The following is a 576,716-nucleotide window of genomic DNA, read 5'->3' on the forward strand; positions in this document are numbered from 1 at the left end:
TGGGTGAGGAGGGCAAGTAGAAGAACTGGCTGAGATCTAACAAACCTCAGAGTATTTCTGCACTTGCCCTGGGCTCGTGCCCATCTCCTGGTTTTTATGCACAGTCCCTGACCCTCCTTTGTATTTTTTTTGAATTTAATATCTTTAATAGAGTATAATTGCTTTACAATGTTGTGTTAGTTTCTGCTGTATAACAAAGTGAATCAGCTATAAGTATATATATATATATCCCCATATCCCCTTCCTCTTGAGCCTCCCTCCCACCCTCCCCATCCCACCCCTCTAGGTCACAAAGCACCGAGCTGATCTCCCTGTGCTATGCAGCAGCTTCCCACTAGCCATCCATTTTACATTTGGTAGTGTATATACGTCAGTGCTACTCTCTCACTTCATCCCAGCTTCCCCTTCCCACCCCGTGTCCTCAAGTCTGTTCTCTACCTCTGTGTTTTTATTCCTGCCCTGCCAGTAGGTTCATCAGTACCGTTTTTTTTTAGATTCTATATATGTGCGTTAGCATACGGTATTTGTTTTTCTCTTTCTGACTTACTGCACTCTGTATGACAGACTCTAGGTCCATCCACCTCATTACAAACAACTCAATTTCATTCCTTTTTATGGCTGAGTAATATTCCATTGTATATATGTGCCACATCTTCTTTATCCATTCATCTGTCGATGGACATTTAGGTTGCTTCCATGTCCTGGCTATTGTAAATAGTGCTGCAATGAACATTGTGGTACACGTATCTTTTTGAATTATGATTTTCTCAGGGTATATGCCCAGTAGTGGGATTGCTGTGACCCTCCTTTTTAAACTAGGGATGTCCTGGCAGCAGGAAACCATGGTAAGGATATCTCAGCAGCGTCGGTTGCTTACTCTAGGCATGGATTCATACATTTCAGCCTGGGCAAGCTGCTCCTGGATGGATCCCTGATCCAGCCTGGACCATGTCCACCATGGCAGACTCATCTCATTCCAGTTCAGGGTCTAGGCATTTGTCATGGACTCATATGCCCCAGGATGGATCAGTGCCCCTGCTAGAGCCATGAAGTCTGACAGTTGACAGCCTCTTGGCAGAGTGGGTCTCAGAAAGTCTGCTTACGCTGGGTGATTAAGCTCTGGTCATACCCAGCTTTGGGATAGGCTGGTGGACAGCAGGTGGCCTGCATATCAGATTCATGCATTTGTACATTCTACACGTATTAAGCACCCTCTGTGGACCAGGCACTTTGAGCCACTGAATATCAGAAAGTGCCCAGGACCTCTCAATCACCCCCACTCAGTTGCTGGAGCTCTGCACTCATCTGCAGGTGAGCCTGAAGGCTCTGCAACTCTTCCAGGGCCAACTGGGCACTTGTTTGGCGGGAGTGAGCTGGAAGGGGACCCTCAGAGGCTGAGCCAGAGTGGGATGACCAAGGGGTTGTACTTCCTGCTGTCGGCTGCAGCGCCAGGGTCTGCAGAGCTGTGTTCTTTTGCTTCCTGATGGAAAGAACTGTGGTAAGGTGGGGGAGGGAGTGAATTTCCACTCTCTTCACTGGGGTTAGGACAGTCTGACCTGAGCCCCTGCAGGGGCATTATGAGTCTGGCCTCTGCAGGCCTGAGCAGAGGTTCTTATGGGCAGCAGAGGTCAGGACCTGGGGGTTTGTGGAGAGGAGGAATGAAACTGGCCAGAGAGATGCATTCAGGACTAGAGAACTGATCACAGATGACGACCTAATAGAGGCAAAGTCCTAGGAGGGATGAGGACAAGTAGGATGGGTGGAAAGTGCGGGCACAAGGCCCAAGACAAGGAGAAATAGGTTTGACACTCCTGGCAGGAGGGATTAGAGCTTTCCCCTTTATATTCCCTGCATCTAGGGCAGCGCTTAATACAAATGTTGGTTAATTTGAATTAAGTTCCGTAGACATTCCGTAAATGTCTTTATATCATAAGGTGTATTAAATTCAGCTGAAGCTGACAAATCACCACCACCCAAGACGTGAAGGATAGGGAAGAGGCAGTCTTTGTGCATTGCCTTCTGCCATGCACAGGCTGAGCATTTTACATTATTAACCCACTGAAACCTTTAAAGAACCCCACAAAGTAGATAAGATCATCCTCCTGTAGATGAGGAAACTGAGCCTTAGAGAAGTTACTTGCCCAACTTCACATGGCTATGATGTGGTGAGGATGGGGCTACAATGTATGGGCGTCTAGGATGGTTTGATTTTCAGACCTCAAATCTACTCCTCAAACTACTTCCCAGAGCTCTGTGGGGACAGAAGTCATGCTTTGGCCATCTTTGTGGTTCTGGCACTGGGCCTGAAAACAGAAAGCAATCAATACGTTTTTGCAGAATGAATGAATGAGTGAATGATGAATGATGGATGAAGTTGCTTCTTTGCTCATGAATATGTGTTTGGTGAGTTCTTGGCCATGGAGCTCACACATGTAGGATGGATGGAGACTCAGTTTTTGAGGTCTTATCAATAAAAGGCAGGGATCACATTTTCTCTTTCTTTGATGTTCTATATTCAATAGGTGCTGCATTAATACCCTGTTTATAATAATGCTTCTGCTACCTGAACTCTTTCAGAAACAGCTGAGGTCTCCAAAAGATAATATCACATTGGTTCAAATCAGGGGAAGTTTTGAGCATTTGTTCAACTATTGGAGGAATACTTGGGACTTTTTTCCTTCCTTTATCTGACCCATCTTTATTGGCTCACAGAATTGAAAGATTACGAGATCATTTCTAACTGTTTCTGGGATTTACTGCTGCTCCTTTCAGGAAGGCAATTCAAAATCGGTCTATTCAAACACACATTTTCTTCAAACAAAAGTTTATTTGCTATATGTAGAAAAATGCCACCAGAGGACTAATTTGGCGGCTTTGTTGATTACCCATTGTAATGAGCATTATTACATAATTAAAAGAATTTTTTTCCTAACTGCCTTTCACTACTAATTAACATTTTACACATTCTTCAGTGGACACTTTGGGTTGAATCAGAGACATAATTATGTCATTTCTATGCAAAGGCAGCTTATGAATTATTAATTAATATTAAATCTGTTGATTAAAGGCTAATTCATAAGTAAACGTATTACAGCTCGCCAAGTACTGCTCTCTAGAAGCTTTCTTTTGCAATTTCTGTGGTCCCTCATCCCTTGCTAAAGAAACACATAAGCTGGCTACACAGATTCTAAGGAACAAAAGTAATCCATTTCCAACTCTGTCTGAATGTTTAACTATTATTAACTTTTTGCCTTCCAGTTGCTTTTAAAGTTGTGAAGCACATGCAGGGTGCAAGCAGGCTATGGAAAGCAGTCACTCACTTCCGTAAGTTTTTCTTTAACGCTAAAGTGGAGAGTTGTTCTCTTGTAATACACAAGCACTGTGCTTCCTGAGACCACACCAGCCTGGTGTGCACTAAGGAATGAGGGTCTCCGTAGTGTCTGGGGCAGCCCCTCCCAGGAAATCACTGGGACCCCAGCCAACCTTCATCTGGGGAGGAATAAACTCACAGTACTGCTGAAGGGAAGTTGTCTTCTCAGGCACATTGGGGCATCTCCGCTGCCCCCTCCTTTTAGGTTCATCCTCGAGCCCCAGGTCCTGGCTGTCAGTGCTCCAGCCTGGCACTGTGGTGGCACCAAAGCAGGCGGTGAGTGCTGCTTATCTCACACCATGGACGGCACAGCTGTGGCCGTCCTTCTCTGGAGTTGTCAGCTAGTGAACCTGACAAGGCACCCATTCCTTAATTACACTTTATTTTAGGCCACGAATCATACTCCTGGTGTCCATCACACCTCACCAGGCTGTCTGCCCTGGAATTAGCATCCTTGTTTCAAATCACTTGCTGATATCTGTGGGTTATTCCTACTTCTGCTTTCTAAAGTTTACTTTAAGTATTGGGTTGACCAAAAAAGTTCGTTTGGGTTTTTCTGTAAGATGTTACGGAAAAACCCGAACGAACATTTTTGGCCAACCCAATAGCAAGATTTTGTCAGTTATTTTTGTGGGAGGCTATTTTTAAAAAATTACCAGCATAGATTCAATAAATCCCTGTCTGACTATTTTACTCATTTTTCATGGGTTAACTTTGATCTGTTCCTTGGCCTGGCAGCTCTCTCTCTAACCTGAGTTCGCTGTCCTGCATGCATGTTCCGTGTCTCAGTACATCTGTGTGTGTTTTGTTTCCTTGATGGGAAGAGTCACCTTCTGCTGCTTGGGTGGGGTACAAGCTGAGAATTATTATTGTAAAGTATTGTGTAAAGTAAAAAGTATTGTGTTACTTTCCACATTGCTGTTTAACAAATTCACACACACGCACACTCCCATGCTGGCAACATTAGCACAATAATATGTTTTGTGTTCATATGTATTTAGTAAAATTATCCACACCTATCACTTCATTAGATCCTTATAATACCCATGTAAGTGCAAAAAGTATTGTTATTCTTATTTTATGCAGAATATGTTACAAAAAGGCTAAATGGCTTGGACATTGTCCTACAGCTATTTACTCTTGAAGGTGGGAATAGACCCTCGTCCTTAACTTCTATTTCACTGCTCTTCTCAGTACATAAAATCCCACAAATCCTCACCTCAGCCCTTCCCTGCATATGCCCATCTGGTGAAAGGTGAACATGTGGGAGAGCTTAGTTATTAGACTTATGTTGATCTCCCAGTTCTTCAACCTGGTTGATTGACTCTTTAAGATGAAGACTTCTCATGGCTGGTTAAAGTATAAACATCCCTAGAATGAACACTATATCATATTATCAAAGTCACTTCCCCTTGAGTGGTTGAGTTTAATGATTCCTTTCCCGAGAGCATGTTTTTCTAGAAGTGAAGAAAGCATCATCGGCCTTAGTCACACAAATTTGGGGGATCTAAGATGTCTCTTCACACTGTAGGTATAGAGCATCTAAATTCAGTATGGGCCATGAGTTATAACCTGACAAAAGCTCGTTACAGAACTGAATGACTTGATCTTGTGGGAACATTGCTGGCAAGAAAGGCTTCACTTGAGACCCAATAACAGTTGGAGGGAACCAAGCATCCTTTTGTGCTGGCTCTGGTCACATGTAATGACCCTTCTTTGTCTTCTTTCTTAACTTCCAGACAAATGTCTGCCTAGCTTCTGACTTGGAGAGCCAAGGCTTTGTCATTAAAACTGGAATTCCAGCTTTGGTCTGAGGACATCAGCACCCCTGGCTTTTTGACCAGGGAATGCTGTTGTCTATCAGCCCAGTTTGGATTTCATGTTGCTAATCAAGTTCCTGCAGTAAGAAGACTCTTCATTCAAGAGCAACTCTTAGCTCTCTGATCTGCCGCTCTTCCAGCTGTCACATTAGAGACTCTTATGCTGATCGTTACACCTTGACATCCTGGTTGGGGATGCCTCTTACCCATAGATCATGGCTTTTACCTGTGCTGCTGCTTTTCCCTACCTCATCCCCTGCCTACCCATGGACTGTTCAAGATGGGGACTTCAGAGTAGCCCAGTCGAAACACTTGTATAAAATTTCAACAGTTTCAACAAAGGAAGACCTTGTGGTGGAGAGATATGGCCATACACTCTGCTCTTGGTTTCCATTTGGCTTTATTAAAAAAATGGGTACACTGCTTCTTTAGATGCTTACGTAGCATCAAAATTCTACATCTGTAGTTCCTGGAACTTAAAAGATGTTGTATAATTGTTTTTCCAATGAATGAACCTGAAATCTACAAATTTCTGTTCCTTAGTGACCTAAAGACCCATCCTACCTCCATTGCTTTCTCCTCTGCCTTGGCACAATGCCAGAATGCTTCTCCAGTGCACCCCTTCACCAGCCTCAGATCTTCCTATGTACCCTCAGTCCTCTGGAAGGGGGTCTAATCCAGAGGTCCAGAACAGAGTTTCTTTAGCCTTCTGCCACTTCACCTGGCCTGAGCTGTCCTGGCAATGTGAATGGAGTTTAAGCCCTGCCCCAAGACCCAGCTTTCAGGACTCTAGCCCATCCTGTTGTAGGGACTCAGAAGACTTTATTTCAATCTAACCTTGTGCTATCCCTGGGAGGTGGCACAGATAAGGAAGTAATCATGAACCTGCAGAAATAAGACTCCGAAAGATTTACCAGGTATGATTAGAAGAAAAGCCTAAGCTCTTCTAGAACAGAGCCCAATGTTCTTTACAAACTTAGCAATAGAGCCAAACCCAGTGAGAATGATCCCTGGTGCTATTTTAATCCATTCTCCAAGCTTCTGCCTCAACAGTCTCCAGCACTGATCACACATTAATTCTTCTAGAGTGCCTTCTTCCTTGTCCGTGATTCAGCCTACATCCACACTTACGAGGAATCCCAAAGCTCAGCCTAGTCCGCCTTCCTTTGTACCTTCAGCTGGATTATCTAGTCCTACTCGAGGTGTTTCCGCATCTCTGATTCACATCCAGGTGTAGTCCTGACTGCTCATGCTGCTGCAGCGAATCAGGGCACTGGTGATCCAGGTGAGGAATGAATTATTTAGAGAGGACTGAGCTGTTGTAACAAGATCCAGCAAAATTTCAGTGGCCCCAAAAATACAGAAGTTTTTATGCTCGCATCCAGGGAAATGTTCCAGGTTAGTGTCTAACTCTCCTCTTTGGGGGCCCAGGCTGGTGGCAACTCTGCAACCTTCAACACCTGACTCCCAAAGCCACTTGCTCTTTGCTTTTCCCCACCCCAGAGGAAACAGAAAAAGAAGCATGGAGAGGTACAACCTGGTCTTAAGCTTCCACAGCCTGGAAGTGGCCCCCATTGCTTTCACTCACGTTCCATCATCCAGTAGCTACATGGCTACACCTAGCCAACTGCAAAGGAGGCTGGGAAATGTAGTCCAGTTATATGCCCAGTTACATACAAGAAGGGGAACTGGGTTTGGTAAAGAGCTAGCAATCTCTGCCACAAGGAAGGAGAACACACACACGTGAAACTGCAAATCATGTGTCTGAGACAGGAACTCAGGGAAGAATAACACCAATTCTGAGTAGCAGCAATCTGTGAAGATGATCCATTTCCAAAGACTTTATGAATGTATTTTTCTCTGATTATTGTGGTGAGGGACAGAGATAGTAGAGGAGAGTTCAGGTTTGGGCATATACACCCATTCTGTGTATCCATCCATCCATTCTTTGATTCAATTAATTCTTTTGGAATACCAATAATAGGAACAAGCAAGCAGTATATTGGAGCCAGAACACAAATAAGCTTGTCTGGAGGACAGGGCCCCTGTTAAGGTTGTAACATGCAGAAGAAGCTTGTGGGGGTAATGGAGTAGGGAGAACAGATAAAAGAGCAAGGCCCCATAATGGAAATCAGAGTTGTGTTGTGTTTTTGTTTTTTTTTTTTTAATAAATTTATTTATTTTATTTATTTTTGGCTGTGTTGGGTCTTCGTTGCTGCGTGCGGGCTTTCTCTAGTTGTGGAGAGCAGGGGCTACTCTTTGCTGTGGTGCATGGGCTTCTCATTGCTGTAGCTTCTCTTGTTGCGGAGCACGGGCTCTAGGCACGCGGGCTTCAGTAGTTGTGGCTCACGAGCTCTAGAGCACAGGCTCAGTAGTTGTGGTGCACGGGCTTAGTTACTCCGCGGCATGTGGGATCTTCCTGGACCAGGGCTCGAACCCGTGTCTCCTGCATTGGCAGGCGGATTCTCAACCACTGCACCACCAGGGAAGCCCTGGAAATCAGAGTTTATATGACAGTCAAGAGGAGAGTTCTTTCTTATGGATCTATGTGTAGAATAATATAGAGAAAAATCAGAGGAATCTGGATGAGGTGGAAGGCAACTGCCAAAAAGTTAGAGATAAGGTAAAGAGTCCTGGATTAAGAGTGGAACTAAAGAAGTAAAAAGGGAGCTATCAATAGCAACAAAAATGAGCAGGACATGGTGACTGATCTGATGTGGGAGGTGAGAAAGGATGAGGTTCTGAGCCTGGAGACCCTGGTACCACGGATGGAAGGAGAAACTGGGAGAGGAGGGTGGCAAAGCAGTGCTTGGATTATTAATTTTTTATATCCAAGTAGAGATATTCCATGGTTAACTGGAGATATAAAATTCAGGACAGGATGAGGAATTAGGGCTAGAAATTAGAGGCCTGGGAGAGAACTGCATGTGGCCGGTTTTGAACATTTTATAGGACCTCAAGAACGAGTATAGAGATAGAGAAGAATGACCATCTCAGGACTGAGCCAGGTGTGATATGCACCTGATGCTATTTTTGTGTCTGTTGAAATATTACAAAACTGGCTTTGCCCAAGGAATTCTGACCCTGGGAATCCAGCAAGAAGCATAAGAAGCAGCTACACATTCCATTTTACTGTGTCTTTTACATGTGGACTCAAATGTTTTCTTAATTGAACACCCTCATTTTTCTAAATTCTTCGGGAAAGGTTCAAGGGAGATAAGGCCCAAGGAGGTGAAGTCATTTGCTTTTAGTTGCATGAGTTAATGGCTGTAGTAGTAATATAACTCGAGACCAAATCCATTAGGACAGTGTTCCCGAGTCTTGAGAATCGATAATCTACGGTTTCACTAAAGCAAAAGCATGTTGCTTCAAGACAAAAGCATGTCACTGTATTTCCTGGCACCATAAAAGTTATTTTAATGTCGAAATTTTACCCTTGTTGTTCAGAGTGTCATGCTTTGCAGTATTATTGAGTGTCTGAGTCCTGAAAGCTAGCCCTGAGGAACCTTCCATGCGGCTGGATTTGGCTGTTTTAGTCTCAGGTCAGGCTTCCATTCATTTCATCTCTGAAATCTAATGATCTAATCTAATAAAATTATAAAAGATTCTAAACTGCTCTGCACTTAATCAGTTTAGTGCAAGAGAATTAAATCAAAGCCCTAGGTGTGCACCCTTCATCGCTCAGATGGAATCTCACCCTGGGAGACAATCTTATTATTTGGTTACTTATTATTTGGGAGGCTGGAAGGTTGGGAGGGGATTGCATGAATTTTAAAAGATGTGTTAAGAACCTAACAGGATGGGGGCAGCTTTGTGGCTTTACTGGTGAAGCTTAGTGTAAAGAGTGGGGTTTGGGCTATAGGTAGGTCTGAGATCTGATCCACGTGCCACCGCTTATTATTTATGTGACAGTGGGAGTTAGTGAGCCTCAGATACGCCATCAGTTGAATTGAATTGGTGAACAGAACTAACATGGTATTGTTATTGTAAGGACTTGTTGAGATTTTTTAAATATATAAAGTTTTTTAGCATATACAGTCAGCCCTCTGCATCCACGGATTTGGAGGTCCAACTGTACTTTGCCTTTTGTATAGAAGGCTTGAGCATCCGTGGATTTTGGTATCCGTTGGTGGGGGCACGTCCTGGAACCAATCCTCTGTAGGTACCAAGGGCCTACTGTGTAAACACACACACACACATTTGTATATATATTATAGTAGTGTGTGTGTGTGTATCCTAGCAGTGTCTGTCACGAAAATTATTTGTCATTATTATAATTACTAATTATTATATATTTAAAATATTTTCCTTATATATTTTTTAAAAATAGCAGTGGGCCAAAAGAGTGGGGCGAAGGCTACTGAACACAGTGTGGAAATAGATTTGTTCTGCCTGCATCATAACAGACTTTCAGGAAGCCAAAAACAGATAAATGTACGGTTATTACGGTGTCCTCCTAGAAGGGACTCAATTGAAAGAACATAGCTCTGGTGACAGTTTTGAAGGGTAAATGTCACTGAGTGAGGTCTTGAGAAGACTTACAGAGATAGCCCACTTCATGCCTTACTCCAAGTGAAGAATAGAACATGTCTCCTTGGACTAGATTGGGATGAACCCAATATCATGAGAATCCCAGAGAGTCTTGGGAGTTTTCTCTGGTGCCTGGCCTTCCTTTGCTGGCTGTGATGTGGGAGGAGAAGCTTTTTAGCATCAGCCCTGGGTCAGGCAAGTCCTTCTGATTCATTTTTGACAAAAATTCAGTTTCTCAACAAAATTTTCTACAAATGTGGGATCTGTTAATAATCAGAGAGACCTCCTCAGAAGTTATAAATTCATCCATTCACTGAACGTTTATTGATACCCTGCTCTGTGCCAGGCACTGGTAATGCAGAGATGAGACACACAGTCCTTCTGGCTCGCCGGAGCCTCCCAGCTTGGGAAGCTCCCAGGACACAGGCGGACGTGCTCAGCACTGCAATAAATACTACAATGAGGGTGAGCCTTAGCTCTAACCAAGGCCCACAAGTGGACGGCCCATCCGGTCCTGGCAGCTGGGGAATATTGATGACTGGCCTGTTCTTGCTTCATAGAAGAATTCTCTTAGAATCATTTCATCACTCAGAGCACTTATTTTATACATCAAACTCCTGTTTTAGGTTTTTGGCCCAGAGCTATTTTAAACAGTGGATCCTGTTGTGACTAAGCACTACCAAAGTAACAATTGGTATTATGAGGATATTTATAAAAGTGCTTTGTCCTTTCCGAAGGGAGAACTGTTTAGCATTGCAAAAAGAGGTGGTAGTGGTACTGAGCACTATTCCCTGTGCTTCTGGAAATCATAGACAGTTCTGATTATATCTACATGAGTTCCTTAACAATATGTAGCTTCTGCAATTTAGCTCCTCACTTCCAGTGTCCTCTTAATCCCAGTGCATAACAGTGGTTCTGCAGTTCACGAGTCAGGTACCCTTAAGGCTGCTGTCTGTGTAAAAGGCACACTCTAGAGTTGTGCAGTGTACATCTTGTACAACTGAATATGCCACCCTCAATTCAGGCAGTTTCAAATTACCTTTGAAAGGTAATTAGAGAGATTTTTCTTTCCTCCCCCAACATGGGTCGGGGTTGATTATAAATATTACAGAAATGAGAATACATTTGCGTCTCCTTCTGATAATATGGAACTTATTATCATTTTTTTTCATTGTGATCTGTATATGAGGACCCGGTTCACTTGGATTCACATCTATGTTTTATCTCTGGGACTTTGGGCAAATTACTCCACCTTTCTGAATTTCATCTATAAAATGGGATAATAATAGCTAACATTTAATGAGCTCTCACCATATGTAGACAATGTTCCAAGTGCTTTGTATGCATTATCTAATTTAATGCAAAACACCTCAGTAAGGTTTTGTTGTTACCAAGGCTTAAACCTTGGGATCAATGTCTACCCAAGGTCACCCAGCAATTAAGTGCAGGGGCCAGGACTTGAACCCAGATCTGTCTAGCTCAGATGCCTATGCACTTCACTATGCCATGAGCTAGTCACATGGATTGATATATTACTGTCCCCATACAAAATGGATTTCTCACTGAAGTTAACAGATGGTCATTCTGGTTTATCATTTTTTTAAGCCAAACTCTATTGATGCTCAGATTTGCCTTGAGGGGTCTAGTTCAGGGAATAGGTCGCAGCACATCCTCCTGGTACTACCTTTGGTTTAATACACTCTGCAGGATCAATAGCTCTAGTAGAAATTTTACTTTATTTATATATTACCCTTTGTGTTAATGCTGACATATTTATTTCTCTTCCATTCTTCAAATGAGATTTGAATCTACTTGATATTTTTTCTCTACTGCTTGGTACAGTGGACAGTGAATTCCATGGGCTTAAAATGCTGTACCTCTGTCTGAGTAATTAATATATTCTAGCAACAGCAATTACTGAACCTTTTGGCTACTCACTTTGTGTTCATCCAGTTGGATAGAACATCAGTTGTAGCAACCTGAGCTTTTCTAAATAAGGGATTAAAAATAATCTAATCAGTTGTCTGGGCTGCTTCCCCATGAAGAACAGGCATTGTAAAGTAATTGAGTCCCTAACAGTGTCCCTGGAATAAAAGAGGTGAAGACAAGTTGAGCTTGGGTTCACATACAGATGCCCACAGAGCCTCATGTAGGACACTGAATGCTCCAAGGCTAAACTTTGTGTCCAGGGCTTAAAGTTCAAGGCCCTTCCCCAGGCCAAGTCCAACACACTGTGCCAACTGGGTCATGTTAGATTTTGTTTCTCATCTTCATCTTTTTTTTCTTAACTTTTTGAGTGACTCTTTTTTAATTATAAAAGTAATACACATTTGTTATGCAAACTGTTGAAAAATAAAAAGCACAAAGAGAAACAAAGAGACTCCTAATGCCAATCCCTAAAGACAACTGCTATTAACATTTTGATGTATTTTCTTTTATATATATATGTGTGTGTGTGTGTGTGTGTGCGTGTATATACACATATGTAATATGTAGCTATGAAATAGTATATACAATTATGAAATGTAACAGTGTATACAGTTATATAACAGTTATATATGGTATGTAATATATATCATAGTAATAGTATATACGGTTATATAATAAATATAATAAATACAGTTATGAAATAGTAATGCAGTTGTGAAACAGTATTACTACTTGCAAAAAATATAACAGCTTATATATAAGAATGCAAAAAACCTTTCACATTTATGAGAGTTTCCAGCTTGGGTTTGTAGTGTCTTGTTTTTGTGGTGGAGGCATTTGTTTTTGTTCATTTCCTGGAGTGTTGAGGAGCCCCTGGGCTTCTATCCTTCCAAACCTTAAGAAGAGGCTGACAGCATTATTGATCACCTGCCTGTCACAGTGATTGGCCATGTTCTGCTCCTGCAGCGTTTGACCATTGCATTTCTATTGCTGGAAGCTGCACTGATCGCTGGGGATGGCAGAGCATACATTTTGCCAAGTTCATAACTCACCCAAACCTCCTGGGTTCAGCGTTTTCACCTGAAGTGGAAACTTCTGATGTTCAAGCTAATTTACTCTTAAAATAAAAATGTTCTGTTTCTAAGAAAAAGAACTCAGAAAAGCCCTTGCAAATGGCTTTCAAAGGTATCAAAGAGTTTATGGCATACAACATTTAATGACTTAAGTGGAAAGGAATAGTGGCATAAACATCTTCCTTAAATTACTTGGCTTTAAAACTGGAAAGTATTTGGCAAAAAAAAAAAAAAAGGTTTGCATTTTCCTATACTTGGGGTTTGGAAAATAACTGTAGGCTTCTCAAGGAATATAATCTGACCATCCAAACATGATCTGAACCTCAGAGCCTGATAGACCCCATTACTTGCCTTAAGAAATCATTTACACATCTTTAAAAAAGACCTTGGCATTTCCATCACAAAGATTTGTTGTTTATTATTATTATTCTTTTAATAATAATAGAACATGAAAGAACATGGAAAGAACAATCTGAAATCTAGAAAGAACATGGTTAAGTTGAAATCTTGGAAATTTAAAGTACATGAGGTTTTTATTTTCCTAAGTCAAAATCTTTGTAATGACATACCTTGTATGTGTTCTTCATTTTGCTACAGATTGAGATTTTATTTTCTAAAACAAGAACTGATAGCACTGAATGAAACACAGCCTAGACAATACATTTTATGAAGCAATGAATCTGTTTACAGGTGCAGTGTTTGGCTACTGTGAATTTAGTGACTGGCATGCAATATGGAGGCCAAACGGGGCTCAAGAGTGACTGAAAACAAGCCCAGAGGGAAGGACACCACAGAAGGTGAGCCAGACAATTCCATTTTCTGAGCAGTTGTTGGAAAGAAAGTCCTGGAAGCTAATAGTTTAGTATCTAAAGGAAGCTGGGTTTTTTCTTCTTTCCTTTGTCTGCTGTAATTAAATTATTCCAGAGCCACATTTGCCCAAAGATAAGAAGATTTTAAGTGTATATATTTGCATGTGTGGGTTATAGTGACATAAACAAGAGCGATCCTGCTGTGGAAGAACTTTCTCTGGTAGATGAGCTTCTGACTTCTTTTGAGCATTTTATTTTATTTTAATTGAGATGTAATTGACATATAACATTCTGTAAGTTTAAGATGTGTTGATTTGATACACTTATATATTGTAATATGATTACCACTGTAGCATTAACTAACACCTCTATCATGTCACATAATTATTATTTTTTTTGTGGTGAAAACATTTATGATCTCATCTCTTAGCAACTTTGAAGTATGCAATACAGTATTGTTGACTATAATCGCTGTGCTGTGCATTAGATCTCTAGGACTTATTATTCATCTTCTAATTGCAAGCTTGTACTCTTTTGACCAATGTCTCCCCAATACCCCCACCCCCCAGCCCCTGGTAACCACTATTCTACTCTCTGTTTCTATGAGTTTGGCTTTTTTCAGATTCCACATATAAGTGAGATCCTACAGTATTAGTATTTGTCTTTCTCTGTCTGACTTATCTCACTTAGCATAAGGTCCTCAAGGTCCATCCATGTTGTTGGCAGGATTTCTTTCTTTCTCATGGCTGAATAATATTGTCATATATGTGTGAAAATCCTCTGTATCCATTCATCCATTGATGAACACTTAGATTGTTTCCATATGAGCACTTTAAAATATATTTAAAACAAGTTTTGGAATTTAATAATAAACACTTTAACCTTACTTCTGCCCTCCAGAGACACTAAATGGAAGGGTAGAGGTTCTGGAAATTGGAGGGATGGGGGAGAGAAGAAGACATTCTCAGAAGGTCCAAGTAAACTAGAGTAAGTCATTTACGATGTAGTCACAACTCCGAGTGTTGGAGAATGTATGGAGCTGCAGGAGTTCTTACTGCTGGTGAGAGTGTAAAATGGCACAGACACTTTGGAAGATAGTTTGGCAGTGTCTTCGAAAGTTGAACATGCACTTATCATATGACCCTGGAATATCATTCCTAGATATTCACCTAGGGGAAGTGAAAACATGTCAAAAGACTTGTACATGAATATTCGTAGCAGCTTTATTCATAAGAGTAAGAAAAACTGGAAACAACCTAGAATGTTCATCAGTAGGTGAATCAATTTTTTAAAAGAATGTATTATAGTCATACAGTGGAATACTGCCTACTAATAGAAAGGAATGTACTACTGATACATGCAACAAAATAAATGAATATCAAAAACATTATGTTGATCAAAAGAGGCCAGACAATACAGGCTACATATGGTATGTTTCCATTTAAATCAAACTCTAGTAAAGACAAGTCTAATCTATAATAGATGCAAGAGTGGTTGTCTGGGGATGGAAGTGGAGGTAGGGATTGATTGGGAAAGAGCACAAGGGAGCCTTTTTGGAAATTTTCTACATTATGATTTATCTGGTAATTACACGAGTGTAGAAATTGATCAAAACACACTACACCGTACACTAGAATTCGTCTATTTGTTACATGTAAATTGTGCCTCAAATAAAATTGATTTTAAAACTTTAGTTACAGGAATTAACAAAATGATGATAATGTGGTTCAGAACCACTTCACTATGTTGCAAATAATTATGGCAAGAAGTGAAATTACTTCAGAGTGGTCTTAAAAAGTGCTAATATGAGGCTAATTGCTCTGTCATCAGTGAGTGAGTTGTTAGATGTTTGAAGTCCCTGTAAGGGAATGCCCTCTATTTTTCAGGTGAACCATGCACAGACAGACGCAAACTAAGATGAGATATACAGGGGAGAAAATTAAAGTGAGAAACTCCTTATCCTAATTTCTAGCTTTCAGTTCAGCAGTTTTGTTGGCCCAATGTTTATTGGTTCTGCCAGGTACAGGGTGTTCTAGGATGAAAACACGATGCCAGCCCGTTAAGGGTGAACAAACAGTCTAGAAAAAGACCCAGTGATCTTGTCAAGGACTCAGCACAGTGGGCTTAGTTAACAATGATGATAACAATAATAACTACTGTTTATTGCGTGCTTACCTTGTGGCAGGCATTGAGCTCCGTGATTGACATATTATCTCATTTAATCTTCCCAACAGCTTTACAACATGGGTGCTGTTAGCTCTCTATTTTATAGAAGATGCAGCAGAGGTTCAGAGATGTTAAGTAACTTACCCAAGATTACAGAGTTAATGAGTAGTAAATGGCAGAGTTGAAATCTGCTCATAACCATTATGTTGTATCCCAACCGCAGAATATGTGTAATATTAATGGAGGACGATTATTTGACTTGAAGGGTTCAAAAACCATTACAGTTTGTCCAACCTGATCAGACCCCTCTCAAATTCCAAGTGGCAAGAGAAGCACAGTTTTCCTCCCCAACAGATACTGTTGTTACCTTGTCCAGCTTCTCTTAAAGACTGTCTTTCTGGACAAAGCCTGGGCTCTCTAATTCTTTACACTGACATTCTTCCATCAGGGGAGCCTGCAGAGCTGCATAATGTTCTTGGATTTGTGTCTCTAATCTTGTCACTGATTACTCCTAACTTTTCCTGGCAAGGCTCCTGCCAGGCTATTTCAGGAAACAAAAATTCATTACACACATCCTTATTGATTTTCCCTCTTCTTTGCTTATTACTGAAATGCTTTTCCCTCCACCTCTTGAAGAAACAGCATTGCAATTACTGGAAGCTTGCTCTCCCAGCAGCCTACCTCCGGGACCAGAGGGTCTTGCTGATGTTCCTAGGAGGGGTGGCCGGAGGGGCCAGAGCCACACATCCCTACTCTGCTGTCCTCCAGGAGTGAGCTGGTTGATTGCTTCATTCTAAAGTTGCTCCTAGGTGAGTGACTTAGTAATATCTCATCAGATAAACACCAGAACCGTGTCTAGTGATTGCCCGAGGTTACTGGTTTCCTTTCTCAGTAGTTTTGGGTGTAAATGCTGCAATGAGTATCCCAGGAAAGCCACCCAGCTTTGGTTGCTAGCTCAGGAATATTTGACTTACCCATGGGGTCAAAAGAACAAGAGAATCTAATTTTTATTGAATGAATTAATACATTATTGAAAATATTCTTATTGAGTACTTATTATGCGCTAGGCTCTGGGGACACATGTGAGCAAGACAGCCTTGCTCTGTGTTCTCAGGGATTTTATAGTCTGATGAGGGATATAAACAACAGCAAAAACAATAGAAATAATGAAGTCAAAACACAAAATAATAAAATTACAAGTTACAATAAATGCAGTGTCAGAACAGAAGGTGGCTGAGATAGAATATAAAAACGTAGATATTGTTTTAGACACATTCACATACAATATCACTAAACTGCCAAACATCCATGAAGCACCTGTTCTCCCTGATCCTATACACATTAAGTAGTCTGTTCCACGTGACACAGGGGGAGCTGGATGCAAGACCAGTGCTTTTTCTTTTTTTTTTTGCAGTGTGTAAGTTTTATTTGGGTCCTAATTCAAACAAACTTAAAAATTTGTAAGGCAATTGGGGAAATGTGAACAGTAACAGAATACTTGATGATATTATGAAATCGTTAGATTTTTTTAAAGTGTTACAATTTTTTAAAAATTATTCTTTTAGAGCTATATATTGAAATATTTACAGATTAAATGACATGATGTCTGAAATTTACACCAAAATATCCTAGAGGCAGGGCAGGGAATAGGTAGGGGAACAGATGAAACAAGGTTGGCCAGAAGCAGATAATTGTTGAAACAGGGTGATCGGTGTGGAGATTCTTTATACTGTTCTCTCTTTCTTTTTAAAAATATGGGCAAAGAACCTAGGTTCTGTAGTCAGATTGCCTGGGTTCAAATCCATCTATTAGTTGTATAACTCATCTTATAGAATTGAAGATTTGAATGAGAATAGGTTTTTGTGGTAAAATATACATAATATAAAATTTACTATTGATACTTTAGCCATTTTTAAATGTAAATTGAGTGGCTTTAAGTACATTCACAATATAGTGCAGTCATCACTACCATCCATTTCCAAAATTTTTAAATCGTTCCAAACAGAAACTCTCCTCATTAAACAATAACTCCCCATTCTCCCCTCCTCCTGGCCCCTGGCCACCTCGCTATTCTACTTTCTGTCGCTATGAATTTGCCTATTCTTGGTACCTCATATAAGTGGAATCATTCAATATTTGTATTATTGTATCTGGTTTGTTTCACTTAGCATAATGTTTTCAGGGTTCATCTAGTTGTAGCATATGTCAGAATTTCCTTCCTTATTGAGGCTGAATAATATTCTATTGTATTATTATATACCACATTTTAGTTATTCATTCATCCATTGAAAGAACATTTTTAAAGAATTTAGAAAACAGTTTAGCATAGGAGCTTGCTAAATGGCACCTAGTAATTATTATTGTTGTTACAGGAGAAATGTTAGAAGAAAAATTTAATCAATTTTTACGTAATATTTTAACCATATTTGGTTTTGGGTAGAGGGATTCTGTTTTCTTTTTTTACTATAGGCTTTGCATTTCTCGGTGATGTGGTTTGATAATTGAAAAATCATTTTAAATACACACACACGCATTTTAGCTCCTCCTTTCTGTCTTTATATTTTTACCAAACTATTTTAAAAAGGTGTATACATACTGTCTCAACTACTTTTTTTTTTAAATTTTTGAATTTTATCTTATTTACTTTTTTATACAGCAGGTTCTTATTAGTCATCAATTTTATACACATCAGTGTATACATGTCAATCCCAATCTCCCAATTCATCACACCACCCCCCCCACCCCCCCACTGCTTTCCCCCCTTGGTGTCCATACGTTTGTTCTCTACATCTGTGTCTCAACTTCTGCCCTGCAAACCGGTTCATCTGTACCATTTTTCTAGGTTCCACATATATGTGTTAATATACGATATTTGTTTTTCTCTTTCTGACTTACTTCACTCTGTATGACAGTCTCTAGATCCATCCACGTCTCTACAAATGACCCAGTTTCGTTCCTTTTTATGGCTGAGTAATATTCCATTGTATATATGTACCACTTCTTCTTTAGCCATTCGTCTGTCGATGGGCATTTAGGTTGCTTCCATGACCTGGCTATTGTAAATAGTGCTGCAGTGAACATTGGGGTGCATGTGTCCTTTTGAATTACGGTTTTCTCTGGGTATATGCCCAGTAGTGGGATTGCTGGGTCATATGGTAATTCTATTTTTAGTTTTTTAAGGAACCTCCATACTGTTCTCCATAGTGGTTGTATCAATTTACATTCCCACCAGCAGTGCAAGAGGGTTCCCTTTTCTCCACACCCTCTCCAGCATTTGTTGTTTGTAGATTTTCTGATGATGCCCATTCTAACTGGTGTGAGGTGATACCTCACTGTAGTTCTGATTTGCATTTCTCTAATAATTAGTGATGTTGAGCAGCTTTTCATGTGCTTCTTGGCCATCTGTATGTCTTCTTTGGAGAAATGTCTATTTATATCTTCTGCCCATTTCTTGATTGGGTTGTTTGTTTTTTTTAATATTGAGCTGCAGAGCTGTTTATATATTTTGGAGATTAATCCTTTGTCTCTTGATTCATTTGCAAATATTTTCTCCCCTTCTGAGGGTTGTCTTTTCGTCTTGTTTATGGTTTCCTTTGCTGTGCAAAAGCTTTGAAGTTTCATTAGGTCCCATTTGTTTATTTTTGTTTTTATTTCCATTACTCTAGGAGGTGGATCAAAAAAGATCTTGCTGTGATTTATGTCAAAGAGTGTTCTTCCTATGCTTTCCTCTAAGAGTTTTATAGTGTCTGGTCTTACATTTAGGTCTCTAATCCATTTTGAGTTTATTTTTGTGTATGGTGTGAGGGAGTGTTCTAATTTCATTCTTTTACATGTAGCTGTCCAGTTTTCCCAGCACCACTTATTGAAGAGACTGTCTTTTCTCCATTGTATATCCTTGCTTCCTTTGTCATAGATTACTTGACCATAGGTGCATGGGTTTATCTCTGGGCTTTCTATCTTGTTCCATTGATCTATGTTTCTGTTTTTGTGCCAGTACCATATTGTCTTCATTACTGTAGCTTTGTAGTATAGTCTGAAGTCACGGAGTCTGATTCCTCCAGCTCCGTTTTTTTTCCTCAAGATTCCTTTGGCTATTCTGGGTCTTTTGTGTCTCCATACAAATTTTAAGATTTTTTGTTCTAGTTCCATAAAAAAATGCCATTGGTAATTTGATAGGGATTGCATTGAATTTGTAGATTGCTTTGGGTAGTATAGTCATTTTCACAATATTGATTCTTCCAATCCAAGAACATGGTATGTCTCTCCATCTGTTGGTATCATCTTTAATTTCTTTCATCAGTGTCTTATAGTTTTCTGCATACAGGTCTTTTTTTTCCCTAGGTAGGTTTATTCCTAGGTATTTTATTCTTTTTGTTGCAATGGTAAATGGGAGTGTTTCCATAATTTCTCTTTCAGGTTTTTCATCATTAGTGTATAGGAATGCCAGAGAGTTCAGTGCATTAATTTTGTATCCTGCAACTTTACCAAATTCAATGATTAACTCTAGTAGTTTTCTAGTGGCATCTTTAGGATTCTCTATGTATAGTATCATGTCATCTGCAAACAGTGACAGTTTTACTTCTTGTTTTCCAATTTGTATTCCTTTTATTTCTTTTTCTTCTCTGATTGCCGTGGCTAGGACTTCAAAACTATATTGTATAATAGTGCTGAGAGTGGATAGCCTTGTCTTGTTCCTGATCTTAGAGGAAATGCTTTCAGTTTTTCACCGTTGAGAATGATGTTTGCTGTGGGTTTGTCGTATATGGCCTTTATTATGTTGAGGTAGTTTCCCTCTATGCCCACTTTCTGGAGAGTTTTTATCATAAATCGCTTTTGAATTTTGTCAAAAGCTTTTTCTGCATCTATTTAGATGATCATATGGTTTTTGTTCTTCAATTTGTTAATATGGTGTATCGTATTGATTGATTTGCATATATTGAAGAATCCTTGCATCCCTGGGATAAATCCCACTTGATCATGGTGTATGATCCTTTTAATGTGTTATTGGATTCTGTTTGCTAGTATTTTGTTGAGGATTTTTGCATCTATATTCATCAGTGATATTGGTCTGTAATTTTCTTTTTTTGTAGTATCTTTGTCTGGTTTTGGTGTCAGGGTGATGGAGGCCTCATAGAATGAGTTTGGGAGTGTTCCTTCCTCTGCAATGTTTTGGAAGAGTTTGAGAAGGATGGGTGTTAGCTCTTCTCTAAACGTTTGATGAATTCACCTGTGAAGCTATCTGATTCTGGACTTTTCTTTGTTGGAAGATTTTTAATCACAGTTTCAATTTCATTACTTGTGATTGGTCTGTTCATATTTTCTATTTCTTCCTGGTTCAGTCTTGGAAGGTTATACCTTTCTAAGAATTTGTCCGTTTCTTCCAGGTTGTCCATTTTATTGGCATAGAGTTGCTTGTAGTAGTCTCTTAGGAGGCTTTGTATTTATGTGGTGTCTGTTGTAACTTCTCCATTTTAATTTCTAAGTTTATTGATTGAGTCCTCTCCCTCTTTTTCTTCATGTGTCTGGCTAATGGTTTATCAATTTCGTTTATCTTCTCAAAGACCCAGCTTTTAGTTTTATTGATCGTTGCTATTGTTTTCTTTGTTTCTATTTCATTTATTTCTGCTCAGATCTTTATGATTTCTTTCCTTCTGCTGACTTTGGGTTTTGTTTGTTATTCTTTCTCTAGTTCCTTTAGGTGTAAGGTTAGATTGTTTATTTGCGATTTTTCTTGTTTCTTGAGGTAGGCTTGTATAGCTATAAACTTCCCTCTTAGAACTGCTTTTGCTGCATCCTATAGTTTTGGATCATTGTGTTTTCATTGTCATTTGTCTCTAGGTATTTTTTGATTTCCTCTTTGATTTCTTCAGTGATTTCTTGGTTATTTGGTAACGTATTGTTTAGCCTCCATGTGTTTGTGTTTTTTACGTTTTTTTCCCTGTAATTCATTTCTAATCTCATAGTGTTGTCAGAAAAGATGCTTGATATGATTTCAGTTTTCTTAAATTTACTGAGGCTTGATTTGTGACCCAAGATGTGATCTATCCTGGAGAATGTTCCGTGCGCACTTGAGAAGAAAGTGTAATCTGCTGTTTTTGGATGGAATGTCCTATAAATATCAATTAAATCTATCTGGTCTATTGTGTCATCTAAAGCTTCTGTTTCCTTATTTATTTTCATTTTGGATGATCTGTCCATTGGTGTAAGTGAGGTGTTAAAAGTCCCCCACTATTACTGTGTTACTGTCGATTTCCTCTTTTATAGCTGTTAGCAGTTGTCTTATGTATTGAGGTGCTCCTATGTTGGGTGCATATATATTTATAATCGTTTTATCTTTTTCTTGGATTGATCCCCTGATCATTATGTAGTGTCTTTCCTTGTCTCTTGTAACATTCTTTATTTTAAAGTCTATTTTATTTGATATGAGTATTGCTACCCCAGCTTTCTTTTGATTTCCATTTGCATGGAATATCTTTTTCCATCCCCTGACTTTCAGTCTGCATGTGTCCCTAGGTCTGAAGTGGGTCTCTTGTAGACAGCATATATATGGGTCTTCTTTTTGTATCCATAAAGCAAGCCTGTGTCTTTTGGTTGGAGCATTTAATCCATTCACGTTTAAGGTAACTATTGATATGTATGTTCCTGTGACCATTTTCCTAATTGTTTTGGGTTTGTTTTTGTAGGTCCTTTTCTTCTCTTGTGTTCCCCACTTAGAGAAGTTCCTTTAGTATTTGTTGTAGAGCTGGTTTGGTGGTGCTGAATTCTCTTAGCTTTTGCTTGTCTGTAAAGCTTTTGATTTCTCCATCGAATCTGAATGAGATCCTTGCTGGGTAGAGTAATCTTGGTTGTAGGTTCTTCCCTTTCATCACTTTAAGTATATCATGCCACTCCCTTCTGGCTTGCAGAGTTTCTGCTGAGAAGTCAGCTGTTAACCTTATGGGAGTTCCCTTGTATGTTATTTGTCGTTTTTCCCTTGCTGTTTTCGATAATTTTTCTTTGTATTTAATTTTTGATAGTTTGATTACTATGTGTCTTGGTATGTTTCTCCTTGGGTTTATTCTGTATGGGACTCTCTGAGCTTCCTGGACTTGGGTGGCTATTTCCTTTCCCATGTTAGGGAAGTTTTCGACTATAATCTCTTCAGATATTTTCTCTGGTCCTTTCTGTCTCTCTTCTCCTTTTGGGGCCCCTATAATGTGAATGTTGTTACGTTTAATGTTGTCCCAGAGGTCTCTTAGGCTGTCTTCATTTCTTTTCATTCTTTTCTTTTTATTCAGTTCCGCACTGACACTATTCTGTCATTTATCCGTTCCTCTGCCTCAGTTATTCTGTTATTGATTCCTTCTAGTGTAGTTTTCATTTTCAGTTATTGTATTGTTCATCTCTGTTTGTTTGTTCTTTAATTCTTCTAGGTCTTTGTTAAACATTTCTTGCATCTTCTCGATCTTTGCCTCCATTCTTTTTCTGAGGTCCTGGATCATCTTCACTATCATTATTCTGTATTCTTTTTCTGGAATGTTGCCTATCTCCGCTTCATTCAGTTGTTTATCTGGGGTTTTATCTTGTTCCTTCATCTGGTACATAGCCCTCTGCCTTTTCATCTTGTCTATCTTTCTGTGAATGTGGTTTTTGTTCCACAGGCTGCAGGATTGTAGTTCTTCTTGCTTCTGCTGTCTGCCCTCTGGTGGATGAGGCTATCTAAGAGGCTTATGCAAGTTTCTTGATGGGAGGGACTGGTGGTGAGTAGAGCTGGCTGTTGCTCTGGTGGGCAGAGCTCAGTAAAACTTTAATCCGCTTGACTGCTGATGGGTGGGGCTGGGTTCCCTCCCTGTTGGTTGTTTGGCCTGAGGCAACCCAACACTGAAGCCTACCTGGGCTCTTTGGTGGGGCTAATGGCGGACTCTGGGAATGCTCAAGCCAAGGAGTACTTCCCAGAACTTCTGCTGCCAGTGTCCTTGTCCCCACAGTGAGCCACAGCCACCCCCGCCACTGCAGGAGACCCTCCAACACTAGCAGGTAGGTCTGGTTCAGTCTCCCCTGGGGTCACTGTTCCTTCCCCTGGGTCCTGATGCGCAACTACTTTGTGTGTGCCCTCCAAGAGTGGAGTCTCTGTTTCCCCCATTTCTGTCGAAGTCCTGCAGTCAAATCCCACTAACCTTCAGAGTCTGATTCTCTAGGAATTCCTCCTCCCATTGCCAGACCCCCAGGTTGGGAAGCCTGACGTGGTGCTCAGAACCTTCACTCCAGTGGGTGGACTTCTGTGGTATAAGTGTTCTCCAGTCTGTGAGTCACACACCCAGCAATTATAGGATTTGATGTTACTGTGATTGTGCCCCTCCTACCATCTCACTGTGGCTTCTCCTTTGTCTTTGGATGTGGGGTATCTTTTTTGGTGAGTCCCAGTGTCTTCCTGTCGATGATTGTCCAGCAGCTAGTGGTGATTCTGGTGTTCTCGCAAAAGGGAGTGAGAGCATGTCCTTCTACTCCGCTATCTTGGTTCCAATTCAAGACCAGTGCTTTTTCCCTGGGCTGTGTTTCAAGGCACAGGAGACCCCCTCTGCCACCCCAGGGGATGTGGTCAAGTTTCCAGACTACTGTCAGCTCTAGGTGCCGTTCTGCTGTCCTGTCTGCAAGCTCCCTGTCTTCCAGAAAAAAAAGGGAAAAGCAAGTCCTCCAAACAAATAAATGGTGGACTGGATAGAATTCACTCCTTGGGGAAGGCCTCATACTGTTCGTGAGTGATCCAGGCCAGGCCTTGTCTTGGTTTCCAGTGGTGAGTTCTGCAGGGGGCACCTTGTGGCTAGAGGTGGTCTCTTGGCCAGCTCTGGGGGATTGCCCTCCTGGACCCAGAGCCATGTGCCCTCTAGGTTTTTTTTTTAAATTAATTTTTATTGGACTATAGTTGATTTACAATGTTGTGTTAGTTTCTGCTACACAACAAAATGAATCAGTTATACACACACATATATTCACTCTTTTTTAGGTTCTTTTCCCATATAGGTCATTACAGAGTACTGAGTAGAGGTCCCTGTGCTATACAGTAGGTCCTTATTAGTTATCTATTTTATATATACTAGTGTGTTTATGTCAATCCAATCTCCCAGTTTATCCCCCCCCCCCACTTTCCCTCTTGGTGACCATAAGTTTGTTTTCTACATCTGTAACTCTATTTATGTTTTGTAAATAAGTTCATTTGCACCATTTTTTTTCTAGATTTCACATATAAGCGATGTATATTTGTCTTTCTCTGTCTGACTTCCATGTCACTGCAAATGGCATCATTTCATTCTTTTTTATGGCTGAGTAGTATTCCATTGTATATATGTACCACAACTTTTTTTTTTAACATCTTTATTGGAGTATCATTGCTTTACAATGTTGTGTTAGTTTCTGCCATATAACAAAGTGAATCAGCTATAGGTATACATATATCCCCATATCCCCTCCCTCTTGCATATCCCTCTCACCTTCCCTATCCCACCCATCTAGGTGGACACAAAGCACCGAGCTGATCTCCCCATGTGATGCAGCTGCTTCCCACTAGCTATCCATTTTACATTTGGTAGTGTATATGTGTCAGTGCTACTCTCTCACTTCATCCCAGCTTCCCCTTCCCTCTCCCCATGTCCTCAAGTCCATTCTCTATGTCTGCATCTTTGTTCCTGTCTGCCCCTAGGTTCATCAGAACCATTTTTTCCTCTCTTTTTTTTATTTTAGATTCCGTATATATGTGTTAGCATACAGTATTTGTTTTTCTCTTTCTGACTTACTTCACTCTGTATTACAGACTCTAAGTCCATCCACCTCACTACAAATAACTCAATTTCATTTCATTTAATGGCTGAGTAATATTCCATTGTATATATGTGCCACATCTTCTTTATCCATTCATCTGTCAGTGGACACTTAGGTTGCTTCCATGTCCTGGCTATTGTAAATAGAGCTGCAATGAACATTGTGGTCCATGACTCTTTTTGAATTATGGTTTTCTCAGGGTATATGCCCAGTAGTGGGATTGCTGGGTCATATGGTAGTTCTATTTTTACTTTTTTAAGGAACATCCATACTGTTCTCCATAGTGGCTGTATCAATTTACATTCCCACCAACAGTGCAAGAGGGTTCTCTTTTCTCCATACCCTCTCCAGCATTTATTGTTTGTAGATATTTTGATGATGGCCATTTTGACTGGTGTGAGGTGATACTTCATTTTAGTTTTGATTTGCATTTCTCTAATGATTAGTGATGTTGAGCATTCTTTCATGTGTTTGTTGGCAATCTGTATATCTTCTTTGGAGAAATGTCTGTTTAGGTCTTCTGCTCATTTTTGGATTGGGTTGTTTGTTTTTTTGATATTGAGCTCCATGAGCTGCTTGTATATTTTGGAGATTAATCTTTGTCAGTTGCTTCATTTGCCAATATTTTTTCCCATTCTGAGGGTTGTCTTTTCGTCTTGTTTATGTTTTCCTTTGCTGTGCAAAAGCTTTTAAGTTTCATTAGGTCCCATTTGTTTATTTTTGTTTTTATTTCCATTCCTCTAGGAGGTGGGTCAAAAAGGATCTTGCTGTGATTTATGTCATAGAGTGTTCTGCCTATGTTTGCTACTAAGAGTTTTATAGTGTCTGGCCTTACATTTAGGTCTTTAATCCATTTTGAGTTTATTTTTGTGTATGGTGTTGGGAAATGTTCTAATATCATTCTTTCACATGTAGCTGTCCAGTTTTCCCAGCACCACTTACTGAAGCGGCTGTCTTTTCTCCATTGTATATTCTTGCCTCCTTTATGAAAAATAAGGTGACCATATGTGCGTGCATTTATCTCTGGGCTTTCTATCCTGTTCCATTGTTCTATATTTCTGTTTTTGTGCCAGTACCATACTCTCTTGATTACTGTAGCTTTGTAGTATAGTCTGAAGTCCGGGAGCCTGATTCCTCCAGCTCCGTTTTTCTATCTCAAGATTGCTTTTGCTATTCGTGGTCTTTTGTGTTTTCATACAAATTGTGAAATGTTTTGTTCTAATTCTGTGAAAAATGCCATTGGTAGTTTGATAGGGATTGCACTGAACCTGTAGATTGCTTTGGGTAGTATAGTCATTTTCACAGTGTTGCTTCTTCCAATGCAAGAACATGGTATATCTCTCCATTGGTTTGTATCCTCTTTAATTTCTTTCATCAGTTTCTTATAGTTTTCTACACACAGGTCTTTTGTCTCCTTAGGTAGGTTTATTCCTAGGTATTTTATTCTTTTTATTGCAGTGGTAAATGGGAGTGCTTCCTTAATTTCTCTTTCAGATTTTTCATCATTAGTGTATAGGAATGCAAGAGATTTCTGTGCATTAATTTTGTATCCTGCTACTTTACCAAATTCATTGATAAGCTCTAGTAGTTTTCTGGCATCTTTAGGATTCTCTGTGTATAGTATCATGTCATCTGCAAACAGTGACAGCTTTACTTCTTTTCCGATTTGGATTCCTTTTATTTCTTTTTATTCTCTGATTGCTGTGGCTAAAACTTCCAAAACTATGTTGAATAACAGTGGTGAGAGTGGACAGTCTTGTTTTGTTCCTGATCTTAGAGGAAATGGTTTCAGTTTTTCACCATTGAGGATAAGGTTGGCTGTGGGTTTGTCATATATGGCCTTTATTATGTTGAGGAGAGTTCCCTTTATGCCTACTCTCTGCAGGGTTTTTATCATAAATGGGTGTTGAATTTTGTCGAAAGCTTTCTCTGCATCTATTGAGATGATCATATGGTTTTTCTCCTTCAATTTGTTAATATGGTGTATCACGTTGATTGATTTGCGTATATTGAAGAATCCTTGCATTCCTGGGATAAACCCCACTTGATCATGGTGTATGATCCTTTTATTGTGCTGTTGGATTCTGTTTGCTAGTATTTTGTTGAGGATTTTTGCATCTATGTTCATTAGTGATATTGGCCTGCAGTTTTCTTTCTTTATGACATCTTTGTCTGGTTTTGGTGTCAGGGTGATGGTGCCCTCGTAGAATGAGTTTGGGAGTATTCCTCTGTCTGCTGTATTTTGGAAGAGCTTGCAAAGGATAGGTGTTAGCTCTTCTCTAAATGTTTGATAGAATTAGCCTGTGAAGCCATCTGGTCCTGGGCTTTTTTTTGTTGGAAGATTTTTAATCACAGTTTCAATTTCAGTGCTTGTGATTGGTCTGTTTATATTTTCTGTTTTTTCCTGGTTCAGTCTTGGAAGGTTGTGCTTTTCTAAGAATTTGTACATTTCCTCCAGGTTGTCCATATCATTGGCATATAGTTGCTTGTAGTAATCTCTGATGATCCTTTTTATTTCTGCAGTGTCAGTTGTTACTTCTTTTTCATTTCTAATTCTATTGACTTGAGTCTTCTCCCTTTTTTTCTTCATGAGTCTGGCTAATGGTTTATCAATTTTGTTTATCTTCTCAAAGAATGAGCTTTAAGTTTTATTGATCTTTGCTATTGTTTCCTTCATTGCTTTTTCATTTATTTCTCATGTGATCTTTATGATTTCTTTCTTTCTGCTAACTTTGTTTTTTTTTTGTTCTTCTTTCTCTCATTGCTTGAGATGTAAGGTTAGGTTGTTTATTTGAGATGTTTCTTATTTCTTGAGTAGGATTGTATTGCTATAAACTTCCCTCTTAGAACTGCTTTTGCTGCATCCCGTAGGTTTTGGGTCGTTGTGTTTTCATTGTCATTTGTTTCTAGGTATTTTTTTATTTCCTCAGTGATATCTTGGTTATTAATAGTGTATTGTTTAGCCTCCATGTGTTTGTATTTTTTACAGATTTTTTCCTGTAATTGATATCCAGTCTCATAGCGTTGTGGTCGGAAAAGATACTTGATAGGATTTCAATTTTCTTAAATTTACCAAAGCTCAATTTGTGACCCAAGATGTGATCTATCCTGGAGAATATTCCATGAGTTCCATTATAGGATGGAATGTCCTATAAATATCAATTAAATCTATCTTGTCTAATGTATCATTTAAAGCCTGTGTTTCCTTATTTATTTTCATTTTGAATGATCTGTCCGTTTGTGAAAGTGGGGTGTTGAAGTCCCCTGTATGATTGTGTTACTGTTGATTTCTCCTTTTATGGCTTTTAGCATTTGCTTTATGTATTGAGGCGCTCCTATGTTGGGTGCATAAATATTTACAATTGTTATACCTTCTTCTTGGATTGATCCCTTGATCATTATGTAGTGTCTTTCTTTGTCTCTTATAAAAGTCTTTATTTTAAAGTCTATTTTGTCTGATATGAGAATTGCTAATCCAGCTTTCTTTTGATTTCCATTTGCATGGAATATCTTTTTCCATACTCTCACTTTCAGTCTATATGCCTCACTAGGTCCGAAGTGGGTCTCTTGTAGACAGCATATATACGGGTCTTGTTTTTGTATCCAGTCTATGTCTTTTGGTTGGAGCATTTAATCCATTTACATTCTAGGTGATTATCGATATGTATGTTCCTATTACCATTTTCTTAATTGTTTTGGGTTTGTTTTTGTAGGTCTTTTCCTTCTCTTGTGTTTCCTGCCTAGAGAATTTTCTTTAGCATTTGTTGTACAGCTGGTTTGGTGGTGTTGAATTCTCTTAACTTTTGCTTGTCTGTAAAGGTTTTAATTTCTCCTTCAAATCTGAATGAGATCGTTGCTGGGTAGAGTAATCTTGGTTGTAGGTTTTTCCGTTTCATCACTTTAAATATGTCTTGCCACTCCCTTCTGGCCTGCAGAGTTTCTGCTGAAAGATCAGCTGTTAACCTTATATGGATTCCCTTGTATGGTATTTGTTGTTTTTCCCTTGCTGCTTTTAATATTTTTTCTTTGTATTTAATATTTGATAGTTTGATTAATATGTGTCTTGGCATGTTTCTCCATGGATTTATCCTGTATGGGACTCTCTGTGCTTCCTGGACTTGATTGACTATTTCCTTTCCCATATTAGGGAAGTTTTCAACTATAATCTCTTCAAATATTTTCTCAGACCCTTTCTTTTTCTCTTCTTCTTCTGGGACCCCTATAATTCGAATGTTGGTGGGTTTAATGTTGTCCCAGAGGTCTCTGAGACTGTCCTCAATTCTTTTCATTCTTTTTTCTTTATTCTGCTCTGTGGTAGTTATTTCCACTATTTTATCTTCCAGGTCACTTATCCGTTCTTCGGCCTCCATTATTCTGCTATTGATTCCCTCTAGAGAATTTTTAATTTCATTTATTGTGTTGTTCATCATTGTTTGTTTGCTCTTTAGTTCTTCTAGTTCTTTGTTAAATGTTTCTTGTATTTTCTCCATTCTATTTCCAAGGTTTTGGATCATCTTAACTATCATTACTGTAAATTCTTTTTCAGGGAGACTGCCTATTTCCTCTTCATTTGTTTGGTCTGGTGGATTTTTACACTGCTCCTTCATCTGCTGTGTGTTTCTCTGTCTTCTCCTTTTGCTTAACTTACTGTGTTTGGGGTCTCCTTTTCACAGGCTGCACATTCATAGTTCCTGTTGTTTCTTGTGTCTGCCCCCAGTGGGTAAGCTTGGTTCAGTGGCTTGTGTAGGCTTTTGTGGAGGGGACTGGTACCTCTGTTCTGGTGGTGGGGGGCTGGATCTCGTCTTTCTGGTGGGCAGGGCTGCATCTGATGGTGTGTTTTGGGGTGTCTGTGAACTTAGTATGATTTTAGGCAGCCTCTCTGTTAATGGGTGGGGTTGTGTTCCTGTGTTGCTAGTTGTTTGGTATGGGGTGTACAGCACTGGAGCTGCTGGCTCTTGGGTGGAGCTGGGTCTTAGCATTGAGACAGAGATCTCTGGGAGAGTTCTCTGGAGTCCAATGTCCTGAACTCAGCTCCCCCTCTCAGAGGCTCAGGCCTGACACTAGGCCAGAGCAACAAGACCTTGTCAGCCACATGGCTTAGAAGAAATGGGAGAAATAAAGAAAGAAAAAATAATAATTAAAAAAAAAAGGAGAGAGCAACCAAACCAATAAACAAATCCACTAATGATAACAGGCGCTAAAAATTATACTAAGATAAACATAAAAATCAGAAACAAGTCAGTTGCAGACAGCAAACCCAAAGTCTACAGTTGCTCCCACAGGCCACTGCCTCAATTTTGGGTTGATTCGTTGTCTATTCAGGTATTCCACAGATGCAGCATACCTCAAGTTGATTGTGGGGATTTAATCTGCTGCTCCTGAGGCCGGTGGGAGAGATTTCCCTTTCTCTTCTATGTTCGCACAGCTCCCGGGGTTCAGCTTTGGTTTTGGCTCCACCTCTGTGTGTAGGTCGCCCTCAGGATTCTGTTTCCACCCAGACAGGACGGGGTTAAAGCAGCAGCTGGTTAGGGGACTCTGGCTCACTCACGCCAGGGGGAAGGAGAGGTACGGTAGTTATAATTGGAATGCAGGATGAGCCTGCGGCGGCAGAGGCTGGCATGACGTTGCCACAACCTGAGGTGCACTGTGTGTTCTCCCAGGGAATTTGTCCCTGGATCACGGGATCCTGGCAGTGGCGGGCTGCACATTGGGGGTGCAGCATGTGGGTAGTGATCTGTGCTTGCACACAGGAATCTTGGGGGCTGCAGCCACAGCATTAGCATTTCATGCCTGTCTCTCGTGTCTGAGCTGACAGCCATGGCTCACACCCTTCTCTGGAGCTCATTTAGGTGGTGCTCTGCCTTCTGTGGGCAGACAGGGAAGGAATCCCCTCTGCTTGCACACCTCGAAACAATGGTCTCTTGCCTCTTAGGCAGGTCCAGACTTTTTCCCGGACTCCCTCCCAGCTAGCTGTGGCGCACTAGCCCCCTTCAGGCTGTGTTCACGCAGCCAACCCCAGTCCTCTAGCTGGGATCTGACCTCCGAAGCCCGAGCCTCAGCTCCCAGCCCCCGCCCGCCCCGGTGGGTGAGCAGACAAGCCTCTCAGGCTGGTGAGTGCTGGTCGGCACTGATCCTCTGTGTGGGAATCTCTCCCCTTTGCCCTCTGCACCCCTGTTGCTGCGCTCTCCTCCATGTCTCCGAAGCTTCCCCCACCCAACCCTGTCTCCGTCAGTGAAAGGGCTTCCTAGTATGTGGAAACTTTTCCTCCTTCACATCTCCCTCCCAGAGGTGCAGGTCCCATCCCTATTCTTTTGTCTCGTTTTTTCTTTTTTCTTTTGCCCTACCCAGGTACGTGGGGATTTTCTTGCCTTTTGGGAATTCTGAGGTCTTCTGCCAGAGTTCAGTAGGTGTTCTGTAGGAGTTGTTCCACATGTAGATGTATTTTTGATGTATTTGTGGGGAGGAAGGTGATCTCCATGTCTTATTCCTCTACTGTCTTGAAGGTCCCCGGTCGGTATATCTTATTTTTCTCTCTCCAGTAAACATTTTCTTTAGCTTTAGAAAGTCACTCAGCTGACAGTGTCTCACTACTCTGCAGACTGACCCCAAACTTTTGTTCCTACTGGTCTAAGTCATTCATGTTCCTACCTGTGTTAGTTTGTTGATGTCTTCTAGTAAGCCACATCTTCTTTATCCATTCATCCATTGATGGACATTTACATTGTTTCCACGTCCTGGCTATTGTAAATAGTGCTGCAGTGAACATTGAGGTGCATGTATCTTTTCAAACTATGGTTTTCTCTGGATATATGCCCAGGATTGGGGTTGCTGGATCATATGGTAGCTTTATTTTTAGTGTTTTTTTTTTTTTTTAAGAAAACTCCATACTGTTCTCCATAGTGGCTGTACCAGTTTACATTCCCACCAGCAGTGTAGGAGGGTTCCCTTTTCTCCACACCCTCTCCAGCATTTACTGTTTGTAGATTTTTTGATGATGGCCATTCTGACTGGTTAGACTATACTACAAAGCTACAGTAATCAAAACAGTATGATACTGGCACAAAAACAGAAAATAGATCAATGGAACAGGATAGAAAGTCCCGAGCTAAACCCATACACCTATTTTCACCAATCTATAACAAAGGAGGCAAGAATATACAATGGAGAAAAGACAGTCTCTTCAATAAGTGGTGCTGGGAAAACTGGACAGCTACATGTAAAAGAATGAAATTAGAACATTCTCTAACACCATACACAAAAAACAAACTCAAAATGGATCAAAAACCTAAATGTTAAGGCTAGACACTATAGAACTCTTAGAGAAAAGCTTAGGCGGAACACTCTTTGACATAAATCACAGCAAGATTCTTTTTGACCCACCTCCTAGAGAAATGGAAATAAAAACAAAAATAAACAAATGGGACCTAATGAAACTTAAAAGCTTTTTGCACAGCAAAGGAAACCATAAACAAAACAAAAAGACAACCCACAGAACGGGAGAAAATATTTGCAAATGAAGCAACAGAGAAGGGATTAATCTCCAAAATATACAAACAGCTTATGCAGCTCAATATCAAAAAAAGAAACAACTCAATCAAAAAATGTGTGGAAGGTCTAAGTAGACATTTCTCCAAAGAAGACATACAGATGGCCAAAAAGCACATGAAAAGCTGCTCAACTTCACTAATTATCAGAGAAATGCAAATCAAAACTACAATGAGGTATCACCTCACACCGGTCAGAATGGCCATTGCCCTCTAGGTTTCTGCATAGCCTATTCTTCACTCTGCCAAGCTGCCTCATCTTAACTCAGAGTTATTTACATCCCTGCTCCGGCCTCTCCACCCAGTCAGGGCTGCCAGCCCCTTCTCTCGGGTAGAAGTGGGAGTTGAGGCCATTCGGTCTGGGAGAACACAGTTGGGGTCGCAGGCGCCCACTGGGCTGGAGGGGCTACTGGGAGGCGACCCCCAGGCTCGGGCCTCAGATGGCACACCCTGTAGAGCCGGAAGAAGTCAGGAAGTGCTGGGAAATATGTCCAGGGCCAGAGTAGACCCGTTTGTTAACGTGTGCACGCTCCTGGAGGGTGCTGGGAAATCTTAGGCCTGGGCCAAGCGAGCAGAGGGAGTGTGGGTGGAGAGGTCTGTAAGGGAGCTCGAGCTCGGGCATGGGCTGCGGGAGCCTGCTGCCAGGCTGCCAAGAGGTTGCTGATGTGTTCTGCTGCTCCCAGTCTGCGCTCCGTAACAGCCAACAGCTGACTCACTCTCCCATCACTCTCTCCTTTTGTGGAATGCACATACATACTCACACGGAAGCACCTCACAGGTTACAGTCAGATGTGCAAAAAAAAACCAAAACAAAACCATAATCTCTCATGGCAAAAACAGTTTCCCTCTCAAGCCCGTGGCAGAAAACTCCACTTCATTCTTTCCAAATAGGCTTGGTCACTGCAGTGTTTTTCAGAATTTTCAGATTTAATCCCAGTGAATTCAGGATAACTACTACCACCTGCCTTTTTTACCCTCATGGGGACCCAAGAGCCCTGGTCTTGCACGATGTCAGGGATTCAGGGTGTGGTGGAGGGCTGGGGCGGTGGTTTGGCCCTTGGCTGGTGTCTACAGGGTGCAAACCCTCTTGTCTGGTTTTTGATGACTGGCCTCTCTTCCATCAGTGTCTCCTGAATGTCACATCTCTCATCTGGTCTTGGTCAACAGGCTCTCACAGGTCACTTGACTGTTATAATTATTATTCATGTGTGCACATTATATACATACATATACAGGTCGCTTGACTATTATAGTAATAATAATAATTATTATTATTATTTTGGAGCCGTGAAAGAGAAATATGGACTCATAGATCCATGGCCTGTCTGGTTCCAGTTTTTCAAACCATCTTCTTCCATTCTTTGCCTGGCTAACTCCTGCCCGTTCCTCATGCTTTAGCTAAAATGTTATCCCCCTCAGTCTAAAGTAGATGGTTCCCCCTCTGAGAACCATGTGTTTTCTTTTCATAATATTTGTCGGAGTCTGCAAACATATATGTACATATGTCATTCTCTGTTTCAGGTCTATCTCTCCCCACACCTCCACCCTGCTGCATCAAATCATAAACCCCATAAAGGCAGGAATTTTTTAATCTGTTTTGTTTGCTCCTGAATTCTCAGCACCTTGACAAATACTTGGTATGTAGAAGTCACCAAAAAAAACAGAAAAAAGAAAAAAAGAAAAAAAGAAAAAGGATGAAACTGGGCTTGCCCAAGACCCCATGGCTAATTAGTAAAACAGTAACACTTGAACCCACGCCTCTGGTGGCCCATAACTCAGCTCTTTCCAATGCACCATACTGAGCCAGGTTGCCTTTGACAAGGTGTTAAAAATCCAGCTAATTCCGTTCAGATTTGAAAGCCCTGTTTTTAATTAAGAAATGGTAGAGTATAAGACGGTGGTGTGAAAGGGGTGCCCAGTGAAAAGTGGCTTGGAATCCCACTCCTGCCCAGCAGTGTTCCCCCCAAATCCTGAAGAAACCCTTGATGTGGGACCTGCTGAGGTCATGTCAGGGAGCCAAAAGAAACACGAGGAGAAGGCAAGGCCTCTCTCCACTGACCTGGTGGGGAAAGCCTGTCCTGTCTTCACCCCTGGACAAGGGCTCTCAGTCTCTCTGGAGGAGGGCCAAAGTCAGAGGCAGCCGGGCAGGGCTGATTCCAGGCGAGAAGGCTGCCTGAGTCTTTGAGGAAGTGACTGCCTTGAGCCCTGCTTGACCCAGTGGAATATCAAGGCTGGGGTAGAGGTGGGGGTGGGGGGAAGTGCCACTGGTACAAATGTGACCTCTGGCCTCATCTGCTTATAGGCCTGGTGATAGTGACGATTCTTGTCCTGGGGTTTGGTGGGGATGTGCACGGACATCTTGATGAGCTGGGAGGGGCAGAGAGTAACTTGTTTTTGTCACTAAATGAGGCTTCTTCCCTCTTCCAAGCTTGGTCTTGGTTCTGAGTGGATTTGTCACCAGCTTCCTGATAAGGCAAATGGGAGCAGAGTTGTTACTGTGAGGGTTGTTTGCTTGACGCTAACTTGGGTCATGTGGCTTATATCTGATCAGTCCAGGCTGTGGAGCCTGAGGGTCCTGGTGCTGAATTTAGGCCTGGAGCAAAGCAGTTAAACAATAAGACCAGAAGAACCTCAGCTACTAGGGCATTGGAACTTCATCAGGCTGTGCAGTCAAACTTTAACCCAACATTCATTTCCTTTGTCCTGCTGATGTCACTGCCTTGCATCCGTCAAGGCCACAATAATGTTGAGAATGGGAAGGGCTGATGTTTATTATCACACTAACCAGACACTATAGGTCTCTCCCAAGCTTTAACTGCTGATATTACAGTTAACCCCCGATTATTAGATATTATAGCTAACTCCTAATTATTTACTATATCGGTAAAGATTAGGTTTTGTCATAACAGAGACCTGAATATAGTAGCTTAAGTACATAGTGGCTTAAAGTCTTTTACTTAAAAGAAGTCTGGAAATAAGCAGTCCAGGGCTTGTATGGCAGCTCCATGAGGTCATTAGAGAGCCTGGCTCTTCCCTCATCAGCACATAATTTTTATCACCAAGGTCTTCTTAGCAGAAAAAGGCTGCTGAACCTCTAGTCATCATGTCTATATCCCTGGCAGGAGGAAGGAGAGAAAGGACAAAGGGCTCTTTTCCCAGCAGTGTCAGATAACTTTAAATCCCTTTAAACAGCCTTCTTGGAAATCCCATAAGATATTGCCAATTAAGTCTCACTGACCAGAACTTAGTCAGGTGGCTACAGCTAACTGCAAAGCAGGTTGGGAAATGTCTTTCAGCTGTATGCACTGCTGGACCAAGTAAAATCAAGGTTCTGTTACTAAGGAAAAAGAGAAGAGTGGCTATATTGGAGGCATGTAAGAGTTTCTGCCACATCCCGTTTGGATTTCTTGGGGCTGTCTGTTTTTCTGTCTTCCTGCTTTTGGGACCTTTCAAGGAGAAAAGAAATAGAAAGAACGGAAAGTCAAACTAAACCATTTTACTTGCTATTAGATCTGACTTAAAAAACAAATTCTGGGAAAGAGATCAGAATCCCCATCTCTATCTGCATTAGACTGTAGATTTTTCCATACATTCCTGTTATATATGTTCTTTCCCACAGATCTGGAGGGGGTGGATGCTAAGTTTGGCTCTGGCAGATAGACACATAGCTCTACAGCTGGAGGGAAAGCTAGGGGCTGAATACACAGATGGGGAGGGTGGGTCAGATGGGGGTGGAAGGCCTAGAAGGCAATTGATGAATATGAAAAACAAGGAAAAGGGGGCTCTAAAGAACCCAGGGCAACCCCAACATATATTCCTTCTGATTGTTTACCCCCCACTTTTACAATGTTTTTGGTCATCCATCCCCATTGGAGAGTTTCTATGACAACCATGGGGGAAATGTCAATTACATGTTTAAACTTCCCAGAAATCAGGCATTTGGCCAGCACAAAGGGTTGGTATGAACTTCTGGCCAAACTTCAAGAGATTCTCAGAGAGCTCATGTTATTTTCCTTGAAATACTCATTTCTTCCATGAGCAACTTCATCTCGAATCCCTCAGCTTCACACATCAACAGATTTACTTGACAGTGTCCTGAAGAAAGAGGACAATCTTGACTTTCAAGCGAGAAGAGCTAATAGAACAACAGGTTTTGTTTTGGTGAAAACCAGGGTTCCAGCCTGCACAGAGCGATAAATTATGAAAGCTTTCCTCAGCACTCCTGCCCTCGGTCCTTCCCTCCACGCCATTAAATCTGCTACGATCTTGCATGAACGGAGGTCGCTGATGGTACAGCAGACTTTTAAATTAACGTCAGCATCTCCCAGCTCCTGCAGCATCCTCCTCCCACTCCCGTGCTCCCATCTCTTTTCCTGCCCTGCAGCACCAGCTTGTAATTTGTCTGCTTCAATGTCTGTTTCTCCCACTGGACCGTAAACTCTAATTTTGGCATCCTCAGCATCCAGGACAGTGCGTGGCATTTATTAGGTCCTCATTAACTATCTGCTGAAAGAATAAATAGATGGAAGAAAAACTCCGAACTGTTGTAGAAACTGAAAACACTTCTATTAACATCCAAGGTTGGCTGGCAAGCTTTCACACGTGGACTAGGTTGATGTGACATAATGTTCTTTTTGAGAGATTTTTCTTATTGAAGCACAGTTGAATTACAATGTGTTAATTACCGCTGTACAGCAAAGTGACTCAGTTACACACATATGTACATTCTTTTTCATATTCGTTTCCGTTATGGCTTATCACTGCATATTGAATATAGTTCCCTGTGTTATACAGTAGGACCTTGTTTATCCATTGTGTATATACCAGTTTGCATCCGCTAATCCCAACCTCCCAGTACATCCATCTCCCACCTCTCTCCTCCTTGGCATAATATTTTATCATTTTGACTTCTGACACACTCCTGTTGTGCATAATGCCAGGCATGGGTCATGAAACTTGGCCCAAAAAAAGATGGTTGGGAGGGAAAGAGAAAAAGGAGGAGAAGGAAAAGCTTATGGCTTCCTTAATTCTGTGGATGTGGAAACTTAGGGATGTGCTTCATCTGTTGTATCCTACAGGTTAAAAGTGTTCCCAAAAAAGGAAAAATCTAAAGGAATGAACCTAACAACAGAGTGGTTTGGGGAGGAAAGGCTCAACAAAATGTATGTTTTTCTTAGAGGAAAAATGAGAATCCTTTTGTCAGTGGTTAACTAGTATGATCTTTAAGATGATAAGAAGAGGCCCCACAAACTAAGCCCCGGTTCTTGTGTTCGCCTCCTTTGATACTCCCCACTTCTCCTTCAATCTTCGTTAAAGGATCCTTGCCAAGCAGGCCAGCCTTGTTAGCACTGAGCCTCATTTTCTTTAGCTATAACTTTGGCCACCTGTGTTCTGTCTTAGCCATACTTGTGACCCAACCGGGTTTGTTTCGCCCTACGCACAGGGAGCCAAAATGCTGAGACCCTGAGGTTTAGCAGCAAAGAGGGGGTTTATTCGCAAGGCAGCCAAGTGAGGAGACGCAAGACAAGACTTAGTTCAGCCTCCCCAAAGGCAGTGGGCCCAGGGTACTTCTGGGATAAAGCAGCAGGGCGGTCTGAAGCATGGTGGCATAGGGAGCCTGGGGAAAGGTGATTGGGAAAAGGTACGGTAATCATCGTTCTGCACAGGTGTAACTAACTACAGGCCTCTGCACTCGTTCAAATGCGGAGGCGCTTAGCGGGATCTGAGGGTGGAGTTTTCAGCCCTCTGCTGTCAAAAGGTCACCAAGCGGACACTTGTGCATGCGCAGTTGGAGGGTCGGTGGTCTTACCCAGTCTTAACCAGCTCAACTCCAACTAGACACAGCTGACTCCAAGTTCCTGGAAAACAACTCAGGCAAACATCTTATTGTTTAGGCTGTGTGCTGCTTGGAGGACCTGTTAAGTCTTTTGTAGCAACAATTAAGATGACCTTGATTGGTTAGGGCAGGTTAGAGGTGTGATGGATTTAACTAATGATTACCCATGGTTTTATGCTCAGGCCAATCTCTGGAATTCTTTCATACCCTTCCATTAGGTGGTATCTTTCTTTAGGCCATAATTACAGGTTCTTGCTTCAGACATCAGTGGCATCAACTTTACCTCATGTCTGACTCCTTAATGAGACGAAAAATTGGGTCTTGAAATGACTAGGGATGGAGGGTGTGCAAAAGGCCTTCATGGCTGCCTGTCACTCCCTGAGGATCTTTCCATAGCAGCGAGCTTGTTGACCTGAGAGGATTCACAATTTGGGAAGCAGTGCCCTGGCTTCCCCCCATCTCTGATTTAGCCATTTGATACAGGAGCGTGGTGAGCCCTGTGGACTCTGAGAGAGAGGGTCTTAACGTAGCTCTGCCACAGAAGAAAGATGCAAATCCTTGTGACCAGAGGTGGGTTGTCCCTGGGGTTAGCCAGTGCCCTAAACTTTGGGACGATATCTTCATGGTATGGTCTGGGGACTTGGGTATCAGCATAACCAGCCATAATTATTAAGGATGCAGGTTCCTGGGCTGTAACTCAAACCTCATCAGAATTCCTGGAGAAGGCAACTCTAGAACTTTCATACAGGAGAGACTTAGGGTCAGCAATCTGTTTGGTAAAGGGGCTGAGTCTTGTCTTGAAACTGTTTAAGTAGTAAATGCACTGTTTGACTTAGAATGTGTGCATCTGAATAAAAGTCCAAACTGAAAACAACTAAATGTCCATCAACAGGTGAATAAATAAATTGTGGTACATCTTTACAATGGACAATGATTCAGCAATAAAAAGGAATAAACTAGTGATACGTGCAGACACAAGGATAAATTTCACAGACACTGTGCTGAGCGGGAAAAGCCAGACACAGAAGAATTCACACTGCTTGATTATATTTGTTAAAAAAAAAAAAAAAAACTCTAGAAATACATCCTCGTCTATAGTGACAGAGGGATGATTCATTGTTGCCCACGTCTGGGGATGTGGAGTGGAGTGAGGACTGACTGAAAGGGAGCCTTGGGGGGGAATTTTGGGGTTGATGGACATGTTTGGCAGTGTTTGTGGTTGTGGTTACACAGGTGTATAAAATTGTCAAAATTGATCAAAACTTTCCCTTTAAATGGGTGCATTTTCACTTAAAATACAGCCAGTTTTTACAAAGAGCAATGCTTTCTAAAGATTCACACTTTACAGGATAAGGAAATTTCAGTTGTCCATTTCATATCAATGTATATTACTGTTTTTATGAAATTTGGGGTGGCTTACGGTGCTCGTAAGCCACCCCGTACGGGATTACGGAGTGTGGGCTAAAGCCCCCAAACACTTCTGAGTAGCCCCACTGATCCTTGGGGTGAAGCCAGGGGTTCTGTACTTAAACATGCCCCCAGGTGATTCTTGTGCTCTCTGCAGTTGAGCCCCTCTGCTAATGTTACCCCACATCCTGAGGATTTTTGAACTGATTTGAGTGACTGCTGGGCTGCTGATGTTGGTCAGACTCAGTGAGGTTGGGGACTGAAAAAAAAAAACCTGTGCTTTATTAAGCTCATAAACTTTAGTATGTTCCAAGGCCTCGCTGACAAGCAGCTGCAATATATCTCTGACTAATTTGCATTCAGTAATCTTACCTCGTTAACCAAGGTGTGTTGATTACTATGAGCATCCTGTTGGTTCCAGAATGCTTGAACAACCAAGAATCATCCCAGCCAGCCAGTCTTGTAGGAACTGGTGCTCTGTATGACTCACTACCTCTTTCAGCATCTTTCTAGAGTTTCCCTTTGGGAGGACAAAGTCGGTGGTATCATAATGACATCTGCTGACACCTACTGTGTGTCTACTTACGGGGTGCCAGGCTGAGCACTTAATAGTCATCATCTCATTTAATCCTCATACTATCCAAATGAAGGGGAATCTGAAGTTCAGAGAGATTAGGGGACTTACCAGAATGTTCAAAGCTGCTTTAGTGCCAGAGCTAGACTTCAGTCCATGTCCAAATCTAAAGTGGCGGACCTCAGCCATGGTTTCACATTAGAATCGCCTGGGGAGATTTTAAAACTCCTGATGCCTAGGCTATACCCTAGAACAATTAAATCAGAATCTCTGGGGGTGTGACCCAGATATCGGTATTTTTTTTAAAGCTCCCCAGGGATTCTGATGTGCAGTTCCACCTGAGAACTGTGCTCCCTGGGCCCTTAGCCATGAAGCCGTAAGGAGAGGTGGTGAGTGCAGCATGTCAGGCTCCCTTGGAACCGACTGAGTGATTTGCTTCTTTTCAGGTCCCCGTACTAATTCTGACCCACTCCTTTTCACCCTGTGATTTAGCATTGTTCTGCAGGTATAAACTTTCAGGGAGACCTTGTCCTGTTAGAGCATGTAATGGGTGTATTCAAAGTGCCATCCTTCCTTCCATCCTTCCTTCCTCAAGCATTTACTGAGTATCCACCATGCAGCAGAGACTGGTGATATAAAACTGACCCAGCCCTGGGGAGCTCACCGTCTTGTGGGGAAGACAGACCTGTGAGCGGACAACTGAAAATTGATATGTGCCCTGAGAGGGGGAAGGAAACTCAGCATGACAAAGGACGCACAGAGGGGTCAGCAAAGTCTCCTTGGAGGAGGTGGCAGCCAAATGAACTGATGACCAGGGATGAGCCTACTGAAGGGAGAGGAGTATTCTAGGCCGTGGGACTACATGAGCCGGGCACGAGAGGCAGAAGCATGAGGTGGACTTCTGGGTGGATGGGACCAGAAAGAGTGGAGGGATACGAGCCAGGTGGATGAGGAAGATGGACAGCCTTGAAAGCATGTCAGGGAGCTTGGACTTTGTCCTGTAGGAGATGGTAAATCACTGAAGTGTTTCAAACAGAGGAGCCATATGATTAGGAGCCAACATTGAAGGCGGTGACGGAGGAAGAGAAACCCGGGCGGGGGGGGGGAATGGAGGAGAGAAAAGGCAGCAAATATGCCTTACAGCTTTCTAATCTATTTATCTAATCTAATCTATCTTCCATTGGAACCAAAATATCCCAATGAGTGTGGCTGGAGGAATAGGACTGTCAACCTGACCAGCTTATTGAACAGACCTACACAGACTGACTTGATAGTAGGGGGTAATGCCAAGCTCCATTCTTTCTTGGTCAGGAACTCTTCTTATAATTGGAGAAAGTAAATGCTTGTCAGCCTAGGGAAGGGTTTTCATGCATAGCTCCAGGGATCCATGAATCTTCCAAAATTGTGTGCAAAGTTCTGTGCATTTTTCTCGGAGAGGGTTATAGCTTTCATCGTATTTTCAAAGGCATTCTGGACCTACAAACCAGGTAGCTGAAGATTAAAATCCAAAATTCTAGATAAAGATGGTCTATGCTTTTGGCTGACCTGGAGAAAGGCCTTGGAAGAAAGACCCAAACGGATGTTCACAAGTGTTTTAAAGGAGAAATTTTAGGTACCAGACTCCTTGCACTGCCTACATTTAAAGTATACACGTCAGTTCATGTATAGTCATCTCTAAGGTAAAAGCATTTGTGGGACATTTTTCTAGGCAAGATGCGTAAGCCTGATTCTTGACTCTAGCTTTAGAACTGAAAAAGACACGCTGACTGGAACAAAGGCCTGAACATCGCCCAGAGGGAATTCCTGGTGGGAGCAGCAGCTGCTGAGATGACTGTGCACATGCACTTTTGCACGTGCAGGAGCCAAGGTCTGAGATCTCCGCTGTCTCTGAGGCCCGGACGGCCTGCTGAGAAGAGGCCAAGGCACCCACCTCGTCTAGGCCTTTGTTGTTGCCGCTGAGTATTCTACAAGCAATTGTCTGCGTCCTGCCTGGCTTTGATTCATGTTGACAGGGTTACTTGGTAAAGCAAGTGGTAAGAACGAGTCTCCCAGCAGGAAAAGGCTGCCTCCGCTGCTTCATGACCAGCTCTCCTGTGATAATGAGCTTCACCGCGTGCCATGGCAAAAGCTGCTGTCCCCTTTGGAGCCAGCCATGTTAGGGAGGTTCATTTACGGTGAGCTCTGTAGGGGCAAGGGGCAGGGGCGAGATATTCCGTGTGTGTGTGTGTGTGTGTGTGTGTGTGTTTACATTTAGAGCAGAGTCTGGCAGATAGTTATTAAAAGCTGATGGTACCCAGCAATTAATCTAATTAATTTTGTCCTCTCCAATGACCACAGATTTATTGCCGCTGGTCTGAGCTTCAACTGGGGTCTAGTTTCCTCCTTTGCAAAAGGAGGATGTTGCACAAATGCGATAATGTCACTTCTGCTTTGTACCTTCATTAATGACATTCCCCAGAGCCATAGACTCCCAGGATTACGTCCAGGCACTAGTAATGTTAACAAGAATGGTCTCACGTACCCCTCTCCCCAGTCAGGGCAGCTCTGCTTTTATCTGTTGTATGTTTTGGCTTTCCACGAGCTCTCATTTGATGGAAGGGTCCACTAAAAATGAAAAGGATTTCAAAAAGTAAAATATGAAAACTATTGGTCCAGACACAAAGTCTGATAAAGGGTGGGCTAAGCCAGGAGCTACCTGGGAAGTCCATCTCTAAGTTACTAAAATGGTGCCAGATAGTTCAGGTTTCCACACTCAAGGGCTTGTTAAATCAGTTAAACATTAAATAATAGGTAAGTCATAATTGTTGCAGGCTTTCAAAGATATGAATGTCTAGGAAGAATCTGGAAGTTCTACCACTTATCTCTTCTAAGTTCACTTTTTAGTATGTTAACATATACAGTAGAGAATACATAATATATGTGTGTTTATGTATATATAATTTCAATAGATTTATAAGATTATAAATAGATTTATAAGATTTATAATAAAATTAACCTGTGTAATCACTCAGAATAAAAATTACTAGTACATCTGTAGCTCTCTGTATATCCCTCCTTTATTGCCCCCCTCTCTCCTATGAAGAAGTATCCTCTGCTGAATTTTGGATTTATAATTCTCTTGCTTTTCTTTAGTTTTTACCACATTTGTATGCATCCCTTAAAATATATTATTTAGTTTTTTACTTTTATATAACTGGAATTGTACTATATGTATTCCTCTGTGTCCTGTTTCATTCCATGCTGTGTTGACAAGCGTAGCTGCTGTTCACTCATTTTTACTCTAGAATAGTTTTCTATTTTATGGATTTTCCAAATTTACTTATTCCTTTCTTTGATGATGGATATTTGGTGTGTTACTGGTTTTAGGCTATTACGAATTACGCTGCTATGAACATTCTTGTTTTTATCTCTTTGTGTACATTACCACCCCAGCTGTGTTCCAGACAGGAAGGAGGACAGGGAAGGAAAGAACTTGTGCCCTCCCTTCAGTGCACATATATTGCTTCTGCTTATATCCTATTAGCCAGCATGTAGTCAGGTGGCCACAACTACCTTCAAAGGAAGCTGGGAAATGTAGTTCCTTATTTGGAATGGCCATATTCCCAGGTTAAAACTCAGAGAAGAGAGAGAGAATGGTTACTGGAAGTCTTGTGTCTGTCTCTGCCACAGTGTTCCATGTGTGTTTGGAAAAATGTGTGGAAAGAATGTAACTGTTGGGTACCGTGTTCTGATTATGTTCATTAGATCAAGCTTTTCACTGTTTAAATCTTCAACTTTTTGGTCTATACATTGTTGAGAAAAATATGATAACATTTTTCACTATGATGGTGAACTTGAATTTTTTTTTTGTGGTTCTGTCAATTTGAATTTACTTATTTTGAGGCTATCTAATTAGGAACACACAAGTGTAGAATTGTATTTTCCTGCCCAATTGAACATTTATTCATATATAGTGACCCTCTTTGTCTCTAGTGATTTTTTTTTCCTAAAAATCTATTTTGTCTACTATAAACATGGCTACTCCAGATTTTGTTACTACTTACCTAGAATATCATTAAAATTTTTTAAACCTTATTGTATTTTAGTTTTGTGTGTCTTCACATAGGTAGGATTTACCCCATCTGACCATCTTTTTCATTTAAACTTAGGGAGGTTAGTCTGTATACATTGATTAAATTTAATGGTATATTTGGATTAATTTTGACAATATTATTGTATGCTTTCTAGTTCTAACTTTTTCTGTGTATCTTTTTTTTCTCTTTGTTGCCTCATTTTAGATTGTTTGAGGCCACAGTCCATATTAAAATTTTTCCTAAAGTATATACTCCATTGATTTTTTTGTGTGTTTGCCCTAGAAATTTTAATATTCATACTAACTCAATAAAGTCTCAAGTTATCAATATTTTCTCCCTTCTCCAGAAAAATGAGAACTTTAACTCCTGTCACACTCTTCCACCTTATTTGTAGTTTCCCTGTATATGTGTTCTCTTTTGTAAGTTCCAAATTAGATATTATTATTAGCGTATTAACAGCAGAAATCTAAGTTGACAGTTAATTATTTTCAACCCTTTGAATATATTATTCCATTTTCTTCTGTCTTCTTTGTTGCTTTTGAGAACTCAGATGTCAAATCAGTCTAACTATTGTTCTTTTATAAGTAATCTGCCTTTTTTCCTCAACAGATTAAAATATTTCATGATACAAGAGCTTCTCTTTGACTTGGGTGTTCTGAAGTTTAAGAACAATAAATCTAGGGTTTTGTTTTGTCTCTTAATTTACCTTGTTTGGGTTTCACAGAGCTTCTTGAATATGAAGATTTATATCATTTGTTAGTTCTAGGAAATTCTCATCTATTTTTTTTCTGAATATCACCTCTTCCTATTCTCTCTATCTTCTTCTGGAACTCCCATTAGACTTTCTCACTTTACCCTCCCATTTCTCTTCCCAAATTTTCATTTCTTTGTTTTACTGAGCTGATTCTTGTGCAATTTTTTTCAGGTCTATATTTCAATTCATAAATTCTCACTTCTGCTGTGTCTAATCTGCTTTTAAAATCACCCACCAAGTTTCTAATGTCAGTTATGTATCTTGTGTTTTTAGCAGCATAATTTTTTCAACTTTGCCTAATCAAATATGATAAGTTATTATTCCTAAGCATCCTTTTGAATTCTTTTTCCATCTTTAAACATTTTAAATGTATTTATTTTATACTCTATATCTTATAATTTCTGTATCTGCAGTCTTTGCAAGTCTACCTTTGTAGTTTCTGGGTTTGTTTCTGCAGACTCTAGCTCACACTGGCTTGTTTCCTTGTATGTTTTGTGATTTTGTTGTTGTGGTTATGGTTACTGTGAGTTCATTCAAACTTTATCTGTGGGAATTATGTGAAGCTTGAATTTAAATACATTCCTTCTGAAATGGTTAGGAACATTTCTACCAAAGGCCTGGAGTAGCTATATCTCAAGATAATTTTAATCCAAATTTTCAGCTTGAGATTTTTTGGAAGTACAAGTACAAATTCTTGCCCCAAATCTTCATGAGGGTCGCTCATGGTGGTTAGCAATTCTCAGGGGAGAACTTTTCCCCCATATTTCCTTCTCTCCTAATAGTCAAGTAATCATTTCTATCATCTCTCTGTGAGAGATGGTTCCTCCCCACCAGTTTACCACTGAGGGTCTTGTCTTTTCAATGTCCTGGCTTTAATGGGTGGAGAAGATAGGCTACAATCCAACCTCCCACCATGCTGGACCTAGGATTTTCTCCTCCCTGCCACATCTTTAGCCCATTAAAACCTAAGTTTCAGTTCATTGGTGATTAGCAGATGCCACAGACAAGTGCTTCAGTGCTCTCTTGCCTCTTAGAATTGTGTATTCTGATTGATTCAAATTTCTGAGACTTTGTCTTACTCTTTTTTTTAATAGACTCAGCCATGCCCTTAAAGTTTTCATGTATTTTTATCCTATATTCTTAGATGTTTTGTACTGAAAAACTTTGCCATATTGCTGAACATGTAAGTCTTCCCTAATATTTTTTAGTTTGAATACTTAGAATTTAATTAGAATGCTCCTTTGTAACAAAAATTCTTAGAGTTATAGTCTCCCAGGAATGGCTTAACATGACCTTCAAATACTTTTAAGTGGCCTGGTTCAGCTGGTCAAAAATTCCCATCACAGGCAATCTAACTGCCTAAATCAAGAAAGGTGAAACTGTGTTATCTCTCCAGATAACTCTGATATACTGGTGTAAGGGACAGTCTAAGGTAACCCTTATGATCCCCACTTCCTGGTATTCACACCCTTGTGTAATCCCCTTCTATTGAATGTGGGCAGGACATGTGACTTGCTTCTAACCAGTAGAATACAGCAAAGGTGACAAGCTGTACCTAATTACATAAAATTGTAATGGCTGTCTTGCTAGAAGACTCCCTTCCTTGTTGGCTTTGAAGAAACAAGCTGCCATGTTGTGAGCAGCCTAGGGAAAGAGCCATGTGGCAGGAGCTGAGATAAGCCTCCAGCCAACAACCAGCAAGAAATGGAGGCACTCAGCCTGGCAGCTTGTGAAGAACTAGATGCTGCCAACAACCACAGGAGCATGGAAGCAAATCCTTCCCCAGCCCTCGATGAGACGAGATCCCAGCCCTGGCCAACACTTGGACTGCAGCTTTGTGAAAGATCTTGAAACAGAGAATCCAGCTAAACCATGCCCAGAAGCCTGACCTACAGAAACTGTGAGATAATAAATGTGTGTTTTTTTAAACTGCTAAGTTTGTTGTAATTTGCTAGGCAGCAATAGATAACTAATACAACTGGTGATGGCTATCTTGAAAAATATTCTGGGGCAGAGTTTAGGCTTACTAGGAGAGAGTATAGTGATCAACAGTGATGTGTGCTAGGATGAAAAAAATCAAGAAGGCAACATTATTTGTCAACTTGGCCTAAGCTATCGAAGGTATATATAGGGTGATCTCAGTTTCCCTTCCAAGCAGTTCAGATCACCAGTACCCTGGGGATCCAACATGTGGCCTACAGGCCACAATTCATTAGCCAAAATTTTCTGAAATTTCTTTAGCTAACACAAATCCAGTAGGGACCGCACTTGGCTGTGGCCATTAGTAACTGACTCTCACCAGATATCATGTTAGCAGTAACCATAATTAACGCTGAATGTAATTAATTATATAATTCTGAACTGATTTTAATTAATCTACATTGAGGCAGAATAAAGGATGACAGACAAAAATAAAATAATTTGAAATAAAGACTGTGTATATTTCATTAATATCGGAGCTACATCTAATACTTACACCAAACGAGGAGCCTCTTGACTCATGATTGTTATTAGCTTAAAAAACATTGAAACCCCACATGAAGCACGTGTATTTTATAAAGGTGGATACACCTGACTTAAAGACCTGGGGCAGTTTTTCTTTCTTACCACCTCCCTTTCATGCAATAGAGGCAAAAGGAAAGAAACCACACAGGTTTCCCTTTGTTAAGAAGATAGTTTTTCAAGACCGTATCCTCTCTAATCAGAAGATAGTGTTTTCCCAGTTACTCAGTCAGAGGGAGCTGTTGCTCATTAATAGTTACCAAGCAGAGAGCTAGTATTACAGAGGCTTCTTTTGGTGACTTAACAATGATTACAGCTCACCTGCAACTTTTATAAAATGCCTCTGCCGCTTCTGAAAACTTCTTCAAAGTGAATGTTTCTTTTTTCTTTTTTTTAAAAATAAATTTATTTATTTATTTATTTTTGGCTGCATTGGGTCTTCATTGCTGCATGCGGGCTTTTCTCTGGTTGCGGCAAGCGGGAGCCACTCCCTGCTGTGGTGCATGGGCTTCTCATTGCGGTGGCCTCCCCCATTGCAGAGCACGGGCCCCAGGCACGCGGTCTTCAGTAGTTGTGGCTTGTGGGCTCTAGAGCGCAGGCCCAGTAATTGTGGCGCACGGGCCCAGCCACTCCACGGTATGTGGGATCCTCCTGGACCAGGGCTCGAACCCATGTCCCCCGCATTGGCAAGTGGTCTCCCAGTCACTGCGCCACCAGGGAAGTCCTCAAAGTGCATATTTCTTAATGTGGGATATTTTAAAATAAAACTTAAACAGAATACAAACTGCTTAGCACATAACAGGTGCTTAAAAACAATTATTGAGTGATGATGAAAGGACTGAAGTTAGTCTTATATTAGCAACTGAGTACTTTCAGTGTTTTGGGTACTGTGTTAAGATACACACACACACGCACATTATTTTTCCTTTTCACGTTCACATTATTCCTGCCAGCTATTTACTTTCCTCCTTATTACAAATGAGTAAACAAAGTTAAGTAATTGTCCTAAGTTTTGCAGCTGGTAAATGGTGCAGCAGGGATACGAACCTCATTGATTTAACCACAGAACGTGTGCTATTGCCATTTTGGCACGTTGTCTCCCAGAAATTAACCTAAAATGTATTTTCATAACTCAAATGCTTTCACTTGTCTGCCTGCATCGTTGCTGACACATTAGCCTAGCTAGTAAGGAATAGACTGTCATTGTCCAGCTCTGATGTTGGGTAATGCAGGGCAGAAATACTTCTCTTCTGTCTCATACCTGCCCCTTTGGTCCTGGTCTCTCCTTGGCCCTGCTGGAAATTCCCATTTGGGGCATCAATTCCAGAAGGCCTGATGCTCAACAACCAGGCCTCCTTGCCTTTGCTCAAGAGCACCAAATTACCTAAAATATTACCCTGGAGATCTGCTCCCAGAAGTGAGGACTGGTCAGCTGTGTGATTGCCTTGGTAGGTTGGTGCTTAAACTACAATACTCATGGAAGAAACCATGTGCCACATCTATAGAACTAAGGGGATGAAACATATTTACTTATTCATTTCTTTCTTTATTCAGTGGCTGTCTATCGAGTACCTATTAAATGCAAGTAACTGTGTTAGATGCTCAGGGCAAAAGAGATGGGTAAAATAGAATGAATGAGAATGTCATTGAAGTCAGTTGTCTTCCAGTAAAGAACCAATTGAGCTGTGTGAAGACAGGTAGACAAGAAAGGCCTCAAAGACCCTCCATGCCTGAGCCATACTCATGCAGGGCAGGTGTGGTGGCCCTGTCGCTTGGGCTAAAGGTAAAAGAAGACACGTTAACAACCAAGAGGCAGGGCAGTGAAGGAGTAGGAAATGCAATCCAGTTTGCCACCATCTTGCCATATGATGTTGAACAAATCCCCTCACCCATCTGGTCTTCAGTACTTCTACTTCCTCAGTGATAATCTGCAGTCCTCTTCCCTTCTCTCTGGCAGGGAACCCGAATCTGGGGCCCACTTCTGGCCCTGCTGGTCACTGGCCCAGCTTTTGTGCCCGTTTCTCCAGGCAGGGCTGGGCCAAACACATGGGCATGGCTGATTGTTTGCTCTAATGAAAAGCAGCTGATGGTGAGCAGAGCCCCAGGGCTTGCTCATTCCCTTCCAAGTCATGTCAAGTGAAAAAGCTCATGCTCAGGGAAGTGCAGGCATACCCAGGAGTGCTTGGAAATGTCTGAAGAAAGCTGGGGACCGCTTATCATGTCTGGCTGCCAGGTGCCAGCTGCCAAGTCTAGCGTTTCACATCTGAGCTGGTTGCCTGAGCTTGGCTGTGGGCTCTGATATGGAGGACTGTCTCCGTGCCTAGGAGGAGCTGTATACAAACAATGTATCAGTGTCACGGCAGTTGGCAGGAGGAGGGAGCATGGCCGCCTCCAAGGAGAATACCAACAAGCTGGCACAAATGGGCTTAACCCGTTATCAAGGAAAGCTTTGAAAATCAGAGGGTTCAGATATCAGGGAAGGGAACTTTGAACTGTGTCCCAGTTTCAACTTCAGTTTAATTCAACAGATACTTTTTGACTGCCTACTATATGTCAGATCTTTTACAGGCATATGGGATTTGTCAGTAAACAAAACAAAGATTCCTGCCCTTTTGAAGTTTACATTCCACAGGAAGAGATAAATGATAAACAGTAAACATAATAAATAAAGACATTTTATGGTATATCAGAAAAGAAGTATTTTAGAAACCAAGAAAGAGAAGGGTAGTCGCTTGCAGTATTATCCTTTCTTTTCTTTTGTAACCAGTGGTTACCTCCAAACAGAGTCATTCAGGAAGCTTAAACACGTGAGAGATGGAGTTTGGAATGGGACTGGGTACAATGTGCAAACTTCTGTAGGACACAACCAGAACATTTGAGAAATGTCGAAGATCAGACCGAGGTAGAGGCCTGTCTTCAGAAATCTCCCCAAACACATTTGCTCAGGCTTGGTCCACCACTGTCTGCAAAGCTAGGTCTTATCCACGGTACCAACATACCTCCATCCCAGGACCTGGGGGGATTGAGGGCAGTGGTGGTGGATAAGCACAGTCATCATGTCGATCAGGGCTGTTTTGGAGACAGACTTCCAAATTTTCTTCATTCTCCTAGCTTTCTGAGTTAAGGAACCACCTGCAAAGAGTTTTCTGTCTTGTGAACTAAACGTGGAGCCATCCATGTGATTTCTTTCCTATGAGAAGAGGAGACAGAGGTTTTTAAACCGACAGTTGCGAAGACTGGTATTGCAAACGCTGGTTTGAAGAACATAAAACCCAAATTTGAAAAAGAGTCTTAAATTCTAATATTGAATATGCATTTCAAATCCCAGATGCATTGCCCCTGGGGACTCCTCACAGAATCCTACTGAAAAATCTCGGAGACAAAGATTTAAAATAAATGTTTGTTGGTTTTAAATGGTGGGATGGTGAGGGATGGGGGTTGGGTAGATCCTTACCCAGCAGACCTCCAGGCACAGAAAGGTCAGGGTTCTGAAGGCCCTCTCCAGCCTGCCCGTCATGTTGAGGCTCCTGGCTCGGTTCTGCCTCTTCCATTGCTGAGTGCAGGGAACACTGATGGCGACGTGGTGTCCGCCTTGTGGATTGTGAGGAAGATCCAGCTCTCCCAGAAGAAGAACGATGGAGAGCCTTGGGGGTGAAGTAGGAAGAGATGGAGGTCTTCCTACTTCACCCCCACTATGGTGTGTGGAGATAGGAACCAGAGAAATACATCTTGTTCCTGTTAATCTGATGATACCTCAAAAAAACCATGGATGTCTGAAAAGTTAGAAGCAAGGGGTCAAAAGCAGATCTTTCCCGAACAGACAGACAGAGTGAAAACAGAATTGTAACATCAAGCAAAAGAGTCTCTCCTGTTGGTCAGTAACATGGGTGAGAAGGTGTCTGAGCCTGGAGTGGCCCAGACCTGTGAGTAGCTTGTGACCAGCACTAAGAGGATCTGGCTGCTGAGGGCAAAAGCCTGGGCTTGAGAAAGAGGTGAAAAAGCACAAGGTCAGGAAAGTCAGAGGCCTTTCTGCCATAGCTGGCTCCCTTGGCCACGGAACCTGAGCAGGGAAAGTCTGAGATCAGAGTCTCAGAAAGCCAAGCCCCAGGGGGCCAGGAGACCAGCAGGCCCAGAAGGCTTCTCACTGGAACCACACCAAGTATCAGCCATGGAGGGTTTTCACAGCACTCAAGTAGATGGAAAAGAACCCAGGCCCCTCCTCAACCTACCTACAGCGACAGGACCGGGGGTTTAAGTGATGGGAAGGGCTGGGGTAGTTAACCAGGCCCCAGGCTTGTCTGCGTAAGAGGTTTGTTCTCAGCATCTGCTCTGTTCAGAGGTTTGCTTTAACAGGTAACTTATGTTTAGGTTTTTAAGAGAAGTCTTTATTTTTGATTAATGAAAAGGGAAATTCCTGGTCAAAGGAGTCTGGGGTCTCAAATAGCAAGTCCCATTCTCCATCTCAAGGGTTCTAAATGGCTGGTCATTGTTCTGAGGAGATGAAACAGGAACTAAAATTTTGGCCCCAGCCTCCTGCAACAGGAGTAGTGACAGCTGGGAGGAGCCCCACGGTGTTGGTAGACCAAGTGGTAGCCTGACAGGTGATTTCATATAGAGACAGTGGCCAGCTGTCTATATATAAAATTGGCTTGTGGCTTGTGGCGTAGGGCAGAAGATTCGGACAGTGAGTCAGCCCAACCTGGCTGCAAATGCTGACTCTGTCATTCTCTTGTTTTTCATGCCCACTTTGTTGTTTTCTTGTTGAAAGTATTTCGATTACCACTGAAGAGTAGGAAGTTAAAGTTTTTCCTGTATACCTGCTCCCCAGGGGAAAAAACTGTTAAAATTTCGTGTTTACCTTTTTCTATGGCAATGTCAATTACTATGGCTCCAGCTGTCTATATGCATTATGTAGATGCATAGTTTTGAGGTTTTTACACACAAATGGAAGTATACTATGCAGACTGCCTGAAACTCTCTTTTGCTTACTACATGCATATCCCTCCATGCCCATACATTTAGAAGTATCTCCTTTTGAAAGCTGTGTTGTGTTCCATACTGGGTACAGATTATGTAATATATATATAATATATTAGGTAAAATCTCTATTAAAAGTTATTTCAGTATTCCCATTTTTTTCTTTTTGCTGTTAAAAACCACACTGCAAAAAAAATCCTTATCTCTCTCTCTATATATATGTGTACATCTGCTGAGTATTTCTATAGGATACACTGCTAGAAGTGGAATTGCTGTGTTGATGCTTATGCACACTTAAAATGGTGATTGTACTGCCAAATTTCTCTAAGGGAAAGTTGGAGCAATTTGTATTCCCATTAATAAAGAACAAGTGGCCTTTGCCACACACCTTCCCCTGTATTTCGTTACAACTATTCACATTATGTGGCAGATACGCAGCCCAGCACTTAGTACTGATTAGACATGAGCACTCAGTATGCTCTTCACCCTCGTCACAGAAACTTCCTGTCACTCCAGCTCAGTGTAGCACAGCTTCAGATCCACAACAACCCGGAATATTCTGCCTTGGTGGTAACCATTATGAGCAAAGCCTGAGGCTATAGTTGTTCACAGGACAGTTGCCATTGCATAATTACACCCTAATTTTGCGCCAGAGAAAATATGGGCAATATATTTTTCTTCCTTGTCTACTTTCAAGCCTGATAACTATCATGGAAACTTTTAATTTTCTTGTTTGTCTCCAGCTGTGGCCAACAACGCAAGATCCTCTTTGTAAGACAACATATACATTTGCGTTTTTCTTGGACAAGACTAAGGGCAAATGATCAGAGGCAAGAGTTTGCTAACTCAGATCTCTCTGAGTTGCCCTCAGGGATGGGGTAAGGATTGAAGGAGGGGCTGCGTGTGTCTCCCACCCCTCCATCCATAATGGTTGAAAGAGAAGTTACGGGTGCCTCTCTCCCATCCCCAGTGATTAAAAGGAGGCTAACTGGACCTCTTCCATCTCCAGTAGATAAAAGGGAGCCCAGTGCCCCTCCCCCATCTCCTCTTCAACAATGCAGCATTCCTTATCTGTGATGTATTAGTTTACAATTAAGATTTACTTTTTTGGAAAATGTTCCAATGATTTAAGTTTTTAAAAAATGATTGGTGGGGCTTCCCTGGTGGTGCAGTGGTTGAGAATCTGCCTCCCAATGCAGGGGACACGGGTTCGAGCCCTGGTCTGGGAAGATCCCACATGCCGCGGAGCAACTAGGCCCGTGCGTCACAACTGCTGAGCCTGCGCGTCTGGAGCCTGTGCTCCACGACAAGAGGGGCCGCGACAGTGAGAGGCCCGCGCACCGCGATGAAGAGTGGCCCCCATTTGCCACAACTAGAGAAAGCCCTCGCACAGAAACGAAGACCCAACACAGCCATAAATCAATCAATCAATCAATCAATCAAAAAAAAAGAAAAAAAATGATTGGTGGAACACGGAAAAGAAGCGTGCCTCCAGCCTTGCTCCCTGATTCAGCTCTAGCGCATCTTATGTCTAGTCCTACATGACATTGGGAACGTCCACCCCACCAGCCAGTGGACTCTGGAAATTGTCTTCAGTGCTCACTACAGTAAACTGCCATCGACCTGGCCCTCCAGCTTTTCAGTGTTGCTCTCAGAGACTCTCATGTGGAGGCCAGCAGGCCTGCTCCTAGGTGTCTGGAGGGTTCCCCCTTCCCCGCCCGGCACCTCACTTCTCTGTCCAGCCTGCCCCTTCACCTCCAGCATGTCATGTTGTAGGGTGGCATACTTAAATCCTGTCTTGGCAGTTGATGGTATCACTAATTCTTCCCCTCTTTGGGTCCTAGTCTGTGTCCCCCACAGCTCTGTGAGTCACTCTGGGCCTTGAACCAGTCCAGTCTGTTGGCTCCATATCCAGCTCACCTCTCTAACCTTACTGACAGTCGAAGAGTTCCATTCCCCCTACGTAACGAGGCTGTCATTTTTACTGAGATATGAAAGGAAACCACAGAAGTAGAGAAATGAATGAGCTTCCAGAGAACTAATTTCAGATTCTGTCTTTAATCCAGCCAAAGACTGATTTGGCTAGCATAGCTTAAAAGGTATTCATAGCCAGTCTCTAATTCAGGAAGGGATTACTAGTATGTGTGTGTGTGTGTGTGTGTGTGTGTGTGTGTGTGTGTATATATATATATATATATATATATACACACACATATCAAGAAATCTGGGGTGGCTATAGACCAACAATTGCACGGAGAGTCTCAAGTTCTTAAAGTCAGTGTGAAGGGTATTTGTTTTTGATAAATGTTCAGAACAATTTTTGAGTGTGGAACAGACTACTTACAGTTACTTTGTTTTAAAATAATATTCAATATGTTAAATTTGCAAAGTTAAAACAGATTTTTTCCCTCAGGTCTTTTGAGTTCAGCTTACAAATCTTGTTATCCTGTTTGTAAATTTAGTAAGAACAACCACTTTCATTTTTTCTTTGATTAATGTTTGAAGAGCTCAAATTATACAAATTAAACTGCCTATGCAATTGATCCCATATACAAGTTCAATTAATTAAATTATCTTAAACATTTAAACTCGTATACATTTACTATATTTGACTTTACTTGGGGGAATCTTTGAATGTCTATACTAACAAACAGGAACTTTCCAAGTATTTGAATAGCTCTAGTAAATCTAATTGCCAAATTCCCTTAAATTTTCAATACTATTCACAAGTTTAGTTAGCTTTCTTTTATGTTTAAACTTAAAATCACAAGTCTAAAATGTCAAGAACCTTTCAAACATTACATGTTAAGTTACAGCACAGAGATTATTCCTAAACCAAATGATAGGTTTGATTTACTTTATCATTTTTAATTTAATTTTAAACCCTCTTGGAGCATTTTTTCATTTCAGGCAGGCTGAGGTTACCAAGGCATGTCTTAATTTGTATAAATTTATAGCTGGAGGGATTCCAGAGCTACATGTGTCCAGGATGATTCTATTCAAGCCATAGATGACATGTTGGACCCTTTTTATAGCTGATGTATCAACAAGGGACTCTGAGTCCATATCCCTTACACGGTATTGGTTTCACGACCAGCATTCCATGGGTTCAAGTTATACTCTTACCTAGTTCACTCATAACTTCTCTCAATTTTTGTCACCTAATTTAAATAGATGTTTTCTACACTCTGTCCCAGATTGCAATGAATTCCCTTAACCATCGGATTGGATTCTGCATTCCTTCATATTGAATTTGCCTTGAATTCCTTCCATACTTTTGCCTGACTCTCTGGCCACAGCAGGTGAATGACATTTAGCATGGCCTGCAGGGGCTTGCAGACCATGGCATCTCTCCACCTCTCTGAGCTCCTTCCACACCACTCACTCCTCACTGGCACCCTCCAGACACATCAATATTCTTTTAGATTCTCAAATAGCCTCATTCAGCATCTTCACACATGTTGGCACCTCTACCTAGAGATATTTCTATACCCTCTTCCCTTGCCTAACCCTTTCCATCCTCCCCTTCTCAGCTTCAACATCTCTTCCTTGGGAAAGCCATCCTTGCCAGACTAGGTCCTCCTCACTTCTCATTCCTAGCATCTATTCTTAGGAAAGCCTTGACTGAATCTTGCCTGAAGACTGAATTTCCCCTAGCTTTGAAAATAGTTATTCACATAAGTGTTTCTCTGATGGCTGGCTCTCCCAGTAGACTCTAAGCATCAGGAGGGCTATTTGGGTCATCACAGTGCTTGGTACACAGCAACCTCTTGATGAGTTAACAGTTTAATGAATGGATGGGCCCAAGAATGAATCACTGAATTAATGAATGAGCTTTGGGAGAGAAAAAATGAGCATACTAATACTTGTCAGACTCAGGGTCATAGGATTACATTCTCAAACAAAAAGTGGTCAAGACACACCATAATATCTCAGATGTATCGAGGTGGATGGTATACATACTCTGAGAGAGGGAAAAGGAACACTGGTGAAACTTTGCGTGATTACTATTTATTAGGCTCTGTGTGGGGTCTCTACATGGATTAGCTCCCTCTTTATGACAGATTTGTAAGATAGGTATATAATGAGGAAACAGTTTCTGAAAGGCTAGGTCACTTGTCCCTGGTTTTACCACTAGTGAAGGAAAGAGTAGGGACTCAAATTAAGATCCATATGACTCTGTTTTTTCAATTATATATCTACCTCAATTATTGGAATTAATTTGTTCCTTCAACAAACACTTTATATTTGTTATATATTAGGCCAGTGTTAGACACTGAAGGCTTCTAAGATGAATTAGGTCTCCTTGTCTTTTTAGGAGCTCACTTTTCCTACGGAAGACAAATATAGAAATAATGAATAACTATATCATCACTCATTCACTCATTCATTCATTTATTCAAAAAGATATTTATCTAGCATCTAGTATAGGTCAGACATTGCGGATGGAGCCAAACAGACATGCTTGAAGAGACAGTGGAGGAGACAGCTTCACAGAAGTAACTATAAAACCATAATCATGAAAGGGCTCTGAAGTTGGCATACATGATGCTTCATGGGTATATGGTGGGGGGCTTTGCCCTAGTCAGGTATGTCAAGGAAAAGGAAATAACACCTTCGGTAATCAGGTGAAGAGTCGAGGGAAGAGGTTCTAGGTAGGGCTCATAGAAAGCACAACTGTCTGTAGCAGGAGGGAAAATTACAAATTCAAGAAACAGAAAAGGCTAGTGCAGATAGTGTGGAACTGGCAAGATAAGGCTGGACCAATGGGTGATGGCTGGACTGTGGAGTTATCATTGTCTTTTTCCCTAAGATGGGAAGCCATGGAAACCATTGAAGCAGAAGGGTTACATGATGAGATCTGTGTTTTGAAAAAATTATTCTGGTGAATAGTGTGGTAAACACATGGGTGAGAGGGGGTGAGCTAAGAATGGGGGTACAGAAAGAGACGTGAGGAGACTAGAAGTGAGGTTGGCTTGAACCAAGATGGTGGTTGTTGTAGTGATGAAGATGCAAGGAAGTAGGCAAACTCAAGAGATATTTAAGACAATACTATTAATGGGATTTGGTGATGGGTTGGATACAGAGCATGAGTGAAAGGGAGATGTCAATGATAACTCGAAGTTTCTGACTTGAGTCATTGGTTGAAAGACGACACCATTTCCTGAGTTAAGGAGTGCTGAAAGAGGTTTGAGGAGGAAAGACCATGAATTTACCTTTGGACCTGTAGAGTTTGCAGTGCCTTTGAGATATCTCAGTGCCCAGGTCAAGTAGGCAATTGTATGAACATTCTGGAGCTCAGAGAGGAAGTCTGGATTGGTGGTAAAATGTAGAAAGTACAGTAAAGTAGGATTGTACAGGTATCATGAGAGGAAATCTTGCTATGGGAGAACATCACGCATGCTCAGAGTACAGGCAAGGGGATTTTCATCTTTTGTAGTAATATTTCCTTATAATTATATAATGCTTTCTGATTTATCAGCCCTTTCAGATCAGTGATATAATTTGAATATCATGACACCTCACTGAGAATGACTATCTACATTTTACAGTTGAGGAAACTGATGCTCAGGCTCTCAAGTTTGAGAGCCCATGTCTGGAGTTACTTTACTCTTCATCTCACCAATTCCTTCTTTCCTCTAATTTCTCTGTCCTACCCACATGGCTATAGAAACTAAAACTATGTCTGAATAAATATGTTACAATGCCATTTAACAAAATCCTATCCAAAGAATGCCAGGTTATAAAAGAGTGTGTTAGCCTTTTTGTGTGGAAGTGATGAGCTCCCTTAATGTTTGTATGGTGTTTCTGTGCTATGAAGACATTTCCCCCCTCCTCCCCCCAGGGATAACATAATAGCACAAGAAGACAAGACAGGGCAGACACCACTTAGGTTTATCTCTCCCCCATTTTCTAATAGCTTGCATTATTTTTTTCCTACTGAGTTTCAAAAGCTCTGAAATTGCTTGTTCTCACCCTATGTTGTATTTTCTGGTCCTGCCAAACCCAGGAGATGGCATATGATCATACAAAAGCTTTCCATGAGCATGAGGGTAAGGTCGTGGGGTGGGGGGGTGTGTCTTTATTTGTCAGAAGGTCCTTGCCAGTCTCCAAGAAGCTGAAAACTCTCAAGTGATACTGACTCCAAAAAAAAAAAAAAAAGAAAAGAAATGTCTTTTGAAAGAGTAATTTCTATTTAGAAGGGAAGGAAAAGAGTATAGAAACTAACAAGAAGCCAGTCCCTTCTTATCTAGAAGCAAAGGAGTAATGACCACAGCTGATGAGCTACATTCTCTCATCCATGATCTCCTCCATAACATCCTCATTTTAAAACTCAGGCTGTTGCTGCTGAGACAGGTAAAGGGACTTCCCTGTGGTCCCAGGACTTGGTAATGACAGCATCAGAGCTGGGTTTCACGGCCCCATGAAAACTTACCACGTAGATAGAAGCAGAATTTTCTGTGGCAACCTGGAGGGTTGTTTTGCCATTTTGCTCTAGTCTTCAGAGAAGACCACATTTACATTTGTCCCTATGTATTAACATCTATGTAGTTTTGTTACTGTTTCTGTTAAAATATCTAAAGGAGATTAAATATCCCTCAGGAACCTATGTTTGTATTTAACCTTCCTTATGTCCAGGAAAGTCCTTATATCCAGCAAATTGGAATCCAGTATTCCATTTTACTCTTCCAGGTAAAGGAAGACAGTCTTTTGGAATTAAAGCTAAAAACTGGTAAAGCATAATGTTAACATAAAGTATCTAAATTGCATTTTCCCCATGCAATTATTTTCATGACCATTCATAATCTAGTCAGTTTTTTCATTTGTAATATATCTATATCTGTGTCTATATTTAGGTTTGCATCCATATCCATCTCTATAGCTATGTAATTATATAGAATGATCTCTAGAAGGATAGATACCAACATGCTAAAAGTTGCTGTTGCTTGCAGGTGAAATTATGGGTAATTTTATTATTTTCTCTATTTTATAATTTTTCCACAATGTAACAGTATTAGCTATATAATAAAAAGATTTTTAAATATTTTTTTAATCTACCAATATGGGGTATTAAGTAAATTTCAGGCCCACGTGAGAGATTGTAGGAGCAATTGTAGTCATGTGCTCAGTAATTTGTTTAGCCAGGGAAGTGAGTAAAAATGAGCAGGTAGGATTAAAAACAAGTACAAATTAATGCAGCACCGACTTAGTAATCTATCTTCTGAAACAGAGATCAAGAGGAAGTTGCTGGAGAAGCTTCTTGATGGGGTCAGTTTTCAGATGTGGGCTGAAGTGTGGGATTCATGTGATGGTCAAAGAGGAAGAAAGAGGCTGTAAGGATGACCAAGCAAAGGGTCACTGGTGAGGACCCAGTGCAGCATGGATAAAGGACAGCAAGTTGATTGGCTTTGTGGAATAGAAGCTGAGCTGAGAATATGACACTGGTCATATGTACACAGGTTTACTCTTTAGAAAGGCATCCACATGGACATTCTGTCACAAATACAAGTAGTATATATTAGTATCAATGCTTCTTATGATTGCTGATGGTTGACTGAAGTGGTCCCAGTGGGGTAAATATTGTTTGCATGTAAAAGGTGTATATATTCCTGCCTCTCTGTACGAAAAACTCACCAGTGAACATGGCCCATGAAAATAGACTTAGGTCTGAAGTTAGACAATACTGCTCTCCTGCAACTTGCTGCAAGGCTCATTTTACCAGGTGTACAAAGTGGTGGCCAATATGTGAGGTGGAGGAAACTAGTAATAGTGCCAAAATTCTCATGCTCTTATCAAAGTTCTCATGCTCTTATCAAAGTTTTAATATTCATATCAGAACATAGAATGAATACCAGTGATAATGCCAGTGTTCTTAAGATGTTTGATCAAAAAGGAACTGGATTCTTCCACTCCTGCCAGGCACCACGAGTCCATTGACCTTGCCCTCACCAGCACAGGAAAGCTCCAACTGCCTTTGGAAATGTGTGGAAAAGTCTATTCATGAGCCCTGGTTCCCAGTTTCCCACTGGAACTTACTGTTTCTCATGGAACTTACAAAATATCTATTAGTATAGGAGTTCAAAAACATCTTTTTAAACTCAAAATATAAACAATAAAACCTAGGTACTGTATCAAAATATTGTAAAGTAGTTATGAGGTAGATGGAAAATATTTATGGGAGTCAGCATAAGCCAATTTAGCATAAACCAATTTAGTCAGAGTTTGCTTGTTCTGGAGAAAAGAAACGTAAATTATGAGAAATCTACATGAGAATATTTATCAAACTGATTTGATGGTGATGAACCACAAGGGACAGAGCTTGGTAAACTACAAGAGACTGATTTATGTCAATATTTTCACATTGAGAGAGACCTTCAAGATGGCGGAGGAGTAAGACGTGGAGATCGCCTTCCTCCCCACAAATACATCAGAAATACATCTACATGTGGAACAACTCCTACAGAACACCTACGGAACTCTGGCAGAAGACCTCAGACTTCCCAAAAGGCAAGAAACTCCCCATGTACCTGGATAGGGCAGAAGAAAAAAGGAAAAACAGAGACAAAAGAATAGGGACGGGACCTGCACCTCTGGGAGGGAGCTGTGAAGGAGGGAAAGTTTCCACACACTAGGAAGGGAAGCCCCTTCACTGGCGGAGATGGGGGGGAAGCTTTGGAGCCACAGGGGAGAGCGCAGCCACAGGGGTGCAGATGGCAAAGCGGAGAGATTCCCGCACAGAGGAGTGGTGCTGACCAGCACTCACCAGCCCGAGAGGCTTGTCTGCTCACCCGCCGGGGTGGGCGGGGGCTGGGAGCTGAGTCTCCGGCTTCGGAGGTCAGATCCCAGGGAGAGGACTGGGGTTGGCTGCGTGAACACAGCCCAAAAGGGGCTAGTGCGCCACAGCTAGCTGGGAGGGAGTCCGGGAAAAAGTCTGGAGCTGCCTAAGAGGCAAGAGACCATTGTTTCAGGGTGCATGAGGAGAGGGGATTCAGAGCACCACCTAAATGAGCTCCAGAGACGGGCACGAGCCACGGCTATCAGCGCGGACACCAGAGATGGGCATGAAACTCTAAGGCTGCTGCTGCTGCAGCCACCAAGAAGCCTGTGTGCAAACACAGGTCACTATCCACACCTCCCCTCCCAGGAGCCTGTGCAGCCCGCCACTGCCAGGGTCCTATGATGCAGGGACAACTTCCCCGGGAGAACACATGGCGCACCTCAGGCTGTTGCAATGTCATGCTGGCCTCTGCCGCCACAGGCTCGCCCCGCATTCCGTAACCCTCCCTCCCCCAGGCCTGAGTGAGCCAGAGCCCCCGAATCAGCTGCTTCCTTAACCCCGTTCTGTCTGGGCAAAGAATAGACGCCCTCAGGCGACCTACACGCAGAGGTGGGGCCAAATCCAAAGCTGAACCCCAGGAGCTGTGCCAACAAAGGAGAGAAAGGGAAATCTCTCCCAGCAGCCTCAGGAGCAGCGGATTAAATCCCCACAGTCAACTTGATGTACCCTGCATCTGTGGAATACCTGAATAGACAACGAATCAACCCAAATTGAGGAGGTGGACTTTGGGAGCAACTGTAGACTTGAGGTTTGCTTTCTGCATCTGATTTGTCTTGGGTTTTATGGTTATCTTAGTTTAGTATTTAGAGTTTATTTTCATTGGTAGATTTGTTTATTGATTTGGTTGCTCACTTCCTTTTTTTTTTCTCATATATATAGGTATATATATCTTTTTCCTTTTTCTCTTTTTGTGAGTGTCTATATGTATGCTTCTTTGTATGATTTTGTCTGTATAGCTTTGGTTTTACCATTTGTCCTAGGGTTTCTTTTTTTAGTATAGTTTTTAGTGCTTGTTATCATTGGTGGATTTGCTTATTGGTTTGGTTGCTCTCGTCTTTCTTCTTTTTATGACTTTTAAATTTTTTTATTTTTAATAATTTTTTTTATTTTAATAACTTTATTTTATTTTATTATTTTTTTCTTTCTTTTTTTCTCTCCTTTGTCTTCTGAGCCATGTGGCTGACAGCGTCTTGGTGCTGTGGCCGGGTGTCAGGCCTGTGCCTTTGAGGTGGGAGAGCCGAGTTCAGGACATTGGTCCACCAGAGACCTCCCAGCTCCACGTAATATCAATCAGCGAAAGTTCTCACAGAGATCTCCATCTCAATGCTGAGACCCAGCTCAACTCAATGACCAGCAAGCTACAGTGCTGGACACCCCATGCCAAACAACTAGCAAGACAGGAACACAACACCACCCATTAGCAGAGAGGCTGCCTAAAATCATAATAAGGTCACAGACACCCCAAACACACCACTGGCCATGGTCCTGCCCACCAGAAAGACAAGATCCAGCCTCATCCACCAGAACACAGGCACCAGTCTCCTCCACCCAGAAGCCTACACAACCCACTGAATCAACCTTAGCCACTGGGGGCAACACCAAAAACAATGGGAACTGTGAACCTGCTGCCTGTGAAAAGGAGACCCAAAACACAATAAGTTAAGCAAAATGAGAAGACAGAGAAGCACACAGCAGATGAAGGAGCAAGGTAAAAACCCACCAGGCCAAACAAATGAGAGGAAATAGGCAGTCTACCTGAAAAAGAATTCACAGTGATGATACTAAAGATCCAAAATCTTGGAAAGAGAATGGAGAAAATACAAGAAATGTTAAACAAGGACCTAGAAGAACTAAAGAGCAAACAAACATTGATGAACAACACAATAAATGAAATTAAGAATTCTCTAGAATGAATCAATAACAGAATAACTGAGGCAGAAGAACGGATAAGTGACCTGGAAGGTAAAATAGTGGAAATAACTACCACAGAGCAGAATAAAGAAAAAAGAATGAAAAGAATTGAGGACAGTCTCAGAGACCTCTGGGACAACATTAAACACACCAACATTTGAATTATAGGGGTCCCAGAAGAAGAAGAGAAAAAGAAAGGGACTGAGAAAATATTTGAAGAGATTATAGTTGAAAACTTCCCTAATATGGGAAAGGAAATAGTAAATCAAGTCCAGGAAGCACAGAGAGTCCCATACAAGATAAATCCAAGGAGAAACATGCCAAGACACATATCAAACTATCAAAAATTAGATACAAAGAAAAAATATTAAAAGCAGCAAGGGAAATGCAACAAATAACATTCAAGGGAATCCCCATATGGTTAACGGCTGATCTTTCAGCAGAAACTCTGAAAGCCAGAAGGGAGTGGCAGGACATATTTAAAGTGATGAAAGGGAGAAAACTACAACCAAGATTACTCTACCCAGCAAGGATCTCATTCAGATTTGAAGGAGAAATTAAAACCTTTACAGACAAGCAAAAGCTAAGAGAATTCAGTACCACCAAATCAGCTTTACAACAAATGCTAAAGGAACTTCTCTAGGCAGGAAACACAAGAGAAGGAAAAGACCTACAAAAACAAACCCAAAACAATTAAGAAAATGGTAATAGGAACATATATATCGATAACTACCTTAAATGTAAATGGATTAAATGCTCCAACCAAAAGACAGACTGGCTGAATGGATACAAAAACAAGACCCGTATATATGCTGTCTACAAGAGACCCACTTCAGACCTAGGGACACATACAGACTGAAAGTGAGGGGATGAAAAAAAGATATTCCATGCAAATGGAAATCAAAAGAAAGCTGGAGTAGCAATTCTCATATCAGACAAAATAGACTTTAAAATAAAGACTATTACAAGAGACAAAGAAGGACACTACATAATGATCAAGGGATCAATCAGAGAAGAAGATATAACAATTGTAAATATTTATGCACCCAACATAGGAGCACCTCAATACATAAGGCAAATGCTAACAGCCATAAAAGGGGAAATTGACTGTAACACAATCACAGTAGGGGACTTTAACACCCCACTCGCACCAATGGACAGATCATCCAAAGTGAAAACAAATAAGGAAACACAAGCTTTAAATGATACATTACACAAGATGGACTTAATTGATATTTATAGGGCATTCCATCCAAAAACAACAGAATACACTTTCTTCTCAAGTGCTCATGCAACATTCTCCAGGATAGATCATATCTTGGGTCACAAATCAAGCCTTGATAAATTTAAGAAAATTGAAATTGTATCAAGTATCTTTTCCGACCACAACGCTATGAGACTAGATATCAATTACAGGAAAAAATCTGTAAAAAATACAAACACATGGAGGCTAAACAATACACTACTAAATAACCAAGAGATCACTGAAGAAATCAAAGAGGAAATCAAAAAATACCTAGAAACAAATGACAGTGAAAACATGATGACCCAAAACCTATGGGATGCAGCAAAAGCAGTTCTAAGAGGGAAGTTTATAGCAATACAATCCTACCTCAAGAAACAAGAAACATCTCAAATAAACAACCTTACCTTACGCCTAAAGCAATTAGAGAAAGAAGAAGAAAACCCCAAAGTTAGCAGAAGGAAAGGAATAATAAAGATCTGATCAGAAATAAATGGAAAGAAATGAAGGAAACAATAGCAAACATCAATAAAACTAAAAGCTCATTCTTGGAGAAGATAAACAAAATTGATAAACCATTAGCCAGACTCCTCAAGAAAAAAAGGGACAAGACTCAAATCAATAGAATTAGAAATGAAAAAGGAGAAGTAACAACTGACACTCCAGAAATACAAAGGATCATGAGAGATTACTACAAGCAACTATATGCCAATAAAATGGACAACCAAGAAGAAATGGACAAATTCTTAGAAAAGCACAACCTTCTGAGACTGAACCAGGAAGAAATAGAAAATATAAACAGACCAATCACAAGCACTGAAATTGAGACTGTGATTAAAAATCTTCCAACAAACAAAAGCCCAGGACCAGCTGGCTTCACAGGAGAATTCTATCAAACATTTAGAGAAGAGCTAACACCTATTCTTCTCAAACTCTTCCAAAATATAGCAGAGGGAGGAACACTCCCCAACTCATTCTACGAGGCTACCATCACCCTGATACCAAAACCAGACAAAGATGTCACAAGGAGAGAAAACTACAGGCCAATATCACTGATGAACATAGATGCAAAAATCCTCAACAAAATACTAGCAAGCAGAATCCAACAGCACATTAAAAGGGTCATACACCATGATCAAGTGGAGTTTATCCCAGGAATGCAAGGATTCTTCAATATATGCAAATCAATCAATGTGATACACCATATTAATAAATTGAAGGATAAAAACCATATGATAATCTCAATAGATGCAGAAAAGCTTTTGACAAAATTCAACACCAATTTATGGTAAAAACCCTACAGAAAGTAGGCACAGAGGGAACTTATGTCAACATAATAAAGGCCATATATGACAAACCCACAGCCAACATCGTTCTCAATGGTGAAAAACTGAAACCATTTCCGCTAAGATCAGGAACAAGAGAAGATTGCCCACTCTCACCACTATTATTCAACATAGTTTTGGAAGTTTTAGCCACAGCAGTCAGAGAAGAAAAAGAAATAAAAGGAATCCAAATCAGAAAAGAAGAAATAAGGCTGTTACTGTTTGCAGGTGACATGATACTATACATAGAGAATCCTAAATATGCTACCAGAAAACTACTAGAGCTAATCATTGAATTTGGTAAAGTAGCAGGATACAAAATTAATGCACAGAAATCTCTTGCATTCCTATACACTAATGATGAAAAATCTGAAAGAGAAATTAAGGAAACACTGCCATTTACTATTGCAACAAAAAGAATAAAATACCTAGGAATAAACCTACCTAAGGAGACAAAAGACCTGTATGCAGAAAACTATAAGACATTGATGAAAGAAATTAAAGAGGATACAAACTGATGGAGAGATATACCATGTTCTTGGATTGGAAGAAACAACATTGTGAAAATGACTATACTACCCAAAGCAATCTACAGATTCAATGCAATCCCTATGAAACTACCAATGGCATTTTTCACAGAACTAGAACAAATGTACAGTTTTCCACCCTCATTTTGTCCCTTAGCATTATGTTAAAAATTTTCAACTTATCATGTGATTGAAATTTTGGGGGTTAAAATTGTCTTAAATGCAGTATGGTACTGGCACAAAAACAGAAATATAGATCAATGGAACAGGAGAGAAAGCCTAGAGATAAACCCACACACATATGGTCACCTTATTTTTGATAAAGGAGGCAAGAATATACAATGGAGAAAAGACACCCTCTTCAATAAGTGATGCTGGGAAAACTGGACAGCTACATGTAAAAGAATGAAATTAGAACACTCCCTAACACCACACACAAAAATAAACTCAAAAATGGATTAAAGACCTAAATGTAAGGCACTATAAAACTCTTAGAGGAAAACATAGGCAGAACACTCTATGACATAAAGCACAGCAATATCCTTTTTGACCTACCTCCTAGAGAAATGGAAATAAAAACAAAAATAAACAAATGAGACCTAATGAAACTTAAAATCTTTTGCATAGCAAAGGAAACCATAAACAAGATGAAAAGACAACCCTCAGAATGGGAGAAAGTATTTGCAAATGAAGCAACTGACAAAGGATTAATCTCCCAAATTTACAAGCAGCTCATGCAGCTCAATATCAACAAAACAAACAACCCCATCCAAAAATGGGCAGAAGATCTAAATAGACATTTCTCCAAAGAAGATATACAGATTGCCAACAAACACACAAAAGGATGCTCAACATCACTAATCATTAGAGAAATGCAAATTGAAACTACAGTGAGGCATCACCTCACACCAGTCAGAATGGCCATCATCAAAACATCTACAAACAGTACATGCTGGAGAGGGTGTGGAGAAAAGGGAAGCCTCTTGCACGGTTCGTGGGAATGTAAATTGATACAGCCACTATGGAGAACAGTATGGAGGTTCCTTAAAAAACTAAAAATAGAACTACCATATGACCCAGTAATCCCACTACTGGGCATATACCCTGAGAAAACCATAATTCAAAAAGAGACATGTACCACAATGTTCATTGCAGCTCTATTTACAATAGCCAGGACATGGAAGCAACCTAAGTGTCCATCGGCAGATGAATGGATAAAGAAGATGTGGCACATATATACGGTGGAATACTACTCAGCCATAAAAAGAAATGAAATTGAGTTATTTGTAGTGAGGTGGGTGGACCTAGAGCCTGTCATACAGAGTGAAGTAAGTCAGAAAGAGAAAAACAAATACCGTATGCTAACACATATATATGGAATCAAAAAAAAAAAATGGTCCTGATGAACCTAGTGGCAGGACAGGAATAAAGACGCAGACGTAGAGAATGGGCTTGAGGACACAGGGAGTGGGAAAGGTAAGCTGAGACCAAGTGAGAGAGTGGCATGGACATATATACACTACCAAATTGTAAAATAGCTAGCTAGTGTGAAGCAGCCACATGGCATAGGGCGATCAGCTCTGTGCTTTGTTATCACCTAGAGGGGTGGGATAGGGAGAGTGTGAGGGAGACGCAAGAGGGAGGAGATGTGGAGATAGATGTATATGTATAGCTGATTCACTTTGTTATACAGCAGAAACTAACACTCCATTGTAAAGCAATTATACTCCAATTAAGATGTTAAAAATAAATAAATATAAAAAAATATTTTCACATAAAAATATATTTTAAATACATAAAAATATATTTAATATATATTCAGATATATTAAATATCTATATATTATGTATAGTTAACAGATACATATTACATTTCAATGGATATAATCAGAACAAACAGAACAAAAGAATTACAAAAGTTGTGTATGTTCATTGAGAGTGTGTTTATAGGCGATTGATTTAGAGACATGTTAGTACACTGGTAGCTGCTTGTTAAAATTTTGCAGCCATTAATTAAACAAAAAGTTATGAGCAAAATAGTGATACTCCAAACCAAAATGGCTCTGTGTTCACCTTGAACAAACAGTATGTGTATTTTTATGAAACTTCACCTCATAAGTATATATTCTGAAAGAGTTCTGCTTCCAGTATTGTAGAGTAGGTTTCTAATCTAACAGCTTGACTGTCTGACAGTTAACAACTATAGAGTCTGAGCAACAACAAAAAAGTCACTCTGAGTGCTCTGGAGACTGTAGCAAAGCAAGAAGAGAGTCACAGTTTGGAAGAGGTGACTGCCAATGCCCTGCAGCAGTTTTACCCTGCAGGCAATCATGGTGTTGGCAGAAGGGGATAAAACTGCAGTTGAAATCCTCTGCCTCTCTGCCAAGGGGATTTAGAAAGAGGAGGCTTGGGCAGCTAGGAGCACTGGAGGATGATGGGGGAACTCCAGAAACAAGAGAAGCAGAGGAGGAAATGTCAAAATCTGCATATACACTTTGCCCAAGACCCTGGCAGACACTGAACCATACATGCAGAGTCACCACCAGGGCAGCCAAGCTTTCATTTTACGTTTTGAGTTTAAACAAGTTAATTGCTTTCTAAAGAAAATAAAAAGAATACTTTTTGAAGGAATATAACAGAATTGAGAGTCTCCCACAGCATAGTATTAACACGCCAAAGACACAACCCTAAATTATTTAACATATGAAGAATCAAGAAAATATTTCTAAGGGAAAGAACAATTGACAGATGCCAACTCCAAGATAATGTAGACATTGGTACTGTCAGAAAAGAATTTTAACGGGACTATTATAACTATGCTCATCAGGTAAAAGAAAATATGCTTGTAACAAATGAAAAAATAGGCAATCTCAGCAGAGAATTAGAAAATCTTGATAAGTTTTTTTTAAATGAGGGAAAAAGGTGAAGTGAAAACAAATGTGTGAAAAGTTGTGCATAATCCTGAATGTGCAATGGTAGTGTGACAGGCATGTGACGACTATTTGTCATGGGTGTCCTGAGTCACAAAGAAATGGGAACTGCTGTATTAAACAGTAAGAAACTACTGACTTTTTTCTTGGTTGGTTGTTTGGTTTTGTTTTTAGGAGGACACTGTCACATTCAAGGCTGGGACTTCAAAAAAAGTCGTATTAAAAGGTATGTAGATGATTGAAGAAAAAGTAGACCATAGATGGGGTACCCCCCAAAAAAAGGAAAAAATGTTTATAGCAAATGTAACAAAATTTTAGGATTATTATTATGTAAAGTACCATAAACTTGATAAGGAATATAGCAAGATATCAAAGAATAATAGACAAAAGACATAGGCTTACAATTCCTAAAAGAAAAACTAATAATTGGTAAGGAAATGCGACCAAAAAGCTGGTCTTGCTATTGTTCAAGGAAATGCAAACTGAAATAATGATATCACTTTGCTAATTAAATTAGCAAAGCTTTGATAATATTTAGTTCAAATTGAGGGCATAGGAAAGTTATGTATTCATATATTATGTACAAAACTTTATATAAAACTGTATAACTGAATTGAAAAATAATTGACAATATGTATTAAGAGCTATAAGAGTATTAATATAATTAATTCTAGCAATACCAATTTTGGATATTTAGGAAATAACCTCAAACATCAAAAAGCTACATAAATCAAGTTGTTCTTTCATCACCAAGTAACTTATAATAGTAAAAAAAAAAAATAACAAGGTAATTACACATACTATATATAAAATAGATAATCAACAAGGACCTACTGTATAGCACAGGGAACTCTACTTAATATTCTGTAATAACCTATATGGGAAAAGAATCTGAAAAAGAATGGATATATGTATATGTATAACTGAATCACTTTGCTGTACACCTGAAACTAACACAACATTGTAAATCAACTATACTCCAATATAAAATAAAAATTAAATTAAATTTTAAAAAAAGGTAATGCTGAGAAAAAGGTCCAATAATAGAGAAATTTTTATGGAAATTAGGATACATGCATAGGATGGAAAGTTGTATATTCATCAAAATGTTATCATTATGAACAGTATGTAGCAAAATTGAAAAATATTGTGAGTGAAGAAAGCAGTCAATGATATGTATAATATAATAATAATTATTTAAAAAATACATTAAAAAATAAACCAAATTAAGATTGTAGTTGTGTGAGGGTAGTGGGGTTTTTGGGTTATGATTTTCTCCTCTAGCTTTAAACCACTCATGTGCTTAAAATTATAATTTTAAAAACAGTCTAGGCAAGGCTTGGGAATGGAGTGGGAATAACAAGAAAGGCTTGGATTAAAAAGTGAGGAGGAGGTCAGATAGCGAGCTTTTGGCACCTTGATTATGTGTGGGCTGTGGGAGAGGGCGGTATCAAAGGTATTCAGTGACTTCAATCTTGGGTGATTAGGAGAAGCTGATTCCAGGATCCAAAATAAAGAACACAGGAATCAGCAAGTACAGAAGGGAAGAGCATGGAACCTATCTCAGGTGTGTTCAGTCTGAGGTTGGACGTCTTACTCCACAGACAACTGGAAATGAGAGAAGTCAAACAGAGAAGGCATGACACCCATTCCCATGGAGTGAACTGCTGAGTTCCTGAAATGGAATGAGGTTACCAAAGAAGAGTGGAGAGAAAGAGGCAGAGGACAGAACTTCAGCTAGGGGTAAGAATAACAACAAGGAAGGACAGTAGAACGAAAACAGGGTTCACTAAACTTAAAGAACAGGTCCAAGTCCCAGCGTCATCAGCTAGACAAATGCAGTGGCTGGTTACACTGGTGGTCCCCGGTGAGCCTCACTTCCCTTCCCCTTGAGCATGGCCTGGCTCTGTGACTGGCTCAAACCAGTGGAATATGGTGGAAGTCATCCTATGCCAGTTCTGGACTTAAACCCTAAGAAGGCTTTTGCTCTTTGGGGTGCTCTGAGCCACCATATAAGAAATCCAGTTACCCTTCTGGAGAACCCATAGAGAGAGTAGCCCTGTGACTACATGGGGAGAGAGAGCCCCAGCTATTTCAGCATCCCAGCTGAGGCCAGCCTTTTAGCTGTCCCCAGCCAGGTGCCAGACATGCAAGCGAGCCATCTAAGACGTTCCAGCCCCCATCTGATGCAGCTTCATGAGAAATCCCAAGAGAGACCAAAAAAAAAAAAAAAAGACCTGTCCAGCTGAGCCCCCATCCACCCACATAACTGTTTGAAATAATAAATTGTCTGTTTCATACCACTGAGTTTGAAGTGGTTTGTTATACAGCACTAGATAACTGAAACCACAAGTTAATCAAAACTTACCCTACCCTAAGTTTTCTTGCCTGCAAAACCAGTTAATAACTCTATCATTCTGATAATAGGTTTGCCATAACGGTCAAATGAGATAATGTGTCCAGTGATTCTAAAGTGTTTCCATTAAAGCACCACTGGTGGCAGAGGACAGCAAATGACACACATCTGGGATCTGGAAGTTGTGGCTGTTTCTTGAAAGATTTATGGTTTCATATTAAACATCATAGCCAGTTTTGCATTCTCCGTGTATTTTCTCCAGTTCCATGCACCCTGGTTATCCTGTGTCTTCACATCCTCCTACTGCGTCATGGTGAAGCCTCGGGGTAAGAATACCCAGTTTGAAAGATGTAGGTGCATGTGAGCTGTGAATGTGCAATGAAGGAGAATCACTGGTGAGAGGAGACAGACAAGGAGTGGTCAAGGAAGGCAGAGGAGAACCAAGAAATTCCCAGGTCTTGGAAAGTGAAGGAGGTTTGTTTAACAATCAAATGCTGTTAAAAGCCATCGGATTTGGCGACTGGTAAATTAATGATCTTCAAAATAATGATTTCTTTGGTAAGGAGGCAGGAGCTGGGGGTAGAATAAAAGTAGACAGAGTGGGTTCTTTGAGAACATTGGGAGGGAAAGGAAGAGGATATAAGTTCAGGAAGGAGTGGGGATCTAGAGAGGAATTTTGTTCTGTTACGTCTTGTTTTGAAACACAAGAATGCTGCACATGCTTTTAATGATGGGGAAAAAAGCAATGAAGAGAGGAAGAACTTGAAGGCTACAGGGAGAGGACTGATAAATACGAGATAAGGTTCAAGAAGAGGCAGGAGGCTTAGGATGGCTAAATACAAATAGAGGTAGAGGAGTCAACCTCAGGGAGGAGAAGGAAGAACCACCTCTGTAACGGGAGCGAAGGAGTGGAGGGTGGCAGAAGAAACAGACACTTAGACGTGGAAGAGAGAGGGAAAAAGTTCACGTTTTGCAGCTTCAGTAGGACACCAGGTCACCTGCAGAGAAGGGGAGCCTGGAGGCTCTAAGAGAGTGGGAAAGATTTAATGTATTGGAGGAAAGACAGAGGGAATCAGTTGGAGACAAGTAAAAACCCAGGCAGCAGTGAGAGTCTGGCTTAGGGTAGAGAAAATGAATTTATTGTGGCATCAATCATTGACCTCATTCAATGATGAGAGAGAGAGAGAGAGACAGAAACAGTGAGTATTTGCAGCAGTGGGGATTGAGAAGTCAGCTGTTGGGAGGGAGTGTCAGAGAGAGGACGCCTGTGCTACCAGAGCACCAGCGGCCAGGTGGAGAGTGATCCAGGCTGAATGTGTGTTCGGGGGCCTAGGGCCCAGGGTTGGGACGTGATGGACATGGAGAACACACTCAGCTGAAGTGAGGGGTAGGAAACGCTCCATATAGTCAGAGGCATTTCATATTTGCAGTTGCACATTTTACCACTGTTAAAATTTGAACAGTTGCCAATAATGATGTGTTCCATCATTACTGTCTAGCTGTTAAGTCTGAGGGACTGAAGTAAAGAGTACAGTGAATGGGTTGAGGAAATTAAGACTAGTGGATTTGATGTGTTGTCTTATGGTGGCTAGTGTCACGGTCAGTTTTATGTGTGACCTTGGCTTGGCTACAGTCCCCAGTTACTCAGTCAAGCACTGATCTAGGTGGTGTTGTGAAGGTACTTTGTAGCTGTGATTAAAGTCCACAATCAGTTAACTTTAACAGAGTAAGATTATCCTAGATGATCAGATGGGCTGGATTCAATCCGTTGAAAGGCCTTGAGCTGTTCTGTGCATTCACCCTTCCAGTGTTAAGCAGGATGTGAAGACCTGCTCCAGTGGAAATGTTCGTCTTTTGTTTAGTTGATATGAGAATGGTGGATTTGATTCAGGACTTGAGCTGGGATAAAGGAAACAAGAATCCTTCCTACTTCTCTCCCTATCCCTTTCTCTCTTCCATGGGCCAATAAAATAGAACTCCGTTTGAGAAGCAAATGTTTCCTGAGTCGTTCCTGTGAGCAGTTGGGCCTGAGGGGTAACAGAAGGACTTGAAATACTTCACAGAAAAGGTGGAAATTGTTCCCCAGCATTCCACTGACCAAACCCTGGTTTGATCCTTGCCTTTAGGAGTGTTAAGGAAGCTTTTAAACTTTCGATTCAAAACTGTGCACGACCTTTCTGGAATTAGAAATATATTGCTTCCATCAGCACTTCTCTGATGGCCAAAGGTGTGACAGGTCAGATGAAGCAAATAAATATGAGAGAGATGATCCTGTGTTGTGTGTTGGGTCCCTGCCCGGGAGCCTCATGCAACATCCTCTTTGAGCATATGGTAGAGCTTTCCTATATGAATATAAGAGAGAACCTGATCCAGCCTGATATCTGCCCACTGCCAGTGCTCTGATTTGTCTGGGAATGACTGGCTTCGTGCCGGATGACAAGGCGGAAGCTCTGTGCGTGTGAGCTAGGGAGCCTCTTTGGGGAGAACTTATCCAAAGGGAAGAGGGAGCCGGGCACGCTGACATGACCCAGTGACATGACCCACTGGGGAGTGCAGTGACTCCAAGGACACGGTATGTATTGTGTGTTGCTGGATTCTGATACCCCCCCAGAACCTAAGCGGAGAGGGGATTGTTGGTAAGAACTAGAAGAGCTGTTATGTTAAAACTATAAATATTCAGATGTCAGAAAGTGTGGCTTTAGCAAATGTTACTGAAGTGGGAGGGAGGTTGTCCAGTTCAGTTTGCCATAAACCACCCAACAGCCAGGCGTCGTGGAAGGTCGGGGTGCTGGTGGTGGTGCAGTGAGTGGTGGCAGCGGACTCCGTGGAGTCCAGCTCTAAGCAGAGCAAGTGCAGGGCCAGCAGGAGGGAGCTTGGTCATGAGCACAGAACAGGCATTCCTGGGGACTCCCGGTGGTGCTTGGAAGCTCTCTGCAGGGGAGTAGGGAATAGCCTGTGACACGTGAAGCATCACTATTTCTATGACCCCCGCTCCACCCAGAGGTGGGTTGGGATGGGGGAGGTAAGGTCACATAAGGACTCAGAGAACCCAATGCTTGCATCTGGTGATGGATTCTTCTGCCACATAAAGCTTAGAGTGCCAGCCAAGGACCAGAAGCATCACGTTGTCCATCATAATTCTTGTGCTCAGACTCTTTGTTAATCCTATGTGTTTGTAGGTATGGTTCAGTTAAGTGCCAGCCTGTCCTGGATACACTTCTTACTGTAAGCTTGTCTTTTTGACCAAGGAGATTGAGGCACAGCCACTTCCACTTTATTCTGCTGTTGGGTTGACTACATTCTGGTGACCTTAAATGCCCCTGTCTTTTTTCTTCCAAGTTTCTTGCTTATTATATTTATAATAACAGAGTTCATTGGGTATCACTCTGCTCTATGAAAGCCAATGCATCAATAACGCTCTTATGACCTGCTCTTATTACTATAAACATTGGCATTAAATGGGTGATGCCAACAGGTGAGAGGAGAGGCAGGGAAGGAGGAGGTACTGTCACCATGCACAGGAAGGACTCATCATGCCTTTCAGCTTGACATCTACGAAGAAGCATCAGTTCCTTTCCCTTGTTCCAGTGTATTCTCCACTTGCACGTAAGAAGTTATTCAAAGATGGTGACAGATTTCCCACGTGACCTTTACAGCTGCTAGTTTGATACGACTTTTGGCTGCTTGCTGGAAAAAAAAAAAATTTCAGAGATGAATTGTCAGGACTTTAGCTCCTCTTCCCAGCAGCTTTAGGAACATTCTGTACTTGATGTATGTGAGTGTGTAATACTGAAGAAATACAGTGTGAATATGCAGGAAACAGTAATACACTTTGCTGGCTGCCACAGCTCAAGGCTGCTGTCACTGGTCATAATGATTGAGGAGCAGTTTCCTAACCCCGCAGACTCTGAGAGATATCCCTGCAAAGAAAGCACCTGGGGAAGATTTTCTCTGACGATGTTTTTCCATAATAAGGAGTAAAATGTTTTCCATGAAGGGCAGGGGTTGAAGAAGCAGTGCATTTGAAGACCTCCTGAAAGGAACGTGTGGCTGCTCTCTCTTCTCTGAGCTCTTGGGAATTGGGGGCTCCGCTGGGGAACTTGTCCTCCTCCCATCCATACAGGGACGTTGGCCCTTTGGTTCTAGGAGAGCAGGGCAGTGAGGGTAGGACCAAAACAGTGCTAAATGTTCACAGGAAAGGAGCTCTTTCGAGGTAAGAGCTTTCAGGTTATTGCAGATGGTGGGGGCAGTGCAGGTATGGTGACCAGAAGCTACTGAATTCCAACCTGCTGCCAGAACTTTCTCAGGGACTCTGACAAACTTAAAATCTAAATAACATATTGTGTTCTTTGCAACTGGAACATTTTGATGACTTCTCCTCAGCTCACACAGGAAAAGAGTCTATCACTACTGGGTCTTTTGTAAAAAGAGATTCTTCTAGAGAGAGAATTTGTTAACTGGCCAGATTTTGGTGTTTTAAAAAAAAAAAAGCCTGACACTGACACTGATCCTGGTTTGCCGAGAAACAAGAAATTCTGTCTGCATTCTTTTCAGTGGGAGCTGAAATGTTTAACCACCTACATAATTCTCTTTCACATAAAAATGTTAAAGTTGAGCAAATAAACAGTGATTTCTTTTATTATTATTTACAGAGAAGAATATGGCCACCAGGAAGCATGTCTGCTAATGTGTTTGGCCAAGTTCTCCATAGAGACAGTGATTAATAGGAGAAATGAGTGGAAAATTAGTGTACACAAATAGCTATTGAGAAATGGGGTGAAATGCTAATGCAGTGACCTTTAAATCTTCATTTTTCTTTATTTCTCTGAATGCTAATTAACGGACGTGTTCGGCACTAGGGGATTTCACGTCCAAGTCCATATCCCTGCTAAGTGGTATTCTGAGAATTTCTGGAGCTGAGTCTCAGAGGAGAGCTGACCCGAGGAGGCTCCCATCCCTGCTGGCGCACTGTGGCTTTTCCTCTGAGAGCAAAAAATGCCATCGTCCAGCAGCTCATTAGCATGGCTGTACAGCCTCTGCAGTTAGCAAGGTAATTAGTTTCAGAGGTTAGTGGAGGCTGGGGGGGTTGGAGGCACAGCATGTTTATTGACTGCTGTCCCTGGACAGCAGAACCACTGCCTGCTTGTTAAAGAGGCCTGAATTATTGCCTGCCTAGAGCTCTAGGACCTTAGGAAGAAGGAATGTGGTAACTGGGGCCTTCCATGAAGCAAAGGGCAAAGGTAAATTTGTAATTCAGGCAATAACCTTTAGAGTGATGCCAAGGGATGCTTTCTGGAAAACACTGCTGTCATGTAGAGAGGGCAATAGACTAAAAGTGTGTGCTGAGTTTGGGTTGGGAATTCTTATCATCTGGGAGGAAGAAGAAACAGCTCAGATTGAATGAAAATGAGTTGGAGTTGTTAGCGAGGAAGATCTTCGAGATTAACTTTTTTAAGGGGAACTTTAAATTTCTACAAGTACAGCCCTTCCATAATGGAACTGTCAGGCAGTAAAAGTTCAAGCAGAGGTTGGATGGTCATCTGTGCCTCTCTCTGTCTTTAGTTTTCCTCATATGTAAAATGGGACTATACTACTACTTACCTCACAAGGTTACTATGAAGATTAAATAAATTAATATTAGAAAACACATATTAAACTCCACGTAAGTGTTTGACATTATTATCACTGTTATTACTTAATCTATAAAGGATGTAATAGTAGGTTTGGGTAGGATATTGAACTAAATGATCTCAAGATTTCTCCAAACTCTTGGGTCCTACGACTCAGTGGTTTAGTGGTAGAAGTATTTTGCACCCCACCAATAGCTCCGGTAAGTTTTAATCTGGGGCACAGTAATCCAATAGATGAGTCCCAGTAGATGTCTTTAGAACAGTGACGATCCTTCTGTATGACTTTCTTGACCTATTTAGAGCCATATGTACTTATTTTTTATTTATTTATACCCTACTTTGTTCTTAAAAGATTATAGGCAAGACATTTAAAGTAATTTTGAATGTGCTTTGGAAGATGTACTGAATTAAATTTTCTAGACTTGTCTCTTGTTAAAGCATAGCTTTTAAAAAAGAATTTTAAACCATCAAGTAAATTGGTAGATTGTGGGGACTAAATCTAATATTTTTAAAAGCATACCATATGGATGCACTGGGGACAGACAGTGGAATAGGAGGAGAGAGGGGTAGGAAGAGGAGAAGGACATCAAAAATGTGACTTACAGTAGTTTCAAATTGTAGAAGAAAACAAAGGTCAAAGACAAGTGTCCAGCGGACACAGGTTACCCAAGAGTCCCCAAAGCACCATTGCACTGATTTGTGTCCAAGCGTGGACCTCCTGATCAGAGTCTAATTATTCTCCATTGGAACCATCAGATGCTACCATATGGGTGACATTTAAAAGATGACTGACAGAGCTCCTGATGGAGAGGATGACAAAGAGAAACTCTGCTGTGTGCCAGATGCTTTACAAACATCATCTTTTTAAATTGTCACTAGAATCCTGATGAGAAAAATGAGATTCATAAAGATAAAGCAACTTGCCCCAAAGCTATCGATAGTTCATAAGTGATGGAGGTGGAATCCCTAGGAATGCCTAACTCCAAAATCCATGTTCTTTCTAATACTCTCTTCCTCTCTGATGTAGACCTGTGAACAACCAGGATCCAGTAATACTGAAATTTGGGAGACAGAGGGCTCCTCCATGTCTGTAATTTATGAAGTTGTGTATCATTTAATCTTTCTAAACTCTCTCTCAACTCACATATAATCTGGGACATTTAAGGAAACCTGATCATATAGTTTCCATTTCTGGATCCAGAAACCTGTTGTCAAGGGTGATTTACATTTGAGAAGAAATTACTTTAGAAGGCTATAACTTGATACCAAATTGGAAAAGGGTCTCGTTTTCTTCATAGATGAGCCAAACCCTAAGTCTTTAAGGAATAATTTTATCATAATTGTACTACTAATATAAACCATGTAGAAAAGAATCTTTTTTTCAAAAAGCCTGGGATGGGATCTGGGATCGCTTTTTGAAATCAAGTTGCTACCTAATAGTAGTAAGGCTTTTTCTATCCAATGTATTACTAATTTCTAGTGTGATGTCTAACTCTGAATTGGGTTGTTTAAACCACAACTCAGGGAGTTAAAAAACCTTAGGTGCCAGCATACTATTCCAAATGCCCCATGATATTAGACTGCTCGAATTCCCCTAGTGTCAGGCCATTTTTCCTAAATTCTGCCTGATTCCAGAGGGAGATTTCATAGAACAGTAAGATTCTTTGGCCCTTCTTAGCAAAGGGATAGAGAAGGATATAAAAACTCAGTTACGGACACATTGCATTAGCCAAGCAGTGACTGTGGTGACATCTGAGTGGATGGTGTTATTGTCAAACTCAAGCCTGTATTCCACAGGAATTCCATTTACTAGTCCTGAAGACTTATCCCCCTTGATAAGCCAGCCCTCTTCTCTGTTGATTCCTTCCTTCATGCATCTCATTCATCTACTTCCTGGAGTCATCAGATGATGCCACCAACACTAGCAGCACTGGAGACTGGCCCAGAAGGGGACTTTCAGTGTGGGGGCTTTGTGACAGCTCTTTCCTACTCGGATATAGAAGGGAAAGAAGTGAGCAATACCTTATACCATCTCATTTTACAACATAGGGTCATTGGCCGCTGTCTCTGACAGCTTCTACCAGAGATGATATTCTAGATTCCTTACAGATCCCACTTTGTTTTGTGTTTTGCCCTGGCTCTTTCCTGATGCCTGAACTTAAGGAATTATTAACATTCTCAAGCTGATAAAGGGAATCTACAAAAATATCTATAAACAATACTTAATAATGAAAGACTGAATGCTTTCCCTTCAGAGCAGGAACAAGGCAAGGATGTCCACCTTCACCACTTTCATTCAAGATCATACTGGAGGTTGTAGTCAGTGCAATAAGAAAAAGGAATTAAAGGTAAACAGATTGGAAAAGAAGTGAAACTGTCTTTTTTTTACAGACAAATGATCATGTATACAGAAGCTTCTAAAAAATCTATAAAACAACTACTGGAGCTAATAAGAAAGCTTAGGAAGTTTGCAGGATATGAAATTAACTCAAAAATACCCATGTATTTTCATATACTCTCATTGAAAAATCTGAAAATGAAATTAAAGAAATAATTCCATTCAAAATGACATCAGAAATAGCAAGAATAAGTTTAGCAAAAGAACCCAAAACCTCCATAACATAACATTTACAATGTTCAGAATACCATCTAAAGTTATTTGACATATAAAGTGTGATCCAGTCTCAAATAAAAAGGCAATCAATGGAAGATGGCCTAGATGTTGGAATTCTCAGACAAGGAGCTATTATAGCTATGCACTATAAGGTAATGGAAAATATACTTGTAATAAATGAGATAGGAAAGCTCAGCAAAGAAAAATAAAATATTTAAAAAAATCAAATGAAAATTCTAGAATTGAATATTATGATAGCTAAAACAAAACAAATACTGGATGGATTTAAGAGCAGAATAGACACAATGGAGAAGTGTCAATGAACTTGAAGATAGATGAAGAGAGAAAAAAGATGGAAAGAATGAACAGAGCCTCAGAGATGTGAATTAATAGCAAAGGGTCTAATATATGTATAATTGGAGTCTCAGAAGGAGAGGAGAGAAAAAATAAGGCAGAAAAAAATGTTTGAAGAAATAATAGCCAAAAACTTCTCAGAATTGGTTAAAAAAACAAATTTACAGGTCCAAGAAACTCAATGATCCCCAAGCAGGATATATAAGAAAATCATGATTAGACACATATTAAACAAGGCAGCTAGGGAAAACTGATATATTATATACAAGGGAACACTAATTTAAATAACTGCAGACTACAGAGGTCAGAAGATAGCAGAACAACATCTTTGCCATGCTTAAAAAAATAAAGAAAAAAACCTGTCAACCCTGAATTTTACATCCAGCAAAAATATTCTTCTAGAATGAATATATATTAAAGATATTTGGGGATAAAAGAAAGCTAAGAGAATTCATCAGCAGCAGTCCTGCACTAAAGAAATGATAAAGGAAGTTCTCCCTGAGATGAAATGATACTGGAGAGAAACTTGAAACTGGAGGGAACTTGAATCTTCAGGAAGGAGTGAGGCATGCTTAAGATAGTAAATATATTGGTAAATATAAAAGACTAATTTACCTCTTAATTTCTTTAAAACAAATAGAACTATTTAAAGCAAAACCTATAATGTTTACTGTAGAGTTTATGATTGATATATATATATAGATGAAATTCACATGACAACTATAGAATAAAGGAATAGAGTATAGAATAAAGGAAAAGGGTTGGGGGGATATGTTCCAAGATCTCCAGTGGATGCCTGAAACTGAAGATTGTACCTAACCCTATACATACTGTGTTTTTTTCCTATACATACATACCTATGATAAAGTTTAATTTATAAATTAGACACTAAGAGATTAACAACTAATAATAAAATAGAACAATTATAACAATATACTGTAATAAAAATTATGTGAATGTGGTCTTTCTCTCTCTCAGAATATCTTATTGTACTGTACTCAACCTTCTTGGGAGATGTGAGATGATACAATGCCTACATGATGAGATGAAGTGAGGTGAATGACACAAGCATTATGACATAGCATTAGGCTCTTCACCTTTTCACTTAAAGGAAGCACTTTACGGCTTCTATTTGGCATATGTGAATTGCCAGCATCACTACTCTTGTTCTTGGAGGCCATTATTAAGTAAAATAAGGGTTACTTGAATACAAGCAGAGCAATACCACGACAGCAGATCTGATAGCTGAGAGAGCTACTAAGTGACTAATGGGCAGGTAGGTAGCATATACAGCATGGATATTCTAGACAAAAAGACGATTCATGTCTCAGGTGGGATGGAGGAGGATGGCTCTTGCTACTCAGAATGGTGTGCAATTGAAAACTTACGAATTGTTTACAGGCATACCTCGGAGAATTGTGGGTTTGGTTCCAGACCACCACAATAATCACAATAAAGTGAGTCACATGAACTTTTTAGTTTCCCAGTACATATAAAAGTTATGTTTACACTATACTATAGTCTATTAAGTATGCAATAGCATTATGTCTTGAAAAAGTACACATCTTAATTAAAAAATACTTTTTTTGCTAAGAAATGCTAACCATCATCTGAGACTTAAGCAAGTCATAATCTTTTTGCAATAGTAACATCAAAGATCACTGATCACAGATCACCATAACAAATGTAATAATAATGAAAAAGTTTGAAATATTGCAAGGATTACCAAAATGTGACACAGTGACACGAAATGAGCAAATGCTATTGGAAAAATGGTGCTGACAGACTTGCTCAATGTAGGGTTGCCGCAGACCTTCATTTTGTAAAAAATGCAATATCTGCGAAATGCAATAAAGCAAAGCACGATAAAATGAGGTATGCTTGTGTTTCTGGAATTTTCCATTTAATGTTTTTAGACCGTGATTGACCTTGGATAATGGAAACCATGGAAAGCGAAACTGTGGATAATGGGGGGTGGAAGGGGTGGGCAGGGAGACTACTGTAGTTGAGTAAATAGAACTACGAGAATTGCAAGATTCTTATATTTTATGTAAAGCGGTATAATAATAACTCTAACTAGAATGAAAACTTAGAGATGGATATCTTAATCACCGCAGCAACGTTAACAAGCAATGCAAAAGAGTACAGCTAAAGCGCCAATAAATAAAGCTAAAATGGAATTCTAAAACATGTTAAGATAATTCCAAAGAAGTCAGGAGAGAGAGAGCAGAAGAACAAAAAACAAAACAAACCAAAACCAAAACCAAAACAAAACAAACAGAGGGGGCAAACAAGAAACAAATAATGAAAATGGTAAGCCTAAATCAAAACATATGAATAACTATGTTACATATTAATGAATTAAACAGTTCAGTTCCAAGGCAAAGGTTATCAATACGGATTTTAAAAAGCAAGACCATATTTTAAAATTATGGATTTAAAAATGCTGTCTATAAGAGTTGCACTTTAAAAATAGACATGGAGGGACTTCCCTGGTGGGCCAGTGGTAAAGAATCCTCCTTCCAATACAGGGGACATCGGTTCGATCCCTGGTCGGGGAACTAAGATCCCACATGCCATGGGGCAACTAAGCCTGCGCATGCCACAACTACTGAGCTCTCACGCCTCAGTGAGAAACCCCACGTGCTGCAAACTGCAGAGCCCACTCACCCTGGAGCCCGTGCACCACAACTAGAAAGAGAAAATCTGCATGCCACGACAAGAGAGAAGCCCAGGTGCCACAAAGAAGAGACCAGAAGAGTCTGCGCACCGGATCAAAAGATCAGCATGCCTCAATGAAGATCCTGTGTGCAGCAACTAAGACCCAACGCAGCCAAAAAAAAAAAAAAAAAAAAAAAGAAAAAGAAGAAAATAATAAAATAAAATAAATAAATATAAAAAAAAAACAGACGTGGATAGGTTGAGAGTAAAAGACTGGATAACAGATACACCATGCAAATAGGAAGCATAAGAAGGCCGGAGTGGCTATATTCATATCAGAAAAAATAGATAAAAAGGGACATTTCCAAATGATAAAAGGGTCAGTTCATCAGGAAAACATAGTCATAAATGTGTATACGCCAAATAACAGAGCTTCAAAATACGTGAGGCAGAAAAGGGACAGAATTAAATGGATAAATGTCTCTATGTAGCATTATAGCATTACGTAGATATGTTTTAGACTCCAAGTTTACAATTCAGGTTAGAAAGCATTTATATTAATAACATTTATATTAATGCTTACTATATATTGGCTTTAGGGAATACAGAATAATATGACAAAGTCCGTATCTTCAATGAGTTTACAATCTTACTGGGACATGAAACTTGTGCTTAGAATACAATGGAAGAATAGGAAGTTTTAGAAATAGGAAAATAAGACTTTGTCTTCTGTTCCCTTAGTATTGATACATGGTACAAAATAGCCACATTGATGCATTGATACTAAACAGCCACTTCCGTGAAGGTGACAGCAAGTACCAACAGAACACACAAGGGAAGAACACAGATCTAGGACCTGGATCCTAGACTAAAACTAAAGCAGAGTGTAATGGATATTGAGTTGACTTCCCAGTCATTCCTTTGTACTTCTAATGAAATGCCACATTTTTTGGTCAGATGGCATCGACACCATTCCCAGATTCAGAGTGAGATTTGATTAGTCAGTGAGTGTAATCTCATTGCCGTTGCCGCAGCAATGGTGTTGAGGTGACTACTGCCTGACAGTGGCAGGGAACATGCTTTTATTTCCTGCTGCCTGTGGTCCAGGGACTGTGCAGTTCTAATTGCTTTTAGTGTGCCTCTGGATGAAACTTAGTAAACACATTTAAAGCACTTTAAACAGTTCCTGGTTTAAATGGTGCAAAGTAAATGCTTAACATATTATCTGTCTATTGTTGTTGCTGTACCTGTGTTAATTTTCATGGAAGGTAGAGCAGAGAGACAAAAAAAAAATCACTGAATTTTGGTGGTGGCATGGTTGATTCTCTGGGTCATACCAGTCTTAAAGCCCTTCCAAACTCTCTAACCAGTTAGAGGTAGGTTTATTATTTATTTATTTATTTATTTATTTATTTATTTATTTATTTATTTATTGGAGTATAGTTACTTACAATGTTGTATTAGTTTCAGGTGTACAGCAAAGTGAATCAGTTATACATCTACATATATCCACTCTTTTTAGATTCTTTTCCCACAGAGTTAGGTTTCTTGATTTTTTTTTTTTTTTTCCACCTTGAGAGTTCCTAACTGGTACTCAGTCAGTGTGATTTAACTCTATGTGAAGAAGGACAGTTTTAAAGGGATAATCCTCAGCATCCCTATGGTGATTGAATTTATTCCCCATATAATTGTATAAACAAAGTGAAATTATAGACTAAACAGGACAGGTGACTCTCCCCAACTTCCACCATCCTTTATCTTTTGCTAATTGGTTTTGCAACAGGCGCCTAAGCAAATTCTCTGGCTCCAGGCTTGTCCTGTCCCTTCTAATCCATCCTTCACACAGCTGCCAGAGCTATCTTTAAAATACAAATCTGATCGTTTTACACATTCACAGGCACTCACATCCATGCATTATCTGCTTAAAATCTTTCTGTAGTTCCTGATTGCCTACTGGATTTCGTTCAGACGTCTTAGCATGGCCCACGTGGTCCTTAAGACCTATCTCAGCCTCCCTTTTCAGTTTTGGCTCCTAGCACCCTCTCTCACAAACTTGATGGTCGCTATATCATGAACATATGATGCTCTTGAATGTCTTCAAGCCTTTGCATGTGCTATTTTCCATGCCTTCAAGGTCTTTCTCCTGTTCGCTGTATTGGGGAACTCTTCCTTATCTTTGAAGACCCTCAAGTCAAATATCATCTGATTAAGGCTCATTTCTTGCTAACCCTGGCAGAACCATTAGGATATGATTTATTATAGGAATTTGACTTTAAACAATTGTGGAAGCCAGTTGACTGGTAAAACAGCCTATGGGTGGTTGTCATGTCTGCCTTCAGGGCAGGCAGTTGGAAAGGGAAGATGGGGAAGAAGAACAAATTGGAACCGGAATGGGACCTATGAGGGTGAATTGGAACCTGTGTTGTTGGTCTTTTGCCACCTTGAAGCCTCCAACTTTGTTGCTGTAGGTGTCTGCTGCAGGAGAAGCCACTGCCCTTTGTCATGATACTTGATATGTACTGAACCAGATCAGAGATGCTGAAGGAGGATGTAGCAGGAGGTGGAGCTGCTGTGAGCCCAGCTGCTGCCTGTCCCCCTTCCCCGACCAGGTAAGCCAGCAATAAGCAGCCACATGTGTGAGATATGCCAGCACCCCTTGCCCTGCTCCAAACCTCAGAGTGTAATAAGAATAAGGCTGTTTCATTTTTCTGTCTTCCAAATTTCCCATAAAATAGCTTTCATGGTCCATGCTAACCTGGAGCTTTAGAGTGAAGGGAATTCTGAGAAACATGTATCCAGCAAAACTTATCTGACACAGTATGAATCCATTACACCCCCATATCTTCCTTTTATTAAGTAATGGTTTTTTGCCGATATGTTTCCACCATTAGGGTCTAAATTCTTTTTTTTTTAAATTAATTAATTTATTTTTATGGCTGTGTTGGGTCTTCGTTTCTGTGCAAGGGCTTTCTCTAGTTGTGGCAAGCGGGGGCCACTCTTCATCGTGGTGCACGGGCCTTTCACTATCATGGCCTCTCTTGTTGCGGAGCACAGGCTCCAGACACGCAGGCTCAGTAATTGTGGCTCACGGGCTTAGTTGCTCTGCGGCATGTGGGATCTTCCCATACCAGGGCTTGAACCCGTGTCCCCTGCATTAGCAGGCAGATTCTCAACCACTGCGCCACCAGGGAAGCCCGCGTCTAAATTCTTTTGAGCAAGTAACAGGTCTTATTTATATTCGTATTTGAAGCACCTAGCTTAAGTGGAAGGTACTTAATCAATGTTCAATAAAATAAGTAATAAAAATATATTCTTACACATAATGACTTAACACAGTAAAATGCTTGTTTCATTAATATTGTTTCTTATATGTATTTCTTGGTGGTTGAAAAACCAGTGTTTGGCATGTGTTTGTATGACCACCTGAGTAGTATTCTGGAGAAGAGAGGTTTCTTAACATCCATGCCAGAATTGAATTCCAGAGGGGAATAAACCTACTTCATTGGTAAATTTTGGTGGGGTACTGACTGCCTCAAAGGATGACAGCAAAGTATTCCCTTTGGAATATATTGCAAAGCTTTCCAGAGAGGTGGGAAAGGTTAATTATTTTAAGCATTTGGAACTTGGCAGTAAGTAAGATGGAACAAACATACTGACTAGACATATGCTATAGAATATTCCATAAAGCTCTCTCTGGCTGTAGTGATTTACACAGAGAGCTGAACATATGGCAGGATTTGTTTGGCTTTTTCTCTGGAATTGTCTTTCAGGACATGAGCTGCCACCTAATTACCCACTCACATTATACTCTGCATTTCCATAATTTGATTTCTCAAAGCCTTCAAACACTCAGTTTTTGAATTTATTTTTAAAAAATTAATTTTATCTGACCTACTAAAGAGTTATGGGTGTTTCTGGGAGACATTTTTAGAGTGCAAGGAACGTGGACTCCATCTCCTGGCTCTTTGACTCTACATCCTATCAAAGCCACTGTGTCTTAGAGAGGTAGTGATTTATCATCCTACAAAGAGAAGGGGCTTGGGGGGAATAGTGGGAACAACTAGGATCAAGCTTTTACGTTTTCTTCAGCACCTACTATGTGTAAACATGTCTCAGCAGAGCAATGCTTCTCTAAGTTCTTAAGGGTGAGTTGAAAACCAATTCAAAATTACAAATCTTTACTTTGGATCATACATGTAAATGATGCATAAATTTATATTTTCATTTTTACTTATAACTAATGACCACTGTCTAACATTCTATAAAACAAATTATTAAGGCTTATTGAAATTTGATATTTATAAATTGACACATTAAGAAACCTGACTAGGCATAACAGATATTCTACTAAAATGTCTTGATTTTAAAAAGTTTTTATTGAGCATATACCCTATAGATAATTGGAATTATTGAAAATTTTGAGAAAGAATGCATCTTTATCAGTACAGAGTGAGTGTTGCTTTGGGAGGGTCATGGCTTTCCATTGCTGTTCTAGTAGTAATCAACTTATATCTGTAGCTCTTACTTCTATTAAAAGCTTATTTGTGTGTGTGTGTGTAATACTGCACAATTCGTTTTTTGGTTTCTGTTTAGTTTCTCTCCAGTTCGTGTGATCATCCAGTTCTTTCTCTGCTGAAAAGTAGGGATACGTGATGTTGGTGTCCAGCACAGATTTTTGTCCTGCTTAAGAAGGCCTCACTCCAGTAAGTTAGTTGTCCGCTGGTACAGAGAGACAACGACGTTACAGAATAATCAGAGGATGGAGAGCCGGAGACTTGGCACTGTCAGTTTACTTTCATGGTAATCATCTGTGCTGATGCTTTTCCATCTAGTTACTATTTTTAAAATCAACATTGTTAACAAAATCGTTTTCCCGATGAGGCAGTGTTCAGCATCCACACTCAGCTCTGGGGGAAGCAGGGAATGGACTGGCCTTCAGTGTCTTGTCTCACACCAGCAGAGAGAGCTGAGTGAATGGCCCAGGGTAATAAATGCTCTGTCACGCCTTGCTGCTTAAATATTTTATAACTTTTAAGCTCTATTAAAGGAAATGATGTCAAGAGTATTTAGTGGAGATAGCTTCTAGCAATGGCTTTTTATTAAGGAAGATGACACCAATCATCCAGCTAATGATGGAATGAGAAAAGATATTACCCCGATGAAGACGGGCTTACTATCTCCATCCCTGGAATGGTTGACTGTTGTTAGAAATGGTTGGGCAAAAGAGGGCAGGAGAATGGACTGGCACGACTCAACCGAAATGCTTGTGTCTGGGTTTCTTTAGTGGAGAGACATGGTTGTAGGAAATGATCTGTGACTAACACAGTTTTTATTTTAGTAAATGCTAATCTTTACTGTGTCTAAAGAGGATTCACTACTCAGAGAACAAAGTGCATTCTCTACCCTCTCTCTTCAACTATTTTGTGTGTTGGCTAAGGGTGAGGATATCTTCACAATTTTTCAGTGTCCTTTCCATGATTGCATTCCATGCCTTGAATCTGTCACATGCAGGACTGACTTATGGGCCCACAAGACTTTTAGGGCCCTTGAAAATGTTTTGATTTCTTTGAAATCAGAAGAAAAAAAATGAACTTTTGGGTCAAAGAAAATGTTTTAATATATAATATTAATATATTCATATTTATACCAACACAGTTGTTAAATATAATTTTTAAATAATTTTTTATGAAGGAGTAGGCCCACAAAGACAGAAGTGCTTGGGGCCCCCATGAAAGTCACAATGCATTCCTAAGTGGGCACGCCATAAACGCTTATTGATTAATTGAAAAATAATGTTTGGATGCTTCAGTGTATCTCTCTGAGAACTCAATTATGTTCATGGTACTCTGCAAGAAGGTTGATGTAGCAGGCAAGAGCACTGGACGGTGATCCAGGAAACCTGAGCTTGGACTCACCTCTGTCATGTCTATTTTTTTAACATTGGGAAAGTCACTTAGGATCCTGGACTCTTTTTCCTCATGCCTAAAAAAGGGTTTAGATTCAAATTCTAGGCTCTCTCTAGTTTAGAAATACTATTATGCTAACCTAGAACAGGTAGCTGAGGTTCCTTCATGAAAGATTCTAGGCAGATAGTAAGAGTAACATTTATTGGTTATTTCCTGAGCTCATAGTAGGTGCTCAATAAACAGTTATTGAATAAAGGACTTTGATGCTGCTGGGTTCCTGTGAAAACGTCTGCTCTCTCAGTCTCTGACTGTAGGGTAGGTAGATGCTTAATTGTCTAGGAAGAAATGTGGAAGGCGATGATCAGGCCGTGAATCTCCTGATGCTCCTTTCCAAACCTGTGATTCCTTCTTGTTGAGGAAACTTGAGCTCTTGTTTCCTGGCCGGGCTTAAAGATGTCTGTAAAATGACAGCCTGTGTCTTTGGATTCAAAATTGAATTGGCAACAGGATGGACTGTCCAAGGGCCCCCTGGGTTCAGGTTGGCCTCCCCCAGATGACAATATCCGAGGTAGAGGTGCTCACCTGCTCGTCTCACTCTCCCTTTGCCCGCATATGCTTACAAGCCTGAGCCCCAGTGAACCTTCTGCTACTGGGAGTTGTGGCGTGGGTAGGGCTGAAGGTCAGCTGATCCACTGAAGGGAAGACGGCCACAGTGAGTGACAGAAGCTCCCCTATTCCCAACAGCTTTCTAGCCACCTTTGCCACCCACTGAGGCTATGAAAGATGATTGCCAATAGAACCTCAGATACCCTTCCTTCCACATTCCTGAAAATGAATCTTAAAGAACCTAAGAACGAGCAGGAGTTGTTAAATTATTGTCTTTATTAACTAGCAATGATGAGTGCATGGTGATTGAAATGGACATAGAGCCTGCTAGCTAAGGCCATAAAAATCCCAAAGGAAAACACCAACTAGGAAAGAAAGCTAATGAGCAGTATTTCATTAAAATATTGTTCTAATGTTGCCTTAGAAGAAAGTAACAGCATGGAAACTCTGGACCTTCTTCAGAAAACATAGTGCAGAATCATGACCCATGTGGGCTCAGCCCCAAGGCATGCTGGGACCTCAAAGGGGAGCAGACAGAGTAAGGAGTGAACCTGGAACAGGGTGACCTGGGGGTAAAGACAGATTCTAGGGCTTTTCTCTTCAGGTAGCGTAGCGTTGCCTGATTGTTTCAGCAATTTTAAAGTTATACTCTCTCAATCTGTGAAAGCTGCCATTTGTGTGAGAAGAACTCTGGGCCATGTATTAGTCTGCGTAATCCATACAAGTAGAGAAGAGATTGTATTCTCTCCATTTTACACAGTAAGGGCAGAGTTGAGGATCAAACTTCAGTGCACAGAACTCCACTCTGGGGACTTCCCTGGTGGCACAGTGATTAAGAATCCGCCTGCCAGTGCAGGGGACATGGGTTTGAGCCCTGGTCCAGGAAGATCCCACATGCCGCGGAGTAACTAAGCCCGTGTGCAGCAACTACTGAGCCTGTGCTCTAGAGCCCGCGAGTCACAACTACTGAGCCCGCATACCACAACTACTGAAGCCTGCACACCTAGAGCCCGTGCTCTGCAACAAGAGAAGCCACAGCAATGGGAAGCCCGTGCACCGCAATGAAGAGTAGCCCCTGCTCGCCGGAACTACAGAAAGCCGCGCGCAGCAACAAAGACCCAACGCAGCCAAAAAAAAAAAAGAACTCCACTCTGCTCACAATGAAACTCCACTCTCTGGAAGAGTGCCTATGATCTTGCCTTCTGGTTTAGTATTAGATCTATTTTGACAAGAGCAGATATAGACGAAGGTTGGTCTACTGAGGAGGGAGCTGCCTAGTTCCAAATTTTACATCTTGATTGATTACCCAGAGAAGATTCAGAAAATGCTAGAAGTAACTTTCTTTTCAATCTCAAGGTTGTTTTACATGGAAAATGAATTATCCTGCCTTTTCAGAGCACACAGAGGAAAAACTCATAAATGATGTGTCTGCTTTTCTTTCATGGTCATAATTCTTGTTTTAATTTTGAGCTCTTTTTTAACACATGTTAATATGGTATAATATAAACAAATGCTTTTGTGCTGTCATCTGTTACCAGCTATGCTTTTAATTGTGTGACTGGTCCTGAAAAATATAAGGCCAAATTGGATACTAATGACAGGAAGCTGAACCCTTTTATCCGCAAATGCAAACATTTAAAAAAATTACTCTTCATCTCTGAACCTTTGCATCTTTAAACTTCTGATTTTAAACATTTTGCTGTTTCTTTTAAGTCCTGATTAGGCACAATGGCATTCTGAGTTCTGTGGTTGTATTCAGTGAATATTTTTACTGTTTTCTACTTCACTATCTCCTATTCTCAGAAAGTTCTTTAAATAATGGGCAGTTCAGCTTTTTACCAATGATTTCTGTCCGACTCTGATCAAAGCGAAGCTCTTGTTTACTGTTTGTATTATAACATACAGATTTGCAGAGAGGGCAAAGTAAGAGGAAGCAAGGCATACAATGTAATGGGAAATGAAAACAGACCAGGGAGTAAAACACTACAGCCTTAATAACAACAACAGGCATACTGGAAATTTATATTATAAATGAGAATACCAAATGGATATGATATCTGAAAAACTTGAAATATATAAATATTGTCTTATTGTTGTTTCTGGTTCTCCATTCCTCCTTGATCTTTAGTGAATGCCAACACTGGGAATGGGAAGGAGCCTGAATTTATTGATCAAGTGCCAGGTACTGTACTGGGCATGTTACTTCCTATATTTTGTCTATTTTCATGATTACTTCAAGAGCCAGGTATTTTTATTATCATTTTCCAGATATAAAAACATATTCAGAGATATTAAGTGACTTATTATAATCACACAATTAGGAATTGAAAAAACTATTTTCTCAAGTAAGTTTAATACAGAAACCTATGCTCTTTCGCCTATCTCTCTTTGCTTCTTTCAGGAGAGAAATGGGCCAAGATGAGGCCAAGGATGAAAATATGCATATTCATAGTAATGAATGTATTGGCTCCCTGAATTACTACATTAATACTGTTACTATTGTAATCTTATTATATTATACATTATACAGAGTATGATATATAAATTACATAAATTATAATAATTTTGTTGCTTATTAATAGGTAAATATTTATTATCAGGTGCTTATTTGAGTGTCAGGGGTCAATCAGGCATGGGTCCTATTGTTAATGAAATGTCTCTAGCTCTAAGAGCAATATGGTATTGGTATACATAACTACAATATAAGGTAAAAACATATGCACGGAAAGTCTCTACCTGGGAAAATCAGAGAAGGCTTCTGGGAGAAGGTGACTTTTGGAGATGGGCTTTACAATATGGCTTGGATCTGAACTTATGGAAATGAGGGAGAGGGCATTCCAGGCAAAGGGAATGGCTTAACAAATAGAAAAGAAAACCACACTTCAGTGGGTGTCTAAGCCTATTCAGGCTGCTGTAGCAAAATATCACAGACTGGGTAGTTTAAACAACAGACATTTTTCACAGTTCTGGAGGCTGGGAAGTCCAGGATCCAGGTGCTAGCAGATTCTGATCTTGGTGAGGGTCCTGGCTTGTAGACAGCCACCTTCTCACTGTGTGCTCACAGAGCACAGTGCAAGCGAGCAGAGACAGAAAACTCTGGTATCTCTTCTCCTTCATATAAGGACACTGATCCCATCGCACGAGCAACACCCTCATGACCTAATCTAAACCTAATCACTTCCCAAAGGCCCCGCCTCCAAATACCATCATATTGGGAATTGGGGTTTTAACATACGAATTTGGGGAGGACACAAACACGCAGTCCATAACAGTGGGTATCCACTGGGTACCAGGAACTCTGCATATGTCATTTCATCTAACTCTTAAAGAAGTCTCTTGGGTGGTATTGTCTGTTCCATAAGCACATAAAACACAACATTTTCAAGCTGAACTCAACACTTCTTCTCCCTCCGCCCATCCAGCTCCCTCATTTCCTGCATGTAAATGACATCGCTGTCCATTCTGTTCCCTATGCCTGGCTCCTGCTCGTAACCCTTGACTCGTCCCCCTCTGCCCCTCAGCCTCATCAAGACCTGTTCATTCCACCCTCTGAACATCTCTGGAATCCACCCCCTTTTCTGGACCCTAGCTGCCACTGCCGTGGTCCAGGCTATCACCATCTCCCAGGCACCATCGCACCCGCCTTCCACCAGTTGATCTCGCTGCTTCCAGTCTTCCCTCTACCCACCCCTCGAATCCTCATTCGGTCCATTCTCCACATTGCATCCAGACGGATCACTGTGAAATGCATATTTGGTCACATTCTTCCCCTGATGATAACCCTGTGAATGTTCTTCATTTTCCTTAGACGACAGGATTCCTGAACAAAGCTTAAAGGGCCTTCACGAGCTAGCCTCTGCTTCCTGCCTCAGCTTCATCTTGGAACGCTCTTCCATCCTACGCATCCATCCTCCAGTCGCTCCAAATGTCTTTCAGTTCCCTCTTCTGCGCCTCCTTTTTGACTGCCCCCCCCCACTTAACTGCACCGAGGTTGAGTTCCCACCTCCCATTCCTGCCACAGGGTGGGCTCTGGAATAGAAAGGACCATGTCTGTTTGCTCACCAATAAATGTATTTCAAGTGGATACAGTGATTTTTAAAAACTGAGGCTCATGGGAATTCCCTGGCAGTCTAGTGGTTAGGACTTGGCGCTTCCACTGCTGGGGCCCGGGTTCAATCCCTGGTTGGGGAACTACGATCCCACAAGCAGCGCAGCGTGGCCAAACAAACAACAAGAACAGAAAAAACTGAGGTTCAGTTACTTTCTCAAATTCAAATAGCTGGCTAGTGGTAGAGTTGGGGATCTGAAAAATATCTCTGTATCTAAATCTAATGCTTTTCTTATAGCAACAAGGTATCTCTCATAGATGGGTGAGTGTGAGGCACTCAGTAATTCATTTCGGCTGGATCACAGCATGCACACAAGAGACAAAATGGGAAAAGAAGGCTTTAATCATAGTGCATAGGCTTTCATCGTGGCCTTGTGCCCTAGGTTAAGGAATTAGGATTTTATTCTACAGACAATGGGGAATCATAGATGGGCACAGAATTGGCAAGAGCAGAGTATTTAGGTTTTCTTATGCCTTACAAAAGTGAAAGTGAGGGCAGAGGAACACAAGAAGAATTGGGGGCCTTTTGCCACAGTCTTCATGCATAAAATAATAGTATCTACTTCCTATGAGTTTTGTGAAAATGAAAATAAATAATGCATGTAGAAATGCTGTGTAGCCATAAACCTCTTTATAAATGTCATTATGGTCTTTTTTTTCTCTTAATGTTTGTTCAAGGGCTGTTCAGCTTTGTAGCTACTTCTAGAAGACTCCGAGTGAACCCTTTGAGGAGCCATTCTCTAAAGGTGGTGTTGAGACCATAAATGAAGTTCTCAAGCTACTGGGAAGTTACAGACCTGCACCCAGAGGCAAGAGAGGCCACTGACCAGAGCAGCTGGAAATTTCCCAGGTGATAAACTGGGGTAGGGGACAGGAAAGGTAGAAGGTACTGCTGCTGATGGGAGATCCCCACTAGGAACAGCTGCCAACACACTGCCAGCAACTCCTTTGAGGAAGAGCAGCTGGAAACCAGCATGGGAGCAGCATGGAACATTGTGAAGAGGGGACCTGATTGCTTGAAGGCTTCTGGCCTATGCTGTTTCCCCAGTCTGATTTACCATGAAGAGAGAGGGGGAATGTACTAAGCTCATTACTAAGCGGGCAACTGGAAATAAGTGTTTTGATGTGAATGATAATATAACTATTAAAATAATAATTATTATCACATTGATTGAAGAGAGTAAAAGACCAAATTCAAGGCCCAGAAAGTCTGTTTACAAAACTGCACCTGGAAAGAGGACTGCCTGTAAGAACAGCTTCTCTGGCTCAGGGAGTTGAGAGTTTGGCTGGTGGTTGTGAGAGTGAACTTGGGACTTGGCCTTCTGAGGAAGCCCACTGAAAGGATTGCTTTTATGCATTCCTCTTTGGATCCACTGTTTGGAAAAAGCAATAGTAGAATGGCCCAGGTAGAAGTTGTTCTAGAGGCCCTGGTGGACTGGATCAAGCCCTGGACTTGAGAGAAAGACTTGCAGGATTTCTGTAACCTTGACTTGTTTCCTATTGGCATTAACTGCATGCCAGTTTAGAGAAGCCAGCTTTCAGGAACAGATCAGTCTGCTCCTACTGCATTCCCTAGCACAAGAACACATTCTGCAAATACCTGGTGAACTAGCCGGAATCCCCTACACTGCTTCCCCGATGACTCAACTCTGGACTGTAGGTCTCCCTGGCACAATATTAAGCAGGTGAGGTAGGAAGGCACTGGAGTACAAGTCAAATATTCTGAGTTCTATTCCCAGCTCTTTTAAGAATAAACTGACACGAATGATGTCTACAACCAACTGATTTTCCGGAAGGTACCCAGGGATTTTTTTTTAGCATCTTGGAAATGAATATGACTCATCGTCTAGTCTAACAGGTCCTCAGTAAAAGCTCAATATATAATTGTGACCAAAACTTTTAAACATAATTTTTCAAAGAATTAAGTTTAAACACATTGTCTAGGAGGAAATGTTGTACAGATGTCACAGGCAAGATTTCCCTGTGCTACTTATTGAAAGAAGATATAAATGGAGCTGATTCAAAATTACCCCCATTAGAGGTAATCCCAAACCAACATGGGCTTACATGATTACTTCTTTCAGTCAAATTGAACTTCTTTGCAAATACGACTGAGAAAACTGCCCTTTAATTTGGATCTAGTTTAAATTATTTAATGAATCCCCTTTCTCAGTTAGTTGGACATTAGGTTTAAGAATAAATAAAAGTGCCTCATGTGCCCCATAATAGCTAAACAGTGTCTGTGGCAAAAGCAGCAAAACCAGCCGACATTCATGAAGAGATGGACCAGTGGTCTGGTCTCAACCTCAGGTCTGGGAAAACCATTAAGCAAACAACTTGAGTTTCATTTTTAATTTGATACACTGTGTTTAATGCAAAATGTATGGGCATTTTGAGAGGTGATTTGCTCAATTATGGGGAATGGCTGTAATCCCGGTGGGTTTATTTTGCAGGCTTGGGAGGCTGCTGTTATTCCCTGGTGGGTGTCTAAGGGAGTAGGCAGGAGAATGCAGAGAATCCACGCAAATGAAGCCTTATGAAGCAGCTCTTTGATTAGGTTAGAACAGGCTTCTTTATCCCTGAGGGAGGCGGGGAGTTGGGCTGTGGGTGAAGTGCCAAATCAGTCCTTGCCTGCTTTGTGACTCTGGGGTCACAGCAGGCATCCAGGAGACAGGAGTTTAAAAAAAAAAAACCCTGGCTGGAGGTGGTAAAGTTATGGAAATGCTCCCCTGAGGAAGGGGGAAGGGCACAGGTGTTCTGAGGGAAACCCACCTCTTAACGCTCACCTGGCCGCTTCTCACATTCTCCTCCTTCATTCAGCAAACAGTTCTTGCGTGCCTACTATGTGCCGAGCATGTGGCTAAGACAAAGTCTCTGACTTGGAAAAACTCAGTTTTGGTAGGTATGATTCCCATCCAGATAATTAGGGCACAAAATAAAAATTGTGATGCTTAAGATATGGTGAGAATTCAGTGAGAACGTGAAGGACAGTGTGACGAAATAATCGGGAACATCAACTTAACTCATTGCAGCAAACACATACTGCATGCTTGTGCTGTACCATGCTCTGTGCTAGGTCCCAGTGAAGGGCGAGACAGGAGTGGTCTTGCCTGCATGCAGTTTCCAGTCTAGTGGGCCAGGAAGGGTTTTGAGAGATGAGTTGGGTCTCATTGGGTGAAGAAGAAAGAAGAAGAGGAAAGGAAAGGAAATGAGCACAGACACAGAAACCTGGAAAAGCATGCAGTACTGAGATAATCAGAAGAATGTGTGTGTGTCAGGGGGTGAGGGAAGAACAGATAGATATTAGTGAGAAAGTTTCCAGAAACGAGGCAGGAAAAGTCAGGATGTTTGAAGCCATCTTTGAAGGCTTTTGCATGACATGCCATTGAGTTTTTAGCCGGTAGGAACTGGAAGTCAAAGATTTAAACAGGAAAACTGGAGCATGTCCACATTCTAGAACAAGTCCTCTAGCAGTCAGAGAGAAAGGAGGAAGAATCTAACATAAGGCTGCTGTAGCCAGTGGAGGAGAAAGGCCAGGGAGGTGGGTATTGTCTGCCCCAGAGAGGTCAAGAAGGACAATAATTGAATACAGGCCACTGGATGTAGCTATTAGGAGGTCAGTGAGGACCTTCCAGAACGGTGCTCTGGGTGCAACTGGATGGCCCTGGTTTAAAGAGTAACTTACAGGAGAGCAAAGCAGAGGCTCTAATTGTCCGGAGCACAGTCACTTTTTAGTGGTTGTTCAGTCCAGCGAACGTGGTTTGCTTTGTAAGGAAGACATCCCAAGGATAAAGGAATCCCAATGGGCTCCAGCGACTGTAATGGTTCCTGAGAGTTGTATTTGATGTGCAGTTGTGTTGGTGTTTAACTGTGAGGACCCAGGCTGACTCCAAGGCAGCCTTTATTCAGCTCAGCTTGGGTTGCCAGCTCTCTTGAATTTGCAGGGAGTATCCCGACTTCAGAGTTCTCAGGATGCCATTTGCAAATCATTCCTGTGTCCTCAGTTACATTTCGCATCCTCTGAGGATGAAGTGGGGAACACCTTCCCTGAGTTCTAACGGGTCAGGGAGGAGTTCTGAAGTGTTGCACCAAATCCCTGAAAATCCACTGGAAAGTCTGTAAAGGTGGAGTTACACTCCAGGGACCCTATCCTGTAATTGCCAGTTCTGTTTCCCCACCCAGTGACAGAGCCAGCCTGTTTTTCTGACACTGTGACCCAGCTAGCTCTTTGCCATAATCAATGTTTCCATTCTTTTCCAAAATAAACATGTTGACGGTCATTTGCAAACAGAGGAATGAAAGTTTTCCATCCCTAGGTGCCGTGCATGTATTTTTGAAAACGAAGAATTTAGCAAAGGCTTTTAATCTAATCTCTGGCTACTTTGTAATGTGTCTGGGGCACTAGACCTTAGAAGGCAATTTTTTTTTTCTTTTAGATTCAGTTAAATTCTACACCCCACCCCCTCCCCCTTCTAGCTTTGTTCAGAATTATCAAGCAGAATAGTTTGAAGAGAATAGGACCTTATTGTATCACATTTCAGGAATGAGCCATGAGGAAACAGGAGCCAAGCCTGGAAATGAGAACGTCCTTGTAAATGACCAACAGAAAATAGGAGTTAAAATACACAACTGTTGTCGTGCCAGAAAATTGTCTGCCCTCTCTGAACTAACTGGGAGTGCTGGTTTGCATTTATACCAGGTTTTAAAAATAATAAATGCCATTCTCCCTGCTCAAATTAAATATAATTTCATAACTGCTTTGAAGATAACCCTGCCTTTTTTTTATCCATAGAAATGAAGAGCTTAATACCCCTGAAAATCCCAGATATCGTACCTGTTTAATATAAACAGAGTTTGTTTAGTCTGCATGATTAGTAATTTTATTTCAGAAAGAAATGACTGATTAAGAGTTAGGCAGATGTCATGATCAAAGCTTACTTCTTGTTCACCGGGGGTGTCAGAAACAGCCAAGCTGTTGATGTATCCACTGGGCTAAATTAGTACCATTATCACTTCAGTAAGCCTAGATATTATTGTGTTCTCTGCTAAAGAAACCAATTATAGTATCTGCTGGATGGTATATTAAATGACACCATTTAATTAAAGCCTAATCTCTCTCTGAATGAACAATATTTTAAATTATTCTACATTATTTCATCCAATTACTGCAAACCTCTGTCCATTTTTAAACACAGAAAAAAGTCATTTGGCACCCTGACTGCCAGGAAGAATAATTGCTGTTCTGTGCTGTGTCTGGTGCTCGTGCCCAGTAACAGTCAATCCAGGACACACATCAGTTCAGGAGCTCTTTTAGTTTTAAAATATTTCAGATTTGTTTCTCAAGCCTCTAGGCAGCAGAGAGCCCTATTCTATGATTGCCAGTGGTTCCCTCCGAGGACTGGGGGGATAATGGAGACCTCGAAAAAGAATATGTTCAGAGGAATAAAGCCATTAAAGAAATACAATTCCCATGCCGGGAGCAGAGCTATGTAACTGACAGGATAGCAGTTCTTTTTGAATGACTATCTCATAAGGGAATGCAAGAATTAAAATGGACTCGACAGTGAACTCAAGAGATAACCTCTAATAAAAAGAAACATCCACTTGTTACAAGGAGAGGTGAGTTAAAAAGAGGTAACTGTTTTAGAAAAGATGGGGATGAACCAAATGTGAATGGACTTTCATTCCTTAGAGTCATTAACTATGGGGAAATGTTGGCACACGTTTGGGTAGCAGAGAGCAAGAGCCACTAGCCAAATGTGAACAATATGCTGCTTCTGTAGCTGTATAATGTCAAGAAATATGGTGTGTGGATACTGTGTGTTTATCAGTCTGTTGGGCCATAAGTAAGATCCTAGGGGAGGAGAATAGAAGTAATGCACCCCACATACTGTAGTAATGTACTCCCAAACCTAGACTGTGGATGGGAAAGCTGGAACTCAACCCTAGGACCTAGCACCAGGCCTTGCTCACAGTAAATCCTCTGCAAATTTAATTCCCCGAGGTCATAATCCTAACGTGTGAAATTAAAGCCAAGCCGATCCATGTCTTTTAGCCACTCCTTGGCAAGTGTGGCCTAAGTCCAGATTTTGACCTGAGGAATGGTGGTGGTCAATGGCAGTGATAAAGATGACCAGAGTTCAGTTCAGGTTTTCTCCACATGTGAACCACCTTGGTCTATTTTGTTTCCCTTGCTATTACTTTTTTTAAAGACTGTTTATTTAGAGCAATTATAAGTTCACAGTAAAATAGAGAGGAAGGTACAGAGATTTCCCATATACTCCCTGTCCCCAAACATTCATAGCCTCCCCTATTATCAGCGTCCCTCAGCGTCATAGTACATTTGTTACAACTGATGAACCTATATTAACACATCATTATCACTCAAAGTCCGTAGTTTACTTCAAGGTTCACTCTTGGTGTTGTACATTATGTGTGTTTGGACAAATGTATAATGACATGTATCCATCATTGTAGTATCATAAATGGTGTTTTCACTGCCCTAAAAACCCTCTGTGTTCTGCCTATTGCCTATTCATCTCTCTCCACCCCCAACCCCTGGTAACCACTGATCTTTTTACTTGTCTCCACAGTTTAGCTTTTTCCAGAACGTCATATTTGTAGTTGGAATCGTACAGTATGTAGCCTTTTCAGATTGGCCTATTTCACTTAGTAATATGTATTTAAGATTCCTTCATGTCTTTTCCTTTTCATGGCTTGATAGCTCATTTCATTTTGCTGAATAATATTCCATTGTCTGGGTGTACTACAGTTTACCCATTCTGGTGTTACATTTTTTGAAGATGACTCAATTTTGTGTCATTGTCAACTGTCTACATCTGGGGAACATATGGATATCCGAGGGCTTTGGGTTTATTACTGTTGCTATAAATTGGTCCAATATAACACAGAGATTAAAGGTGTGAGTTTTAGAGTCCCTCATTCATTCACTCATTAACACTGATTCCTAATAATAGTCAAGGTAGAAAAGACATCTGGCCTGGGAAAATTCAAATTCAAATTTGAGTTTGAGTTCCAGCCCACCTTTGCTAACCGTAGAGCATTAAGCATGTTAGTTAACTTTCTTCACCTGTAATGTGAGTTAATGATACACCTCTCATGGGATTTCCGTGAAAATTAAGAGAGTAATTTCAGTACCTACCATATAATAGTTACTCAGTAAATAGTAAATATATCATGATGTTGCTGTACATAAGTAGGGGCCACTTCTAAGGATTATAGTTTGGCTCAGAGGCTGGAGATACCTAAATATAGCAATAACGACTTATCAAAAGCAATGCTTATGAACCAGCAAGAGTTAATGCCAGCTTGTGTGAGACAGTACAGTACACCTTAACCTGTACACACACACACAAACACAAACATACATACAAATATAATTTTTTTAGTGAAAGCATACTTCCTGTTGAGGATGCTTCATCATTGGAAATGGCAGTAAGAGTGCTCTCTGCACTGTCAGAGTCTCCAGGACCAGGCCTGGAATTATTAGATGTAATCATCAGGTTGAGTTGCTTATACAAAGCCAGTTATTTGCCATCTGCCACTTGGAGAGGTGTCCTTACGCCCTGCTTGGATGCCAGCCCATTGCAATGCAGCAGGGGAAACGTTTCTGCCCAAATAACTCATCTTGGTTTCAAATTCTAATGTGAGAAAGGACTGTCAAGTAGATGCTCTGTCTTGGATAAAGGGGACAATGGGTGTTCATGGTCCTTCTTATGGGCAGAAGCATTGGATAAGACATATATTTCAAGGATTTTAAGTTAGATAGCTGGAGAATAAAATATTTAGAAAACTTAAAGTCGGTTCAAAGATAAATTCGGTAGAAGCTTGGCCAGGTGGGAGAAGAAAGTCTTTTTGACATGTTTCCACCCTGAGGCAGGGGTAGTCAGCAATGGGGAGCGTGTGGGTGTTGGAAATTATCAAACGACATTAACCTAATATGTGAAATATGTCGTGCACAAGTCATATTTACTGTGGTCTAGCTGAAATAAACATGGGTGTCAACATGTAGAGCTCTGGGCATGCTCCGTGGAGAGACCGAGGTGCACTTGGGGCCAGGTAGCTGATGGTACAAAATCATTTCCAGGCAGTGGTGTAACTCAGAATGACTGATCAGGAAACTGCATGTCCTTATAGGATGTGCAAGAGAAGAGAGCCAACTGTGGACTCTATGCCCATAGTGCTGCTTTTGCTATTGTTTAACTCCAGTGTATGAGTGAGGAGACTGAGGCCAAGGTCACTCGGGCAGCAGATGGAGAAGCCGAAAGGTCTGGGTTTCTTCTCTGACTCTCTATTGTTTTGACAGGTAAGTGGCATTAATCTCATCTCATCTGCTCCTACTTCCAGGAAGTTGATTCCCTAACTGCTGTCTTCTCTCCCCTGACTCTGAACCAAACTTCCAATGGCCCTTTGAAGACTCCCACCTGCGTGTCTCTCCAGCGTCATGAACGTGGCACGTCTGAAACAGCTTATTTCCTGCTCCACTCTCCATCCTGCCCCTCACTCCCAGTCAGCGTTCCTTCCTCCCACATTCTTACTTCTAATGGCACCTTTCCGCAGTCTTCCAGCCGCAAATCTTCATGGACAATTTTCTTCCTTAACTCATTCTTCTCTGCCTTCCTCAACCAGTGTATTTCCGTACACATTTTCTTTTCATTTCCACAAATACCTCAGATCTAGGGTTTGTAACCTCATTCTATACAAATACTATTACAGTAGAGTCTAAACTGGCCCCCACCTTCCCGTCTTTTCCTACTCTGACTCATCCATACGTATTGCTGAATAATTCTTCCTAAACCACTGCTTTGAATCTATCACTATCCTGGTTAAAAACCTTCAGTGGCTCCCTAGGGCCCCTGGATCTTAGCGTGGGAGTTTATATTTATCCTTATTGACTTTCATCTGGCTAGATTTGACCATCATTTAAGTCTGCCTGGAACTATTCATATTATTGATCTCCCCCTTTATGAACTTGTGCTGCTTATGAACCTACGTAAGCAGAATAGTTCTGGGGTTTTTTTACCCAGCTAGATTATCAACTCCTTGAGGATAAAGGTCTAGTCTTAGAGATGTCTTATTTTCCCCACAGAATTCAGAGTGTTTCATACATACTTACTGACCCATTAGTTATTCAGTTAAGGGATGTGGATGCAACAGCAAGGAAATGTGGCAAAGGGATGAGGCAACTTGGATGGTGAAATTCAGAGGTTTTCATAAAACCCAGAAGACAAGAAGGAGTCAGCAAGGAGACATTTTAGAGGTTGGAGTTGAATAGATTCACAGTGGGCATTGGTTGTTTTTGGCACATGATAGCCATCCTTCCTTCTGTTGGCAATAGCACTGCTCCCACCTACCCCACCCGCCCCCCTAGATATTCTCAATCAGAAGTCGGCCTGTGGTCCAAGCCAATGAATGAGCATATTTCCTGCCCTGTTGCTATGATTGGTTCAGATATGAGCATGTCTCACCCTTATTTGTGCCAATAACAGTCAATCCCAGGACTAAATACCTCTTGGAGGGGATCTTTTTCTCCTGTGTTCCTAAGATAGGAGTGAGATGGAGAGCTGCTGGCAGCCTTCTTGCCACCAGGAGGGCAGGCCTTTCTGAGATGAAGGCAGCAGAGAAAGACATGGAGCTGAGGGGTGCAGAGAAACGTGGTCCTAATGGTATCACTTGGCCCCTAGACCCAGCCACAATTGAAGGTAATCTAGATGGGGATTTTAATTTCCATTTTCCAAGCCAATATATCCCCCGTTTCTGTTTAACCCAGCTCATGTTTGATGTTTCATTACTTGTAACTGAAAGAGATTTAAGGAACTCAGTATCAAGTCCATCGATTTTTAGAAAACAAACAAACAAACCTGATTGAACTGCCAGGGCCCCATCTCTTTGGATTTCCAGTTTCCACATCTTGACATTTTAGGTGTTTGGGTTTGAATTCAAGATTCCTTGACTAAAACCCTCCCCCTCAAATACTCATTTATTTCAACCCCTTTATATAACAGATGAGGGAGCTCAAGTTCAGAAACATTAAGTGACTTTCTCAAGATCACACAACTAGCTAGAAGCAGAGCTAGGGCTGAAACCAGGGTCTCAGAATTCTTAGTCTCATGCTATTCTTAAAAACATAAAAGGTAAGACAAACAAAAGTGATAATGATGGCCAACATTTTATTGCATGCCTTGTTGTTCATTGTGCTAAGAGCTTCACATGTATTTACATATTTAAGTCTCCACAAGGCCATATGAAGTGAGTGCTATCACCATCTCCATGTTAAAGGATTTGAGACCTGGAGAGGTTAAGTCAACCTCTGGTTACATAACTAGTAAGGGACAGAGGTCAATTCTTCCCCAAGGCAACTTGGTCAAGAACTCTTGAAGCATATTTGAGAAGAGAGAGGTAGAAGCATGTGAAAAGCAGTTGCCCTGCCCCATATCCCCCAGCCAACCTGAATCTACCTGCAGCTGCCGGGGAAGGCAGTTTCCTGCACACCAGCTGCTTTCCCCCTCAAGCCCCTGCAGCTCACTTCTCTGCTGGAGGACTTTCTCCTGCTCGTTGCCCACCCTCCATGAGTACACTGGTGTCAACAGGAAGTGAAGAGGAGCTCATGTCCCTGGGCCACCCTCTACCAGTGGGGAATGGGAGTTGGTGGATAATGCCCAGTGGGATGATTGTGAGGTGTGTTCCACATGGTTCCTCAGAGGGTCCCCAGGTTCCTCAGGTGCCCTCAGTAGTAACCTCCTCATTGATGCATGAGTTACTGGCTTTCTCCCTCCCTTATGTTCCCGCTGCTTCAAGTCTGCTCCCAAGGATTATCACCAAGAAAACTGCTTGTACTCAAGTTTTTGTCTCAGGACCTCTTTTGGGAGGAATCCAAACTAAGACGCTAGTTTAGAGGGACATATTTAGAGCCCTTGAACATTCTGTCTAGAAAGGGAGCACTATAGGAATTCTGCCTTGACTCTCCTAGAGGGAAGAGGACAAAAATGTGAAAAGAGATGTTTATAAAGGTGAATGTTTTCAATGTAAGAGCTGCAAGTGAAGTTAAAAAAGAAGCCTTTAAATGTCATTTGCCACACCTTGAGAGCAGCGCCTGTTGGCCCTTAGACCTATCTCTAGAGGGTTAAGGTAGATGGGTGTACCCTAAAGCCTCTGGATGAAAGGAGGAGGGGTCAGAAAACACAAAAGGAGGATTCCTTCTTTGTCTTGCAGTGTGATTCAGTCCTTCCCTCATTTTGTGCGTTCACCTCACTCAGAGATAAGGTGACGCTTCTTGTTTCACAATATTTCAAAAGGCTCTTGCGATGGAAGGTAACACAGCACCTTTTTGTATTCCCAAGGAGCTGACTTTCTGAAGCTTTAATCCTTAAGCGTTGGTTCTACTAAGTTTCCCCAAGGAACTGGTTTAATCAATTTTTATATTCACAGGCCAGATACAAGATTTTGGTGCCTTCCTATATGCTTTAAAGGCATAGTCCCCACTATTTTGGGATTTAGACATTCCATTTTATTTAGTTTGATTTTATTGAATGCCTCTTCTAACTAAAAGTGATGGATAGCATACATTTGTTTCTTAAAAAAATAAATACCTTCAGGTTAATTTGCTTAGACATTTTTGGAGAAAATATTCTATGTCTCTCGAGATATCTTGAGATAATATTAGACATCCCTCTGTGTATCTCAATTAGGTTTGAGGGTGGATACTCTAGGATGGATACATCTCTATTTTATGGAGATGTTGGGAGGACTAAATGAGATGAAGTAATTAGCACAATTCTTCATATGTGGTGAGTGGCCAATAAATGTGATGATGATAACGATGATGATGATAATGAATCAATAGTGTTTTCATGTAAAGCAAAAATTTTCTTCCCTGGATTCCTAAAACAATTCTTATTTAATGTCTATGTAAAATTATCTATGAGGAAATCATTGGTCTCTGGAATTTTCTGTTTTGTTTCCTATTGTGTTCTTGTGGTTGAATTATGTTAAACTTGATTTCAGTTTCTCTTGAAACCTTGGTTGCTGGGAGTTTACCCAGTGGCTGAACATGATAGTAACAACTGCTATAAGAATATCCCTACAGACTATCAGGCAGCAAGATCTCTTAATAAATCTTGAGCCTGGTCTGAAGTTTAATGACTTTGAAGGCAGCCATAGTTGGCCAGTCAACCAAAGACACATCAACTTTATTAATAAGATTTTGTGGAGTCCTTATCTATTTATGCATCAGTGGGCATCCTAGCAACAGAACCCTTCTCTGTACTGCCCATGAACATTTTCAGTTTCTGGTTTCTGCGATACTTTCCGAGTACAGATGGATTTGTGTCCTCAACTGCAGGCGACCTAAGTGATTTTCATCACTTAAGGCTGAAATGCCTTTCCTTATGAAAAAAAATCACTTATTAAATATACTTGACTTTAGACACCTTATGTGTTTTCTTGGGAGAAACTGTGAAGTCATTAAGACAGCTTAATGTGTATCCTAAATTCACCAAATCTGTAGCACAAATCCCAGCAACCTAGATGTCAGTGTGCCCTGCATACCCGTGAAAGCTACCTCTGATTCAGAACAGGAGGTGTGAAGAAGGTGCAGGAGCCTGGGTACTTCCAATAGCGATGTACGCAAAGCCATTCCCTTAGCCTGACACAGCTTTGCCCCGCCCCCCCACCCATCAGCCTGTGAGCCCCCTTCACTCGGCTCAGGTGCTCTAACTAGAGACCCAGCAATAGGTAAATATAGACCTCTGAGTTGTTTCCAAAATCTCAGTTATTTACCTGGGTCAAGAGAGTAATTTGGTGTTTGGGGAAATAATTTTCTCAGCAGGCTTATGCAGGTACAAACCAAGAAGGTGCAGAGATTGGTTAAAACCATGGATTTAGGGTCAGTCAGACACAAGTTAGATTCCTGTTAGGACACTCACTACTTTACGACACTAGACAAGCTACTGAGTCTCTGTGATCCTCAATTTCTCTATTTCTAAAATAAGGTTAATGATGGCAAAGATGATGGTAATTACACCCTGTGTTGAGCGCTCACAATGCCCTGGGGACTGTACTAAGTGCTTCATGTACATCGTTTTGATCATCTTCACAACTCTTTGGGACGTATACCATCACAACAGATAGTGCTCTGTAAGTAGTCGTTACCGTAATGTCCACTACAAGTGCCACCACCCCTGTTACTCCAGAGTAACATTCCCAGTCCCAGACACTGCTGCTAGGATGTGACAAATATTCTTACCTGCTTTCTTGAGGCACCAAAGCCTTTCCCTTTTTGTTCTAATGCTAGATATATCCAAGATGCACTGATATAAGATTTCATTCCATCATTTATTTTTCTGAGAGTTGTGGAGTACATGTAATTTTGTCTTACATTATTTAGGGATGTTGAGCTTCTCTACTCCAGGTTTACTTAATGAAAAGATCTAGATCAAGAATTTTTCTATATAGAATGAGGCTGCTTTAAAACTGAACAAAAATTTTAAAGACATAAACAAAAATAAGAGCATCAATGATAAAAATCATCTTCCCAATAATCCTGTAAAAGTCCCTCTGACTCGGGTATTGAATTTTCTTTAACATTGTCGGGAGACAATGTAATTTAAGTTGTTCTTTAACAGCGGTCCTTTGTGACTCTAGCTCTATTTTACCAGTGATCTGTTCTATTAATGCAGATGCCAGAGGAGCAGCAGTCCTGATCAAGACAAGGCCGTCAGCCTCCAGGAAGGTAAAATTTCTACTGCCGAAGACAATATAATATCCATTTCTACCTCTGGCAGTAATTTATTTGTAGTGTTTGCGTGGCAATTTAACCCATAATGCATTGCTTTCCAAATTACAGTATGCTAAACATCTAGTAAGCTATCTTACACAATTAAACAGGCTGAAGAAACCCCGGAGTGCTCGTTACTGATGTAGAGAAGCATTTTACCACGGGTAGAGTCATGTACTGCATTACACTCTAAACTCCTGAACCCATCCCGAGAAACATCACAGACACAGAATTACTCATCCTTTCCTTAAAGTGGCATTATTTATTTTAGTTGGAAATTGTAATTTTCTACAACCTGAAGTTGCGACTTTTTTTTAATCAGGCACAGTTGCATGTAAGTATATGCAGTGCACAACTGTCTTAATTTCCATAGAGAGGTGAGAAGAAAAGTAAATAACCTAACTTCAGAAACTGCACTGCTTTTGGAATACAGACTCGACTGCAGTATTGCTTGGCTCATATGGGAGCTTTCGGGAAGGGGAGCTCGTTTGCTCACTTTGGGGAGATTTGGCTTTGAGCTGCCATTTGGAAATGTCCCCTGTCGAGGACTGTGAGTCGCAAGCCCACGCGGGAGCCTTTTTCAAGGAGAATCTGGAATTTTCTACTGCATGCACTAAGACTAGGCAGAACCCAGGGAGCAGATTTATACCTGGGATTGGCCAGAGGCAGGGGATTGGCCTGTGTGGCCTTACAAGGTTTCTTCTAGTTTAATGAAGTCTCTACTGAGAGACGGTGACACCACCACTCACTCCAAAAGCCAAGGTTGATACAGAGAGCACTGAAGGGACCCATGGCTGCAGTATTCTCAGCCAGCTCAGTAGAATGGTAATCAGATGATTTGCAAACTTAGTGAAAATCAGAATCACCTGTTGGGCTGTTAAGCACACTGATGCCCTGGGCCCAGCCTACAGAGATTTTGATTCAGGAGTTTTGTCACAGGGCCTGGAACCTTTTTTTTTTTTTTCTGATGAAAGCATACACCCCTGTAACCACCACCACAATCAAGATCTACATTTCTATCACCCAAAAACGTTTCCTCATGCCCTTTGCACTCAATGCCCCTACCCCCCAAACTCCTGGCCCCAGGCATCCATTGATCTGCTGTCACTATAATTAATGTCTTTTCTAGAATTTCATAAAAATAGAAGCATGCACTATGTATTATTTTGTATCTGGCTTATTTCTCTGAGCATAATATTTTAAGATTTATCTATTTTGTTGCATATATCTTTGAATCATTCCTTTTAATTGGTATATAGTATTCCTTTGTGTGGCTATACCACAGTTTGTTTATCCATCCACTTTTTGATAGATATTTGGGTTGTTATAGAGTTTTAATATTGAGAATGAAACTCTATGAACAATCATGTACAAGTCTGTGTGTGGAATTGCTAGCCACATGACAAGTTTATATTTATAAGAAACTGCCAAATTGTTCTCCAAAATGGCTGTGAAACCGTGAGTAATTTTAGTCAAATCCGTTTCTCCTGCCTTCCCTAATCAAGGTGGTTTTACGACTTGCAGGTCCTCCACGCAGCACGTAGCTTAAACAGGTAAGATGTTTGCCTGAGTTGTTTTCAGGAACTTGGAGTCAGCTGTGTCTAGTTGGAGCTGAGCTGGTTAAGACTGGATAGGACCACTGACCCTCCAACTGGACATGCGTGAGTGACCTCTCTGTGGCCTTTTGATGTCAGAGGGCTGAAAACTCCACCCTCTGATCCTGCCAAGTGCCTGCACATTTGAGTGCAGAGGCCCTGTATCTTAGTTACACCTGCGCAGAAAGATGATTACCATTACCACATCTTTTACCAATCACCTTTCTCCACGCTGCCCACTCCCTCCACACCTCAGATGCCCTGCTGCTTTATTCCTTATCCCATAAATACTCCGAGCCCCTTGCCTTAGGGAGGCAGATCTGGATTCTGGGTCTGAGATTCTACCTCTACCTCCCACTCCCAGCTCTCTTGGCTGCCTTGCGCACATACCTTATCTTTGCTGCAAACCTCAAGGTCTCAGAGTTTTGGCTTGCTGTGCTTGGGACCAAATGACCCTGATTTGGTAACAGCTGCACCATTTTTAGATTCTCACCAGCAGTGTTTGAGAGTTGTAGTTATTCCATGTCCTCACCAACACTTGGTATTGTCAGTCTTTTTAATTTCAGCCACTCTAATTGGACACCAGTGTTTTAAAAAATCACCTAGGTGATTCTGATGCACACCAAAGTTTGAGAACTCCAGCTCTTATAAAATCAATAGCTTCTGACAGCCTGAAAGCAGCTCAAGCCCTGAGTCCCAACCTCAGCTCTGAGCCTGCCTGTGCTGTCTTACCCCTATGCTCGCCCCTAATAAACAGGATCCTGGGTCTCGATCTTTTCCATATCCAGGCTTCCCACCTCTCTAGCCAGTGCTATGTGCTATCCTCACATCTGCCAGCTACAAACCTAGTGACCCTGGAACTGAATTGTATTGAATAAGTAGATGCTGCAGGGTGGAAGGGCTCACATGGCAGGCAGAGGGACCAGCAAGAACAAGGGCTTGGAGGCATGAAATAGCCTGGCCCATTTGGGAAACTGAAGGTTGTTAAGTGTCCTTAGAGTGTGGCACTGAAAGGACTTGGGGAGCAATGGCTAAAGAAGAACCAGACCACACAGGGCCTTTATGCATGGCTAAGTGTTTGGACTTTTTTCTAGGGGAGGCTGAAATATGGTGCATGGAGTACTCTCTTCTACTGTGTTGGAGAAAAATTACCCTAGTATCTGCACAGAAAAGAAATTGGAGGGGAGGGAAAGAGACAGAGACACTAGTTAGAAGACCAGTGTTATACCCCAAATGTATCCTGGGGATCTGCCCAGTTCCAACTCATTGTAGGAGCCTCATAATCATTTTTAAATAAGAGAATGAAAAAAATGAGTCTGTGTCACTCATATCTTGCTCTCTGGTGTCTTTTCCCCTCCTCTCCTGCCCCACTAAAGGTGGTGGAATACATTGGGGCCAGGGGGCACTGGGTCCTTCCCAGATCTGAAGATCACCCCGCCAAGATAAACCACTACTTTGTCAACCTCTGGGGCAACCTTGTCATCATTCCAGTTTATTATGACTGTTTCCACCTGGTCCTCACTGGTTCCTCCACAGAACACTCTTGGAGCATTTATTATGAGGCAGGCGTGAGCTGGGCGTACGGAGAGGGGAAAACACCATGTCTGCCCTCAAGAAGCGTATACCCTCTCCTCATCTTCAAGCCTTAGGCCGGGGCTCTGCAAACTTTTTCTATAAAAGGCCAGATGGTAAAATGTTTTGGCTTTGGGAGCCATGTGGTCTGTTGCAACTATTCAACTCTTCCACTGTGATGGTAAAGCAGCCATAGACAATAGCAAATAAACAGGCATGACTGTGCAACAATAAAACTTTATTTACGAACACAAAAATTTGAATTTCATGTAATTTTCATGTGCCATTAAATATTCTTCATTTTTTTTTTTTTTGGCTGCACCGCATGCAGCATCTTAGTTCCCCAACCAGGGATCCTGCAGTTGAAGCACGATGTCTTAACGGCTGGACCACCAGGGAAGTCCCCAGTATTATTCTTCTTTTGACTTTTTTCAATCATTAAAAAAAATGGAAAGATTATTGTTAGCTCAGGGCTGTACAAAACCAGGTAAGAGCCAGGATTTGGCCCATGGGCTGCAGTTTGCTCATCCCTACCTTAGGCTGTCTCCTCATAATGTACGAACAAAAGCTCCTTCTTTTTTTTTTTTTTTTTTTTTTTAATAGTTTTTAATACTTTATTTATTTTATTTATTTATTTATTTATGACTGTGTTGGGTCTCTTAGTTTTCGTGTGTGGGCTTTCTCTAGTTGCGGCAAGCGGGGGCCACTCTTCATCGCGGTGCGGGGGCCGCTCTTCATCGCGGTGCGCGGGCCTTTTCACTATCGCGGCCCCTCCCGTTGCGGGGCACAGGCTCCAGACGCGCAGGCTCAGTAGTTGTGGCTCACGGGCCCAGTTGCTCCGCGGCATGTGGGATCTTCCCAGACCAGGGCTCGAACCCGTGTCCCCTGCATTGGCAGGCAGACTCTCAGCCACTGCGCCACCAGGGAAGCCCAAAAGCTCCTTCTTTTAATAATAATTATGGTCACCACAACTTTCTCCTACCTACATCCCCTATTTCATGTCCTCCTCCACCACGTACACACTCACCTAGTCCTGCATTTCCGCTCTTACAATGTAAACACGATGGACCGTGACCTCCTGCTCAACAGCCGCTTCCAGGTGCCCCAGAGCTGTGCCACGGCAAACATCCCAACCTCTGGGGGCCTGGCCGCCTCTGCTCCTCGGGACCCCTCTCTGCGCTCCTTGTCACTTTCCTCCACTGCCCTTTCTCACCTCCAGTAACTCGTGTTCTAGCCCCTCCAAACCGTTGACAGCTGCTCTTGCCAGGCTGTGCTCCTTGGCCCATTGCATTGCCCCAGCTTTGGATTCTTAATCTCCTTTCTCTCTGGCTAACTCCTGCTTGTTTCTAAGGCTCAGCCTGCATTTCACCTCCGCGTCCTCTTGAACCACACACCTGCAGGCAGAATTCACAGGCCCCCTCTGGGTTCCCAGCGCTCCGTGCGTCCTGGCAAACCCGGAGTACCTTGAGGGTTGTGTCTTGTCCTCTTTCAAGCACCCACTACAGTGTGGAGCACATAGTGGATGCTCTGTGGATATTTTAATGAATTCTCAAATGTCAAGACCCCTTTTTATATACTTTATAAAACTGTAGGTATTGTATGTACACTCTTTTATTGGTTTCCTTTTCCTGGTTTCATGTGTTATTGCTACTATATTAAATTTTAAGTTTGTAAGTGCAGACATAGTCTATTTTGTAGTAGACTTCCTTCCAAATACATAAAATAACATTCTGTGGCTCGTGGGTTCCCCTCTGGGGCCTCTAGGTGACCGTGGTGGGCCTTCATCAGAGTGTCTCTAACCAACTTGCCTAATATGGGCCACAGAATGGTACCGAGGCCTTGATAGGTCTCTTTTTTGACAGATGAGGAAACTACAGCCTTATAAAGATAAAGCAGCTGACCTGAGGACACTGGTCAATGACAAAAACAGAAGAAGGGCTGGAAACAAGGCCTTGGTATTACCAGAATTTGAATTTTTGATCCAGTTTGCAAGGTTAACGTGTTGAGCTCTGAATGTGGATTTGTAATTTATGAGAGAGTAGGTGTGGGGAGGGTGAGGGGATGGGGGCGTGCCTGGGAAGCTGGGCAGTGGTGACCTTTAGCGCCTCACTCCTTCTGAATAGGATTCCTTGTTTGCTAGTCCTCACAGCCCCTTTCTTGCTTCTCCACTATATCAGTCATTCCCTTAAAACAGTGACACTTATTATGGCTGGCAAACAAATGGTCGGGAACTAGGCAACTCCAATTATTGAACTCAGCATGTGAAATCATTTAATCAGAGCTCACAGGACTGAGGGGCAGTATTAAAAAGAAATAGGCACCCTGTCTGGTCCCCAGAATGAACTCTTTTCAGGAGAGAAGAGAGCTTATACTATTTATTGTGGCCGAAAGAAGATATACTGTAGTATTTAAATGAGAAAAGGGCTAGATGATAAGGGCTGGGAGACCAGGATTCCACTTGAACTCCATTCCTGATTTCTTTTTTTCAGTTTAACTTTGGAACAATTATTTAATTATAGTGTAACTCAGTTTCCCCACAATAAAATAGAACCACTGCTGTTTGTATCTTTTAAGATCTCTTAACGATACTGCCCTGGAACCTGGGGCAGAGCTCTCTGCCTCATCTTGCATTCATCCAAGGGGTTGTAGTTACTGAAAGGCCAATAGGACCTCATTTTAAAGTGGCTTCAGCTGCGAGATGTGTGCCATGGTGCTGGTTGCACTGTGTACACAGATATATTTGTAACTGCTTAGAAGCCATAAGCACACATTTAAAAAGTAATTTTGTGTTCACCACCATTTGCCTTTTTTTATGGTATAAGCAGCCTTTTGTTAAATGTGAGGTTATAGGGGATAGAGTGTTGTTCTGGGAAATGTAATAATTGGAAAATACATTGAAGACTGATCCAGACAGGGATGCTGAAGGTGGCAACAGTCCTTCCTTCATATCATTTCCAGCTTCTTTTGGTCACCTCTTGGGAAGGAGCTTCCCAGGGCTAAGCTGCACAGGGGCAGGAGGCTGCAGGGCGACAGCCAGCCTTTTTCACCAACCCCGTCACTTGGAACAAGTGTGCACATGGCGGACGCACATGCCCTCTCCCAAGGCATGGAAAACACTTGCTCTGTTTGTCCTCAAGAATCTTTCATATTCTTTTCTGAGAAAAACAAATTAATACTCTCCTCCTGGCTGACAGAATTTAAAGAATAAATACACAATCATGGGAAGTAGGATACAACTTCCAAATGACCACATAGAATGTGCTTTCCTCACAACATACAGAGGCATACATCATTAAAAAGTCCACAAACAATAAATGCTGACCGTGTGGAGAAAAGGGAACCCTCCTTCACTGTTGGTGGGGATATAAATTGGTGCAGCCACTGTGGAGAACAGTATGGAGGTTCCTTTAAAAATAGAGTTATCATATGATCCAGCAATCCCACTCCTGGGCATGTATTCGGAGAAAACTATAAACAGATACATGCACCCCTGTGTTCATAGCAGCACTGTCTATAATAGCCAAGACATGGAAGCAACCTAAATGTCCATCCACAGAGGAATGGATAAAGAAGATGTGGTACATATATACAATGGAATATTGCTCAGCCATAAAAAAGAATGAAATAATGCCATTTGCAACAACATAGATGGACCTAGAGATTATCATACTAAGTGAGGTAAGTCAGAGAAAGACAAATGCTACCTGATATCACTTACGTGTGGAATCTAAAATATGATACAAACGAACTTATTTACAAAACAGAGATAGACTCACACACAGAGAGAACAAACATGGTTACCAAAGGGGAAAGGGGCAGGGAGAGATAAATTAGAAGTTTAGGATTAGCAGATATAAACTACTATATATAAAATAAACAACAAGGTCCTACTGTATAGCACAGGGAACTATATTAAATATCTTATAACCTATAATGAAAAAGAATATGAAAAAGAATATATATGTGTGTGTGTGTGTGTATATATATATATATATATATATATATATATATATATATATGACTGAATCACCTTGCTGTACACCAGAAACTAACACATTGTTAATCAAATATACTTCAACACCCCCCCCAAACCATACAGAGGCATGGGCTAAAACCTAATAATCCATTAAATAAAATTAATTTTACTTAAACACTGCCTATATATATACACATATATGGCATATATAGATTTTTTTTTTTGCATCTTTTTGTTTCAGTCCTTATTGTCTTTCAGAGTTGTCCTCTTATCTCAGGTAGCTTCAAGAGGCTACATACTAGCCACATGTTGCATAGACAGCCAAGGTGGGTAGTGTGCAGTGTGGATGGTGCAGGAATTACTGGGGATTCAACACACTTTTTTGGTTCATGCAGGCTTCATGAAGCCTAGACTCTGTATCAGGTCTTTGAAGTGGGCTTGATGAGGATTTTAATATGCACTGTTTCTCATTTCATTTGAACTGAACTCTCTGGGGTCCGATGTCAGTGGAGGAAACTGGATTCATTTGCCCTAAGCATAACATCATATTCTTCCTGCTTGGATAGTGAAACCTGGAGGGAAAGAAGGGCTAACAGGAGGCCAAGGGTGAGTACTGAACAGGCCCACGTTAATCACTTTAATTTGATCGATCAAACAGACTCACAGAATCCTGTCACTTTTTTTTTTTTATCTTCATACAAGTTTTTTTTTTCTGATATTTTTCTTTCTGTCTCTTTTGTTTTTTAATCTCTATTTTTTTCTTTATTCCGCCCCCCCCAGAAACAAACAAAAATATTCAAAAGACAGGTTTTGAGAACTATAACCAAGAAAAATCATCCCCAGGAGAAAACATGCTGAACCACAAGTTGGCTTTGGGCCTCACGCAGCCAAGAAATGATCTTTTAGAATATTCTGATCAGGGGCTTGGAAAACAGAAGGTTTAAAACTTCAGCTCAGAAGAGTATGATTATCTTGAAGCGGATGTGGCAGGTCCAGCCACGTAATTTTAGACATTCTAATTGGCAGTTTAAAAATAGCGGAGTTGCAGCCTCCTGGGCTATTCCCTTTGCTTTGTCCTTGACTGTGCTTTGTATTTAGGGAGTCTTCTGATGGCTGGGGCAGGTCTGGGAACCATACATCCCTGGGTTCTCATCTACCATCTCCCAGGCCTGCCTGCCTCTGCCCTGAAATACCACAAAGGTAATAAAACTTATATTTTCTTAGGAATGCTCCCAGCCTCTGACTCACGGACATATTCCCCTTCCTTCCCTAATAACTAGGTGCTTAAATGTTGTAGTTCGATGATGCTATTGAATTAAATCCATCTCTGGGCACCTTAAGCTTCCAGCTGAACTGCATCATTTTCTTGCCAGGTAATAAGTACTTTAGGATGTGATCAAGAAAAGGAAAACACTGATTTCAAATAACCAATTATCTGCCATATTCTTTTCCATATTTGTGTGAGGCAGTGTCCGTATGCTGAAACACGTTTGTTCTTCTTTGCTACTGTTTCAATTGGCAGCAAGATGATATATCAATGTAGATACCTACAACAGAGCTACCTCTTTCCCTTTCGCATTTTCAAGGAGCCCTAGGCGTCCCGTCTGGTCGGGCATGAAGTTGCTCACCTTCACCCAATTTCACTCTCTGAGTTTCCCTTCTTGAGACACTGGCTGCATCACTGAGGGAGAAGAGGGGCTGGGGTAAGAATTGCCTGGAACTGTCTTATCCAGGCAGAGGATTTGGTGGGACCTGTGCAGGGAGATTCTCAAACCCTGTAGGATGTGGTTTATTATCCCTGCTTTAAGTTTTATTACCAAGGAATCTTATACTTTCCCAACCAATGGGTCCACAAAAGCATAAACTATATTCAGTCCATAAATCCCAGAGTGCCAGATCTCTGGAGTAGCAAAGCATCTGCTCTCTAGCTGGCAGAGAGTAATAAATCTCCCTGTCCATTTGCATGGAGAGCTTTCAGTGCAGAGAGAGCACTGATGTTCTCTGGGCATCCTTTCTCCCTGCTTTTTTCCTCAAGGGGCCTTGAATTCACTGCTCTCTTACAACTTAAACACTCTTAAATTAATGCACCATTTTTAAAAAATAAGAAAACGAGAAACAAAAAAGTTGTCTTTTCCTGGCTGGTTAGATGCAGGAGGTGAAGCCTGCTGATTATGAGGCTTGTCTTTCATCCTAAACTCTTGGAAACAAATGAGGAATATTAACCGAGGTGTGTGTCCCTCTCCACACCACTCAGTGTCTTCTCCAAGCCTCCTCCCATGAGCCAGTAAGGAGAGTACTATTCACGTGAGAACGGGGTCCAGTCTTTCTCTCACTTTTCCCAGGAGTCTTGGTAAGAAAGGCAGCCTCGCTGCCCGGCAGGGGTGAAGGACAACCTGCGCTCTCCTTTCACAGGCACCCTGTGAGTTTCAGGCACGGGCTGTCATCCAGGGGACCTTGCAGACTCCTCTGGAGAAGCGAGACAGGTCTGCCCTCTAAGAGGTGGTGATGCCTTCTCTCAACATGAGGGAAGGTTAAGAATACACTCAGATGGTTCTCAGTGGGGCGAGACTGGGTGTGGTGGACAGAAATCATTATTTAAATTACTTGGCCCATTTTCCTTTCATTATATACCCGTCGTAAAGGAATGAGACACCAAAGGTCCTGCATCCCTGAAGAACAAAAGTACAGTCATGCCCATTTTTCTGTTGACTCATGGAATTCAGCCTTCTTTTCCTGGTCCCTTATTTCATTACATAGTACAGTCTTCCTTCTGTGCTTTGAAAAGCACCCTTATTACTCTTCAAATCCTATCTCTCCTTTACATCTTGCTAACAAGTCCTTCCACATATTTGCAGGTATTGTGAGCCATTTTCCCTCTACTTTTTTTTATTTGTAAATTACTCTTTTTATTTGTAAATTACTTTTTAAAAAATTAATTGATTTTATTTTTAGAACAGTTTTCAGTTTATAGAAAAATGAGCAGAAAGTACAGAGTTCCCATATACTCCCTCACTCCCCCAGTTTCCCTATTATTAATAACCTTTCCTTTTAATTAACATTATGAACAGCAGTACCAGACAACGATAATTTTTGTGAAGAGGAAGGACTTTCACCTACAGTGTCTCATTTAACAGAGACTGTTCAGGAAACAGGAGTGTCACACGATTGCTGATTGTGGACATAGGACCTTGAGTGTAGTCTAGTGGTGGAGGTGACGGTGGCAGCAGCTGGGAAATCCCCCAGCTCTTGTTCTCAGTGACCTAACCCACATCCGCAGAATGCATTCAAGGAGTGGGGATCAAGTTGGGGCTACCAGGGCAGAAGAAGGAAATGAGGCTGTTTCCTTTGGCTGCTACAACAATCACCACAAACTTGGTAACTTAAAACAAGACAAATTTATTATCTTACTGCTCTTAATGTCAGAAGTCTGAAATGGGTCTCACTGGACAAAAATTAAAGTGTCAACAGAGCTGTGTTCCTTCTGAAGGCTCTAAGGGAGAGTCTGGGTCCTTACCTTTCCTATTTTCTAGAGGCTGCTCACATTCCTTGGCTCACAACCTCCCTTTCCATCTGCAAAACCAGCAATGGCTGGTGGAGTCTTTCTCATGTGGCATCTCTCTGACGCTGACTGTCCAGCGTCTCTCTCTCACTTGTAAGGACTTTTGTAGTTAAATTAGGCCCACCTGGATAAACCAGCATAAGCTCTCCATTTCAAGATGAGCTGATGAGCAATCTTAATTCCATCTACAACCTTAATTCCCCCTTGTCAGGTAAAGTGACATATTCACAAGTTCTGGAGATCAGGAAGTGGACATCTTTGGGGGTCATTATTCTGCCAACCACACAAGGTATTATCCTAGAGAAGTAGAGCCTGGGATCAAAGTCACCAGTGAATCACAATCTCATCCTTCTCAGGAGTAATTAGAAACAGGGCCCAACCTCCTCCTTTAGCTCAAATGTCACTTCCTCCAGGAAGCCTTCTGTATCTGCTGGACAATATAGGAGATACTAGGCCTACGGGGCACTTGAAATGTGGCTAGTCTGAACTGAGATGTGTTCTAAGTATAAAATACACACCAGATTTCAAAGACTTAGTACAAAAAAAAGAATGTAAAATATTTTTATGGTAATGATTTTTAAAATATGTTATACATTGAAATGATAATATTTTGGTATATTATGAAATGGATTTCTCCATATTTTTCACTTCTTAAATTTGGCTTCAAGAAACTCTAAAATTGCATTTCTGGCTTGCACTATATTTTTTCTGGACAGCGCTGCCCTGTCAGAACTCCAGGCTGAGCCCAGTGCTTCCCCTGTGTGCTCTTACGGTCCCTTATTCAGACCTCAAACATTTACCTATAGCATAATTATCGATTTGCATGACTATTTTTCCCACCACACAGTGAGTTGTTAAAGGACAGAGGTTGTATCTTTTTGATCATTGTATCTCTAGTGCTAGTATAGTGCCTGGAATGTTGGAATAATAATCATTATCATAATCATAATTAACAATTATATTGTACTAACTGTGTACCAGGTTTTGTTCCAAGTGCTTTACACAATACCTCAATCCTTATAACACTCTCTAGCTGTATGCGTTTAGGGAAGTTATTTTTAACATTTTATGCCTCAGTCTCCTCATCCATAATATGGGGCTAGTAATAGTACCTACCTCAAAGCTGCTAATTATATGAGAATTAGCTACTTATTTTATATATACACATATTTACATATATACATACATATTGCTGGGGATAGGTTTGACCTCAGGCAAAACCTAAAAGGTGGAGTTTTCTTTTGCTTAAAGTCAGATGTACTCAGAGAACAGACTGGAATTGGCCACGACTGGGAAGTGTGAAGCCCTGCCCAGCATGCTCTGAGCCACCTGGAAGAGTACAGCCTGCAGAAGTGGGTAAGAGGGAATCACTGCTCCTGCTTCCAGGCCGCGAGCACCCCCCTGCTTAGGGAGAAGCTCCCCATTCACTTTGCTGTCCCTCACCTGATACATTGATTCTGGAAAATTGGGGACAGATGGGGGTATCCGCGAACCCACCCAGGGTCTTCTGCACGTGACCTGCCAAGGGGATGTACAAGGACTTAGTGGCGAGATGGAGTTTGCTAACGATTTCTCACTGAACGTAGCAGCTTTATGCATAAAGTTATTCAGTTCCTGAAGCTTAGTATATATGTTACCAATCAAGGCAAAGTATATATGTTACAAATCATTATTTAAAAAAGAAAAACTAATTTTAGACCATGACTCCAAAGCCAGTTGTCCACATAGTCACCTCAAGGAGTTTATTGGAGCCACCAATAAATTGTTCACTTCTAGCATTTGGTGTGAGGGTCTTCTCTAGATTCAGCTTGGTCTGTCCCGAAGACCTGCAGCCCTGATGAATCCCCACTTGCAGTCTCTCTGGTTCCTTCTAAAGCTATTAAAAAGTCGAGGTCACTCTGCAAGGCTTGTCCTGTAAATTTCAAACTCCCAGCCTAAATGTGCACAAAGTGTATGAGTAGGTCTCCAGCAGATTTCACTGCCACAGGAGGTGAGGGAATCAAAGGCAGGGGGTTGGTCTCTAAAAGGCCTGGAGAAATTTATGACTCAACTTAAAACCACTTGTAGTTTATCAAAGCAAAGGAAATGGAATCGCAAGCTTTGGGGCAGGAGTAGATTTTCTGTAAGAGTGAAAAGGGAGCCTGTCTTTCTACCCAGTCTTCCATAACAGCAGAATCTTTCCCCAAATCCCACAAATTTGGCAACAAAGCAGTCTCTTTTTGACATGACCAATGATGAAACAGAATTTATAAATGTCAACACTGCCTTTCTAATCCTTGACTAATTGGGGAGGCCAAGAGCCTCGTGGGATGGCTCAGTGATGACACACAGCAGTAGAAATACAGAGCACAGGTGGATATAAACCTGTGGGTTTGGTCTCAAACTTGACCATATACCTGCAAGACCTTTGCCAAGACAACTAACTGCTATTCCTGAGAGGAGTGAAATAGAAGATCCCTCAGTCGAGTGTTTATTAGTTCTTTGATGGTGTTTAGGAATCCAATTTGCAAGCCACACATGCAAGTACACTGAAGCACATTGGTGGTTTCTCTATGTATAATATCTAGGCTCTGGGGGATAGATGTTGCACATTTTCTATTAGGTGGTAGTTACTAGGAACAGAGACCTGGCTAAAGAGGCTTAAACACACAGTTGCCATGCAGAAAGTTATTTCTCCCATGTATTAAAAAGTCTGGAGGTAAGTAGAGACTGTCCTTAGTTCAGTGGCACAAAGATGTCAGTGCTAAGGTCTCTGTGATTTGCTTGGCTGCTGGAGCTCCAGTCATCACTTCTGAACCTCAGGCAGTAGAAAGGGCAGAAGGGGAAACAAGGGTTTTATTGAAAGCCTCAGCCAGTCACTCCTGCTAACATCACATCAGCCACATTTAAATATAAAGGAGGCTGGAAAATTTAAGTTTTTTCCCCCACTGGGCACTTTTTTGTCTCCAGTAACCAGCAAAAGAGGGTGAGGGTGGATTTGGCATAGGAAACTAGAAGTTACTTTCTAAATTTACAGCCAGCAATTCAGTAGTGTGGGAAGATATGAATCCAGCCTCAAGCTTCACGTGAACTGAAGTTGTTTGCGGGCTGATCAAACTCTTCTCAGTGTATATGCATCTATTACCTACTACTCTTCTCTCTTTCTCCTTATATTATCTATCTACAAAGCTCTTTGCTCTCCTTAAGGTTAGGGGTCATTTCTTATTTGCTTTCTTATTTGGTCTAAGAGTGATATTTGGTCCAAGAAGAGATATTTATTGAGTTGAATTGTTTGATGAATAGGGATTGAATTGGATGCTGGGTGGTAGAAATATGTACACAAATACTGTATAAAATAATCTTTGATGTATTCAATAGTTTTAGGTTGAGAAAAAATTACTAGGGAAATATGTCTTCTGTTTTTGTTCAAGGAGTTTAGATTTTAAGAGTGATAAGAAACATTTGAAGAATTTTGTTTTTGTTTCCCAGACTTATTTAGAAATACTTTACAAATATAATTGTATATATTTGAAGTGTACAATGTGATGATCTGATAAACATCTACGTTGTAGAGTAATTACCACGATCGAGATTATTAACATATGCAGCATTTCACATAGCTAACTCTTTTTGGTGTGTGGTGAGAATGCTTAAGAGCTACTCTCAGCAACTTTTAAGTATATAATACCATATTATTAGCTATAGTCACCATGTTGTGCATTAAATCCTCAGAGCTCATTCTTCATATAATGAAAATATAATGTACCTACATCTCCCATTTCCCTCTCCCCACCAGCTTCTGGCAAACACCATTCTATTCTCTGTTTCTATGAAATTGGCTTAAAAAAAAAAAAAAAAAGATACTATATGTAAATGCTACCACACAGTATTTGTCTTTCTCTGACTCATTTCACATAGTACAGTGCCCTCAAGATCCATCCATGTTGTTGCAATTGGCAGGATTTTCTTTTTTAAGTCTGAATGGTATTCTAACATATAAATTTTCTTTATCCATTCATCCATTGAAAGACATTTAGATTGTTTCCATATCTTGGCTATTGTGAATAATGCTGCAGTGAACATGGGAGTGTAGATATTCCTTTGAGATACTGATTTTGTTTCCTTCACATATTTACCCAGGAGTGGAATTGCTGGATCATATGGTAGTTCTACTTTTAATTTTTTGAGGAACCACCATACTGTTTTCCAAAATGATTATACCAAGGAGAAACGTCTTCTTTAACACTTCTGCAAGATATATTACCCATAGGACTGAGCTTGAATGAGGGAATAAAACACAGGCTTCATAAGCATTCTTCCCCACCCATCTTAATTCTATATTACTATTCTATAGAACTCCTCCCTCCCTCTTTTATCTGAAAAGAGATTACTCGATCAGTCAACAATAGCATCTACTACGTACCATGCAAGTCAAGGAGTTGGATCTACCGGTGATTCCTCATCCTGGCTGCAAATCAGAATCACCTGGGCAACTATTTTAAAATACAGATTCCCAGGGTTTCATTCAGAGATTCTGATTCAGAAAGTCTGGGGTGGTGTTCCAGAGTCTGTAACTTTACAGAGCACTCCAGGTAATTCTGATGTGCCACCAGATATAGGAATCCTTGGGGCAGAGCCCTTCCTTCTCTGTACCACTGTCATGGCTTCCCTGGAGAGCATTTATAGGATGCTACAGAAGCTTGTTCACGTGTCTAATTCTGCCAGTCTCTTAAGGTGGGGACTGTCTTTTGTCGTAGCATCCCTTCCGAGCCCAGTGTCTGAGTGTCTAGTGCATAGTAGGTGCTCCATAATTATCTGTTACGTTGTTTAAACAAATGGAATGTATAATTATTCACCTCCACAGAGTGCTGCTGAGAACACTAGCACAAAGAAGCTTGTCTTATTACTGAGCAACCTGCTTAACTTAGTGCTCAGAGGCAGAATGAGCTATGGAAGTGACCACGAAGGGATTTCTGATGAACTTGCTGGTAAGTCACCTTGACAGCCCTGAGATTCTTGAACTTTTTTAAAAAAAAACAAAATAGCATATTTACAAATAATTGTGGTGCCGGTTACCTATGGTGATTATAAGATTTGTTTGAAAGAATTCATGTAAAGTGCTTAGCGCAGTGCCAGGAGCAAAATGATAAATGTTAGATGATGATAATGACAATAACAATTATAAGAGAAAAGCCTTCTTATTAAAAGACTTAGAACATATAGAAAAATATAAGAAAGAAACTAAAAATTTACCCTTAATCTTGCCAGCAGAATCAGTAATCTTGTATTTATGATTTTTTCAGTTTTTTCCCCAAGCATCTATATTAGCATGTACTTTTAAAATATATAAAGTATATATTAAAAGTGTACATTATATGTTTTTGAGTGGCCAGTAAGCACATGAAAAGATGCTCAACATCACTAATCATTAGGGAAATGCAAATCAAAATCACAATGAGATACCACCTCACACACATAAGTATGACTAGTATCAAAAAACCAGAAAATCACAAGTGTTGGCAAGGATATGGGGAAATTGGAAAATTTGTGCATTGTTGGTAGGGATGTAAAATGGGACGGTCACTGTGAAAAACAGAATGGCAGTTCCTCAAAAAATTAAAAATAGAATTACCATATGACCAGAAATTCCACTTCTGGGTATATACCCCAAATAATTGAAAGCAGGGTCTTGAAGAGGTATTTGTATAGTGCTATGTACTGAATTATGTCCCCTCAAAATTTATATACTGAAGCCCTAACCCCCAATAAGATGGCATTTAGAGATGAGGCCTTTGGGAAATAATTAAGTTTTAAAAAATTTTTATTTTATATTGGAGTATAGTTGATTAACAATGTTGTGTTAATTTCAAGTGTACAGCAAAGTGATTCAGTTATACATATACATGTATCTATTCTTTTTCAAATTCTTTTCCCATTTAGGTTATTATAGAATATTGAACAGAGTTCCCAGTGCTATACAGTAGGTCCTTGTTGGTGTTCTATTTTAAATATAGCAGTGTGTACATGTCAATCCCAAACTCCCAACTTATCCCTGCCCCCAACCCTTTCCCCCTGGTAACCATTAGTTCATTCTCTAAGTCTATTTCTGTTTTATAAATAAGTCCATTTATATCATTTTTAAAAAACTCTGCATATAAGTGATATCATATGATATTTGTCTTTCTCTGTCTGACTGACTTCACTTAGTATGATGATCTCAAGGGAAATAATTATGGTGAGATGAGGTCATGAGAGTGGGGCCCTCATGATAGGATTAGTGCCCTTACAAGAAGAGACATCATTATGAGAAGATACCACTTATGCGGTACCTAGAGTAGCCAAAATCATTAAGACAGAAAGTAAAATGGTAGTTTCCCTGGGCTGGGGGGAAAGGGGAATAGGGAGTTACTGCTTAATCGGTACAGAGTTTTAGTTTGCAAGATGAAAAGGGTTCTGGAGATGGATGGTGGTGATGGTTATACAACAATATAGATGTAATTCATACCACTGAACTGCACACTTAAAAATGGTTAAGATGATAAATTTTATGTCGTGTATTTTAACACAATAAAAAAATTAAAAAGGTATATATGTTTTAATATATTTAATATTTTATCTTAAACATATTAATTTAAATATATAAGATAATATAGTTTAAATATACCTTATGTTATACATAATATAAATAAAAAATATATATTTAGAAATAATCATATCCAGCTTTGTATCAAGCAAAGTTTGAGATGGCTCTTTATGCCTCACTTATTGCACCAGCTTCATTGGTCTGAGCTCCATTGGCCAACGCTCTCTCTTCCTTTCTGTAGAGAGCCCAGCACACCACTCTGCACAGGCCAGCCTGGGGTGGCAAGCCCAAACTCTTCTCACAGGGTTGGTAGTTGGTGTGAGCAGGAGCCTGAACAGCCTGGTCCTGTCGTGGGGCTCTGCTGAGCTTTGGGTCACCATATTGCCAACAAGGGGAGCTTTGTCCCCCTCAAGCTGTTAGTATGTTCATTACCAGCCCTCCCTTCTGCTGCCAGTCGGAAAGATGACACGCGGCCGTCTCTTGGTTGCCACACGTTAAGCCTCATCTCACAATGGGCACTTGGTCTGGAGCTATCCCGGGTGTTTAAAAGCAACATTGCTATTTCCTACAAGCTGAGACCCATGAGTTATTTCCAGCCAAAGGTAAAAATTTACATTTCAATGATCAGCAAGTTTGAGTGCATTTAAGAAACTGGCCAGAGTTGCTGGGCCCCCATACACAGGTTTTGTTAATGAATTTTGGCAGAGGGGAGTTGCATTCGTAGGCTAAGTATTAGAACAAAAAGGACCTGTTTTCCCATGTAATGAATTGCTGAGAAATTATTCAAAATGCGGCTTAAAAAGCCTCTTGCCAGCAAGCTCAATTCTCTGAGTCATGAATTAGATAATGGGCTTTTATAAACCCACAGAGGGAAACCCTCTGAGGATTTTGTGGGTGAGCAGAGAATGTCTGTCCAGGACTGCCACCTTCTCCCAAGTGCTTCTGCACGATGCAGAGGCCCAGGGACCTTGTCTACAAATGTCAAGGCCAACTGGACCACCATCAAGGGTGTAATCAGTGGTGCTCACCCTGAACATTTGCCCAGCACGCAGCTGTAGGTCTCACCAGAACACAGCAGAGTGCTGACCTGCCCAGCCCCAGGAAACAGAGGCCGCTGGGGGAAGAATGGTCAGGTGGACAAGGAAGGCCTCCTCCCCAGCACCATCACCTTCCTAAAGATGTGGTCCCTGACCCCACCCACAGCCCTAATTCAAATAAGACCCAAGCCTCCCATAAGACTAAGACTTAGAGCTCCTAGGGGTATAAGAGGGACCCTTTGAAGGTGATTTCTTAGAAACTAAGCTCCACATAACAGGAACAGAGTCCCATTCACAAACAGAGGTCCAAGAATGAAGGAGGTAGTCACCAATCAAGAGCGTCTCAGACTGTGACAGTAGAACTTCATGATGTCCTATAACCGAGCTCTCCCTAAGGTCAAGGGCACTCATGGGCACACAGAGCTATTCAATGTATTTTTTTCCTTTTTCCCCCCACCTGAATGTTCTCTGCTATAAAAGATACAAACTATTTCTACCCCCACAGGGAGCCTTGCCCTGTGTAACTTTGATTACCTCTCAGGCTAGCTGCCTGCCTTGACCCAAGTATAGCTCATATTCAACTATGCCTCCTACCCGCTGCCCACTTTGGCTGCGTGTGCCCTTGGACCACCAGCTTGGAGCTCTGGCCTGGCTCCCAATAATCACTTGGGCATGAGGACAACCTGGATGAGACATCTGTCAGCCCAATGATGGCCAAGATAATCTGGCAACACCTACTTTTTCTGATTCCTAAGACATTCCAAAAACTATTTAGCAGTCTCATATAACTAGTGGCCATAGAAGCCATGAAGGATTGCCTCTGTAAACTTTACATGTTGTTAGGGAAATAAGCACAGAGAGGCAAGAGGGGTTTTTCTTATATTGGAGCCAGAAAGATACAATGGGTGAGAATGCCCTCAAGTCACCCCAGTATAAAAGTTTAAGAAGGACAGAATTCCCTTCTTAGATAGTACTGGGCCTGGAGATGTCATTATTCTGGGAGTGACAACTCCCATGTTTCTACTTCCAATGGCTTGCACTACTCTCTCCCAAAACTCCAAGGTTCAATGAAGTGTAGACCTAGGAACTCACATCTACTCCTGGGAACTAAAAGGGCAGGTTGATATTAACAAGAGTTTTGGTGGATTCTGGAGGTGTGGGCTCGAAGCTGTTTGGCTTGTGTGGTTAGAACACTGCAATAAGCAGACTACGTTCATATAGCCAGATGGCCCAGCCACCATTCTTCCCATCTGTGGCTATACTTGTCACCCCTAGTTTTATGTATGGTCACATTGGGATGATGAGTGTGTGCTTATGTCATTCCTCCTTTAATTCAGTAAGTCTGTATTGAGTACAATGCCCAACATTTTAGTAGAAGCTTCAAGATATAAAAATAAGGGTAAGTTATGAACTAGTTGAGAATTTCCTTAAATTTATCTTTTTCCTCTTCATTGGAAGGCTCTCAGCTGATAACTTTAACTGGAAAACTCAGCCCCGAGTTCTCAGCCATTGTGATCCAAGTCAGCAAGGTATTAGCAGCTACAGACCCTCCAGAGGTTGTAATCTGGGATTTGTCTGGCAATGGTGAGCCCCAGATCAAAGCCAGCACCCCGGTCCTCATGAGTGTGCTCTGATTACCTTTGTTTCCTGATTGATACCTGAGGTTCCCTGCGGGATGTGAAGTTTTGCCTAGTTTTGCCAGTACGTATTCTTGAGGGAGGAATACAGATCTCTCAGTAACCAGCATTGCTGAGTGGAGCCCTGTACTCAGGGCTCCACTCAGCCCTCAGGACTTTGACATGGTCACCCCTTGACTTGCATATTGTCTGCTGCCTTATGCCACTTACCACATGAGGAGCACGTGGCTCCTGATGCCATTTGGTCAAAGCCAAGGGCACCATTTGCATTTGGATGACTGGCCAACAATCCTTCTTGATCCACCCTTGGTTCTATTATGTCCTGGCCTTCTCACTCTCCCTGGCTTACACTGGGGTCCCTATATGAATTGGAGCTGAAATCCCTGAGAAGTAAAAACCTGTGATAGACAAACTCTACCATCCTATTTATGCCAGTTGTCAGTACTATTCCTTTCCCATGTAGTTAGCACCCAGTATCGTGATCTCTCAAAGAGCTTCCAAAATGAGGGTTCTTTCACCCTCTAACTCACTATCCCTCCAAATGCTTAAACCCAACCATTCCAACTGTTTAAGGCAAAGAATTTTAAGTCCCCATTTCTACACAGCCTTGGTCTTCTTAATCATGTACCTCTAGGTTGAAAACCCAGAAGTTTAGAAGGGAAGTTAGAGGAGTGAGAAACCTGTATAAACAATAAGTATTAGCTGAACTACAAGTGAGTTAGTGGTAAAATATAATGAGATGTAAAATATAGTAAGATGAAAAGGATGAGACCTAGAAAGCATTTAAAGATATTGCAAGTAACACATGATTTATCCTTATTTTTAAAGTTCTTGGTTTGCCCTGTGGTAGACATCTGCTGTCTTTTCTTGCTAACTATGCTCTTTTATGTGGATAAAATTCCTCTTCTTTTTTTTCATTCTCTTCTCATGCTCTGCTCATGCAGCACCTCTGGCTACAAGGGTCCATGTGGACTGGTCTTGCTGATCAGAAGACTCCACCCCCAGCTATGGGATTAGACTAGGGTGAGCACATGTCTTAAGCCAGACAGATGAGAGGCAGCCCATTTTGGGGTAGTAATGCTAATATTAAAGACCATGGGGGAGAAAAAGACTATGGGAACATTTAATTGCTGGGAATGATTTTGTCCACCATGCAGAGAAATCCTGCACAGAGGAGAGCAAGACCTTAGAATGTAATGAAATAGATTTCTGATGACACTACTTGACCCAGCCATGCCAGAAGCCAGAAGACTTATGTTCCATGGACTATTCAGTGGTGTGAACAAATAAATGATGCTTTAATTAAGCTAGCTCGAATGAACTTTCTCTCATTTTAAATCAAAAAATTTCTGACAAGTATCTGCCTTATCCTTAGGATGATGAGGACTTAGCCTAGGACACAGTGAAAATTAGGAAGGAATCAAGTGGTGGGTGTCAACATAGCCAATAAATGAAGAACACACTCATATTGAGGAACACCTAAGGCAATTTCACAGCAATTAACGGAGTCTAGCTTTTAAAAGCATTTCTTCTCTTTCATAGGGAGTTTGACATTTGAAAATGAAAAGATTTTACTGTAGAGGACCAGATAGTTATGACATGAAAAACACAGTTTTCAAACATGTTGGCTAAAGTCATTGGAAAGCGCTGCATGATCAAGCAAACTTGAGGGAAACCCAACTGTTTTTCAAGCATTTGGAACTAGAGTGGAATGAATCAAATGACAAATCTCTCTGCCCTTTCACTTTGTCATGAAAATACTAAGTGCTGAGCCTTATCATCAAAATGAACGTGTCATGATACAAAATTTACTTTAGCAATGGAATAATTCGCAGGCACTATGAATTGTTTACACAGAACAGAAAAAGAAAAGTATACAAAAAATGCTAAAGATGCCACCGGAAAACTACTACAGCTAATCAATGAATATGGTAAAGTTGCAGGATAAAATTATTGCACAGAAATCTCTTCATTGCTATACACTAATAACAAAAGATCAGAAAGAGAAATTAAGGAAACAATCCCATTTACCATAGCAACAAAAAGAATAAAATACCTAGGAATAAACCTACCTAAGGAGACAAAAGACCTGTACTCCAAAATCTATAAGACACTGATGAAAGAAATCAAAGATGACACAAACAGATGGAGAGATATATCACGTTCTTGGATTAGAAGAATCAACAATGTGAAAATGACTATACTACCCAAAGCAATCTACAGATTCAATGCAATCCCTATCAAATTACCAATGGTATTTTTCACAGAACTAGAATAAAAAGACTTAAATTTTGTATAGAGACACAACAGACCCTGATAGCGAAAGCAATCTTGAGAGAGAAAAACGGAGCTGGAGGAATCAGGCTCCCTGACTTCAGACTATACTACAAAGCTACAGTCATCAAGACAGTATGGTACTGGCACAAAAACAGAAATATAGATCAATGGAACAGGATAGAAAGCCCAGAGATAAACCCACACACCTATGGTCACCTAATTTATGACAAAGGAGGCAAGAACATGCAATGGAGAAAAGACAGCCTCTTCAATAAGTGGTGCTAGGAAAATTGGACAGCTACATGTAAAAGAATGAAATTAGAACACTCCCTAACACCATACACAAAAATAAACTCAAGTGGATTAAAGAACTAAATGTAAGACTGGACACTATAAAACTCCTAGAGGAAAACATAAGCAGAACACTCTATGACATAAATCACAGCAAGATCTTCTTGAGTAACCCACCTCCTAGAGTAACAAAAATGAAAACAAAAATAAACAAATGGAACCTAATTAAAAGCTTTTGCACAGTAAAGAAAACCCTAAATTAGATGAAGAGACAACCCTCAGAATGGGAAAAAATATTTGCAAATGAAGAAACTGACAAGGGATTAATCTCCAAAATATACAAACAGCTCACGCAGCTCAATATCAAAAAGACAACCCAATCCAAAAATGGGCAGAAGACCTAAATAGACATTTCTCCAAAGAAGACACACAGATGGCCAAGAAGCACATGAAAAGATACTGAACATCACTAATCATTAGAGAAATACAGATCAAAACTACAATAAGTTATCACCTCACAGTGGTCAGAAGGGCCATCATCAAAAAATCTACAAACAATAAATGCTGGAGAGGGTGTGGAGAAAAGGGAACCCTCTTGTGCTGTTGGTGGGAATGTAAATTGATACAGCCACTATGGAGAACAGTATGGAGGTTCCTTAAAAAACTAAAAATATAACTACAATATGACCCAGCAATCCCACTACTGGGCGTATACTCAGAGAAAACCATAATACAAAAAGACACATCGGGCTTCTTTGGTGGTGCAGTGGTTAAGAATCTGCCTGCCAGTGCAGGGGACACGGGTTCAAGCCCTGGTCCAGGAAGATCGCACGTGCCATGGAGCAACTAACCCTGTGCACCACAACTACTGAGCCTGCGCTCTAGAGCCTGTGAGCCACAACTACTGAAGCCCGCACACCTAGAGCCTGTGCTCCGCAACAAGAGAAGCCACTGCAATGAGAAGCCTGCACACCGCAAGGAAGAGTAGCCCCCACTTGCCAGAACTAGAGAAAGCCCATGCATCAGTGGAGACCCAGTGTGGCCAAAAATAAAATAAAATAAATAAAATAAATACATTAAAAAAAAAAAAGACACATGCACCCCAATGTTCATTGCAGCACTATTTACAATAGCCAGGACATGGAAGCAATCTAAATGTCCATCTACAGATGAATGGATAAAGAAGAAGTGGTACATATATACAATGGAATATTACTCAGCCATAAAAAGAACGAAATTGGGTCATTTGTAGAGACATGGATGGACCTAGAGTCTGTCATACAGAGTGAAGTAAGTCAGAAAGAGAAAAACAAATATTGTATATGAATGCATATATGTGGAATCTAGAAAAATGGTATAGATGAACTTATCTGCAGGACAGGAATAGAGACTCAGACATAGAGAACGAACATATGGACACGGGGTGGGGGGGAAGGAGGGGTAGGATGAATTGAGAGCTTGGGATTGACATACATACACTACCATGTGTAAAACAGATAGCTAGTGGGAACCTGCTATATAGCACAAGCTCAGCTCGGTGCTCTGTGGTGACCTAGATGTGTGGGATGGACGGGAGGGGGGTGGGAGGGAGACCCAAGAGCGAGGGGATATATGTATACATATAGCTGATTCACTTCGTTGTACAGCAGAAACTAACACAACATTGTAAAGCAACTATACCCCAATTAAAAAGAAAAAAGTAACAGTGGCTTGAATAGGACAGGAGCCTATGTCTGTTTCAAATGAAAGAAGTCTAAAAGCAAAGAGACCGGAGCTGCTCTGGGGGCTCCACTAAGTCAGTAGAGACCCAGGCCCCCCCACCCCACAACCTGGCTCTCTGATCTGCCCGCTCTCATGCTCTAAGATAGCTTTTTGAACTCCAGCCATCAAATCGTTGCTCCAGGCAGCCACATGAATGTAGAGACAACATACCTCTCCCTTAAAGATACTTCGCAGAAGTCAAATGTGATTCTATGGCCAAAATTAGGTCACATGGTGTCTCTACTACTTGTGTAGCCTGGTGAAGGTAGTCTTTCAGCTGGGTGGCAATCTGCCCAGATGCAGAGCGGGGATTATGTTAGAAGAGAGGTGAATGGATATTTGTGGGGAGGAGCCTGTGACAGGGTGGGGCAGGAATTCAGAGATACTGAATCTTTTAAGGCTAAAAGATGTCAATGCTTCTTAAATTCAATATGTTTGAAAGGAAGCTATTGAATGGTTCATAATGATGGATATTTGGGCTCTTCTTTGAGAAACTTCATGTTCCACATTTCTCTGTCTTGTCTTTCACAAAAATCAAGTCTCCAAAATGCACACACACAAACTAAACATGGTTCCATTACCCATGGCTTTTTTTTTTTAGCATCTTTATTGGAGTATAATTGCTTTACAATGTTGTGTTAGTTTCTGCTGTATAACAAAGTGAATCAGCTATATGTATACATATGTCCCCATATCTCCTCCCTCTTGCGTCTCCCTCCCACCCTCCCTATCCCACCCCTCTAGGTGGACACAAAGCACTGAGTTGATCTCCCTGTGCTATGTGGCTGCTTCCCACTAGCTATCTATTTTACATTTGGTAGTGTATATATGTCCATGCCACTCTCTCACTTCGTCCCAGCTTACCCTTACCCCTCCCCGTGTCCTCAAGTCCATTCTCTATGTCCGCGTCTCTATTCCTGTCCTACCCCTAGGTTCTTCAGAACCTTTTTTTTTTTTTTTTTTTAGATTCCATATATATGTGTTAGCATACGGTATTTGTTTTTCTCTTTCTGACTTACCTCACTCTGTATGACAGTCTCTAGGTCCATCCACCTCACTACAAATAACTCAATTTCTTTCTTTATATAGCTGAGTAATATTCCATTGTATATATGTGCCACATCTTCTTTATCCGTTCATCTGTTGATGGAAACTTAGGTTCCTTCCATATCCAGGCAATTGTAAATAGACCTGCAATGAATATTGTGGTACATGACTCTTTTTGAATTATGGTTTTCTCAGGTTATATGCCCAGTAGTGGGATTGCTGAGTCATATGGTAGTTCTATTTTTAAATTTTTAAGGAACCTCCATACTGTTCTCCATAGTGGCTGTATCAATTTACATTCCCACCAACAGCACAAGAGGGTTCTGTTTTCTCCACAACCTCTCCAGCATTTACTGTTTGTAGATTTTTTGATGATGGCCATTCTGACCAGTGTGAGGTGATACCTCATTGTAGTTTTGATTTGCATTTCTCTAATGATTAGTGATGTTGAGCATCCTTTCATGTGTTTGCTGGCAATCTGTACATCTTCTCTGGAGAAATGGCTATTTAGGTCTTCTGCCCATTTTTGGATTGGGTTGTTTGTTTTTTGATATTGAGCTGCATGAGCTGCTTGTAAATTTTGGAGATTAATCCTTTGTCAGTTGCTTCATTTGCAAATATTTTCTCCCATTCTGAGGGTTGTCTCTTCGTCTTGTTTATGGTTTCCTTTGTTGTGCAAAAGATTTTAAGTTTCATTAGGTCCCATTTGTTTATTTTTGTTTTTATTTCCATTTCTCTAGGAGGTGGGTCAAAAAGGATCTTGCTGTGATTTATGTCATAGAGTGTTCTGCCTATGTTTTCCTCTAAGAGTTTTATAGTGTCTGGCCTTACATTTAGGTCTTTAATCCATTTTGAGTTTATTTTTGTGTATGGTGTAAGGGAGTGTTCTAATTTCATTCTTTTACATGTAGCTGTCCAGTTTTCCCAGCATCACTTATTGAAGAGGGTGTCTTTTCTCCATTGTATATTCTTGCCTCCCTTATCAAAATTAAGGTGACCATATGTGTGTGGCTTTATCTCTGTTCCATTGATCTATATTTCTGTTTTTGTACCAGTACCATACTGTCTTGATTACTGTAGCTTTGTAGTATAGTCTGAAGTCAGGGAGCCTGATTACTCCAGCTCCGTTTTTCTTTCTCAGGATTGCTTTGGCTATTCGGGGTCTCTTGTGTTTCCACACAAATTGTGAAGTTTTTTGTTCTAGTTCTGTGAAAAATGCCATTGGTAATTTGATAGGGATTGCATTGAATCTGTAGATTGCTTTGGGTAGTATAGTCGCTTTCACAATGTTGCTTCTTCCAATCCAAGAACATGGTATATCGCTCCATCTGTTTGTATCATCTTTAATTTCTTTCATCAGTGTCTATAGTTTTCTGCATACAAGTCTTTTGTCTCCTTAGGTAGGTTTATTCCTAGGTATTTTATTCTTTTTGTTGCAATGGTATGTGGGAATGTTTCCTTAATTTCTCTTTCAGATTTTTCATCATTAGTGTATAGGAATGCAAGAGATTTCTGTGCATTAATTTTGTATCCTGCTACTTTACCAAATTCAGTGATTAGCTCTCGTAGTTTTCTGGTAGTATCTTTAGGATTCTCTATGTATAATATCATGTCATCCGCAAACAGTGACAGCTACTTCTTCTTTTCTGATTTGGATTCTTTTATTTCTTTTTCTTCTATGATTGCTGTGGCTAAAACTTCCAAAACTATGTTGAATAATAGTGGTGAGAGTGGGCAACCTTGTCTTGTTCCTGATCTTAGTGGAAATGGTTTCAGTTTTTCACCATTGAGAACAATGTTGACTGTGGGTTTGTCATATATGGCCTTTATTATATTGAGGTAAGCTCCCTCTATGCCTACTTTCTGGAGGGTTTTTATCATAAATGGGTTTTGAATTTTGTCAAAAGCTTTTCCCGCATCTATTGAGATGATCATATGATTTTTCTCCTTCAGTTTGTTAATATGGTTTATCACATTGATTGATTTGCATACATTGAAGAATCCTTGCATTCCTGGGATAAACCCACTTGATCATGGTGTATGATCTTTTTGATGTGCTGTTGGATTCTTTGTGCTAGTATTTTGTTGAGGATTTTTGCATCATCAGTGATACTGGCCTGTAGTTTTCTTTTTTTGTGACATCTTTGTCTGATTTTGGTATCAGAGTGATGGTGGCCTCGTAGAATGAGTTTGGGAGTGTTCCTCCCTCTGCTGTATTTTGGAAGAGTTTGAGAAGGATAGGTGTTAGCTCTTCTCTAAATGTTTGATAGAATTCCCCTGTGAAGCTATCTGGTTCTGGGCTTTTTTTTGGTTGGAAGATTTTTAATCACATTTTCAATTTCAGTGCTTGTGATTGGCCTGTTTATATTTTCTATTTCTTCCTAGTTCAGTCTCGGAAGGTTGTGCTTTTCTAAGAATTTGTCCATTTCTTCTTGGTTGTCCATTTTATTGGCATATAGTTGTTTGTAGTAATCTCTCATAAACCTTTGTATTTCTGCAGTGTCAGCTGTTACTTCTCCTTTTTCATTTCTAATTCTATTGATTTGAGTCTTCTCCCTTGTTTTCTTGATGAGTCTGGCTAATGGTTTATCAATTTTGTTTATCTTCTTAAAGAACAAGCTTTTAGTTTTATTGATCTTTGCTATCATTTCTTTCATTTCTTTTTCATTTATTTCTGATCTGATCATTATGGTTTACTTCCTTCTAACTTTGGGGGGTTTTTGTTCTTCTTTCTCTAATTGCTTTAGGTGTAAGGTTAGGTTGTTTATTTGATATGTTTCTTGTTTCTTGAGGTGGGATTGTATTGCTATAAACTTCCCTCTTAGAACTGCTTTTGTTGCATCCCATATGTTTTGGGTCATCGTGTTTTCATTGTCATTTCTCTAGGTATTTTTTAATTTCCTCTTTGATTTCTTCAGTAATCTCTTGGTTATTAATAGTGTATTGTTTAGCCTCTATGTGTTTGTATTTTTTACAGATTTTTTTCCTGTAATTGATATCTAGTCTCATAGTGTTGTGGTCAGAAAAGATACTTGATATCATGTCAGTTTTCTTAAATTGACCAAGGCTTGATTTGTGACCCAAGATATGATCTATCCTGGAGAATGTTCCATGAGCACTTGAGAAGAAAGTGTACTCTGTTGTTTTTGGACAGAATGTCCTATAAATATCAATTAAGTCCATCTTGTTTAATGTATCATTTAAAGTTTGTGTTTCCTTATTTATTTTCATTTTGGATGATCTGTCCATTGGTCCGAGTGGGGTGTTAAAGTCCCCTACTATGATTGTGTTACTGTCGATTTTCCCTTTCATGGCTGTTAACATTTGCCTTATGTATTGAGGTGCTCCTATGTTGGGTGTATAAATATTTACAATTGTTATATCTTCTTCTTGGATTGATCCCTTAATCATTATGTAGTGTCCTTCTTTGTCTCTTATAATAGTCTTTATTTTAAAGTCTATTTTGTCTGATATGAGAATTGCTACTCCAGCTTTCTTTTGGTTTCCATTTGCATGGGCTATCTTTTTCCATCCCCTCTCTTTCACTCTATATGTGTCCCTAGGTCTGAAGTGGGTCTCTTGTAGACAGCATATATATGGGTCTTGTTTTTGTATCCATTCAGCCAGTCTATGTCTTTTGGTTGGAGCATTTAATCCATTTACATTTAAGGTAATTATCGATATGTATGTTCCTATTACCATTTTCTTAACTGTTTTGGGTTTGTTTTTGTAGGTCTTTTCCTTCTCTTGTGTTTCCTGCCTAGAGAAGTTCCTTTAGCATTTGTTATAAAGCTGGTTTGGTGGTGCTGAATTCTCTTAACTTTTGCTTGTCTGTAAAGTTTTAATTTCTCCTTCAAAGCTGAATGAGATCCTTGCTCGGTAGAGTAATCTTGGTTGTAGTTTCTTCCCTTTCATCACTTTCAATATGTCCTGCCAATCCCTTCTGGTCTGCAGAATTTCTGCTGAAAGATCAGCCGTTAACCATATGGGGATTTCCTTGTATGTTATTTGTTGCATTTTGCTTGTTGCTTTTAATATTTTTTCTTTCTATTTAATTTTTGATAGTTTGATTAATATGTGTCTTGGCATGATTCTCCTTGGATTTATCCTGTATGGGACTCTCTGTGCTTCCTGGACTTGATTGATGATTTCCTTTCCTATCTTAGGGAAGTTTTCAACTATAATCTCTTCAAATATTTTCTCAGACTCTTTCTTTTTCTCTTTTTCTGGGACCCTTACAATTCGAATGTTGGTGCGTTTAATGTTGTCCCAGAGGTCTCTGAGACTGTCCTCAATTCTTTTCATTCTTTTTTCTTTATTCTGCTCTGCGGTAGTTATTTCCACCTTTTTTCTTTATTCTTCTCTGTGATAGTTATTTCCACTATTTTATCTTCCAGGTCACTTATCCATTCTTCTGACTCAGTTTTTCCATTATTGATGCCTTCTAGAGAATTCTTAATTTCATTTATTGTGTTGTTCATCATTGTTTGTTTGCTCTTTAGTTCTTTTAGGTCCTTGTTAAACGTTTCTTGTATTTTCTCCATTCTATTTACAAGATTTTGGATCATCTTTACTATGATTACTGTGAGTTCTTTTTCAGGTAGACTGCCTATTTCCTCTTCATTTGTTTGTTCTGGTGGGTTTTTACCTTGCTCCTTCATCTGCTGTGTATTTCTCTGTCTTCTCATTTTGCTTCACTTACTGTTTTGGGGGTCTCCTTTTGGCAGGCTGCATGTTCATAGTTCCCCTTGTTTTTGGTGTCTGCCCCTTTGCTTAAGGTTGGTTCAGTGGGTTGTGTAGGCATCCTGGTGGAGGAGACTGGTTCCTGTGTTCTGGTGGATGAGGCTGGATCTTGTCTTTCTGGTGGGCAGGACTGCATCAGTGGTGGGTTTGGGGGTGTCTGTGAACTTAGTATGATTTTAGGCAGCCTCTGTGCTAGTGGGTGGGCTTGTGCTCCTGTCTTACTAGTTGTTTGGCATGGGGTGTCCAGCACTGGAGCTTGCTGGTCGTTGAGTGGAGTTGCGTGTTAGCGTTGAGATGGCGATCTCTGGGAGAGCTCTCATCAATTGATATTATGTGGGGTTGGGAGGTCTCTGGTGGACCAATGTCCTGAACTCGGCTCTCCCACCTCAGAGGCTCAGGCCTGACACCCAGCCAGAGCACCAAGACCCTGTCAGCCACACGGCTTCCTGTGCTCCTTCCTGCACCAGGAGAAAAGCGTGCCCCTGTGCCGATGCTCTTCCACCTGGGCCTTCTGTTCAAGGTGTTGGAAGGGCCATGCTCCCTCTGAAGGCTCTTAGTATTTTTTGGTGTGTGTTCACTTGTTTCTTCCTCTGTACCTTCAAACAGGTGCAGATTTCTCTTTCACATCACTTTCTGGAGGTGGGCAGGTGATTCAGAGTGGGTGAGCGGCTCTACTCCATGAAATCATCCAGGACCTCTGATGCCTTCTGCCTCGTTCTGACATCCCTCAGGACCCATGGCTTTTTATTCATTGCATAAGCAAGGCTATTCATATGTTTGCTGATAATGGGTATAATTCAAGATTTTAAGGATAAAAATAAAATATAAATATGTTATTTCCTCCCTTACTAGGCATATTTTCTAGTTTTTCCCCCTTTGCCAAATGAAAAATACCAATCATAGCTCTTAGACTCAATGCAGTTTAATTTGGCTTAAAAATTTGGATGATGGCAGAAAGGAATAATGCCATTTGGAGGAGGTAGACAAAGTTTTTTCTCAATCATTCATTGTTTATCAACCTCCCACTACCACTTCCCTCCCTGTCTACTGCCTTCCAAAGTCTGAAAGGCACTTTATGGGAGGAAAAATTCTCTGCGTGGAACTGTGAGTTGATTCTGTTATTTGGCTGTTTGACTGGCTGACTGCTTGGTAAGAGAAAGAAAGATCAAAGACTTATAAAGACCTCCAGTCAAGATGTCAAAAGAGGTTCATGCTTTGATGCATCCGAGTGTAAAACATGTAGCAAAAGTGTATTTATTAATATGAGCCATATAAAATTGCTAATATTTGACCATTTTGCCAATAAACTGGCAATTTCATATGGTTCAGTCAAATAATATAAAAAGAGAGAGGGAAAATCAAAATGACATAAGCCAAGATCAAAAATAAGATAAACATAGTTTAAGACCAGATTTGGAAAAGAATCACAGAGTAATGAAAGGGGCTGAAAGCGCTAGGCTATGTGGGTTCCTGGACTCATACAGTGGCATATAAAATTTGGCTTTTGTGGGGTAATGGGGATTTAAAGTTCTCCAAGCATGATCCCTAAAGCTCACTCCTTGAATTAGCGGAGCTACCTTGATCCTGAGAGGGGTCTGAGAAAAGCTACTTTCAATTGCTGATTAGGACAATGGCTCCTGATAAGCTACAGGTCTAGGAAGATAGGAAGACCTAGAGACATTCTCCCAACCTGGAGCTGAACTAAGCCACTGGCTGGCTAAGTAAATCTGCATATTGTCAATATCATGTCAGGGCAAGAAAACGGAATTGTTATCATATGACCAGATCTGGGAGCTGAGTAATGATATCCACAAAACCACTGCACAAGGAAAACTGAGCACAGAAGGAGAATGAGAAAGACGATTACTAAAAATTGACTTCAAAGTCAAATTCCAAAATACAAAAAGAAATTTAATGCTAACAGAGATAGCCAACTTTAAAATCTTTAATATGAATTTATTCTAGAGGAAATTGATTTTTTAAATAAAAGTTTGATCAAAGACTTCAAACCATGAAACAAAACAAAGGATAAATTAAATAAGAATGGGAAAAGAAATTATCAGAAAATTTCAAAATTAAAAAAATAGTCATTGAAATAAAAACTTAACAGATGCAGTGCAGTTTACTATAGACTGGAAAAACTGAAGAAACAATGCACTGGCAATTCATCCAGAACACAGCACATAGAGACAGAAGTTGTGACAAACAGTTAAAGACTATAGGATAAACTGAAATTCTCCAACATACATTTAATAGAAGTTCTAGAAAAAGAAAAGAGAAAGAGTAGTGGAGAGTAATGGTTTAAAAAGATAGTAACTTTGACTTCAGTTAAAAATGCATTTACTGCTGCTTCTTGTTAAGACTTTACTAAAATGACAGTAAAGCATTAAAAGGATGTAAATCTGCAAAGTTATAGATAGGAGAAAAGAAAAAGACAAAATTTCAGAAGTTGAAAAGTAAATGAATAAATTGTAACAGCTGGCAGATGGGAGTTTATTAAATCTAATCTCAAAAGGGAGAAGTCAACAATAACCAAGCTAATTTGCACCTCAAAATAAAAGAATGGTTCAGAAATTTGAGGAGTGGTTAACTCTAAAAGAAGAATTGGTTGAAAGTCTTCATAAGAAGATCCCTTTCTCACCAGGTACAGCCAGGTTACCACCTCTCCTCACTCCCTAGAAGAAGACTGAAGTTTTTCTTTATGAAGACATTTACTGAGAGATTCTGGAATCAAAGGAAAGAGGCACAGATTAAATAGTTCAAGTACAATTCCAAGTACTAAATAAAAAATGTTTCTAGATTGAAAAATATCCACTAAATTTCACCTCCCTGCCAAAAGAAAAAGGCCCATGTCAATGTGTGCTACTTTCAAATTTCTGGGCCCTGGAGATTCAGAAGAGATTCTAATATAATTCAAACACATTTTTTTAAAATTAATTAATTTATTTAGGCTGTGTCCAGTCTTCGTTGCAGCACGTGGGATCTTTCATTGCGGTGCGCGGGCTTAGTTGCCCCATGGCATGTGGGATCTTAGTTCCCTGACCAGGGATTGAACCGGTGTCCCCTGCATTGCAAGATGGATTTTCAACCACTGGACCACCAGGGAAGTGCACCAAAAACAATTTTTAAAAATTGAAGTATAAAGTATCAGGAATAAGAGGCTTTAAACTGCTCAACAGCAAATTCTAAGAAAATGATTTCCAGTTTAGAATTATATACCCAGTCAAACTATCAACAAAGTGTGAGAGAGGAATAAAGACCTTGCATTTAAAACATGCATGGTCTCAAAAAATTACTTCCTTGCACCATTCCTCAGAAAGCTATTTGAGGATATGCTCCATCAACATCAGAGCATAAACCAAAAAGGAAGAAGGCAGAGGATCCAGGAAACAGGAGATTCAATTAGAAAAGAGGAAAAGGGAATCTGCAGGATGATTAGGGGAGATTCCTGGGTGACAGCTGCCAAGCTGGGAAGCAACCAGTTCAGCCCAGAAGAGGAGGTTGAAGGGCTCTAGGAGAGATATCTGTAAGAAATAAATGAAACTACAGACTACCTGATGTATCTGATCATATTTAACCATGCTTTACAGTAGGATAATTCTAAATACATAAAAATCTAAATGAATTAAAGAACAAAGCAATACTCAAATAGGGAAAATAAAAACTTTTAAAAGAAAAAGTGTAATCACAGCATAACACATAGCTCAATTCTGAATAATATTTTAAAAGTTATAATTGGGTAAACCATTCTCTGAATGGTTTAATAATGAATATAATAAAACTACATTGGAAAGAGAGATATTGCAAAATATGTGTTTGAGGGTGAGGGTATAAGAGGGATAAATTCTTACCTTTCATGTTAGAAAGTTAATAAATCTAAAACAAAAAATCAATAAACCATATTATATGAATGTTATTTTCAATAATAGAAGTAAATTCTAAAAGAAACAGATAAAATATTTTAAAGTGGAAAGTAGCTGCTTCCAAGGAGTAAAAATGTCAGGATTGGAGAGATGTGATGCAGGAAATTGCTGGTTTTCATTATAATTCTTACACAAGTATTTTGCTTTTAAAATTATGTACATGTATTTTTTTTAGTTAGGTAAAAATTGAACTTAAAAAAACAAAGACAGTCAGTAGCTGAGAATATTTCATACTTTCAGATGACATATACTCCAAGTACTCAATAGGATCAATAAAAATAAATCCATTCCTAGACATATTATGACAAAATAGCAGAATGTCTAGGATAAACAGAAAGCTACCAAACCAAAGGAATAAAAATTAAACTAACAGAAGACTTGTCTTCAGAAACATTAAACTCTTCAGAAACAATAACCAGAACACCCTGGAGATATAATTACAAAGTATCAAGGGTGGAACAGTACTGTCAAAATATAAGTCTATACCTATCTAAACTATCATTCAGGAAAAAGACTAAGACATTTTTGAACAAAGACTAATGGGATATGTCACCTACAGATACTCACTAAAAGAACAATTAGAAGATGTACTTCAACAAAAAGAGACATGAACCCAGGGGAACAGAATGAAAAATTGATGATTGAAAATTGAATCAAATATTAATTACTTATTTTTAAAGTAATTAATTTTTATGCTTTTAAAATAAAGTAAAACTAAAACTTCAGGGAAAAATAAGATGATGTGGGGGGAGTATTAATGGATAGATCAAACTTGCTAAGTTCCTTATGTCAGAAGTAGAAGAGAAATACTAACATAGGTTTACATTTTTAAAAATTCAAGTGTATCCACCAAAAGAATAGAAGGAGTAACGCTCATATTCTGCTGGAATGTAAGATTGAGCAACAATTTAAAAAAGCAAGTTAGCAATACTTAATAAAGTTGAACCTGCACAAACTATAACACAGTAATTCCACTTCTTCATGTAGACCCCAGAGAAACTCAAAAACATGTGCAGAAGGCATGTGCAAGAAGGTTCATTGCCACATCATGATATGAGAAGTGAGAAGCAACCTAAATCTCCATCAAAGAAGAATGGTTAATAAATATGTCTTATTCCTATGATGGACTATTATGCAGCAAAGAAAAATGAATGGACTTGACTAAAACTACATGTATAAACTGTATAAATCTCAAAAAAAATAATAGGGCAGAAAACGTCCGACCTCCAAAAAGGCAAGAAACTCCCCCCGTACTTGGGTAGGGCAAAAGAAAAAAGAAATAACAGAGACAAAAGAATAGGGACGGCACCTGCACCAGTGGGAGGGAGCCGTGAAGGAGGAAAGGTTTCCACGCACTAGGAGCCCCTTCGCGGGCGGAGACTGCGGGGGGCGGAGGGGGGAAGCTTCAGAGCCACGGAGGAGAGCGCAGCCACAGAGGTGCGGAGGGCAAAGCGGAGAGGTTCCCGCACAGAGGCTCGGCGCCGAGCAGCACTCACCAGCCCGAGAGGCTTGTCTGCTTAGCCGCCGGGGCGGGCGGGGCTGGGAGCTGAGGCTCGGGCTTCGGTCGGATCGCAGGGAGAGGACTGGGGCTGGCAGCGTGAACACAGCCTGAAGGGGTTAGCGCACCACAGCTAGCCGGGAGGGAGTCCGGGGAAAAAGTCTGCAGCTGCCAAAGAGGCAAGAGACTTTTTCTTGCCTCTTTGTTTCGCGGCGGGCAAGGAGAGGGGATTCAGAGCGCCGCCTAAACGAACTCCAGAGAAGGGCGCGAGCCGCGGCTATCAGCGCGGATCCCACAGCAACAGGGGCGCAGAGGGAAAATCGGAGAGACTCCCGCACAGAGGCTCGGCGCCGAGCGGCGCTCACCAGCCCGAGAGGCTTGTCTGCTCCCCCGCCGGGGCGGGCAGGGCTGGGAGCTGAGGCTCGGGCTGCGGTCGGATCGCAGGGAGAGGACTGGGGCTGGCGGCGTGAACACAGCCTGAAGGGGTTGGCGCACCACAGCTAGCCGGGGGGGAGACCGGGAAAAGGTCTGCAGCTGCCGAAGAGGCAAGAGACTTTTTCTTGCCTCTTTGTTTCGCTGCGCGCAAGGAGAGGGGATTCAGAGCGCCGCCTAAACGAACTCCAGAGAAGGGCGCAAGCCACGGCGATCAGCGCGGACCCCAGAGACGGGCGTGAGACGCTGGGGCTGCTGCTGCCGCCTCCAAAAAGCCTGTGTGTGGGCACAGGTCGCTCTCCACGCCTCCCCTCCCGGGAGCCTGTGCAGCCCGCCACTGCCAGGGTCCCAGGATCCGGGGACAACATCCCCGGGAGAACGCACTGCGCGCCTCGAGCTGGTGCAACGTCACGCCGGCCTCGGCCGCCGCAGGCTCGCCCCGCCTCCTCCGTACCGCTCCCTCCCCGCGGCCTGGGTGAGCCAGAGCCCCCGAAGCAGCTGCTCCTTTAACCCCGTCCTGTCTGGGCGGGGAACAGACTCCCTCAGGCGACCTACACGCAGAGGCGGGTCCAAATCCAAAGCTGAACCCCAGGAGCTGTGCGAACAGGGAAGAGAAGGGGAAATCTCTCCCAGCAGCCTCGGGAGCAGCGGATTAAAGCTCCACAAACAACTTGATGTGCCTGCATCTGCTGAATACCTGAACAGACAACGAATCATCCCAAATTCAGGAGGGGGACTCTGGGAGCAGGAGATATTAATTTTTCCCCTTTTCCTTTTTTTTGTGAGTGTATATGTATATGCTTCTGGGTGAGATTTTGTCTGTATAGCTTTGCTTTACAATAGCTTTATTTTACTTCACTATATTATAGCCTCTTTCTTTCTTTCTTTCTATTTTTTCTCCCTTTTACTCTGAGCCGTGTGGACGAAAGGCTCTTGGTGCTCCAGCCAGGCATCAGGGCCGTACCTCTGAGGTGGGAGAGCCAACTTCAGGACACTGGTCCACAAGAGACCTCCCAGCTCCACGTAATACCAAACGGCAAAAATCTCCCAGAGATCTCCATCTCAACATCAAGACCCAGCTTCACTCAACGACCAGCAAGCTACAGTGCTGGACATCCTATGCCAAACAACTAGCTAGACAGGAACACAACCCCATCCATTGGCAGAGAGGCTGCCTAAAATCATAATAAGGCCACAGACACCACAAAATACACCACCAGACGTGGACGTGCCCACCAGAAAGACAAGATCTAGCCTCATCCACCAGAACTCAGGCACTAGTTCCCTCCACCAGGAAGCCTACACAACCCACTGAACCAACCTTAGCCACTGGGGACAGATACCAAAAACAACGGGAACTACGAACCTGCAGCCTGTGAAAAGGAGACCCCAAACACAGTAAGATAGGCAAAATGAGACGACAGAAAAACACACAGCAGATGAAGGAGCAGGCTCAAAACACACTGGACTTATCAAATGAAGAGGAAATAGGTAGTCTACCTGAAAAAGAATTCAGAATAATGATAGTAAGGATGATCCAAAATCTTGGGAATAGAATAGACAAAATGCAAGAAACATTTAACAAGGATGTAGAAGAACTAAAGAGGAACCAAGCAATGATGAAAAACACAATAAATGAAATTAAAAATACTCTAGATGGGATCAATAGTAGAATAACTGAGGCAGAAGAAAGGATAAGTGACCTGGAAGATAAAATGGTGGAAATAACTACTACAGAGCAGGATAAAGAAAAAAGAATGAAAAGAACTGAGGACAGTCTCAGGGACCTCTGGGACAACATTAAACGTGCCAACATTCGAATTATAGGGGTACCAGAAGAAGAAGAGAAAAAGAAAGGGACTGAGAAAATTTTTGAAGAGATTATAGTTGAAAACTTCCCTAATATGGGAAAGGAAATAGTTAATCAAGTCCTGGAAGCACAGAGAGTCCCATACAGGATAAACCCAAGGAGGAACACGCCAAGACACATATTAATCAAACTATCAAAAATTAAATATAAGGAAAACATATTAAAGGCAGCAAGGGAAAAAAAACAAATAACACACAAGGGAATCCCCATAAGGTTAACATCTGATCTCTCAGCAGAAACTCTGCAAGCCAGAAGGGAGTGGCAGGATATACTTAAAGTCATGAAGGAGAAAAACCTACAACCAAGATTACTCTACCCAGCAAGGATCTCATTCAGATTCGATGGAGAAATTAAAACCTTTACAGACAAGCAAAAGCTGAGAGAGTTCAGCACCACCAAACCAGCTTTACAACAAATGCTAAAGGAACTTCTCTAGGCAAGAAACACAAGAGAAGGAAAACACCTACAATAACAAACCCAATACATTTAAGAAAATGGGAATAGGAACATACATATCGATAATTACCTTGAATGTAAATGGATTAAATGCTCCCACCAAAAGACACAGGCTGGCTGAATGGATACAAAAACAAGACCCATACATATGCTGTCTACAAGAGACCCACTTCAGACCTAGGGACACATACAGACTGAAAGTGAGGGGATGGAAAAAGATATTCCATGCAAATGGAAATCAAAAGAAAGCTGGAGTAGCAATTCTCATATCAGACAAAATAGACTTTAAAATAAAGACTATTACAAGAGACAAAGAAGGACACTATATAATGATCAAGGGATCGATCCAAGAGGAAGGTATAACAATTGTAAATATTTATGCACCCAACATAGGAGCACCTCAATACATAAGGCAAATACTAACAGCCATGAAAGGGGAAATTGACAGCAACACAATCATAGTAGGGGACTTTAACACCCCACTTTCACCAATGGACAGATCATCCAAAATGAAAATAAATAAGGAAACACAAGCTTTAAATGATACATTAAACAATATGGACTTAATTGATATTTATAGGACATTCCACCCAAAAACAACAGAATACACATTTTTCTCAAGTGCTCATGGAACATTCTCCAGGATAGATCATATCTTGGGTCACAAATCAAGCCTTGGTAAATTTAAGAAAATTGAAATCGTATCAAGTATCTTTTCCGACCACAACGCTATGAGACTAGATATCAATTACAGGAAAAGATCTGTAAAAAATACAAACACATGGAGGCTACACAATACATTACTTAATAACGAAGTGATTACTGAAGAAATCAAAGGGGAAATCAAAAAATACCTAGAAACAAATGACAATGGAGACACGACGACCCAAAACCTATGGGACACAGCAAAAGCAGTGCTAAGAGGGAAGTTTATAGCAATACAAGCCTACCTCAAGAAACAGGCAACATCTCGAATAAACAACCTAACCTTGCACCTAAAGCAATTAGAGAAAGAAGAACAAAAAAACCCCAAAGCCAGCAGAAGGAAAGAAATTATAAAGATCAGGTCAGAAATAAATGAAAAAGAAATGAAGGAAACAATAGCAAAAATCAATGAAACTAAAAGCTGGTTCTTTGAGAAGATAAACAAAATTGATAAACCATTAGCCAGACTCATCAAGAGAAAAAGGGAGAAGACTCAGATCAATAGAATTAGAAATGAAAAAGGAGAAGTAACCACTGACACTGCAGAAATACAAAAGATCATGAGAGATTACTACAAGCAACTATATGCCAATAAAATGGACAACCTGGAAGAAATGGACAGATTCTTAGAAATGCACAAACTGCCGAGACTGAACCAGGAAGAAATAGAAAATATGAACAGACCAATCACAAGCACTGAAATTGAAACTGTGATTAAAAACCTTCCAACAAACAAAAGCCCAGGACCAGATGGCTTCACAGGCGAATTCTATCAAACATTTAGAGAAGAGCTAACACCTATCCTTCTCAAACTCTTCCAAAATATTGCAGAGGGAGGAACACTCCCAAACTCATTCTACGAGGCCACCATCACCCTGATACCAAAACCAGACAAAGATGTCACAAAGAAAGAAAACTACAGGCCAATATCACTGATGAACATAGATGCAAAAATCCTCAACAAAATACTAGCAAACAGAATCCAACAGCACATTAAAAGGATCATACACCATGATCAAGTGGGGTTTATCCCAGGAATGCAAGGATTCTTCAACATACACAAATCAATCAATGTGATACACCATATTAACAAATTGAAGGAGAAAAACCATATGATCATCTCAATAGATGCAGAGAAAGCTTTTGACAAAATTCAACACCCATTTATGATAAAAGCCCTGCAGAAAGTAGGCATAGAGGGGACTTTCCTCAACATAATAAAGGCCATATATGACAAACCCACAGCCAACATTGTCCTCAATGGTGAAAAACTGAAACCATTTCCACTAAGATCAGGAACAAGACAAGGTTGCCCACTCTCACCACTATTATTCAACATAGTTTTGGAAGTGTTAGCCACAGCAATCAGAGAAGACAAAGAAATAAAAGGAATCCAAATCGGAAAAGAAGAAGTAAAGCTGTCACTATTTGCAGATGACATGATACTATACATAGAGAATCCTAAAGATGCTACCAGAAAACTCCTAGAGCTAATCAATGAATTTGGTAAAGTAGCAGGATACAAAATTAATGCACAGAAATCTCTTGCATTTCTATACACTAATGACGAAAAATCTGAAAGTGAAATTAAGAAAACACTCCCATTTACCATTGCAACAAAAAGAATAAAATATCTAGGAATAAACCTACCTAAGGAGACAAAAGACCTGTATGCAGAAAATTATAAGACACTGATGAAAGAAATTAAAGATGATACAAATAGATGGAGAGATATACCATGTTCCTGGATTGGAAGAATCAACATTGTGAAAATGTCTCTACTACCCAAAGCAATCTACAGATTCAATGCAATCCCTATCAAACTACCACTGGCATTTTTCACAGAACTAGAACAAAAAATTTCACAATTTGTATGGAAACACAAAAGACCCCGAATAGCCAAAGCAATCTTGAGAACGAAAAATGGAGCTGGGGGAATCAGGCTCCCTGACTTCAGACTATATTACAAAGCTTCAGTAATCAAGACAGTTTGGTATTGGCACAAAAACAGAAATATAGATCAATGGAACAGGATAGAAAGCCCAGAGATAAACCCACACACATATGGTCAACTTATCTTTGATAAAGGAGGCAAGCATATACAGTGGAGAAAAGACAGCCTCTTCAATAAGTGGTGCTGGGAAAATTGGACAGGAACATGTAAAAGTATGAAATTAGAACACTCCCTGACACCATGCACAAAAATAAACTCAAAATGGATTAAAGACCTAAGTGTAAGGGCAGACACTATCAAACTCTTAGAGGAAAACATAGGCAGAACACTCTATGACATACATCACAGCAAGATTCTTTTTGACCCAGCTCCCAGAGAAATGGAAATAAGAACACAAATAAACAAATGGGACCTAATGAAACTGAAAAGCTTTTGCACAGCAAAGGAAACCATAAACAAGACCAAAAGACAACCCTCAGAATGGGAGAAAATATTTGCAAATGAAGCAACTGACAAAGGATTAATCTCCAAGATTTACAAGCAGCTCATGCAGCTCAATAACAAAAAAACGAACAACCCAATCCAAAAATGGGCAGAAGATCTAAATAGACATTTCTCCAAAGAAGATATACAGATGGCCTACAGACACATGAAAGAATGCTCAACATCATTAATCATTAGAGAAATGCAAATCAAAACTACAATGAGATATCATCTCACACCAGTCAGAATGGCCATCATCAAAAAATCTAGAAACAATAAATGCTGGAGAGGGTGTGGAGGAAAAGGAACACTCTTGCACTGTTGGTGGGAATGTAAATTGATACAGCCACTATGGAGAACAGTATGGAGGTTCCTTAAAAAACTACAAATAGAACTACCATACGACCCAGCAATCCCACTACTGGGCATATACCCTGAGAAAACCATAGGTCAAAGAGAGTCATGTACCAAAATGTTCATTGCAGCTCTATTTACAATAGCCAGGACATGGAAGCAACCTAAATGTCCATCGACAGATGAATGGATAAAGAAGATGTGGCACATATATACAATGGAATATTACTCAGCCATAAAAAGAAATGAAATGGAGGTATTTGTAATGAGGTGGATGGAGTTAGAGTCTGTCATACAGAGTGAAGTAAGTCAGAAAGAGAAAAACAAATACAGTATGCTAACACATATATATGGAATCTAAGGGAAAAAAAAAAAAAAAAAAAAGGCCATGAAGAACCTAGTGGCAAGACGGGAATAAAGACACAGACCTACTAGAGAATGGACTTGAGGATATGGGGAGGGGGTGGGGTGAGATGTGACAGGGTAAGAGAGTGTCATGGACATATATACACTACCAAATGTAAAATAGATAGCTAGTGGGAAGCAGCCGCATAGCACAGGGAGATCAGCTCGGTGCTTTGTGACCACCTAGAGGGGTGGGATGGGGAGGGTGGGAGGGAGGGAGATGCAGGAGGGAAGAGAAATGGGAACATATTGTATATGTATAACAGATTCACTTTGTTATAAAGCAGATGCTAACACACTATTGTAAGGCAATTATACTTCAATAAAGATGTTTGAAAAACAAACAAACAAACAAACAAACAAAAAATAATAATAATGTTGAGTACCAAAAATAAGTTGCAACATATGTACAAAATGATACTATTTTTATCCAGTTTGAAAACACACAAATCAATACACCTCTAAGTTGCTTATATGTAGCAAAAGTATAAACATTTCTTAAGAATTAGAAACACAAATCAAGACAGAGTTTATATCTGAAGAGTGAGGAAAGCATATAGATTTAGGGAAGGGTACTTAGGTGGCTTCATTTGCATATGTAATATTTTCTTGTTTTGTTGTTTAATATGAAGCAGTTTGAGCAAAATGGTAAGATTTATTAAACTTGGGTGGTAAGAAGACAAGTGTACAGTTTACTGTTCCTTATACTACTCTATGTTTGAGATATATCATAATTTAAATAATTTTTAATGGTTTTTATACTCAGGGGAACTGGGCCCCAACCAAAAATAATACATGAAAAGAAAGAGACTCGGAAGCCACAGAGAAGGGTAGCAAGAAAAAAATTCCACAGAAGAAATTAGCATCTCACTATTTCATAAAATCATTAATGTTTCTGTCCTGTTCATTGGTATGTTGATACCCTCTCTGGCACATAGTGGCACTTAATAAATATTGATTAAATAGTAAATTAAATTAGGATGTGCTAAGAGTGAGAAAACTAAAATACACGGGGAATGGAGGGCAGAGGCCCACAGACTAGAGCAGTGGTCTTTGAACATTTTTGTTCACATAACACCAAAAATAATTTTGAAAAACGATGTAACTCCTTGCACATTCTTAGATTGACATTCAAAAAAATGTATCGTAAGTATAAACAGTTGCAAAGGGTATAATTGCCAGGATATTGTAAATTTATTGACATTTAAAAATAACCCTTGGGCTTCCCTGGTGGCGCAGTGGTTAAGAATCTGCCTGCCAATGCAGGAGACACGGGTTCAAGCTCTGGTCCGGGAAGATCCCACATGTTGCGGAACAACTAAGCCCGTGCGCCACAACTACTGAACCTGCGTTGTAGAACCTGCGAGCCACAACTACTGAGCCCGCATGCCTAGAGCCCGTGCTCAACAACAAGAGAAGCCACTGCAATGAGAAGGCTGCACACCGCAACGAAGGGCAGCCCCTGCTCGCCGCCACCTAGAGAAAGCCCGCGTGCAGCAGTGAAGAACCAATGCAGCCAAAAATAAATAAATAAATAAATAAATAAATAAATAAATAAATAAAATAAACCTTTGCATTGCTTTCTAAAACAATATCCAAAGGAGGTGATGGATATATGTGTGGCATAGATTGTGGTGATGGTCTTAAGAGTGTATGCTTATCTCCAAACTCATCAAGTTGTGTACATTAAATATACACAGATTTTTCTATGTCAATCATACCTTAATAAAGAGGTTTTAAAAACTCCAAAGGAGTTTTAAAAACTCCAAAGGAATCTAAATATTATGGTAATCTGATACCAAGAGTTATCCACTTTAAAAAAATACAGGATGTGTTATGCATAAGAAAAAAACCTTATTGTATCAAAGATACAGCAAAGATAAATATAAAAATGAGAAAAACACATAAGCCCAGCTTTAAAAATTGGAAATTTTATATCATTTCTTTTTCTCTTTCAACTTTGCCTCCATAGAGATTTATCTTAATGTAGTATTTTTGCTTAAAAATCTTATATTTCTTACTCTATTATACTTTGCAACAAAAATGCATATATATAGAAATTTAATTTTGTAATTCCGTGTGTCCAGATCTTTAAATGATAAAATATCTTCTGGATTGGTTATCATTATAAATATTAGCAATATCAAGTTAATAAAAATTAACCAGAATGTGTTACAAATTTTGATAATTAAAGAGTAAACTTTTATTGGAAATTTATCTCAATATGGATAGTGATTTTAAAATTTTCAACTCATTCATGTATCAGTGGATGGGTATACCTATGGCTAAAATAAGTTAGGGTTCAGCATCAATTCTATTGCCATTATTGCTTTTATTGCTATAAGCTCAGAAGTAATATTAAATACAGTACAGCCATTATCCAGACAGACTCTGGGGCCAGTCTACCAATTCAAGTCCCAATTCTGTTGCTTATTAGCTCTGTGACCTTGGACAAGTAGTCGACTTCTCGAGTTTCCTTTTTCAAATGTAAATTAGGAGAATAGTAAAACTTACCTTACAGGGTTGTTGTGAGGTTTGAACAGCTTAATGCATGTAAAGTTCATAAACTAGTCCCTGGCATACAGTAAATTTCTCTTGAAGTATTTAAGCAAAGTGCTAAATTAGTAGATGGAACAGAAAGAATTTTGCTAGAGCGTGGTCACCAGTTATGTTCATTCCTTGGAGCTAGTTTCCTCCCTGGTCCCCCCACCATCACATGATGATCTATTATCCAAAATTATTTTTAATGATATATTAGGTGACAATTCCTCCTTCGTTTCTGTTGAAAGCAAAGAACTGGAAACCAGCTGACTTAAGGAAGGAATTGTTACCCAGTCATCAGAATCATGTACTTTTTCAGTGCCTGCACTAATGTCTCTAATTTTTCTTTGATTGGTGACTCTGAAGTTTTTATACCCCTGGAGCATCACAGTAAAGCTCTAAATGGAAAAGTGATAAGGCCTCTCCTTGCTCCAGGGGCAAAGGCAGATTGTGAAATGGATTATTTGTCTGAAGGCAAGTTCCCAAGATCAGTTATAAGTACGAGTTCACCTCAAAGTCAAAGTTCTTCAAGCTAGGCCCAGAGAACTCTGTTGGCGTGTGCCTTGGACAGTCTTGTGACTCTCAGTGTCAGGCTGTCCTTTTGGAGGTCCACTGGCAGCAGCAGCCTGGGACCCAGGTCAGTCTACCCCAAGTAAAAGTAGGAGTAAACTAATTTCTCAATGGCCTGGAGAGTTTAGATACCAGCAGTCTGGCCTACAGTTTGGAGCAGGAGGAGCCAAAATGAGAAGCCACTTTCCCCAGACCCAGGAAGATAGATGTACAAAGGGATCTGGAAGCAGGAGTCGCACAGACTTGACTCCTAAGCCAGGTACAAAGGCCCCCGCTGCTGCCTTTTAAGGGGATTGTTCTCCTGACTCTTCTTCTCACAGTAGGAAATGATTTTTTGCGTGTTAGCAAAAACACTTCTGCTTGCTCCAAGGCTAAGGGCTTGGCAAAGTCCTGGGCTCACAGGACAAAGTGCCATGGTAGTCAGCAAACTTCCAAAGCTGGGGAGAGCAAACCTGACATTGGCCAACGCTCTGCTGGTGAGGCCCTCTGGTCTGGTGTCGCCTTCCGGAGCTGCATGAAGCCCAGAAGGAAAATCCCCTCTGTGGCACAGGCGTCATCAGCCTGGACCGATTGGTAGGTTTGTGGCAGAGATGTGGCTTTCCCCCATGCCACACTGATGGAAAATTGTCAGAGACATGAATCTCCTCTTTGTATTGCTTGGAAATAGGACGTTTTAGCTGTACCCCTACACATATTTTTACACCTACAAGTGAATGCAGTTAAACAGCCAGTTATTTTTTAATTATCAGTTATGTTTAAAATTCCAGATCAGAGTTTGCCAGGCAATTTGTCTGTGCTTTCGTGAGGTGTGGGTCGCTGTAGGCTGTGTACACACGGTGCATGAAGTCAGGTCCCCTTTTGGGGTCTTATTACCCCAGTAACATATCTAACCTCCTTCCAACCTCACGCCGATAACACACACCAAATGCAAATTCTGTATCACCTGATCTGGGTTGCGTTCAGGCTATTAGTTATATTTAGTTGCCCTCTTGGAGAGGAGGGGTGTGGGGAGCAGGCAGGGAAGAAGTGCACAGAGAATCAAGAAATTTGTTGAAATTCCATGTAGTTGTGACAGGATTTGCTTAAGCCCAAATGCTTTATAGGATTTTGTAAAGGCATCCTGTAATCAAAAGCCAGGATTTAGAGAATGGATAGAACATTACCATAGAAAGAATGGACGAGAAAAGATAAAAGGAAAGATATAAAGTTAGACTTCAAAAGGACCTGAGAGATTATTTATAGAAACAGCAGCAGACAATGAGAACTGACAAAATTATTTTCTAATGTTAGATGGGCTGGTATCAGGAGGGAACTTTCCATCTGATTAAAAATAATTATTGCTGGCATTAAATCCAGTTGGAATCACCCAGCACGATTTATCTTCTATCTCATGCTGCTACCATATGCCAGACATAGTGGAGCAGAAACGTTCTCTTTCATTCTGATAAATAGTACTTTGTAAATATTTAGAGATGGAAGCTCTGGATCGCTGAACAGTTCTGACAGGGAACATGTGCAAAGGAGCGGGTTATTCATGTTCCTGACAGAGACTCTGTGTAAGGTGTGGGACCCCAAAGTGTTCATGAAGCCATATGCGTTTTTCCCAGAAGTCTTGTTCAGAATTCACAGCAATTGGAGGAGCGTGGCTGGGCTCTCCAGCATGAGCTATGTGTTCCAGAAGTGCACACGTACCTTGGAGTAAGACATTTTGCTGTCTGGCTAGTGCTGTATAAGTTGATAAACTGCCATACTTATTAAGCCAGCTTTTTCTGGAACACTTGATTCAAGCAAGAAATCATGCCCAATGTGACCTTATTTGGAGAAAGGGTCCTTACAGAAGTAATCAAGTTAAAATGAGGTCATTAGCATGGGTCCTCATCCAATATGATTGGCGTCCTTATAAAAGGGAGAAATTTGGGCACAGAGACAGGTGTAGAGGAAGTCAGTGTGAAGAAACAGGGAGAAGACAGCCGTCTACATGCCGAAGAGAGAGGCCTGGAACAGCTCCTTCCCTCACGGCCCCCAGGCAGGACCAACCTTGCCAAAACCTTGATTTGGGACTCTGGCCTCCAGAACCGTGAGATGATACATTTCTGTTGTTTCATTCCCCCAGCTGGTGGTGCTTGGTTTTACAGCAGCTTTAGCAAACTAGCACAGAAAGAAACCATACCCAGTGCTCTTTGGGGGTTTCTATTTGGGGATTTTGAGTCCCCTAAGAGAGACAGGCCCTCTACCTCACTCTCCAGGCCGGAACTGCTTGGAGGAAGCCTGTTCCTCCATGCCCTCCTGTGAGGGCGGCTCACCAGATCACTGACTGTGCATGGCCCAGCCTTCTGTGTCTTGCTCTCTCTGAGACTATCAAGCCCTCAGACCCAGCCTCGTCTTTTCTCCACTCTGCTTCCTTGTGGCAAATAGTCCAAGCCAAGCTGCATACTCCCTGCGGTGGGACGACCACCTTACTCTGGGGCTTTACTTGGGCTCCAGTCAAGGAAAGGAGTTAAGAGGGTCCAGGTCAGTCTCATGCTCAAACTGACTCTCTGTCCAGCATCTACAGAGATAAGTCAGTAGTATGATGTCTGTTGTCTCAATCCCTTGTGAGAATACTCTGTGGGCCAGGACTCTGGGATTCTGCATAAATACCTTAAAGTTTATTTGATTTAAATATTAGTTTGCGGGGGCTCCCTGACTCTTCTGGTGACTAGAATTGGGCTATATGCTCTCCCTGCTTGTTTATGTACAGTGTGCCCACCACCCCCCGCCCCCATCAACCCTGAGTAGAGGAACTTCTAGAGGAACAGAAATAGTTGTAATTGCAACATTCAGTTACCACTGGATTCAAGTTGGAGTTTGCTGTTCATGCCATTTATGGACATTTGACATCTCTCCCAAAATCAGGAAACTTGCTAGATTAGTGTCCCCTCTGTAATTGTTGATGATGTTTCAAGAAGTCTATAGAAAAATCATTCTTTGATTATTTCTAGATCATTTCCGATGGACTTTTAAAATTAAGAAACACCTCACCTGTCCTGTGGATATTCTGCCCCCATTCTGAAATCTGTAGCTTTAAACTTAGCACCTGTCAGGAGCAAGGATGAACATCTTAGAACACTAATTTAGAGCTTACCTGTTCATTGTTAAAAATCATTTCTCCCTCTTCTATATATCTCCCTATATATTTATCATGTGTAATTTATCAGAGTGGAGGAGTTTTTCTACTCAGACAAGTCAGGGACTTGGCTCTGTGATACATTAAATGAATTGTGAAGAAAACAATGTCAATTGTCATTAGAAACAAAGAGCAAGGGGAAGAGATGAGAGAGAAATGTAGGGCAAGGAAGCAAATTCATTGTTATTAAAGTGCCCAGGAAAGATGCTCTAAGGAGTTAGAGAGTCTGTTTTCCTGGTTCTCTTGAAACTATGGACTAGAGCGCAGACATGTAATCAGACAGAGGAAGTGAGGGAGTGAGGGAGGAGGAGAAGGAGATAAAAAATGGATGTTAGCGGGCTTCCCTGGTGGCGCAGTGGTTGGGAATCTGCCTGCCGGTGCAGGGGACACGGGTTCGAGCCCTGGTCTGGGAGGATCCCACATGCCGCGGAGCAACTGGGCCCGTGAGCCACAATTACTGAGCCTGCGCGACTGGAGCCTGTGCTCCGCAACAAGAGAGGCCGCGATGGTGAGAGGCCCGCGCACCGCGATGAAGAGTGGTCCCCACTTGCCGCAACTAGAGAAAGCCCTCGCACAGAAGCGAAGACCCAACACAGTCATAAATAAAATAAATAAATAAAAGAACGTGAATTTCAAAAAAAAAAAAGGATGTTAGCAAAGTTTGGAGACACAGAGAAAAAGAAGTAGAGGACATTAAGTGTCTGCATATATTTTCTCCTGATTGAATATGCACAGATAAAACTAAATACCGGGGCTTTTCCAAATAGTCACCAATTCTTATAGCTAAATACTAGACTTAATGGTATTTTAAAATAGCATTTATGTAGATTATAGGTCCATGGTTCTTTATCCGTTATCAAGCAAAGAATACTTTACATAGAAAAATTGGGGTTTGGCCAGTTATGTACCCAGCTGATACAGGTTAACCGCTTCCTAATGGAAACAGAGGATGGTTTGGAAAAGAGCAGTTTCAGCATTTTCCACTAATTGGTGAGAAGGAAACATTGTTTAACTTTGAATAGCAAAAAGAATCCATGCCTGAAGAAGGGCTGCCGTCCAGAGTTGTTATTAGAGGCTGGGTGCACAGTTCATTTCTGACGTGGGTGCGTGTTTTCTGGTTTTAACCATGGTGGCCCATGAGAGACGCAGAGGAATACTGGAGGAGCCCGTGCTCACCCTGATTCCTTCTGAAGAATATGGCAAAGTAAGGTGTGGAAACGGAGGAGGAGCAGCTGCTTTTTCCATCGCTGACACTCGAGGAGAACATCTCGGGGGGGAGGGTTGATGCATGATGATAAGTTAAACCTGCTGCTCCAGCTTAAATGACGCCAGTACCTGTTGAGAAGCGTTGGAGACTCTTTAGAAGCAGATATGGACAGTTCTTGCTTAGAGCTTCAGCACCATCTCAAAGATACGGCTCTTAACATTGTGCCTTTAGTGCTTTTTGAGAAGTACCTAAAGGATCCCGCCCCCTAGGAATGAAAGGTAAGTCCCAGCTTTATGTTTTTGCACCATGGTTAATTGGAATGTTGCCCACTCCCTCCTTTCACTTTTCTCATTTTTATTCAGTCTTTAAGGATTCTATTAAATTTCACCTTTTGCCATGAAATTTCTTGACATTCCCAGGCAGTGATGAATTCGATGTAAAATTTAGTGCTTATATTGCACTTAGCTGGTATGAATTTTGCTCCACCACCATACTGGATTGAAAAAAAAAATCACTGAGTAATGAATTCATCCTAATGCTAGGATGGCATCACTGTATGTTTTTAAGTGATGTATAGTTGATTTACAGTATTGTGTTAGTTTCAGGTGTATAGCATAGTGATTTTTTTTTTCAGATTACATTCCACTGTAGGTTATTACAAGATATTGGGTATAATTCCTTGTGCTATACAGTAAATCCTTGTTACTTATCTATTTTATGTACAGTAGTTTGTATCTGTTAATCCCATATTCCTCATTTGTCCCCCCCCGCCACTTTTGGTAACCATTAGTTTTTCTATGTGGGTCTGTTTCTGTTTTGTGTATAGATTCTGTTTTTAAATTTTTTTTAGATTCCACATATAAGTAATACCATATAGTACTGGCTTTTGCTGTCTGACTTATTTCACTAAGTATAATATTCTCTAGGTCCATCCACATTGCTGTATTGGCAATATTTCATTCTTATTTATGGCTGAGTAATATTCCATTGTATACATATACCACATCTTTTTTTTTTTAGTATTTTTTTGGACATCTTTATTGGAGTATAATTGCTTTACATTGTTGTGTTAGTTGCTGCTGTATAACAAAGTGAATCAGCTATACGAATACATATATCCCCATATCCCCTCCCTCTTGCGTCTCCCTCCCACCCTCCCTATCCCACCCGTCTAGGTGGTCACAAAGCACCGAGCTGATAGCTGTGCTATGCATAGCTGTGCTATGCGGCTGCTTCCCACTAGCTACCTATTTTACATTTGGTAGTGTATATATGTTCATGCCACTCTCTCACTTCGTCCTGGCTTACCCTTCCCCCTCCCCACGTCCTCAAGTCCATTCTCTACACCTGCGTCTCTATTCCTGTCCTGCCCCTAGGTTCTTCAGAACATTTTTTTTTTGATTCCATATATATACCACAACTTCTTAATCCAATCATCTGTTGATGGACAGAGACATGTCCATGTTGTCACTATTGTAAATAGTGCTACTATGAACATAGGGGTGCATGTATCTTTTCAAATTAATGTTTTCATTTTTTCTGATATATACCCAGGAGTGGGATCGCTGGATCATATGGTAACTCTATTTTTAGTTTTTAAGGAACCTCCATACTGTTTTCCATAGTGGCTGCACCAATTTACATTCCCACCAACAGTGCAAGAGGGTTCCCTTTTCTCCACACCCTCTCCAGCATTTATTATTTGTAGACCTTTTGATGATGGTCATTCTGACCAGCATGAGGTGATACCTCATTGTGGTTTTGATTTGCATTTCCCTAATAATTAGTGATGTTGAGCATCTTTTCATGTGCCTGTTAGCCATCTGTATGTCTCCTTTGGAAAGATGTCTATTTAGGTCTTCTGCCCATTTTTTTGATTGGGCATCACTATATTTTTTATATTAGATTAAATGATTTGGAATTCCACTGGCCAGGATGACACACAAAAAATCAATCCCAGTTCTTATTGGAATTTTTCACCCACCCCATTACTCAAAGGCACCAGAAGTCTTACATATTTAACATAATCTGTCTTTTGTCCTCACTGGGTAATACTGAGACGCTCCTTGTCCAGGCCCACGTGGTCCTTTGATAGCAATCAGCCTGGGAGAGGAAGGGGCATAACTTTGTGTAATGTAGCTCCCTTCAGCTGCTGTCAATTCCTAGAGAGTAACTGAGCTGTGGGCCTTCATCAGCCAACAGTCTAGGAAACTGAGGGAACGAGTATCCAAGATCCTGCAAGTGATCTGCTATGCCACACAAAAGATACAACCATTCATATGACTTGATTTTAAAGTTCAGGTTTGTGAAGAAGGTGACATAAACCCGGCTAGTGGATCCTAATTTCAGTGCTGAACAAGTTACCTGTGAATTTATCACTCAGGATTCTTATGTGGAAATTGGAGATACTATATGAGTGGCCAGGATGGATCTTGGAAGAAAAGAGTCACCTAGATCTGTTTTTAATAGAATATTCACGTACAGCCCCTTATCAGGCTTATGCTGCTTTAAGTAAACAGGCTCCCAAACCTTTGTGATTCTCCCCCGCCCTGCTCCAGTGCCAAAAGAACAGCTTACCCATCCCTTACCTGTTGAATTTGCCTTGATTCTCCATGGGCAAGAAAGGGGGGTGGGCGGTGATGGTGTCAATTATATGGACAATGAAACTCATGGGATATTCTTCCTTGCCATCAGATCTATACTAAAAATGAGAAAATGGAAGGGTTCCACCTCTGTGCTGGGAACTTGTGCACATCTAACTCCCTCATGGTGTCATAATACAGTGCATTTGTTTCAAATCTGATTAAAACCCAGGAGTAAACAATGCATATTAATTGATCCATGCATTTCAGTGGACAATAAATTTGAGTCCCTGAATTGACTTTTCTGAGCAAGCCAATAAAGTGAGTAAACCTTGCATTATTTATCACTGCTCATCCAATGTAATGCTTAAGTCACCAGAACTGGTGTGCTTTCCGTGTCTCCTCTGGGAAAGCAGCAGGCTTATTTGGGAGAGATCAGGATACAGCATCAGATTTTTACTCTGATTCCTTCAAAACTCAATAAAAAGGCCATCCACACTTTTCTGTCTTCTTGTCAGGTGAGTACACACGTGTACAAGGAAAGGCAGTCCATCTGTAACCTTAGAAAGAAGTCAATAGGCCAAAATGAAACCAAGTGTATTTTTACCAATCGGATGAGTCGTTTTTCCCCTGAGGTTAATTATCATTAATGACTTTAATTAAGGAGTCATGAGAAGTATTTATCTTGGAAAGTGTGAATCCATGTCATTTGCACTATTGGATTTTAGCTCTCTGCTGTGATTGCACTCTTTCAAAACGCCCTATTAATGTTAAATCTCTTTGGTGCTATATGCGAAGTTGTGATGCCTCAGGGCATATTTTACGGTGACATCGGCCAGGTTTAGCCTGACATTTAACAAACTCTGGAGCTAGAATTATTCTTGTTCATTTGAGGCTTCCAACTTGGAATTTTTAAGATAAATGAGTCAGTTGCATCTATTCTCTAGCAATTAACTGGTAATTGGGGCATTTAATCAGAATACTGACTTGAAGGACTCTAGGCTGATTAGATGCTGTTGGCAGGGAAAAAAAGATTCAACTCCTTGTTCATCTCATTCGTGTGCTATGTTCACACCCTAAGTCCAGATCAAACACAAATCTAGCTTGTCAATGAATATTTTACAGAAAAAATGGATACTTATGAAAATGCTTTATGGAGATTTAATAGATTTAGACACCAATCTTCTACAAAATACTCGTCAGTAATGTTCATTCTACAGTTATTTATCGTGCATCTGTTTGGTGTAAGAAAGTTGCTCATAGGTGTATAAACATGAATAATACTGCTGTTGAATTCAAGAAGCCTGTTAGCCTAAGTTTTACTTCAACTAGAGTATAAATCAAGGTAAATAACTGTCCTTTAATTTTTTCTCTGAAAACTGGATAACCAACACATATCAGGATCCATACAGTGAAGATGCAACAATGCAACAGACAAGCAAGTTTTTATGATTTGCAAAAAATGATCAAGATTATATACATACCATCAGAAGGCAATATTTTAAGCCTGGCTGTATATTAGAATCACCTGGAATGTTTTCAAAAACCACAATTATTCCTAGATCACACCTGAGAACAGTTAGATCAGAATATCTGAGCTTGGGTATTTTGCATCAATTTCTCAAGCAGTTTAGGTGATTTTAATGTGTTGAGAACTCTTGACAAGCAAAAAAAAAATTATTTGACTTTATGGATATGGGTACAGAGTTGTAGCAAGAACATGGAGGATCCTCAAAGTATGTGAGGCCATGAGAAAAATAGGTGTGGGTATAAAAGGGTGGGATGGAGTTTGGGGGCACAGGAGCCAAGAAGCCATCCTCTGGCCATCTGAGTCTGGTCCTGCAGTTGCCTCTCCACTCCAGAATACATCACCTTACTTGCCAGCAGAAAGAACTGAAAGAGGATGGCTTTCCAAATCTCAAACACATGTCTTCTGAGGTCTTTTTGTCTTTGCAGAATAGGAAGACCGTAAGAGGAGGGTGGATGGGGCTGGAGCTAGACAATCTTAGTATCCCTGACAGACATCCCTGGGAAAGCAATCACATCCATTCTCTTGATTTCAACTACTATCTAAACGATGATGCCACTCAAATCAACATCTGTAGTTAACACCTCTCCCCTGAGCTTCAAGTTTATACATCTAACTGCCTGCCAGACAGCCCTACCTAGATATTCCAGGTAGTAACGCAAAGTCAACATATCCCCCAAATGAACTCATCTCACTTGCTATGCTTGCCTCTCCTCTTATGCGTCTAATTGCTGTAAATGTCACCATCACCCACCCAGTCACCCAATCTGCATTCCTAAACTATATGCTGGGCTCCTTCCTTTGCATCATCTCCCTTATCCAGTTTCCTAGAACTGTCTGTCTGTCTTCTGAATCTTTCTCATTCATCCTGTCCTCTCCAGCCCTCCTACCATTGTTCTCACTTAAGCTTCCCTCATTTCTCACCTGGATTCCGACAACAACTTCCTAATTGATTTTGCCAGCTCCAGCCTTCAACCCCTCAAATCTGTCCTCCATTTAGTTGACAAGGATTGCCTTAAACAGAGACATGAGCACATCAGCTCCCTGCTTAAACTTCTTTGATGGTTTTGCATCACCTAGTGCAATAACCTTAAACTCTGCTTGCACATTAAAATCTCTATAGGCATATCTTGGGGGCTTTTAAAACTATCAATGTCTGAGCCCTACTTCAGACCAATTGATCAGAAACTCTGGAGATAAATAGGGTTGGGGAATCGATATTTTTTATAAAGCTCCCTAATTTATTTAACTATGCAGCTAGTGCCTATTAGACTAATTTCTGTGCTAGTTATCTATTTGCTACACACCAAAACTTAGTTGCCCAAAAACTTGTTGGCTTAAAACCACCACCATTTTATCATATCTCACAATTTCATGGATCATGAATTCAGAGTGAGCTTGCCTAGGCAGTCTTCTTTTCTCTACATCTACTGGGGTCATTTGTTGGTATTTAGGTGACAGATGGGCTGGTCTGGAGGACCTGAGATGTCTACCCTGAAGTCAGAACGGCGAGATCTGCTGGCCTCATCAGCCAGAGTGCCTCCATGCTCCTCTTCAGCACTCTGATCTCAGACTAGCTGCTCTTGTAACACGGTAGACAACTTACATGGCCTTGCTGCCCAAAATGTGGTCTGCAGACCAGCAGTATAGACAGCAGCATCTGAAAGCTTGTTAGAGGATGCAGAATTTCTGGCCAATCTCCAGACCTTCTGAATCAGAGTCAACTTTTGAACAAGATCCCCAGGTGATTCATGTGCTCACTGAAGTTTAAGAAGCACTGACCTATAGGTCAAAATCTGGTGTCCTTAAGGTATTTGAGGTCTTCTTTTATGTGGCACTCACCATATGTCTCCAGCATTAACGGTTTCCATTTTGCCCCTGGACTTTAAGATGCAGGATCATTAGACCACTTTGAGTTTCCTGGGCTTTATTCTCCATGCCTGTGCTCATTGTCCTCTCTGCTGAAATATCTTTCCTCCTCTCATCAGATGGCTAATACTCATTCTTTCAAGGACAGGTCTCACTTCTAGCAGGGTGTTTTCCAGACCCTCCCCACACTGACTTAGGGTTAGGTGCCTCTTTTGTACTGTCACGGCCCCTGTGCGTATCTCCATCACTGCGCTTGTGACACTGCATTTATGTTTATATAAAATTTTCTGGTTTTGCGTCAGCATCCTCTACTAAACTGTGAGTTCCTCATGGACAAGCTTTATGCCTTAATTATATCTATTTTCCACCACCTAACACAGTATTTAGTACATAATAGTTGCTCAATTAATGGCTACTAAATGAAAGGAAATATTTATGAGCATATAATTATGATTGAAATTGCCCTCAGCAAGTTGTAGATCAGAATCACCCATGGAGTTTTTTAAACCTATCTGCCTGAGTGAGCATTATTGCTAGAGATTCTGACCCAGAAGAGCTGGAGGGAGTATAGACATCAGTATGCTAAAGAAATGCCACAGGTGATTATTAAAATATATGTTTCCATTATTTATTTTATACTAACTAATCTCACTATTTAGTAGTTTTGTCCAAATGAGCAAACAAAAAAAAATTAGAGATAGTTATAATACTAAATTTTGTGAGATTGTGATAATACTGTTAATATATTTGTAATTCAAGTATCTCTAGGTTCCAAGCCAATGAGTACAGATGTAATAGCTTGATATTTGGGTATCCAAAATATGACTGTATAAAACAAAACTTCAAAACTATTAGAAGATATAGGAAAAAATATGTATATGATCCCAGCAACGGAGTAGATCTCTCATATAGACACGAAAAAGCACAGCTCATAAAGGAAAAAAAATGGCAAATTGGTCACCAAAATGAAAAACCTTGGCACGATAAAAGAAATCATAAACTAAGGGAAGATAAAAGGCACAACATGGAAGAAGATATTGGCAGTACATCTGTCTTAAAAAGGATGAGTGTCGAGAATATATAAAGTGTTACTGGACATTGGACCTAAGGCAGAGTGATTCCTGAGAGGTGGGCGTGAACCCTATGGTTGACCTAGCTTCCTTCCTGGAGAGCTTCTGGGCTTCCTTGGAGAGAGCCCAGGTGGAAACTGACAGTCTCCCTGAGTTGAGGAAACAGAGCTGCGTGTTTGGGGAAGGCCAAGGCAGCTAAAGTTTGCAGGGAAGACTCCAGAGAAGAGAGAGTTAGAGAGAGAGCTCTGAAGATCTGAAAAGGGTCCTCTCAAATCTTCACCAGAGAAGTGACTAGTGAATGTGTGTGCGGAAACTACCCAAGGCTGGAGGAAGAACCACCAGAAAGGATTAGAGAAAACAATTCTCAGGGCTCATGTAGCACTGGGACTAGTTTGAGGTTTTGCCAGCCAGAGAAGAAAAGCCTTATAAACTCATATAACTCACGGAACATTAGGTAGCATCCTCACAAAGCTACTGCCTCAGTAGGAGGAAAATTATCCCTAGACAAAAGCCTGCTCTGAGCGTGCCCAATAAAGCTTAAAAGCAAGTATTGAAAGGATCAAACTACTTCCAATTAAATTAACTGTGTCCCAGAACAAGTTCAAGAATATTTGTAGGAATACAAAAATATTGGCACTCAATAAGATAAAATTCATAATGTTTAAGACCCAAGAAAAAATTCCCAGGCAGGCAGGGAAACATGAAAATATGACCCATAATGAGGAGAAAAACCAATCAATCAAAACCTACCCAGAAATGAGAGAGATAATAGAAGTAGTAACTAAGGTCATTAAAATAGTTATTATAATTACATACTATGTGATCTAGAATGTAGAAGAAAGATGAAGCATGTTAAGAGACGAGCAGATTTTTTTTTTATAGTGCTGAAATACAACTTCTAGAGATGGAAACTATAATGTCTAGAGATAAAAACCACACTCAAGCAAAGACGAAGATGACAAATTTTTTTTTCTAAATTTGGTGTAACTTATAATCCTACAGTTTCAAGAAGCTCAGTAAACCCCAAACACACACACACACACACACACACACACACACACACATGCAAACACACACACAATGAAGAAAACTACACTGAGGACATCATAATCAAGTTGCTTAAAATTAGTGATAAAAAGAAAATCTTAAAAGCAGCTAGAGCAAAAAGACATATTATTTTCAGAAAACCAAAGACTAAAACTTATAGCAGATTTAATCACCAGAAACAGTGCAAGCCAGGAAACAATGGAGCAACATCTTTGAAGTACTACAAGTAAAACCAGGAAATCTAGAATTCTACAGCCAGCAAAAATATTTATCAGAAAGGTGAAAGAGAGACTTTTTTTTTTTTTAACAATGGTTTCATGAGCAGTGATGGGGGGCCTCTGTGTTTTGTTTTGTTTTGTTTTTTAAATTTATTTATTTTTATTTATTTATGGCTGTGTTGGGTCTTCGTTTCTGTGTGAGGGCTTTCTCTAGCTGTGGCAAGCGGGGGCCACTCTTAATCGCGGTGCGCGGGCCTCTCACTATCGCGGCCTCTCCTGTTGCGGAGCACAGGCTCCAGACGCGCAGGCTCAGTAATTGTGGCTCACGGGCCCAGCCGCTCCGCGGCATGTGGGATCTTCCCAGACCAGGGCCCGAACCCATGTACCCTGCATTGGCAGGTAGATTCTCAACCACTGCGCCACCAGGGAAGCCCAAACAGAGACTTTTGAACATAGAAGAGCTGAGAATTCCACCACAAGCCAGCATTTCTGGAAATGTTAAAGGAAGTCCTTCCAGCAGAAGGAAACCAAAACCAGATGGAAATCTGAATTTACACAAAGGTATGAGGCACACCTGCAAATACAACAAATTTTTTCTTATATTTAATCATTTTAAAAGATAATTGACCATCTAAAACCAGAATCATAACAATGTGTTGTTAGATTTATGACATATGTAGAAGTAAACTGCATGAGAACAAACAACACACAAAGGCCTGGAGGGGGAAAATGGGAGTATACTGGTATAAGGTTCTTATGCTATATGTGAAGAGGTATACTGTCACTTGAAGTTGAACTGTGACTAATTAAAGATATATATTGTAATCCCTAAAGAAACCACTAAAATAACACAACAAAATAATCCAGCAAATCAAACTAACTAAATAAATAGCATAAATAAAGACTGGAAAGGAAGAAGTAAAACTCTATTTGTAGAAAACATGATTGTGTATGGAGAAAATCCTACCAATTCAACAAACCACTAAGGTTGCATGATACAAGGTAAGTAGTTAAAAAATAATTGTATTTCTTCATATTAGCAATGAACAATTAGAAATTGAAAATAATACTATTTATAATATTTATGACAGTAAATATGAAATACTTGGGAATAAATTTGACAAAAGATGCAGGACCTGTACACTGAAACTAAAAATCATTGCTGAAAGACATTAAACAAGACCTAGGGGCTTCCCTGGTGGCGCAGTGGTTGGGAGTCTGCCTGCCAATGCAGGGGACACGGGTTCGAGCCCTGGTCTGGGAGGATCCCACATGCCGCGGGGCAACTGGGCCCGTGAGCCACAATTACTGAGCCTGCGCGTCTGGAGCCTGTGCTCTGCGACAAGAGAGGCCGCGATAGTGAGAGGCCCGCGCATCGCGATGAAGAGTGGTCCCCGCTTGCCACAACTAGAGAAAGCCCTCGCACAGAAACGAAGACCCAACACAGCCATAAATAAATAAATAAATAAATAAATGGATCATCACATTAAAAAAAAAAAAAAAAAGACCTAAATATAAGAGAAAATGTTGATAACCTGGACTTCATCAAAATTTAAAACTTTTGTTTTTTGAAAGACAACATAAGAGAATGAAAAGACAATTCATGGACTAAGAGAAAATGTATGAAAATCACATATTTGATAAAAGACTTGTATCTAGAATATATTAAAAAAAAAAACTCAAGAGCAAAATTAAGAACACCAGCAGCCCAATTTTTAAAATGGCCAAAATATTTGAATAGACACTTCATCAAAGAAGATAAAAAGGGCTTCCCTGGTGGCACAGTGGTTAAGAATCTGCCTGCCGGTGCGGGGGACACGGGTTCGAGCCCTGGTCTGGGAGGATCCCACGTGCCGCGGAGCGGCTGGGCCTGTGAACCACAATTGCTGAGCCTGCGCGTCTGGAGCCTGTGCTCCACAGCAAGAGAGGCCGCGATGGTGAGAGGCCCGCGCACTGCGATGAAGAATGGCCCCTGCTTGCCGCAACTAGAGAAAGCCCTTGCACAGAAATGAAGACCCAACACAGCCATAAATAAATAAATAAATAAATAAATTTAAAAAAAGAAGATAAAAAGAATGGTAAATAAATGCATGAAAGGACTCAACATCATGAGTCAATAGGGAAATGAAAATTAAAAGCACAATGTGATACTACTGCACACCTATTAAAATGGCTAAAATTAAAAAGACTTAATGCCAATTGTTGGCAAGGATATGGAACAACTAAAGCTCTCATCTACTGCTGGTGGAAATGTAAAATGATACAACCACTTTTGGAAAACAGTTTGGCAATTTCTTAAAAAGCTTAACATATACCTACCACACAATCCAGCCATTCTACTCCTAAGTATTGACCCAAGAGAAATGAAAGCATATGGCCACACAAAAACTTGTACCAAATATTCATAGCAGTTTTATTTGTAATACAAATGTAAAAGAACCCAAATGTCCACCAACAGGTGAATGATAAACAAATTGTGGTATATTAATGTAATGAATACTTTTCAGCATTAAAAACAAATGAGCTATTGATATAAGAAACATCATGGATGGATCTTGGAATAAATATGCTGAAGAAAAGAAGCCATACAAAAAAAGAGTATATAGTGTATATGATTCCACTTACATAAAATTCTAGAAAGTGAAAACTATCTATGGTGACAGCAAATCAGTGGTGCCTGGGGCAGGGGGAGGAGCAGGAGGGAGAGATTATGGAAAGACATGAGAAAATTTGGAGGGCAACAGACATATTCATTATCTTGACTATGGTGATAGTTTCACAGGAGTGTAAATATGTCAAGACACCAAATTGCACACTTTTTGTAAAACTTGATGTATGTCAGTTATACTTCAATAAAGCAGTAAAAAGAAGAAAAAAATCACATGAGATATAATTTCACTCTCATCAGACTTGCAAAATTCAAAAAATCTTAACAATATCAAGTGTTGTCAAGGATCTGATTGTACACTGCAGAAGGGAGTATAACATTTGCACAGCCTCTTTGGAAAGCAATTTGGCAGTATCACGTTGAAGATGAACAGATGAACATACTTTCAACTTTGCATTTCAACTTTCAAGTAATTACCCGGCAAAACTCTTACACATGTGCACTTTAAGACGCATATAAGTATATTCATTGCAGCATTGTTTCTGATAGAAAAAGAAATTGAAACAACTTGAATGTCCATCACTAGGGGAACAATAAATATATTTACACATATATTATAATGTATTTGTATATTATATAGTATAAGTAAGTTGTGGCGATGTTCGTATAATGAAATGCAATACAACAGGGTTTTTTCCTGACTTTCATGTGAAAACTACCTGGGGAATCTTTAGTTCTGGGGTGGGGCTTGGGGTTCTGCCTTTTTAAGAAGCCCCCTAGTGGTGCTGCTGCTTCTGGGCTACGGTATTTCGTGTAACGAGACAATACGGCATGAACGGACTAGAGGTAAATGTATCAACATGGGTAGGTCTAAAAAAATAGGAAAAAAAGCAAGTTGCTGAAAGATTTGTACAGTATGATAGCTTCGGTGTAAAAGTTTAAAAACTCAAAGCCGAACTATATGTTATCCATGGATATGAATGATTGTAAGATTTTTTTTTTTAAAGATTTAAAACTGTAGACGTGGAGGATAAGCCACAGGAAAAGTTGATTGTAGGAGGGGAGGAAAGAACGAATAGTGCCGGAGAGGGAAACAAGAGCCTCCGCTTTAACCATAATATTTTATTTTGTTTGTTTTTCAAAAAACCTGGAGGTAAAATCTAAACATTTGTGCCATGTTGGATGTGTACACAAATGTTTTATAGAATTCTGAGAACTTTGACGTATTTTAAGCTTATAAAAACAAATACAAAAGGAAATGAATACCCAAATATAACCTATTTCATAGTTCAACTTCCATAATAATAGTGCTAGAAATCAACACATCCAAAGCTGAAATGACTATGTTGCCACTGGGTCTCGAAGCCAGAGCCTCACTAATGCCTCACAGAATGAGATAGTTTCTACTTTTGGTTAAACATAGTATCTTGGTAGAGACCTTGTACTCTCCCCTCTTAGTGGTCTTAGTCTCCCTAAGCAAATGCCACTTTGCAATAAGATTTTTTTTCTTTGGACACCAGATTGTGCCCTAGTGTAAGAAGTTGATGGGATGTACGTGTATATGGCTGATGAACTTGGTTATAATATGTGATTTGAATACTGGTGGTAATACATACTTGAAATGTAAGTATGGGAATGGCTGTAGCCATGATTTCAGAGGGTGAGTTATCAACCTCCAGTCACTTATGATGTGACACGACAGTCCAGCCTTCATGACTGGCTGCTCTCCTTTAGAGACAGTCCCACATTAAATGGCCCCCTGAAATGAAGGGCCCCAGAGCCTTGTGAGGGTTAGGACAGTCACTTGGTCTATCCTACTGCTGTCGCAGCTTCTGAGGCCTCAACACTCGGACTATTTCTTCTCCCAGGTGAATTAAGAAGGACCCAGCTTCCCAGGAACCCACAGGCCATCAGATCAACTTCCCCTTCACTGGCAGATTGCACCCAGCCCTGCCTGCACTGGTGAGAAAATTTAGCCCTTTTATTTAATATGAATCCTCTTCTTTTTGGTCATGGAAAGACAGCAGGTAGCATTAAAGTTCGCTTGTTTTTGGTCTGTACTCTGAATCTCTTCTTTTGTGTAGAGGAAAAAGATTGCACCTTATGTCCAGGACTAGAAAATAGACCTTAACCATCCTGAGAGATTTAACTGGGTGCAAGCACAGCAATGATGAGTGGGCCTCAAAGTGTGATCCAGCCTTTCACTCCCTCATAGCCCACTGTGATCGGTGTCAAGCTGAGCCGGGAATCTGCAGCCCTGGGCCCTGGCAGGTCTATAGAGGTGCCCCTCTAGGAGTGGAACTTGGCTCCTTTCCCTCTAGCCACCTGTGGAGGTGGGAATCCACTGCACCCATTGTTTGGGAAATTGGAATAATGCCACTATACCCTGAGGCCAGAGATCTTGTCACCATTCTGGCAAAGAGGAAAGAATGCTCGTGTGTATTTAGCCCAGGCAGGAGGCTGAGGAAATAGAAGAAGGGGTTGTCAGTGAGGTTCATTGAGCCCCGAAGTGCCACAGTGCTTAATACACAGCTCGTTCAGTTTCACACAACTGAGCCCTTTTTCTACAATGACAAGTGCTCTCACCTGGCCTAGGCCAGGAAGATTCTGGTATCAGCTGTTGGGCCATTCCTGAAATCACTTTTCCAGTCTGGATCAGTGGGCCAGATTCTGCCTTCCCAGTGATAACTTCTCTCTAAAGACTCTGTTGTCCTTCCGGCTCCTGTTGGGGCCAACCCAGTCCATCAGACGTGGCTGTGTGGTGTGATCCCATCAGTGAGCAGCATTCACGTCTTTTGTTTTCCCCAGGACGCTTTCAGTCCCCCTGTAAATGAGTGCTATTGAAGGAAATGTCAAGGGGAGGAACAGAGTCCAAATCTACTTACCAGGGCCTTGGGGCTCAGTTCCCGTCTAATGGAGCCTCTGTATTATAAGCATATTGACTTTTCAAAAAATGTGTTTCCATTTGATTATCACAAACTCTGTGGGCTAGATGATATTATCCAGATATTTCAAACTAGGCTCAGTAAATTATAAGAGAAGCAGTAGTTTAGGGAAAAGAAAAATTTGTTGGAGAAGGTAAGGTGACCAAGTGTTGAAAGAGAAGGATTTAAAACGTGACCATGAAAGGGGAGCATTTTAAGTTGTGAGTCTTTGGGGAGAGTCAGTAGCCCAAGCAAAGAACTCAAAGGCAGAATGAGCTTGGTACACATGGGAAGAGCCAGGAGACCAGCCTCCTGGAATGGAGCTCATGGTGGGAGATAACTCAGATAGGTGGGGTGAAGCCTGTCTTCAGGAGTCCTCAAAGTCAGGAGGTGTGGTAGGCCAGAGGGATTCAGTGTAGGCCATTGAGCAAATATGGAAAGGTCTGCCTAGTACAGAAATGATGTGGGGTTGATGACAGAGTCAGGAGAGTTGAAGAGAGAAAGAATGTAGGGAGAATAGAAGTTACAGCAGTAACTCAAGCAAGGAAGATCTGGTATAAGGTGGGAATGGAGAAAAAAGGACAAATCTTAGGCATTTCATAGGAACAGACAGAGGCTAAGGAGGATGTAAGAGTCCAGTGCGATCTGAATACTGCTAGAGATGGGACAGTTGAAAAGGAGAGTGAGCCATTTTGGAAGGAAAGACAAATTCTCTTTGGGACATGTTGAACTTAAGGTGACAGGACAGTTTGAAATCCAACTAAAGATAAATTGTTCAAGATTCTATTAATCCTAAAGTTGAAGTTCAGCTCTTGAGAAGAGCAATTTAAGGTCGAGTCCTATGTTATAGAGTAACCCTGCAATGCCTGGGATTTTCCATTGGTAGACGTGGGCAAAATGGTTTCAGGAATTGGAAATAAGAGGAGTAGTCACTGGCCTGTAAGATGATTACGTTGAATGTCATTAAGACCAGAAGACAAGGGTGTTACCATGGAGAGAGGTAGCTTATTCATTTCTTATTCAGCCACATCACATCATATTCAGAAGTATGAATGCAATGGGTAAAAAGAGAACAAGTGTCTGAAGTCTCTAGGTGTTAAAGGTTTGGGATATTATTTCAATAAAAGAGTTTAGTTTTTAAAATCCCAAAATGTTGATGGGAAACTTGGGCCAGAAGTTTGAGTTAGTTCAATAATGTAAAGAAGAGGAAAACTGCTATTACAGTCACAACTGTGTTCTGGAAAATTCTTTTGACATGCTGGGCAGCTTGTAGGTTTTATTTACACAAAGCTAACCCTGGAGATTTAGAAGTTCGAATGGCTGTATGTTAGAGGGAGAAGGATTTGGAGTTTAGGACTTAGAGTCGGGGAGAATCTGGAGTATATGGGGGCGAGGGGCCAGGGGATGGTGTTAGTCTGAAGCATCTCTGTGTGGAGTGGTCAGTGTGAAATCTTGGTGGAGGGGAGGCTGGCAGGGATGTCAAATGTTCAATTTAAAATTGCTTGAAATCTTATATCAAAAAATACCTCCTTTTGAGGGCAAAGATGTGTAAGATAGGACTTAAAATGTATGACCCACAAAAGAAAAACTGATAAATCTGACTTTATCAAAAGAGATTTGGGCTCTATGAGACACAGATCAAGGGCGCAAGCCAAACTTGTCTAGATCTCAAAAGGGTAGGGGGATCCCAGCTACCATGTGGGTTATATTAAGCTTTACTCAAGCCATTCTGATAGGGCTTGCTGGGTTTAGATAAGCATTTGAAAACTTTGTATCAGAGCCTGAAGGATTTTTCTGGATAAACTCTCAGTGTCTGTTTTGCTGTACTCACCAACACCATCCAGTGATGACGTTAAGTCCACTCATTAAATTCTCTTTTTTCCCTGCCCTTTGTAAAGGCTCATACAACCAATGTAATCTTTCTCTCTCTCTCTCTCTGTCTCTCTCTCTCTCCTTCTTCTCCTCCTCCTCCCTCCTTTTTTTCCCATCTCCTCTGTACTGCCTTCCTCTTAGTTTCTACTTCTTTCTTTTTTAAATTAATTAATTAATTAATTAATTAATTTTTGGCTGTGTTGGATCTTCGCCTCTGTGCGAGGGCTTTCTCTAGTTGCGGCGAGCGGGGACCACTCTTCGTCGCGGTGCGCGGGCCTCTCACTATCGCGGCCTCTCTTGTTGCGGAGCACAGGCTCTAGACGCGCAGGCTCAGTAATTGTGGCTCACGGGCCTAGTCGCTCTGCGGCATGTGGGATCTTCCCAGACCAGGGCTCGAACCCGTGTCCCCTGCATTGGCAGGCAGACTCTCAACCACTGCGCCACCAGGGAAGCCCAGTTTCTACTTCTTTATGAATTTTCTGCCTTTATTGCCTTCAGCATTATTTTATGTAAAGCATTTCTCCCCTTCCCAAAAGGACCACTAATTACGCAAGAATAAAAGCTAAGTTAAGATCGGTTTTAAAATATTAAGCTTTTTTTTACCCCGACAAATGTGGAATCCAGACTTGAAATAATTTGTTTAAATGGTAGCACTAATGGGAGCGGCTTGGATCCAGCATTTACTGAGTTACTGCCTGAAAAACAAACAAAGAAACAAAAAACTAACCCAAAGGTTTAGCTAATTTATGAATGAGAGCCTTGAATCAATTCACATAAAGAACACAGCTGTCCCCACGGTATCCTCCTGTTGCTACTTGTAAGTTTGTAGTGTCTCACAGTCAATGCCAACATGCAATGTGCGATGTTACTCCAGGCAGGCACAGTGCTGAACGGACTCCCTGACATGCACAGAAAGGATAAGTGTTACTTTTGTGTTTCTTTTGTTGAGAGTTTTTTTAAAAGTCTGAACTCCGTAAACCTAAAAACACAATCAATTCTGAGACAGACGTAAAAGTCTTCTGCAATTCTCTCTCTAGACAGAACAAATATAGGCAGCTTCCAAAGCAAAAAATAACTGTCGTTACATGGAAACCTTTGACTCTCAGTTTTCTCTCTGCACCCTTGCCAGGGATCCAAGAGCAACTTACAATAATGGGGAGAAAACCTTTGAGAACTGGTTCTAAAGGAGGTTATTTTGAAGAAAGTGTAATTGAAAAAAAAAATCATGGCTGGCTGGTTTAGAATTTGCTCATGTAAAATGCATGCGTGTTTGTCGTCCACAATGCACAAAGGATTCCAGTTATAAACCTCCCTCTACCAGTGAGGAGAATTGGTCTACTGGCAAATATATCGAGGGATTTCTCAGCTTAAGTACTGTTTGTCTGTGAAATCTTTTGCAGATGGGGAAAATATTTTAGTCCGTTCTGATGTCCTCCAGATTAGTCTAAAAAAGACAAAAGAAGAAGAAAAAATTGGACTTATGAGTTGTCAACAATACCATGATCTAATTAAACACACTAGATATTTGGTAGGAAGCCATAATATCCAGCTGATGTCAACAACCCTTACTTAAAAGTAAAGAAAGGTGTCCCAGATAATTCAATGATTTCTGGTAGCAAACAGGCAAAGAGAAGGAAGGAAGGAAGGGAGAGAGGGAAGAAGGAAGGAAGGGAGGGAGGAAGGAAGGAAGGAAGAAAGAAAGAAAGGAAGGCTCCTCTCATTTTGAAAAGAGAAATTTTGCTGCAGAATGAAACCCATTCATTTGCCACCAGAAGCATCAATTTTCAGCACTTGGGTCACTACTTCTGAATAGGATGCTAGCGGTTTGGCATACATGCTCTTGACAAGGAAAGACTCTGCTTTGAAACCTCAGGTTAGTGTCATATCACCAGGAAATCAACCAACCTGGAAGGCCAAGGGTGTCGTTTGTCTTTAAAGACTAGATGAACCATGGAGGGAAAGATGAGCTCTAGCTCCTAAGTCATGTTAAGGAAAGCACTTGACCCACATTCTCACCTTCTTACCAGGCACTTGATGGTCACAGCATCCACGGTTGGTGAAACACAGGGATAACAATGATGTAAACACGTGGCTGAGTACTCTTTCCGTTTCAATGCAAGCTCCTGGAGGGTAGAGCACACACCTTTGTCCCTGCAGGGGATAATAGAATAGAATGCAAAGAAGGAAACCCAGGCTTTGAGAGGTTAAGTAATGTCTGAAGCTCCGATAAGGAGTTAGAGGCAGAGCGGGATTTAAACCTAAGTCATCTGACTACAGGTTCTTAACCCCTATTCTGTATTACCTCCTCTGTATAGGAGGAGGGCAGCGTTAGGAATACTTGTCGTTGATTGTTTCCAATTTCCAGAGTTCTTTTCCATGATCCATTAGACAACTTCCCTTACTTTACCCCTACCCTCAAATGCCAGTGCAGAGAAAGGCAAAGATGTCCGTCCCCGTGGATCAGACAAAGTAAATAAATGCCAGTCTCCCCAGTACCAGCAGCTTTTCACGGTAACAAAAGCCTGCATCTCTGAAGGGTACTGTGAGGATGGGCTGGGAGGTGTAGGTAGAAGGAGCAGAAGTGAGCCCATCAGGATGCAGGAATCAGGATGCATTTTCCTGTTTACCAAGGGATTTCTGATTTGGTTTTATTTTGGCAACTCTTCTGTGCTGCTTTTACTGCAGAGAAAGGAAGCTGTGAAGCAGAGAACTGCAGAAAACTCCAAAGTGACTGGAAATAACCAGGAGACTAAGAGGTTTCGGCTAACAGGAGGAAGGGAGAGAGGTCATTATTTATGCTCCCCCAAGCTCTTGCGGGGGAGAATCTGCTCTGTGTGTCTGACTCCATATGGCTAGCTTTCCAGCCCACAAAGATGGATGAATACAGTGCTGTGTTGGAAGATGAACCACTGCGGAATTAAATGAAAGAAAAAAAAATCTTTCCTTTCTTACTTCAGTATGTAGTTCTAACCTCAAGGGAGCACGTTCTCCTATGTATTAGGTATTCACAAAGGTTAACAGATTGTTCTAATGGGCTGCAAAGCGCAAAGGCTACAGGCCATCAACCATAAGGACTAAATGCACTGACATCAGAAACCTCGTGGAAGGGAGTGGTAAGCTGTGAAAGGGCAGCAGCTGGTGAGAGGATGTCCCTGGGGCAGGAACTCAGATGTACCACTACCAGCCCTGAGCTGTTCAGTCTTTGCCAGTTTTCACCTGTCTCTGTTTCTAGACTCCAACCCCCATCCTCAGTCCAATTTTTATCAAGAGACATTTGCAGTTTTAACAGCTCATTGAAACCCGTCATGCCCACCCTTGTAGACTTGACTTTTTCTATCATTTTATTCTAATCATTTTACTGATCTACGTCTACCTCATTCATCTGAAGAATGTAAGCAATGATTTGTTACACACGTATTTGGTTAGAGTTTCTGCAGAGAAACATCCTGCGTCAAATAAATCAGGGTAGCCAGTGCCCTAACCCTTGAACCAAAGCAGGACTTTTTCCAAGAGACCAACCCTAGGCAAAAAATGCCTTTGCGAGTGTGGAATAAAACTCTTCTTCCGTAGTAATATGCAAAATCATATAAAAGGTTGGAAAGAAAAGTTTTTTATACTTGATTTAATTGCATATTCAAGTACAGTAGTATTCAGTTAGCCCTGAGAATGATATTTTACAGCCCTTCTTTGTCATGATGTCAATTTTGGCTTTTTTTTTTTTTTTCCTGCAAGGTTTGTGTAAATATAAGGAACCCTAACAGGACAAGTGGGATTAAGGGAAGGTTTTAAGTGAATTCCTTTATGTAGCTCCTGCCCATGTCATAAACTGGTAACAGAGTGTGGGTGGCCAGAAAACCACAAGTAAGGCTAAGCCTGTGTTTTCCAAATCAATTTGATGAGTGTCAACCAGCACTTTTTTTAAGTGAAAAAAAAAAAGGAGAGAGAAAGGAATAGAAAATATCAGTTTATTGCATATAGTATTTTTTTCATGAAGAATTTGCTTCAGTTGTGTCGTGTTATTGGTTCTTAAAATTTATTTATCTCTATGGATCTCATAAAATTTTTTTGGAAAACTACTGGATAGACAGACAGCAGAGAAAATGGCAGTTCCTTTAGATTGAGAGGCTGGATTATTCTGAATGTTGACCATCAAGCTGGGGAGCTAGACTTCATGTAGAATTCTTTGTACTTTCTTAACCATGTAGAGTCCATTTTACCTTCTTAAGCATATTTTAAGAAATGACATGATAAAGGTGAAGTTTTTAAAAGAGTTTGGCAGTGTATGGGTGACAGCCTGGGGACAGGGGCAGATACAGAGACTGGACAATCATTGAAGAGTCTCAGAACAGAGACAAATTCTTGCTATCTTAAGCATGCAAGGAATTTTTCAAATGGATTATTGTATAACTCACAAAAATGCTGGGAAATTTAGAGAACCAGGTTGAGGAACTCAGCAGAACTGAAGGGAACTACACAGCAAGAGCCGCAGTCTAAATCACCCCCACCGAGCTGGTCTGGGAGGACACTGCCAGCACAGTGGCTGAACACTGGGCACTGTGGCTTGGCTGACCCAGCATGCTAAGGGCTCCTGTGTGGCACTGAAGACACCCACTGCCACTGCAGCAAGGGAATTCTCAACTGTTTCCACCCCTGTAGATTATAGCGCCAGATTTAGTGTCTGGGATGGGTACTTCTGATTGGCCAAGCTCAGGTGCGGGCACCAGAGCTCTAGCTGCAAGAGAGGCTGAGAGGCAACTCATCTGCCCTTTTTGGTTTCTACGGAAGGAAACGGTCTCTGCCTCTAATGATTCTGAACCCAGTTCCAATGGGTGGGTGTGGGGTTGAGGGAGTGAGGAGTTCCCACACATCACCAAGCAGTTCTCCACGCCAGCTGGGTGTCTACTCAATTCTGACACTATCCACCCAGAGATAGCATCAGATTCCACAGGTTAAGGGCTCAGTCCCACAAGACTGCCCTCCATTTTGGATGCCAGTGGAAAGCCCAAGTTATCACCTGTGCTTCTGACCAGCTGGCTATGGAGTAGAGGTTCCCACAACAGCTTCCTTGGGTTCCATTAGTTTGCTAGAGCTGCTCACAGAACTCAGAGAAACATTTTACTTACTACAATACCAGTTTATTGTAAAAGGATATAACTTAGGAACAGCCAGATGGAAGAGATGCCTAGGGTAAGGTATGGGGAAATGGTGTGGAGCTTCCACACCCTCTCTGAGCATGCCACTCTCCCCACATCACTTCACCAACCTAGAAGCACTCTGAACCAACCCCCGCCCCCGCTGCTTTGGGGTTTTTATGGAGGCTTCAATACATAGGCACAATTGATTAAATTGTTGGCCACTGGCAATTGATTCAACCTCCAGCTCTTCTCCCCTCCCTAGAGGACAGAGGGGTTGGGGGGCGTGGAGAGGTGGGGCGCTAGAGAGGAAATGAAAGTTCCCACCTTCTAATCACATGGTTGGGTTCCTTAGCAGCCAGCCCTCATCCTTTGGTTACCTAGGGTTTTCCAAAAGTCACCTCATTAACATAACAAAAGACACCTTTATTTGCTCTCATCACTTAAGAAATTCCAAGGGTTTTAGAAGCTCTATGCTAGAAATGGGGACAAAGACCAAATATATATTTCTTAGTATAAATCACAATATCACAGCCTCCCATTGAGATTCACACACTGGAGAACTCTCTAAACACAGAAGAGGAGTTGGTTAGTCATGGACGAGCTAGATGATTGCGGTATTCCAGCTGAGGTGATGAGGGCATGGGGTTGGAAAGAAAGAACCTCAAAGAACTAAAGCAAAAGATTAGTGAAGGAAGAAACACATAGATTTGGTGATGGATTGTGTACAGATGATTAATGATGCGGAATGGAAAAAGCTAACTCCAGGCTTCTGTGCTGGAGGAGATGAGAGATTGGCACTGCAGACAGATATAAGAACGGAGAGAAGAGAAAACTTCTCTTCTCTCAGTTCACGAACGTTCTCAAGAACGTTGATGAAGTCATATCAATGGGCCATATGGCTTAATCATTTTTGGAGTAAGTAGCTGAGAATCTTGGAGTTATAGAACTTCTTCGGCTAGGCTCATTCTTTAAGATCATCTCTACAGACTAATTGCATAATTACATCACTGTCTTGTGTGTGTCTCTTCTATAGATTGTTCCTTGTGGTTTAATATTCTTGTGGGTTCAGTATTTACTAAACTAATGTTTCTGTGTAGCCTTGTAGCCTACGTCCTACACCCTTTCAAAATTTATTGTTACATGCATTTTGAACACTCAGATCAGAAAGATCCCTAAAGAATGCTTTATATCTTTTGCAGTTGTAAAACTTAACACCCACATGAATCATAATATCCCATGCAGATTCAGCATGTTAAAAGACTCAAGAGCATATGTATAAGGCAAACACAGAAGCACAGAAAAACACGGGATACTACCATTGACTGCCCATTCTTTCCCCTCCCAAGACAAGAAGTTGTCAACTATCTGTCACAGCTCCAAGGCCCTTTATTCTCCCCATTTGTGATTACAACTAGAACTCCATATCCATGGATCAAGTTGATGTGCAAACTTTCTCATTTGTATCATATGTCTCACTACAACTTCTAACTGCTCTAGACCTTGCAGTTTAGAATGTGTAGTGGGTTGAGTTGTTAGGAGAAGATGAAAAGACCAGAGAAGAGAGGCACTCAAATCAATTTGCAGCAGGTCACATCTAGAAGAATGACTGAAGACCACTCACAGTCCTAACGATGTTACTTCCCTGGTGCCCCCTTTCCTCATTACTCTTTCCCACCTCATTCTGTATGCAGAGCTCATTTACGTGGTTCAGATTTCCTTGCTATTAAGATGAAAGCAATATATTGAAGTCTTCCTGTTAATTCTAAAGCTCATATTTCCCAACTGGCATCATGATCTCTATGCTTCCAAAGTTATGCTCTTTTCCTTTTATTTCAGGAAAAGAAAGTGGGAAAATATAAATAAGGAATTGAATTTAATGGGAATTAGGTGAAAATCAAGAGACTTGGAGTGAGGTGAATCTTTTTCAGTTCTGGAATAATATGGAAGGAGACTGAAAACCAGTGCTTCGATGAGTTTAGAATGAGTTCCAATAATTCTTTATGTACATAATTTAAGAAATCATACTACAGAAAGACAGAGAAGATGAAAAGGCAGAGGGCTATGTACCAGATGAAGGAACAAGAAAAAACCCCAGAAAAACAACTAAATGAAGTGGAGATAGGCAACCTTCCAGAAAAAGAATTCAGAATAATGATAGTGAAGATGATCCAGGACCTCAGAATAAGAATGGAGGCAAAGATTGAGAAGATGCAAGAAATGATTAACAAAGACCTAGAAGAATTAAAGAACAAACAAACAGAGATGACCAATACAATAACTGAAATGAAAACTACACTAGAAGGAATCAATAGCAGAATAACTGAGGCAGAAGAACGGATAAGTGACCTGGAAGACAGAATGGTGGAATTCACTGCTGCGGAACAGACTAAAGAAAAAAGAATGAAAAGAAATGAAGACAGCCTAAGAGACCTCTGGGACAACATTAAACGCAACAACATTCGCATTATAGGGGTCCCAGAAGGAGAAGAGAGAGAGAAAGGACCAGAGAAAATATTTGAAGAGATTATAGTCGAAAACTTCCCTAACATGGGAAAGGAAATAGCCACCCAAGTCCAGGAAGCGCAGAGAGTCCCATACAGGATAAACCCAAGGAGAAACACGCCGAGACACATAGTAATCAAAGTGGCAAAAATTAAAGACAAAGAAAAATTACTGAAAGCAGCAAGGGAAAAATGACAAATAACATACAAGGGAACTCCCATAAGGTTAACAGCTGATTTCTCAGCAGAAACTCTACAAGCCAGAAGGGAGTGGCATGATATACTTAAAGTGATGAAAGGGAAGAACCTACAACCAAGATTACTCTACCCGGCAAGGATCTCATTCAGATTCGATGGAGAAATCAAAAGCTTTCCAGACAAGCAAAAGCTAAGAGAATTCAGCACCACCAAACCAGCTCTACAACAAATGCTAAAGGAACTTCTCTAAGTGGGAAACACAAGAGAAGAAAAGGACCTACAAAAACAAACCCAAAACAATTAAGAAAATGGTCATAGGAACATACATATCGATAATTACCTTAAACGTGAATGGATTAAATGCCCCAACCAAAAGACATAGACTGGCTGAATGGATACAAAAACAAGACCCATATATATGCTGTCTACAAGAGACCCACTTCAGACCTAGGGACACATACAGACTGAAAGTGAGGGGATGGAAAAAGATATTCCATGCAAATGGAAATCAAAAGAAAGCTGGAGTAGCTATACTCATATCAGATAAAATAGACTTTAAAATAAAGAATGTTACAAGAGACAAGGAAGGACACTACATAATGATCCAGGGATCAATCCAAGAAGAAGATATAACAATTATAAATATATATGCACCCAACATAGGAGCACCTCAATACATAAGGCAACTGCTAACAGCTATAAAAGAGGAAATCAACAGTAACACAATAATAGTGGGGGACTTTAACACCTCACTTACACCAATGGACAGATCATCCAAAATGAAAATAAATAAGGAAACAGAAGCTTTAAATGACACAATAGACCAGATAGATTTAATTGATATATATAGGACATTCCACCCAAAAACGGCAGATTACACGTTCTTCTCAAGTGCGCACGGAACATTCTCCAGGATAGATCACATCTTGGGTCACAAATCAAGCCTCAGTAAATTTAAGAAAATTGAAATCATATCAAGCATCTTTTCTGACCACAACGCTATGAGATTAGAAATGAATTACAGGGAAAAAAACGTAAAAAAGACAAACACATGGAGGCTAAACAATACGTTACTAAATAACCAAGAGATCACTGAAGAAATCAAACAGGAAATAAAAAAATACCTAGAGACAAATGACAATGAAAACACGACGACCCAAAACCTATGGGACGCAGCAAAAGCGGTTCTAAGAGGGAAGTTTATAGCTATACAAGCCTACCTAAAGAAACAAGAAAAATCTCAAGTAAACAATCTAACCTTACACCTAAAGAAACTAGAGAAAGAAGAACAAACAAAACCCAAAGTTAGCAGAAGGAAAGAAATCATAAAGATCAGAGCAGAAATAAATGAAATAGAAACAAAGAAAACAATAGCAAAGATCAATAAAACTAAAAGTTGGTTCTTTGAGAAGATAAACAAAATTGATAAGCCATTAGCCAGACTCATCAAGAAAAAGAGGGAGAGGACTCAAATCAATAAAATCAGAAATGAAAAAGGAGAAGTTACAACAGACACCGCAGAAATACAAAACATCCTAAGAGACTACTACAAGCAACTTTATGCCAATAAAATGGACAACCTGGAGGAAATGGACAAATTCTTAGAAAGGTATAACCTTCCAAGACTGAATCAGGAAGAAACAGAAAATATGAACAGACCAATCACAAGTAATGAAATTGAAACTGTGATTAAAAATCTTCCAACAAACAAAAGTCCAGGACCAGATGGCTTCACAGGTGAATTCTATCAAACATTTAGAGAAGAGCTAACACCTATCCTTCTCAAACTTTCCAAAAAATTGCAGAGGAAGGAACACTCCCAAACTCATTCTATGAGGCCACCATCACCCTGATCCCAAAACCAGACAAAGACACTACAAAAAAAGAAAATTACAGACCAATATCACTGATGAATATAGATGCAAAAATCCTCAACAAAATACTAGCAAACAGAATCCAACAACACATTAAAAGGATCATACACCACGATCAAGTGGGATTTATCCCAGGGATGCAAGGATTCTTCAATATACGCAAATCAATCAATGTGATACACCATACTAACAAATAGAAGAAGAAAAACCATATGATCATCTCAATAGATGCAGAAAAAGCTTTTGACAAAATTCAACACCCATTTCTGATAAAAACTCTCCAGAAAGTGGGCATAGAGGGAACCTACCTCAACATAATAAAGGCCATATATGACAAACCCACAGCAAACATCATTCTCAATGGTGAAAAACTGAAAGCATTTCCTCTAAGATCAGGAACGAGACAAGGATGTCCACTCTCACCACTATTATTCAACATAGTTCTGGAAGTCCTAGCCATGGCAATCAGAGAAGAAAAAGAAATAAAAGGAATACAAATTGGAAAAGAAGAAGTAAAACTGTCACTGTTTGCGGATGACATGATACTATACATAGAGAATCCTAAAACTGCCACCAGAAAACTGCTAGAGCTAATTAATGAATATGGTAAAGTTGCAGGTTACAAAATTAATGCACAGAAATCTCTTGCATTCCTATACACTAATGATGAAAAATCTGAAAGAGAAATTATGGAAACACTCCCATTTACCATTGCAACAAAAAGAATAAAATACCTTGGAATAAACCTACCTAGGGAGACAAAAGACCTGTATGCAGAAAACTATAAGACACTGATGAAAGAAATTAAAGATGATACCAACAGATGGAGAGATATACCATGTTCTTGGATTGGAAGAATCAACATTGTGAAAATGAGTATACTACCCAAAGCAATCTACAGATTCAATGCAATCCCTATCAAATTACCAATGGCATTTTTTACGGAACTAGAACAAATCATCTTAAAATTTGTATGGAGACACAAAAGACCCCGAATAGCCAAAGCAGTCTTGAGGCAAAAAAATGGAGCTGGAGGAATCAGACTCCCTGACTTCAGACTATACTACAAAGCTACAGTAATCAAGACAATATGGTACTGGCACAAAAACAGAAACATAGATCAATAGAACAAGATAGAAAGCCCAGAGATTAACCCACGCACCTATGGTCAACTAATCTATGACAAAGGAGGCAAAGATATACAATGGAGAAAAGACAGTCTCTTCAATAAGTGGTGCTGGGAAAACTGGACAGCTACATGTAAATGAATGAAATTAGAACACTCCCTAACACCATACACAAAAATAAACTCAAAATGGATTAGAGACCTAAATATAAGACTGGACACTATAAAACTCTTAGAGGAAAACATAGGAAGAACACTCTTTGACATAAATCACAGCAAGATCTTTTTTGATCCACCTCCTAGAGTAATGGAAATAAAAACAAAAATAAACAAGTGGGACCTAATGAAACTTCAAAGCTTTTGCACAGCAAAGGAAACCATAAACAAGACCAAAAGACAACCCTCAGAATGGGAGAAAATATTTGCAAATGAATCAACGGACAAAGGATTAATCTCCAAAATATATAAACAGCTCATTCAGCTCAATATCAAAGAAACAAACACCCCAATCCAAAAATGGGCAGAAGACCTAAATAGACATTTCTCCAAAGAAGACATACAGACGGCCACGAAGCACATGAAAAGATGCTCAACATCACTAATTATTAGAGAAATGCAAATCAAAACTACAATGAGGTATCACCTCACTCCTGTTAGAATGGGCATCATCAGAAAATCTACAAACAACAAATGCTGGAGAGGGTGTGGAGAAAAGGGAACCCTCTTGCACTGTTGGTGGGAATGTAAATTGATACAGCCACTATGGAGAACAATATGGAGGTTCCTTAAAAAACTAAAAATAGAATTACCATATGACCCAGCAATCCCACTACTGGGCATATACCCAGAGAAAACCGTAATTCAAAAGGACACATGCACCCGAATGTTCATTGCAGGACTATTTACAATAGCCAGGTCATGGAAGCAACCTAAATGCCCATCAACAGACGAATGGATAAAGAAGTTGTGGTACATATATACAATGGAATATTACTCAGCCATAAAAAGGAACGAAATTGAGTCATTTGTTAAGACGTGGATGGATCTAGAGACTGTCATACAGAGTGAAGTAAGTCAGAAAGAGAAAAACAAATATCGTATATTAATGCATGTATGTGGAACCTAGAAAAATGGTACAGATGAGCCAGTTTGCAGGGCAGAAGTTGAGACGCAGATGTAGAGAATGGACATATGGACACCAAGGGGGGAAAACGGCGGTGAGGTGGGGATGGTGGTGTGCTGCATTGGGCGATTGGGATTGACATGTATACACTGATGTGTATAAAACTGATGCCTAATAAGAACCTGCAGTATAAAAAAACAAACAAAAGAACTAATACTAAACTTTCATTGGGTTATTTGTATGGAAATATGTTAATATAAATGTTTCAGACATTACATGAAGTTTCTAAAAATCTTATATTTGTATTTGTATGGAAATATGTATGGAAATATGTTAATATAAATGTTTCAGACATTACATGAAATTTCTAAAAATCTTATATTTGTATTTGTATGGAAATATGTATGGAAATATGTTAATATAAATGTTTCAGACATTACAGGAAACTTAAAAAAAAAAAAAAAGAAATCATACTAAACACGTCACTTCAGAATCCAGTTTTACCTTCCTCTTAAGCTAGCTAGTGCTTGCTGATTCTTGTCACCAACAGGGATTGGTGACTGGACATTATATTCTTAGACCTACCTAAATCAAAGGAAAGATAAAAACAAGATGGCTGAAAAAAACTGCATTTTACATGATTCAGTTGTCAAGAAGTAGTGATATACAGTTGACCTTTGAACAACATAGGTTTGCACTGCACAGGTCCACTTATACAGATTTTTTTCAATAAGTACATACTATAGCACTACATGATCCAAAGTTGGTTAATCCATGGAGGATGTGGATCCTTCATGGAGGATATGACTATATGGAGGGCTGACTATAAAGTTATATTCAGATTTTTGCACAGAGTGGGAGTCCGTGCCCCATTCCCTCCTTCCCCCACATTGTTCAAAAGTCAGCTGTATACTGGAAAACACTTAGGATCTTTGCATTTGTGGTCTCTTCTACCTGGAAACTTCTCCTACTCCCCTGGGCCACACCTCTTCATTGTAGTAACTCCTACTCATCCATCTCTTAGATTTCAGCTCAAATGCCATTTCAGCAGGGAAGTCATCCCTGACTGCCGCCCCGCCCCCAGACCAGGTCAAGTACCCTGTTATCATTTCATACCATTTGAGTTTGTACTTGTAGATCTGTTTTCCTACTGCACATGAGAGTAGGAATATATCTTTTTGGTTTATTTGTTCTAGTATACTGCACAGTGTTTGGCATATAGTAATTGTTTAATAACTATCGTGTGTATGTATGCATATATATATTTTTTTTACAAGCAATCATGAATCAGGGTCCTGGGTTCTAATTCTAACCTTGCTTCTAACCATGGAAGAATTTTCTCGTGACCTTGGAAGGATTCTCTTCATCTTGTGCTTGATTTCTTCATTTCTAAAGTGAAGATTTGGGGCTGGCTCATATCTTAGGAATGTCTGCTCCAAATTTCATGGTCCTGAAATGTTTTGTGCAAATAGATTTTTTTGTGAATTAAATAATATTAAAGTGTGCCTCTAAGAAAAATTCTATAGTAAGTTCTTGATAATAGGTGAAGGTAAGATACCATTTCACCAGTTCAAGCCTATTATCAGGATAGGCAAACATTATTCTGAGCTGAGAGAAGATGCTTATTTTGAAATGTTTGAATATTTCCTGATTTTCTTAGGTTATCAGGTTTTGGGAAATTCAAGCTTGGATAAATTGCTGAGAGCGGGGGTGGGTTGTGGGAGGGCATCTATTAAGGAGAACTGAAAAGGCTGTTATAGGGCCAACTGGTGGGGAAAATAAGAAAAGAAAATATTTACATACGTATGTACACACATGCATTCTGCCCTGCCTGGGTGGATAGTGAATCCTTTGGAAAAGTGAATAGCTGCATACTGAAGTATGTTGTAAATTCAGACTTTCATCTAATGAGATCCTGAAAGCCCTGTCCAACTACATTTTGATCTCTCTGCATGCTTCTTTGCATCAAATTCCTCATCCCACAACCTTAAAGCCAGTTTTAGAAAGATGCTCTAGTTGAAGACTAGACTCCACAAGAGGCCCTAAGTGGGAATGCATTTCTGGCTCTGATAATGACCAGAAGAAAATATCCTGTGTTAATATTTGAAACTCAGACAAAGGCTGTTGACACTTTTGCCAGTCATTCATAAAATGTCTAAAAGAGCAACTGCAGCCCAACCATCTCGGAACTGTATCGCATTTTGCTTTAGGACATTTATCATTCTCTGTTCCTTCCTTGGCTCTGCTTTGATCTCATGGGAGTTTTCATTAAAAACTGATCTGAAGAGCAGAAGCAATGTCAGTGTTATGAATGGGGACAGGTCTCTGATTAGCATCTCCTGTCGGTCTGGGAGAGGCTGAACTGGGATGCTGGGTGAAACGCAAACTCTAGCTGAGAAGCAGCCCTGTGGGGAGCAGGACATGGCGATCAGCTGCTGAGCTGGTATTGTACCAGCACTGCTCAGGTTCACAGCTCCGCCCTGCAGGCCAGTGCCCAGTTAGAGGGCCACAAGAAGGGTTAGTGGGGCTGCTGGCCCCCAGAATCAATGTCTAATGTACAGCACGGTCAGTAATACTGTATTGTTTATTTGAAAGTTGTGAAGAGAGTAGTTCTTTTTTTTTTTTTTTTTAATTTATTTATTATCATTTATTTTTTTTGGCTGCGTTGGGTCTTCGTTGCTGCGTGCAGGCTTTCTCTAGTTGTGGCGAGTGGGGGCTACTCTCCGTCGTGGTGCGTAGGCTTCTCATTGCGGTGGCTTCTCTTGTTGCAGAGCACAGGCTCTAGGCGTGTGGGCTTCAGTAGTTGTGGCACGAGGGCTCAGTAGTTGTGGCTCGCGGGCTCTAGAGCGCAGGCTCAGTAGTTGTGGCGCACGGGCTTAGTTGCTCCGTGGCATGTGGGATCTTTGTGGGCTCGAACCCGTGTCCCCTGCATTGGCAGGCGGATTCTTAACCACTGTGCCACAAGGGAAGTCCGAGAGTAGTTCTTAAAAGTTCTCATCACAAGAAAAAAATGGTACAACTGTGTGGTGATGGATCATTTCACAATATATACAAATATTACATCATTATGTTGTACAGCTGAAACTATTGATAATATAATGTTATATGTCAATTATATCTCAATTTTGAAAAAGTATTGCAGGTAATATTAGTGTTCCTGAAAGGTTTTCTATAGATTGCATTTTTATAAGCTAACAAATTTTCTAATGATTAACTATGTTAGAATCATCTACTGGTTTTTTTAAAGTAATTCAATGCTAATAAAATAACCTGATTAAAAAACAAAAAAGAATCAATGTCATTCACTGAGGAAGGAAGAAGGGGCCAGCCCAGAGTCCACTACTCCAGGCCTCCTCTGGTGTGTTGCCCTTGGGGGTACCCCTGGGGGTGCAGTGTAGCTTCTTCCTCTTAGCTACCAGTAACCCTCCAGGCCACGGCAGAGAGTCCAGGTCAAGATGCTTAAAGGCTGCCACTTCCTGGCCCTTCATCATTCATATCTCTCCTCTCCTCTCCCAGCAGGCTTCAAGAGAAGAGACAGGCTGATACAACAAAACAATTATAACTAGTATTTGTTGAGTGGTTTTGGACCAGCCAATGTGCTAAGCACTCTACACGCTATCTCTTTAATTTGCACAGCAACTTTAAAAATGCTTGAATTCTTTAAAAGTGAGGCACAGAGTGGTTAAATAACTTACTTAACGTCTCGGGCTGGTCAATAGTGGAGCCAGGATTTGAACCCAGGAGATAGGACTTCACTGTCCACACCTTCACCATATCATCAAGTGACCAATCATCTAGACAAAGCATTGAACACATCCAGCATTTATAGGTGGATTAATGGGCATGTGGCCGCTGATGAGGCCCATTGCTCGACACAGCAAAGATTAGACACAGTGGTTCCTGTCTTTACATAATTTACATTACCATATCTTATCACAGGTGTTCTCCCTTTATTTTAGAAAATACTGAATACTGGGAAAAGGTAAGGAAATCATTTGCTCAAGATCAAGGATCAATTAGATTTAAGAATGAAGTCAGGCCTTGTAAGACTCCTGCCCCTTATGAGATTCCTGCCATAGAAAAACCTTTCATTGTTTCTGTGACTCATATTTGGGGGCTTATGAAACAGAAATGGGGAAGTCCTGAGTTCTGGAGCATGATTGTGAAAGCTCTGTGGTCTGGGAGTTGAGGAGACCTGAGTCTTAGAGAGTTCTCCCTTCACTCATTTGCCCTGGAGCTTGGGTTTCTCATCTGAAAACTGAGGGGTGATGAGATCAGTGATTTTCTCTGATGACACCTTAGAATCACCTGGGAAGCTTCTAAAACTAGAAATGCCTGATTCCAACCCAGGAGTTTCTGACTGCATTTGTCTGGGGAGGGGTCAAGAGAGTCATTTCTTTTTCAAGTTCCCCAGTGATGTTAATGTATAGCCAGGTTGAGGACTAGTGCACTGTATCAGATAATCTCTCATTTTTCTGATAGACCTAAAATTCTAAGAGTCTGTGCTACAGAATCCCTAGGCCAGGAAACAGGTAGTTTCCTACGGAATCTTAGGGTAGTTTTGGTCTCAGAAGCCAGAAGTACAGAAGGTTGAATGAAAAAAATGTGTACATACATATACCGATATATCTGTTCACATGTATATGTGAGGTGATATCAATTTTAAGCACAAAATCTGGTCCAGTTTGAGAACTTGGAGCTGCTTCTGCACGAGGCAGTCTTCTCATTCTCTCTAAACTGACATAGAGAAGTTAGCGAAAATCCCTAAAATATTCTAATTTGACTCTAGTCTCTTTTGGCTGGCAAACTATGAAGTGCATTGTTAAGAGTAGAGGTAAGGTTTGAAAGCACTTACCAGTGAAAGCTGTGGAAGAGCCTGAACAGGAGAGTGGGAAGAAGTATTTGCTTTATAAATGTATGGCCTCTTAGTCTTTCTTGGTACGCCATTCTTTGAATTAAGCCTGGTCTAGAATTCTCTTAGAACAGAGGGTGGGTGGGACAGGTAGGGGATAATGTTAATACATAATATTGCCGTTGGTGTACTGGTAAAGGTTTAACAAATGGCTCTTAAGAACAGAAAAAGGCCCTGATTTGTAGCATTTGCCCATTCCTCTGATATAAATATTCCCACTGTGGCTGATTTCAAGCTACCAACCTGCTGTCACTGAGTGAAGAATTAAAAAGAGATACACACAATTGACTTTTATAAACCATTGTAAACTGCTCCAGCACACCACTGCTTAGGTTCATAAAACAGAATAGTGTGGATTAATCAATCACATTGACTTTCCTTGTGACTGGGACATCTGAGCAGCCTAAAAGTTGAGGCCTGATGGGGGTGGGTGGGGTAGCCAAATGGATGGGGGAGGGCAGGATGAAAGCAGGAAAGAAAGATGGGAGATACGACCTGAGCAGTTGTCACTCATTCAATACATGTTTTTTTTTCTTTTTTTTCTTTTTAAACATCTTTATTAGAGTATAATTGCTTTACAATGGTATGTCAGTTTCTGCTTTATAACAAAGTGAATCAGTTATACATATACATATCTCCCCATATCTCTTCCCTCTTGCATCTACCTCCCTCCCACGCTCCCTAATCACCCCTCTAGGTGGTCACAAAGCACCGAGCTGATCTCCCTGTGCTATGCGGCTGCTTCCCACTAGCTATCTATTTAATATTTGGTAGTGTATATATGTCCATGCCACTCTCTCACTTTGTCCCAGCTTACCCTTCCCCCTCCCCGTATCCTCAAGTCCATTCTCTAATAGGTCTGCAACTTTATTCCCGTCTTGCTGGTAGGTTCTTCTGACCATTTTCTTTTTTTTTTTAGATTCCATATATATGTGTTAGCATATGGTATTTGTTTTTCTCTTTCTGACTTACTTCACTCTGTATGACAGTCTCTATGACCATCCACCTCACTACAAATAACTCAATTTCTTTCTTTTTATGGCTGAGTAATATTCCATTGTATATATGTGCCACTTCTTTATCTCTTCATCTGTTGATGGACACTTAGGTTGCTTCCATATCCTGGCAATTGTAAATAGACCTGCAATGAATATTGTGGTACATGACTCTTTTTGAATTATGGTTTTCTCAGGGTATATGCGCAGTAGTGGGATTGCTGGGTCGCATGGTAGTTCTATTTTTAATTTTTTAAGGAACCACCATACTGTTCTCCATAGTGTCTGTATCAATTTACATTCCCACCAACACTGCAAGAGGGTTCTGTTTTCTCCACAACCTCTCCAGCATTTACTGTTCGTAGATTTTTTGATGATGGCCATTCTGACCGGTGTGAGGTAATACCTCATTGTAGTTTTGATTTGTATTTCTCTAATGATTAGTGATGTTGAGCATCCTTTCCTGTGTTTGTTGGCCATCTGTATATCTTCTCTAGAGAAATGAGTATTTACGTCTTCTGCTCATTTTTAGATTGGGTTGTTTCTTTTTTGATATTGAGCTGCATGAGCTGCTTGTAAATTTTGGAGATTAATCCTTTGTCAGTTGCTTCGTTTGCAAATATTTTCTCCCATTCTGAGGGTTGTCTTTTCGTCTTGTTTATGGTTTCCTTTGTTGTGCAAAAGATTTTAAGTTTCATTAGGTCCCATTTGTTTATTTTTGTTTTTATTTCCATTTCTCTAGGAGGTGGGTCAAAAAGGATCTTGCTGTGATGTATGTTACGGAGTGTTCTGCCTATGTTTTCCTCTAAGAGTTTGATGGTGTCTGGCCTTACATTTAGGTCTTTAATCCATTTTGAGTTTATTTTTATGTATGGTGTGAGGGAGGGTTCTAATTTCATTCTTTTACATGTAGCTGTCCAGTTTTCCCAGCACCACTTATTGAAGAGGCTGTCTTTTCTCCATTGTATATTCTTGCCTCCTTTATCAAAGATAAGGTGACCATATGTGTGTGGGTTTATCTCTGGGCTTTCTATCCTGCTCCATTGATCTATATTTCTGTTTTTGTGCCAGTACCATACTGTCTTGATTACTGTAGCTTTGTAGTATAGTCTGAAGTCAGGGAACCTGATTCCTCCAGCTCCGTTTTTCTTTCTCAAGATTGCTTTGGCTATTCAGGGTCTTTTGTGTTTCCATACAAATTGTGAAATTTTTTTGTTCTAGTTCTGTGAAAAATGCCATTGGTAATTTGATAGGGATTGCATTGAATCTGTAGATTGCTTTGGGTAGTAGAGTCATTTTCACAATGTTGATTCTTCCAATCCAAGAACATGGTATATCTCTCCGTCTATTTGTATCATCTTTAATTTCTTTCATCAGTGTCTTATAATTTTCTGCATACAGGTCTTTTGTCTCCTTAGGTAGGTTTATTCCTAGATATTTTATTCTTTTTGTTGCAATGGTAAGTGGGAGTGTTTTCTTAATTTCACTTTCAGATTTTTCATCATTAGTGTATAGGAATGCAAGAGATTTTTGTGCATTAATTTTGTATCCTGCTACTTTACCAAATTCATTGATTAGCTCTAGTAGTTTTCTGGTAGCATCTTTAGGATTCTCTATGTATAGCATCATGTCATCTACAAACAGTGACAGCTTTACTTCTTCTTTTCCAATTTGGATTCCTTTTATTTCTTTTTCTTCTCTGATTGCTGTGGCTAAAACTTCCAAAATTATGTTGAATAATAGTGGTGAGAGTGGGCAATCTTGTCTTGTTCCTGATCTTAGTGGAAATGGTTTCAGTTTTTCACCATTGAGGACGATGTTGGCTGTGGGTTTGTCATATAGGGCCTTTATTATGTTGAGGAAAGTTCCCTCTATGCCTACTTTCTGGAGAGTTTTTATCATAAATGGGTGTTGAATTTTGTCGAAAGCTTTCTCTGTATCTATCGAGAGGATCTTATGGTTTTTCTCCTTCAGTTTGTTAATATGGTGTATCACGTTGGTTGGTTTGCGTATATTGAAGAATCCTTGCATTCCTGGGATAAACCCCACTTGATCATAGTGTATGATCCTTTTAATGTGCTGTTGGATTCTGTTTGCTAGTGTTTTGTTGAGGATTTTTGCATCTATGTTCATCAGAGATATTGGCCTGTAGTTTTCTTTCTTTGTGACATCTTTGTCTGGTTTTGGTATCAGGGTGATGGTGGCTTCATAGAATGAGTTTGGGAGTCTTCCTCCCTCTGCTATATTTTGGAAGAGTTTGAGAAGGATAAGTGTTAGCTCTTCTCTAAATGTTTGATAGAATTCGCCTTTGAAGCCATCTGGTCCTGGGCTTTTTTTTGTTGGACGATTTTTAATCACAGTTTCAATTTCAGTGCTTGTGATTGGTCTCTTCATATTTTCTATTTCTTCCTGGTTCAGTTTTGGAACGTTGTGCATTTCTAAGAATTTGTCCATTTCTTCCAGGTTGTCCATTTTATTGGCATAGAGTTGCTTGTAGTAATCTCTCATGATCGTTTGTATTTCTGCAGTGTCAGTTGTTACTTCTCCTTTTTCATTTCTAATTCTATTGATTTGAGTCTTCTCCCATGTTTTCTTGATGAGTCTGGCTAATGGTTTATCAATTTTGTTTATCTTCTTTTTTTTTTTTTTTCAAACATCTTTATTGAAGTATAATTGCCTTACAATAGTGTGTTAGCATCTGCTTTATAACAAAGTGAATCTGTTATACATATACAATATGTTCCCATTTCTCTTCCCTCTTGCATCTCCCTCCCTCCCACCCTCCCCATCTCACCCCTCTAGGTGGTCACAAAGCACCGAGCTGATCTCCCTGTGCTATGCGGCTGCTTCCCACTAGCTATCTATTTTACATTTGGTAGTGTATATATGTCCATGACACTCTCTTACCCTGTCACATCTCACCCCACCCCCTCCCCATATCCTCAAGTCCATTCTCTAGTAGGTCTGTGTCTTTATTCCCGTCTTGCCACTAGGTTCTTCATGGCCTTTTTTTTTTTTTTCCTTAGATTCCATATATATGTGTTAGCATACTGTATTTGTTTTTCTCTTTCTGACTTACTTCACTCTGTATGACAGACTCTAACTCCATCCACCTCATTACAAATACCTCCATTTCATTTCTTTTTATGGCTGAGTAATATTCCATTGTATATATGTGCCACATCTTCTTTATCCATTCATCTGTCGATGGACATTTAGGTTGCTTCCATGTCCTGGCTATTGTAAATAGAGCTGCAATGAACATTTTGGTACATGACTCTTTTTGACCTATGGTTTTCTCAGGGTATATGCCCAGTAGTGGGATTGCTGGGTCGTATGGTAGTTCTATTTGTAGTTTTTTAAGGAACCTCCATACTGTTCTCCATAGTGGCTGTATCAATTTACATTCCCACCAACAGTGCAAGAGTGTTCCCTTTCCTCCACACCCTCTCCAGCATTTATTGTTTCTAGATTTTTTGATGATGGCCATTCTGACCGGTGTGAGATGATATCTCATTGTAGTTTTGATTTGCATTTCTCTAATGATTAATGATGTTGAGCATTCTTTCATGTGTCTGTAGGCCATCTGTATATCTTCTTTGGAGAAATGTCTATTTAGATCTTCTGCCCATTTTTGGATTGGGTTGTTCGTTTTTTTGTTATTGAGCTGCATGAGCTGCTTGTAAATCTTGGAGATTAATCCTTTGTCAGTTGCTTCATTTGCAAATATTTTCTCCCATTCTGAGGGTTGTCTTTTGGTCTTGTTTATGGTTTCCTTTGCTGTGCAAAAGCTTTTCAGTTTCATTAGGTCCCATTTGTTTATTTGTGTTCTTATTTCCATTTCTCTGGGAGCTGGGTCAAAAAGAATCTTGCTGTGATGTATGTCATAGAGTGTTCTGCCTATGTTTTCCTCTAAGAGTTTGATAGTGTCTGCCCTTACACTTAGGTCTTTAATCCATTTTGAGTTTATTTTTGTGCATGGTGTCAGGGAGTGTTCTAATTTCATACTTTTACATGTTCCTGTCCAATTTTCCCAGCACCACTTATTGAAGAGGCTGTCTTTTCTCCACTGTATATGCTTGCCTCCTTTATCAAAGATAAGTTGACCATATGTGTGTGGGTTTATCTCTGGGCTTTCTATCCTGTTCCATTGATCTATATTTCTGTTTTTGTGCCAATACCAAACTGTCTTGATTACTGAAGCTTTGTAATATAGTCTGAAGTCAGGGAGCCTGATTCCCCCAGCTCCATTTTTCGTTCTCAAGATTGCTTTGGCTATTCGGGGTCTTTTGTGTTTCCATACAAATTGTGAAATTTTTTGTTCTAGTTCTGTGAAAAATGCCAGTGGTAGTTTGATAGGGATTGCATTGAATCTGTAGATTGCTTTGGGTAGTAGAGACATTTTCACAATGTTGATTCTTCCAATCCAGGAACATGGTATATCTCTCCATCTATTTGTATCATCTTTAATTTCTTTCATCAGTGTCTTATAATTTTCTGCATACAGGTCTCTTGTCTCCTTAGGTAGGTTTATTCCTAGATATTTTATTCTTTTTGTTGCAATGGTAAATGGGAGTGTTTTCTTAATTTCACTTTCAGATTTATCTTCTTAAAGAACAAGCTTTTAGTTTTGTTGATCTTTGCTATCGTTTCCTTCATTTCTTTTTCATTTATTTCTATCTGATCTTTATGATTTCTTTCCTTCTGCTAACTTTGGGGTTCTTTTGTTCTTCTTTCTCTAATTGCTTTAGGTGTAAGGTAAGGTTGTTTATTTGAGATGTTTCTTGTTTCTTAAGGTAGGCTTGTATTGCTATAAACTTCCCTCTTAGAACTGCTTTTGCTGCATCCCATAGGTTTTGGGTAGTCGTGTTTTCATTGTCATTTGTCTCTAGGTATTTTTTTTATTTCCTGTTTGAGTTCTTCAGTGATCTCTTGGTTATTAAATAGTGTATTGTTTAACCTCCATGTGTTTGTATTTCTTACAGATTTTTTCCTGTAATTGATATCTAGTCTCATAGCGTTGTGGTTGGAAAAGATACTTGATATGGTTTCAGTTTTCTTAAATTTACCAAGGCTTGATTTGTGACCCAAGATATGATCTATCCTGGAGAATGTTCCATGAGCACTTGAGAAGAATGTGTATTCTGTTGTTTTTGGATGGAATGGCCTATAAATATCAATTAAGCCCATCTTGTTTAATGTATCATTTAAAGCTTGTGTTTCCTTATTTATTTTCATTTTGGATGGTCTGTCCATTGGTAAAAGTGGGGTGTTAAAATCCCCTACTATGATTGTGTTACTGTTGATTTCCCCTTATATGGCTGTTAGTATTTGCCTTATGTATTGAGGTGCTCCTATGTTGGGTGCATAAATATTTACAATTGTTATATCTTCTTCTTACATTGATCCCTTGATCATTATGGAGTGTCCTTCTTTGTCTCTTGTAATAGTCTTTGTTTTAAAGTCTATTTTTTCTGATATGAGAATTGCTACTCCAGCTTTCTTTTGATTTCCATTTGCATGGAATATCTTTTTCCATCCCCTCACTTTCAGTCGGTATGTGTCCCTAGGTCTGAAGTGAGTCTCATGTAGACAGCATATATATGGGTCTTGTTTTTGTATCCATTCAGCCAGTCTATGTCTTTTGGTTGGAGCATTTAATCCATTTACATTTAAGGTAATTATCAATATGTATGTTCCTATTACCATTTCCTTAATTGTTTTGGCTTTATTATTGTAGGCCTTTTCCTTCTCTTGTGTTTCCTGCCTAAAGAAGTTCCTTTAGCATTTGTTGTAAAGCTGGTTTGGTGGTGCTGAATTCTCTTAGCTTTTGCTTGTCTGTAAAGCTTTTAATTTCTCCATCCAGTCTGAATGAGGTCCTTGCTGGGTAGATAAATCTTGTTTGTAGGTTCTTCTCTTTTATCACTTTTAATATGTTCTGCCACTCCCTTCTGACTTGCAGAGTTTCTGCTCAAAGATCAGCTGTTAACCTTATGGGGATTCCCTTATGTGTTACTCGTTGTTTTCCCTTGCTGCTTTTAATATTTGTTCTTTATATTTAATTTTTGATAGTTTAATATGTGTTTTGGCATGTTTCTCCTTGGATTTATCCTGTATGGGACTCTCTGTGCTTCCTGGAACTTGATTAACTATTTCCTTTCCCATATTAGGGAAGTTTTCAACTATAATCTCTTCAAATATTTTCTCAGTCCCTTTCTTTTTCTCTTCTTCTTCTGGGACCCCTATAATTCGAATGTTGGTGCGTTTAATGTTGTCTCAGAGGTCTCTGAGACTGTCCTCAATTCTTTTCATTCTTTTTTTCTTTATTCTGCTCTGCAGTAGTTATTTCCACTATTTTACCTTCCAGGTCACTTATCCGTTCTTCTGCCTCAGTTATTCTGCTTTTGTTCCCTTCTAGAAAATTTTTAATTTCATTTATTGTGTTGTTCATCTCTGTTTGTTTGCTCTTTAGTTCTTCTAGGTCCTTGTTAAACGTTTATTGTATTTTCTCCATTCTATTTCCAAGATTTTGGATCATCTTTACTATCATTATTCTGAATTCTTTTTCAGGTAGACTGCGTATTTCCTCTTCATTTGTTAGGTCTGGTGGGTTTTTGCCTTGGTCCTTCATCTGCTCTGTTTTTCTCTGTCTTCTTATTTTGCTTAACTTACTGTGTTTGGGGTCTCCTTTTCGCAGGCTGCAGGTTCGTAGTTCCCATTGTTTTTGGTGTCTGTCCCCAGTGGCTAAGGTTGGTTCAGTGGGTTGTGTAGGCTTCCTGGTGGAGGGGACTAGTGTCTGTGTTCTGGTGGATGAGGCTGGATCTTATCTTTCTGGTGGGCATTACCACCTCAGTGGTGGGTTTGGGGGTGTCTGTGGCCTTATTATGATTTTAGGCAGCCTCTGTGCTAATGGATGGGATTGTGTTCCTGTCTTGCTAGTTGTTTGGCATAGGGTATCCTGCACTGTAGCTTGCTGGTCATTGAGTGGAGCTGGGTCTTGGTGTTGAGATGGAGATCTCTGGGAGATTTTCACTGTTTGATATTACGTGGAGCTGGGAGGTCTCTTGTTGATCAGTGTCCTGAACTTGGCTCTCCCACCTCAGTGGCACAGCCCTGACACCTGGCTGGAGCACCAAGAGCCTGTCCTCCTCACGGCTGCTAGTGTTGGGGGGTCTCCTGCAGAGGCAGGGGGTGGCTGTGGCTCACCGTGAGGACAAGGACACTGGCAGCAGAAGTTCTGGGAAGTACTCCTTGGCGTGAGCCCTCCCAGAGTCCGCCATTAGCCCCATCAAAGAGCCCAGGTAGTCAACACATGTTTATAAGTAGCTATTATTTGTGAGCTTCTTGGACACGTGTTTGGTTGTGGATAGAATAGCCATCCATACAGTTGGGAATAGAGTAGATCCTTTCCTTCAACTGGTTTACAATCTGGTGTTGCCCAGAGCTGACTACTGTATCTTGGACAGCGTTGATGGTGATGGAGAAGGATCCCTACGCAGCTTTTTACACTAAGGAAGCACTAAATGAATCCTTTATAGCTGTATGAAGACTTGGTGGACAGGGTTACTGTCTTGTCTGATGATCAGATAATCATTAACACGTGATTGTCATGCTGTTGGTGTTTAAGGGAAAAGAGCAGCAATCAATATCGTCATCTTAAGAGGAAAGGTGAAACTTCCCAAATATCATCCCACCACTCATACAGAAGCATTCTGATACCATATTGCAATTGATTGTTCTGTTTAATCTTCTTTGGGCCAACTAACCTTGTTTTGGGGGGGAAACACACCTCAGGCCAGCTGTTCAAGATGATTTGAAGAAGCTTGCTCCAAAACGGCTGTCTTGAATCAGCAGAAAATCTAGCTGCTTAAATGATGATGCATTGTAATACCTGCTGCTTTGAAATAGGCAATAAGTGTTGTTTCCAGGCAGTGCCAGATAACTGAGCAATATATTCACTCATTCATTTGTCAAAGGGTATTCTCAGTGCCAGGCCCTGCAGTGAGAACCAGTGCTACAGCAGAGAACTAGAGAGTTAGTTTAAAATAAACTGGAAAGAATCGGGCAATAAAAAGTCAGTAAACTGTTGGTTACCAACTGTGGAGGTATAAGAAGAAAACGAAGAAGGAGCTATGATAAAGGAAAACATTGGGAATCTAGTCTTACATAAGGTATTCAGGAAAGCCCTGAGCAGATTATATTTTAATCTCAGCATGAAGGAAGAGGAAGCAGCCACCCAAGGTTTGGGGTGAAGGGTGTGGGGAGCCCTGGAGTGCAGACTAAGGAGACCTCCAGGCAGAGAAAATAGTTCATGCACGGACCTAATGCAGGAAAGAGTGTGGTGGATTCAAGAGCTAAAAATAAGACCAGACACATCTATAGTGAGAGAAAGTAGATTAGTGTTTTCTTGGCCTGGGATGCTGGGGGAAAATGGGGAGTGGTTGCTAATGGGCAGAGGATTTTGGGGGGAAGTGATAAAATGTCCTAATATTGATTGTGGTGATGGTTGCACAACTCTGTGAATATATTGAAAGCCATTAAATTGTACACTTTAAATGGGTGAATTGTTTGATAGGTGAATTACAACTCAATTAAGCTGGTTTAAGAAAACAACTACCTGAATATTTGGAGCCTAAGGAGCAAGAGCGGTGGAGAGTGAGTGAGACGAAGTCAGAAAATCTCAGGCAGGCTTAGAGCACTTGGGGTCTGTGGGCCTGGCAACGAAGTTGGTTTTTACTTTGGGTTCAAGAGAAGTCATGACACGGGTGGCTGTGTGGACCTGGGGTGGAATGGGAGGGCAAGAGTGGACAGAGAGAATGCTTGGAAAATATTGCAGTACCATTAAGTGAGAAATGTTGGTGTAGACTAGGTGATGGAAGTGGGTGTGGAGAGAAGTGGGGATTCAAAATACATTTGGGAGAGTGTCCATACTTGATAGGAATCGATGAAGAATTAAATGTGAGGGATGGGGAGAAATGATATATCAAGGAGAATTCCTTCGAACTTGTGTTCTTTCCTAACTGCAGCTTCTAGATCCTGAGAGCAGAAGACACAAATAAGCAAAGCCTGTGGGCATCCAACCCAGGCCTTCCATTAAGAATTTTGGTCTTGTGTGTGTAGATATTTAGAAGTGGGAACTGTTAGTACTGTGTGAGAGTTAATAACCTTGGTGCACACTGCCAAATAGTTTTCCAAACCGGTTGTCACAACTTCTACATCCACCAACAGTGTATGAGACTCTAGATGCCAGAGGGAAGAGGGACGGCATCAAAATGCAATAAGTCTAATTATACAGTATGTTAGAAGGTGGTAAGTGTTATAGAAAAATAAAACTGGGAAGGAAAGATAACTTTAAAGACTGGGTTTATTTATGTTCCTATTTATCTTCTTCTAAACATATTTCTATTTAATCTATCCAGAGATGATTTAATCATCAGTTAAAGAGAAAATTATTTATTGAGCATTTACTAGGTACCCAGCACTATGTTAGAGATACAGAAGTATAAGGCAAGGTCCACAGCCAGAGAGAGTCAACAATGTAGTTGGAAGTCACAGTGAGCACTGACCCGGTCAGAGAGTGCGTGTGCGGTGTTGCCCTGGGACAGGCTGTCCCTGTAATAGGAGCTTAGGACAGGGAGAGAAAAGTGTCAACCCTAGTAATGAAGGGAGGCTCCAGGGGAGAGGTGGAAGCACGTGCCACAATGTGACCTTACTTCTTCACATTTTCCTCCTATTTAAAGCCCCTCCCTTATTTTATATTCAAAAGGGACTCATAATATTTTTGTGCAGCTGTAACCTGCCTTTCAGGGGGAGATTAGCAAGCCATACCTTGTTTCGGATTTCAATAACATTTGGTGCACTCATTCTGTCAATGGACACTGAGCTTCGGCCTCACGCCAGGCACTTTTCCAGATACCAAAGATACACAGGCGCATCAGCAAAATAATCTCTGCCCTCAAGAAGTTTATGGTCTAGTAGGAGAGATGACATATATATGCACAAACAACTGCAACAAAAGAGAAAGTAAAATTCAGCAATTCCACTTTGGGGTATGTAGCTAAAGGAAACGAAATCACTGTGTCGAAGAGATATCTGCACCCCCATGTTCACTGTATCCTTATTTACAATAACCAAGACATGGAAACAGCCTAAGTGTTCATCAACAGATAGATGGACAAAGAAAATGTGGCATATATACAATGGAATATTATCCAGCCATTAAGAAAAGAAGGAAATTCTGCCATTTGTGACGACATGAATGGACCTTGAGGATATTGTGCTAAGTGAAGTAGGTCAGACAGAGAAAGACAAATACTGAGTGCTCTCACTTATACGTGGGATCTAAAAAAACAAACTCATAAGTACAAAGAACAGGTTGACAGTTGCCAGGGGTAGAGGGTGGAAGGTGAAGGATGAGGGAAATGAGTAGTCAAAAGATACAGGCTTCCAGTTCTGGGGATGTAATGTCCAGCATGGTGACTATAGTTAACATTATTGTATATTGGAGCGGTGCTCAGAGAGTACCCCTTAAAAGTTCCCATCACAAGAAAAATATTGTTACTATGTGAGGTGATGGCTGTTAAGTTACTGCAGTGATCATTTTGCAATACAGTTGACCCGTAACAAGGGTTTGAACTGTATGAGTCCACATACACGTGGATTTTTTCCGCTAAATATGTGCTACAGTACTACATGATCCGCAGATGGGTGAATGCGAAACCCAGGATAGGGAGAGCCAACCGTAAAGTTGTACGTGGATTTTCAGCTGTCCAGGGTGTTGGTGTCCCAACTCCTGCATTGTTCAAAGGTCAACTGTATATACATATATCAAACCATTATGTTGTATACCTTAAACTAATGCAATATTTTATCACAATTCTATCTCAATAAAATCGGGGAAAAAAAGAGAAAGTAAAATGTCATAAGAAAGGTGTTGGTAAAACATTTCAGGGGTTTGAATGAGATATGTTGAGAGACCAAGTAGCTAAAATTTCACATAAACAGTGCACACACACACACACACACACACCCCAGATTAGCTGTTTCTGCACGCAGTAGTAGAACCCACACTTGGCTGAACGGCTTGGTCTTTTCTTCTTTGTATCTTTCTCACACTCTGAGAGTTAATTCTACAAACGCTGCTCAGAAAGAGAAGCCTTCAAAAAATAAAAATAGATAAATAAATAAATAAATAAAAGAAAGAGAAGCCTTCACTTGAGACCCCTGCCGTCCTGTTGTGGAGTCTAGCAACCCCCAGCGCCATCAGCAGCAGCAAAGCCTTCAGGGCTGAGTCAGGACTGCTGGGCCACCTGCAGTGTGGTGCGGTGCGTGGGTGTGAGCGTGAGGGCAGGGGATGCAGAAGGAGAAGAGGGAGGTGGAGTGAAGGAAGACAAAGAGGAGACGTCCCTGAGAAGAGGGCTTCAGATGCTCACGCCTTGTCTAGAGTCAGTGGGGAGGGGGGTGTCTCAAGATTTCATGTGTGTATCACACTCTCACACGTAGAGAACACACACATATTGCAGAGTGGATCTGAGTCTGCCTTCTTTGTCCCTTCCTCCACCCCACTTCTAAGGACAGCGGTGAGACAATTATTGCTCTAGGCCCCGTCTTAGACCACAAAATGAAGCCTTGCACTCCAGAGGGAAGAGTTGCAGAGAAACAGCTGCCAAATTAGCCCTGGATTGTCTACCTCCAAAGAAATATAGCCCTCGCTTGTCTGAAACACTGTTATTTCGGGTATCTGTCATTCACAGTTAAACCTAATTCTGAGACAGAATTTTTTCTGATACAGCATGTTTTTCTTAACAAACTAAAATTTGAAACCCAATTACCAGATGATTTCCATTACATATGATGAGAGCTGATGTGATCTTTCAATATATTTTAAATCTCAAAGCAATTCTGTACTTCAGACAATATGGAGACATTTCAGTAAAGCGGGAAAATTTCTCTTTGAAACTCTCATCTTCCTCCTCCTCTGACCACTGAATTCCACTGTCTCCAAAATAAGTACCATTAGGTTCAGGATGGTCTTTTTAGGTCGATCTTAGCTGGACGTTTACAAACATCCATGAGGATTTTACATAAACCTTTGAAAAAAGTGGTCCTACTATGGATATTATTTGGCAGTTTTTTTCACTGTAGTGAATGTAGAATGAATATCTGTCCATACTGGTGTATTCTTTTCAACCACTTTGAAGTGCTCCAGAAATACGGATGAACTGTCATTAATTAACCAGTTGCCTCTTGATAGGCTTTAAGGTTCTTTCCAATTTTCAGAATCATAAACAGTGTACAATCAGCGATCTTGTGCACATGAGTGAGATTTTGGTGGGATAGATTTCTAGAAGTGAATCTGCAGGGTTTTGACCTTCTGAAGTGGACTTCTACGTTCTTTAAGGATTGCAAGTCGCATGGCAGTTTTTGTTGTTTTGCCTCCCAAGAGCCACTACCAGACGCAGAACTAAAGAATGAGAGTGCCTAGGCATGAAGTTCAAGTGTCCATTTCACCGTCTTGTCCTTTTGAGCCTTAGGAGGCTGAGAAAGGGGATGGTCCATGACCAGAGCGAGGCCCGGTGACTCCAGTGGAAGAACAAGGCCTGTGGTTACATCTGGCCTGTGGCCAGCTGAGCTGATCACCCCCGGGTTTCTTCTCCACCCAACTGCACACATTGTTCGTTATGGCTTACGAACATTGGGACTGGGATTCAGGAGAGGTGAAGACCTTCCCAGGGACAATTCTGCAGTTCTGCCATTTGCTTGACATACCTCTCACCAGGACTGATTTTTACAGACAATTCAAACTCTGCTGAGAGATGTTCATTTTAAGAGTGTCTACACCATCGCCTTGACTCATGGTTCTCATCTGCACAATTTCCTCAAGAGCAGTAAATGAAACCAGCTCAGAGCACATTCTGAAGGAGAGGCTGGATCTCTGAAGGCCAACCACATCAGGGAGGAGGCCAGAGCAAGCATGAACTTGTTTCCTTTTGCAGTGAACCATTTCCTTTTGGTCCCAGTCTATTGACGGAGCCCCTGGAATAGGTCACATCCTCCTCGGCGTAGCATTGCTCAGCAGAAGTCCAGGAATTATCAACCAGTCCTAAAGCCTTCAAACTCTGGACTGGAGATTCTTGACCTTTTTTTGGTCTGTATGTATTTGGCAGTTTGCTGAAGCCCATAAACTCCTTCTTCCATGTTCTAAAATACTTTACATAAAATACATGAGATTACAACTGAAACAAGTCATGCTGAAAGACAGTTATTAAAATTATGAAAAATGTTATATAATGTGTATGCTTTTTGTTAATATTAAATAGTAATCTTTTCTAGCATGTCAAATAACTACTATCATTTTGAAGAAATAAGTGTCAACAATATTTTAAGATGTCCGCAATAACTGAAAAACGATATGAATATATTTGTGACTTCTATCGGTGACAAAGGCAGAAGTACTGCTAACACCTACCGATGTAGTTTGTTGCCTAGACGCATAAGGGAAATACAAAACTTGAGTCTGAGGTCAGTGAGAATAAAGATATGATTTTTTTTTTCCCCACCCAAGTCCACAGACCCTAAACTCTGTTGTGTAAGAACCCCTGCTCTAGACCCGTATAACCTCTTGCCTGCTGGCCTCTCACCCTGGTGTCCCACAGGCAATGCTAGTTCAAAAAGTGGAGGGAACTGGTCCTCCTCCTCTCCAGCCACACTCCCTCCCTCTCTCCACAGACACGGCATCGCTGACCCAAGCCCCAAACCTGACAGTAACCTGAGCTGCTTCCTCCACACTCACTCTCCTCTTTGGTGTTCCTTGTGTGTGGCTCCTTTTCTCCCCTCTGCCCCTGTTCCCTTAGTGGGGTCTCACCTGGAGGGCCCCTTGCGATTGTCTGCCTGCCTCAGTCTCCTGCCCTCCAGTGTGTCCTCCACACAGCTGAGGGAGTGACTGTTCCAGAACACCAGTGTGTTCACAGTCTGAAGATGCTTAACCCTTGCGTGGCTGTAGGATAGAGTCCAAGCTCCTTAGCGTAGCACAGAAGGCCTTCTGCAATCTGGCCCCCGCTGCTGTTTCATCCCTGTCTCTAATTCCCTCACCAACACTCCAGGTCCGCACCTCAAGGGACCTTACAGTCCTCTCTCTCACGTCCCAGGATGCTTTGCACCTCCAGGGACCCCTCCTTGAAACGCCCTTCTCCACCCTGGCCTCCTGGTCCGTGCCAACTCATCTCATCAACCTGCATCACCTGTCCCACACCACCCCCGGCCTAGGTGTGCACACACATATACACACAATTGATGCACTGTTTTCTCCTTGGTTTCTTGACCACTTCCAGTAAATACTTCCATTAATAGCAACTGCAAGATCTTATTTGGCTCTTTTTTTTTTTCATCTATCTTTTTCTGATAGGAAGGGTACTTCAAGGGCTGGTATCAGGCTTTTGTTTTTGTTCGTTTCCTCTTTGATTCTTTAACATTGAGCATAGTATGTAGCATGTATAATATGCTTAATAAATGCATGGACTTTTTAAAAGGTAAATAACCAAAGAGCAAATGAATTAGTTAGTGAGAAGAAAAAAAATGCACTTGTAGTTTCTTGCATTTAAATAAGGTGTCAGTTGTACCACTGACTCATGATAAAGAATACAGTGGGGCTAAAAACACAGAATCCCTGGCATCTCATTTATTCTTCAGCCCTTCTGTCGTGCATGCTCCTCAGAGACGTAGGAACTAAGGGACGGAGGGAGCCTCTTATTCTGCTTCGTGTCTGAGGTTTGGTGGAGAGAATCCAGGACGCCATCTTTGGTCAAGCTGCTGACTTGCTAGGAAATATGTTCTGAGAAGTATAGGCATTGCTGGTCCCAGGAACTCGTGTTTTCCCGCCAGGGAGTGGAAATTCTGATTCCTATTTGAAATAAATTCCAGGCTTGGAGGTCATTGAGTAAAAGTCTCATGATGTCTCATAGAACAAAACCATCATTTTGGCTTTCTACTCTATTAGGTCTATGCTTAACTATCTTCAGGGACCAAATGCCTGACATTCTTCCTTAATGACCTGGTCCCTCACTCTCGAAACCTGTATTTCTTCTTTAAATGAGGAAGCAAATATGACCTTTTCGCCTTGTTCAGCTCTGTGCTCGGTATAGTATTATTCTATGGGTTAATAAAGAAAAGAAGATGTTTGTGAGTTTTTATAATCATTATTTAGGAACTGCTATCTTTGAAAACATTATTGCATTAATATCCTGTTACTGTGTACCTCCAGCCAGCAGGATTCTCCTTGGCTGAAAACTGTATGTGAAGTAGGTTGGCAGAAGCAGTGGCCTTCAACTAAGTCACTAGACCATTTGACTTCCTTGTTCGGAAGACCCTCATTATCACTAACAGGAGAATTGCTGCCAGTTAAAAGACAAATGCAGTGTTGCTACAGTCATTCATCACACAAGGGAGACAGTGACCCTTGCCATCCCTTAGGATGAGATGGAAAGCTTTGGTGCTCTCTCAGTTAGAATGGTACACACGCCCATGCTGACCCCTTCAAATCCAGAGTCAGGGCATTGCCTGGAGTCACTTGACTGGGCTTTCTGCTTCTGCACAGAGGAATCTATACATAATCCAGTCTCCAGTTCCAAAAGTCCAAAGCCTTTCGTTGTCACCTGCCCTGTGAGAGACTTCTCATTCAGTGCTTTCCATACTTTTAAGGACAGGAGACAGCTTTTGCTAAATGCTGTTGGAATACATAGACATCTAGTTGCAGCTTCTTCAAAAACAAAAAAAAAAAAAAAAAAGAAGAAACAAAACATCTCCCACAAGAGCTAGCTATCCTTAGCGAGGTCTCCCCTTTTTCTTTTTCTGGAATCACAAAGCACACATTTCTCAGGCTAATTAGTATTTCAAAAGCAAGCTCAGAGACAAGGCAAGGAATCCAGAAAGTTTTTAACTTGTAGAAATGTTTTGTTTTTGATGTAGCCAAGGCAGCTTAAACACACCCTTTATCAGAAGCAGGAAGGCAGTGGGGAACAGCACGTGCCCACAGGACTCTGGCTTTTTCTTTCTCCTTTCCTCTTCTCCTTCTGTGTGTTTCCTCTGTGTGATCTCATCCATCCCCATGGCATCGATGCTGATGAAATAATGATCTCCAAAAGCTATGACTTCAACCCTGACCTGACTTCTGAGCTCCAGTCTTGCATTTGATCTGTCAGTTGGATATCTCCATCTGGATGGCCCAGGAACCACAAACTGGGCAAACCCATAATTGAATTCATTCTCTCTCTGGTTCACTAGTTAGAAACTTCAAAATCATCTCTGACTCATTTCACTGTCCCACACACCCTCACCCACACACACCTGGTCAGCAAGCCCAAGTCCTATTGATTTGTGTCTCTAAAGTATCTATCAGATAGATCCCCCTTTCTCCCTTCCAGTGTCATTGTCCTAAATCAAACCCACACTATCTCTTACCTTGACTTTTACAGTGACCTATATGGTTTCCAAGCCTCCTCCCATCCATCCACATTTCAGACAACATAACCTTTTAAAAATAAACTGTGATTATGCCCTTTCTCTGGGTCAAACTTGTTTAAAGGCCCCCCCCCCCATTGCCCCTAGGATGAAGTCCAGACTCCTTAGCAAGGTACACAGGGCCTTAGACCATCAGCCCAATCTCCATCCCTTGGTCACATCAGGAGTTCTCACACTTCTGGGCCTTCACATTCTGTTCTTTCTGCCTAGAATGCCTTCCTCACCCACCTGTCTGACTGGTGAACTCTTACTCATCTTTCAATGCCCAACATAAGCATGAATGTCCCCTCATTACCTACTCCCAGCTCTAGAACTAACTACTGCATTATCTGTGTTCCCACAGTTTATGGCCCAAACCTTAATAATAATACTTACACTGTGTTCTAGTTAGCTGTTTATTCATAAATGTTTCCGAATGAATAATGCATTCTAGATGTATAGTGAAGAGGAAAGGCATATGATCACACACACCAAGCTCTGCAGTCCTGGTCTTTTTTTTCAGTGATCCGAACCCCTGTTCTGCCTTACAGACAGTAAAAGTTTTATTTCAGTGTTAAAAGTAATAATAATAAATCATCTAGGCAGAGTCTTGACAGTTAAGGCCATAAGCTCATCTAACAATTGGCTGAAAGATGCTGACAGCTCAAGAACACATTTTCCTTTAGAAAAAAAATCTGTATTTATATCTCATGTCCAGATGAATGCATTTCCTTTTATTTCATTTATAATCAAATATATTCTAAGATTAAATAATTATTTTTGAGACTCTTCTGCCACATCTGTGTGTTAGAAGGCATGGTGCTGCGTGATATAACAATGAAATCTTTTTGTAGTAAACCTGGGATCACCAGGAACCCGGAGGAATTGTCAGCTATTTGTGGTTCAGTCTATTAAAGTGCAGAGGCAGTAACTCTCATTATCGCTCATTTTGCCAAAAGACAAATTTAGGCACACAAAAAAAGTCAAGTTTGACTTAAAGGAAAAGAATTTGATCAGTGTGCTGTATTCCTTGCTCTAGTTTCTAGGACACACTTGCCCTCTTAACGAGGATTAAATGACTTCAAGTGGGAAGAGAACTGATTACTAAAGAAATAAGGATCTTGTTGTTATGTAAATGGGAAGACTTAAGGAAAAAAAACACAAAAAGCAAGGATGGACTGAGGAACAAAAATTGAATCAAACTGGAAGGTTTTTTCAAAATATCATCTGCCAGTTGTAAGTTCTATAGGACAACATGATTTTAATGTTCAAAATATCATCGTACTTACAAATAATTCCCTTTCTTGGTATTTTCATTTACATCTGAATATCTGCAACATGAAAATGAAAACCATCAATAAGCCTCAACTAAATTATAAAATCAAAGACTTGACTCTAGAATGAAGTTACTCATGGCCCAGCCTTGACCTACTGTGATAAAGATCTATGGCAGGAATAGGAAACATATGGAATTTTTGCTGGTTTTTCCCTTCCTCCCATGCCCAAGGTCAACAACAACAAAGAATGACAGCACTTGCTATTGTGATCTGTATGCCAGTCTTCGATGGGGGAAGTCACCAATAATCTATCACTATTGACCAACACATGGTCAACATGGATGGTACACTCAAACTGGTGACTTTAGAGGTGGTTAATACAGCGACGCTTGCTAACCTTTGCCACTCCTAGGCCTGAAGGGAACAATTGGTTTGAAGAATCCAGAAGGAGTGGCTGTGTGGAATGGGTGTTTGACAGGAGCTGTGGCCTTTGGTGGTGAAGCAGCCAAGCCTTTGCAATCTGGCAGGGGGTGGGGACTGGGGAAATAAATACTCAGGCTTCCCTCTTCTCACCCCCTCCAGTCTCCTGCCAGTGTTCTCCATTAATCAGGCCCAGTTGGTACAGTCTGTACTGGTCAGCCCTTGTTGCATGGTGTGGAACAGAGCAGAGTAGAAAGTAGATCTAGATGGGAGGATGGAATATATCTGACTGAGGACAGATTGCAAACATGTTGCCATTTATAGCTATCTGATTGTGCTGTCTTCTGCATGGGGGTGCGAAGACAAAGCAAAACAGCAGGGGCAGCTGATGCTAGCATACTGCTGAATTTCAAGTCTTCATTTTCCCGCTAGTTAGGCAGGAGTGAGCCTGCAGACTTCTGAGCAGGATGATGCAACTCTCCAAGCTTAACATTCTAAACCAACTGAGTTGTTGGCAAGAGAGTACCAGCCGATGTTGTTAGGAAGATGTGATAGACTATTTTGTTTCTAACATGTCTCAAGCAAAGCACCCAAGGAAAATTCCTCCATCTTCTCATCTGTCTGCAGATGGGATCCTTGTTTCTCTGGAGTCATCTGCAAGTGTTACTGATCCCCCATCTGAATCCCCAGCCAGAAGAGAAGTGTGAGCTTTCAGGAGGGTTTTTTCGTATCCAGTCTATATATTTTTGATCGAAACCTGATAGCTTGACTCCAGAGCCAAGTGTCTTGTGATCTGCCATCACCCAAATGTGTTTTTAAGACATCATCTCAATGGTGTTTTCTTCTGCTGCAAATAGGATGTTGTTGGTTCTTTTCTGTTGTGGAAAATGTCTTGTATGCCAGTTTTCAAAAATAAAAATTCTAAAACTGTCCATGGAACATTCTAGGAGGACTCTAAAGAGTGGAGAAGGTCTTGTCCAAGTAGTGTTTGTGTTAGCATCTGGCCTGTGTTTAAGCGATCACATTAGGAAAGCAGCCTCTGGGATTTCAGCTTAATTAACTATAATATACACTATTCATGCAGAGAGGAATGGGGAAAAGTGAGGAAAACTGATATTAAAAATGAATGTAATGTAATGTATTGGCCCCCCCCTGCCACTTTGGTAAAAGGATAAGTAAAGCAAAAAGGTCCAAATATGTAACTATATATAATTTATCACTCTTTCTCATCTGGTCATTTAAAAATTTATTCAACAGATGTTTATCGTCAATGTGGTCAGTGTATCCTATTTACACAATGTTTCATCAGGAAAACTAAAGGATAATCTTACATATTTTCTAGTTGCATTTAAAGACATTCGTCTCACTTTAATATTTAAAGACTACATACGAAAGAACAAAATCCCTCTCTTTCTTACACGTCATGTTTGAAGATCTTCCAAATCTTCATAAATAATAACCTTCCAAGTATTTTCATGAAATTTGTTTTATTCTCTCTGGGCCATGAAAATTACATGAGAGAAACAAAGGCTCAAAGCCATGGGACAGGAGCTAGGACTCCCCTCTTTTCTGTTACCTGCACCCCTGCCTTCTTGCTGACTCTCCTCACTCACGTTTCCTGCCATCCCATAAGTTGGAGTCAAATTTGGGAGGTGCTTGAGTCTCTGAATACTCAGCGGACCCCACTTGCCTTTCCTGTCAGTTCAAATGGGTCCAGTCTACCATGAGAAATACCCCACATTCAGCAGGTTGGGGGTAAAAGAGTGATTAAAATATGGTTCCTGCCCTACAGAGCTTACAGTCTAACGAGGCAGTTAGAAATAACACACACCCAACCATAGTTCAAAGTAATAATACATATAATAATAAGGGCAGAAATGGGAATCTTTATAAAAGAGAGGTGTCCCAAGGAAAAGCTGAATTCTGACCAAGGATGGATGAGACTGGAAGGCTTCATGGAGGAAGTGGCATTAAGGATGGGCCTCCACTAGAGGGGGTGGGAGCAGGGAGACCTTCAGCCAATCAGAACAGGGCCAGGGTCTAGAGATGTACCCATCACCCAGGGCAGAGGGAGGGCTGTGGGAGAGTCAGATCTCTGAAGGAAAGAACACAATGGGAGAAGGAAAAAGTGAAAGGCAGAAGCCTGGAGACTGCCAACATTTAAGAAAGAGAGGCCGTTGAGGGGGCTTAGAGAAAACCATCAGAGACCAAAGGAGAATCAAGAGTTCAGTGGCAGGGAAGCTAAGGGATGAAAGAATTTCTAAAAGAAGGGATGGCTAATAATAGTTATGAAGCGAATAACAACTAGCATTTGTGGACTCTTTACCATGTGCCAGGAATTGTACGAAAGCTTGAGTTAGGACTTGTACCCGGGCCTGACTGATACCAACACTCTTAACTCTGCAGGTGCTGAACAGAATGGAGACGTAGAGCACGCCGTTAACCGTGGTGATGGGGAGATTGCAGTAGAAGGGTCAGGGCAGGTTGCAATAGAAGCAAGTAAAGGTGTCAAATTTAGCATTTCTTCCCAAAAGCTTGGCAATGAAACTTTAGAAATGGGGCAGTAACTTAGGAAAATAGGAAGTTTTTTTTTTTAAGTGGGAGCTATTTAGACATTAGCTTGAATATGAGCTTGAAAATGTGAGAAGAGGTTCCCAAGGAAATGAGAGGAAGTGGGATAAAGGACACATCGAAAAAGGTTATCGTGGAAACCATGAGGGACACTGCTTCCTGCCTCCGAGATAAGAGGAAGGAGAACAGGGTGAGTGTTGAGCAGATCTGCCGCCCAGGGTGGGGGAACTGAGGAAGTTGGCCGAGGATGCCTCCATCTCGCCATGGTGCTGATGAAACGGGCCGGGAACGCTGCAAGTAGAGACTAGAGCGGCCGCTGTAGACCGTGTGCTCGGAAAAGCTGACCTGTAAAAAGTCATAAATGTCCCCTTGGAATAACTAAGGAGTCTATTTGGGGACAGAGAAGGCAGAGCAGGCAAACATCACCGCCATGGGGTAAGATGGAAGTTGTTTTTGAAAGTAAGGAATCCCAAAGACCAAAAGAAAAAAAAAGAAAGAAAGAAAGAAAGAAAGAAAGCAGATTCACATTCCAGTTGAGTGCCTAGACTTCTTCTCTTACTGATTTTTTTGGCTAGAAAAACAGTAACCGAATAGTTTGGGCGTCTATATACCAGAGGGACCTCTGATAAATTAAAAGTCACCTTGGCAGAAAGCAAGGTTCTGAATGCTGGTGGTGTAACAAAAGGTCCTTTGTAGCATAAATCACACAGAACGAAGGTCTGAAGTAGGAGTTTCTGAATTGCCTGGAGAGCCAGCACAGGGACAGAGCAGGAAAATCCTTTCTCACGTACTGACACAGCATATTCCTTTCCTAACGGGCTGTAGAGCAAAGTATAGTGAGAAGAGCATGGCCCTGAGCTCATAGAGCCCGGGGTTCAAGTCTGAGTCCTCTACTTACCAGCGCGTGGCCTTGGGCAGGTTACTTACTCTCCCTGAACCCCATCTATACAGCGGAGATAAGAACACCTACCGCCCAGAGCTGTCAGGATGGGATAAGGTCACCCATCCTGTGTCCGCTCCTTTCCCTACCTGCCTGGAAAATCTCAGACTCTAAGTTGTGGAAAAGGGTGTATTTATTACATCCATCATAGTTCTATAGAGTCCTCTCTCTCAGAGATTTAAGCAGCTCTCTTTTTTAAACAGAAGAAAATATTGTATTTTTGCTAAGCAGAGAAAGAAATGATCAGGGCCAAGTCCAGTGAAAACCTAGGAAAACTGCGAAGATGCAGGCACCTGCCTGGAATCCCCCTGGGGTCTCCTTTTGGTCCACTATCCCCACTGCCGTCTCCAGAGCATGCTCTCCTAAACATCTGAAAAGAGATTTGGCAGAGAGGGGGAGCCTCGCGGAGAAGAGGAAAGGCAGGCCCTCAGGAAATCAAGGTTTCGTGTCTCTTCCCCACCCCCCGGCCCCGCCCCCGGGAGGGACAGAATCAGGCGTGTGAGACTTCCTCAGAACCCTCTGATCTGCTTGTCAGGAATGTGTTTCCAGAAAGACAGGCCTAGACTTAGGATAGTGGAGCCCTCTTCTTCAGAGTGTGGTAAGTTAGGCACAAAACTAAGAATAGCAGCACAACCCTTGTCAGGTTTCCCAGCCACAAAATTCTCAACGTTGACACTCCTTAGCTTCACAAAAATGTTGAGAAGTAACCTCGTTGCTAGAAGCGCACATTATTTCAGCAGGAAAATGGAAGCGATCAGAGACCTGTCCCAAGGCGCAACCTTACACCTACCAACCCATCTCCTTCTCTCCTGTGGCTGTCATGACGTGGCCTTGCTCCTGCCCGTGGCCTGTGTCTCCATCTGGGCACGATCCCGTCCCCTCAGCCCTACCTAAGGATATTTTCTCCAGCAATTCCCCACCATCCCCTGCACGTTCAAGTCTCCCCTGTCTACAGAATCATTCCCTCCAACATACAAACATGCTATTAAGCCAGCCATCTTAAAAATAACCCACTTCCTCTTCTAGTTATACCCTATTTTTCTCCATCCCTTTAGAGAAAAGACCCTGGAAACTGGCATCTGTTCTTGCAACCTCCAGTAGCTTCTCTCTCCCTCTCGCCTAAACCCACTCAAGGCAGGTTTGAGCCCCACCCCTCCCCTGACATTGCTCAAGGCCACCAATGAGCTACAGGATTGCTAAATCTAATGTAACCTCTCAGACCTCATCTTGATTGACCTACAAGCAGCCTTTGACCAAGTCAATGCCCCTTTCCTCCTGGAAACACTTTCTTCTCCTGGCTTCGAGATTCGCTGGGTGTTCCTCCTACCTTACTGGTCAGGGTCTTCTTCATCTCTCCAAACTCTAAATATTGGACTTCCCCAGAGCTCAGCACTTTTTAATTACATTTACTCTCTTGGTAAATGTTTCCGGTTTTATAGCTTTAAGTACCATCATCTCTGTGCTGATGACTCCCAAAATTGTATGTCCCACAGGAGCAGAGATTTCTCTGTTTTTTTCACCACGTTATCCCAGCAATTAGAACAGTGCCTGGCACATGGTATCTGTTGAAAGTTTGAATGAATGGATTTTATTAATTGAATGTATTTGAATAGCCAAAGAAATGGTCATCAAATTTTTAAAAAGGTGTTTGGGGAAAAGGTGGCAGAATTCTAGTGATCTGGAGTATTTAAATTCATGCCAGAGATATCACCCAGTAGAAACTGTGCCCATGGTCACTGAGAGTGAGATAATCAGAGATAGCATTTTCTTAGCTGCACGCTGTTGGCAGGTCTCCAGCCAGAGAGCTTCCTGCTGCCAGTGAAGAACCAGCTTTATGGTTCTAACATTAAGAATAAAACTGTGATGGTCACGTTTACCAAGCAAGGACTCCTGGGCAGAGCGGCATCATTCCTTCACGATTTATAATATCAAAGCGATGGAATAACATCTCGGGGCAGTGAGGAAAGGCTCCATGTTATGATCTTGGTTATGGTTATGGATGTGGATGGGAAAATTTGTTCTGTCAAGTTTGTGACCCAGTCACATTGCTGGGGCTCAGAAACGTGAACTGAATTAGACTGAATGTTTCTTTTGTATGAGTGAAACGTGGCCTCCTTTTTTTTTTTTTTTTTTGATGAAGGAAGCTGACTTCAAGCACCAGGTATGAGAGATTTATGGATAATAAATATGATTTAGCAACTGAAGTTACAAAGAAATTCAAAAAGTTTTTTCTTCAAAATATTCATTAAATGACTAGCTTGTGATGTTAGGTAAGTATCTTGGCTTTTTGGAACTATGGTATCTGCATACAGTATGGTCACTAAGGTCAATTTCTACTCCTTGGACATGATATCATCTAACCCTTTTTCCTATTAAATAAGACAAGATTTGTCCTCTATAGTTCATCATTTGCTTATGAAGATCAAATGAGATAGTATTTCTGAAAGCACTTGGTAAACTAAAACACTTTGGCCGTGTAGAGCTTTTATTATTACTATTATTATTACTATTCCCTATTAGTTTGATAACCTGTGTTCAGAATGTTATTGTCCCCAAAATATTTTTAGGAAAAGAGAAAACTAGTGAAGAGCAAATTTGTCTATGTTAATACATAAAGTACTTGGATAATTGTCCTTTGAGTTCTTTTAAAGGAAAGTAATTTTTTAAAGCAATATCAGTTATGATTATTTTGGTTGTATGTGACAGATGACATAACTCAAATCAGCCCATGTAAAAACTTGAATGAAAAGTGGAGAGTCTGAGGAGTATCAGCTTCAGGTGTGGCTTGATCAGGCTTACATGATGTCACTATAGACTGATTACTATCCTTTTTTTCACATCATCTTCCTCCATACCAGGTCTAATCTCAAGCCCTATGTAGTCATAAAGTCATAACTTCCAGCAGTTCCCAAGGCTTCATCCTTCCAAGTTTGAATTCAACAGGAAATAGCAAAGCCTTTGTACATCCAGTATTAGAAAGTATCCAGTGATTCACACATAAACATCCTGAACCAATTTCTGTGATCAGGAGAAAAACAGTATGTTGATTGATTTAGGCCTGGGTATAAGCTCTATCCTAAGGCCAGGAGTGGAGCTCTGTTTAGTCCTTCTGGACTAGAAGAGAGTAGAAGTAGATCCCCCAACCAAAATTGGCCCATTGACCCAGGAACAGAGGGTCATTGCTGAGGAGGCAGGCCATGTGTAGACATTTCCTAAGAAAAATATAGGCATCACGTCTTGCCATTGCTGCTGCACCGTCTCTCCAGTTGCCAAGAGAGCAGCACATCCTTTTACTGAGCCAACAAGCAGGCTGTAGGGAGATCATGTTAACTTTTGCTAATAGAAAGCTCTGAGTTTGCAGAGTAGAACCAAATCTCCTTCAAGAACCTGTGCAGTCAGCTGTGTTTATCTTGTCCTTGCTTTCAGGTAAAGCTGCCTGGAACAGATAGGCCGGGCCACTAACAGCCATAAAAAGTGCTGTATCACTCACAAGTTTCGGTGTGGACGTTTTCCGGGGCTCCGGCATCCCTCTTGCACAGTTCAAGGGGGAGAACTCAGTCTATCTTCCTAGAGCAAATTAAACACAACTTTGTGGGTTTGGTGGTTAGCTGCCAACAAGAAGACTGATCCCTGAATTAATAGATCATGACAGGATGACTCCAGAGTTCTTGGCTGAAAGCAGGGTTTCCAATACTAATGCTCCTTATGGCAAGAAAAGGCATCTCCGCTAAGTGGTCCATAGTCACGGGCAGTATTTGCATAAAGGCTCAGCTCTATTATTTTATTCAACTCTAAGATTCCCAAGATGAAGGAGACGGTTGATACTCAGCATGAATATGGTAATGTAGCTGAGCCGCTACAAACCCTGTAAACAGTTTAACTGCAGAGGATGTACCATCAACGTGACAGGTTTTCACATGAGATTCCACTCTCCTATGAATATGAATTTCCCTCTGTGGCATATGAGAATGGAATCTTATAATGGAAGCCCTGCTACAAGGAGATTTGGTTAAGCTGTCAGACGGTTAAATAAATGGTCTCTTACAATTTGTTTATACCTCTACTGAGCACATTTCAATAAAGAAGAAAAATTTTCACTGCCTAAAGGGAGATAGGAAAGAGATTTCTGAGTCTATGTTGGTGGCTGACCTTTATCTCATTTCAGGAACTTAATTTTTCTGAACATTGAGGAGAGAACAGTAAAATAGTTGTTTTAAAGATTCGGGAGCGGGGAACCCACATCTGTTAAAATAACTAAGTGAGCTCTTGTTAGCCAAATCAGGGTCTTTCTCACAATGATTTTTATTGGAAATAGAAATCAAAGTCTGTACTGTCAAAGAAAACCTTTGTCTTTTTCCTCCCTTCAGTGTGATGCCTCTTGATTTAATATGACACTGAACCATCCCTCGTGTGAAGATTAAAGAACAGAAAAGAATGAAAAATCCTAAGGTAGGAAGTTCACATTATTTTCCTTGCAAACTGTTTGCCTGCCTAAAAATTTTGTTGTTTTTGGTTTGTGAGATTGCTAAATTTTATCCCAGCATACTTATCACCAGAACCACCACAGGAAAATTTGACTAACGATGAAGTCTCAAAAGCAACTGCTCCAGCTAATTCCAATGTTTTCAACAGCTAGAACCAGCTGTTCTCCATAAGAGACTTGTCTCTGGCTGTGTCTCTATTCCTGTATACAAAACTCGTGGGAAGCGATTGGCTGAAGCATGCCAGTGTAGCCCTTTATTTATTTATAATGGGACTGGCAAACACATCCAAAGCAAGCTTTTCCTTGGAAAGTTCTAGGGGTACAGTCATTTGCCATTTGTCAAAGACAGGCGGGTGAGTGTTGTGGCTAAGTGTTCAGAGGCGGGGATCAGATAGATCTACCTAAGCTGTGTGACTTTATGCAAGTTACTAAATCTCTCTGATCTCCAGTTTTATCATCTCTAACATGAGGATAATACGAGTATCTAACACAGCATTGTCTTGAGAATTAAATAAGGTAGTGGGCATAAAGATTTTAGCATAGTTTCAGACTCAAGTGCTCACTAAATGTTAACTATTATTACTCAATTTATCTTAAATATTTCCTTTTGCTCTTATGAGTTGAAAACTGTAAAGACAGCAAAAAACTATAATAACATTGGAAGATGCTTGCCTCCATGTTTTCAGAGATGAAGATAACCAATCTCTTCTTCTTTAAAATATAAAATATTAGAAATCCAAGGTTTTAATCTCAAGAGCCGTTAGATGTAGTGTGGGATTTTAATTTAGGAGGTAGCGTAAGGCTTGTTCTAGGATTACCCTAATGGAACACAACAGTTGTTTACTTTTACTTTGAATATACTGTTACAGAAAAAAACTTCTAAAAAGTATTGGACACTGCTGTGAAGATAAAGTATAAGCGTAAAAATTTCCCAATCATCACACACACACACACACACACACACACACACACACACACACACACAAACACACACAACCTGAAGAACTGAATTTTCTCTCTGACCAGAACAGCTACCTCTTTGTGCTACTTCTGGATTTGCTGAAATGTTTCTCTTTATGGTGGTACATCTGAAAGGGGGTTTTAAAAGCGTACAGCTTTGTCTTCACAGACTTGACAAGAGCCAGTCATATCCTGGGGACACAGGGAAGGGCTGAGGGCCTCTGTGGCTGAGATGAGCCTTCCTGAGATGAAGGACCCAGTTTCTGGGGATCATCAGGCAGGGCCTGCAGCCGATGGAGAAGGAGTGCCGGGCAGCTGGGGCTGGCCACACAAGTCCATTTTGCCTGGCTAACAGGTTGACCAGATATCCTCTCCCCCAAATGATGTAAAAGAAATTACAAATGCATACATGCACTCTTGAAAATTATCCTGTGGACACAGGAAAAATAATAAGATTTCCCTTGCCCTTATTTTAAGAGAAAAATATCCTTCCCCTTTCCTTTTTGTGAGACAGATCCATCAGTAATATTAAGTAGGGAAAATAGGTGGTGAGATAAAACAAACTTTTATTTCCTTGGCCAATGAGCTTTGAGTAATTGGAATTTGGGGGAAAGAGTTAAAACGGAAAATAAGTAAAAACGAAAGGCTCCTCTGCCTTCCTCTTTTACCCTGCACATTCACAGCAGCTGATAGGGTGGCCAAGGCAGGACGAGTGATGGGCAGTGATGGTGGAGTCCTGATCTCAGGTGGTACATGGAGGGTCACGGCGGCTACGGCCTGCAAATGGAAGGAGCAGGTCATTTAACAGTGTGGGGCATTGCTACTTAGTGGCAAATTTGGCTGGTGTCTACCTGTGAGACTCTTGAGCTGACTCCGGCCCCATCTGCTCTGAAAATAATGATGAACAAATTTTACGCAAATGCTTTTCTTTCGCAGGGAACTCCTATTTGGTCTTTCACTGGAAAACGAACTACGAAGATTTTTATTCACATCGTTGCAATTATTTTTTTGTTTGTTTTAATGTACAGGGGATGTTCCTCCATGATGTTTCTGTCTTGGGGCTGGTTAAAAAGCCCACCAATTTGAGGAGAGTTCTCCATTTTCTTTGTTAAGCTGATTCGCCCTCAAAACCTAAATCTGCGGAAAATATTTTAGAAAAGGAGATTTACACTTAGCCCTGCAGGGTCAAATAGCTTCCCTGTATTCCATCTGCCTCTGTTCATCTTTTACTACTGTACAGGAGCCATGCCTCCAAAAGCTGATTTACTGGGAACTCACTTTTCTTAGAGAAAATGTCGGGAGACCCTCCCTATTCCTACAGTGGTTTCTGACATGGGAAACTCATTTCCTCTTGTTCCTATGTGTATGTGTTTATTTATTCTTTAGTCAGGCAGCAATTGCTCATGTTTTCCCATTTAATCACAGTTATCTGGGATTAAAAAACAGAAAAAAGTAAATAAACAGGAAAACAAACACACAAAAAACAACAGCACGCAACTTTTCTCAGATCCCATGTATGGATTCCAAAAAATAACTGAGTAAGCAAAGACACTGATCTTTATAGTTGATTTATAATGTTTTGTTAATTTCTACTATACAGCATGATGTTTTTCATTTTTCCTCCCTTTTCCTAAAGGGCTGAGCAGAGAAGTATCCAATCCCTTTATGTGTGTATGTATGTATTTTTGATTATTCTTGTGTCACCTAATCTCTTTCTGGCTTTTCTTGGAGCGTTCATGCATAATTCTCATTAGCTGAAAGCTCCTAATAATGCCCAGCAACTCATTTTCAGCAACATTAAAAATGAAAAATCCAGTAAGAGTGCAAGAGTCTTGTACCACTTGCAGCAAATAACTATTTCTTTGTTAATTATGTTGTTTTGGTCTTATTGCTATGAGAAGGATTTTGCTTACACATCCATCCACTCTGTAGCCCAGCTTAATGAAAGCTCTGCAAGAACCTTTGCTGATGGATGCACCTTTGAGTTTACAAAGATTAATGATTTTAAAATTGACTCTGCAGACCACTAGCAATGAAATTGACCATATCCAATTTTGAAAGCCCTAAGACCTGAGAGAAACTGCATATTAACAGTGAAAAGGTAGCATGTTTCTGGAGATGTGAAGCCCAAGCTGATATTGGTCCAGTGAAGTGTTGCAGAATGCAGTAGTTTAGGTTAATATTGTCGCACTAGGTCAGAGGTCAACCTGGACATGAAACGTGTGGGCAGCCTTAGGAGACACACATTTGCGACTCCTAAAGAACTAGTGACAGGACAGTGACCATATGATTAGACTAGTTACAATGATTAGTTATTACGTCCTACTGGCGTGAGATACGAATGAAAAGAAGGAAGTAGTTGAGGTTATTATCTTGCTTCTATTGAAGTAATAATAATGGTGACCATAATACTAGCTAATATTTATTGAGTGTTTGCTATGTTCCAGGCACGAGGCTTAGCATTTAGTACACATTATTTTATTTAGTTCTCACCAGAACCTTGGGTGGTACACGCTGTTATTATTGCCCACATTTTGCAATGGAAGAAACTAAAACTTAGGAAGGCTAAGTAACTTGCTTGGTTTAATCAGCTGTCAAGTAATGGATGTAAGAGTTGAACCTCCATCTATTTGATTCCAAAGTAAAAGCACTCAGTCACTGTCTTTTACTGCCTCTTGATAGAACACTGCTGCTCTATTTTGTAGGGTCACATGACTGGGAAGGGGTAGTCAAGATGGCTGCTATGACCAAAGCTTTAGTCACTTGAAGGTCTTTTAAATAACATCTCCAGCTTCTTGTGAGAAACTCTTTGTTTAACAACCAGCTTAAATTCCTTATGCTGTCCTTTCAAACTCTTAGCTGTCATTTCCTTCCCCTGTGCAATTAGAAGCTCAAACAATGGGGTTCTCTACCTTCTTCATAGAAAATAGAAGCAAAGCTAAGTTTTATGGCCTCTGTACTTCCTTAGTTAGCATCCCCAAGCTCCCATCCAACTCTCAATGACACCCTTCCCGTTGAAACATTTGGGCACCTTCCTGGTCGAGGTATGTAACCTGTGGCCCTCAACCAAGTGACTGTAAATCACTAAGGTGCAAATCCCTGCAAAGTAATGTGTGTAGAAGTAAGAAGTAAATCACTTACTGTTCTCATGTAAATCAATTTCCCCTTCAAATATTACAACACAGGATTTGTAATTCAACTTGTAATTCAAGTGTTTTCTCAAGTACAGTTTCTCCTAGTCGTCATGAGTTAAAGGGAAAAATGCTATTTTGAAGACTTACTTTTGTGAGATCTAAAACTTTTTATGCTCTCCTGTTTCTCTTCTCTTCTCTCCCCACTCCCCATCCCATTTAGCATTTCTCAGTGGCTCTGTTCTCAGCAATACCACGTTTAAATTGAACACGTGCTTTACAGTAACAAAAGCTAAAGAGTGGTGTTTGTACTGGATTGATTTTCAATTTCTTTTCAAGAAAAACTAAGAAAGCTTGGCTCAAAATAAGGGCAATCAGAATAGAGCATTCTGCCAATTTCTCTCTCAACACTCAGTGCTTGGTTGGAGTGCTTTATCTTATCGCTCTGTGAATCTTAAGACTTGTTTTGGACTCTAGTCTCACCTGTACTACCCCTTGGACTTAGCAGTCTCAGTCGTGGCCAGTCTCCTGGTGAATTCTATTTATGTGATATAACATCAGAAAAACAAAGGTCATTTGTCATTTCAAGCACTAGAAAAGTGTGCCACGTCACTCGACTGTAACCCTCTCTTTTCTGTACTTCTCCCCCGGTCCATTAAGTTTCAGGGCAGCTAGAATACCCAGGACTAAATGTTCACTATAAATGAAGCTCCCTCAAGTCCAGAGAAAATAAAGTAGAACAGACAAACGAGTTCTTCAGTCTTTACTTGATAGCTTTATCGGTTACAAGAGCCAAATGAAACTGCAGGTTTGCATTTCCATCTCATGGAAGATGGCATAATTTTTTTTGCAGCCACGTCACGGTTCATCTAAATCTGAATATGTGAGACATAAGAATCTTGAGTTGGATTTTCTGGCTTATTTCTATAGCAACTGGAGTACAGTGCTATATACAGGGAGCAACTCTTTAAATGTGTGCCAACTTCAGCACCTCACCTCTCAGCCTTACAAAGATGCTGGAACGTTTAAGAAGATCCAAAGGGAGGTATATGAGAATGATGAGCACGAGAAGGCAAAGGTGATAGGCTGTTGCTGATATCTTAGCTGCCGGGAGCCTCTGTAAGTTATGAGAGTGTGAGCTGGTATCAGCTGCTGATTGCTATGGAAAATTTAAGGGGGATTCCAGTGAATCCACCAGAAATAGAACATTTCTGAGACACATTAAAATATGTAGCTGGAAGCATAACTGCTATTGAAAATTAAAGGATGAAGAACCGTGACCAAAATTTGATAATATCGTTTAATTCAAAAATATTAAAATATGCACAGATGACAATCAATAGCACCGCTAAAATGTTTGTTCACAAATTAAAGAAGGGCTAGGATGGGGTATCGGTTGAGCCTGGGCAAAGGAACATGGAAAGGGAAGTAGCAAAACCACACAAAAAAATGTGTTTTTATATTTTATGGTACTTCAGCCTTGCCGCCTTCCTTTTCCCCTCTGAGTCAGTCACGGTTTGAAAGCTGGGACTTAGAGGTCTTGAGCTCTGGAGACAAAGTAGCAGAGAGAAGAAGTAGAAGGAAGGAGAGAAAAGGTTTTACGAATCAAATATGCATTTGGAACCATAGGCTCCTCTTAAAACCAACAACAATCATTCCTTAGGGAAAGTGGCAGAGTGGAAAGGCACAGAAGTAACAGTTTGAGTCCTGGCTCTGTGACCGGGGCAAGGAACTGAACCGTTCTGAACTGTGGGCTCTTCATCAGTCAGGGCGAGATCAGGCATCTACTCTCCCCTCCTTGGGAAGATTCACTGAAATAAGCGCTGGGAAGGTACTCCATGCTCAGCGGGCCCCTGGGATTGTGGTGGCTGGGTTTACTGGGTAGTCTCATTTCCTGGGGCTGCCATAAGAAATGATCACAAACTGGGTGGCTTCAAAAACAGAAATTTATTTTCTCACAGTTCTGGAGGCCAGAAATCCAAAATGGACGTGTCAGCAGGCCAGGCTCCTCCAAAGGCCCTAGGGGAGAATCCTTCCTCGCCTCTTCCAGAATCCGATGGCTCTAGCCATGTGGCTTGGCTACCTTGCTGCAATCTGTCTTCACATGTTATGCTCTTTTGTGTTTCTGTCTTCTCCTCTTCTTGTAAGGACACTTACCTTTTGCTTCAGGGCTCACTCAGTTAATCCAGGATGATTTCATCTCAAGATCTTTCACTTAATTACATCTGCAAAGACCCTTTTTCCGAATAAGGTCACATGCAGAGGTACTGGGGGTTAGGACTTGGACATATCTTTTGGGGGGGCCACAGTTCAACCCACTGCACTGGATTTCCAAGTCCGAAGACTTGTTGGTCATTCACAGCTTACTGTGAATTAGGCAAACCAAATAACAACTGTACGTAAAGAGTGATGAGAGTTTTGCTCTGTTGAGAATTGAAGGAGAGCGGTTTTGGAGCCAGGGTTATTTTGGAAGAGGGAAGACGAGAGTGGGGTTGCACTGGTGGTGCTGGTGATAAGAGTCAGGGACACTGTCCTGGCATTGAGGGAGGGGCATGGCAGGAGCAAAGGGGATGGGAAGTTAAAGACAAACATCACCCTCCTTACCTTCCTTCCCAGGGCCCTGGTGGTTGCTTCTGTGCTGCTCTGGAACACCTCTGCCACTTGGACCTTAGGTCTGGCCTGTTACATAAACGTGAAGTGAGATACCTTGACCTCCCTAAAGAACAAGCGTGCCTTTGAATCAGGTAGCCAACCCCCATGGCAGCTGGAATGATTGTGCACGTACATTAATAAACTCTCAGGGGAGTTCCTCATTGTGATGAGTGGAAAGCAAGAGTGGATCTGGATTCCAGCCGGTGGGAGGGTGCTCTCTGTTAGCCCCTCACATTCACTGCCTAATCCTGCCGGGAGCTGCAGCGAACGCATAGCATCTCTTAAACCAGTAATTCCTTTCTTAAAAAAATTTTATTGAAGTATAGTTGATTTACAATGGTGTGTTAATTTCTGCTGTACAGCAAAATGATTCAGTTATATATATATTCTTTTTCATATTTTTTCCATGATGGTTTATCACAGGATAACCTGTGTTATACCGTAGGACCTTGTTTATCCATCCTATATACAATAGTTTGCATCTTATAATCCCAAACTCCCAGCCCTTCCCTCCCTCCCTCCCCCCCCACCTTGGCGACCACCAGTCTGTTCTCTATGTCTGGAGTCTGTTTCCGTTTCATAGATAGGTTCATTTGTGTCGTATTTTAGATTCCACATATAAGTGATATCGTAAGGTATTTGTCTTTTTCTCTCTGACTTACCTCACTTAGGATGATGATCTCTAGGTCCATCAATGTTGATGCAAATGGCATTATTTTATTCGTTTTTATGACTGCGGAGTATTCCATTGTATATATGTACCACATCTTCTTTATCCATTCATCTGTTGATGGACATTTAGGTTGTTTCCATGTCCTGGCTATTATAAATAGTGCTGCTATGAATATAGGGGTGCACATATCTTTTCGAATTATAGTTTTGTCTAGTAATTCTTGACCTCGTTAGGGACCTTACCTTGGCAAAATCTGCCAGTAGGGCCTTAGGTGATCTCTGGGGGTACTTTTACTGACTTTGACAGCTCTGCCTATTCCTAGCACTCCTGGAATAACTTTGAATTCCAGAGGGCAGCTTAGGAAGAGGGATCTGGACTCTAAAGCTCTTCCTTGTTCTAATATCTGTGATATACATTCATTTATTCTAAATCATAGCTAATATGCAGTGAACATTCAGTTACATTGTAAGCACTGTTCTAGGTGGTTATGATGCCTTTTTTTTTTTCCATTTCTTACAAGAATCTTGTAAGGTGGATATATTATTGTCTCCACTTTTAAGGTTAAGAAACTGATGACCAGAGAATTTCATTAACTTGCCCAAAGTCATACAGCTGGTAGGTGGAAGCTCCAGAAATCAAATCCAAATGCCTCTAACAGCAAGGCCCTTGCTGTAAGCTGCAGCCCTGGGAGGTGGGGGTGGGGGGGTGGGGGGGGTGGGTCCATGGGGCAGCAGTTTGCAGAGTAGAAGGAACTGGGGAGGCGTGCAGACAAAAGGAAGTTTCTCACAAGGAAGAAGTGCTCAAAGACCTAAGAAGTGAAACCAAATTTTCAGACTATGTGGCGGGTTCAGTTCTGTCACGGCTCAGCACCCTGCCGCCTATGTGCCCCGCTGTCAGTACACAGCCTCCCTGGAACACTGATGGGACAGAGTGGAGCTGCCTTCGAGAAGGGGTGCAAGCTGACAGTACGGAAATGTTTCAGGTGTTTCATCCTTTCTTTGGGTGTCTTGGGTCTCTCCCTGGCTACAAGTATTATAACTTTTAAAATATAAGGCTGGCCGCTCCACAGTGATGCCGGGAAGAGAGCAGCACAGCTGGCTAAGAGGAATTCAAATCCATGTATAAACGCTAGTTGATAGAGACCCTTTCACCACTTTCACAAGTTGCTGTGAATAATTCTGAATCTGAGACCACTGGTTATTTAAAATGTGCAGCGATAATTGAATACAGCTGTTTGAACATTTCTAAATGATTTCTATTTCAGAGTTAGGCACACCAGAGAGACTTTTGTTGCTCCAGTTACAAAAAAAGTATTTCTTCTTGGGAACTCTAGTTCTAGAAAAATAATTGTATATGTGTTGGAGGAGGAAAGCCATGCAAACGTTTTTGACATGTAATATATAAACAGCAGTCCCATGCCCTGCCCATCAACACAGAAAAGAAAAATATAATTTAAAATGTCTATGTTTCAGGTTACTCCCATGGATTATTATAAAGAGGGCAATAGTTTCTGTTAACCAAAAAATAATTTTTTTCACATGTTAACTCCAGAAAAGTTTAAAATCATGGAAATTTTTCTTTGAAAGAAAGTGTTCCAGTCACTATTGCTACATAATGAATTACCTCAAAATATAGTAGCTTAAAATAACGGTCATTTTTAATATGCTTACGGATTCTGTGGGTCAGGAATTTGGATCGGGCACAAAAGGGCTGCATTGATTCTGCTCCACAATGTCGGAGAGCTCAGCTAAGAAGGCTTAAAAATTGAGGATGGGGCTTCCCTGGTGGCGCAGTGGTTGAGAATCTGCCTGCCAATGCAGGGGACACGGGTTCGAGCCCTGGTCTGGGAAGATCCCACATACCGCGGAGCAACTGGGCCCATGAGCCACACCTACTGAGCCTGCGCGTCTGGAGCCTGTGCTCCGCAACAAGAGAGGCCACGACAGTGAGAGGCCCGCGCACCGCAATGAAGAGTGGCCCCCACTCGCCGCAACTAGAGAAAGCCCTCGCACAGAAACGAAGACCCAACACAGCCAAAAATAAATAAATAAATAAATAAATAAATAAATAAATAAATAATATATATATATATATTAAAAAAATTGAGGATGATTCAAAGGCTGAAGGCTGGAATCCTCTGGAGGCTGCTTCACTCCCATAATTGGCACCTGGGCTGAGATGGCTTGAAGAGCAGGACCGCTGACCAGAGCACCTACGTGTGGCCAGTCCACGTGGTTTGGCTTCCTCACGGCATGGCGGCCCCAGGGCTCTAAATGCAAGCATTCCAGCAGACAAGGCAGACGCTGAGTCACCTGTTCTGACCCATAACATCACTCCCACCACACTCCACTGGCTAAAGCAATCCAAAGCCCACACAGATTCGAGGGGAGGGAGATACCACCTGGCGATGGAGAAGGGGCAGGTCACTTTGTAGAGGAACGTGTGAGATGGGAGTTATTGTTGCAGTTGTCTTTGGAAAAATACAATCTGCCACAAGGAGAAAAAATGCCAAAGTGATTCAAAATGTGCATTATCCAAGACATGAGTTGATAAATGGCAGGAAAAACTTAACCGAAATAAGCTCCTTGAAGGGATATGTATTTTGTCCAGGTTACAGACAACAACAATAGTGATAATGATAGTAATGAAATCTTACAGTGTTCACTAGGTGCCAGACACTGTTCCAAGTGTCTATATTAATTCAGTTCATCCTCTGTGAAAAATGGGTTACAAAGAGGTTAAGTAATGAGCCCAAAATTATACAGCTAGCAATCAATAAAACCAAGCTTTGAGCCCTGGCAATTCAGCTCCACTTGCTGCATGCTTTAACCACTCCCCTGTATCGCCTCTCCAGTCCAATGGGAAAAACAGGTGAAGTATAATTAAAAGCAAACTATAAATTGACGTTTACTTCTAGGCTATACTAGGGAATGGGGACTCATCTTTTTTGATTACCCAACACATGCCAGGTATTATGCTCTACATGTTACCTCTCTTAATTCTTACAATGACTCCATGAGGTAGGTGTTATTACTGCCATCTCTCAAAAGAGAGAATTGAGGTTCAGAGATGTTAATTAACTTTCCCAAAGTCACAGAGCTGGCAAATAGTGGCCCTGGGATTGAAAACCAGATTTATCAATTTATTTGTTCAACTTATCTGTTCTTTCCATCTTTCCATAGCTACAGTCTACCTACTCTCAAGGGTTTTTGTGTAAGGGCCTGTTCAAAATAATTCACTATGGAGTCTTTTGCTTCCCAGTAGCATGGCATTTGGGGAATATAAATGAATGATGCAGAGCAGCTAAAATCCCTTGGTTTGATTATGGAGCTTTGGGGACTAATATCGCAACATTTGTGCTGGTCTTTGCAAATTCCTGTTGGACATGACCCATGACTTTTATCTTAGGTAATAAGCCCGAATTCTGGAAGGATTTTTTTTCTCTCTCTCTCTAAGAAAATGCCTTATTGAATACCTGACATTTTCAAGAATTTATCCTTTGCCCTATCAGACCATTAAGTGAGCAGTAACTGCTCTGAAAGGTCTGTGTTTTGCTTGGTCTTCAGCTATAATGTGATAGGCACTCAACCATAACATTATGATTATGAAGCACTTAGGGAGGATGATATCTACAAGATGCTTTCTAAATATTTTCTCCTCTTGTGCTTCTCCCTCTAAGTCTCCAGTTCCAACTGTGCCGGGGCCCTTAGCTGATTCTAAAAGAGTTCCTTGAGCTGTCATGGGAGAAAGAGGCAATTTGATTTTAGCATCCAGAGATATGTGTATACTCTTCTTTATTCCATTAATGTGACTGACGGCTTCAGTCCTTGTGCCAGATTGCTCTTTTGACTTGTTTCCTGTGCTGACAACTGATGTTTTAACTCACTCATGATCTGTGGATTCAGAGGGTTATGCTGTTTGCCCTTTTCTTCAACAACAAAAATGATATCAAATATATCGTCGCTTAAAGACTGACATCATGCTTTCCTTGGCAAGGGCTTAGTGGACTTTCCTAGAGTTAATTCCAAAGCAAGTTGAGGGTTTTCAGTTATTAATGCTCTTATCAAGTTATAATGACATTATTTAGAATCATATCTGTTCTTAACGGGATAGAATTTAAACTGATGACAGGAGATGAAGGAGAAGTCACAGAGGTCTGAAACAGTTACAGAACCCACCAACGCAACATTCAGGCATCAGTACAAAGAGGAATCTAGTATGTGAATGATATTTCTTATCAGGATATAAAAGCCATTTGGATGTGTTTAGCTTAGTTCACTTTCTAGTACAAAAACTCCTTGACAAGGAGCCCTTTTCATCTTAGTGTATGTTTGGTGCCCAGCACATAGCGCATTTTAATTAGAGGTCTATTGAATTTTTCAGAATTATCTCAGAAACTTGCTCACAGGACTTTGTTTAAACTTGGAATCCCTTGTCAAAGAAACTCAAGCGAGGAAGGGCTGAATTTTTTATATGTGGCTCAAACCCCCCAACTCTCCAGCCCAGGGCTCTCCATTTGAAATCATCCTCAGAATTCAGTGGACTAAGGCACATTATATAATAACTGTGATTTACACATAGTCCCACTGGAAACTTTATTTATAGCTCACCTATCACCTTGAGGGCTCCAGGACTGTTCACAGCACTTAGCACATATAGTGGACACTGAATACAATTTGCTGAACGATTGCAATGCCTGAATCATCCATTTTATTAGGAAAAGCTTTTCTATTAAGTTCCATTTTGGTCACAGAAGTTACTCATCAAGGTCCATTCTGTATGAAACAGTTGTTCTTTGCAAATATTTAAGATATGCACGCATTGGTGTTTGCCTCCCATTTTCTTTAGGGAGCGCTGGACGCAGTGGAGACCATACCCTTCGTCTTTTGAGGCATACTAAATACAGTTTATCCAGATTAAAAATATGCACATAAGAAACAGAATTATCTTACTTTCATCATAAGAAAAAGAAATACTCAAGCTACTTGAAATAAAGAGGAACTTATTTTAAGGGTCTGAAGAAATCCTATGAATCTAATAGTATAGCTGGGCGACTTATGGGAACTCTAACATCTTCAGGCAGGTCACTTCTCTTGGTCTTTCTCAGAACATTGTCTTTTCTTCTCTTTGTGTGTCAGCTTCATCTTTCCTGTGGAAACCAGTTTCTTCTACAGGCCTTTTAGGGTCTGCTTCCCCATAACTTCAGCTGTATCTAACTTTGCATTTAGCTACGTTTTAATTTTGGCCATAAAGCCAATTACATTACTAATTCTGTATGACCTTATTGCTCTGGAGACTAAAGTGTCAATTAATTCAGTCTCTATCTTTCAATTTCCAAAGTTTCTAGGAGAATTTGAACGGTCTTGCCTGAGTCACTTGTCCACTCTTGGTCTAATTACCAAGGGGACGAGTCATATGCCTTTAGGGCTGCTTAGCAAAAATGTTCTCCACAAAGGTGGAAAAGGTGGTAAAGGTGATGTGGGCAAGTGGAAATGGTGGATATATTGAGAACATGAAGCTTCAAAAAATCTGGTTTTGAAAGAAGGAGATACTTTTGATTATATTAATTGTCATGAGAACATATAAAATAAAAATGATAAAAATTCATTCTCATTTTTGTACTACTAATACTACTTCATTTTTTATTGCTAAAATACATCTTCATCTCTGAATCTGCTATTTCTCTCCCACAAATTATCTTGAGAGGATAATTTTGTGAACTCTTGTCTTGTAGGCCCTATGTTAGAAGCCAAATAACAAGGATAAATTCTTCAAACATTTCTCGCTGCTTCTGGCAGTTTCATTTGTAATGATCACTTGGCCTAAATTAAAGTGAGGTTGAAGATAGTGGAAATCAAACTCCAGGGAAAAGACTGAAAAAACTGGGGATACTTTTTGAAGCTTAAGAAGATGAAAGAGATTGTAAGTAGTCTTGAACCTTTCTTTGATAATTTACTAATTTAAAAACTCTGCTTTTTTCAAAAATAACACATGATTTTATTGAAGAACTAACTTTGGAAGCTATGGATAATCTTACGTCTTAAAGATTAAAATAAAGACTATCTAGAAACGTCTGTAAATTTGAACATTTAAAAAATCTTTAAATGGTGTTATTTTAATTTAATTGTATAAAATGTATAATGTTAATACCCTGTTACCAAGAGCTTGCTTCAATTCAGCCCCAAATAGCCCATCTACGCTAGACATGTTTACAGCACCTACCAGCATTTCAAGTACAGGTAAGCTGTGACAAAGTGAGAGAGTGGCATGGACATATATACACTACCAAACGTAAAATAGATAGCTAGTGGGAAGCAGCCACATAGCACAGGGAGATCAGCTCGGTGCTTTGTGACCACCTAGAGGGGTGGGATAGGGAGGGTGGGAGGGAGGGAGATGCAAGAGGGAAGAGATATGGGAACATATGTATATGTATAACTGATTCACTTTGTTATAAAGCAGACACTAACACACCATTGTAAAGCAATTATACTCCAATAAAGATGCTAAAAAAAAAAAAAAGAGAGAGAGAAAGAGCCATTGGCAGCCATGTTTCCTACCTTTTGACTTGTCTCACCACCACAGCTGACTGGACCAGGAAAGACGACCCAGCCTAAACCTGACCTGTAACCCCTGACCTGGTATTCAAAAAACGTGTTGAGCCAATCATATTCCCTCTCTCAAGAATGTGAACTAAGAACTGCCAAGTGAAGGAATTCAGGAAGTATTAGGAGCAGAGACTGAATCATTATAACATAGAGAGACTTGATTGTCAATGTGCACTGCAAAGTCAGAGGGAAGGAAATACGACTCAGCAGAGGAAACCCACCTAGAGAGAGAAAGAGGAAAACAGCAACACATCAGGAATCAGGTATCTTCTAAGGGATGGACAGCCCCCTGGTCCCTAGAGCTGCCCCAGTGCCATTTTTAATCCATGTGGAGACTTGCAGAAAAACCTCCCCTTTCTTAAAGTATCATGAGTGGCTCTCTATTTCCCGTAACTCAGAAAGTCTCACTTCAGCACCATCCTATCCTGGGTTCATAGAAAAGGCCAAGGGCTGCCAACTTACCTTAGACAATGACACTTGATAATGATGTTCATGATACTGACATCGATCCTTTTAACAATGAAATTTGAGAAAATTTGGGGTTAGCAGCAAAGCAAAGCACTTGCATGTTGGCCTGCTTTCCCAGAGCAATGAGCTTGGACCTCCCTCTCACCCAGGCTGATGTAGGCAACCTTAGCAGCTGGCTTAGGACTCAGCTACAGATGACACACCCACCAACAGAGAGATGACAAACTTGTGTTGCTCAGAGCTGACTGGACCATTCCAGTCCAGGGTCTATTGAGTGCAGATTCGGGGACAAACGGGATGCCTTTCCAGTCCCTGAACAAGCAGAGCGGTTCCTGGGCAAAGCCATGAACTCCTTTCCTCGGTGTGAGGGGTCAGAAGGGCACTGGAGTTGAAGCAAGCTGTACTGTACGCTGTCACCCTGTGTACAGTAGTCACTCTGGTAGCTTGGGCAGAAGTGATCAGGGTAAAGCTAGATGTGCCAGTCCCTCTTTAAGAATACAGTCCAAGGGCTTCCCTGGTGGCGCAGTGGTTGAGAATCTGCCTGCCAATGCAGGGGACACGGGTTCGAGCCCTGGTCTGGGAAGATCCCACATGCTGCGGAACAACTAGGCCCGTGAGCCACAATTACTGAGCCTGCGCGTCTGGAGCCTGTGCTCCGCAACAAGAGAGGCCGTGATAATGAGAGGCCCGCGCACCGCGATGAAGAGTGGCCCCCGCTTGCCGCAACTAGAGAAAGCCCTCGCACAGAAACGAAGACACAACACAGCCATAAATAAATAAATAAATAAATAAATAAACCCAAAAGTTAAAAAAAAAAAAAAAAAGAATACAGTCCACTCCTGAGTGGAGTGTATGTGTGTGTGGTGTCAAGGCAGTAGAGCAGTAAGGAAGAATGAGCCTCTACTCCTCTAATCACTGGTATTCTCTAGGAAAGAAATGGTTCTGTTGCGCGCTCAGGGAGAGTGGTGGGCGCCTCAGATGGCCTCAAGAGCTTCAAGCTCTTACCAGAGGGTCAACCAGGATAGTTATGGTTCCTCCACACGGTATATTGTGGATAGGCACCTCTGGCCCTGTGCTTTTAGTCACTTTGGGACAAGGAAGTACTTCCAGTTAGTTAAATGGATATGGATACATGCTGGATATGGATACATGACAAAAACTGCTGCAGCTAATTGACATGTTAAAGGACATTCAGCCTAAATTGCCAATAGATATAAATTAAAATTTAAAAAATTTTAAAATTTAAACAGTTAAGAGGCACCATAGCATATGCATGGATTCTGGACCCAGATATTTTGGATCTAAAGCCCAGTTCCACTGCTTTCTACCTGTTTAACCTTGGTCAAAGCACTTAAATTCTCTATACCTCAATTTCTTCATCTATGTAGTGGGGATGATGATCATAGCACCCACCTCATTTGGTTATCGTGAAGACTAAATGCTTACTTGTATAAAGCCTGTACAACAGTGCCTGGCACATAATAAACATTCAGTCAACGTTATTGATTATTATCTACTGCACTTCAAGAATAAGCCATAGAGAGAGACTTATTGAAAGCCATGATGATCAAAACAAAGTTCCTGTTTGACACTGGTTCTTTAACACTAAAAGAAAACCAAACGTTACCCATACTTTATCCTCAATTATAGATGAAGAAGACTGAAGAATGAAAAGTGAAATTTTACACTAAAGGTGATGTCCCTCTCTAATTTGCTTTTTTAAAAAACAAAATTTGTGACTGAGTTGTTATGACTTTGCTGTCATTCTTTCTGCAATAACACACAGGAGTAGCGTCCCTTGGCAGCCTTCCAGCAGTGTTTACCCTTCAGATGCTCTAGAACCACACCATGAAGACAATCCCAGTGGTCAGCACAGGGGTTGGCACATAGCAGACATTCACGGTCTATTCACTTACTTTAAGTGATTGAATGTCAATTTCTCTCCTGCCATTTTGACCTCATCACCTTCTGTCTCAAAATATTCAGTAAGACTTCTTTTTTTCAAGTTTAAATTATTCATTCTGTATTTCAAATCTTTCAGGGATCTCACCTCTTCCTTATCTCCTTTTATCTAGTTGGCCCCTTTTACTGCTCCCTGCTCACTTCAGTTAATATATCTTCTTTTGCTCTGTTCTTCTTACTCATTTTTATCACCCACATGGTACTAAATATAACTCCTTCTACACTTTAACATTTTGTTTACACTCAAATTTTGCTGCTTTCTCCCCATCGGAATTATAGTTGTAGTAGACAATTTAGAGGCACTTTCACAGCCCGCCTCCTGTCTTCTCTAAAACTTGCTCCCATAGCAGCTATGTTTGAACTTCATGACCCTAACCGTTAACCCTTAACTGCCCAAGGGTGGTTTTGGTTTTTGTTTTAAGATGCTAAGTTTTGGGGTGTTTTGTTTTGCAGTAAAAGATAAGGAATTCAGGGCTTCCCTGGTGGTGCAGTGGTTAAGAATCCGCCTGCCAGTGCAGGGGACACAGGTTCGAGCCCTGGTCTGGGAAGATCCCACATGCCACGGAGCAACTAAGCCCGTGCGCCACAACTAATGAGCCCATGTGCCACAACTACTGAAGTCCGCGCGCCTAGAGCCGGTGCTCCGCAACAAGAGAAGCCACCGCAATGAGAAGCCCGCGCCCAGCTACGAAGAGGAGCCCCCGCCCACCACAACTAGAGGAAGCCCGCACACAGCAACAAAGACCCAATGCAGCCAAAAATAAATAAATAAATTTAAAAAAAAGATAAGTGATACATCATTGTTCTCAAAAGTTGCTTCATAAAATCTCTAATTGTGAATTAAAAAATATGCTTTAGAGCTATAGTCATTTCGACTTAATAGTTGTATGATTTTATTATAAAAAATTATAGCGTACAAGAAACTTCTCTACTGAATATGATGTATACTACAAAACATATGGTAAGTCTGTGATAAATGCCAGAAAGATTATGATTTTTTAAATGCCTAGAGGAGGAGGGAGAGGGCAAGGGATTTGATTTTTTAAGAAGTTTTTTTCTAGCTTTCAGCATCTGCTGGCCTGGTCATAGAAGAGGATATAGTTAATAAAACGCTTAACATTTAATAAAATGTTTATAATTTCATAGAAGAAATAAATTTGGTTTGTTCGGTTAAGATTCTTTACATTCCTGTTGTGCATTTATGGCTTGTTTTTAGTCAACTGCCCATCTTTCTGTCATATTGTCTTTAGCCAATGACAACACAGGGATTGAGCTCAAGAGGGGAAAGACCCCTTGTATATACGTGACCAGTATGCAAGCAAAGAGCAAGGTTAATAGGAACTTAAATTGACCAGGCAGGTGGATGTTTTATGAATTAACAGTTTTGATTTTGTGGGTCTTAAAGTGTTTAATTCCCCCATTACTGTGATGAAGTTGCCACCACGGTTTAAAGTTTTTCGAAAGGTATGAAAAATATCTTGTCTTATTATTTAGCTTAGGGGAGCAGTGATAACTTCTACGTGTTATCAGGTGCTTCGTTCCTACTGCAGCTGTTGACCATGGGAGTCCGTTCCATCTGTGCTGAGCTTGTGTGTCAGCGTGCCCTTGGCTTTTTGTGTGTGAACTGGCACGTGGTAATGGAGATTAGGTCGCTCTGCTTCATGTGTTGATTTTGCAGCTAAACACACCCAGTTACTTCACACATGTGATTGTAATGGCTGAATTTAAAAGATTAGGAAAAGGTAAAAAGAAAACAAATGCATTCAGAATAACTTAAGGTCAAATGGACATTCATAAGCATGTTGGAGATGGATGAAACATTAGCTTAAGATGTTAGACTGAGCTTCCTGATATCAGCTGATCTTTTAGCACTCCCTCATAGTCCTGCTATTATATAGCACCTTACAGTTTGGAAAGCATTCTCATTTGGGTTCATTTCTTATTTAGATTCCAATTTTCTAGCTGCTACAACCGGAACATTTCACAACCAGCAAGGAAGCTACAGATTGTGGGGATTCTGCTGACTGGAGTCCCACACGCTCCCTCACTGTCCCTCATCGGAGATCAGGATCGTACCTCCAAAGTGGGAGCCTGTGGGACTCCAGATTTCCTGCTGTCTCACTTGCAGCTATGGCACTTGCTGTATCTATCATGGTGCCTTAACATAATAGGTCCTAAGTAAACATTTATCAAATTATCTTATTACAGGGCTGTACAAAGCCAGCACAGGAACCTTTCAGCGCATATTTATTGATTCATTATTATTTAATATTTCCACATCCCCATCCCACAATATTCTCCTGCAGTTGTATTTAACAATGACAATACTGTGTATGTTTTAATACTTTGCAGTACATAAGTTACTGTCACATGCATTATCTCATTTGATTTTCTCAAAAACCTTATGAGCTATTTAGGCAGGAAATTATTATTCCTATTTCACAGATGGGCTAACTAAGGAAGGCATAAAGACATTAAGTTATGTAGAACTGAGGTCTCTGTCTCGTTAACTAGCCTGTTTTCTACTCTTTGAGGATGCTTCTCTCCTGCTTCAGTTCAGCCTCTTTCCCGGCAGAGTCCCTGTCTCAGTGGTGAATGAGAGTAGGGAGGCCCTCTTCCAGAACAATCTCATTGTTACAAATACCCTTCATTGTTTGCAGTAACTCTGGTCTGGGGCAAAGAACATAAAAATGAATACTTTATTCCAAAGTCACTTATCATGTAGCTTCCAAAATGTGTATATTGATTTTGCATTTTATAGTCTTATGATGTCTATGTAGGTAAAATTATTACAAGATTTTATTATTTATTGTTTCAACAACCCTACCCAACTCTCCAGTGATTTCCAATATCAAAGAGAAGCAATCATTACCCTGATGCCCTGTATGACCTGGCTCCTACCTACTTCTCCAGCTTTATCTTATACCACTCTCCTGCTCATGCAGTAAGCTCTGGCAACATGAAGTTCTTTCTGTTCCTAACATATACCAAGCTCAGTCCTACCTTAGGGCATTTGCACTTGCTGCACCTTCTGGATGGAATATTATTCCCTCAGATCTTGCACAGGTAATTCTGTTTTATCATTAAGTCAACTGCTCAAAAGCCTCCTTCAAGAAGCCTTTCCTGGTCTCCTTGTTAAGTGAAAAAAGCTAAGTACAGTATAGTGTGCTGCCATTTCTGTGTGTTTTTAAAAGATTATTTACACAAACATATGCAGAGAAAAGTGCTAGAAAGATACACAAAAAATTGATAACTAGTTTCCACTAGGGAGGAGAACTGCTGGGCAAAAGTAGGATTAAAACATTTTTCACTCTTTTTATTATTTGAATTGTTTACTATCTGTATCTATTACTTTTTGAAATTATAAAACCTCTTTAAAAGAATGAGAAAAAAGAGCCCATTGGATTGTCTAAACCTAACGAATTAGAAATAAAACAGGAATAAATATTTAATATTTCACTTAGATTCAATCATTCAAGTATACAGGTCCTGGTGAGATGGATTCTTCTTCAAAGCAGTTCATCTGACAGAAACCTAAAATTTTATTGACCACAAGCTCAATAGGACCCAGCCACAGGGCTGTTAGAAGACTGAATGCCACCACCCAACAGCAGCAGAATACATATTCTTCTTAAGTGCACATGGAACATTCTCCAGTATAGATGACATGTTAGAGAACCAAACAAGTCTTAACAAATTTAAGGTGATTGAATTTATATCTAGTATCTTTTTTGACCACAATGGACTGAAACTAGAAATCCATAGCAAAGAGAATTTGAAAATTCCCAAATATTTGGAAATTAAACAACACACTCTTGAACATAAATGGATCAAAGAAGAAATCAAAAAGGAAATTAGAAAATATCTTGAGACAAATGAAAGCAAAAATACAAATACCAAAACTTATGAGATGCAGCAAAAGCAGTACTAAGAGGCAACTTTATAGTGATAAATGCCTACCTTAAAAAAGAAGTAGAATCTCAAATATAAATCCTATTTCTATACATCAAGGAATTAGAAAAAGAAGAACATAAGCCCAAAACCAGCAGAAGGAAGGCAATAAAGATTAGAACAGAAATAAACAAAATAGAAAATAGAAAAACAATAGATAAAATCAATGAAACTGAGTTGGTTTTCTGAAAAGATCAACAGGGACTTGCCTGGTGGTGCAGTGGTTATGTCTCCATGCTCCCAATGCAGGGGGCCCAGGTTCAATCCCTGGTCAGGGAACTAGATCCCACACGCATGCCGCAACTAAGAGTTCACATGACACAACTAAGGAGCCCGCCTGCTGCAACTAAGACCAGGCTCAACCAAATAAAAATAAACTAATTAATTAATTTAAAAAAAAAGAAAAAAAAGATTGACAAAATTGACGTCTTTAACTAGACTAAGATAAAAAAGAGAAAGACTCAAATAAAATCAGAAATGAAAGGGGACATTATTACCACCTCTGCAGGAATTAAAAAGATTACAAGAGTACTATGAATAATTGCACACCAACAAATTGGATTACTTAAAAGAAATGGATAAATTCCTAGAAACATATAACTTACAAGATTGAATCATGGAGAAACAGAAAATTTGAACAGACCAATTACTAGTAAGGAGATTGACTCAGTAAAACAAACAAACAAACACCTCTCAACAAAGAAAATTCCAGGACTAGATGTCTTCACTGGTGAATTCTACTAAACAGTTAAAGAAGAATTAATACCAATCCTTTTCAAACTCTTCCAAAAAACTGAAGAGGAGAAAACTTTTCCAAACTCATTTTATGAGGTCAGTATCACCCTGATTCCAAAGCCAGAAGAAGGTGTTACAAGAAAAGAAAACTACAGGCCAATATTCCTGATGAATATAGGTGAAAAAATCCTCCACAAAATACTAGAAAACTGAATCCAGCTGCACATTAAAAGTCTCATAGTCCATGAACAAGTGGAACTTATCCCTGGGATGCAAGGATGGTTCAACATATGAAAATCAACCAATGTGAGACAGCATATTAACAGAACAAAGGACAAAACTCTTATGATGATCTCAATAGATGCAGAAAAAGCATTAGACAAAACCCAACACCTTTCTTGATGGAAAAAAAAAGACTCAACAAACTAGGAATAAAAGGAAATTATCTCAAAGTAATAAAGGCCATAAATCCCACAGCTAACATTATACTCAATGAAAAACTGAAACATTTTCCTCTAAGATCAGAAACAAAAGACAGGGATGTTCACTCTTGCCACTTCTATTCAACATTTCTATTCAACTGGAAGTTCAAGCCAGAGCTATTAGGCAAGGAAAAGAAGTAAAAGGCATCCAAATCTGAAAAGAAGTAAAAATCTCTGTTCACAGATGACATGATCTTATATGTAGAAAATTCTAAAACTTCCACAAAAACATTGTTAGAACTAATAAATAAATTCAGTGAGGTTCAAAGACACAAAAATCAATATGTAAAAATTTGTTGTGTTTCTATACACTAACAATGAACTATCTGAAAAAGATAATAAGAAAGGAGCACCATTTACAATAACTTCATAAAGAATAAAATACAAAGGAATAAACTTAACCAAGGAGGCAAAAGACTTGGACACTGAAAACTACAAAATATTAATGAAAGACATGAGAGAGGACACAAATGAATAGAAAGACATGGTGTGTTCATATATTGGAAGACTTAATATTGTTAAAACGTCCATACTACCCAAAGCAACCTATAGATTTAAAGCAATCTTTAGCAAAATCCCAATGACATCTTTTACAGAAATAGAAAAATAATCTTAAAATTCATATGGAACCACAAAGGACCCTGAATAGCCAAAACAATCTTAAGAAGAACAAAGCTGAAGGTCTCACACTTCCTGATTTCAAACATATTACAAAACTATAGTAATCTAAACAGTATGCTACTGGCATAAAAATAGACATATAGACAAATGGAACAGAATATAGGGCCCAGAAACAAACCCATGCATATACAGACAACCGACCTTCAACAAGGATGCTAAGAATACACAATGGGAAAGAAGAGTCTCTTCAATACATGGTGTGGGGAAAATTGGATATCCACATGCAAAAGAATGAAATTGGACCCTTATCTTACACCATATACAAAAATCAACTCAAAATGGATTAAAGACTTCAACAGAAGACCTGAAACTGTAAATTCTTAGAAGAAAGCCAAGGGGGAAATCTTTGTGATACTGATCTTGGCAATGGTTTCTTGGGTATGATACCAAAAAGCACCAGCAACAAAAGCAAAAATAGACAAGTGGGACTACATTAAATTAAAAAGCTTCTGCACAACAAAGGAAACAGGCAACCTATAGAATGGGGGAAAATATTTGCAAACCATATATCTGATAAGGGGTTAATATCCAAAATATATAAGAAACTCATATAACTCAATAGCAAAAAACCAAATAACCCAGCTTAAAAATGGGCAGAGGTAATGTATAGACAATTCTCCAAAGAAGATAAGCAAATACAACAGATATATGAAAAGATGTTGAACATCACTGTCATCAGGCAAATGTAAATCAAAATCACGAGATACCACCTCACACCTGTTAAGATGTTCATTATCAAAAAACCCAGAAAATAGCAAATGTTGACAAGGATGTAGAAACATTGGAACCCATGTGCCATGTTGATGGAGATGTAAAATGGTGCCGGTAAAACAGAATGGAGCTTCCTCAAAAAATTAAAAATAGAACTACCATATGATCCAGCAACCTACTTCTGGGTATTTATTCAAAAGAACTGGAATCAGGATCTTGAAGAGGTTTGCACTCCCATGTTCATTGCAGCATTGTTCACAATAGCCAAGAGGTGAAAACACCTAAATATCCATAGATGGATAACTCGATGATGTAGTACATACCTACAGTGAAATATTATTCAGCCATAAAAAGAAGGGAATCCTGTTATATGATATGTCATGGATGGACCTTGAGGACAATTTGCTAAAAAATAAGCCAGTCACAGAAGGACAATACTGCATGATTCTACTTATATGAGATATCAAAAGTTGCCAAACTTACGCAAGTAAAAAGTGCAATTTCTCAGAGCTGCAGGGAGGGAGAAACGGGAGTTGCTGTTCAATGGGTATAAAGTTTCAGTCATGCAAGATGAAAAAGCTCTAGAGATCTGTTGTACAACATTGTGCTTACAGTTAACAAAAGTCTACTGGACTCTGAAAGTTTTGTTGAGGGTAGATCTCATGTTATGTATTTTCTACCACAATTTTTAAAAAAAGTGAGTGCACCTCACAATAGCAATCAAAGAAATGCAAATAAAAATTATCACCTGTCACATTAGTGAGGGTTTAAAAATGCTACTGAGAGTTCCCTGAGGCAGGCTCTCTCTCATTTACTGATGGTTGCAGTATAACTTGGCAGGTATAATCATTTTGAAAAAGTTTGGAAATATGCATGGAAGGGTCTTAAAAATGTTTATACCGTTTGATATAATAATTTTACTTGTAGGAAATTGTCCTCATGCAGTAATAATGAATATAAATATGTTCATTATTTAGAAGACCAAAAATTAGAAATCTTCCCAATGTTTTATAAGAGGGGGGATGGTTCATAGATATTGACACACATGATGGAACAACAAAAATGAAGTTTTAGCGACAAGAGAAAACTGCTCACAATTGTAACGTTAAGTGAAAAAATGGGGGATAACAAACTGTGTGAAAGGTGATTATACACAGTATTATCACACTATGTAAAAAAATTAAAAATAAAAAAGATGAAGGAAATAGATAAAAAATGTTATACAGGGTTGTTTCTGGGTAATGAGACTATGGATGATTTAAATAAAATAAGATTTTTAAAAATCCCTTTTTTCATGTCTTCCAAACTTCTGACAAGGAGCTCATATTACTTTCCCAATCAGGAATATATATATATATATATCTATATATGTGTATATATATGTGTATATATAGATATATATATGTATGTATATAGAAAATTTAAAAATAAAATGTGATCTAAGTTTTCATGAAAAAAATGACTGGTTTATCCAAACGTATTTTTTCTTAATAAATAAATAAAATTATTTATTTATTTATTTATTTATTTATTTTTGTCTGCGTTGGGTCTTCGTTGCTGCACGTGGGATTTCTCTAGTCGTGGTGAGCGGGGGCTACTCTTCGTTGCGGTGCGTGGGCTTCTCATTGTGGTGGCTTCTCTTGTTGCGGAGCATGGGCTCTAGTTGCACGGGCTTCAGTAGTTGTGGCACACAGGCTCACTACTTGTGGCTCACGGGCTCTAGAGAGCAGGCTCGGTAGTTGTGGCGCACGGGCTTAGTTGCTCCGCGGCATGTGGAATCTTCCCGGACCAGGGGTCGAACCCGTGTCCCCTGCATTGGCAGGCGGACTCTTCACCACTGCACCACCAGGGAAGCCCCAAACATATTTTTTGAGAGGATCTTCTTACTCTTTAGTCTTTGCAAAGATAAACATGTAAGGTAGAATGGAGAGTGACTAAAAATTAGACTCTTTATTCTAGAAATACTGGAAGGCATTTGATTGATTTTATTTAAGACAAACATAAGCTTCTTCACTAAATCTTTTCATTTTAACTTAAAGGAGATAGACCTAACTGGGGGGGAAAAATCAAGAGAAAGCCTTACATTATTTATTTGTGAAGTTAACATATGGCCTTAGGTAGCCCAAGAAGTAGCATCAACTCCCTCTGGGATGCTGTGGGTGGTTCATCCTCTTCAGGAGAGTGGTTTCGGAGAGACAAAAATGGAATGGCAAGCAGGGAGGGAAGGGCGGCGGTCTGCCCTGGCAGCCAGGTCAGTCAAACCCACCCTGGCTTTCAGTGGGTTGGCAGATGGCACAGCCAGATTGTCCCACCAGCCTGGAGCTACTAACTAAAACAATTACATTCAAGAAGAGATACATTCATGCTACAATCAGATTCCTCTTATTAGCAGGGGATGGTGGGGGTAATGTTCTAACTGGCTTAAGTTGTGAACAGAAAACTCTAATGAGGGATGGACAGAGAAAGGTGCAAGCTGGCTTTTATAGGGACACAAGCCATGGACTCTCTGAGAAAATCAAGTTTATGCCCCACTATTCTGTTCCCCTCCCAGACCTGCCATTTGATTCCACTTGAGAAGTGTTTTTTGATTCTTTTTTTTAACCTTCACTTACATATTTCCTTGAAACCAGACAAAGCAAATTTGGGGAACTTGGGCCCAATCTAGAAAACAGACATGGTTTTGGTGGGTCCATTCTGTGTTTAAAACAAAACAAAACAGAACTGGAATGAGTTGCCTATAGTTACAAGTTGGATTCGGCATAAAACACAGGATTTGCACTTTAAGAAAAAAATTAAATGTAGCAGCAGTAAGCTGTTATTGTCACATGGCGGCAATTAGCTGGAGAGGAGTGACTGATGTGTCTCTGAGATGGCACAGCCTCACCAATTTGCCACAGTCCTCACTTGGCCCTTTTGCTCATTTGGATTTCCATTCCTGGTGCCTGTATGCATTCCTGAGGTTTTCAGGTGTCAGAATGATTCCCCAAACTGGTCTGTCAGCCCTGAATTGCCTAAGATAAAAAGCCTCCACTGCTACAAAATCTTGATTCAAAGCAACACTTCCTGTAAGTAACTCTGATAAAGACAGACCTGATGAAGAACTTTAAACAAGCTCAAAGACATGCAGGGAGAGCAGAAAGAGAGAGATGGCCCTCTGGAAGTCAGAGGCGTCCTGGGCAAACAGCTAGAATGGAGGTCCTGCAAAGACTGAGACATCTTACAGGAAACTCTCAGCCTAGTGTTTGGAACTTAGTAGGAGGTTAATACATGTTTGTTTCCATCTTCCTAAGAGCAGATGCAGAGCACAGCAAGGAGGAAATGGAGCCAGAATAGTGTCGTGCAATGCACAAAAGCACAGCATGCCAAGAGAGAAGGAGGGAGGGGGTAATCTCAGCCTAGAGAGCGGTAGCAGTGACAGAACAAGCCTGGAGAAGTTAGAATGACAGAGCCAGGTACTTTAATAACTGGGGACTTCATAACCAAGGCATGATTCTGATAGATCTTTGCTAGCCACACATCTATAAGGTAAGTAGGAGCATGGAGTAGATAAATGAAGACATTAATCAGGCAGAAATTCAGACAGAAACTCACACCAAGACCCAAGTGATGAGAAAGCATTCAACCCTTTAGTGAAGGATTGTTGGTTAAAACTAACTATACACACACACATATTACAGAGAATATGTAAAATATGCAGAATAGCTGTGTTCAGATGAAGTATAGAATTTTTATACTTAGGTGAAGTAAGTTGTTTAAAAATTTTTTGTGTGTTTGACTAACCAATGGTGTGGCTTTAGTTACTTTGAAATAATTTATTTCTAAAGCCCCAATTAAAAACAAATTCGTTACTAACTGAAGTAAAATTTCCTGCAGCATCTTGTCACTATAGTAATAACCTGTCAGAGAATGTTAGACAAAGGGTGCTGAACGGTGCAATGGAAGGTTACTGATGCAATTATTTCTTTTTCCTAGCCCTTTACTTAGGGTCATAGCCAACCAGTCAGTGTTTATACATAGGGTAGCTTTGCAGTATTTATTTCTTTAAAAATTATTTAACAGTCTTGAGAGGCAGTGACTGACAATAATATGCAGAGTTTCCAGTATGAGTGCTTAATAAATGGGAAAACAATAAAATCCTGTATGATGAGAACAGCAGTCAGTAAAGCTGTTATACTCTAAAATATTTTAAAGCCATAGTAGTAACTATTTAGAAAAGCATAAAAAGCAAACAATGCATTGGCTAAATTATGATAATAAAGGAACTTTTATATCCACTAAAAAGTTGACCCAAATAATTTCCTCTTAAATTCCTTAGGGGACTGAGAGAAGGTATGGGAAAGCGGACAGGTTATGGATTTAAAAAAAACCAAAAAAAACCCAACAACAACAAAACATTTTTTTGGAACCATGTGGAACTCTGCTGACGACAAACCGGGTTGTTACATCCTGCACCATGGCAGTGTGCTCCAAGTGCCTTCAAGACTCCCTCTAATCCAGTGCCAATTGGCGAACCCCTCCAAATTTCTAGACGTCTTCAAGCACTTAAGGACTTGGTTTTGGAAGAGGAGGCACCCAGGTGCGCGTGTGCGACTCCTCCGGATGTGTGCCGCGACACAGTGACACCGGGAAAGCAAATGCTCTCATACCCCGAGAGCAAGTTCTTTATTTACAGCTAACTAACCTGGGAAACTAGTCTAGGCTTGGGAACCTTGACCGCTGTGCTTCCGGGATCCTGCGCAGCCTTCAGCCGCTGGAGAACTCGGCGACCAGGGCTGAGGACCTCGCGCTGTTAAGTTTGGGAAAGGAAGCGAGAAAAAAAAAATAGAGCTGCTCCTTTAAGAACTTCCTTTCCCTTTTACTCTATGTTTACATAACACCAGGGCGATCCACCGCGGGGCCCAAGGGGGGGCTGGGAGGGGACGTGGGCGGCCCCACGCGCCGGGGGAGGGGGCGCCGGGTGGGCGGGGGGGCTCCGGGCGTCTCGCGGAGGGCGGGGCGGCTCCCACCTGCCTGCGCGCCCGCAGGGCGGCTCGGCGGTCCGGCCCCCGCCCCTCCCCCGCCCTCTGCCCCCGCCCCTCCCTAGCTTTCTTGCTCTTTCCCTTCCTCCCTCCCGCGGGGCTTCGGCGGCGGTTGCTGCTGCGGCGCTCGGCGCGGGTAGGTCCCCCTGCTGCCTGGTTCCATTTGTTGCCGAGTCCGGCTCGGGGCAGCCGCGCTGCGCGGAGCTCCGGAGAGCCCGGCAGGGCAGCCGCGCAGCCACGACGGAGCAGCCGCGGGATTGGCCGCCCCGCGCCCCCTTCGCCGCCGTGCCCTTCCCCGGCGCGCTCACTCCCTTCTCGGGATGGGATTGTAGCGGCGGCGCGGACTCGGCGGGGGTCGCGGCGGAGGCGACGGCGGCGGCGGCGGCGGCGGCCGAGCAGGGCTCCATGTTTTCCCCCGGCCAGGAGGAGCACTGCGCCCTCAACAAGGAGCCGGTGAAATACGGGGAGCTGGTGGTTCTGGGGTGAGTCCGGGGGTCCCCGACCCGGGGAGCTTGGGGGCGGGCGGCAAGCACTCCGGGCTGGTGGCAGCAGCGCGCCCGCATCCCCGAGCAGGGCCAGCGGGGTGGCTCGGGGGCTCTGTGGGGATCGCCAGGGCGCTTGGGCCGGCGCGAGCGGCTCGGAGGGCTGGGACGGCGGGGGCGGGGAGGCGCGCGCGGGGCGCTGCGGCGGGCACCGGGATGCGCTATCCGCGCGGAGGACGGTGGCGAAGGAAGTGGCGGATCGCGGCCAGCCCGGGGCGGGGGCAGCGGCGGGGACTGGGGCGACCCCGCGCCCCGCGGGGCTCAGCGTTCGGGGACCAAGTCGTCGGCGGTACCGCAGGGATAGGGGCTCGACTTCCCTGCGCGCCCCGGGCTGGGTAGCGGGGGTAGTGGCCAGGGCTGGGGCACCGCCGTCGCAGGCACCACGCGGTGTCCGAGGACCCCGCCCCCCCCCACCACCTTGGCGAAGCTGAGAGGCCCCCGGGGGCCCTCTGCCCCCGCTTACTGTGAGCCCGGGGCCCGGAACTCCAGGCGCGGCACCGCCGGCTCGGCCTCGGCGGGCAGTGGGATCCGCGCGGGGGGCGTCCGCGGGCAGCGCTTTGCATATTGTTATGGTGACCGCCACGGGCAGCCGCGGCCCGAGGGCACTGAACTGTCTGTGACTCGGCCGGGAGTGTCCCGGAGTGGGCAGGAACGCCGCTGCCCCCCACCCCGGGCTCCCGGGCACGGGGCCGCATCCCCTTCGTCCCTCGGTCCTGGGATTCGGCCTCGCAGATGTTCTCCCAGCGGCGGGGAGCTCGCCAGCTTCACCCGCCTCGACTCCCTCTCCGCTTGTGAAAACCACATTTTGAAGATAGTAATTATCTACAGTCGTTAAACGGCAGCAATTAGAGACTTCATCTACTTCCTGAGTTTCCTTGTGACATTTCTATTGTTTACCTTTAATAAGCCAGGAGAAAGGCTTCGCCGGGATTAAAGCAGGGTAAAGTGGGCAGTGAAAGGGGAGCGGAGTGGGGAGGGGAGAGTGCGGGGAAACTCGGGAGAAGGAGCAACTTGGGTTTAGTACTGGAAGAGAAAGGATTATTTTTTCCTTTGGATCTGTCACTCCTGAGAACCCGCGCTTTTGTCCTTCTCTCTTGAAAGACCTGTATTCTTAACATTATGGGTGCTGAAAGGTAGGCTTAGCACACATGCGAAGAGTCATGGGTATGGAAAAACTCAGGGCACTCTGAAAAATGTGTTTTGATAACTGAATACCTTGAAGTAAGTGCCGACTTAAACATAATTTTAAAAAGAAGAATTTTTAAGAGGAGCTTCCAGACACAGCTCAGCTCTAAGTTGTCCAGTCCTCCTTACCTTGTTGCTGCGGTATTAGGTGGAATATCATTGGAAATCTCATTACCTATTTGGAAGCTGTTTGCAGATAAGCATTTTTCTCACCTGCATCTAATTGCACTTAAAAGACATATATCAGGGTTCACTGGAAGGAGAGAGGAATGGGAGGAAAAAAGCCAGAGTTTAGCTTGTTTTATGTAATCTCAGCCCAGCCTAATTTTGTGCAGTTTGGTTTTGTTTGTGTGGCTGGCTTCAAAGTATGTTTAACATTGTGAACCTGACACGAAAGATTAACTTAGGCTAGGACTTTATTTCATTATTTCCTTTTGAGGAAATCGTTGTTGAGATGTTTCATGAAAGCAGTGTGTGAATGGGCCTGGAGAGGGTTTTGTGTTCACAGCTGGAAGTGCAGGGCATTCCAAAGCCCTGAAAGGGATTTATATCCTGGATTGTCCTAGTATCACAGGCTTACTCTAAAGTAGACTATCTAAATGCGTTGCCAATTGCATGTGCTCTGTCCTTTGAGAATGCTTTTCCAGGAGACACGTCGTATGACAGAGTTGGCACTTACATCAATACTTTGGGCCACTCAGCAGTTATTTGTGCACCTACTATGTGCCAGCACTGTTTAGGCATGCCCGCTCCAGCAGTGAACAAGGAGGTTTCATTTTAGTGTGGAGTGGCAGGTATAAACAGGAGGAAACATGTAAACAAAGGAATAATAAATGGCAATTTTGGGTGCTGCCGAGTTCTCAGCAGAAGTAGGTTAGCTTGGGAAATGTCTGTTGTAGGCAGGTCTTGCTTCTTTAGCTGGGAGGTCAGGGAAGGTGTCTATGAGGAAGTGAAAGGTGAGTTGAGACCAGGTTCTGAGAAGATGCTCGTCTGGTTTTTTAATACTTCAGAAGAATTGTGGCCTTTTTCTGTTTTTGAGAGTAGTTTTCTGACTCTCTAGCGATATTGAACACATTTGAAGGATGTGGGGGAAATGGTGAAAAGGTAGGTAGACTTTAAAGAGACCCTTATTAATCATTATCCTACCCTTAGGACTTGAGACAGGGCCCTCCCTCTTAAAACAGCAGTAACGATCAAATAAAAATTATTATCAGATTTGCATGTCTGATCATCTAGAACATAAATAATGGCAGAGAATTCTAGTAGATTTTCTTATTGATAAAATTAACCTTGAGATCTAAAAATGCCCAGTATTGATATTGATAGAAGCTTTTTGCTTATAAAATACAGTGCGTTTTTCATTTAAAAAATAAAAAACTGTTGTGTGGTAGCCCTTTTTGTTCGCTTCTAAATTTCATAGTAAAATGTTGCGAAGAGGTCCTGGAGAGCAGACTGAGGAGCTATATATGTATATGTCTATATCCATATATAAATGCTTCTGTGTCTTTTCGTGCTTTACACAATATTAAGAGAATTGCCAGCTAGTTAGGATTTAAGTAGAGTCATCATTTTCTTGGCTGATTGGTAGAATTTAATTATTTCATGATTTCAACCAGTGAATGCAGCGTAGCCACAACTCTTTGTTGCGTCCAGTATGTAATGGAAGGCAGAGAAAAGGACTGGTCTACCTGTCAAGTCTTTTTCGCTGTTAATTTTAAACAAAATGTTAAAGTTGGGGAAGTGTGTCAGGATTTGAGAGGCAGTTCGGTATAGTTCGTGAGGAGAGGAGACCTGGATTGAATTCCTTTCTTGCCCACTGGCTTTGTGATAGTGGCTTAGTCCCTTAACCTCTCTCTGTTTCTTTAGAAATAATGAAATATGATTGGATTAGGTAGTTGTCAAGGACCTTTCTGGTTCATACCCTGTCATATTGTTCATTGGCTGAAATGTTGAAAACATATAGTTAACATAGTCTAGGTAGCCCAGCATGTGTTGATTTTGTATATTCTTAAGGTGATGGTGTTAGAATTCGAGTGGGAACTGTGTTTTAATAGCAGAAAAGATTGATGCTGTGATTACTTTTTTGGAAGTAGAGATGTGCAAAACAGGCATCTTTTAGAGTGGTAATGGTATACGTATATTTGGTACATTGGTGTTAGGTTGTACATGAGGGTGTTCAAAATTTGGTAAAACTTTCTGTTGCAAGTTTAAGGAAGGCAGTGATGTTTTGAAATTAAGCTCAGTGGGCTGAAATAATCAACATAAGGAAGAGATAATCTGATGCTGAAATTTGAGAACTGAAAGGGCCCTAAGAGGTCATGGTACATGTTCAGCTCTTTAATTTTACTGATGAAGCAACTGAGGCTCCCGGAAGGAAGGGGATTTGTTCAAGTGCATAGTTGAGCTGGATCACTACACTGCCGGATAACCGTTTCCCCACTTCAGGGCAGAGTCCAGCAGTGCTGTTAGCAGAGTCCAGTCAGTTCCTCAAAGCTTCAATTTTTTTTTGTAACTTGCATGAGGGGAGCCGAATCTCTTTCTGGATTCAGTTTAAAGCATGCAGCTCTCTTGCTGACTAATGGCCCATCATGGTTTCTGGAAAAATATTGCTTACTCTTAGTTCCCCTCACCTCACAGTTGAATGCATAATGCATTTTGCAAGACTTTCTTTTTCATTTGAGGCTTCACGAAATATATTTTTATTGGCTCTCTCATCCAAAGGTTTTTAACCTAGGGTCCACAGATGGAATCCAGGGAGCCCTTGAACTTAGATGGGGGGAAAATCATCTTTATTTTTACTGTATTCAAACTGAGATTTAGCATTTCACTCCATTATGTGTATAGGCAACAGATAGACCTGCTGCTAGATTCGTTAATACATTAATCCAGAAGTACATATATTATTGTATCACAACTTAAAACTATCTTGATAACCAAGTATGATTGATTCCATTTTTAATCCTTTGTATTGTATTTTATGCATTTAAAAATATTTTTCTGGACTTCCCTGGTGGCACAGTGGTTAAGAATTCTCCTGCCAATGCAGGGGACACTGGTTTGACCCCTGGTCCGGGAGGATCCTACATGCCGCGGAGCAATTAAGCCCGTGTGCCACAACTATTGAGCCTGCGCTCTAGAGCCCGTGAGCCACAACAACTGAGTCCACGAGCCACAACTACTGAAGCCCACGTGCCTAGAGCCTGTGCTCCACAGCAAGAGAAGCCACCACAATGAGAAGCCCGTGCACCGAAACGAAGAGTAGCCCCCGCTCGCTGCAACTAGAGAAAGCCCACGCGCAGCAACAGACCCAATGCAGCCAAAAATAAATAAATAAATAAATTTATTAAAATTTTTTTTTTCTGAAAAGGGCTCAGTATACTTTACCAGACTGCCAAAAGGATCCTTCGCACAAAAAAGGGTTAAGAATTTCTACAGATATGACTCAGAAATATTGTAATTGAAACTGACCAAGATCTACAAACAGCTAAAGGTCAGGGGTACGTGCCTATTTCCCTTTGGATTGTGTAGCATTTTATCAGGTTAGACAGAGGACTGTTGCTGGAAGAGTTTATGGTGTTTAGTTTTTGAAACAAGCAGCTCCGATTTCTAGTTGCCCATTTTTGTCTTAACCTTGGCATTTTGCCTTGACCCCTCCCCTTGGTAGTAATAAGAAACCTTAATATACATCATAACACTTTTCCTTTTCTCATCATCCTCTCTAATTTGGGCCCAGACATCAAACACTAGTGTCCTTTATAGACTAAAAGCTCTTTGAACTTAAAAAAAAGAAAATAAATCAAAATCTTTGCTGTCACTCAGCGTGTAGGGTGATCTGTAGAGCTCAGCTCTGTGTGGATGGAGTGTCTACTTCTGTAGGCTATTAAGGGTCATGATGTGACTGGCTTTGAGTTGCTATATTTTCCTTTACTAACTTTAGCCTTGTTTGGAGTATGTGGCTGTCTGTGTGGTTTCTTGTCTAGCTCTCTCAGATTTATTTGTTTCTCTCTTTAACACACCAAGCCTGAAACCTTCATTAGGACTTTCCGTTTTCAGTTGTATTTCATCATATGATCAATATTTGGGGATGCTTTAGGTAAACAAAAGTAAAACCAGGTTGATACAGGTTCCAGCCCCTTTACCAAAACATATTTTATCAAAAGGATAAAACATGTACACAGAAAAGACCAAAAAACCAAAAACATGCCAGTTGCTGTATTTGAGGGAGACCAGTATTGTCACATTGAGGCAGTGGTTTTGTGTCTGTTGTGTGGGGATCAGCAAGGTGGGGCCATAGATTGTCTTTGGAATGGAGACAGTAGCTCTTGATGGAGCTCCTTGGTATGGGAGAAAAATAACTGAAAAGGAATTTCTGACATCTTTTGATTTAGCTAAGGGTTTCCCCTGGGGTGAGCAGAATCTATAAGAAGAGAGTCAGTCGAGGGTAAGAATGATTCTGTTAATAGTTCTTATTGAGCTTACTGTCACTTTTATCTTCTGGAAAATAAAAATAACGAGAGCAGGAAGTGCTTCATATTTGTTAGCTTTGTCTAAATCAGCTGTTCTCAGCCACCTTAATATGTGATGATCAGTTTTGAGGTACATGGCCGGTAATTTATGACACGTAATAAAGTGTGGATCTTTCAAATGATTCCAAAATGTCCTGTTAATAACGTGATTTTACCCACTCGCATCTGCTATGTTTTCCCAAGTGGGAGAGAAAGGGGTGGAGTTACATCAGGCAAGCCAGGAATTTATTCATTCAACAAATATTTATTGGGATTGTGCTCTTCCAGGCATGGGGGATACAGCAAGACAAGGCAGACACGTGAATTGCTGTCTTATTCTTGTCACAGCCCTTTAGGGAACAGCTAGTACAAATACACAGTTCATTTATTTATTCCACAAATATTTGAGCATCTGCTACGTGTCGGATGCTGTCCTTGGCGCTAAGGGATGTAGTGGTGAACAAGACAGGTATCATCTCTGCCGCTGTGGATCCTGCATAGGAAGCAGTTTAGAGTATAAGCTGTGACGGGGGGGCACATTAACAGGGTCACCTAACCATGTGCCAGGATGAGAAGGGGATAGCCAGGTGGAGGTAGAGGGAAAGATTGCTCTAGGAGGAGGAGTATTCTAAGACCCAGAGGTGAGCACACACGCTCCTCTGAGGAATGGAGAAAAGCCCCGAATGACTAGAAGAGAGTGGTTGGAATACATAATGTGAGAGATGAGGGTGGGAGGGCAGGTCCAGCAGGATTCGGGACTTTATCCTAAAGGCGTGGGAGACTGTAGCTGGATTTGCAGCTCTGAAACTTGGAGTGGAGAAAGCACTTCTGCAAAGAGGGCTGCAGCAGTGCGGGTGGAAGGAGAAGCCCAGGCAGGGAGGGACCGGGGCGTATGGGAGCCCGCTGCTGTCTGGGTACCAGTTTCTGGTTCCTGTCTCTCATGAGATCCAGTTGCACCCACTGTCCAGGGTTGCAAGTGACCAGCCACTCATTCAGTGACTCAGAAATACTGACTGAGGACCAGCACTGCCCCAGACGCTGGGCTGCGTACAGTAGGAGTGAGACAGCCCGCCTGCAGGGAGCTCACCTGTCAGTGGGAGGGATGGGTGGTGCAAATGAGTCAGCATGCAGGTAGATGCAGCATTTAGTTTCGGAGAGTGTCAGGAGGAAGATGAAGCAGGATAAGGGGAAGAGAGTGCTTATTGTGGGGGGCGGTGGGAGGGGGACTAGCCAGGTCAAGTGCTGGGGATAAGGTAGTGGGAGCCCTTGTAGACAAGGAAGTCAGGGGAAACTTTACTGAGAAAGTAACCCTGTATCCTCTGAGAGCCCCCCATCTATTTCAGTTTTTATTTACTTTTTTCCGGTTTAAGCCACCCTGAGTGGGTTTCAATCTTACAGCCAAAGGATTCCAGGATTCCGAGTATTCTATTAGTTAAGGGGGCAGAGTATGTAAACCATTTACCAAAGGGAAAATAGAAGTGCAAACAAGTAGAAGGACATACATTTAACGTCCCTAGACACACACACAGGATTCAGTCTAGGGATTCTGCTGCTCGCCACGTGCCCAGAGTGGTAATTGCATTCCACTAGCGCTCATTGAGAAGATCTGCTCCTCCCTCCAAGAAGAGTTTACCCTTTGAGGACAAGGGGTGACTTCTACCCCCCTTGGAGAGCGAGGTACGCCTTTTCAGGTGCCTAGGAAGTTGGGTTTCTCTGGCACACTGCAGCAGCCTGCTCAGCTCAGAGGTGTCTCTGGGGCTCGGTGACTGTTTCTCGATTCGGAAGGCACGCAGATTCTGATTCTGTAGCACAGCTGCAGTTTTGTAAACAGTCCTCCCAACCTTAAGGGCCCAAGTTAAAGGCTCCCTGCGATACTAAACATGTACTTTACTGACATCAGATATTCCTGTTTCAACTTTTGTTTTTCTTTTTGTCAGTCACCTAACAGTCATTTTGTCACCTGCAGAAAGTTCTGCCTTGAAGGGAAGCAGGCCGTCTGTTCCCATTCCACCAGCTGCTCGGAGCTGCATTGCAGGGCGCTAGGGTGGTGCGGGAAGGCCGTGGTCATTAGTGCCTACTAATGACTAACGACGGCTGGGGGGTACAAGCCTCTTGGATGACAGACCTAATAAATATGCATTAGGGGTATTTTCAGCAGCAGGTTTAAGACTACTGCAAGTCATTCTCGATTGAGGTTTTATTTCCAGCCGTCCACATAATGCTTCTCACTTACAAACACTTAACTCCGTTCGTACCCTGCTTTTCTTGCTCTATGTTTAGGATAAGAATCATTATTTCAAGCTTCGTGCTCCCATTCTAATTAGTACTGGTTTAGCAGAATCTAACCAAAGCAGGCAGTTGTGTGTTTGGCTTCCAGGCTGTTGGTATGAAACGGCTATTTACCAAGTCCCTTCGAGGAGCCTCCGAGGCCCCTCCTCCTTTCCGGTCCATACCTGGCCTTCTCGTGCTTCCTGCTACACAGTTGTGGAGCGCTCTAATTACAATCAGAACTTGTGATGGGTGAGCAGTGCGGGTTTTCTGGAGCGCTCGATTGATGAATCGATGACCTTGAGGAAAGGCCCTTTTTGCACAAGGACCACAAACACAAAGAAGTGTGCTTCTTGCTAGATCCCAGAAACTTACAGACTGGGTCCTTGCTGTGGTACTTGAGACTGCATTAGGGTTTGGGTGCTTTTGTTTTTACATGCTCTTGGGAAGAATTCAGAATGGAGTCTGTAGTTTTGCTCTATGGCTATTTGTATAGGGTATGCAGGAGAGCTATTGGAGCGAACAGATAACTGTATTATGTGTGTCAGCAGTTTATGCTTCTCAACATAAACTGCTTGAGAACTATTTTCACATTCTTGAACTATTTTCACATAATAAGCATTCAATTGTTTGACTCTGTAAACCATTCAATGGAAGAGTTACATCTAAAGGCCATGTATTGAGGTGGACATTACCCAACTTTCCCAACAGGATTTGCAGCCAGTTGGAGATCAGATAAGAGAACTCAGGGTTTTAACTTAGTCCCACATTCTTCCTCTGTCATCTTCAAATACAGCCAGCATGCTGGACCTCTCTCAGGAGGTGAATCCCCTCCCCTTGCATCTGAGTTTTGTGATTTGCTTTGACCAGTCTTTGTGACAGAGGTCTGTGACTTTTGGAGGTTGCCTTAAGGGGTGTTGTAGCTTCTGCTTTTGTTCTCTATATTAGTCTGCTGGGGCTGCCATGACAGAATACCACAGGCTGGGTGGCTTAAGCAACAGAAACTTATTTTCTCATAGTTTTGGAGGCTGGAAGTCCAAGGTCAAGGTGTTGGCATGTTGGGTTTCTCCTGAGGCCTCTCTCCTTGGCTTGCAGATGGCTGTCTCTCGCTGTGTCCTCACGTGGCTTTTTCTGTGTGGGTGCCCATCCCTGGTGGTCCTTCCTTTTCTTATAAGGACACCAATCATATTGGATTAGGACCCACCCATGTGACCTAATTAAACCTTAACTACCTCTTTCAAGACCCTGTCTCCAAATACATTCACATTCTGAAGTGTGCTGAGGGTTAGGACTTCAACATGTAAATTCAGTCCGCAACATCTTCTTAGAAGGCAGCTGCCATATAAAGACGTCTGACTACCCTGCTGGAGAGGGTAGCCCTGGTGGGTGAGAGATTACAAAAGGAGAGGAGGCCTGGTCAGCCCCCAGCCATTCCAGCCACCCAGCTGAGGCAGCTGACCTGTGAGTGAAGCCACGGTGGCTTCTTGGTCCATCAGGCTGCCCCAGGCCACACTGCATGGAGCAGAGATGAGCCCTTTCCTCCTAGTTCTGCCGAATTAACGAATTCTGAGTGCCAGTTGTCCTTTGAAGCCATTATGTTTGGGGGTGGTTTGTTACACGGCAGTAGACAACTGAAACACCACAGTATTATATTTGCATGTGGTTCAGTTGTCAGATCTGACAGACTAACAGGAAATAATTCACTGAGTTTTTGTTTCTTTCAGGTTATTGATTATTTTAATAAGCACAATTTCAGCCTTTTAGATGAGTTATTCCAAACATTAAGTACCGTATGGCCTGAAAACCTTCGCTAACAAAAGCAGTTGTGGAATAACTTTATGATGTATAAGTCGTCTATGATCTCTCTGCATTCATTAATCTTCATAATCAGTATTATCTCCTGAAATTCATTGAGAGCAGACAGTTGAAGAATGGCCCGGCTGAGCTGAGAACCGTGCTTCTGGAAGACTGGCGCATAAGCAGCTTTAACCCAGGACAGCTAGTGCATGATGCTGATTTTCAGCCTTTTAAAGGCCACCCAACGTGAAATAATAGTACTAACAGAGGTTTGAGGAGGGGAGGTCATCTATACTGGCATCCTGCAAGTACAGGGCGATGAAGAGCTCACTTGTGTGGGTTGTACCTGTCTGTGACTGTCAGCGGTAGGAAGGAGGTACAGTTCCTGAAATAATTCCCAGGTCTCATTTACCCCATGGAGCCAAGTTATGTGCTAGGTAGGAAGCAAGCAAAGGCAGAAGGTGGCTCTGGCGTGGTGAAGTCTGGGCTGGGCCAGTGTTTTCCTTCCAGAAGGAGACAGTTTTGACGGCAGTCGAGCTGCCAGCCACGTGCATGGTCCTCGGGGTGCAGAGAAAGAGCTACAGGTGTAGATTCTGCCAGCGACTGCCTTCAAACTGAGCACCTTGCCGAAAAAAGGATTCCTGTGGTAGCTGAAATGAATAGAATGTCTTAAAATTCCCCAAATTCTGTTTGGGAAGTTTTTACATTTGACATTTTTAATCAGAAGGACTGAAACATGAAAAATGAAAACTTTTGCATTCAAAATTTGTAAACTAAGTGTAAAAGAAACTTAAACTCCCAAATGGTGTATTTTGTAAGTTTGTAGCTTTTATAGTTTTGGAGATTTTAAAGCTTAAAACTACCCTAAAATCTTTGGGATACCAAATATATAGGTAGATATATGTTACTGCACATGTATTCTGTATGGACATATTTAATTAAATGTGGGATTCACTGTACATACTAGAAATTAGGCAGTATCTAAACATATGCAGTAAACTTTAAACCACTCAGTACGTGTGAGGTGATTGCTGTTATAGTTGCTGCTTTGGCGATGCCAATGATCTCACATTTAGGAACCCACATAAGGAAATGCCCTCCAGGGGCCTACATCTAAGGGCAAGACAAATAACTAAGCAACAAATTATACATGGTGTTGAGGAGGGGTGGATGGAGGGAGTCGTTATTTCAGGTGCGCTGCGTGCCAGGTTCTTTTGTTTTTTTCTTAATCAGTCCCAGGAGTTAGATTTCATTATTTGGGACATGAGGCCTCAGTTCAGGTAACTCATCTTGTCAGTGGCAGGGCCTGATTGGAAGGTAGGTTTGTATTGCTGTGAAGCCTGAGTCTTTCCACCAGGGTGAAGGTCAAAGGCATGTGTATTGCTAGGAGATTGGGAAAATATCCTGGAGAAGGCAGCCTTTGAGCAGAGTTTTAAAAGGTGGCCTGAATTTTTATAGAGCAGTAGTAGGAAAGGTGTGGGATTTAGGAACTTTGAAGGATTTGGCTGGAGGCTGAAGTGCTTGGGGAAGGAGATGAAGTTGGAGTATCATCAGCTGGTTGGCATCTACTTGCACTGGGGATACAGAGGGTTAATAACAGTGGTCCCTGCCTTCCTGGAGCTTATCGTCCATCAGGAAGAAGGGACTTTAAGCAGATTAAGCTGGCCAGGTGCTGCCACGAGGTACAGGGCTTTATGAGGGTATACTGTGGGGGTCGGAGCTTGTTTTTGTGCAGAGGGAAGGATCCCGTTTAAGCTGAGATGGAAAGGCTGAGGAGGAATTAGCTGAGGGTCACGAGGGAAAGAGCAGTGTGCGTAGAAGCTGAGGTGCTGAGAGACATCAGTGAGTTTGGAAATTGCGGGGTTGGAGGGCCAGTGTAATGCGAGAGACTTGGAAGGGAGGGCAGCATGGACCCTGCAATGATATAGGCCGCCAGGATTGGGAAGCCTTGACAGCATTTCGAGGAGTTTTTCCATATGGAGATAGCAGGCACATTTCAGCTTTCTGATCCACAGGTTGGATCTTCTTTGAAATCTCCAAATGGGTCTGCGTTTCCTCTTTCATAGTTTATTTCCCCCTATCTTTGTCTCCCTTCCGCACCGAGGGACAGTGGCTTGTGCTGGGAAGAGCCCTCTCCTGAGAGATGGCCGTGGTGGGATAAAGCCATCACTCGTCCACTCAGTAGCATATTTTGGAAACTTGTGCTGGAACCGATGGGTATTTTGGGGTCAGACCCCACCCAGGAGGGCAGTCAGGGATCAAAGAACCTTTACACGCTCAGTCAGCTGTCCTCTAGAGCCTCGCTTTCCCCAGATGCCCAATAGATGGCATCCCACATGCACTGTCCCCTGGGCAGAGAGGACCTGCAGCCCCACAGCCCTCCTTCCCCTGCTCCAAGGAAGCCGAGTGTGCAAACCATCCAGTGACTCGCCCTTAGGGAGGAATACTGGGTGCTCCTCCTCCTGGCTGTTGGTGCAGCCCAGGGTCTTGACTGCCTCTGGCTGAGCTGGGCCAGCAGCAGAAGTGTGGGCACGGGACCACATTGCCCACAGACCAGTGTCTCTGGTTGCTCCGAGAGCAGAGCAGAGTAGACTTACATTCTTGCGATGTTGGCAGTTTCTTCGTGGTCTCTGGTCACTGCCCTGCTCGCTCCTCGCTCCCATCTCAACTTTTACCTGGTCCTCAGTGCCTTCCCTCCTTTTGAATTGAAGTGGAGGTCTCTGGTCAGACGCCTGCAGTTTAAAATCATCCTTAAAGAGGGAGCATTGGGATCTGAGCTTTTTATCTTTTTTTTCCTGCAAGGATGAGGAAATTCCAGCTAGGCTGCTGCTGCTTAGCAGCTGGGTTCTTTCTCTCTTTGGGGGAGGCGCACCCAGGGCTGGCGCATGGGTGGCGGTGACGGTGTCTTGCTCGTAGCCAGGTCCTGTGCAGAGCCGCTCGCATCTGGCCTCTTTAAGTTCTGACAAGGGGAGGTGGGTACCATCCCTCATCCTGTTACATATGAGGAACTTGAGCCACGCGTGTGGTTGAGAAGCTCGCGCAGGATCGCTGGACTATATAACGTGGCAGAGCTCTGATTCGAACCCATGCCTTTCTGACTCCCGCACCCTCGTCCTTAGATCCTGCCTCTACTGTATGTCTGAGCAGTTTTGTACCTTTACGTTTATTTTTTAGCCAGACCCTTTCCATACTGGGTATTCTCTTTAAACACAGTGACACAAAACTTGACTCGTTTATGTAGTTACCAGTGAGGTTGAATTTTGTTTTAAATGTTTCCAACTTACATGAACTTTTGAGGCGGGGTGGAAATTGCCTACATATGTGCTTTGCCCACTTAGGCATTGTGCCTACTTACGTATTTTCAAAAAAATCAAATATATGATCTCCAGAGAATAAAAACACGAATCCTCCTCATATCTGCCTTCTTATACCTGAATATATTACAGTTAAATTAATGCTTCAAGGAAGAGCTGCTTTTATAAATCCAAAATAATTCAAAGTTCATTTTCTCTAGCCAATTCATTCAATTTTCAAAGCCAATTCATTGAGTTATTTTTCTAATCTTTAATTTCGTTAGTTGTGGCATGCACCCCTGAAATCTTTTTTCTTTTGCCGTTGTCTGTGATGACTTAGGCTCGAGTTTGTATTTTGTTTACAGCGTGGAAAAGGAGCTGCAAGCCCTTCTCTTCTCGAGTGAAGGTCTGCCTTTGCCTGGGTTCTCACGTCCCTGTGTGTTGATTTTTTCCTTTCTTGTCTTTTGATCTTCCTGTTAGTGTCGACTAAGGGGAAAGACCTTCCCCACTCCCTCCATCTCCTCCCTGACAGTCCTTAGTACAACCTGTCGCAGCAGTGGCACTGGTTTAGTTAATCCGAAAACCAGAGGCCAACAGCAGGCCAGGAAAAGTGCCTTTTATTTGCTTATTCTGAGTGTTAACTTAGACCAGATGCCAATTAAGGCTTTGATGAAACTGTTGACTTAGACCCTTCTGGAAGCTGGTGTAGCTTTATGTTGTACAGTTTCGACCTTCCTGTGAGGGCAGTTAAGCCTTTTCGGTTGCAGATGTGGTGAGATGCACACGACCCAGGGTTTCTAAAAAAATGTCCTTAACAAAGAGTTGTCCTTAGATATCAGATGGTAAAATAGCAAAGGACAAATATAGCCTCTTTATAAGCAATATTAGATGTTATATGGGTGGAAAGCAGAGACTTGGACCCTCTGCAGGGAAGTAATTCAATCAGGAGGTTCTGATAATGTAATAAACTACACAAGGGTGAAACTTGAGTGGTTTATGCACTAGAATGCCCTTCAGTTGAATTATTGTCTTATAATAGTTGTCTGCCCATGTACTACTGTTTTAAATATTAAAAAATAGCACAATTCATCTTTTCCTCAGATGGGAGAGAAAAGACACAAATCTTCATCACCTTAATAATTTGTGTGCCCTCCTCCCACCCTGCAGCCCCACTTCCCGTGACTGTCAAAGCTCATGTTTTGGGTTTATTAGCTGGAAATCCTGTCCCTGATATTTAAGCATACAGACTCCGTGTTGGATAAGAAATACCACTGCTCCTCGCGTGTGCCGAGGAGTACAGTTTAGCCGGGGTGGTGAGCCTGCAGGCTTCCTTAGCTCCCAGGGGACCCCCTGGAAGAGAAGACGTTCTCCCCTTCACCCGTTCTTCAGGGGCGGCCTCTTCTGTTGGTAGTGCGGAGGTCCCAGCAGGGCTCTCCCCTTCGTGCCTTCTCCCGGCTGCTGTACCATCTACTGACTGCAGGAGGCAGTAAGAACTCCGGGTCCCTTGCAGGGTGTGAGAGGCCTGCCAGGGCGCCCCGCCCCTGCCAGGTGTTCAGTTTCCTCAGGCCTCAGAGGAGGTGATGTCACCGTCCTTGGAGAAATGGGGAAGCGGAGATGCCTGGAGATTGAGCTTCTCCTAGGAGCCTGCACAGTTAGTAAAGGATTTGCAAGCTCAGGAAATTTGAATCCAGGTCTCTCAGATTCTAAAGCTTATGCATATTGGACTTCTCAGAGCCGATACATCTTATGTCGTTATCAGTAATGCCTTTCGATAGCGTTCTGAAGGGTGGAATGCTTAATGTTTGGCATTGGATTCCGAAGTTGGGATTATAACAATTGAAAGGCTGGCGATTCCCCTGTGGACCAGCCGGGCTGGGGTACACAATGGTGTAGGCGACAGCCCCGCGGGGATCCGACCCTTTCTCACTGCTTGATGGCTTGTCCTCTTACACTTCCCTTTATGTTCCTCTCCTTCAGGGCCACGGGAAGGGTCAGAGGATGCCTGCCCCTGTTTTTCCTGTTGCCTCCATTCAGATTAGATTCAGACAATAGAGCTGCACTCCCTCAGGAGAAGGGCTCTCCATAGCCCTTAACTCTCAGCTGAAATGAATCTTTCTCTGATCTAATTGGGGTTTTTTTTTATCCACTTGAATCCTCACCCGTGTTAGTTACCATAAATCACGTACTCTTCCATTTTTCTTGTGTAATTATTTCACCCCAATTTCTTTTAGGGTTAAACCAGTTTTATTTTTTTTAACATCTTTATTGTAGTATAATTGCTTTACAATGTTGTGTTAGTTTCTGCTGTACAACAAAGTGAATCAGCTATACGTATACATATGTCCCCATATCTCCTCCCTCTTGCATCTCCCTCCCTCCCACCCTCCCTATCCCACCCCTCTAGGTGGACACAAAGCACCGAGCTGATCTCCCTGTGCTATGCGGCTGCTTCCCACTAGCTATCTATTTTACATTTGGTAGTGTATATATGTCCATGCCACTCTCTCACTTCGTCCCAGCTTACCCTTCCCCCTCCCCGTGTCCTCAAGTCCTAAACCAGTTTTAAGTTGTGTGTCAGATTCTTGTAACTTTTAGAGGTTAGCACTAATCATTGACACTAATCATTTAGCTTTCCTCCACTGATAAATTTGTAAATGGAATTTTTTTTAAGGCAGACCATTTGTATTCAGGTAATATGGAATTAATTTAAAAAGCTGTATGCTGAGAAAATGATATATAGAGAATATTAATGAAAATTTTGGAAGAAGGAAGAAAAATGCTAATCATGCTAATGTTATTTTCAGTTTTTGAACATTCACTTCTAATATCATCTCTGCTGAAAAATATTTTATATACTTCATTTATATGTAGTATATGTGCTGCTTTTTAAAGTATTAACTAACTGACCTTCATTTTAAGAGAATTTAATTAACATTAGAGAGACATTTAAAGTAAGCCAAACATATTTTTTTATCAGAGTAGATATATGTGAATAGATAATCTAACAAATTCTGCTTTTTTTTTTCTTTTTTTTGAGGTGGGTTTGCAGTATTAGAATTGCCATGTGATTTCTAAGGTCTCTGTTCTAACAGGATACATCGGAGGAGGAGAAATACAGGGTTATTCTAGCCATTGTTTGAGGACTCTAAAAGATCTCTAAAAGGCTAGTATGTATGCTAAGGGCGTGACTTCTGAAAACAAGTTTCTTAGGTACTTAGAGAAAAGGACGCCTTGAAGGATACCAAATTCGGCATGTGAAATGCACAGTCAGGCCCAGGATAACATACTTCCTTGCCCTTGGGGCCTACTTTCTGGCCCCCTCCATTATGCCCCCCGTTATGAGTTCGTAGAGCTTTCTCCTCTTTTCTCAATTGCTTTCATGCACGTGGTTCTCTCTGCTTGCTGCATTCCGCTCACCTGCTAAGGTTGAGCTCAGGTGTCATCTCCATCAAGACGCCCTTCCTGACTCCTCCTCCCTTTCCCTCCAGCCAGAAGCAGTTATTTCTAGTGAGCTCTCTGTGCCTTGTAAATGTTTATTCCTTTAGGATCCCCCGTCAGGGCAGGGCATGGGTCTCCCTCACCTGCTGTCTGTCCCAGCGCCTCGCTGGAACCTGACACTTGGTGGAAGGTCAAGGATGTGGATGAGGAAATGCCACTCTGGAAATATGAGCATTCTAACGTGGACGGCCTGTTCCCCCTTTTCTTTGCTCCCTGCTCTGACTTATAAGAAAGGATTATTCACTTTTCAGTAAGTATTTTGTGTATTTATATTTCTTTAATGAGCTTCCTAAAAGTATTCTCCTGTGTGCATCTTCCAAGGTAAATTGCAGAGTTCTTCGGTACATGAATGTGATGAGCACTTGTTGACAGTTGACTCTTTGGCCCTGAAATGCGATGGTGGTGAATTTAAAATTTTCCTTTTAAACTTAAAGAGAAGGGGTTAAAGTGGCTGAGTACAGGGATGTGGTCTGAAGCTGACAGGCATTTCAGCTTTCAGCTTTAAATGTAGTATTAAAAATCTCCCTAGAAAAGTCAACAAATGGAAACACACTTTGACAGTGATAAATCTTTATTTTTACTCAAAATTAGTTGCTCTGGTTTCTTATCTTTCCACTCTGAAGTCACAGATAAATATTCTTTCCATTATTTTTTCCTGATATTTATCACAGCTGGCTTTTGTGTTTGCATGCTGGCTGAGTTTGTGTACTTTCTCACACTGCATCGTCTACTTTCCAACTCCTTTCCTTTCATTTTTAGAGAGCTTTCTGCTTATGATGTATATATGATGTTTGCTGTTCAGCCAGTTTCGTGATGTGTTCTTTTTTCATGTCCCTGCAAACATCCTTGCTGTTTGTTGACTTTTCCTCCATTCTACCATGTTGAGTACAGCTCGTTATATATTTGAAGCAAGACAGCTGGGGTGCTCTGGAAGCCAGCTTGAGTTTATTTTTTCATTCCTTTTCTTTGTTTATTTTTTAAAAAGTCATTATCACGAGGAACCAGAAATCTTGTCATTAAACTCTTTATTTCTTTTGCCGGAGAGAGTTGTGTATAGCAGGGGACTATAAGCCATCTTTCTTCCCTGGTTTTATTTTTTTCTGCCTCCCTCCCCCTCCCAATCCAATTTCCCACCCTGCCTTCAGTTTAGAAGTTAGAATTCTCCAATGAATATTTGTCTCCTTTCTCCGTTCCAACTCCAGTTCTTAGAGGGACCATAATAATGAAATGTCTAAAATTCAGGTTATTCATGGGATTTATAACAAATAAAAAGGCAAATGCGCTGATGTTTTTTAAAATTTACCTACACATTGGAGAGCAGCGTGGTGGTTATACATTATTCTGAATTAAGGTCCTTCTTCGTGGTGTCTCTGCAACTCCAAACCTGTATTCTAAGCATCAACCGTACACAAACCTGGTTCTGTGAACAGAGTGCTGACTCATGATTTACCAACAAGGAGAAAGGAAATGGTCTGCTTCTCAGTGTGTGCACGATCTTTGGGAGTAAGCTGCAGTCCATATGATTTGTGGATTGTGGTTTTATAAAATGGCTTAATGAATTTGTTCATTTGATTGGGTTATAATAAGAGAATGTTTTATGGTATTTGGCTGATTGTTTTTGCCTTGTAGGTTTTCTTTCTGGTGTATTATTGGGCACCTGCTCTCAATAAAAGTAGGATCTAGAAATTGCAGATATTTTCTCAAAATGGGAAATAATGTGTAGGGATGGTAGCTCAGTGATTTTGGTGGAATGTTGGTGGTTGATGAGTCAATGTATTACTGAAGATCTGTCTAAAGTGAGGTTTCTCCAAGAGCTGACATTTTTGGCTTTCTGTTATAAATGTATTAGCTATACATGGTGACTATTACTAAATTGAAAACAGCCTTTATTTTTCTGGTAGGATGTATTTCAAAAGCTAGAACTCTTGTCACTTCTGTACCAGAAGTAACTGGGTAAAAAAAGACTAACAATGTGCTGCATTTTCTGCTTATCAAGAAAACTTAGCTACGTAGTTAATAACCTCAGTACAGATCTTTTACAGTACAGATCTCAGAATGCTTCGGGAATGGCATACTTATGGAACATTGAAGTTTTATGTTAACTGATGATTAAGCAGAAGTCTCTGTAGAGGATTTTTTTTTTAAGTGAGATATAATTTGACATATATAACATAGTAGTTTCAGCTGTACAACACAATGATTTGATATTTGTGTGTATGGTGAAATGATCACTGTAGGAAATCTAGTTCACATTCATCACTATCCATAGTTACAATTTTTTTTCTTGTGATGAGAACGTTTAAGATTTGTAGATTAAAAACAAATTACAGTTCATCATGATGTTTTTCCAGATACAATATATGGAATCTGCTTGAGTCTGTCTCTGATGGGTTAGGCTTGCCTTATTGATTCTTCTTAACATTAGCAATCATTGAATAACACTGTACGTTTAAAAGGCAGAAAACTGGGACTCAAGGGAATCCTCTGTAAACCCTTCTCAAACATTTTATTCCTATAAGTAAGATTTTAAAAATAAAATCACGTTAGAGGTAACTGAGCTCTCTATAAGAGCCGACTGTAGGGAAGGCATTTCTGTTGGCGGAGGGCTCCATTGGTGCCCTTACGTTCACCATATTTGGGTTTTCCAGTGTCTCCCAGAGGGTGGGGTGGAGTGTTGAGGTCCACAGCTTCTTTGATCATGCCCCGAGGCTCTGGATTTAGATAGTGTGGCAACAAAATATTTGCTTCCGTGGAGCGTATAATTTAGAAGCATCACTGCTAGCTGCCAGATTATATTTTTAACCTTTTAAACTGGTGGTTTTGCTTAATGCATTGGGCTGTTGAAAACAAGATTAAATCAGGGTTTCAGCTGAGGAGGACTGGGACCAGAAAGGAAAGCTAGAGATGTCATATGTGATATATCATTCTCCAGGGCCGTTCAGTTAGAGCGATGCCTTTGTTTAAACAAGAATAAAAATAATAATTGAGTACTCCAGCTCACTGACCTTGGTAATTGTGACATCCTCTGATGTAATTTATTGAGTGCCAAGTGTTTTTAATTGATGAATAAAGCATGGGCTTTATATGGGACGCCTGCCAGTGGTCTCACTCAGAAGTTGAATGCGTGTCTTTCTTCTACTCCTCTTTCCTTTCGTCCCCTCCTTCTTCCCCCCCCCTCTTCCCCTCCTCCCCCTCTTTTTGTAGGTGTGCGCTCTGAGATCATTTCTTTCCAGGGAGACCTTGGCAGTTTGCCTTTGGCAGCTTCCTCTAGGAATCTCCTGTGAAGAGCCAGCCAGTGTAGTTAGTTTGTGTTCCATCTCCCCCTTGAAAAGCCGCGTCGCTCTTCCCTGCCCTCTGGATGGAGGTGATGGTTTTGTGGGGCTGGTCCTACATCAGCTGGGAAGGTTTGGTTGGGTAGTAGCATAACAAAGTGAATTTCCCCCACCCAGTGGAAACTAGTCTTCATCTGCTGCTTACTGCAGTATTGGTGAGGGCATCAGGTTTACAGCCAGGAGCCTAAGATGGGGTCTATAACGTCTTCCAGAAAGTGGTTTATGGCTTTCATTAGCCTAAGAATCCCGCAGGAACTTTTCTTTCCTTAGGAGAGGCTGTTGACTGTGCATAGTAAGATGGTTTTCTCAGGTGAAATTTGAGAAATTTCAGTCATTGGACTGGGTAAGAAGAGAAAAAAGAGCTGTTTGAGCCATGTAACAAGTAATTGCTTTGTATCTGGACTAAAGTGGAGGGAAAGCATGAAAACCTAAGCTGTAGGGAGCCATTGGATCCTGTTCTGTGGCCAACACAGCAAACTGTTTCCCAGGTCCCCTCTCAGGTACCCTGGCTCCTTGTCACCTCCAGACTACTGTGATCTGAATGTGTTAGGGTTGATTCTTCTGCTGAAGATGAAGTACCTGTGTAGAAAAGGTGGTTTTGTGCTTGCTTCCCTTCCTAAGGTATTCAGCAGGATAGTTAGTGTAAGAAAAACGACTACTCACGTTCGCATGTGATCTCTAACTTTATCATCAGTTGTTTAAAAGTCAAGATTGTCTGTGTGATCACATTTGAGACTGGTGGTTTGAATTTAAGATCTTAAACTGTTCTGAGTTCATTTAAGTTGCCGGCGTGCTTTATTTAGGGAAGTAAACACGGATTCATTTTTGCAGAAAAGTTCAGAAACCTGTAAGAGGGATGCTTAGATCATTCTCACGGAATGTTACACGATTGCAGACATTTCAGTATGAAGTGAGGACCAGCTCATCTGTTCTGGGATGCAGTTGCTCTCTGACCATCACTTCCTTACCTCTTTGGTTTCTGGGAGGCCCTAGAATGCGTGCCTCGCGCTGGGGGGAGGCTGCTCTGTGAACTCTGCTCTCAAGGGTTCGGATGTGCCCCGGCCCGCCCCTCGCCCGCCCCTCTCGCCCAGCAGCCTGTGTCTGTTCTGTGCTCACCAGAGCATCACAATGCTCAGAAAATTGCTTTCACCATGAACCGGCTATTTTTGTTTAGAGTAGTCATTTTTCATGAGGAGGTAAAAGTAAGTTCAGGAGCGTTCTTTGAAAACTGTACGTGTAGTTAGCAGAACGTGCTGAATCCCCAAACAGATCGTGTATTTTTACGTAGGTTTTGACACAAAGCACCTTAGGTTTAGAGTTTTAGTCCTGCCGTGGAATTAGCAAAGCATTTTTCAGGATTTGAGCATTTCCTCTCTTTGGAATCCCCTATAACTTTTAAATCAAATCAAAGTGCAGGTGGTTCTGAGGGGTTTTTTTTTTTGTCTTTCAGTAACTGAAAAATATTCATGAATTATTATTTCTCTACAGAAAAAGACTGAAATGGCAACTGCTTAACAGGAATATTGTATAATAGGGTATTTACAAATTTGAATTTGTAAAGCTCTGACCTTGGAAGCTTTGTAAAGTAATTCGGCACATTTAAGAAAAAGTGGGGTCTTATTGTTAGAGATGTGTGCACAATGATGGAATATTAAAATTGTAAAGGTTTGATCCACCAGGTTAAAATAGCATTCATTTTATTTCCAGCTGTACTTCATTTGTGGCATAACTGAAAGCTACGCCGAGCAAATTGTTTTCAATATCTTGTCAGTCTAGTAATGTCTATTGTTCATTCATTCAACTTGTTTGAAGTCTCAATAGCGTGATTATGGAATACTTAGTTCATGTTGAAACAATTACTTCTCCTGTGTTGTCGGTGTGTTTGTTTTCTCAGGTGCCTTTTCCCAGCCTGGCTTTCACTTCTTTCCTGCTGACAAAATTGATGAACATGTGGGGAGGCTGTGGGAAAGAATGGGGGTTACAAGTGATTCAAGCTGGTCCGGAGGTGCTGGAGGGATCTTCTGGACATAGGCGACCGAGTTGCAGGGACAGCTGGGTAGAGATGGGCTCATTGGATAAGCCACAGAATCCTTAATTGTCTAACCGCAGGCCTGGCTTCTCAGATGCCCTGCATGATAGGGCAGTACATACCCAAATTTGCCTTGGTGTGGTGCTGGCAGGGGCAGCGACAGAGGGAGGAAGGAGAGGGAGACAGACGGGCAGGGCAGGTGGACCGGTTGCGGAGAGGCGAGAGGAGAGAGGCTTGTGGGGTTGCTGAACAGAGTGGGATTGAAAAATGTTGAGTTTTCTTTGTATTTGGTAGTTTGAAGATTTATTTGTCTTATGCTGATTATGAAACTATAATGAAAATTAGTATATCTGTATTTTGTGTGCAATTGCTTATTTACTAAGCAGAGTTAAGCAGAGTACCCTGTAGTTTTTTGGTTATCGCTGCATTAAAGTTAGTTTCTTCTTGAACCAACTCCTTTTTCCCCTCTCTGTTCCTCCTCTTCCCATTGTTTACCTTTCCTTCTTTCCTCTTCTTTGGGTACCTTTGTATTTTGGTTTATTTTTGTAAATCTTAGGTTTACTTTTGAGTCAAGTGCCCGAGGGCCTTTTTTTTAATGCTTGCTTTTGTGTTTCTGCTTGCCTTTTTGTCGTTGTTGTTCTTCCATGTTGCAAATTTGTTTTTTAAAGTTAAGTTTCTGGGACTTCCCTGGTGGCACAGTGGTTGGGAATCCGGCTGCCAATGCAAGGAACATGGGTTCGATCCCTGGTCTGGGAGGATCCTACATGCCGCGGAGCGGCTAGGCCCGCGTGCCACAACTACTGAAGCCTGTGCGCTTAGAGCCCACGAGCCACAACTGCTGAAGCCCCTGCTCCTAGAGCCCGTGCTCCACAACAGGAGAGGCCACCGCAATGAGAGGCCCACGCACCGCAACGAACCCGCTCGCCACAAGTAGAGAAAGCCCGCACGCAGCAACAAAGACCCAGCACAGCCAAAAATAAATAAATGAAATTAAAAATAAAGTTAAGTTTCTAAAAATGTAATTCTGGTAACCAGGGAGACTCCCCTAGCACAGATGGAAAACAGAAAAGCTCAGGCCAGAAGTCCTGACAGTCATCACGTCACACACTCTTCCCATTTAGATAGCAAGCTTTCTAGTTGGTAAGATCAGGCTTTTTTTTTTTTTTCCGGAAAGGGTGGTACCAACCAGCTTCCTTATTGAAAAGGGGAGGTGGGATTTTAGTATTTGAGGTTTGTTGTTGGTCAAGCATGTCACTGCTGCTTAAATTGGCTTTCATCAGAAATGAGTACTTGTCTGAAAAAGGGCCTTTCCTCCTTCCGCCTTCTCTCGCTCCTCCCTTGTTGACATCTTCGTGCACATCTGAGTGAAACGAAGATGCAGCCCTGTTGGTTATGGCTAAATCATGCGTCATGCCTCAAGTGTGTAATTCAGAGCAGGGTGTCTCAGATATAAGTATGAGTATATGTATATCTGAAAAGTTTGTAATTTTACAGAACTGATGCATCTTTCCCATTAAGGTCTTTAGGACTTGTAAAGAATAGTTAATAACAACCCCTTCTCCTCCAAGTACAAACAAACAAACTCCTTCCAATCCCGGGTATCTATTTTAAATGATTTAAAAAAGGTACTACTAGTGGTTGCTTTAAGTGAATGATTTGAATACATTCTTGTTAGGTACAAATTAATCTAACTTATTGAAAGCAGCAAAAGCAAGAGTACATACAACAGTAATGGATCCTTAATTTGTATTTTACCTTTACAGTGAGGGCGACAAAGAAAAAGACATTAATTTTAAACAAATGTTTGAAAATGACTGCTTTGGAAAGAAGTTGCTTTTGAAAGTTTCTGGGTAAAGGACTGTCACTTAAAGGGTTATGTGCTGAGACAGCACAGCCCTCAGCAAGATTCCAGCCCTCTCTAGGAGGGTCTTTGTCAAGCCCTCCTCATGGAATGACAGCAGGAAAAGAGAATGTTCAAGGCTTAAAATTATTTTTAGTTTTGAACTTGATGCCAAGGACTCAGTAGTGTTTTCAGTTTGAAATTTTGGTTCAACCACAAGACAGGGAAAAACTGATGATGCAAGCGCTAGAGCCGATGGGGTCTGTGGACAGGTCGGGGGTTGACGTGTTATCGGGAGATGCCAGTTCCTCCGTAGGTGAGGGAGGGAAGGCCAAGAGAATGGGCAGATGCACGGAGCTTGGAAGGTTGCTGGCCAGAGCGTGTGGAAGTTGACACAGCGGCCGAGTGTTTATTTCTATCCTCAGTCCCCTTGTACTTTGTCTAGTTGTTTTATCAGCCGAAGAGAGTGTTAGCTCAGTAATAAAAGAACAGTAGTCTTGTCTGGTTTGGTTGGAACACGAGCTTTGGTGGCAAAGCTTGGACCATCAGGCTGAGATGGCCAGTGCATAGTCCTGAACTGTTCCCTTGTAATCTGGGGTTCCCATGGATGAGATAAAAGTATAATTTGTTTTTTGTTGTTGTTTGTTTTATTTTCTTTCAGTTTTATTGAGGTAGAGTTGGCGTACAGCACTGTGTATCTTCAAGGTGTACAGCAGTCACTTGACTTAAGTACCTTGCAAAATGACGACCACACTGAGTTTAGTTACCACCCATCATTTATAGAAAAGTGTAACTTGTTTTTAATCAGTTTAAGACAAAGTGATAATATGATTCAAAAACTAAAATGTTTAACACTTTTCAGGTATTATGAGGTCTCCTGTGTGTAGCATAGAATCTAAACGTACATAGGTGTTGTTTGACCAGAATCTTGCATGAGCCTTCAGCACTCTTGCTTCAGGAGTGTATGTGTAGGACCGGCTGGCAAATAAACACCTGTTCTTCTTTTGTCTGCTAAGATTTTTCTGAGGTGGAATTTGCCTCACAGTTCTTAGGAGGTAATTTGTTTCATGGGCCGTATTCATGAATTTGAGGTATTTTATTAAAAGGAAAGTGCCTCGTAGCATTGTACAAAGGCGTTGGCTTGAACAAATGTGAGGTGTATTGTATGCAGCCATTCGGTGCAGCATCAGCGTGTTCTGATCTTTTCCAGTTCTAGAGAGTTCTTTCTTCAACATTGATCTCTAATTTACTGTGACTTGAATTCGCCCACCCCTCTTTAGTGGCCTTTGAAGTAAAAGGTAGCTGTGTGCTCAAGAGCAGAACTTCACATATTGGCAGTGGTCTCTGTTCTGCCTTTTAAATTTCTGCTCACCCTTTAAACGCAAGTTTTCTTGAAGTAAATAAGCAATAAATATATTATCCACTTATAAACCTGTGGTGCAGAATTGGGACGTGCTGCATCTTGAATGCGATAACCTCTAACGGTGGCTTTGTTCCCTCCACTGAGCTGAGACCATGTGGCGCTTTGGCCAGGAGTTTGCTCCCGTTTACCAGTGGCTGTCCTCCAGTGTCTCACAGCCAGAGCTTCAGAGAGTTAGGAACGTAATGCTTAGATGTGATAGCTTTTCCACTAACTCTGAGTTTCTTAGCCAAGAGATATTAGACTTTAGAAACTTTTGGAGTATGTTTCATTTAGAGCCATTTCTTCCCAAATATGAAAATGAAATCATTTTCTGCCCTGTCATTTCCCCAAACTCCATTCCTAGAAGAAAGGGTTGCAGTGGGAAATCTCAAGGTTACTAGAACTCTGCAGTCGCAGCAGTGGCAAATTGAGGTACCTCCTCATCTCTTTTTACAAATAATTGCCTTTTCTTAAGGAAGCTGTAACGTGTGCATTGTTGAAGATGTGGAAAATACAGAAATGTATGAAGGGGGAAATAAAGTACTCATAGGTCCCACCACGTGAAGGAGACAGAGTTCCCCTGACCGTCCCCGGGTCCCTTTCTGCTGCTCTGCCGGGCACACTCAGCGGGTGGAGAACCAGCGTGAATCAGATCATGTCATGTGTCTGCTTACACCGTTCAGTGACTCCCAAGGCTCTGGTGATCCACCATATGCTTGTGTGTTCTCCTCTCCTTCCCCCTCAGTTTCTGTCACAGCATCTCATGCCCTTTATAGACCGTATTTATGGGCCATATCCTAGTTTGCTTTGCATTTTTTGTTTGTTTCCTTGGGTTTTGTCTGTCTCTCACAGTGGAATGTGAGCTCTGCAAAGCATGAGGGCCGAGTCACCATAACATCCCTAGGGCTGGCAAGTGCCTGGAATTATCCTGGGGGCTTAGAGATGTATTTTGCAATGAGTGAATCTCTCAGGTCCTGTTCTTTGCACACTCATGTATACATAATTACATATACATTTGTCCATTACAAAATTCTGTTTGGTTTTTTCCCAGATTAGTACAATTTCTTTTCATTCTAAGTGAAGAGGATGGGATTACAATGGCATACTTTTTTTAAAAAAAAAGGCACTAAAGATTGATATGATGTTTTTAGTAAAAATAGGAGCATACAATCTTTCTATTTTAAATTAAAAAGAGGAATAAAGACGCAGACGTAGAGAATGGACTTGAGGACACGGGGAGGGGGAAGGGTAAGCTGGGACGAAGTGAGAGAGTGGCATGGACATATATACACTACCAAATGTAAAATAGATAGCTAGTGGGAAGCAGCAGCATAGCACAGGGAGATCAGCTCAGTGCTTTGTGTCCACCTAGAGGGGTGGGAGAGGGAGGGTGGGAGGGAGACGCAAGAGGGAGGAGATATGGGGATGTATGTATATGTATAGCTGATTCACTTTGTTATAAAGCAGAAACTAACACACCATTGTAAAGCAGTTATACTCCAATAAAGATGTTAAAAAATAAAAAAAAATAAAAGTCCAAGAAAAAAAGAATTAGGCTGGACTTAGATCTCTTTTTTGACCTATAGCTCTTTATTTTTCTTTTCCTTTTGAATAATTTTAATTTTACATAAAAATCGTAAAAGTAATATGGAGAGTTCGTGAACACCCTTCACCCTGCTTCCTCTAATATTGTCACCTTTTATAACCATAGAACAATTATGGAAACCAGGAAATTAACACTGGTACAATTCTAGAAGCTAAACTACAAACCTTATATTATGCATTTCACTCGATTGCCCCCTAATGTCTATTTTCCGTTGTGGGAACCAGTCCAGGGTCACATTGCGTTAGCTGTCATATCTCCTTAGTCCCTCCAATCTGTTGACAGTTCCTCGATGTTTCACGACCATGACTCTTTTGATGAGTACCGGTCAGTTGTTTTGCAGATTGTCTCCCAATTTGGGTTGGTCTGATGTGTTCTTATGTGTGGATTGAGGCTATGCAGTTTCATCAGAAGTAACATGCTCTACTCAGTGTCGCCTGTCAAGAGTATGAGAAGATGAAATGTCTTACCTTTACCACTTGGCTAAGGTGATAGCTGCATAATTTATCCTCTGTACAGTTATTATTTTTCCTTTGTAATTGATCAATATCTTGGGGGAGACACTTTGAGACTCATTTTAATGTTTTCCATTAACATCCATTTTGCCTGCAGCGGTTGGTACTGTGATGTCTGCCTGATGGTGATTTTGTGTTCTCTTCATTCTGTTTACATTTATTAGTCGGAATTCTTCTGTAAAGAAGAGTTGTCCCTTCTTCTCCATTTATGTATTTATTATTCATATCAAAATGAAGTTATGGATATATATTGTATTTTATGGTTTATAATCCAAAAGTGTTACTATTTTATTGCTCCTGTTGTTCCAGCTTTGGCCACTGGGAGCTCCTTCAGGTTGGCTCCTGTGTCCTTTTGTCATACCTTAACCTTTGTCGAGCACTTCCTTGTTTTCTGACACCACAAGATGTTTCAGGTTTATCTTGTATTTTTCCTGCCCCAGCCCTGGAATGAACCACTTTTCTGAAGAGCCTTGGTTCCTTTTATTGGAGAATGATATTTAGAAACCAAGATCTTAGTGTTCAGTGAGCTCATTGCTACTGGGGTATCATTGCTCCTGTGCCCTCTCAGTGGACAGAATTAGGAGAAAATACGTCTATATACTAACCTATGCTTGATATTGAGCAGGGCCCTGTGGGGCTCCTGGGCACAAAGCTTTTCTGTGTCCCCCAGTTCTTTGATTATAGGAAATAGCCTTCATTCAGTCTCCATGACCTTCCCTGAGTTCCAACGGGCATGTTCAAGCAGTTGTTAATTAGGGAAGGGAGGGGATGCAAGACCAGGGAGAAACAAGCAGTCAAGAGAAACAGTAGTGCGACCTCGGGGCAAGGTCCTGGTTCCCCATCAACGGATACACACAACAATATCTTTGAGCTGTTTTGCAGATACTGAAGCCCCCTCCAGGTGGGAGAAGTTAACGATTAACGATGGTATGCTGCCTACAAGCCTGTAGACCGCAGACCAGTTGGAACCTGAAGGTTGATGATGCTGACTCCTACTTACGTCACCATCAACCCATCAAAACAATGTCCATGAGCTGACCACACCCTCTTTGAACCATTACTATAAAACTTCTCACTATTCTCTCCAAGTTGGGAGACACAGTTTTTCGAGGCAGGAGCCTGCCGTGTCCTCCTTTGCCTGGCAAAGTAATAAAGCTATCCTTTTCTACTTCACCCAAAACTCTATCTCCGAGAATTCGATTCAGCTCCGGTGTACAGAGAAGCTGAGCTTTCGGCATCAATTTTGCATGGAGATCTATATTTATTTTCTGTATCTATCTGTATAAGTATATATATTGAGAGCCATTAGTCTATTTTGATCCCTCTGATTCCAATCCAGCACCACATGATCATTCTAGTCTTCCCTCTTCCTTCTTTCTAACTTTTTTCTTAGGCAACGAGAAACCTGGTTCTCATGATCTACAGTATATTTAGCTTTTTGTTCAGTCCTGTTGTATCATTGAGGTTTCAGCTAGAGAATCAGAACTAGTAGAAGATCTGGTAAAAGTTTTATTGCAAGGAATTGTCTTATGTGATTGTGGAGCCTGGCTAGGTGAGTCTTAAATCCATAGAGCAGTCCATCAGGAAGGGCAGGCTGGCACTCTTGGGTGTGAGCTGAATCTGCTGTCCACAGGCAGAATTTCTTCTGTAGGGAAGCCTTAGCTTTGCTCTTAAGGCCTTTCAACTAATTGAATCAGTCCCATGCAGATTATCTGGGATAACCTTCCTTTTTTTTTTTTTTAATTATGAAGGTCATGGTTTAGATAGTAGGACCTTGTTTTTTTTTTTTTTTTGAGTAATCTTTTATTTATTTATTTATTTTTATATTTTATTCTTGGCTGTGTTGGGTCTTCGTTTCTGTGCAAGGGCCTTCTCCAGTTGCGGCAAGCGGGGGCCACTCTTCATCGCGGTGCGCGGGCCTCTCACTGTCGCGGCCTCCCTTGTTGCTGAGCACAGGCTCCAGACGCGCAGGCTCAGTAGTTGTGGCTCACGGGCCTAGTTGCTCCGCGGCCTGTGGGATCTTCCCAGACCAGGGCTCGAACCCGTGTCCCCTGCATTAGCAGGCAGACTCCCAACCACTGCGCCACCAGGGAAGCCCAACCTTCCTTTTTAAGATCACCTGATTATGGACTTTAGTCACATCTACTAGATACCTTCACAGCAACTCGTAGAGTAGTGTTTGATTGAGTAGGTGGGAACTGTAGTCTAGCCAAATTGACTTACAAAACTGACCGTTACACCTTGTATGTGAATGAAGTAGTGACAGAATTGCTAACCCATACTTCTATGAGAAACAGATACGGTATCGCTTGGTTTTTAAGCACTCTGTTTTCTGTGTAAAATTTATAGACACGATGGTGAATATAGAATAGCATTTGTCATAATCTCCAGTTATCCCTGTTATTTATAATATTGTTTATTGTTTGTCTTCCTCACTGGACCCCTATTCATTTTTGCCCCGTATCCCCAAGACTGGGTATGGTGCCTGGCACAGTGGCCGGGTGTGAATGAAGAAAATGAGTAAGACTGTCCATCCTAATATTTCTTTATTACCAACTCTCCCCTGTCCCAGTGTTGAGGAGAGAAGAGTGAAGCAGCGGACCCAGTTTGGGAGGGGGTTAAGAGACTAAAAGATGGGTGTTAGGTTAATAAATCCTGGATTCCAAGTAATGTTTTACAGATGTCCCCTGTACTTTGGGTTAATAGTGAAATAGTTCACTGAAAGGCAGAAGTCCATTCTGTCCCTTCCTTCTCCTCCCACTCCTTCCCCCACTCCTACAACTACTCAGTTTTTCTACCTTTGAGAAGAGAATAACTTCCATGGTTTAAAGCTTCAAAAGAGATGAGTTGAGGGCGTTACCAGACAGTAGCAATTCACATTTTTGCTGTTTAGGAGTAGTAGCATAATGCAGACCGTCATTTATTCAACCATATTTTATGAGTGTTTCCCCTATGCTGTGCATTTGGGCTACAGAGAGGAAAAGATATGGACTTTGCTATTAATGTGTATACATTCTAGTGCATTGTTTTTCTTTTTCTTTTCTTTTCTTTTTTTGGCTGCACCGTGTGGCATGCGGGATCTTAGTTCCCCGACCAGGGATCGAACTCGTGTCCCCTGCATTGGGAGTGCGGAGTCTTAACCACTTTACTGCCAGGGAAGTCCCTGCACTGTTTTTCTAACTTTGGTAATATATAGTTCTATTTCAAAGGGAAAAAAATTATCTGGCATCCCCAGTGTTGACTTACATTACTTTTGTAATGATGTGACTTAGGTACGTACAACCATGTAACTAGGAATAAACACATTATGCTTATATCTCTTTTACCACTAGAAACCAAAGCCAATCTGCAGTGAAATATAAAACTACAGGGTCACTTAAATCCAAATTAACTGTATGAAATTAATGTGACAGATGATGTTGTTTTGCTAAAACAAAAAGCACCCTTTTTGATACAAAATATTGCATTGACTCATAAGGGCTGAGGTTTTGGAGTTCTGTGTGCTTCTGCTTCCCACCAGCAATTTCCTTTTGGAACTACTGAAGCCTTTGTTCTTGTTCAGTGCAGTGTGATTTCATTGGGCCTCCGCTTGACCCAGAGGCACCTTCATCTGCATAGTAGGTCTGCCTCCGTTGGTTTCTTATTAGAGCTAAACCATGAAAATGGGAATAGTTTGCACCAGCTTGATTCTAAATGCAGAACAAACTGGGACACTGAAAAAGAAGATAGCAGATATGCTTCTTGATATTTTATGGACCCCCCCCAAGGATATGTCCATGAATCCCCACTGGGGAAACACTGGTTCTGTAAAGAGACAGATGTACAAACATAGTTCCCGTATGAATACAGTGCTGTACTGGAGTCATGTGTAAGGTGCACTGGGATGGTAGGTGAAGATGTTAGTGATTCAGGGGAAAACTTGAAGGATGAGAAGGAGTTAGAGAACTAACAGCATGTAGAAGGTCATGGGGCCTGGTAGCATGGGTAGTTCAGTACTGTTGGAGTATACATACTACAAGGGAGAACTGAAGTTGATGGTAGCATTCTAACACAGTGGAATTCTGGTGCTTACATGCTGACATAAATTCTGCTTGTGTTATAACAGTCAGTCTTCATTTTTTTCTGTTGATGAGTAGTTTGTTTTCCTTTTTTACAGCTTTATTGAGGTATAATTTATATACCATTCCATTTACTTATTTCAGTGTGCAGTTCAATGGTTCAGTAGATTTATATATTCATTTATAAATTCATCACTACAATCTAGTTTTAGAAAACTTTCATCACCCCACAGTGTTCCCTCATGCCAGTTTGTAGTGAATTCCTCCTCCCATCCCTAGCTCTAAGCAACCACTGATCTGCTTTCTGTCCCTATAATTTTGCCTTTTTCTAGAAATTTCCTTGGATCATACCGTATGTAGTCTTTTGTGTCTGGCTTATTTCATTCACCATAATGTCTTTGAGCTTCATCCATGTTGTAGCATGTATCGGTACCTCATTCCTTTTTATGACCAAATGCTATTCCGTTATAAGGATGTACCACATCTTGTTTGTCCAGTTGATGGACAGACACTTGGATTGTTTCCAATTTCTGGATAATACTGTTGTAGACATTCACTGGCCAACTCTTTGTGTGGACATATGTTTTAGTTTTTCTTTGGTAGATATGTAGGTGTAGAATTACTGGGTTTCATGATAAGTGTATGTTTAACTTTTTAAGAAACTGCCAAATTGTTTTCCAAAGATGCTATACCATCTTACTGACAGTGTAGTCTTACTGGCAACACGTCATTATGTATTTGGGGCAGAGAGAAGGAGAGGATGTGAAAGTCACTGCGGTGGGCTGGGTTGCTTTGTCTCCCACTTGATGTCCCGAATTCCTATACCGACACCAAATTGTGCAGGATGGCATTCTGAGGATATTGCTTTCTTTCTGTTTGATCTTAATTATTTTTTTCCCTTTACGAGCTCTGTTTTTTTGTGAACTATTTGTCAGACACTGGAATCTGGAAAAATACCCCAATAGTAATCTCCAACTGGGTTAAAACAGCACCCTCATAACTGTCTGTCTTTCAATAGACCACTCTGGCCCAGCTTTTAGGAAGTTAGGAAAAAGCCAGAAACATGTAGGAGGGTGAGTGGATATTTTTAAGTGTGTGGTTTGGGTGTGTGTTGAGAAGGAAAGCTAGAGTATCCTTACATCATTACCTGTGCTGTATGTTGACCACAGCATTATTAGTATGGCAAGTTGTGAATCAGATTTGGTACGAGACTGAATATTCTGTTTGTCAATAGTCCAGGGACAGACAGGTTGACGTTTAAAGTTTTAAAAACATTAGATGGGAAGTACAGATTACTTTTTACCTTTTGGTCACAATACGAAGTTCAGCACTCAGATCACTGTCTCTCTTCCCCCTTAAATCTGCCTCCTTCCCCTGGATTCCCTCTCTGTGTCATTGGCACCATAAGCTATGCAAACCAGAACCTGGAAGTCAGCCTAGCTCCTTCCCTCACCTCCCACATTGTATGAGTCACTAAGTTTTAAAAAATTTTCTTCCTTATATCCAACCTGCTTCCTCTTTCCCATCCCCACCGTGTCTGTTGCCTCCTAATTGCTTTTCATCTTCTCCCTATTCCAGTTCATCCTTCACTGATCTACTGGAGAGGTCTGTTAGCAATGGAAAGCAATTTATGTGACCCTGTTAGGATGTACGTAACAGTGTGTGCGTGTGTGGTTGACTATAGGATAAAGTGTAACCTGTGCATGCTCTGCCTGCCCCAGCTGCCTCTGGTCCCCGTGCACAGCCTGCAGCCTCGTGGACCTGCTCCTGGCTGCTCGGGTGTCCCTGCCTGTCTGGGGCTTCCAGCCAGTGCAGGTCCTGCTCTGGTGTCTGGGAGGCCGTCCTTCCCCGCCCGTGTCCATTCTAAACACAGAAGTTCAACCTTCCCAGACTTAGCGTTGGCGCCCAGGCTGCCCGAAACCTTCCCAGACGCGTTCCCGCCCCTGCCCTCTCGTCCTCTTGCCTCACAGCGCTTTCACAGACCTCGCTGTGTATTTGACTTTGTTTCAGAGTACTGTCACCTTGGCCTGCTCTGTCGCCCGCTGGGCCATGTACCCCTTGGTAGCAGGGCTTTTATTATACGTTTGTGACCTCGGCATCTAGTGCAGCGCGTGGTACCCGGTGTGCACTCAGTAAGGCTCCGCAGATGCGAGAGCCGAGGAGCCTGGGCTAAAGCTGGGGGGAGCGGCAGCTACTTGTGGGAAGTGAGCGTGGGAGAGGGCGTGCCGGGTCATTGCATCTTCTCGCAGCTTTAGACCCAGACCCACCCACTGGTTGAAAGAGCTTCATGAGAGGTGCCCCCTCCTTATATTGTTTCAGTAATCAAAGCCCTCATTCTCAGAAAATGGAGACTTAATATTTTACCCAAATCGTTTATACTAGGGCTTAAGCCTTTATTTTCAGCCTTAGTATACAGTACGTCCCCTACATACGAACAAATTCTGTTCTGAGAGTGCATTCGTAAGTCCAATTTGTTCGGAAGTCCAGCAAAGTCAGCCTAGATACCCAACTAACGCAATCGGAGGGCAAGCTGCAATTTCACTCACGCCTGATGTTGATGGAACGCACGTTCGCATCTTTGAAAGTTCGCAACTTGAAGGTTCGTGTGTAGGGGACTTACTTTATATGGATCCTTCTGTGAAAGTAAACAAAACATTTAAACCAGTGTTGTAATAATTCATAAAATTGAAACGAGAGTTGTGAAGTTAGATGGCAAAATGTGTGAGCTTATTAGATAGGCTTTAAACCATGTATATCCGTAAGTATTGAAGAGTGAGGGCTTTGCATACAATGTACTTTTTCCTGTTTAACTTTCTCTTTACGCACAGTTCTGCTCTATTCTGGTTAGATATTCTGGATGCAGCAGTTCATTCTTGATCCTTTTTTATTTCTACAACGTGCCCAGTGTAATCACACGTGGCATTATGCTTTATAAAATAGCGCCTGCCTGCAGGAGCATGGGAATCTGCGGGGACAATGCTATGAGGGAGGAAATGGAAGGAGAATCTATCTCATCACCAAGTATTTCTCCATTTGGTTTCAGTAGTTACAGTTTCCTCGGAGATTGGAGCCCACTTTTTACTTTTTTGTTGTTTTAAACTATATCACAGTTGTGAAGAATCTTTTTGTCATTCTACTGAATAAATTTTTACCTGACCTTCAGGAGTTGTATTGCCTCACTTCATTTCCAGGTTATAACACTTCTCATACCTTTGCAGCATCTGTGAGTGAGGTGTGCAGATGTCTATTTAAATTATCACATGCTTTATATTTTTGCTCTTGGTTTAAGAGCTCAAGTATCTTTCAGGGGATAATGCAAATATTTTGTGTTTTACTTTTATTATTTTTAAGTGAAATTTAATGTCTTTCATGTACAGAACATACATTTTTCCTGCCTTCTTACTTTTTTTGGTGATGGGGGGAGAATTAACAGCTCCTGCTTCCCTATAACTTTCTGTGCTGGCCCCAGCTACATTGTGGACATGATTGATGGCTTTTCTAGAAATCCATGGCATAGACATGACCAATATTGTTAAGAAGAAACCTGAATAACTTAGACCTCTAAAATTATGCTTGTTACCTTCCTTCTCAAGGCAGGTGTAAGAATAAATAAGGTATTTTGCTTTGATCTCCTCAAAAGCAAAACAGTTTGAGGAGGAATTATTATGGGGATTATGTCCCTGGCAAAAAGCACTGTGTAACTGTCAAGTGTGTTTGGTGGTTAACATTAAGATCCAGTGTTAACTGCCAAAATGCCAACTTGAAGGAAACCATTTCCCCACATGTAGCTAAAGTAAAGAAATTCATTTAAACAGAGTTGAAGAATGAAGATGTATTTTAATAAATGCCATGCATGTTGATTGATCCAGTATAATCTTATAATTGATTCCATTATCTGTTGCTTATGTTTAGTTCTTTTTTTTTTTCTTTTACTATTTTATGTTTAGTTCTTTTTTTTTTTCTTTTACCATTTTGAGTAAATACATTGAGTAGTCACAAAGTAGTTTTTTCAGGTTAGTCTGTAGATCTGACGCAATACTAAGTGGTAGAATATTTATTTATTTATTAATGAATTTTGGGAGTGGATGCTTTACATAAATAAGAATGTTTAAATATTTGTTTACATATTTTTTGAAGTATTTGTGATAACTTGGAAAATACCTTACAACCTTTTATTTCTACGGTTCTAAATATTTGAAAGGCTAGCTGGTAGAAAAGGGGGCAGACTCAGTTGTGTTGCTTGAAGAGACTTGATATGGAAAACTCGATAAAGGAGCCAAATTTAATGTAACGTACGTAGGGAAGACTTCTATGGGCTCCACCACAGACTGGCCTCCCTTGTGGCCGTGTCCTAGTAGTGGACGACTGGGTGGTTCTCTGTCTCAGGCACAGCAGAACGGGCTGTTGGTGGCAGTGGGAAGGCTGGACCAGGTGATGCCCAAGGTTCCTTCAACCCTAGATTCTGAGAAATCTGGTAGAACTTTATATATAAGAAGACTGAAGTCTTAGGAGATTAAATGATTTTACCTTTTGGATGTTAAGAACTTAAGGAAATGAGAGCTTCAAGGACCTTTGTCATGTTTATAGCTGGAGTTTAGGAAGAAAAGATGAAAATGAGATTGAGGGTAAATTGGGTGCTGACCAGTTTCTGGCAGTGACGTCTGCCCACACCCACCCACGGTACCGTGTCGCCTCTTTGAAGCATCTTGGTAGCTCTGGGAGCAATTTTAGGGGTTTAATGCCACATGGCTTTTGCATATAGAGTCCCTTCTGCTTTTTCCTGCCCCTTGCCCCCATCCACCTGGTGAATTTTTACTTCCCATCCAGTGCACTGCTCTACAGCTTTCTTCGCTGTGACCTCTCTCTTGACCCCTGTGTCTCTTTAGCCCATACTTGACTGGCACAGGTGCTCCATCCTTGGTGCTCCCTTTGCACTTTACCCAGACCCATTTTAGAACAACACTGTATTGTAAGTGATGTATGTTCTTCGGGGGACTGAACTTGCTAACCATGAACTTGATAATACCTCAACCACTGGAACATACCTGTTCTGCTAGGACTTATTCAGAGTGTTTGGGTTTTCACCCCAGCTCTGTGATGGTAGACAGGTTGCTTACTAGGCCCCCCCACCCCCGCCGCAATACAGGTTTGTTAAGATTAGAGGAGTTAATACGTGTGCTTAGAACAGTGTCAAGTAAGCATTTAATAAGCTATAGTTATTATCTGGACCAAAGCTGAGTACCAAGTTATTAAGAAACAAATTATTAATAGAGTTTATGTAAGAAAACAAAGCATGTTTTGAGCTAAAACAAAATGAGGTTAAGTATCTCTTAATAAAGAGATTATCTCTAAATAATATAGGTGTACAAAATACACCTAAATACAAAATAGACCTGAATAATATAGCTGAAATGTAATAGATGTTTCCTGTCTCGTGAAAAAGCCCCACATGGAGCAGTCCATGGCTGCTGTAGTCCACAGGGTCATTCAGAAGCCCAGATGCATTCATGTTACTCTTGGGAAGCTGGTCTCTCAGAGTACAAGCGGTCCTGTCTCCCATCTGTGCTCCAGCCTCAGCTAGGGAAAGTGGTTTCAGCCTTAAGGAGAGGAATCAGAAGTTGTAGACATCATTCATGGTCCCGCTGCATTGTCTCAGTCACATGACCACACCTAGCTGCAAGGGAGACTTGGGATGGACTGCTTGGAGTCCCAGCTCTGCCACTTTATGGCTGTGAGACTTTGGGGAAGTTGCTTCACCTCTCTGGGCCTGTTTTCTTGTGTTTGAAGTGGGGGTAGTAGAAACACCTGCCTCTTAGAGAGAACGGTGAGGATTCATTCCATTAAGTTAATATGTGGAAAGCATTCAGGGCAGTGCCTGGCACAGATGAAGCACTATATACATGTCAGCGATGGTGATTACTTTTCTAAAAGGTAGAAGGGAGTATGAGTATTGGGGGACAGTGGGCAGTCTCTTGCATGGAAGGAAAACCGGAGACTGGGGCTCCCAGCCTGCCTCATTAGCCGAGCTTTCTGGGTAGCCGCAGCTTTACTGTAAATCACTGTGGGTCCCGGGAACTTTTAGGCTCCTGCCTTGCACAGGTCTTGTTTAGGCCTCCCTTGGGTCCGTATGAGAAAGGTTTATGAGCTGTGTTTATGGCTTTGACCTCTCAATTTCTCATTTCTAGCTCTTCCTTCACTGTGGCTTGTCATTAATATACCAAGGGAGTAAATTAAACATTCTATTTATAACTATATTAATTTATAACATTCTTTCTTCCTTATAGTAGTTGTAGTACTAAAAAGATGACTGTAAAGTGAAGTCCATTTCCAGTTGATGTTCATTAGAAAATGTGTATAAATGGGAAAGGCAATATGCAGTCCAGTTGTTTCTAACTCCTTCTGCTTTTTCTCCAATACATTATCCCATGTGTTTGTGGTAACAGTGGGCCGCATGGTGTATATGCACACCTACCTTGGCAGTTCCCAAACTTGACCGCTTAGAGCACTATTCCAGGAAATGGTCGGCTCTGCGTGTGCCCTGAGAGTGGGATGTTAGACCAAGTCAGTGGGACATACTGCCTGCCCTGTCTTCCGCTTGGCGATTCATAGGGCGCATTAGCATATTAGAAGCTGTGAAGGATGTGAGCAGAAAAACCTGCTTAATTTTCTTTAATTCACTTGACAGACTGACTAGAAAATGAATTTTTTTGATTTATTGATTTGACTAGTGATGCTATAACTACTTCTGGAAAATGGAGCTCTATATGTACTAGTTTGGGCAGTATGAAAAATCCTGATCTGCCTCAAAGTTTAATGCAGATCGTGCTGCTAATTGTATGAGTTGCCTGCAATTCCTGCTCTTAATTGCATCAGAGTCAAGGTGTGAATATAAGGCCTAATACCCTATTCATCTGGAGCGAAACCATCAGAAAGACATGAAAGTTTGACATTGCCTGATTAGTGGTGCTGAGAATTCTCTCTTTTAGGAATTAATCTGGTAACAGAAGTTTCAGATTTAAATTTTTCAAAAGTTTCTGTCTTTAAGCCCTAGAAACCATTTTCGTAATCTGATGATAAATTACATGAGTTAGAAGTTTGACTAAGATTATACATAAAATAAATAAGTATATATATATATGTCAAGAATATCTCTAGTAGAAGTAGAAAACTTGGGAATTTTTAAAAGTTTTAAAAGTTCAAGAATGATAGGTGCAAAGAGTTTTTTGTAAAGTAACAGCTTCCCCAGCTGTGAAAAACCAAGTTCTACTTGTGTGCCAGAGATAATCTGTGCAAGAATGGTGTTTTCAATGTGGCCATTTAACAATTTAGACACATTGTGGCCTTCTTTTGAATATAAATTTAATCCTCTTCCCATCCTCAGGGTTGATTTTATTTCTGGGTCTTGTTTCAGATCTAAATTGATTAATACTGTATTATTAGAAATTAAAACAATGAGTCCACCTTTATTTAATGAAATATATGCTTTTTAAAATGTTTAATTCTGATTTAAAAAAATACTCAACATAGATGTTTAGAAGATATCGAAAAATATAAATAAGAATTAAATAACATAATACTTTCTAACAGTAATCACTATTAATATTTTGGTTTTTTATTTCAGTTTTCCCTATGAATATTAAATATTTTGAACATATTAGACATGATACCATTTGCACATTTTGTATTCTCTGGTTTTCAAAATCCTTTTTCATTGCTATTAAGTATTTGTAGTAAATGTAATTTCATCATGTAGAATTACATTATCTACTTAATCCATTATTACTGAACATTTAGGTTATTCCCAGTCTTTTGCCATTATAAATAATGACATAGTTAACATTTTGTGCATAAAACTCTACTGTATTTCAAAATTATGTCGTGGGGATAGATTCCCTCAAATTAGAATTACTAGGTCAAAGAACATGAGTACTTTTATTAAGGGTGTTGATACATATTGGTAAATTATTTTACGGAGAGATTGTACCAATTCTCATTCTCACCAGTGGTATATTAGAGTAACTGCGTCATTTCAACAGTTTCGTAATTTTATTGGCAAATAATGAAATCTTGCTTTAATTTGTATTTTTTGATTACTGATGAGATTGAGCATTAAAAAAAATATGTTCATTAGCCATTGTTTTTTCTCTGTGAATTTTCTATTCATGTTCTTTGCTTATTTTTCTATTGCATATCTTTGGGGATGTCTGTTTTTTCTTTTACTTGTAAAAACATTTGCCTGTTAACGATATTAAGCTTTTGTCATATTATTGCCAATGTTTTTTCTAGTTTTGTTGGACATGTAATTTTACAATTCTTGACGTGCAGAAGTTTCAGATTTTTACATATTTAAGTGTACCAATCTTTTTCTTTACAGTTTCTTTTTTTTTTTAAACTGAGTTTAGAACATTATTACTGACTCAAGGATATGATAAATAATCAACTTTGTTTTCTTTGGTTTTATGACTATTTTTCATATTTACCTTTTTAGTATTTGAGAATTTGTTTTGTGGTAGAATGTAATATGCAGATCTAAGCAATTTTTTTCTTTCAAAGTAGATAGCTGGTTTCTGTACACGATTGAATAATCCAATTTCTTTCCCATTGACTGGTGGCCCTTTCTTCATCTTATATTACTTTCTTACGTAGTCAAGGGTCTATTTCTGGGACATTTCTTCTCCATTGGTTTGTGGTTTTTGTTCTCAAGTAATACATTGTTTTAATTATTACAGCAATAATACTACCTTAATATCTTCTTTTCCTACAGTTAATACCCCTTATTTCTAATTCAGTGTTTTTAGTTAGACTAGGATTTTTTTAGAAGAGTGTTTAATAAAAATGGTAATAGTAAGCATCTTGTTTTGCTCCTGATTTTTAATATAAATGCTTTTATTTTATTCTTTTACCTTTAAATAATTATGGGAAGGAAATATTCTTTTATTTTCAGCTCTTAGAAACATTAATCTGAAATGGTTGAAGACTTCTATCAAATGCCTTTTCAATATATGAATTAAATCTGAATTTAGAAGTTGTTTATAAAGTGAATTTTTATATGTGAATCACGCTTTGCCAGAACTTACGTTGCGCATTGCAAAATGTGTCCCTAGAGAAAATGTTTCAGCTTCAAGCAAAATAAATTTTTTGATGCCAGAATGTTTTTTTTTTTTCCGCTCAAAAGGCAGTAGGACATTTTCTTAATTACCTGATAGACAAACATCTTCAAGTGGAGAGATGGAGTTTGACAATGTCTTCTAGACCCTGGCATTATTCCAAGGAACTCTTTTAGAAACACAGTGTCCCCAAACTGTCAAATTCTAGAAATCCTGAAGACAGAATTGAACTAGGTATTGGCTGAGTATCTTGAAGATGCTCTTGATTTGACTTGCTTGAAATCTATACCAGCACTGTGCAGTCGAACTTTCTGTGATGATGGAAATGTTCTATAGCTCTGCTGTTCCATATGGTAGCCACTGGCCACATGTGGCTGTCAGACACTTGACATGTGGCTAGTGTGAACAGTTTTTAATTTTATTTAATTGTAGTTAAAATTTAAATAGCCTCATATAGCTAGTGGTTACCATATTGGACAATGCAGATCTATGCAATGCACCAGTATATATCTAAGGTCATTTGTAACTCTCAAACTGTGCTTTTCTGAATATGGCTAGAAATTTCCTAAGAATCTTCTTATAATTCAAGAATTGGTAAATTGGGAAAGTTGCGCGGGTTGGGGGAAACCTCTGGTGTGTTCCAGTTCTTGAATTCTTGATGAGATACTCCCTGAAGCCAGGTGATACACATGGCTGTTCGCTGCCTGCTAGTATCCATTAAAAATCAGGTATTATTTGTGATAATTGACAAGTTAATATATTTTCAGGATGAATATGAATTTTTTTTTCTTTTGCAGCTGTTGCGTTAATGCTCCAGACCAAAATTAACTTCTAGATAATAAGCTTCTGTAGCACTGAGGGGTTGGTTGTACGAAAGTCATTTCCTACAGAGAGGCTCAGAAGCCCTTTTGTATAATTGACCTGATTCACCTACTACTTGGCTGTTATAAAATGAGGTTTTAGGGAAGGCTTCCATTTCTTGAAATAAACTTGATTTTTGTACACATTTTTATTTCTAATATTTTCTAATCTTGTTTCAGCTATTAGTTATATGTAAATGTTCTAGAAATAAAACAGTCTTCTTTAGAAAAGTTATATGAAAGGCAGTGAATCTGTGTAGCATCAATGTACATGATGTAAAGCCACAAATGGCTTTATGCTTTGTAGCTCATTAAAAAGTATTTATATGTTTGATATAAAATCACCCCCTCCCATTCTGCCATGGGTAATTGAGTAAAGCTAATATATTTTATAACAAATTGTCTTGAGAACTTAATTTGCATACAATATCAATTACATATCTCTTTAGTAAGGAATTGTCAGGGCATTGCCCAGTAATGTTCAAAAGTTGGATTTGCTTGCTCCGGCATGTCTGTATTTCTAGGAATTTCTAAAAATTCACTGTGCATACTCTTAAAGTTTAAAGTAAACAAACATTAGTAAAAATAAGACATACATTAGTGTGATTCTTTTTAGGAGTAGTAAGAGAGGCATGCCATGAAATTTAAAAAAAGGAAAAGAGATTGGAAGGAATTATTTTAGTAGTTAAGAATAGTTATAATAAGTTATAAGTATATAAGTTATAAATTATGAAGAGATTCCACTGCTAGTTTCTACTTCTAGCTTTAATACTTACATAAGTACTAAGGCGAGAAATCAAATTTCTTTGTACCATCAAGTTCTTTATTTGAAATTCCTGTAGCTTAGTACATATTAGACGATGGGCCCAATGCTAGTTTAAGAAGCTTCCTCTTCGAGCATCCTTTGAGATGCTCACTTTTTAGAGGCCTCTTATTATAGTAGAAGTTGTGTGTAAACAGTTTGAAAAAAATCAGTGCTTTGCCAGATAATTAGTAGTTTTATCCTAATTCTTTTATGTCTAAATTTGACTTTTAGAGAGTAAGTCCTGTTTACATACACATCATGTAGCTTATTTGAGGGACCACTGATTTTAGTTGACATAATGATTTATTGAAGAAAAAGAAAGGACATCCAATTTGGTATTTTGTCTCCCTCTTGAAGAAGTATGCATTTTAAAAAAATCTCATTTTTTATAGCCAATTTAAAAAGCGACACATTTGGAATTATCTCTAATTTTAGACTTTTTCCTTCATATTGAAAGAGTATTCTTTATATAAAACTTTCAATGGGTATATATTTTGTATTTTTCTGTCTTTAGCCCACCAAAGTTTTTGACTACTGAAGAAGCTACTTAAGTTAATTTGCTTTTGAAATTCATTTACTTTTTGCCGTATAATGCTGTGTGACAAATCATCCCCAAGCTCAGCGACTTGAAACAACAATCGTTTGTCCTCATGAATGCGGGGTGGTTGAGGAGGCTCTGCACTAGGCTGTGATGGAGTGGCTTTGCTTGCGTTGCATGTACGTGGTTTGGATCTCCTCCAAGTGTCACTCGTCCTCCTTGGCAGGTTGGCTGCGACATATTCTTCCTATGGCCGTGACAGAGGATAATCCCAACCGCCAACCACAGTGCATGCCCCTGCTTGTGTCCCATTTGTTTTTTTTTTTTCCCTGGTGGCACAGTGGTTAAGAATCCGCCTGCCAATGCAGGGGACACGGGTTCGATCCCTGGTCCGGCAAGATCCCACATGCCGCAGAGCAACTAAACCCGTGTGCCACAACTACTGAGCCTGTGCTCTAGAGCCCGCGAGCTACAACTACTGAAGCCCGTGCGCCTAGAGCCTGTGCTCCGAAACAAGAGAAGCCACTGCAATGAGAAGCCCGCGTGCCGCAACGAAGAGTAGCCCCCGCTTGCCGCAACTAGAGAAAGCCCGTGTGCAGCAAAGAAGACACAACACAGCCAAAAAAATAAATTAAAAAAAAAAAAGTATACTCATCCTGTAGGACTTTAAAAAAAAATCCCATTGGCTAAAGCAAGTCACATGGTCCAACCCAAAGTCCAGGGCAAGGAAGTTAACTGGAGGTATAAAGTCATGTCAAAGGGCATGTCTTCAGGGAGGAGTGAAGAACTGTGACCAGTATTTCAGTCTGCCACGTACAATTTATATACCTGTCTTAATTTAGGTGATGAGAGGCTAAAATAAGCAAATGTTGGAGTGATTAAAAAAGGAATGTGTGGGATTTAATTTGGTTTTCAAAATTATTAATTGGTGAACTATGTAAAGCAGTGTGGAGTGTAAAGTGGTACTAATTCTAGAGATTATCATATTAAGTAAGTCAGACAGAAAGATAAGTATCATATGATATTACTTATATGTGGAATCTAAAAAAATGATACAAACGAACTTATTTACAAAACAGAAATAGACTCACAGACATAGAAAACAAACTTATGGTTATGGTTTGGAATTGGGGGGGAGATAACTTAGGAGTTTGGGATTAACAGATACACACTACTATATATAAAATAAACAACAAGGACCTACTGGGAACTATATTGAATATTTTATAATAACCTGTAATGGAAAAGAATCTGAAAAACAACAGGTGTGTGTGTGTATGTGTGTGTAACTGAATCACTTTGCTGTACATCTGAAACTAACACAACATTGTAAAGTAACTATACTTCAATTTAAAGAACAGGTAAAACACATAGCTACTAATGGCAGAGCTATGACTCAGACCACCCCCTGCCCAAGAAAAAGATGGTACTAATTCAAGAATAAGATAAAATGATGTCTTTACCTGATTCTTGAATTGTACAGATCTTGTACTATATCAAATTCATTTCTTGCTATACTTTGGCTTTTTCCCTTTGTGTAATATTTTCTCTTTTAGGAATCAAAAATTACTGCAGGGTAATACTTGAAAAATATTTTTCACCCGTAGGGTAAAAAAGATTCTTTGACATAAATGACTAATATTATATTAATATGTATTTAATCAGAGCTATTTTGGACTGTTGGCGCCAACGGCAGAATAAAAGACGTTAGTCGTCAATGTTTTGAGAGTAACATAAATAGCCTTTTCTATTCCTGACGTTTTGCGTACCTTCCAGTGTTCAGTAAAAATGCTCTACTGTTGGCTTCCCAGCAATGCTCAAAAATCAGAGATTCAATACAGTAAAAAAACTTTATCTTGTGTTTTTTAGTGACAGTACCAATTTGAGGTGAAAAAGGGAGGAGAATGACCTCAAAGAACCAGACGGCTAAGTATTAGATAAGAAATATTTTTCTTTTCATAAACAGTTCCTCTGTGTCTTAGGTGGGCTGGATTTGCTTTCCATGCTCTTTTCTTTCGTATGTGCTGGTTGGAGGAAGAAGCAAGTAGGGAAGTGTGGCCTTCAGAGTCACAGGAGTTGAATGAATGCAGGAGAGAACAGAGTCCCTGCCGTGGTCATTGGGGATGTGGTGCTGATGAGGCTGGGGTCAGGGCCATTCTGGATAGCTTTGCCCTCATCTCCCACCACCACGCTGCTCCAGAATCCAAGTGGTAGAATGTTAGGCCTTCTTCCTACTTTATGGGGAGGGAGAGTGAGGTTCTGAGATGTTCAGAGACTTGTGCGAATATGGGATGGGACGCAGAGCCAGGATGGGGGCTCCCTCTGGCCTTCATGCTGTACCTTTTGCTGTAGCGGGGCTGGATGAGAGTGTGTGGGTGTATAAATCCTGGAAGAACGGCTGAAAATCTGTGTGTGGGAGCAGTACTGCGTTCTTGGTAGAAAGAACGTTTTAATGTTTTGCCTTGGGAAATAGTTTGGTCTGGGGAAGCTAAAACACCTCAAGATAAGGAAAAGGCAACCTGTAGCTGTAACTGCCACACCTCAACTGCCATAAAGATTTGAGGGGTCTTTGGAAGTGTAGCAGCAGATCAAAACCAGCTGTTAAAATAGCAGCCACAGCCTTCACCCTTCTTAGGCAGGATCCTGGTATTTGAGTTGGATGAAATGCCTTCTCTGTCCATATCGAATTGAAATGTTTGAAAGAGGTTTGGGAATCTCTTTTTAAAATTGAAATTGTTATTCTCTGTTGCTGTCTTTGTAGCTGAGGAAACAGTCCCATCTTAGGTAAGTTCACAGCACCAGCTAGGAAAAGAGTTGGAGCTAGAATTCCTCTCTTGATCCCTTACACCACTATTATTATTTCCATATTAATGTGGTGACTGTTTCATCGATCCCCTCCTTGGTTTTAAGGTACCACGTAGAGGTGAAGGGAGGGTACACAAAGAAATAGGAAACTCCTCAAAGAGCATCCAGTCCAAATGGTGTGAGATAAATGGAAGATTGACTGGTGGTGTCACACAGGGTTGGTGAAGAAGACTATTAATAAGGTTCCATGACTTGAATCACACGTGTAGGGCCTGCCAAGACTTATCACTGTGTCCTAAAGTAATCCAAAAGTTACTGTTCTGATTTTTTTTTTCCTTTGTGTTTTCTAACTCACTTTCATTAGCACTTATCAGTATTGTTTTATAACTATCTGTCACCTGATCTGTCTTCTCCACCTGAGTCTGTTAAGAGACAGGATGTCTCGTATCCTTAGCCCCTCAGCCCGCAGCCGTGGGCCTGGCTCACCCCATGTACTTCGCCTGATGCTATCTTGAATGAATATATACATCTACATATTTTATATATAAATATATTTTCATATTCAGTAGCTCTGAAGTAGCTACTTGGAGCAGAGACCATTTCCAACCAGAAATGGGGCATTGAGAATTTTCATTTGGAGGCCAAGCCCAGGAAGATTTTCGGAATGAATTGATGTTTAAAAAGCTGCAGCAGGTTATCCCCAGAGGGAGTAGACTCTAATGGTGCTGCCATAGTTAGTTCTCTGGCTGGAAATGAAAGTCTACTATTTATTTTATGAAACCATACAATACGCAGCATTTGTTAGGCACAGGAAAATAGATATTGTTCTGTCCCTGGGCTTTATGTATGGAGTTCAGTCGGACAGTGCAAGTCCAGATGCCTCTGATAGCTTAAATAATGAGGAGTTCGGGCTGTAATGATGTAAAGCCAGTGTCAGGCACTTACTGGTTTACGTGCATCTTCTCATGCACGGTTGCAGCAGTGCGTTAGTGCGTTCACTATCGTGGTGAATTGATGTGCACTCCTCGAGACCGGGGGGCCACGGTGCAGGGGTTTATCAGACTCCAATGCCCTTCACAGCTCTTGTCTCTAGTGTCCCCGGCCTGTTCATCTGCAGTGTACAGTCTGTCTTAGCTACAGTAGTTGCTTGTGATTTATATGTGCAGGTGACAGAGATATTGCTTTCGATGGAGGGCAGAGCCTTCAGTCTGTGATGGGAAGCTGGGCTGTCTCTGGAATGTGGCCGTTTGATGCTGACGACGCCTCCACTTCTGTAGCCCACACAGGTGCTGCTCCGTGAGTTCTGACTGGTTAAGATCAAATGTGATGCCTCCGAAGTGTGGCTGGGAGCCCCTGGCACGCCCTCTCTTGCTGTTATTTCCTATAGAAAATTCTTTTTGACAAATGCATTTTTTAGGTGGCAGGCATCTTCTCAAGAATGTATCTTTGTGATGTTTGCCAGGAAATGCCTTGAATTTAAAACTTGTCAGTGTTGGCTACTGGAGAGAGTGTGAAATATGGAGTCAGACAAAACCAGATGTAGATTTGAGTCCCATCTGCCCCTTCCCAGCTGTGCAATTTATGCATGTTCCAGTCATTCAAGCCTCTTATCTGCCCACGAGGAGCCTCCCTCACAAGGTTTCTTGGCACATAGTAAATGCACAGCAAATGCTATTAAAAAGAATTAATGTGTGAACTCTGAATTTTAAACCAAGAAAAACCATTTCTTACCTTGTGAGGTTTCTTACAAGGGTTTTTCATTGTCTTCTGAAGCTTCCAAATACCTTTACCAGCTATTTGCCCTGCATATATGAAGAGCTACACTTTCATCACACATTTACTAAATAAGTGGATTTTTTTAGTCTCCAGAATTTTTTTTTTAAATTTGAAGCTTGAAAGGCAACTTGTGGGTTTGAATCAAAATACCCTTGTTTAGCAGCTGAGACAGGTATGCCCGCAGCACTTGGAAATCTTATTTCTACAAACTTGCTGGCTGAAAAGCTTGCCGGGCCAGACAGCATTCTGACCCTGTTTCGTGGAATAATACTTTTTTGCCTTTATGAGCAAATGTACCTTTAGATTTGGAGGCAAACAATAGTGGGCTGAGGAGTCGACAGGTAGGGAAGTGGGACGGTGGGTGTGGAGCCCTCTTTTGAGGTTCTCGGCTGTGAGAAGATGGGAAGGAGAGAGTAGGCTCACAGTGAGGCTTGACGCTGGAGGGCTTTGCTTGTTTTTGCGTTGCTGGTTTGCTCTGAAGATGGGTGACGTCACTAATGATGTGTTCTTTTCCAAATCATACTTGCGCATTTCTGACTGGCCTCTTAACTGATTAAACACCGTTAAAATTCTCTCTTCTCCTATCTTTGGTAGTACAACTTTCTACTGGTCCTGGTCCTTCTGCCTATGACTAAGAAGGGTTTATTTCTTTATTTTTTTGAAGATATAAAAGGTATTTATTTTGTTTGAAATTTACATATGTTGAAAGTCACTTTTTTTGATGAATAGTTCTGTGAATTACGGTTTATTGCTTTAAATGGTCATCTTTCCCAGGGCCTGTCCTTGCCTTCTTTACTTTATTCTGTACATTTTCTTGAGTAATCTCATTTGCTCTCATGGTTTTAACTTCCACACCTGTATGGTGCAGGCACCCAAGTTTATAACTTCTCCTGCCTCATACATGTCTTCCCCTGGATGTCCCCGTAATTCCTATTTCTAATAATGCCGTCGCCTTGGCCTTGGCCGGGAGCCTGTGTGATGGTCCCTTTCTCTGTCCCTCACTTGGTGCGGCCACATCATAGGTCACCAAATACTATTGATTTTTTGCCTTTAAAACCAGGGTCCTCAACTGTAGCTGCAAGTAAGCATCCCCTGTGGAACTTTTAAAAGTTCTGTCCCAGAGCTACTGAATCAGCATCTCTTGAGACTTGGGCACGCATATTTTTATGAAGCTTCCCTGGTAATTCTCATGCTCATCTAGCACTGAAAATAACTCTCAGCAGAATTTGTTCTCCCACGGTTCTGGAGGCCTCACGTCTTGGAATCAAGGTGTCCGCAAGGCCGTGCTGCTTCTGAAGGCCTTGGGGGAGGGCTCTCCTTTGCCTCTTCCCACTTGTGGTGGATCCAGGCGTTCCTTGGCCTGCGATCGTCTAACTCCAGTCTCTGCCTCCATCTTCACCCGGTCGTCTCCTCTCTTTCCCCGTGTGTGTCTCCTAAAGACATTGGTCACTGGATTTAGGGCCCCCAGCAATCCAGGATGATCTCATCTCCAGATCCCTAACTACGTCTGCAGAGACTCTTTTTCCAAGTAAGGTCACCGTCACAGGTTCTGGGACATGGACCTGTCTTTCTGAGGGCCACCCACTACGTTCCTCCTCAGGCTAGGATACTTCTCCCATCCAATCATCCTGACTGTAATGCGGATGTGCATCTTGCATGGTGCTGCCCTCGTGATTACTTTATATGCAATCATGTTAGTCCTTTGCTTACATCTTACCAACTCCCATTCTTCTTAGGGTAAAAGGCCATGCCCCTTGTCATGGAGTACCAGGGGGTTGTAATCTGGACCCTGCCCACCTTTTACCCTCCTAGCCCTCTGCGTCTCTCCTCTTGAACTCTACGCTCCCACAGTACTGAACCACTCCTTGCCTTTGTACATACGATTGCCCTGCATTCCCCATTTAGTCATCTTGTTCAGATTTCAAGAAAGTTCACACTGTCTCCTCCGTGAGGGCTTCCGGTATGGCTCTTCCCACGTGCTTTGAATGACTAGTGCATCTTGTTGCACAAGTGTTTTATCGTGCTTGTTTTTATGTCTTTCTCTGCTTTTAAGTGGAGAGCTCTGAACACGGGGTGGTTGATATTCATCGTTGCAGCTCTAGTACTTGGCATTATAAATATTGAACGGATGACCATGTAGCTTAACCTGATTCGAAACTGTTCTCATCGTGACACTGTTTTCTCCACTCTTACCTTAATTATTTCCAGCACGAATTTTCACTGGGTGTCATGTAGATGTATTAAGTAAGCAGGCATATTAAGTGGACTGGCATATTTGCTTAACCTGCAATATCTGTGCATCTCTGCTCAGGCAGTTGAAATGAAAATGTTTTTGCATATGTTAAGGTTGACATTTCTGGTTTTTGTGTTTTCACCTTTATATTAGGTATGGCTTTGGGGTTGCAAGTAGCAGAAACCAGCCTGAGTTAGCTGAAACTAAAAAGAATTTCACCGACAAGGGTCAGAGTACATCTGGGCCGATAGAAGCCCTTAAGGACCCTCTTTCCATCTCTTTTTGTTGCTTGTCTCTGTTCATCTGCTTCACTCCTCACTTCTCTGCTGCTTCATCACGGAACAGACTGTGACATCCCCACAGCTCCCGTGCTTCCAGTTTGCAGCTCTGGCCACCCACGCAGACTGGCAGGCCGGTTGTCTCTCGTCCGGCTTTGCGTTTTCCGGGATGAGAATGTCATTGGCCAGCTTGGGCCGGATGTCTGCCTCCAGCTATTCAGCTCCAGGGTAGTGGGGAGGATGCTGGCCTGGCCTTTTCATTCAGACGTGATGCCGGGGCTCCGAGCCTTAGGGAGTTCAGGGCTGGATTCCTGAGAAGGGATGGCATGGTGAGCAGATCTCTTCAAAAGCATCTGCCGTGCTCTTACTAGGTTCAATATCCTTGACCAGCAGTATGTAGTTGAGAGAAAGATGCAGCGGAGAGCTGGGCAAGTGTGAGGGGCACAAGGAACCTTGCCAGATCTTGTACCAATTGCCTCTAGGCCACAGTGGTGAAAATGTCCCTCTGAATTGTTTAGAGCCCTGCCTTTAATTGATTCACATATGTTTCTCTTAATACAGGATGCTCATCTTGGTTTAAGTGATGTGGAAATATATTAAGACAAAGTGAGTTTATCATGGTTGCTTACTCATGGATATGTTCTTTGTAGTAGTGATCACAGATATGTTTAAGAAAACAATGCACATTATTCTGATCTTGCCTCAGAAAAAGGAGAGGAATAAGACTTGAAACAAATTATTTTTGTATTCTAGAGACATTTTCTTGTTGCTGATGTTGCTTTGTGATGGAAATGGAGACATTAAAAACACAGCAGGAAAGTAAAGGAGCTGTTACAGTGGAGGATTACTGGACTGAATGTCAACATTATGACATAGTATGAGTGTGTTTCATGTTTGGTAATTGCAATCATTGTTGCTTTTGTTGTGGTCATCCATGTACAGTGCTTGGTGTCAGTCTGTTTATCTCTTGTAAAAAATAAAATACAGTGTGTGTGTGTGAAAAAAAAAGATATGTTAGATGCAAATAACTGAAATATAACAAGGAAATTAAAAAAAAACAGCAGGAATAATTTCTGGTGATAATTTAAATCCATTGTCATACTGTAGCTACTGAATTGTACTAAAACAAACACCGCAAACCCCTTGTTCCGACTTTGGCTGTTCTCAGTGGGCCTTGTGTCCCCTTTGCCATACTGGCCACCGTGATCTCTGGGATTGACGGACAAGTGGCAAAGGCAAGACTTCCAGGAGAGAGTGGAGCCAGCATACCACGTGCCCTGTCCCTGACTTTGGTGCTCGGCGGGAGCCTTGGAGCTGTCACGTTTATCCACACAAATTTGAAACAACTCCCTTCCTTCTTTCGGTTCTCTTCTTGAAAAGAACTTCTGCCAAGAGGGAGTTGGAGAAATAGACATGGCAGTGTGGCAACGTGAGAAGCGGTCAGAACGTACAGGGACCCTTAATCCAGAGTTAGAAAATACAGGTGAAAACGGAAACCGTCCTGCAATCCTGCATTTCTTTTAAACACTGGTACTGGCTTAAGGTATTAATTCAGGAAATCTGCTTAAGGACAGTAATGTTTTCCAGGTGACTTTTAAAGATATGTGTTAGTTTGTGGACTAAAACTCATCTTTTTTACCTTTGGGCTTTTTAATGGTCAACCTTCTTGTAGAGTCATACTTCATGTTTAATTTTGCAGGCTAGTTTTTGCTAACCTGACAGTATAGGGTTCAAATGGCAATGGGAATGAAGGTAGAGAATTCCGAACTTTTAAGAATGCAAGTAACTAAATTTGGTCTTACAAATAAAGATCCTACAGACATTAACATGATTTGCGAGTGAGAGATGAGGTTTAATTAGAATGCTAGTTTCTAACTAGTTCATTTAAAAATATTTCTTGAGTGTTTCTCCGGGGCCCATTAGGATGGCGCTTGCCGAGTTGAGCCAGCACTAATACAGCCTCTGCAGAATTCTCATTTGCTTATTTATACTCGGTCCCTTCTGAAAAGATTTGAAGAGTCTGACTTTATAGAATAGGAAACCTGTAATTACTTGGTACATCACTCTTAAATTAAGTTTCTGGAAGTGATTTGAATTTCATTATAGCCGAAGTCTGTGAACAGTCTGTTTTGTGTCCCTTTTGTGGGGCGGTTAGTGGGCAAGTCTTTGTGAGCATTCCTGTCTTTTCCCTTAGGCCATCGAACTTTTATTCTTAAGGCCTTTAAAATCTACAAATAAATGAACCCTCTCATCTCTCTTTATAGGTACAATGGTGCTTTACCTAATGGAGACAGAGGCCGGAGGAAAAGCAGATTTGCCCTCTACAAGCGGCCGAAGGCTAACGGAGTCAAACCCAGCACGGTCCATGTGATATCCACGCCGCAAGCATCCAAGGTAGGGGCTCCTTGGAACAGAGCGGGCCGGCCGTGACTCACGGTTACTCCTGATGAGCCGCTCTTCCCTTTCGGTCTCATTTCTCTGTGGGACAGTTTCTCAACCATTTGAGCTGGATAATTTTTTTTTTTTTAACATCTTTATTGAAGTATAATTGCTTTACAATGGTGTGTTAGTTTCTGCTTTAAAACAAAGTGAATCAGTTATACATATACATATGTTCCCATATCTCTTCCCTCTTGCATCTCCCTCCCTCCCACCCTCCCTATCCCACCCCTCTAGGTGGTCACAAAGCACCGAGCTGATCTCCCTGTGCTATGCGGCTGCTTCCCACTAGCAATCTATTTTACATTTGGTAGTGTATATATGTCCATAACACTCTCTCACCCTGTCAAATCTCACCCCTCCCCCTCCCCATATCCTCAAGTCCATAATTGAGGACTTGAGCTGGATAATCTTTGTTGTGAAGGGCTGTCCTGTGCATTGTATGTTTCGCAGCATCCCTGGCCTCTGCCCACTATATGCCAGTAGCACCTCAACGCCCCCACCCCCAACTGCCACCACCATCGACACAACCAAAAGTAGCTCCAGAGCTTGCCACATGTTCCCTCCCCTCCCCCTCCCCCACCCTCCCTCCCCCTCCGTCCCCCTCCCCTCCCACCCCACCCCTCCCTTCTGTCCCCCAGTCCTCACCCCATAATGAACCACTGATTTAGGATATAGTGGAATCAGCATATTATCAATTTAGAATAGTTATGGTTGAAAGATAAATGATGTTCTTTATCCTGAAGAGAGTTTTTATGTTAAATTTTGATATAAACCTCACTAAGATTTGCTGTTTTCCTTCTGTCACTTAAGGAGTGGGTGTTTTCACATAATCTACATGTACATGGAATTGAATTTGTGTAATTATTAGAAAGATTGGAAGTAAACAGAGCTAAGTGTTATAAGAAGTCTATGATACATATTTCCTCTTGTAAGTTTGAAGTATACAAAATGTTCATTTTTTAATGATTATTTCATTTGTTTTTTTTTTTTTTTTTAAAGCTAAAGTGTGGATCTTTTTAAATTTATTTATGTATTTATTTATTTTTGGCTGTGTTGGGTCTTCGTTTCTGTGCGAGGGCTTTCTCTAGTTGCGGCAAGCGGGGGCCACTCTTCATCGCGGTGCGCGGGCCTCTCACTATCGCGGCCCCTCTCGTTGCTGAGCACAGGCTCCAGACGCGCAGGCTCAGCAGTTGCGGCTCACGGGCCTAGTTGCCCCGCGGCATGTGGGATCCTCCCAGACCAGGGCCCGAACCTGTGTCCCCTGCATCAGCAGGCAGACCCTCAACCACTGCGCCACCAGGGAAGCCCCCATTTGTTTTTTGATACATAAGTGGAGGGGAACCCTGAATTTCCACTCTGGCTGATATAGTCTATTAGATTATCTTTTAATTAAATACATTACTTAATGTGTAATATAGTTTCCTTTTTATAAAATAATTATATTTACCTGAGGTATTTCATATGGAGCACTGGCTCTATATGTTTATTTATCATAATAGGTTTGGACCATGTGGAATAAATAAGAGACTTGCTTCCCATTTTTTACTGAAAACCCATGGTTCAAAGACAAATGAACAGCTTCATGGAAGCATATGTGGTATTTATACTCAGTCTTAGCAACAGATCACCTCTGTTAACGTTTTTATAAAAAGTTCCTGTTGTTCTTTCTGAAGCAGTGCCACGGAAAAAGTTTGTGAGAATGTGCCAATTCAGATTGTCTTGTATTAGGGAGGGAATGGTTAGATGAGAAAATATCAAACACCAAGGAAACAGGAAAGAATAATACATAGTGGCCAAGTTTTAGGCTAGAAAAAGGGAAATAAAGTGAAAGTTTTAGGAAGGAAAGGACACTTGATAGGGTACACAAAAAATCAGCCATACAAAGATTCTGAGAAAAGGAGGAAGTGAAATGGCAACAGAATCTTGGAAGGTCAAGGAAGTATGAGAAATGTTTTATAGTCCAAAAATATTTGGAGGGGAAGGATACCAAGACAAATGTTTTTAAGCACGTGATGATGCCAAAAATATTCTGATATTATAGACGCGGTCTTTATAATTTTGTCTGTATGTTGGTATTTATCTTTCCTTTCTCTGGCTCTGTACCTTTTTACATTTACTTTTTTTTTTAATCCAAATTTTATATTAATACAATGGCTTCAGATATTTTTAAAAAATTTATAGAACTCTTCCGTTACACAGTCTTCATGTTACAATAGAATATGAAATATATCTTCCAATAGCTACTATTAGAAGATCATGGCTCTTCCATACTCATTAGCCACCTCCATCTGCTCCAGTTTTAGCTTTTTCTATTTTACCTTTATACCTAGATTTTAGCTGACGTTATTTGGATTATAAGTCTTTTGGAAGCTGTCTGTCTAAATCTGTTTTAAAAAAAATTGCTGAGAGTAGTATAGTAGGGACAATTGGGTTTTGGTCTTTTTTCTTTTTTTAAAAAAAATTAATTAATTAATTTTATTTTTGGCTGCGTTGGTTCTTCGTTTCTGTGCGAGGGCTTTCTCTAATTGCGGCGAGCGGGGGCCACTCTTCATTGCGGTGCGCGGGCCTCTCATTATCGCGGCCTCTCTTGTTGCGGAGCACAGGCTCTAGACGCGCAGGCTCAGTAGTTGTGGCTCACGGGCCCAGTTGCTCCGCGGCATGTGGGATCTTCCCAGACCAGGGCTCGAACCCGTGTCCCCTGCATTGGCAGGCAGATTCTCAACCACTGAGCCACCAGGGAAGCCCTTGGTCTTTTTTAAAAAATAAATTTGTTTATTTTTGGCTGTGTTGGGTCTTCATTGCTGCGCACGGGCTTTCTGTAGTTGTGGCGAGCAAGGGCTACTCTTCATTGCGATGCGTGGGCTTCTCATAGCGGTGGCTTCTCTTGTTGCAGAGCACAGGCTCTAGAGCGCAGGCTCAGTAGTTGTGGCGCACAGGCTTAGTTGCTCCGTGGCACGTGGGATCTTCCTGGACCAGGGCTCGAACCCGTGTCCCCTGCACTGGCAGGTGGATTCTTAACCACTGCGCCACCAGGGAAGTCCCAGGTTTTGGTCTTATAGCCTGTAAAAAAAAAAAAAAAAAAAAACTTTCTCAGGGCCTCAGTTTCCTCATTTATAAAATGAGTTAGCTATGGCAGAAGCCATGTTAAATCAGGAAAGATACTTTGGTTATAAGCAACAGAAATGGTTCTGGCTAAAACAAACAAAGCAAACATGGAGATATTATTAAAGGTTAGGGTAGGCACAGCTCTCAGGATCGGGGGAAAATTTGAGTAACCAGGTTTTGTGAGAGAAGAGAACCAGAGTATCCACAGGAGTTAACATAGATATTCTTTCCAGGGCGTTATAAAGTGGCTCCAACTACCTTCAGTCACTTTGAAAGGTTTTTAATTTTCAGGAAAGAGAATCTGATAGGCCCATACAGGGTCAGTCAACCATGTCCAAGGGAGATGAATGGACCAGACATATTTATTGTGAGCTGATCACCTACCCCATATCACCTTTCTCTTATTTATCTTGGTACCTGTATGTTGGGGGCCTTGTGCATAGTATGTCATCCTACCTAAACCTAGCACCTTAGTCACAAATCCCTCCCTCCTCCTGTTCCGCCTCAAACTCCCATCCCCGGACCGTGTTGCCCTGCCGCTCCTGCTGCCACCTGCTCTGCTGGCCCCCTAGACAAAGTCTCTTAGGTATTTAACCTTTTCTTCAAATGCTCCTTCTACTACCTCACCTTAACTGAATCCTGGTTTTTCACTAATACGTTCTTTTTCCATCTTTTCCAGTTGATGGCATTAGAAATGATTTCATTTTGTTTGCATTTCAGTCTCTTCTTTTGTAACCCTACATTATTCATCTAAGCTGTCTCTTCCCCTACTCCTCCTGCCCTCACTGACCTGTAGATCACCCTTCTGCGTGTTTCGGTGACTCCGTCCCCAGCTTAGTCTCTGTGACTCCCCAGGCTGTATTCAACGGAACATGAGCATCCATGGTGCATAGTGCTGTAACTCTTTCAGTTTCAAGGACTGTCACTTCTGTTCCACGTTTCCCACAGATATAGTGGACCTTATAGCCCATTGCCACTTGTAAGTCACCGTAACCTCTAGTTCACTCCACTCGTGTACACATACACTCTCCTTATCAGATTTCATCAGAGCATCCAGCCCTTTAGCCTGTCCTTATTTGCCACGGTTGTTAGCCCACTTGGCTCTTCCAGTTACGTGTTAACTTTGCCCCAGATTCCCTTTCTCACCCTTCTTTGTGCGTCCCTAGCTCTGGGCCCTTCCCAGGCCCTGCCAGATTGTTTTTCTCATCTTCCTTCTCTCTCACCCTATTTCCCATCAGAAGGCCAGGGTGTGTGGTAGTACTTGGCAAAGGCTGTTTGACCGGAACCAGCAGTGCTTTCCTGTGAAGTTTGTGATTCTGCAGTATTGGTAATGAAAGGGTCATCTTTGACTGGAGTTGTGCAAGTGAGCTCTGGAAGGGTGGGGTGGTTACCACTGTTAGAATTGGAGTGCTTGGCCTTTGACTATGCTTTTTTTTCCCTCTGCCCCAGTCATTCCTTCTGCGCCACAGTCTGGGGGCAGACCCAGGGAGACCCCTTTGCTGATGGCAGTGGCAGCTGGGAAATGGGCCCTGTTAGTCTTCCATGCGTCCCCGTGTCCAAGCTAAGTCAGATGAGGGTGGCAAGTATGTGCCACTGTTGTGTAATTGCTATTTGTGTAATCACGATTTGTGTAATCTTCATTTGTGTACATATTTGCTCTTGAAATAGTAATACTCAAAGATATTTCTCCTGTTAGATAAGGTGTTAAAAGAAAAACCTGAAGCCCTGTTTTACTTTTAGCAGGTCTATTACACAGATACAGGGCATTTAGCAATTTATTCATCCACGTATATTTATCTAGTCCTTTTCTGTGGCCAGCCATCATGCTAGGTATTGGATGTACTACAGGGACCAAAACATGTCCGCGTGGAGCTAATCGTCTCGTGAGTAGGCAAACAATAAGTAATCACGTGGATACACATTTATCTGAATATTTTGAAAAGCATGGTGCGGAAAAAGAATAAGGCGCTATGAGAAGAGGAGGCACAGAGTTTAGTCTGGGTGGATGGGGGAGGATCTCTGAGGAAGTGGCCTGTGAGCTGCGAGCTGAAGGGTAAAGAGGAGTTAGCCAGGCGAGCAGGGAGGTCTAGAGCTCTCGGGGTCCTGGTTGGAGAATTTGGATTTTTTTCCAAGGGGAAACATTGAAGGGTGTTTAGCAGAGGGAGTGGCAGAATATGACTGAGAATTTAAGTCCATTTATGCTTGTTCATTTACTTTTTAATGATGTGGGGCAACGATTTTGCTCTTATTTAACCTGTAAACAGTAGATGGTTGTGGTGGGGATGGTGATGGTGCCTGATGAGTAAATATTTTGCTGGTAACGTGGTTTAAATTTAGCAACATTACTGTGGAAAACTCTTCATCATGGTTTTCCCTTCTTAGATTGTGCTTTATGGAAATCTACTTTTTTGGGTATTTTTACTTTAAAAAAGTAATTGAATATCGCTTTGTTCCAGTTGGCATTATTTCAGAATGGAAAATATCAGTGGTCTAGGAGTGACAGTTCAGAGAAAAACTGGGGCTATTTAATGTGGTTGTTACAACCAGGACTGCTCTTAAGCTGTTCGCACTGCGATGGTTCTACTGGTTGACAAGATATTAAAACTCTTCCTTATCAGTTAGTGAATAATGTAATAGTAACTGTGAGAAGTGGTAAAAACTAATAATACAAATTTCAGTGTGAACTCATTAGTTCAAGCTAATTTTCTAGGCTTTAGTGGGGTCTATTTTTGCAGCACTCACTGTCTGTCTGTCCAGCCTGTCTCTTAGAGACAGCGGTGGTATATCTCCACTGCACGTTCATTGTGAAGCTGGAGCCTTCTGTTCTTGCAAAGAATCATCTGTTTATCATTATCCTCAGATTTTTAAATTGCTATAGCTTTTTTTTTTTCTTTTTAACATCTTTATTGGAGTATAATTGCTTTACAATGGTGTGCTAGTTTCTGCTTTATAACAAAGTGAATCAGTTATACAAATACATATGTTCCCATATCTCTTCCCTCTTGCATCTCTCTCCCTCCCACCCTCCCTATCCCACCCCTCTAGGTGGTCACAAAGCACCGAGCTGATCTCCCTGTGCTATGCGGCTGCTTCCCACTAGCTATCTATTTTACGTTTGGTAGTGTGTATATGTCCATGCCAATCTCTCACTTTGTCGCAGCTTACCCTTCCCCCTCCCCGTATCCTCAAGTCCATTCTCTAGTAGGTCTGCAACTTTATTCCCGACTTGCCCCTAGGTTCTTCGTGACCACTTTTTTTTTTTTTTTAGATTCCATATATATGTGTTAGCATATGGTATTTGTTTTTCTCTTTCTGACTTACCTTCACTCTGTATGAGAGTCTCTAGGTCCATCCACCTCACTACAAATAACTGTTTCGTTCCTTTTTATGGCTGACTAATATTCCATTGTATATATGTGCCACATCTTCTTTATCCATTCATCTGTTGATGGATACTTAGGTTGCTTCCATGTCCTGGCTATTGTAAACAGAGCTGCAATGAACATTGTGGTACATGACTCTTTTTGAATTATGGGTTTCTCAGGGTATATGCCCAGTAGTGGGATTGCTGGGTCGTATGGTAGGTCTATTTTTAGTTTCTTAAGGAACCTCCATACTGTTCTCCATAGTGGCTGTATCAATTTACATTCCCACCAACAGTGCAAGCGGGTTCCCTTTTCTCCACACCCTCTCCAGCATTTATTGTTTGTAGATTTTTTGATGATGGCCATTCTGACTGGTGTGAGATGATATCTCATTGTAGTTTTGATTTGCGTTTCTCTAATGATTAATGATGTTGAGCATTCTTTCATGTGTTTCTTGGCAATCTGTATATCCTCTTTGGAGAAATGTCTATATAGGTCTTCTGCCCATTTTTGGATTGGGTTGTTTGTTTTTTTAATATTGAGCTGCATGAGCTGCTTGAAAATTTTGGAGATTAATCCTTTGTCAGTTGCTTCGTTTGCAAATATTTTCTCCCATTCAGAGGGTTGTCTTTTCATCTTGTTTATGGTTTCCTTTGCTGGGCAAAAGCTTTTAAGTTTCATTAGGTCCCATTTGTTTGTTTTTATTTTTATTTCCATTTCTCTAGGAGGTGGGTCAAAAAGGATCTTGCTGTGATTTATGTCATAGAGTGTTCTGCCTATGTTTTCCTCTAAGAGTTTGATGGTGTCTGGCCTTACATTTAGGTCTTTAATCCAGTTTGAGTTTATTTTTGTGTATGGTGTTAGGAAGTGTTCGAATTTCATTCTTTTACATGTACCTGTCCAGTTTTCCCAGCACCACTTATTGAAGAGGCTGTCTTTTCTCCACTGTATATGCTTGCCTCCTTTATCAAAAATAAGGTGACCATATGTGCGTGGGTTTATCTCTGGGCTTTCTGTCCTCTTCCATTGATCTATATTTCTGTTTCTGTGTCAGTACCCTACTATCTTGATTACTGTAGCTTTGTAGTATAGTCTGAAGTCCAGGAGCCTGATTCCTCCAGCTCCATTTTTCTTTCTCAAGATTGCTTTGGCTATTCGGGGTCTTTTGTGTTTCCATACAAATTGTGAAATTTTTTGTTCTAGTTCTGTGAAAAATGCCAGTGGTAGTTTGATAGGGATTGCATTGAATCTGTAGATTGCTTTGGGTAGTATAGTCAGTTTCAGAATGTTGATTCTTCCAATCCAGGAACACGGTATATGTCTCCATCTATTTGTATCATCTTTAATTTCTTTCATCAGTGTCTTATAATTTTCTGCATACAGGTCTCTTGTCTCCTTAGCTAGGCTTCTTCCTAGATATTTTATTCTTTTTGTTGCAGTGGTAAATGGGAGTGTTTTCTTAATTTCACTTTCAGATTTTTCATCATTAGTGTATAGGAATGCAAGAGATTTCTGTGCATTAATTTTGTATCCTGCTACTTTAGCAAATTCATTGATTAGTTCTAGTAGTTTTCTGGTAGCATCTTTAGGATTCTCTATGTATAGTATCATGTCATCTGCAAACAGTGACAGCTTTACTTCTTCTTTTCCGATTTGGATTCCTTTTATTTCTTTTTCTTCTCTGATTGCTGTGGCTAACACTTCCAAAACTATGTTGAGTAATAGTGGTGAGAGTAGGCAACCTTGTCTCGTTCCTGATCTTAGAGGAAATCCTTTCAGTTTTTCACCATTGAGGACGATGTTGGCTGTGGGTTTGTCATATATGGCCTTTATTATGTTGAGGAAAGTTCCCTCTATGCCTACTTTCTGGAGGGTTTTTATCATAAATGGGTGTTGAATTTTGTCGAAATCTTTCTCTGCATTATTGAGAGGATCATATGGTTTTTCTCCTTCAGTTTGTTAATGTGGTGAATCACATTGATTGATTTGCGTATATTGAAGAATCCTTTCATTCCTGGGATAAACCCCACTTGATCATAGTGTATGATCCTTTTAATATGCTGTTGGATTCTGTTTGCTAGTATTTTGTTGAGGATTTTTGCATCTATGTTCATCAGCGATATTGGCCTGTAGTTTTCTTTCTTTGTGACATCTTTGTCTGGTTTTGGTATCAGAGTGATGGTGGCCTCATAGAATGAGTTTGGGAGTGTTCCTCCCTCTGCCATATTTTGGAAGAGTTTGAGAAGGATAGGTGTTAGCTCTTCTCTAAATGTTTGATAGAATTCGCCTGTGAAGCCATCTGGTCCTGGGCTTTTGTTTGTTGGAAGACTTTTAATCACAGTTTCAATTTCAGTGCTTGTGATTGGTCTGTTCATATTTTCTATTTCTTCCTGGTTCAGTCTCAGAAGTTTGTGCATTTCTAAGAATTTGTCCATTTCTTCCAGGTTGTCCATTTTATTGGCATAGAGTTGCTTGTAGTAATCTCTCATGATCCTTTGTATTTCTGCAGTGCCAGTTGTTACTTCTCCTTTTTCATTTCTAATTCTATTGATTTGAGTCTTCTCCCTTTTTTTCTTGATAAGTCTGGCTAATGGTTTATCAATTTTGTTTATCTTCTCAAAGAACCAGCTTTTAGTTTTATTGATCTTTGCTATCATTTCCTTCATTTATTTCTGATCTGATCTTTAAGATTTCTTTCCTTCTGCTAACTTTGGGGTTCTTTTGTTCTTCTTTCTCTCATTGCTTTAGGTGTAAGGTTAGGTTGTTTATTTGAGATGTTTCTTGTTTCTTAAGGTAGGATTGTATTGCTATAAACTTCCCTCTTAGAACTGCTTTTGCTGCTTCCCATAGGTTTTCGGTCGTCGTGTTTTCATTGTCATTTGTTTCTAGGTATTTTTTGATTTCCTCTTTGATTTCTTCAGTGATCTCTTGGTTATTAAGTAGTGTGTTGTTTAGCCTCCATGTGTTTTTATTTCTTACAGATTTTTTTCCTGTAATTGATATCTAGTCTCATAGCGTTGTGGTTGGAAAAGATACTTGGTACGATTTCAATTTGCTTAAATTTACCAAGGCTTGATTTGTGACCCAAGATATGATCTATCCTGGAGAATGTTCCATGAGCACTTGAGAAGAATGTGTATTCTGTTGCTTTTGGATGGAATGTCTTATAAATATCAATTAAGTCCATCTTGTTTAATGTATCATTTAAAGCTTGTGTTTCCTTATTTATTTTCATTTTGCATGATCTGTCCATTGGTAAAAGTGGGGTGTTAAAATCCCCTACTATGATTGTGTTACTGTCGATTTCCCCTTTTATGGCTGTTAATATTTGTCTTATGTATTGAGGTGCTCCTATGTTGGATGTATAAATATTTACAATTGTTATATCTTCTTCTTGGATTGATCCCTTGATCATTATGTAGTGTCTTTCTTTGTCTCTTATAAAAGTCTTTATTTTAAAGTCTATTTTGTCTGATATGAGAATTGCTACTCCAGCTTTCTTTTGATTTCCATTTGCATGGGCTATCTTTTTCCATCCCCTCACTTTCAGTCTGTATGTGTCCCTAGGTCTGAAGTGGGTCTCTTGTAGACAGCATATATACGGGTCTTGTTTTTGTATCCATTCAGCCAATCTATTTCTTTTGGTTGGAGCATTTAATCCATTTACATTTAAGGTAATTATTGATATATATGTTACTATTACCATTTTCTTAATTGTTTTGGGTTTATTATTATAGGCCTTTTCCTTCTCTTGTGTTTCCTGCCTAGAGAAGTTCCTTTAGCGTTTGTTGTAAAGCTGGTTTGGTGGTGCTGAATTCTCTTAGCTTTTGCTTGTCTGTAAAAGTCTTAATTTCTCCGTCAAATCTGAATGAGGTCCTTGCTGGGTAGAGTAATCTTGGTTGTAGGTTTTTCTCCTTCCTCACTTTAAGTATGTCCTGCCACTCCCTTCTGGCTTGCAGAGTTTCTGCTGAACAATCAGCTGTTAACCTTATGGGGATTCCCTTATGTGTTATTTGTTGTTTTTCCCTTGCTGCTTTTAATATTTGTTCTTTGTATTTAATTTTTGATAGTTTGATTAATATGTGTCTTGGCGTGCTTCTCCTTGGATTTATCCTGTAGGGGACTCTCTGTGCTTCCTGGACTTGATTAACTATTTCCTTTCCCATATTAGGGAAGTGTTCAACTATAATCTCTTCAAATATTTTCTCAGTCCCTTTCTTTTTCTCTTCTTCTTCTGGGACCCCTATAATTCAAATGTTGGTGCGTTTAATGTTGTCCCAGAGGTCTCTGAGACTGTCCTCAATTCTTTTATTCTTTTTTCTTCATTCTGCTCTGCAGTAGTTATTTCTACTATTTTTTCTTCCAGGTCACTTATCCTTTCTTCTGCCTCAGTTATTCTGCTATTGATCCGTTCTAGAGAATTTCTGATTTCATTTATTGTGTTGTTCATCACTGTTTGCTCTTTAGTTCTTCTAGTTCCTTCTTAAATGTTTATTGTATTTTCTCCATTCTATTTTCAAGATTTTGGATCATCTTTACTATCATTATTCTGAATTCTTTTTCAGGTAGACTGCGTATTTCCTCTTCATTTGTTAGGTCTGGTGGGTTTTTGCCTTGGTTCTTCATCTGCTGTGTGTTTCTCTGTCTTCTCATTTTGCTTAACTTACCGTGTTTGGGGTCTCCTTTTCGCAGGCTGCAGATTTGTAGTTCCAGTTGTTTTTGGTGCCTGTCCCCAGTGGTGAAGGTTGGTTCAGTGGGTTGTGTAGGCTTCCTGGTGGAGGGGACTAGTGCCTGTGTTCTGGTGGAGGAGGCTGGATCTTGTCTTTCTGGTGGGCAGGTCCACGTCTGGTGGTGTGTTTTGGGGTGTTTGTGGCCTTATTATGATTTTAGGCAGCCTCTGTGCTAATGCATGTGGTTTTCTTCCTGTCTTGCTAGTTGTTTGGCATAGGGTGTCCTGCACTGTAGCTTGCTGGTCATTGAGTGGAGCTGGGTCTTGGCGTTGAAATGGAGATCTCTGGGAGATTTTCACCATTTGATATTACATGGAGCTGGGAGGTCTCTTGTGGACCAGTGTCCTGAACTTGGCTCTCCCACGTCAGTGGCATAGCTGTGATGCCTGACTGGAGCACCAAGAGCCTGTCCTCCGCACGGCTCAGAATAAAAGGGAGGAAAAAAAGAAAGAAAGAAAGAAGAAGATAAAATTAAATAAAGTTATTAAAATAAAAAATAATTATTAAGAATAAAATTTCTTTAAGTAATAAAAAAAAAAAAGGACAGAACCCTAGGACAAATGGTAAAAGCAAAGCTATACAGACAAAATTACACACAGAAGCATACACCTACACACTCACAAAAAGAGACAAAGGGAAAAAATATATGTATATCATTGCTCCCAAAGTCCACTTCCTCAATTTGGGATGATTCGTTGTCTATTCAGGTATTCCACAGATGCAGGTACATCAGTTTGATTGTGGGGGTTTAGTCTGCTGCTCCTGAGGCTGCTGGGAGATATTTCTCTTTCTCTTCTTTGTTCGCACAGCTTTGCACAGCTCCTGGGTTTGGCTTTGGATTTGGCCCCACCTCTGCGTGTAGGTCGCCTGAGGGCGTCTTTTCTTCCTCAGACAGGATGGGGTTAAAGGAGCAGCTGCTTCGGGGGCTCTGGCTCACTCAGGCCGGGGGGAGGGAAGGGTACGGATGCTGGGCGAGCCTTCGGCGGCAGAGGCCTGTGTGACGTTGCACCAGCCCAAGGCACGCCGTGTGTTCTCCCGGGGAAGTCGTCCCTGGACCACGGGAGCCTGGCAGTGGTGGGCGGCACAGTCTCCTGGGAGGGGAGGTGTGGAGAGTGACCTGTGCTTGCACACGGGCTTCTTGGTGGCTGCAGTGGCAGCCTTAGCGTCTCATACCCGTCTCTGGGGTCCGCGCTGATAGCTGCGGCTCACGCCCGACTCTGGAGCTCCTTTAAGTGGCGCTCTTAATCCTCTCTCCTCGTGCACCAGGAAACAAAGAGGGAAGAAAAAGTCTCTTGCCTCTTCGGCAGCTCCAGACCTTTTCCTGGACTCCCTCCCAGCCAGCTGTGGCGCACTAGCCCCTTCAGGCTGTGTTCACGCCGCCAACCCCAGTCCTATCCCTGCGATCCGACCTCCGAAGCCCAAGCCTCAGCTCCCAGCCCCCTCCCGCCCCGGCGGGTGAGCAGACAAGCCTCTCGGGCTGGTGAGTGCTGGTCAGCACCGCTCCTCTGTGCGGGAATCTCTCCGCTTTGCCCTCCGCACCCCTGTGGCTGCGCTCTCCTCCGTGGCTCCGAAGCTCCCCCCCCCCACCCCTGTCTCCACCAGTGAAGGGGCTTCTAGTGTGTGGAAACCTTTCCTCCTTCACAGCTCCCTCCCAGAGGTGCAGGTCCTGTCCCTATTCTTTTTTCTCTTTTTTTCTTTTTTCTTTTGCCCTACCCAGGTACATGGGGAGTTACTTGCCTTTTGGGAAGTCTGAGGTCTTCTGCCGGCATTCAGTAGGTGATCTGTAGGAGTTGTTCCACACGTAGATTTATTTCTGATGTATTTGTGGGGAGGAAGGTGATCTCCGTGTCTTACTCTTCCGCCATCTTGAAGCTCCTCTCCTGGTACAGCTTTTAAATAGTTTTTATTTTGGCTTCTTTCATTGTTACCACACTACAATTCTTGAGTTAGTAGTGCCTGGTGTTTTGATATTTGTAAGTACAAGAATTAATTTTATTATTTTATTATAAATGAAGAGGCAGCAAAGTTTTATTCTTTTAGATATCATAAACATGAATATTCTGAATCTGTCAGAGAAGATAAAAAATGAATATTAGTAGAAAGTTGAAGTCCAGAATATCTCTTGATAATATACAGGAATACAAACCTAAAACAGATAATTTGTATTTCTAGGATGAAACACAGTTTGATTATTTTGACAAAAAATATAAACATGAACAACCTTTTTTTTAAATTTTTTACTGAAGTATAGTTGAATTATAATGTTGTGTTCATTACTACTGTACAGCAAATGAACAGCCTATCTTTATACCTCAAGGGACTAGCAAAAGAACAAACTAAGCCCAAAGTTAGTAGAAAAAGGGAATAATAAAGATCAGAGCAGAAATAAATGAACGAGACAAAAAAGACAATAGAAAAGGTTAATGAAACTAAGAGTTGTTTTTTTTGAAATGTAAACAAAATAGACAGATCTTTAGCTAGACTCAACAAGAAAAAAAGAGAGGGGACTCAAAATTAGAAATGAAAGAGATGTTACAACTGATACCACAGAAGTAAAAGGATCACAAGAGACTGGTATGAACAACCATACACCAGCAAATTGGTCAACCTAGGAGAAATAAATTCCTAAAAACATAAAACCTTCCAAGCCTGAATCATGGAGAAATAGAAAATCTGAACAGACCAATTACTAGTAAGGAGATTGGATCAGTAATCAAAAACCTCCCAACAAACAAAAGTCCAGGACCAGATGACTTCTGGTGAATTCCACCAAATGTTTAAAGATGAATGAGTACCAATCCTTCTCAAATTCTTCCAAAAATTGAAGAGGAGGGGACACTTTCAAACTCATTTTATAAGGCCAGCATTACCCAAAAACCAAAACCAGACAAGGACACTACAAGCAAAGGAAAATACATGCCAATATTCCTGATTAACATAGAAGCAAAAATCCTCAACAAAATTTTTTTTTAATAAAGGGAATTTCTTATAGAGAACTGACTGTACATTTGCCAGAGGTGCAGAAGGAGAAGTAGGGGTCCTGGAGGAGTAAAGAGGAAGAAGGGGTGATACCTAAGGATTAGAAGCTGCTAACATCCCTGAGTTGAAACCCATTACAGCATCTGTTGCAGTTCTATTGGAAAAGCTATCTCAGTCGGTTCTGGATACATCAAAAGGTGCTTTTTTTGAGTGTGATCTTTATCATATATCAAGTCTTTTTTTTTTAAACTTTTTATCTTATATTGGAGTGGAAGGGTAGCGGGAGGGATAGTTAGGGAGTTTGGGATTGACATGTACACACTGCTATATTTAAAAGGGATAACCAACAAGGACCTACTGTATAGCACAGGGAACTCTATTCAGTATCATGTAACAACCTAAATGGGAAAAGAATTTGAAAAAGAATAGATGCATGTATATGTATAACTGAATCACTTTGCTGTACACCTGAAACTAATACAACATTGTTGATCAACTATACTCCAATATAAAATAAAATGTCAACAAAATTTTAACAAACCAAATTTAACAGTACATTAATAGAATCATACACCATGATCAAGAGAGATTTATTCCAAGGATGCAGGGATGGTTCAACACCTGCAGATCAATCAGTGTGATATACCACATTAACAATATGAGGGATAAAAACCATGTGTTCATCTCAATAAGTGCAAAAAAAGCATTTGACAAAAAATGCAACATCCATTTATGATTTTTTAAAAAAACCAACAAACTGAGTACAGAGGGAATGTACCTCAACATAATAAAGGCCATATATGATAAGCCCATAGCTTGTTCTGTAAGATCAGGAGCAAGACAAGGATGCCCACTCTGGCCAATTTTATTCAACATAGTACTGGAAGTGAAGTCCTAGCCAGAGCAATTAGGGGGAAAAGAAGAAAAAGAAAGAAAGAAAGGAAGGAAGGGAGGGAAGAAGGAAGGAAGGAAGGAAGAGGGAGGGAGGAAAGAAAGAAAAGAAAAGAAAGAAAGGGCATCCAAACTGGAAAGGAAGAAGTAAAATTGTCTCTATTTGCAGATGACTTGAAATTGCATATAGAAAACCCTAGAGATTCCACCAAAAAACTTTTAGAACTAATAAATGAATTCAGTAAAGTTGTAGGGTACAAAAGTCAATGTACAAAATTCAGTAATGAATTATCAGAGTAATGAAGAAAAAAATCTCATTTACAGTTGCATCTAAAAGAATAAAATACCTCAGAATAAATTTAACCAAGGAGGTGAAAGATCTATACGCTAAAAACAAAAGTCTTTGATGAAAGAAATTGAAAAAGACACAAATAAATAGAAAGATATTCTGTGCTCATGGATTAGAAGAATCAATACTGTTAAAATGTTCATACTACCCAAAGCAATCTACAGATTCAATGCAATCTCTATGAAAATTTCAGTAGCATTTTTCACAAATATAGAACAAACTATCCTAAAATTTATATGGAATTACACAAGACCCCAAATAGCCAAAGCAACCATAAGAAAGAACAACAAAACTGGAGGTATCACATTCCCTGATTTCAGACTATATTACAAAGTATTTACATAGTAATCAAAACAGTTTGGTATTGGCATAAAAACAGATACATAGATCAATGTAATAGAATAGAGAACCCAGAAATAAACCCACACATATATGGTCAATTTATGACGAAGGAGCCAAGAATACTCCATGGGGAAAAGATGGTCTCTTCAGTAAATGGTGTTGGAAAAATTGGACATTCACATGCAAAAGAATGAAACCAGGCCACATACACAAAAATCAACTCAATGGATTAAAGATTTGAATATAAGACCTGAAACCATAAAACTCCTAGAAGAAACTCCTAGAAGAAGACAGCTTTTTGAGATTAGTCTTGGTGATGATTTCTTGGATTTGACACCAAAAGCAAAGGCAATAAAAGCAAAAATAAACAAGTGGGTTTATACCAAACTTTAAGACTTTTGCACAGCAAAGGAAACTATCAACGAAATGAAGAGGCAACCTACTGAGTGGGAGAAAATATTTGTAAATCATGTGTCTGATAAGGGGTTAATGTCCAAAATATATAAAGAACTCATAAACTCAATAGCAAAACAAACAAACCCAAACACTATGATTAAAAAATGCGCAAAAGATCTTAAAAGACATTTTTCCAAAGAAGATATCCAAATGGCCAATAGGTGCATGAAAAGGTGCTCGGCATCACTAATCATCAGTGAAATGCATATCAAAACCAGAGTGACGGGCTTCCCTGGTGGTGCAGTGGTTGAGAGTCTGCCTGCCAATGCAGGGGACACGGGTTCGAGCCCTGGTCTGGGAAGATCCCACATGCTGCAGAGCGGCTGGGCCCGTGAGCCACAATTACTGAGCCTGCGCGTCTGGAGCCTGTGCTCCACAACAAGAGAGGCCGTGGTAGTGAGAGGCCCACGCACCGCGATGAAGAGTGGCCCCCGCTTGCCGCAACTAGAGAAAGCCCTCGCACAGAAACGAAGACCCAACACAGCCATAAATAAATAAATAAACAAATACTTAAAACAACAACAACAACAAAAAAAAAACCCAGAGTGATATCACCTCGTGCCTTTCACAATGGATATTATCATAAAGACAAGAAATAACAAGTATTTGAGGGTGTGGAGAGAAGGGAGCCCTTGTACACTGTTGGTGGGATTACAAAATGGTGTAGCCACTGTGGAAAACAGTATGGAGATTTTTCAAATAACTAAAATTACAATTACTATATGATCCAGCAATCTAACTCCTGTCCTGCGTATGGAAAGGAAATGAAAACAAAATCTTGAAGAAATGTCTGCACTCCCATGTTCATTGCAGCATTATTCACATTAGCCAAGATATGGGAACAACCTAAGTGTTCATCAACAGTTGAATGGATAAAGACGTGGCATATATGTATATACAGTGGAATATTGTTCAGCCATGAGAAAGAAGGACATCTTGCCATTTGCGACAACATGGTGGGATCTTAAGGGTATTATGCTAAGTGAAATAAGTCAGATAGAGAAAGACAGATACTGTATATCACATACATATGGAATCTAAAGAGCTGAACTCATAGAAACAGAGGCTAGAATGGTGGTTACCAAGGGATGGGGGAAATGGGGAGATGTTAGTCAGTATACAAACCCCCAGTTACAATTTGAATAAGTTTTGGGGATCTAATGTACAGCATGGTGATTATAGTTAATTATGCTGTTCTATATACTTGAAAATTGCTAAGAGAGTAGATCTCAAATGTTCTCACCACAAAAAAGAAGTGGTAATTTTGTGACATGATGGAAGTGTCAGGTCTAAGGGTATGGTGGTTATCATTTTACAATATATAAAACATCAGATCAACATGTTGTATACTTTAAACTTACACAATGTTATACGTCAAACATATCTCATTAAAGTTGGAAAAAATAAACATAAATCAGTTTTCAAAAAAAAAATTAAGAAAATATCTTCCCAAAATATTTTATCAAAGAGTATTGCTAAAGCAAAGGAAAAAGTATTTATGAAATACCAGCACAATATACTGTATGGTTTAAAGTAACTTTCTGACTTGAAGTATTTATTAAGACTTCAAAAAATAGTTTTTATACAAATGTATCATGGCAGTTAGAGTTATGGTTCTGATTGTTGTAAAACATATCTATCGAGATGAGAGAACAACTTTTTGGAAAACTTATAAATCAGGGCAGTAAAATTTTAGTCATTGACAAAGCTCCAACCGTTTCACATAGAAGTGGTTTAATAATTTACTTAAAATGCAGTATTCAAGACTTTGAAGATAGGTGATGGTTTTTGTTGATTTCATGGAGCTAAAAGGAACAACACCTGAAATATATTAAACTTTATTGTCATACTCAAGAAAAATGGTCTCAGTGATAAATATTTACATGAAAACGTTATGAATTTTGTACAGGTGGTGCAAGTATAGTGCTAAGGAGAAAAAAAAGTCTGAAATTCTAGAAAAACTTCTGGATATTTTTATTTGAGGTTTTATTTGTTACTTTACTTATCTCTGGATCATGGCATAAAAAGATAGAAACCAAATAAACCACTTAACAGTTTTTCTTGATATTTTTATATTTGTGAGCTTATGTTATTTAATACCTGGTATTTATTTGATATACCTAAGAACTTGGAATTGAAATAATGAAATACGGTTGATCCTTGGACAACACAAGTTTGAACTGCGTGGGTCCACTTATACGTGGATTTCTTTTTTCAATAGTCAATACTGCAGTACTGCACAATCCATAGTTGGTTGAATCCCTGGATGCAGAGAAGTCATGTATATGGAGGGCTGACAGTAAGATACTCAGATTTTTGACTGCATGGAAGGTCTGTTCCCCTAATGCCCATGATGTTCAAGGGTCAACTGTATTAGCCTTTGGATGGACAGCCTGGGTAGTATCGATGCAAACTCAGTTTGGAAATCCTATAAAGACTTGCATATTGACTTTAATAGAAATTGTGAGATAGCATTTGAATAATTACATTTTTTAGAGATTTAGCTTCATTACATACTATTCTAACCATTCTTATTTCTTTGGTTTTATAAGAAAGAAAATTTCTGATTATTAAAATGGATAGGTTTCTTTGACAAGTAATAGATAATAGAACATATAAAACAAAATACAGGAAGCTGTGGTAGAAAAGCAGAGAATATTAGAGAAACAAACAAATTTGAAATAAAGTAAAATATTCCAAGAGAAAAATTATTAAATTATCCAACAAGTTACATGAAAATACCCTTATTTGATGACAAATCTGAAGAGTATAGTTAACTTTTAATAAATTCTTTTTAATTTATTGGTTCTTAGAATTTGACCAGTTGATTGTTTTCAAAGCACCATATATTGAAGGTGAACAAAATTTTGTAAAAGTAAGCTAGATAATTGAATATGACAGTTCAATAAGTGATTTTCATGATGGTGATAGAAATAGTGAATATTATTAAGGCTAGAAAAAAATATAATTTAATTGACATTAGTTCAGCATGAGGTGTAATATAAGATTTACCAAGAACAATTTCATGGGGAAAATCTATATATCAAGACTCATCTGCTGTCTTTCAGTTAAATAGGGGATGTTACTAGAAGAGTTTGGTTTGTTATATTGAATCATAGCTCAGACATTACTTAGCTGTGACTGATATACATCAAATAAAGGATCACACCAGTATTTTCTAACAATTAACAGATGAGTTAGAAATTATTAGCATGATTTGATGAATGGTTGGTGCTCTAACTTACAGTTTTATACTATGTGTAGTTCATATTTAGAGAATAAATGGGAATGTTAAAAATTTTTTGATTTATATGCTTAATAGTTTTTATTATAATTCTGATTGCTAAATATTGTCACTCCAGACATGAATAATTTTTTTAATATATCTGTGATTAGGTGATTTTCTCATTTTATGTTTTACATGGTGTGAGTTTTAACATCAGTAATTGGTTATTATTAACTACGTAGTACATTTCTGTAAATTTTGACTCAGTACTTTTAATGATGTTTTTCTAAAGTTTTTGATAGTTGTTATTGCAAATACTGTTAAGTGTAGCAACTTGTGAGTCGTTCTTCCTTTCTTGTTTTTTTGGTTTAGCTTTGTTGTTCACAGAGTAAACAACAGTAGGCTTTCTTGTTTAAGTACCTTTTCTTTCAAATCACCTAAATAAAGTGTTGAGATTTTTTTACTGCCGTGTTTAAGCGAGGCAGCTTGACTTGTACTGGTACTTGTATTTGACTTTTACTGAGACAGCATAATTAGCACCATTTTCCCATTCACATTTGTGTCAGTGCCTTTAAGGTAGGTTCTAAGATATTTTGTAGTACTTTTAAAATTAAAGTTTGAAGTGTGATTCACTGCCTACTGAGAATAATTCCATGAAGTTGAAGACTATTACATTTTTCTTAGTTTCTGCAATTAATATAGTTTGGCACTAACATTTTTGTTTTCTCTAACCCTTCTTCCAGCATATATAGTTTCCTCGTCTCAAACGCTAACGACTGATGGGTTTTTTTTGTGTGTGCAGAATAATTACAAGGTCATTGCTGCCTTCCCTTCTGTTCATTGATATTTGATCAAAACTTCTGCTTTGCTGTGTGCTGTGGGCAGAATTATTCATTGGTTTCTAGCAAAAGAGACATTTTTGTCTTCTTTTCTGTATTTAGGATGTGGTCGACAGACTAGTGCCCCCCTCCACCCCCCAAGATGTCCATGCCTTGGTCTGTGGGACCTGTGAATATCTTACATGGCAGAAGGGACTTTGCAGATAGAATTAAGGTCGTGGAACTTAAAATAGGGAGATTATCTTGGATTATTGGGATGGGCCCAGTGTACTCGCAAGGGTCCTTAAACGTGGAAGAGGGAGGTAGAAGACTCAGATGTGAGGGAAGAAGGAATTGGAGAGTTTGAAGCATGAACAGGACTCAACTTGCTGTTCCTGGATTTGAAGATGGCGGAAGGGGGCTGTGAGCCTAGGAATGCAGGCAGCCTCTAGAAGCTGAGAGCAGCTGTGGCAGACAGCAGCACGGAAACGCGGACCTCAGCCCATTTGTCACAGGGAACTCAGTTCTGCCAACAACCTGAATGTCCCTGGAAGCAGATTCCTCCCTAGAGCCTCATAAAGGAATGCAGCCCTCCTGACCCCTTGATTTCTGCCTTGTGAGACTTGGGCAGAGAAACCAGCCAAACCTATAGACCAACAGCCCTGTGAGATGATACATGTGTGGTGTTTGTAGCTGCTACGTTATTTTTTACAGCAGCAAGAGAAAACTTATATATGCTATTTTATGGGGCATGAAATACAGAGTATCTTGAAATACTGAGCAGCTCTTAAGCTTGTGTTGTGGGAAACAAAAGGATGGGGAGGCCATCAAAGAATTAGGAGGCAGGGAGGGAGGTTTTTGGTTCTTTTCTTTCAGATCCAGAGTGTTGGAGCAGGAGAGCTTGACTCTAGCACACAGTAACTTAATTATCAGTGTAGTTGTCTGCATTACTGATATATAATAATTATACTATTGACTCGATTCATGTATTAGTTGGAAAAATCGTATTTAATTTGTGTTGTCCTGAAAGCACAGTTTTATTAAGGAGTTGCTTTTAACATGTCAGTGTGGGAGAATGCTTGTATTTATATTTATAATTAAGCCTTTGCTCAAACTTATTTGAATTATGACTCTGATTCAGGCACTTACACCTGTCCTGTCTTTTCACGGAGGAAAAGAATCTCTTGCTATAACTTTCTTTAATAAAAACATGGAACATGAGAGTTGGAAGGAACTGTATTCAGACTGACTGATTTTACACATGAGAGAGAAGTTCAGAGAAGCCCATTAAGTAGTCTCAGGTCACTAGGCTAGGTGTGTTGCCCAGGGCCCAGAAGTATTGGTCCATAGCTGCAGGTAACAGGTGGAAAGTGCCGTGAAAGAAAGAACCAAGCTGGATTCTGCTCTGAGTCTCCCACCTTCCAGGAGTGTGACTTGGAAAATCCTAAGACTGCTCTAATGATCAAATAAATGAATGTGCTGTTTGTTAGTAGAAATGGAAGTTACTCTGTCGATTTAAGGATCATTAGCATTGTTAGGATAAGCTGTCCAGTCAGAAATCAGGTGCTTTGCAGAGAAAGCCTTTCCTACAGAAGGAACAATGATGGAGACTTGAAGTTAAGTAGCTGGTTTGTTTGCAGTGGTAGTTACGGCAGCAAGTGGTAAAAGGTACATCAAAATGAATTCTGTGCAGCTGAACAGAAGTCACAGCCTCCGAGGGAGGGGCACGGAGGTATCGTTGACTGACTTGAACTTGCTGTGGCCTGTTTTGTTACAACTCTGCCTTTCACACTGAAGTGCCTGGTTGACCTTATCTTTTGTGAGAAAGTGCTTCAGCCTGTTTGAGATCCTGTGCTGCTGACAGGTTCACAGGATACCTACTTACAAGCTAATTATCGATCACACCCCTGTCATGGGTGAATGAGTGGCTTCGGGAACCTTTGGTTTTGCCCTACCAGAGTTAGAGTTAACGGGAGCTCGGAGGAGCCTGGGTGCAGGAGCTCTCAGGTGGATAACTCCTGCTCATCCCTGCTTTGCCATATATCCATATTCTGCCGTCAGGTGAGCCATGCAGGACCATCCCTCTCTTCTCTGCGTTTCAGCCTGATGTTCAAGTTAAATTCCCAGGTGGCCATGTTTCCCCTCCCCTCCACATCTTCCACGTTCTCATTTCTGAGAACGTGCTCCAGCCTCGTATACTAACCTGTACCCCACCCCTCTCCTTTAAAACACAGCTCAGATGTCATTTCCCCCTAGAAACTCTCCCTGACCCCCTTCACTCCCAGCCTTAGTGAGAAGTCCCTCTGTGAACTCCTGAAGTTCAAAAAACGTGTGTTAAGTCTCCACAAGTGCTCTGGCGCTGTGTTAAAGTTGTTGGCTTGCTGTCGCAAGCTCCTTGAAGGCAAGGGCTGTCTTTCCTGTCTGTGTTCCTGCTGCCCAAGCACAGTTTGTGGGGTAAGTAACCAGATGGCATGACCTGCCCTGGGCATGTGCTGGACAGCTGGTTGTTCTAATAATGGGTCAGTGACTAATGTGTTGGGATTCCGCAGACCCACAGGCACCTGCACAGGTCAGTGGTATTTCAGGCACGTTTGGTAAATTAAAATTAAAATAATCCTTTTCCTATTGTTTCCAAGTTTTCTCTATTATAAATAACATCATGATAAGCAACTTTGTACAAAAACTTGTGTCCATCTCTGATCTTTTTTCCTTCTGATCTCAGGAATCATGTATTGGTTATTGAGAGTTTTAAGAAGAAATAGTTAAGTTTTGTAAAATTTGAAAATGAGAATTGAATAACAAGTGTGGGCTTTGGTGTTTTGACTTCCTGAATTCTTTGTTTCCTCCATTTACTAGCTGTCGACTCTTGGGCAAATACGTTTCTGTGGCTCACTTTCCACTTTCGTGAAACAGAGATTTGTCTCAGTCAGTACAGGCCAGGTTATCCTGCAGTAACAAACAACTCCCAAACCTCAGTGGGTTTATAACAGCACAGCATATTGATTACTCACACTACATGTCCCTCATGGATTAGTATGGGCGCTGTGTTCATTATGGACATTCGGGGACCCCGTTGGAAGGTGCATCTTGACTAACATTCCAGAGATCATGGAGGGAGGTAAGAGAGAGAACATAGCTCTTAGAGCTTCTGTCTGGAAGTGACATACTTGCATTTCACTGGCTAAAGCAAGTATCCTGGCTGAGATCAAAGGTTGGGGATACATAATCATTTTGTAGGGAGAGGCATTAAATATTTGCAAATATTAGTGCAGTCTGCCTCCAGGTAGTGACTCATGAAGGGAAACACTTGGAATATATCGTGTGCCTAGTATATGGTAGCGATTGATTAATGGAAGCTAATGTTATTGGTGATTGGTTTCTCTGGAAAGTATTAATTATCTGTTATAAGAAGTTATAAATGGGCTCAGGATACAATGAAACCTAGCGTCCATACTTAATTATTGGCAGTTTGGTTATATTAAAAACTTTTATTTAAAATACACTGACAGGTTAAAAATTAAAACTGCAGCTTCATGGTTTGAAGATAGGTTTCCTCTGTAAACGTTAGGACTTAAATTTATCATTTTCTTTAGGTCACAGCAACGAAGGTTTAGTAATGAATAGTTTCTGAATTATTGAATCCACTAACTTAGAAAATCAGGGTATTGCCTCATTGGAAAATGTACTTACCAATTAGAACATTTTGGTAAGGCATTCTTACGTGAAAATGCTTCTGGCCTAAGTCGTTTTGGTGCCTCATGGGTTCTGCAAACTGCCAACGTTAGTTTCATTCCTTGCTTTTCGAGCAAAGGAGTAGTTCTGTATTTTTTTCAGTGTAGAGTTAAACCTCTGTTTCACATGAGAAGGTAAGTCATAACACTTTGTCTTTCCATAGTGCCTGGTTGAAATTGTTAACATGAATATCAATGACTTCCCCCCACCACCCCATCCAGCATTTTAAAAAGTCATTTTTATTATTTTACTCTGCAACTGAGTATCATAACTCCAAGAATATAATTTTTTAAACTTCTAAATACCGTTGATACACATGTTTTATGAGGTGTAGGTATAACTAATGTTATGAAACTTGGTTCCCTTAAAATGCAGAAAAATGGGAATTCTGGTCAACACATGTCACCTAGCATTTTTGTATTTTTAAGATGTTCATTAAAGTATACAAACCATAAGTGTAGAGTTTGATGGATTTTCATAAGGCGAACACACCCGTTTAAGTAGTACCGAGATCAAGGAACTGCACTGCCAGCACCCCAGAAGACCTCCAACCTCCCCGTCCCAGTCACTCCCCCATCCCCGACCTCAAGCAGGAGCCAGGTAACCACCATCGTGACCTAACGCCATAGACTAGCTGTCCTGTTTTTGTACGTTATATAAATTGGATCTATATATAATAGTAAGCACATTTTTATTTCTGATCAAAATAAATGGAAGTCAGTCATAGCCACCAGCCTTCCACATACATAGCCTGCAGCAGTTTAAAACCTAGCTACTTGCTGCACAAGTGAGAAATGTATCCTCCCTTAGAAAACTGGTTAGCTTACTAAAACAGTAATGATTTTACAGAATTGAATATCTGGGGGAAGAACTCTAATTTTTTACAAACCTTTGAATTTTATGGTGTGTTGTTTTCTTCTCCTGAAAAACTGACTACCTGTGTTACAGCTAGGGGCCTGCATACCAAGTTTTCCTCACTTTTCACATATGTGCAATAGACAGGTGGCCTGATGTAGACGGCAGGAAGAACACAGACTTCAATGTAAAATGAACCTAAGGGAGTCTTGGCTCTTCTCTTTGCTAGCCATGTGGCCAGGGCAAGCCACAGAGCCCCCCCTGGGTGTAACAGTTGCTTTCAGAGTTGCTGTGAGGGTTCCACAGAATGGCCAGTGCACACACCTCCTGGCCAGGTAGGCTCTCGGGAGTTAGTAGCTGTTCTTTTAGTTACTAAGCATGGAAGTTGTAAAGATGTGATGGAATCATTTGGTCCTTTGAAAGCCACTGTGTACCCCTCCAGTACCCCACCAGTATGGCAGTTTTTGCTCAGCATGAGCTGAACCACCAACTTAACATAATCAGCGACTTGAAAAGACTTTTAGAATGATTCCCTCCTCAAGTGCCATAGACGCTCATTCTCACTGTGTAGGTGGATTTCAGTATTTAAAAATGTAAACCCATCTTTAATATTTAATTCCTCACTTAATTGCACACTAAAAAAAAAAAAGCATCTTTAAAACTTAATTATGACAGTTGAGTGTCTGACCCCAGATGCTCCTCCCTGTGAAATCTGTGTTCTGGAGTCACTCGCTCCACCTTGCTTTAGACCTGCCCCAGCGAGTCTCTGTTCCCTGCAGACGGTAAGCTCCCTGAGATCAGGCCCTACCTTTATAGGCAGGGCGCCCACGGAGAATGTGCAGTTGATGAAATGAACAGGAGTCCTACCGGATTTTTAGAATCCATCGCTTCTCGGTTAATTTATGTGGTTTCATGAAAGTGCCAAGGAGGTTGGTAACTTTTGCCTAGAGACAGATGAAAGCTTTTCTCAGAAAACGCTTATTTTTAGCATTCTAGATAGTTGAACTGGCTGAAGTGTTTTCTTATTTGTAAAAAGTAATCTGTAGCTGACACCCAAATAGGAATCCTTAAGTGGGGAAATGAAGTATGGCTGGTTGGCAGCAGTGAGTCCCACGGTGTGGGGTGAGGGGAGCGGGGTCCAGCAACAAGGCCAGCCTCTGCAGTAGAAGTGCCGACTGGGTGGGCATGCAGTGGGGAAGGCAGCAGAAGTCCTCCCCTGCCAGCGTCTAGATAGGTTGTCTGCGGCCGGCCGGTAGAGGACCCCTACCTGAGGGGTGTTGCTGGTACCCGTGAAGGGCCCCTCTCTGCCTTGTCCCCCTTCTGTGCCTGTGAGATTAGACAGGGACAACGTGAATTCCTCTAGTGGAGTCATTACTCTATTATAGTCATCAGAATTTGGCGACCCAGACTGTAATTTGAGAACTTTTCTACTTGGGCTGTGATACAAAATCAGTTTTTCAAAGAAGTTTTGACTCCGGTTGCTATCTTTTGTTTTGTTTTTTAGACTATAACACTTATTTTTCTTAATGGGGAGCTGTTTTTGTTTTGGTTTTAATTGAATAAAGCTCTTAGCGCCAATTTACTGACTTTTCTTCCGCTTAGTCTTTTCGTACACTGATGTAGTATTTCTAGTGTTGTATGTTTCTCGTTCTTCACTATTCCCTACACTGAGTCGTATGGAACGGCGGTAAAGGAGGGAAAGATTATGAAGAAGTCTAGGAGTATTTAGATCAGGGCTTCTCAGCCTCGGCACTGTGGACAGTCTGGCTGGATCAGTTTGAGGCAGTGCTGTACGTTGTAGGATGTTTAGCAGCGTCCCTGGCCGCTTGCTACTCGATGCCAGTAGTCGCCCCCAGTTGTGACGACCCAAACTATCTCCAGACATTGCTGAATGTCCCCTGTGGGTGCAGAATGACCCTATTTGAGGACCACTGATTAGACTCTGGTCAGTATGGAATTTAGTTCAGAGCGTACGCTCTGGGTCACGTTCCCCGGGTTGAAACCCCAGCTCTTCTTTGGCCAAGTGATAACCACTCTGAGCCTCAGTTTACTCACCTCTCAAGCGACAGAAAATACTAATATTACTCAGCTCATAGGTTGGAATAAGTGAGCCAATACATGTACATTTCTTAGCTTTCAGAGTGGCATCTGGCACATTTTAAATGCTCGATAAATGTTAGCCATGATTATTATTTCTGCTTATAAGAATACTGGGTATCATTATCACCTCTTTCCTTCCTTCCATTGCTGCTTATTTTCACCGTGTCCCAGAATGGAGACCTAAGGAGAAATCATAATCGAGAAAGTTTTTCAGCAAATTAATCTTCATGTTTAAAAGCTGCGTTGCCGCGTGCTCCGGCAGGCAGTGTGGCACAGTGAACTGAAATCAGATTCTTCTTCAGTGACTGTGGGCCCCTTGGCAGAAACCCTTGCTCGAAATTAGGCTTTGTGGAGACAGAGGGGGATGCTTTACAAGTTGACTTTCAATATGAGGGTAAAAATCTGTCTCTGGCCTGGATTAAGAAGGGATTCCGGATGGGAGTATGGGGTGGAAGGAACACTGTTTTCTTTGTTACCCCGGTCTGTTGAAGCCCCCTCTTTCTTGAATTTCATCTGTTATCAAATCTGACAAGGACAGATTCATTTTGCCAGAGCCTTGATTATGGCTGTGGTTGTTAATTTCATAGAATAAAATAAGCAGCATTGGGGAGGTTGTGTGGTGAGGCAGGAGCTTGGATTGGGGGGAGATGGAGAAGGAGCAGCAGAGATTTTTGTGAAGGGAAAACAAGTCTCTAAAATCTGAGAATGGAAAAGGAAGAGAAGGAAGAGGAATTGGAGACAAATATGTAGTCATACATACCAAGAGAGCCTTGAAATCATTTAAATCAGCAGTGCCTCCTCTGATGATTCATGCAGTTGAATTGCATGCACTTTATAGGTTAAAAAAAATCCATATGAGTTAACTCCAAATATGTTCATTTGCAGGTATTCTTTTATCATTTTATTGGGTTTCTGACTCTTAAAACACACTTTTGATAAAGAATAGGAATTTTCAGTTTCCAAAAATATTTTAAGTAAATATGAGATTTTAAAAGGTAAATCAGCTTCCTTTTTTGTCAGAATAAAGGAGTGTATAATTTGTCCCTGGTTACGATACCATTTTTCTGTAGTATTACATTAGGAAGATTTTGGTTCCTTCTGGTCACTTTTCCCAGCATGAAAACTGAGGCCTGGAGTGACAGGACCTTTCGGGGATTGCTTGACTAGCTTGAGCCTAAGGCTCTTAATCCTATTAGGTGTTTTGTTGTTACATTCTTAATTTGGTTTTTGAGAAGTCGATAAAAGTCTTTTACCATTTTGTTCTTTTTTATTGAGGTAGTCATTGTTTCTGAACTCCGTGGACTCTTACGTGGTAAGAAGCACTTAGGAAAACACAGCTGAGTGTAAGCTGTTTCTTACTGCACGACGTGGAGCACAGGCCGTGAGCTCCCAGTGTGTCCCTGCCTCCCTTCCTGTGGCTGTCCCTCTCTTCCTGTCCTAGCATCTGCTCCTAAACACGCTTCTCTCCCTCCGACTCTTCGGAACGCCCTGTCTTTGGTTATACTCCCATCACCACCTACCTCATAGTCTAAGTGAGAACCTTGGTATCGTGCTTAACCTTTTCTTTCCCCTAATAATCCCGGCACCACCCCCCACCAGTGAGCCCCAAGATCCTGCAGAACCGATGTCTGCACCGACCCCGAGCTCCCGTCCTCCCCATCTCCATTGCTGATCCCTGGTGCTGACATTTGCAGTGGTTCTTGAATGGACGGATGGGTGAAGCCCTAATAGTTTTCCCTTCTCCCCAGGCCATAGTCCATGCTTATTAGGCGCCACTGAGGTGCTAAAATGCTTTTAAGGTCACGTGAAGCTCTCTCTCCTTCATACCTCTGGGTCTGCTCAGTGACGTCACTTCGCCCAGTTGAAACCATGAATCCTTCTCCGTCACACACAAGATAAGGCCCCACGTCCAGAGAACGGCATGGAAAATCTTTCACAGAATGGCCCCCGCCGTACCTATCCGACCTCCTTTTCTCTCTTTCATAATTCAGTCAGTGGGGAGTCGTAAGGGGTCATTACGTTTAAGATCTTGTGCTTTACGTATGTAAAAATAAGAACCGAGTGTTGGTCCTGTTTATTAGAGTTCAAGGGCCAGACTTGTAAAATTCAGACGTCCCCACACTCACTGTGTATGGAGATGACTTTAATGAATGAAGGAGCATTCACGTCCCGCTGATGAGAATTAAATCTGAAGCTGTAAACTGGGTGCTCATTAATTTATCGTTTTTCCTTGATACATGTTTCTACAGCTTTCCATAAAAGCATTCTCAGGCTTTTATGCACACAGAAGAATAAATGCAAGCCAAAGGTAAATAGTCTAGAAATGAACATAATTCCTGTTTGGTGTTCCCTGTAAGCAGCCCTGTAAAAGCCCTACCCCACCCCCAATAAAAAGCTCCATATTTCTAAAAATCTATTGTGGCTCAGCATTCACACTGTTTACTTGTAATGTTGTGTCTTTATGTTTGCTTCTTACCATTTGACCATCACCTGGTTTTCTAGTAGGTTGTGGAGAGATAAACACTGCCCATCCAGGGACAGAGCTGTGCTTCACCCTCCCACACGCAGCACCCTCCTGTGGTGCCCTTGCTCTTTTTTAGGTGGTGCTCCCGTGGCATCATCCATTCTCACCTCGCAGCTGGTTTGAGGCTGAAGCTGTTTTCAACAGCATCTGTTCACTAAGGCAGTTCTGAAGCTAGTTGGGCATTTTAATGGCCATAAAACAGAATTACTCTGTGAAAGACCTTTCAGCATTTAGCTAAAGGCTTTAGAGGCAGTGGAGATATTTTCACTTAAGAAAATTGGCACTAATGAAACATGTGGGGATACCTTTCCTCTAAATGCCACCACTTTCTGTATTAAAATCCTGCAGACCACCCAGCGGAAGAAACTTCCCCTCCTTTGCTGTTTTAGTTTTTATTATTAAACCATTTCTTAGGTTTTGGAGTGGTACCACAGAAATCTTTTGGTTGTTTAAATGTGAATCAGGCCCAAAGCAAACTGCAGATTCAGTTTAATCCCTATCAAAATTCCAATGGCATTTTTCACAGATAGAAAAAAAAATCATAAAATTCGTATGGAATGGTAGAGATCCCAATAAACAAGGCAGTCTTGAAAAAGAAAAAGCTGGAGGCATCATGTTTCCTGATTTCAAACTATATTACAAAGCTATATAATTAAAACAGTATGGTATTGGCATGAAAACAGATACATAGACTGATAGAACAGACTAGAGAGCCCAGAAATAAACCCACATATATATGGTTACTTTACAACAAAGGAGCCAAAAATATACAATGGGGAAAGAATGGTCTCTTCAGTAAATGGTGTTAGGAAAACTGAACAGCTACATGCAAAAGAATGAAACTGGTCCCCTATCTTACACCATAACAAAAATCAACTCAAAGTGGATTAAAGATTTTAATGTAAGACCAGAAACCATACAACTCCTATGTATGGTTTGTATACAACTCCATACAACCCCCAAGAATACATAGGGGTTGAGCTTCTTGACATCGGTCTTGATGATTTCTTGGATTTGACACCAAAAGCAAAGGCAACAAAAGCAGAAGCAAGTGGGACTATATCAAACTAAAAAGCTTCTGCGCAGCCAAGGAAACCCATCAACAAAATGAAGAGGCAACCTATGGAATGGGATAAAATATTTACAAATCATATATATTCTAGGGGATTAATACCCAGAATGCATAAGGAATACAACTCAATAGCAAAAAACAATTTGATTTAAAAATGGGCAGAAGAACTGCATGGACATCTTTCCAAAGGAGACATCCAGATGGCCAACAGGTACATGGGAAAATGCTCAACATCACTAATCATTTGGGAAATGCAAATCAAAACCACGTAAGGTTGCACCTCACACCTGTTAGAATGGGTGCCTTCAAAAACACAAGAGATCAGTGCTGGCAAGGGTGTGGAGAAAAGGGAATTCTTATGCACTGTTGGTGGAAATGTAAACTGCTACAACCACTGTAGAAAACAGTATAGAGGTTTCTCAGCAAACTAAAACTAGAACTACCACATGACCCAGCAATCCCACTTCTGGGTATACATCCAAAGGAAATGAAAACAGGATCTCCAAGAGATATCTGCACTCTCATGTTCATTGCTATTGCATTATTCACAGTAGCCAAGATGTGGAAACAACGGAAGTGTTTGTCAGTGGATGAGTCAATAAAGAAGATGGGGGTGTGTGTGTGTATGTATATGTGTGTATGAATATTATTCAGCTATGAAGAAGAAGGCTATCCTGCCATTGGCATCAACATGGATGGACCTTGAGGGCATTATACTAATTGAAATAAGTCATACAGAGAGACAAATAATGTATATCACTTATATGTGGAATCTAAAAAAGCTGAACTCATAGAAAAAGATATAGGCATACCTTGTTTTATTGCGCTTTTCTTTATTGTGCTTTGCAGATTCTGTGTTTTATTTTTTTTACAAATTGGAAGTTTGTGGCAGCCTAGCATCCAGCAAGTGTATTGGCATCATTATCCCAACAGCACTTGCTCACTTCATGTCTCTGTGTCACATTTTCATAATTCTTGGAACATTTAAAAATTTTTTGTTATTATTATATTTGTTATGGTGATCTGTGATCAGTGTTCTTTGATGTTACTACCATGATGCCCTGAAGACTCAGATGATGGTTAGCATTTTTTAGCAATAAAGTATTTTTTAACTAAGGAATGTACGTTGTTGGTTTTTTTTTTTTTTTAGATACAATGCTATTACACACTGAATAGACTACAGTATAGTGTAAGCATAACTTTTAATGCACTAGGAAGCCAAAAATTTTGTGTGACTCTGTTGTGAAACTCGCTTTATTGTGGAGATCTGGATCTGAACATGCAATATCTCTGAGGTATGTCCATGGTAGAATGGTGGTCACCAAGGGCTGGAACGTAGAGGAAGTGGGGAGATGTTGGCCAAAGGTACACATTTTCAGTTTTAAGCTCTGGGGATCTAGTGTACACCATGGTGATTATAGGAAATAATACTGTATTATATACTTGAAAGTTTTGCTAAGAGAGTAAATCTTAAATATTCCCACCACAAACAAGAAATGATAATGATTTGACATGATGGAGGTGTTAGCTATAGCTGTCATCATAATCATTTTGTAATATATGTGTATCAAATCAACAGGTTGCACACCTTAAACTTACACAATGTCATATGTCAGTCATATCTCAATAAAGCTGGGGAAAAATGTGAATCAGTTGTCAAAAAGCTTAATCTGTCCAGCTGGCAGTTTTGGACACCATTCTTAGAGGCTGAGGACCGTCGCAAGCTGCAGTTTGCACGTGTAGTTGTCCGGCAGAATGTGAATGGTGCTTTGACAGCAGAGCACCATTTCTGAGAGTGTATTCCCAGTTGGCAGGATGTATTTTTCATTTGATTCCAAAATGTCAATTTATGAATACCAGGGTGGGGGTATGGGGAGATTCTGATAGAATTGGGCATTTACTCATCTTAAGAGATGCATAAAATAGAATACAGAAATGCTTAAAATAGTAGCTGTTGATTTTTAAACATAATTTCCAAGATTGTTGGAGGTTGTATTATATGAACAGAATTGATACCAAGTGAATCTAAAAGCTAGAGCGAAGCAAGAGATTCCTTAGGAGTAATTTCCCTCCTTAAAATAACTGTATCTGTTCCTTCGAAAGCATTTTTTTGGGAGCGGGGGGATGAACGTTGTGAATTCTGAAACTACTCTGTTTGGCATTCATTTCTGAAGAAGGTCCTTCTGAGTCTGTGTTTACTGAGGAATTCAAGCCACAGAAAAATTTTAGTCCTTGTTTTTTTGCTATCTGGTGATGAGACTGTAATTATGTCACTGTCTCTGGGTTGGTGATCTTTGCTTTGGGAAATGTGCAATCCCCTACTTCAAACAAACTCTGTGGATTCATTGCAGATGTGGCTCTAGGGAAACGATCTTCAGCCCCCTGCTTTCCCACATTCCTTTCTCTTGCCGAAGCTGTCTAGCCCACAGCATTGAGATTGTACACAACTGCCCACTTGAAAAGTGGCCAAGAGAACCAGTTTTAAATCATTATCTTAAATCTTGAAAAAGTATTTTGTATTTCTTCAATGTCAGTTAATTTTTGCCAATCTGATGGGTTAAGACTGGAATTTCTGCTAATTTCCTGGCGTTTATTAAGTATCTAATGTTTAAATTCCTTGACTATTTTTGAATTGTATTGTTTGACTTTTTTTTAATTTGTAAGACCTCTTTGTTATATATATATTGCATATATTTTAGTTGTCTTTTAACTTTGTTCATGGCATCTAATCACATATTTGAGGTTTTTAACCTTAGCGTAATCATATGTGGATTTTTTTTTTTCCAGTTACGATTTACAAGTTTCCTGTTTTGTTTAAGAAGTTCTCTGTCTCAAGGTTTACATATCTTCTTTTTTCCCAAATACTGATTTTTATATTTAGATTTTTTTATATTTTGTTTTGTATATTTAGAGTTTTCTTCTGTTTGAATTTTTTGCTATTTTAAAATTAATATTGATTGAGCATCTCCTCTGTGCCAGGCCCTGGGCTCTGCAGTGATGAGTTAAACAAACATGGTCCCTGCACTCGTGGAGGTTAGAACAGCAGAGGCAGGCAGTAAATAAGTAACCGAACAAATAAATATGCAACTTTCATCCTGCTCGGTGCCGCCAAGGAAACGTGATAGAGAATACTGTGCGGTCCAGGGGCACAACCTTAAGTTATGTATGTTATGGAGGAATACATGGACATTAGCTTTGCAAAGAGAGGGGGGAAAAGTGTAATCGGCAGCAGATTCCAAGATCCTGAGGCAGATTTGAGGGTTGGTTAGCAGAGAGTTGGAGATGGAGATGAGAGGAAGGTCCAGAAGTAATGGACCCTTCAGGTCTTGGTAAGGGGCCTTGGTGTTAATCTAGGTGCAGTAGGAAGCTGTTCGGGGGTTTAGGGAGAGATCTACGAAGGAGGTTTTCGGCTTTGGTATGGAGGGTAAGGATGGAAGCAGAGAAGTTATGAGGCTGCTATAATAGATTAAACCAGAGATGAGGTGGATTAGACTAGAGTGGTGGTTGATTTTACATGTTAACTTGGCTGCGGGGCCCAGATATATGGTCAAACATTATTCTGGATGTTTCTTTGAGGGTGTTTTTGGATGAGATTAACATTTAATCAGTGGACTCTGAAGAACAGATTGCCCTTTATAATTGCTGGTGGGCCTCATCTAAATAGATTGAAGGCCTTAACAGAGCAAAAGACTGACCTCCCCAAGCAAGAAGGAGTTCTGCAGCAGACAGCCTTCAGACTTGAACTGTAGCATCAGCCCACCCCACAGATTTTGGACTTGGCAGCCTCTGTAATCACATGAGCCAGTTCCTTTAAACAAACAGACAAACAAAAATCCTCTGTATACACACACACACACACACACACACACACATTGGTTCTGTTTCTCTGGATAATTCCTACTAATACAACAGAGGTAGTAGCAGTGGAAATACAGAGAAGTGAACATTTTTGAGGAAGAAACAATAGGACTCACTAAGAAGAATAAATCGTAATTGAACAGATGGCGATGCCATTCACTGAAGTGAAGGCAGTAGAGAGAAGCCAGTGGAGGAAGAAATTCAAGAGTTTGGTTTGGGACCTGTTTAGTTTGAGGTGCCAATGAGGTATGAGTGGAAGGGTTGAGGGTACAAATTGGGGATGTGATTCTGGAACTCAGCAGTGTAGAGGGGGGCAGAAGATTTAGGACTGAGCACTGGAGAACCCAGCCGTTAGGGAAAGACTGACAAGGAGTGACCAGAAAACTAGGAAGAGAACGAAGAGAGCTTGGTGTCCTGGAAGACAAGAGAGGAGTGTCTCTTGAGCAAAAGGGAGGCTCTGACAACGTCAGATGCTGCTGAGCGGGACAAAATGAAGATTAAGGAGGGGCAACTGTTAGATTCGACAACTTGCAGATCAGTGGTTACACGGGCTAAAGCACAGTGGAGGGAGCAGTGAGAGCCAAGTGGAGGGAGGAGTGGCCTGTGGAGTGAACGGGAGGGAGTTGCGGTATGAAGAGCGTACCTGTGGCCGCTCTTTGGCGAAGATGTGCGGTGACGGGGAACAGCCACACCGAGAGACCAGTAATTGAGGGTTCAGGGGGTCAAGGGAGGTATTTCTTTTTTCCTTTTTATTGATGGATGATAGGAGGGCATGTTCATATGCTGATGGAGTTGATTCAGTAAAGTGGAGGATTGATGAGGAGGAGAGAGAGGGTGTGTAACTGAAGGAATAGGTCCCTGGGAAAAGGAAAGATGCGTCTCTGAGCACATATGGATAGGAGTCATGAGATAGGAAGGGAGGGAAGGAAAGGGCCCAGCTGCAGGCAGGTGTGCATACGTGGCGGGGGTTGGGGGGGGAAGGGGGTATGGGGGTGAGGATAAAGGAGCTCCCTTGTGATCAGTTTTCCCTTATAAAAGGGAATGGGGTAGTAGGAAGGAAGCTTGAAGAAAGAGGTAAGGTAGAGTGGGAAGAAAGTTAATTCAATAAACAGAATTGTTGGGTAGCATTGAGAGCCCGCTTGAGAGTTGAGACTGATTTAAAGTGACACTATCTATGTTTTTCCAGTGTAAATATTTTGCTGCTGGGCTGTGGCTATGGAAAAAGAAGAAAATTGGGTTAGAGTCTGACAAGCAGGACAGAGAGAGAGGTTTTTACAGGAGAGATTAAAGTGATGAATGGAATTTCAGTTTGATGAAAAGGGCACTAAATGGACAATTAGAGACGTCTAAGAACTGTGGTGAAGGGATTTGATGAGAAGTTTTATATGTATGGTGTGAGGCAAATAATAATAACTGCATTATTTTCTGGAGAAGCAGTTGTGTCCCAATCCTTTATTGAACAGTCCATCCTTTTTTCACTGACTTGACTTGCCACTATTGCCATATATGAACTTCCCATGTAATACTGGAGCCCTCTTTGCCTCTCCGTTCTGTTCTGTTCTGTTCCCTGGATCTCTCTGCCTCTTGCTCTGTGGGCACACACTCCTTTACTGTGGGGCAGAGTAGCTTCCTTCAGGCCCATGTGTAATATTTCTTCAGACCCACCACCTGGAATGGAGTTTCTTGGTAAGAGGTAAGTTCATCCTCCGCCATTAGCTATTGCTAAATTGTCTGCAAGATGTTTGTAGCTGTTTTACATTCCTACCAGCAAGATACAAGTTTGTATTTCTCCACATACTTACAAATACTTGATGTTATCAGACTTGAATTTTGCAGAGGGGATTTTGTTGACCGTCTCACTCCATCATCCTGGAAGTTGGAAGTCATAAGGCTTTAGGTTTTAATGTAGTCAGATAAATCTGTTTCTCCTCCCCGACTTTTTGTGACTTTTGCTTTTGTGTCTCTTATTTAAATAAATCTTTCCCAGTGCTGATGCCATAGACATTTTCTGATACTGTCTTTTAATATGTTTTAAAGTTTTGCTTTTTATAATTAGGACTTTAAACCATCTGGAATTGATTTTATGTAAGTTGTAAGCTAAGTAAAGATCCAATTTTGTTTTTCCATGTCGACAACCAATTTTCTCTGCCCTTTCCCCCATTAACTTTCTCAGTCGTGTACTAAATTCCTACATAAACATGTGGACCCACGTATATAGCTCTCTATTCTCTTCCATTGGTCTGTTTATCCCTGTACTAGCACACCTCGGAGATATTGTGGATTCGGTTCCAGACCTCCACAATAAAGCGAGTATCGAAATAAAGCAAGTCATACAAATTTATTGGTTTCCTAGTGCATGTAAAATTTATGCTTACGTTATACCGTAGTCTGTTAAGCATGCAGTAGCATTATGTCTAAAATAAATACCTTAATTTAAAAATGCTTTATTGCTAAAAAGAAATGCTAACCATCACTAAGCCTTCATCGAGTTGTAGTCTTCGCAATAGTAACATCAAAGATCACTGATCGTTAGACCATCATAACAGATATAATAACTTGAAAAAGTTTGAAATATTGCAGGAATTACCAAAATCTAACACAGAGACACAAAGTGAGCAAACGCTGTTGGAAAAACGGCACCAGTTGACTTGCTCAATGCAGGGCTGCCACGAACTTTCAATTTTTAAAAAAAAAATGCAGTATCTGCAAAGCGAAATAAAACAAGGTATGTACTAACACCACCCTATTTTAATTACTGGACCTTATGATAAATCTTAATGTTTGGTAAGATAAGTCCCACCCACCTTGTTCTTCAGGAGTGCCTCGACTGTTCTTGGCTTTTTTCTCTTCCAAATGAATTCTAGGATCAAATTGCCAGGTCCTGTCAAAAGGCATGTTAGAGTTTTGATGGGAATTGCATGTAATTTATAGATCAATTTGGGATAAAAGTTGTACAATATTGAATATTCCTGTCCATTAACATGATTTCTCTTTATTTAGGTTACTTTCTATGATTTTCAATAAAGTTTATTTCCATAGAGGTTTTCTCTTTTTAAAAATTTGGTCCTGTGTAACTTTCAGTTGTAATTGCTATCATAAATATATCTATTTTTAAAATTATGTTTGTTTGAAAAATGGAGTGCTATTAATTTTTATATATCCATGCGTATAGTTTTAGACTCCAGTTTTCTACTTATTCTTTGATCAATTTTAACAATTTTATATTTTCTTTTGAATATCATCCCTTTGCTCTGGAATTATTGACAAAGTTATCCATAATATACACTTATATTTCTTTTAATCATTCATATCTGTGATTATATCCTTTTCTGTTCCTAATGTCATATATTTTTGTTTCTTTTTTCCTCTTTTTTTTTTGCTTAAGTATCTTTTACTCAGATTTTCAGTCAGATTCTTACTTCACTTATATTGTCTACTGATACTTATTTTCTTAAATTTCATTAGTTTTAGCTCATATCTTTTCTTACAGAGTAATTCTGTAAACAAAAACAATTTTATTACTGTCATGTGTGAGCCAGAAATTTCTATCTTGCTGCTCAAGGCCTGTCACGTGAGAATGATCACATGATGTTTCTGAATCATCTTTAGTGACTGTCCTAAATGTTCCCACGTATTCATGTTTGGGAACTGAATGTTTCAGTCCTGCACGGGCTCTAATAGAAGCCATTTAATTCTGTTCCATTTGTGTGTTTATACTGTGTTTAGTCTGGGTCATTTCTTCGCATGTTGCTGCTGAGGCGGAATCCAGTTAAAGAACTAAGAACTTGGAGAATGACAGTGTCCAGCTGATCATCCAAGAAGGCAGATTCCCAAACTTAATTTAAAACCATTCTTTATTATCAGGGATATTATATAAACAGCTCATGCAGCTCAATATTAAAAAAACAAACAACCCAATCCAAAAATGGGCAGAAGACCTAAGTAGACATTTCTCCAAAGAAGACATACAGATGGCCAAGAAGCACATGAAAAGCTGCTCAACATCACTAATTATTAGAGAAATGCAAATCAAAACTACAATGAGGTATCACCTCACACCAGTTAGAATGGGCATCATCAGAAAATCTACAAACAACAAATGCTGGAGAGGGTGTGGAGAAAAGGGAATCCTCTTGCACTGTTGGTGAGAATGTAGATTGATACAGCCACTATGGAGAACAGTATGGAGGTTCCTTAAAAAACTAAAAATAGAATTACCATATGACCCAGCAATCGCACTACTGGACATATACCCAGGGAAAACCATAATTCAAAAAGACACATGCACCGCAATGTTCATTGCAGCACTATTTACAATAGCCAGGACATGGAAGCAACCTAAATGCCCATTGACAGATGAATGGATAAAGAAGATGTGGTACATATATACAATGGAATATTACTCAGCCATAAAAAGGAGTGAAATTGGGTCATTTGTAGAGACGTGGATGGATCTAGAGACTGTCATACAGAGTGAAGTAAGTCAGAAAGAGAAAAATATCGTATATTAACGCATATATGTGGAACCTAGAAAAATGGTACAGATGAACCAGTTTGCAGGGCAGAAAGTGAGACACAGATGCAGAGAACAAACGTATGGACACCAAGGGGGGAAAGTGGCAGGGGTGGTGGTGGTGGTGTGATGAATTGGGAGATTGGGATTGACATATATACACCAATATGTATAAAATGGATAACTAATAAGAACCTGCTGTATAAAAAAATAAATAAAAATTCAATTTAAAAAATGGAAGATTATATTTAAAATAATACTCTAATTAAATCTTAATCCAGTGCTTCTTGGTTCTTCCTGTTGATTTCTCAGGGTGTGGTTAGCAATGAACCAAGGTTTATAACTTGCAGGTTTGAGTGAAAACCCTGTTATAAACAATTAGATTTAATGGTTTACAACATTTTTGACATATTTATTCTGATTAACCCTAAACCCTATTGGTTACATAGACAGAAAAAAGTTGTTTTGGTAAACTAAAATGTGTGAACATACATGATAAACCAGACTCTCAGCTGTTTCTTCAAACTGTATTGATGTATAATTTGCACTCAGTTGCCTGGGATCCAGGATTGCATTCTGCTCCACTGCAGGTTCTGTGTATGGTCATGCCATGTACACAGGTGGTGCTCCATAAATCTTGCCTGACCTGATTTGATGGTGTGTACCTGCAGTTTACCTTCCCTGTAGAATCCACCCTACACGTGTGGCAACACTTGGTGTATTCACCTTGTAGACAGCAGGTCTGTATCAAGTCTAGGTGTCTTGGCAGTCAGCAGTTTAAGTGATGAATTCGAAGAATTTGTACAAAACAGGGAACAATGATTTAAAGCCAGAATTCAAGGCCTTAAAATAAATGTTTATACTCTTTGCAATCTAGTTTGTAATTCATTTTCCAAATATTTGTTGTTGTTGTTTTTGTTACTTGAGGAAACAGAATGTACTTCTATCTACTTTTCTTTGCTTTTCCCATACCACACTGCCATAATCATAGTGAGAGCTCAAGTATAGGCTGCTCACTGTCTGCCAGATATTGTGCTGAGGGCTTTTCACATATTTCCTTATTTGCCCTCAACGGTCTTATGAGGTAGGACTTGATCATCTCCATTTTTAGGATGAGGAATCCGAGGCACAGAGTAATTAAATAACCTCCCCATGACCACACAGCCGGTGAGAAGTGGGGTGCAGACTCACACCTGTTCTGTCTGATGCCCAAGCCTACTTTCATAACAACCGTACTCTGTGTTGTTTCTGTATTGGGGTACAATCCAGAACTGGAAGTGATGCCTAAGAAGGAAAGAAATCTTATTAAAAGATGGCGAAATGATCAGTATAACTACCATTCAACCAAAAATACAATCCTGTGTGTTAAAATCTTGGATATTAGAGTTTTGGAATGTTGATGATTGTAAGTGAGCCGCCTCCAGTCCAAGCAAAGATGTTTCTTAAAAAGAAGAAGAGGGCTTCCCAGGTGGCGCAGTGGTTGAGAGTCTGCCTGCTGATGCAGGGGACACGGGTTCGAGCCCTGGCCTGGGAAGATCCCACATGCCGCAGAGCGGCTGGGCCCGTGAGCCACAACTGCTGAGCCTGCGCGTCTGGAGCCTGTGCTCCGCAACGAGAGAGGCCGCGACGGTGAGAGGCCCGCGCATCGCGATGAAGAGTGGCCCCCGCTTGCCACAACTGGAGAAAGCCCTCGCACAGAAACGAAGACCCAACACAGCTAAAAATCAATCAATCAATCAATCAATCAAACATACGCATCTGATTCAAGATCCTCATTAAAAAAAAAAAAAAAAAAAAAAAAAAAAAAAAAAAAAAAAAAAAAAAAGAAGAAGAGTAACTGAGTTCCTGACTCAGGTTTCCTTATTAAAGTTCCTGTTAGACTAGTTTTTAATATCAAAGCAGGATTTAGCAGTAGAACTATTGGCATTTTTATTAATTCTCTTGCATTTGCATTTCAAACATTCTGATCCTTTGGCTCACAGATTTTGCCTGGTCTAGAGGCCTTTAGTGATCGTCAGTAAATGAAGTTGTCAAAGGATCCAACAAGTATGTTTGGATTTCACAGGACTTCTTTTTTACATCAAAAAGGCACATGTGGTCATCTTTAGTATTAAAGTACATCTAATCTAGGCATAAACACCAAATAAAAGAACGTTAAGCTTCTGTCTTTAAATGTACACCCAAGGCAGAGCAGTGGCCTGTGAATTTAGAGCTCTGGAACTTGCTGCCTGCTTGGGACTCCAAATAAGTGATTCACTCTCTGAGCCTCAGTGAGGAAGCTGTAAAGTGAAACTGTAAATAAGTCCTGTTTCCTGCAGTTCCTCATGTTTCATTATTCCATCAAAGGATGGTTCTGGATTTGCTGGCTGTTTTTCCATGAAGATGTTACTTAGGAGAAATGTAGAAAATATAGAGAAAGAGAAGCTGGAACCCATGACAGATTTTTTTCATTTCTCTTTAAGTAGGCTTGCAAGGTGCCTTCTACTTAATGTAAGATAGACTTTCATCCTGGGGTTTTGGACAATAATGTATCCAGTGGTGACAGTTATCCAGGAATGGGTTAGGGATTTTAAAAAGTATAACAGGGCCACTGTGTACAGTAAATTTTACATGCATTTAACCAACAATTACTAAGGGCCTACCGTATAGATGTTATTTTTTTTTTTTTAAGAAAAATATACTTCCCCCTGTATAATTTGGTTGAATTGTATTGTCAGGCTCCACCTGAAACCATTCCGTTCTCATAGGCTCTCATCCGTGTAAATTGCAGAGTACTGTGAAGTGAAGTGATGCTTTTGAGCTGCTGAACGTCTCTGCTCTTTCAGTGGGTGGCTCAGTTGCCCTGTGGTTTACTAAGATGCAGTTAGGAATGTTTACCAAGAATTCGGCTAGCTAATTACTGACAATAATCTCATGAACCCACGGTCAGTCGGTACATATTCTTTTTCTATAAAAGCTGAATTTTGACTGCTGAGTCGTTTTAAAGTTCAAACAGGCTTCTTAGCCTTACAATACGAATAATATTCACTATGACTGCAAAAACATATTGAACGTTCATTATGTACTAGGTATGGTTCTGCGCGTCTGATGTGTTAACTCATCTCATTCTTACAATCCAGTGAGATTGTAAGAATCTATTACCCCTGTTTCATAGATGAAGAAACTGAGGTACAGAGACACACACGGGGTAGCTTGCCAGGGTCACACAGCTGGTAGGTAACAGTGCCAGGTCTCCAAACCCACACTCTTAACCAACTTAAAATTACCCAACTGGGACCATGTGAGGTATTTTCATAAAGAAATACTCTTTTATTGTCACCAGATAACAAGGAGGATGACTGTAAAAATGGAAGGGAAAAGTAAATAGAAGATCATCCCTTTAGCAAAAAAAATTATTTTAGGGAAGTTTGCCTGAAATGTAAAAATAACCCTGTAGTTAATAATTACTTTTTCTTTTTTGCTTAGCTTTTGGTTTTTCTAGAATGGCTTCCTACCGCCTCTCTCCTGTAGAAGTGCAAATCTCCTAGATCGTCTGACTCATCAGTTACCTGTCAGCTCTGTTTTTCTTAGTGGGGACAGGCCTCCTGGAACCTCCACTCATTCACTTCACTCAGAATTTGTTACTCTCCAGGTCTGCTCACTCCCTGCCAGCAGCCTGCTTGCTGCCTCTGGAGGCTTCCCTAAATGTCTGATGGTACCTGTCTGTTCTCACGTGAGGCTGGGATCTGGGCTTGGGGAAGGCGCGGGCTCCTGTGGTTTGGAGCTGCACTGCAGTCGATGGAGTCAGGACAGGGCCCTGTCTTCCGGGGGATGTGTCTCCAGATGTGACGCAATGAGGAATACACAACGCACCATCTGGGACGTGCTCTTCACAACACCTTTAACCTGAATCTGGCCATTGAGACACAGCCAGACAAGTCCAGATCAGGGGGCATTTTACAAAATACTTGGACTCTTCAAAAATGTCTATTGTGGAAGACCAAAAACTTTAAAAAAATGAATGGCAGGGGAGTGGTTCTTTATTAAAGATTAAAGAGGCAGGAAACCGAATGCAGTGCGTGATCATTCCTTGGATCCTGGATTTGTTTTAAAAAAAAAATGCTATTAAAGTGCAGTTTTTAAATACTTGGGGAAGTTTGAATATGGGATGGAGTAGATAATCACTGTATGAAGGTTAATTGCTTGTGTGTGGTAATGGTATGATGAATATGTAGGAAACTGCTAAAATACCTAGGAGTGAAGTATCATAATGTCTGCAACTTACTCTGAAATAGTTCAGCCAAAGAAAAAGTATATTTGTGTATATGTACCTCTTTTTCTCTCCATACAAAACATACACACTATTATCTATAGCTCTCTGTCTATATATATAGATACTACACTACCTACCTACCTATCTATCTATCTATCTATCGAGAGAATGGGTGCACGTGAGCAAATGTGGCAAACATGTTAGCAATTTTGAATCCAAATGAAGACTATCCAAAGTTTTCTGTAGGTTAGAATATGTAAGAATGAAGTTGGGGTGGAGAATCAGCCTAGCATTTTTGTTATGTTGAGTCATATGGCTCTTCCCCTCAAGGACAATTCTGAGATGAAAACTTTCTCTAACTTTGTGGCAAAACACATTTACAAAGGAAATCAAAACACAACTTGCTGTTTAAAATGTAGAAGAGTTAAGAGTTTGAGATTAGAAGATGAGATTTTATTGATTCTAAGAAATATTTTTTCACATTATAGTAACTGAAATTAGAATATGATTTTACAAAACTTCACATCTTAGTATTGTGTTGTAGCAGCATTTTGAAAATTTGTGTCTTAGTGGCACATTGAGTTGTGATATGCCTTTCAGTAAACAGTGTTCTGAGATTTGGAATATAGTATTTAGTGGAAGACCTGATTTCTGGACATAACAGAACCTGAGGATGGGAGTGGTGTGTGTTTTGCTCCTCCTGTAATGCGGACGGACTCCTGATAGCAGGGCCTGGTGCACAGAAGACGCTCAGCAGAATGCTGATGAAGGAGTAAATGAATGACATGTGTTGATTTCAGATTTTTGCAACTTTCAACTGTAAAATAATGAGTGACATTTGTTGATTAACGATGACTTGATGATTATCGGACTTAGTCCAATTTTTGTTGTGAAAATTATCATTAAGCTAAAATTGTTGATTGAACTTCATTTCGTACATCCATTTGTAACTGAGGGAGTCCTGTCGTTAAACTGAAACCTTTGGTATCAATTTTTGATGTGCATTTCAGTAGTTCTGATTTGGCTTTCTTTTGAGTTGTGGGTCATTCCAGTGAATAGATAATCTGATTTTTCTGGACGATGAGATGGAGGCTAAAGAGGGTCCTGGCATTAGGCTGAGGATCAAGGGAACGATGAGGGCTTTTTTTTTTTCTAATTGAGGGAAAATGGGCATGCTGAGAGGGTTTCAGATAGCTGATCTTTAATGTTTTGATGTGTGTATGTATAATACATATCTATATACTTATATGATGTATGTCTGTATGTTTGATGTATAGTGTGTGTGTGTGCAATGTATATATGTCGATATCCTCCATATCTGTAAACTTCTGGGAATTATTTGATTTGTTGTAAAACACTAATGTTTATTTGTCAGAGTTGGACAATGAAGGACAAAGAAATGATTCAGAATTCAGTGAAACCAGTTAAAACATGATGTTTATGAGGACACTTTCTTTATAATTTATTTAACAAAAACTTACTGGGCACCTGTTCAGGGAGCCTGTACTGTGCCAGCTGCTGTGAAAGGTCTACTCCTCATCCTCGTTGAACTTGCAGCCTGGCGCAAGATCCTATGAGTAATTACGGGTGTTGTTTCTGAAAGGGATCATGCCCCCTTTAACCCCCATCTCATATATATACAACAGGAACTCCCACCCTACCCTGAAAGGTAGAGAGAATCAGCTTCTACAGAAAGTGACTTTTCAGCTGAGTCTTCTGAAGAAAGATGAGGAGTTAACTATGTTAAACGGAGAGCTGGATAGAAGGATGGAGAGAAAGTGTAGAATGAAGAAGAAAAAGCCAGCGCAAAGGCCTTGGGGCTGGAGAGGATGATAGGGCTTCCTGCCTTTGGGAGGGGATGGGTACAGAGACCTGAGCTGTAAGCAAGGCCGAGCTCCCCAAAAGACTTGTCAGCCCCAGTATCGGGCAGGCATTAGAGGGCTTTCAAAAGGGAACCAATGGGATCAAAGTCCCATTTTAGAACAGTGATCTTGTTGGCATTGCAGAAATGATCAAAGATTTCGAAGATTGGTGAATACCAGGAGGTCACTTGGGAGCTGTCATAGCAGCCCAGGTAAGAGGATGTGATGTTTTAGACTGAGTCAGTGACGATGGGAATAGAGAGAAGTGGACAGATTAGAGTGATATGCATGTAGTAGATTAATTGGATGCTTGAATCAATCCTTCGATTGGTTGGATGTGGCAGGTGAAGACAGAGCAAAAAGGCTAGGATGACTTCTGAGCAGAAGAAGACTTGCGGACATGGAGGGATGGTGCGAATCCTGGGGAAGGGCCAGGAGGGTAGGAAGAGATGATTTCTGTTTTGGATATGCTAAATTTGAGGGGTTTGTGAGACTGACAAGTGCTGGTTTTCCGAAAGCTCTAAAATGAATGGGTCTGGGGCTCAGAAGTGAGGTTGGGGCATGATGAGGGAGTTGACAGAAAGATGGTTTTAGAGAGAACACATGCCCCTGGGGAGAACTTTTAGACTGATAAGAAGACTGGGTGTATCCGGAGGGCCTATTGGAAAGGGAGGAGTCTATGAAGAAGGATCCAGAGGGTGGGAAGAGAACTTGGAGGGGGCTCCAGGACCAGGGAGGGAGTGGGCAGCAGGCCCTGAGGCTGCGAAGAGGTCAAGCAGAGTGGACTGAAAAAGCTCCACGAGGTGTACGTATGTGAGGGTCACGGGGGACCTGACCGATGTTGGAGAGCTGGGGGTGGTGTGGTGTACACTAGATCAAATGGACCCTCAGGTGGTGAGGAGCGAGCATAGCAAACTCATGCAATTTGACTGAACAGGAGATGAGAGTGTGATATTGGTGGGGGAATGGAGTTAAGGAAGGGTTTATTCATATTTTTTAATATGGAAGAGTCTTGAACATGCTTAAATGTTAAGAGTCATGAGCCTGTGGGGAAGAGGAGATTGAAAATATGGGGAAAGGTGGGTAATTTTTTTTTAAAATTAATTTTATTTGTTTATTTTTGGCTGTGTTGGGCCTTTGTTGCTGCGCGTGGCCTTTCTGTAGTTGTGGCGAGCAGGGGCTACTCTTCGTTGCGATGCATGGGCTTCTTCTCATTGCGGTGGCTTCTCTTGTGATGGAGCACGGGCTCTAGGCTCGTGGGCTTCAGTAGATGCAAGTACGTGGCCTCAGTAGTTGTGGCTCACGGGGTCTAGAGCACAGGCTCAGTAGTTGTGGCGCACGGGCTTAGTTGCTCCGCAGTGCGTGGGATCTTCCTGGACCAGGGCTCAAACCCGTCTCCCCCGCATTGGCAGGCGGATTCCTCACCACTGCGCCACCAGGGAAGCCCCGGAAAGGTGGGTAATTGATTGGACAAGCTCCTAGAGGAGGCAGGAGGGGCCTGAGCAAGCGTAACATCCTCGTCCATTAAAGCAGGAGGAAGGAGGAAAGCTTGGAAGCAGAGATAAAGGTAATGACTCAGTGGAAGAGTAAAATGAATATTTAAAAAGTAAAGCCATTCAGTGGTTTGGAAAGTAAATAAAATTTTGTACCTTCAAATACTGTTCATGCGGAGCCAAAGATAAGGCAGATGCCGCTGTCGAGTACAGCAGGGATCTCTGATGGCTGTTGGGGGACATTGGTGTCCCGGGAAACCCCTGGTGCTGAATCTCAGGGTTAGGAAGGAGTTGGGAGAGGAAAGGGAGCAGTTAATTAAATGCAGTTGAAATACAAGGCTATTCCAGGTTGCTTCCATGTCTTGGCTATTGTAAATAGTGCTGCTATGGATGTTGCAGTGCATGTATCTTTTCAAATTACAGTTTTCTCCGGATATATGCCCAGGACTGGGATAGCTGGATCATATGGTAGCTCTATTTTTCGTTTTTAAGGAACCTCCATACTGTTCTCCATAGTGGCTGCACCAATTTACATTCCCACCAGCAGTGCAAGAGGGTTCCCTTTTCTCCACACCCTCTCCAGCATTTGTTATTTGTAGACTTTCTTGTTTTTTTTTTTTAATAAATTTATTTATTTATTTATTTTTGGCTGTGTTGGGTCTTCGTTTCTGTGCGAGGGCTCCCCCCAGCTGCGGCGAGTGGGGACCACTCTTCATCGCGGTGCGCGGGCCTCTCACTGTCGCGGCCTCTCTTGTTGCGGAGCACAGGCTCCAGACGCGCAGGCTCAGTAGTTGGTGGCTCAGTAGTTGGAGCCCAGTCGCTCCGTGGCATGTGGGATCCTCCCAGACCAGGGCTCGAACCCGTGTCCCCTGCATTGGCAGGCAGACTCTTAACCACTGCGCCACCAGGGAAGCCCTGTAGACTTTCTGATGATGGCCATTCTGACTGGAGTGAGGTGTTATCTCATTGTAGTTTTGATTTGCATTTCTCTCATAATTAACGATGTTGGACATTAGGAAGTAACCTAAATGTCCATCATTTAGGAATGAGTAAAGAGGATGTGGTATACATATACAGTGGAACATTACTCAGCCATAAAAAAAGAATGAAATAATGCCATTTGCAGGAACATGGATAGACCTAGAGATTATCATACTAAGTGAAGTAAGTCAGACAAAGACAGATATCATATGATATTGCTTATATGTGGAATCTTAAAAAAAAAAGATGCAAATGAACTTATTTACAAAACAGACTCTCGTATGGCTCTCAGACACTGGCTGTTAACCTTTGATTTGGAACTCTGTCAAGTGTTTTCTGAAATTCCAAGATCACTGCTGCTCCTTTTATTGAAGTTGTCGGCACTATCCTCAGAGGTGTTTGCTGCGTGCTCTGTGAGAATGGCGGGCCATGCTCAAAAGCAGGTTGCCTGTGCCTAATCAAGATGTGCTCGACCAGTTATCAAATAAGGGCCCTTGGTTTTCAGTGATTACATGGCTATTGGATTGTGAGTCTGCAGCGAAATCCTGGGAAGACGGCGGAAATTAATAATGAGAATTACCACCCAAGAGCAGAGCGAACATGGGCTTTTAAGATTCCAGAAGTGCCTCGTTCCTCATGGCACTTAGACACATGCTAAGATGACAAGATCCTAATAAATAATATTCTGTGCACATTGCCAGCGAGCCCAGTAGAGCAAAAAATTACTGAATAATATGTGTAAGCCCTAATATTGTTGTCATTGTCACCATATCACAATCAGAACAACGTCCACGGTTGGCTCCTAACTGTGTCACAGTCACGGTGCTAAGAACTTTACACACACTATCTCATGAAATTGCCTCCGCAGATATTTTTTGAGCATCTGCTATATTCCAGGTAAGCACTGGGGATATTAGGCTTGATAACCTCCAGGAATTTATAGTTTAGTAGGAGGTCCTTGCAAGAAAATCAGAAGTCCCACTAAAACATGATATGGCTGAGTTGCGTTAGGAACAGGGACTGATTTTCTAGCAGGTTCATTTTCCTTCACCAGACTGTATTTCCATAGAAACATTGTCTCACACAGTGAGGATAAAGCACGATGAAGCTTAATTGTCATCTAGACCCAGTGGGAGGAAAGGGATGGGGAGGACCGGTAGCAAAAGAGGGTTGGTAAGGGCTGGCGTGGCATCGCTCCCGGGGGCCCTCAGCACCAGCTGACGGCTGAAAGTGGGGCAGCTGTCAGGAGAGCTGAGGCCTTTCTTGTCTGGCCAGAGTGGAGGGTGCCTATGTTGGCAGGGTCTGCTAGTACAGGGCAGTGGCCCACCCGGGAGTGGACCCTGTTGCCTTTGCTGTCCTGGGGAGATGGCCGTCATGCTTTCCCTCTGGAAGGAGTCTGGACCCTTATCTAGATGACAGGCACATTGGGGTTGTCAGGAATACAGGACTGGGACTCACACAGCAGACCTAAAACTCTCATCTCTTTCAGACTTAGAGGCGATAAAAGCCAGACTCCTCTTGCATGTCAAGCCTGGCCTTAGTGCCTGCGTTCAGAGTGCTGTCTGTGTTATCATGTTGTATCAGCCAGCTTTATAGAGAGAGCTTTAATTTAGGTTTAAGAGTCAGTCTGGGGACATCCCTGGTGTTGCAGTGGTTAAGAATCCACCTGCCATTGCAGGGGACACAGGTTCGAGCCCTGGTCCGGAAAGATCCCACATGCCGCGGAGCAACTAAGCCCGTGCACCACAACTACTGAGCCTGCGCTCTAGAGCCCGCGAGCCACAACTACTGAAGCCTGTGCGCCTAGAGCCTGTGCTCTGCAACAAAGAGAAGCCACTGCAATGAGAAGCCCGCGCACTGCAACGAAGAGTAGCCCCTGCTCACTGCAACTTGAAAGCCCGCGCGCAGCAGCCAAGACCCAACGCAGCCAAAAATAAATAAATAAATAAATTAATTAATTAATTAGTTTAAAAAAAGAGTCAGTCTGATGAGCAAAGAGAGAATCACTGTTGAGTGCCTGCCGGGATGGAGGCAGGCACCAGTGGGGAGGGGGTTCTCAGCAGCTCCTTCCTAAGCTCCCTGACCATAGCGGACAGGCGCTGTGGGAGTGCCGAGCAGGGCAACCTGACCTGTTCTAGAGGGCACGGCTCCAGACCTGAAAAATAAACTGGGGGGGAGATGGGGAAATGACAGTTGAGGTCAGCACAGCAAAACCTGCTCCAAGAATCAGAAGTATTTCCGTTTGACTGGAAGGGGTAGAGGGAGAGGAGATGGTTAGCAAACTGTTGCATTTGCTTTTGTCTCCATGTTGACATTTGCACTCACAGGGCAGAAGCAGTGGTGGGTAGAACTGCTGGCACCTTAGCATGAAGTAAGGCACTGGCTCCAAACTAGTCATTTTATTCATGGCCACAAAGCACCTACAGTTTTTAAAAAAATGCAATTTCACTTGTTGAAGCAGTGAACATTATTTTTATTAAAATAATGAATATACACGTATTATGCACAGGTATCATCTTCTTATTATGCATGAGGAAATGGGAAGTACAGATAAAAAACTTCTGTCACCTACTGAAGGATGATAGTCGTCTCTAGGAAAAGCACTGGTGCAGTGTGGATTTGCATGCTGGCCTAGCTACTCTAAGGGAACGGCACTTTCACTTTAAAGAATGACATATATATACATGGTTATTCAGATCTGGGTATTTGGCACCTATATTCTAAAGGAAAGCCATGGAGAGCTTTTGTTGCCTATGTTAAAATTCAAGCCTCCAAGCAAAAATTAGGATTTGAGAAAACTTGTGTCTGCTACCAAGTCTTGAAAGTTCCTAATACTTAATTAAGACTTGTCTGATGCTTAGGGGCGATATTAATAAATGTGAATTTTGATATATGTAATGAAATGTGTCAACATTTGGAAGAGCTACATAACTCAGTGAACTAATATTTCCCAAATGACCAAAGCATGATGTTACATACATAATTCATGTTATATATATTGTATATATGTTTATGTATGTACATAGCTAAAAGATCTATTCAAAGTATTATTTAGATCAGTGGATTTTTTTTCATATAATTCTATTTTTAATTTTTTGAGGACTGAATACATATACATACATACTGCCAACCACAATGGCTGCACCATTTTACATTCCCGCCAACAGTGTACAAAGGTGCCAGTTTCTCTACATCCTTGTCGAAACATATTTTCTGTTTTTTTGATAATAAAAATCCTAATGGGTGTGAAGTGGTAGCTCTTTGTCATTTTGGCTCTCATTTCCCTAATGATTAATGACGTTGGGCATCTTTTCATGTGTTTGTTGGCCATTTGTATGTCTTCTTTGGAGAAATGTCTATTCAAGTCTTTTGCCCATTTTTTCATCAGGTTGTTTGGTTTTTGTTGTAGAGTTATAGGAGTTTTTAGCATATTCTGGATTTTAACCCCTTATCAGATATATGATTTGCTAATATTTTCTCCCATTACAGAGGTTGCCTTTTCACTCTGTTGATTGTGTCCTTTGATGCACAGAAGTTTTAAATTTTGATATAATCCAATTTATCTATTTTCACTTTTGTTTCCTGTGCTTTTGGTGTCATGTCCAAAAAATTATTGCCAAATCCAGTGTCATGAAGCTTTTCCCCTATGTTTTCTTCTAAGAATTTTGTAGTTTTCACTCTTATATTTAGGTCCTTAATGCATTTTGATCTAATTTTTGTATATGGTATAATGTAAGGGTCCAACTTCATTCTTTTTAGGTAGATAGCCAGTTGTCCGAACACCATTGGTTGAAAAGACTATATTTTCCCCATTGAATAGACCAATGGATTTTAATGTAACATAGTAAGAAAGGCTCGTTCATGTGATTTCGGATGCCACATTGCAACAAATCTTTAAAAAGTGACCAGTTGTCCAGTTTTGGTGCTGTATCACAAGAGTGTGATAATAGTATTGTGGTTATGTAGGATGAATGCCCCTGTTTGTATATAAAAGCATTCTAAAGTAGATGGGGGTGAAATGTCACACTTCAAGTGGTTTAGCAAAAGAAAAAAAAGTATACATAAAATGAGAGGGCACATGTGGTATAACGTTAATCATTGGTAAATTTAGGTAAAGGGTATACAGGGAGATATTCGTCGTACTTTTTTTTTTTTTAACTTTCAAGATGAGAGTCAGAAATTTTTATTTATTTATTTATTTATTTATTTATTTATTTATTTATTTATTTATTTATTTATTTATTTATGGCTGTGCTGGGTCTTCATTTCTGTGCGAGGGCTTTCTCCAGTTGTGGCAAGTGGGGGCCACTCTTCATCGTGGTGCGTGGGCCTCTCACTATCGCGGCCTCTCTTGTTGCGGAGCACAGGCTCCAGACGCGCAGGCTCAGTAGTTGTGGTACACAGGCTTAGCTGCTCCACGGCATGTGGGATCTTCCCGGACCAGGGCTCGAACCCGTGTCCCCTGCATTGGCAGGCAGATTCTCAACCACTGTGCCACCACGGAAGCCCCCATCGTACTATTTTTTAAAACCTTGTTTTAAACATGGTACTATTTTTTAAAACTTCTTATGTAGTTTTGAAGTTTTTTCAAAAATAAAATGTTGAGGAAAAATACAACAGCCAGGACAAAAATAAATCTATCAAAGGTTTGGAAAATAAAAATATCTCCTAGAATGTAAAACAGAAAAATAAAAGTGATGGAAACTAAGGAGGGAAAAAAAAAGGTTCAGTCTAGGAAGTCTAACATTGAATAAGCATGAATCTTAGAAAGCAAACTGGAGGGAGTTATCTAAGGAATAATGGAATAAAATGGGATTAAAATATCCCAGAACTGATTAAATGAATCTCCAGATTGAAAATGCATACTAAGTGCCCAACACAGTGATGGAAGAAAAGAGCCACATCAAGGCATATCATTGTGAAATTCACAACAGTTGACAGTAGTTTTCACTGGGACGGGAAGTTGCTGTTGAAGAGGTAACAGAGCTGAGGTTTCTGTGTTTCATTTTAAGCCTTGCAGAATGACTTGACTTTTTGTTTTTTAGACAATGTATGTGTGTTTCTTAAACAAAACAGGAGTTTGTGATAGGATTAGTTCAAATTTAAGATTTCCAGGCATAAAGAAGTGATGAGACCTAGAGAATGGCCTTGGGAGTGGTGAATGGAGTGAAAATCTTTACAATTAATGAGGTCAGAGAATTGAAAGGCTAAGGTTCCATCTGGCTGCCAGGTGTGTTGAAGTTGCCCACAATAATGACAGGATTTGGGGTGCCAGGCAGACAGCGCCTGGGGTCACAGTCTTCAGTCTGGAGCCCCATGGTCAGTAGGTAGAGGTGGTAGGACTCAGCTATTTCTGACCTATGGCTAGACATGTTCAGGGTTTTCCCTTTACATGAATGAAAAATGAATGTTTATTTCTAAATAATTAAAAATAATTTGAATAAACTGTTGTTGCTTTTGGTGGTACGTATTGCTCATTTCCTTGGTCTTAAGTAACTACCAAGAGTGTTTGGTGCAGCTCACACTTTCCGAGCATATTGTGGGTGCAAGATTTCTAAGGTGTTTAGAAAGATGCTGTTTAAGCCTGTCTATGATTCTTTAGCCTGCAACACAACCAACTGAGAAGCCACCATAAGGGAGGATAAAAATCTCAGGTCTTTGGGCATTTGCTCCATCACCTCTGCTGAGTTCCCTTCTCCTTCCCGTTGATGGAGAAGGCAGCTCCCAGCCCTGAAGGAAATCCCACTGGTCACTGTAAGTGCTGCCAAGTCTCTAGTTACTGGCTGGCTGGCCGGCTGGCTCTGGCCACTGGGAAGGTCAGCACAGAGTCATAAGGTGATGGAGTTTTTTTTGTTGGTAGGTGGGCCTCTGAGTTCAGATGTCACATCATTGTTGTGGCCTGTCACCTCCTGTGAAACCTGTCCTCAAGTTGCCACCTCTCCTCCCCTGAAATCCACAGGGTTAAATGCTGGAATAGTACTTCATGTGCACGTCTTATATAGCAGCTCCTGTTTTGTATTGTTTTTCAGCCTTGTTAGGGTAGAGAACGCAGTTTATTGATCTCTATATCATCTGCTTTAACTATAGTACTCAGCATCTCGTGAAAAATACACATTTTTGGGTGGATGGATGGGTGAATATAAATAAGGTAGGCATTCGACTTATATCAAAGTTTTAGAGAAATTTCATTATAAAAGTATTAAATGTGTTATTTTTGTATTTGCTATTTCCAGCTGGTAAGGTTGCCAGATTCCAAGAATCCCAAGTTGGAGGTGGTATGGGGATACTATTAAAAAGGAACTTTAGGTTTTTGATGTTTTTTTTTCTTTTTCATACATCTAGCTAAGTCGCTTCTTTTCCTTTTTTTAAGAGGAAAAAAAATCCATGTTTCCAAAACTCAGGATCCATGCAAATGCATACATGTTGGCTTTCCCATGGGAGAACAAGTATAATTCTGTGGAGCGTTGAAATCAAAAACCCAGAGTCGAATAGCTGACTAACACGTTAATTTAGTCAGCAGCAGTGTATTCAGTAGAGCCTGTTATGCGCTAGGAGCAGCTCTGGTGGTCACTGTTCGGGGCAAAAAAAGAACAGAAACAAAAAAACCTAACAGAGAACCAGCTGTAGATGTCACCAAAAAAGAGCAAGGCAGTAAAATCAGCTGGAGGACAGACAGTTTTTTTGAACATTACGTATATGTCCAAAACAAACAGGGGGGGCCTGTCTCTGAAGTCCACGAAACAATCCATTCTCTCACATCTCAGCAGGTCCTGAGCAGAACGGATTTTTCAAATTCGACATTGCTTTGCCTTTCATAGGTATTACTGTGCTGTACTTCATTTTTTCACTGAAAAAATTCTCACTATTTCCCCCTGAACTCTTGCCAGGACCAACTTTCAGTAGGTCACAGACACTGAGTCTCTGCTCCTTAAGAAACCCTGCCCTGGACACTGCTTGCCCCTGGCAAACCGGCCCCAGCTCCCCGGGGTGAGGCGCTGTCCTGGGACCCTGGCCCACTTGGGTTTAGCTGAGCTCCTGCAGGGGAGTTGGAAGACACGATATATGAGGTGAGGAAGAGGGGGTACAGGTGACGGGCTTTCTGAGGACATCTGGAGCTCCTCCCTGCTGCCTTATGGATCTGCTTTTGGAGGAAGAGGATTCTGAGTTGGAGGGGTTCTGTCACAGTCACGCCGGTGGGAGCTCCACGGCCAGGCTGGTGCAGTAAATATCTGAGGCTGTTACGGAAAGCAGTAAGTCTCACCATCACTCTGTCTTCCATCAGCACCTCTTTTCTTGCAAGTGTCGTGGAGGCTGGAACAGGACGGGGACACACACATTCCAGTGGTCAGTCTGGGCACGTACCGTGCAGGAGAGGGGAGGTATGAGCCGTGGCTCAGAAATCAAGCTGAGGCCGGTGGCCAGAGGCACCAGAGGTGCTGGGGGTAGAAGACAGGGGTCAGGGTCTTGTCTGCACATGCTGCGTGTGCCCCTTTGGGAGCCCCGGCTCGGAAGGGAGTGGCGAGAGCCTCTGCCTAGACCTGCAGCCCTTCACAAATCTTATGGACTCTAAAACTAGAAAGTGACTGTCCAGGCAGGCGCTTGGACTATCAAATGATAGAGAACGCGAACTTCCGCCTCGGGAGACATCCTTATCACTTCCTCGGGAAGTAGAGAACCCGCCTGGATAATAATATCTTTTCTCCTCCAACATGTGAGGTTGAAGTTACAGTTTGTATCACTATGAGTTCATTTTATATCTGCTTTGCATCCCACCTTTTGGGCCCAGGCCATAGTTTTATACCGTAGAGGCAGAAGGAGATCTGGAAAGGAATTAGCCCGTTGGAAGTCCAGGGAGCCGCATACTTCAAGGGCATAGAAGGCAAGGTCAGGCTTAGCAGGGGAAGGCAGGGGCAGACCCACCAGTCAGTTTAGCGCAGTTCCCAGAGCGCGAGAGGCAAAGGCCAGATTGCAGAGAATAAGTTTAAAAAGAGCCGGGATTGAAGCAGTGGGTAAACTGTCGTCCCTGAGAGTTTGGCGGTTTGATGATGCAGGGAAGAATGACGGTGACGCTGGTGGTGGTTTTAGGAAGGAGGCGGCAATAAATGAGTTCGTGGGTGAGGTTAATAAGCCAGTAGCGTTGGCGGGGACAGGGTCCGCGTAGCAAGAGTGGGGCTCGGGGTGAGCATTATTGATAACAGGTAGGAAGATGCCAGCAAAAAGCTTAGCTTTATTTATTTTGGTGGTTTATCTCCTGAGGGAGATATCAATTTTCTGAACAACAAATAGGGGCCCTGTGCAGTGGTAGTTTTTAAGGATTCATTTACAAGGCTTGTCCTAATGTCACTCTGAGTAAAACTTGTAGATCCCAAATTGGGATCCACAGGGATGTATAGTCTTAAATTAATTGGGATGCAGAGCCAGAAAGTCTTGTCTCGCTCTCTGACCCGGGCTTCGGGGCCAGGGAAGCCAGCAGAGATGGGAGTCTGCCACTGTGAAACACGGAACTTGGGGGTCGGGGGCGTGGGGTGAGAGGGGCTAGGAGGCAGTGAGCTGAATCCTGCGACTTTGCCAGGTGCTGGGGTGAGTTGGTGTTTGAAAAGGATGCTGGTTTTCCCCTGAATTCATTTTTGGATGTTAATGGCACTTACCACTTGGACTGATTGGGTTTGAGGAGTATTTGGAATCTCCACAGATGATAACATGCCTGTGGTCATTGCTTTTGTAGAATATCCTCATTTTTAGTCTCTCTTCCTCTTCCCAGTCCTCCTCCTGAGTGTGTCCAGTGAGATGAATTTTGTCAAACAATTTCTTCTTGGTTTGTTCTCTTGGTAGGAAGAGGATTTAGACCCACATGTCCTAGAAGGAACTGAACTTGGAGTCAGCTGTATAAGGGGTAGCCTTGGAGGGGGCTGGTCGGCATGGCAACCTCTGGAGTTTGGGAGATGGATATTCATCGTTTTTTGTTTTTGTTTTTAAAGTGGAACATTTGAAGTACTGTGCTTGATTAGCAGGAGAGGAGGTTGGTTGGAAGGGTAGACTATCAGGGGAGACATTGAGAATGTGTTGAATGCCACACAGAGGGTGTCCTTTCAGATATCTGCTCCCATGTGTGGAGTATCAGGGCTCTGGGCCCAATACTGGGGATGGATAGGCTAAGACGGGTCTTACCCTCAGGGATATCACAGCCTGGGGAGAAATGGCCAAGGAGATAAACAGGGCAGCACTGTGTTCTCTCCCCGCTTTGATAGAGGAGCTCATGGATGGAGTTGACTGCATGGGGTTGGTAGTTTACCTGAACATCTTCTTTTTTCTGATTTTTTAAAAATTAAGAGATGCTGGGGGTCTTATTAACTTGTTTCACTTAAAGCAGTATTTTGGGGTTTCCTTGGTGGCAGAGTGGTTAAGAATCCATCTGCCAATGCAGGGGACACGGGTTCGAGCCCTGGTCCGGGAAGATCCCACATGCCACAGAGCAACGAAGCCCGTGTGCCACAACTACTGAGCCCGCGCTCTAGAGCCCGTGAGCCACAACTACTGAAGCCCGCGTGCCTAGAGCCTGTGCTCCGCAACAAGAGAAGCCACTGCAATGAGAAGCCCGTGCACCATGACGGAGAGTAGCCCCCGCTCTCCGCAACTAGAGAAAGCCCGCACCCAGCAACGAAGACCCAACACAGCCAAAAATAAATAAATTAAATAAATAAATTTATAAAATAAGGCAGTATTTTGGAAATTTTGGAGTAATTGTCACACACACAGTTGATCAGTAACCTGAGAAGAGGATCTATCAGTAACTAATATCTGCCTTTTGCTTAACTTTAAGATGCTGGCGCACCTCATTCATGAATCTCACGCTTGTGACCATCTATGGGACAGTCTCACTTGGTAATAATAGATGATGTCAAGATGGATCTTTATCCGTTTGATTTATTTTAAGACTCAGCAATCGAAATTGTTCTCTTTCTCATCCTCAGAAGTGTATTTGCTCAATAGGAAATAATTCTGTAGTGATAGACTTTAATGTGGCTTGCAGGCTAAACCCTTTTCATGGAGCACCGAGGGTTTCGGGAGAGGGCATTTGGGGCTAGATACCCTCCCACACTGTTGCTGAAGCAAAGCAGCACACAGAAAAACCAACTGAAGGGAGATGTTGCTGATTGCACTGTGAGTGAGTTTACTTTGGTGCTGTTTTCACACAATTTTGGGTTTCCTCAAATAGGCGGGCAGAAGGACACAATACTTGTTTTCTAGATTTAAGACTTATTTAGAGCTTTTTAAAAGCATTATTAGTTCATGAACCAAGACTAAATGATTTGATCATAAAGAAAATAAGTCAGTGGTTGAAAGTTCACGTTAGGTGTTAACCTATACTACTATTTGATATGAAGTCTACATTTTGGTAGCAGAACACAGGAGTTAAGGAGTGCTTTATTTTCAAAATTAATTGGGTCTTAATAATCAGTCTTAAAATGTAGCCCAGTTTTGCAAATACAATTTCTAATTGAATTCACAGTTGTTTAATTACACCCGTCAGGTCTGGTCACTGTCACCAGTGTGGAATTTAGGTACCCAACGTTACCGAGCTTCAGTCAGTAGCTTAAAGCATGCATAGTGTGACCGCAAAGTAACAGCACTGCAGTGGTTTATAGAAATCATGCAGTTTTATTTTGTACTCACATTGCATGTTGTTATGATGCTGTGGACTATACGTCACATTTGTCCTAATGTTATAATTTCATTTTTATATGGGAAATACATGTCAGCACTACTCAGGAACTTGCTTAATCTGGCTTATGTTTTGCAAAGATGTCACCTCTAAGCTTCCAAGGTAGCACTGAATTTTGCTTTGCTGTTTAACGGCATTATAGAAAAATTAAAACCAAGCAAACAAGCAAAACCCTTGGATACAGCGGCTGATGCATTTGTGTTTTATGTCCCCGTGAAATAATTGATCTTTTATTTGGTTTGGATTACATGTGCGGGTGCAATGGGGTGGCTGGGGGCTGTTGAAGGTTTTGGAGTCACTGAACTGCTTTTGTTTGGTTGTGGTGTTATTTGTTAAGGTTCTTTTCTGTTCTGCTTTGTTTTCTGCTTTCTGAGCCAGTTGTGGAGTTACCCTGTGCTCAATTTTCTCTCCATTCGTTTCCAAGTTTATTTTTTAATTTTATTTTATTTTTTAATTAATTTATTTATTTTTGGCTGCATTGGGTCTTCGTTGCTGGGCGTGGGCTTTCTCTAGTTGTGGCGAGCGGGGGCTGCTCTTCATTGCGGTGTGCGGGCTTCTCACTGCGGTGGCTTCTCTTGCTGTGGAGCACGGGCTCTAGGCACGCGGACTTCAGTAGTTGTGGCACACGGGCTTAGTTGCTCCGCGGCATGTGGGATCTTCCTGGACCAGGGCTCGAACCCGTGTCCCCTGCATTGGCAGGCGGATTCTTAACCACTGCGCCACCAGGGAAGTCCCCCAAGTTCATTATAACAGTATATTAAACTACTTGTTCAGCAGAGGGTGAGCTAGCATAGTTGGCTATTCAGGCAGGACTGTTATTTTGTAAAGTACACATGTTCATACCCAACAAGGCATAGGCTGTTTCATGCCACAAAAACATAGTAGCTCCCAAATGCAGATATTTCACATAATTTGTATCATTTTTGTCAAATGTGTAATTCTCTGTCTTAGTTGCAGTGTCTGAGTTTTCATACATTTGATGATAGTTTTTCAACAAATACTGTTAGGCAGTTGTAAACCAGTTGTAACTGCATTCATTTTCATCTAATTCAGAGGGAAGGAAGGAACAGCACTCTACAGGGAGGGGCCATGTTCAGAGCTCCACTGCTATCAGGATTCACGACATCAGGGCTCAGTTTTCTGGCTCCTCTGAAAAGCTAATTCAGTTTCTTTAGGCATCGACTTACCCAGCAGACAGTTGGCTCTTTGCCATGAGCTGCTGGCAGCTATTGCTTCTCCTGAGGTTGATTAGCATGCAGTGTTACAATGTCCGGAAGAATCATTTTGCTTACCTATATAATAATTGAAGGTTTAATCATTTCCAAACATGTCCTAAGTTATTCAGTCCTTTATCAGCATTTCATTTCGGTTCTGGAAGTTTATTTTTTAAGCATCTGCTGTAGGCGTAATATCGTGTTAATACATTGTTTCCAAATAGGTGGTTGTTTCTAATAATAGAATTCCTTCCATGCTTTTGCTGCTTTATAGTTTCACACACACCTTACTTGATGGTAACAACAGTCTGTGAGGCAGAAATATTAGCAGGCATATCTCCCCTTTTCACAGATGAGGAGACTGAGGTCTGGAGAAGGTAATGGGTTTGCCCAGATCCACACAACTTGTAAGTGTTGCAGATCGGCCTGAGACCCAGCTAGTCCTTTTGCGCCAGTGAACTGATCAGATAAGACGAGGGCTGTGTTGTCATGGGAGGGGGAGGACTCCTGGCTTTGGAGGGAGGGCGTCCAGCCTGGCCAGGGCTCCACCGGCTGCTGCCACTTTTTGAGCGACAGCCGAGGCCCAGATCGTTCGTTCCTCTCCCCTCCCACCCCCACTGCCTCAGGAAGCCTTTCACACGTGCCATTTTTGACGTTTGTATTAAAGAAAACACTTGATACCCTTTTATTCAGCTCCACGCTGAAAGCTAGACATATATTTCGTTACAGGAAAAACAAAAACAAAACAAAAGGCATGTAATAGAAAAAAGGCAATTTATGTATTTTATCATCGCCTAACCTTCGAGACTTGAACATTCTGCCAGCCGTCTCTCTGTTCTCTTCTGTTGTCGCTGGTTTGGTCTGATGTGGTGGCATTTCTCCTTGGTAGGCTTGCCTCTCTCCCTTCGGCGTGCCCTTTTACATCCCCGTCTTGCAGGTCTTTCAGGGAACAGTGTTGTCTTCTCAAGCCCTTGCTCAGCCAGCTAATAGAGAGCTCCTGCTTATTAAGGGTCATTTTCCCGGCAAGCACTTTGCTGAGCAGGTCTCACACGCATCTCGTATCATTCCTGCCAGCCACCCCATCACTTGGTGTTCTTGGTGTTCAAAGTAGCCCGTCCCTATTTTGTAGGGGCTTCCCTGGTGGCGCAGTGGTTGAGAATCTGCCTGCCAATGCAGGGGATACGGGTTCGAGCCCTGGTCTGGGTGGATCCCACATGCCGCGGAGCAACTAGGCCCGTGAGCCACAATTGCTGAGCCTGTGCGTCTGGAGCCTGTGCTCCGCAACAAGAGAGGCCGCGACAGTGAGAGGCCCGTGCACCGCGATGAAGAGTGGTCCCCGCTTGCTGCAACTAGAGAAAGCCCTCGCACAGAAACTAAGACCCAACACAGCCAAAAATAAATTAAATTAATTAATTAATTTAAAAAAAAATGAGACGCTCCGAAGCTTAAGCTTAATTCATTCACGGTAAATCCACCTCGGACTGAGGGGCTTCTTGACTGGCAGATTTATTCTACAAAAAAAAAAAAAAAAAAAAAAAATAGCCCATTCCCTATTTTGTAGCTGAAAAAAGTGAGTGTCGTGAAGACACCTGCTCAGCATCACGGAGCTGCTGATAAGTGGCAAAGGTGGGATCCGCCTGTTTTGTCTGCCGCCATAGCCAGTGGTCCGATACATGAACAGCCTGACACTGTCCCTGCCTGTTCAGCAGCTGTGCGCTCTCATTATTTTCTGGGACATCTCCTTTCACAGAATATAATCTGGGGTGTTTGTTTGTTTGTTTTAATAGCTAGCTGATTTTGCACTTGGGTTTTTTTGTTGCTGTTTTAATAGACAGCTGATTTTGCACTGATTTTTTTTTTTTCTATTCTGATGGTCAATCATGCAAAATTAGTCTAGTGTTTAAAATATAAGCCAAGAATTTCATTTTCTTCTTATTTATACCTTTATGGTTGTAGAGCAGAGAAGTTTTCCAGGTGGATCTTGTGATAACAAAAACGATTGGTATTGAAACCCACATTGCTACTTCTTTAATTGTTGCACATTTGGACATACTTGAGGACTAGGTAGAAACCTTCTGTTGTATAGAAGTTAATGTTTTGTGCCAAAGTTTAAGGCTAATTTATTGCTACCTACTCTTGTACCTCCCAGAAGTTTTCCTTTATTTTTCCCCAGAGATGGAAATGTTATTCTGCTTTGTCTTTGTGGGTAATACGTTTAAAAAATCAGAGCCAAGACTGTGCGTGTGTGTTGGGAGGTGGGTGGAGAAAGAGAGAGAGGAGGGGGCAGGAAGAGAAAAGAAGAAGGAGAGGGGGAAGGGAGGAAGAAGGGGAGGAAGAAGAAGAAGAGGATGGGAGAGCAGGGAGAGAGGGAGACAGAGAGGACTTGATTTGCCAAGATTACAGACTAAGCTGCAAAAAGCTGTTGGTCTGAAGCCGTGTCTGTAGTGTGCAGTATGATTCACACAAAGAAAAATAAATAAATAAAGTTGTTGTTATGGGGAAAAAAAAATTAAATGTGAAGAGAGTTTAGTTCTCAAAGATGATAAATATGAGGAGGGTGGTCCTGTGTGCATATTACAGCAGTGGGCAACATTCTTGTGCTGCTTTTGCCTGGACCTTATAAGACGCCTGGTCCTTACACTTTCCTGGGCATGACCAGGTGGATTACTCCTTCCTCCCCTTTACCTTCTTTACTAATGGTAAGCAGATTCCTAAGAAGTGAAGGTATCTTTAGACACGAGCCATTTGGGGTATCCTTGTCTCTTAATTCTTCATAGACTTTTTTCATTAATGTTGACTTCGCCTAAAGTTAAAAACTGTTTTCAACTCCAGTTCAACATTCTAGTTGTTTTTAATGTTCGGGCCCCCTACTCTTTTACCATTCTTTTCCTCTCTCAGTAACTACAAGATGATTTGTTTTGCCCCATAGCGCTCAGCTCTTACGGCCGTATGTCACCTTCTGCAGCCACCTCTTCATCAATCTGGAGCAGGTTGGAACAATCAGGATCAGCAAGGAAGTCACTCAGGGGTCCCTGAGCTGCCAGATGCTCACAAGGGGCTCCTTAGCCCTACTCCCAGGGCTCATTTGTGGTTTCTAGATTATTCTTAACTGACTGATTATTCCGTTTCCATTTCTGTTGCCAGTTTAAAAGCAGAAAGTTAGATGGGGAAAATTATACTTCGGTTGGTAAACCAAAAAGTGACACCATATACCTTCATTTTATTCAGCTAGATTCATTTGTTTATTTCTACGTGCTCGTACCCTGCCCCCTTCCACAACAGATGGGAGGCTGCTGATGTCCTTACACAAAGTGTCCCTTGCTGTGTCTTTAAGGGATACAAGCTCCTTAAAGAAGCTCAGGTTGAAAAGACTCCTGCTGCACAACAGATAACTTAAGTGTTCTGCTAATGCTTTCTTTCTTTCTTTTTTTTTTTGAATTTTTGAATTTTATTTTATTTTCTTTTTATATAGCAGGTTCTTATTATTTATCCATTTTATACATATTAGTGTATACATGTCAATCCCAATCTCCCAATTCATCACACCACCACCACCACCCCGCCACTTTCCCCCCTTGGTGTCCACACATTTGTTCTATACATCTGTGTCTCTGTTTCTGCCCTGCACACCGGTTCATCTGTGCCATTTTTCTAGGTTCCACATATATGCGTTAATATACGATATTTGTTTTTCTCTTTCTGACTTACTTCACTCTGTATGACAGTCTCTAGATCCATCCATGTCTCTACAAATGACCCAATTTCGTTCCTTTCTATGGCTGAGTAATATTCCCCTGTATATATGTACCACATCTTCTTTATCCATTCACCTGTCGATGGGCTTTTAGGTTGCTTCCATGTCCTGGCTATTGTAAATAGTGCTGCAATGAGCATTGGGGTTCTGCTGACACTTTCTGTTGCTCCATTAATGCCTGCCGTGGGAATCCTATCGCAAGCAGTCCAGGTAAACAGTGAGCCAACACAGACACTGAGAACTTTCCTATTTCACCAAACACGTTTCTTGTCTGCAGGCTGCAGACATCCAGTGGTCGCGTGTTCCTTGTATCCGCTCTCTTCTTAAGGCACCGGACAAGGGGCGCCCCAGAGACGTGTCCCCGACGCTGGCTGCCTGTCTTGGAGCACAGTCACCATCACCAGGGCAACGGCAGTGGGCCGCATCACGGCAATGATGGTTTCACTCTCTGCAGCTTGAAAATCAGATTAATTGCATTTGTGCACCAGCACACGGGCAGGGAAGTGCTTTACTCTTTGACACACAGATGACAGTCTGGCTGGAAGCTAGCAGTTGGGGGAAAAACAGCTGAAAACAAAATGATAGTTTTGAAGCAACGTAGTTATAAGACACAGCATGTATCTATAGTTTTCTTCTGAAAAACAGTCAAAATTTTCACCATGGAAGAAACACCCAGAAACCAAGCAGTGCCCTCCCTGTGTTTTGGCATTTGTATAACAGTTTGTATCGAAGGACAATACCGTATAAAGTGATTCCAATATGGCTTGTTAATTGTGCCAAAACCATGAGATGAAACAATTGGTATGTTTGCCCTTTTGGTTTGAAAATTTTAAGAGTATCATCTCAGTGTAAAGTAGGGAGGGAGGGCGAAACCTGCCCTGTGATTGAAGGGGACAGTCACAGCTTGGTGAGGGCGTAACTTGAAAATCCAGCTCTCTGCATGAATCCTTGTTAGAGAGCCACCTCCAAGGTGAGGAGGAGCTAATAGAGGGGCATGACATGGGGAATAGGAGGGTGGAAACATCCCCAAATTGTGCCAACCTCGGTGACTGAGACCCAGAATCCTATAAGGATTTCTGGAAAATACAACTGCATCGTTGAACTTATGCAGATATTACACTTATTCACACTTTTTTAGAAACACACGCTCCTGTCCCTGTAAGAGTGCTGTGAAGGTAATGAGGCACACGTCACCTAGTTGATGAGATAGACAGGCAGTCAGGCCCCTGCGGTTCTGTGACATGGACAACAGAGCAGACCCAGGCAGAGACCGCCCTCGCCGCTGGCTGTGCTTTCCGGGGGCTGAGCAGCGTTTCGTAGACTACACCTGAGACTGGTAATCTCCACCCCTAAAGTGAACACACACCATGAGGGAGACTTCATTTAGGCAGCTGAGGAGGAGAGGAAAGCCTCCCCAGGAGGAATCTGGGCCCGGGAAGCATTGCTCAGTCCCTGAGCTTCTGAAAGGAGCAGCTCAAGTGACCGGGTTAAGGAGTGCCGGAGCAGGTTGGGACGAGCAAACATCAGAACAAGCACACTTTCCTTCAATATCCCAGTCTCCCCCTACCCACGGTGCTCAGGAAGAATCATTTCATTTTATAAAACAAACTGCAGAAACCTCCTGTTTGCCGGATCCTAAACTGGGTTTGGTGCCTTCTCTAAAATGTCTCTCGCTGCCAGGATAGCAAGTTCTTACAGCCTTTGGTGACACTGAAATACAAATCCAGGGGTGCCAGAGATACTGGCATCGAGAGTTCTCCCTCCTTTTTCTTTTGTGTAGATGAGCAAAGGAAAATGTTCCTCGGGGACACCTTCGGTTATTGAAACATGAGTGATGAGTGATTCTGTATAGATGAGTTTTATAAGTAGTTGGTGGTGTAAGCGTTCACATTTTATTTTAATCTTTTTTTGGGTGGGGATGTTCTCCCTCAAGACGTGGTTCTTATTTCCCTTTTTGTGAAAGAAGGGTACCAGCGCTCAGCAAGTAGAATTGTGACGACACCCTGATAGTGCGTGTCTGCCAACTCCGAGAAGTTCAGCTCCGTGCCTCATCCCTCCCACAAACAGAACACGGATGGAGAAGTCATTGACTGCGGTAACAGTGATTTGTGTTAGGGTATATTCCCTCTAGGCATAATGGCCCTCGGCTGCTATCCTTTTTTAGATGCGCACTGCTTTTGAATTTTTCTGCCTCCTTTCCTTAACTTTGTAAAAAGGTTAACTGAGCTCCTGCTGTATTATGCTAGGAGCTTTTATCTATATCACCTCATTTAATTTTCACATCAAGATGTCCTTTTCATCGGTTTACCTATGTGTGGCTTAAAATTAAATGCATTTTGCAGCTGTGATACGTGTTTTCCAATTCCAGCAGTCATTTTGCCTGATATGGCTCTGAGGCAGCAAAGACTTCGTTCTCTCAATTCACCTAAGGTAGACCTCTCTCACATCACTATTAAAAGTATTGGAAATGCTAGATAAAGCCAGCATTGAATGGCACTTTAAAAGGTAAGAGTAACAACATCTCATATATTTATTTGGAGCTTACCATGTGCCAAGCACTGTTCAAAACCCTTTATTTATTCATTTATTCCCATTAAAACAGCTCTATTTGACTTAAAGAGGGACTGTCCACGGGAAAAGATATACTAACGTAATATCATGCCTTAAAATGAAAAATACTTTTAAAGAGAATTCGAAAAGAATTTGTTTTGAGGAAAGAATGGTCTTTTTAGTTCAGAATGCTGACATAAAGGGGTAGGGAACGGAGCTAGCCTTAGCCCTACAAAGGAGAAAATGATGCCCTCTCTGGGCAGATACGGCCCCTGGGCCACAAGGCTTGGTGAATGGATGGTGCTTCTGTGCAAAATAGAAAAAGGCCTCCCTTTCTCTGGTGGACACAGTCCATCACCAGGGTGTGCGGGCAGGGAACCGAGTGCAGGCTGGCTTTCGGCCCCTTGTGTGTTATACAGCTTGGCCTAACTCTACAGGGCAGCCCGGAAGGTGGGGAGGCAGCAAAGATGTTGACAGAGAAAAGGGCAGAGAGTGAATGTAGGAGAGGAGAACAGGTACAGGGCAAAATGATACATTGTTTACTGGTTCCCAGTCAGAGGACTTATTTCAGAATAGGGGCAGGAAGAATGGCTGAGCCCACCTCTGCTCGAGGCATGTGAGGCAGTTTGGTCCTTGAAGTGACCCTTGACGCTGTGGCCTCATTCGTCTCTGGAGCCTGTGGCCAAAACCCACAGGAGGGCTCTGCAAATCCCAAGTCAGGCCGCTCTTCCCAACCTCTGCCACCAGGACAATTTTTCTTTCTGTAGCCTTAACCTCCTTCCCTGGTCTTAATTTCTGTAACTGCAGAGCTTAAACACAGAGCTTAGTCTTAGGGAGCTGAGCATTCTTAAGGGGAGGGGCTTATGCGTAAGGGGTGGGACCTATTCCTAGGCGTACAAGGCTTTTGGGGCGGCACGGAATTAGAGACACTGGAGGGGTGGTATGAAATGTGGTGGCCCTTTGACGTTCTCCCCCTTGGTCGTAGGTGGGGTTCTCTAGAACCAACTGATTCCCTGCTACTGAGTTTTCCTCAGCCCAGAGGTAGTGAGAGCTGGCTCTTGGCCTTTGAAGAACAGCCTGGTCTCTCCCCCCATATTATTCTGTTCCCCTGTGGATTGCAGATGTTCAGAGAAAGGCCAAAATTGTGGGTTGGATGCTGTGCTGATAGTAGGAAAGCAAAATATGGAAGCAGATATGGATTGGATGTGGAGAAGGGAAAATGTCATTGTAAAAGAGCCTATTTATAAGAGGATACACATCTTGATTATTTCTTTTCATACTAGAAAATATTTGATCACTCATTATCAGCTTCACTGAGGGCTGGATGCAGATTTCAGTACCACATGTAGTAACTTTCTAAAGTTGCAGGAGGGTGCAAGAAATCACAGTAGGGTTTTTATTCTTTTTTCATGTTCAAAAATCGTTCACTCAAATTTCACAAGAATTAATGCTGTTTGCTACAATTCTAGAAGAAGATTAATTTGTGTTTGTATCATGTAATACCTGTTTTCCTCCTCCCATCCCCCATTTTGGCAAATGGAAATGAATGAAGATGGTGAGATCGACGTACTTTACGGTGTATTTCTGAGAAAAAAAATGACTTCATAGTCTGCAAAATAATGGGGCAGTATAAATTGGTCTTATGTGGGAATATGGATGAACATGACCTTTAAAAGGAGAAAAGAAAGAGGACTGAGGAATGTGTGTCTGCACTTTAAAAGTTCTGGTTTAGAACTCATGACAGGTTCAGAAGTATCCAGAACAATACCTGGATGGTTTTGGTATTCATTTGAATGGACTGGTCTCAAGCACAGGGCTCCGTGTCCATGTTCAGTTGTAGGAATAGTACCCGCTTTGGTAAAGTAAGTGATTTAATATTGCTCTCAAATGTGGAGACTTGTGATTTAGACTCAGGGAAAAGCACATTCTCTGCTCTGGCATCCATTTACTTAGTCTGTCCCAAATCTCATATCCCACCAAGGGGTGGCTATGACTTGGTGTGCTCTGCAGTATTTGTTAAGTTGGGATTTCCTAACTTGGAAAGTCCACTGCTATCTTGCCCTCTAGTGGCTTTTTAAAACCTCCTTAATAGTTCACTCTGAAACTGAGCTGGTAAAATGGGTGCTCTTGAGAAAAGGGTCATCTGTTCAAAAGTTCAGTAAGGATAGAATTCCTACAGCATAATATAATGTGTTTTGTGTCTTTCCTCTTAGAAACTGAGCTCACAGACAAGTTCCACCCACTCTCGTTTGTCAGAATTCTGTTTTCATTATTAACCCTCAAAGGCAACTCACAATTTCCGTAATATTTTTTATGTGTAATAGAGGTTTTGCTGCATTTGTGCAGGGCTTGTTGTATTGTATTTTAAGAAGGTAATCTTTTCTTCATTGGACTTGGGAGACTCATGAAAATGTCAATACGTAAAGAAGGTATAGCTGAATCAAAACGTAAAGATCTGGTCCCGCATGCACTCCACTGTCTGCCTCCGCTGCCTTCTCTGGGTCCCCTCGCGCTCTGTACACAATCCTGTCCCAGCAGTAGCCGCCCTGCCGATCTGCTAGTTCGTTTCTCCCTTGGGGCTCTGCCTAATTTGGAGGTCTCGGGAGGTGCAGATATCTGTATGTCTTCAGTGTATGTGCCCCCAGAGCCTACCATAATGCAGGATGCTTAGTACATGACAAGTGAATAAATACATGTATCTGTTTGGTAAAGATGACCAAGAGAACAGAGTCTGACCCTGGGAAACAGGGAAAGGATAAAGCCCGTCCAAGGATTCCAAGCAGCTGGATGAACTTGGGCTCTGGAGATCCAGGCTGAGTTGGGCATCGGGCCGCTGTTAGGAGAACAGTTTTTTTTTTGTTTTTTTGTTTTTAAATTCACGTTCTTTTATTTATTTATTTATGACTGTGTTGAGTCTTCGTTTCTGTGTGAGGGCTTTCTCTAGTTGCGGCAAGTGGGGACCACTCTTCATCGCGGTGCGTGGGCCTCTCACCATCGCGGCCTCTCTTGTTGCGGAGCACAGGCTCCAGACGCGCAGGCTCAGTAATTGTGGCTCACGGGCCCAGTTGCTCCGTGGCATGTGGGATCTTCCCAGACCAGGGCTCGAACCCGTGTCCCCTGCATTGGCAGGCAGATTCTCAACCACTGCGCCACCAGGGAAGCCCAGGAGAACAGTTTTGAAGCAAGGCAGAGGGGCTGGCTTCTCCAGAAATCCGGGTGTCTGAGAGCTTCAAACTAAGCACAGTGTGGAAGGAGGTAAAACGACCAGAAGTGACAGTGACCCCAAGGCTCCAAGGGCTAGAGGAGCAGCTGGAGATTAGAAGGAGCCCCTGCATGTGCTGAGCCCTTCCTGGAACTCCCTAAGTGGTGGGGGAAGGACCCATCATTGGCCTGAACTGGGCGTGCTTTCCGGTGGAGGCCTGTGCTGGTGTGTGACACGCGCGCGTGCGCGGAGGCCTGGGCTGTGCCCCTGCGAACGCGCAGGGGAGCTGCCGTGAAGGAGGAGGGGAGGGGCCGTGGGCCCGGCCAGCAGTATGCCCTTCGCAGGCTGCTTTGGGGCTTCTGCATTCTATCTGTCTTGTCCTAGAGCAGCAGAAGCTAGCAAGGAGGGGCACTGGGGGAAAGCCGGCTAGAGAAGCCTTCTGACTTGAGGCAGCCCTGAAAAGCACTTCGCCACAGCTGCCCTTCCACGGTCCCCCACTTCCCCAGGGTGAGGCGGGGACTCCTTGCTCTGCCTGTCTCCCCCCCACCCCCCCCATTCCGGTGTCTAGCATCCATGTGTCACGTGGAGGTGATGAACCTTGCCCAAGGTCATTCAGCTAATATGGCGTGAAGCCTGGATTTGAACTCAGTCTGGCTTCGGGGTCTGTGCTCTTCACGCTAACCTTCACTCCCTTTGCCAGTGCAGGAGCCGACTGCCCCAGTCAGGGCTGCAGAAGCACTCAGCACACAGGTTAAAAAAGCTGCCCCTGCTGAAAACGTAAGGCCAGGGGAGCAGAACTAACTCCTAAGGTACTCCAGTCGCCCGCAGTTCCTCTGCTGGTCTGGTGTCGATTTGACCGCCTGTCTCTTCTTCCCCTGCCTCTCTCCCATCACCTTCCTGCCCCACGAGGACTGACGGCTTGTTTTCCGCTCCGTCTTTCCTTCCCATCCTCGCTGGCCTGCAGCCCAGGATTACTGCCCTCCACCTGCCCGATGGGTCCCTGCCATCCACCAGCCTCCCAGATTCCAGGATCATCAGGGGCAAAGAGGTGCTCCGTTCTTTCCTGATTGTGCCTTTTTTCTAACCCACTTGGATGGATTTCAGACCAAATTTCTAAATAAGTAGACAGATAATTAAATATCCCTACAATTCCATTGATTGCGTATGCTTGCACCAAAGTTACTTGAATTCCTAGTTTAATTTCCCCCTTCCAGACTTAGATGCATTGACACTCGGATTAAGATGACAGCTATTTGTGAGCTATTAAAAACTTCCTGAATGGGCCCTTTAATTCATTTTACTGGGGAAAAAATTACGCTCTGGGGCTTCTGTGATACAGTGGAATGGTGTTCTGCTTTGCTTGCTTAGGCATAAGTTGTGAAATTCTAGGGTACATTGACTAGTATTTAGTGAACTTTATATCTTTTAAACATGGTCTTGAAACGACCATGTTTGGTGCAAATCAACTTTTGCAGAACAGACACATGAGGAGGGATTATTCACACTACAAAATGACTTTTTGCTATTAGTTGTTGTGAAATAACGCGCCACAGTGTTAAGTAAAAGGCCCCCAGGGCTCTAAAATGTGTTCCCTGTATAAAAACTTAAATGTCTGTGGAAGTTTCAGGACAATTATATAAAATGAAAATGTACCACCTGTCATTAGCTATATTTTATTTGTTAATTTTACCTGCAGAGATTTCAGAGATGTACCAATCTGGCATTTTTCGTATACCATTCATCTTTTATGTTGAGATTATTACCAACTTCTTCCTCTTCCACTTCCGCAGCAGTTCAGCTCAGAAGCCACTAGGTGGGACCAGACAAGGTAGCTGTCCGTGCGGGGATGGAGGTGGGCATGGACCATGGTGGTCCAGCTGGGGTGAGGAGGGTGTCAGGAGGACAGCCCTGCACAGCTGTCGGAGCCCAAGGAGGGCAGCCACGTGGGCGGAGGGGGAGCACGGCTGTGGCCCAGTTTGGGATGAGGAGGGCAGCCTGGTGTTGGGTGTCAGATCCTGAGGGGTGAGATGGGACCTGGGCAGTGTGGGGTGTGGCAGCATTAGCCTGACTCACAGTATTCAAGCCTGAGTAGAATGAGAAGGGGACTCCACTGGGATCAGTGTCAGCAGTGAGAGATTACATACATGTAAGGAGATTGACCAAGTACATGAGTATATCAAGGAAAATGGGAACCAGATTTCTCACTTCCAAGAAGGGAATTACAGTTATGCAAAGGGAGAAAACTAGAATGAATGCTGCGGTGTCAGGTTGAAATTGGAGATATCAGCATGAATTCATGGATTTCTATAAACTTAAGACATACAGAAACACATATGGCTATATCTCTCTACTTAGGTGTGGTCCCCTGCTATGTTCACTGACAGCCTGAGGGCAGCAACACTCCAATGGCAGTGAGCACACCTAGGATGAAGATCTTAGTTGCTAAATACCATTCTTCTCTGAAAGGAGCCAGGGCCCTTTGGAGAAATAATCCAAGTCCGGGGCCTGGGGAGGGGAGGTACAAGCCTGAACATTGTGTTGTGTGAAAAAAATAAGGAAGTGCCCAAAAATGATGAAGACATGTCAGAGGAACTCAGAAGCCAGGCTGGCAAATCTGGACAGTATGAGCATCAAGTTAAATAAGTTCCCCCGAAGAACTGCAGGTCCAGACTGTGACGTGAATCTGTGCCATGGCTAGGAACGTAACTAAAGACTGGGGTGTTGCGTCACACTGCTTCTAGGGGTCCAGAATAATTGATCACTCCTAATAGCCATAGTGCAGCGCTTTAATCATTTGACCTGAATTTGAAGCACTCCCTCATCCTGTAAAACTCTTTCACTTCAAGAAATGATAGAGAAAACAATAGTTGTGTGTAAAATACATTTTTATTTAAAATCGGTATCTAAATATTACCGGTTCGTGACAGGGACATTGTTTTATGCTTGTCAGTCACAGTGACTGATCTCACCGTGGTCCGTGCTCTCCCTGCTTCGCATCACATAGCCATTTGTTAATGCCGCTCTCAGAATTGATGAGGAGATTCACACACGTGGGAAGGGAGAAGACTAATTTAAAGAAACTGAAAAGGTAGACTTCTATTCTGTATGTCTAAAAAAAATCCACATTTTTTTCCAAGCCTGCCTAACTATAATATCCCTTTACTCATTTTTACTTCGTTCACAGTTAATCCTGCTTTTTAAATGGACTAGAACACTCAATAACTTTATAAAATGTAGGAAAATACAGAATTATAAACTTAAGTTTTGAAAAACTGGATTTAAAAAAAATTAGTTTGCTAAGTGTACATTGAGTTTAGATTTAGAAGGTAAAACCTGGTCAGGCCTGGGAGTGTGCTTTCCTCCACCAGGGAAGCTGGAAGGGGCAGTGAGGAAGGCACTGGGCAGTGGGGCTGCTTTGGGGTGTGCAGAGCGTGTGAACTGCGTGGGGGTCCATCTGGGGGGCCTGGTTGTGGAGTGTTTGCGGGGGTCTTTCATTGCCTGGATTGGACAGCAGGGACTAGGAAGGGTGATTTTCCCAACAGAGATTAGAAGTATGTGTTTTCCTTCCCATCACTTTACTTCCTTTCCTGAGGGTGACTTGTTTCCCATCTAAGAAAGTTAGGCAAGGCTTAGAAAAATACAGCAGAATAAAGGGATAGGCTCTACCTCAATGTTGGGTAGTTAATATTCCTTTCGTATCACCTCTTGACAGAAAGCTGATGTTGTAGTGAATGAGTTGTTACCTGCTCCAGAAGCAGTTAGTAAGACCAAGACCTTAAGAAAAAATGCTAATATGATAAATATAGTATCAGAATATATCTCTCAAATATTTGGGTACTTTCACAGAAATCCTTAAAAACGCATATTATTCTTAGAGGGAGAGAGAAACCTTATTGTGATCTATCAGTGTACATGGTCAGCTCTCCTCAGTGGTGCTGTGGTAACTTTGACAAGGCTTTACTGCTTTAGGATTTATTACACAGTCGTCTCCTGTGTTCTAAGGGGCCTTTTCCCAAAATAAACCATCCTGTCTTAGCTGAAAGATAACATGAATATTTGCTTTTGTTCCCCAGCAGTTGATCATTTCCTGTATTCCCTGAATGAAATATTAGAGGGTTCTTGCAAGTGTTGATTCTGACCCTTCTCTCTCCTTCCTTGAACAGAATCCTCTGTACAGCAGCAGTATATCAGTTGATGATCTTGGCCTTTGTCATGGCCAATGTGACAGGTCAAGATTCCAGGGATAGTTGCTGTGTTGTGGTTGGGATTCTTTTGATGCCAGAAGAAACGCCCTAGAGCTAGGTCAGGTGGGGTTGACTGGGGACAAGGAGCTGTAAAGTCACCACTGAGAGTTCTGGGGAGAGTTCAGGGGCAGTTGGGCCTCTCTCTCGTTCTTGCTGATTGTCTTTGTGGATCTGCTGTGGTCTCGTTTCTGCCTCTGTCTCTCTGCTTTGTAGGTTCTCCACTCTTGGGCCTTCAGCCTACGGGTGGCCCATCTAATCTTCTGAAACCCTGGTTTACCTTGCCAGCTTTCATCTTCTCTCTACGTTGAGGGGTGGTATGTCTGTGTGTCACTTAGGTGCCTTTTTAGAGCCAGGCCTAGAGTCACTGGCTAGCCTGTGGACTTAATGCCCTAGACTCCGACTGCCAGCCCTGCCGTGATCACCCGTGCACAGGGCCTGGCCCTGCCAGAGTCGTGCAGCCTGAGCCTCACTGCCTGGGGAGCAGGCAGCAGGACCTGTTCGTGGAACATCCTGTTCATGGCAGATCTAAATCTTGCAGTTTTACGAAAGGGTGGAAGATGAATGTTTTCATTGCATTACGGCATTTCTATTGCATGAGCATCTCCCCTGCGGACGAGAGCTGTCTGCCCAGTTTTTCTGTTGGCTCATCCCAAGTCTGCTTTTAAACCAAGGAGGAGACACTGAAGGGAGAGGCATTTCTGCATACTTTAGGTGCAAAGGCACATCCTGTTTCTGGATGCTGGCTTAGGTCTCGTGTGTGTGTGTGTGTGTGTGTGTGTGTGTGTGTGTGTGTGTGTGGTGGTTTTAATTCAGTTGCATTAGCTTTTTTTTTTAACATCTTTATTGGAGTATAATTGCTTTACAATGGTGTGTTAGTTTCTGATTTATAACAAAGTGAATCAGTTATACAAATACATATGTTCCCATATCTCTTCCCTCTTGCATCTCCCTCCCTCCCACCCTCCCTATCCCACCCCTCTAGGTGGTCACAAAGCACGGAGCTAATCTCCTTGTGCTATGCAGTTGCTTCCCACTAGCTATCTATTTTACGTTTGGTAGTGTATATATGTCCATGCCACTCTCTCACTTTGTCACTGCTTACCCTTCCCCCTCCCCATATCCTCAAGTCCATTCTCTTGTAGGTCTGTGTCTTTATTGCCATCTTGCCACTAGGTTCTTCATGAACTTTTTTTTTTTTCCTTATATTCCATATATATGTGTTAGCATACTGTATTTGATTTTCTCTTTCTGACTTACTTCACTCTGTATGACAGACTCTAACTCCATCCACCTCACTACAAATAACTCCATTTCGTTTCTTTTTATGGCTGAGTAATATTCCATGGTATATATGTGCCACATCTTCTTTATCCATTCAGCTGTTGATGGACACTTAGGTTGCTTCCATGTCCTGGCTATTGTAAATAGAGCTGCAATGAACATTTTGGTACATGACTCTTTTTGAATTATGGCTTTCTCAGGGTATATGCCCAGCAGTCGGATTGCTGGGTCGTATGGTAGTTCTATTTTTAGTTTTTTAAGGAACCTCCATACTGTTCTCCATAGTGGCTGTATCAATTTACATTCCCACCAACAGTGCAAGAGGGTTCCCTTTTCTCCACACCCTCTCCAGCATATATTGTTTCTAGATTTTTTGATGATGGCCATTCTGACCGGTGTGAGAAGATATCTCATTGTAGTTTTGATTTGCATTTCTCTAATGATTAATGATGTTGGGCATTCTTTCATGTGTTTGTTGGCAATCTGTATATCTTCTTTGGAGAAATGTCTATTTAGGTCTTCTGCCCATTTTTGGATTGGGTTGTTTGTTTTTTTGATATTGAGCTGCATGAGCTGCTTGTAAATTTTGGAGATTAATCCTTTGTCAGTTACTTCGTTTGCAAATATTTTCTCCCATTCTGAGGGTTGTCTTTTGGTCTTGTTTATGGTTTCCTTTGCTGTGCAAAAGCTTTTAAGTTTCATTAGGTCCCATTTGTTTATTTTTGTTTTTATTTCCATTTCCATAGGAGGTTGGTCAAAAAGGATCTTGCTGTGATCTATGTCATAGCGTGTTCTGCCTATGTTTTCCTCTAAGAGTTTGATAGTGTCTGGCCTTGCATTTAGGTCTTTAATCCATTTTGAGTTTATTTTTGTGTATGGTGTTAGGGAGTGTTCTAATTTCATTCTTTTACATGTAGCTGTCCAATTTTCCCAGCACCACTTATTGAAGAGGCTGTCTTTTCTCCACTGTATATGCTTGCCTCCTTTATCAAAGATAAGGTGACCATATGTGTGTGGGTTTATCTCTGGGCTTTCTATCCTGGTCCATTGATCTATGTTTCTGTTTTTGTGCCAGTACCATACTGTCTTGATTACTATAGCTTTGTAGTATAGTCTGAAGTCAGGGAGCCTGATTCCTCCAGCTCCATTTTTTGTTCTCAAGATTGGCTATTCAGGGTCTTTTGTGTTTCCATACAAATTGTGAAATTTTTTGTTCTAGTTCTGTGAAAAATGCCAGTGGTAGTTTGATAGGGATTGCATTGAATCTGTAGATTGCTTTGGGTAGTATAGTCAGTTTCACAATGTTGATTCTTCCAATCCAAGAACATGGTGTATCTCTCCATCTCTTTGTATCATCTTTAATTTCTTTCATCAGTGTCTTATAATTTTCTGCATACAGGTCTTTTGTCTCCTTAGGTAGGTTTATTCCTAGATATTTTATTCTTTATGTTGCAGTGGTAAATGGGAGTGTTTTCTTACTTTCACTTTCAGATTTTTCATCATTAATATATAGGAATGCAAGAGATTTCTGTGCATTAATTTTGTATCCTGCTACTTTAGCAAATTCATTGATTAGTTCTAGTAGTTTTCTGGTAGCATCTTTAGGATTCTCTATGTATAGTATCATGTCATCTGCAAACAGTGACAGCTTTACTTCTTCTTTTCCGATTTGGATTCCTTTTATTTCTTTTTCTTCTCTGATTGCTGTGGCTAAAACTTCCAAAACTATGTTGAATAACAGTGGTGAGAGTGGGCAACCTTGTCTTGTTCCTGATCTTAGAGGAAATGCTTTCAGTTTTTCACCATTGAGGATGATATTGGCTGTGGGTTTGTCATATATGGCCTTTATTATGTTGAGGAAAGTTCCCTCTTTGCCTACTTTCTGCAGGGCTTTTATCATAAATGGGTGTTGAATTTTGTCCAAAGCTTTCTCTGTATCTATTGAGAGGATCATATGGTTTTTCTCCTTCAGTCTGTTAATATGGTGTATCATGTTGATTGATTTGCATAGATTGAAGAATCCTTGCATTCCTGGAATAAACCCCACTTGATCATGGTGTATGATCCTTTTAATGTGCTGTTGGATTCTGTTTGCTAGTATTTTGTTGAGGATTTTTGCATCTATGTTCATCAGTGATATTGGCCTGTAGTTTTCTTTCTTTGTGACATCTTTGTCTGGTTTTGGTATCAGGGTGATTGTGGCCTCGTAGAATGAGTTTGGGAGTCTTTCTCCCTCTGCTATATTTTGGAAGAGTTTGAGAAGGATAGGTGTTAGCTCTTCTCTAAATGTTTGATAGAATTCGCCTGTGAAGCCATCTGGTTCTGGGCTTTTTTTTGTTGGAAGATTTTTAATCACAGTCTCAATTTCAGTGCTTGTGATTAGTCTGTTTATATTTTCTATTTCTTCCTGGTTCAGTCTGGGAAGGTTGTGCTTTTCTAAGAATTTGTCCATTTCTTCCAGGTTGTCCATTTTATTGGCATAGAGTTGCTTGTAGTAATCTCTCATGATTGTTTGTATTTCTGCGGTGTCAGTTGTTACTTCTCCTTTTTCATTTCTAATTCTATTGATTTGAGTCTTCTCCCTTTTTTTCTTGATGAGTCTGGCTAATGGTTTATCAATTTTGTTTATCTTCTGAAAGAACCAGCTTTTAGTTTTATTGATCTTTGCTATTGTTTCCTTTATTTCTTCATTTATTTCTGATCTGATCTTTATGATTTCTTTCCTTCTGCTAACTTTGGGGTTTTTTTGTTCTTCTTTCTCTAATTGCTTTAGGTGCAAGGTTAGGTTGTTTATTCGAGATGTTTCCTGTTTCTTGAGGTAGGCTTGTATTGCTATAAACTTCCCTCTTAGAACTGCTTTTGCTGCATTCCATAGGTTTTGGGTCGTCGTGTTGCATTAGCTTTATGATTACAGGAATCCTTGGAATTTGCTTTTGCTTCTGTTTTGGTGCTAGTGGGATTCCACCCCCTCACACCTCTTTTTCTGCATTTATCTAGATATTTGGTGGGATATTGTAAGAGGTTGCATTAGGAGCTGTAGCTGCATAACCTTCTTCTAAACTTGATTGAACATTTTGACAAATTTAAAACTCTAGTTTAACATTTGTTCTCAGGTGTACTGCATCAAACAGTCTAATAAACCTACTTCTATTCATCCCTCTGATTCATCACCATCAGCTTTTGAGGGTTAGTGTTGTTTGGACCATGGCAAACCTTTCCAGAGAAGGAAACATATGAGGCAACCCCAGGGTCCTGAACTTCTAGCAGCATCACGTATCTTTTTTGAGGTCATTGAAACCAGTGGAATGAGAATTCTGCTGTCCTTGGATGAGTTTGCCTGACACATGTTATGTAAATGCACATTAGCGCTAAAGTGTGGAGCTAAGGAAAGAGCATTGGATGATGTACAGTCCACTCTAAATTTTGGTTAGCCTCTCCGTTTTGTAGTGAAATTTCTCAATGTTTAATTTTGTTTTGGTCCCACGTTCAGTTAGCTGAAGACTCTGACTTGGAACCTGTACCAGTAGGACCATTTCCCACTTTTTCCTCAATTGCTTTTAGCAATGGAAGTGGCAGGTGGGTTTAGAGTGAGGATTATAGTTTCCAAGTGGCAATATCTGCTGCAGAATTCAGGTATCACTCTAACACGTTTTGTGTTTGTTGTAATTTTTTTTAAGTCAACTCTTTTTGTGAGTTTGATAGAATTAAATTTTTAGAGTTTATAAATATGACCACTTTTACCTATGCTAGTATGTTTCAAAATAAGCATACTTGGTGTTGATTTAAAACACATGTACATAGGCACGTATAGATAAGAATTTACATAGCTTTGTTCTAACTATAGCTCTTTGTACAGAAATAAGCTGTAGTCTAATGAATACCAGGAAGAGACTTATCTCAGGTTTTAATTATGCTTTATGTATTAACTTTTACGGCAGCTCTGATAGTAAGATGCTTTTGAAGAATGAATGAGATTTCAGCATATGCAGAATCCTAGCCAGCTTTGAGTATCCTGTGTGTGATGCATGCTTATACATGTTTTCTGTCTCAGTTCTGTTTTTTGATAAATGCAGTAGCTAAAGCTTTTATAATTCTGATTCTCGCTGTATTGTTTTTGCTGGCTCTTACTCATGGTGCCTTGCTTTTGTGTGTGTAGGGGGGTTGTTTGTCTTGTTTTGTTTTTAGTTTTTACTATGAGTTCATATTTCTTAGATTTTATCTGTGGGAATTTTCTGCCACCAGAGTTGAGGGTGGATTTCCCTAGAGAGAAATTGCCTTTGCTTCTCTCAGATGAATGGAGTCACTCCCAACCCCCAGAACCACTGGAAACTCAGCTCTCAACTTGAGGTTTTTTTGGATCTCAAGTTATTTCTGGCCACAAACTTGTATAAGGCCTGGCTTGTGGTTCTGAATTCTTGGAGGTTCAGGAATCTCCCCCTTTCACTTAGCACCAAGATTTGAGGCAGGCAATTGTCTTTGTAGTCCTGAAGTGTCAGTCTCCCAAACACTGAGGGTGTGGTCTCCTGGTATGTCCTAATAGATGCTCCTCTTTGGGAGTTTTTTTTTCTTTTTTTCCCTGCCTATAGCACCACTATGAAGCTGTGAAAACAACAGCTAAAGTCCACCCAGATCAGCAAATGTGCCCCCAAGACTGAAACCACTTTTAGTCTGTTGCTTACCTCTTTCAATTTCCTGCTTTCAGTTAATCTTTGGCTTCCAATATTCCTTACTAACCAGCCAGGTCATATCCAACTATCTATTTTTAATGCTTTACCCAACATTTTTAGGTTTCAGTGTGAGGATCAGTCAGAGTACCAACTTGGACAAAACTCCAGAAACTGATAGAAGTCCTCAGTTAATTCTTAATACTGCTTTGAACCTTTCTCGATTTTGCCTGTGCACCTGCCACTGCAGGACCTGGCATCTGTTTTATAGAATTCATGTCAGACAGGCATCCAGACCCCACTGTAATATTCAGTGCTCACTACTTGTTCAGAATCCCATTCCATTCAGACAACTCTGATTTTTAGATTCTTTTTTCTTCCACGGAACTAAATTCTGGCTCTCTTTAATTTCTCCCGTTGTTTAATATTCTGCTCCTTGAAGCAACACAAGATAAATCTCCCTTTTCGATGTGGCATGATTTGAGATCTCCATCCCCAAACATCAGGATTATAGATGATTCCCCTCTACTTGGAATCTAGTTTGTCAGCCCCTCAGGCACTGCATATTCAGAACTGCATCAAATATTCCCAATATGGTCTGACCATGTCATAGTGTATGGACTCCCTAGACACTTCTGTCAGTGCTCTCTGTGGCTTTCTATAGTAGCTCTGTCACCAGGTTCATTCCAATTCACTGAGCTAATAATCAGTTCTTCTCTCCCCACTCTCTACTCCTCCTCCCCCCCCCACCCTGATCTTTTTCATGTAAACTGTTGTAAACCAGATCTTATTCATCCTGAAATTATGATTAATATACATTTTAAAAGGTAAATGATGGGCTGATGTCTGATTCCTTTTGGAATGGGCACATTAAACCCTGATATGGTTTTATTTATCTTAAGAGTAATTTCCTTGAATGTAAAATAATCTAGGATCTCAAAAACTCCTCAATTGTTGGTTTAAAAACCTAACACTTTGACTTGATATGTTGCCAGTCAATTCTGTCTGCAGAAGTTATTCATTTATAATTAATAACTAAATCTGTTGAATTAATAATATGCCTCTTGCAATTATAGTGACTCTTAAAAGATATTTTACAGAGGTGTTTCATTTACTATCTTTAATTTAAGGGAAGAGATTAAAGTTCTTAAAATTTCATTTTATCCAACATTTGATGTCAATTGCTATTTTACAGTGACTGCATTAATTAGATTTCCTGCTGATTTCAGTCTTCTGGTACATAATATATCAAAAAAATCTATTAGTTATAATTTAGATTCTTGTCATAAATATTTTTAGAAGGCTGTTCCAGCAGTGGCAGTAGCCGTTAAAGGTATTCAAGGGTTCTTAATCCATCTCCACAATTATTTCGCTCTTCTCAAAATAAAACCTTGGTCCCTCTTTTTCTTGTTGTGATTACTCGACTTCTGACTATGGGGCTCACCAGTTTTGTGTAGATTTACTGTGGTTAAATTTCTGACAAGATATATTCTAAATTTCAGACAATGAATTTGGTGTCTAATTAATCAATTATTAAGATGATTCATGAAACTAATTGTACAGGGATGTAAAGCATGTGTCTAGAAACCAGTGAGTGGCAGTTTCAGTGCCTGTGAATATGTTTGACAAAGATGTTAACCAGGAGAATTTGTGGGTTAAAGTTATTTTAAGGTTCACATGAAAGGATTTGCTTAGTGAACTAGGAAGAAAAAATTCTTGCCTAGAGATGAGAGTAGAAAAGTAACTAGTTAGGAAGGTAGCTGAAAACTTCCTTGAGGTGATTAAAGCAACTCAAGCAGTAAATTAAGCAAGATTTATTGTTAATGGTGGAAAATGTTTTTTCATTGATTTTTGATTGGAAGCATGAATTAACTCTAAATCTTATCACCTATTTTTCGAAGGGGACTTTTTATGCTAATATTTATTAGTGACCTGAAGATATTATCTTAAAGTATAATTCATCTTAAGAACAGGGCTAAAATAATGGAAACATCAGTTATTAAACCACAAATGATAGTTATGGCTCACCTTGGTCTAATATGGGTTCAAAGTTGCAACAGTTGCCTTAATCAGTTTTAGATAATCTAGAAAGATAAAGAATATTTATGTGTTCTTTCCTTGGAATTGAGAATAGGGAAATAATCTTCAAAAAGAGAATATCGGGCTTCCCTGGTGGCGCAGTGGTTGAGAATCTGCCTGCCAATGCAGGGGACACGGGTTCGCGCCCTGGTCTGGGAAGATCCCACATGCCGCGGAGCGACTGGGCCCGTGAGCCACAATTACTGAGCCTGCGCGTCTGGAGCCTGTGCTCTGCAACAAGAGAGGCCGCGATAGTGAGAGGCCCGCGCACCGCGATGAAGAATGGCCCCCACTTCCCGCAACTGGAGAAAGCCCTCACACAGAAACGAAGACCCAACACAGCCATAAATAAATAAATAAATAAATAAATAAATAAAATATTAAAAAAAAAAAAAGAGAGAATATCTTAGAATATCTGCTTTTTTAGATTTCTTGATCGACTTTACAGGAAGGAGGCCTGACTTAACCTCTAACTCCTTTGAGTTTGGTAGTCTTACCTGACAGATAAGAACTGACTTCATAAAGAGTAAACGGGAATGCTGTAATGCCCTCTTTGGTTAAGTGTGCTCTAGACTTCTACTTTTAAACCTTCCTTTGTCAGTACTAATAACATATCTGTAGAGTCCTTTCCTGTTTCTCTTCTCACTTGATTTCCACAAGAGCTCTGAGAGGCAGAATAAGCATCATGTTTATCCTGTGTACGTATGTACACACACACAACACACGCGCACGCGGCAGTATTGCAGCTCCATTTAACAAATGAAGAAACCAAGACTTAGCCAAGTGAAAGACTTGAATAATTCTACACAGTTAATAGACTAGAGCCCAGGTCGTCTAATTCTGAGTTCAGTGCTCTGTAGATGCCACCCTCCGCCCAACTCTGTGTACCTGTGGAGAGAAACTACCCTGCTCAGCACCTGTGATTTGGGAAGCGCTCTAGGAAAACAATTGAAGCACAGAGCTCAGGGTGAGTCATGCTGGGCCCCTGAGCAACTGGGTGTGACCTTCAGCAAGTTCCCCAACTCCATCTATCATCAACTCTTGGTCCCATTTCTTAATAGAAATGACAAGGAGGATGGATCATGTAGAATAGACAATAAAAGAAATAATCTACCAGTAGTAGAAAGAGGTGGGGTTTAGAGATGAGGACCTGGATTCAGGCTCTGCTTCCAGGGCTGGTGAATCGGCAATGGCAGCAAGTCTCCCGACCCTCTGAACGACCAGTTTCTTATTCTGTAAGAACTTTGGGCCAGATTGTGAAGGCCTTATAAGTTATATTCAGGATTTGGAAAGTAATTTCAAGGGCAGTGAGATGCCACAGAAGTAGTTTAAGCAGCGATGTGACATGATCAGATCTGTGTTTTAGGAACATCATTCTGGGTACCGTGCGGATGGCAGGACTTGAGTTTGGGAGATCTGTTCGAGTAACCCAGTGGTGAAATGATGGAGAAAAGTGGATGGATTCCAGAGGTGTGAAGGAGGGGAAATTGACCAGCTCAGTAAATGACCGGGTGTGGGGGGTAGGGGAGAGGTTAGAGACAAGGATGATGCTGAAAGTGTGGACAAGCCTGTTAGTGATGTTGGCAAGAACAGTTTCATTGGAATTATGGGAGTGGCTGCCACATTTTAGAGAACTGACGAGCGAGGGGTTAATGAAGTGGAGAGAGTGCAAGACTACTCTTTATGGTTGGCTTTCAAGATGTTAGACAGTGTAGAGTGACAGGTGGAGGGAGATGAGAGTCAAGAGGAAGTTTATAAGAGAGGCAAGTCCTAAGCGTGTTTGAATGCCAACCTAAGAAGGCAGTAAAGGAAAAAGGGAAAAGCTACGGAAGAGGGAATTAGTAGGTAAAGAGATTGTGATACTTAGGAAAGGAAGGGTCCAAAGCTCAAGTGGAATGGCTGGCCTTGGATGGACTTGCATCTCTGAGGCAGTGTACTTATGGGTAGATGCCAAGTTCTAAAGTCTGGCAACAGTAAGACACTTATTATTATTACTGTTATTAATAATAATGATTATTTCTTATTCTTCTCTGTATTCTGCTATTACCCACAGGTTTTTTTTTTATACAGCAGGTTCTTATTAGTTATACATTTTAAACATATTAGTGTATATATGTCAATCCCAATCTCCCAATTCATCACATCACCACCACCACCACCTGCCACTTTCCCCCCTTGGTGTCCATACGTTTGTTCTCTGCCCTGCACACTGGTTCATCTGTACCATTTTTCTAGGTTCCACATATATGCGTTAATATACGATATTTGTTTTTCTCTTTCTGACTTACTTCACTCTTTATGACAGTCTCTAGATCCATCCACGTCTCTACAAATGACCCAATTTCATTCCTTTTTATGGCTGAGTAATATTCCATTGTATATATGTACCAATCTTCTTTATCCATTCATCTGTCGATGGGCATTTAGGTTGCTTCCATGTCCTGGCTATTGTAAATAGTGCTGCAATGAAAATGGGGTGAATGTGTCTTTTTGAATTATGGTTTTCTCTGGGTATATGCACGGTAGTGGGATTGCTAGGTCATATGGTAATTCTGTTTTTAAAGGAATCTCCATACTGTTCTCCATGTGCCTGTATCAATTTACATTCCTACCAACAGTGCAAGAGGGTTCCCTTTTCTCCACACCCTCTCCAGCATGTGTTGTTTGTAGATTTTCTGATGATGCCCATTCTAACTGGTGTGAGGTGATACCTCATTGTAGTTTTGATTTGCATTTCTCTAATAATTAGTGATGTTGAGCAGCTTTTCATGTGCTTCTTGGCTATCTGTATGTCTTCTTTGGAGAAATGTCTATTTAGGTCTTCTGCCCATTTTTGGATTGGGTTGTTTATTTTTTTAATATTGAGCTGCATGAGCTGTTTATCTATTTTGAAGATTAACCCTTTGTCCTTTGATTCATTTGCAAATATTTTCTCCCATTCTGAGGGTTGTTTTTTTGTCTTGTTTATAGTTTCCTTTGCTGTGCAAAAACTTTTAAGTTTCATTAGGTCCCATTTGTTTATTTTTGTTTTTATTTCCATTACTCTAGGAGGTGGATCAAAAAAGACCTTGCTGTGATTTATGTCAAAGAGTGTTCTTCCTATGTTTTCCTCTAAGAGTTTTATAGTGTCCTGTCTTACATTTAGGTCTCGAATCCATTTTGAGTTTATTTTTGTGTATGGTGTTAGGGAGTGTTCTAATTTCATTCTTTTACATGTAGCTGTCCAGTTTTCCCAGCACCACTTATTGAAGAGACTGTCTTTTCTCCATTGTATATCTTTGCCTCCTTTGTCATAGATTAGTTGACCATAGGTGCATGGGTTTATCTGTGGGCTTTCTGTCCTGTTCCATTGATCTATAACTATCTTTAACTCAATACATATTTCTTAAAAATAACAAGAAAGCAGAAATCAGTGAGGATTTTTTCAAAGCCACTGCTAATTTAAATAAATATTTTTCTAATAACCAATCTGTATTGTGGCGTGCCATCCACATTTTCGTTATTGACCTTTGTGGTTGGGAACTGTGCCCTCTTAGGGCTTCCTGTGGATGACCTGTCTCAACATGTATAGTAACATCATTTGTACTGTGCAGCTGCCCTATGAAATACTCCTCAAGATTGTAACATATTCTACTTATTAGATGGCTTTGTAGTTCTTTTTTTTTTTTTTTTTAAGTCCTCTTTATTTATTTTTTGGCCATGCCATATGGCTTGCGGGATCTTAGTTCCCGGACCAGGGATCGAACCTGGGACCCTTGCAGTGGAAGCGTGGAGTCCTAACCACTGGACCACCAGGGAATTCCCTGTAGTTCTCTTTCTTAAAGCCATATATTTATACTTTAAAAAAATTTTTAAAGTAATGCAGAACATATGCATATTCTGTACCAGGAGGAAAAATCTCTATAGCAGGACAGAGCGGGGAGGCAAGAAATCTTCCAGCCCACGGCAGAGTGAGCCATTTCCAGGCATGTGATTTGGGCTATGGTATATGTACATCCAGGTGTCTCAGAGTGTCAGGTGAGGCTGAGTGGGAGGAAATACTGATTATTTGGAGTTGAAAGGTTGCTGGAGAAGGGTTGCTTGTAGAGAGTCCAGAGGCCTCTTGGGAAAGGAGGGACTAAGTCCATCCCTTGCCCCTTGACACTCAAAGTCACAGAAGTATGTCAGGGTGTGATAGTGACCACGGCCCGTTCATTGTCAGGGTACGCTTGGGTAGTGACCAAAGCCCCTAGTCATTATGGGGGGGAATAAATTGGGCTCGAGGGCAGGCCCATGTTCTCTATCAGGAGTGTTTGCTGAGAGCAGAAAAATGGTACCTTATTGAAAATCGGGGATCAAGTGAACGCCCACGTGCTGAATAGTGAGCTCTTTCACTATCTTCCTTCTCTTGTTCCCCTGAAACACTGGAAGTGAGACCAATAACATCAGCCAGGAGATCTGAGGATTCTTCTCTGAGGTAACCAACCAGACCTGGAGAAGAAATCCTTACAGATGCCAAGTTTTGGAATTCTGTCCCCTTCAGTGAAACAGATGGGACTCTTGACTACTCAGAGCTAGGCATGCAAGAAAGAAAGAACTAAAAGCTAAATATTTTGGTAACCAGAGGTTAAAGCAGCTTTCAGTGATAGGAAGATGAAGGTGAAAGAAATTTCCCAGAAGGGAGAACAATGAGCAGGGGAAAAGAATATTTGGGAATCGATCAACTCATGAGTCCAACCCCTAACTAATGTGAGTTCCAGAAAAAGTAGTGGGGAGAAAAATTATAAAGCAGTAGTTCAGGAAAATGCATGTGCCTCCAGATTAAACGGGCCCAGCAAGTACAGACAAACCTTGTTCTTTCATTCTAGCTAGATTTATTGAGCACCTGCTCTATGACGGGCACTGTTAAATGCCTTGGAGGTACAGGAGTGTGGGAGAGGCAAACGAAAACCTGTGCCATCGTAGAGTTTACCTTCTGTTGGAATTACACTAAAAATTATAAATTTATTCACACCAAGGCACTTCATTGTGAAATTTCAGAACACCGGGGATAAAGGGAAGATGGTAAACATTTCCAGAGAGGAGGAAACCAGGTTATATTGAAAAGATCAGGACTCAAGTAGCAATGAACTTCTCAACAACAAGGCAACGTGCTACTTAGGAGGGGAAATGAGTTCCAGCCTGTGGTTCTGCACCCAGCCAAACCATCCAGTGGGAGAGCAGAGCCAAGACATTTTTAGATATGCGAGGACTAAAAACTTGACCTGCGCGGGATGTACTCCACAGAAATGAGGAAGGAAAATGAAGAGGAAGACACGTGATCCAGGAAACAAGAGCTCCAACACAAGAAGAAAGGTAAGGAAATTGGCAGGATGGTGAGAAGGGAACACAGCTGTGTCCTCCAGGTCAGCCAACCCTGATGCGTGGAGGCCTCTGGAAGGAACCCCTCTGTGTGGGGGGAGTGGGGTCAGGAGGAACGGCCCAGAGATTCCCTGATGGGATTCTGTAGGGAGGAGTTTAATAGTCGTGTCAGAAGGTTTGGGGACAAGTTAGTGATGGGAAAATAGAAAACGAAGCGAACATAAACAAAGTAATTAATTCCAGGAGAGACAAAGTTATTAAGAAAAGAAAGATACTCATGGTTTGCTATAGACTCAGCTGTGAACATTATGTAGATAGTCATAACCATGACAACAGTGAATATCTATTTAATAAAAAATTAGGTTAGCAAGATGAGGGAGGGGAGTCTGCCTGAGAAAGTTAAAGGCTCACCTTGCAAAATAGGAAGTCAACACTAACTTGTAACTGAAAACCAAGAGAGAGTAACATGGTAGGTAGGTCATGTCACACTAAACCAACTTGCCAAGGAATTCTGTGTAACTTCCACCCTGCTGTGACTTAAGACAGGACAGAAAGCGATCTTTGAACCCTTTGGCTGATGACTCCTATAAACAGATTCCATCTCTGAGGGAGGTGGATGGCTTTATCGCAGTGAGGTTCCTGAAGGAGCTATGCAGGCTTCTTGGGGCAAGCTTGTTTAACATACCCTTTCTAAGGAATATCGTTGGGTTACAAGGACTGCATCAGTGCATTTATTTTACCTAATAAGCCCTGATTTCTCCTAGTATGTTTTTCTCCTATTTGAGAAGGAACATAGTATGGGAAGAATACAGGCTCTCGAGCCAGACTGCCTGGTCCCAAATCCTGGTTCTTTGTGACCTTGGGCAAGTGAAGTCACACCTCTGTTTCCCCACCTGTAAAATACGGATAATAATACTACCTCCTTCCTAAGGTGGTTGTAAAGAGTAAATCAGTTAATATAGGTAAAATCTTTCAACTAGTGCATGGCGCATAGTAAGCATACAGTTGTACACTATACTTTTTTATTTCGCTAACTTTTTCATTTTTTTGCTATTACACTTGTGTTGTTTTCTTTATTCAGTTCACAAAAATGGATCAGTAATTCAGAAATGGTTCACTGACGTGTAAAAGGACTGACAAAAATAGGAATATAATACCACAGTTCAGAATAACAGCATAAACATCAATAGCGAACACAAACCCAGAGTAATTATAGAATGTGAATCTTTTTTTTTTTAAATATCTTTATTGGAGTATAATTGCTTTACAATGTTGTGTTAGTTTCTGCTGTATAACAAAGTGAATCAGCTATACGTATACATATATGCCCATATCCCCCTCCCTCTTGCTTCTCCCTCCCACCCTCCCTATCCCACCCCTCTAGCTGGTAACAAAGCACCAAGCTGATCTCCCTGAGCTATGCGGCTGCTTCCCACTAGCTATCTGTTTTACCTTTGGTAGTATATATATGTCAATGCTACTCTCTCACTTCGTCCCAGCTTACCCTTCCCCCTGCCCCCCGTGCCCTCAGGTCCATTCTCTACTTCTGTGTCTTTATTCCTGTCCTGTGCCTAGGTTCATCAGAACCATTTTTTTTTTTTTTTTTTTTTTTTAGATTCCATATATATGTGTTAGCATACAGTATTTGTTTTTCTCTTTCTGACTTACTTCACTCTGTATGACAGACTCTGGGTCAACCCACCTCACTACAAATAACTCAATTTCGTTTCTTTTTATGGCTGAGTAGTATTCCGTTGTATATATGTGCCACATCTTCTTTATCCGTTCATCTGTCGATGAACACTTAAGTTGCGTCCATGTCCTGGCTATTGTAAATAGTGCTGCAATGAACATTGCAGTACATGACTCTTTCTGAATTATGGTTTTCTCAGGGTATATGCCCAGTAGTGGGATTGCTGGGTCATATGGCAGTTCTATTTTTAGTTTTTTAAGGAACCTCCATACTGTTCTCCATAGTGGCTGTATCAATTTACATTCCCACCAACAGTGTAAGAGGGTTCCCTTTTCTCCACACCCTCTCCAGCATTTACTGTTTGTAGATTTTTTGATGATGGCCATTCTGACAGGTGTGAGGTGATACCTCATTGTAGTTTTGATTTGTATTTCTCTAATGATTAGTGATGTTGAGCATCCTTTCATGTGTTTGTTGGCAATCTGTATATCTTCTTTGGAGAAATGTCTATTTAGGTCTTCTGCTCATTTTTGGATTGGGTTGTTTGTTTTTTTGATATTGAGCTGCATGAGCTGCTTGCATATTTTGGAGATTACTCCTTTGTGAGTTGCTTCGTTTGCAAATATTTCCTCCCATTCTGAGGGTTGTGTTTTCATCTGGTTTATGGTTTCCTTTGCTGTGCAAAAGCTTTTAAGTTTCATTAGGTCCCATTTGTTTGTTTTTATTTCCATTTCCATAGGAGGTTGGTCAAAAAGGATCTTGCTGTGATTTATGTCATAGAGTGTTCTGCCTATGTTTTCCTCTAAGAGTTTTATAGTGTCTGGCCTTACATTTAGGACTTTAATCCATTTTGAATTTATTTTTGTGTATGGTGTTAAGGAGTGTTCTAATATCATTCTTTTACAGGTAGCTGTCCAGATTTCCCAGCACCACTTATTGAAGAGGCTGTCTTTTCTCCACTGTATATGCTTGCCTCCTTTATCAAAGATAAGGTGACCATATGTGCATGGGTTTATCTCTGGGCTTTCTATCCTGTTCCATTGATCTATATGTCTGTTTTTGTGCCAGTACCATACTGTCTTGATTACTTTGTAGTATAGTCTGAAGTCTGGAAGCCTGATTCCTCCAGCTCCATTTTTCTTTCTCAGGATGGCTTTGCCTATTCGGGGTCTTTTGTGTTTCCATAAATTTTGAAATTTTTTGTTCTATTTCTGTGAAAAATGCCCATGATAGTTTGATAGGGATTGCATTGAATCTGTAGATTGCTTTGGATAGTATAGTCATTTGCACAATGTTGATTCTTCCAATCCAAGAACATGGTATATCACTCCATCTGTTTGTATCATCTTTAATTTCTTTCATCAGCGTCTTACAGTTTTCTGCATACAGGTCTTTTGTCTCCTTAGGTAGGTTTATTCCTAGGTATTTTATTCTTTTTGTTGCAGTGGTAAATGGGAGTGTTTCCTTAATTTCTCTTTCAGATTTTTCATCATTAGTGTATAGGAATGCAAGAGATTTCTGTGCATTAATTTTATATCCTGCTACTCTACCAAATTCATTGATTAGCTCAAGTAGTTTTCTGGTAGCATCTTTAGGATTCTCTATAGTATCATGTCATCTGCAAACAGTGACAACTTTACTTTTTTTTCCAATTTGGATTCCTTTTATTTCTTTTTCTTCTCTGATTGCTGTGGCTAAAAGGTCCAAAACTATGTTGAATAATAGTGGTGAGAGTGGACAACCTTTTCTTGTTCCTGATCTTAGAGGAAATGGTTTCAGTTTTTCACCATTGAGAACGATGTTGGCTGTGGGTTTGTCATATATGGCCTTTATTATGTTGAGGTAGGTTCCCTCTATGCCTACTTTCTGAAGAGTTTTGATCATAAATGGGTGTTGAATTTTGTTGAAAGCTTTTTCTGCATCTATTGAGATTATCATATGGTTTTTATCCTTCAGTTTGTTAATATGGTGTATCACATTGATTGATTTGCGTATATTGAAGAATCCTTGCATTCCTGGGATAAACCCCACTTGATCATGGAGTATGATCCTTTTAATGTGCTGTTGGATTCTGTTTGCTAGTATTTTGTTGAGGAGTTTTGCATCTATGTTCATCAGAGATATTGGCCTGTAGTTTTCTTTCTTTGTGACATCTTTGTCTGGTTTTGGTATCAGGGTGATGGTGGCCTCGTAGAATGAGTTTGGGAGTGTTCCTCCCTCTGCTATATTTTGGAGGAGTTTGAGAAGGATAGGTGTTAGCTCTTCTCTAAATGTTTGATGGAATTCGCCTGTGAAGCCATCTGGTCCTAGGCTTTTGTTTGTTGGAAGACTTTTAATCACAGTTTCAATTTCAGTGCTAGTGATTGCTCTGTTTATATTTCCTATTTCTTCCTGGTTCAGTTTCAGAAGGCTGTGCTTTTCTAAGAATTTGTCCATTTCTTCCAGGTTGTCCACTTTATTGGCATATAGTTGCTTGTAGCAATCTCTCATGATCCTTTGTATTTCTGGAGTGTCATTTGTTACTTCTCCTTTTTCATTTCTAATTCTATTGATTTGAGTCTTCTCCCTTTTTTTCTTGATGAGTCTGGCTAATGGTTTATCAATTTTGTTTATCTTCTCAAGGAACGAGCTTTTAGTTTTATTGATCTTTGCTATTGTTTCCTTCATTTCTTTTTCATTTATTTCTGATCTGATCTTTATGATTTCTTTCCTTCTGCTAACTTTGGTTTTTTTTGTTCTTCTTTCTCTCATTGCTTTAGGTGTAAGGTTAGGTTGCTTATTTGAGCTGTTTCTTGTTTCTTGAGGTAGGACTGTATTGCTATAAACTTCCCTCTTAGAACTGCTTTTGCTGCATCCAGTAGATTTTGGGTCATCGTGTTTTCATTGTCATTTGTTTCTATTTATTTTTTGATTTCCTCTTTGATTTCTTCAGTGATCTCTTGGTTATTTAGTAGTGTATTGTTTAGCCTCCATGTGTTTGTATTTTTTACAGGTTTTTTCCCCGTAATTGATATCTTCTCTCATAGCATTGTGGTCAGAAAAGATACTTGATATGGTTTCAGTTTTCTTAAATTTACTAAGGCTTGATTTGTGGCCCAAGTTATGGTCTATCCTGGAGAATGTTCCATGAGCACTTGAGAAGAAAGTGTATTCTGTTGTTTTTGGGTGGAATGTCCTATAAATATCAGTTAAGTCTATCTTGTTTAATGTGTCATTTAAAGCTTGTGTTTCCTTATTTATTTTCATTTTGGATGATCTGTCCATTGGTGAAAGTGGGGTGTTAAAGTCCCCTACTATTATTGTGTTACTGTCGATTTCCGTTTTTATGGCTGTTAGCATTTGCTTTATGTATTGAGGTACTTCTACGTTGGGTGCATAAGTATTTACAATTGTTATATCTTCTTCTTGGATTGTTCCCTTGATCATTATGTAGTGTACTTCTTTGTCTCTTGTATTAGTCTTTATTTTAAAGTCTATTTTATCTGATACGAGTATTGCTACTCTGGCTTTCTTTTGATTTCCATTTGCATGGAATACCTTTTTCTATCCCCTCACTTTCAGTCTGTATGTGTCCTTAGGTCTGAAGTGGGTCTCTTGTAGACAGCATATATAGTTCCTGCAGTATGGATACTGTTTTTGTATCCATTCAGTCAGTCTGTGTCTTTCGGTTGGAGCATTTACTCCATTTACATTTAAGGTAATTATCAATATATATGTTCCTATTATCATTTTCTTAATTGTTTCGGGTTCGTTATTGTAGGTCTTGTCCTTCTCTTGTGCTTCCTGCCTAGAGAAGTTCCTTAAGCATTTGTTGTAAAGCTGGTTTGGTGGTGCTGAATTCTCTTAACTTTTGCTTGTCTGTAAAGGTTTTAATTTCTCCATTGAGTCTGAATGAGATCCTTGCTGATTAGAGTAATCTTGGTTGTAGGTTTTTCCCTTTCATCACTTTAAATATGTCCTGCCACTCCCTTCTGGCTTGCAGCGTTTCTGCTAAAAGATCAGCTCTTAACCTTATGGGGATTCCCTTGTATGTTATTTGTTGTTTTTCCCTTGCTGCTTTTAATATTTTTTCTTTGTATTTAATTTTTGTCAATTTGATTACCATCTGTCTTGGCGTGTTTCTCTTTAGGTTTATCCTGTATGGTACTCTCTGTGCTTCCTGGACTTGATTGACTATTTCCTTTCCCATGTTAGGGAAGTTTTCAACTATAATCTCTTCAGATATTTTCTCAGACCCTTTCTTTTTCTCTTCTTCTGGGACCCCTATAATTCGAAGATTGGTGCATTTAATGTTGTCCCAGTGGTCTCTGAGACTGTCCTCAATTCTTTTCATTCTTTTTTCTTTATTCTGCTCTGCCTTAGTTATTTACACCATTTTATCTTCCAGCTCACTTATCTGTTCTTCTGCCTCAGTTATTCTGCTATTGATTCCTTCTAGAGTATTTTTAATTTCAGTAATTGTGTTGTTCATCACTGTTTGCTCTTTAGTTCTTCTAGATCCCTGTTAAGTGTTTCTTGTATTTTCTCCATTCTGTTCCCCGAGATTTTGGATCATCTTTACTATCATTAGTCTGAATTCTTTTTCAGGTATGTTGCCTATTTCTTCTTCATTTATTTGGTCTTGTAGGTTTTTACCTTGCTCCTTTGTCTGTAACATATTTTTTTGTCATTTCATCTTTTTCCTTTTTGATGGGTGGTGCTGTATTCCTGTCTTACTGGTTGTTTGGCCTCAGACGTCCATCACCGGAATTTGCAGGCAGTTGGATAGAGACGGGTCTTGGTGCTGAGATGAGGACCTCTGGGAGGCCTCACTCCAATTAATATTCCCTGGGGTCTGAGGTTCTCTGTTAGTCCAGCAGTTTGGACTTGGAGCTCCCACCACAGGAACTCGGGCCTGGGCTCTGGCCTGGGAACCACAATCCCACAAGCTTGGTAATGTGGTAAAAAAAAACAAAGAAAAAAGAAAAAAAGGGCAGTACAATATCAAAGAACAAAAAACAAAATAAAATTAGAAAGATAAAAAATATATTAGGAAAAATAAAACTATAATTGAAACAACTGCAACAAGGTAAAATAAAACCACAACAGAAAAAGAAAGAAAAAAAAAAGCGGGTAGGGAACAAGCCAAAAGGAGAGAACAATAACAACTTCTAAAGAATAAAATAAAATTAGAAATATAAACAATTTATTAGGAAAAATAAAAATATAAAAGAATCAACAACAATGAATCAACAAGGTAAAACTGAACCCCAATCTAAAAGGGGAAAAAAAAAAAGCCTTGGCTATGGGGGCAGAGTTTAGGTGGGGGTGGAACTCAGGCAGGGGTGGGGTTTGTGGGGGCACCTAGGCGGCTGGGGGGGTGATGTTTGAGCATGGGGCGGGGCCTAGGCATGGTGACGTTTGCGTGTGGGGCGGGGCCTCTGCTTGGACCTGTGGGGAAGGGGAGAGGCAGCACGTGGAAAGGAGGGCCTCTGGCACTTGGAGTTCCGAAGTTTGGAGATAGGGCCCTGAGTGAGGGTGTGTGGGTGGGGTTTAGGCCCCGCTCGTTGGAGGGAGTCTCAGAGGGGGTCTCCAAGTGTAGAGGTGGGGCCCTAGGTGGGGGTGTAGGGGCGGGGCTTGGGCTCTGCATGGCAGCAGGGAGGCTCCGAGGGCAGAGGATTAGGCCTGGGAGCCCAACAGCATCCCCGGTGCCTAAGTGGACAGGGAAAGCGCTGGCCCCGTTCCCTTCCATTCCTCCGCGCCCCTCCCCCGCCATCTCCCCCAGAGCCTCCCCCGTCCTACTGGACCCCTAACCATGGGTGAGTCCTGCTAGGTGTAGGAACTCCTCCCCTCCCCCAGCCGCCCCTCAAGGGTGCTGGTCCCATTGGTCTGGCCTTTACTTTTGCTCCCCCTTCCCTCCCTCCCACTCCCTCAGGACCCGCGTGGCTGGAAGGGTCCTCGGTGGGCAGAGGATCAGGCCCAGGATCTCAGCAGGCTCCCAGGGTCCCAAGTGGGCAGGGAAACCTGGCCACGCTCCCTTTTGATCCTCTGCCCCCCCGATGGTCCCCCAGTTTCCCACTTCTGGTATGGGATCCCTTCCCCTCCCTCAGCCGCCCCTCAGGGGCGCCAGTCCCACCCTGCCTCCACTTCTCCTCCCCCCTCATTCCCCCCCACATCATACCCAGTTGCTGGGGGTTCTTCCCGTCCCCTTCGGTGTCCATGGTTCCCCAGCAGTGCCTGGTAGGTGCCCTAGTTGTGGGGAGACGCGAACTCTGCGTCCTCCTCGTCCGCCATCTTGACTCCGCCTCTAGAATGTGAATCTTGAGGTCCAGAAACCAGAGAATCTGCCGGGTTGATAGTTTCACTCAAGTGACAGAAAAAGAAAAATTGTAAACAGAAAGTACCATCATGACTGTCTGAGAATTGGATTTTCCTTGGCAGGTGATTTATTTGTCCCGAGTCTCCAGTGCTTTCTCTGTTATGAAACTTTGTCATGAGTGGCATGAAACCCTCAACACTTCTGAGTCATTTTCAGGCAAAGTACAAGTGGCCTTTCTAGTGAACCAGTTGTGTCTTCCCAGATCAAGTACAAAATAATGTTTTCCAGGGTGAAATTGATGAATGTTGTTGCTGAGGGCCCAGAATAGAACAGAACCTCAGAGGCATGGTTCAGAATTCCATCCGTCATAGCAAAGGCAGATTTGCTGAGAAGTTTGTAACATCAGCCTCAAAGCTGATGGCAAACATACTCAAAGGGAAAGAGGAACAAGCTTTTGGCGAAATCCCTTTATCAAATGCTGCTGTTGCCTGTCACATAGTATCAGTGGTATGCAGTGTGGGAGAGCAGTCACTTGCGTGGGAATGAATATTTTACTTTATAGTTTGTTGAAATCACTAATGTGCAGGGTATGAGTCATAATAACACATATCAGGGAGAAGGGTCCAGTGACTTTTCATTGAAAACCTTTGCTTCAGACGGAGAGATTTTTTTTTTGCTTTTTATTTATTTATTTATTTATTTAACATCTTTATTGGAGTATAATTGCTTTACAATGGTGTGTTAGTTTCTGCTGCATAAGAAAGTGAATCAGGGCTTCCCTGGTGGCGCAGTGATTGAGAGTCTGCCTGCTAATGCAGGGGACACGGGTTCGAGCCCTGGTCTGGGAAGATCCCACATGCCGCGGAGCAGCTGGGCCCGTGAGCCACAATTGCTGAGCCTGCGCGTCTGGAGCCTGTGCCCCGCGACGGGAGGGGCCGCGATAGAGAAAGGCCCGTGCACCGCAATGAAGAGCGGTCCCCGCACCGCGATGAAGAGTGGCCCCCGCTTGCCGCAACTGGAGAAAGCCCTCGCACGAACCGAAGACCCAACACAGCCAAAAATAAATAAATAAATAAATAAATAAGAAAATCCTTTAAAAAAAAAAAAAAAAAAAAAAGAAAGTGAATCAGCTATACATCTACATATATCCCCTCCCTCTTGCGTCTCCCTCCCACCCTCCCTATCCCACCCCTCTAGGTGGTCACAAAGCACCGAGCTGATCTCCCTGTGCTATGTGGCTGCTTCCCACTAGCTATCTGTTTTACATTTGGTAGTGTATATATGTCCATGCCACTCTCTCACTTCGCCCCAGCTTACCCTTCCCCCTCCCCGTGTCCTCAAGTCCATTTTTTGGATGCTTATTTCGTGAGCTCTGATGTCAGTCGGAAGGTTCCCTGACATTCCTAATGGCAGAGCGCAAACTGAGTAAGCAGCCGGGAAAATGTCACTCTTTGGATGCTTGTCCTCACTCCACTTTTCCACCAAGGGGTAAGGAAAGCTCTCTCATTGAATGTATATTCCCCACTGAGCTCTATGAAGAAATATTCAGCAATATCTCAGCTTTTCTATGTTGAATTTTGCTAGCTGTCGAGGAGATCTTTTATGAATAAGATATGAAATAAAGTATTTGTTCATGATTCTGTTGTGAGTAAAAACCATTTTTATAACGTCATTTGGATGAGGTGGCATATCATATAAGTAGGTTTTCTTTTCTAATTTAATCTTTCTCTTTCTGATCAATGACAGAAATAAGATACAGAAATTTTTAAAATTTGGATTATGGGGCTGACAACTTGATCGCTAGGAATTTGACTCTTTGCCAGCATATGTTGATTTTCATCAAAAAAGCAAGGAAATCTTGGGCATATGTAAAAATCTGTGGCAAGTGCACTCAAAAAATGAGTGAAGAATCCAGTCGCCACTTCTCCCAGGTTGAAACATTCCATCTTCCAGCTTTTAAGGATGACTTAGGTTCTAGCAGATGCCGAGAGAAACTTTGAATGAGAAGTTTCTCCATAATACCTGGATTCATCCTTAATGCAAACGTCTGTCCTGCCTGTTAGAACAAGACATTGCAGCCATTCCCAGCTGTCCATGTAGCACGAGTTATGACTTTTCTAATTTATTTAAACAAAAATATATTCATCAGCTTAGAATTGGATCCAGACTATTGCTCAAGCTAAATACATCATTGAACCCAGATATAAGAATGTGCTTATATGGAATACTTATTATTAAAAATATTATGCTTTACTAATAATCGAAAGTTATAATGAACAAATAAAATTTTTTGATTATAATTCATCATCTGCATGTGTACCATATGCCCAACTGAGTGAACTCATAGTTGGCGAAGTTTGAAATGTATTGCCGTGGAGGCTGGAGAGTTATTATCCTGGTCTGGTGTTCGATCTGTATTAGTTGACCTGTACAGGTAAATTTTCTTTCTTTGGGAACTGTTTCTTCATCTATAAAAATGAGAATAGCCAGACAATTTCGCTTGTTATATTAGTACTTACTGAACTTTTTAAACTGAATAGCGCCTTTGAATGTCATAGATCCTATCAATCTTAAAGTAACAGGAGATTTTAAGACTATATCTAGTCCATCCTTCCTCAATAGGCACAAATCTCCTTTGCAGCACACCTGACACATTCTGTGAACTTTCCCCTGTGGGGCGAGCAGAGGACGTGAAGCTTGTTATGACCTGGGAAGGGTGTCAGGCCCAGTGCTATACAACTCGGTTCCATTTTCAATAGCTGTAACTCTTGCAAGGTTTATCTTTTTGTACCTGAATCTGATTCCTCTCTCCTATAACTTTATATATTGGTTTTGGTTCTGTTCATCAGACCCAAACAGAAAAAGTCAAATTTTTCTTTTAAATGTATAGCCCATTAATTATTTAAAGTCAGCTATTACTCCTCCACTTAAGACATCACTTCTAGGGCAAGTTGCTCCAGTTCTTTGAACCCGTCTTGCTGTCCATTTCCCATTTCATTCTCTGCTTTAGCCCTTCTGTGTCTTTGCATTTGAGTGCTCTTTAGGACAGTTGTGGTCTACCTGCATTGGTTAGAATAGTTTCTGTGTTATGCAGTGTTTACTGAGGCAGGCCAACTGTGTGCCGGAAGTGTGGGCTTGGCATGGTCCTGTGTTATTTAACCCATATAACTTTGCAAGTAGGCTTGATTATCAACAGTACACTGATAAGAAACTTAAGACTCAGATGTTAAGTAAATTGCTCAAGGGTAACTTACCCAGGAAGTAGCAGAGCTGTGTCTCCTGTTCCCTTTTATTATTTCATTGCACCATTGACTCATATTACACAGCCTTTCTCATACTTAGTGCCTCAGCCACATGCCTTTTTTTTAAATTAAAGAAGTATTACATGCTTTCTGAAAACCTTTAAACTATACACAAATGTATGAAGGAAATCTTCTCCCACCCCAGGAATTCTGCTGGTAGTGTGACATGTGATTGCCTTTTTACATTCTTGCTCTACCACTTAACTTCTGTACCTAAATAAAATAGAGATATGACTCTGTACATGTTTCATTATAAGGATTGAACAACAGAATATATATGTAAAGGACATATAGAATAGTGTCTGGAGCATAGTTACAGCTCAAGTATTAGTTGATCTTAAATATACAAAGACACAAACTCATGCAAACTCTTGTATGTGAAAATAAACATATATACAGTCAACTCATGTTTGACAGGGGAGCCAAGAATACTTAATGGGAAAAAGATAGTCTTTTAAATAAAAGGTGTTGGGAAAACTGGATAGCCACATGCCAAAAAAAAAGAAAAGAAACTGGACTCAATCATAACCACTCACAAAAATTAACTCAAAATGGATTAAAGACTTAAATATAAGACCTGAAACCATTAAACTCCTAGAAGAAAACATAAGGGAAAAGCTCATTAACATTGTCATGGCAACAATTTTTTTTTAATATGACACCAAAAGCACAAGCAACAAGAGCAAACAGGTGGGACTACATCAAACTAAAAACCTTGTGCACAACAAGAGAAACAATCAGCAGAATGAAGAGGCAACCTACAGAATAGGGGGGAGGGGAATATTTGCCAACCATACATCAGAGAAGGGGTTAATCTCCAAAATATATAAGGAATTCATACAACCCAAAAGCAAAAAGACTAATAATCCATTTAAAAAATAGGCAGAGAACCTGAATAGACATTTTTCCGAAGAAGACATACAAATGGCTAACAAGTACATGAAAAGATGCTCAACATCACTAATCATCAGCAGGTCAAAACCACAAAGAGATATCACCTCAAACCTGTTTAAATGGCTGTCATCAAGAAGACAAGAGATAACAAGTGTGGGTGAGGATGTGGAGAAAAGAACCCTTGTGCACTGTTGGTGGGAATGTAAATTGGTGCAGCCACTATGGAGAACAGTATGGAAGATCCTCAAAAAATTAAAAATAGAACTACCATATGACTTAGCAATCCCAGCTTCTGGGTATTTATCCAAAGGTAATGAAATCACTTTCCTGAAGAGAAATCTGCACCCCCATGTTCACTGCAGCATAGTTTACAATAACTAAGACATGGAAACAGCCTAGGTGTCCATCAATGGAAGAATGGGTAAAGAAAATATGGTATATATATGTAAGGGAATATTTATTCAGCCATAAAAAAGAAGTATGAAACAACATGGATGGATCTTGAGGGTGTTATGCAGTGAAATAAATAAGAGAAAGACAAATGCTACATGATACCACTTATATATGCAATCTTAATAAAAAAAAAAAAAAAAATTTCCTGGTGGTCCAGAGGTTAGGACTCAGTGCTTTCACTGCCGGGGCCAGATTCAGTCCCTGGTCGGTGGTTGGGGAACTAAGATCCCACAAGCCGAGTGGTGCAGCCAAAAAAAAAAAAAAAAAAAGCCAAACTCATAGAAGCAGTACAATGGTGGTTTCTTGGAGGTGCGGGAAATCAGAAGTTGTTGGTCAAAGGGTACAGATTTCCAGTTATAAGATGAATCAGTTCCGAGGATCTAATATAGAGCATGTGACTGTAGTTAAAAATACTGTATTATACTTGATAGTTGCTTAAGAGAGTAGATCTCACTAAAAAAAAAAAATAGTAGTTAGGTGATGGATATGTTAACTAACCTTATTGTGGTAAGCATTTCACAATATATTGTATACGTGTATCAGATCAACACATTGTATACCGTAAACTCACACAATGTTATATGTCAGTTATATCTCAGTTAAACTGAGGGGAAAGAGAAAGGTCTTCCCCACATTAGACTAATAAAATTTTTCCTTCTTTTTTTTTTTTAAAGCCCACAAAACTCAATGGATGAGCTTAACAATAGTTTAGAGACAGGTGAGAGAGAATCAGTATGAAGAAATATAGGCAAAATAAAATATCCAGAATAAAAGGAAATCATAGGTTAATTTTAAAAACTGCTTAATCCAAAATAAAGCTTCAAAAGCTACTTAAAACAGGAATATACCACAGGTTAGGACAAATGGAAAGCAAGGAGTAAGAAGATAAATAAAACACAGCTATATATAAGTAACTATAATGAGTTAAATGCTATGGTCTAGATGTTCCAAATTAAGAAAAGAAAAGAAAAGAAAAAACATATGTGGAATTCTTTAAAAACAAAACAAACAAGAATGGGGAGAGTCTGTGTATAATACCCTCAACCTGCTTTTATCACCCCAAATTTGTCAGACATTCTTCCATATAATTATATTTCAGCCTCCTGTAGTTTTTTTTCTTTTTATAGCTGCAAAGTATACTATATTCAGTTAATATATTTAGCTATTCCCTCGTTGATGGATATTTATGTTGTCTTCTTGCTATTACAAATAATGGTGTCGGGAGCAGTTGGTACACATATCCTTATTCATGAGACTTGATTGTCTTAATGTACACATAAGAAATTTACATTTGTCTCTTTCAGAATATTTTATCTTGCTAGATTTGGCCTGTTTTTATAATGTCTTGTCATTGGATAGATTTTGATCCTGTCTTCCAGTGGATTCACTGACTGGTTTTATTTCATTTCTGTTCATTGTGATCAAGTGCCTCTCCTTGACATCTTGAAAATCTTGGATTAAAAAAGATTGAATTCAGCAGAGTTTAGGGCAGAATTCTGTAGTTGCCACCAGAGGTCTCCTGTTAGGTTGAAACTGATCTTTTAGGTATAATCATTCACCCACGTATATTTTCTAACTTATTTCTTCATTGTATGTACAAAAATATCATTACAGACCTTGTCAGATGCCTTTATGGAATCCTGTTAAGAAAGTAGTCATTTAGGGAGTAGTCTTTGCTACCCAGTCTGGAAGGATGATACTTTACTCTCTATTTGGGGAAACTTGAAATATAAACAACAGATGTCTGTAGTTTGGGAAATGTCTGAAAAATGGCTAAAAATGCCCACAGTTTTATTGCACACACACAGAAAGTATGAATGCTGTTTTGATTCGGTTAGGCTAGCTGCCACATAACTGACATCAGTGTTGATGCCCCATTTGGAAATTTTTTAGCAAGATCAAATTTAATATAATCAGTTAAGATGTATTTTCAGAATATTGGGTTGATTTAGACCATTAAAATTGGTTGCAGGAATGTGAAATAGAGTACAAAAATAACTTTCAGTCTCTTCTATGCTAACTATTAGTATGCAGCAAACGTCATACAAGCCAACTAAAAATGAAGCTGCATTGAACATAGTAAACAATGAAAACATGAAGTTCTGTGCACATTTTTTATTCATTCTTCAGCTCTTTAAGATCTTAGAGATTAGAACCACATACAGCACCTCATTTGAATCTTTCAAAGACTCTGAAGTGACAGAATACAGATCATTGTTCCTATTTTTTTAGTGGAAGGAATTGAAGCACAAAGAAATAAAATCACTGCCTTGGAGAAGGAGCGGTTCATTCTGATCATCAGGAGAGACGTGGAAACCTTCACACAAGAGATGGCCTTTAACCAGGGCTTAACACTTTATTCAGGAGTGACTGTGAAAAGGGGCGTCCAGGCTGAGCAGCGGGCCAAGGCGGGGAGGCATGGAAGAGTCAGGAGGGTCTGGAAGGTAGAGGGAAGGCAGGTGGCTGGCACCTACCGGGAGGTTGGCCCAAAAGGGTGATGTGAGGCCAAATCCTAGACAGTCCTGAATGCCAGGCTCAGGAATTTAGAAGTGCATCCCTCACAGTGGGAAGCCGATGAAAGGATGAAAGGCCGGAAACAGAGTGGAGACCTGAGAGGGCTGTTGCTGCCACTTACTGTTCTGAGGCTTAGTTGTTTGAAACTCACAACTGTTCGTTAGGTGCCCGCGGGAGGGCCAGTCACTGCTGGTTGTCTGTGGTCACCGAACCACTTTGTAAGAGGGTTTTCCTCTGAGCAAATACCTCCTAAGCGTGGCTAATTGCCAATTCAAAAACGAAATGCTCAGTTTTCTCTCCCAGTTGTTGCCTTGACTTCGGTGTTATGCTTTATTGGACCGTTCACAGGAAGGTTTGAGTACTTTTTCATCAGTTCATCCCTGTGGTAGTTCTGTGACTTGGCCATGGGAGATGGATTATTTGGTGCTCAAAAGTGTTTATTAGTTTCAGAAGATTGATATGGGTGTCTTACTTCCCAAAAATTCACATATGAGAGTTCTACGCTTAAGGCATTAACATCTAGTAAAATTCAAGCAATACTGAGCTTTACTGTGTTCCAGGCACCCAAGGGGTGTGGGAAGAAAGAGAAGTAAGGCCAGGACCCCTGGGCAGTTAATTGTTTCCATTTGTTTGGTGTCATTTACTTGGGCTATTATACATTTGTCTATCGCAGTGGTTGGTTTTTCTTATTTTCAAGTCTTTTCTCAATCACTGTACGTGCCATCCCCTCTCCAACATACCTTTTCCCTCGTTCTGCCTAAATCCTGCTACCTCAGCATACCGGTCAGTGACCACTTCCTCCTAGAATCCTTATCCAACTCTTCCCAGCCACGGTCAGTTTAATTCAACAAGTCCTTCTGGAGCAATCTATGATGCGCAAGGTCCGATGTGATTAACTTGGGGGCAAGAACTGTGCCTAACTCTGTCTTTATAACCTCAGTACTGAGCATGGTGCTAGACACATAGCCGGGGCTCCAAGGATGTCTCACAAGGAAGTAAGGGACTCACGTTCCCTTGAGGAGGCAACACGTAGACACACACCAAAAACACACAGCAGCACTTGGGGCAGCACACGTGGCCTGCGGCCTCAGTTCTGTGGGAATTCAGAGGGTGGAGACTGGAAACAGCGGCAGAGAGCGTGTCTCCACTGCTCTACCCGTTAGAATGTGTGCAGTGACTCATTCAGGCACAGGTCGCTGAGTGCCTGCTGTGGTCAACAGCTGTTCTGGGCCCTGTGGATATGCGAACCTTGATGTCATTCAGATGCTTCTGAGGTAGGAAAGCATTTCTGGGAGATGTATTTGACTTCTTTGAACAGTCAGGATTAGAGGGATGTCTCACACAGGGGCTGGGGTAGGTCTCTGTCATGTTCTCCAAGAGACAGAAGTCCCCTTCACCTGTAGGTTTTGGAACATCCTGTCTTCCTTTCTGAGGGTGCTCTAAGCAGGGGTGTATCCCATCCCAGCTGTAATACCACGTGCTCTGCCCAGACTTTGGCTTCTGGCTTGTTTCCAGTAGCCACCAGCTTTGGCTGGACTTGGGGAGTGCTGTCCTGATGTGCTGTAGGCCCTAAGGCAAGCCTGGGCCTTCCTGGAAGCTCTGCTGAAACACTGCCAGGCAACTCAATACTGGAAGATATTAGTGGTTTCTTAGATTTGGTTCTTTAAATGCAAAGCCTGGGTAAGTGGTTTATTGAGGAACTGCTGTCAGAAGAAAACAGTAAGGAATTGAGGGGAGCAGGAGAGAGCCAGAGAAGAAGCTGAGAAAATGTTAGCCGAAGTCTAGCCTCAGGTTGGTCCCCTGGGGAGCACTGAAGCGTGGGACCACGTAGTTGCCTCACTTTTTTTTTCTTTTTATTTATTTTATTTTATTTTATTTTTTAATTTTTATCAGGGTATAGTTGATTTACAATGTCGTGTTAGTTTCAGGTGTACAGCAAAGTGAATCAGTTATACATATCCATATATCCACTCTATTTTAGATTCTTTTCCCATATAGGTCATTACAGAGTATTGAGTAGAGTTCCCTGTGCTATACAGTAGGTCCTTATTAGTTATCTATTTTATATATAGTAGTATGTATGCGTCAGTCCCAATATCTTCCAATTTATCCCTCCCCCACCCCCTTATCCCCGGTAACCATAAGTTTGTTTTATACATCTGTAACTCTATTTCTGTTTTGTAGATAAGTTCACTTGTACCCTTTTTTTAGATTCCACATATAAGCAATATCATATGATATTTGTCTTTCTCTGTCTGACTCACTCAGTATGACAATCTCTAGATCCCACTTTTCTTGATAGTTACGGGCCGCAGGCTGCTCCTGGGGGAAGAGCATCCTCTCCCAGGCATTTCTGAACTGGGTAGTCAAAGGGACCTTCCCCAGAAAAGGGTTCAGTCGTGAACCATTAGTGACCCGCGCTCAGCTGCCCTCAGTCCCCACGGTGAGGGGAGGGGGAGGTAGGCACACTGGCCCTGTGAAGTCACCAACAAGCCCTCTTCATAAACAGAGGTTGACATTTGTACTTCTTAACCTTAGTGTACCTCTTTCCGTCACACATGGAATTACCCCCTCTAGGAAGATAGTGGCATAACGTTTGTGTAGAGCTTTAAACTTAAAAAATCAAGTTTATTTTCTTGCTTCGCTTTATCCCTGTAAGGTAAGTAGGGTAGTTATTGATGCTTTACAGTTGAGAGTATTGTAATCTGTTAGTAACTTAAGGGCAAGTAGCGGTGTTTCCTCGGGGCACTCTGTTTCACCCTTGCAACAGTTCTCTGAGGTGGCTCTTGTTGCCCCCCCAGTTTCCAGGCAGGGAGGTTGTGTGACATGCCTGTGTTCTCAGAGCTGGCGTGCAGTGGACTCTCATATTTAAACCACCTGTTGGACTTCACGCCCCACTTCAGTCCCACCATACCCTGCAGCCTCTGCAATTTAGGCAAAACCAAATCCAAGACTCAAGTTTTTGACACCTACAGTTCTTGGAAAGAGGCCTCTAAGTGTAAATGATGGGGACTATTAGATGTGAAATTTTAAATGTTAGTTGTTTAAAGCTAGCGTAGAGTATCAGGACGAGCTGTCGGAGCCCTGGGGTTGCCACATCAAGGGTAGCCACGTACGTTGATACTTCATCTGGTCGGTTTATATTCATCTTGTGTTCCTGTCTAGGTTGACACGATGGCCTGAGGCGCCACGCACTGTGTACCGTAATTCTCTTGGTTTTGTTCGTAGTGAGGCATAAATGGATGATGAGGTAGAACTTTCAGAATTTTTCATTAACTTAATTTGAGACTAACACAGGGTAATAATGTCTCGAGCATCTAGAATGCTTGAGAGGATAGGGTACTCTGGCTCAAGAATTTACTCATTTGGCAAACACTGAGTACTCTCTGTGCCAGACATCATGCAGCTAGACAGTAAGGAGCTGACAATTTATAGACAAGTAACTCGTCACCATAGCACAGGCGAAGTCAAGTAGCCTGACTTGAAAAAAACAATGTTTAGGCCTTTAGAATTAGTTTCATAGTTAATAGTCACATAGCCCTGTCTTAAAGTAAGATTTCCCAAAGGGAAAATGTTCCTACACTGTGTTCGTTAACACGGCCAAGTCTTTATTGGAACATCTGTTGGACCTAAAGTACTGTAACCCAGTCCCATCACTTGCCAAGTCAACAAGCTTTGAAAGAAGTCTTAGAAAACATGATGGTAACATTATTCCTGTGAAAACACATCGAACATGTCACATGTTATGTGTATGGGTTGTCATGGCGGAGTCAGTTTGGGTTAGGCAAGACAAAAAACATCATTCACTACAGAATGAAAATTAATCAGAAATGTCAGAAGCCAGGTGTGATTCTGGAGAAAGGGGGTATCCAGAAAACATTTACTGAGATCTGATTGAAAAAATATATAAACTTCAATTTGCCCCTGTATCTTTTAAGCAAAGATTTTATGTTGAGGCTGACTCCTTTCTTTGTTTGTTTAACGCAAATTGTAGTTAGAAAGCACAACACTTCAGAACTTCTTGTGAAGTAACTAATATATAGAATAATGAAATCACTAGTTAACCTAGCCTATAAGTTCTTAAATAACAAAAGATTTTATCTCAGGCAGATTTCAGATAGGTCTCCCCTCCTTCATCTCATATGCTCTGATTAATCTAGGTCATACCTTTTAAAGTGCACATTTTGAGTATATGTAACCTTCATCTTCAGATTCATACTAGTGTATGCTGCTAGAAGGTGCCAGATGCTTGAATATTTCCATAGGATGCTCTGCATTCTTACGTATTATTTACTTTGACAAACATTAAGGTATATAGTGTTGCTTTTCCTTTCAAAATATGAATTTGAGTATTTCTTTTTAAATATTTGCCTGGATATACATAGAGCCCTATTTTAATAATATATGGTGAACATCAAGGGCAAATAGGATGTGATTTAACCAAAATTAGCTTTATAACAAATATGTGTTTTCTTCTCTAACAGAGATACCTACCAAGTTAAAGAATAGATGCACACATTGTCTTGTAAAGTGGTTGTGTACTGTGTGTGCCAGGAATACACACAATACACAACTACTTTATAAGACAATGTGTACTTATAAAGTATTTGTGTACTCTAGGTACTAGAGATAAATCAATGAACAGCATAGCAAAAGTTCTTACCCTTTTAGAAATTACTTTGTAATGTGAGCTAGGAGGAAGACAGTATACAAATAAAATAAACAAATATCAGCTATTAAGTTTTCAGGAAAAAAAAATAAGATTAGCAAGAAGTGGACTGGAATACTACTAATATTTAATGTTACTAGGAGTGTTATAATTCAAGAAATTGAATTAAGTTTAAAATTGTCATCACTTCAAGTGTACTAGACTCTACCCCCACCCCCTAGATTTTCTGAATGTATGCAAAACAGAGTTCTGTTCCTACCCATCAAGAATTATCTCCTACAGAAACGTTCTCTCTCCCCTTGCTGTACACAATGAAACACTGGACAAAATGTATTAAATAACTGTTTGGCCTGAAGGCAGTTTCCAGGCCCAAGCAGATGGGGAACAACACAGCCCTGTGTTGAAGGGCCAGAGATTACAGTTAAGGCAGCTAGAATTTGTGAAGGACAGTAGCAGAGATGGGAGCTTCATAGGGAGAAAGAGCTCCTGATAGCTGCAGAGGACGATGCCCCTGAGCCCTTGGGTAAGCACTGCTTTGCTCATGTGTGGGGTAAAACTCCACATTGTGGGCAAAGAACCACTGGAAAGCAGTGGGTTGAACCATTTCTGCAGCTCACAAAGGGCTGGGGCTTAGTCCATGTTCCCACTTGCAGAGTAGAAAGACTTCCTAATACAAGAGAAATAGGATAGAGTCTATAGAAGAGAAATAGATAACGAGGCTAAATTATCCCTAGGCCAAAGTCTGCCCTGGACTTGCCCTAACAAAGCTTACAAGCAAGCCTTGAGAGACAAAACTGATCCAAAGTAGCATAACTGCCTGCCAGAACAAGTTCAACACCTTTAACAAAATCCAGCACCCCAAAATATAAAAGTCACAGTGTCCAGCATCCAATCCGAAATTACCAGAAAGGCAGAAAAGCAGTAAAATTATGACCTATACTGAGGCAAGGGTGGTGAGAATCAACCAATAGAAACAAACCCAGAAATTACAGATGGAATTAATAGACAAGAAAGGTAAAACAACTGCAATAGTTATATTCCCTGTGATCAAGAGTGTAGAGGAAAACATGAACATGTTGAGGAGAGGAATGGAAGTACAAGAAGGACCCAACTGAAACTTCCAAAGTGAAAAATGAAGTGTCTAAAGTGAAAAACACACTGGTTGAGGTAACAGCATTTTAGAAACTGAAGAAGAAAAGATCAGTGAACTGGAAAACATAGCAATATAAAGTATTCAGTATAAGGCAGAGAGAGGAAAATGGCTGAAAAAAAGCGAAGAGAGCCACAGTAAAATGTAGAAAAATATCAAGTGGACTCAAACATGTATAATTGGTGTTTTAGAAAAATGGGAGTAGGAAAAGAAAGAAAAGAATGGCCATATACACTACTCTATATAAAAGATAACTAATAAGGACCTACTGTATAGCACAGGGAACTCTACTCAGTACTCTGTAATGGCCTATATGGGAAAAGAATCTAAAATAGAGTGGATATATGTATATGTATAACTGATTCACTTTGCTGTACACCTGAAACTAACACAACATTGTAAATCAACTATACGCCAATAAAAACTTTTTTTAAAAGGCCAGATATTTTCCAAATTCGATGAAAATGATAAATCCAAGATCTAAAATGCTCAGTGAACCCCAAAGAGAAGAAACATAAGGAATACTACAGGTAAGACCTATCACAATCAAATTGCTGAAAACTGTTAATAAAATCTTGAAGGCACCCAGAGAAAGAAGAGGCAGTTCCCCTGAACAAAAATAAGAATGAAAAAACAAACCAAAAACAACTTACCAGAAATGCTGCAAAACCAAAAGACAATGGATTGACATCTTTAAAGTACTGGAAGGGAGGAAGAAGGAGAAAGAAAAAAAGGGAGACTCTGAATCTAGAATTCTATATCTAGCAAAAATATCTTTCAGAAATGAAAGGAAGGACCTATTTCAAACAAACAAAACTGTAAATAGTTATCAATGGCAAACGGCACAACAAGAAATGTTAGGTTTTTTGGCAGAAGAAAAAAGATACCAGAGGGAAATTTGGATTTACACAGAGTACTCTGGACATGGTAAAAATAAGGGTAAATATAAAAGACATTTAAAAAATCTCTTTAAAAGATAATTAACTGGTTAAAGCAAAATTAATAATAATTACAGGGTTTGTAATATATATAGAAGTCAAATATATGACAGTAACATCAAGGGCAGGAGGGAGGAATGGTAAGATTTTTGCATTGTTTATCCCAGGAATTTAGGGTTGGTTCATTATTCAAAACTCAGTTGATATATTTCTCCATGTCTCCTGCCATATCCATGGATTGGAAGGTGTGATATTATTGAGATGTCAATTTTCCCAAAAATGATCTTAGATTCAGCAGTTTCAATCAAAATCCCAGATTGCTTTTTCTTTGTAGAAAAAATTATATATGATTATGAAAGTTTGTATAAATGCCCTCTCCCAGAGTTGGAAATTGTTTTGTAAAAAAGCAATGAAGTATAATGAAGAGAGTTTTCAGTGCAGTGTAGACTTACCCATTCACTAAGGAAATGACTTACCCTCTCCAAGTCAGTTTCCTTATTTTACAAAACGGGGATAATTATATCCACATTGTAGTGGTTGTGTGTGCCAGATGATCAAGTAAAATAATATACATGAGAATGCTCTACCTTGAAAAAGCACTATATATGCAGAAATCATTACTGCATTAAAGTGCAGATGTTTATCTTATTTTATAAATCTGTTTTGAGTTTCTTATTTTTAGAATGGTATCCAAGTGGAGGATTTTATGGGTTTAGATTGCTAACGTAATTAAATTTAATATATAAATATATGGCTGAAGGGTGCTGACTTTCCTAGTGCCATAAATGAGACGCACTTGCTCTGGTCACACAGGTTTATTCTTGAAAAGTTGCTTTGATAGGTGGCATCTATAGGGTTTCCCATTCAGCATAGGCTTCATCCACTAGATAGCAACACATTTGTTTGTTGAATGTATTTATATTGTCTCTTCCCCAAAACCATTAGTGGCAGAGCTGGTTTATTTTAAAGCAGCAGTCTTCAGGCAGAGTCCTAAGGCAGATCTGTCCCTTCATTTGTCTTCCTTTAGCTAGACAGCAAGTATAATAACAGAGCATTGACCCTGGTCATTTTTAGCTGCAGTTCTCAGAGTTTTGTTCCTCAGCATCACCTAAGGAATACACATTGTGTTATCTACTTCATGGATAGATCTTTTCATCAATAGTAATAATCTTACTGACTTAATAACCATGTCAGATCTGAATTCCCCGTGTACTCAATATCAAGCCATTTTACTCTCTCATTGATTTTTTGATTATGTGTAAATGGATTATCTACAGATTTTTCATGTCAGACTTCTTTCTGAGATATCCCTTACCCCCTATTCTTGTCCTTCAGCCCTTAATTTCTCAAGGAATGTAAACAATTTTAATAATAGCTGAGGTTGGGTAGGGGGTGATAATGATAATTCTTCTCCCTACGTAGAATGTATTCTTACAGTGAAAAGTGGCATTTGAAATCTGTGCCACTGCTTTCCTCTTTTACCAGATTTGTAAGGTTTTAGTAACACACAGAAGGACTTGGTCAGTTGGTCTTGGGGCTGAGCCTCAAGCTAATAAGTGTCTTGCTCCTGACCTGACATTCTTTCCATTGTCACATTATGTCCCAGTGCTGTGATTGTCCCCACTTGATTCTTGTGTTGTATAATATCCCTGATTTCTTTGGATGATGTTCTCACCAAATATAGACTTTTATAGATTGTAAAAGTCTTAAGATAGAATATGCACAGAGGAAAATATTTTTGTGTGCAAGACCTTTCATCCATTTTTGTTAGTGACTCATTTCATCTGGCGGTTGTTCAAAAGATTATTGCACTATGCTAGATGCTTAGATTTTTTTGCCCAAGGACTTCATAATCTAGTGACCCAAGATTTCTTTACTTACTCCAAATTTCTTTTACACATACAGCTAACAGACAAATATTGATAAACATGCAAGCACTCAGGATGTAGAATTTTTATGATCCTTTACTGAAGAAATTACCAGAAGACAAATTTCAGCCAAATACGAGGTGAATGGAGAATTGTTGGCAAAGAGACTGGCATCTAGATGTTGAATTAAGCACTCTCTGTAGGACTAAAATCAAAGTAAAAGTGATTGTCACAAAATAGAATATAAATGTTTTAAATTCTGCAATGTAGAAATAACAAATAATGAAATAAAAGGTCAGAGAGGAAGAGGAGAAAAGGTGAAAAGTGCTGTATGCATGCTAATATCCTCAGATTTTATAGCTGGGAGATAAAAACTATCATTTAAAACAGAAAGATATAAGTATCTTTAATGGTTTTTTAAAAAGCAAACAGCAGTAGAGGAGTATGGGCCGTGCTACCACGCGCTGCTCCACTACCGCCTGGGCCGCCGGCTGCTGGAGCAGGTGCACGCGCCCTGGCTCTGGGACGACTGGGGCCCGGCCTGCGCCTCGGACGACTCGGCGTCGTCGGCGTCCTCGGGCGCCGGGGCCCCCGCGCCCCAGTGCGCCCCGGCCTCGCTGCCGCTGCCCGTGGAGTCGGCGGCGCTCGAGGAGCCGGAGCAGCGGGCACGCGCGGCCCCGGAGGAGGAGCGGGGCGCGGAGGCAGCGGGGGACGCGGAGGACTCGGCGCTGCCAGCACTGCCAGTGAAAGACATAAAAGAAAAACCTGAACGACAGATCAGGACCAGAGAGCCTGACAAATTACCCAGCAGTACCGAACCTCAACAACCACCAAGTGCCTTACCTGCCAGAGGAAGTAGGAGAGCGGTCAAGAGTCCTCAAAGGTCATCAACTAAAATTAAAGAACATAAGCATCCGTTTGCCCTTTATGGGTGGGGAGAAAAACAGACGGATACAGGAAGCCAAAAAACTCACAACGTCTGTGCTTCTGCCTCAGTGCATGAGATCCATGAATCGGCGCTGCGAGCCAAGAGCAGGAGGCAGGTGGAGAAGAGGCGGCTGGCGGCGCAGAGGCAGCGGGCTCACTCCGCCGACGTGGACAGAACCAGGCGCGTCAAGCCTGCCTCGTCGGAGAACCCGTGGATGACGGAGTATATGAGATGCTACTCCGCCAGGGCTTGAGCGCAGGGACAGCTGCTCAGACGACCTCTTTTAAAAAGTGTAAATGAAAGAGAGGAAAAAACAAAACAAAAACCATCAAAAGAAGCTGGACACAGGTTTAAGAAACCAACTGATTATGCAAGATTTTTCTTAGGGAGTTTCCAAAAGATTGTCTCTTTTGATGAATCCTGGTCACCTACCTCAGCAGTAGGGTGACAGCTGAAAGCCATAGACATTTGGTTATTTATGAGAATTCCCTAAATCTTTGATATTCTTATAAGAGTTTTGTTTTCAAGCATCTTAATCTTTTAAGATACTGACACCAAATGCCTTTAAATGGCTTACAGATTCTTAACTTCAGTATCTTCCCTCAGTTTAGGTGGAGCCTGTGTTGCTCTGTTCTGAACGACTTCTGAGATTCCATAGCTGGTAAGATCACACCAGCTGCGGCAGAAGACTCATTTTCCTTATGTGTAGATTTCTTTGTGAAAGAATATCACGTTAAAAGTGAATTTCAACGCTAGTACTGATTCCATGTATAGTGAAAGTAGAGCTTTGGTAGTTCCTAACAATTAAACCTTCTTTTGCATTTCAGTTCAGCACCACTTCGTGTGGGCTGTGATATTTAAGAATTATTGGGCTGGGTGAAGGTCATCTTTTCTCTTTAAATTGTCATCTAGGCACTTATTAATAGTTTAATAGTTCAAGTGCATTCCAGTAAACGAAGTGCCAGTGCAGTGTGTTTAGAAGTAGTATTGGTTTCTTGAGTCAAAGACTGTCACTTTTGATTGTGAGATTTTTTAAGAACACATAATGGGGTACCGTTCACTTGCTGCAGTCTGGCCTTCTGACACACACCCACTGTGGACTTTTGCCTCCTTTCTGATAGTTTGGCAATGACATTTAGAATTTAATTGTCCTGCCCATTGGGGATGGGGACAGATTTTAAGATACCCATTAGAGATGTGGACCACCCCTACTTTCTCCTCCATAGAACTCACCAGTAACAAAGCCTTGATGATGTACATTGTTCAGACTTTTGGTTGAAATACATTCCTCCTAGGTTGCTAGCCCGTAGGTCTTGTGTAGAACCTAACGTCAGAGGATGCTGGTGTGTGCATGGGCAGAGGTGTATGTAAATGAAGTGCTCCTTTTCTCTAGTACATTTGCTTTTGTGGTAGAAAGTGATTTTGAGAAACACTGCTTTCCATCCAGGAGAGACAGGAATCTGCAGGAAGGACGAATGGTAAACTCCTCATAGGAGAGAAGGAAGTACTTTGCCAACTTAGCACGTGCAGGCGTGTAAATGAAAATCTGGTGTTTGATGTGAGTTTGAGCATTTCCTTGACATTTTTACTCTGGGTCTTTGAAGTATTATGGTCAATTTTTAGAAGACAAATGTTTTATTCCATGTAAAATCTTCACACAGTATCATCTTACACAACTGTATTAAGTTTTTGCAAACTCATACTGAAGAATCATGAGCTTTTTAAAAAAAAAAAAACTTAAAAAAAAAAGCAAACAGCAGTAAACATTGTAAAATCAATTAAAAGTGTGTGTAGGAGGATGGTAGAGAGGAAATGAAAATATTCTCCTTTATCATTGCCCTTATTAGAGAGTTAATGAGTGTAACCATATTTATATAGTTGTATACATAAAAGTAACCACAAAAATAGAAATATAAGCCTTCTAAGTAATCATATAAAATACAGAACATAAGGCAAAGAAAGCGCAGACCATAATGTGAAAGATTTTTTAAAAGGATACTACAGAAGCTCAGAAATTAATTAAAAAAAAAAATACCACTTACAGTAGCATCAAAAATGTGAAATACGATCTTCATTATTTTCAGATGCCATATTTGCACATTCACCTACTCACTAAAATTTATTGGTATCCCCAAAACCAATACTTATGGCATGTTCACAGCCATTTGTGGGGATGAGCAGCATATGGTGAAGAATTTGAGTTGCCACCTGAGGTTGAACAAAACGACACTCTGCCTGTTTGACAATTAATTATTTGTAAGAAGTGTGTATTAAACAAGGTGTCTTTAAACAGAAACACATATAAAACAAGGTTATGTATTGATCAGCTGACAAAAATGTTGTGACCCACGACTCACAGGAACCTTACTCTGTATTTCTCCAAGGTATTCATGAATTCACTATTTGCAGCAACTTTATAGAACATAACTATGGTGAATAACAAGAATCAGCTGTACTTAAGGATGAAGCTAACAAAAGATGTGCAAGACTTGCACGCTAAACACTACAAAACATTGCTGAGAGTTCTACCACATCTCCAGATACTTGAAGAGATAGTCCGTGTTCGTGGATCAGGAAACTCAGTATTGGTGTCAATTCTTCCCAAATTGATTTGTAAGTTCAACACACTCCCTATCAAAATTCCAGCAGGCTTTTTAAAAAAGAAATTAATGTTTACTTGAAAATGCAAAAACCTAAAAAAGCCAAAACAGTTTTGAAAAAGAAGAACAGAATTGGAATACTCACACTAACTGACTTCGAGACTTTTTTTAAGCTACAATAATTAAGACAATGTGGTACTGATGTAAAGATATACAAATAGGTCAATAGAATAGGGTCCAAAAATAGGCCTGCACATACACGGACAACTGATTTTCAACAAAGGTGCAAAGGCAACTTAGTTGAAAAGTTTAAGCCTTTTAAACTGGTGGTGCTGGACCATTTGGGTAGCCATATGCAGAAATATGAACTTTGATCCATTCCTTTTACTGTGTACAAAAATTAGCTTAGGATGGATCATAGACCTAAATATAAAACTTCTAAAAGGAAACATAGGGAAAAAAATCTTTGTAATTTTGGATTAGACAAAAGATTTCTTAGATACAAAAGCAAACTTGATTTGTAAAAGAACAAATTGACAAACATAAAAAATCAGAACTTCTGCTCTTTGAAAGAAATTGTTCAGAGAATGAAAAGCTACTCCAGACTGTGAGAAAAATTTGCAAGTCATATATATGATAAAGGATTTGTATTCAGAATATGTAAAGAGATCTCAGAACTCAATAATAAGAAAATAACCTAATCTTTTTTAATAGGCAAAGATTTGAACAGACATTTCACCAAAGAAGATATATAGATGGCAAATTAGCACATGAAGAGATTCTCAATGTCATTACTCATTAGAGAAATACAAATTAAAACCACAGTGAGATACCACTACATACTCATAAGGGTGGCTGAAATGAAAAGATGACAATACCAAGGGCTGACAGGATGTGGAGCAATTGGAACTCACGTTCATTGCTGATGGGAATACCAAATGGTACAACCAATTTGGAACACAATCTGGCAGTTTCTTAAAAAGTTTAACGTACACCTACCATATGTCCAGCTATTCCATTTCTAGGTATTTGATCAAGAGAAATGAAAGCATATGTTTATACGAACACTTGGACATAAATGTTCATAACAGCTTTATTTGCAGTAGCCAAAAACGAGTAACCTGATATCCATCAACAGATGAATTGATAAACAAATTTTAGTTTATTCCTACAAAGGTATACTGCCCAGCATAAAAGTAATGAACTATTGATACGTGCAACTAAATGGATCAATCTAAAAATAATGATGCTAAATAAAAGAAGCCAGAATTATAAAATAGTACATAGTGTAAGATTTCACTCCTATAAAATGACAGAAAGTGCAATCTAATATCTATAGTGATAGAAAACAAATCATTGGCTGCCTGGACATGAAGAAGCAGCTGGAAGGGAAGGATGAATTACAAAGGGGCATGGTGAGGAAACTTCTGTGGGTTATAGATATGTGCGTAATTTTATTATGATGATGGTTTTATAGGTACATAAACATGTTGAAACTTATCAAATTGTACATTTTAAAGAGATGCAGTTTATTGTGTCTCACTTAGACCTTAGTAAAGTTGTTTCTATAATAAAAGGCAGTAATAGCAATACAGGCAGAGAGTATAGATATATCTTGTACCTATCAATAAATGTGAATGTTCTAAACTTACATATTAAAAGAATTGGGTCACGTAGAGAAATACAATTATAGGCTGTATATAAAACACATCTAAAACAAACTGATCTAGATTGAGGGTAAAATTATGGAGCATACCAAAGAAATGCAAACAAACAAAAAGAGTCAAAGTTACAGTCTTACCATTAAGGAAGATTGAATTCATGATTTAAAAAAAAGGTATTAAGTCAAAGAAAGTTTCTTTATAATGAAAAGGGATACAACCCAATGAAGACCTAAGAGTTGTGATCATTATGTATCAAATAACAGCATCACTTTCTCTAAGCAAAATGTATAGGAAATACAAGGAAAAAGAGAAGCTAGTGTGTACAAACATACAAGCGTTGTATGCTTGTAATACGACTTTTATATGCTGAAAATAGAAACTTATCTTTATACGCACTCACGACTGTTCAGATAAGTGTGCAAGTAATATTTTTAAACATAAAAAGTAAAATCATAAATGTACTAAAGAATGGAAAATTGTTCACTTTATTGGGGATTGAGGAAAGCCTTTCTAATTATGAGGTAAAATCTGGAAATGAGAAAAAAACACTGATGTTTCACTATATAAACTTCTAAAAATAATCTGTATGGAAAAAACACATTAAATAAAGTCAAAAGCCAAATGAGTGGTGGGAATTTGCAACTCATATCAGAGACAATGGGGGTAATATATAAAGAGTACCTACAAATCAGTATGAAAACGACCAAAAGAGTAATGGACAGAGATATAAACAGTTCACAGTAAAGAAAAGAGATGACTTTTAAGCATTTTAAAACACATTCAGCTTCACTAATGATAATAGAAATGCTTAAAGTACAGTGATGTCATTTTCACATATCCTACGATACAGACCATAACACTTAATAACGCTCTATGTTGGTGAGGGTAGGGGAAACACCCTCTCATATACATCTGGTGAGAATCTAAATTGGTATCACTTCTGTGAAAAGTAGTTCGACAATAACTATCAATATTAAAAGTGCACATATCATTTGATCCAGCAATTGTATCTCTAGGAATTTATCCTATAGATATATTCCCCTGTATGTAAATTGAATACATGGATATTCGTTGCAACGTTGCTCGTAAAATAGAAAATTTATTTCTTAATTTTTTTGTTAAATAAGTTTAAAAGATTGAAAAATCAAGCTATATCTACACATCAAAAAGAATAAGGAGGCACAAATAGCCAGGTGATGCAGACCATTGTACAAGTTGTACTGTTAAGTGAGAGAAGCAGGGGACAGAACTCTGTGGACAGTGTGCTCTCATTTCTGCCACCTGTGCTATGTTAGCACAGACACCGATATTCCCTGAAAGGATATACATGGAACTAGTACTAGAGGCACTCTCTGTGGCCGAGGGCTGCATTGGAAGGAGCATACTATTCACTGGTAATATTTGGTACTCTGTGCACATATTACCCAATCAACAATATTCTCTGCCTTCCAAATCAATCAAGAATCTGGAGCCCTCTGTAAAATTAAGTATTAAATTATCTGATAGAGATTATGAATGTTTTAGTCATAAACATAGCTGGCTGTAATAGTAATTATTATGTGTTGGGCACTGGACTCTGGGTCCTTTACAAACATCATCTGAGTTTTTTCAACAGCTCTTCAAGGCAAGTGTTTTACTTTACAGGTTAAGAAACAGTTTCAGAATACGACCCAAGGACACAGATAACGAGGGCCCTTTTAAGAAATTCAGTTGAATGAGGCTTGAGGAGGAACATTCAAATGTATATCCAAACTTCTTCCAAAAGCGTGTATGAATGCTTGGGGGAGCGGGGGCAGGCACACATGTTAGGTACATATATGTTTCCTTGTACTTCAGCCATTGTCTTACTCAAAGTTTTGTATATTAGGATTGGAACCTGCATGATTCTAGCTGGCCTAACATCTTGAAAATGCCAACTGCCAAGATAAATGTTGTCTTTTGAGAGTAAATATCTCCATGTCTCTACATAACTACGACGTGGCGTTATCCAACTGGTTTTACTCCGTAACGAAAATGAGATCCTGCAGCAGACGGGCAAGTTTTAAATGAAGGCCAAGCCTTAAAAATAAAAATCCAAGTAAAATGAGGGGAAAAATTGAGCCTCCCCCCTTCCCGTTTTTTTTTTTTTCTTTCTAACATCTTTTAAATGAGAGCTTTTGCTTTTTTTGCTATAGGTAATCAATAGGGTTTTGTATTTTGTTTATTTTGAACCAGGGTAAATTTTAGTCTTTTTATTCTTCAGTACTCAAGGGATTGTTTTGACAGCTGATAAACTGGCCCACATATTAAAATAATTATATGGCGGGTCTTTGGATATCTTGGTATAAAATCGATTTATGTCATTCAGTTTATAGTATCTGGAAGTTTGCCTGCTCATGGCAACAAATTAAGGCTTGCATTTACTGTTGGCTCACTGTAACACATAGTTTATGGTAGATACCTATGTATTTTCTCTCCAGTGCTCTTTAGAAACAAAATATACTTTTTTTTTACCCAGTAAATGCATGATTTATATAAAGTATATTATTTATAAAAGTATATAAATGGAATTACTGAACTGATTTTACTTTTTCAACTTAGTCATTTTGCAAGATACTTCATTTTCATTTATAATTTATATTTATTAGGGTTCATTCTTTCAGTTGGCTTTGTCTCTTGTGGCAAGTAGATCATATGTATGCAGATACTTAAATATTCAGATAAGTAAATGTTAGATGTTGCAGCACAGATTCACACCCATCCCTTAAAGCATTGTCCATTGACTGACTAAATATCTCCTCTTAAAGTTTACCAACTCCTGTTACAGGAGACCACGGTTATGTTTCTCTCTCTCTCTCTCTCTCTTCCCTAGTCTTGTTTGTGTACAGCAAAGAGGTAATCTCATCATTGTTTTAATTTTCACTGAAATACTTAGCATTTCACAAATACATTGCATTTTCTTCCTTTCTTCCTATGCCCCTTCTTGCTCACATCTAGAACCATAAAATGTTCCGAAGCAAATGCACTGCTGTTTTGACGAATGAATTTGTTGGAGGTCAGTTTCTTTATCTCCTACCAGACGAGCGTGGCCCCGCATCCTTCCCCAGGTGACCACGGTGGTCCTTGCCACAGGGTTAGACCCCAAGGTAGTCGGCACTTCGGACATTGGACGTCTGTGTGGGCACTGAGATGGATGGAGTGCCAGAGCGCTAGCTTGCACTAACAGGGCTGTACCCCTTCCTCGTCCTCTCCTGCTTTGGGGGAGCTGCCATGCAGTCACTGTGGGGAGATGTCTTTGAAAAGGGCGCACTTTGAGAGTCACCATTTGAAATAGACCGTCATTGATAGTGACCAGTGCACGCATGTGATTGGTAACGTAACCTGTTCGTGTGTCTAGATGTGTGTCCTAGTCACAGCATTGCTCTGTGGGAAAACTGCACATCATCCCTATTTTCCAAAAGACAGGAGACAAAATAACGGAAAGAGGAGATTGCAGGTTAGGTTAGCTTAATAGGTTTAAAAAGTACAGTGACATAATCTATACAGACTTGGATCTGAACCTGGCACTTGTTCAGCACTTGGTGATAAACTGGGTGGATATAGAAGTAGCTAAAGCATCTTTGTCCTCAGACAGCACTGACCTTCCTGGACCCAGGACCAGCACTCGTACGATGACAAAACTGAGGCACAGAGCATTGAAGTAACTTGCCCAGAGTCCCGCAGCTGGTCATCCGTGGAGCGGGAATCCGGCCTGATCTGTACTCTTAGCCATGCAATATACTGCCTGAATCGAAGGCAGGTTTAAAAAGACAGGAGTTGCTGCCCTCAAGGAGCTTTTCATTCCATCAGTGTAAAGTGGTAAGAATTCCTGGGGGACAGATCTCTGCAAGGTCCATGGACGTGTTCCTGCCCAACTCTCCAGCCACAAGCCTTCAGTGTGTCTTATTCTCCGAACTATATAGGTCATCTCTTGTGACTGGTACCACCGACCAAATCCAGCTTCAGTGTAATTAAGAGGGACTCCAAGTTAGGAACACGTTCTCCTCAAACATTCTCACCCTCTCTGGCATCTGCGTTTGCTGGATTGATTGACCGCGGCTGCCCCAGCACTACGCATGCACTAGGTTCTCTGCCAACGTTTGTCGAATAGCTCAGTGAGCCGATCCCAGACGGGCATGGGAGTGGCCCACTGCCAAGTTCAAAGCCATTGCTTCTAACAAATAGGCTTATCACTTTGATTTATTTATTGTACGAAACACCATTGATTTTGATGAAATCCAAGTTAGCATTTTTCTAACCATTTTTCTAACGGTTCAGGCACCCATTTGAAATATGGCTCCTTGAAAGGAGAGAGTATTTTAAAGAGTAGGTTTATGCAAAATAAATTATGAATTCCTTTAGCCACCTCCTGTCTTTAGAAATAGCACTCATATGTATTTTATACATAAATTGACAAGGACGGCAGAGATCTCATCTTCCTTGTAGCAATTTGAACCAGACTGGTTGAGGATTTATTGCTTAATTTTTTTTTTAATTAATTTATTTTTGGCTGTGTTGGGTCTTCGTTTCTGTGCGAGGGCTTTCTCTAGTTGCGGCAAGTGGGGGCCACTCTTCATCGCGGTGCGCGGGCCTCTCACTATCGCGGCCTCTCTTGTTGCGAAGCACAGGCTCCAGACGCACAGGCTCAGTAGCTGTGGCTCACGGGCCCAGCTGCTCCGCGGCATGTGGGATCTTCCCAGACCAGGGCTCGAACCCGTGTCCCCTGCATTGGCAGGCAGACTCCCAACCACTGCGCCACCAGGGAAGCCCCTATTGCTTAATTATACTTGTCAGCCTGACATAAAAGTCATTAGTTCTGGAAAAACATGTTTTTCATACCAGGATTATCTTTAATTAATACACTCAATATCTAACATATATTTAAAGCTAAACAGAATAGTAATCTCTAAAGCCTGTGGTACGGACCACAAGGAAGTGATGGTAACCCCTTGGGTCAGGAAGCAGTGCTTTAAGTGTAGGTTTGTATTTGAGGAGAGACAATGCCATGTTATACGTTGTTCCCTCTGCTTTGCATACAATGAAATCAGTGCTACCGACATTGAGTCCTTCTGTTGATAAATTATAAAGGTGATAACCAAAGACTCCGGTGAAATGGTTACAGTGGGTGAGTGACTGAACTAGGATCCAAACCCAGGGTCCAGTGTGTGGTTTTTCTCAACATCAGAATCCACTGGCTGTTGATCTCTGCGATGTCCACACATGGTCTTATTCTCCTTTGCTAAAGTACCTGTAAACTTGAAGCTCAGCAGGATAAACTGGGTAGTCGTATTGATAAACCATCTGTCGTGAATATTCCCTTTTGCCCCATGTCCAGGCATGTGCTGGATTGTCAGTGGATATTGCAGCAAGGCGAAGCAACACCAGAGACCTCACAGGGCAGCTGCCAAGCGCCCATATGTGCTGATACCCTCTAGTTCCCAGCCCCGCCCACACTGCCTCAGCATCACAGTGGACACGGGGCTCTGGGTAGTAAAATTATTCATCAGGTATTTCCAATAGGCTACAGAATTCACAGCAAACCTGTTTATCTGCTCATAAGTGCGCACATTTCTGCTCTAAACATAAATACCAGAAGGTGTTTTTGAACGAAGAAGGTTCCATTCCTTGGCCCTTTTCAGTCCTATCCCAAAACAGTTTCCGTTATTAAGTTTTTCCATACCAGTTAACAATGTTGTCCCTATAGCAATCCACCCTGTCATAGAAGGCTTGTATTTATAACCAGAAAGGCTGCCAGAGATCAATGTAGTTGTTTTCCATTTTATCAGGTCCTTTCTGCGGTAATAGTTTTGCATAGTTATTTATTTAAGTTGTACGATGGGCTGAAATATTAACTTACAAATTAGAATTAACAGTTAAAGTGGCTGAAAATAAACTTGCCTAAAACATGCAGAATAATTGGCTGGGGAGCCTGTACTTAATCTACTGTGCCTTATTAAAGAGTGCCGAGTTATGGACATCGTTTAGAAGGCTATTGAGAACACAAGCTCATATTATGTTTCTTGGTGGAACCCAAAAGACAAAGGGGTCTCTGCCTCCATGAGTAGAGTGTACAGGACTTTTCCTAGGATTGTCCCTATCTGATGGGCTGTTAGAGCATCTCTGACTTCTTCCTGAGATGTTTCCCTGGAAACTGAAAGATGGGGTGCGTTGAGCAGCATCAGAGAATGCCACCATATTCAGACACATGATGCAAAACTCTTCAGAGCAGCTCTGTGAAAACTTGAGATTTATCTGGAAAAGTTTCCTTGAACATGTAAGCCACACCAGGTGTCTGGCGCTCTCCTTTGAGAGGCAAAAAGAACATTAATTCTATCTACTCCCAAGGAGAGAAACTACAGAGGGTGCTGCTGTTTTCAAAAACACATTCATTAGATTTAGTCCAATGCTGTGTGGCACAGGAACAGTAACTGTGGTTCTGTAACAGTCAGCATCCTGGACATCTAGACAAGGGCGACTGTCAAACTCTTGAGTAATTTGGTTCTAAGATATAGTAAGAGAAATATGGTGTGGATTTGGAGAAAAGGAATTTCACTTCATTGGAAACTCAGATTCACACACGCACACACATATTACATCCCCTTAAATGAGGCTGGCTCTCATTTAGTAAGGCATGCCCCATTAATGTACATGCTGTGTGTGGTTTGTCAAAGTTGTACATCATAGCTTCCAACACATCTGGTTGTTTTCTTCTCCTGTCTTCCTAGTATCTCTTCTATTCCTGCTCCAAATGTGTAAGGACTAAAAATTGTCCATGTGACATGCTTTGTCACATTTTTGCCTTCTCTGAAAAGGCTTTGAATGCTTTACAGATGCCTTTTATATGTTGATCTATAAATATTAATTTCAAATACTAATACAAAATTTTCTTCTTAGTCATCCGACAACTGAAGATTATCATAGTAAAAATATATATTTGTTCTAACCACAGACAGCCTCTTAATATGCATTCAGGACCTCATGAAAGTGCCGTCAGAAACACAGCCCCTGCTCTCTGTAAAGGCACCATGCTACCTATACCTGTACCATGCCCTGGGGCATAGGTAAGGTGAACACACAAATCACCGTGATGACTTACGTGATAAGTCACACAAGACAGAAAAGATGCTCTGGCACCAATAGACCTTGAAAACGGATTGGTCCAGTTGTCTTTAGTTGTGTAGCTAACTACTGCAACACTTAGTGGCTTAGCAAAACCCATCTGATTTTGTTGATAATTTTGTGGGTCAGGAATTTGGGAAGAGCTCCCACGGCAGTGTCTCTGATCCACGTGGCAAATGTGGGGGCAACTGGCACTGGAGGGTCCATTTCCAAAGTGGCTCCTTCACTCAACGTGTCTGGGTCTTGCTTCTCCGTGGCCTCCCTCTCCCCACATGGCATTTCAGTCTCCAAAGCCCTCCTCGTAGCTTGGGCTTCTTGTAGTGGTGGCCTCCACGTAGTTAGGTGTCTTATATGGCAGCTCAGAACTCCAAGAGCAAGTGTTTGAGGGCAGCAAGGGGAAGCTGCAAGCCTCCAAGTCCCGTCTGTCACTTCTGCTGCATTCTGTTGGTCAAGCAAGTTACTAAGGGCAGCCCAGGGTCAAGGGAAGATGAATTAGATTACACCTAGTAATCTCCAAAGTAGAAAGTTATGTGCTATAAAGGAGCTGGTTGTAAAACTCCTTTGGGGAATAAATCAGTTTTGTAATTACTGGTTGCCCAACAACTACTTTGTATTTGAGGAGAAAAAGTGAAATGTTGCGCATTGTTTATTCTCCTTTGTATTTGATTTGTGCCTTAATGCAGTAAAATCAGTGAGCTTGGCTTTGACTCACGATTAGATTTTAAGTATGACGGTAATAATTAACTGTATCTGGACAACGGTGGCAAGAGAGGGCTGAGAGATGACACGGAGGTTTTGAGTATGAGTGATTGGAATACGGTTACACTATTGACTGAAATAGGAAACCCAGGAGGAGAAAAAGTTTGGACTGAACAATGTAATGATGCTTTACACTGCAGGTAGCAACATACCCAACCAAAAGCACCCTAAAACCCCTCATTTTTCTCACAGAAGTCGTCAGGGGCAGATAGTTTCCGATTTGGTTCAACTCAAAGATGTTGGGGCCCAGTTTGCTTCTCTGAGAGTCTTTTGACCTTCCTTTCCTGTTGCCTGATGGCCACCTCAGCTCCAGATATCCCTTAATCATCATTCGTTTCTTCTATTAACAGAGAAAGGAAAGGATCTTTCTTGATGTCTTCCATTCCAGGAGCTCCACACCAGATTTCTCCTAAGTCCCACCGGTCAGGATTGGGTCACCTTTCCACATGCTAGCTTCAGAGGAGGCTGGGAGAGCTGGTCTTTTCATTTTCAGGCTTTGTCATGGGCAGCCAGCTCAGCTAGCAGGGTGAAGGGCATTAGGTAGGTAACCAACGATGTCTGCCTTGGTGATGAATTCCATTTTCTCTCCCTACACAGTTGATAAAGGCTCACTTAGCAGCCTTATGGAGCTTGAATTAAATGAGCTAACTCATAACTGTAATAAGTTAGTATTTTCTAGAAGCCAGTTAGTTTCTCATCGGGCCTTCTCCCTTTTTTACTTTGTGATTGAACACTAACCCCACAGCTTCTTAATAAAAGATTGTTTTACTTATACTTTTAAAAATTGATTAAAAGCTCTTTGACTTCCTTGAATACATGTACCTACCTCATTATGCATCTTGCAGGATTGCCTTTCTGTATCATTACATATTGTATATCTTTTTAAGTGCCTTATGTATGTACATAGGGGTTTATAAGAGGAAGAAAATTCTGTAGACCTTGTGAACCATGTTTGTTTTAAAGTCTGGAGGCTTGGAGGACTCTGTCAGTTAGCTGAAGTTGAACCAGTTCTAGCTGTTCCCCCGAATGACAGAGAATGGCTCAGCTGAGCCGCGCCAGTGGCACAAGGAGAGTAACCCTAAGAAAGCATCTTCAACTGGGAAGAAAGTGTCCTGGCTCAGAAAGGGCCTTGGTTTGGGCACCTGGGTGGGGCAGTGCTTAACTTCCTAAACCGGATAAAGTTGGAATCTCTCCTTCTCTGGATCTGTAATTTTAAGTGTCTAATTTGTAATTGTCCAATCGTGATATTTTTAACCCCATAAAATTCACGTGTAATAAATTTGAGCTGAGGGTGTCAGTGTTGGTACCGTTGCTGGTGAAAGGTAAGGGAGAGGTTGAGAAGACCCGAGGAAAGAAGCCCCAAGTCTCATCTTGAATCCGGCGCAGTCCATTCACTCATCTGACTTTTCCTTGAATGCCTGCCATGCCCTCACTGCTGGGGGTGGAGACCACCGAAGACCAGACTTGCCTTTGAACACTGGTAGCGATATAAGAGGGAGTCAGCAACCCTGGCTTCTCATCATGGTAGAAAAGCAAATATGGCCAATCAGTATTGTCTGCTGGGCAAGTTGGTTGGGCTGGCTCTCCTTACCATTTTAAGGCGCTCAGTCCCCGTATTTGAACTAGTGTAGTGAAACCACACTATGTTACAGTAGTTGTGTTTTTACTGAATTCTAGTGAGTGCCAAGAGAAGGCCTTACCTACTCTCCTTTCTGATATTTCAGAAATAGATTTCAAAGCAACGTGGTGCCTTGGGGAGATGTTTATTTCCAAAATAACCTGAAATGATCGACTCAAGTCAGTGAATCTGTAATTTACTAGAAGCTGTATTTCCAAGAGCCATATTTTAAATATTAAAATTATTGCTGAAAAGTTGATACTTCTAACCCAAAAGAAGCTTAATGCCTCATATACTTGCCAGATGGAAAGCAAAAATTGAGGTCAAGCTTAAACTCTCCTCTTACCTTCCTCCAAATCCTGCAAATCTGGCCCCACTGTAGACTTTAATGCACAAACAAGATCACGTGAGCCCTAATTCATGGCATCAAAGGGAAGTGGGCGCCTCTCCATTTATTTCTGAGGAGCCCAGTGGCGGCCGGAGGTGGCCTGGGTTTCGACTGCCCCCTTTTGCTCCAAACCCCAGTCCTGGCTTAAATCCCAGTTTTCTGGGGCCAGCTCATCTCCATGCTTCTCCCCCTGCGGGTGCAGACTGTTGGCCTCTTTGCAGGAGGGCCTCCCCTCCCAGCTTAGCACTCACAGAGGGAGACCACCACCGGACGGAAGTGACTTAGGTGGGTCACACCGATTCTGAAGTTCCCCAGCCGTCCTGCCACAGGGGAGTTCATCACCTGCTGCTCAGAGCCCCCTCCACCTTCTGGGACTTGTTTCTCCCTATAGGATCTCTGTTCTCACTTCTCTGTCTTCCCCAAATCCAGAGGTTTCTAAAATGTAGCGCATGGTTAAGATGTTCCTATTCAAGAAGTCTCAGAAAATATGTTTTCTTATCCTTCAAAGTGTTCACCTTTCCTAACTCTGGTGATTCACATTTAAACCACGTTTCAAAAACTGGTGGAAGTTTGAAATTGTAATTTGTCTTTAAATGGGCTCAACATTCAAGGTCACCTGGTTCCGGCATTCAAGGCCTCGGGGTCCCCACGCTTTCTTCCCTGTTGAGGGTGGCTGGGCAGGGGCTGGCCAAGATCTTTGTGCTCCCTTGGCTCTGGGCGGTGCCCAGGTATGGCACTGGGCTCGCTCTCCCTATAAATAGTCTTATTCATGCTTATGATAGTCTGGGCCACAAGAGTAGTTTTAGAATAAAACACTCTAGAAGAATTGGGCAACTTAGGGCCCGTAAAATGCATATTTCCGGGGCTTCCCAGAGTGGCATGGAAGCTACACTAGGTCGTGGGGTGAGCACAGCAGGTCTTCCTGGGGCGTTGATTTCCCAGCAAACTTGTTTAAACATTTAAAATGTTTAAATGTTAAAACTACAGGCATGTTAAGGAGTAGAATACAAAATCTAGACTAATTTCAAGGTAAGATGTTTCAAGCGTGAGAAGCTTCACTTCTAGATTGCTCTCCCAGACATCTCCGGGGGCTCACATAACTCTCTTCCAGTTAAGGCAACCTTGGTGGAAGTTTGAGAAGCACTGTACTTAAGAGGGTACCATCAGACAAAAATGTCTAACTTTTTTAAAGGTGTTCTGTTCTGACACTTGTTAACTCCTTCTTTTGCAGATAATTGGCAAACTACAGACATTCTTATTTTGTGTATTGTGTGTGCCAACAAAGTTGTGTTTGAGTTGGTACACTTGTAAATGGAAAACTTTTAAGTGCAACAGATACTTTTTAAGGAACTGTAAAATAAGTTATTGTACAAATAATCACCCCCCTGGTTATCAGTTTTGTAAGTTTGAGTTTAATAAAATTATTTTTAAGTGGGTTTTTTCACTTAACTATAAAGATAAACAAGCATCCACTTAACTTAAACTGGAAATAATTCATTAATTTGACTTTCAAAAAATGTCACTTCTATCAGTACCACTGAATTTATGTGACTCAGACCAATGAAAATTTAAGATTGTATTTGTTACTGGAGTTGAGTAGTCTAAGAAGTATTTTTTTTTAGCTTCCTTATCATATTAAATGTATAATTATTATTTCTAATACTTGCATTATCTTAATGAAGCATGTACAATAAAACATCATTTCAACCATGAAGTTCCTGTGGGCAGATGATTGAAGAACCATGAGATTAACCAGGCTAACTTCAAAGTTGATTTGGAATGTTGTACTATTTATTACTCTAAGCAATTATATTAGTCAAATATAAATGTTCAGAGTACATTTTCATTTAGGTGCTATATGTATGTCCAGCTACTTCCAAATGCTGTCTTAGTCTTTCTTGGTCTTCATACAGTGTGATCATTCAATAAATGTTTAATAGATAGGCTTATTAAAGTTTTATTTATTATACTTAATGTAAAAGAATGGAAATGAAGATAGGTTAAAGTTGAATGGACAGGGTAATTGAAATAATTTGGAGTATAATTTAAATAAACTTCTTTGTTAGTTTGGAAATTTTAAAGTATGTGACCACAACTTAAAATGGGTTGAAATATATCATTATGGAGGAAATAAGAACAACATCATATTATTGGTTTCTGGGTTCTTTGAAAAAGACTATTAGTTTTAGTCTAGTCTAAAAGTAGAGGCGATAAAACTAACTTAGTTACCTTATTTATTAACTCAATAAATATCTGGGTTAAGCAAGTGCTTATACAAGTTTTAAATAAGATGTAGAACAGAGCATAAGTATGATTATCATTGGCTAAAATAGTACATTATTGTATGGAAGTTTTTATAGAATTTTACTTTTTTTCAATGATTCTTTTACTCTCATAATCTCCATCATGTAGGAAAAATACTATTACAACATGTTCCTGACTTATCTGTTTCAGTGTGAAGTAAATTAAGAAATTTTAAATCATATTAGTCTGAAAATTCTGTCACTGAGTTAAGGTAACATGGAGAAAGTATACGTTTTTCTAGGACTGTGATTAAATCAGGTCTTGGAAACTAGTGAATTAACTTTGATTTGGCTTAAGTAAAATATTGTTCATATTAAGGATGAATATTTGGTAAACCCAGTATTATGACTGCTGGCTCCTCTGTAATTCAGGGCACAGCAGGGACAGGCTCTGACCATTAGGAAAATGCTGGCTTGTGTTGGGTTTTGCTGGTAGAGTGATGTCTCTTAACTACAAACAGAATTGTGGTAAGTTGTTGAAATGAAATTCTAACAAATTTTTATATTTTTTATTTCATCATTAGGCTATCAGCTGCAAAGGTCAACACAGCATATCGTACACTCTGTCAAGGAATCAGACTGTGGTGGTCGAGTACACACATGATAAAGATACGGATATGTTTCAGGTAACATCTTTCTTTTTTCCATGGAAATTTTTAGCACATTTTTCCTTCGATTCTCTATTTTGATATGTAGTCAGAACTTCTAGCACAGTAGTGTTTGGTGATGCCCAAGGGGAAAAAGGTGAGGATAATATTTAAATTGTTCCTATTTGGTTTTCAAAAGACTAAGAAAACACTTAATTCTAAAAATACAGAAAGAAATTATAAAGACTACATTCTCAGATCTCAGTGCAATAAAAAAGAGACTCTAAAAACAAGAACAAACATTTTTAGAGCCAGCTACTTTTAAAAGTTAACATGTTCAAAATAACTTCCTAAATAACACTTGAACCAAAGAGGACATCAAAACTACAATTATAGGCCTTTTAAAAAATAAATGTGGAAACATTTAATAGCATAACTCATGAGATGTGACTGATGTTGTACTCGGAAGAAAATGTTTAAGTGCTTAAACACGTAAAATGTAAAAGCACTTAAAACTTAAAAGCACTTAAAACTTTTAAGTGTTTTTATTATTTGGAAGGAAGGAAGAAACTCAAGGAATTAAACATTGATCAGAAAAAGTTCCTTTTAAAAAATGACAGTAAGAAAGTAGAGGACAGTTTGAGAAGGATGGGTGTTAACTCTTCTCTAAACGTTTGATAGATTTCGCCTGTGAAGCCATCTGGTCCTGGACTTTTGTTTGTTGGGAGTTTTTTAATCAGTTTCAATTTCAGTACTTGTGATTAGTCTGTTCATATTTTCTGTTTTGGAAGGTTGTACTTTTCTAAGAATTTGTCCATTTCTTCCAGGTTGTCCATTTTATTGGCATAGAGTTGCTTGTAGTAGTCTTTTACGATCCTCTGTATTTCTGTGGTGTCCGTTTTAACTTCTTTTTTATTTCTAATTTTACTGATTTGAGCCCTCTCCCTTTTTTTCTTGATGAGTCTGACTAAAGGCTTATCAATTTTGTTTATCTTCTCAAAGAACCACCTTTTAGTTTCATTGGTCTTTGCTATTGTTTTCTTTGTTTCTATTTCATTTATTTCTGCTCTGATCTTTCTTTCTTTCCTTCTACTAACTTTAGGTTTTGTTTGTTCTTCTTTCTCTAGTTGCTTTAGGTGTAAGGTCAGGTTGTTTATTTGAGATTTTTCTTGTTTCCTGAGGTAAGATAGTATTGCTGTAAACTTCCCTCTTAGAACTGCTTTTGCTGCATCCCATAGGTTTTAGATTGTTGTGTTTTCATTGTCATTTGTGTTTAGGTATTTTTTGATTTCCTCTTTGATTTCTTCATTTACCCATTGGCTGTTTAGTAACATGTTGTTTAGCCTCCATGTGTTAGTGTTTTTTACAGTTTTTTTCCTGTAACTGATTTCTAATCTCATAGTGTTGTGATTAGAAAAGATGCCTGATATGATTTCAATTTTCTTAAATTTACTGAGGCTTGATTTGTGACCCAAGATGTGATCTATCCTGGAGAATGTTCCATGTGCACTTGAAAAGAAAGTGTATTCTGCTGCTTTCAGATGGAATGTCCTATAGAAATAAACTGTACTCCAATAAAAATTTTAAAAAAAGAAAGGACAGGCTCAAGAATAGTTTTAGTGGTATATAATTGAAAGTCCAGAAACACATCAAAAGAAAGCAGAAGGAAGGAAATAATAAAGGAAAAAATTATCAATTAATTTAAAAAGAAGGGAATTAATAATATATCCAAGATTTGGTACTTTTTTTTTTAATTGAAGTATAGTTGATTTACAATGTTGTGTTAGGTTCAGGTATACAGCAAAATGATTCAGTTATACATGTATATACACACAGAAGTATATTCTTTTTTCAGATTCTTTTCCATTATAAGTTATTACAAGTTATATACAGTAGGTCTTTGTTGGTTATCTGTTTTATATATAGTAGTGTGTATATGTTAATCCCAAACTCCTATTTTATCCCTCCCCCTGCTTTCCCCTTTGGTAACCACAAGTTTGTTTTCTATGTCTGTGAGTCCGTTCAAGATTTGGTACTTTAAAACAACAGGAAATTAAAATTAAGGCTAATGGAAAAAGCAAACACAGATTCAACCAGGAGGCTTTGCATTTCTATATGGAGAGTTAAATTATTAAATAAATGATGTTGAAACAAATCTCAAAAAAGTATCATAGATACATCAAAAAGGGGAAATAGGGAACTCCCTGGCAATCCGGTGGTTAGGACTTGGCACTTTCACTGCTGGGGCCCAGGTTCAATCCCTGGTCGGGGAAATAAGATCACGCCAGCCACGTGGTGGGGGCAGAAAAAGGAGGGGGGGATAAATAGTTCTGAAAAATAAGAAAACCTGCTCAGCCTCGCTTATAAAACAGAAATGTGAATTCAGATCACACAGAGGTACCATTTTTCACTTTCCAGATTGGCAGAAATCCAAAAGGTTTTGTCAGAGGTGTGGGGAAGCAGATGCTCTCCTACATCCTATAAATTAGTCTGACCTCTATGGGGCAGTGACTTGGAAACACCTATGAAAAATACACAGTGCTTACACTCTGTGACTCAGCTTTTCTCTTTCTAAAGCTCTCCTCTTTCTAGAGATTTACCCCAGAGATACCCCTGCATACATGCAAAATGACATTTTTACAAACTTATTGCTTGCGGTGTGGTTTAATAGTATAAGATTGCAAACAACCTAAATGTCCTTTAGTAGAGGAGCAGTTAAGTAAGCTCAGGTACAGCCATATAGTGGAGGCCTCCAAGGCTGTACAGCAGAACTAGGAAAAACTCACACAGCCTCATACAGTCACAAAAAGAGCTCCAAACATATTTAATGAATTAAAATTAATATGATTAAATATATTGAGGCTTTGATAGTATTATATTCAATTAAGGTTACTTAATGTTGATAAATTAATGTTATTAAACATATTAAATAGCATATTAATTATTAGATAGCAAATTAGTACAGTTAAATGATTTAAATATGCTTATATGCTTGAAAAGTCTCCAAAAGGATAAACAGGACATTACTAATAGAGCAGTGGTTTTTGTGGGGAAGAGAACTGGGCAGGGTGGTATCCAGGGAGGTATTCCATGCTTTTTTATCTTTGAACCTTGTGAATGTGTTAGCTATTTAAAAAACCTGAACAATCCTATATAGATACATAGATGGATACCTAGATGGGTAAGGTGAGTCACAGTCAGAGATACAGGCATAGTTACTTAAGCGCCAGTACATCAAAAGTAACACGTATGATATTTAGACACATTATTAACAGTGGTTTTACTCTTCATGCCATTCCATTTTATAATATTCTAAATGTTTTTTCCTTCTCATTCTCCCAAAGGAAAAGCTCTCCCTAAATAAACATCTGCATATGCTTCCTTGTTGATATTTTTATGGAACTCTGTAACAATTTCTTTCTTTAATACCTTCCAAAGTTATACATCTTGAATATATAAGATTTTTTACTAATGTGTTACATAGGTAGAAGATTCTCAGTACTAAAAACATAAATCCAGAAAATTTTACAGTTGTTGGTAGGACATTTTTTTACCACTTAAAATCAACAGGTTACTGTGGTTGCACATGTTTGTTTCATTACTATTCTTCAGTGACAGAAATGGTGTGTTCTTCACTATTGTACAGTCACATTCTACTCAGATTGTTCACTCTCTTCCTTCTCACCCAATGCAGAATGAATTAAAGATTTAGCTGGATTTTTTCAGCTTCCTGTTAGTTCTTTTTTTTCCCCACTTATTGTGGTAAGAACACTTAACATGAGATCTATCCTCTTGACACATTTTTAAGTGCATGATACAGTATTTAACTATTTTAACTGTTGTACAGCACATCTCTAGAACTTACCCGAATATCTTGTGTAACTGAAACTTTATACCTATTGAACAACATCGCCCATTTCCCTCTCCCCGCAGCCCCTGGCAACCACCATTCTACACTCTGTTTCTGTGAATTTGACTATTTTAGATACCTCATGTACTTGGATTTGTGCTTCTGTGACTGGCTTATTTCACCTAGCATAATGTCCTCTAAATTCATCCATATTATCGCATGTGACAGGATTTCCTTCTTTTTAAGGCTGAACAGTATTCCATTGTATATATATGCTGCTTCCTCTTTCTCCACTCACCCGTTAATAGACACCTCGGTTGTTTCCATATCTTGGCTATTGTGAATAATGCTGCAATGAACATGGGCAGCAGATAGTGCTTCGAGATCTTGATTTCAGTTCTTGTGGATAAATACCCTGAAGTAGGTTTGCTGGGTCACATGGTAGTTTTATTTTTAATTTTTTTTTTTTTGAGGAACCTCCATACTGATTTGAACTTCTAAATGCTTTATGCATACCTCCCATTTCATCACACAGAATATTAAAAGACTCAAGATTTAATAAAATTAATAATTTTTTACTGCTTCATCAAAGCATACATATCCCTCCCCCACCCTTACCCCCTGTGAAATCAGCATTTTTTTAACTGCAAGTGCACAGCAGTGAGGTACACGGTGACCATCAGTATAGTTTGGTGCCACTGCTTTGATTCCCGCTAAAGCACATCATTGTTTTATCACCATCAGAGCAAATGTCAGCATCTTCGTATTTATTATGAAATCATAATATTATGGTTCATATTATGAAACCATGGCTTCATGGACATGGCCCCTTAAAAAGGCCTCAAGGACCCTCAGAGTTTCATGGACCACAATGAGAAATACCAGTTTTTACTATACTAACCTCTTAATTTTATAACTGAGAAATCTGTGTCTTTGAAAGGAAAGGTAACTTAACCTAAGGGCAAAGATGTCATTAGTGGCAGAACTAAAGGTTTAGGTCTCCTGAGTTCTCCATTCTCTACATAGTACCTACTCAGTCTCTTTAAATAAGGCACGATAATTCAACAGGAATTTATAGACGTATGAAGAAAACATAACCCATTTGTTATTTTTACTAAAATAATCTGATTCCTTTTGCAGACTAACTGGACATATTGGAGGATTAATGTCAGATCACTCTTAAGCAGAGTAGAATTAAGCAACTTAGAAGGCCCTGAAAAATCAAGCTTGTTTTAATTTTTTCCTCCTTTTAACAAGTTTACATGTCTAAAACCTACCACTGACAAAAATCACTGAGCAAAAGCACTGCAGCATTCATATTTCTCAGGTATGGACCTTGGTGTTGAGGGCTGCTCATTTTAGCCATTACCCGTTAAAACTATTTGTAGGTTAATTGAGCATTTAAAAGCAGAACATCAGAATGAACCAAAAAAAGGGCCTTGTGCTGCATTTCCCACAATGGAATCAGATAATAGGCTCAGAACTCGGAAGTACCATTGCCTGAGAAAGTCAAACCTAGATCTAAATTTAGGAGATGGGTTAAGACTAACAAAATCTGAGTTAATATAGCCAGAATAAGATCTTAGTAATTATTTTCTAGAATAGGGGTAAATAAAGGAAAGGGAAAAGACCATAGGTATTGAGAAAGTAAAATATAAAGAAGAATATAGTTTAGAAAAGGAATCAAAGGCAAAGACGATTCTGATCTTGGGGGTTTAAGGAAACTGACGAGGTCCTGAAACCAGAGTTAGTGGTCATTTCCCCCTCTGGTTTCTCAGTTTCATATGCTTCAGACCTAAATGCTGCAATGCCTTATGTTTTGGTTTTTTTGGTTTGGGTTTTATTTTGGTTTTTTGTTTTTTTTTTAGTTTATAGTAGTTCTAGATGGTAACATTTCATTAGCATCTATTTAGTTGAGAAAAATGTTAAACAATATTTTAATAATTATTTCCTAAAACATTGTACTTGTGTGTGTTTGTGTGTCTCACAGGCTCACAGGGTTCAAGCTCACTGTCATAATCCTCCATTCATCAGTTTCATTTCTTGAGCACCTACTGTGTCAGATGCTCATCTAGTCACTGGAGATAGACAGCTAAGTCTCCCCTCTCATGGAGCATATATTCTAGAGGAGGCAAAGAGACCACAGATAAGCCAGCACTGCAGCAGTGCCAAGGCCCCAAGGCGGGAGCAGAGCGAAGGAAGAGGGAAGTGATGTGAGATGAACTCGGAGAGGTAGGCAGAGGCCGGGAGAGTAAGGGGCCTTTAGGCCAAGTAAAGACTTTGGGTTTTATTCTAGGAGTTTGGGGGAAACAGTTGGAGGAATTTAAGCAAGGGAGAGAGAAAATCCAATTTATATTTTGTTACGATATCTCCAACTACTGTCTAGAGAAAAATGTAGGAGGCAAGTGTGAAAACAGGGAGACCAGTTTGGAGTCTAAGGCAGTGAAATCCAAGTAAGAGCTGAGGGCAGCTAGAACTAAGGTGGGGAAACGCGCAAGGACTGAAGATGCATTTTGGAGGAAGAGTTGATAGAATTTACACGAGGTTAAATGTGGGTGTGGAGAAAAAATCCAGGGTGATTCCTGGATATTGATTTTTTAGCTTGAGCAAATTGGATGCCACTCACTGACATAGGGAACCTAGGGGTTGAAGAGGATCCAGTGTAACATTTGAAACATGTTACATGTGAGATGCTTATTAGACATCCATGTGGAGATTGGGTGTGCTAGTCTGAAGCTGAGGGAGAGATCAGGGCTTTGGGTCTAAAATGGGATTTGGTGAGGTTACCTGGGGGAGAGAACAGAAGGAGAAGGGAAAGGGGCTGTTGGCCAGCTAGCCTGGAAGGGTTTCATTAACTTAATACCAGGTACGGATATACCAGGACATGTAAGCCCTGGAAACCTCAGCAGGCGGGGTTTCAGTAGAGCCGTGCTGAGAGTTGGAGTGGCTTCAGAGTGGGTCACAGGGATGAGTAAGGAAACAGAGGGTAGTACCTGGTGGCAGGTTTTTCCAGAAGTATTGCCATTAAATGAATCAGAGAAATGGGGCTATAGTTCGAGAGGTGCTCTCAAGCAAAGGCAAACATTTTCAAAGATGAGAGACGAGTCTAGAACGGTGCTATTCAAACTGCTCAGCCAAGCAGTGAAACGTCTGTTAACGGTGCAGGATGAGACAAGTAAGGAAATCGAGAAGGAATGCGTTTGGAAACTTGTAATAGCAGTTTGGCATTCCTGAAACATCCACGCGGATGATCATTTTTCTAATACTCATTTTTGTTATATTTTTAAAAGCTATTAAGTGACAAGTTGAAATTTTAAAAACTAAAAAAAAATGTGTGATAGCTGACAGTGTGATTCAGTAAGAGAGAGAAATTGATCATTCAGGAGAGAGAGAGGGGCCAACTTCAGGAGTAAAATCCTTGGAAAGGGGAGAAGAGTGGGATGCCAAGCACCCAGGGAGAGGTTGGTCATGGAGAGGAGCAGCAGGTGAGAAAATAAGGTTACAGATGCAGGGACGAGGGTAGGATTGGTCCAGGAAAGGTGACGGAGGACCTTTCGGGTGCTTTCACACCATTTTACCTTTGCTGACTTTGACTGACAACCAGGTAAACCCAAACTTTTCTCATATATATACACAACTGAAAGTGCCAAATGATGCTGTATATGTGCATATCAGTCAGCAGCAGGGAGTAAAATTCTCCCCATGGCCACTATGTGAATATCAGATGAAATTCAGATAAATCATGATACAGATAAATAAATAAATAAATAAATAAATTCAGATAAATTCAGATACATCATGGCTGGTCCACATGACTACCCTTAAAATAACGTAGAGTTGATCCAATAGTCAAAAGAAAGGACAGGCTCCAAGTCTTACACATTGGGTGAGTTTTCATTAGGAAAGTGGCTTAGATTTTTTTTTTTCCTGGCAAACGCAGCATGAGGTTTGTGTCCTGAAGTATAGAAATACGCTAACACTCTACAGGTTAGATTTAAGTGAAAGTGAGTTGATAAATATTAAATGACCAGTCAGGTAAGTATCATGTCTTGAAATAATTGATCTTAGCAGTATGTTTCAGTTGGAATAAAATGTCATGTTTTACAGGCAATTTCAGTTGATTCATCAAGACATTAATTTAATACATTGGGATGAAATCAGAATGGCCTTTTTTTTTTTTTTTTTAAAGGATTTTCTTATTTATTTATTTATTTATTTATTTATTTTTGGCTGTGTTGGGTCTTCGGTTCGTGCGAGGGCTTTCTCCAGTTGCGGCAAGCGGGGGCCACTCTTCATCGCGGTGCGGGGACCGCTCTTCATCGCGGTGCGCGGGCCTTTCTCTATCGCGGCCCCTCCCGTCGCGGGGCACAGGCTCCAGACGCGCAGGCTCAGCAATTGTGGCTCACGGGCCCAGCTGCTCCGCGGCACGTGGGATCTTCCCAGACCAGGGCTCGAACCCGCGTCCCCTGCATTAGCAGGCAGATTCTCAACCACTGCGCCACCAGGGAAGCCCCAGAATGGCCTTTCTTGAAGAGAGTAATCCCTATAGACAAGGACTGGTTGTGTGACATCCTGCTGGAGCATGGTTTCAGCTCTGAGCTTTTAACAGAGTTTGAAAAGTCTTTGCCCTCTTCCATGGAGGTGACAGAAATTAAATCATAGCCTGTGTCTTTGTGAGAGCTCTGGGTTTTGCGTGGTGACCAGGCAATTTTAGAGCTTCTCACATTTTACTTCTAAGCTTCATTGGAATCGAGGTCCAGGACAGATTTGTTCCTGAGTTTGGAGTAGTCTCCTGTATACTTTCCTATATTTGTGAAATATTTTGCAGAGTATCTTACTTTTCTAATTAAAAAAAAAAAAAAAAACCTAAAGTGAAATAAATCAAACAGAAAAAGACAGATGTGTAATATCACTCACATGTAGAATCTAAAAAAAAAAATCAAAATCATAAAAACAGAGAGTAGAATGGTAGTTACCAGGGGCTGGAGGGGGTAGGGGGGGGTGGCGCATGGAATTGGGGAGATATTGGTCGAACAGTACAAACTTCTGGCTGTAAGATGAGTAAGTTCTGGGATGTAATATACAGCATGGTGATTGCAGTTAATAATACTGTATTATATACTTGAAAAAGAGAGTAGCTTTAAAAAAAGGCTTAAAAACATTCAGCAGTCTGAATCAGTAGAGCTTCTGGGTTACACATCCAGCTTTTAAATGAATCTAGCCGAGGGAAGATTCTGCAACTTTAAATATTTATTTATTTATTTTTGCTGTGTTGGATCTTCGTTTCTGTGTGAGGGCTTTCTCCAGTTGTGGCAAGCGGGGGCCACTCCTCATCGCGGGGCGTGGGCCTCTCACTATCGCGGCCTCTCTTGTTGCGGAGCACAGGCTCCAGACGCACAGGCTCAGTAGCTGTGGCTCACGGGCTTAGTTGCTCCGCGGCATGTGGGATCTTCCTAGACCAGGGCTCGAACCCGTGTCCCCTGCACTGGCAGGCAGATTCCCAACCACTGTGCCACCAGGCAACTTTAGAAAGATGAATCGTATGATATGATTTTATAATCTAATTCAGGTTTTATGTTGCATTTTTTAACAAGTTACATGTTTTCTAAACCTGTATGTTCAGGCAATATGCATCTATTCAAGGTGATAAGTTTCAGTGAACCCTGTGGTTTAGTTTATTCCAGGCACATTTCAATAGGACAAGAAATTAAGGGTTGTAAAAAACAAGAGAAATAGATATCTGTTGTCTGTTGGTTTAACAGAGATAGTCTATGCATGAAAATGTATATGTGAGATTTACAAAAGAAATTTAATATTGTTCCAAAGCAAGCAGACCTAAGTGATGCAAGATATATACATTTTGTTATATTTATTTCACCTTTATTCATTTGGACAAAAAGAGTATTACATTGCTTATGTTTTAGATAGAATTTTGAGATCAGGATAAAGATACCTGGGAAATTGACTTTGGAGGCCTTATATGTACACACTGGGGGTTCTGCGTGTTCCTTCCATTGACAACTTCAGAATCAAAGTCACTGTTGTTAGGAGAGAAGATTAATACCATATTTAACAAGAAATGATTTGTTTACATATAAATTTTTAGTTTAAGATGTATCTTTGGCATATATAACATTTATCACTGTTTCCTGGTTAGAGATTCATAGAACATCATTACATAGACGGTTTAATGTTTTGTCGTGAGGATTTCCTTACCTGTAAACAAATACTTCCCAGTTCACAGGACACAGCAGTGCCTGTCTTATTTGGATTTAGTGGATATGAAAAGCTTTGTTAGAACTCTAAGATCATGCTAATGAAATATATTCTTTCTGGCAGCATTTAAACTTACCAAGGGAAGTAAGCCAATAAAATATTATTGGCCACTTTTTAGACTTTCCCAGGAGAGTTTTTTAAAAATCCAAAATTGAAATGTTAGGATCAGCTTTTTAAATCTTTCATATGACTGCATCTCAAACTTTGAGCTGACCTGTATAGCCCTTTACATCACTCTCATTTACGCTGAGCGACAGAAATAGGCATTGGGGTCTCATGTCTGAGGTAGGGCTTGTTCTCCCTCTGTGCCATGAGTCACTGGTGGATTCACTTAGTGTGAAAAACCAGTCCCTGGAGCTGGGCAAGAGTGGGGGAAATAGGGCTTTTGTTTGCTGGCTTCCTTTAAAATCTTGGGGTTTTTCCCACCTGGAAATACAAGGAAAAAAAAAACACGAATAATTTTCTATGAAAGTAATAAGTAATGTTTCTACCTGATCAGAAACCTGTTTGGAGTGAGATCTGTTTTCCTCTAGAATAGAAAATTGAGTTTTTCTTAACATTTACAATCTTATGGTTGGTTACCATAACATCTCCCTTAAACAAGAAAAGGAGCAGACTAAAGATTATTTCATTAAATTTTGACCTTCATAGTAGATAGAGATAATGAATGTTAAAGGATCCTGAACGCTCATTTCATGTGATGAATATGGTGACATCATATTTTTCAAGTAGATCATGAGTATAATTTGATTTATTTAGGTGGGCAGATCAACAGAAAGCCCTATTGACTTCGTCGTTACAGACACAATTTCTGGCAGTCAGAACAATGACGAAGCACAAATTACACAAAGCACCATATCCAGGTTTGCCTGCAGGATAGTCTGTGACAGGAATGAACCTTACACGGCACGAATATTCGCAGCCGGATTCGACTCTTCCAAAAACATATTTCTTGGCGTAAGTACTATTAATCAGTACATTGTTTCTAGAAAAACACCCATTATTACCATATATAACATTTAATTGTGGCCAAAAAATTTGCCTTGCACAATGCTTCTGGTGAGATTTTGAGATTTTAGTTTTCATACAGCCAGTTTGAAAAGCTATTATTAAAAATCTGAAAATAATTGTCATTACTTGTTTTTTTGTTATATTTGCTATATTAACTATAAATATGTACAGTAATTACTTTTTAAAAGTATGTATATTAACATACATAATGTATTTATTTCAGAAGGAAAATGGTCAGATCTAGATAATTGGGGTGCAAAAGAAAATGTTATTCCTTTATTCATTCAAAAAATTGTTATGTAGTATTTGCTTTGTTCCATATTGGGTGTTACAGATGTGATATCACAAAGAACAAAACAGACTAAAAATATCTCCCTTCATAGAATGTCCATGTAAATAAAACCCCACAGTTTTAGTGAATATCCAGTTTTAATATAGTCCCCTTTTTGAATCAGGATATTTTTGCAGGGGGAAAAAAAAAAAACTCACTTTAAAATGGCCTAAATGGTAATAAAAATGTATCATGTTACAAGAAGTGCCCAGGAAGGCCAGCCGCAGGCTTGGTTGATGCAGTGGTTCTGTGACATCCGGGGAGCCAGGTTCATTCCGTCTTGCCCTCTGGGCACATCAGCTTCCTTAGGCGAGGTCCTGGGGGGGTGGGGGTGAGATGCCTCCTGCACTTCCACCAACCCCCCGCAGCATGACAGCTTCCCGCTGAAGAAGGGCAGCAAAGGCACTGTTTCTTCCTCGTCTCTTTTAAAGAGCAAAGAAACCTTTCCAGGAAGCTTCCCAGAAGGACTCACTCAGGCCTCACTGGCCAGAACTTAGTCACATGTCCACCCCTAAACCAGTCGTAACTGGCTTATCCTAATCAGATTTACCCAAGTCATGTGAGCAATATCTGGCTCTGTCCCCAGGAAACAAAAAGAAATCACTGTGGCCAGGCGTCCAAGAGCATCTGTCCTGCCGTTACATCCAGCCGCTTGTGCCTTCCACCCTTGATGATATCACACTGATTCGTATGAAAACAGAACGTAGTGGCCACAACTTGTTGGCTTAATATATTTTGAAATTTTGTTTAATAAAAAATGTTTTCTCTTCCTTTTAGTACTTCCCTGATAATGAGTTCATATAAAGCATTTTTAGATAACAGGATGAAAGCACTGCACAAATAGAGTTGAAGAATATATACTGGATTCCTGGAATCACCTGGGGGCGGGGGGTGGTTTGAAAAAGAATCTGTAAGGGAGAGGTCCAGGTATCAGGTTTTGTTTAAGTGCCCAAGGTAAATTTGTCTCCAGCGATAAATCATTCATCTGTTTTTGCACTTCTTTCATTTTGTCGGACTAACTGCATTTTTTATCCTTCTGATTATTAGCTTTAAGTAGAAAATGAAAATTCCTCACTTTCCTCCCCTCTGCCTTTACCCAATATTTTAAAGAGATGCTAGAATCTTTTTGTGTTGAACATAATCTTTTCTGTGGTATGCTCTCCAGGAAAAGGCAGCAAAGTGGAAAAACCCCGATGGCCACATGGATGGGCTCACGACCAATGGTGTCCTGGTGATGCATCCGAGAGGGGGCTTCACTGAGGAGTCCCAGCCTGGGGTCTGGCGCGAGATCTCTGTCTGTGGAGACGTGTACACCTTGCGAGAGACCAGGTCTGCACAGCAAAGGGGAAAGCTGGTGAGTGGACTTCATGCAAATAATGCATGAAACTACAAACACCTAACTCGAAAGCTATCATTTTCCTCCCCTGAAATTCAAAATCTTTGTACAGGTCTTAGGGCTGTGTACCATTGACCCAGGAAAACAAGAATTTTCTGAGCCTCCAAAAGTAAGAGGGAAATAGCTTTCTTCCCTTTCATGATTAAGCTTTTCCAATAGTGGAAGAAAATTATCTTCTGCTCCTAACTACCTTAAGAGCATAATCTTATTAATATATTTCACCACAGGTTTCTGCTTAAATTCACTTTAAGAAGAATAAACTTATTTTTAGTGTAAAACTTTGCTAATTTGGAAAACTCCTGAGCAGTCTAAGACTAATTAGTAAAAATTGTGAATTACAGAATTATTTACTAGACTTTCTGGGACTAAAAGATAATTAAGTTTGCTTTTTTTTCCTTGAGTTAATAGTAAGAAATTAATATATAATTCCCTATATGATTCACTGAAGTCATAGTTACAGCTTTTTACTTGAAATAGTTCGTATAGTACATTGACTTGGCATGTTTATATTTTTTCTATAAATATTACTACTTATCCCAAATGCCCTAAAGCTGTTGGGTTTTTAACCCTTTCTTCAATGGAGAATAATTTTAATAAGTTAAATAGGAGGCTTTGCACCCTAAGTGTCCATCGACGGATGAATGGATAAAGAAGATGTGGCACATATATACAGTGGAATATTACTCAGCCATAAAAAGAAATGAAATTGAGTTATTTGTAGTGAGGTGGATGGACCTAGAGTCTGTCATACAGAGTGAAGTAAGTCAGAAAGAGAAAAACAAATACTGTATGCTAACACAGATATATGGAATCTAAAAAAAAAAAAAAAATGATTTTGACGAACCTAGGAACAGGACAGGAATAAAGACAGAGAAGGAGAGAATGGACTTGAGGGCATGGGGAGGGGGAAGGGGTAAGCTGGGATGAAGTGAGAGAGTAGCACTGACATATATACACTACCAAATGTAAAATAGCTAGCTAGTGGGAAGCAGGTGCATTGAACAGGGAGATCAGCTCAGTGCTTTGTGACCACCTAGAGGGGTGGGATAGGGAGGGTGGGAGGGAGATGCAAGAGGGAGGAGATATGGGGATATAAGTATAGGTATAGCTGATTCACTTTGTTATACAGCAGAAACTAACACAACATTGTAAAGCAATTATACTCTGATAAAGATTTTTTAAAAAGAAAAGATGCTTTGAGTTTCTGATCTTGCCATAGGCATGGGGCACAGCACTAAAAGGTTCTTAATTAAAAGTACTGGAGTGGAAATTTTATTAATTGTTAGGTAGAAGCTAGAACAAGAGAGAACAAATATTTTCTTCCAAACCACCAGAGAAAAAATATAGGGAATAGAAGATATGATCTAGCATTTGTTCAGAGAGCAGGATGATAACCGAATATTCCTAAGATGGAAAAAGAAGGTGGGGGACTATTTTACTAACCTGGTTTGCTGTTCTCTACTGGATGTTTGTTTTTCAGGAATTGTTATTTTTATTCCTAGTTTACACCATTATTCAGCTTCAGGTATAGCTTCTGCCTTTTATGATAAAGCCCAATCTTGAGCATCATGGCTGAGTAAATATGAAAAGCATTTTCTAAGAAAGCCAAACAAATTCAATAAACTTTGTTTAAACACTTTCCAAGAGACTGTAAATAGGGAAGAGAATGTGAAGGCTGTTTTTCCAAATAACTTTGTGTTTCTGATCATAGGATAATTTTATACAAAACTGGGCTAGGTTGCCCTAAGTAGGGCATCATTATAACAGCACTAGTAAGAAGTCGGTGTATGTTTGCTGAGCACAGACACTGCGTTAACATTTCAGAGACATTAGCTCATTTCATCTGCACATCAGCCTTGTCAGAGAAGTGGAATTATCCCCATCTTATGGATGAGGAAGGCGTAGCATAAAGAGGTTAAATAATGCCCAGTCACAGAGTTAGAAGGTAGCAGCAGATGGGATTGAAACACAGGTCCTCCTGCTTTAAAGCCTGAACTCCTGGCTTCTACTCGGTACCATCGTGTGGGGAGGCACACCTGGCTCTCACCATCACCAGAGCGTTGCCTCCCTGGGCAGATAGAAAGCATACACTGGGTCCAGGATAGCACATCACAGGATGAGTTTCTTGTCAACTCTGGTTCATGTATTTTGTTCACAGATAGAAAGAGCACATAAAAATAACAGCTAAGAGGGAAAACAAGCTACTGTTTGAGCAGCCACCGTGTATTAGTGGTTCTAAAGTCAGGCCATAGGTCCAAGTCCTGGTCTACCACTTAGTAGATCTGCAGTCTTGAGTCAGTGACTTGACCTCTCTGTACCTGGCCTCACATCCAGGTAACTGGAATAATGCTGGTATATATCCTTTAGGATTACTGTGAGAACGAGTAAGATTGGAGCAGTGCTGTACCCAGGAACAGTCCATAATTGGTTGCCATGATTAAGCAGGAGCTAGGAACTGGAAATCTGGCAGTGACCAGGATGTCCAGGGCTCTGCCCTCGAATTGTGGAGTCTGGAAAAGGTTACAGGCAAGACCTCAAATCATTAGGATATTGTGTGATAAGCACAGTCATAGAGAAAGTACCAAAATGCACAGGAGTCCCTCAGAGGGACACCTATCCTAGATATGGGAGTCAAGAGTATGTGGAATATAGAAGACCATAGACTCAGTATTTATAAGATGTTTACCAAGAACTGCCCTACAGGAAGGAAAAGGAAGGTTGTTTAACAACGTGGCCCAGGGGGCAGGGATAAGATGGCAGAGTAGAAGAATGTGAGCTCACCTCTTCTTATGAAAACACAAAAATCACAACTAACTAACTGTTGAACAATCATCAACAAAAAAGACACTGGCACCTACCAAAAAAGATATCCTACATCCAAAGACAAAGAAGAAGCCACAATGGGATGGTAGGAGGGGAACAATAACGATAAAATCAAATCCCGTATCCACCATATGGATGACCCACAAACTAGAAAAAACTTACATTGCAGAGGTTCTCCCATGGGAGTGAAAGTTCTGAGCCCCAGCCTGGGGGTCTGGAAACGGGAGGAGGAGCCCACAGAGCATCTGGTTTTGAAGGGGTTTGATTTCAGGACTTCCAAAGGACTGGGGGAAACAGAAACTTCACTCTTGGAGGGCACATACAAGGTCTCGTGCACACCAGGAGCCAGGGGAAAAAGCAGTGACCTCACAAGAGCCTGACCAGACCTACCTGCTGGTATTGGAGGATTTCCTGTGTAGGCAGGGGCGGCTGTGGCTCACTGCAGTGACAGACACTGGCAGTGGTGGTTCTGAGGAGTACTCATTAGCGTGAGCCCTCCTGGAGGCCACCATTTTCTCATCAAGACCTGGACCCACCCAACAGCCTTGTAAGCTCCAGTGCTGGGATGCCTCAGGCCAAACAACCAATAGAGCAGAAACACAGCCCCAGCCATCAGCAAACAGGCTGCTGGAAGTCTTCCTGAGCACACAGCTGCGTGCTAAACACACCCCCTGACACAGCCCTGCCCACCAGATGTACAAGACCCAGCTCCATCCATCAGTGGGCAGGAACCAGTCCCTACCACCAGGAAGCCTGCACAAGCCTCTTAGGCCACCCTCATCCACCAGGAGGCAGACAGCAGAAGAAGAATTACAACCCTGCAGCCTGCAGGATGGAAACCACAATCACAAAGAAATTACACAGAATGAGATGCCAGAGGAATATATCCCAGACAAAGGAACAAGAAGAAACCCAAGAAGAACAACTAAATGAAGTGGAGATAGGAAATCTACCCAAAATAGAATTCAGAGTAATGATCGTAAAGATGGTCCAAGATCTCGGAAAAAGAATGGAGGCACACACCGAGAAGATACAAGAAATGTTCAACAAAGAAAGACCTAGAAGAACTAAAGAACAAACAAAAAGAGGTGAGCAATACAATAACAGAACTGAAAAATATACTAGACGGAATCAATAGCAGAATAAATGAGGCAGAAGAACGGATAAGTGACCTGGAAGATAAAATAGTGGAAATAGCTACTGCAGAGCAGAATAAAGAAAAAAGAATGAAAAGAACTGAGGACAGTCTCAGAGACCTCTGGGACAACATTAAATACACCAACATTCGAATTATAGGGGTCCCAGAAGAAGAAGAGAAAAAGAAAGGAACTGAGAAAATATTTGAAGAGATTATAGTTGAAAACTTCCCTAATATGGGAAAGGAAATAGTTAATCAAGTCCTGGAAGCACAGAGAGTCCCATACAGGATAAATCCAAGGAGAAACACGCCGAGACACATATTAATCAAACTATCAAAAATTAAATATAAAGAAAACATATTAAAAGCAGCAAGGGAAAAACAACAAATAACACACAAGGGAATCCCCATAAGGTTATTAACAGCTGATCTTTCAGCAGAAACTCTGCAAGCCAGAAGGGAGTGGCAGAACATATTTAAAGTGATGAAGGAGAAAAACCGACAACCAAGACTACTGTACTCAGCAAGGATCTCATTCAGAATTGATGGAGAAATTAAAACCTTTACAGACAAGCAAAAGCTGAGAGAGTTCAGCACCACCAAACCAGCTTTACAACAAATGCTAAAGGAACTTCTCTAGGCAAGAAACACAAGAGAAGGAAAACACCTACAATAACAAACCCAAAACATTTAAGAAAATGGGAATAGGAACATACATATCGATAATTACCTTGAATGTAAATGGATTAAATGCTCCCACCAAAAGACACAGGCTGGCTGAATGGATACAAAAGCAAGACCCATATATATGCTGCCTACAAGAGACCCACTTCAGACCTAGGGACACATACAGACTGAAAGTGAGGGGATGGAAAAATATTCCATACAAATGGAAATCAAAAGAAAGCTGGAGTAGCAATTCTCATATCAGACAAAATAGACATTAGAATAAACTCTATTACAAGAGACAAAGAAGGACACTATATAATGATCAAGGGATCGATCCAAGAAGAAGGTATAACAATTGTAAATATTTATGCACCCAACATAGGAGCACCTCAATACATAAGGCAAATGCTAACAGCCATAAAAGGGGAAATCGACAGTAACACAATCATAGTAGGGGACGTTAACACCCCACTTTCACCAATGGACAGATCATCCAAATTGAAAATAAATAAAGAATCACAAGCTTTAAATGATACATTAAACAAGATGGACTTAATTGATATTTATAGGATATTCCACCCAAAAACAACAGAATACACATTTTTCTCAAGTGCTCATGGAACATTCTCCAGGATAGATCATATCTTGGGTCACAAATCAAGCCTTGGTAAATTTAAGAAAATTGAAATCGTATCAAGTATCTTTTCCGACCACAACGCTATGAGACTAGATATCAATTACAGGAAAAGGTCTATAAAAAATACAAACACATAGAGGCTACACAATACACTACTTAATAACAAAGTGATCACTGAAGAAATCAAAGGGGAAATCAAAAAATACCTAGGAACAAATGACAGTGGAGACACGACGACCCAAAACCTACGGGATGCAGCAAAAGCAGTTCTAAGAGGGAAGTTTATAGCAATACAAGCCTACATAAAGAAACAGGAAACATCTTGAATAAACAACCTAACCTTACACCTAAAGCAATTAGAGAAAGAACAAAAAAACCCCCAAAGTTAGCAGAAGGAAAGAAATCATAAAGATCAGATCAGAAATGAATGAAAAAGAAATGAAGGAAACAATAGCAAAGATCAACAAAACTAAAAGCTGGTTCTTTGAGAAGATAAACAAAATTGATAAACCATTAGACAGACGTATCAAGAAAAAAAGGGAGAAGACTCAAATCAATAGAATTAGAAATGAAAAAGGAGAAGTTACAACTGGCACTGCAGAAATACACAGGAACATGAGAGATTACTACAAGCAACTCTATGCCAATAAAATGGACAACCTGGAAGAAATGGACAAATTCTTAGAAATGCACAACTGCCGAGACTGAACCAGGAAGAAATAGAAAATATGAACAGACCAATCACAAGCACTGAAATTGTGATTAAAAATCTTCCAACAAACAAAAGCCCAGGACCAGATGGCTTCACAGGCGAATTCTATCAAACATTTAGAGAAGAGCTAACACCTATCCTTCTCAAACTCTTCTGAAATATTGCAGAGGGAGGAACACTCCCCAACTCATTCTACGAGGCCACCATCACCCTGATACCAAAACCAGACAAAGATGTCACAAAGAAAGAAAACTACAGGCCAATATCACTGATGAACACAGATGCAAAAATCCTCAACAAAATACTAGCAAACAGAATCTAACAGCACATTAAACGGATCATACACCATGATCAAGTGGGGTTTATTCCAGGAATGCAAGGATTCTTCAATATACGCAAATCAATCAACGTGATACACCATATTAACAAATTGATGGAGAAAAACCATATGATGATCTCAATAGATGCAGAGAAAGCTTTGGACAGAATTCAACACCCATTTATGATAAAAGCCCTGCAGAAAGTAGGCATAGAGGGAACTTTCCTCAACATAATAAAGGCCCTATATGACAAACCCACAGCCAACATCATCCTCAATGGTGAAAAACTGAAACCATTTCCACTAAGATCAGGAACAAGACAAGGTTGCCCACTCTCACCACTATTATTCAACATAGTTTTGGAAGTGTTAGCCACAGCAGTCAGAGAAGAAAAAGAAATAAAAGGAATCCAAATCGGAAAAGAAGAAGTAAAGCTGTCACTGTTTGCAGATGACATGATACTATACATAGAGAATCCTAAAGATGCCACCAGAAAACTACTAGAGCTTATCAATGAATTTGGTAGAGTAGCAGGATACAAAATTAACGCACAGAAATCTCTTGCATTTCTATACACTAATGATGAAAAATCTGAAAGTGAAATTAAGAAAACACTCCCGTTTACCACTGCAACAGAAAGAATAAAATATCTAGGAATAAACCTACCTAAGGAGACAAAAGACCTGTATGCAGAAAATTATAAGACACTGATGAAAGAAATTAAAGATGATACAAATAGATGGAGACATATACCATGTTCTTGGATTGGAAGAATCAACATTGTGAAAATGACTCTACTACCCAAAGCAATCTACAGATTCAATGCAATCCCTATCAAACTACCACTGGCATTTTTCACAGAACTAGAACAAAAAATTTCACAATTTGTATGGAAACACAAAAGACCCCGAATAGCCAAAGCAATCTTGAGAATGAAAAATGGAGCTGGAGGAATCAGGCTCCCTGACTTCAGACTATACTACAAAGCTACAGTAATCAAGACAGTATGGTACTGGCACAAAAACAGAAACATAGATCAATGGACCAGGATAGAAAGCCCAGAGATAAACCCACGCACATATGGTCACCTTATCTTTGATAAAGGAGGCAAGCATATACAGTGGAGAAAAGACAGCCTCTTCAATAAGTGGTGCTGGGAAAACTGGACATGTACATGTAAAAGTATGAAATTAGAACACTCCCTACCACCATGTACAAAAATAAACTCAAAATGGATTAAAGACCTAAATGTAAGGCCAGACACTATCAAACTCTTAGAGGAAAACATAGGCAGAACACTCTATGACATAAAGCACAGCAAGATCCTTTTTGACCCAGCTCCTAGAGAAATGGAAAAACAAAAATGAACAAATGGGACCTAATGAAACTTAAAAGCTTTTGCACAGCAAAGGAATCCATAAACAAGACCAAAAGACAACCCTCAGAATGGGAGAAAATATTTGCAAATGAAGCAACTGACAAAGGATTAATCTCCAAGATTTACAAGCAGCTCATGCAGCTCAATAACAAAAAAACAACCCAATCCAAAAATGGGCAGAAGACCTAAATAGACATTTCTCCAAAGAAGATATACAGATTGCCAACAAGCACATGAAAGAATGCTCAACATCATTAATCATTAGAGAAATGCAAATCAAAACTACAATGAGATATCATCTCACACCAGTCAGAATAGCCATCATCAAAAAATCTACAAACAATAAATGCTGGAGAGGGTGTGGAGAAAAGGGAACCCTCTTGCACTGTTGGTGGGAATGTAAATTGATACAGCCACTATGGAGAACAGTATGGAGGTTCCTTAAAAAACTAAAAATAGAACTACCATACGACCCAGCAATCCCACTACTGGGCATATACCCTGAGCAAACCATAATTCAAAAAGAGTCATGTACCAAAATGTTCATTGCAGCTCTATTTACAATAGCCAGGACATGGAAGCAACCTAAGTGTCCATCAACAGATGAATGGATAAAGAAGGTGTGGCACATACATACAACGGAATATTACTCAGCCATAAAAAGAAACGAAATGGAGTTAGTTATTTGTAGTGAGGTGGATGGACCTAGAGACTCTCATACAGATTGAAGTAAGTCAGAAAGAGAAAAACAAATACTGTATGCTAACACATATATATGGAATCTAAGGGGGAAAAAAAAAGTCATGAAGAACCTAGTGGCAAGACGGGAATAAAGACACAGACCTACTAGAGAATGGACTTGAGGATATGGGGAGGGGGAAGGGTAAGATGTGACAAAGTGAGAGAGTGGCATGAACATATATACGCTACCAAACATAAAATAGATAGCTAGTGGGAAGCAACCGCATAGCACAGGGAGATCAGCTCTGTGCTTTGTGACCACCTAGAGGGGTGGGATAGGGAGGGTGGGAGGGAGGGAGATGCAAGAGGGAAGAGATATGGGAACATATGTATAACTGATTCACTTTGTTATAAAGCAGAAACTAACACACCATTGTAAAGCAATTATACTCCAATAAAGATGTTAAAAAAGAAAAAAGAATAAATGAGGCAGAAGAACAGATAAGTGAACTGGAAGACAGCATGGCGGAAATCACTGCCATGGAATAGAATGAAAAGAAATGAGCACAGTCTAAGAGGCCTCTGGGACGAAATTAAACACACCAACATTCACATTGTAACGGTGCCAGATGGAGAAGAGAGAGAAAGGACCTGAGAAAATATTTGAAGAGATAATAGCTGAAAACTTCCCTAACATGGGAAAGGAAACAGACACCCAAGTCCAGGAAGTGCAGAGAGTCCCAGGCAGGATAAAGCCAAGGAGAAACATGCCAAGACACATAGTAATCAAACTGACAAAAGTTAAAGACAAAGAAAAAGTATTGAAAGCAACAAGGGAAAAGCAACAAATAACATACAAGGGATTTGCCATAAGGTTATCATCTGATTTTTCAGCAGAAACTCTACAGGCCAGACGGGAGTGGCATGATATATTTAAACTGATGAAAGGGAAGAACCTACAACCAAGAATACTCTACCCAGCAAAGCTCTCATTAAGATTAAATGGAGAAATCAGAAGCTTTACAGACAAGCAGAAGCTAAGAGAATTCAGCATCACCAGACCAGCTTTGCAACAAATGCTAAAGGAACTTCTCTAGGCAGAAAAAAATAAAAGGCCACAACTAGAAACAAGAAAATTATGAATGGAAAAGCTCACCGGTAAAGGTAGGAGATCATCTGCACAAAAATATGATATCAAAACCAGCAATCATGAGAAGAGGAGTGTACAAATGCAGGACACTGGAAATGCATTTGAAATTAAAAGAATCTTCCTTATATATAAGCTGTATTTGAAATTAAAAACACTCTTGTTTATAGACTGCCATCATGGTAACCACAAACTAAAAATCTACAATAAATACACGAAAAAGAAAAAGGAATCCAAACACAGCACTAAAGTTACTCATCAAATCACAAGAGGAATACAAAAGAGGAAGAGGAGAAAAAAGACCTACAAAAACAAATCCAAAGCAATTAACAAAATGGCAGTAGGAACATACATATCAATAATTACCTTAAACATAAACAGATTAAATGCTTCAACCAAAAGACATAGACTGGCTGCATGGATACAAAAAACAAGACCCATATGTATGCTGTCTACAAGAGACCCACTTCCGATCTAGGGACACATACAGACTGAACGGGTACGGAAAAAGGTATTCCATGCAAATGGAAATCAAAAGAAAGCTGGAGTGGCAACACTCAGATCAGACAAAATAGACTTTAAAATAAAGACTGTTACAAGAGGCAAAGAAGGACACTACATAATGATCAAGGGATCAATCCAAGATGAAGATATAACAACTGTAAATATATATGCACCCAACATAGGAGCACATCAGTATATAAGGCAAACACTAATAGCCATAAAAGGAGAAATCAACAGTAACACAATAATAGTGGGGGACTTTAACACCCCACTTTCACCACTGGACAGATCATCCAGACAGAAAATCAATAAGGAAACACAGGCCTTAAATGACACATTAGACCAGATGGACTAAATTGATATTTATAGAGCATTCCATCCAAAAGCAGCAGAATACACATTCTTTTCAAGTGCACATGGAACGTTCTCCAGGATTGACACATACTGGACCACAAAGTGAGCCTCAGTAAATTTAAGAAAATTGAAATCTTATCAAGCATCTTTTCTCACCATGACACTATGAGATTAGAAATCATCTAAAAGAAAAAAAAACCTGTAAAAAAAAAAAAAACACACACAAACACGTGGAGGTTAAACAATATGCTACTAAACAGACAATGGATCACTGAAGAAATCAAAGAGGAAATCAAAAAATACCTGGAGACAAATGAAAATGAAAGCACCATGACCCAAAACCTATGGGATGCAGCAAAAGCAGTTCTAAGAGGGAAGTTTATAGCGATACACTCTTGCCTCAGGAAACAAGAAAAGTCTCAAATAACCGAACCTCACACCTAGAGCTAGTAGAGAAAGAAAAACAAACAAAACCCAAAGTTAGTAGAATGAAAGAAATAAAGATCAGAGCAAAAATAAATGAAATAGAGATGACGTAAACAGTAGAAAAGAGCAATGAAACTAAAAGCTGGTTCTTGGAGAAGATAAACAAAATTGATAAACTTTTTTAGCCAAACTCATCAAGAAAAGGAGAGGGCCCAAATCAATAAAATTAGAAATGAAAACGGAGAAGTTACAGCCAACACCACAGAAACACAAGGATCATAAGAGACTACTACAAGCAACTCTATGCCAACCAAATGGACAACCTAGAAGAAATGGACAAATTCTTAGAAAGGTATACTCTCCCAAGACTGAACCAAGAAGAAACAGAAAATATGAACAGACCAATTATCAGTGCTGAAATTGAATCAGTCATTTAGAAACTTACAACAAGCAAACTTCCAGGACCAGATGGCTTCACAGGTGAATTCTACCAAACAATTTAGGGAAGAGTTAACACCTATCCTTCTGAAACTATTCCAAAAAATTTCAGAGGAAGGAACACTCCCAAAGTCATTCTCTGAGGCCACCATCACCCTGATACAGAACCAGACAAAGATATCACACACAAAGAAAGAAAATTATAGGCCAATATCACTCATCAACTTAGATGCAAAATTCCTCAACAAAATACTAGCAGACCCACTCCAACAATATATTAAAAGGATCGTACAACAATGATCAAGTGGGATTTATCCCAGGGGTGCAAGGATTTTTCAATATCTGCAAATCAATCAGTGTGATACACCACATCAACAAATTGGAGAAAAACCACATGATGATACCAATATATGCGGAAAAAACTTTTGATAAAATTCTACATCCATTTCGGATAAAAACTCTTTAGAGAGTGGGCACAAAAGGAACATACCTCAACAAAGTAAAGGTGATATGTGACAAACCTACAGCTAACATACTCAATGGTGAAAGCTGAAAGCATTTCCTCTAAGATCATGAACAAGACAGGGATGTCCACGATGTCGTCCACTCTTGCCACTTTTATTCAACATAGTTTTGGCATTCATAGCCATGGCAATCAGAGAAGAAGAAAAAAAAATAGAAGGAATCCAAATTGGAAAAGAAGAAGTAAAACTGTCACTGTTTGTAAATGACATGATGCTGTACATGGAAAATCCTAAAGATGCTACCAGAAAACTACTAGAAGTCATCAATGAATTTGGTAAAGTTGCAGGATACAAAATTAGAACACAGAAATCTGTTGCATGTCTATACACTAACGATGAAAGATCAGAAACAGAAATTACAGAAACAATCCCATGTACCATCACAACAAAAAATAAAATACCTAGGAATAAACTTACCTAGGAAGCAGAAGACCTTTACTCAGAAAACTATAAGACTCTGATGAAAGAAAACAAAGATGACACGAACAGATGGAAAAATGTACCGTGTTCTTGGATTGGAAGAATCAATATTTGTGAAAATGACTATACTACCCAAGGCAATCTACAGATTCAGTGCAATCCCTAGCAAATTACCAATGGCATTTTTCACAGAACTAGAACGAAAAATTTTTAATTGTGTGGAGACACAAAAGACCCTGAAAACCAAAGCAATCTTGAGAAAGAAAAATGGAGCTCAAGGATTCAGGCTCCCTGACTTCAGACTATACTACAAAGCTATAGTCCTCAGAACTGTGTGGTACTGGCACAAAAACAAATATAGATCAATGGAAGAGGATAGAAAGCACAGAAATAATCCCACACACCTATGGTCAATTTATGACAAAGAAGACAAAACTATACAATGGAGGAAAGACAGTCTCTTCAATAAATGGTGTTGGGAAAACTGGAGAGCTGCATGTAAGATAATGAAATTAGAACATTCTTTAACACCATACACAAAAATAAACTCAAAATGGATTAAAGACCTAAATGTAAGGCCTGATAGTATAAAACTCTTAGAGGAAAACATAGGTAGAACACTCTTTGACATAAATCGCAGCAATATCTTTTTTGACCCATCTCCTAGAGAAATGGAAATAAAAACAAAAATAACAAACAGGACCTAATTAAACTCAAAAGCTTTTGCACAGCAAAGGAAACCATAAACAAAATGAAAAGACAACCACAGAATGGGAAAAAATATTTGTAAACGATGTGACCCCCACAAGGGATTAATCTCCAAAAGTTAAAAACAGCTCATGTCCAACGATGTGACCCCCACAAGGGATTAATCTCCAAAAGTTAAAAACAGCTCATGTCCTTCGACAGATTAATGGATGTGGTACATATATACAATGGAATAGTACTCAGCCATTAAAAAGAATGAAATAATGCCATTTGCAGCAACATGGATGGACCTGGAGATTATCACACTGAGTGAAGTAAGTCAGACAGAGAAAGACAAATATCATATGATATCACTTATATGAAGAATCTAAAAAAATAATACAAATGAACGTATTTCCAAAACAGAAACAGACTCACAGACTTAGAAAACAAACTTATGGTCACCAAAGGGGAAAGGTGAGAGAGAGGGAAAAATTGGGAGTTTGGGATTGACATATACACACTATTATATTTAAAACAGATAACCAACAAGGACCTACTGTATAGCATAGGGAACTCTGCTCAATATTCTGTAATAACCTAAATGGGAAAAGAATTTGAAAAAGAATATATACATATATATGTATAACTGAATCACTCTGCCATACACCTGAAACTAACACAACATTGTTAATCAACTATACTCCAATAGAAAATAAAAATTCAAAAATAAATTTCAGAAGATTGAAATCATATGAACTATATTCTCAGACCGTAATATAATCAACCTAGAAATCATGAATAAGATAAAAAGAACATCTGTGTATATTTTAATAAAATATATTTATAAAGAAAAAGCAATGAATAAAAATAATCATAAGGAAAACAAAGAAAAACGTAGCCTGAACTCCAGCTTATTACCACAGCAGCATTCTTCTTCTTACAAAGTTTATGCAGAGATGAAACCTCCCCTGAGAATTACCTGTGGTCGGGAAGAGAAGGGAGGCTCCTGACACCCAGCGAGAAGGGAGGAGACTAGGTGTTCAGGGTGGGAGTGGGGCGAGGAGAGAGCTTCAACGACTTAAAAGCTACTCAAAAAGCAGTCACCGTATTTTTCCTGTAAGGTATTGAGGTTTATCATTTTGTTGGGATTTTAGCTTTTTCTAACTACCACTATTGGCTACTTTTTTGGGGAAGGACCGCTGTTGTCATTAAAGGACAACTTCCAGGCAAAGTGCCATCCAAGTGAGCCCTGAATGATGAGTGGGAGTTTGCCAGGCCCAGGGGTAGACTAGGGGTGGGGTGAGCCGGGATAGAGAATTCTGGGCAGAGGTCACTCATGGCACGTGCCAGAGGGCAGTGCACCTGAGTGCATCCATAGAGCACAGGTGGCCCACGGAGACAGGGGTCAGGCTCCTGCGGACCACGTCTTACTGTGCTGCTTGTCAGCTGTTAATCAGTCTCGTGAGCACTTGGTGCGTAGCACAGCCAGTCTCTAGGGGCAGGACAGAAATAAAGACGCAGACGTAGAGAAGAGACTTGAGGACATGGGGAGGGGGAAGGGTAAGCTGGGATTAAATGATGTTCCAAAGTTCACAGTGAGCGCTTCTGCTGCAGATCTTAGGAATGCAGGATAAATGATAGATTGTGTGAAGCCGAGGGTCACCGGAGTCATTGGCACCACTATAGTATTTACTGCAGGGCCCCCCAGGGGTCTTCTGGATTGGCTCTGGTCGACATGAGCATGAGTCTTCACCAGATGGGCTGGCTGGACATCTCCCGTCCCTTAAGAGACCAAGGAGGAGTTGTGTTGTTGACTTGAGGAGGAAAACTAAAAATCTAAGGAGATCTGTGAAGTTTGTTAAAATAACCACTACATTAATTGAACGTGTAAAGTAAATGCATCTGCGCTTAGGGCTTTGTGTGTTTCACATACATGATTTACACCCAGTGTTCAGATGAGGAAAGGGAAGCTCAGGGAGGGTGAGTTACCCCCCTAGTCCTGTTTTGCAGGGAGGCCGTGGGATAAACTGCCCCCCCCATGTTGACTACGGAGATGATCTTTAAGAGGACAAAAACGTTAGCGTGGTTTGTCAAATTTTGCTTTTAAAAGGCATGTCTGTCAAACTTGTAGGTGGAAAGCGAGACCAACGTCCTGCAGGACGGCTCCCTCATCGACCTTTGCGGGGCCACCCTGCTCTGGAGGACGGCAGATGGCCTCTTTCACACCCCAACCCAGAAGCACATTGAAGCCCTGCGGCAGGAGATCAACGCTGCCCGGCCACAGTGTCCCGTGGGGCTCAACACCTTGGCCTTCCCCAGCATCAACAGGAAAGAGGTGGTGGAGGAGAAGCAGCCCTGGGCGTACCTCAGCTGTGGCCACGTGCACGGCTACCACAACTGGGGCCATCGGAGCGACACGGAGGCCAACGAGAGGGAGTGTCCCATGTGCAGGACTGTGGGCCCCTACGTGCCGCTCTGGCTCGGCTGCGAGGCGGGCTTTTATGTAGACGCGGGACCACCCACTCATGCTTTCACCCCTTGTGGACACGTGTGCTCAGAGAAGTCTGCGAAATATTGGTCTCAGATCCCGCTGCCTCACGGGACTCACGCATTTCATGCCGCCTGCCCGTTCTGTGCCACGCAGCTGCTTGGGGAACAGAACTGCATCAAATTGATCTTCCAAGGTCCAGTTGACTGATGCCCTTTACAGCCATCGACGACGACTTTATTAACAAGTTACTGTGAAGATTTTGCCACTAACTCCAGATTTTACCTTTTTATAATACCGTTCATTAAGGGGAGGGGGCGGTCCCTGAGGCTGGGAAGAAAGAAGGGCGTGGTGATGAAACATGCCAGGCATTGACGATAAACGGTGGTGTGTTGCATGCTCAAAATAGCAGCATCATCCTTGAAGTCTGCTTAATTAAACCATAATATCTTTGTAACAATTGGATTTAAAATGCCATGCTTTTATTTTAAGCTTGGGGTTTTTAAAACAAGTTTTTCTTTGTTAAATTTGGACAGGGCTTTAAATTCCATTTTAAAACAACTGTAGAAGAAATTTATTCAAAAGTTGTTGGCTCTTAACTGCAAACTTCGGTGCTGTGTGGTATAGGTGTTAGACATGCCGTATCTGGAAATACTTGATACAGGTTAGAATCTGACCAGATACCAAAGGGGCAGCTCTATAAGATGTTGGGGGACAGGAGACCTTAGGCACAGGTGATTGTTTTGATCTGGGGCTTTTCTCTGATTTTTCTTTTGAGGGGATGGAATATTCATACGTTGTCATGTTTTCTTTTTTTTTTTTTTTTTTAAACTTCGGTGGAATTTAATTACTTTATACACACATTCATCAAATACCTTGGCATTTCAAACAAAGAGTTTTCCATAACTTTTTAGCCTGCCTTTTGTTATTTTTGGTCTGACATGGTCTATCCCTGATTCTCATCTTGCATGGCCAGAACTGTTTGGTTGATTAAAATGTAGCTACTCTTAAAAATTCATTAACTAACTGAGAGTGATTATTGCAGCAGAAAACATGGCCCAGGTAATATAATATCAAGTTTACTTGCTTACTGAATAATTTAAGAGTGATTAAAAATAAGATTTTACTTTTTAAAACTACTCGTTGGAATTTCCTAAGTTTTTCTTAAGAAAGCCAAAATTCCGTGAACTTAAAAAGCAACATATTACAATAGTCAGTTTTGTTCACCCCCTTTCTGCCATCTGTCACCTTCCCTTGCAGCTTACAGAGCCCTATAAGTTTTGAAAATGTTTGCAAATCAAACTAAATTTAAATGTGATCATTAGATGATATACACAACACCAAGTGGTACATCTGCAGAGAGCATTTGAAATTACTGATTTCAGGAGAGCAAATGAGTGTTTACTGAGGAATAATTAAATCAGAATTTCATATGAGCTCCACCAGCCCTCTCTGTTAGTTTCATTTCATTTTGAATAATATTCTTGGATGTTCATTCTCTGTGCTCAGTACCAGTGTATCACTGTTCCTGTGATGTAAAGATCCTTTAGGACATGCGACTACCAGAGTTGGCTGGGATGAAATAGATTCCTGCCACACGGAGCAAGTATGTTTAAATTAACATCCTCTTAAATTGACCATTGCAGATTCATGCTGCATTTTTTTAAACCTTTGTAAAGATATATGATTTATATGATTCTAATATACTGCATTCCTATTTGAATTGGTTTTTCCATGGTTTGCCTACTAGCAAATATTTTGCCTATTTTCAATTGTCCTAACCCATTTTGAAAGCCCTTTTCCTTAATGTGATAAGGTCTATTAGTCTTGATTGCTGCTGCTTAAGTTGACTTAATATATAAAAATTTCAGCCTCTCAGTTTTCAGATAGCTTTACTTTTCAGTGGAGATTATTGTTTATGAGGTGTTTTTGTTTTGGTGATTTTTAAGTGCTGTGAAAATCCAACCACAGTGCTCTCATTGATAGCTTACTCAATTCTGTATAGCTTGCTTGACTTGCAGACAGAGAATGAAAGAAAACAATGAAATTGCCCAGAATATATCCAATGCCTTTTATTGTAGCCAGAGTCTCCCATGATTAGCTTTTACTGATGATGGAATATGTCTTTTCAGTCTGTGCTGCTTTAGGCTCCACAAAATGATACAGGAAGCACACGGTCCCTTTTCTTGCAATGTGGTTTGAAGGTGGTTTGAGGAGTCTTGATAACCCTAAAAAGCATCTTGTAAGGTAAATAAATAGTCTTGCATCTAGAAAGGCTGGATTTTACCTATCAGAAACTTTTTTTTTTCCCCAGGAAGTTACCATCTGATACAACTGTCCATTTCAAGGACTATAGTAGTTCAAGGTCTGGTAGTTCCACATGCAACATATACCCCAAAATAGTTATCTTCCAACCTGAGAAGTTTGACTTTTTAGTAAATTTGGGTAGAAATTCCAAGCTCTTGGAAGGGGCAACAGTGACCCCCGCACCTCTGCTAGCACCACATCTTTTCCTTTGACTTCCAAGTGAGGTCCCCTCTCCCCTGCCTAGAGAACCACAGCGAGGTGGCCCATTTGCAGAAGGAAGCCAGGCTTATCTTGGCCACTGCTAGTAAGATCTGCTAACTTTGGTTAATGAGACATTTCTTTTCTCTGGAAAAAATAAAGTGAGAATAAAGAACTCTAGCTCAGAGTACAGTAATACAGTTCAGAAAAGGTAAATTCTCAGAGGTTATGTCTGTTTTTATGTCTTGCTTGACATCACATTCAAGGGCAAATTCCACCCCCCAGATGTACACATAGGAAATTGCAGACCAGTTATCCTGATCTCAGCCTGACCGAAATGCCTTTTGTGACTAGGTTTCCAGAAGAGCTCCAATGATGTATTCCCATAGGTTTTTTTTCCAGTTGTTTACGCCAGTTTATTACAAAAAAAAAAAAAGATTCAGAGTGAATGGGATACAACTCTGAATATTTTTCTAGTCTGGAATTTTTTTTTATTATTACTAATCGGTGCTGCCAGGTCATGCATGCTGCAACTCAACATTTCCCTTATTTGGTTTTGCTTTTTGCAAGAAGGGCTACAGTTCACACTGCAGAGTAAGTATTAAGCTTTCTGGGGTTTTTTCCCTAACTATAGCCCAAAAGAATTAAAATCTTTTAATATAAATAGCATATTTATCATTCCTCAGTAGTTAATTATAGAGTTTGGTACCTTTGTGCCTCAGGGAAGCCACGTGACATAACTGGTTATAGAATTTCAGGGTTAGGGTTTAAAGAAAGGAGAAAGCCATTGGGAAAATGATGGGCTCCTTTAAGGAGACGAATGAATCTGGATGCAGAAATATGCCAGGAACTGGCATATACATGATTGTAGTAGAATTTATTTCCAGTAGCAGTAGGGAAATTATTTTAAGTTATTACATCTACTATATTAGCAAAGTTGAGGAGAACTCTTTTCTTCATAAAGCTTCAATGCTTTATTTTTGCTTACATAAAATAAAAAAATTAAAAAAAAAATTTCAAACCCCTGTCATTTGGGAGCTCAGTATTGTTATTTGGGCACTTTTTGAGAGTTTAAAAAGGAGCGTGTTTTCTCTTTCTTAATTTAAGCGTCACGTAGATTATATTATAGAATTGTTACCTGCAGTTCTATGATTTTGATCAACTTTTCTTTTTAAAGCCATTCTGTTCTTTGGATTTGCATGAAAGGATATATGATCACAACATTGTCAATGCTGGCTAAAAAACTTATCTTCATGCAATCCTGCCTTGTAACAGTGGAATTTCTAATAGACAAAGCACAGAACCTTGATTTTAAGCCGGATCTAGCGCTGTTCTTTTGGCTGTAGCTCTTACATCCCCAGAGTTTAACCTTCATAGGCTGAGGGTATGAAGTTCCTCCTTTAATGCTAGAAGGAGAGCACAGCTCTGTTATCATTTCTTTATGACCCAGTCAAAGACCAATGAGACAACTCCAGGATCTTTTTAAAAGAATGTAAGCATTACTGAATCAGTAAAACAGAAGAAGGTTCAGTATTTCTTCTTAGTAAAACTAATATCCTCTCAAGTTTTCACCCTCATGCAGAATCCCTAGAGGAAGATAGGGAAAAGCAAGTATTTTTCCAGTTCTACTTAACTGTTTCTAAACAAAAATAAACTCGATGAAAGGGAAGTTGTTTCTTTTTAGCTGAGATGACATATTGTTTCTCTGTTTTAAATAGTCTAGAAGCTAAGAGGTTGGTCATATTTACCATGTATAGTGTTATGAGCAGTTAAATTTTATGGATATATTTGTAAAACTGTTCTTTTATATTTCATGTCAAATTGAAAAGTTTATTTCTTCACTGTTATATCTGTGGAAATACAAGCCATTTTACAGGAAAAATCTTCAGAAACTATTAAACGGATCTCAGTATGTTTGTGAGTCGTTGTCTTCCATCAGGACATTAGATAGGAAGTGGATATAAAAGTAGACTTGGCTTTTGCATTTTTCAAACTTACAATTTGATCGCAGACAGTTGAGCTGATCATTGTTTTATATTCTGCACAATACCTATTTAAACCTAGATTCTGAAAAATCTCAATTTTTTTATCTGAAAGATTCCATTGGTGTTTATATTTGTGACATTACATCACTGTCAAATAAATCTCACTTCCAGGAGAATTTAACCTGGCTTGTAGAATTAATGGATTTTCTGCGTGGCCATTATACTCATATTGCTACCTTTGTGACAATCTTCATTCACTTTTAACAACATAAGCATTATGTGTAAGCCTCCAAGCCTTAAACTAGTATGTCTTTCATAAGAAAAGGTATTTATGACAGTTTTTTTCTCATCACATTGATACTTAAGGAGTCGTAGTATTGTTGAGGGAAATAGATTTTTCATCCCCCCCCTCCCAAAATATACATTTATATAGGTTTTTATTTCAGGATTAAGCATTCTGACACTTTAACAAATCTAAGATGCCATGATTTGTAAGATGCGTTATTATAGAAAAACATAGCCAGTTACAATTGTGGGATGCATTCTGTTTTACAAGGGTGCCCGAACTATGCAATGGGGAAAGAAGAGTATTTAACAAAGGGAGCTGGGATAACTAGATATCTACATGCAAAAGAATGAAGTTAGACCCCTACCTGACACAATATACAAAAATTAACTCAAAATGGACAGCAAAAACTATAGAACAGAGTAAACCTTTGTGACCTTGGATTAGTCAATGATTTCTTAAACACCAAAAAACACAAACATAAGAAAAGATAAACTGGACTTCAAAATTAAAATATTTTGTGCATCAAAAGATACTCTCAAAAGTAAAAAGACAACCCATACAATGGGAGAAGATATTTGGAGATCATATAACTAATAAGGCAATTGTATCCAGAATACATGGAGAACTCATAACTCATCAAGAAAAGGACAGATAACCCAGTTAAAAAATGGTCAAAAGATCTGAATACTTTTCCAAAGAAGATACTCAAATGACCAATAAGCACATAAAGATTCCCAACATCATTAGGCATCAGAGAAATGCAAGTTAAAAACCACAGAATACCACTTTATACCCACTGTGACAGCTAAAATCAAAAAGACAGTAACAAGTGTTAAGAATGTGTTGAAAACCTGGAACCCTCATACACGGTTGGTAGAATTGTAAAATGGTACAACCACTTTGGAGCAACAGTTTACAACTCCTCAAAATGTAAAATATACAGTTACCACATGAGCCAGCATTTTCACTCCCAGCTATATACCAAAGAGAATTGTGAAACCGAGCTTCTAGTTTGTAGCAAATAGGCTTCATTCAGCCTGCCCTGAGTTCCAAAGGGCAGATTCAAACAGTTGCAAATCAGGAAAGGGAGAGAATGCAGAAACAAAGGAGAAGCAGTCAAGAAACAAAAGTGTAGCAACAGGGCAAGAGGATCCTGGTTCCTCCTCAAGGAATATAAATAACAATATATCTTTGAGTTCTGCAGGAACTAAGGCCCCACCCAGATGGAGGATGGTAATTTCAGGCTGAGCGCAAGATTCCTGGAGCACCGCCCCATTACCTCACCACCAACCAATCAGAAGAAAGTCACACATCCTGCAGCCCTCATCCCAAATTTTGCCTATAAAAACATGTCCCTGAAAACCATCAGGGAATTCAGGTTTTTCTGAGCATGAGCCACCGTTCTCCTTGCATGGCCCTGCAATAAACCTTTCTCTGCTCCAAACTCCAACACTTCGGTTTGTTTGGGCTCACTGTGCATCGGGCACACGAAACTGCGGTAACAGTAGTAATGGTTGCACAACTCTGAATGTACTAAAAGCAACTGAGTTTTATACTTTGAAGGGGTGACTTTTATGGTATGTGAATTATATGTCAAAACAAAATTTTAAAAGATACATACTAAATTCAGAGATGTTAGATTATGAAAAATGTGATTCCTAGAATTGAACTACAGTACCATACAGCAAAGGAAACCGTAAACAAAACGCAAAGACAACCTACAGACTAGGAGAAAATATTTACAAATGATGCGACTGAAAAGGGATTAATTTCCAAAATATACAAACAGCTCATACAACTCAACAACGAAAAACAAACAACCTAACTGAAAAATGGGCAGAAGACCTAAATAGACATTTCTCCAAAGAAGACATACAGATGGCCAACAGGCACATGAAAAGATGTTCAACATCACTAATTATCAGAGAACTACAAATCAAAACTATGATGAAATACCACCTCACACGGGTCAAAATGGCCATAATTTTAAAATCTACGAATAAATGCTGGAGAGAGTGTAGAGAAAAGGGAACCCTCCTACACTGTTGGTGGGAATGTAGATTGGTGCAGCCACTATGGAGAACAGTATAGAGGTTCCTCAAGAAAACTAAAAATAGAGTTGCCATATGACCCAGCAATCCCACTCTTGGGCATATACCCAGACCAAACTCTAATTCAAAAAGATACATGCACCCCTATGTTCCTAGCAGCACTATTCACAACAGCCAAGACATGGAAACAACCTAAATAAATGTCCATTGACAGATGAATGGATAAAGAAGATATGGTACATATATACAATGGAATACGACTCAGCCATATTTAAAAAAAAAGAATTAACGCCATTTGCAGCAACATGGATGGACCTAGAGATTATCATACTAAGTGAAGTAAGTCAAAAAGAGAAAGACAAATATATGATATCACTCATATGTAGAATCTAAAATATGACACAAGTGAACTTATCTACAAAACAAAACAGACTCACAGACATAGACAACAGACTTGTGGTTGTCAAGGGGGAGGGGATGGGGGAGGGATGGATTGGGAGTTTGAGATTAGCAGATGCAAACTATTATATATAGAATGGATAAACAAGAAGGTCCTACTGTATAGCACAGGGAACTATATTCAATATCCTGTGATAAACCATAATGGAAAAGAATATGAAAAAGAATGTGTGTGTGTGTGTGTGTGTGTGTGTGTATATATATCTGAATCACTTTGTTGTACAGCAGTAATTAACACAACATTGTAAGTCAACTATACCTCACTAAAATAAAATAAAAAATACAGTACTATACATTTTCTTAGTCACTGAGATAAAAATCAGGATCCTCAAATTTTTGCCTACCTTGAGATGTTTTCCAGAGTCTTACAACATAGGTCATTTCTTTCAATCACACTTCCCCTTGTCATTAGATAAAGAGAACATACACATAAGCGTACTAACAAGATTACAAGACAGCATCATATTCTTAAGGGTTGTCTACTTTTGCTATGAGGATGAAAAAATAGAATACACTTTCTGAAAGAATAGAATGCTATTTTAAAGAATAGAATGCTATTATAAGACCTCAAAATCTACTTTCTTTAAAAAGTATTTTTGAAAACAAAAACTTTTATAGCCAAAATAAAAGCCAGTAGAAGTCCACTGTAAAAAAAAATTAAAACCTGGTTAAGTATGAAATTCATAATCCCACCACCCAGAGAGAAACACTTAACATTTGGAGGTTTATCTTTTCTAAACTTATATGAATTTTTAACCGTGACTTCAATTTCATTCTGGTCTTACTTTTAGTTATTTAATTACAAGGACTTCTTAATGTAAATTAGGAAATGTGGCTTTGGGAACAGAGGGAAAAATGACGACTTGTATATCTGTAGTGGGTTTCTCAGTAAACAGCTGCAGAAGAAAGTTCTCTCTCCCAGAGACACAAAATGTGCCCAAGGCTGGCAAAATGAGACCACAGTGGTTATGGCTGCCAAAGCTGTAAGCCTAAGAAAATTATGTTCAACCTGTTGTGGCCCCTTGAATGCCCATTGCCAATTGTGGGACATGTGTTGGAGTGCCCAAAGGGACTGTTCTTAAGCATTGCTTCCTTCTTTCATCTTCTAAACAGGCTCTAGTTGAATATCAAGGCTATTCTTATTAAAGAGGTATAATGGACATTTTGCCTAATTCCAGGTTCAAACTTGAGCTAACATCAGAGTGCCCTGAGGTGTTTGTTTATAATGCAGATTCCTTAGTCACATCAACAGAGGCTGATGTTCTAGTTCTAGGTCTCTCCAGGAATTTACACTTGATGGACAACCTAGATGACTCTGCAGGTGATCCATGTTCCATGCTTTGAGAAATCCTTCAACTAAATGATTGTACTGATTGTATGCCTCTGTGGTACAAGTAACTAATTCCACATTGTGCTCATTGGTTTTGGTTCTCCCAACATGGTTCCCTTGGAACTTGAGGTATATGGCCCCACATGGAGATTGGAATGGATGGCCTAACCAGTCAAGTGTTCTTCCTGCCCTGTGATTCTAGCTTCCATCTTCTCTTACGTGACTAGACCTGACTCGACTCCACTGTGTCTTTTCTAAACTTCCATTCCCTATCCTTTAGGATTGATTTCTTTAGTACGTACCTTTAACCATTTCCACCTTACAGGGAAAAAAATCTCCAAAAATTCTCAAATTAGTTTGAGGGAGTTCAGGGTTAAAGATGAGATTTATACATAATTCTGGGAACTTGCTGAGTTCTCAAAATTGTTATTTAACATGATGGAAACTTGCTATGGATCAGTAAACTGGGTATCATCACAGCACAGTTCACAGACTTTGGGTTCCTATTATCTAGTTATATATTTTTGAGAAAACTTGGATGGGAACATTTTTTAATCACAGGGTTTGATTTCTGCATACATTCTGGAAATGTTCTGCTATTTAGATCCATTGGGTTAAATGGATGGGCAAGTATTTCCTTATCTTTAAAACAGAGTGGTAATAACGCTTCAATTCCTTAGAGATGTGAAGATAACATAATATAGGAACTATGGTACATAAATTGCTCAATAAACAATAGTGGTTTATAGTGTTCCCTTGCAAGTGAAACTGAGCAGGATCCTGTGGGGCCCTCCCTAGTACAAATACTTTCCATGTCCTCTCTTTCTTTTTTGTAGGAAATAGGCTTCATTCAGCCTCCTTGACCTTCCCTGAGTTCCAAAAGGCAGATTCAAACAGTTGCTAATCAGGGAAGTGAGAGAATGCAGAATCAAAGGAGTGACAATCAAGAAACAATAATACATGGATGCAACTAGAGATTATCATAGCTTAAGTCAAGTAAGTCAGAAAGAGAAAGACAAATACCATATGATATCACTTATATGTGGAATCTAAAATGACACAAATGAACTTATCTATGAAACAGAAACAGATTCACAGAGAACAGACTTGTGGTTGCCAAATGGCAGGGTGGTGGGAAAGGGATGGATTGGGAGTTTGCGATTAGCAGATGCAAACTATTGCAAACAGAATGGATAAACAACAAGGTCCTACTGTTAGGATATAGCACAGGGAACTATATTCAATATCCTGTGATAAACCATAATGGAAAAGAATATGAAACAGAATTTATATAATATATATGTATAACTGAATCACTTTGCTGTACAGCAGAAATTAACACAACATTGTAAATCAACTATACTTCAATAAAATAAAATAAATTTTTTGGCTGTGCCCCATGGCAGGCATGTGGGATCTTAGTTCCCCAACCAGGGATCAAACCCACACCTCCGGCATTGGAAGCACAGAGTCTTAACAACTGGACTGCCAGGGAAGTCCTAAATAAAAAAAAATTTTAAAGCAAGTAACAATAGGGCTTCCCTGGTGGCGCAGTGGTTGAGAATCTGCCTGACAATGCAGGGGACACGGGTTCGAGCCCTGGTCTGGGAAGATCCCACATGCCGCGGAGCAACTAGGCCCGTGAGCCACAACTACTGAGCCTGCACGTCTGGAGCTTGTGCTCCGCAACAAGAGAGGCCGCGACAGTGAGAGGCCCGCGCACCGCGATGAAGAGTGGCCCCCGCTCGCCGCAACTAGAGAAAGCCCTCTCACAGAAACGAAGACCCAACACAGCCAAAAATAAATTAATTAATTAAAAAAAAGGAACAATAGTGCAGCGATGGGGCACCATCCTGGTTCCTCCTCAAAAGCTATACATAACAATATCTTTGAGTTCTTCTGTAGGAGCTAAGGCCCCCCACCCAGGTGGAGGATGATAACTTCAGGCTGAGCACAAGATTCCTTGGACACCGCCCTGTTACCTCACCACCAACCAATCAGAAGAAAGTCTGCACACAGTGGAAGATAACAAAGACTCTGATCCCCCCCCCCCCAAATGGTTATTGGCAATTAACTTCCCTTTTCTCCTTGTAAGACTTTCATGGTCAAACAGAATCTTTGGAGCTGGTTTTTGGACACAAGTCCACCTTCTCCCCAGGTTGCCAACCTACTGAATAAAGCAACCTTTCCTTTCCAACCGACACTTGTTTCTCAAGTATTGGCTTCCCAGCAGTGAGCAGCCAAACCTGAGTTTGGTAATATAAGATACTTCCCAATGTGTCATCTTTAGAACTGAAGTCTCAGAAAATGTTCGGCAAAAGAAGGCCTTATAACCTTATAACCTTGAGAAATAATCTAGTACATCCCATGTTTATTTGACAACAGAGCCCCTTTTTTTCTCATATAGTGTATTTTAAATTCTTGAAGAGAGCTTTAATTGTTAGGCTTTAGCCATTACGGACCTATTGCCCCACATTCTCAAGATTACTTATTTTAAATGAAACAAATGAGCATAAGCCCAATATTGGCCATTGTTATTCATGTAGTTCTAAACCCTAATCTTTAAATAAATACACTGTTTTTGCTTATGCACAGCTCTGACTTAAAACATTTTAATAGGTTTTATGCTGGTGACCATTTAATGGTATTATTTTATGAAAAGAATAGCAAATATACTTGACTACATATTTGAGAATATGACTATTGACAATTATGCACCACTCTTTCAGTTGGTAGATGTTTCTTAATATTAAATGCATTTATTTTTGATAGTCTCAAAGTCCCATTCTGTTTATTAGAATTAGTTTATTCACTTGGAACATTGAACCTCATGGATTTGATGGACAGCAAGCTGGATTAGCACCCTGTGTTGCATTAGGATCTTTGACTGTTTCTCCCGTTAGTTTCTTGTAGAGTCAGAGTAAAAATTCATTTAAAACACTACAACCTATACTATTAAATCCAATAATCTACCCAAATTTCAAGTCCCTGCAGCCCATCAACATTTCCATTGAATGAGAACTCCTTATTTATCTGAACCAATTGATTGTAGTTAGATTTTTTTTATGATAGTCTGCTTATATTTCTAAATCTTTAGGATGAAATCTGCTTTAGAAAATAAAGGTTTCAATGATGAATTGAGTCTGAATCAACATGACTGAAATTAAAAAACAAAGCCAGTGTGGTCAGTGGGAAGAGCACTGAGTTAGGTGTTACTTTCTGGTAATTGTGTGACCTCTAATTAATTGTGTGAACTCAGGCAGGTGGTTTCATCTCTCTGCCTGTTTTTCCCATGGGAGATGATGAAATTAGATTAAAAATTGATCATATGTCATGTCACAAAACAAGTCTCAAGAAATTTAAGAGATTGATATTATGCTAAGTATCTTTTCCTACCATAATGAAATAAAATGAAATAACAACATAAGGGAAACTGGAAATTTCACCAAAAAAATGTGGAGCTTCAATAGCACACTCTTGAGCAACCACTGGGTCAAAGGGGAAATTAAAAAGGAAATTAGACAATACCTCAGGGCAAATAAAAATGAAATTACAACATTATCAAAATTCATACACTAAGAAATTCATAACGTTAAGTGCATACATTAAGAAAAAGAAAGATCTCAAACAACCTAATTTTACACCTCAAAGAGTTAGAAAGAGAACAAATTGAGCTCAAAATTAGAAGGAAGGAAGTAAAGAGCAGAAATAAAAAATTTTTTAAAATAGGAAACAAACGAGTTAGTTTTTTGAAAAGATGAAAACATTTACAAACTCTTAAGCTGAACTAAGAAAAAAATAAAATTCAAATAAAATCAGAAATGAAAGAAGAGACATTATAACTGATGACACAGAAATAAAAAGGATCACAAGAGACTACTATGAACAATTATCCACCAGCAAACTGGATAACCTAGAAGAAATGAATAAATTCCTAGTAATATAGGACCTAGCAAAACTAAATCATGAAGAAATAGAAAGCCTAAACAGACCCATAACTACTACGGAGACTGACTCAGTAATAGAAAATCTCCCAAAGAAAGCCCAGGATCAGACGGCTTCCCTGGTAAATTCTACCAAACATGTGAAGAAGAATTAGTGCCAATCATCTCAAACTCCTCCCAAAAATTGGAAAGGGGGGAACCCTTCCAAATTCATCTTATGAGGTCAGCATTACTCTAATAACAAAGCTAAATGAAGACTTTATAAGAAATGAAAACTATATATATATAGAGAGAGAGAGAGAGAGAGAGAGAGAGAGATATCTCTGGTGAATAGAGATGCAAAAATCCTCAACAAAATACTAGCAAACTTAATCCAACAGCACATTAAAAGGATCTTACACCATAACCAAGTGGGATTTATCCCTGAGTTGCAAGGATGATTCACTATATGAAGATCAATTAATGTGATATATCACGTCACAAGAATAAAGGATAAAAATTGCATGATTGGGAGTGGCCAAGATGGCAGAGTAGAAGGACCCTAAGCTCACCTCCTCTCATGAGCACACCAAAATAACAATCTGCACAACAACCATCATTGAAAAAGACTGAAACCTACCAGAAAAGATCCTCTACAACTAAACACATAAAGACAGAACCATAACGAGACTGGTAGGAGAGGCAGACTTGTGATATAATCAAATCCCATACCCCCCAGGGTGGGCAAACCACAAACTGGAAAATAGTTTTATTATAGAGGTTTTCCCACAGGAGTGAGAGTTCTGAGCCCCACATCAGGTGCCCTAGCCCAGGGGCCCGGCAGAGCATTTGGCTTTGAAGGCCAGTGGGGCTTAATTGCAGGAGGTCACATGATTAGGGGAAATAGGGGCTTGATTGCAGGAGGTCACATGATTAGGGGAAATAGAGGCTTCACTCTTAAAGGGAGCACAAAAATTTTTTTACCACAAAATCTCATGCACACTGACCAAGGACAAAAGCAGTAATTTGATAGGCAGCTGGGCCAGACCTACCTGCTGGTCTTGGAGTGTCTCCTGGGGAGGCGAAGAGCAGGTGTGCCCACTCTGGGGACATAGACACTGGTGGCAGATATATCATTGAGCATTCATCTACATGGTCTGTCCTGGAGGCTGACATTTTGGCACCAAGACCTGGTCCCACCCAACAGCCTGTAGACTTCGGTGCTGGGATGCCTCAGGCCAAACAACAAACTGAGCAGGGACAGAGACCCACCCATCAGCAGACAGTCTGCCTAAAGATTTCCTGAGCTCACAGCCACCACTAGACATGCCCCTAGACATGGCCCTGCACACCAGAGAACCGAGATTCAGCTCTACCCACCAGGAGGGCAGGCACCGGCCCCTCCCATCAGGAAGCCTGCACAAACCTCTAGACAAGCCTCACCCACCAGGGGGCAGGCACCAGAAGCAAGAAAACTACAGTGCCTCAGCCTGCAGATCAAATCTGCAAATGCAGGCCAGATACCACCCAGGGACCAGCTGGCCCCTGGTCCTTGGGTGACAAGAGGGGAGTGCACTGCTGGGACACATAGGACATCTCCTACAGAGGGCCACTTCTCCAAGGTCAAGAAACATAACCAATCTACCACATACATAAAAATACAAATAGCAATTTAGACAAAATTAGGCGACAGAGGGCTATGTATCATACGAAGGAACAAGATGAAACCCCAGAAGAACTAAGTGACATAGAGACAGGCAATCTACCTGAGAAAGACTTCAGAGTAATGACTGCAAAGACGATCAAAGAACACAGGAGGAAAATGGATGCACAGAGGTAGAAATGAGAACTTTTTTAACAAAGAATTAAAAAATATAAAGAACAACGAAACAATTAAAGAATACAATAACTGAAATGAAAATTACACTAGAAGGAATCAAGAGTAGACTAAGTGAGGCAGAAGAAAGGATCATTAACTGGAAGACAGAGTAGTGGACATCACTGCTGCCAGAAAAAGAAAGGAATGAAAATAAATGAGGAGAGTTTAAGAGACTACTGGTACAACATCAAGTATGCCAATATTTGCATTATAGGGGTCCCAGAAGAAGAGAGAGAGAAAGGGCCTGAGAAAATATTTGAAGAGATAATAGCTGAAAAATAGCTGAAAAATTCCCTAACCTGGGGAAGGAAATAGTCACCCAAGTCCAGGAAGCACAGAGAGTTCAATGCAGAATTAAGCCACAGAAGAATACACCACAACACATTGTAATCAAAATGTCAAAAGTTAAAGATAAAGGGTGTGGAGCAAAGGGAACCCTCCTACATTGTTGGTGGGAATAATAAATTAGTGCAACTACTATGGAGAACAGTATGGAGGTTCCTTAAGAAACTAAAAATGGAGTTACCACGTGATCCAACAATCCCACTCCTAGTCATATATCCAGAAAAGATGAAAACAAATTAGAAAAAGATACATGAGTCCCAATGTTTATTATAGCACTATTTACAATAGCCAAAACATGGAAGCAACCTAAATGTCCATCGACAGAGGAATGGATAAAGAAGATGTGGTATATATATACAATGGAGTACTACTCAGCCATAAAAGAACAAAATAATGCCATTTGCTGCAACATGGGTGGACATGGAGATTATCATACTAAGTGAAATAAGTCAGAGAAAGACAAATATCATAAGATATCACTTATATGTGGAATCTAATAAAAATGATACAGATGAACTTATTTACAAAAGAGAAACAGACTCAGATCTCAAAATTAAACTTATGGTTACCGTAGGAGAAGCGTGGGGAAGTGATAAATTAGGAGTTTGGGATTAACATATACACAGTACTATATATAAAATAGATAACTAATAAGGCCCTACTGTACAGAACAGGGAACTCTACTCAATATTCTGTAATAACCTATATGGGAAAAGAATCTGAAAAAGAATGGAGATTATATATATGTATATATATATATGTACACACACACACAAACACACACACCTGATTCAGTTTGCTGTACACCTGAAACTAACACATTGAAAGTCAACTATTCTCCAATAAAAATTTTTTTAAAAGATAAAGAGAATATTAAAAGCAACAAGGGAAAAGCAACAAATAATATTCCTTAGGCAATTTCCCTAAGGCTATCAGCTGATTTTTCAGCAGAAACTCTGCAGGCCAGAAGGGAATGGCATGATGTACTTAAAATGATGAAAGAGAAAAACCTACAACCAAGAATACTCTACCCAGCAAGGCTCTCATTCAGATTTGATGGAGAAATCAAAAGCTTTACAAACAAGCAAAAGCTAAAAGATTTCAGCACCACCAAACCAGCTTTACAACAAATGCTAAAAGAACTTCTCTAGGTGGAAAAGGAAAGGCCACAACTGGAAACAAAATTACAAAATGGAAAAGCTCACTTTTGATATGGTAAAGGCAAACATACAGTAAAGGTGGGAAATCAGCCATGCACAGCTAATAGGGAGGTTAAAAGACAAAAGTAGTAAAATCATTTGTATCCACAATCAGCAGTTTAAGGGATACATAAAACAATTAGATGTAAAATGTAATATGAAAAACAGTAATCGTGAGGGGAGGAGAGTACAAATGCAGAGTATATAAAATATACTTGAAATTAAGAGAAAAGCAACTGAAAACAAGCATGTATAAATATAGACTCCTAAACAAAAACCTCATGGTAACTGCAAAATGAAAATCTATAATAGATATACACACTAAAAAGAAAAAGAATCCAAACATAACACTAAAGATAGTCATCAAATCACAAGAGAGACGGAACAAAAGAAGAAAGGCGAAAAAGAGACCCACAAAAACAAATTCAAAGCAAAGAGGGTGGAGACAAGATGATGGAGTAGACAGACGTGAGCTCACCTCTTCTCACAAAAACAACAAAATCACTGGAACCTACCCAAAAAGATAGCCTACATCCAAAGACAAAGAAGAAGCCACAGTGAGACAAGAGGGGTACAATGGTTATAAAAATAAATCCCATACCTGCCAGGTGGGCAACCCACAAACTGGAAATAATTATATCATAGAGGTTCTACCACAGGAGTGAAAGTTTTGAGCCCCACATCAGGCTCCCCAGCCTGGAGGTCTGGCAATGGGAGGAGGAGCCCCCAGAGCATCTGCTTTTGAAGAGCTGCAGGCTTTGTTCTCAGGAATTCCACAGGACTGAGGGAAACAGAAATTCCACTCTTGGAGGGTGCATACAAGGTCTTGTGCACACCAGCACCCAGGGTAAAGAGCAGTGACCTCACAGGAGACAGGGGCAGACTTAGTTGTTGGTATTGGAGAGTCTCCTGTGGAGGTGCAGGGTGGCTGTGGCTCACTGCGGGGACAAAGACACTGGCGGTGGTAGTTCTGAGGAGTAGCATTGGCGTGAGCCCTCCTGGAGGCTGCCATTTTCTCACCAGGACCTGGCCCCACTCAACAGCCTGTAGGCTCCAGTGCTGGGATGCCTCAGGCCAAATAACCAACAGGGCAGGAACACAGCCCAACCCATCAGCAGACAGGATGCCTAAAGTCTTCCTGAGCCCACAGCTTCCCACTAAACCCACCTCTTGACACAGTCCTGCCGACCAGAGGAACAAGACCCAGCTCCACACACTAGTGGGCAGGAACCAGTCCCTACCCCTAGGAAGCCTGCACAAGCCTCTTAGGCCAGCCTCATCCACCAGGAGGCAGACAGCAGAAGCAAGAAGAATTACAACCCTGCAGCCTGCAGGATGGAAACCGCAATCACAAAAAATTTACACAGAATGAGATGCTAGAGGAATACGTCCCAGACAAAGGAACAAGAAGAAATGCAAGAAGAACAACTAAATGAAGTGGAGACAGGAAATCTACCCAAAATAGAATTCAGAGTAATGATAGTAAAGATGGTCCAAGATCTCAGAAAAAGAACGGAGGCACACACCGAGAAGATACAAGAAATGTTCAACGAAGACCTAGACAAACTAAAGAACAAACAGAAAGAGGTGAGCAATACAATAACAGAACTGAAAAACATACTAGACGGAATCAATAGCAGAATAAATTTGGCAGAAGACCAGGTAAGTGAACTGGAAGACAGCATGGTGGAAATCACTGCCATGGAATAGAATGAAAAGAAATGAGGACAGTCTAAGAGGCCTCTGGGACGAAATTAAACACACCAACATTCACATTGTAAGGGTCCCAGATGGAGAAGAGAGAGAAACGACCTGAGAAAATATTTGAAGAGATAATAGCTGAAAACTTCCCTAACATGGGAAAGGAAACAAACACCCAAGTCCAGGAAGTGCAGAGAATCCCAGGCAGGATAAAGCCAAGGAGGAACATGCCAAGACACATAGTAATCAAACTGACAAAAGTTAAAGACAAAGAAAAAGTATTGAAAGCAACAAGGGAAAAGCAACAAATAACATACAAGGGATTTGCCGTAAGGTTATCATCTGATTTTTCAGCAGAAACTCTACAGGCCAGAAGGGAGTAGCATGATATATTTAAACTGATGAAAGGGAAGAACCTACAACCAAGAATACTCTACCCACCAAAGCTCTCATTAAGATGAAATGGAGAAACCAAAAGCTTTACAGACAAGCAGAAGCTAAGAGAATTCAGCATCACCAGACCAGTTTTGCAACAAATGCTAAAGGAACTTCTCTAGGCAGAAAAAAATAAAAGGCCACAACTAGAAACAAGAAAATTATGAATGGCAAAGCTCACCAGTAAAGGCAGGATATCATCCGCACACAAATATGATATCAAAACCAGCAATCATGAGAAGAGGAGAGTACAAATGCAGGATATTGGAAATGCATTTCAAATTAAAAGACCAGCAACTTAAAATAGTCTTGTTTATATATAGACTGCCATATCAAAACCTCATAGTAACCACAAATCAAAAACCTACAATAGATACACACACACAAAATAAAAAGGAATCCAAACACAACACTAAAAGTAGTTATCAAATGACAAGAGAAGAGAACAAAAGAAGAAGGGGAGAAAAAAGACCTACAAAGAATATACAAATCAATTTTCACTGCAAAGTAAAGGAGCTGTTACAGTGGAGGATTACTGGACTGAATGTCAATATTATGACATAGTATGAGTGTGTTTCATGTTTGGTAATTGCAATCATTGTTGCTTTTGTTGTGGTCATCCATGTACAATTCTTGGTGTCAGTCTACTTATCTCTTGTAAAAATAAAATACAGTGTGTGTGTGTGGGAAAAAAAAACAATGTTAGAAGGATTATTACATGAGCTAATGTATCTGAATTCATCAGCAGAGTGCTGGATACAAAGCAGTTCTCAGTACATGTAATTTCAGCCTGTCACAGGAGAACAATGCATGACTTCTTGATAATGTATTTATAGAAGTTTGCTGGACTGTTTACTACATTTTAGGTAAATTCTCCTTGATTGAAGTACACTGCTACAAAGTAAATTATGGTTCCTTCCTTATAAATTATAAAATAGCTCCTCTTAAAATGATTGCTTGAAAGGAATTTTGCAGGCCAAAGATAATAGTAATTTCCCTTTTTAAAATAATGACAGAAACAATTCAAAAGACAGCGTTCAGGAACAATGTATTAAAGAAATAAAACAATAAATACAGTTTGGCACTTTAAACAATTATCAAAGCTATTTTAACCTGACCTGATTTTATTCTCCCAAATATGAAACTTTATGTACATACTTGTGTGTATCCATATATAGATATCAGCACAAAGGCTAGTGTGAGGCTTAACATACAACAAGCATTTCCATTAAAGTAAAAAACAAAATAAGTATATCTATTGTAATCATTTTTATTTAACATCGTTCTGGAGACACTAGCTTATACAACTATATGAAAGAGACAAGTATGAATTTTGAGGGAAAGGAAGTACAACTATTATTGTGTGTGTCTGATATATAATTGTATTCTTAGAAAATAAAGTTACAAGTACTACAAAATTTTAAATGCATAAAGATGTCTGGTAGATAATTAACATACCAAGCTAAATATTTTTGTATAATTAAAAATTAGTTGGAAGATATAATGAAAATATAGTAAGAGTAAAGTTAAAATACTTGGGAATTTACATTAAAAATGTGTAACCTGTATGTGATTAAAATTTTTAAATGCAAAAAAAAAAAAAATACAAAACAATTAACAAAATGGAAATAAGAACATACATATCGATAATTACCTTAAACATAAACGGATTAAATGCTTCAACCAAAATACATACACTGCCTAAATGGAATAAAAAAATAAGACCCATGTATATACTGGCTGTAAGAGACCCACTTCAGATCTAGAGACACATACAGACTGAAAGTGAGGGGGTGGAAAAAGGTATTCCATGTAAACAGAAATCAAAAGAAAGCTGGAGTAGCAATATTCATATCAGACAAAATAGACTTTAAAATAAAGATGGTTACAGAGACACAGAAGGACACTACATAATGATTAAGGGGTCAATCCAAGATGAACATATAACAATTGTAAATATATATACACCCACCATAGAAGCACCTCAATATATATGTCAAAAACTAACATCCATAAAATGAGAAATCCACAGTAAACACAATAATAGTGGGGGACTTTAACACCCCACTTTTACCAATGGATAGATCATTCAGACAGAAAATCAATAAGGAAACACTGGCCTTAAATGACATATTAGACCAGATGGACTAAATAGACATTTATAGAGCATTCCATCCAAAAGCAGCAGAATACACATTTAAGTACACACAGAACACTTTCCAGGATTGATCACATGCTGGGCCATAAAGTGAGGCTTGGTAAATTTAAGAAAATTGAAATCATATCAAGCATCTTTTCAGACTATCTTTTCTATGAGATTAGAAATTAACCACAAGAAAAAAACTAAAAAAAACCACATGGAGGCTAAACAAGATGCTTTTAAACAGCCAATGGATCACTGAAGAAAGCAAAGAGAATATTAAAAAATACCTAGAGACAAGTGAAAATGAAAGCGTGATGATCCAAAACCTATGAGATGCAACAAAAGCAGTTCTAAGAGGGAAGTTTATAGCAATACAATCTTACCTCAGGAAACAAGAAAAATCTCAAATAAACAACCTGACCTTATACCTAAAGCAACTAGAGAAAGAAGAACAAACAAAACCCAAAGTTAGTAGAATGAAAGAAATCATAAAGATCAGAGCAAAAATAAATGAAATAGAGACAAAGAAAACAACAGCAAAGATCAATGAAACAAAAAGCTGGTTCTTTGAGAAGATAAACAGAATTGATAAACCTTTAGCCAAACTCATCAAGAAAAAAAGGGAGAGGGCCCAAATCAATAAAATTATAAATGAAAATGGAGAAGTTACAGCCAACACCACAGAAACACAAAGGATCATAAGAGACTACTACAAGTAACTATACGCCAACAAAATGGACAACCTAGAAGAAATGGACAAATTCTTAGAATGGTACAATCTCCAAAGACTAAACCAGGAAGAAATAGAAAATATGAACACAAAAATTACCAGGGCTTAAATTGAATCAGTAATTTAAAAACTTACAACAAGGAGAAGTCCAGGACTAGACGGCTTCATAGGTGAATTCTATCAAACAATTAGGGAAGAGTTAACACATATCCTTCTGAAACTACTCCAAAAACTTGCAGAGGAAGGAACACCTCTGAACTCATTCTCTGATGCCACCATCACCCTGATACAGAACCAGACAAAGATATCACACACAAAAAAGAACATTACAGGCCAATATCACTCATGAACATAGATGCAAAAATCCTCAACAAAACACTAGCAAACCTACTCCAACAATACATTAAAAGGATCATACACTATGATCAAGTGGGATTTATCCCAGGGATGCAAGGATTTTTCAATATCTTCAAATCAATCAGTGTGATATACCACATCAACAAATTGAAGGATAAAAGCCTTATGATCATCTCAAAAGATGCAGAGAAAGCTTTTGATAAAATTCAGCATCCATTTTGGATAAACACTCTTCAGAAAGTGGGCATAGAAGAAACCTACCTCAATATAATAAAGGTGATATATGACAAACCCATAGCTAACATCACACTCAACAGCAAAAAGCTGAAAGCATTTCCTCTAAGATCATGAACAAGACAGGGATGTCCACTCTTGCCACTTTCATTCAGCATAGTTTTGGCAGTCCTAGCCATGGCAATCAGAGAAGAAAAAGGAAAGAAATCCAAGTTGGAAAAGAAGAAAAACTGTCACTACCAGAGATGCTACCAGAAAACTACTAGAACTCATCAATGAATTTAATTATAGGATACAAAATTAAAACACAGAAATCTGTTGCATTTCTATACACTAACAATGAAAGAAGAGAAAGAGAAATTAAAGAAACAATCCCATTTACCATCACATCAAAAAGAATAAAATACCTAGGAATAAACTTACCTAAGGAGGCAAAAACCTGTACTCCAAAAACTACAAGATACTGATGAAAGAAATTGAAGATGACACAAATATATGGAATGATATACCATGTTGTTGGATTGGAAGAATCAATATTGTTAAAATGACCATACTACCCAAGGCAATCTACAGATTCAATGCAATCCCTATCAAATTGCCAATGGCATTTTTCACAGAACTAGAACAAAAAATTTTATATTTGTATGAAAACACAGAAGACCCTGAACAGCTAAAACAATCTTGAGAAAGAAGAACGGAGCTGGAGGAATAATGCTCCTTGACTTCAGACTACATTACAAAGATACAGTAAGTAAAACAGTGTGGTACTGGCACAAAAACAGACACATAGATCAGTGGCACAGAAGAGAGAGCCCAGAAATAAACCCACCCACTTATGGTCAATTAATCTATGACAAGGAGGCAAGAATATACAATGGAGAAAAGACAGTCTCTTCAGTAAGTGGTGCTGGGAAAACTGGACAGCTACATGTAAAAGAATGAAATTAGACCGTTCTCTAACACCATACACACACACACACACACACACACACACAAACTCAAAATGGATTAAAGACCTAAATATAAGGCCAGACACTATAAAACTCCTAGAGGAAAACATAGGCAGAACACTCTTTGACATAAATTGCCCTAATATTTTTTTGGGTCTGTCTCCTAGAGTAACGGAAATAAAAACAAAAGGGACCTAATTAAGCTCAAAAGCTTTTGCACAGCAAAGAACACCATAAACAAAATGCAAAGACAACCCACAGAGTGGGAAAAAATATTTGCAAACAATGCTACCAACAGAGGATCAATTTCCAAAATATACGAACAGCTCATACAGCTTAATATCAAAAAACAAACAAGCAACCCAATCAAAAAATGGTTTTTTTAGGGCAGAAGAACTAAATAGACATTTCTCTAAAGAAGACATACATATAGCCAGCAGGCACATGTTAGGATGCTCAACATTGCTAATTATTAGATAAAAGCAAATCAAAACTACAATGAGGTATTACCTCACACTGGTCAGAATGGCCATCATTTAAAAGTCTATAAACAATAAATGTTGAAGAGGGTGTGGAGAAAAAGGAACCCTCCTATGCTGTTGGGAGGAACATAAACTGATGCAGCCACTATGGAGAACAGTATGGAGGTTCCTTAAAAGCTAAAAATAGAGTTGCCTTATGATCCGGCAATCCCACTCCTGGGCATATATCCATACAAAACTATAGTTCAAAAAGGTACATGCACCCCAATGTTCACAGCAGCACTATTTACTATAGCTAAGACACAGAAGCAACACAAACGTCCATCGACAGATGAATGGATAAAGATGTGGTACATATATACAATGGAATATTACTCAGGCATTAAAAAGTATGAAATAATGCCATTTGCAGCAACATGGATAGACCTAGAGATTATCATATTAAGTGAAGTAAGTCAGAGAGAGAAAGACAGATATATGATATCACTTATATGTGGAATCTAAAAAAACGATACAAATGAATTATTTACAAAACAGAAAGGGACTCACAAACATAGAAAACAAACTTATTGTCACCAAAGGGGATGGGGGGTAGATAAATTGAGTTTAAGATTAACATACACATTCTACTGTAATAAAATAGGTAAACCACAAGGACCTACTATATAGCACAGAGAACTATGTTCTATATCTTGTAAAAACTTATAATGGAAAAGAATCAGAAAAAGAATATATATATGTCATATATATAACTGAATCACTTTGCTGTACACTTGAAACTGACACTGAATTGCTTTGCTGTACTCTTGAAACAACACTGTAAATTAAGTATGCTTCAATTTAAGAATTTTTTCAAAATTGCATGATTGTCTAAATAGATGCAAAAAGAACCCATTTGATCAAATTCATTCATTCATGATAAAAACGTTCAATAAACTAAGAATAGAAGGTAAATACCTCAATATTATAAAGACCATAAATGAAAAGCACACAGCTAACATGCTCAATTGTGAATAACTACAAGTTTTTTTCTCTAAAAATCAGAACAAGGCAAGGACGTCCACTCTCATCACTTCTACTTAACATGGTACTGGAAGTACTAGCCAGAGTAATTAGACAAGATATAAAAAGCGTCCAAATGGGAAAGGAAGAAGTAAAATTATCCCTGTTTACACACAATATGGTCTTGTATGTAGAAAACTCCAAGATTCCATTAAAAATAATTATAATGAATGAATTCAGTAAAGTTGCAGGATACAAAAGTCAACATACAAAAATCAGTTGCATTTCTATTTACTAACACTGAACTATCTGAAAAGGAAATTAGGAAAACAACCCCATTTACAATAGTACCAAAAAAAAAGAAAATACTTAGGGATAAACTAAGGAGGTAAAATATTTATATACTGAAAACTAAAATATTGATGACAGAAATTTAGAAATAAACAAATGGAAAAACATCCCATTTTCATGAATTGGAAGACTTAATATTGTTAAAATGTTTATACTACCCAAAGCAATCTACAGATTCTAGGCAATCCCTATCAAAATTCCAAAGACTTTTTTTTTTTTTTTACAGAAATAGAAAAAGCAATTCTACAATTCATATGAAATCACAAAAGAAGACCACAAATATCCAAATCAATTCTAAGAAAGAACAAAACTAGGAGGTATCACACTTTAATTTCAAGACATCTTACAAAGATACAGTAATCAACACAGTATGGTACAATCAACAATACTGCAATTTTAAAAAGTGTGGTACTGGCATAAAAAGACATATAAACCAAATGGAACAGAATAGGGAGCCTACAAATAAATCCATGCATACATGGTCAACCAATTTTCAGCAAGGGTACAAAGAATACACAATAGGGAAAGGATAGTCTCTTCAACTACTTGGTGTTGGGAAAACTGGATAGCCACATATAACAGAATGAAGTTGGACCTGTATCTTACACCATACATAAAAATCAACTCTAAGTGGGTTAAAGACTTAAACAAAAAACCTGAAAATGTAAAAGTCCTAGAAGAAAACATAGAGGAAAATCTTTATGACCTTGGTATTGGTAATGATTTCATGGATATGACACCAAAAGCACATGGAACAAAAACAAAAATAAATAAGTGGGACTGCATCACACTAAAAAGCTTCTGCACAGCAAAAGAAACAATCTACAGAGGGAAAAGGCAACCTACAGAATGAGAGAAAATACTTCTAAACCGTATATCTGATGAGGTGTTAATCTCCAAAGTATGTAACTAACTCATACAACTCAATAAACAAAAACCTAATAACCCAATTTTAAAAATGCAGAGGGATTGGTTCAAGATGGCAGAGTAGAAGGACATGCTCTCATTCCCTCTTGCAAGAGCACCGGAATCACAACTAACTGCTGAACAGTCATCTACAGGAAGACACTAGAACTCACAAGAAAATAATCCCCACACCCAAAGACAAAGGAGAAGCCATAATGAGATGGTGGAGCGGGGTGGTGCGCAATCACAATAAAATCAAATCCCATAGCTGCTGGGTGGGTGACTCACAAACAGGAGAACACTTATACCACAGAAGTCCATCCACTGGAGTGAAGGTTCTGAGCCCACATCAGGCATCCCAACCTGGGGGTCTGGCAAGGGGAGGAGGAATTCCTAGAGAATCAGACTTTGAAGGCTAGCAGGATTTGATTGCAGGGCTTCAACAGGACTGGGGGAAACAGAGACTCCACTCTTGGAGGGCACACACAAAGTAGTGTGTGCATCAGGACCCACAGGAAGGAGCAGTGACCCCATAGGACACTGAACCAGACCCACCTGCTAGTGTGGAGGGTCTCCTGTAGAGGTGGGGGGTGGCTGTGGCTCACCGTGAGGACAAGGACAATGGCAGCAGAAGTTCTAGGAAGTACTCCTTGGCATGAGCCCTCCCAGAGTCCGCCATTAGCCCCAACAAAGAGCCCAGATAGGCTCCAGTGTTGGGTCGCCTAAGGCCAAACAACCAACAGGGAGGGAACCCAGCCCCACCCATCAGCAGACAAGCAGATTAAAGTTTTACTGAGCTCTGCCCACCACAGCAACACCCAGCTCTACTCACCACCAGTCCCTCCCATCAAGAAACTTGCATAAGGCTCTTAGATAGCCTCATCCACCAGAGGGCAGACAGCAGAAGCAAGAAGAACTACAATCCTGCAGCCTGTGGAACGAAAACCACATTCACAGAAAGACAGACAAAATGAAAAGGCAGAGGGCTATGTACCAGATGAAGGAACAAGATAAAACCCCAGAAAAAAACCCAACTAAATGAAGTGGAGATAGGCAACATTCCAGAAAAAGAATTCAGAAAAATGATAGTGAAGGTGATCCAGGACCTCAGAAAAAGAATGGAGGTAAAGATCGAGAAGATGCAAGAAATGTTTAACAAAGACCTAGAAGAACTAAAGAACAAACACCTAGAAGAATAAAAGAACAAACAGAGGTGAACAATACAATAACTGAAATGAAAGATACACTGGAAGGAATCAATAGCAGAATAACTGAGGGAGAAGAACGGATAAGAGACCCGGAAGACAGAATGGTGAAATTCACTGCTGCGGAACAGACTAAAGAAAAAAGAATGAAAAGAAATGAAGACAGCCTAAGAGACCTCTGGGACAACATTAAACCCAACAACATTCGCATTATAGGGGTCCCAGAAGGAGAAGAGAGAGAAAGAACCTGAGAAAATATTTGAAGAGATTATAGTCGAAAACTTCCCTAACATGGGAAAGGAAATAACCACCCAAGTCCAGGAAGTTCAGAGAGTCCCAAGTAGGATAAACCCAAGGAGAAACATACCGAGACACACAGTAATCAAATGGACAAAAATTAAAGACAAAGAAAAATTACTGAAAGCAACAAGGGAAAAATGACAAATAACATACAAGGGAACTCCCATAAGGTTAACAGCTGATTTCTCAGCAGAAACTCTACAAGCCAGAAGGGAGTGGCATGATATACTTAAAGTGATGAAAGGGAAGAACCTACAACCAAGATTACTCTACCACCCGGCAAGGATCTCATTTAGATTTGATGGAGAAATCAAAAGCTTTACAGACAAACAAAAGCTAAGAGAATTCAGCACCACCAAACCAGCTCTACAGCAAATACTAATGGAACTTCTCTAAGTGGGAAACACAAGAGAAGAAAAGGACTTACAAAAACAAATCCATAACAATTAAGAACATGGTAATAGGAACATATATATCAATAATTACCTTAAACGTGAATGGATTAAATGCTCCAACCAAAAGACACAGGCTCGCTGAATGGACACAAAAACAAGACCCATATATATGCTGTCTACAAGAGACCCACTTTAGACCTAGGGACACATACAGATTGAAAGTGAGGGGATGGAAAAAGATATTCCATGCAAATGGAAATCAAAAGAAAGCTGGAGTAGCTATACTCATATCAGATAAAATAGACTTTAAAATAAAGAATGTTACAAGAGACAAGGAAGGACACTACATAATGATCAAGGGATCACTCCAAGAAGAAGATATAACACTTATAAATATATATGCACCCAACATAGGAGCACATCAATACATAAGGCAACTGCTAACAGCTATAAAAGAGGAAATCGACAGTAACACAATAATAGGGGGGACTTTAACACCTCACTTACACCAATGGACAGATCATCCAAAGAGAAAATTAATAAGGAAACACAAGCTTTAAATGACACAATAGACTAGATAGATTTAACTGATATTTATAGGGCATTCCACCCAAAAACAGCAGATTACACTTTCTTCTCAAGTGCACAAGGAACATTCTCCAGGATAGATCACATCTTGGGTCACAAATCAAGCCTCAGTAAATTTAAGAAAATTGAAATCATATCAGGCATCTTTTCTAATCAATTACAGGGAAAAAGACAAAAAACACAAACACATGGAAGCTAAACAATACGTTACTAAATAACCAAGAGATCACTGAAGAAATCAAAGAGGAAATCAAAAAATACCTAGAGACAAATGACAACGAAAACACGACGATCCAACACCTACGGGATGCAGCAAAAGCAGTTCTAAGAGGGAAGTTTATAGCTATACAAGCCTACCTCAAGAAACAAGAAAAATCTCAAATAAACAATCTAACCTTACACCTAAAGGAGCTAGAGAAAGAAGAACTAACAAAACCCAAAGTTAGTAGGAAGAAAGAAATCATAAAGATCAGAGCAGAAATAAATGCAATAGAAACAAAGAAAACAGTAGCAAAGATCAATAAAACTAAAAGCTGGTTCTTTGAGAGTATAAACAAAATTGATAAACCATTAGCCAGACTCATCAAGAAAAAGAGGGAGGGAGATTAACCAAGATGGTGGAGTAGAAGGACGTGCTCTCACTCCCTCTTGCGAGAGCACCAGAATCACAACTGGCTGCTGGACAATCATCGACAGGAAGACACTGGACTTCACCAAGGAGGATACCCCACGTCCAAGGACAGAGGAGAAGCCACAGTGGGACGGTAGGAGGGGCGCAATCAGAGTAAAATTAAATCCCGTAACTGCTGGGTGGGTAACTCACAGACTGGCGAACACTTATACCACAGAAGTCCACCCACTGGAGTGAAGGTTCTGAGCCCCACGTCAGGCTTCCCAACCTGGGAGTCCGGCAACGGGAGGAGGAATTCATAGAGAATCAGACTTTGAAGCCTAGTGGGAATTGATTGCAAGACTTTGACAGGACTGGGGGAAACAGAGGCCCCACTCTTGGAGGGCGCACACGGAATAGTGTGCGCATCGGGAGCCAGGGGAAGGAGCAGTGACCCTGGGGGAGACTGAACCAGACCTACCTGCTACTGTTGGAGGGTCTCCTGCAGAAGAGAGGGCTGGCTCTGTTTCACCATGGGGACAAGGACACTGGCAGCGGAGGTTCTGGGAAGTACTCCTTGGCATGAACCCTCCCAGAGACTGCCATCAGCCGCACCAAGGAGCCCAGGTAGGCTCCAGTGTTGGGTTGCCTCAGGCAAAACAACCAACAGGGAGGGAACCCAGCCCCACCCATCAACAGTCAAGTGGATTAAAGTTTTACAGAGCTCTGACCGCCACAGCAACAGTCAGCTCTACCCAACACCAGAGCCTCCCATCAAGCCTCTTAGATAGCCTCAACCACCCGAGGGCAGACAGCAGAAGCAAGAAGAACTACAGTCCTGCAGCCTGTGGAACAAAAACCACATTTACAGAAAGATAGACAAGATGAAAAGGCAGAGGGCTATATACCAGATGAAGGAACAAGAAAAAACCCCAGAAAAACAACTAAATGAAGTGGAGATAGGCAACATTCCAGAAAAAGAATTCAGAATAATGATAGTGAAGATGATCCAGGAGCTCGGAATAAGAATGGAGGCAAAGATTGAGAAGATGCAAGAAATGATTAACAAAGACCTAGAAGAATTAAAGAACAAACAGAGATGACCAATACAATAACTGAAATGAAAACTACTCTAGAAGGAATCAATAGCAGAATAACTGAGGCAGAAGAACGGATAAGTGACCTGGAAGACAGAATGGTGGAATTCACTGCTGCGGAACAGACTAAAGAAAAAAGAATGAAAAGAAATGAAGACAGCCCAAGAGACCTCTGGGACAACATTGAACGCAACAACATTCGCATTATAGCGGTCCCAGAAGGAGAAGAGAGAGAGAAAGGACCCAAGAAAATATTTGAAGAGATTATAGTCGAAAACTTCCCTAACATGGGAAAGGAAATAGCCACCCAAGTCCAGGAAGCGCAGAGAGTCCCATACAGGATAAACCCAAGGAGAAACACGCCGAGACACATAGTAATCAAAGTGGCAAAAATTAAAGACAAAGAAAAATTATTGAAAGCAGCAAGGGAAAAACGACAAATAACATACAAGGGAACTCCCATAAGGTTAACAGCTCTACTCCAATAAGGAGTACAGCTGATTTCTCAGCAGAAACTCTACAGAAACTCTTCTGGCAAAATTCAAGCCAGTAGGGAGTGGCATGATATGCTTAAAGTGATGAAAGGGAAGAACCTACAACCAAGATTACTCTACCCGGCAAGGATCTCATTCAGATTCGATGGAGAAATCAAAAGCTTTATAGACAAGCAAAAGCTAAGAGAATTCAGCACCACCAAACCACCTCTACAACAAATGCTAAAGGAACTTCTCTAAGTGGGAAACACAAGAGAAGAAAAGGACCTACCAAAACCAACCCAAAACAATTAAGAAAATGGTAATAGGAACATACATATCGATAATTACCTTAAACGTGAATGGATTAAATGCTCCAACCAAAAGACACAGGCTTGCTGAATGGATACAAAAAAAAGACCGATATATATGCTGTCTACAAGGGACCCACTTTAGACCTAGGGACACATACAGACTGAAAGTGAGGGGATGGAAAAAGATATTCCATGCAAATGGAAATCAAAAGAAAGCTGGAGTAGCTATACTCATATCAGATAAAATAGACTTTAAAATAAAGAATGTTACAAGAGACAAGGAAGGACACTACATAATGATCAAGGGATCAATCCAAGAAGATATAACAATTATAAATATATATGCAACCAACATAGGAGCACCACAATACACAAGGCAACCGCTAACAGCTATAAAAGGGGAAATCAACAGTAACACAATAATAGTGGGGACTTTAACACCTCACTTACACCAATGGACAGATCATCCAAAATGAAAATAAATAAGGAAACAGAAGCTTTAAATGACACAATAGACCAGATAGATTTAATTGATATTTATAGGACATTCCATCCGAAAACAGCAGATTATACGTTCTTCTCAAGTGCGCATGGAACATTCTCCAGGATAGATTACATCTTGGGTCACAAATCAAGCCTCAGTAAATTTAAGAAAACTGAAATCATATCAAGCATCTTTTCTGACCACAACGCTATGAGATTAGAAATGAATTACAGGGAAAAAAACGTAAAACACACAAACACATGGAGGCTAAACAATACGTTAGTAAATAACCAAGAGATCACTGAAGAAATCAAAGAGGAAATCAAAAAATACCTAGAGACAAATGACAATGAAAACACGACGACCCAAAACCTATGGGATGCAGCAAAAGCAGTTCTAAGAGGGAAGTTTATAGCTATACAAGCCTACCTAAAGAAACAAGAAAAATCTCAAGTAAACAATCTAATCCAACCTTACACCTAAAGAAACTAGAGAAAGAAGAACAAACAAAACCCAAAGGTAGCAGAAGGAAAGAAATCATAAAGATCAGAGCGGAAATAAATGAAATAGAAACAAAGAAAGCAATAGCAAAGATCAATAAAACTGAAAGCTGGTTCTTTGAGAAGATAAACAAAATTGATAAGCCATTAGCCAGACTCATCAAGAAAAAGAGGGAGAGGACTCGAATCAATAAAATCAGAAATGAAAAAGGAGAAGTTACAACAGACACTGCAGAAATACAAAGCATCCTACGAGACTACTACAAGCAACTCTATGCCAATAAAATGGACAACCTGAAAGAAATGGACAAATTCTTAGAAAGGTATAACCTTCCAAGACTGAACCAGGAAGAAACAGAAAATATGAACAGACCAATCACAAGTAATGAAATTGAAACTCTGATTAAAAATCTTCCAACAAACAAAAGTCCAGGACCAGATGGCTTCACAGGTGAACTCTATCAAACATTTAGAGAAGAGCTAACACCCATCCTTCTCAAACTCTTCCAAAAAACTGCAGAGGAATGAACACTCCCAAACTCATTCTATGAGGCCACCATCACCTTGATACCAAAACCAGACAAAGACACTACAAAAAAAGAAAATTACAGACCAATATCACTGATGAATAGAGATGCAAAAATCCTCAACAAAATACTAGCAAACAGAATCCAACAACACATTAAAAGGATCATACACCACGATCAAGTGGGATTTATCCCAGGGATGCAAAGATTCTTCAATATACGCAAATCAATCAATGTGATACACCATATTAACAAATTGAAGAATAAAAACCATATGATCATCTCAATAGATGCAGAAAAAGCTTTTGACAAAATTCAACACCCATTTCTGATAAAAACTCTCCAGAAAGTGGGCATAGAGGGAACCTACCTCAACATAATAAAGGCCATATATGACAAACCCACAGCAAACATCATTCTCAATGGTGAAAAACTGACAGCATTTCCTCTAAGATCAGGAACAAGACAAGGATGTCCACTCTCACCACTACTATTCAACAGTTTTGGAAATCCTAGCCACAGCAATCAGAGAAGAAAAATAAAGGGAATCCAAACTGGAAAAGAAGAAGTAAAATTGTCACTGTTTGCAGATGACATGATACTATACATAGAGGATCCTAAAGATGCCACCAGAAAACTACTAGAGCTAATCAACGAATTTGGTAAAGTTGCAGGATAGAAAATTAATGCACAGAAATCTCTTGCATTCCTATACACTAATGATGAAAAATTTGAAAGAGAAATTAAGGAAACACTCCCATTTACCACTGCAACAAAAAGAATAAAATACCTAGGAATAAACCCATCTAGGGGAACAGAAGACCTGTATGCAGAAAACTATAAGACACTGATGAAAGAAATTAAAGATGATACAAACAGATGGAGAGATACACCATGTTCTTGGATTGGAAGAATCAATATTGTGACAATGACTATACTACCCAAAGCAATCTACAGATTCAGTGCAATCCCTATCAAATTACCAATGGCATTTTTTACAGAACTAGAAAAAAAAAATCTTAAAATTTGTATGGATACACAAAAGACCCCGAATAGCCAAAGCGGTCTTGAGGGAAAAAAACAGAGCTGAAGGAATCAGACTCCCTGACTTCAGACTATACTACAAAGCTACAGTAGTCAAGACAGTATGGTACTGGCACAAAAACAGAAATACAGATCAATGGAACAGGATAGAAAGCCCAGAGATAAACCCACACACCTATGGTCAACTAATCTATGCCAAAGGAAGCAAGAATATACAATGGAGAAAAACAGTCTCTTCAATAAGTGGTGCTGGGAAAACTGGACAGCTACATGTAAAAGAATGAAATTAGAACACTCCCTAATACCATACACAAAAATAAACTCAAAATGGATTAAAGACCTAAATGTAAGGCCAGACACTATAAAACTCTTAGAGGAAAACACAGGAAGAACACTCTTTGACATAAATCACAGCAAGATCTTTTTTGATCCACCTCCTAGAGTAATGGAAATAAAAACAAAAATAAACAAATGGGACCTAATGAAACTTAAAATCTTTTCCAAAGCAAAGGAAACTACAAACAAGATGAAAAGTCAACCCTCAGAATGGGAGAATATATTTGCAAATGAATCAACAAAGGATTAATCTCCAAAATATATAAACAGCTCATGCAGCTCAATATTCAAAGAAAAAAAACAACCCAATCCAAAAATGGGCAGAAGACTTAAAAGATATTTCTCCAAAGAAGACATACAGATGGCCAAGAAGCACATGAAAAGCTGCTCAACATCACTAAGTATTAGAAAGATGCAAATCAAAACTACAATGAGGTATCACCTCACACCAGTTAGAATGGGCATGATCAGAAAATCTACAAACAACAAATGCTGGAGAGGGTGTAGAGACAAGGGAACCCTCTTGCACTGTTGGTGGGAATGTAAATTGATATAGGCACATGGAGAACAGTATGGAGGTTCCTTAAAAAACGAAATATAGAATTACCATATGACCTAGCAATCCCACTACTGTGCATATACCCAGAGAAAACCATAATTCAAAAAGACACATGCGGGCTTCCCTGGTGGCGCAGTGGTTGAGAATCTGCCTGATAATGCAGGGGACACGGGTTCGAGCCCTAGTCTGGGAAGATCCCACATGCCGCGGAGCAACTAGGCCCGTGAGCCACAATTGCTGAGCCTGCGCGTCTGGAGCCTGTGCTTCGCAACAAGAGAGGCCACAATAGTGAGAGGTCCGCGCACCGCGATGAAGAGTGGCCCCTGCTCGCCGCAACTAGAGAAAGCCCTCGCACAGAAACGAAGACCCAACGCAGCCAAAAAAATAAATAAATAAAATAATAATTAAAAAAAAAAAAAAAAGACACATGCACCCCAATGTTCACTGCAGCACTATTTACAATAGCCAGGTCATGGAAGCAACCTAAATGCCCATCGACAAACAAATGGATAATGAAGAAGTGGTACATATATACAATGGAATATTACTCAGCCATAAAAAGGAACGAAATTGGGTCATTTGTAGAGACGTGGATGGATCTAGAGACTATCATAAAGAGTGAAGTAAGTCAGAAAGCGAAAAACAAATATCGTATATTAACGAATATATGTGGAACCTAGAAAAATGGTATAGATGAACCAGTTTGCAGGGCAGAAATTGAGGCACAGATGTAGAGGACAAATGTATGGACACCAAGGGGGGAAAGTGGGGGGGGGGTGGTGTGATGAATTGGGAGATTGGGATTGACATGTATACACTAATATGTATAAAACGGATAACTAATAAGAACCTGCTGTATAAAAAAATAAAATAAAATCCAAAATCCAAAAAAAAAAAAAAAAAAATGGAATGAGGATATGTCTCCAAAGAAGATGACCAACAGGTATATGAAAAAATGCTCTTCATCACTTATTAGGGAAATTCAAATCAAAACCAAATGAGATATCACCTCTTACTTGTTAGGATGGCTATTATAAAAAAACAAAGACAAGTGTTCGCATGGATGTGTACAAATAGGGGCACTTGCACACTGTTGGTGGGAATGTAAAATGGTTCAGCCTCTATAGAAAGCAGTATGAAAGTTGCTCAAAAACGTTAAAAATAGAACTATTATATTATCCAGCAATCCCACTTCTGGATATATATCCAAAAGAACTGAAATCAGGATCTTGAAGAGATATTAGCAGTCCCATATTCATTGCAGCACTATTCCCAATAGCTAAGTGCAGAAACAACCCAAATTTCTGTTGACAGATGACTGGATAAAGAAAACGTGGTATATACATACAATGAAATATTATTCAGCCTTAAAACCGAAGGAAATTCTGCAATATGTGACAACATGGATGGACTTTGAGGATATTAGCCTAAGTGAAATAAGCCCAACACAGAAAGACAAGCACTGCATGATTCCACTTATATGAAGTATCGAAAATAGTTCAAATTCATAAAATCAAAGACTAGAATGGTGGTTTCTAGAGGATGGGGGTGGGGGGGAATGAGGTGTTATTAGTTAACAGGCATGACATTTCAGTTAAATAAGATGATTAAGCTCAAGAGATCTGTAGAACATTGTACCTATAGTCCACAATATTGCACTTACATTTAAGAAGATAGATCAAGTGTCCTTATCATATTGTTTTAACTTAGACAATTTGAAAACTATTTATTTAGTCTATGTGTACAACACTTTTCAAAACAAATCAAAATCTCATGCAGATTCCCAATATGTATGTAGAAAAAAGCAGGATTCTTTTTTCTTTTCCATTATGGTTTATTAGAGGATATTGAATATAGTCCCCTGTGCTATATACAGTTTGTTTTATATATAGTAGTTAGTATCTGCTAATCCCAAACTTCTCATTTATCCCTCCCCCACCTCCTTTCCCCTTTGGTAACCATAAGTTTGTTTTCTACGTTTGTTTTCTACGTCTGTGAGTCTGTTTCTGTTTTATAAATATGTTCAATTGTGTCATATTTTAGATTCCACATATAAGTGATATCATATGCTGTCTTTCTCTTTCTAACTTACTTCACTTAGTATAATAACCTTTAAGTCCATCCATGTTGCTGCAAATGGCATTATTTCATCCTTTTTTAAGGCTGAATGGTATTCCATTGTGTATATATACCATATCTTTTTTATCCATTCCTCTGTTGATGGGCATTTAGGTTGCTTCCATGTCTTGGCTATAGTAAATAGTGCTGCTAGGAACACTGGGGTGCATGTATCTTTTCAAATTAGAGTTTTTTTCTGGATATATGCCCAGGAGTGGGATTGCTGGATCATATGGTATCTCTAACTTTTAGTTTTTTAAGGAACGTCCATACTGTTCTCCATAGTGGCTGCACCAATGTATATTCCTACCGACCGTGTAGGAGGGTTCCCTTTTCTCCACACCCTCTCCAGCATTTATCTGTAGACTTTTTAATGATGGCCATTCTGACCACTGTGAGGTGGTACCTCATTGATTTACATTTCTCTAACAATTAGAGGTGTTGAGCATTTTTCATGTGCCTGTTGGCCATGTGTATGTCTTCTTTGGAGAAATGTCTATCTTGATTTTTTGTTGTTGTTGTTGTTACTGAGTTGTATAAGCTGTTTGTATACTTTGGAAATTAATCCCTTGTCAGTCGCATCATTTGCAAATATTTTCTCCCAATCTGTAGGTTGTCTTTTCATTTTGCTTATGGTTTCCTTTGCTGTGCAAAAGCTTATAAGTTTGATTAGGTCCCATTTGTTTATTTTTGCTTTTATTTCTATTGCCTTGGGAGACTGACCTAGGAAAACATTGGTATGATTTATGTCAGAGATTTATGCTTTGCCTATGTTCTCTTCTAGGAGTTTTATGGTGTCCTGTCTTATATTTAATTATTTAAGCCATTTTGAGGGGTTTTTGTGTGTGTAATATGTGAGGGTGTGTTCTAACTTCATTGATTTACATGAGGCTGTCCAGCTTTCCCAATACCACTTGCTGAAGAGAGTCTCCACAAAAAAGCAATATTTTAGTGGTATACATGTTGTTAGCCTAAATTGATAAAATTATTCCAATAAGAAAAAATTTGAAATCTAGGATTATTGAATATAGTTATAATCTTATATCGGCCTTATCAGTTATTTTGTGTTTGGCTGGGGAAAAAAAGAGTCACAGCTCACCTTCAATCTTAATACTCGTCAATAAAAACCAGAAGCATGAAAGAGAAATAGAAAGTCTTTTCAAAGTTAAATCACTAACAACATCTAACAATGGTATCCATTCTTATAAATATTCATGTCAGACAAAAATCACTTAATAGAATACAAAAACATTTATAGTATGGTACCTTGCAAAACATAAGTGTAGGCAGACGCCAACTGGATAGTCCTGAGCTGCATTCTTGTTCCAGGCCTGAATTTAAAAGAAAAAAAAAAGCATATTCATGAGAACTAATATTGGTGGCATCCTGTGTACATCAGATGCACAGTATTAGCTCCATTCTTCAGGAGCCTAGAGTCCAAAAGTGGCCTAACCTGCCACACAGTACAGGACAATTTGCAATGCATTAATCTGGAGCTGCTGATAATCCAAACAGGATCAGATTCTGCCTATCAAACCCTTTCTTTTCCTCCTAAACTAGTGAACGAGGATAGCAAAGGGAAACTTTAAACTTCAAAAAGACTGTTTGGGCTTCCCTGGTGGCGCAGTGGTTAAGAATCTGCCTGCCAATGCAGGGGACACGGGTTCGAGCCCTGGTCTGGGAAGATCCCACATGCCGCGGAGCAACTAAGCCCGTGAGCCACAGCTACTGAGCCTGCGCGTCTAGAGCCTATGCTCCACAACAAGAGAAGCCAAGACAATGAGAAGCCCGTGCACCGCGATGAAAAGTGGCCCCCACTCGCCGCAACTAGAGAAAGCCTGCACACAGAAACTAAGACCCAACACAGCCAAAAATAAATAAATAAATAAATAATTTAAAAAAAAAAAAAAGCCTGTTTTGAGCATGGTAGAAATATCATTATGTTAAATACATTAATTAAAAAGGAATTATGACTATAGATATATTACTATATATGCACATGTATTGGTGATATATATATATTACATTTTCATTCTTTACAATAAAATTTTAATCAATACCTTAAGGTAGTGTTCCTGGACCAGGTTCGTTTTGCCCCATGCCCGAAGTCAAAATGCCAAAAGGGTTTTAATTTGCGAGGCAGCCAAGCAATAACACAGAGGAACAAGCTTCTAACCCGCCTTCCTGAAGGCGAGGGGCCAGGGGTATTTATGCGATCAAGCAGTAGGGCGGTCTGAGGCGTGTAAGCGGAAGGGGCGTGGGGAAAGGTGATTGGAAAAAGGTGCGGTAATCGTGGTTCTGCGCAGCCGTGACTAACTACAGGCCTCTGTCCGTTCAAACGTGGAAGTGCTTACCATCATCTGGGGGTGGAGTTTTCGGCCCTCTGGAGTCAAAAGGGTCACAGAAAGGACACTTGCACATGCCCAGTGGAGGGTTTGGTAATCCCATCCAGTCCTAACCGGCTGAGCTCTAACTAGACACAGCTGACGGCCAAGTTCCTGGAAGACAACTCAGGCGAATATCTTATTGTTTAGGCTATAAGCAGCTTGGAGGACATGCAAGTCTTAAAAGCTTGATTAGTGAAGTCAGGTGAAATGGATTTGACTAATGATAACGCACAGCTTCACTAGTTTAACTTGTCTAGTTGTTAAAGTATCACTTATTTAAATTCTCTGGAATACTCCCGCTTTGCTAATGAAAGCTGTTCCTCATCCTGAACAACCCTTTCTGGAGAAGCTTTTATCTGACCTTCTTACAGGATTGACCACAATTCTCCATTCCTTCTATGAAACATAGTAATGGATGCCCATGGCATGTTCATGCTCACAGCTGGTAACCTCTTACCGGCTACTAACATTGTCTTTCCAACCCTACAAGACTGTCAAGAGCTCGGCTGGTTTCTCACCTCCAGTAGCACTTCTCTGTCCAAAGACCAAATTCTCAGGCTCTTACTCTACATCCAGAATCTGCAAATGTCCCAGGTTAACAGAAGCTGCCGATCAACAGCTCTCCTATCAGTGATTCTACCCTCTTCAAAATATAGACCCGTCTAGTTGTGACGCATGGGCATCAGCAGCCCTCTTAGGCATTTTAACAGAATTTTAAAATTGATTATATTTTCTGTGGCATTTCTAGTCATTCTCAGTGAGAGTATTAGTCTGCTGCACAACATCTTACACAGGGGCCGAAGTCCCACACCTGGATCTGAAACCCCAGGGCAGGAGCTGTGTTCAACCACGTAGCTTTTGTGTATCCAGTTTCCATTTCAGGACTCTAAAAAGTTCTTTTCTGCTCAGAAAGTTAGTGCTCCTCAAGATTTGACCAACACAGACCCAAATTAATCTTTCTTTCCCTCCTTTTACCTTCAGATAATTTCTTACAAAAATGTTAAAACATAACATTTAATGATTCTGCTTTAAATGTGCCATTCAGCAATGATTTGTTAAATCAACTTTATTTTAATGGGGTGTGTAGATTCACTTGAAGTTGACCAGAATTCATTTTGGTGGGGAGATGCATCCTCTCCCTCTGTCTTCTGAAGGAGCCAATCTAAGTAGAAACAGAGAGGTCCAGTCTTTGCAGCTCAGGCCAGGAGAGATGCAGTTTCATTCTGAGGTGCTTCAGCTGGTAACTCTGGCCACTTGTGCATTAAGAGCCAGTGAGCCCAGCTGTGGGGCATGTCAAGATCCCAAACATCTGACTCTGAGGAAGATATCTTATTGTCCTTAGTGAACCTTCTCGGCAATTGGCCTTCCTCTGAGGTCGTGGCAACACGAGGTTAGGCAAAGCCAGGCAGATGTGAAAAATAGCTTTCCCCCAATCAAAGCCCAAATAGAATTGAGGACTTGTAAAGACGTCTGATGGGTTTGCTCCTTGGCTAAAGATCAATTTGATCTAGACCTTGAGGAAACCAGGGTGTATGTTGATTTCCATTAAGAAAAGTGAGGAGAAATGCTTACAGAAACGGTACCACCTCCCTCCAGATCCACATCCTGCTCCCTCCCTGCCCTCCATCTCCTCTGTTCACCTAGCAATCATCTGAAAGGAAGATCCTCCTGAGCTGACAGGGTCCTTTAGAGAAAAGAAAATTGTCCTCTCTCCATATATTACCCCTCTATTTGAAAAGCAAAACCCACTGTCACCTCACTGCAGAGTCACGCCACTATTTTTAGTGTGTGTCCTTGTGCTTCTGCATGATGAGTCAGGATTCTCTTTTTAAAAATACTTGGCATTCCTCAGAAAAATATATACACATTTAATGTTGCTACTATTCCAATCCCCAAGTAAAGATTTGCTCCTTTTCTTAGCTGCCCTCAGCCCCACAGAGCTGTTTGGGCTGCACCCTCCAAAACCTCCCATGCTACTGCTCATTTCAAAAGCAACAGCCAAAGCAGATGCAAGGGAGATGCACTGGTGCTCATAAATTCAAGGAGCTAAAATAGCAACAGCTGTGGCAATTGCAGGACTTCAGCAGGTAATCAAGTAACTAAGAGCCGAAAGAGGGATTTGACAATTCTACCAGGGACTGGAACAGAGGGCATCAAGAACTTGAGCTTCAGGGAGAATTCTCCCTAGTTATCAACGAAAATGTAATCCTGTGACTTCACCCACTTAAGCACAGCAGACTTTCCTGCTCTTGATTGCAATCCCTGAGCAGTAGGTATATCTTTTCTCATCTCATAATATTTGACTTTCTTAGATATATTTATCCTATATTATATACTGAGGTTCACCTGTGTATTTTGAGTTAAATTCATCATTGGTTTAATACCATCTTTCAATAGACTTATATACTTATAAGATGGGCATTTTCAGAGAGGAGTATTGGGCTGATTTAGACTGAAGCTCAAGAGTAGCATTTCTTCTGAAATATTCTTAAGTCTAAAGGGCAGTGATTCTCAGATTCTCATACAAAGGGTAACTAGGCTTTCTTGCTCACCTTTGAAGGTTAGAATAACACCCAGGGGCCAGGGAGGCGTATGAGGCATTGAAAGGAGAAGGGATACTGTGCCTTGTTCTCTTTTGTTATCAGAAATAACTATGAAAAACTTTCCCAGAGGACAGAACCAGGCTTTAAGTTCAGTGTAGTGGCTAAAAGCACAGACTCGAGCCAGTCTGCCTGGTTCAAATCCCAACTCTACCACTTCTAGGCTCTGTGACCTTCGACAAGTTTCTTAACTATTCAGTGTCCCAGTTTCTGCATTTGTGTAATAATGCTAGCAATACCCACCTCAAATGATTTTATGAGAATTAAATGATTCACTACACAGAAAGTGTACACCTAGCACATAGTAAGCTCAGTAAAAGTTATCTTATTATATAAATCATGTACCTCTTCAATATTAAGCACTTGTTCAACAGTTGGAACACTAGAAAATGACACTATCAAGTAAAATATCTCGATATTTTAAAAATATTTTTGTATCTGTGAGCTCTGTTGGTTGCAAGTTCAACTTAAACCAGCCTAAGGGGACAGAGAATTAATTTATTGTCTCTTGTACCTAGGAAGTTTAAGCAGTATATATGGCGTCAGAAATGGTTGGATCCAAGGTCTCTGTCTCTCTCCACCTCTAGGCTGAGCTCACATGATGTCTTCCACGTGATAGGAAGTTGGCCACCACTAGCCCCTTACTTACACCCTCCTGGCCTATCATCTCCAGCAGAAACAGTCTCCCCTGATGCTCGAGCATTAGTCCCAGGAAGGACTGTTATTGGTTCAGCCTACAACCAGTCACTATGGAGACAGGGATGGTGTTATCCGGCCAGAATCAAGTGCCTTCCTCTGTAAAGCTAGGGGTGAGGCGTAGGGAGGTTGAGGTTGGGGGACAAGGAAGGCAGGACTGGCAGCAACAGCTCCAACCAAACCTTACCACACCCAAGGAATCGATCCCCTGTGCGAAAGAGTTGTCCTGCTATCAGAGAGAAGTGGCCCCAGGGACTGATATGCAGTCGAGAGTAATAGATGCCCATCTGAAGCTACCTGGGAAATGGGCTGTGTTAACAGGAGCCTACCTTGCACATTTCATAAGACAAAGATCCATTATAAACATATAAAGATCAAATTACATCTTTAATTTTTAATCAATAAATAATAATTTATTGATTATCTTTTAATCAACAACTCTCTAAAAATCAGTTGTAACCATAGATAGAGATAAGATCTTCATTCTTTTTATATAGTGATGGCAAACACATTAAACAGGCTTTATATCTCATGCAACCTAGGAAAATAGGTTATGAATTCCTAGAATGCTGTGTTGAGAGATTCTGAGGTTGCATCCTTGCTCAGACAAAACAATACCAGTCATGGGTATGGTTTGAGGAGTGGTGGTCCATATGACAGGTGATAACTGCCTGTATGATGCCAGTCTAAGAACCCTTATCCACAAACTGAGGACATTATAGATGGAGAGATTTTCAGTTAGAGCCATGTGTCAGAGCCGAGCTTCCAAACAATGCTAGAATTAATTCAAATGGCCAGTTAACACCCAGCATGGCAGGTTAGGCACTTAAGTGAGTAGCTTTACAACACCACAAATGAGTGTTGAAAGGCTGACTCATCTCCGTTAAGAAGGAAGAAAATGCTGATTTACCTCTTTCAAAGCCCCCTAGAGCAGCGTCTCACAACGCTTGTCTTGAGATGCTTTACTATAACACAACAAATAAATAAGGACAAGAAGGTAACTTAACCTTTTCTTCCTCGTTTTAACATTCTTATAGTTGAATACTGCAAATGAGACAGCATATGTAGTATTTCACTAATCACTAGTCATGGTAAGTGTTCATCAATGATAGCTATTTTCATGATTATTTTCACAACTTTTCTTCCTTTTAAAGCATATATTTTATCACTAAATAAAGAGTGAGAGATCTGTGTGGCCAAACTCTTATTTTAAAGATTTTCTCAGAAGATTTCAGAGAAGATCTTCCTGTATTACCATGTTTTTTATTTTCTGTATTTTATGGTGTTTTGACATATTGGGGGCCTTGTGAACCTGGGGAGAGACTGCCCTCCCAGAGTTAGCTAATTCTTAGAGATAACAAACACCTTGTTTGTGAGCACAACTTTCATGTACAAGCCAACAAATCCAAAGTCCATGTCCCCAGCCACCACCTTTATCAAATGCTCACACACCAAGCCAATATTTTCCCTGCCCTAAATCACCCCTGGGCCAGGGACTGGACAACTAGAGACCACCCTCATAGCCCAGAGCCTGCCCAAATTATTCAAACTGTCCAATCCTAAGCTTGCTCAAATTTGCCTACCCTGCCTCGCCCATTCCTTCCTGCAGAAACCACAGTAGAGGCCCTGGGCCATGCTTTTCCATCACTCCTGCTTCCTGAATGACTTGGGTGCTTCCCCATGTGGCCCTGCATGCCACAGCACGCCCCTTCCTCGTGGGAACTGTAAGTAATAAACCCTTCTTTCAAAGTCAGTTGTCTCTGTGTCTGTCATCTTTTTATACCTGATTAAACAAATCCAAGGTACATTTTAGGACACTCCCATAACCACAAACAATAGGGTTGAAGAATAATATGTGAAAGAAAAAACTACTCTCAAAATTGAAGTGGTAGTAAAAATGTGGGAAGAGGAAAACCTTTGAATACCGTATGTTAATATCATTTATTATTCATTTTCTTTCTGTAGTTGCATTTGAAAAGAAGCTACTACATCTAAGTATATACATATTGGAACTATGGAATTGCTATAGAAATAAATATCCATTTGCTGTGGGGGACTTGCCAGAGTTTTAACAAAATTATGGACAGAATTAACTTTAGCAGAAATCATCTCCAATATAATCTTTAGCAATCCAGCAGTTAATTTAATCTCATCAAAACATGTTCAACTTGGACCAAATTTTTTTTTTTTTTGCATTTTCTTTTATTTTCAAGAAACTTTTAAGTAATTTTCCTTGATTTTACAGACAAATTTTAAAACACCAAGCCCCTGGGTTAGAGGTAACATGCCCATGTGTAAAATTAAACATCAAAGGAAAAGCCAAATTATAATGGCTTTTTGGAATAAAGGATGAAGAGGGCAGATGTGGAAGGAAAAGGTGGACCTGGAAGAAGTTGCAGTGCACACACACAAGGGAGCAGCATCTGCAGTGACCATTGCAAGGACAAGATGGAAAGCACAGCCACCGGAGTGTACTCTGCACAGAGATGTTGTGTAGTGAAAGGAGGGAGAAATGATTTATAGACCAAGAAAGACCTGGACAGAATTATCCGTTTTTGGAGGAATCATTTGTGCTGAAGCAATGAAGACTTTCTAGAGAACTATTTGAGGCGGCAAATGTTTAGATAATATGTTGCTGCTTTGCATTTCTATAACACCTTCCATCTAAGAGCTGCAGAGTGTAACACAAACATTAACTAATAAATTGAGCCTCGTGTCTGCGTGATCGATAAACATAACAGCTGTTTTTACAGTGTGGGAAAGGCAGCACCCTGCTCAAAAGTGCTGAAGTCATTCACCCAAGGGCACGAAGGGGAGAAAATGGCAACCTCTTTCACAGTGAGTGTCAATTCTCCCCACACTCTCCACAAGGCACTTTTTCTCACGTGGCAGGTCAGCAACTTCAAGAGCATGTTTTCTTCTGTGGGACACTTGGTGGTCATGAAGGGGGCACAATATCTACCCCAGTTTCCAGTGATTCACTTCAGGAGCTATTTCTTTAACTGGGAGATGATTTGAAAATCATACGTCTTGGATCAAAGCCTTAACTTCTTTGTCTCTGGTTTACCCAGGAATTAATTTGTGTGCTAATGCTGGTCTCTTTCCTGGAATGACAGTGGCCTTTAGCTCTGGAGTTACGTGTTCATGTGGCTTAATCCGATTATGCAAAGGACCTAAAATATTACCAGAATATCAAACAACCCCAACACGTCTGTGAAGGCATTCATGTAATTATTTTTACTGTCATTTAATTTCTGCAAAGCCCATAAAATTGTCATTGACCAGAGCACATGAAATCAGTCCTTCTGATCTTCCAGGGAATTTGTGTCTTGTGAGAGCAAAGAAAACGATTTCTTAATCATTTGGGCCCCTGCTTGACTGAAAATGGGCAGGGTGGAATGGTTTTGTGACAACAGAAGAAGACTTGTGGCTATAGATTTAGTTAAGATTCTCACTTGAAACCATCAACAAAATGAAAAGGCAACCTACAGAATGGGAGAATTTATTTGCAAATCATATATCTGATAAGGGGTTAATATTCAAAATACATAGAGAATGCATACAACTCAAAAGCCAAAAACCAATCTGATTTGAAAATGGGCAGAGGACCTGAATAGACATTTTTCCAAAGAAGACATACAGATGGCCAATAGACACATAAAAAGATGCTTAACATCATTAATCATTAGAGAAGTGCAAATCAAAACCACAATGAGATATCGCCTCACGTCTGTTAGAATGGCTATTATCAAAAAGACACTTGGCTCACCAAGTGTTGATGAGAATGTGAAGAAAACATACCCTTGTTCGCTATTGGTGGGAATGTAAACTGATGCAGCCACTATGGAAAACAGTATGAAAATTCCTAAAAAAAAATTAAAGTAGAACTACTATATGATCCAGCAATTTCATTTCTGGGTATATATCCAAAATAATCAAAGTCAGGATCTAGAAGCAATACCTGCACTTGCATGTTCATTGCAGCATTATTTACAATAGCCAAGACATGGAAACAACATAAGTGTCCATCAATAGATGAATGGATAAAGAAGATGTGATATGTCTATATCTTTGTTTATATATATGTATATATATCATATTTATGTATAGGTATATCTATACACACATATACATATATACACATATATACATATATATATATATATACATGTGTGTGTATATATATATATATATATATGTATATAATGGAATATTATTCAGCCATGAGAAAGAAAGAAATCCTGCCATTTGTGACATCGATGGACTTTAACAGCATTGTGCTAAGTCAAATAAGACATACAGAGAAAGGTAAATACTACATGGTATTGCTTATATGTGGAATCTAAAAAATAAAAAGTCAAACTCATAAAAGCAGAGTAGAAGAGTGTTTGTCAGGGGCTGGGGGCAGGGGGACTAGGGAGAGGTAAAAGGGTACAAACTTTCAGCCGCAAGATGAATAAGGTCTGAGGATCTAATGTGAAACATGGTGACTACAGTTGATAACACTATTGTATCACTGAAATTTGTTAAGAGATTAGAACCTTCTCACCAAAAAATAGAAAAATACAAAGATAAATATTTGAGGTATGGATGTGTTAATTAACTTGATGGGGGGAAATCCTTTCAAAATGAACATGTATATCATATTCATGAGGGATGTACACTTTAACTATCTTACAATTTTATATGTCAATTATACCTCAATAAAGCTGAAATAAAATTAAATTTAAAAAAGATTCTCACTCACTTGGTTAAAAAAATTGAATTCCTATTTGACTTCAACTTCAAGTACTACTTTACAATATGAGAGAAACGGAATCTTTTCTTTTTGTCTATCACTAAAATTGCAAACTACAGAGATTAGCACAGGGTAACTTAAGCAGAAAAAGAATTTACTAGAAGGATTTTATTGCAGAATTAACAGGAGGACTGGAGAAACCAGGAAAAGGGGCAGGAACTAAAGGAGGCAAGACACTACCGAGCTGTCCTCATTTGGTTTAGGATGCAACCCTGGCAGTGCCACCCTGTTGCTCACCGCCCCTCCACTCAACTCCATGGTAGATCTGGCGGAACCTGCATCTTTGGGTCCCTCCCTCAAGATTTAAAGTCCTGGGTGTGAACATTCTACTGGATACTTTCCAGTTGGTCTATTCCCCGACTACCAGAGAGCAGGTGAGGAGAACACCTGCTAGCCTTCAGCTTCCGTCTTGAGATCTCTCCAGAGTAGAGGGGGTTTCAGCTGCTAAGGCCTAACACCGCAAGTGCTACCCAACTTATCACAGTCTTGTCTGCTTAGGAAATTCCACCACCACACTGTGTAACTCATTCTCTCTCTCTATCACACATACCTATATACATATACATCTTATACAGCATATATATATATCACTTTTTAAAAAAAGAAAACTTGATAATCTCATTTTTATTGTTGTAAAATATACATAACATGAAGTCTACCATTTTTAATCTCATTTTTATTGTTGTAAAATATCTGTAACATGAAGTTTATCATTTTAGCCATCTTTAAGTGTAAAATTTAGTGGCATTAAGCACATTCACAAAGTTGTATAACCATCACACATTATCAAGCTAATTTCAGTCAAGTGTTTTCCTCTGGTGAATGTGGTCAAGAAGGGACTAGAGGCAGTTCTGTGGGAACCAGGATAGAAAGGGATCCACAAGCAAAGTTGCCCGGGTGTCCTTTTCATGCCACATTGTAGCAGCTGACAAAGGCCATTTCTGCAACAGCACAGCTTTCATTACCACTGTGGTTTCTTAGCACGTGGCTGCTGGTCTGTGTTGAAAAGTAGACTGTCCCAAACCCCTGGGTTCAATTGTGGCCAGCTCACTTAGCAGTGAGTCCCTCCCTAGCCCCCATGAATTGTCTCATAAATAATGTCCCATTACAAAGTTAGGAAGTTGAATAAATTCGTTTTGTGAATCAGCTCCTAATAAATGAAATTGTCTTCAGTGTAAACCCCCCCCTCAAAAAATTAGAATTGTCTTGGTAACTAAGAAATCATTTACTTTATTTGCTAATATGTTACCTGTGACTGCCTTCTAGACACATTCATCACACTTAGCATCATCTAAGAAGAGAACCCTTCTCTGACCCCCACGCTTGTCCCAATTCTAACATCACTGACTTTGGATGAGCCCCTCCCCCTGTGTCCCCAGGCAGGGGAGAAGTTGCCTTCACTGCAAATAACATAAAACGGGGACCAGCACTATTGATGACAGCCATGCAACTGATTCCATTGTTGCTAACCTTTTGGAATTTTAAAAGCGAAGTAATTTACATCCCTGCCATTAGTAATGTCCTCGAGGTTATTATGGTTATTGTTTACATTTCCTGTCCGCATTTGGCAAGTTATCTGCCCAGTAACTAGATCTTATAATCCATCAGTTTTAAGTATTTTAAACGGAGAAATTGGGACTGATGTGGTAGGGGGGAGGGAGACTGTCTCAGAGAACCCCCATTCAGTGAAGGTTGAATAAGGCGAACGAGGAAGTGAAGAATTACACAAAAAGGCTGAAAAGTTTTCATCGATTGTGCCCTGATTCACAAAATGGGTGGGGGGATGAGAGTCGATGGTCACCCATACGATCTCCAGTATATAATCAGCTACCCTGGAAGGTGGTAAGAGCTCAGTGCCTGATAAATTCCAGTCTTGCATGTACTGGAAAGGGAGAGTGTGCCTGCAGGTTGTGAGTTTGGTGCCGTGGCTTCCGCGTTGTTCCAGGTTGGTAATTGGCCCGTAACACTGATTTGAGGGTGGGCTCTAATCCAAGGATTACACAGAATCCTTCCCCTGGGGGAAGCACCTGCCATTCGGAAGCAAAGATTCCACTTTCTCCTTCAAGCTCATTGTTTTATGACACCACCATCTCCCTGCATTCTCTTCCCATTTCCTGCTCTGCTGAGGAAATGGCAATTTGAGAGAGTGGAATAGAGTGGAATTGACAGTTTTAGGGAGCTTTGAAATGAGCTCTTTTATGCCTTCTTACTATCTGTTTTTCCTCCACATGGTGAATGGCTAGCAAACAAAATTACAGAGGGCTTGAGTCAAAGATTAACTTGATTTCTAGTGCTGGTATCTCCCCAATATTGTCTTCTTTCTACGTCTTTGCCCATGAAGATACAGAATTACAACTTGCTGAGTTGCCATGCCGACACTTATACCTTATCTGTTAAAGTTTCCAGACCCACAGAGCCTAATTTGATTGTAGGGATTTTAATTAATGACTTGTATGTTTTGTATAGTAACACATTTTAAAAATTAATGAATTATAAACAGAAAAAGACAGTTAATTAGTTTTGATTAAAAGATAATTTACTTATTTAGATAATGCTCCTTCAATTTATGCTGCTCAAACAACTGGGTCTTATTTCAACCTAAATCTTTACCACGAAAACACTGGTACCCACTTCCATAACAGGCTGCAACGCTGGGGACCTCTGATGGGAAACTCATCATTAGGAAAATCTAGGGGCTTCCCTGGTGGCCCAGTGGTTGAGAATCTGCCTGCCAATGCAGGGGACACGGGTTTGAGCCCTGGTCTGGGAAGATCCCACATGCCGCGGAGTGACTAGGCCCGTGAGCCACAATTACTGAGCCTGCGCGTCTGGAGCCTGTGCTCCGCAACGGGAGAGGCCGTGACAGTGAGTGGCCCGCGCACCGCGATGAAGAGTGGCCCCCACTTGCCGCAACTGGAGAAAGCCCTCGCACAGAAACGAAGACCCAACACAGCCATAAATAAATAAATAAATAAATAATTAATTAAAAAAAAAAAAAAAAGGAAAATCTAGTAGAGTTGGCCTTGCCACATTGGTGTCTGCTTGCTTGTTGTCTAAGGATGCTATCAATGATTAGTGAATAATGAACTGTATCAAGGAAGAAGAGCATTTGAATTTTAATACGGCTTTTGAGGGAAACATTAGGGATTTTTCTCTTTTCTGTTTGCGCTTGATTGCCAAACATTTGCTTGTTAAACAAGTTATTACACAAAAAGCACTTAAGAGAGTGCCTGGCACTTTGTAAGCACTCAGTGAATTCTCATCATCATTGTTTGCATGCTTATGATGATTCTAGCATAAAAGGCTTGAGCATCTTGGCCTCCTTACCATGTTGGGCTTGTGTGCTCTCACCATACTGTTACGTCTTACCCTTGAATTTCTCTGCTGTGAGCTCTTGATTCAAACGTTCCATATGCCCTCTCACCTTTAAGTTTGGACAGTTTTTAAAAGATTTTTTTTCAAAGAAATTTAGGAAGCAGAATAATTTCATAACATTTTGGGTTGTCACCTTTTTTGATGGTTAAGGTGAATATAACTTCAGTCATACAAGTCACTGTTAGAGGAATCTTCACTAACCTGCAGAAACACTAAAGATGTTGCATCATCATGTGTTTAGCTTCTGGAGTTTTTTTTCCTAGTGACCTCCAGGATGCTGGCATCTGTCCCAAAAATGGTTTGGGATGGTAATTACTGGAGGGTAGCGATGCCTTGGTGGAAGCAGACACAGCCAACGACGGCAACACATTTAGTGTCCTCTTGTGCCACAAATAGGAAGAACCACCTAAACAAAGACCCCCATGACTTGTGTTTTTCTGGGGTAGAGTCCCTCACCCCTCTCCGCTCTCTGGCTAGCATCTCCTCCACCCTGACACCCGCTATGCAGCCTATCTTCTTGCCCCAGAAATCTCCACCCCCTCCTCTGAAAGAGGAGTGGATTCTCAGCCCCTTCCTCTGCCTTGCAACTTGAGTAATGCCTTGGCATCTCAGTGGTCTTTGTCAGTGTTTCCTCTTTTTGGGTGTTGCAAGGTCTGGAGGAAGATAGTGATGGGCCCCAGACATTGATGAATTGGGGCGCTCCAATCCCAGACCAGGCTCTCCACCTAAGGGAGCTGCAGCTAAGGTAAACAGGTACACAACTCTCTTCTTAAACGGAGCAGCCTAATTTCATCTCAAAGAATGTTTCTGCCATGGCTATGACCGTGGTCTTTCCCTTCTGATAGAACAGGCCCCACCACGTGACCCTCTTTTGCCCCTTAGCTCTGCTGCCTCTTTAGATAAACTACTTAGCTGTCCATGGTTGTCTTCCTTTCCGTTCTTGGGTGGACGGAGCTTGCTCTAATGTACCACTTGAGAGTAAACTGTTGTACCCCCTTGGAGTAGTCATGGTGGAGGGGGCAGTGGAAGGATGCAAGAAGGTGATTGTTAATTCATCCCATCACCAGGGCCAGAAGGAAAAATAACTCTACTGGCCTCCAGTGCTGGGAAGGAGGAAAGGTTTGTGAACAGTGGGACACTCTGGTTAGAGAACTATGCCCACAACCAACAGGTACTTGATGAATCTTCCCTCTTGAAGTTTAACTACCTTCCTGGCATCTGATTGCTTTTTAGCACATCCAGAAAGCGGAATAGGAAAAAACGAAAAGAAGGATAACGTGATTTTCACTGACTTTTGAAAACAGTGGGATGTTTATTTTATCAAAGACTTTTGATGCACATTAATGGTTAAATTGTGGAAATGAACATCATGCGTTTTAAATGTTTTCTATTCTTGTGTTCGTCTTCATCTTTGACTTGCGTCAGTTGATAGAATGACTGTCACCACCGTTAGGGAACACGAGCCCATAGAAAAGTGACAGAAGTGTCACTTCCTCATAGATAAAGACTGGATGCATGAGAAACATCATTTTTTATAACATATGTTCAATCTGTGTTGTGATCTATGTCTCAGCAGTTACCAGAAAGTGTTTATTCATCATGTCTGATTTTGGCCCTCGGAAACTTACAAAGAGACACTTACCCCAAACTGCACTATTCTAGGATCTTGCAAGCCAAGCTGACAGTACTGGTGGCTATGTTGTGCCCTGTATGGAGCTAATGCTACCTGCAATTATGCAGAAGAACATAGCAAAACAACTGCAAAGGGAGGCTCAAAATGCTACCCCAGCTCGGCCTCTCTGTTCAGCCTCCCACTCTTGTTAATGGATTGCTTCTATAGGCCCCAGCCAAGCCTGGTCCTTGCCCCAAATCTTAGCCACATCCACATGGGGGAAGGCAATCCCGTGTCACCCCCATCCCAAGCCTACGTGTGATGGAGAATTAGCCAGATGAGAAGCTGCAACTCAGCCTGCCGGAATGTCCCCTTCAAGATCTGCTCCTCGGGGCTTCCCTGGTGGCGCAGTGGTTGAGAGTCTGCCTGCCAATGCGGGGGACACGGGTTCGAGCCCTGGTCTGGGGGGATCCCACGTGCCACGGAGCAACTAGGCCCATGAGCCACAACTGCTGAGCCTGCGCGTCTGGAGCCTGTGCTCTGCAACAGGAGAGGCCGCGATAGTGAGAGGCCCACGCACCGCGATGAAGAGTGGCCCCCGCTTGCCACAACTGGAGAAAGCCCTCCCACAGAAACGAAGACCCAACACAGCCAAAAATAATTAAATAAATTAATTTAAAATAATAATAATAATAAATTTAAAAAAAAAAAAAAAGAGAGAAACAAAAACGAATTTTCACAATGAGAAAAATCAATCAAGGTGTTCAGAGACTAAATCCTGTCTTTCTTTACGAAATAACTTTCTAATTTCAAAAAAAAAAAAAAAAAAGATCTGCTCCTCGTGGGAACCAACTGGAGCCAGAGACTAGGCATCAGCTTCCTAACTCCGTATCATCTCAGAGCCAAGCAGAAAAAGGCCTGGTAGCCTGACTGAGAGATGGTGTGGCAGATGAGTCATTTTGTCCCTTAATTAGCATAACAGCTGCAGGCAATCTCTCCCCATCCCCATAATCTTACCAACAACACTGGCCGGTTATATGTGTTTGTTGGCCACGTGTACTGTGTGTTTCAAATAATTGATAACATACAGGAATTTTGTGCCCAGACATAGAGCATGCTTTATTCTGCATCTTCATTAAAAAAGAATTTTTAAAACGTTGTATATGTCAGATGTTCTGCAGATGCAGAATCATCTTCTGGTATTGAACTATATCCAAGAATTTTTATTTGTTTTTATCACATCATGATAATAAAGATTCATGGAAAGTTTGGGGCATGGTGGCTTAAAATTTTTCTGGTTTCTCCTAATTTGTTTACTTTTTAAAAGCAAGCTGTAAATATTAGTGGTAATAATGTGCTGAGTGGAACTACATTCCGACGTCAACCTCAGAAGGATTATACTAATCCAGAGGCCAGAAACCAGTTGAATTTCTAACTATACTATTCTTGGTTGAAGTTTTGAAGGAAAGGTTTTAAGGGTAGTCTGTGGTTTAAATTGCATATTTTCTCTGAAGTTTTATTCTAAGTATTTGGAAATGTAAAAGTATATATGTGATATGTGTAACATCATCAGTTATACATAATATATAGAATGCAGATAACTATACAAGACAGTTCACTGAATTGTACCTGGCATGTAATAGGTATTGAATAAATATCTGAAAATGGATAAACTAAGAAAATATGCAGTACCTAACAGGGTCATATCTGATTCCTGTAGCCAAGTGATGCAGGGGTCTGTGAAAAAAAACCACGAAATGTGGCCAGATATGGCCTTGGGAAGCAGACAGCACTGTACAATATGGTGAAAATATGTTTTTTTCACTTGAGAAATTCTTATAAATTAAGTGAAATCAGCCACATAAGTATTTCTTGTATGAGTTTTAGCTTTTCTTCTATAAATTCTAAGTGGGCCAGGACTCAAGTCACTCAGGGCATTGCCATGATGATTGGGTATAGCCCGAGAGGTTGCCTAGCTGTTGTTGAATTCAATGCAAAGACCCTCTTCGGCATCCTCCTCCAGCCTCAGTGTCAGGGAGGCAGAAACAGGCACACTCAGTTCGGTGCCCAGAAGGCATTCATCCTGCAGCTTCGGGGCCACTGCAGAAGGTACCAGGAAGGTGAAAGAGGGGTTTGTGATCTCTGATGGCGGGCTCCAAACATTTAAAGATGAGGGGAGGGGATAGGAGACTGTGGGGCGGTGGGACCCCAAAGTAATCTCCCCTGCAAGGAACCATGTAGGGCAATTAAAAGACTATTAATAACAATAATGATCATCCAAAGGACGCTTGCCAAGTGCCAAACACTGGATGACCTCATAATCCTCATAAGAAAGGGAGAAGTAGATACTACTAGTACCTTCATTCTGCCTTCATTTCACACAGAATGAATGATAGAATAACTTGCCTAGGATATACTATTTGTGAGGTTTCAAACCCATGTGGTCGGACACCAAAACTGAGCTATTAATATTTTGGTAAAGTTCCTTTGCTTGAACGAGGTGATAAGAAACTAGCTCCAAAGATCTTACCGTGACTGCGTGACCACAGATCTCTTCATCACGCAGGCACTTCTGAGCTATGCCCTAGCACAGGGTCGGCATAACCTCAAGAAAACCCTGGACCCTCAAAAATCCAGGGCAGTTTCTCCATGGTACCCACTCTCCCTGCATGAACCATTGCATCTTCAGACTGTGTCCCTCTCAGCCCCCTTATGGTCGTCTGCCTCATGCCCTTGCACACGCCATGGCGCCCCTTCCTTCCAGGACTGCCTCTTCCTTGCTCTTCACCCATCAGCTCTCCTCCTCCTTTAAGACCCATGAGGTATTCATTGGCTGGTCCAGTGCCAGGGGTGACTTCTGGTTTTTCATTGCTGTACACATCTGTCCACTCAAGCAACAGATAATTATTGGTATGCTTTCAGCATCAAGTTACAGGAAATCCATCTGAAACTGGATTTAGCAACAATAAAATGGTTGGTTCACATTCCTGAAAGTCCACAGGGAGGGCCAACACTTAAGTTGCTTAGCCCAGAAGCTCTAGCTCTGGTTTTCTGTGAGTCTCTTGATTCTGCCCTGCTCCGTACATTGGCTTCATCCTTATTCCTGCAGAAGGATGGAATAGAGAGGGTCAGTTCTGGAAGCAGGAGGCAGAACTTTTCCGGAAGCTCCTAGAAATCTTCTCATTGATCTGATTTGAGTGAACCACTCACCAGTGGGGAGGATAGAATTATCCTTGATCACAGAAGTTGTGAACAAGGTGGCATATAATGTTGTATCTCCTCTGCTCACGTGCACACTCCACTTTCCACTGTCCCATCAGACTTTACTTACAAATCACAAGTTCAAAGATACAAATATTAAGAATTTCAAGATGGTCATTGCACAGTATGTAACCAAGAATGGAGCCCTCTGAGCGTGAGGCCCCACGTGACTGCACAGGTCACACATGCATGAAGTGAGCCCTGAGTAGGCAGTTACCCAAACAAAATCAGGGGCAGGGCATGGAGATTGAATTCCCAGTCAACATTGTCCACCACTGGCATTATCTTCATTTTATGACGAGGAATCGGGCACTCCAAGGTGTCATCCTGTAGTCGTTGCAAAGCTGATATTCAAACCCAGATGCACTTCCTCTCTGGCCCTACCATTCTCATACTGATAACCTGTATCTGGGGATTGCTTTCTGCCTTCTGATACTTGTGTACCAGTGGCTTGTCACTGACTAGAAACCAATGCTCCTGGATCCTCTGCAGAGAGTAATTGGAATTCTGCATAAACACAGACATTTCCTAATGGTTTCCAGGGAGAATCATTTAGTGTGGGTTTATTTATTCAATTTGTTATCACTGCTCCTATCGCTAGGAGGCATGCATTAAAAGAAGATAGATTCAAATATAACATTAAAGGAAGCCAGTAAAAGCCCCACTAAAGGGGAGCCAGATACCTACTGTTCCAATTGCTTAGTCTCATTTTGGAGAAACACTCACTTTTAAAACGCCTGGGCCTTCACTCTGGAGATTCTGTTTCCCCTTCTCTGTGCTCGCGTGTTTCATGGGGCACTGCTGCAGGGATCTAGCTCCCAGAATGACACTCAGGTATTAGGAAGTAAATGATGAATGGGCAGACATTATTTGGGCAATGTGGTTTTCAGACAGGGGCTGCAAGAGAATATATTTTCGGGTGCTTCTGTTGATATTTAACTTGGAGACTGTATATACAGTAAATCAGGAAGGCCGATAAAACAGTGCAGAGAAGCATGTTTTATGCATGGTTCTGACAGCCTACAAAGGCTGCCTCGGTGGGGAGGTGGTGTCGATTTATGGTCCCACACTTGCAGTTGGTGGCAGCTAATATGTAGCATGGCTCTCTGTCTATACCTGGCAGTATTTATTTTTTGGTTCATCCTGAGGAAAAGGAAAAGTGTAAGGCAAACTATGGACTTTTTGACACAAGAAATGCAACCTGGGCAGCAACTGCAGAACTTTCAAAGGCTAGAGAAATTGCTTAGACCCAACACACTTGTCCACAGATCTCTCCAAGGCTCATTTCTTGGTGGCAAGATCACCCAGTGGAGGGAGGTTTCTTGATTCCCCAAGAGCTCACTCATTTTATCTGTAGGCAGGGCTGACTTAACCAAAGAGGGGCAAAGTGTCAGGGACCCCTAATGCTTTTAGGGGCCCCCAGAAATGTTTTAATTTTAATTTCTTTTAAAATATGAATAAAAATTAATATAATTGTAAGGAATAAAGAATGATGGATCCTGCATAGATTATACTTGTCTTTACCCCATTGAAGTTGTCAAATATTTTTAACATTTTTTTTTCTTTTTTAATGGAGGAAGGATCCCACAAAAACCAAAGTTCCAGAGGCCCATGAAAATCATAAAGTGTCCCTATGGTTGAGGTAACACAGGACTTAATTAAAAACTAACTTATATTCCATCTCCACAGGCCGGTACCAAAGATGGCCTGTGGCATTTGGCAAGGGTGAGTTGGCCGTAGCCTAGAACTGTCTGCAAAGAACCTCAGGGAAGGATTGGGGCTGTCTGTGAACCGCGCCGGTAGCCCATCCAGGAAGCAGGCCCACAGCCTTGACTCCACATGCAACCGCCTGATCTATGAACAGGTTTGGCAGTAGCTTTCAGATGACTCCTTTGTGTATCTCTCCAGCTTAGTAGTTTCCTAGGGCTGCCATAACAAGTACCACAAACTGGGGGACTTACACACAGTCCTGGAGGCTAGAAGTCCAAATCAAGCTGTTGGCAGGGTTGGTTCCTTCTCAGCGCTGTGAGAGGACTCGGTGCCAGGCCTCTCTCCTAGCTTCTGGTGGTTTGCTGGCAATCTTTGGTCCCCGACTTGTAGAAGCCTCACCCTGATCTCTGCCGTCATCTTCGCATGACGTTTTCTCTGTGAGCATATGTCTGTGTCCAAATTTCCCCTTTTCATAAGGACACCAGTCATCGAATTAGGCCACTCCTGTCCAACCTCCTCTTAACTAATTACATCTGTGACGACCCTGTTTCCAAATAAGGTCACATTCTTAGGGACTGGGAGTTAGGACTTCAACACATGAATTTTGAGGGGACACAATTCAGCCCCTAATGGCAGTTCACGCTGACCCTGTGATCTTATTATGGGCCTTGAGTGAGTGAGAATCTCTTACGCCTGAGGTTCCAGAAAGCAGCTCAGTATGAATCATCTGCAAATCTCTCATTTCACCTTCTCCCAGCTTCCATCCCAAGGCTGGTGTGTGTACTCTCACTTCCAGGAGTGTAATCAGGAATTCGTGTGCCCAGTGCCAGCAGGGGATTAAGGGGAAATGAGAGGAGGGGTCTCCATGGTGTTCTTTTGCCACCACAAAGCCTGCTCTTCAGCAAGAAGAAGAAGGTGAAGAGTGGGCTGTGGAGATAAAGGTGAGACAGAAGGTCACCAGACGTGAGAAGAGAGGGAGAGGTGATAGGTAGGACCAGAGCCGGCAGGCTTGACCTGATTGTCTCTATGTCAACTACGCATAACTCTTTTCATTAGCAGCGTGGAGGATCTATTGCAGGCCAGGGTCAGGAGCATAGATGCTGAGTCTGAAATGCAGGTGTGGGTGTGGGGAGGTGGAGGGGAATTTGTAGGGCTGGCATTGAGCCTGGGATGTGTAGGAAGCACTGAACAGTTCAGTTAAGCAGCTGTGCGCATTAACCAGTTTACTTAATCAGCAACACCAGGCCCCAGGACTCGTCATCTTTGTGCATACATCACAATGCACAGGAGTGGGTGCAGTGGGAAAAGAATAGACTTGGGAATTATACAGAACTGAATTTAAATTCCAAATTCTGAGTCCACTGGCTTTAAGCAAATCACTTTATCTTTCTGGCCACAAGTTCCAACATCTGTAAAATGGAACATATAATAATAATAACAACAACAATAACAACAACACCTATCTCGTAAGATTGTTGGGAACACTAGGTATAGTTATATGAAGTGCCTGATAGAGTCCTGGCCTGTAGTAGGCAATGAATAAATGGCAGCTAGTAGTGGTGATGGGAGAGTCTTGGACTAACTAAATGCTGTCTTCATTCAGACAGGCTATGTGTGTGAAGTTGAAACTAAGGCTTAAACTTCCAGGAATTTTTCTTTAGTTCTTGGCTTAAAATACACACACAAGGTCTCAGGTATTACCGCTGGGTTAAAATTCGTGTAAAACAAGTGGATACAAGAAAAAGGGGCCAGGATTGCACTGGATAGTTTGCCTTTTACTATTATTGATGGGGCGGCTGCCCAGTTAGTGGCCTGGCACTTTGATCTCTGCTGTGCTCTCCTTCAAAAGTGAGTGGAAAGGTAATGATAATAATGAACACTTATATGATGTTTACCATATACCCAGTCCTGTTCTTTATATAATCTCCACAACAACCCTAGGGAGTGAGTGCTATCATTATGTCCTCATTTTTACCAATGAAAATGGTTAAGATCCATGAATGCAAGGGCGAAGTCTGGCTCCAGAGGACTTGCTTGTCTGCCACTACACTCTACTGCCTTGTACACTGTATTCCCCCTGCACCGTGACTCCACTGAAGTGGGGTGCATGTGTGTGTGTTAGGGTGTCAGAGGGCACCCAACGCTCACCTCCCAGCCACTGTGCAGAAGGCAGGGTGAGTTGTTTCCTTTCCACTGTTCTCTCTGCTTTTTGCAGAACTTGCTGTCCCTCGAAGGCTATTAATACAGGAAATGAATAAAGAGGGGTTTCAAAACAAAATTGAGACCAAGACAGCTCTCATCTTCTGCATGTCTGATAAATAAGCCCTCCCAGTAATAAGCTCTTTGGTACGAGACTTCTCTCCCTGGAAGATTAATGCTCCAGCGTGCTATACATAACAGTGGTGTAGCTCATTTCCCAGACTGTGTCGTGGCTATCTGCTCAAATATCTCCCTTCCTTTTCCTGTGTTATAATGACACATCAACTCTCTGGACTATTACATAGCCATTAAAAATGGTAACTTTTTTAAAGGTTAAAGTGTGTAACAATGTGGGAAAATGTTTATAATAATGAGTGAAACAGTTACATACTAGAAGCGCATGCATGCGTTTAAAATATGTATGCAGGAGGAAGAGGCCCTCAAGGACTCGGGAAAGAAAAGTCGGTTCCAAAAATTGCAGACCTCTTTTTTAAAAATTTGCAGTTCCTTTTTAAAAATGGAAATAAAGCAAGATGTTTACCTGTGCCATCAGTTACAAACATAATACCTACCTATAGACTCACAGTTTTTGGGAGCTGGGAAGGCCTCTAAGATTGATAAAAAAAAAAAAAGCTATTAAAATGACAGAGATTATAGTGGATGTTGGAAAACTTATTATAAGATAAGTAATGTGCTTTCCTTACCCTGTCTGAAATTCCTAAGTGGTTGTAGAACTTGAGGGGAGGGAGAAGATGAAGATGAAAGGAAGATCTTTTCCTTTACAGTGTTATCTCGCACCAGGTAAAGGGAAAAATAGGGCAGCCCAAATCCTTTGAGGAAGAAAGCAGGACATAACTAACAAATAAAATATGGACTAAATGAAATATTCCTTAAGAAATCTCTAGATGCATTTTTCAATGAACCTGAAATCTATTAGTTATCTTTTAGTTCTTCATTTTCTTCACTAACTTAAAGTCTTATTTGCCCTTGTTGCTTTGTTCTACCTTTAGTTTACTCACTGAATCATTTGTTGTCAGCTTTGGGCACTTGAGGTTTGCTAGAGTGAAATGAATTTTTTATACTTCAGCTCTGCTTCTTAATACGTATTTTTAAAGGTAGATTTGCACATAAAAAGAGTATTTTTTTTTAAGTGCAATGTCATTGTGCATCTGTGTTTCATTTGCTCTGTTGGTCTGGGTCAGCTGAGATGCCAATATATCTTTAGCATTGATGCATCAAAGGACTTAGAGAAATTAATCAACTGCATTCCAGACCAGAGCCTTCATTCCAGAGGAAGTACGGGTCATTAATAAAAGCTAATTTTCCCCATTCAAAATGCTATAACATAGAAAGGAAAATGAAAATGAAATGACTTGGAGTAAGTCCAATCCAAGACTAATTTCCATTCAAGGTAAACTCTTAGGTTAGGTTGGAACTAGACAAATCAATTGTCTTCCAACACTTGGCCGTCAAATCCAGACATATTTGTGATCATTCCTGTTGCCAAAGTCCCCGGAACAGTCATATGTTTCTTGATTCTCTTTAAAGACTTTGATACTAGGGAGATCCTTTGAGAAATCAGTGCAAATGATGTGTGATACTGGAATGAAAAAGCAACAAACTTAGAGCAAATAATCTTGCTTAGAAGGTCTGAAAGGACCCATTGTTCTTGAATAAAAAGATTCTAGAAGATTATGACCAAGGAGTAGGTCCCATTGGAGAAGAAGAATAATCAGAGTTTGGAAATGTGTTAAGTTTCCATCAGTATGGCCATCAGTATGGCAGAGACGACATTTGCTGCTAGTTGACATGTGCTGCTGCTCTGGTCCTCCATGTGTGGCCTTTGGGAGAGTGGCTGTCAGTCTCAGCACCACCTGGAGGCCCACTACAAATGCAGATAAACCATGAGTGGATTTTTGTCTGTTTGCTCATTTGCATTCCCCTTGTGTCTGTAACTGTGTCCAGCACACATAATTGCTGGATGAATTCATTTCTTCAGTCCAATCTAAAATCATCGAATTAAAATCTCTGGAGGCAGGCCCCAAGAATCTGCATTTTAACAGGATCTCCAAGTGGTTCTTAGGCACAGTTAAGTGTGAGAACCACTGTCCTACTGGGCATGGACGCTGACCAATACACTATTAGGCTTGAATGGTTCCCCTGAACATGCACAAGATCTAGATGCCTAAAGAGGAAGAAACAGCCATACCTTGATTTCTACTGGGGCAACAACGACTGTCCCTTGACACTTTGTAAAACGTTTACATACATTATCTCTGGGTGTTAGGTCAGGCAATTATCCTTATCCCCATTTTACAGGTAGGGAAACTTGGACATATGCAAGGTCAACTAATCAACAAAAAAGAAATCAAAACCTACTGCACTAGACAGAGGTTAGGATATTCTTTTAGTCCCTTAGACAAAAGGTGCTGCATAAATCCCCCATATTATTATTCCCACACTTTGCACAGTATTAGATCACTTTCTTATAATCACTCCATTCTCTTTTATGAGACCTGAGGTTTAATTGGAGGTTCCAATAGGAGATTTTATGTGTTTAATGGATTTTGGTGTAATAATCAGAGTCTGAAATGCTGGTCAGAAGGCCAGCTGACTTCTAATGAAGTTGCACTTGGGGGAGTAGGTTTTTTTTGTTGTTGTTGTTGTTTTTAAAGTTTGTATCTTTTTTATTTATTTATTTATTTATTTATGGCTGTGTTGGGTCGTCGTTTCTGTGCGAGGGCTTTCTCCAGTTGTGGCAAGCGGGGGCCACTCTTCATCGCGGTGCGCGGGCCTCTCACTATTGCGGCCTCTCTTGTTGCGGAGCACAGGCTCCAGATGTGCAGGCTCAGTAGTTGTGGCTCACGGGCTTAGTTGCTCCGGGGCATGTGGGATCCTCCCAGACCAGGGCTCAAACCCGTGTCCCCTACATTGGCAGGCAGATTCTCAACCACTGCATCACCAGGGAAACCTGGGGAGTAGGTATTTTAAAGACATTACAAGTCTCTACTGTAGAAGAAGGCATGGGAATATTTAGGGGAAGAAATATGTAAGGTGTATGGTCACTTCTAAAACCTTGGATACAGACAAGCATGTAGATTCCAACAGCCACTGTTAGAATAATGTAACTCGTGACAGAAATTTAAATTGTGGATCGGCCAGCACAATTTTTAGGAAGGACCCTGTGGGAATAGCAGGAGGATACTTCGTCAGTTTCTCCCATTAGCCACTCCTGGGGGCCCCTGGGATGGGCTCGCCTTCCTGACTCCTTACCCACTGCAGAACGGAAGGCAGACTTTCCAGCTTCCCCAACTGTACCCCTTCCTTGCCGTCTCCAAAACATGCACTCATTCACTTCTTTTTAATTACTTAAGGAATTTTTCAACTGGACACCACAAGGAAAAATGGGATTAACGAAAAGAACAAGAAATGAGGAAATTAATATTATGGGAAATCTTATATTTATAGCTGTATCAGAGTAATTTCCCTTCGAAATTTTATGGTATATTGCTGGCTAGGCATTTTCTTCCATTCCCAGAACTCTTGGGAATATTTTAAATACCAGACAAGCACTCTAGCCACAGAGCTATATTAAGTTGAGTATACTTAGAATACTGTATAGACATATCTCAGACTTTAAGTGCATGGTCTACACATGGAAACCAACAATTCATAAGTGACCTCACCCAGAGCAATGACCCTTTGTGCTTCCCAAGGTGGGAATGTGAAACAAGAATCCACTTTGCTACTCCAGCCAGGCCACACAACTTTGGATCCTAGAACTTTTACTAAAATGTAAATGATGCTGACCAGCCTTTTTACACCCATTTTTCTAGATCAGTGGTTCTCAAACTTGAATGTGCATGAGAGACACCCAAAGTACTCATTAAGAATTTAGATTCTTGGTCCCCAATTCCACAAATCAATTCGGCAGGTCTGGGTGGGGTCCACAAATCTGAATCTGCACTGGTAAAAGCTCCAAGGTGATTCTGAGGACTGCTCTTTGAGCAACCGAACTCTGGATCCTGCCTGGAGAAACACAGTGTTTTGTCCGATGGGACACTTGGACTACAGCTCTTGCCCTGAGAAACATGAATGAGTCTCTGGGTCACTCCTGGGGGCCCCCACTCATTCCATAGCTACTTGAGTTCTCTTGGGTGGAGCTTTGGGCTTGTGGATGAAGAACTCTTCCCCACGTATGATCTCCAAATGTTCCTCTCCACAGGCTGCAGGACATCCTGTATTGATAAGGAACATTAATTAAGCTCCTTCACCTAACCTGGGGGCCTCAATTGTTTCAATAAGCTGTTGATTTTGCCAGCAACATTGGCTCATAATTTCAGACTCTAGGACTCAATTTCTTCTTAGCCCGTTGTACTAGTGGTTCCCAAACTTGGAGAACCACTAAGCAAATATCTAAGCTGAGTCACACTTAGAGCCATGTGGCACCATCAAACCAAACGTCCAGTGGCCTTAAAACATCTTATTAAGACAAACATTTCCCGTGAAATGTTGCTTCAAGCCTGAGAGGGCCTTCTGTTCTCAGATCACTGGCAGAGTAGCAGAGGTGGTTGAGAGACGACATTTCTCCAGGATCTTTGTGGTGTCTCTCTCTCATCTGGAGAGTGTTCCTGTCACCTGAAGATTACCTTGGCCATTGGCCATCGCGACAAGGGACCCAAGTGGAGTGCTATCCCTCACCCTTTGCTAATTGTATTATTCTGTCCGTTTCAGGCTGAGACTAGGTGGTCCTGGATCACTCCCAGGCACTTTCTCAAAGACTGAGCACATCTGCATATTCCATTCCTCCCCCTTCAGTAGAACGCACAGGCATTATTCGGCAATGTTGATTTTACAGGTATTTCATGGGAAGATGGAGAAGAGATTACACCACACACTGCACAGCAAAGCTTAATCCAAATCTCCACCTTAGTCATCTCCTTCTCTCCTGTGTCCGCCCCGCCCCTCCACCAGCTTTTTCTTAGTCTCTTCCTTCCTATTATTGTATAGAATAATTTAAACCCACCCCCATTAGCATCCTCCCACTTGAATCAATCCAATGCCCCCATCTTCCCTCAGCACCTAAGGTGTTCTCTCTGGGATCCTTCCTCTTTAGCAGGAGGGAATTATAAAAATATATCCCTTCTTCAACCCCCACCTCACCCTGACATAAACTCCAGTAGAGGTTCTCTTTAGAAGAGGATGTTTGCCTTTGGGGAGAGTATGGTTCATCCTTTTGGGAGCTTCTTCCTTCTCTATGCAAGGCTAGCCCAGACACAGGTGTGAGATGGAGAGTTACCTTCTCTTTCTGAGCTCTAGCAGGTTGATCACAGATGGGTTCTTGTGTCACCATTGCCACTTTGATGCAACAAGGACACCTGGAGCTTTGGGGAGGTAGGGGAGGAGATGCCCTTGGAGATACAATGTGAACACATGGAGCCTTTCCTGGGAGAGTCGGGGGCGGTGCACTTGGAGATATAGTATGGACCCTTGGAGTCTTTTCTGGGGAGGAGGATGCACTTGGAGATGCAATATGGACACCTAGAGCCTTTCTTGACCAAGAGAGGGCAGGGGATGTACTTCAGAGTCCTCAAATGCTTTGAGAAGCTGAGTCCACCCTTAGCTACATCACCCTCAGCTTTGGACTAGCTCCATGAACAGACAACAGATCTTCCCCCCACCACTCCCACCGTGGTTCTTGGGCATGACAGCCTGCCCCCAGATGAGTTAACCTGGCAGCCAGCCACAAAGGGTTTAGAGCTTCTTTTGAGTCTCCCACTGCAGCACAGAGTTCCATGACACAGCATGAAGTGACTCAGCAAAGTCAAGGGAGGGCAGAGAAGACAAAGGGAATTACAATATTTGGGTTAGAACAATCAACAAAGGTCGTCAATAGAGAACACCCACAAAGCTCAGACTGCCAACGATTGCAGTGCCACCTGCTGGCTGGGGACCCTTTAGTATTATTCTCACGTTGGCTCCATTCTAGAAGTTATTCTCTGGGTCAGGATCTCTAAGACCATCTGGAGACCAAACAAAGGAGGCTGTTCAGGGAGGCTGTCTCCTTGAACTAGACTTCAAAGAGGTTGTTTTGTGAGTCTCTCTCATGCCTTTATGGAACTTCTCTTTATCCTTGAGGAACTTCCATGATCCAAAAGTCAGAAAGGTCTAAAACTATGCAAAGGTGTTGAAGGTGTTGAAAGACAGAAAACCTAGCAGCTAAAATATGTCCCTCTGATGTTTCGCATGTGCTTAAAATTCTTCAAGCCACCGTAAAATGATCACCAATCAAACTATTAATGTGATTGTGTCAATGGCCACTGTCTTTCCCTTGTACCCCTAATTGTTAAAAGTATCCAGCTGCAGTCCAGCTCCTCAGTGGACCAGTATAACTGTGGACTTAGAATTACATCTCCTCTATCTGCTCTGCCCTGAATTTATAGACACAAATGGTCCTTAAATTTGCTAATGAAGATGGATCCATATTTCAGTGAGATTGCCATTGCTGGTTGATTATTTATCAAAGTGTTTCAAGCAGGGATTGATTCCAGGATCATAAAGGAAGAAGAAATACAGACATATGTTTGAAATTTGTCTTTAAATTCTAATACCTGTGGCTAAAGACTCTACTGCTATGTCCATTTCTCTGCTGGATGAGTGAAATACTTTTCTATGGGCACTAAGATTAACTTTCTTCTTTCTCATATCCTGGAAGGGTTAGCCAGCTGGACCTCTGTTTAACAACCTCTATGAAGCATTGTGCTCTGACAGCTTGCTTGATGGATGCAGCTGTCAGCACATCCTCAATCCAGAGATGAGGAAGACATGGCTTGTCTATCAACTCTATAAATCAGACAATAAAAAATTAGCAACAAACCAAACCCAGGGATCCTTTCTTATTTTGGTATTCTTTGTAGATCATAATCTTTGGAATGTGCTCCAGGAAAAAAAAATGACTTTAATGTTGCTTCGCTTTAAAGAATTAGCCTTGATTTGCTCTATGAAAGGACTGCTTATAAGCAAGACATCTGGAAAAATCTGTATCATATGCACAAACCTGTCTTCTGTGGCCTGGAATAATATCTTTAACGGATGTTGGAGGTCTCATCTGAAGTGCAGTGGGGAGATCTAAAAGGAAATATCAGAACCAAAGGGGACCTGTGCAGAGTGGGCAGGGCAGAGAGGAGAGGGCAAAGTGGGACAACCAAGGGTGCCCAAGAGAATGGAAAGCCTTTCCTGGTCCACAGCTCCCAGGGTATTTCTTTACAAATCTACCTTCTTGTTTCCATGTCAGTTTCCCCCTTATAGACTCTGAACCCCTTGATGGCAGGAACTAAGACTCGTTCATCAGTGTCCCCAGGTTCCCAGCCCTGTGCCCTGTAGCAGGAACTCAGTATAAGATCAATGAATTAATGAATGGGCTCAGGTACCTTAGCAAAATAATTATGGTAATTCCGGATGGGGAAAAAACCTCCCTATCCTGGCAGAAATATGTAGAAAATATTACCAAGATTATGAATATGTAAAAAGGAATTATGGGGAGTAAATTGCACCAGTAAACACGGGCTCTCATACTTTATTTTTAGCTGAGAAAACAAAATCCATACATGGCAAACAGATGATGCTGTGAGAGTTATATATCAAGGTCTTCATTGGGGAAGAAAGCATCAATTAGGCTCTATATTTTTCTAGGTCACCACATTTACTACTTTGTCCTGCCCCAAGTTGGCATCCATTGAATTAGTATGCTGTCGCATTTACCTGATGGCCACTGTCTCTCTCGTGGGACTTGGAGTGGTTGTAAGCCACCCGTGATGCAGCTCTGCCTGGCCCTACTCTGTTCACATTACTTAAGGTTCAGGGTCTCAGCTTCTCCCTCTGTAAGGTGTAAATGACAAGACTTGTGCCTTGGCTGTAAAGCAAGACTTGGATAAAAAGTAGGATGTTGTCAGGGAGGTCTGGAAGGCGTGTGCATGGCACAGGGGTAAAAATAGCCAAAAAGGCAGATAAATACAGTCAAATATTTTGTCATTTGCTTTGCCTTAAAATTTTCATTACTCTTCATGAAAATGGAAAGATGTCCTTTTGCAGGGTGACAGCTGTTGTTGGTTGCAGGAAGCTGCTGCTTGCTACTGATAAACAAATGACAACTTCCTCTGAATGGGTCCATATATTGTCTGAAGCAGATTTGTGATTAATTTTTTGCTGGCTTTTTTTTTGACCACTGAAAAAGATTTGGCCGGGCTGGGTATATTTCCCTCTTGACCTAATCCTTTTGGTGTTTTGAAAACTTTCCAAGTGAGAAAATGAACCCTTTTACTCAGCTTGAGTCAGATGCTCAAAACACAAAACAAAAAATAGCTTCTTGGGGAGCCACTGCACTGTTTGCTCTGCCCCCAGGGCGGTTAAGCCCTGAGAGCGCATTCAGCACAATGAGATGAGTTATCTCCCCTGGCTTTTGCTGGAGTTGGTTTTTCTCAGTTTTGATTTGGGCTGTCCTTGCTATGACCCATGCAAAGTCACTGTGATTATGGAAAGGAAAGTTGGGTGTGATCCAAATGACAAAGTGCTCTTTCCAAACCATCTGCATTGAGGTGCTTTCCTCCTTGAAGGGGTCAAATTTTGGACTTAACTCTCCCTGTTTCTAATAGTAGCGTATGCATTCACTTCTCTCTCCTGGGTGGTTTAGTCAATCTGATTAATCAGTATGTCACTTGTAATAACAACAAAAATAACATTTTGATATTAAGAGCTGACATTCAATGAATATATGCAAACTACTTTATATGCATATAGAAACATCATTCCATTTAATCCTCATTTTAAAAATTTATGAAATAGATGCTATTACTAGTTTCCATTTTACAGATGGGGAAAATGAGGCTCACAGAAGCTATGTGACTCATCCCAAATCTCACAACTTGAAAATGGCAGGCAAGAATTTAAACTCAGGGCTGTCTGCCCAGAGTCTAAGCCTTTAGCCAGTGTGCCGTGCTGAGCAAGTGGTGTTGGCCGTGGCATCCTCCTGGCCATCGGTATTACAATTCAGGGTCTCAGTCTCTCCCAATGTAATCCTTTACGTTTTGATTTCAAACAGATTATTCAAGGCTGAGGCTTGAATGAATGTGACGCCTTAACTGCAGGTAGCAGGAAGTATGAAGTTCAGGTGGCCAAAAACCCAGCACCCAGTCTTCCCGAAGTGCCAAGACTCCTAACAGCCATTCAGAAGAATGTGGGCTGGGAGTCAGCATTGCTGGGCTGGCTTTATTTTTATTTGTTTGGAAATTTGCTCTGCATTTTGGATACTCATCCAACATCTCTGGGGCTTAATTTATTTTTCTTGAAGTTGGGGGTTGGGAGTAAGTGAGGGTTAATCAAGCAACCCAGTTGGCAGGAAATTTATAATTTAGTAGAGGGATTAAAGTACCTGAATCCTGTGATAGAACAGAAGTTCAGAAGCAACTCAGATGCAGGGGGCTTTTCCTCAGCTATCTCTCAGTCTAATCCCTGCACTACGTCTCTGAAGGGACACAGTAATGCCGAAAAGGACAAGTCTACCTTTGGAAGATCTAGAAAGACTGGGAATTGGTTACAAGTTAGGCCACCCAAGGTTGAAGGCAAGAGCTGGTTTTACTTAGAGGTAGATGGGTGTACATGCAAAGAGGGCCCTTCCTCCAACTAGGGAAACGAGTAAACCATGGAGCAGGCACAGGTGATTGGTGTGTAAACTGTGGAGGTGACAAGGTGATGTCAGCCTTTGGGGAGTCATCCTTTGAGTCAATGGGACCCCTGAGAAAGGTAGGTGCCTTTCAGGGTCCCAGGAATAAAATTCACACCATTGGGTTTATCTACACTGTCTTATTTAAATTTAAGTTTAAAAGCAAAAATATAAAACCTGTATTTAACTGGTTATCACAGAAATAATAGCATTATAAAATAAATTCACAAGGTACTGAAGGGTACAATATGGGAGTCAGACAACCTTCATTTCATACTCTCTCTGTCTCCGTCAGTCCAAGCTGGCAGTGTTTCTGATGGAATAAAATTCTCCAAAACCTTCAACTCTGGGAAATTTTCTTGTATTATTTTCAAAAATAATTATCCACCTAATTTTCTGTTATATCTTCCTTAAACTCTTATTAGTAGAATGTTGGAGCTCCTAGATTAATCTGCCATGTTTATGGTTTTCTCTCATATTTTAGAATTCTTTGTGTATTTGGAAGGTGATATCCTTCCAAACTTTCTAATAAATTATTTTATTTTAGTAGTAATATGGTTCATTTCTAAAAATATTTCTGCATTGCTCCTTTTTCATAGCAGCATATTCTTGTTTAGTGTCTATTTTCTCCAGAATGGGTCTTCATCTCTTTCCCCTTCCCCTTCCCCTCCTTCTCCATTTCCTTCTCCTTCTCCTCCTTCTTTAATTTTTAATCTTAATATTTTCTCTTAATCCATGCTATTGGTTTTCCTCAAATGCCCGATGACCTTTGAAGGGCCATGTTAGTATGTAGGGATCCTTTGTCCATTCTCTGGCTTGTCACCCACTGGTTGGGCTGACTATGGGTTCCATGAAAGTGGAGAGGTCATGTCAACAAATCACCTCCATTTAGGGAGCATGGGTAGAGAATGTCTCCACAATTACCAAAATAGTGCAGACTTTACACTTGTGTTGGAGGTGTGAGAAGTTCTGTGTATTCCCCTCTAGATAGAGCTGCCATCTATTTCTTCCTCTGTTGGGAGATCTGGAGCTCCCTCAGGGTCCTTCTGCCTCTTGCCATGACTCTTTCCAAGAAGACCTCCCATTCTGTTTACCGTTTCTTCCTACAGGTCTCTGTTTTGGCCAGATGGGCAGGAGGAGGGGGGCAAATGCCAAGAAGTAGAAGGAACATCTGCTGCCTCAGTTGCCCCAACTTGGAGCCTGGTTCTGCCAAAAACAAACAAAAAACAAAAACAAAACAAAACAAAAAAACAAAACAGCTCCCTTCTCTGCCAGAAGAATGACTCTCCTCCCTGGCAAGCCTTCTTCTATACGTATTCCAGATTTCTTTTCTACTACTCCAGTTTATCCATCCATACAATCCTGTTTACTTTCTCTTCAGGAAATTTATTTTAAAAATCTCTGATCTGCTAATGATACTCTTACTGCTTTCAGTACTACCATAGTTTTTGTTTGGTTGGTTGGTTTTCTGTTCACTTTTGCCATTTCAATCAAATCTTGAGAGAGCAAGAAGGAAATCATATATGATCAATTTACCATCTTGAATTGGGAGATATCACCTGAACTCTTGGTGATCTCAGGACTTTTTAATCTTGGGAGAGAAAACATGGCTAAAATTCTGATTTTGGAAACTTAGAAACACTTAACCATTTGAGATTTGACAGGATGTGATCTTTCTGCCTTCTTCAATACAGATAAGTAACTATTTTATTTTTCTCCCTCTTCTTTCCTTCATTAGACAGATGGAAGGAAAATATTTCCTCTTATCCTGGAAATGTTTGAAGATTAAACTCTCTCTGCCTGGAAGAAAGGAGGATCACTTTTCATTTGTTTTTTTGGTTGGTTGTTTGCTAATAATTTGGACCTTATTGGTAAAGAATAAGAAAATACATTTTCAGGTGAGGGTATGTTGAGAGATAAAGATAGGGTAAAACTGGGAATTGAGAAAAGCCTGGGGAAGGATGGGGCCAGGAGAGAATGAGACAGCTTTGAGACAGAGCCTTGGACATCTAGGAATTGAGTTGGAAAAGTTGTCTAAGAAAGGAGAGATCCTGCTAGTAGGGAAGAACTGTGAAGTAAGGGGCATTAAATGCTCAGCTGATATCTCAATTTTGATAATGTAATAACGACATAAATATAAACAGCCATATAAATAGTGTGTACTTACTATGTTGCAGACACTGTGCTAAGTGCTTTACCCATACGGTCTCATATAATCCTTATAACAACCCAAGGAGGTCGGTGTCCTGTGTTGGATGTGGTCTATTGCCATTTAGCATATTCAATTTCTTTCTAGGTACCTTCCTCTACTGCTGGTTTGGGAAATCTAAAAACTACATTTCCCAGATTCCCTTGAAGCTAGGATTCTGGATGCAAGAACCCGTGAGAGGCAATGGCCCCAGATTTGGAAGGTGAAAGTGAGGTGGTGACTATTTACTTGCTATTGTTAGTGTTAGCAAGTAAAGTTGGATGGCTGTGAGTGTTTGCCACAGAGAATTCCACATTTCAGTGTCTGGTCACCAGCTTTGTGGGGGTGAGAAGCAGTGGTGGCCAGCAACAGCAGCTTCATGGACTCCGGAACTCAGCAATGGTGGCACGCTCTGGAAGTCTATGGTCCATTGGTGGCTCCTGTGATTTCCACTGCTCCAGTCCATCCTACAATTTTGTGAGCATGATTTCCCTGTATTAGATCCATTTCTTCTTGAAATACCTGGAGTGTTTTTTCTGCATTAAACTCATGTACACTGTTTATCATCTTCATTTTATAGGTGAAGCAAATGACACTCAAAGGGGTTAAGTATCGCACCAAAGGTCACTCAACATTAAATGGTGGAGCTGGATTCGAAACTTGGTGTATCAGACTCTAAGACCTCTGCACTTAACCACTACACTTTATTGTTTCTTGTTTTCTTTCTGAAATTGGCTCATACTAATATAGACTGTTCAGTCCTTAATATTCAAGGGTAGTCCTAAGACTGGTCCACCAGCAAAAGAATATATGCTTTGAGGATGAGTGGGTCAGGACTATGCCTATAGGTTCCACCGAGGTCATCTTTTGCCTTGATTTCATTAACCAAGGTGCTCTGAATGAGGTAACCCAAACCTCCCAAATCACTCTACCAGATCTGAGTTTTCTATGGATCTTAAAAAGTAAATTCAATTAACTTTGTATAATATATATAGACAGGTAGGTGGGAGCCTACAAATTCTTTTTGAAATCAAAATAATGAGAATACTCTTGAACCTGAAAACAGGATACTTTTGTGATTTTCATATTCCCATAACCTACCCCCACTGATACGTTATTAAAATGTAGGTAAAAGCAGAATATCCTAGAGGCAAGCAAATGATGCAGAAGATATGTTTTGAGAATCCCTGTTTTCCCAGGTCAGAAACAGTTTGTTGCTATAAAGATATTTGTTCTTTTAAGAAAAAGAACTTGTGAATGGTGGCTATTATACATCTGTTTGACTCAAATACTAATAGCAGCTAGATTATTCACCATAACTAAAAGGGATTTTGTGGGGAAGGGGATACATTGGGAATTTGGAATTAACAGATACACACTTCTATACAAAAAATATATAAACAAGGACCTACTATATAGCATAGGGAACTATATTCAATATCTTGTAATAACCTATAATGGAAAAGAATCTGAAAAAGAATACATATATATCTATATAGAGAGATATATCTGAATCACCTTGCTGCACACCCAAAACATTGTAAATCAACTATGCTTCAATTAAAAAAAATTTTTTTTTTAAAAAAGGGATATTGGTCTCATGAAAATCAGCTGAGCTTCCTCCTGTGATATCTCCAGTCATGTGGAGAGGAAAGAGTACTGTAAGTATGTGCTAATGGGCATCTTATTTTAGATGGAAATGCTTTGTTTCTGCAGTAATGCACTCATGATTCTGTGTGCATTTGAGCTGCTGAGCTCAGAAAAGCCTAGGGATTACCTAGCTTGTGCTCTTAAGCCATACATCCATTGCTCTATGCACACGCTAAAATCACAGACACTCCACTTCAGATTGCAAGGAGCAAGGTAAGCCCGTTGTAACTGGGATGAGCACTGAAGTCTGATGTAGCAGAAATCACTTGTGCATATTATGGAGAGGACCTGAAGAGTTCTGGTTGTTATTTCCAAGCACTTAAACTATTTATCTAGTCTGGATGAACGGAGGGCACCCAAGATCTAATTGAAAGTGTTTGGGATTGGGGACATTATGTGGTAGCATATTGGGGACCTGGGTTGATTCATATATTGGAGGAGGGAGAGAGTGAGAGAGTGAGATTCATACAGGGTGAGAGGGCTAGAATAATACACTTCAACCTGGTACTTCATAAAAATAAATTTCACAGGCCTACCCTAACTACATCTGAGCATCAGTCCAACTGGGCCCAGAAAATTCTCTTTACTCAGAAAATCATTCAAGAGTATTAAATGTTCATATGACTGCCAGGTATTTGTATATGAAAGAGTTCTAAATAGAGTCACTGTAAACTTCCATTTGTCAGGGGTCTTGGTGTGTACAATTTACTAAGATCTCAGGAAGATAAATCTGTCCTTGCTTTAAAAGGGTAATTTGCAATCTGAGTTTGGGGTCTCAGCATAATGCTGTTATAGAGGTTCATTGTGAATTTATGAAAAGCAATACTCACTTTTCCATGGGAATAAGCCATATTTTTCCTAAAAGGAGTTAATGGAAACCTCCAACTCGAGTACACTCCAAGGATACATTTTTATCTTGCGTTTCTGAGCAATCACTTTTTTGGCAGGCTCTTTCACTCATGTGAAACAGAGCTAAGAAATTGATAGGCAACAAAAAAAAGGCCTCTTAGCAGTAAAATAATGTTCACAAAGTCTAGGTACTCAAGGGCATGCACTTTACCTACAGAAGAATCTCTTAGGTGATCAGCAGAGCCTCTTCACTCATATTTTGCCCACAAATCAATGTACTTGATTATCTGGTTATAAAACAGATTGGAAGCAGCAATTAGAAGGGATTAGAAGGTAGCTACTACAATTACATGTTGAAATATAGGAATAGAAATAAATGCTATAAATGTAGAAATAAGAATTCAAAGAGCCCAGTGGGATGAGGTCATATCACATATTGGAAAACAGCCAGCACTTCAAATTCCTCGAATAAACTCCAAGTGCATATATTATTTCCTAGTATAATCGTGTTCCTAATGACAGCCCTAAGGTACCAAGGAGGTATTTGGAATTCTCTTTTCAAGATGCAGGGAAGAGTGAAGCATATTTTAGAAAGATTACTGTTTAGAAAGACCAAAACTAAAATTGTTTTTTTAGTTTTTAGACCAAAACTAAATTGGTTTTTTAGAAAGATCAAAACTGAAGAGATAAATTCTTGATTTGTCTGGGCCTCCTCATGTATCCAGATGAATTTATTTCCCATGAGTGTCCCATAGCCAGTGTTTTACTATGTGACATTTTAGTTGGGAAAGAGAAAAACGAAAAGGTTTGTTATCTATTTACTGCTGCAAGGTATGTGTATATATGAACATATGTTAGTAAATTTTGTCGACATATGTGTGTACATATATAAGGATATAACATTGTTATACTGTTTAAAGTGAGTACATATGGGTATGTATATGTGCTCAAGCCAAATCTTTCTGCGGCCAGAAGGTTTTTAAAAATATGGGAAGGTTTAGATCTTACAATCTGATTAGACATTCAGTTTTGCCATTGCTTAATGAGTCAGGCTAGGTATTACATCACCTGCATATCATGGCTTCCCTTTGCCCGTTAAGAAATTGTGTTTTCTTCGTCTGTCGGAGATTCGTCAAATACTCCAGACACAAGCTTTGGAAAATAAAGTATATAGTTTTTGAAGTTCATTTTAATGATGGATTTCCCAGACTTAAGGATCTGGAACTGAGAGGTAGGGCAAAAGTCATAATAATAATACCTAATGTTTAACAACTTGGCCATTTACAAAGCACTTTCACCCATATGTTCCATTTGGTTGACACGGTCTTAAGTCATTTTAAATCTATAACAACACTTGGTTTTATTCTGTTTGTTTACTTTATTTTTTTGTTTTTTTTAAGAAACTGGGTCATTCACCCTGTGGTGGAATCCCACAATCTAGATTTGGCTGATGAGTCCACATGATATCATTTAACATATTCCTCTATTCCCCATAATTTTGTAAACTGGTATTTACATAAAAAGGCTTGATTAGATTCAGGTTCAATTTTCTTAAAGGATACCTCATAGGTGGGGCTATGAGCTTCCCATTGAATAGCCCTGGAAGGCTTATAGTGTCTGGCTGTCTTTCCATTAATGCCTTTAAGATTGATCAGTCAAATCAGGTACCGTCAACTTGATCCATCCATTATAAAACTCCCCATCAAAATTTACCTAATGCTTTGAGCAGTCATTGATCATTGCCTAGAATAGACCCATTTTTTCACTGGGTGTTCCAAAGGGTAATTTTCTAATTCCACTATTCTTTATGCATTTATTAGCTGGAACTCTATAAAGAAAAACTTGCCCTTGTCAACCAGTTAGAAGCCCTAAAATACATTTAATACAGGAAAGGCAGGATAGCTGTAAAGCCCATGACTTTTACTGCCATGCTATCCTGGAAAGATATTGCTTTCCTACGGGTGTAATCTGATAGGCATCAGAAGGTTCTAGCAGTGGAGGTCCTCATCCTTAGATCCCAAGACAGTCTATCCAGATTGATCAGGATTCCTGTTGGGATTCCAGGATTCCTGGAAGATGGAATGAGAATATTGGGCCAAGCTTTAGGGAGAAAAGACTGGCAAAATTTAAGCAGATTTTCTGGCCCCAACCTGGGAGGCTAATGTAGGCACAGAACTGGAGTACGATGGGGATATAGAACAGAGACCCAGGGATAATGGACCTGACACCTGAAAGAGGGAGGAAGAAGAACATCAATGGGCCTGAGACTGTCTAGGGTCTTGACCCAAGCAAGAAGGAGACTGAGCCCACGTGTGGCTGGGCTTCTTGAAGGGGATGGGGAATGAAGAATGAATGTGGGACTGACCTGGAGCGAGTGTTCTGAAAGGTGTTTGAAGGGCCTGGGTTTGGGTGGTTGAAGGATTGTGCTGTTCCACCTGGGTCTGGAGATGACTCTGCCTTCGTTGGTTTGGCACCAACCACTCCACATAAACCCTAATTGGAAACTCCATAACCTTCTGTGACAGAACCAAAAGGACCTGATTTCCAAACGGACATATCCAAAGGAATTGGAGCCAATATCGGCTTCATATAGCCAATACATTCACCACTAGTTCGAATCGTGGTACACGGTCAGTGAATCCTCCATCACCTTTTTGCCCACATCTGATCCTACTCCCATCACAATCACATAATTCTCAAAATCAGTGGAATTGGGGTACTTGAGATTACAGAACCATGCTCTCTGGGCCAGAGCGACTAAGATGTGTAAATGCAAAGAACCGCTGAGGCCTCTGTGTATCCCCTGGGCATCTGACCCTCTCTCCACTTGGGGGCTTTCAGAGAACCATACCCATTATATTTAGGAATTGACTGCTAAAAACTGAACCGCTCAACCCAATTAAATTAAAATTTCTTTTCTTCCTGCTGCATTACTTACACACAAGAGCACCAAGAATTATTTTTAGACTTAAAAAATAGCAGTTTGCTGGTGCTTGCCATTCAATTTGTAACAGATTTCCAGAGATTAACACTTGCAAGGTTTTTGGCCACGTTTAATCACAAAAGTAATTCTGTATTCTGACAATACGCTCAGCTCGGGGGATAAAAATAGCAGTGCAATCTGGTTGGGTGAGTCTTGGCCACAGGGCTTTGCTCCCAGTTGCTGTTTTAATGTTGTTGTGGAATTGCTGTCCTCCTTTAAGGGCATGTGTTTGAAAGCCAACATAGGAGGGTGGTAGAGTATCTGATGCACTGTTATGCTCTGTGAGGCCCTCAGCATGCTGGAAATGAGAACTTTCCACACAGCAAATGAAGGGAGTAATTCTGTCTGATTATCTGGCCAGATTTTCCAACTGAGAAACTATGTAATACATGCTTTAAAAAAAATTACTTTTGATAAAGAGTTATCTCAGTAAGTGAAAACCACTCTGTGACAGCCGTCTAGGACCTGGCTTATCTTTTCTTATGAGTGGCCTCTAATCAACCCCTAAAAAGGGAAAGAAATACCAGTAGGAAGTGCATCAAGCAACACATGTCAACGTCCACCCTGATTTGGTGGTGTTTTCTTGTATAATTCCAGGTCTTTAGATCTGCCAATATGAAGCTGTGATGTCCCACAGGAAATAAATGTCACTGCAATCCATTTACGTCAGTCTTCCTGTGAAGGTTTGATTCTGGACCTAGAAATCCCAATGTTCCCAAGTCTCCCTTATTCCTGCAGTAAATTTTCAAAGAATGAAGAAAGGGTCCACAGCTGCCCACAGAGCAAAGGTATGAGAATTCAAGTCTCTCTCTCTCTCTTTTTTTTTTTTTAAGAACTTTCAACCTTCTGTGCTGCTTTTGTAGCATCTGAAATGATGCTTATTCATTGCTCACCTGTGGATGAAGGTCTTGGTGGCAAAACTCCAGAGACTATAAGATACAGTCCTCCTTGACCTGACAGCCACTGTCCTAAGAAGACATATAGATCCCTGGTGCTTACAACTAGGATTTTTAAAAAAATTGCATATGAGCATTCTGGCCACGCCAAAGGCAAGTGAATTCAACATCTCTGGGAGAATGACTGACTCCTGCCAGGGTCCCCTGTAGCCCCCCTGCCTACCTTTCCTTCCAAGCCCTCCTCTCTGCCATCTTCATGAAGCCCAACTACCAACTCAGTCAACACCAATCCCTAACTTTTCTGACCACTCAGGAAATATATTTTCTTAACAGATCAATTATATGATGTCTTACATCGATTGACATGATTTTTCATTAAATCATGGCATTTTAGAGCTAGGGGAAAAAAAACAAAATCTTAAAGGACATGTAGTTCAGGATTTACCCAAAGCATAACCTAGGAAACCCTGTTTAGAAGAGAGGTATTATGGAGAAAGGATTATTAGTTTTCTAGGGCTGCTATAACAAAGTACCACCAACTGGGTGCCTTAAACAATAAACATTTATTTTCTTAAAGAGCTAGAGACTAGAAGTTCAAGACTAAGGTGTCAGCAGGGTTGGTTTCTTGTGTCAAGGGGGCCTCTCTCCTTGACTTGCAGATGCCCATCTTCACCCCACATCTTCTCATTGTCTTCCCTCTATGTATATGTCTGTGTCCTAATTGCCTCTTCTTTTTCTTCTTCTTTTCTTTTCTTTTCTTCTTCTCTTTTATTTTCTTCCAGTTTTATTGAGATATAATCGACATACAGCACTGTACAAGTTTAATATGTACATAATTATCTGACTTACATACATCATGAAATGATAATCACAATAAATTTAATGAACTTATATCATCTCTTATAGATACAAAATTAAAGAAAAAGAAAATAATGTTTTCCTTGTGACAAGAACTCTTAGGGTTTACTCTCTTAACAACTTTCATGTATAACACACAGCAGTGCTAATTATATTCATCACATTGTACATTACATCCCTAGTTCTTACTTATCTTGTAACTGGAAGTTTGTACCTTTTGCCCACCTTCATCCAATTCCCCCTCCCTCCACCCCCATTTCTGGTAACCACAAATCTGATCTCTTTTTCTGAGTTTGTTTGTTTGTTTCTAAAGTATAATTGACCTACAACACTATGTTAGTTCCTGTTACACAACATAGTGATTCGATTTTTCTATGTATTTCCAAATGATCACCACAATACGTCTAGTTACAATCTGTCACCATATAAAGATATTACATACATATGGACTATATTCCCCACACTGTACATTTCATACCCATGACTCATTTATTTTGCAACTGCAAGTTTGTACTTCTTGATCTCCCTCACCTATTTCTTTCCTTCCCCCCAGGCCCCCCACCGTCTGACGACCTGTTTGTTCTCTGTATCTACAACTCTGTTTCTGTTTTATGCTTGCTCATTTGTTTTGTTTTTCAGATTTCACACGTAAATGAAATCATACAGAGGAAGACAAATACTAATTGCCTCTTCTTTGAAAGGTACTAGACAAATTGGATTAGGACCCACCCTAATGACCTCATTTTAATTTAAACTCTTTAAAGAACTTATCTCAAATACAGTCACATTCCGGGGCTTCCCTGGTGGCTCAGTGGTTAAGAATCCGCCTGCCAGTGCAGGGGAAATGGGTTTGATCCCTGGTCCAGGAAAATCTCACATACCACGGAGCAACTAAGCCCGTGCGCTACAACTACTGAAGCCCGTGTGCCTAGAGCCCGTGCTCCGCAACAAGAGAAGCCACCACAATGAGAAGCCCGCGCACCGCAACGAAGAGCAGCCCCCGCTTGCTGCAACTAGAGAAAGCCAGCACGCAGCAACAAAGACCCAACGCAGCCAAAAATAAATTAATTAATTAATTAATTAAAAAAAAATACAGTCACATTCTGTGGTACTAGGGGTTAGGGTTTCAACACATGAATTTGAAGAAAGACAAAATTCAGCTTATAACAACAATCAAACAACTTTGGGGAACATTAATGTGAAATTCCCAAGGCATATTGACTAAATTTCAAAGGCTCTCAGAAGCTGTTGAGATAATAAGCTGGTCTTAATATGTTTACCCCATTGTTTCCAAAATATGTTTGACTTATGATACTTTTTTTCCTAGATAATTTTTATTAAGTTCCTACAGAACATAATTTAGAAACGCTGATCCTATCTATCCTCCCCATTTTACAGATGAGGAAACCAAGGCCCAGAGATGCAAGTGACATGGCTAACATCAGTTCTACCTCTCTGGGCTTTCCCTATTATTTCTGACCCAACATCAAAATGCCAGAAGAACTTGTCTGGCAAAGATAAATGCTAGTCAGGGGCAAGAGTGGAGAGATGGAAATTGGAATAGCAATGTCAGGCTTCTTTTGGGCAGACTGAGGAAGATGGGAAGGACTGCTTTCAAGGTCATAAAGCCTTTCCTCCCTGGCTCCCAGCCTTTCTTCCTTTCTCTGTATGTGTCTCTTAACCCTGTGTGTTGTCAAGACAGCCCTCGGTGCTCATTTTTAACAGATCCCACAGGGATAGAAATATTGGGGGGATTTCCTCTGGCCTCTACCCTTTGAGGAGTGGCCCTGGCTCTCAAATTGCACACCTGGTAATTCCATTCACCTCACAGAACATAATTTAGTAACGCTGACCCTATCTATCCTCCCCATTTTACAGATGAGGAAACCGAGGCCCAGAGATGCAAGTGACGTAGCTAACATCAGTTCTTCCTCTCTGGGCTTTCCCTATTATTTCTGATCCAACATCAAAAATGCCAGAAGAACTTGTCTGGCAAAGAATTTTCCTTTGGACTTGTAAGAGGGAGCCCCAGAGCTGTTGTGCTGCTTCTCATGATGTCTGGGTTGATGATTGTGAAGGGCTTTGGAGATAAAGTGCTCTCAGGGAAAGGACTCAGGTTATCAGGATGGTGTACTGCCTGCTCAGGGCTGACTGGGGAAATCTGCACATGACTGTATCATGTAAAGATGTCCAAGTGAAACTGTGCACCTCAGATTGGGACTTGAACCCAGATGCCAGGACTTGAACCCAGCCAAAACCCAGACTGGGACTTGAACCCACGTGGCTGGGGCTCGAACCTGGCCAAAACCCACAGTCTTCCAGCTGAGATCACACACCTGGTTTCAAGACTTAAAGAAGCTCAGGTTCTTAATGTCTCATTGCAGAAAGAATTCAGTGAGAGGCAAAGTGATAGGTAAGAAGTGGATTTATTTAGAGAGAAACACACTCCACAGACAGAGTGTGGGCCACCTCAGAAGGCGAGAAAGACACCAGGGTATGGGGTTGTCAGTTTTTACAGGGGTGGGTAATTTCATAGGCTAATGAGAGGGAGGAGTATTCAACTATTTCAGGAAGGGGCGGGGATTTCCAGGAATTGGGCCACTGCCTACTTTTTGATCCTTATGGTCGGCCTTGGAACTGTCATGGTGCCTGTGGGTGTGTCATTTAGCTTGCTGATGTGTTACAGTGAGCATATACTGAGGCTCAAGGTCTAGTGGAAGTCGACTTGTCTGCCATCTCGGACCCATTCGGTTCTAATCAGTTTATGTCATGTCCTTGGGCTATGCCATTCTTTCAAAGGTTGTGCCCTGCCCCCTTCCCTCCTGTTTCACAAGGGGATGATTTTGCCACACAAGAATTTCTTCTCTTTTGATTTTTATATGCATTGCTAGATATGAAACATCAGACATACTAAATAAACCTGAGAATATTAAATGAAAGAGAAAAATCTGCCTTTAAAAACCTCAGCATAAAAAAATACCTACAATAGCATGCATTCTTCCCTCCAAAAGAGCCAGTCTTTGCATGATTCTTATCTCCAGCAATTTTTATTGAAGACATTTCTGATTTTTTATTTTAATGGGCTTTCTGAAATCAGATGTGATGCCTATTATTCTTGCATGGTTTTTTTTTTAATAAATTTATTTATTTTATTTATTTATTTTTGGCTGCATTGGGTCTTCATTGCTGTGTGCGGGCTTTCTCTAGTTGCGGTGAGCAGGGGCTACTCTTCGTTGCGGTGCACGGGCTTCTTGTTGCGGTGGCTTCTCTTGTTGCAGAGCACTGCCTCCAGGTGCAAGGGCTTCAGTAGTTGTGGCACGTGGGCTCAGTAGTGTGGCTCGCGGGCTCTAGAGCGCAGGCTCAGTAGTTGTGACGCACGGGCTTAGTTGCTCTGCGGCACGTGGGATCTTCCCGGACCAGGGATCAAACCTGTGTCCCCTGTGTTGGCAGGCAGGTTCTTAACCACTGCACCACCAGGGAAGCCCCTGCATGGTTGTTTTATTCCTGCATTTTTTTCAAACAAACAAGGGAGCCAAGGGACCTGGGGATGCTAATCATTCTATAACCCTCAAACCATGACAGCAGGGCTTTCAACACCAATATGGAAGTGGCAGCAAAAAGACAGTGCTGAGGCCTGATTGAGTGTCCTCTTGGTCATCAGATAAATGCTGAAACAAAGCTTGTCTATATGTATTCTGCAGCAACAGATTGTGCCTTTGGCCAATGGGCCTAAAAGGGTTCCAACGTAGATATGGGTTAGCAGAGACAGCACGGATGTGAAAAACAGCAGAACCAGATGTCCAGAGGATTGTCTTTCCTTTTTTTCCCCTCCTTAATTCAATAATTTCCATTTATTAGCTGCAAGTATACCCCCCAGCTTGGGGCTGGGATATGGTTCTAAGGGAAAAAGGTGTGATCTCCAAAGTATTGACTCCCCAACGCCATCTTTCACAGATTTATCAATCGCTACCTTTATCCCTAGGATCACATGTACACCATCCCCTCCTGATCTGGCCAGCCACGGCAGGAAGATTTTCTGATTGGCATATGAATTAGACAAGGATCCAACACCTAGAGACACGTCTGGGGCCTGAAAGGGGCTCTTGGTGAACTGGTGTGGACCATCCATGACAGAAGGCCCGTGTACTGAATGAGGCACTTGGAGAACAATTTCAGCTAAAAAAGAAATCAAAGAATGCTGATTGGTTTGGTAAACAGTCACTTCCTGGTTCTCCGTACAGTCATTCCAGTTACCTCTCTTTCCTCTTGCTCCTACTTTCCTGTCTGTCTGTCTACCCCCAAGTCCCCCAGTTTCCCATTGTCCTTATTCTATTCCACTTCACTGAATATAGGTGTGTTTATACCTCTGAAGCTTGGCTCATTCATGCAGCTAAACTCATGAATATCTTATCCATCCACTGTGGAGAAAAGAGAACAGAAAAAAAGGGGGAAGAAAGAGAATTGCTCGTAAACTGTGAAGCCATGATTCAAACAACCAGAAAGACCTAGACTCAAATCCCTGTCCTGCCTTTTACTAGCTGAGTGATTCTGGAAAACCTGCTGAACATCTCTGAGCCTTGGTTGCCTCGGTTGCTAAATGGGCATAAGAACCCTTACATTTCAAGGTTGTTGTTAGGATTAGAGATCGTGTGTAGGTTACTAGCTCATAGTAGATGTTGAGGAGATAGTTGCTGTTAATATCTGACATAGAGTTATATATACAATCTGATATCTGTTTTTCCCATTTAACACTATAATATGAGCATCTTCCCATGTTTTTCAAAACTTTTTGTAAACATCATTTTTAAGTGCTACAGAGCAGCACATCATATGGATGTACTATAATTACATAATTTTTTCTTTATTTTTGGACCCTGAAGTTTGGTTTTGTTGTTGTTGTTCTTTCTTTTTTCTGTTATAAATGGTGCTACAGTGAACATCTTTGAGCATAAAGCTTTATCTTTATTTAGGCACACTTTCCATGGGCTTTGTTCCTAGAAGTGGAATTACTATGCCAAAGCTTAAGGACACTTTTAAGAGTCTTGGTATATAATGCCAAATTTCTTTCCACAACTCCTACGAGCCACGTGTGTGGCCTGTCTCACTGGACCCTTGGCAGCCAGAGCAGACACCACGGGTTGTCTGCCCAAGGAACATTATTTTCCCTTTTTCCCTGTTGATAGAGATTTGGTTGGTCCAGGTGACCACACTTCCTCTGAGGATAAACCTGGATTAGCCTAAACCAACCTTGGTCATCTCATTTCTCTTGCCAGTGATTGGGCTAGAGGTGGGCATATGACACAGTCCTGGCTAAGGAGATGAGATGTGAGGTTTACTGGGTATATATTTTTGATTTTTATTTGCAGCAACATGGATGGACCTAGATATTATCATGCTAAGTGAAGTAAGTCAGACAGAGAAAGACAAACATCATATGATATCACTTATATGTGGAATCTAAAAAAATGATACAAATAAACTTATTTATAAAACAGAAATAGACTCACAGACATAGAAGACAAACTTATGGTTACCAAAGGGAAAAGGAGGGGGAGGGATAAATTAGAAGTTTGGGATTAATAGATACACACTACTATATATAAAATAGATATAAGGACCTACTGTATAGCATAGGGAACTATATTCAGTATCTTGTTATAACCTATAATGGAAAAGAATATGAAAAAGAATATATATATGTATATATACCTATATGTATATATATAACTGAATCACTTTGCTGTACACCTGAAACTAATACAACATTGTAAATCAACTATACTTCAATAATAAAAAGAAAGCATAGTGTCCTTAGATACACAGAGAGTTGCCTCAAAATGATTCATCTTCTTCAGTTCTTCTTAAATATAATCCATTATCAAAAAAAAAAAAGAGAGAGAGAGAGAGAGAGAGAAGGGAAAAACAGTCTCCTTTCCTTCACTGGACAGTGTCATGTCTGCATGCCAGCTTAGGGACAAAACCAGTGAAGGATGGGGGCTTGATGATGTTATGGAAGTCCTGAATTAATCAACCCAGGAACCCCCTTCCTTGGGACTTATTTTCACTTGAAATCATATATTATACATGTTATTTAAGAAGTTTGATTTGGTTGTTTTGTTATTGTCACCTAAAAGCATTTTAATGGGAAAGCCAGCATTATAATTACTAAAAAACCTTTCTCAAATTAATTCACACACAAAAATAGCAACTTAATTTTGTTGGAATTTGCTGTTCTTTAATTACTGATGAGATTACATGTTTATTATTCATAAGTTTATTAAAAATTTGTGTGTTTTTTCCTAATTTATCTGGAAAGATTTTTCAGAGATCCATGGTCTGCAGAAGAGGGTCATTTGCAGGCTGGACTGAGCAAGGTGAGGCGTCAAGGGAACAGTTAAAGTCATTCTGGGAAGGAGCTCTGCCACTCGTTTTCATACAAGTATGCCTCCAACTTACAAAGTGTCTTGAGCTCACTGAGATGGGCTCCTATCCAAAATATGGTAATGATAGAAGTCGATCTTTCAGGATTGTTTGTTTGTAGAAAACTAGACCTTGGGGAGGACTGTCTCTCAACATGGAGACAGGAAGCCTGGTGGGTAAAAGGAAAATAAGACGTGTGAAAGTGAAGGAAAGGTTGAGCGAGGACAGACACGCACTAAAGACCCACCATACAGGAACTCAGATAGCATTTCTCCCTGCTTGCTCCTGACTTTCCCAGTTTCAAGCCGCTCTGGTCCCCCATCACTTGCCCCATTAGGCTTACGCATGTGTCTGCTCTAGCTTAAGAAGATTTTCATTAGATTTTCCATATAGAGAAATGTTTTCAATTACTCCAGTTTTGAAATAAACTTTGAACATAAACATTGGAGCAAGAGTGTCTGATTCATCTCCCAGAAAAGGGAACATATGAAAATGATTCACACTCTCTTTTTATTAGCATGTTAGAGATTTACAGAGTACTGAGTCATCAGTATTAAGGTAATGTCTAATGGTCAGATAATTAGAAATTTAAATGGCCTGGGTTTTATAGGAGGTTTTCAATATTATGAATAGTCAGTGAATCCAAGCTCGACTGATAAATACTCCTGATGAAGTCTTGCCAACGAGGACACGTATAATACATGGGTAAGGTTGTTTTATAAAAGACTTATTGACTTTCTGGTCAAGGGTCTAGTAGCTTCCATCAAAGTCTTGTTCTAAACCATCATAAATTAACAGATCAATAGTTAATGGTACTGCTAGGCAAGTTTAAAGCCAAATAACTCAGATCCCAAGGCAACTCCATTTTACTCATTTGTAATTCAGAGGCACTTTGGTAGACAAATTGATGTTTGTTTGGCCAATTTGTACATCCCAAGGTCCTCAGCCTGAACCTCCTTCCCTTAAGCTCACAAAAACCGTCAGTAGAGTGTGGCTCACTGATCCACAGCTGACTCTCTTTTGTTTGTGTTGAGACCTTTTATTACCCGAGTTCCTGCATTAGCAGCATCTCGTAGGATTAGATCTGATCATCTGTGGTAGGTCAGATCCTTAAGATCCTTACCAAATCAAAAAGTGGACTCCATACCAAAGTTGGGAGCAAGAGAACATGAGAATGTATGTGAGAAAAGAAAAAAAAGAGGGTATTTTTAAAAGCAACATAGGGCAGTTTGAGAGTGTGTGGTGTGATGTGTACGTGCCATGTGGCCTGTGCCTGTACTGGTGGGGGTATTTATGACACTTTAAGTTGCCTGTGCGCTGTGCCCGGTACTTGGTGATTTTCAAGACAATATTGCTCTAGCTTTAATGTGAATTCTGCTGGAGGGAAGAGAATAGAGAAAAAAATAGATCATTTGTGCTTCTGGCTGCCTACTCTTTATATGCAAAATTATAAAATAAACAAGATCCAAAAATAGTACTTTCTTTGCTCCCCCAAAGAGATCTTGCACTCAGCAATGAATTGTAAAAGGCTCTGGTTTTGTTTTTTTTTTTTAATTTATTTATTTTTGGCTGTACTGGGTCTCTGTTGCTGCACCCGGGCTTTTCTCTAGTTGAGACGAGTGGGGGCCACTCTTTGCTGTGGTGCACTGGCTTCTCATTGCGGTGGCCTCCCTTGTTGCAGAGCACCGGCTCTAGAGCACAGGTTCAGTAGTTGTGGCGCACAGACTTAGTTGTTCTGTGGCATGTGGGATCTTCCCGGACCAGCACTCAAACCCGTGTCCCCTGCATTGGCAGGCAGATTCTTAACCACTGCGCCACCAGGGAAGCCCAAGGCTCTGGTTTAAAGGAACTAGGTAATGAATCAGGCTCACGTGGGAAGGATATAGGAGGAGGCAAGACTAACTTTTTTTTTTTTTTTTAAAGATTTATTTTTTTTTATTGATTAATTGATTGATTGATTGCTATGTTGGGTCTTCGTTTCTGTGCTAGGGCTTTCTCCAGTTGTGGCAAGCGGGGGCCACTCTTCATCACGGTGCGCGGGCCTCTCACTGTCACGGCCTCTCTTGTTGCGGAGCACAGGCTCCAGACGCGCAGGCTCAGTAATTGTGGCTCACGGGCCCAGCCGCTCTGCGGCATGTGGGATCTTCCCAGACCAGGGCTCGAACCCATGTCCCCTGCATTAGCAGGCAGATTCTCAACCACTGCGCCACCAGGGAAGCCCCAAGACTAACTTTAATGAAGGGCTCAGATTCAGCTGAGCGTGCTGATGTTTGCGGGGAGGGTGACTTCTCAGTTCTGGGATGATGTCTGGAAATGCAGCCCGCACACTCGCGGTCATGAGCTTTTCTTTTCCTTCCCTGATAAAGCTCTGGGTGGACAATATCACTGCCGCTGCCCATTTAGCTACAAAAACAGTTAATTCTTTTTCTTTTTTATATACAGTTAGCTATTTCTTTTTTTTTTTTTTTCAAACTGAAGCAGGGTTGAGTTACCATATTATATAAGTTTCAGGTATACAACATAGTGATTCCCAATTTTTAAAGGTTATACTCCATTCATAGTTATTATAAAATATTGACTATCTTCCCTGTGCTGCACAATATATCTTTGTAGCTTATTTTATACATAGTAGTTTGTACCTCTTAATCCCCTATGCCTGTCTCCTCCCTCCCCTCTTCCCTCTCCCCACTGGTAACGACTCTTTTGTTCTCTATATCTGTGGGTCTTTTTGTTTTTTTAGACTGACAATGTTGCCTCAGCCCTGACCGAAGTCTGGCTGCCTGACTTTGGCAGTATCGGCTCATAAGGCCTGAGGTTTCAACAGCCGCTTCTCTCCCCTCCAGCCCCAAACCATAGGAGTTTGCATTTGGCATCCAATCCACAGTCAGTGTAGCACCTACATCAGACCCAGATTCCCAGGGCCTATGGAAGACCATCTGAATGTGAATCTCTGCAAGTAGGACCCAGGACTGTTCATGTTTACAAGGGCTCTGATTTTTACGCTCAATGTTTAAAAACTGCAATCTCATAATTTCTTTTTCTTTCTTTCTTTTTTTTTTATTTTTACATTTCTAGCTAGCATCATCTCTGTGTTTAAAAAACAAAACAAACAAACAAATGAAAAAAAAAGACTACTTTATAAAAAGAAGAGTGTTTTGACCAGATTCTAGAAGCATTGATTATTCAGTGACATACAGTCTCTAACTGGCCATCTGACTATGACTCGGTTTGGGTCTTGGCTAATCCAAATTGGATCCCCCAACAGAGGTTCCCTGATCAGTTCCACAGTGAGTGTTGGTTGTGGGCTGTGTGTACCAAGTACTCCTTATGCTGTTCTTCAAAAGATGTGTCACTGGGCCAAGAGAAGAAATGATGTCACAAGACAAAACAAGCTTCCCATATACTGATCAAGTCTCTGCTTTTCATAAAACTGTGAAAATTTCTTTAGTGGCTTTAGTGCTATTAATTTCTTTTGTATATTCTATGTAGAGCCCTTAAACCGAAGGATAATGAACTTAGCGAATTCTTGATTATTCACTTTGTGGATTTTCTAAAGTTTTTATTCCAAGCTCAAAGTCTCCAGCACTCAGAGCCCTGCCAGATTGCCATCTCCCAATTAGTTTAAGCTAAACATGACTGGAAAGATACATCTGCTATATAAGTAAGGATTCCAGATTTTGCTATAATTTTGGTTCAAATCTATGGTTTTCAAGGGCTACTGATTGTAATCATTGTTCACAAGTGTTGAATGAAAGATCCAGCTTTTTATACATCTCTATTTTTTAATTTTAAATTATTTTAAAATTTTCTAACTTTAGTATGTGTGCTGCCAAAATGAGCACATGTTTTTTTTTGTTATTCTCCCTCTTTCATGAAGATAATAACATACGATGATTAGAAAGTGATTCTTAATCCAGGAATTATTTAAGCTACATAACGGATTCTTGTTTTCGTGGAAGACAACTTCTCAAAGTTTACCCAATGCAGAAGAGGGGGCCCTTTAAGAGCAGGGCAAAGTGTGATTTAAATCTCCCCTCACTCTCTACTGGGAAGACACAGCTCCTTGGCCAGCATCTCTCTTGAGCTTTTTGTTTCTGCTCCAGCTTCATCCCCGCATGACCTGCCATTTGTCAAGTATCCAGACTGGAAGACACTCCAACATTCTGTTCTTCTCCTACCCCACCCCCAACTCACCCCCCAAAACTCCCAGCTAGATCCATGTGCCCCCGAGCAGGATTCCAAGGTCAAGCCTGCTCACGGCTGACCCTCCCACCTCAGCATCATAACCAAGGGTTCGCAGCTCTGACTTAACGCTATGGACTCTGGTGGGACTTAACCCAGGCTTCTCCTGGACCATCTCATTCTGTGTATTATTAGCTTTATGGTGACTCTTTCGCCACGCCCTGACACTCCCTAAATCGTATATTTGTATTCGTTAAAATCTTCCTTGCATTTAAACGGTTCTCCGCTGAGGTCAAATGTTTTTGAGAATGAGCCGGTCTCTAGTGACTAGAGCAGCCATACATCATTCACATCTGAACACCATTGAAGGTGAAGGGAGACGCTATCTGGATAGGATGCTGGGGCCACAGATTCAAGGAAAGAAGACACACAGTCATTTTAGTAATGAGGCAAACAATCGTCTCCTGCAAGGATTCTGGAGTCGTGTCCTTTGGACTTGCCACTGGGGAGGGAGGATAGTCAGAGCAGAGTGGACTGAGAAAAGTGGAGAGGTGGGAAGAAAAAGAGGGAAAGGAGAAGAAGCAAAGTGGGAGGAGACAAGAGAAAGACTGAACTCATTTTTGTATGACCTCTGATTGATGAAGTCACAGTCTTTAAAATACACTAACTAGAGCCTCTGCAAGAAGAAGACCAGAGAATGAACCAAAGTATCTAAGGTAAGATCACCTAAACTGAGCCCACAGTTAATCCAGCTGCTAAGTCCTTACATCATATTCTGATTTCTTCCCAGCGTGCCTTATGGATTGTGACTAATCTTAGGTCTGGGCAAAGTAGTTACATGTGTGGCTGGAATAGAGAACTACAGACAGCCCTCCCTATCCATTAGTTCCATATATGCGAATTCAACCAACTGAGCACCAGAAATATTTGAAAAAAATTCCAGAAAGTTCCAAAAAGCAACATTTGAATTTTCTACATGCTGGCAACTATTTACTTAGCATTTACATTGTGTTAGGTATTATAAGTGTCCTGGAGATGACAAAGTATACAGGAGGATGTGCATAGGTTATTTGCAAATACTATATAAGGGCCATTTTATATAAGGGACTTGAGCATCCGTGGGGGTCCTGGAACCAGTCCCCACTGGATACCAAGTGATGCTACATACAGATTTTCACCTCTGCTTTCACCTTGTAATCCTTCTTCCAATGAATTAGTCAGCATCACTGCCTCAGGCAAGGAATGACTGCAGAAAGCAAATGCCACAAAAGGAGTCAATTGTTAGCTTTTCAGTTTTTGATGTCTTGGCTTCAAGAGAACAGAAAGAACTGAAGCATGTACAATAGATGTGGGAGAAGAAGTGCTGAGTAATAACAAAGAAGCTTTCCCAACCCACACTGCTCCCCATCCTCTAGGCTAAATTGCCCCCCTACCCCCTTCCACCAACCAGGAAAACACAGGAAGTTATGAGAAGAGAGTAGACTAACTAGATGGTGATGAGTCCTTGATGAAAAAGGTCTGCACCCTGATCCTTTCCTGGGATGAAGCAGAGAGAATGTCCCACAGCAGAAACATTCAGATACATTTGGGAACAGTAGTACAGGGAGACTCTTGGAAGGAGGTAAGAACTGAAGGAAATATGGCTGTCTACTGTGTCCTGGCAGATGAGTTTGAAAAAGCCCCAGGGTAGAGCAGTGAATGGAAGGGGCTGGGGGCAGTGCTGGGGAGGTGGAATGATTCTTTTGTACTCAAGAGTGCCATGGAAATGACAGGTGGCTGTGGATGGCCCTACTGGGTGTGGTCCCAGAATGGCATGGAAGCATCAGGATTATCCTGTGTGCCCGAGAGGGTCCTGAGAGTTAGCTGACCCAGAGGCAGACCCAAAGTTGCTGTGTTGTGACCCATACAAGGGATGACTCAGCAGTGACCAGCAAGTGTCCATATCCCATCTAAGCAGCTGGATTAGTGCAGAGTGATGCCAGCTCAGGTGAGATGCTCTCCCGCCACTAACCTTCATTCATGGGCATGATATAAGCCTCAAATTTAGAGGCCATCACAAAGAAAGGTCAGGAACTCTGAAAGGACTGAAGTTAAGTTTCTACTGCCTGGAAGAAAGGGGGGTTATTATAAGTATTAACTTCCTGTACAGAAAAATGAACTTACTTTGTCCACAACTGGGTTTGTGATCTGAGATTTGCATGTACTACTTATAGAAAGATGTGTTCCTGCACCCCGTCCCATGTCCTTCCTCCTCCAAGTCCAGGCAGGATGCCCCATGAGGGCGCCGGTATCCCTTGTTTTCCCTAATGCTTTTCAACTGTGCACCAATTCTGTGAACTAGTCGCTTTGTGTTGATTTTATAGCCCCGATTGCCATGGAGAATTTCTCTCTCAAGTCTTTCATTGTTTGTCTGTTTTATGCACCATTTCCCTCCAGAAAACAGCCATCTGCTCTGAAATCAGCATAATTGCATCACTTCTATGTACCTTTCATTTGAGGTTTGACCTTAGATCATGTGGACTTCTAAATACATGAGGCTAAAGAAAATGTTCTTATCTAATTAGTCATGACCCAACACATCGGAACAAACTACATGAAATAAGATAACCTGGAGTGAGGGGTGGGGAGCCTTTCCTGGTTAGAATACACACACACACACACGCACACACACACGCACACACACACACATCCTCACACACACAAGGAGTAAAAAGAGAAGGTTCCCCTACCCTTCAAGAGAACTCTACTGCCATTTATGCTCCAGAAGTGTGAATTTAGACATAAAATTAACCTCATAAATGTATGTTTAATATGTTAGCATTAATTTAGCTTCATAAATATGTAGCAGGTAAGATTTTTGAAATCCAAGTTATCAAGTGTGCTAAAACATAACTCATTTTATGTTTCTATAACTTTACAGACTTAGTGTGTCAAGGTCCCTGTTCTCCACAGACATTCTAAGTTGGGGGAAGGCTGGGGCCACTAAGCAGTGGGAAGGAGTGGCTTGGTGTTCACTGATCGCTGAGATGTAGCATGTACCATCTGGTCTTTGGACATCACACCGGATGGCCTCTGGTTATAGCTCAGTGTCCTCGGTTGCTCTCTGGCATCAGATTATCATGCTCACGTACTCTGTAGCCCTCATCCCAGCTGAAAGCCCCTTTGGATCCATTGCCCCCACCCCCGTGTCCATCACCCCTTTGACACTCCTAGGAGCAAGGCGAACTTCCTCCTGTATGTGTGCAGAAGGGTCAGAGGGCTGTGAAAAATCCTCTTTTGTTTCTATTTTCCTTCTGTATTTTTCCTGCACCATGCCACCTGGACTATCTTTGAGTACCATATTCTTAAAAATTACCTAGGACCTTGGCTCTGGGTAACTGAGGCCAGTACCTCAAAGCTACGGTCTCTGATATAAGTTTAGAATATGTTTTTAGGAATTCAAAAGCAGAGAGTCAACTTCCTTATTTTTCCCCCATTCTTTCCCTTCTCCAGGGCCAATGAATGGCGCTCCTTATCCAAAATAATGGCGCTCCTGATCCAAATGAATGCAGCTGACATAGGAGGCAGGGGAGAGGGGAAGTCATTGCAATCAGGAGCAGGATGAGGGGACCGTGGTTAGTTTGACAAAAATCCTATCCCACTCCAGTCTCTAGGGTGGGATGCTTCATTTGCACACACGAATCATTTCCTCTGCTCTCCCAGTCCCCACATGGCTATGGTCTACTTTCTTCACAGGCGTCATGTCTGTCGTCTTATTCTCTGGCATTTTCCTTGCTCTGCATTCCATTGACCTGCTCATCTTTATAATCCTGCCTCTCCTGATGCTGTGCTGGCCAGTGGGTGCTGCCTGGTAGAAAAGGAAACAGTCAATAGCTCCTGTCTTTGGGGCCTTCCTTCTCCCTCACTTCTCCCTCCTTTTTTCTTTGCCTTTCTTCCTTCTTGACTCAAGCTGTCAACTGTCACACAGGTAGCTGCTGCCAGAAGTGAGGTTGGCAAATCCAGCAGGAGGCTGGCAGAGGCCATAAACCTTCATGCTCTCTCCTTGACAAATATCACAGAACCCTGTTTTCTGCAGAGTAATTGCCTTATTGACTATTGTCAATTCTCTTCCTTAAATTTTTTAGGGTGAAATTTGATTTTTAAATATTTTCTGCACTTGAAGCATAGCTTTTAATCATGCTTTGAGGGGAAAGCTATCTCTGTAACAACACAACTCTAAAGAGGAAACATGATTATCACAGAGTTCACTCCTATCAAGGCCTTTAGAAATGTTCTCCTTCAAAAATGGAAGGTTATCCCGACCATGCTTTCATAAAGCTTAGTGTGGTCCTAAGAGGTACCTTCCAAATGGACCTTTCAAGACAGCCCTTGTGTCGTCCATAAGGAAAATCCTTTTACTATTAAACTCCCTCAATATTAAGTGCAGATCTGACTAGTATTCCTCTTAAGAACAGACTAAGTCTGTGGGCTCAGAAATTCTGTGTGTGTGTGTGGTGTGTGGTGTGTGTGTGTGTGTGTGTGTGTGTGTGTGTGTGCGTGTGGTGTGTGTGTGTGTCTTTAATGCTCTTACTGTTGTGCTCTCAATCACTTGTACTGCCTCACACATTATGCTGGAGTAATTTGGCAGGCAGTTCAATTTCAACTGAAAAATTGTATGACTTCAGAAAAATTTACATATCCTTGCATTTTGCTTTTATTTTTCCAGAATCCTGAAATGAATTATAAATGGTCCCTATAACCAGTTCAGTTCTGAGTTGAGCATCTCTCCTGGATGAGAGGAACTATGCTAGGCCCTGGGAAGGGATAAAGATGACTAAGGCCTACCCCGTCTACAAGAAGTTAGTAACCAAGTGAGCGAGACAAGCATTCAAAGCCCCAGCAGACAGGGCAGAATTGAATACGTGTACAAAGGAGGTACCAGCCAACCTGGGCCATGGATACACGGGGAAGAAAGGTAAATTCTGGGAGGGAGTCAGGAAAGACTTTCTGGAGAAGGAGTCCTTGATAGGTAAGGAGGATTTGGGTTGGAGGAAAACAGGAGAAAGTTTCCCCAGCATGAGGGAACATCAGACATCAGCCCCTAGTTTAGACTTTTATCACTTTACTTCTAAATATTCCATTGAATCAACTTCTTGCTTCTAGAAACTTCTCTTTGTAAATCTTCCTGCTTATCTCCCCAAAATACATCTTTAAGCATATCACATTTCTACTCAAAACCGGTCCAGAGCACTTCATGTCCTGGATGAATGAATTCCAAACTCTTCATTGGATATTCAAGGCCTTCATTACCCTGACCCCAACCTTTCTCTCCTGCTTTGAGATCTTCTGACACACATAGTCTTTCACAGAAAGACGATGGACAAAATATGCATCCACAATGTTTTTTAGTTGTTTGAATTAATCTTCTACATTTAAAAGCCAAGATATTTATTCTCCAATGAAAAAAAACCAGGGCTCTTTGAAGAAGTGGTTGATTCCAGGGTTGGGGGAAGGAAAATACAGATGAGCCTGGAAGATTGTATAGTGTCAGAAAATAAGGAAGTGCTCAAAAAAGGATAGGGGCAAGTCAAAAAGATATAGGAGTCAATGGGAAGGAGATCCCAGTGTCCAAATCTGGGCAATTTGAGCAACAAAATAATAATGATAGTATTGGATTATACTATTATACCATGAAATAAAATCATATCCATTAGTCCATACTAATATAAATGTAATAATTAAATAAATAAGTAAATGGGGGAAGAGGGACAGCTTTTACTGACAGAAAAATTGAAACTAGTAAAAGTAGAATGAATGAGGGAAACACAAAATTGTCATTAGGCAAACATCACAGTAATCATTGTTGTAGGCAAGATCCACCGATGGATGTTAAAATCAGTGCAAAGGTTTGAGAAGAAATGGGGCATTTATGTAACCCCCAGAGTATCTCTCCCAAATATTTATCACTGAAAGAGGAAAAGATGGTAACTTTCCAGTGGAAAAACACAGCAGACACCACCTTTACCAAATGATCAAAGTGGACCTCACCAGTAATGAGACATATCGACATCATGTACCCTTGACATGATGCACTGAAAAAAGGCACAGCATTGCTTCTGTAGTATTTTGGCCAAAAATGCATCATCTCACCTTAACCATGAAAAAAACATCAAACACAAATTGACAGAAACTCTACAAAATAACTGACCAGTAATCATCCAAACTGTCAAGATAATGAAAGACAAGGAAAAGCTGAGGAACTGTCCCAGATCAGAGGAGACCAAAGAAGTGCAACCACTAGAAGCAACATTGGGTCCTGGGACAGGAAATAAAAAGGGGCATTAGGAGAAAAACTGGTAAAATTTGAATAAGCACTATAGTTTAATTAGTACTCTGATAGAAATCTTAGTTTTTTAGTTTTTAATCATTATACTATGAGTCTGTAAGTCATTAATATTAGGGAAAGCTGGGTGAAGGGTATACATGAACTCTCTGTACTATTTTTTCAGCTTTTCTGTAAGTCTAAAATTATTTTTAAATAAAAAGTAAAAAAAATCCTCAGGATATTTCACACATACACACAATCTGAATTTCCATGTTATCTGGGAAAATTGAAAGGTCTACATATGACCATTTGGTGTGGAACAGCAGCCGCCTGCCTTTAAGTAGGGCATGTTCTCCAGTTTGCCACAGTCCCTTCCCCTCCCTATTGTCTGCATGAGGCCATGATTTATTTATTTAGTTCTTGTGCTACAAGCCTGGTTCCAAGAAACATTTGAATTTGGGATTCATCGCTCAGTGAAAATCCCTAGTTCCAGGCCAAATGGTCTACCTGCTGTTCTCTAAACAAGCTTTGTCTTCAACCTTTCTGTATTCCCACTTTTGCTCAAGCTGTTCTTTCTGTCTAGACTGATTTCCTGCCTCTATCCCTAATTCTACTTATTTCAGTCTCCCCCGTCCTTCAAGACCTAACATGCAGACCACCTCCTCCACGAAGCTTCCATCCATCAGTTGAGTTCACCTCTCTCTCCTTTGAACAAACAGAGCACTTGGTGTTCCTTGGAAAATAGCACCATTTTTGCATCGCTCACTTATTGAATAGCAGTTATGTGTCAGGCTCACTTTCCTAAGTGTTGGGTACACCCAGATGAGCAATATATCATCTTTGCCCATCGAAGATTTCTCAGGCCTAAAGGAAGGCAGACCAGAAAGCCAGCAATTAGAATTTACGTGAGAAATGCTGTGATAGAGCTATGCACAAGATACTCAGAGTGCTCAGAGGAGGGGCTTCTAGAGGAATGAGGCACCTCAGTTGAGTCTTGAAGGAAAATAAGGAATTAGGTAGAGAGTGATGAAGACTGGGAACTAGGGAACAGCCTTCAGATGAGGGAAGACTTGAAGTCCTGGACACCTGAAAGGGCAACTATAAGCATCTTAGGTGCATGTGTTTGGCAGGTAAAGTTGGGAACATGACCTTGTACAGTAGCCAGGTAGCCAGGTTTATATGTGATTTATCACCCTCACTCAATTATTAATGCCTTGGTGATGGAGGAACTTGGGGGCCAGAAGGAAAAAACATTAAACTTCAAGTTAAAAGATCTCACTTTTAGAGTCTCTGCCCTTTACTAGTGGTTATGACATTAATAGTTAGTGTCTACTTACAAGCTGTGTGGACTTGGGCAGTGTCCTCAGTATGTCTGTGCCTCAGTTTCCTCATTTGCAAAACACTCCTGACCACACAGAACATTCAGAGCAGTGGTGACGCTAACCACTATGATCACAGACACCAACCAACCAGAATGGATGCTGGGCCAATGGGAATAGACACTGGCTATAAAAACTTGTAAGTGCAAACTGGGGTTTGCTGGCTGATTATCTGTCATGGTTATGAGGAATAGTGACCTAATTTTTGTAAACTGCTTGGCATAGTACCTGGCACAGAGTAAGCAATCAATAAAGGTTACTAGAACCATGTCCCAAGGGACTGGCATGTTTTCTATCTCATTTAATTCTTATAACAACTCTGTGAGGCAGATATTATTCTTTCCATATTTAACAACTGAGGAAAATGAAATTGAGAGAGGTTAAGAGACTCTTCCAAGATCACAAAGCTAATAAGGATCAAAGCTGAGGTCTGAAATCCCAAGTGTAGTGTTCAGTACTAGCTACGTAATTTGCAGGGCCAAGTACAAAATGAAATTGTGACCCCTTGATCAAAAATTATTAGGAATTTCAAGACAATGTCAGAAGAACATTAAACAAAGTGTGGAGCCCTCCCAAGTGTGGGGTCCTTCTAAGCACAGAGCCCTGTGTGACAGCACAAGTTGTATTCCTGTGAAGTTGGCCCTGACTGTTGTTTCCAAAACACCAGAGTGTTCTGGAAAGAGAACCGGCATGAACAAAACCCCTGAGCATTAGCTTTAGGAATGAAAGAGTGAATACGGGACAAATCTTTACCCCTTTGATGCTTCATAAATGCTGTTGTAATGTGCCAACAGCTTCTAATGAGTACAGAGTTCATTGGTAAAACAAAGAATTCAAGAAGAAAAGAGAAGAAAAGCCCACCCAGGCCTGGATCTGCTGGAATATGGAATGCCAATGGACTTTACACCACAATATGAGTTCATTGAAATGTTCTGGTTTTTCTATATTCCAGGGAGTCTCGTTATGGTCTGGGTTAAAGATCACTAAAGAACTTTACATATCACACTTATTTTAGTTTGAACTCAGCCACTTCTTGAATTCATGAGTTTTAACATATACAAATATATCCCAATTACTGACTGTGTTTCCTAATACTTTGGAAAAACCTGCTCAGGAAGGAAACTTAATTTTAACTTTGCTCAAGTAAGAAGAGAGAGAAAGTATGGAGGGAAAATGATGTCTGTTGAGTCATGAGCTGGTCCCTCTCTTTAGTTTCCCTTTTCTGTGCTCTTCCCCTGAGCTTGCTGGAGAACACCCTCCCTTGTATTGTGGAGAGGACTACCTCAGGAGGAAAGGCTTTTCTCTCAACTCCTGCTAATTTCAGATACTCAGATGCTGAACCCATTTTCCTGTGTATTAGCATTTATCTAAAGATGCTCCAACACTTCAAAAATAACATCATCATTTAACAAATGGGAAAGCCGAGGTACCCTGGTGATACCCCCCTAAACTACCCTGTACTGTAGGCTTTAAGCACAATTTTACTTCTTTTTGGACTAAATTTTCATCAGTTCCATGATGAGGATGACTCAATAGATCAACAAGCATTTATTTGACACCTACTAAATTTCCTTTTATTACAAGTATGCCGGGGCTTCCCTGGTGGTGCAGTGGTTAAGAATCTGCCTGCCAGTGCAGGGGACATGGGTTCGAGCCCTGGTCCGGGATGATCCCACATGCGGCAGAGCAACTAAGCCCGTGTGCCGCAACTACTGAGCCTGCACTCTAGAGCCTGCGAGTCACAACTACTGAGCCCGCGTGCCACAATGACTGAAGCCTGCACACCTAGAGCCCATGTTCTGCAACAAGAGAAGCCACCCAATGAGAAGCACGCGCACCACAATGAAGCATAGCCCCTGCTCGCTGCAACTAGAGAAAAGTCCGCACACAGCAACAAAGACCCAATGCAGCCAAAAAATAAATAAATGTATAAAAAAAGAAAAAGTATGCCAAGGATTACAAAAGGACCCACCATTGGAAATAAGGGATTTCTGATCTTCTTGAAATGAGAACTCTCAGACCCTAGAGGATCCCTTGTATGTGATGAGTCATTTTTCTCTTGTTGCTTTCAAATTCTCTGTCTTTAACTTTTGACAGTTTGATATATCTGTTTGTGAATCTCTCTGTGCTTATTTTTCTTGAAGTTCATTGAGTTTCTTGGATGTATAACGTTTTTCACCAAATTTGAGATGTTTTAAGCCATTATTTCTTTAAATATTTATTTGTCTCTTTCTCTCTTTCCTCTCCTCTGGGACTCTCATTATGCATGTGTTGGTAGGCTTGGTGCCTACCCACAGGTCTCTTAGATTCTGTTCATTTTTCCTAATTTTTTTCTTTTGTTCCTCAAACTGGATAATCTCAATTGACCTATCTTCAAGTTCACAGATTCTTTCTTCTGACAGTTTAAGTCTTTTGAGCTCTTTTAGTGAATTTTTCACTTCACTTTTCATACTTTGCAACTCCAGAATTTCTGTTTGATTCTGTTTTTAATTTCTACCTCTTTATTGATAGTCTCTCTTTGCTGAGATGTTACTTTCCTCTAATTCTTTAGAAGTAGTTTTTCTTAGTTCTTTGAATGTATTGATAACTGCTGTTTTAAACTTTTTATACAGCAAGTCTAACATCCTATTAGGGACAGGGATAGTTACAATTGACCGTTATTTTTCTTTGTATGGCCAATCTTTTCCTGCTCCTTTGCACACCTTGCAATTTTTTGTTAAAAACTGAACATCTTAATTAATATAATGTGACAACTCTGGAAATCAGATTCCTGTCCCCAGCCACCACCACCCTTGCCACCCACTCCAGAGTTTGTTGTTGTTTGTTGTTTTTTTGTTGCTGCTGCTACTTCTGTTTGTTTGTTTAGTGCTTTTCCTGGACTATTTCTGTAACGTCTGTATTTTTTGTTGTGTGCAGCCAATGATGTCTCTCCCCAGTTAGCTTAATAATCAGCTGATTAGACAGAGATTTTCTTAAATGTCTTGAACCAATATATCTCCCAGCTTTGCTGGTGTGCGTGTTGGGGCACACGATCAGTGCTCTGGCAGTTTAAAACTCTGCCTTAGCCTTCACTTCCTGCTTATGCAGAACCTCAAGGTCAGCCAGAGCTGATATTAGAAACTTCTCATGTCTTTCTTGGGTGTGTGCACACCCCTGCACATACATGTAGGCTTCTAGGTCTCTAGGATGTGTTGAAGCTTTTCCAAGCCCATTATGGACATCTCATCCCTCAGTTTCCCTGTTTACATTTTGATTTTTTGGGGGGGGAGTTTGGTCAGCTTCTTGTTTTCCCCAACTGGCATTGCTAACTAAGTAAGCTGAATTTTAAACAATTGCTGCTGATTATTTCCAACAAATACCTTGGCGATAGGGCTACTTGCACTAAGCAAGGTGATTCAGGTCAAATAAACACAAGCCCTGGAAATGAGGCTTTTCCAGAGAGCTGCCAGATAGGTTGGATAGTAACAATTCTCTGGGGATGGAGCTTTTGGGGGAGCTCCAAATCCATTCTTCCCCCTCCAGTATCAGTTAGGCTGCCGGTTTTTCACAGCTACTGTGGTTATAATGCTGTTCATTTTCAAGGCTGCTGTGGAACTGGGAGAATGGGAAAAAGGCAATCTAAACTGTGACAACTCACTGTTCTTACCAAGATCCAGCTGTTTTTCTTGAATAAATGCTCCTCAATTTTTCATATACCTTTTGTTAATTTCCAAATTTCTGAAAAAGTTGATTTTGATCATTCTTACCAGTATTTTCATTGCTTTTATGGAAGAGTCTATTTTTGGAGGTTCTTCCTCCACCCTTCCAGAAATGTCCCCCTAGAATCTGCATTTTTGCAAGATCCCCAGGTATTTGTAGGCACACAAAAGTTTGAGAAACTGGTTTACAGGACATCATTGGTCCCTAAACTTTCCAGATACTCTCATTTGAAGTTATCAGGTGGCTGTGGAATTTTTCAGCTGGTTTCTATTCTAATCATATGTTGATAATACCTAATACAAAAAGTTTATATTGCCAGATCCTATGATGATCAAAAACTCAAACAGTCTCTTTCTAACTTAGTGCTTTCATCTGGAAATATTTGTATAAACTTTGATGCTCATGTTTGCTTGCCACTCAATCGGTATAAAAGTTTACTCTTGCTACAATATTTTGGAGTCTTCTTAGGAAACGTGAGTACTGGTGGCTGTCCTAACTGAACTCAAAATACCGTATCTGCTGACCTGAGGGCAGTCAAGATGAACAAAACAGTATCTCTCCTTGCTTTTCTTTGTTTTCTGAAAGAACTGTTGTGTTTCCAGGGGAAGAGCAAGAAGGGAAGATAGTTTACTTCCTTGGGGTCCTATTGTCCTCTGGCTGATTTGGGGGTGTAATGTGAGTGAAGGTCATGCTCTGAAAAGAAACATGGCCTGGTTTTCCTCTCCCTCATCTGGGGTTCTCCCCCACTATTTCTAATCATCTTATTTCTTACCTTCTCTTTCTTTGTCCTTCTTTCTTCCTGTGCCCGCCCCATTTGTCTTCTTCAATAAAAACTCATTTATTAGCCAGCTTTCTGCTTTTCAGGGAAGTTTTGGACATAAATTTAGTTTCCTTTCTTGATTGTGTTGCCCTAAGTCCTTCCTGGACCTTCCCCCTTTCCCAACCTAAGCCATCTCCCTTCAACCTCACCTTATCCCAACATCTCTAAATCAAAGATTATTATGTGGAGAGTACTTCTCCCCCCTTTGGACATGGATGTACAATTCATCAAAGTAATTGCTCATGTGTATCCTTAATGTCCTAAAACCTGACCATTTTACCATTATGGAGAAGCAACACTTTTCATTGGATATGAAGGAAAAATTATGCTTCAAAGGAGAAAAATGCTTCACCACCTCAACTGTTAATTTTGCTGAAGTCTTCAATAAAAACAAAATAAAATGTAAATCAATATCTACATGGAGAGGGAAAGGAGCGAGAACCAAGCTGTCCTGGACAAGGAGGTTGGAGGATCTTGCTGGAGCTGAAATGCATTGGCTTGGATTTAACGTATTGATTAAGCACAGCTCAGTGCTTCAGCTGGTAAGAATCAAAAAGTGTGAGGCTAAACACTAAATTAGCTGTGTGCTGTACATCACAGCAGAGCCAAAATGAGGCAGTGCTTTTTATCCCTGCACCTCCCCGATGCCTGCCAAAAAGAATTCAAAGCAAGGAAAAAATATGCCTCCTGTTGTTTGGGTGAGGTACAAGATACATTTAAAAATTGATTTATGCCTTAATCGCTCTTGAAGCTTCATTATTCCAAGTATTAGTCCGAAAGGCTGTCTCATCCAGCAGACGTATTTGTTAATTCACCGACGGTAGCAACAGATGTGCTGTTTTTCATCTCTGACCTGATCCACTAGCTGATTCATCTGCTTCCATTTTCATTTTCCTATCATTGATTTATTAATGATGTCTTACTTATCTGTGGTTCTTTGATGGGGTGGGCTTCCTCTGGCATGGTCTCAAGAGAGATGTTCTATACCTTCCCCAAATATCAAAAACCCAGCCCTCTTCTCTGGTGTTCTTTATCACTGCTCCAGAGATTAAGGACTTTAATCATTTACTAACTGAAATAACCTCTGTGGCTTGCAGAGTTTATGGCCAACGTGTCTTCAGCGCACAGAATTTAACTGCTTTTCCTTGCTAAGGAATGGGCCATGCGTGTTACACTGCTTCTTTGGACAGGGGTGCGTCCGTGTGCTCTCTGCAGGCACAATGCAACTAGTGTATGCTCTGGGCAGCTCAGGACCACAAGGCATGGCTCAGCATGGCCCCGGGAACAGATGTATATATTCCATTAGGCTGTTAACCTTTTGAGTTGCTTAGAGAGTGGGTGTGGCTTTTAGCTCCAAACAGCAAAGAAGAGAGGGTAGAAAAGAGGATTGAAATTCTAGAACCAGTGGCAGAACCGTCAATATGGTTGTCTACTCCAAATGTCAAATGCACTCCTTTTTGTTGTCTAGGTTAAAAAGAAAAAACAATCTTGGTTTGTTTTGAAACTTGGGACCCCTGGAAAACCTAAGTGCTGTGTAATTGACAGAGGCATATTTCACCACTAAGATTTATCTGAGGATCTGAAAGTCATTGCTTGTTGTATAGTTAAGATTTCTAAAACTTTATGTTAGTAGGCAGGTTGGTATGGTGGAGTCATGATTCTCACCCATATCTCCCTAGAGGACTCAAACATTCGTTCCCCCATCTACCCTCCGTGCCAGAGGGTAAGTCCTGCTCTCAGCTAAGTCCTTTTCTGGGACTTGCTCTGGGCTGAAGACCTTGCTCAAGGTCACCTTGCTTCCTTCCCAGGGACAGCCCCTATTGGGTGACTGATGCAGGGCATAAAGGCCTGGGCCCTCATCCCAATTTGGGATCACCCTGCAGAGCCATCCCAGGTCCAGAGCTCCGATCAGCTGAGGTATTTTTTGCAACGTCGTCCCTGTGCATCTTCTCCCTCTGCCCAATTCTGCTTCCTTTCTTCCCCCAACAAAGGTTGATCCTGAGAGCTCTTCCACTTCCTAGTTTCTGTGGGCAAATCTCTGTCTTGGACTTGGCTTCCCTGGGAACCAGACTTGCAACAATTGGTACTGAGAGTGAAAAATTATGAACTCAAGTATGAAAGCCAGAGGGCCTCTGTGAGAGCATATAGAGATGCCTCTGCAGTTGGAGGGCAGAAAAGCTGAGGAACAGGCCCAGGGCTTAAGTATGAAAGTAGCAGAGTTTCAGGGAAGGTTGGGTTCTTGGACCCAACAGGTCTGCTGTGCTAATGCCTTGAGACATGGGATAGGTGTATCTAGAAACTGTGAATTCCCAGATTCTTCTGAACCCTCTGGGTTCACAGATGTGGCCCATTCCTGCATGTTAAAGGCTAGTTGCACCTCCCCTGCCGGAAGATGGTGCAGAGCTCTCTGCTTTGCAAGACAACACACTCCTTCTCCCCAAACTCCATTCACAGCTCTCCTCTTGACCAATAGACAAATGACGAGGGTTGAGTCACACCATAATTTGGCTGGGGAAGTGCCGTGTCTGCTAAAAAAGAAAAGGGCTATACTCTGGAGGAGCTGCAGTACCTAGCTAACATGGGCTGGGAAAGAGTCGGGACACTGCTGATAGGACTGGATCCTGAGATACTGGATCCGTGGGGGCAGAAGATAAAGTTGGACAAGGGAGAGGTTATGGATACGGGAACACTGCCAGTGGGCAGAGAATGTAATACCTTGACAAAGACCCCAGGGAAACAGTCTAACATGCTTCTAGGATGGCTCTTGGAGCTTGGAGAAATCGATGGCTTACATTATATGAAGGAAATGCCAGAAGTGCCATGGAAGATGGCAGAAGGCAGGACCAAAGACTCAGAGAAGCAGGTATACTGGAGTGGATATTCTATGTAAGGCCAGAAAGTTCTTGGAATATGCTGCCTCCAGAGCTTGGGTACTCACACACTGGGCAAAAGGGAAGACCCCCAACATGGCAGACACTGTTGGACACAGGGTCCGAGCTGATCTGGATGCCCTAGGGAATGGAGGTGTCGTCTAGGCCCCCTGTTCGAGGGTAGACACGGAGTCTGGGTGATAAATGAGGTCCTGGTCAAGTCCAATTCTCCGTGAGTCCACTGGGTACACAGACACACTAGGTGGTCTCTTCCCCAGACCTGGAATGTGTAATTGGAACAGGAATCATCGGTAGTGGGCAGACACCCACGTTAGATTCTTAGCTGTGGGGTAAGAGCAATCACTGAGAGGAAGGCCAAACAGAAACGGTCCCCTTTCCCCACTGGCCAAGATAGTACATAAAAAACAACTTCACAGCCAAGGGGGAATGACAAAGATTAGTGCCATCCTTAAAGCCTTAAAGGATACAGGGGATGGGGAGGGGTCCCCATCATATCCCCATTAATTAATCAGTCTGTCCCCTACAAAAGCCAGACAGATCTTGACGAATGAGAGTGAACTGCTGCAAACTTAACCAAATAGTAGCCCCAATTGCAGATGTTGTGCCACATGTAGCATTTTAGCTACAACGAATTAACATGGCCTTGGTACGTGGTCTGTGGCTACTAATATGAATGAGTGTTTTGTTTTTTTTTAAATTCTGATCAGAAAGGAAGATTAGAAATAGTGGACAGTCACTTTGGACAGACAAGAAAATGCATTTACGGTCTTTTCCCAGGACTAGGTGAACTCTTCCACTCTCTGCCATAAATAAGGTAGAAGCGGGGGAATTCCCTGGTAGTCCAGCGGTTAGGACCTCATGCTTTCACTGCTAAGGGCCCGGGTTCAATCCCTGGTCAGAGAACTAGGATCCCACAAGCCACGTGGTGTGGCCAAAAAAAAAAAGAGGTAGAAGTGGTGCATTTGGAAAGGGGTACAAACAGGGCCAGAGGTCAGAGGTAAGCTGCATAAGGAAGTAGCCCAGGTCCCCATGTCATCCACTCATACACTGGGACCTCTCCCTCAGCTCCATGAGCACCTGACAGTGGAGAGTAAAAGTCAAGTTTGCTTCATGGACTGATCAGCTCAGCATGAAGTCTTAAGCTGGAAATCCTCACAAGAGGCAGAGCTTTGTGTGATTCACCTGCTTATCTGCTCTGTGTAGAAAGAGAAGTGATTTGAGGTTAGCATATATATAGACTCAGACAGTGGTGAATGCTTGGCTGGTTGGTCAGGGGCCTGGAAGGAGAAAGATAAAGAAGACTGAGAACAAGGAGATCTGAGGAAGAGGGACCAGCTGGGGGAGAGGATACCCAGTGAGGATGGGTGGTACCATCCTCCAGGAAGCAGGGTGGACCCTGAATCCACAACCATTAAGTGGCAATGCAGAAGTATCAAAGTCTGGCCTGCTCACCCCATTTCAGGACAACTCTGTAACGCCATCCAGCCCCAAAACTCACAGTGGGATTAGCTGAGGCTTTTTAGATGACTACGTCACCAAACTTCTTCCACTGCCCAATCCTGCCCTCTGTACTCCTCCACGGATAGCACTTCCCAATAAATCGCCTGCATTCACTCTCCACCTCAAATTCTGTTTCCTGGAGACCCCACCTGAGACAATTGCCAGACGCGTTTTCGTAACTGGCATTTTCATTTTACAAAGCTCCATACCACTCTTAGTCTGACAGGCAGGCTAGCGTAAGCTAAGCCAGTAGGGAACCTGAAAAAAAAAGAAAGGAGCTATTATTTAGCCTGTCACCTAATAATTCCGTGGCCAAATTTTGTGTGAGGCACGGGACCTTTCTAGCCCTGAAGTTCACAATCAGCGTTTGCCCAAGGGTGCCCCAAGGGTCACTCCCAGTCTTGACAAGGGGATCACTGAGTCTTCTCTGCACCCACCTCCCTCTTTCTCCTGCCCCGCTCTCCACCCCTGGCACGTGAAGGTTGTTGGTTTTTTAAAAAGTTAATTAATTAATTTATTTATTTTTGGCTGTGTTGGGTTTTCGTTTCTGTGTGAGGGCTTTCTCTAATTGCGGCGAGCGGGGGCCACTCTTCATCGCGGTGCGCGGGCCTCTCACTATCATGGCCTCTCTTGTTGCGGAGCACAGGCTCCAGATGCGCAGGCTCAGTAATTGTGGCTCACGGGCCTAGTTGCTCCGCGGCATGTGGGATCTTCCCAGACCAGGGCTCGAACCCGTGTCCCCTGCATTGGCAGGCAGATTCTCAACCACTGTGCCACCAGGGAAGCCCGTCAAGGTTGTTTTAAGGGGTGATGAGACGGAAGGGAAAAGAGAATTGAAGAAACAGCAGCAATCTGAGGTTAACAAGAAGATTGCTAATTGGCCGTATCAGCCATGAAGTACTTCCAGGCTCTGTGCAAATGTTCTTCTGCTCTCCTTCCACGAGCCCGCACGGAATGGGACTCCCGGGGAAACCCTGGGGTGGACTTCCGCCCCACTGAAGTGTACAATCAGCCACCCTTGTGTTTAGGAAGATGTCAGGTCTGAAACCTAAAAGCCTCTCCGGTGAACCAAAACCTCTTGTCTCCATGCTCATAACACCCAGCGTGGATCGCTTCACCCTCCACCTGCTCTCCTGCCCTCCTTGTCTGCAGACGCGCATGCTGTTCCCGGGAGGCTCAGCTGCCTGAGGTCTCAGAAGAGCTGGGATATTTCATGGCCTCGTGTTTGGGTCACTCCTGGCCCCCTGTGTGTGCTGGTTTCCTTAGGCGTCTTCAGAGAGCCCTGAACAGCGACGCTCCATCCTCTCTGTTGCACCTTTCTTACTCCTGCACTTTGTTTGACTCATTTGCTCTGATTCGGTTCAAAGAGTTCACTTCGTGCCCCCCCTTCCTTGCTCCCGTCTCCTCAGATTCATCTCTCTTGAGCTGTCTGACTCTGTTTTGGGGCTAAGCAAATGCAGGGCCAAACCTGAGAATTAAATTGTGGCAGTCACTTGTTTTAACTTTTTCCATTTTTCATTCCTGGCTCACTTAATTGAATTGCAAAGTGAAATGTCCATGTCACGGGAACTCAGGCGCTTTAAGATTGGAGAAGGGATGTGAGATTCGAATTCTTGCAGCTTCCTGCTGAAAAAATGTAATGATCCACTTGGAAGAAGCCAACATTGTGAGAAAGGCCCCTCCTACCCCACCCCACCACCAGCTCTGCCCAGCTGAAAGGTCTGAGGATTTTCAACAGGAAGTTCCAGCCAGAACCAGTTACTAAGCTAATCTGTATAAGCTAAGAAGTTTATTCAGGGTCCCACACCCATCATGCACGAGATTTAGAATTAGGTTCTTAAGCCTGGTTGTTTCTCGAGGAGTTGCTGCAATGTTCGGAAGTAACTCCCTTTGTGCGTATTCCATGTAGCAAGGAGCTTTCGCCCTGCTTTGTGAACTTCTCTTTCCTCCGTAGCCAGGAGCTGCCACGAACCAGCCCCTTAGTTCAACTCCATGGCTGTCTGCTGAACGCTTCCTCCCTGCGGAGCTGTATATGCTGTTTTTTCACACACCCACCTCCCTTCCACCCCAGCTTGAAGCTGCTCTGCTTCCACCCACAGGGTGGAAGGCGCTGCTGTTATCCACGTGCTACTGGATATTCTGTCCATCCAGAGACATTGTCCACTGGTTAGAATACTTGAATAGCAATACCATCCTGGGCTGGGGGTGGGGGGCGGCGGAGGAGGGAAGCTTCCCACGTTCCCAGCTCATTACATTTAGGTGGCTGATCCTCTTCCTGAGAGGCCAGCGTTATAGCTGTATCATTCCCCTGGTGCTGACCCCTACCAATTCCAGCATATTTTTACTCCTCCAACCATTGCAGGGCACCACTGGGGGCCTGGGATTACTTGCAGCTGACCCACATTGACTTGCTAAGACATTAGAATAGGGATAGAACTAGGAAAACATGCTCCCATGTGATCTGACTCAGGCTTGTATCTTCCCATAGTTAGGCACAGATTAGGTTGTTAGGACATGAGGCCAATAATAGATACATTGTTTTCCCACCCCAAAACCTTTTGAAATCGGAGATCACTTTGCATGAAATGCACACCTGGCCCCAAAAAAGGCCATTGAAATGCACCTTGGGGCACAGTAGCTTAACCTGAACAATTCAAGTAAGCGGCGTCTTTAATCCTTTTCCTCTCGTGAAACCTATAAATTTGGAGAAGTTTCATGCCTTCATCTTCTGCCAGTAAAATTTTGGATCTTGGGCTTCCCTGGTGGCGCAGTGGTTGAGAATCTGCCTGCTAATGCAGGGGACACGGGTTCGGGCCCTGGTCTGGGAAGATCCCACATGCCACGGAGCAGCTAGGCCCGTGAGCCACAACTACTGAGCCTGCGGGTCTGGAGCCTGTGCTCCGCAACAAGAGAGGCCGCGATAGTGAGAGGCCCGCGCACCGCGATGAAGAGTGACCCCCGGTTGCCACAACTAGAGAAAGCCCTCGCACAGAAACGAAGACCCAACACAGCCAAAAATAAATAAATAAATAAATACATTTTAAAAAGTTAAGTACATTGGAAATTGGAAGTAATGTTAAAAAAAAAAAATTTTGGATCTTAACTGATGTACTAACAACTTCTGAAGGGTGAATCTCTAATGTATTTCAGAATTTGGGGGTGTAGAAAATAAGTTTTATCTAAACATTTGCTTATTTCCAAAACTAGTGAGGCATAGGAGTTAAACTATCCCAGCAGTGACCCATGTGAGACCTCAGGGTCCGTTTCTGTCTGTGATCTACTTTTTGTGTGCCTTAGGTTTTGTGAAAATCCCTTTTTCCATATTACCCAACTATAGAATGTAATTAAAGTTTGATACTCACCTCCTGTTGAGAAGAGGAACTAAGAAAATAGCATCTTATGAAAGTTGAGATATTTCATATAGATTTGTTTAGTAACTAAATATTGCCAGAGGATCTATTCTAAATGGAATAGACTGTCTTTTATTCTAAATGAAATACAGAACTTTTTATCTAGTCTCTAACGTTATTTGATTGTGATTGTATTAGATTCTTATTGCTGCTGTAACAAATGACCACAAGCTTAGTGGCTTAAAACAATATACATTTATTATTTATTATTATTATTATTATTTATAACACACCTATTTATCTTTCACTCTCACGGGGCTAAAGTCAAGGTATCAGTAAGACTGTGTTCCTTTTTGGAGTCTCTAGAAGAGAATCTGTTTTCTTGCCTTTTCCAGATTCTAGAAATTGCCTGCATTCCTTGGCTCATGACCCCCTTCCCTCTTCAAAGCCAGCAATGGCCAGTCCAGTCTTTCCCACATCCTATCACTGACCCTGACTGTCCTGTTTCACTTTTTCACATACAAGCACTTTGTGATTCGATCAGGCCCACCCTGATAATCCAGGATCATCTTCCCGTCTCAAGATCCCTAATCACAAAGACACTTTTGCCAGGTAAGGCAACACATGTACAGGTTCTGGGTTGTAGGACGTGGACATTTTAGTGGTGGTAGGGCATTATTCTGTTGCCACAAGATATTGAAGCCTAAACCATTTTCTTTGTTAAATATTTTCATCCGCTTTATGTCAGAAATTAACTCCTGAGGGAAGTTTTAAAGATTGGCTAAGGTTATTCTAGATGACCCTCCACCACTCCATTGCTTAGTCACGACTCATCTAATTTCTTGAGGAAAGAGTAATGTGTTTTTGGATCTGAGACACAGAGATGACTACATACGTTGGTCGCCTTCCCTTCTCTATTTTATTTAATTCTGTAGAGACCTGGCATATTGCCCTTGGAAACTGGCCATTCCCTAAAATACTGCCAGTCTGGGCTTAGAGGAGAGAGAGTATGAGATGGTTGCTTGAACTAGTGTGACTTAACTGAAGATGTACTTCACCATCATCAGCAAATAATAAGAAAAAGGAGATTATTTTAAAAAATCATTTGTGTTGAGGTTGTGTTTAAAACAAGGTTTACCCCTCCCTGCATTGCTCTAGCGTGGTGATTCTTTTTCATTTTGGTCACCGTTGCAGTGTTTCCGTCTGTCTGCAGCACTGTGCTGGTACCAGCTGATGCAGTGTGGCCAGCAGCTGCCCCCGTGTGTTAGAAATGTCCTGTAGCTCCTGTGGAGAATCAGGACTTAATTCATTTACCCTGGCTCTTCCATGCCTTTCTCTGCCAACACAACTGCAACTCAGCTCCTCCATCTAGAAACCTGGCAGCTGTCCCAGCTTGGTGCTACCTGCCAGCACTCTTCTGAAGACCAGCCAGAGGAGGGAGGAACAGGGGGTCAGGGGGCTGAGGAGGGAGGGAAGAGAAGATGCAAATCTAATTGCGTTGGCCGTAGCTGCCTTAGATCTCCACGCTCCCAGAGGTGATGACATACTTGTATTCAGCAGCCATCACTGATCTTGCTTGTAAAACTCCTATTTAGATGTGGGCACGCTTTCCTGAGGTTTGAGTTTCTGGAATTACCCTAATCTTCCTCTTGATTCTGCAGTTACGGAGAACAAGGAAGACCCCACTGGCTAGAACGGTGGCCTCCCAGGCAGCAGAGTGGTGAGTTGACGTTCTTATGTCTCTTTACTAATATGCTAATCATTAACTTCTCTACCTTCCTCTCATCTCCATAATGAGCTACAACAATACTGTTCAACTTTTCTAGGATGAGAACCTCTTGTTAATGTCAAATTTTACAGCCTTCCCACAGGAGTGTACCGTAGTTGTACTTTTAGTAACAGTTGCTCTTTAAAATATGCCACCGAAAGCATCTGAGTGCAGTAAGTTTTGGATAAATTTGTGTTTTATTAATCACAACAGTATCTAATACCATTTAAAACCCAGCCAGGACAGAGTCTGCGGCAGTAGCCAGTACAAAAAGCATGTGCTCTTTAATATTCATGGAAAGAATAAAGATGGCGCTTCTTGTGAAGATGGATACATGGGATCTTGACAATAACTCGACTCCCTAGAGAGATGGTGGCTCCCAGGAGGGGGCCCCACTGGAGCGAAATGGGACCAGACTTGCCCAGTTTGTGTGTGGGGGGGGGGGCCGGGTCTGGGAACTGCCCCGTCAGCTCTCTCCAAGGATGTATGTGCCCTGGGGGAGCGGGGCGAGGGCGATGGTGGGCAAGATGGCAGTTCAGAGCAGGCCCACCCACAGGAAACCACACTGCTGAGATCCCTCCTTTCATGGTTCAGAATCCTTCAGACAAAGCTACCCCTAGGCCGGGACTCCAGTTACGCCCTTTCGGTTTATGTTACAAATCTTACAAGGAAAAGTGACCTCCGCAGCAGCTGGCGCTCAGAAGAGAAACTATGCAAGTAGACGAGGCAGGCAGCTCTAGTCCGCAAAAGGGACCTCCCCAGGGGAGAGTGCGAGTTCTCTGTTATCCTGTAAATATGTTGGGAACCAAAGAAGAGGCGAATGAAGAGAGAACTGGTTAGAAACCAGAGCGAAAAAATATTTAGAAGCCACTAGGACATGGTGAGACATTCTGGGGTATCAGAATGGACAACGAAGCCGAGACGTTAAGAAGGTTTTGGGACTTCCCTGGCGGGCCAGCGGTTGAGACCCTGCACGCTTCCACTGCAGGGCCACGGGTTCGATCCCTGGTTGGGGAATTAAGATCCCCCAGAAGGTTCTGAAGCAGCAAAGCAGCCCCCTCTCACCTCCCACCCTAATGAACAGGCATTCACCCTTTGGTTGCTGGATCAAGGGCAGGTCAGGCTTTCCAAGGTGGTTGGGACGGCTGTGCAGGGACTTGATTCAGAGGCAGCTCAGTAACTGGTAAGAAAGCCTTTCCATACTTCTCTCCTGAAAAGGCTGTACCCTGCATATTGGCTGTTTAAGTCAGTAATAAACAACTCTCATAAGGGTTTTGAAGCCATGGAGAGAAACGATGGATAGAATCCCATTTCTTCGTTTTCGTTCACTGTCCCTATAGTGAATTCAAACCTAGACTCATTCTTCTAGATACAAGCATCTTTTCCTGAGGCGGAGAGGGAAGTCACTCTGTGTTGAGTGCCTGCTACGTGCCAGCCCCTGGGCTTGGGGTTTTCCACCCGTCGTTTCACTTTCCCTCACAACCACCACCCAGGTGGGGATTTATTATTCCCATTTTCAGAGGAGGAGCTTAGCGCCCAAGGCCACACATCTAGTAAAACGTAGATAGATCCACATTCCACCCAAACCGACCTGATTCCTCAGCTGATTCCCTTCCTTCCCACCACATCACACTATGGCTTTCAAGGTTTCTTGTAAACTGTTTGGGGATACCGTTCTCCAGGTGGGCATTAGGCCTGTATATTTTATCAGGTAGGTCCACTGTATTCTTTTTAACCACCCCACCCCCAGCCAATTCCTCTTATACAACCGTATTCATTTTATTTCCATTGATCAACTCAACCAGTAATTCACTAATCAGCCTAATCACACTGAAGTTATCACTTTTAATGGAGCAATGAACAAAGCCACATTTAACTTATTTGAATTATGTGCTTACTGCATATAGCAAAGCCTTTTTTACTTAGGCCTCCTTATTATCAAAAGCAAGAAACAGTTCAGTTAAAAACACATACAGGGCTTCCCTGGTGGCGCAGTGGTTGAGAATCTGCCTGCTAATGCAGGGGACACGGGTTCGAGCCCTGGTCTGGGAAGATCCCACATGCCACGGAGCAGCTGGGCCCGTGAGCCACAGCTGCTGAGCCTGCGCGTCTGGAGCCTGTGCCCCGCAACGGGAGGGGCCGCGATAGTGAAAGGTCCGCGCACCGCGATGAAGAGCGGTCCCCGCACCGCGATGAAGAGTGGCCCCCACTTGCCGCAACTAGAGAAAGCCCTCGCACGAACCGAAGACCCAGCACAGCCAAAGATAAATAAATAAATAAATAAATAAATAAAATAAATTTTAAAAAAAATCATTTAAAAAAAAAAAAAACACACATACATATGGGACTTCCCTGGTGGTCCAATGGTAAAGAATCCGCCTTCCAATGCAGGGGACTCGAGTTCGATCCCTGGTCGGGGAACTAAGATCCCACATGCCGTGGGGGGAACTAAGCCCACTTGCCACATCTACTGAGCCCGCGTGACACAAACTACAGAGCCCACTCACTCTGGAGTTCTCGCGCCACAACGAGAGAGAGAAAACCCGCACGCCACAACTAGAGAGAAGCCCGTGCTCCACAACAAAGATCCCACGTGCCGCAACTAAGACTCGACACAGTCAAAAATAAAACAAACAAACACATACATAGGTATGCGTAGGCACATACATATGCACAGACATTCCCCAAAACATAACAGTTGCAGTAATTCTGAAATAATTCCTTGGGTTTTCAACTAAATTTTTTCCACGGAAATCAATTTCATGTACTTGTTAGTATGAGCCAGTGATAGAGAGCCTCATGATAGAGATTCCATCCTTTCATGAAACCTTTCCAACCCCTGCTACTCCTCAGCCTTTTTATCTTCTACTGTTTGTTGTTAATGCAGTGTTATAAATACTCATCAAATATAAATCAGTAATGATAAATATCTGTTCCCAATTAACGTTATCTAACACCTGATACACACTAGATTGCTAAATGGTGGGGCAAGAGTAAAGCCTTTGAGCTTGATTGAAGGTTTATGGAATAAAATGCCTTTGGTGAGGATTGAGGGGTTATGGAGCAAAGGGCCTTTGTTTCTGAGTCCAGCCCTCTTGCTCCTTCCCAGGGTGTGCTCAGCCTCCTCATGTGATGTGTCCAAATTTCATCCTCCATAGTGAAAAGACAAAAGGCCATCATCTACTTTCTGGGGCTGTGTGGAACTACATAAATGAAAAATGAGCTTTGTAAGGATGAAATGCACGTAAAAAGATGGAAGTTGTCATTTTTCCATTCTGTTGGGTCCAAACAAGGAGCAGAATAGTCTATGGCTAATATTTTAAGGTTTGACTCAATAGCTGACGTACTCTATTTCTTTTCCCCGGGCAAAGGTTTAAAACATTGTTTGCGCTAGATGGGACGTATCTTATCCGAACTTCTTACGAAACACAATTCTTTAGTTACCCCTCAAATTCCTTAAACATATCGAGTTTCAAAAAATATTCCTACTTCTTGCCTCAATGCCTTCTTTTCTTAATATAATTTTATTTTTTAAATGTATTCTACAATATTTAAGACGTTAAAAAAAAAAGAAGACAAGGAAAAATACAAGAAATACCCAGGTGTCCACTGATCAGCTCAAGAAATGAAACATTGGGAGCACAGTTAAATCCATTTTATGCTCCATGGCTTCTTGATAGAGCCTGTTACTTCCTAAGAGGTTATTTCCTGAGTGGCCAGGGACCTGGCTGTTTGGCTCTGCCCACCTTTTCAAGGCCCTGGAAATGGTCCTTATGTCTCTGGCCTTTGTGGTAGAGTTAGAGATGACCATGTGATTTTCGAGGCTGTGGGTTAGCCATGGAATGTCTGGACCTTGGCTGTGACTTTTGGGCACTTTCCCTCTGGCCATGTTGTCAGCTGGAAGTGCACACAGCTTCCTGCAACCGCCTCTTCCTGAGTACAGGGAGAGGGCCCAGAGCTCTCGACCATAGCACTGCATTATGGGCGGCCAGAGAGACCAAGGTGAGCTGGTCAAGCTCTCTGAACTCGAGATGGACAATGAGGTGGACTTGACTCATTGAAGAGGAATGAGTGCCACTGCCTCCTGAAGCCTCAGCGCTACAGTGACAACTTTGTGACAGCAGGATGGCCTTGGCTTGTGCTGGTATTGAGGGTGGTGGCAGGTCCAGCTGTCTCTCCACTTGGCGTCTTCTCTTTCAGCCATGTCCTGGCTGGAGAGCTGTGGGCCAGTGCTTTCCCAGACCCCCATCAGTTTCAATGAAGAGCAAACTCAGAATATTAACTGTCTTTTACATTATTCTGTGGATATTAATCTTAGGTTAAAAATGCTTTATGGCCCAGTGGTTTTAAAAATAAGAAAAAAAAAAAAGCATAAAGCTTGAGGAGTCATTTGCCCTGTTGCTCCTGTATATTGCAGACAAATGAACACATTCCCTGTACTTATTTATGTTGTAGACCAGTCATTTTTCCTTATACAGGAATCTTATTAAAACAATAAATCAATGTTAACCTGGGTTTTAAATTGGCCCAATATGTTTGAAGAATTTGCTGGTTTAATTTTCCTATTTTTCATTTTCAGTTAACTAATTTAGTTTTCCCAGGTGGGATACCACAACCTTAAGACGTGGATTTATCTTGAAACCAGCAAGCCCCGACATATATTGCCACCAAAATAAGAAAAGAAAAGCCAACATTTTGTCCTGTAATGAGACAGCAGAGAAGCTTGGGTCCAGAAGGTACCCATCCTGAGCATTGCCAAGTGCCCAAGTCTGGGCCCTGGGAAGTGACACCAACTGCCTGCCTGCAAGTTCTCCTGAATATTCTGTTCTGCATTTTCTCCACATCTCCTTGGCCTGAAAGCCTCCAGTACATCTCTGTTATAGACTGAATGTTTTTGTCTTACCCCCAAACTCATAGGCTGAAGCCTTAACCCCAATATGACTATATTTGGAAATAATTTACATAAGTAATTAAAGTCAAATGAGGTCATAAGGGTAGGGTCATAGCAGAGCTACCACAGGACACTGTGCAGATATTAAGAAGAATGAGGTACATCCTACATGAAGATTTGGAAAAATCCACACAATGCATTAGCTGGAAAAAAAAGCAAGGGTCACAACAGTGTGCATGGTGTGCTTTCATTTATGTCCAAAGTTGACAGGTGTGTGTGCAGGGAAAATTACTAGAAGGATACACCGGAAATCATTAGCAGGTGTAGCAAGTCTGGAGGGCTGGACTGAGAGAGAAGCTTACATTTCAACAGGTCTTCTCATACTGTTTGATTTTATTTTACCTTGTTCGTGCACTTCTTTCTCAACTAGGGAAAAACACTAGAAAACAAACAAATAGGCCCCTTTCAAAGGGAGCCCCCATTTCCAAGGCAACAGTGCTACCAACCGAGAATAAGCAGCACTGGTTCCGTAGAGGAGAGAATCTTGTTTTATTTGCCCTTCTGATGCCAAGCAGGGCCCTGTGGGGCTCCTGGGCACAGAGGCCTTTTTGTCCCCCATTTCTTGTAGGCAAGACTCCAACCTCCATGACATTCCCTGAGTTCCAAAGGGCAGATTCGAACAGTTGCTAATCAAGGGAGGAGCAGCCCCCGAAACCACCTGAGACGAGATTAAAGGGACCAGAGAAGCTCATCAAAGTCAGGAGACCCACCCACCTGTGACCCTGCACACACCCTAATCTTGTCAGCAGCCCCACCCTTTTGAAACTTTGCAGAAGAAAGAAGAAACTTTGATCCTTATATCACATAACTCTGACAACAAGTCCTGACTATGTAACCTCTCCCTATTCCCCAGGGAGTGGGGCACAGTTCTTAAGGAGCTGGCCTACTGTGTTCTCTTTGCCTGGCAAAGAAATAAAGCCACTCTTTCTTTCTCCTCCATAACTCTGTCTCCTTATTTCTGTTTGGCGTCGGTGCACAGAGAGCCGAGATTTTGGCAACACTTCTAGCCAATCACATTTTAAAGATCAGCCATGTCCACTGATAGAAAGAACAGATATTGAGCTTCGGGTTCTGTTTGAATTTGAAGGAAGGAATCGTGGAGACATTTTCCCTTCACGCTCTTGTTGAGATGTGTTGTTAGTCACCTTTCCCAGCCTTCCTCTCTGTGTGTGGTCCTTCGGCTGTAGATGGTATCCAGATGTGTGGGCTCGTGGGTGTGAGTGGGTGCTCAGAAGGTGGCAGGACCCAGAGCACAGCCTCAATTCTGGAACCTCCTAAGTTTGGGAAACTGAAGTGGGCGCATGCTGCTTCCAATATGTAACTGCCACTTTAGTCATCTGTACTTTCACTTAATGATTTATTAATTTTTGTGCCTAAGCTTAGAGAAAGCCTGAGAAACTTAGAGAAAACTTAGGAAATCAGAGAAAGCTTAATAAAGTACTACGTTAAAATTTTTTCATTACTGCTTTATTTATTTATAAGTTTATTATTTAGTGATTTATTATTAGTGATTCCTTACATAATATCTTTTATCTTATATAGCAATAAATCCAAGTGTGAGAAGTTTAAACAAGACATGTTTATCAGATTGGTAAAGCTTTAAAATTTGGGGAGGAGTTACTCAGTTTTCCTGGGTCTCTCCCATGTATACATGTTATTAAATTTCTGGTTGACTTTCTCCTGTTAATCTGTGTATTTCAATTTAATTCTTAGGCTTGCCAGAAAAACCTAGAAGGGTAGAAGAAAATTTTTTCCTCCCTGAACAGTTGGTAACAAGATGGGATGCAACTTTACTGGCTGGACGGTACTTGCCCCAATGCTGCTGCAGCTAAGAGACGTTGGGACACCTGACAAAAGCCAGCAGGAGGTGAGAATTCTTGCTACATATGTCAGTCTGTCTGCAGGGTCTACTGGAAATGAAAGTGCTAAGAGTTTTTCTCTTTTTTAAAAAATTAGATTTAGCAGGAGAAAATATTTGTAGGGCTAATTTCTTGGACTCGGTGACTCTTGGTTTAAAGTTTGTCAGAGTGCTCTTGGTTTGTGGATCTGTTTCCTCCCAAATATGGTCTCTTTTTTCGTCTTTGTCTTTTGTGCCGTTTGTCATAAAGGAGGAAAACCATTGGTCTGATTAGGTTTTTCTTTCATCTTGTTCTGTATATAGCTTGGCTTACTGACCATTGAGAAAACCGTCTCTGATCTCTGCCATCCTGAAGGTACCCAAAATGGTGTGCATTTGGCAGCCAGTCAGACAGACTGAGATTCTAAGCATCTCTTTGTCAGCTCTCAGGGAAATTTGTCATAAGGGGTCCCAGTTCATAAGGGGCCTTTGGCATCTCAACCTTTGTTGCTTTGTTAATGATGCCACAAAGGTCTTTGTTTTCTTAGACTATTTTGGGGAGTGGACTTTCTGGATCTTGTAAGGGCTGCATCCTTTGCACTCTCTTGTAGGCATGCCTCTTGTATCTTATTGGTTTGAGTCACTATTAAGCTCCTACGCATCAATGGCCAGACGATGTACCCTTTGAATTAGAAAAAATTCTAAATTGGTAAATTTTTAGAGAGCTTTTACCCCCAAACAATTGTACCTGATTGGTATGCAAAGCCCCCAAAGCCTTCAAAATTCCAAAATAGCTTTGTTGAATGATTTGTTGTCAAAGGCTAATGAAATATTAAATATACAAAAGGTACCTAAAACTATAAGACTGATATAACTACCGCTCCCCTCTATCCTCCTTTGAGTACTCATTCTCTCTTTAAATTGCCTTTCTACTCTGGAGAGACTGTTAAACAATTACCTTCAGAAATGGGACCATCTGAGGTTATAGGCAATCATCTTCAGGTCGAAGACCAAACTGAGGGCCATAGTTAAAGAATTTCTTAAACCCAGGGAGGATCCTCAAAAGGTTTTGTAAATGGATTTTTGTAAATGGGAGGCTACCGGTGACCACAGCTTATATTCAGAGCCTGATAGGAATTTTTTTGGCCTACTTTCCTAAGCTAAATGTACCCAGAGGGAAAGAAAAACATTCTAACATAGGTGGATGGGTATGTCAGTCCTTCAATATCATTTAGGTGGCCACCCAATTCTTTGAGGAATTAAAAACAGCTGTAGTCGTTTTACAAATCTAGTCTTTACAGGATCAGAGGTATGGCTCCAGAAATAATTCAAAGCCCACCAATCCTTTTTACCACTCCCAAAACCTCCCCTATTTATCTTAAGAGGCTTATAAATATTGCAAAAAATAATTCTGGCCTTAAGGGAACAAAAGTCCTCCTAGGAGGAACTTGAATTTCTCTCCCTGTGCTTTTGAGATGTAAATGTTCTACCTGGTCTAGACCATCTCTTTAAAATACAAATTTCAGGTCGGTAGATCTTATCAAAAGAAAGAACAAAACGGGGAAAGGACATTTGGAACTTGACTCTTCACGGACAAATGCAAATCTTAAGCGTCTTCATAGATATTAGTAAAAAGCGTTTAGCCATCTAAACAGGTGACATTGACTTGCTCAATCTGCCAGAAACCCAATTTGAATCCAACCTCTTTTGTAACTGGTGTGTTTTATATTATTGTACCTGATTCATGGCTGAAATTTTGGAATGGGACTATGCGGTCTCTGTTTGCTTCTGTTTGTGTGTTTGTACGTGTCTATATACATGTGTTATAAATGTGTGGTACTTTCTACCTTTGGATGGTATTGCCAAAATTAATTTGTAAAAGAGCTCTATTTAGTTGCTCAAAGAAAATTAAGTGCGTAATTAAATTCTCAGAAATATAATAGGAACTAACCCAAATGAATTTCAGCTTCATGTGATCTGGGAAAATATTTGGTATTAAAGCTAGTTTAAATTTGTTGGTTTAATACAGACATGTCTTTAGAGTTATCAATATTAAGTGTAATAATATTGTACCTAGGTTTACTGAAAGTCAAATAAGATCATGTTATCTGTGTTACAAAATTTGTCAGCAAGAAAAGTAGCTTGGGATGATGGTTGACTTTGTCTAATGTTTCATGAAGTTTTCATGGGTAATCTAAACATAACTGTTGGGAACAAGTAAATTAAATAAATGTAAAAGGGATAAGAGTTTTTAGGTGAACTCTTTAAGAATAATGATGTTTTATCATATGTCCACTTAAAAATAGTTTCTCCAAATATTTCAGTAATTTAAAACTTTAGAGTTTTGCTAAGCTAAGTTACATGATGGAAATTCATTAAACATATAGATCATTTCCAAATAAGATAAAATACTGAAAACATTAATTGCTAAACAAGTCTAAGCTTACCTACTTTTGTCTTCTTATTGCAGAAAAACTAAAGATTTTGGGGGTTTGTTAGAAACATGTCTTATACCACATTGAAAAAAAATTATGCTATGAGGAAATGTATGTTTTTAGAAATTATGATATGTATTCATAAGTTTGCAATCAAAAAAATACTGGTATGATAAACAGTTTACAATTGCTTTCTTCTTAGTTTTCACTAGAAATTAATGTTTCTAAGGTTAAGAATTCTAATTAACACATTTAATTAAAACTACTACAGTTAATAAGGACAACATCTTCATATGCAAGGGGAAAAAGTATAAGGAATGGAAATGCATTTTGTTAAGAGGAAAGAAAGTACTTTTGTCCTAAAGTGAGGATTTAAAAAAGGAGCGGGGGTGGGGTGGTGGGGTGAGGGGGAGCACAAGACAATCTGAATATAAAAAAGGAAGTTACAGAAGGTTTTTAGAAAGGGAACCTTGAGAGAAGAGTTATACATGGTAAACTGGCTCAGATTGGAATGAAATTAATTGAATTTTAACATCAAAGGTAAGCTGTGCAAAACTACAATCTGGTTTTCTAGAGAGAGAACAAAGTTTTCTTGGACTATTGGTCTGTTTTTGAAAACAGATTGTAAAAATTTCCTTACCTTTTAAGTAATCTGTTGTAACTTTCTGTATTTGCTTTTGAAATTTTTTATTGTCACTTTGGTTAAGTGGATAATTATTTATTTCACAGTGACCTATGGTCTTTTTGACAAAGTGTTTCAAAACCTTTTTGATATTTTCGATAAACTTCCCCCAAATCAAATTCTAAATGAAGTGTTATTGACCTGGAAATAACTTTGAGGTTTTCCAGAGAGCCCCTGGAACACCTCAAGAAATTTCTTTTCTCTCCTTATAAAAGGAGATATTAAACTAATTAGGCTTTATATGCTAAATTACATGGGAAGTGTTATCAAATAAAGATGATAAACCTTCGGTTATGTAGGTAAATGTTATTAATATGTGTTCTAAAAATTGTATGAAATTCCTAAAACTTGAATATATCCTAGTATGTTATCAGTTATATTCTAGATATTATCTTAAAATGTTGTATGTTACAGAAATAACCAAATTTCCTTGTCAATTGCATTGTAATCAGATATTCAACCATATCATTTTAATTCTTTCGTCATTGGTAGACAGTTATCGTTTTAATCTAACGCTTTTGCAAAAATGCTTCAGCTTCAAGAAGATTCATAGAAAGGACTTTTTGACAAATACAGGTTTCTGATAATGTTCAGATTATATCACGGAACTGGGTAAGAAATCACAGAATTCTAATGGAAAACCTGATGCATAAGTTCATTGTAACAGGACACAATTGGCAACACTGGTTATAAACATTACCATGGCTTTGACTGGAATGTCATATTTGAGAATATGTATATGACCGGACAGCTTTTTTTTTTTTTTTTAAAGATTTATTGATTGATTGATTGCTATGTTGGGTCTTCGTTTCTGTGCTAGGGCTTTCTCTAGTTGCGGCAAGCGGGGGCCACTCTTCATCGCGGTGCGCGGGCCTCTCACCGTCGCGGCCTCTCTTGTTGCGGAGCACAGGCTCCAGACGCGCAGGCTCAGTAGTTGTGGCTCACGGGCCCAGCTGCTCCGCGGCATGTGGGATCCTCCCAGACCAGGGCACGAACCCGTGTCCGCTGCATTAGCAGGCAGATTCTCGACCACTGCGCCACCAGGGAAGCCCGACCAGACAGCTTTAAGGAAGTAAGATTGACTTTATGGAGCCATAAAGCCCCTTGGAAAAAGAGCTTGGTACCTTGCAGCCAGGGTTCCCAGCAGCCTTACCAGGTGAGTAAGGGAGACTATTTCCTGGCAGATGCAGGAGCCTCGGGATATTTGGGGGACCTTAAGAAGAGAGGAGTTCACCCAAATTTATAGGTTTTTACAGGCAACTCTGATGGCAAGTTCTTGACGTGGCTTCCTGGCCTTGAGAGTCATTTCAATAGTCAATCTGGAGTTTCCTTATGAAAAGTTCCAGCAAAGCAGATTCAAAAGAGCCTATATGGTCAATTGCTATCCTTGCTGGACTTCTGTAAATAATCAGGCCAAGTTTAATGAGACTAAACTTATTTTGCAAATAAATTAGTCTTAATTTGGCTGTCTTTGGTAGAAATGAGGGTGATTCTAAAGAGAAAAAATGTTGTGTTTCAGCAGAAACTTAATACACAGTTATGGATATTAGATTGTAAAAAAAGAAAGTTTGGGAGTACAAGTGTTAGCAAAAGTGTGAGAGGAAAAGGCAGGCTCATTTATGTAGTAGTGGTGGTGGGTGTAAGTTAGCTCAATTCTTTTAGAGAACAATTTGGCAGTATCTGTTCAAAGTAAGATGTGCATAGTCCCTGAGGCAGCAATTCCCCTTCTAGGATTCCTTTTGCAGAAACACTTGCAGATGTGCACAAAGATTATTGTACAGGAATTTTATTCATTACTGTTCCTATTTAGGAAGATTGGAAACAACCCAAGTGCATGTCAATAGCAGATTAAACAATCGTGATACTTCTGTACAATGGGATACTATGGTGGCATAAAGAGAAGCAGCTCTACATGTTTTGACATAGAAAGATGTCCATAATTGAGAGCCAAGTTTTTTAAAAAAGGAAAAGTGAAAAAGCATTATGTATGTTCTTATATCAATTTATATATAATATAAAGATCTATAGTAGCATGCACTAAAAAGATATCTGGACAAGTATAAAAGAAGCAGTGTTTATCTCTGGGGTTATAGGGACTTCTACTGTTTTATAGCATACACTTTGTAATTTTTATTATAGTCATGTGTTACTTTTACTATCAGAGATAACAATAATGATTTTTAAAATAAGAAAATATATTGATCAGAAAAAAACTGCTGCACAATCATTCTTAAAGGCAACTGACATCAGGAAGCTTGTGAAGTTACTGATAAAAATTAGTCTGCTCC

At 40.8% G+C, this 576,716-nt stretch overlaps 2 protein-coding genes across 3 annotated transcripts; both read left to right on the forward strand.

The window, feature by feature from the left end:
* Positions 1 to 245,529: 245,529 nt before the first annotated feature.
* PELI2 (pellino E3 ubiquitin protein ligase family member 2) lies at positions 245,530 to 454,884 on the forward strand. Of its 2 annotated transcripts, XM_057544535.1 has the most exons (6): positions 245,530 to 245,865; positions 297,917 to 298,046; positions 426,349 to 426,450; positions 437,297 to 437,494; positions 439,045 to 439,233; positions 454,268 to 454,884. In XM_057544535.1, the coding sequence occupies exons 1-6, from the start codon at positions 245,789 to 245,791 to the stop codon at positions 454,832 to 454,834; spliced, it is 1,263 nt and encodes a 420-aa protein (XP_057400518.1). In that variant the 5' UTR covers positions 245,530 to 245,788; the 3' UTR covers positions 454,835 to 454,884. The 2 variants fall into 2 exon arrangements, with proteins under 2 accessions (XP_057400518.1, XP_057400519.1); XM_057544536.1 differs by lacking the exon at positions 437,297 to 437,494.
* On the forward strand, positions 404,977 to 409,797 carry LOC130707747 (centriole, cilia and spindle-associated protein-like). The gene is made up of 2 exons (XM_057544592.1): positions 404,977 to 404,994; positions 408,853 to 409,797. Exons 1-2 carry the CDS (start codon positions 404,977 to 404,979, stop codon positions 409,606 to 409,608), a joined length of 774 nt encoding a protein of 257 aa, XP_057400575.1. The 3' UTR covers positions 409,609 to 409,797.
* Positions 454,885 to 576,716: the final 121,832 nt, after the last annotated feature.

The sequence above is a fragment of the Balaenoptera acutorostrata genome, chromosome 3 (genome assembly GCF_949987535.1).
Source record: "Balaenoptera acutorostrata chromosome 3, mBalAcu1.1, whole genome shotgun sequence".
Taxonomy (NCBI): Eukaryota; Metazoa; Chordata; class Mammalia; order Artiodactyla; family Balaenopteridae; genus Balaenoptera; species Balaenoptera acutorostrata.

What these genes read in the sequence shown, in the direction of transcription:
- PELI2 (XM_057544535.1), top strand. Translation starts at nt 245,789, where the DNA reads ATGTTTTCCCCCGGCCAGGAGGAGCACTGCGCCCTCAACAAGGAGCCG. An exon ending in GGGGAGCTGGTGGTTCTGGG is followed by an intron (nt 245,866 to 297,916) that starts GTGAGTCCGGGG and finishes CTCTCTTTATAG; the next exon opens with GTACAATGGTGCTTTACCTA. An exon ending in CCAAAAACATATTTCTTGGC is followed by an intron (nt 437,495 to 439,044) that starts GTAAGTACTATT and finishes TATGCTCTCCAG; the next exon opens with GAAAAGGCAGCAAAGTGGAA.